At 36.8% G+C, this 526795-nt stretch overlaps 2 protein-coding genes, 1 long non-coding RNA gene and 4 pseudogenes across 14 annotated transcripts; 4 read left to right on the top strand and 3 right to left on the bottom strand.

Annotated features, from left to right (window-relative positions):
* The first annotated feature begins 41132 nt into the window (after window positions 1-41132).
* On the top strand, window positions 41133-147253 carry GREM2 (gremlin 2, DAN family BMP antagonist). Its single transcript, XM_079106191.1, has 2 exons — window positions 41133-41507; window positions 143796-147253. The coding sequence occupies exon 2, from the start codon at window positions 143797-143799 to the stop codon at window positions 144301-144303; it is 507 nt and encodes a 168-aa protein (XP_078962317.1). The 5' UTR covers window positions 41133-41507; window position 143796; the 3' UTR covers window positions 144304-147253.
* Window positions 147254-157579: 10326 nt separating this feature from the next.
* FMN2 (formin 2) lies at window positions 157580-518831 on the bottom strand. Of its 6 annotated transcripts, XM_079106094.1 has the most exons (18): window positions 516603-518830; window positions 473077-473243; window positions 417245-417392; window positions 408260-408315; window positions 389969-391647; window positions 388188-388332; window positions 340392-340479; window positions 320542-320603; window positions 278933-279024; window positions 278639-278768; window positions 277440-277586; window positions 274379-274438; window positions 274104-274224; window positions 249057-249149; window positions 225007-225058; window positions 188686-188835; window positions 158979-159060; window positions 157580-157931 (listed from the first exon to the last, which is right to left on the bottom strand). In XM_079106094.1, the coding sequence occupies exons 1-18, from the start codon at window positions 518176-518178 to the stop codon at window positions 157905-157907; spliced, it is 4875 nt and encodes a 1624-aa protein (XP_078962220.1). In that variant the 5' UTR covers window positions 518179-518830; the 3' UTR covers window positions 157580-157904. The 6 variants fall into 6 exon arrangements, 4 of the variants coding, with proteins under 4 accessions (XP_078962220.1, XP_078962221.1, XP_078962222.1 ...); XM_079106095.1 differs by lacking the exon at window positions 417245-417392 and having other exon boundaries at window positions 408260-408346; window positions 516603-518831; XM_079106096.1 differs by lacking the exons at window positions 388188-388332; window positions 389969-391647 and having other exon boundaries at window positions 516603-518825.
* LOC306641660 (large ribosomal subunit protein eL29-like) lies at window positions 305466-306721 on the top strand (annotated as a pseudogene). The gene has a single exon. The product of its transcript is annotated as a large ribosomal subunit protein eL29-like (transcript).
* Window positions 343478-344079, bottom strand: LOC306641741 (small nuclear ribonucleoprotein Sm D3-like; annotated as a pseudogene). The gene has a single exon. The product of its transcript is annotated as a small nuclear ribonucleoprotein Sm D3-like (transcript).
* Window positions 410686-433910, top strand: LOC306641228. Of its 3 annotated transcripts, XR_013758071.1 has the most exons (5): window positions 410686-415683; window positions 416803-416872; window positions 417853-417940; window positions 429971-430051; window positions 432980-433910. It is a non-coding gene; the product is annotated as an uncharacterized lncRNA (long non-coding RNA). The 3 variants fall into 3 exon arrangements; XR_013758072.1 differs by having other exon boundaries at window positions 410686-416872; window positions 417875-417940; XR_013758073.1 differs by having other exon boundaries at window positions 410686-416872.
* Window positions 445702-449977, top strand: LOC306642463 (small ubiquitin-related modifier 2-like; annotated as a pseudogene). The gene has a single exon. The product of its transcript is annotated as a small ubiquitin-related modifier 2-like (transcript).
* On the bottom strand, window positions 476589-478357 carry LOC306641213 (beta-arrestin-1-like; annotated as a pseudogene). The gene has a single exon. The product of its transcript is annotated as a beta-arrestin-1-like (transcript).
* Window positions 518832-526795: the final 7964 nt, after the last annotated feature.

Here is a 526795-nt window from a genome sequence, read left to right as displayed (position 1 = left end):
GTCTGATAGGTGCTTTTAGACTGCAGTAATTCCTCCAATGACAAGTGTACTGATAGCAAGATTCCTAGCTATCATTGCTATAAATGAGAGACAGCGACACATGCATACAGTTTTCACTGCAATAGTCTTGAATACTACTGTCTGAATGGCAGAGTATTAGAACTGGCTCATGATCACCAGATCACAGGTTGTAGGCATAAAATCCTTCTTAGAACCTGAATATTAACCCCTAGAGAAGAAGAGTACCTCTGAAACTTGGTGTTGCTTAGATAAGATGTAGTAGAACTATTCTCCAACAGAAACCAAGTCTTAGAATTTATTTCTGTTTCACCCAAGAGGAAGATTAACACTTCCATTAAGTTGAACTATTCCCCAAACCAGAATAGACATATTCTTCCCAGGGGAAAATTTATAACATAATGAATATCTCAAGGATTAGATCTGAGTGCAGAAAGTGAAAATTTATGAAGCATCAAAACTCCTTAGAGAGAGATGACCACCTGTCCTTATTTCTCCAGTATTGTCCTAGTTAATGTCTGTTGTCTTGGTATAATTATCAAAGGTTTTCACTCTAGAAAGTAAACTATATGGTCAACCTGCTCAGAAATTGTCTAATAATCATTTTACATAAGAGAAAATATGTGGCCTGCGGCAATGAATTAACTTCCAAAAGTCACAGCTAATATATTCAATGGGACTATAACTGAAATTTCCAAAGTGAGAAGAATACTCAGTCATTCCAAATGGTAGCAACTTTTCCTTTCTGCAGAAAACAGTAGAAAGTCTCCCTACCTTATAATTTTTCAAGGACTTGAGAAAAAATTGAAGAAAAATACTTCAAAGACATTATTCAGTTTCCACAGACTTAAGATACAGAAGCGTTACTTCATCTATAAAGAAAATGCACATATCTGAGAGGAAACATTCTTATTTGATCATCATATGGGCCTTATCGCAAGTAAAACTGATAACTCTTGAGGGTGGTGAATTTCAGCTTATGCTTATGCTGAATGAAGTCCAGGCAGGACTCTATGCCTGTTCCTAGGAGTTAGATGTTCTAGCTACAGAATCCTCATTAATTTTTTAGGTTGTATGCATCTGTATCAGTGTATTGGATGCTCACAGACATTTAAAAATGATTTGCATAAAACTCTCCCCTGTCTTTGCTGGGACTATTTTGGACCCTAAACCAACAGAACATAGGTCAAAGTTTGGAATTCATGGAGAGGCCCAGTAATCTCAAGCAATACATTAGAACTTCATTGACCAAAAAGAAATTGATCATTTCATGAACATGCAAAAGTTACTGAAAACATGTGACATTTCTGTCAGAGGACTAGTTAATCATGCAACTGGCAGATTTTCTTAGTTTAGACTTCTCACAAAAAAAATTGGCTAGCTGGAGGTGTAGTTTGGTGGTGGGAGTGTTTGCCTGAAATGTTCAAAGCCTCAGTTCTGCAGCAATATATAATAATAATAATAGTAATAGTAATAATCGAATATGGGCTAATGATTCTATCACATGGTCCACTTTACTACATCTGGATTTTAACTAATATGCCTAAAGGAATTTTTAAAATATAATAATAAATTTTAATAACTATGTATCTTGGGAAGGCCCAAACACTGGACCTCTTACTTCCAATGTTTCCCTCTCCTGATTTTGCTTTTAGTTTTGGAGATTATTCATGATTTTAGAGGTAGGAGATCAGGAGGTTTTTCTTACTTGACCTTTCATTTACATTTTAATTGTCTGCATACATACCCAACCCACGATGTTTCCTATCAATCTGAAGACTGTTTTCTGAATATCTCTACTCATCTCAGCTATAAGAGTCTATAACACAGGCTCGTTTTGTAGATATTTATGTAGATAAAAACTCCCTTCTAAACTTGGGGACTTTCAACATTTTCAGAACCTATAGAGAAGCTGGGAAGGCACCTGGATTATTCCCTAATTTACTTTAATTGAAATGGAAATTGATGAAACTGGAGCTAGGGACCACGTCCTTCAGGTAAATGGACCTTCAAGTCTGTACACTGTGAGAACTTCACACATTAGTAAGAAAGTTGTCTGTGATACCATGCACATACATGCTATTTCTTGAACACACAGGCCATTTTCATAATCTCTGTTTTTGAGTGTAAAAAGAAAAGGACAGCAGAAAGAGCTTCACTTATTTTGGACTTTTATGTAGGAAAATAGAAGTATTTGGAGAGAGAGATCTGGACATCTAGGCTGTCACACACACAACACTGGGCACTGCTAGCTGGGAGCTGTCAAGAAGTTGACTTAGGGATCAGAATCCATTCTCTAGCGATAGTTCCCCCACCCCCATCCCTGATTTCTCTAAAGAATAGAGAACTATAAAAACAGAGCTAAAGGGAGTAAAAATCCATAAAACAGGTTGCATTAATTTACTAGAACTACCATAGCCAACTATTATAAACTATGTGACTCAAAACAACAGAAATTTGTCATCTCACTGTTCTGGAGGACAGAAATTTGAAATCAAGGTGTGGGCAGGATCACATTCCTCAGAAGACTCTGGGGGAGGAGACTTCCTTGTTGCTTCCAGAGTCTAGAGGTCTCAGGTGCTGCTTGGTTTGTGGCAGCATGACTCCCGTGTCTGTCTCAGTATTGACATGGCTATCTTCCTTCTCTGTCCAGATTTCCCTCTTATTGGAAGTAAATCAGTCATATTGGATTAAAGGTCCACACTGAGGATCTTACCTTAACTTGATTTCATCAGCAAAGGCCCTATTTACAAATAAGTTCACATTTACAGATATTAGAATCTTGGACATCAAAATATCTTTTGTTAATTAGGCACAATGTAGTCCCAGTTGCATAAGAAGGTGAGGCGGGAGGATCCCTTGAGTCCAAGAGTTTGAGACTAAGCTGTGGAACACTGAAGCGCGCGCGCACACACAAACACACACATTTGTAAGGAGTAAAATTCAAGCTGTAACAAGAATCTTAACTGGTTAAAGATTTCTAGGTTTGGGGATGTGGGTCAGTGATTGAGCACTTGATGAGGCAGAACCTCCTAAGTCTCTAGTTTGTTGCTTTCTTTCTCTTCCATCATTCTGTTCTACTTTGTCACCTTTTGTAAGATAGCCACATAGCTGCCTCTTTTCTTTCCAATCTGTCCTGGAGATCACTATAATCTCTGCTTTGCTTACAGAAAACTCTTCTAATAGTTCTACATTGTCTGTAGGATCAAAGTAAAAAAAAAAAAAAAATGAGTATGTGAGCGAATTAACTCTGGAAAGAATAAAACTTTCAGCATGGCGCAAGGAATGATGGCAGTTTGCTCCCTCAGCTTTCTTAGTTCTCACAGGGTGGGTGGGTAACAGGCCTGGCCAATCATAATGCCCGTTTTTTTCATTGGCATGTGATTGGACTAGGGTAGTCATGTGACTGGCCATACATTAAATTAGAGCCCAGTCCTCACATTTCTTGATTTAGAGTTGAATGAGGGGCAACTTTGCTACTGACATCATGGTAATAAGAAGTTGGGTATATATGGTCATTATTTCCAATTCTAATTTGCAAAGACTTGCATACTAAAAGGGAATAGACTAAACAAAAGAAAAAAAAAAAAAGAAACAATGGAGATTTGGAGTCCTATAGACATTAAATCTCCCTTATACTCTCCCTTCTGAGTACCCTGCTCTTGTCATTATTCTTTGAACTGCCACAGGGTGCTTCCAAGCTGAATGAACCCCCTCCTCCTGATGTATTTTACTGAAACTTGAAGGTTTTGCTTTTAAGTTGTTCTGGTTTTGTTTTTTGTTTCTCTGAAGAGTCCTAAGTCATTAATTGTTATTTTTAGTTCCAAACTAATAAGATTTGATTAATACAATAGTCATTCTTGTCCTTTCCTAGTGACCCTTGTTCACTGCAAATTTTCCTCCTGTTATTTCCCAGCAAAAAAAATCTCTACTCTGGACAAACAAGTCTGAAAGTATCCCTGAGTCATGCTTGTGATCTGCCAACTTTGTCTCTTTGTTCTTTGTTGCTCTACCTTCTGGGATTGTTATTCCACCATACCTCTCCTATTCCACCAGTCAAAATCCTACCCATGCTTCAAGACTGAGTTCAAATTTTACTTTCTCCTGAAGACTGTTCAGCTTCCTCCAGCCAGAAATCAAATTTCTGATAAACTATACAGCCCACATGATTTCTGCCCTCCCTTGAATTTTGGATAATTTTACACAATGGGACTCATGGTCATCAATATCCCTTTGCATTTTTCTGAAATTCTTACTACACAGTTCTGTGCACAGAAGTGCTCAGAGTATGTGATTGGTTTTTCAGGAGTGGAATTAATCTTTCCAACATGAAGATCTGAAAGTATATGACCCACATGTAGAAATCAGAAGCAAACCAGTGAAATATTTTTATACTTCCACTGTGAACACTACCTTCTGACTTCAAGAACATTCATGTGCACATACAAGCAAGTATGCATGCACACAAATACACTTTTTTTCTGAGAATTAAAATGCAGGGCACACAGAACACATTTGAACTCAGGAAAGTTGCAGTATTTTTCATTGGGAAAACATATGGAATATTTAAAAACTGCACTTAAATATGTAGAAATGCATGATAGCACACATACAATTTAGGACATCTTACCAACCATTGGGAGACAACAAACTCACAAGCATGCAATTGAGATAGATAGAATTTAACTCTGAAGGTGGGACTACATGCTTACAAGCTTTTCTTATGCACATTCATTTGGAAATTTTAAACAACTTTGCTTCCAAAAGTAATTTCTGGAATCCTTTGAGAATCACTTTGACTTTTCTATTGCTCAAGTGTATCCACATGGCTCTAATACCTCAGGCAAAATATGAACTAACACCCCGTTGGCATGTCCACAAGGCCATGCATTTGGGAGCAATTTTCTTAGTTTGGTGGTGAGATAAAATTAGGGAAATAGATTTTGGACAGAGAGATGTCAAGGCATTGGATAGGGTATTTGCCACACCTGGTCAATTAGAATAGAAGTGGCTTTCTGACACTTAATGTGATGTATCTGAAAGGTACACCATGCTTTTCTCCAAGTTCATGGGATGCTGACAAAGTTTTTACCAGATCTATGTAAGGAAAACCTTTGGCCTTACCTCCAACCCATTCCATACGTTCCCTCTTTTAAAAAAGCATCCAACACATTTTTAGCAGGAACACTTTAAAGCTATTGCTGATTCATCATTCCATTCTTTTAGCAAACAAATATTGAGGTCTTATATGTCAGACTTCATAACAAATACAGAAATGAATAGAAATGAGATATGGCCCTTGCTCGGCAAAAAATGTTCTAATCTGATGGAACAAAAATAGAAAGAAAAACCCCTGTCAATGAACAGCAATAGCAATACAAAAAGTAATAATATCAATAAAGACAGTGACCAGCAATTATTCAAAATGCGAAACTGCCAGGCCTAGTGATGACCTTCTTTATACATTATTTAATTCTTACCCAACACTACAAATTTATTTTTACTCCAGTTTCTTGAATGTGAAAATTGAGGCTTGGAGAAGGTAAGGAACTTGCCGAAAATCACACACATAGTTCATTTTAGTTCTAGGATTTGAATCCAGCTTTTAGATGCCACTGACTCATGATTTTCAACTCCAAGATCAAAGAAAGCACAGAAGTAAAGGGGCTATTGATCTTCTGGATTATGAACTAGTTCATGGAAATGAAAGAAAGTTTGTAGAATCAGAGGAAGCTGGTTTGAGGTAAATGGTGCGAACCTCCTTTTAAGGAGCAACCTGGGGTAGCCCTTGCAGACAACCACCTGGTGTGGCTCAGGTTACACTGTGTCTGAGCAGTTTCTTAGGCCAACACAGGCAGGTTCTAGACTCTCTGCTTTCTCCATGAAAGCATGGTGTACATTCTCAAAGCATCAAAGGCCAGAATATTAGCTACAACTCTCCTCCTTCCAACCCTATTCCTCAACAGTGCACAGGTGCACACTATGTTAGTCAACTGCCCATTTCTATGACAAATACATGAGAAAATTTAAATTAAAAAGAGAAAAGGTTTATTTTTCTTCATGGTTTTCAAGTTTCTAGTCCATGATAAGTTGGCTCTGTTGCTTTTAGACTTTTGGTGAGGGAGCACATCATGGCAGGAGAATGTGACAAAGAAAAACTTCTCACCTCATGGCAGTAAAAAGAGACAGGGGCTGGGGTCTCCCAATCTCCTTCAAAGGCATGCCTAAATACCTTCCATTAGTCCCCACCTCTTAATGGTTCCATCATCTCCCAATAGTGCCATACTGGGTTCCAACCCTTTATCACAACCTTTTGGAAACACTTAAGATCCAAACTATAGCATAGATCAAAAAGTGGAGCAGGTATTTTTGAAATTTACTTAAATAAGAATTTGTAGAGTGCACAGGAGCTTGGATTACCTCTGTAACCAAAGTGACAGAATAATTTTGGAAATATTCGACTGGTATTTTGTACATAGACTTTTTTTTATTGTAAACAAATGGGATACATGTTGTTTCTCTGTTTGTACATGGCAGAAAGGCATACCATTTGTGTAATCATAAATTTACATAGAGTAATGTTGTTTGATTCATTCTGTTATTTTTTCCCTTCCCCCACCCCTCCCACCCCTCTTTTCCCTCTATACAGTCCTTTCTTCCTCCATTCTTGCCCCCCTCCCTAACCCTAACTCTAACCCTAACACTAACCCTTCCCTCCCCCCATTATGTGTCATCATCCACTTATTAGCAATATCATTCATCCTTTGGCTTTTTGAGATTGGCTTATCTCACTTAGCATGATATTCTCCAATTTCATCCATTTACCTGCAAATGCCATAATTTTATCATTCTTTATGGCTGAGTAATATTCCATTGTATATATATATACCACAGTTTCTTTATCCATTCATCAATTGAAGGACATCTAGGTTGGTTCCACAGTCTGGCTATTGTGAATTGAGCAGCTATGAACATTGATGTGGCTGTATCTCTGTAGTATGCTCATTTTAAGTCCTTTGGGTATAGGCCAAGGAGTGGGATAGCTGGGTCAAATGGTGATTCCATTCCAAGTTTTCTGAGGAAGCTCCATACTGTTTTGCATAATGTTTGCACCAATTTGCAGCCCCACCAGCAATGTATGAGTGCTTGCAATACCATATATCTTTTCAACTCTGTACCTTCAAACTGACTCTTTAGTCTTTAGTCCCCTATGAATCACTTTTCAAAAACCTCTTCTGGAGTATAAGCAAGGAAAACAAACTCCAAAAGAGTAATTTCATATCCAAAAAGGGAAGGGAAAGAGAAAGGAATATAATAGCAGAAAAATCCTTTAGGTTTTCTACACATATCTATGCTTCCATCTGGGTATTTTATTTCAACCTTGTTGATTTAAGAAAATTTGCTAATAGTCTGGTTTCTATTTGTTGTTCCACAGTTAGGGACTGTCAAGTCATTTAATTTGTTTAAAATTTAATAAATATAATCCCCAAAACTGCAATAAGATCAACTCTATCCCTCTTATATTTTGAAAATCAAGTTGAAAAAAATGTAGTTCTTCAGAAAAAAATTATATACAAAGTGTATATATGTCCACTTCATATGTATAACTGTACTCACATTCTCTTGCTGCATAGAAAGTATCATGAACAGTGCAGCTGAAAAACTGCCTATTAGTTCACAGTTTTGTAGGTCTCAGCTGGGTACTATGAGCAAGATATCAGAAGGACAGAATCATGGTGTTGGCTGGGTTCAGTTCTTATCTTGACACTCTGAGAAAGAATCCATTTCTAAGCTCATGTGGTTTGGGTAGAATGTAGTTCCTTGCAATTGTCATGCTGAGATCCTGCTTCCTTGCTATTCGTTGGCTAAGAGCTGTCCTTAGTTCCTCCAATTTGCCTACACTCCTTCCCTTGTGGCTTTCTCCATCTTCTAAGTCAGTCATGGAGCATGGAGTCCTTCTCACACTCCAGATCTGATTTCCTTTTCTGTCCTCTCTCAGCTCTTCTTTTCTATCAGCCAGAGAATTCTCTTTGCTTTCAAAAGTTTGTTTGCTCAGGTCAGGCGCACTAGAAAACCTCCCCACCTTGAGGTAAACTCTGTCCTACAGAACTGTGTATGACAAGACCATGGGAGCAGTAGTTCACTGTATACAGAGTCCAGCAATTAGGGTGTGAAATTTTGGGAGTCATTTTTGGAATTCTTTCCACCACATTAAGGTGTCAGGTTTAGCAGCTGAAAGTATATGTCAGTTAAATTTGAATTTTAAGAAAACAATAAAGTTTTTTTTTTTTTTTTTTTTTTTTTTTGGTCTAACTATGTCTTCTGCAATGTTTGGGATATAGTTATATTAAAATTTTTTTTGTTTATCTGAAATTAAAATTGAGTTGGGCACTCTATATTTTACCTGGCAACCCTAACAAATTTGTAAACCACTGCTAGGTTCTTTCTTTGTCTTACTATGTCAAAAAGCTAGGTTAGCACCTGTGTGGAGACATTCATTTAATAATATTACTGCTTGGGTTTGATGAAAAGTTATGTTATAATGAATCTACTTACACACAAGTAGTATGCTAGTTTATGCCTAAAAATTCAAAATTATTAAATTTAGCCGTAAAGGAAAGAAAACTCTTTTGAGTGACTATTATATGTCAAGTACCAAAATGGGCATATAAATAAGAGATGGAGTTTACTTTATGGCTTAATAATATAACTGTCGAAGAATAACATTATTAATAGACGTTCCATCTCCATTTCATGAACTGTATTGATTGTATCTTTTTCTTTTCTGGATTTTGGATACTTCAACATCTTGGGGGTTTTGCTGACCCTGTAGGGTCTGCCCCACTCAGGGCTGGCAAATTCCTAGAGATAGCTCATAGTTCCTTGTGAAGTGTACTTTTCATATTCAAACCAACCAATCCAGACCCCATACCCCAACCTCTTTATGGGGGTCTCATACTGTGAGTCACCATCTACCAGTCCAAATCATCCTGGGAACCTGCGACAGGCAACAGGAACAGCTCTCCCTACCCCCAGAGTCCATTGAAACTGTTCAGACCAGATAATTCTATACCTGCTTAGCCTGTGGACACTGGCTTGTTCCTTTCTATGGAAACCTCAATAAAGACTTGCCCACATTTTCCCCTCGCTCTCTCTGCCTCCTGACTGACCCTGGTGTAACCCTACATGGTGTGCCTCATTCTGTTCCTGTAAGTATAAAAAACTTCCATCATGTCAGGTAAATCCACGTCCCAGGTACCCTTAAAACACAAATCTTGAGTGAAATGCACTTTAAGCCTATTACTTTGAAAGTTGGGCAGGATAAGGGCTGGAGAACATAAGAATGTCTAAGACTCAAGGTTGGCACTCAAAGGGGTGGATGGTGGGTAAACTCCTGCCCATGTGTAGTGAGTGGTTTGGGTACGGAGAGGGAAGTGCTGAAGGTGTACGTTCGTGCCTCTAGTTTCCAGGCTAAACCTTGGTCTTAAAGTGCTGCCTTGATGTTGCCTTCTCACCTCATCCCTCCCTTCTCACCAGAAGCTAAAGACTGGATATCACAGGCCTGCAGGAAAATGACCAAGTCCTTCAGAACTTCAGCAATTTTCAGGGTATTTTTTTTCACTGGATCCTCTGGGGAGAAATATAATTTAACTTAGCAAGCATGTACACTTATATAAATACAAAATCATCTATAAGTATAAAACAAGATATAAAATTTATCTTTACTATGCATACTTTGATACCTTCTCCTTGCTTCTCTCTCTCTCTCTCTCTCTCTCTCTCTCTCTTTTTGTTCTGTTCTGCTGTATTTTATTAATTTAAATCACACTGATCATAACTCACTAAATTGGCTTCATAATTCACTAATGAGTTTGGACATGGAGTTTTGAAAACTATTACTGTGAATATAGTGGGTGAGAGGAAAATGACAGTGATTGTCTCTCTAAACTAATAGATAGATGGACAGTCCTAATTGGGAAAATGTAAAGTTTTCAGTTTGAGGCCTACTTGTCAATTTTTTACCCCTTATTCATTGCCTTCTCCATTTACTAGATATCAAATAGAAATACTGTTTGGGGGAACTTTTGTCCAAATGGTGAATTTCAGCAAGAATTTTCATTTTAAGGTGGAATAAAGGAATGTAGGATTTTATATTGAAAGCCTAGATGCAAGACTCATAGATTTAGAGAACTATGTAGAGAAATTTCAGCTGGGCTGTAACTGTGCTTTGTAATGTGGATTGTGGGTACATCCTTGCTCATCATTCTCTGTACTTTTCATGTGTCCAAATGTTCCATAATAATAGAAAACAAATGACAAAAAAGGGAAAGAAATATCAAACACATTCATAGACTAAGGATGGACTATGAAAGGAGGATGAGACATCTGAATAAGAATTTTAAATTTTATAAGCAGCAGCATATCAAATTGAAAACCTCAGAACCAAAGTCCAGTTACTTTATGGGAGGCAAAACCTTATTTCTCAGATATTTTTTCCACATTTATCCCCATCCTCCTCTAAGATGTATAATAATGACAATAGCAAATATTTTTCAAGCCAAAGACCATACAACTAGTTCATCTGCATTTTCTTACTTACTCCTCACAACAACCTTCCAGGGCGGTGGCATTGCTCTCCACTGTACAGATAAGGTGAATAACAGGCTGATGGACAGGGAACTCATGCAAAGTCAGACACCCAGGAAGGACAGCCAGAGCCAGCAACCAAATTCAAGTCTCTTCCTTTAATTTCTGAAGTCTACTGACTCACAGAAGATAATAGTGAAAGAAGTGACCTACTGTTTAATCTACCCTTTTGTTGTTATAGATCACCTGTTGAGAATGAACACATTCCACCTTCAGAATCTTAGAGATGACTCTGCTTATAGCTCCTGGAGACTCGATGAGACAGGCAGAGCAGGTGGGGACGTTGGCATCTTCGAGGCAATCTGCAAGATAGAGAGATGTTACTAATCAACCACAAGCGTCAGGCACTTGTATGGTACAAGCTGCTGCAACAGCAGCCATAGACCCTGGCTTCGGAAGATTCTAGTCCCAGGTTTTACAAGGAGTTGGTGGAGAACTGAAGCAAGTGTAGAGCAGCAGGTTGTCCTCATGGGACAGCCCCGCTGCTTAGTGTTTTTTATTTATTTTTCAATCTCTGTTCCAAAACCACCTACTTCTCTGCCTTTCAGTCCCAGTGAAATAACATCATTATTCCATCCAGGACCTAAATGCTAGTCTGTAAGATTCATTCAGGTACAGGAAGAGGTGTTCAGGCTGTGAATGTCATAAAAAAGAGGTGTAGAGAAGGGGAAGTGGTGTCGAATAGATAAGAACAAGAGTTAGAACTTGGTGGAATCCCTTACTGTTCATTATCTATGTGAGCCTAAGCAAAAGACTTGACAACTGAGTTTCTTAGCTCTTCTGAAGGGAACTTTTTTTCTTAGTCCTTTAACATACTTTTTTTCTTAGTCCTTTAACATGCTTCAAAATTTGTCTTCCTAAAGAATAAAATATAAACCTTTTTTTTTTTTTTTTTTTTTTGTCGAAAACACCTGTTATGGCACGAATTCTATCCCCCAAAATTCATATGTTGAAGTTCTAACCTGCAGGACCTCATAATGTGACCATATATGGGGACTGTTTAAAGGGACACTATGAATTACAATGCAGACATTGGGATTTTAATCCAGTACAATTGGTGTAGTTATTTTTAAAAAATTAAAAAAAAAAAACAGGAAAAGAAAAAGAAAAGGAGATTAGAACACAGACACTCACATAGCCAAAACCCCATGAAGATGTTGGGGAAGATGGCCACCTGCAAGCTGAAGGGAGGCCTCAAGGAAACCAACCCTACTAACACCTGGACCTCAGACACCCAGTCTCCATAACTGGTAGGAACAAGTTCCTGTTGTTTTAGCCACGAGGTTATAGAAGCGCAGGCAAACTAACACCACCTCACACAAGTTCAGAATCTGCTGTCATCGATAAACGGGGGAGACCTACTCAAAAAAGCCTGGAGCTGAATCCATGCTAAGAGAAGTAACCCCTTGTATGCTGCAGTATGGCAAATGCTGTGCTGAACACTCAGAAGAGGGTAAATCATTTCACTCCACAGTAAATCTTACAGACACAATTATCACACTTTACAAATGAGAAAACAGAATCAAAGAGCTGTGTCAACTGTTTGGAATCACATGGTTAATAAGTGGTAGGGCTAGGATCGGAGTCCGGAGGCTATGTACCCAATCATTAGGAGATTCTCCAGGTTCTTCAAGAAAGGAATTCAGGCTTCTCAAAAGCTAGCCTGTTGGGCTGGCATTGTGGCTCAGTGGTAGAGTGCTCCTCTACCATGTGTGGGGCCCTGGGTTCAACCCTCAGCACCATGTAAAAAAAAATAAAGGTATTGTGTCCATCTACAACTAAAAAACAAAATACTTTTTAAAGTCAGTCTACTTCTACTTCAACTCTTCCTACTCTTCTTTTCCTACCTATTCAATCTGCTTTTAGATCTTACCACCGAACTAAAATTAGTTGGGAGACCAATGTAACTTCTTAATCCCCAAACACTGGGTAAGGTCCATTGACACATGCATTCATTCCTTCTCCTTTTTATACCCCACCCCTCAGAAATACAAGGGTTAAAAGCATAATCCTGTTACTCTATTGTAATTAGAGTTGTAGGTGCAATTTAGGGAATTATCTTTTTTTAAATTTTAATTTATTTTAATTGTAAACAAATGGGATACATGTTGTTTCTGTTTGTACATGGAGTAACAGCATACCATTTGTGTAATCATACATTTACATAGGGTAATTATGTTTGATTCATTCTGTTATTTTTTCCTTCCCCCTCACACCTGCCACCCCTCTTTTCCCTCTATACAGTCCCTCCTTCCTCCATTCTTGCTCCCTCGCACCCTCCATTATGTGTCATCATCTGCTTACAAAATCATTCATCCTTTGGTTTTTTGAGATTGGCTTATCTCACTTAGCATGATATTCTCCAATTTCATCCATTTGCCTGCAAATGCCATAATTTTATCATTCTTCATGGCGGAGTAATATTCCATTGTATATATATATACAACAGTTTCTTTATCCATTCATCAATTGAAGGACATCTAGGTTGGTTCCACAATCTGGCTATAGTGAATTGAGCAGCTATGAACATTGATGTGGCTATATCCCTGTAGTATTTTAAGTCCTTTGGGTATAGGCCAAGGAGTGGGATAGCTGGGTCAAATGGTGAGTCCATTCCAAGTTTTCTAAGGAATCTCCACACTGCTTTCCAGAGTGGCTGCACTAATTTGCAGCCCCACCAGCAATGTATGAGTGTACCTTTTTCCCCACATCCTCGCCAACACTTATTGTTGCTTGTGTTCTTAATAATCGCCATTCTAATTGGGGTGAGATGGAATCTTAGTGTAGTTTTGATTTGCATTTCTCTTATTACTAAAGATGGTGAACATTTTTCATGTTTCTTGATTGCTTGTAGATCTTCTTCTGTGAAGTGTCTGTTCATATCCTTAGCCCATTTGTTGATTGGATTATTTGCATTCTTGGTGTAGAGTTTTTTGAGTTCTTTATAGATTCTGGAGATTAGTGCTCTATCTGAAGTATGATTGGCAAAGATATTCTCCCACTCTGTAGGCTCTCTCTTCGCATTGCTGATAGTTTCCTTTGCTGAAAGAAAGCTTTTTAGTTTGAATCTATCCCAGTTATTGATTCTTGCTTTTATTTCTTATGCTGTGGGATTCCTGTTAAGGAAGTCTGATCCTAAGCCAACAAGTTGAAGATTTGGACCTACTTTTTCTTCTATAAGATGAAGGGTCTTTGGTCTGATTTCAAGGTCCTCAATCCATTGTGAGTTGATTTTGGTGCAGGGTGAGAGATAGGAGTTTGGTTTTATTCTGTTGCACATGGATTTCCACTTTTCCAAGCACCATTTATTGAAGAGGCTGTCTTTTCTTCATTGCATATTTTTGGCACCTTTGTCTACTATTAGAAAATTGTGTTTATTTGGGTTTGTGTCTGTGTCCTCTATTCTGTACCATTGATCTTCCTGTCTATTTTGGTGCCAAAACCATGCTGTTTTTGTTACTATTGCTTTGTAGTATAGTTGAAGTTCTGGTATTGTGATATCCCCTGTTTCATTCTTCCTGCTAAGGATTGCTTCAGCTATTCTGGGTGTCTCGTCCAGCGAGTACAATGAAGACTCGGCTCTCAAATGAAGTTTTAAGGTCTTTATTTTTATGGGAGAGCTTCTGAGCCGAGTGCCTGGTTCTTCCTCCTCCTCCACCACTGCCATCTTCTTCTTCTTCTTCTCTTGTCACACAGCTCTCTCTCTCTCCTTCTTCTCTCGTGCAGCTGCCGCTTCTCTCTTCTTCCTCTCTCGTCGCGCCGCGGCCACCTCTCCTCTTCTCTCATCCCGCAGCTGCTGCCTGCCCTCCTTGCCTTGCTCCTGCTCCCTTCTGCCACACAAAGTACGCAGCTTTATGGGATCTAACAGCCAATCACCTTAATGGGTCAGGCATTTGGCTCGTGGAGACTTAATGGTGGGTAATGAGGACATGTACTGATCACGAGCTAAGCACGGATGCGGAGGGGATCAGTCAGCCAATAGAAAGCACTTCCTTAAAGTTGTTTTTCTTTGCAGTTGGGCTTCTCGGCGCCATCTTAGGGCGAGGTCAGCCACCACTGCAGGCCCTACAGGGCAGCGGTCTCCAACATCTTCCCCTTTCTGTTTTATTAATGGGCTTAGGATCAGGTCATCATGATAGCTCATGTGGCGAGCACCATCCTTACCCGTCATCGGAATTCTGACCTCCAGGCGTTAGAACCCTGTCTTAGGTTGGTATGGGCCCCCATGAGCCTATCTGTGACTCTGGATCCCCGGGATCGTGCCTGTCTTAGGTTGCATAACAGCAGAACATATTCTTACCCGTCATTGGTATCTCACCCATCTTGGGATGAGGACCTGTCTTAGGTTGATATATGTCTCTGTTTGCTTACCCATCATTGGCTACCGATCCAGCATATTTAGCCACACCTGGGGAGATGTGCCAGTTTCAAGCGCCATAAGTGCCATTTTGATGGTCTGACGTTCTCCCTGTTGTTGGCGTCTTACGTGCATAAGGCATCAGATCATTAGTCCAAACCCAGTACCATAAATATTCCAAGAGCCATGATGTCTGCCCATGTTTCAGTCTCTAATCATAATTGAGTGGTAAGGTTATCAAGAGTGTAAGATCAGTTATTCCAGCCTTTAAGTGGGCATCGATAACCTTTTGTGTTTGTAAAGCTGAGGCGGCTCTTTCAGCTATATTATTGACAGCTTGTGCTATTGGTATTGTAGTAGCTAATGCTGTCGCTGCTGCCGCAGCTGCAGCAGCAGACACAGCCACCGCTGTAACCGCTGCTGCTGTAATGCCGAAGTCTCTTTTGTTTCTAGATAAAATCATAGGCAGCTCTTCATCAGTTATGGAGACTGGTAACTGCAACCGAAAACTGGGAGGCATTCCAACATTGTGAAAGGAAACAAGTTACGTTAGCATCAGAACAATTTAGGATGGTAGTACTATGGTTAGTTAATAGAAACATAAAAGGGGGTGACACACAAACTGGAATGGGAGGAAAGGTTATGCTTCTATTACAGGTAAGAAACTGAGTAGCAGACAGGAAAGAAGAATTGTCCCAATTAGAGGAGTTCCACTGGCACAATTTATGTTCCGCTCCCAGAAGGCTGAAAAATGACTGTATATTAGTATATCCTTTTGTGTTAGAAAGCAGAAGCCAGTTATCATAAGGATTGACACGTTTAGCATTAAAAGAACGGTCTGTGGATCAAAGGGAATTGCAATCAAAGGCAATCCTGTTGAAGCATTGGTACTAAAAATAGGTGGAAGAATAGAAGAGGTATTAGTTAATGGTAAGGGATGATGACGTCTTAGATGCGGATCTTGTTAATCTCTCTGGGATCCAGACTGGTGTTTTTTTCACCCTGTGGGAAAACACATATGGAGCTCGAGTCCAGAATAACACTGGATCCGGGCCTCTCCAGTGTCCGTTGAGTACATACTTCCATTGTACAAGGACCTTTGGAGCCGCTGTAGGATTTTCGTATCTATCTGCGGCTGTTTTTCCATCTTTGTCCAAATTTAGAAAATTTAAAGTAAATAATGCTATGTTTAGTTTGGCTCTTTCAATGATTCCTTGTCCCATAGGATTGTATGGAATTCTAGTGGAATGGGAAATATCAAAGGTACTTAAGAAATTTTTAAATGATGCAGAAATATATGCAGGCCCATTGTCTGTCTTATATTGTTTAGGCTTTCCCCAAGTCGCAAAGGCCTGTAAGCAATGTGATATTACGTCTTATATTTTTTCTCCACTATGTAATGAAGCAAATATAACTCCTGTGTAGGTATCAATATTTACGTGAACAAATTTGAGATTTCCAAACTCTGGAATATGTGTTACATCCATCTGCCATAGATGGTTGGGCAATAGGCCTTTTGGATTAATGTTATTATTAGGTGAATTTATGTATGTTACACAATTATTACAGTTTTTTACAATGGTTCGGGCTTGCTCTTTGGTTATATTGAATTTTATTTGTAAGGTTTTAGAATTTACATGAAATTTACTATGGAAGTTTTGTGCTTCTTCTATTATAGAAAAAACATGAGGATCCCTTGTGGCTAGATCAGCCATATTATTGCCCTGTGTTAACGGACCTGGCAAGTCTGTGTGAGCTCTTAAATGTCCTATGTAGAATGGCTCTGTTCTACTCCAAATGAGTTTTTGTAATGCTAAGAGTATGTTGGATATGGTGGAATTTTTGTTGATTAGTCAGGCATCTTCCAGTTGTTGAACTGCATTAACAGCGTAATGGCTATCCGACAGAATATTTACAGGAACTTTATGAAAATCTTTTAATGTTTGTTCTATTGTTAATTCTATTTGCTGTGCAGAAGCCTTTGGAAAAAGAAATGTTTGTACCTTGTCTTTATGAAAATATGCTCCAGTACCATTATTGGAACCATCAGTAAATACTACCACTGCTTGTCTTATAGGTTCCCTTTTTGTCATTTTTATTTGAATCACAGGATTTCTTAGATAAAATTGTATATATGGATGTTTTGGGTAATGATTGTCAAATTGGGCAGCAGTTGTGAACATAAGAATTGCCCAATCATTGTTATTATTGCTTAAGTAAGAAATTTGTTCTGAATTATATGGGGTTATTATCTTGTCTGAAGTATTTCCAAATACTATGATGGCTGATTTTAATGCCTTGAATATTATTTGTGCCATTGCTTCAGGATAAGAAACTATTGTTTTTCTTGGAGAGTAGGGTAAATGTAGCCACATTAAAGGTCCTTGTTGCCAGAGGACTCCTGTAGGGACTAATTTATTTGGAAGTACTATGAGTGATAGAGATGCCGACAGATCTATACGATCAACCTGTGCCTCGTCTAGTCTTTTTTGTACTACATCTAGGGTTTTTCTGGCCTCCTCTATAAGTTTTCTGGGTGAAGAAAGATGAGCATCTCCCTTTAAGATATTAAATAATGGTCCTAAATCTTGAGTAGTTAATCTAAGGTAAGGCCTTATCCAATTAATATCACCTAATAACCTTTGAAAATCGTTTAAGGTATTAAGATGGTCAAGTCTAAGAGAAGTTTTTAGGGGTGTAATGATTGTGCTGTTTATTTTAGCACCTAAAAATTCTTGAACTTGTTGTCTTTGTATCTTTTCAGGTGCTATAATAAGTCCTCTTGTCTTTAAATGACTGATTAGATCAGTAAATACCTTATCTAGTATTGTTTGTTCTGGGTGGCAAATTAATACATCATCCATATAATGGTATATAATTATATCTGGGTACTTATTTCTGATTGGTATTAAAGCACTATTTACGTAAATTTGACATATGGTTGGACTATTGGCCATCCCTTGGGGTAGGACTTTCCATTTATATCTGGCATCAGGCTGTCCATGATTAATAGAGGGGACCGTAAAAGCAAACTTTTCTATGTCGTCAGGGTGGAGAGGAATAGAGAAAAAACAATCCTTTATATCTAATATTATTGATTTACAGTCCTTTGGTAATGCTGATAAGACTGGTAAATGCTGAATTGGCCCCATGGATTGCATTACAGCATTGATGGCTCATAGGTCATGTAATAATCTCCATTTACCTGATTTCTTTTTTATAACAAATATGGGGGTATTCCAAGGTGATGTGGAGGGCCTTATATGCCCTGCCTCTAATTGTTCTTGTACTAATTCCTGGGCTGCTTTAAGTTTTTCTGTATTTAGGGGCCACTGAGGGACCCAGATTGGTTTTTCTATATTCCATTTTATTTTAATTATTTCATCAGTGGCCCCAAGGAAAAACCCAATCCCTGTCTATCACCTTTTTGTTTAATTGATATTGGTTCCGTTATGCCTTGTTCATTGATTCCTAAGCCCTTTCCCCACTTGTGCCCTTGTTTTTTCATTATGTTTTGTGCTTGTTCACTGTATATTCCTTCTGTGGTTATTTTCATCCCCATTTGATTTAAAATATCTCTACCCCATAGTGTCACCGGGATTTGTTCTAAGACATATGGTTGGAAAAATCCTTCTTGACCTTCTGGGCTTTTCCATTGTAGCCACATGGAGCTCTTTTTTGGTTCTGTGGCAATACCTAATCCTCTCAATGTTTGATTTGCCTTTTGTGTGGGCCAATCCTTTGGCCATTCTTTTTCTGCTATGATACTTGTGTCTGCTCCCGTGTCTAACAATCCATTTATAATTTTTCCTTTTACAATTAATTCTAACATAGGTCTGTTTTCTAGTTCCATAGTAAGGCAGGCCAAATCGATACCTGTAGATCCCATACCCTTATCTCCCCTAAAACGTTGTTGTGACAGGAATGAGCCATGAAGACTAGGTAGTATACAAAGCTGAGCTATTCGGTCTCCCAGAGAAATGGAAATAATGCCCTGAGGTGATGAAGCAAGCACTTTAATTTCTCCTGTATAATCTTGATCTATGACTCCTGGAACTATCATTAGTCCTTTGAGTGCACTGGAGCTTCTGCCTAATAATAGTCCCATGGTATTCTCAGGTAGAGGACCCTTAAAGTCAACAGGTATGACTTGTACTCCCATTTCTGGCATTAGTATTGCTCTGGTGGTAGAACAGAGGTCCAGTCCTGCACTTCCTGGTGTCGCTCTCCTTGGTCTGTCACTGGATAATGTGTCCTGGCCACTTTTTGAATCACCCCATACATTTGTGCCGGGCCCTGGGATTGTGGGCCCCGTCCCTCGTTTTTAGAATTTCCACGAGGAAGGATGGGGTTACCATCTACATTTATCATAGATCTACATTCACTAGCCCAATGATATCCCTTCCTACATCTTGGGCAGATTCCAGGTTTAGGCCTTCTCTGGGGTCTGTCTTGCTGTTTTAACTGGGGACATTGTTTTTTAAAGTGCCCTTGTTGTTTACAGTGGAAACATGATCCTGGGGGTCCTCCTCTCTTAAAGTTTAGTCCTTGCATTCCTTGTGTAATTTTTTCCTGTTCCTCTTTTTTCTCCTCTAAAATGTCTTCTCCTTTTTCTAGCATATCTTTAAACGTTGGCCTCGGGTTAGTTAAGCACCCGCGAATCAACACCCAAATTGCGCTCGTGCCCACCGGCAATGGTTCTCCTTTCTCCCTCTTTCTTAGATCCTCTCCCAAGTGATCCCACTGTGGTATATTTAAGAGTCCCTCATCTAAAAACCATGGCGCAGCTTCCTCCATTGTTCTGAGGAAAAGCCTCGCAGTCTTTGTTTTTAGAGGTGTTCCATTTGCTTTTAATAAGTCTCTAAGCGGACCCTCCATTCTGATCGTGATGTTTCGCCACCCATTTTCTAAAGCTTTAAATGCTACCCACACTACAATGCTAAGTCACACTAAAACAACTAAAAACAGTAGCGCTCTGCAACAATACGATACAACCAAAGACATGAACTCTTGACAAACAACAAGCACACAAAATCCTAATACCTGGCCAGTCCACTGGGGGTTACTTTACCCAGTTCCCTGTACCTGGGCCCTCTTCTACCCAGCTTCCTGTATACTGCTTTAACCTTTCTTAACTTATTTTACTTGATTTGTTTAGTTTTAACAGCTGTTTTACCTGGATATTACTTACCTCTTTTGTGGCGGTGTGAGGGGTCCCGGGGCTCGGCACCACTTGTCTCGTCCAGCGAGTACAATGAAGGTTCGGCTCTCAAATGAAGTTTTAAGGTCTTTATTTTTATGGGAGAGCTTCTGAACCGAGTGCCTGGTTCTTCCTCCTCCACCTCCACCATCTTCTTCTTTTTCTTCTCTTGTCACGCAGCTCTCTCTCTCTCTCCTTCTTCTCTCGTGCAGCTGCCGCTTCTCTCTTCTTCCTCTCTCTTCACGCCGCGGCCACCTCTCCTCTTCTCTCATCCCGCAGCTGCTGCCTGCCCTCCTTGCCTTGCTCCTGCTCCCTTCTGCCACACAAAGTACGCAGCTTTATGGGATCTAACAGCCAATCACCTTAATGGGTCAGGCATTTGGCTCGTGGAGACTTAATGGTGGGTAATGAGGACATGTACTGATCACGAGCTAAGCACGGACACGGAGGGGATCAGTCAGCCAATAGAAAGCACTTCCTTAAAGTTGTTTTTCTTTGCAGTTGGGCTTCTCGGTGCCATCTTAGGGCGAGGCCAGCCACCACTGCGGGCCCTACAGGGCAGCGGTCTCCAACACTGGGTTTCTTATTCTTCCAGATGAATTTCATGATTGATTGCTCTATTTCTGTAAGGTACATCATTGGAATTTTAATTGGAATTCCATTGAATCTGTATAGCACTTTTGGTAGTATGGCCATGTTGACAATATTAATTCTGCCTATCCAAGAACATGGGAGATCTTTCCATCTTCTAATGTCTTCCTCAATTTCTTTCTTCAACATTTTGTAGTTTTCATTGTAGAGATTTTTCACCTCTTTTGTTAGATTGATTCCCAAGTATTTTACTTTTTTTGAGGCTATTACAAATGGAGTTGTTTTCCTCATTTCCCTTTTCAGCTGTTTCATTGCTTGCATATAAAAATGCTTTAGATTTATGCGTGTTGATTTTATAGCCTGCTATTTTGCTGAATTCATTGATGAGGTCTAGAAGTTTTCTGGAGGAGTTTTTTGGATCCTCTAAATATAGAATCATGTCATCGGCAAATAGTGACAGCTTAAGTTCCTCATTTCCTATTCGTATCCCTTTAATTTCTTTAGTCTGCCTAATTGCTCTATAATTTGAATAAAAGTGGTGAAAGAGGACATCCCTGACTTGTTCCCATTTTTAATGGGAATGTTTTCAGTTTTCCTCCATTAAGAATGATGTTGGCCATGGGCTTAGCATAAATAGCCTTTACAATATTCAGGTATGTTCCTACTATCCCTATTTTTTCTAGTGTTTTGAGCATGAAGGGTATTGTATTTTGTTGAACGCTTTTTCTGCATCAATTGAAATAACCATGTGATTCTTATCCTTAAGTCTATTGACGTGATGGATTACGTTTATTGATTTACAGATGTTAAACCATCCTTGCATTCCAGGGATGAACCCCACTTGATCGTGGTGCAAGATTTTCTTAATATGTTTTTGGACACAGTTTGCCAATATTTTGTTAAGGATCTTTGCATCTATATTCATCAAGGATATTGGTCTAAAATTTTATTTCCTTGATATGTCTTTTCCTGGTTTGGGTATGAGGGTGATATTAGCTTCATCGAATGAGTTTGGTAGGGCACCCTCTTTTTCTATTTCCTGGAATACATTGAGAAGTATTGGAATGAGTTCTTCTTTGAAGGTCTTGTAGAACTCGGTTGAGAATCCGTGTGGTCCTGGGCTTTTCTTGGATGGTAGGTTGTTAATGGTTTCTTCTATTTCATTGCTTGGTATTGATCTGTTTAAATTGTGTATGTCCTCCTGGTTCAGTTTGGGAGGAGCATATGTCTCTAGAAATTTGTCAATGTCTTCGGTAGTTTATATTTTGTTGGAATACAGATTTTCAAAGTAGTTTCTTATTATGTTCTGTATCTCAGTGGTGTCTCTCATGGAATATTTTGTTGAGAACATTCTGTAGTGCAGGCTTTCTATTTGTAAATTCTTTTAACTTTTGTTTATCATGGAAAGATTTTATTTCATCTTCAAATCTGAAGGTTAGTTTTGCTGGGTATAGGATTCTTGGTTGGCAACCATGTTCTTTCAGAGCTTGAAATATGTTGGTCCAGGCCCTTCTAGCTTTTAGAGTCTGAGTTGAGAAGTTGGCTGCTATCCGTATTGGTCTCCCCCTATATGTAATCTGATGCTTTTCTCTCACAGCCTTCAAAATCCTATCTTTATTTTGAATGCTAGGCATTTTCATTATAATGTGCCTTGGTGTGGATCTGTTGTGATTTTGTGCATTTGGTGATCTGTATGCCTCTTGTATTTGATTTTCCATTTCATTCTTCAGGTTTGGGAAATTTTCTGATATTATTTCATTGAATAGGTTGTTCATTACTTTGGTTTGTATCTCTGTGCCTTCCTCAATCCCAATTATTCTTAAATTTGGTCTTTTCATGATGTCCCATAGTTCTTGGAGATTCTGTTCATGATTTCTTTCCATCTTCTCTGTTTAGCCAACTTTATTTTCAAGATTAAATATTTTGTCTTCATTGTCTGAGGTTCTGTCTTCCAAGTGGTCTAGTCTTTTGGTGATGCATTCTATTGAGTTTTTTATTTGGTTTATTGTTTTCTTCATTTCAAGGATTTCCATTTTATTTTTGTTTGTTTTTAGAATCTCTATCTCTTTGTTGAAATGATCTTTTGCTTCCTGCACTTGCTCTTTCAGCTTATTGGTATTATCATTCATTGCCTGCATTTGCTCTCTTATCTCATCCTTTGCTTCGTAAATCATCTTAATCATGTATAATCTGAAGTCCTTTTCTGACATTTCTTCTCACATACTGTCATTGGAGTCTATTAATATAGAATCTAGATTTGTTTGGATCATTTTCTTTCCTTGTTTTTTCATGTTGTTCATGTATCTTCCCCTCAAGCGGTGCAGATCTGGGGTATTGCAGATTTCCCCTTATAGGCTTATAGTGGCCCTATATATTTCCAAAACCTTTTCTTTAAGGGGAGATCAATATTAGCAGTGCCCAATTCAGACACTATGCAATCCTAGACCAAATAGCCCCTATGAGGACAATAACAAAATTGTCATAATAAACAGAATGAGTTCAAATATTATCTTCAGTAAAACAAACAGATTTGCAATAAGGTCTACAGTTTCTAATGGAGGACAAAGAGGATGCAGAGCAATGTAGGATGTAGCTCTTAATGGGATAAGAAAATAATATACAGAATTTCCAGGTAATAGAAAGGGTGAGAGTGTAATCAAAAGAAATGGGATGTTAGCATGCAAAAAAGGGAGAAAGAGACTCTGAGGGAACAGGTAAACAAAAGGAAAAGAGAGCAAGAAAAGTAAAGGAGTAAAAACTTTAATTTTTTCAATAAGGATAAAAAATAAAATCTACAGTATAACAGTCATATAGTAATGAAACTTCCCAGTCTTCAGCAGCCTGATGCATGAGAGGTACCTGACAATGAGCTTCAAGCCTCCAGCAGGCATCTCAGGATGGGATTTGCCCCACCTAAAGATTGGAGCTACGGCTTACAGGATTATCCAAGATGGCCACTCTGGCTTCCAAATGTGTTGGCAAATGGGGAGCTGCAGCTAAGGGTGTGGACATGGTTGGCTGGAGATCCTGGAGGCAGGGTGCAGTTGGTCAGGCAGGGGTACTGGAAGTTGGGTGTGTTTGGTGCGTTTGGGGGATCCTGGAGTCCGGGTACAATCAGTCGGTCTGGGGTCCCAGTGATATGACGCAGTCAGTAGGTCTGGGGGCCCTGGCAGCAGGGAGCAGTCAGCAATGTGAGGGCCCCAGAGGCAGGGAGTGATCGGTCAGGCTAGGGATCCTGGAGACGGGGCTCAGTCAGTCTGGCCAGGGGTCGTATGGGGCCTGGCTGTTGTCTCAAAATGGTGGCAGCCACATGTAATCAAAGCTGCAGGTACTGTGACAGAGAACTTGCAGGCAACAGCAGGCAACTGGTGCTCCACTGGCGGTCAGGGATCGGTTTGCTGACTGTGGTCAGAAGATCAGGAGGTGAACCTCGTGCGTTGGGTGATGGATAGGTGAAAGGCAGGTGATGGACAGTCAAGAGGCAGGCAAATGGCAGATGATAGGTGCCTGACAGTGAGCAATTTGCACTCAAAAAGGCGTCGATATGCTGGCAGACTGCAGGTGATCACAGCAGACAAATGGGGTAAACAACAGGGAGTCAATAAGCAGCAAAAACTGCCTCATCAAGAAACAGATATCCTCTTCTTGAAACCGGAGTTATGGAGTGACAAGGAATGCAGCCTCCCTCTAGTCTGCCATCTTGGATCTCTAGGGAATTATCTTTATGATTTCTTTGTCTTTATCTTCCCTGCTGGGTCCACTTCTTTCTAACACTTAAATGTTATCACCCAAGTCCTGGTCTTGATTATTGCTATATAGTTTGGATGTGGTTTTATCCACTAAGGGTTCATGTCACTGTGGTGATGTTGAGAGGTGGTGGGGTATCTTTAAGAGGTGGAACTTAGAAAGAAAGAAACGGCTATATTTTCCTGGAGGTGCTACCTTCAGAAGAGGTTAAGGTAGTCCTCATGAAGCTCTGGGTTAGTTCCCTTGAGATTGAGTTATTGGACAAGAGCAAGACTGTCCCCTCCTCAGTCTCTGGTTTCTTGTCTCCCCATGTGACATCTCCCTCATATGCCATCTCCCACATGTCCCGTTTTCACTGTGATCTCATTTTCTTAAAGGCCCTTGCCAGAGCTGGAACAATGCTGCTTGGACTTTCAGCCTTTACAACTGAAGGAGGGAGGAACAGTGAAGGTATGGGAAATGGGTTTGATCAAATTATGTTATGTGCATATATTTTTATGGCATAATGAATCCCACTACTGTGTATAATTATAATGTACCAATATTGTTTTTTAATTTAAAACCACATTTTTAAAGACCCATGAGCTAAATAAACCTCTTTGTTTTTTTGTAAGGTACTTAACCTCTGGTATTTTAAATAGAAATGAAAAGTGAACTAATATAATTATCTCCTCCCTTCAACCTTCTTGCCTTTGATCCAATCTTCTTTCTTGACTTCATCTACACTGAGAGTTTTCAAATGTCACCCAAGCTCCAAAGTCGAATGTTTTGTGTTTGCTGGAACTTCTTCCCACGTACCATGCGGTCACCTTTAACCTTCCCATCAATCCTGCTCTTCCCCACTTCCCACCTCGCCACTCTCTCCGCTCACTGCCATGAGATGCATTCAAAATGCTGTTTGGCGCCCCCGTTTCCTCTATCTAAGCCATGATACAGCTATCCTTTATTTCTCTCCTTTTCCATTTCTACTATTTTATCAACAGTTTTGACCTTTATTCATTTATCCGAGGATCTAATGTGCTCTCATTCTGAGATCTCTTTTTATTCATAGAAAAACCATACACACCATATGTGAACATTGGAGAAGCAAAAATGGAATATAATAATTCATGGCCTAAAAGAGTTCATATTGCAGTATGGAAGACAGATGAAATATGAAATACCCACATGTAAGTGCATGCATAGCTACAATATGAAGCAAACGGACATAATAGTGATGTGAGCAAACTGCAATGGGACACATGATAGAGGAGAAACCAACTCAATCTTTGATGACAGAAAAGGATTAACAGAGAAAATGATATTTGAAGGGGGCCTTGTTGAATAAGCAGGATTTAGACAGGTGAAAAATTGGAAGGGGGGCATATCTAGGCAGAGAGAGGATAAGGAAAGGTCAGAAGCCCTTGTGCATGCCTGTTTGAGAGAAGGTCAGATTGTTTGTGGGAGCTGGAGAACAGATGTATGTGTGCAGTCAGGATGTGTCAGGAAATTAGGCTGGGAAAGTAAATTAGGTCATATTGAGAAGAGTCTTGAGTATGATATTACAGAAACGTATACCTCATCTGTAGGCAATGCCATATTCATTCAATATTTTAAGCCACTGCCATGACATTTTTATATTTGTTTTTTTGAAAGACCTGTCAGAGAGCTTTCTGCTGAACAGACTAGACCTATAGCTTTCTACCTGGATTCCACCAATCCTGAACAGGGTCATGGACACCAACAATTAAACAGAAACTTAAATTGTGTAAGTGATTAATAATTTACTTAACCCAATATATCAAAAATGTTATCATTTCAATATTAGTATTATCACTTAAAATTAATAATAATTTATTCAACACTTCATTTTTTTCCTTTGAAATATTTGAAATCAGGTGTGCATCTTATCCACTGAGCTAGCCCTGATGTAAATGCCCGTAGAGTTATAGGTGGCGAGTGGTTAGAGTTTTAGCTCAGTTCTGTCCACCTTGATAGACTCTCAGAGGGGTTTGTGGTCTACCAAAAGATTAAGAACTCCTGAAAGGGGAGAGTAGTGGCTGAAAGAAAGTCATTTTAAAAGTACATGAAAGAGAGAAAGTCTGAGGTAGAGCAATGGTTTGGGGGACTGAGATGAAAAGAAGACTCAAGAGTGACACAATAGGACCTGCTCGTCATTTTTATCAGAAGGTAAAATGAGGGAGGGGAGCAACAAAAGATGACTTGAGGATTTCTAGTTTAGCTACGTGGTATCTTGGAAATGCCATATACATTCTATCCTTGACATATCCTCCATAACTTTGTCAGAATTATTTTCCAAATACAGAGTATGATTCTGTCACACTCATCTTTGTTCCATGGCCCTCAACTGTTATTCTCCTTTGGCTGTTCTTGCCTGAAACTAGTTATTTTTCCTCACACTAGCTGTCCTTTCCCAGTAGTGTCAGTTACCCCATCTTCTAGGTCTCCAAGAGAGGGATTTGCTCTCTGTGCCCTGTCCTCACTCTTTTGCCTACTGCCAATGTCACCCAGGGGTGGGCATGGCCCTAGTCAGCCTAGTGGAGCCTCCTGTGCCTACAGTCAAGTCGGCTTCACACTTAGAGGGTAAGATTAACTCTAGGACATTGCGTGCTTTCCTAAATTCACTCTTGCCTCAAGGATTTATCTGTGGAAGGGAATGAAGGCATCCCACCAGGACCTTTCTGAGGATACTGGATTATTCCTACTCAGTAGCTTTCCTTCACTCTCACCTGTCTCTTGCCAGCTTGGAAAATGTTTTCTGTTTATCAGCAGAAAACACCTGCTCTGACATTTTTATGCATTATTTCAACTTTATTCTTTGTGACTGGGTTGACCAAGTCTCTCCAGTGTATCGAGGATAGTCCAGGTTTATACCTGTTATCCCTGCATTGTTAATGGTGTTTCCTTTCACAATCAATAGTGTCGTGGAGTGGAAGGCAAATGAAGGCCTATTTTGAAACTTGGAAGCTGAGCACTGAATAAATTCCTTCTCTCCTCATCCTGTTGCTACAACCATAAAGCATGGGTGGCACATAGGGAATGAGTGTGACAAGCGAACACACTGACTAAATGTCCAAAATATTATCTTTCACACGGAGGAAGTTTCCTCCACTCCAGACTAACTGGGGGAAAACTGCTTAATGTTTACCATGAAGCAGTCATTAACATGAAATCAGGAGGAAAATCACCAAAGCTGTTTACTAATGTTAATGTTACCATGAAAGTCCCCCCAAAATAGTAGGATTAGGACCAGCATTTTTTTAATTAAGGGTTGATTAAAGCAGGAAATTATGTATGATATGATTATATACATATATATGTATGCATCGTAGAGTTCTAATTATCTATATCTATGCATATATAATTTATACATAAAATCATATATAGTCTAAAATGCAAAAATATAAGGTAAATTAGGGGTGAAATATTATTCACTGTAAAACACCAACCCCTTATGCTATAGAATAAAATATATTTTGCCTAATTTAAATTACTCAGCATTTACTATTATTTTAAATTTACTTTCAGTTAATAAGTTATTTGTATTAAGCTGAATTGTCGAACTTTACAACTTAAATATCAAATAGAAGAAAATACAAAAATGGGTTTCGTTCCTCAGTAGGAAGTGGATTTCAGAGGGTTCGCTTTCGGAGTGTGACTGTGCATCTGAACTGCAATGCCCCACGCTCTATTCCTTGCCAAAGGGCAAATGTGGATGTAAACAAATCAATTGCAAAACACATCAATTTTTTTAACACACACTCCTAATTTTCAAGTCATTCTCATTAAAAACAGAACAAAATGACAAGAGACAAACAACAAATTCAACTTGGGTAAATTAAACTGTCATTCAATGAATAACACTGCTTAAAAAGATGCAGGCAATCTCATACACTGTGGCAAGCAGTGTGGAGAAATGTTTTCAAGCACTGTGGATATGTATAGGAACAGCCTTTAACAGCATTTGTACTATAGATATTTCTTGACAGAATCATGTTTTCTAAAAGTCCACTCAATTGCCAAACTTGGGAAACCTGATCAGTAGGAAAATAAGTTTTTTGGGAAGATGCCATCAAATTTTAAAGTTTATGAGATTCTTCTGAGGAATTTGTTTAAATGCCATTTCTGGTTTTAACCTTTATCCCTGGTCAAGGCAGGGGAATTTGCATTATTGAAAAACACCCCAGGTTACTCTGATACAGTCAGGCCACAGGCCACATATTAAGAAATAGTTCTAAAAGGAAATATTTATTACTTAATCAAAATCATGATAATATCATTAACTGCACTTCAATTTTTAGATACCAGTTTTTATAATACATTTCCAGCATTTCATATGCATGTCTTAATTTTTGCTTTTATAATTGAACACAAATAACTGAAGTCTGGTAAGGATCAAATGAGGGCAAAAAACTTGCTCTTTGACTTTAATAATTTTCATTTTTCTCCTTCTCACATCAGTATTCATTTTTTATATTATTTTCTTTTTAATAGAATAATTAAATAAATGTCATAAAATATATACATTGCTCACAAAACCTTCTGTTATAGAAACAAACAAAATTTCCCACAGAAATGAGTTGGAGTTTAGAAAATAACTGAGATTTCTTTTCCAGTCAAAGGAGATGGGGAATGGTAAAATCATTCAGGATTGCAGAAGAACAAGTTTCTGAGGTGTACAGTGTACCTTGTATAAGTAACTTGGGGTTTCACACTGTGCCTGGCTCTGCCATGAGCCCATTTTGAGGGTATTGGTCTCCAATAAATGAACAAACAAATAAATAAATGGTAAAGAAGAGATTGCTGAAAACTGAAAAGCTTGAAAAATCTGTTAGTTGATATATAAAATTCCAAATTTAGCTTGTAATAGGTAACAAAGGTATAAACATGAGGAAATTAATATTATTTAAATGTTCGGGCTGGGGTTGTGGCATGGTAGTAGAGCACTTGCCTAGCATGTGTGAGGCTCTGGGTTCAATCCTCAGCGCCACATAAAAATAAATAAATAAATAACATATAAGTATTATGTCCATCTTCAACAAAAATTGAATTTGCAAAACTCTAGGGTCACCTCTCATAATTTATCTTCAAAAATACCCAGAATATACTGATACTGTTAAATATAACTTTTTACAAATTTATTTATAATGGCAAATCTCTGACAAATATTAAATGTCTAATAAGAGGGATTGGTTAAATATATTCCTATCTGGAATGTTGTGCAATCACTGAATGGTTTATGCATTATTTCATCTAAAAAGAACAAATAGAAAAATTCTATAAACAATAAATTATTTCATTTAAATATCATTAAAATGTTCTGATACATTGTGAAATAAAACTCAATATGGGAATTTTACTTATAAATTCAAGTACGCAAAAAATGAGCAGACAGAAAAGTTAATAGTAGTGAGATTGTGACTTTTATATTAAATTTGGTGTAAGGTTGACTCCTACCCAAGACTACTACCTAACCTAGTATGTAAACAAAATGAAAGTTTAACATAGGAATATAAAAACTGCTGGGTGTCAGCCAGTCACAAGTAGCCAAGCTTTAGTCAATGACAGGCAGCCAATTGATTAGACCATACCCAAATAAGGTAAGCACCTAGTTGTAACCAATTAAGCAATTTCTGTACTTGACTTCCTTATTCTATCTATGAATACTTCCATGTTCTGCCCACACATCAGAACAGAACTTTCTGTATCTCTTCTGGTTCTGAGTGTTGCCAAATTAGTTATTTGCTCAAGTAAACTCTGTTGAATTTAATTGGTCTGAAGTTTTTCTCTTGAAAATGATATGCTTTAACTGTGTATTTCTAGGTTGTAAAGTGCTTTAGAATTAGGACACATTATTTTTTCTGACATGAACATGTATATTGTAAGATAGAAAAGGAATTTTAGAGTATAGAAGGTTTGAATTCATGTTCCAGTTCTTCAGTTAATTGGCTAGGTAAGGCTCAGTTTCATCTATATAAAGAGAAAAATCATATCTGGGTTAATGTGTTAAGAGGTTTAGATGAGCTTACTCATTGAAAGCAGAGAGCTCAATAGATCCTTAAGATGTTCTATCATTCTAATTTATACCCATTCTGGTGAAGATACAGTGAGGCATTCATTATGCAGTAATTCTCCTACAACATAAAGTTTTAGTGGTCATCAAGTCTAGGTAACAGGGAACAAAATTAAAATTTGGTTCTGTTTTTCCCACTGATGATTTCAAGATTGAAAATGCATTTCACTTACAAAGCACCTGCTGGGCATTTGACATAAGAATTATGACAGTGAAGATGCCTGCTGAATTTCAAAGTCAAATGCACTGGTGGAGCATCTCCAGCTGTCTGTTTGAATATTTCAATGTTTTTGAAACTGGGGATACAAATCAAACACAACTCTGGAGATATTAAGGAAACATACTGTCATCTACACAGGGTTGACAAACCTAGAGATAGCAAAACTTTGACCCTTCCTTAAAATGCAATGATCTTTATACATCATAACAGGAAGAAGAAAAAGCTTTCTCATTAAAAACGTGTTGTCAGTGGCTTTTTATTGTCATCACGAGGACTGTGCCTTTAGACTGTGACATCCAGTACCAGTCAGAAATTTGCTCTTTGTTATTACCTACTTTCCTTCATTCCCTCCTAAATATATATCTCGGTTGATGGAGTCAACTTTTTTATGGTAATTTTTTTCTTGTCTCCTAGATATTGTATAAAAAGCATCCTATGAGAGCAAGGCAGAGAAACAGCTAATGGACTTAGGGCTCCTTTGTGGTTCAATGATGAAGGTAGGGGATCAGATAAGGGTGAGTGATGGAAGCGTATTAGAAAAGGCCTTGGGAAGGACTAGGAAGCTATGACGTAACGGAAGTTACTGGGTATTATGGGTTACTGTGAACTGGTTACTGTGATCTTATTTGGAAATAGAGTTTGTGTAGATGTAATCAAGTTAAGATGTGGTCACTGGAGTAAACCCTAATCTAATGTGACTGGTGACCTTAAAAAAAGAGAAGATCAAAACACACAGAGAGCAGAATGCCCTGTGACCACAAGAGACAGAGATTGAAGTGCTGCAGTAACCAACCAGGAACACCAAAGACTGGCAGCCACAATAAGATGCCAGGAAGAGGCAAGGAAAGATTCCCCTAAGATTTCAGAGGAAAAATGGCCATGCCAGCACATTGATTTTGTACTCCTAACTTCCCAAAGTGAGCAAATAAAATTTTGGTGCTTTAAGCCCCCCCAGTTTGTGAAAGTTATGGAAGTGTTAGAAAAGTAACACACAGGAGAGGGAAAAATGAAGTGTGAAACCCATCTCGGGGACAAATTTAGTTCTGTAAGTAGTCAACACGCTACAGCAGTAGGTATATATTTTTTTCATTCTTCTGTTTTTGTTCTTTTTTTACATTATTTTTTTTTATTTTTACAGACTGCATTTTGATTTATTGTACACAAATGGGATACATCCTTTCATTTCTATGGTTGTGCACAATGTAGATTCATACCATTCGTGTAATCATACATGTACATAGGCTAATGATGTCTGGTATATTTTAATAATTGGGGAACACTTATTAATTAGTGTCTTAGAGGCTCCACCCTGGCACATGACATCATGACCTTCTGAAGGTCATGGTATTCTACATTAATAATGAAGGCAGAGTTGAACATTAATATCAGTGTATGCAATAGCAAATACCTTTAAATGAAATAATGCCAAAGATGCTAACTGCATACATATAAACCACAAGCCCAGAGTGGGGAGACCATTAATTCCTAAAATACATAAGAAAATCTGCATGGAAATGAGCTGGGGCTTGGAAAGTATTGAGCATGCTTTCTTCTGTTCAATAAAGATACAGAATGGTGCAACCATTCAGGATAAAGGAATCAAGGTGCTTGGGTTTATAATGTGATATAATTGAGACTTCAGGATTTTAAGCCTGACTTTATCTTGTACCCTCTAAGGATGATTGCCAATGCATACATGCATATATACATATATGTAAATGAAAATAAATCTTGTTTATTGTTAAATTATCAATATTAAGCATTAAGGAACCTTCTTGATTTTATCAAGTCAAAGAATCAACTCTGACTTCAGAGCTATTCACAAGCATACGGAGTGCTTCTACTGTTTTTGATTTCTTTACCTGCCCAAGGTCTCAATCTTCTACCTGAATTAGAGATCAATGTTTCCTATCAATCTAATTTGCTTTATTAATTCCTAGTATACTTGACACTCGGGTAAAGAAGTTTAATCGATATTTTCTTATAGGGAGCAACATGCATTTCTTTAATATTCATAGATTTCTGAAATCATGAGACTAACAGGACATAGTCTTATTGTTACCAAATCCCCATGGATTGGTGACTCTGTGACCCTGGCTTTGCAATGACTCTTGATGAGAAAGTACCTACAAAAGCACCAGCTGGGGAGGAGCCTCTTACCCTTGCTTTTCTAATAGGACAGCTTTGCAGTCCTTATGGGGCCACGCTTGCTCTGAGGCTGGCCAGCTGTCCCTCTGTCACTGATCCCCCAGGGAGATATGTCGCTTTCGGAAGTTCGTGCAGGGCAGCCTAAGTTTCACATTAATACAAGACAGAGGTCAAATGCTGTTCTGTACTAACTTTTGTTCTCTCCCAAATATATCAGGAACGTTTGCTTCAGGTCCCTCCAGACAGCAGGAATGTGTATGGGGGAGACCAGAAGCTGCAGTGTGGATCATTTTATTTGAATTCTGGCTCTGAGCTAGAAACGGGTAACCTGGCCAACTTGGTAAATAACCTGAACCAATGTACAAGAAATAATATCATTGCATGTTGCTTTTGTTAACAGAAATTAAATAAAAATTAATACTTTCTATTATTTTCTATTATTTTAAAGCACTTCTCCAGAAACTGCTTTGAGATGCAATCAGTGGATGTTCTGTGGCAGTTAGACAACATGTATTATATAGAATATACTAGAAGATGGAGAGTAGTGTTTCTTACACACTCCTACCACCAACCTTTAATTCATTCACATCCACTACCAAATCTATGCTAAATAATATAGTGGTGGTGTCATTCCAAAAGGCCCTGTTCAAACATCAGTCAGAAGGTTTGTTGATGTCTTTTTCCTTTTTCCTTCCTTCCTTCCTTCCTTCCTTCCTTTCTTTCTTTTTTTCTTTCTTTCTTTCTTTCTTTCTTTCTTTCTTTCTTTCTTTCTTTCTTTCTTTCTTTCTCTCTCTCTCTCTCTCTCTCTCTCTCTCTCTCTCTCTCTCTCTCTCTCTCTCTCTCTCTCTTTCAACAGAGAAAGAAACTGAAAAATGAAGTTAGGACTTGAACCTGTGCTGTGTGACTCTGGGATCCTCTCTTTTCATTGCACAGCCAGCCTCTCTGCCATGGTACAACAACCTTGTTTTCCAGGGAGCTGACAAACAAGGGGAGGCAAACGGATGGTGTTCACTGGGAATAACAGAACAAGAGGGGCTTTCTCTAGAGAGGACTATGGAAAGGAAGGAACGCCTGACCTCTGCAGACATGGCAAGGTGCAGGCAGAGGCGGTGTTCGGCCAACTCTGGAGGGAATTATATGAATTCCCAAGGAGAAATACTATATCAGAAGAAAGAAAGGAAGTGCGTGCAGAAAAAACACGGAGGCATAAACACATAACTGTGTGTGCCACTGCTCAACACCGCTATTATATATTACAGCTGACTATTAAACAAGATCAGATGATACACATTCCGTGTTTGTACTCCCATCTTACATGTGTGGAGATTGGCTTATGGAAGAAGGCTGCTAAGCCACTGAGGACAGTCAGAACAAGTCCCTCCTTCTGTTATTGTACTTCCTAGGGGGCACAGGTCTATTTGGAGAATTCATCTGAAGAGGGGGTGAAGCAGAACATAACCAGAGGGACCAGAGGATTGTACATTCAGTTTGCAATGGGCTTCTTCCACTCCCCACACCTTTCCTTATCAACCCAGTGTCCTCTGAGACCAGCTTTTGAAAAAGAGCTTTAGCAACAGTCACCGAATGATTCCTGAGTGTGTAATAACATCCAGAAAGAATACGGCATTAACAAAAAAAGAGATCGTTTGTTTTTGAATGGGAATTTCATGCACAGCATGTACAATAGTATCAGATCCAGTGTAAATAAGACAAGTGCTCATTTATCTATTAACAAATGTGCAGGATTTTATCTATGCAAATGAGTTCTAGTCTCTGAAAATTGATCACAGAAATGTACCGTGCTAGTCACTTTAGATTATGTTGCAGTGCAGTGAAGAAATTACCAAAAAAATCTCAGTGGCCTATGACAACTAGGGTTACCACTCACTCTCATCATTTTGTCTCATGTGACTGTGGGTCAGTTTCATGCCGTCCTCATTCAGAGACCCAGGGACAATGCTAGTCTCCTGGAAGAGGTAAAAGAGGGAATGTGGTCAACCACGAGAGGGCTCTTAAAGCTGCATTTTAGAGTAACTTTTGGACTTACTCTAATAGCCAGAGTAAGACAAACTGTCGACCTCAGTCAGGGGAGTCGTCAGATACAATTAGCTCTGTTCCTGTGCATTCCGCATCTACAGATTCAAACCCACCACTGATTGAAACTATTTTGTTAAAATTGCATCTGTACTGAATATGTACAAACATTTTTCTTGTCACAATTCCTTAAATAATAGATTATAATGATGATTAATATAGCATTTATTTTTATTCAGTATTAAAAGTAATCCTAGTGATAAGTACATGGTAGGATGTGCCATAGTCATGTGCAAATACTATACCATTTTATATAAAGGTACTTAAGTATCTGCAGATTTTGGTCTCCACGGGGGGTTGTGAAACCAATCCCTCACAGATACAGAGGGATAGCAGCATAATCCTCTCTGAGGGATGGGTCCTTAGACAAGAAAGAAAACATTTTGAACAATAATGCAATCAACCAACATTAAACACTTAATTCAAACAGTATTTCTATTGGAAAAAACATTGAAACCCCATTTTTTAGAATTATATTCCTTGTTAGCTTACCATCCACAAAGGAAGTCATCTTCCATTGACCAATTAACAATTCATTAATTTTTATAAATTAATTTATAATTTAAGCTATCTAACTAATCTTTAGTGTCACTTATGTATCAAACAGAGTGGTAGGTACTGGATGTAGAAATGCAAATGAAATACAGTTTCCACCCTTAGGAAAATGAGAAGGCATCACATCACATTCCTTAAATCTGTTTTAAAAATGGAAGTAGCCAGTTAAATCTTTCCCATAAGGAATAGTTTTGAATGATTTGGGATTATTTCCTAAAGTCAAATCAGTATTCTATCTTATGACTGCTAAAAAAAAAATCCAATCCCAGAGAGGATATCCTTCAATCCATCTTGAACATCATAGAAGTTCCCCTTCATGTTCAACTACTGATTAGTGAAATTCAGTAGCCCCTGTGACTTCCTGCATATGAAATGCCTGCATTATTGGACTTGGATCCTGTGTCTTATTAAGTATTCCCTTCAGATGAGGCATTATGTAATCCCTCAAAATTTAATTTAATCTTCCTAGAACTCTATTTTGAAGAGTAGATATATACCTACTTTGAAGATATATAAATATGTATCCATCCCAGAAGAAAAGCAGAGATACCCAAATAGTAAGTGATTTAGGATTCAAATCCAGTGTTGATATCAGAGTTCATATACCAGATTAAATTACAGTAATGCCCATCATTAAAACAATGGTCATCATCTAAACCTCAGCCAGAGATCCCCCTTATAACTTCCCATATTATTGGTACTGGTACAATATTCTGCTGGAATCTTTTCTTCATGTAATCTCCTATAGGAGGAGAAACAACTTACCTAAAACATTGGAAAATTGGTTTATGAGTGCACATAGAAAAAAGAATAAAGGCAAGCGCATGGATGCTAAGAAAGATTGAACAACTGGATTTTATCATTGTCTTACTTTTATACATTAGAACTTTACAGATGCTCACCTCTAACCATAACAATTCCTACCCAATTTCCAACTATAGATAGACTAGATAGGTGATAGATGATAGATAGTTAGAACAGATAGATATTAGACATGCAGAGATAGATTATGATAGGTATAGATAGTAATGATAGATATTTAAATAGAAAGAAGAAAAATGAAGAAAGAAAGAGAAAGAGAGAAAGCACTGGTTTCAGCTCTACAAAGAAGAAATCTGATCAATAGTCAATTACTGTCATCTCTGGAGGGGGCAAATTGACTGCCTTCTGGGTTTTGTGTGCTCCCTTAGTCTGGTAATCTGTAGCCATAAGGAGAGATGATACCACACCTCTACAATACATCTACATCCATCTGTGCACCTATACAGGTCTGGAAGAAGAGCTGTGGGGTGGCAGGCACCACAATGGGACCATCCTGGCCATCCCTTCAGCTATATTTGTCATTCCAAAATCTATTTTGTGTGTCTCCTGCATTCACTGCTTACACTAAGTCATAAGCACCATTTAGATCAAAGACGGCTGTGGTCTTCCCTCACTCCTATCTCACCCTTTTCACCCTCTGCACCTCTTCCCAATCACATGTCAGAAACTAAGAGTCTAGTCAGAGGGCCTTACTGACATCTAATAAGCATGAGCTAATGAATGAAAAACACCCACGACCACCTGCTCCCTGGGTCTTAAGGGAAAAGATGGGCCTTGAGATGAATATGTGGTCATCCCCTTTCCCATTAATTTCCCAAGCTTGTCCGTGGGTTGTGCTCTCTGCTCCACTGGGGTGACACAACATGACAGATGGTACTCTCATGGCCAACGAGTTCATTCTGCAACACAGTAAAGGCTTTATTTTTTTCTATAAACTTTTATAAATCATTCTTTTGCACATTTGGGTAGGAATATTGTGACACAAGAGAGAAAGATGCTATTTTATACAAATAAACAATGAAATTTATGGATGGTAAGAATACAGATTCATATATATCAGTGAATAATAAAAAATTTCATGTGGAGACTCATGTGAATATGGAACTAAAAAGAAGATTTTTGACTTTCCTCAATATAAGACTTATATCTTTAAAACATATATAATAGCCAATAAATCAAAGGATTCAAACTATGCATATCAAAATCACTTTAGCAGTTTTAAATTTAACAGCTAAAACTATCTAAGGAAGATAATAAAAGGACTAAAACAAGCATTTACAGACATGTCAATAAGTAGGTAGGTTAAAAGAAAGCTATGAAGATGAATAAAGAGATAACCAGAGGGAAAATTTAGCATTATGATGACATACAACATAGATTGGAAGAAAATAAGGGGGTAGGTATAGACAAGATCAAGAATGTGGAAGCTTCCAACACTAGGATGTGATGCCTGTCTTCAACATTCTAGTCATGTGGAAATCTCATATTTCTGTGTAGCAGAGAAAGAATTACAAGCTTCTTAGTTTTCTATTATTTATTGCAAATTATGGAACATATGATATATCAAATAAAGGGCAAAAGACAATCTATGATTATCTATAGGCTATAACTATACTTAGATCACAATTGTGACCTTTTTTATTTAACATACCATGAAGATCATTCCATAAAATTACAAATTCTTCTACAATAGTTGAAAGACCAATAGTAAAAATCAAAGATGTTTTCCAAACTGAAAATGAATCCTAGATCATTCAGTCTGACATTAGTAATAGTGTTGTAATCATCTCTCTAGATGACTGTGAGACCTTTTCTTGACCACTGCAGTGACTCAGATCAAAATCTCCAAACCATCATTGCGCCAGGAAATCCTTCCTGTTGTTGAAACTTTAATTATGAGAATTCCTTTCTTATCTTGAATTTTACCCACCTCCCTTTCTTCTTTCCAGAAGAACTCAAGGCTGGGAATACATTTCACATTCTCCCTACCTTTTGGCACCATAAGCATGACTAAATCAGATGATTTTCTCACACAAATTAACCTAATAGCATTTATCCTAGAGTCTTTATGTGGTCATTCGAAGATTCAAACCTTGAAATATGTGACAATATTTGAAATATTTGACAATAGTGAGAAATATTGATGACAACACATTTGGAGCTTAAACGAATGGTAAACATATCTTCTTTTCCACATGTAGTATGAAAATCTTCACCCTGAGACCTTTCTCCAGGAAAAGCTGCCCAGTTCTCTCCAGGATCTCTTATCAATTATAGTATCCAGACTCCTCTCTTGTCAACTGTCCTGTATACATACCAACTTGTGAATATCTTGTGAAATGTACCACATGGGAGTAAACCAGGAGATATTAATGTGGCTGAATGAATGGAAAATAAAATGGGATTGTTTTGCCATCAATTTGTATGGCAGTGCACTATTCTGCATTCAGAAATTTAAGAGTTTTTCTTATTACCAATGTTTGTGTCATTTACAAAGAGCTCATGGAACTATCACATCTGAGAAATGTCTTCGAAAAACTCTTTAAAGTAGCAAATGATCAAAAGAATAAATATAGAAGAATATATACTGATGATTTATTTTCCCCTAACCACACAACTGATTGAGTATAAGAAGTGTTCCTTAAATCATCCAGTTTTGCTCTTCATTAACTGGGGGAAAGAAAGCTTGAATTATTACCTAAAATAAAGTTTCAGATTCATCTGTGACTTTGCTATTCATGATTTTATACTGTCTTTCCAGTGATATGAAGAGCTATAATGAACCCTGAAAATAACCAGCAGAAAAATATAATGTTCTGCTTTTTTTTTTTTTTAACTAGTCACTCTTTTTTTTTTTTCTTTCTTTCTGGAAAGGCAAAAATGTTATAAGGCAAATTGTTTGTAACTTACCTGAAAATACCATGTCTAGTTCTGAAATAATGTGGAAAATGTCTATCAGTTTAGAAGGATGATTTCATGAATTGTTTTCTCTTTTGTGCAAAAGCAGGAATCTGAATCTGCTGATTAACCCTTCATTTTCCTTTGATTCGAATGGTTTGTATGAAAGATAATCTTGAAAATACATGGAAGGCAACGATGCATTTCCCTGGCTTATTTGTTGTCTACTTGCAGTGAGTCACTTTATTATTCTCTTACTTTGTTTCTCTACCTATAACATCTGGAAAATCTTAACTGTGGATCTTTTCTCTCTAGGACTCTTCAACTCTTTAGAAAAAGTGCACTCTACACATTCAAAGATTTATAACGGTACTATTAATTTTAAACTGCCTTCCTACAGAATGGACTGGCGTTATTAAAGTAATAAGGATAAGCCATTTGACATTAGACTGTGGTTAGCAAGAACCAACAGCCAAATATGGTTTTGTTTTGTTTGTATTTCTTTTGTGAATTTCAACTGATTTCAGGTTGTCCTCTCTGAAAATAAGACTGCATTTCAGAATTCCTGGAACATACTCAAGTAAGAAAAGAAAGCAGGTAATCTGGTGATAATAAATTTCAAAAACCAATTATTAGTTCCTATGGTTCTGTGAGAAAATATGGTATGAATTGTCTGGAGCCAAACTATCAAATAAAAAAAAAAAAGAATACAAAAGGAATGCTGGGAAAAAAATTAAACTCAAAAATCAAAACAGCTCAGTGATTTCAGAAGCAATGGCTTCTTGTCAAGAATAACTGTCATTAAAATTTCCATAAGCACCAGTGAAATTGATTTTGGGGGAAAGGCTAAAGAAGGGTCTGTTTTCTAAAACACAGTGAAACTTTATTTTATTTGGAATTTTCCCAGCCAACGATGTAAGATCTCTTTTTCTTGGGCCCTTTCCACACTGAGGGGCCAGAGCTTTATCTCTAGTGACATATACAGATGACAAATTTTCATCCAGGAGCCTCTATCAGCAGATTCTGGACAGTATTCTTTGGCTACTGAATCAGAGCAAGAGTCTCAGACCTGAGTGGAGAGAATCAAAAAATAGTAAGAGGAAATAAGCAGGCGTCACCATATTCTGGTATAATACACCAACCCATGGAACACAAGAATTGGTCTGGCGTCATTGCTCCATGTTTTCTGGATGTTTAAGAATCTGATTTGCATTAGAAACCTCTGCACTTAATAAACAAAATAAGGATAATAATGACCAAAGCGCTATTTGGAACAGAAAACAAACTCAGCAATAAATGTTTTGCACCAATTCATTCAAGATTTTATTAAACTCTCACTTAGATTATTAGGCTCAGCTTGCTTTTAATTTCACTGACCTCAGTTATTCAAAACAAAAGATGGTGGGAGAGAGGAGAGGAAGAAAGGGGAGAGAGAGAGAGAAGAGAGAGAGAGAGAGAGAGAGAGAGATTGGGAGAGAGAGAGAGAGAGAGAGAGAGAGAGAGAGAATATGAATGTTGGTCATGTCACACACAGGCTTTCTACATTCTTCACATTGCAGACCCATCTACAAAAAGGAGGAAGAAGATCTAAAAGGAATGAGTGGTTTTTGCGGGTTCAGGGGATGGAGGATTTCTCTACATAAACAAGAAGGTTTGGATTGGAAGTCTGCTAAAAAAAATGTTAGAGCTGACACAAGGTTGTAAATCCACAGACTGGAGGAGGAAACGAGAACACTGCAAGCGACTGAAGTGTGTGTGGCTGCAATGTTTGTGGGTTAGATGAGAAACAAGCGCTGAGTGAAACAGAGAAGGGGGGGCTGGTGTGATTTGTTTGGTGTTCAGAGCCAATAGAAACCCCAGACTGTGCTAATATCCCCACGCAGCGCCGAGAGCAGCCAGAGCTCAGTCTCCGGGCTCGTCGCATCTGCAGGCGCAGCAGCCGGGCAGCGGCCGGGCTCCCGCTCTCCTGGCTCCGCGGCGCGCTTCGCTTATGGGCGTCTGCTGGAGCCCGACTGCGGTGGAGCTGAAAGCGGCAGCGGGAGACCAAACTTAGACCCCTCTGTGGACTGTGTAACTCAAAGAAAGGAGAGGGAGAGAGAAGGGACCCGAGGAGAAGGCTGCCATCACGTCATTGCAGGTACGCCGCTTGTCACGACTCAGCTACACGCAGTTTCTGATTTCTACCTTTACAAGGCACTTGTAATAGATGGACCTTGTTCCGCGGCTGGTCAAGGTAGACAGCCCTGAGCCATTGTCTCTCCTGGTTCTCCCCAAATAATTAGAGCTGCCAGCGTGTGTGTTAGGGCCACAAGGTTTATTAACCTATTGAATTATGCGTAGGTGTAAATCAAGGACCTTTAAACTTGGCTGGGATCTCTTTCTTTTAAACATCAATACCTGCATGTTGCCACACAACCTACAAGAACCTCTTGGGGACCTCCATTACCGTGATGACCTATGGCAAGTCATACATCTAATTATCAGAAAGCAGTCTTTGAACATTCCCCACCTAGTATCAGGGTAATATTCTCCCTGTCAGAACGGGAACCACAGTGGACTTGAGCACAACTTTGATTTTAAAGCATGGCCAAGGCTTGAATGAAATATCATTGTATCATTATGCTACTATTGAAGGAGGACAAGAGAGAAGGAACATCCATAGGTTTAAATGTGATGGCCAGTAATTCTTCCTGGCACTGGCTTTATTTTACTTTGTGAGTTAACAACACATTGATATTCTGCACCCCCAGATAGGATGAGTTTCAGGCTCTCATACTTACTATGTTAAAAAGTTACGAATTGAAGAAAAGACTAAGTAGTAAATACGATCTTGAAAGGACGTCAGTTTTTCGTTCATCTTATTCGATCCCAACTGGTAGGCTTCTGCTGCTTCTTTCTTTCCTTTATTTTTGAGATACAAGTTTTGTAAAAATACTAAATAAATAAAATAATAATCTATTTTCCTGGAATTTCATCACATTTAATCAAATTTTAAAGATGTTATGCAACTTTTTCCCCTGTTGATTACTTGTGATTAAATTAACATTGCTTAATGAGTTCAGTTTCCCCAGAAAAGCCGAGGGAATAAATAAAGACTCAATTAAAAGAGGTCTTGCTCTGAGTAGTCCTCATGTACTGGTATTGAACTGCCCTGAATTCCTATAAAAAGTGATTTTTCTGCAATGGAGACTATACCAGATTGGGATCCCAGTCAACAAGAGAATGTCACTGCAGCAGGTGTAGGAGCAATCAATGTGTTATCGTACATCGAAATAGTACTCAGTGAGTTCTTAGTGGACCAATCCACGCCATTCATTGATAATTCACAATCAACCCACGATTCCAGTGGTACCTGATTTTCAGAGTGATTCTTATCCCAAGACTTGCCTGACAAGGATGATAAGGAAGTTATAAGAATAGTATTTATTTTACATACAGAGAATTTATGTTAACCTGTTTTTTTATCAGATGAATGTGTTCTTTCCTCATTAAGGGAAATGCATGCTTGGCTATACCATGGAGCTTATTTTTACCCACTGACTGATGTGAATGATTTAGCACAGTATTTTTTGGCATCATGATAAAGATACATTTGGTTAGTTAATATTATATTTAAGAGAGAACATTTTAATTTTATAGATGAATATTTTACTACTTTACATCACAAAGGAACTGATTGCAAAGCACCTATTCAAATAAAAGCAATCAGTTGACTCAACTAAATTCTATCTGTAGTCACAAGTAGTCTTGTATTATTATGAGAATTTGTCAATCTTCTACAAATGTAATATGAGAGCCCAATAATTCTCTGTTATCATTCAAACTCTAAAGCATTGTTGGGCATGTTAGTACTGACTGACTGATTGTGAGGCCAAATATATTCTTTTGTAGAAACACTGATGACTTTTCAAAGATAAATACAAACATGCTTTGATTATCATCATTTCATGTTATCATTCTTCATTGAGAGAGGTAATCAATGTTCATGCTCTACAAATTTTAGTATAGGCAGCCAGAGTTTTAGATACCCATAAGTTTGGTAAGTTTAAACTAGGTACCTGCTTTAAATCTCTCTAAAGTAAAATACCTCTTCTTTAACCCTCTTCTAATGCAAAGGAATGAGTTAAGAGCCTGAGTCTGGGCCCTGAGTTCTTATGGATGTGGAGAAGATTGGCCGATGGGTCAAGGACAAACACTGAGAGGCTACAGAAGCTCATAGGCACAGGATGATTAGGCCGGCCACATTTGTACTCCAGTGTTCGACAATAATTTGCTGGTTGCAGGCAAAACTTCAGTATCAGTTCTTTAAGTATTTAGGACAATACTAATGAATTATTCAGCTAGGGAAAATGTCCCAGGATAGGGTTTAGGGCAAGTCCCACAAAGGGCTAACATATAAGACAAATTGTTTAGGAGGAAAGAGGTGCCATTGTAAATTAGACCTATGGTGTTATCTGCTGAATTTGTTTTTTTGTTTGTTTTGTTTTGTTTGATTAGCTCTTCTCTTTCTGTACATAGTTCCTTTGTCTTTGAATTGGATATGTTGACCTAGTAATGTGTAGTTAATTTTGATCCTGTCAGACCAAAATAGTCCTCAGACTACTTATGTGAGAACTGACCCACACTTCAGCCTGCTTCCCATCACCACCACCTCTAGGAGGGAGGATGTCTTTGGCCATCACATCAACAGGATGCAGCCCTCTGTAGAGCACTGATTTGTAGAGTGGGGTCCCAGAGGCATGTTAGAACCAAGAGGATGAAATAAGAGGGTTGAAGCAATAAGAATAGGAAGTGAGATGATGTAATGATGGGCATCCTTAAATATAAACCTGGAGCCAAGGAATAATGAGTTTATTTCCTCAGATTAGCTTCAAGTGTAAACTATTGAGGAGATGTCCTCAATATTTTAAACAAACTCCTCCGTGTTCACAGGTACATAACACCCAGCTGTGGGGCCATAATAAACACTTCTGATATGCAGTAACACTCCTGTAGGTAAAGCCAGGAGGGGGCAGTGTGCAAACTAAAAAAAGTAATGCCTTCTCTGGCCCATGAGGGGATCTAGTCTCCAAATGGCTTAAGTGTCTCCAACTTTATGTACCTTCTTCCTTTGAAGAGCAGTTTAGTCTTATAAGGGATACACTACCAGAAGGAGTTTTTAGTTTGCTTCCAGAATTGTGCTGCCTGGCAAAATAGGAAAAAAAAAACCTATTAACAGTGAACTCAATTTCTCTTTCTTTTAATTAGCTCACTCTTCAATATATGCAAGCAGCGTCAATGAGAGAAAGAAAAAAGAATACAGAAAAAAGGGAAAGAAAGACCGAGTTTCTTGAGTTGGTTCTCCATGGGAAATGTTTGTGCACTACTTCAGTAGACCCAGCATTTATTTTAAACATCTCAGGACTGCAGAGATGCATTTTGTATACTGGCAACCAAGGGTATCTTCAAAATCCTAGAAAATTAATTTTGAAAGAGGGAGACTTCTCTTATGGTATCAGAGTCTAAGATGCTAAAAAAATAAAAATCATGCATCCACTTATTAGAAGCTAAGAAATATTTAAACTAGTTCATCCTAAATCTAATCCAACTAGAAGTTTTCAAAGTAGGGAGAATGATTTACTCTTAAAGTGGCACCCTGTGATGGCAGTGATGGCTTCTGAAAGTTCCTTCATTTAGCTAAGTGAGAGGTGCTTCAAGGGCACTCTCGAAGCAGTTACTCTGCTATCTTTGGTTCAACTGTCACACGCTCAATACTGAATGTGAGGACCTCAGAAGAAAGCCAGAGAGGAGCTTTTGAAACCCTCTGAGAGGCCCTGAACAAAGCATTCTGGGGAAGAAAACTACTATCCTGAGAGGGGAGAAGGTGAAGCATTGGGTTGGGGATGGATGCACTGGAGAGGGAAGTCAGGATAGTTTTATCAAGAAAGAGTGATTCCAAGACTTATGGGTTGTGGATTCCAGAAGGCTTAGAGACCAAGAACTCAGCAGCTTGCACGCATGAATGCGGCCTTGAAAACTCTGATTTCTACTTTTCTTGGTGCCACTTTACTCTGCTGGGTGGTATGGTGCCCTTGAATTGAAGCAAAGGTTTTTTCAAGGACAAAGTCAAGATTCCTTGGTGTCTGGGAGGAAAGGGAGGTCACCGTGTCTTCCCATTTTCAACCAGATTAATCTCTGCATTCCCGTTCACTACCTGGAACTACACAGCACTCCTTCCTGGGAAAGCGTGGGTCAATGTGAGAGGTCCATCTAAGCTCGCCACCCACCAAATCCAATGTTGGAATAGTAGGTCTTAGCAAGTAAGAAAGGGAGAAATGTGTCCTAGAGCCTGAGGGTTATGGGGCCATTACAAGATTTATCACCCAAAGCCAAGACCACAATCTCTACTGCTGATTTTCACTTTTTATTCTAGCACTTTTCTATCTTTTCAGATAGAGAAATTTGGGATCCTATGTCCTTTTTAAAAATTACTTTCAGTAAGGTAAAATCTTGCAGTTGAAAGGAAACTCTCTTGAAAAACATGTAACTGATTGAGAAGTAAAACAGGGTAAGTTAGATCGTAGTATTGTGGCAGATGCAATGACCCTCATAAGGAGACACACTCAAGGGCATGTTTCATCACCAAGAGTCATTTCTGATTATGCATGTGAGGGAATTAGAAGCAAAGGGAATAGATGACTTGTGGAAAAGTTCTCATGAAGGGGGGGGGGGGGGGTTGGGGACATGAAGCCAAGAACACAAATATTCTCAACATGACTTTCATGGAATGGATTAGAGGCAGTTTCAAGCTAAAATTTTTAAACAGCGAGAGAAGGGGCAGAAAGAGAACACACTGAGCAGGGGAGCACTTGATTCGCTCATGTGAAATGCTAAGTTGACTTTGTCTAGTACAAACATTGTCTGCATTAAAAATATTATTCAACCTGACCGTACAGCTGTGACTCCAAGGGCTGAGAGGAAGCTAATCTTATCATCCATGAAAATGAACCGCTTCTCTCTGCTTTCATGCAATTATAACATGACACTGGTTAATGCATATATTTTCTAATTATAGTAGCAACGTTTTAGGAAAGTTGATAAATGTGTGACATCGTACTTACAGTTAATAAAAATCCAGGCACTGTATAATGAGCTTTCTCTACCACCTGCCTTTGATAGAAATCTATATTTCATTAAAATCTCAAGTGATCTTTAATTTTCCCTTATTAATCATTTGAAAATGTCAGATTCATCTAACATTGTGGAATGTGTAGCATGTGCCAAATTATAGTATACATATTCTTGCATATGATCTAATTCATCCTCAGTACAACCTTGAGAGTTTTATTAGGAAAATTTCTTATAATCGTAACATCAGTTATTGGATAGCTGAGGATATCCTGTACAGTCATGCATTCAAAAGGTATCTATTGGGCTGGGGTTGTGACTCAGTGGTACACTTGCCTATGTGTGTGAGGCACTGGGCACCACATATAAATGATTAATTAAAATCTTAATTTGTCCATCGACAACTAGAAAAAATAATATTAAAAAAGATATCTATTAAGCGTATTTGTATAATAATAATAATATATGTAGTTGTTACTAGCATAGTCCTTTACTTAATGTTTACATACAATCTTGCATTTAATTCCTATATAAAACAGTTATTCACATATGCAAAAACAATAACAAATATCTTTCTATAGCAGTAACCTATTATAAAATGAATGAAATTGTATATATAGTTTCAATCCTGATTGAACGTTATTGATTGAGTTAGTGATTGATAGACTAAAAACACATTGAAAAAATATTCACCCTCAAACCTTCTACTTGGTAGCAAAACAGATCTGTGTTCATTTTCAGTCCCTCTGATAAAGACATGCTTGATGTCTGGGGCCATATCCCCTGCCCAAAGAGACCCCTTATTGTTCCTTATAAAAGATTTTGAGCAGTAAGGAAAATGAGAAATATTCAAGACTTCATACAACAAATGTTATGGAAAATACACTTAAAGCATCTCACATCTATGAATTCAAATAATATAAACTTTGGAGAAGCAGACCAGAAACATTGTTTTGTTTCAGAGTCATACAGCATTAAGATGTTTTTGACTTAGAAGAGAGTTATTGGTTATTATGAAAATTCTTAACCTAAGAAACTCAGGAAACTTAGGGTCTTATCCCCTTTTTCACAGCCTTCAGGAAAGCCTGCAACCTCTCCTGAGTTCACTCTTTACAAAGAGAATGTGGAAGCAGATCCTCCTGCTTCATTCCAGTGCTAAACATCAGTTTTGCTTTCTTCCTTCTATGTAAACAGTTGACTCAAGGATGACTATTTGCCAAACATTTTACGGGTGTCATCTAACCTTTACAAAAGTCCTAACTACTATCATCATTATTACCCCCATTTTATGATTAAATATTCCAGAGCTAGGGCTTTCAAAAAGTCACACAGCCAAGCAAGTTCAGGAACCAGATCTCAAAGCTACTTCCCCACCTTCCCACAGTATGCTTCCCACAGTATGCTGGCCTTTATTCTTTTATTCATGAGTACATATTGAGAAGACTGCTTTGTGCAAAGCACCATGCGAGGATACAGGGCATCATGCTGAAGAGGACAGGTAGAGACTTTGAAAGAGCTTAGAACCAGTGGGAAAAAACGAGAATTGTCTAATAATTATAATGGTATTTTATGGGTGCTATAATCTAGAATAACTCTTAAAATTTATTATTTTTGCCTTACTAACAAAGCTGTTTGACAATGTAAGTCCATAATAGACATTGTAATAGCTAAAATATTTCTTTACATCATTTGGGTCTTTTCCCCTCCAGTTTAACTTGCTTTTAGTCTTCCTTGGGTAATTATTTTTGTAATATCTTTATATCTTTCACTAAATTTTAAGCTTGCTTTCGAGGACAGAAGTATTCTTGCTCATCTTTTATTTCCTGGCACAGATAAAGTGCACAATGAACTTCATCTGATGGAAATCTACTGAGATCTAGCTATACCTCATTGAGAGCTAGGGTTGGAGACTGCTGCTTATCAGCTAGAAGACAATTTTCAAAAAAACTTTAACACACACATCTACAGAGGTTAAACAAATGGGTGAACTCAGTCATTCATCCTGGGATTTTTTTTCTTTTGGCCCTTGTTTTACTTGTCTCTTGTACTGTATCTCCTTAGCAGTTTGAAATGATCATTTCAGTACAAATGTCAAAGTACCATTAAAAATCTATTAATTTTCTTTAAAAAAAAAACCTTACCACTCAGGTTTTAAAATATAATAAAATATTTTTACTTAGTTTTCCCCAAGTGAAAGAAAATTGTCCTTATTGGAAGATTCCCAGGTATCCCTGAAAGTTTATCTCTCATTACCATGGGATGATGTGGGCTGGCCATAGCAATCTGGAGTGCATGCTAACCTTCTGGGATCATCACTGTGGTGTGCAAGTTAATAAATTCCTGCCCATAAATTACTGAAAATTCTGGAAAAATGTTATCTTGGGAGTTGAAAGACTTAGGAGAAGCAATAGAGACAGGCTTTTAAAATCTGTCTAATAAGTGTTCTTTCCTTTGGTCTATGAGATTCAGGAAAATATGTGATCTTAGATGGGAAAAAAATTGCATCTTGGAGTCTGCTAACCTGTAACTGATATGTTTCATTCCCTCTAGTTATAAATGTAAAAAAACACAGGAGTTATTAGCAGAACCATGGTTTTGTCACCAATAAAAACAAAACCTATTTTCATATCACTTTACAGTTGATACCAATGTCTCAAAATATCCCTTACATTTATCACGACTTCAAAATTATGGTAGTTACTATAATAGTTACTTCTAGAGCCTATTATTTAGTGCATTATAAAAAGTATAATTCTATAATTATGCTTTGGGGTGTGAGTGTGTGTGTGTGTGTGTATGATGTAAACCATTGCAATATTGTATACTTTCTGAATTTAGAAACATTATTTTGAGGAGGTCTTAGGCTTCATTAGACCCCAAAGGGGTTCAGACAACAAAACATAAATTTACCTTATTAGATGGCAACTTTTCCAACACCCGAAATTGCCCCAAATGCAGTGGGTCACCATGTGAGTCAATAAAGTTTGTGCTGGAGCTGGGATGAATAGGATGCAGTTGAAAGGAATCATGCATGTTTTAGGGAGTTGGGCCCTTGATGGTGCCTCCCAACTCTGAGGCTCTCTATGCTCCAAGACAAGGAGAAGACAGCTTCTTTCCTCTGCTGGAATTTCCATTGTTTTAAGACAAATGACTTCTGTAAGAAGGGCAGAGTTCCTGAGGCTATAACTTATGCCATGTATCTTTGAGGTTTTAATGGTTGGTCTCAAACATAAGAATTTCTTGTTGGATAATAGCATTGGGAGACTCGGCCACAGTTGTTGATGGGGTATCAACTGGTGCCCTGAAGAGTCAGAGCCAGTCTGCATGGGGTTCCCATTCATGGCTCCATGCTGCGTTGGAGTTCTCTTCTCTTTTCTCCCTCTTCTATATTGCCAGGTCTTCAAGGGACTATATTACCTTCATCTTTTTGTCTCTGATATGTTATGTGATACCTGAAATTATGATGCTTAATGTTTGGCAAATGAATTAATGAAGAAAAATGTCCCTGTAGAGGTCACTGTTATATAAACCAATGACCACATTACAAAAAAAAAAAAAAAATAGAGGAAGAAAAATATGAGAAAGAATACTTCTGATTTTACTCAGTTTAAGTATCACCATGGGATGGGTGTGAGGGAGAACATTAATCCTATGTCTTCATGTTGAGTTCTGGACCACCAGAAACCCAAATAAAAACCTCAGAAAAGAATCATGTAAATGGAAAACAAACACCTCGCCTGTTCAGCTCAATGGGAGCATTGGACAGCAAATAGCTTTCAACATTTCATGGAGCCTTGGCAGCCTCTAAAGATTTCTAGGGAGGTAAAGTGTTTATTTGGGATTTAAGCTGAGGAGGAGTGAATTCTTTTTTATTAGCAGATGCCAAGGAAGTTCCAGCAAGTGTCTCCTTTATTCTCCTATGGTGATGGAACTTGTTGGAAGGTATGCTTATGCTAGGAGGGAGAGTGGAAGGGGGGTGATGGGAGAATTTACTGAGCACTTACTGTGTACCCCTGATCTTTTAACATGTAACATTTCATTAGGCTTTTATAACATTTCTTGAAGTAGTTCTGTTATCCACATTTTACCAACAAAGAACTGAGGCTCACTGAGGTCCAGTAAATTTTTCTAACGTCACACAACCATTAAGTGGCTAAGAAAACATTTTGACTGAGGGCTTAAGAACTCCAAAACCACAAAACTCTGAAGGACTGCCTCTTCCCTTAAGAGCTTTAGCTCTATCTCCTCATATTGACTTTCATACTGGAACCAGGGAAATAAGTCTAGGTAGGCTTTATTGGTGTGTAGTAAAATACAAAGTCCATGTACACTGCTGGTTTGGAGCACAAATTTTGAAGTCTGATAAACTTGGTTCCAATGCTATCATTACTGTTAGCATTACTACTACTTAGTATCAGTAATCTTCATCTAAACCATACAATGCTGTTTTATAATTAAATGAAGCAATGCTTTTAGCTCAGCATAAAAAATATACTTGGTTATTGTTCTTGTTATTGTTATTATTATTTGAAGGCTTTTGATATTAGTGGATTGGGACTAAGAAGCAAAGGTCCTTCAGAATGAATATCTGTGGAGGCTTGCTAAAAGAACAGTTCATTACTGTGAATAATTTGGAATTGAGACTTCAAATCCGATTTTGTGAAGTGAGATAAATAAATTGCAGTGTTTGGGTCTTAATTTTATCTTTGAAATGAAAAGAATAATTATCTGGAGGAAGAACTAATCAAGTACTCTTCACAGAACCATTAATTCATTCCATAAATATTTATGGAGGCAGACATAGAAATGACTTAGGAGATAAAAAGATACACTATTTTTCAAGGAACTTAAAGTTCCCAGGTGAGGCAAGACATGCATGTTAACAAGGAGACCAAGGTAAAGACATGCACAAATAAAAAGCCCTGAATGTTCGGAGGACCGGAATGCTATTTCCAAGAAAGACTTTCTCGAATGTTCCTGTGAGGCCTAGGCAAATACAGTGTGCACTTCCCATGATTCCTTTTTTGCCTTCTTCACTCCATGACACATTGTGTGTTAGACATCTTCTAACTTCTAGAATTTTAGAACTTAGTTAGTCTCCTCATTTACAGATATGAAAGTGATAGCACAAAAAGTTAAAAGTGTTTTAAGACTGAAGATCAGTTTGTTATCAAACTAGCATTAGAAACCAGTTTCCTAATTCCCCTCTGTCCCTTTTTCTACCACACCATGCTTCCCTATATGCCCCAACCATTAGACTGAGCCTAAATCAACAGTACACAAAGGAAGTGTTGCCAAGACAGATTTCACAGAAGTCCAAGGTGCAACCTACAGAATATGTGCCAAGTGGGGGGAGAAATCATTTTTCTTGGGGGGCAACAGAAAGATTTCATATGAGTGCAGCAAAGTTTGCTGCTGCTGATGTTGTTGTTATTTAATTTGGAGTCAATTTCTTACTGCTCATGCAATAATAAATCTACCCAGAGCTTGGACTTCCCAAGGACGAGGTCATTGAATAAGTACCAGTCATTCTAGAAGCCCCACAATACATTTGCTGGTGTGATGGGTAAAGTAGACTTTGGCTCTTCTCCCAGGTTTCCAAGTACTGTGGTGACTTTTGGTTTATCTATTTGGTCTGCTCTTTTCTATTTGGATCAGGAGTTATGATGGATCATGTCTATAATATATGTGCTTAGGTTTTTTCCCAACCCCCAAACAGTCTTCTCTAGTCCAAATGCCCCATTTGGACTGGTTTGTTTGATCATGCTTAGAATTCCTGTAACCAGCAAATGCAAACCTTTGGACAGGATTCAACATGGAAATGTATCTGTGTTAGAATCTATCCAGAATTCTTACCTTCTGTTTGTCAGAGGAAAGTCACTCCCCGGAGGGAAACATCCTATGTCCTTAGGCCCATGTTGTTTTTAGTGCTCCATTGGTCCCTCTAGCCCCCTTTTACTTCTAGAATCACACATGCACATACCAGACATTTACCTGGGACAGACCTCCAATAAATTGTAGACGAATTCAACTATTCTTTGTTGATGAACAAGTAAATGAACTGGCTAAAATGGATGGATGGATGGGGCACATCAGTTCTCATCCATGGTGTTCCCGAGGACTAAGAGAGTCAGTAGACAGATGGGCTGATCTCTGTGAAGCAAGTATTAATCCTTTGCAGAGTCAAGCAGGCATTTAACTCCAAAAGACAAAGCAGCAGGGAGCAGTGCATAGATCAAGCAGTGTTTCCAAGGCCAGAAAAGTCCATACTCTATGACTACTTTATTTAATGCTTGCCTAGTTCTACTCCAGTCGAGTTTATATGCCACTGACTTTGATTAATTAGGCTGTGGAAGATAAAACAACTAACTCCCAATTCTGAGTTCTTTTAAGCCAAATTTAGAGCAAAAATTCTGAACTCTATTCTTGGAGTTGAATGAGACAGCATTGCTGATGACTGATTCTGAATAGGCACCATATGGATTTGTATAAAGGGAAGAAAATAATCCTTGGTTGTAAAAATATCTTCGGTCTTCATAAGGGTGATATGCACCCACAGGTTTTCTGTCAGGTGGTTTTGCTATAAACCATTATTCTTGGACTAATAGAAAAATTTCCTTTATAGTGATTGTACATTTTCCCAGATTATCAGTGTAGCATGCAAAATCCCACAACTTCAGAATTTCAAAAGATCAAGGCAAGAGGCCACTGGGGTCTTACACTCACTACACACCAGAACAATAGTTTGACTGCCAGAAGTCCCTTCATGACATCAAGAAAGTGTACTTTCATTATTACCAAATTGTACTGTGAAAATTGATATGCATTCCTAATTCTTGCATTAGATATTCCTGTTGTTTCTTGATGGCAGTTTAGTTCAGATTGTCTCCATATGATTGAAACATTGCCAATTGAGGCTTGGAGTTGTTTAGTTTCAATGTTAGCTACAGTGCTGTTGAACTGATTTTCTGTTTCAAATGACAGACAGCCAGAACTATCAAATAAACCCCAAACTATTTATTAGGGTGGCTTCTGAATATATAGAGTATGGTTCATGACACAGACTCAATAATCTCACTAAGGGAGGGAAAAGATTTCTTCCATCTGTGTAACCCCCTCAGGAGCTGGCACAGGATAATTGCCTAGAAAATATTTGGGGGATACATGAAAAGATGAAAAACAGAGAAAATGGAGATTTAAAAGCAAAGATCTCTAATTATTCAAATATAATAAAGTCACAGATGATACCGGCACCATTGCCCATTAACTCGAATGTGAGCCCTGTTTATGGCAGAGAAATGCTTTGTGTACGACAAACATTTATTGAGTTTGTACAGTGTGTCAGGCTCTGGGATATAGACAAGAGTAAGACGTAGCCCCTGAATTTAGCAGCTCTCAGTCCACCTAGAGAAACAAGTATGGAAACAAGTAAAAGCAGCATTCAACAGCAAGGGTGACCTTTGAGCAAAATGAAGCAGGGAACAGGATGGAAATGGGACTCTGATCCCAGTGTTAACTAGCTGAGATGACGAGGCCTGTGTGCTCATTCTCCACAGTTCACAGCCCTCATTTTCTCAGCAGCTTCATTTTTTGCTTGTTTGACAATAGAGCAGTTCCACTGTGCATTTCCCTCCAAGTTCCTGAAAATAAAAGTAAATGCATACAGTTGGTGGAAACTAAAATGTCCTGTAGTTCAGGAGTCACCTTGGTGTGCAAGTTTTGGCTTCTGTGTTTTGCAGCATGCCAGAGACAGTGGTCTCAATCCTGGCTTTACCCTAAAGGATCATAACCATAATTATTAAAGAAAAACTATTCTTGGAACCCAAGCAAGTCACATTCAGGTGTACTTCTTGGAAAAAATATAATCTAAGGAAGAGAATTCATCACAGTCTTTGTTCTGGTTTTCTAAAATTAGTATTGCCCAAATTTGAAGTTCTGAGAAAAGATAGCAAAGCAGGCTTGTAGTTTTCAGCTTTTATTTACTTGTGCACTGGCCAGAATGTAGGATGAAGAAATTGACTACTGAGAGGTCAGATCCATTTCTTTGTGCTGTTTTTCTCTCCCCACATATGCACAAAGAGATAACCAGATTGTTTGTTTTGCTATCAAAATGCAAGTTTGGGTACATCTACGTGACTACAGGCAACTAAATTGAAATCCTGTTTCATAACAGGGGCTTACCTGAATGTTTTAAGCTGTGCTCAGCAGCCTGAGATGGAATTAAAAATAGGCTCAGTCACCTTGTTATATTGGGCAGGTGCACACAGAGATGACCTTTGGTAAATAGCAATGGGAATGGAAAAGGTTAAAGTAATGGCTTTGCATTTCCTTAACCTCCCCCTGGAAAAATAAAATGCATCTCTCAAACATTGGCTACGTTTTCCCTGCATAACAAATATTATATGAAATGATTGGTTGGATTTAAGAGTCTTACTTATATTTAAAAAGAAGAGATTCATTTCCCAAATGGATTCAGGAATACCACTAATACAATAATAAAAATGACAACAAAAATAATGTTCACCATTCATTAAGCCCAGACAAGAGTAGAATAATCTAATAATAACTGTTATCATAGTAGCCACAGCTTATTTAGTGTTTATTATGCCAAGAACTGAGGTAAATCTCTTAAGTGTGTTTAAAGCCTCAGCAGCAATCCTGTAAGCAAAGCATTATTATCCCTGTTCTTCAGAAGCCAGTGTGTCAACTTATTTCCTCTTGAGCAAAAGTTGGGCCCTTTGCCTGCCTCCACAGCTCTTACGCATAACCTTCATGCTACACAGTGAACTGGGCACATTATTAGGTGTTTTATAAACACAATCTCATTTAATTCTGAAATCAAGCCCATAAGAGTCAGGTATTACTGCCCCCTTCATACAAATGGAAGTCCAAAGCCACACTGCCAATAGTGAGGAGCCAGAATTCAGACCCAACTTGGCCTTACTCCAAAGCCATACTTTCCACCCACTCAATAAGCTACCTCCACACAGTTATAAGACATTGTCCTTGTTCCCAGATTGCCTTCCCAGTGGTTTTTCTGATGCCTGAAATTCCCTCAATAACAAATAACACCCTTATTCCATAATTTTGAATCTGATACAAAAAGAAAAATATTACTGGGATATTTGAGAATTCATCCAAAAAGTCCAGGATTGCCACAGTCTGCACAGTCAGAAGGGGGCACAGGGGAAAATGGTACATGGAGAGGGGAGAAGCACAACCCCAAGAGAGTAGAACAGAAGTTAAGGGAAGGAGCTGGGGCAACTGATGAAGAAAACATTGACTTCACCTTTGCTAAGGGCTAACTCAGCATATTTTAAACTGCCTTCTATTTATATACACATATACATATTGACATCTATATATAAAAACTTTCTTCAGAATATATGCATATATTTGTATGTATATGTACAAATATATGTGATTTTATTATAAAATTCCCAGAAGATATTATTATAAGTTATACACAAAAGAGCATATACAAACTTTCTTTTTTTTCTCAATTTGGATTTATTACTGAACTCTTGAATATTCCATCCATATAGGAGTATCTCAACACTCATTCTAAATGGCAGGAAAAGTTTTCTCAGTTCAATTTCCCTATCATCTAAGACTCATAGCCAATAATCGGCCCTACTCTATTTTTAGGAAAAGAAAGGAAAAATAATGACCCAATTTTCATCCTTTCATTCTTTTATCATCAATATTTAAGGATCATTTCTTCTGTATGAAGGACTTCAGTACCATGCAGTAACTGATCAGTTGCCCCCCACGATGCCTGCCAAATGTGGTTAAATATATTAAGTAGTGAGGAGCTTAATTTCTGGGAATCAAGCCGATGATATTCCTCTCAAAACTAGGGTGACCATAACATTTATCATCCAAACTAGACTGCTTTTCAGAGATTGAAAGAAGGTACTATTAATAATCACACTGGGATGGCAGGCAGAGGCTGGGCCACTGCAGGGCAAGTAAGGACATGGAAAAAGAGTGAAGTCTGGTATCTAAAGTAATGTCAGGGGCTGGGGAGATAACTCAGCTGGTTGAGTGCTTGGCTCACAAGCACAAGGCCCTGAGTTCGATCCCCAGTACCGCAAATAAATAAATAAATAAATAAAATAAAGTAATGTCAGCCCTTTCAGATGACAGAGTCCTTGTCAAATCACATGTCATTTAATAGATACCGAGAACAATCACATCTATTCATTTAAAAGCACTGAGAACCCTCCACATGCCAGGACTAGACTAAACCCAGTTGAAAAGATTCCCTTAAGAAGCTCACTGTGTAGTGGAAAAAGACACACCAGTGATGAACATAGTAATAGTAACAGTACTAACAAACATTCATTGAGACCTTTCCATGACACTCACTCTGCTACTTGATCTATGTTCATTATCACATTAATTCTCACCTCATCTCATAAACTAGGTAATATAATTATGCTAGGTTTTCAAGTCAAGATACTGAGACTCAAAGATGTAAACTTGTCCAAGGGTATCACAGTATATAACTGTGGCAACGTGGTCCAGGCCTCAATGTGTGGGGTTTCAAAGTTTGAGCTCATGAGTAGTAAACCATGCTTTACTACTTCCAGGTAGAGAATGTGAGGATGTGTGACATGGGATAAATGAGAGTGGACCACGTAGAAGTCCTTATTCTTTTCAGGCATGCATGGGAGCACAAGAAGGTGACAGTTTATATGACCCTTGAGGAGTACCCAGCATTTCATCAGAGAACAGAGAAATGGAGTGGAGACATTGAAGGCAAAGTACCAAATCTCACAGCTTGGTGCATGGGACAGGGGTGCAAATTTCTCCCCTCACCACAATTATGTAAGAGGCAGAAACAGAACTGTGTGTTGAAGATTGCTTGTAGCAGGGAGACTATTAGTATAGAAGAAGGGGAGGGAGAGAGATGGGAGAGGGGAGAGAAAGGGGAGCTAGTGAGGAGTGAAACCAAGTTGATCAAATGATGTTACATGCATATATGAATATGCCACAATTAAACCTACTATGCTGTATATCTAATATGCACCAATTAAAAACAAGATATCAACAAATCCTACTTGTCAGAAGACATCAAACATTGGAGTTTTACCTTTGTGAATTTTGAAGATGACCAAAAAGCATTATTTTAGTGACTTTTTTAAAGTTTAAATATTTTTTATGCAAACACTTCCAAAAAGTAATGTTTACCTCTCCCAAATATTCAAAAGGCCCCTGTTTTGATGGTATCTCATCATGCCCACTAGAACAATAAAAATATTTATAAGACACTCTCTTATTTATTTGACAAATAAATTTATTATTTATTATTTATTACAAATAAATAATATCTCACAGTTCTGATTGCATTTCACTTGAGAAATGATGAGATGAGTTAGTTATATTTCATTCATCTTCTAGGTGAGATTAATTTTAAAAGTTCTCTCCAAACAAATCTACCTAACTTTATATATTTGCCCCTACTTAAAGGCATTTTTGGTTCCAATATCAAGGAGTACCTTTCATCCTTAGCATCAACCTTTAGAATTTCCCCTTCATTCTCTGGAGTGAAGCCTCCCAACAAAAACTTTTTATATCCTTGGAACAAGACTGTAACATTTTATAGCTAATTGTAGAACCACAAGCTGAAAAAGTTATTCAAACATTTCAAATATGAACTTCATTCTAAGGCTGAATTAAGAGCCATTTATTTTCTATCAAAAGCACCACAAACAGTGCCATAACTTGCAGTAAATCAGGACACCAGTTTGCCAGGGAAGGTGCTGAACCTACTAGTTTGGCAGCTGGAGTTGTTTCAAAAGCTGCTGAATAACCTCCAAAGTCCTCTTCTACTTAAAAAACAAAAACGAAAACAAAAAACTGACTTTTCAGCAAATCATAACTTATGATCAGCTCTTGGGCAAACCAATTCACAGCCATCTGCAAAAGAGCAATCCATTTTCAAATCATTAGGAAAATTACCAAGCCTGACACCTAATTGAAATAATGTCAAGAAAATGTTGGAGGTGGGAGATGTGGGGAAGAAAGAAAAGATGAACCAAGAGGAAATTCCACCTAAATATAATGCATGATTAAGAAATGAATGCCAAAGATGTAAGATACTCTACCTACGTGGACCAGTAGGTTCCAGAGTCCTTGATTCCAACCTGTCATCAGATGCTGAATTTATCTAGGTGTAGCTCTAAGCAAGGTAACATCTTTGCAGTTCTCTAACAAATTCAGTCCCTCCATTCATTTCTTTCATTTAGTAAGTGCTTATTGAGCCCATTGTGTGTGCTCTGCAGAGCCCTGGGAATACCCTGGAGGATGGTAACTAAGGAGCCAATTACAGTGGCAGAGGGTAAAAAATAAGCATGTAAATAATAAATACATGATTTGTTAGTTGCTCTGTAAAAATAGCTTGAGTGTTACTTTGAATTGAATGGGCAGGGAAATCTTTGAGGGAATGTCAGTTAAAAAGAAGCCAGTGAAAAGTTATAAGAGGCTGAGGGAAGAACTAGCACCAAAGCCCTGGGCCAGGAAAGTGCAAGGCCAGATGTTTTCTAGAAAGACAAGTGTGTTCAGAACTTAGTGTGCAAATGGCAGTGAAACAAATGGAAGAGGGAAAGCAGGCCAGAGAGGCAGAGCCACAGCCATGATACAGAGCTCTGCTGTTACCGTATGCGAATGCTGTTCTCTGTTAAGCAAATGACTGAGTACAACACAATGCAGAGTATCTCACAAGAAAAGAAACACATCTTCAGACGATGCTCTAAAATACAGATGTAACTGTGACACTCCTGCTCACAGAATACTGTTCATCAGACAAAACTGAAACTCCCAGACAATGAGGGGAAAGTCCTCCCCCTAATTGTACGCACATCTCTTCCACCTCCCACCTGTGACCTGTGAGCCCATTGTCCCAACGGACTGGAGCATGTATTGCATTTTTCTGTGTTCATGCTGCTCCTTTCTCCTCCTCCCCCACCCCAACATCCGCCTATTGAAATCCTACCCATCCTTCCAGACCCAGCTTAAGGCCACCTGTTCCAGCAAGCCTTCCTTTCTCCCTCTGCCAGAATTTATCTTTCCTTCCTCTGTCCTCCCAAAGGACTTTGCACCTCTCTTAGAATGCTTACCACACTCGCCTGATACCATACTTATCCCTCTCTCCCATGAGTGCAACCTACTATCTCTCCGAATAGCTGACAATTGCACGTTGTCCTCCTATGTTGTGCTTTGTAGAAGCAGTTCACCTTCAGGTGCCAAAGAAAGTGAAGGAGATTCTGGGAAAGTAATAAAAAAGATGAAAGATGGAGTGGAGGGTCAGGAATGAAACACAGGTATTAAATAACCACAGTCCAAAAATACTAGTATTTGTTTAGACTCAAGAAAAGAAACTACACTCTATTTTTGTAATTGTTCCGTCTTATCAGATATTGTTGTAACTCTCTTATTGTGACTTATTTATAATAAATTAAAACTTTGTTACAGGAATGGATGTATAAAAACATATATAGATAGATAGAGATAGAGATCAGTACTACCTAATGTTAGGCAGGTAATATCCTCTGAGGATAAGAAGAAAGGACTACTACACTGTACATTTTAAAGGTCAGGTTTCCTAAAATTAATTCAGGTTAGCTTATTCATCCTAACTCAACTTTATTTTTGGCCATATTAGTTCATTTTGTAGGAGTATAATTGTCTAATCAGAAAACATAGGTTTTGACATTGGCTACTTCTAATTAGCTTCATGGTCTTGCACACACACACACACACACACAAATCAATCTCAAACTCAAAAAGTGTACAATTGTTGCATGTGAAAAATAAAGAGGGCCTTAACTGCTCTGCTTCCCTGTCAATGTGTAAAATACCTTAAACCAGCATCACCACAAGCACATGAGTAATGTGATATTGTACCACAGCTATATCACCACAAGGCAATAGGAAATTTTCAGCTTTATGGAAGCACCATTGAATGCGTACATGGTCCATTGTTTACTAAACATTGTTATATGGTGCGTGACTATATTTCATTTCGGTGACTAGATGAATTCCTGCAATATCTCTGCAACAACACACACAGTCCCCACCCTCACAATCTCCACTGTTGAAGTGACCATAACAGGTGCTAGGCTTTGTGTATACCCAGGAGCAGACACTGAGCCAAGAATTCAAATGCAAGCAATGCAGTGGAAAGTGTAAGGAACAAGGGCAGGTAAAGGGAGAAATGACCAGGTAGGAAAACAGTCAGTAAATGGTGCATTTAAAACCAGCAATTACAGTGAGAAAATGGCTTTTAATTCACTGAGATGACACTGAAAAATAGTGCAAAGCACCTCACATTCATTCCTGCCTAGGGTGAAACAGCTGAGCTATTGCTCAGTCCTTGGTTTTAGAGTAACCAGGGAGAACATGGCCTCAGGCCTTTCCAGCTCCCTGTGCATGAGGGCTCCATGGGTTCCAGATGGCAGTTTAACTGCAGTCTTCTTCCATCAAGGAGGAAGGTGATGGCCCTACAGAGCCAGGTTGGATGCCAGAAATGGTAAAGAGAGGGGGGATCATGGTGGAGTGCTGATTACTTCCACTCCAGAAGACATGTCTGTCAGGCCGAAGATTAAAGATTATACTACCTAAGTGAGTTTGAAATGAAGCACAGGTAAAGGTAAAGTGTTTTTTTAATTTTTTTCACCACACACACAAATAATATTAAGGATTTTTCAGTCTACCTATATCGATAGGATGCCATTCATGACAGTATATTTCGATCTAATCTAATAAGTCCATAAATTATATCTATACAATGTAACATAATGCAGCTAAGAAAAATGTATTTACATGGAAAAAGATCACAGAAGTGAAAACACAAGTTATAAAATTTTTAGAACAAAGTGGTATGTGTAAATATGCATAAAAATCTGGAAGAAAATATTTATATACACAATGTAAATGTTAGCAAGGTTTGTCTTTGGGGAGTAGGTTTCCCTGTGATTTTAATTTCCTGCTGATGTGCATTTTCTAATTTTCCACTAATAGACCTGGATGACTAAAAAAGACAGCTTCAGAATAGGACAAAATAATCAGACCCCAAAGGAGGGTCAATAAAATAATCTTACTGAGAGTAAAGTCACTTTAATCCAGAAATATCTACATGACATATACATTTTGAAGAGTTTTCTGCTGATTGCTTTGATGCCAGATATATACTAAGTTTTTTTTTTTTTTCTTTTGCTGTAGTCTCTCATTTTTCCAGTTTAATTCACTTTTGGTAGAAGAAGAAAACTGACTAGAAGCCTGTAAACACACCCTCAACCATGCATTTTCTTTGCCAGAGATTTCCTAAGCAGAGATTGAGTAAAGAGCTGAAATCAACACTTTTGAACTTTATTCTGTAAGTGTGATCTTATTTATAGCAACATTAATGCCTTTTCAGTTCTCTGTGAAAGAAGCAACAGAGATACAAGAACGAAATACTACAGACCCCAATTTTCTAATCTCTGAACAGACTGGGTGTGGTTATTGTTCTTTTCCTCTGGGGTTGGGAACCTGGTTCTTGTAGCTTTCCTGGCTCACTCTCCAGGTCCATTTCCTCCATTTCCTTTCTTAAACCATGTCAGGCACTAGGTAACCTCTGCTAGCATGCTTAGTCTGGACACATTTCTGCACTTGGAGAATTCACTCAACACAGAGAAGCATAAATAAGGAGGCCTATGGCTTTAAGTCCATTCAGTGAGAAGTCTCTCTGAAGATCCATTTGTCCTTCATAGAGAAGAGAGTCAGCGTCCATTTCTCCTCCACAATGATCAGAAGAAAGTCAAATTAGATTAACTACCTAGAATAAAAATGGACTTGTACTTTTGCTAGTAATGGATTTCTAGTCCAGGCAGCTTTACAAGTATTAATAGCATACTAGTTCTTGGCAGATGATAGTCATTAGTGAGCAAGTAACTCTATCCTCCGGAGATGATTTAGCTTTGTCACTATGTAGTAATCTTTGTCTTAATGTTATATTGAGGCAGAGAAAATTTTTCTTTAAGTCTTCTTGTGAAGCATAACAACTTCGAGAGTAAGTCACAAAAAGGGCTTTTCTGTTTTAATTGTGTGTGGGGGGGTTGCTTTTATTTTTTTAATGTGGGTTCTGAATTTAATATAGTAAAATTCTTTTAAAACTTATTGAGGGCCCTAGTGGGAAAACTATTCTGACAAGGAGCTCATTAGATGCAAATTCTTTTTAAATGTGCAAGCTTCTTTCCAAGCTTCTTTCTCCCTTGTACTCTTAGCTCAGTGTTGTTCAAATCAAGGACTGGCCTTTTTTATGGGTAGAGTAGGTTACTATGTATCCATTGCAAATTTTTGAAGGGCTCCCTCAGTAGCTAAGAACTTTCTTTAATCCTGAGACTTCAGTATCTGTTAAGTACATCTACCCTGGGAGAAATAAGAATATTTCATCTATTTAAGGGCAGTCATTCATGCTAAGATTTTAACCCATTGGTCACAGCTGAGTTGCAAATGACAATTAGTCACAGACAAAAAAATGAAAGGCTACCCTCACACAGCCCTGAACTGTGAGCATTTGCCTCCTTAAACTTGTCACAGTATATACTTCCATTATTTCACCCTAATTCTGGCCCTGACTTTTAGGTTATGCTTTAAAGCACTTTCACCTACATTGTCTAATTTGGTTCTTACTACAAACTTAGGAAATAAAGCAAACACAATGGCCTTTCCCTAAATTGATGGGGAATCTGAATTTTCTAATACAGATCTTGAAGCTGATAGCTAAACTGTGACCAGAGCTCTTCCTGGGGCAGGGGGTTGGGACAGGCATCGCTAGGAATGAAACTCACACATGCTGGGCAAGCACTCTACCACTGAGCTACATCCCAGCCCCAGAGCTTGATTTTAATGCCAAGCTCTGTCTACTAAATCATGCTCCCCCCCAACCCAGAATGAAAGGAAAACCACAAAAATGGGAAGGAATGGTAATAAAAAGAGTGACAGTAACAACAAACTCCACAATTATCACTCATTCCTGGCCCAGCCCTGTGTAGGGGAAGGGAAGAGCCATCACTGAGGAATTTGAGGTGGAGGGGCAGCTTCAAAAACAGAGATAACTCAGAAGAAAAGGGAGATGAGCAAGATGAAGAGAGGAAGCAGGAGGGGGAAATGGAAGACGGTGCCTAAGAAGTTAACATAGAGTATAATTGGTCATTGGGGTAAAATTACAGAAGATAATCAAGTTCTAAGGTGCCAGTATTAGGTACATTTGGTGCCATCACATGAGGGGAAATTGTGGCAAGACTTTATTAGACAGGTAAATAATTTGTCCTTAGTTATCTGTCACATTCTAAGTTTTATCTAAATAATGGCTGAATTTTTATGTGGTTGTATAATTCTGATGTGTACATGGATTGAAAGTATTTTCATTTTTGGTCCACATTTTTCTCCATGAAATTAACACATATTATACCAGATAAGCAACATTTCCTGCCAACAAGGATTATTATTCAGAGTGTCACATTTCACAAATTGTACTTTCAAATGATGATTCAATGTAATTATAGGCAATATGCAGGTAGATACAGGAAATGATGTTTCTAGAATTCACTCAGACAAAATGAAATTCTAAGATTCCATAAAAGGAAATTGCCATCATCTTCAAAAAGGTGTGGTAAGAAGGAGAAAGAAAATGCAAGAGGTCTTGATACAGAAAGTTTTAAAAGAAAAAAAGTGTATTGTCAATGGAATCCAGAAATAACTTTCTGAAAAGTAGATTTTGTTAGATTTTATTTGACCCTTGGAATCCAAAGTTAAATACTTATTCAAAAAATAGTTGCCCCTTGGATCAGAGAGAATAAAAATATATAATAGATTTCTTTAAAAATTTTACTGAAATGAGAAATTAAGAATTTATCTCAATCAAAATTAAATATGTATAAAAAGAAAATATGAATCTAATAATGTCCCTCTTATTGTGAATGATAGCAGTGGTTCTCAAAGTGTTGTCCTATAACCAGCATCATCAACATCACTTAAACACTGGTTGGAAAGACAAATCTAACTGGGTGCAGTGGCGCACACTTGTAGTCCCAGGTACTTGGGAGGCTGAGGCGGGAGGCTGAGGCAGGAGGATCACTTGAGCCCAGGAATTAAGGTTTCAAGGTCAGCCTGGGCAGTATAGCTGGAAGTAAGGAAAGAAGGAAGAAAGAGGGAGGGAGGGAGGAAGAGAGGGAAGAAGGGAGGCAGCCTGGCCATTAATGTGAAGAAACTTCCTGAATTAGATACTCTGAGGGTAGAGCCTCACAATGGGGGCTTTAATGGATCTCAGGTCATTCCAAAGCACCTGGCAGGTGCTGAATAGAAAACTGTTAATGAATTTACTGAATTATTAATAAAAATTCAGTCATCCCTCAGTATCCATGGAGGATTGGCTCCAAAAACCACTATGGATAGCAAAATCCATGGATGTTCAAGTCCCTTCTATAAAATGAAATATTATTTGCATATAATCTACAGACACCCTCCCATATCTTTTAAATAATTTCTAGATTAGCTATGATATTAAAACCACAAAAATGTATGTAAGTCATTGTTATGCCATATTGTTTAGGGAATGATGACAAAAAATGTTCAGTACAGATGCAGTTGAATTTTTTTGAAATATAGTTGTTGAATATGCAGATGTGGACCCTTCAGATACAGAGAACCTTCAAAATCAAATTTTCTATTCCTGGTGTATTCTATAGTTGACATCGCTTTAAATATAAGAGCATAAATATCTATATCAAAAGTTTGATGTTAGAACTCATATTCAGAAAGTAGCTACTTATAATTATTTATAAGTTGGCAGGCAGAGAAAAGCTTAATTCCAAGTACACACAAACTTTAAATTTTAGATAAAAGAATATTTTGTACTAAAAAAAAAACTTGCTGAGTTCTAAAGTACTTATCACTCATGAGAGCAACTTCTTTTACATAAAAATGATTTTTTAAGTTTTATTACTTAATTGTACTTAAAGTTATTAATTTTTTTTTTTTTTTTTTTTTTTTTTTTTTGCAGTCCTGGGGATTGAACCCAGGGCCTTGTGCTTGCAAAAAAGTTGTTAATTTTAAGCAGGATTTTAATAACGCTGTTATGAAACTATAAAGCACTATACCTTTAGACAGGTGTCATCTTAAAATGATTGAACTGAATAATCTATTGAGAGTTTACCATTTATCAGATCCTATTAACCTTCATAACAACCATATAAGATGGATGCTAGTAATTATTTTTGGAGATAGTAATTGAGACACAGAGAGGTTAAGTAACTGGTTGAAGATCACACAGAACAATAAAGCAGGGTTACAAACCTAGGCTGTCTGATTCCAGAGTTTATGCTGTAAAATAAGAAGCTTTGCTATTATTTCCTCTTTTCCTTCCTTCCTTCCTTCCTTTTTTTTTTTTTTTTTTCCAGTACTGGGAATCAAACCGAGGGCTTCATGTACATACTAGGCCAGTGCTCTCCCACTGAGCTATATCCTCAGCCCCAATTTTCCACTTTCTTACATGCAAATACTTACAGATATTACAAATATCTTGAATATGTTACAACTAAATTTTGCTCAGAAAGTGATATCCGCAGTAACCCCAAGACAAATGTCTACATAAACTCTCAATCAAAGCAAGTCACCAATTATTTAAATAAGAACTTCCACTATGACGCGGTGTCAGCAGGTGAAAAAGTTAATTGATAATTGTAGAGGAAAAAAAAGCTTGTGAAAATTCAAACCATTGTTATTTTCAACAGGCTAAGAACAGAAATTTAGCAAAATCCTAACTTAGCTATTCATGTTTTATCCTTTTGTGCATATTACTGTGAAATATTTTAGCACCAACATGCACATTTTATAGTTTTAAGATTGCTTCAATTCTGGCTTCCTGGAAAAGACTCTAGATTTTTCAGAGGTGTTCTGTCTTTAGATGTATGTTTACGCTACTTTTTGCCACTCTACTTTTCTATCTAACCTTTCCCACTTCCACATGTAAGAGTGTGGTCACAAGGTGGAGATGGAATGGTGACCAGGTGGCTTATCCATTCTTTGCCACCTTCCATCCTTCCCGTTTTAGGTCACTCCTTCTGTTGTTCTTTCTCTCCTAGAGATGCCCTCTTGTTCTAGCATCACCTGTGAGTTGAAATCCTAACTACACTTCATAGCCCCTGTGCCATGCCATCATGCCCTGCCATGAACACTTCCCAGTGACCCCAGATCAAGTCATCAGACACCCTTGCACTCTTGCACACGTGACATTTATGTGACAGTCACTCACATAGAGTCAACGCCCTAATGAGACTGCATCTGATGGGTCTTATTACGCAGTCTCATAAGGGTCTTAAAGGCCCCTGCATTCCCACAACCTTTACCACAACATCTTGCTCCTGAAAACCAGAATGCTTGCTCATTACAGCTTACAGAATACTTTCACTACATATCTCACTTTATTCTTACATCTACCCTGTGAAATTGGTATAAAAATTATACCATTGTTTTACATAATGAAACCAAGAAAGTGTTTTGCACAATGTCACAGTGAGTCTTCTTGCTCCTTCCAATGCATATCTGTCCTCATATGTTTGCTGACCAAAATGACAAATTTAAAAATGAATTAATCAATTATGGTTAATCAGTGATCCTATTGCAAAGTCAATGTAAAACCTTCCATGGCTCCTCCACAACCTGCTAGGATCCTCCATCAATCTCTAAGCTTAATGGTAGTGAGAGGGAGAATGGGTATAGAACGTCATTGTCATGTAGAATCTGACAGATGCAACCTGGGACACTTCTCTCCCTCCCCTGAAGGTAAATACCTGACAATGAGTAAAGGGAAAGAGAGTGAATCTTCTAGATAGTCAAAAACCAGATGAGCCCACTGAAATGTGAAAGACTTCCCTTTCAGTCCAATGCCCCTCATGCTGTGTAACACATGTCATTTATTGTATTCTGGACAGCATCACCCCAATAATCAATTGTCTGCTAACCCATAAAAATAACAATAGTAGTCGAGCATCTGAACTGAGAACTGTAAACTAGCTGTTTAATTGGGAGAAGAAGGAGGTCCAGGAGAAGAAGAGCCAATGACACCAGCTACCTATTCCAGATCTGAGACTCAGGCTCAAGTTTGTCCCCATGAGCTGCTACACAGAAAATCTGACATGAAATTCTTAAATCAGATTCAGCAGCCCCCCAGCTTATTTAGAAATGCAGATCCCAATCTCTGCCCTAGCGCTTTTCATTCATTAGGGTCTGCTTTTACTTTATCTGCATTGCAAATAAACTCACAAGTAATTCTGAAAAAGGTGATTAGAAGATCACAGTTTGAGAAATGACAGTATCAGTGCCTCTGTGAGTGGGCAGGTAGACTATTTTGTTGTCATTTTAACCCTCTGCTTACCCTACAAGTGCTTCTTATTGATGATTATCTTATTAACTCTCCTAAACAGGCTTAAAGTTTGCCATGCTTTTGGCTGGAGCCCATAGGAATTTATGGCACGGCGTCTGTTAATAATTCTGATTTCATTTATTTTACCAGCAGTGAAATTGAGGTCTCTGAGCCTGGGTGGAGGCAAGCTGGAAACAAATCAAAACAAAATAATTGACTGGGAAATATGACATACTAATCAACAACATTGTTCAGAAAGCCCCTGGGAGGCCACATAGTGGAATAGCAAGTGCTCTTAAGATCATTTTTAAGATGAGCAAGCTAAGAGAAGGACTGGCCCTGCCAGGTCAGAGAGCAGAGAAAGTGAAGCCCACCTCCCCTCACCCCTCCACCCAAGGCTTCCTGCTCCCTGAATTCAGTACCGCTTGTCCACAGAGGTTTCTGACTTGCTCTCAGGAATGATGACTGAATTCTTGGATATTTTGTCTTTATCCAGTAAGTGATTAATTTTGTTCCATTATTTTAAAAAACGTAGGTTTGCTCACATGGATTGATTCATTTTCATTGTGAATTTCCATAAATTTATTGGCTAGAATTACAAAATATTTTGTACAGAATATACATGTAAGTAAACACAAGTTGTGATTTGAAAATTGCTAACATGTTAACTAGTCAATTCGTCAGTTTGTGAATTGACTAAAATGTGAAACCAAGACTAATATCTCCAACCCTAATTCCTCCAAGAAGTACATTTCATGATGCTTTTATTTTCAGGATTAAAATGGTGGTCAAGAAACATGCATGTAAATAGTAGACCCATCTCCCATCGTTGCTCAGATATAGGCATACATAAATTTCTCTTTTTATGTCCAATGGAGAGAACCAAAACTGAAAAAAGAAACATCTTCAGTACTCAAGAATGGCAACACATATTTGTGTGTGTCATTGTTGGAGAAAGTTATGTTTATAGTAAAGAAGAGGAATCTAAATTAGGAACACATTACAATTTCCTTTTTTCCCATTTTTTTTTTTCTCTTGTATGACACATGACAGAAGAAACATGTTTTTCATTTTAGGACTTCTCTTTGTTAAAATGAGTTGCGACAACATCACTTTTATAGTCGACTCAATTCCATGTTCATTTTCAGGAATGGAACTTGTATTTATTTTGATATCGACACTGCCAGGAATGTTTTTAAAGCTCAGTTAGAGAAAAGATCCTTGCTTTGCATGACCCTATAAAAGAAATACAAAGATTCACTACAAACCAAAAACTTACTTTGGCATCTACTGTGAATAGAGACAAAGAATAATTTGGAAAATTTGTGTACATGTTTCAAATATGAATCTCATTGATCTGCCTATTAAATAACTAATAGAAAAGAACAAGGAGCATCATGTAGCACTTTACTAAAATATACACATAGGAAACAGAATTAAAAACTCTTTCCAAGTCAATTCTTATCGTCTACTACTTTCTATAATACTGACAAGTGGTTGTTTTAAAAATAAAATGCTGTAAACTAATGCAAAAGGAACTGCCAGAACTTAATAAACTTTAACTCATAGAGTTTAAACCCATTGAGTTTAATGTCAATTTAATTGGGGTATCTGAAATTTAAGGAAGAAATTGTTTAATTTCAGATATAGTCTCTATCTGGGCCAAATATTAGTTGTTTTCACTTCAAAGTGTTGATTTTTTTAAAACTTTAGTCTTCTAAATAATTAGAACTGTGTTCTTCACCTGTACCTGCTCCCTCTTTTTCCACTACAGTACTAACTAGGTCAACCAGGTTATTGGCAGCCTTTGGGTCTATGGACTTTTTGTGTGGTTGCATTTTTTTTTTTTCAATGTTTTGTCACCAAACCAAACCAAAGCTATGATTCTCAAAGGTTTGTGGCTTGCCTGAAATCTGAACAGGAAAATAGACTGCTGATGTTAATAATGTGACCAGTTATCAAACAGGTTTTGTTATACTTCCAAAGTTACTTAAACCAGGATGATCAGTGAAGAAAATGAAGACAGATTCAATTACATGATTAGTGAAAAGCTGCATTGGGAAGGAGCTGGAACCACAGAGCAAGGTGCAGAGAAAAGACATTCCTGGTCCCTGTAAGTTAGACTGAGTTACCTATGAATTCCAATTTTTAGTTAAGCTTTTATGCTGCCTTGATAAATAAACTGATGTACATCACTGAGCTTATGGACTTTCATTGTTACCTGTGTTCTCCAGAAAATTCTTTTCCTACAAGATGTGCAATGTTTGCCACCAGAAGTTGAAAGAAATGTTTTTAAAAGTTACTCTCATAGAACATATAGTAATTTGATTAATTGTTCATTTTATTTTGGGCAAATATCCTTTCTTTCTTGGATTTTTCCATTGACAGTGTTCTGTGACTTTACAAATATGGATAGATTCTTTCCTCTTTTATTTTTTTCCAGCATATCAAGTAGCACCCAAGCTCTGATGTTGTTCCCAATTCTCCTTCAATGTAAGCTTTTTGCTTTGTTTTGTTTTTAAATTAACAATCTAGCTAGTATGGTGTTTAGAATTAACAAAATTTTAACAATATAAATGCAGTAACACATTTAACATATGAGAATGGTTGCCCTTTAGAAAACTCCCAGTGTGCTATAGAAAATGACATTTGGTTAAGTAAATCTTAGATTCATATTCATCCCACTATGCAATCTCAGATCTGGTCCCATTGGAAATATGTTCTCTTGAACTCAGTTTTTGTAGAAAAAAAAAAAATCAGAAAACATGGAAAATTCTAGATGTTATACTTTGGCAGACAGAAAGATTCCCCACCCAGCAGCAGATCTGGCTAAAGTCCACTTTTGCCCATTTCGTGGAAGTCCCTGACTTCCAGATTTCCACTTTAACCCAGTGACCCGCCCCACCCCAGCCTGTCAAATGCACCCTTCAGATTCTTCAGAATCATTTGACTTGCAGCCTCCATCTTAAAAACAGAAGGTGCAAGATTTGTGGCTAACATTTACCCGTGAAGGAGAAAGGTGGAGGGTAGAACCAATCTTGAACCCAAGACTCCTCACTAAAGCAGAGGAGTGAATATGGTTACAGAAAAATAAAACAAGACAGAAATCAGGTCAAGGAGTTGAGTAAGAGTATAATGATCAAAATATCACTTTAATTTTTGACTTTTCTATTGATGGATCTTGTATTTTAGAGAACTCTTGAGTCTGTATCTTGTTGACTATAAGATATACTGTATTAGTCAGTTTTGCATTACTGTGACAAATACCTGAGAATGATCACCTTAAAGAAAGGAAAGGTTTATTTTGGATCAGTTCTGGAGGTTTCAATCCATTGTTGGTTGACCTGTTGCTTGGGACTGTGTTGAGGCAACACATCATGGTGGAGGGTGTGTGGTAGAAGAAATTGCTCACCTTATGGATGCTGGGAAGGAAAGAGAGAGGGGGGAAAGGGTGCCAGGAGGGCATGCCTACACATGGCCAGAAGATCTTCAAATGGGCTTCACCTGCAGTGCTGGAGGCTAGCACTAAGGACTGGAGACCAACCCTTTAGTACATGGGCCTTTGGAGGAAACTGATCCAAAGCATAGCACAAAGAATATTGCAAAACCATCCACTGGTCTTTGCCATTTCCTTTCCCACCCTCCCCATACCACCAGTCCCAGGGTCCTGCTTCACTGAGTTATGGGTTCATTGACATGAGCTCTTTTAACTTTACTAGACCTCCCTACAAATACCTGATTTCAGTATTCCTCTTCTCTTCTGTAAGTAAATGTTCCTTCTTACTATTATCAGCCTTTTCAGAACTGTCCTGCTCAGACAGAAAACATGGCTCCTCCTCCAAGATCTATACTTGTGTCTCACAATTTTTTATTGTATCACATAAATAAACAGATCAGCACTCAAACCATGTAAGAGAACTTGTTTTTGCACTGTTGAGCTATACAAGAATAGGTTCTTCTCAGAATTTACTACTTAGAGGATATGTTTTTACATTATAAGTTTTTTCCCTTTCACTGTAGAGTTGACTCTTATCTAACAACAACAACAAAATTTAAACATTTCTCTCATTTGTAGCCTTTGACTCATTCCTGAATGCCCATCAAAGATGAATTTCCACTCTGAGATCTGTAGCTCAGAGTTATCACCCCCATCCCAACTGAGGCTATGGAAGATTCCAGACTTGAAAGCAACAAAACAACTGTCCCCAGAACTGTTAGATTCCGCCATAAGAAATGTCCTCAAAGGAAGACCAAGTGAGGTCCTGTGCTGAACCCAAACCATACCACCCCACCCACAGGCTGTGTGACCTTGGAATTTTGCACTCACTTTAGGCACTGAGATGTAGAAAGTCAGGGTGAGAACAAGAGAAAGGCCAGAACACCTCTGGTACAAGACTTATGAGGATGCCAAAACCTAAGTAATCAAGATTGAAACAACAACAGCAACAATAAAAAGAAACCTTAGGGTAATATTTTAAAATCAAAGTTAGTGGAAAAAAATTATGATAAATGAAATATCAAAGTATTAAAATTTTAAATTAGGAAAGTGTCAGAAATAATGCTGCATGGAGCCATATATACCAGGCCTGAAGGAAAAGGAAAATCAGTGGGTAATACTGATTGTATCTTCATTTAAAATTTTGTTATTTTACTCACTATAGAATTTTTTCCGCATTGATTTGGTGTTTCCTTCCTCCTCTCCCTCTCATATTAATTTATTATTTGATTACCGAGTATCTCTTTGCCCCACCTACATTGAATTGAATTGAATTGGAGGTAAGTGCCTCACTTTGCATCTTTCTGGTCCCAGTTCTTTTTAGCACTGTCTTATTTTGGGTTTTGTTTTCTGATTACATAATGTATTTTTTTACTTGTTCTAATTAGTTATACATGACAGTAGAATGCACTTTGACACATCATACATAAATGGAGTATAACTTCTCATTCTTCTGGTTCTACATGATATACAGTTATGCAGCTCATGTAATCACATACACACGTAGGGTAATATCCAGTTCAATCTACTATCATTCTTAACACTATACTCCTCCCCTCCCTTCATTCCCCTGTGTCTAATCCAGACTACCTCTGTTCTTCCCCAGCTGCTCGCCCTTATTGTGAATTAGCATCTACACATCAGAGAAAACATTCATCCTTTGGTTCTTTGAGATTGGCTTATTTTGCTTAGCATGATAGTCTCCAGTTCCATCCATTTACTAGAAAATGCCATAAACTCTTCTTTAAGGCTGCATAATATTCCATTATATATATATATATATTCCATTATATATATATGTTATATATATATATATATATATATATATATATATAATTCCACAATTTCTTTATCCATTCATCTGTTGAAGGGCACCTAGGTTGGTTCCCTAGTTTAAGTATTGTGAATTGAGCTGCTATAAACATTGATATGGCTGCATCACTAAGTATGCTGATTTTAGGTCCTGTGGGTATATACCAAGGAGTGGGAATACTGGATCAAATGGTGGTTCCATTCCAAGTTTTCTGAGGAATCTCCATACTGTTCTTCAGAATGGTTGCACCAATTTGCAGTCCCACCACTAATGTATGAGTGTGACTTTCTCCCCACATTCTCGCCAACATTTATTGCTGCTTGTATTCTTTTTTGTTTTGTTTTGTTTTGTTTTTCTTCTCATTTGAGCGGCCAGGGATTCGAACCGTGGTCCTTCCACATGCTAGGCGAGCGCTCTCCAAAAGGAACTATTTCTTCAGCTCTGCTTGTGTTTGTATTCTTCACAATTGCCATTCTGACTGGAATGAGATGGAGTCTCAGTATAGTTTTAGTAATTAGTTTCTCTAATTGCTAGAGATGTTGAACATTTTTTCATATATTTTTTGATTGTTCAGTTCCTTTGCCCATCTATTGATTGGGATTTATTTATTTATTTATTTGATATTAGGTTTTTTTAGTTCTTTATATATCCTAGAGATTAATGCTGTATCTGAGATTTAGCACTGTCTTGATAGCATTGCTTCCAAAGGCCAGTGACTACAAAATCAAAGAGTTAATTATTCAGTTAAGAGGAATATCATTTTATAGAACCTATAAAACAAGTTCAGAGTCAGTTGGCACTACACTGTCACACTGATAATCCTTTTTCAGAGCATTTCCTTGCATATACCCTAATGACAAGTAGGTAAAACAAATGCTTAATCCAGTGACTCTCTCCTGTTAGTCACTTCAGTCAACTACATGCCTGAAATGTTTAAGCTATTTCATCACATTTTTTGAACTGCAAGTTTCCCTCTTAACCAATTCATCAAGAAAAACCAGAAATTATCTATAAGGAACAATAATTGGGGGAGATGTATGTCTTACAACAGAAAGAAAATAATTTAGTCTTAACTTCTTATAATTATTAGTTCAAAGGTAAAGTCCAGCAGGAGAAAAAATGGACTAGATATTTGCATATTTCCCTTTTTTGACATAGAAATATAATTTGTCAGCAAATGGGGAAGACTTTCTACTTTTTAAGGTAATTTAAGTTACCAGTGGTTTGTCTAACTGCTTAGAGTGCAGAAAAATAAGGATACAAATAATCATTCCTCCAAGCGGAGTCAACTATTTTCAATACTGTTCTAATATTGATTCAGAGGCCTTGGAGACAGTTAAAATGAGGGAAACACATCAATGGCATAAACCTGATTTTCTAATTAGTTTACAACTTGAAATTCTTCTACAAACTGCAACATAGTTTGCATAGGTTTCTGCAAAGCATAGGAATTGTATAAATATGGAAACATTTTTAATATGAAAAATAATGCTGGACTTTCTTTGGTTCTGCTACATTCATTGGAATATTCCAGCTGCAATTAAAACTAGAGAAGACAAGAGAAAGAGAAGAAGATGCTTATGTATCATTAGTTCAGTGTCAATTACATCTTGGACAGAAGGGTGCCACAATCCTCACGGGGCCTCATGGGTGTAATCAGACTCCCTTCTGGAATCAGCCAATTTCAAGTGGCCATGCTGATGTAGGTGGCTGGTCCTGAGGTCACAATGTCTTCACAATGAGAGAATTGAGGTTGCCCAGTACTAGATTTGGCTTCCATGCTTCCTTGCTATGAAGTGAATAATTTCAAATTTCTCTATTTGAAACCTGGGAAGAGAGTAGTTTTACTATTTGAGGATGCACTTATCCTTCCCAAAACATTTATCAGAGGGTATGAATGTGTGCCAAGTAAGAAATTGACCTGAATCTTTATCTATAGATTTGTTCAAATCAGATATTTTTGCTTTAGGAGGAAGTTTAGAAATCAGACAATTCAAACAGTTCTCTTTTTACAGAAGAGGAAACATTTTCAAGATCACTCAGACTTTTAGAAAAAACCCAAATCTATGAACTTCCTGTTCCAAAGTTCTTTCTGATACTTGATTCTGCCTGCTTATAGGGAATGCTATTGGTTAAGTTGAATGTAGTAGAAAATCATGGAATAAAATGTACTTAATACAAATTAGAAAAAATAGTCACATGAATTTTAGATGAGAAAAGAGTTTGGATGTTTCTTTTATAGACACATTAATTCATAATCAAAATCATCTTTATCAAAGAAAATCATTCTAAAAATTAAAAGTGTTGAAATACTTATGCGATTGAAATTGGTGATATATAGATATTTAACCTGGATATTCCAGTTCTTTAATGCACTGCCTAAATCACAGTCAACTTCTGTTCTACAGTCCATAGAGAATAAGGGCTTTTTTTTTAAACTCTTTTCACATTATTTAAAATTTTTTTTCTTTTCACAATTTTTTTTATTGGTGCCTTAGAGTTGTACATAATGATGGGATTTGTTGTTACATATTCATACATGCACACAATATAACAATATAATTTGGTCAATGTCACTTCCCAGCACTTCCCCCTTCCCTCCTCTCCTCCCACTCTCTGTTCCTTTTTCTCTGCAAATCTTCCTTTGATTTTCATGAGATCCCGTTCCCCACCTTTCTTTAAGGAATTTAAGATTATATCATATGCAGATGATTATGTGTAGGTACATATTAATTTAGCTAATATACTCATTCAGAAAAGATTTGTGACTTGACCTATAAATACCTGATGACTTAAATCATGTTCACCCAATATCATTATTTTGGGGAATGACTGTATGGAGGTAATAAACAGGTGAAATTATGAAACAGAACTGTTTATATTGAATGGGACCTCTTCTCCAGAATGATACCTCAAGGACGCACTTTATAGAACACAGTCCGATCAACACAGCATTGCTGTACGTGCAAAATAAATGTCTTGAATCTTACATTAAAAGGAGTCGTGTTTATTCTTTGCCAGTTTTCCCTTACTTTCTGAAACTTGTTCACAAAATTCCCACAAACTAATTAATTTTAAAGAGACAATAGAGGGCAACCCCTGTCAGGTCCCTGCTTGCCCTTAGAGAGTTCTATCTCTTTTCTTCTCTCTTAAATAAATCCTACTCCTTTCACTCTTGCCAAAAACAGCAATAACAGTAATAGCATGGACCTAACACCACCAAACTTTCCGGTAGAAGCATTTTGATGCCTATGAAAATCAACTAAGTGTCTCCATTTGTACATCTGCCTCTTGAAGAAACCAAAGAATACAAGAGAATTCCAACTGAACTATAAGAACATGGGAGAATAAACATCTGTGTACTTGCTAAGAAACCAACAGGAAGCAAAAACATCCTAAAATAGAATTGAAAAAGTTTCAATTGCATTTTTAGACGCCTTGGTGATATATAATTGGTACAATAAACTCTGGTTAGTTAAAAGGATGATTTTTAACATACGTGACCACAATTAAGACAGTGAACGTTGCCATCACCCCAGAAGTTTTCTCTTTCACCTTTGTCATCCCCTCCCCCAACCCATTGCATTTTCTAGAATTTTGTACAAATAGAATTTTCCAGAGTGCCTGATTTCTATACTGAAGTTTATTATTTTGAGATTCATTCATGTTGTTATGTATCTGTAATTTATCCCTTTTTTCCCCAAGTACCGTTCTATTTGTATGACTCTACTACAATTTATTTGTCCGTTTACCTCCTGATAGAAGCCTGGATTGTTACACATAAATTTCCTTCAAAACTTTGTGTACAAGTCTCGTTGTGAGAATACTCTCTCTTATCTTGGTTAAATGCCTGAAAGTGGAGTGACTGGATCATCTGATAGGTGGTTTAATTTTTTAATCGCCCAAGTGCTTTCCAAAATGTTTGTACCATTTTACGTTTGTAAAATGTGAGTGAAAAAAATAAAGAACAACAAAAAGTTATTACTGTTAAATATTGGCAAATTGAGGTGCTCTCAAGTTTAGTGACTCATATTGCTAATTTGATGCTACTACATTTCATAAGTAAATGACAATATGAGATCAGAATATATGGAGGCAATCTGTAACTCCTGAATAGAACTTTGTCTTGACCTTAAAACAAAACAAAACAAAACACTAAAAAGTGTGATCGTGACAAAACATGCCATACAGCTAATCTCCAAATCCCACAATCAGACATTTATATAGAATAAAATATTAACAAGGTAAATACCAAGACACATATAAGAGAAAGTCAGGGGCAGATTCATGTTTGGTAGAGTCTAAAACTTATACAATTTGGGGGTCCTTTATGAGGTACAAAAGCCAGTACCACAAGTCTATAACTCTGACAAGAAGTCAACAGAGTTTTCCTGATAGGAATTCTAATGCTGGAAGGCTAACTCATCCATGAATGAGACTAATTGATTCACATAAATACACGCTACCAAACCCAAACCAAGTGCACCTCCACTCAGGTCACCTAGAGATGAAAAGTACAAAATGTGTCCATGGCCCCAGAGCTCTGCCTGCAGCAAAGTAAAATGTGCAGTAGGGCAAATGAGAATGGAAAGATGTCCATTATTAATCAATTGGAATCAATACACTTCACTTTTATAGGTATTAGAAAAACATATGATCATGTGAATGTATTGCTAGGTTACTGTATTAACCTTGAGGTTAAGCTTCACCAGCTTTATCCCAAATCCATCTCTGAGGAAAGAAAGGGAGGGGACGTAGTGGAAGTACAAGCACCATGAAAATTTTCACATCTCCACCTTTCTCCAAACAAGTAACTCCCAAAACCTCAACACAACCAGATATAGATAGGTGGGCTGAAAAATGTCAAGAAATTTGTTTCTGCTAAACAGAGAGATTTGCAAAATGACTTGGATCCCAGGTCCACCCGGACATGTGAGCTTTATCCACTGTTGGTCAGTCATCAAGCACCTAAGCAGCTGCTATGGAGACCACCTAAGGTTCACATGGGTCCCCTCAAATAACATTCTGGGAAACTCAGACAAAAGGTAGCAACCCTATCCCACACTTGGATTAATAGCTGGGCACAGAAACATTTTTTCCATCCTCAACTATTCTGTTCTTATCTGAATCAATTTGTTATGCCTTGATGTCACAGAGTGTGTTCACACAGTGATTTTTGCTGACTCACTTTATACCCTTTAATACGCAGAAACAGACATAAGACAATCCACCCTGAATTTAGCCTGAGGAGTATTGTGTTCTCCACAAACACATAAAGCTTCATATTTTTAAGCACCCTGCAGTGTATGTGTAGAGAGACATTAAATTAAAAACAAATATGTTTCTGTGCATGCAAACACATATACACACGTAAACCCTAGAATTTCCCAAATGTCTCTAGAGTAAATCCTGAAAGGAAAGCCCTGTGTCAGATATAAATAATTTCCTCTAGAGATATTGGAAATCCCAGGACATTACCCAGGATCCTGTCTCTTGGTGTCTTTCCCACAGAGAAATATTAAACTAATGGTGTGCATTACACCTACAGTGCAAGGGGAAACTGAACCCCAGGCAGCCCCTGGAGGATCAGGTTTTGAGTTCTGACACCACCTGTTAGCAAAGGAATCATAATCCCTGGGAGCACAAAATGATTGTATCCCAGAGGCAGGACTGCTTATAAAGTTTACGAGTGATCCTGACATTTTTTTTTTTTAATTGCAGTAATTTCAAAATTTAGGCCGACAAGGTAAAAGGGCATCCAATGCCACGACAGTAGATTGGTTGAGTTGAGGTCATAGAGTTCCCAAAAGGAATAGAGCTTTGGGACCATCTGTTTATAGTTATCATTGCTGGACATTTCCAAGTCAGCAACAAGCTGGTGATTGCCTCACCTAGCTTCCAAATAACCACAACGCCCCAAACACACACTTCATCCAGAGAATGTTTCATTTCTTTCTTTTGTGTAAAGAATCTTAGAACTACCGAGAAGCCTAGAATTGTATTTAATATTCACATAGTAACTTATTACACATTTAATTATTCAATTTTTCATTAAGCAATTTATCTGACAGCTTATTAAATCAAGAAGAAGCTTTGCAAAGTGGGGCAAGAAAGAAAGTGGCTCTGAGATTCAAACCACAATAGTTCTCAGTGCAAAACTCACAACCCAGAGGCTCTGTGATTTTGGACAAGCTTTTTTATTCTTTCAAATTATCAGTTCCTTTTTCTTCAAATGGAGATAAGATACTAATATCTATGCTAGAGATTTGTTGGAAGGATTAAATGAGTAATACAATCAACATGTCTGACAAATGATGTGTAAAATAAATATTTTCATTTCAAGTTCCTTTTTTTATAACAATTGGCATTTATTTTATTTTATTTTATATTTTTATTAAAAATCATAAATTTACATACGGCAATGTTGTTTGATTCATTGTTATTTTTTCCCTTCCCCCCACCCCTCCCACCTCACTTTTCCCTCTATACAGTCCTTTCTTCCTCCATTCTTACCACTCTCCTTATCCCTAACCCTAAACCTAACTCTAACCCTAACACTAACCCCTCCTACCCCCATTATATGTCCTCATCCGCTTATCAGCAAGATCATTCATCCTTTAGTTTTTTGAGATTGGCTTATCTCACTTAGCATGATATCCTCCAATTTCATCCATTTGCCTGCAAATGCCATAATTTTATCATTCTTCATGGCGGAGTAATAATCCATTGTATATATATGCCACAGTTTCTTTATCCATTCATCAACTGAAGGGCATCTAAGTTGGTTCCACAATCTGGCTATGGTGAATTGAGCAGCTATGAATATTGATGTGGCTGTATCTCTGTAGTATGCTGATTTTAAGTCCTGTGGGTATAGGCCAAGGAGTGGGATAGCTGGGTCAAATGGTGGTTTCATTCCAAGTTTTCTGAGGAATCTCCATACTGCTTTCCAGAGTGGCTGCACTAATTTGCAACCCCACCAGCAATGTATGAGTGTACCTTTTTCCCCACATCTCGCCAACACCTATTGTTGCTTGTGTTCTTGATAATCGCCATTCTAATTGGGGTGAGATGAAATCTTAGGGTAGTTTTGATTTGCATTTCTTTTATTACTAGAGATGTTGAACATTTTTTCATATATCTGTTGATTGCTTGTACATCTTCTTCTGTGAAGTGTCTGTTCATTTCCTTAGCCCATTTGTTGAATGGATTATTTGTATTCTTGGTGTAGAGTTTTTTGAGTTCTTTATAGATTCTGTTGATTTCTGCTCTGATTTTAACTATTTCCTGTCTTCTACTACTTTTGGTGTTGGTCTGCTCTTCTTTTTCTAGGGTTTTGAGCTGTAGTGTTAAGTCGTTTATTTGTTGATTTCTACTCCTTTTGTTGAATGCACCCCATGAAATAAATCTTCCTCTAAGTACTGTTTTCATAGTGTCCCAGAGGTTTTGATATGATGTGTCTTTGTTCTCATTTACTTCTAAGAATTTTTAAATTTCCCTCCTGATGTCTTCTGTTATCCATTCATCATATAATAGTGTATTATTTAATCTCCAAGTATTGGAGAAGTTTCTGTTTTTTATTCTGTCATTTATTTCTAATTTCAATCCACTATGATCTGATAGAGTACAAGATAGTATCTCTATCTTCTTGTATTTGCTAACATTAGCTTTGTGGCATAAAACATGGTCTATTTTAGAGAAGGATCAATGTGCTGCTGAGAAGAAAGTGTATTCATTCTTTGTTGGATGGTATATTCTATATAAGTCGGTTAAGTCTAAATTGTTGATTGTGTTATTGAGATCTATGGTTTCTTTATTCAATTTTTGTTTGGACGATCTATCCAGCGGTGAGAGAGGTGTGTTAAAATCGCCTAGTATTATTGTGTTGTGGTCTATTTGATTTCTGGAATTGACGAGGATTTGTTTGACGTACATGGATGAGCCAATGTTTGGGGCATAGATATTTATGATTGTTATGTCTTGCTGATTTATGCTTCCCTTAAGCAGTATGTAATGTCCTTCTTTATCCCTTCTGACTAGTTTTGGCTTGAAGTCCACATTATCTGAAATGAGGATGGATAATCCAGCTTTTTTGCTGTGTCCGTGTGCATGGTATGTTTTTTCCCATCCTTTCACCTTTAGTCTATGGGTATGTCTTTCTACGAGAAGAGTCTCTTGCAGGCAGCATATTGTTGGATTTTTCTTTTTAATCCAATCTGCCAGTCTATGTCTTTTGATTGATGAGTTCAGGCCATTAACATTCAGGGTTATTATTGTGATATGATTTGTATTCCCAGTCATTTGACTCATTTTTGTTTTTTGTTTTTTTTTTTGACATGATTTGGTTTCTCCTTTATTTGGCTATTCCTTTAGACTAGTTCCTCCCGTTGCTGATTTGCATCATTGTTTTTCATCTCTTCCTCATGGAATATTTTGCTGAGAATGTTCTATAATGCCAGCTTTCATTTTGTAAATTCCTTTAGCTTTTGTTTATCATGGAAGGATCTTATTTCTTCGTCAAATCTGAAAGTAAGTTTTGCTGGATATACGATTCTTGTTTGGCATCCGTTTTCTTTCAGGGCTTGGTAAATGTTGTTCTAGGCCCTTCTAGCTTTTAGGGTCTGGATTGAAAAATCTGCTGATATTCTTATTGGTTTCCCCCTGAATGTAATTTGATTCTTTTCTCTCACGGCCTTTACAATTCTGTCTTTATTTTGTATGTTAGGTATTTTCATAATAATGTGCCTTGGTGTGGGTCTGTTGTAATTAGCTTTGTGGCATAAAACATGGTCTATTTTAGAGAAGGATCCATGTGCTGCTGAGAAGAAAGTGTATTCATTCTTTGTTGGATGGTATATTCTATATAAGTCGGTTAAGTCTAAATTGTTGATTGTGTTATTGAGATCTATGGTTTCTTTATTCAATTTTTGTTTGGATGATCTATCCAGTGGTGAGAGAGGTGTGTTAAAATTGCCAATTTGGAGTCCTATAAGCCTCTTGTACTTGGTTTTCCATTTCATTCTTCAGATTTGGGAAATTTTCTGATATTATTTCATTGAATAGATTGTTCATTCCTTTAGTTTGTTTCTCTAAGCCTTTCTCAATCCCAATAATTCTTAAATTTGGCCTTTTCATGATATTCCATAATTCTTGTAGATTCTGTTCATGATTTCTTACCATCTTTTCTGTTTGGTCAACTTTGATTTTAAGATTAAATACTTTGTCTTCAGTATCTGAGGTTCTGTCTTCCAGGTGTTCTATCCTATTGGTTATGCTTTCTATGGAGTTTTTAACTTGGTTTATTGTTTCCTTCATTTCAAGGATTTCTGTTTGTTTGTTTGTTTGTTTGTTTTCAGTATCTCTAACTCTTTATTGAAATGATCTCTTGCTTCCCATGTTTGCTCTTTTAACTGTTGATTGGTGTGATCATTTAATGCCTGCATTTGCTCTTTCATCTCCTCCTTCAATGCCTGCATTTGCTCTTTCATCTCCTCGTTTGCTTCCCTGATTGTTTTAATTATGTACATTCTGAACTCCCTTTCTGACATTTCTTCTGCTGTGCTGTCATTGAGTTTTATTGATATAGTATCTAGGTTTGTTTGGGACATTTTCTTCCCTTGTTTTCTCATATTGGTCAGATGTCAGTGGGACTCTGTGATATTGCAGATTTCCTCTATATGCTTATAGTGTCCCTGTAGCTTTCTAGTGTATCACCTCCCAGCCTTCAGTAGCCTGAAGTCTTGGAGTAACTTGATAATGCAGTGCTTCTGAAGAAAGCTGTCCCTAGCCTGCTACTGGTTCCAGGCGTTGGAGCTGGCTCTGTGTGGAAAGGCTCTCACTGGGGGGCCTGCTCCGTGAAGCTGGCCGTGTGGGAGGAGTCCACTGCTGGAGTGCCCAGGGCTGCCTGGAGAAGACTCTAGCTGCCCTGCCTTACTCTAATAAGCCGCCCGAATCCAGGCCTGCTGCCTGGGCCCAGCTTCACCAGGTGGGGGAGACTCACCCCGTGGTTCTAATTTAGTCCGAGTCTCTCAATGCCTCCCCTTCTTGAATCCTGGGTTCTGGAGCGACTGGAGATGCAGTCACCCTCTAGTCCACCATCTTGGATTGCCCCCTCATTTCAAGTTCTTGTGGGAGGTTTTTTTTCCTTAAGTGCAGGATTATTTTGTATAACTAATGACAAAAATCTCAGTTTTCAGCAAGTGTCTCAAAGAATTTTTTCATAAAATTCTCTTTTCAGGGTATTAAAATGGTTGATTCTGAGAAAATTTGATTTTATATTATTAAAAAAGTTATGAAATGGGAAGTAGGTTTGTCTGTGGGACCAAAAGTTCTTCTTAACTGCAGGCTGTTTCCACCTTTCTCCTGGGTCTAGTATGATGGGCAAATAAAAGATAATGAAAATCAGTTGGAAAATTGGAATGTGGCAAACTTCTCGTGGCTTTGCTTTTTTTGAACTTAACAGATATATACTTTCAAGTCTTCTAACTACGTTGTAAGTAACCATTCTTCCAGATAAGACTCCTTGTTTTCTGCCTTCAACTAATCCACAAATTGATTAAAGGTGTATTAAAGACTGACATTGAGCCTGTTCCATATTAAACACTATAGAGTCTGCAAGAAAAATAAATGATGAGATTTTATTTTAATTACTGATCCACAATCTACACCTAGAGCTTGTTTCCTTCTCAGACTCATCATGGAAGAGATCATTTCTACACTCCAAAAAGTTGAAACCTAGGGAGATATGAGTATCACACATGAATCAAATATCACACAATTGATGATTATCTGCTTATAAAAAGTTAAGTAGTGTGACCTAAACTTTCCTAAAGAGTTGGCCAGAAATGTAATATGTCACTAGGGAATCAGGTCACCAGGAGATAGATAGGTCATGAAAACGTTGGGTTTTAATTGACTGTTATAGCAGGTGACAAATAGGCTAAGGAATAATGACAAGATGCCACCTAGGGGCGGGGATTGGATCAATAGCTATTTTAAAGGGCCAGTAGAGATGTTGGTGCTAGCTAGGTGCCAGAGCATGCATGCAAGACTTAGCTTTATGTTATTTTATTCTGTGGGCCAATATGGTGCCAGTTGGGGCAGGTGGGGTTGGAGGAGGAAAATGAGTTTCAAGAGCAGTACACACAGTAGTACCTTATAGAAATTTCTATTTGTTTTTCAAGAGTTCACCTCTGGCCTTGGCCTTATTAATTTACACACTACTTTCCCACATTAACTATTGCTTGACTTAGTTATCTTCCTCATTCAGTTTAGTTCAATTCATTATATTTCTTGACCACCTATTGTGCACCAAACCCAGACCTTAGAGAAATAAAGAGTAAGAATCAAGGCGCTTACAATTTAGTTCATAAGAAGTCTGGACACACATTCTGCTCATAATGATACTGAGATGTTTTTTGTGCCATTGACCACGATGACACAAAACAGTGGTGGGTCAAACTGCCGGCTCTGAGCACCCCTGGTAGTGTAGTTATCCAACTGTGCTCGTTGTCATATTCTTTTGCCAGGCAATCACAGAAAAAAGAAATCATCATTTTCACTTAAGAATGCTTTCTAGTGAGACATGGGGATGTATGCCTACAGTCTCAGCTACTTGGGAGGCTGAGGCAGGAGGATTGCTTGAACCCAGGAGTTTGAGGCCAGCCTGGGAAATATAGCGAGATCCATCAAGAGAAAGAAAGAGAGAGAATCTTTACATAGCAGTATAGCAGTAAACATTCTTAGTTTTATTAAATATTAACTCAAATATGTATCTTTTACTATTTACTGTGACTAAGAAGCTTGCTAAAGTACTCTTGCTGCACAAAGACTATTTTGAAATAAAAGCACTTGTGCAACTGAACTGAGCACCATTGACCACCGTATTTTATGGAACATTTTTTAATTAAAAGAAAGACTGGTTAGTCCAACATTGAGTATTTATTTAGGAGAAAACTTTTCAAATTTTAATAAAACGAGCTTGTCACTTCAAGGAAAGCAACCAACAGTATTTGCAATAAGAATTCCAAACTTTCAAGAAAATATTAGAATTTTGAAAATTTTTTTCAGCCACCAGTAATTTGAGAGCTTGTCATTAAAGATAATGATATCTTTAATCTTCTGATGAGAATGATGCTGATATTGACTGATTTTTTGCATACTGTATAGTGAATATGTCAATATATTGAATATCTATCTGCACAATTCAATATGACAATGGATGTTTGAGGTTATAAAATCAGACTTAAGTAAAAGAATCATTCGAAGAGCATTTTAGACCAACAGGTTTAATGCAACAGAGTTTAAGAAGTTTGATAAGAGTTTGATAAGTTTGAAGTTCCACATTTCAATACAAACTTAACAAACCAGTTCATGTCAAGTTTTGGGGTACTACAAAAGAATATTGAGAGTAATTATTGAAAAAGGCTAGATATCACACATTCATGTAAGGTCAGATTCTCTTCATATACTTCTACCAAAATATCTGTTAAACAGACTGAATGCAGAAGCAACTATGACAAGCAGCTGTATTTTATTAACCAAATATTAAAAGGTATTTGCAAAATGTAAAAGGATGCCCTTCTTTTCATTATTTTTTGTTTTAGAAAATAAAGTTTTTATAAAACATATCATGAGTTTATTATTATTTTTAAATGAATTCTTAGTTCTCATTTCTAATATAATAAATACAACAGATATGATTGACAGAAACAAAAACTCTTTGGAGGTCCTTAATAATTTTGTGATAGCAAAATGGTTTCTGAGAGTAATTACTTTGAGAACTGCTGGTCTAACCAATACTGGGGTATCCAAAGAAGGCTTTCCCACTTTTCAGTTACTCTCCTTGCATGTAACAGAGCCTTGTAAAATTATAAACAATCTTCTGCTTTTCTGCATCCAGAGCTTCTCTCTGCTGAGGATGGAAACTCAGAAGCCACCCACTAGCCCTATTACCACCAAGGAAACAAATTGTAACATGTTTCTGACTAGGGCAGCCTAGCTAAAGTTACACACATATATTTACTGCCTTTTACCCCACTTTTCCTCCTTTCTTGTAAAAACTGTGTCTCTGAACCCACTAAAGATAAGACTTGAGATAGAAAATTTTCCTTGGGTTGGCTTTGAATAAACCTGTTCCTGTCACCAACCTGTCTCCCAAGCTTTGATGGAGCCAGGCGCAGTAGAACCTTCAATTCCTGGTAATATACCCTCTGATTAATGAAACCCATGTAGATCATTATGAGAGATGTAATTATAATTCAGAACTTGCTATGACTCCTGTCATTTGATGTCACATTTCCTTTCTGTAGTTGGTATTCTACTTATGCAACTTGAATATCATATTTATTGTTCAAGCTTTTCTTTCAAGGCTTTTAAAAAAGTTTTCATGAAAATTGTTTCTTGTGTAAAGGCAAATTTTTCTGTAAATCTTGATAAAGAAATCAGATCTCCCTTAGTTTCCAACCTACCTTCAAATGTTCCAACTGATTCTTTTGGGATTTACTTCTGTCTCTCTATATAACACACTTCTATTAGAACATCCTAATTTTTCAGTGGTTGGTATAATCTACTGACTTCCCACTGTTCAAGATGAGAATCGAGCTCTTTCCCTTCATACTCCCTAAGCTGGGTACTATCAACAGCCAAACACACATACACTCCTCAGACCCCATCCTTCTAATACCACAATTTTTCATTAAATGGGTTTAATTTTTTATGTTATAATGGATATGTATACACAATTCATAATGAAACCAATGTAATGTAGTCATTCAATTTTCTTTCCCTGAACAACTTTTGATGTTCCCTGAATTAGTAATTCTCCCCATTTTTCATTTTCTTTCTATTTTAGTAACTTTACAGCCTCAAACTGTCCATTAGTTGCATCATCTCCAGTTGGTATCTCAGTCTCATTAGCAGTTCTCCCATTTTCAGCTTCCTGAGGTCTCTGGATGCTTTCTGACCGGCCCCATGGACAACTGCTTTGCAGCAACTGTGTGGCAATCACCTGAGGGTCTCTTCACCTAGGACTCCCACCAATACTGCCACCAACACTGCCCCCCTGCTGAACCCCTGACCTTCACATTCTTGTTGCAACTGATTCTTTCAGTATTTACTTCTCTGTGTATGTACAGAGAGATATGTTTCTCTACTTCTCTCTCTATTTCTCTATAAAGGGAGAGAAAAGAAAATGCCAAAAACAATCTTTCTTGTTTTCCTCCTTAATTTGGTACAGAACATAGGTAAAGTGTCCCCAGAAATGGAACATGGAGAATTAAATTTCCTAGAATACAGCAGTCTAAGAATATATGGATTTGATAAATTATAAATTAATAAACAAATAGATTTAGTAATTTGAAAGAATTTCATCGTGAAAATCATTTTGCTTTAGAATTTTGAAGTCTTTCCCAACTATTGTCTTCTGCTTTCAGTATAACTGTTCAGAATTCTCACACTGTTGTTTCTTTTGATTCCTTGTAGGAAAACTAATTTTTAAAAAACATTTCTGTTCATCTTTCCTTTCTGGAAGAATCTGGAATCTCCTACCTCACACCGTTTTAAAACATTGGTAACAATGGGCTTTCACGATGTATTTTAAATTTACTACGCTAGATATGGGTGGATTCTTCAGTGCTTAAACATTCTCTTTGTCGGGCGCGGTGGCGGAGGCCCGTAGTACCAACGATTCTGGCGGCTGACACAGGAGGATGGAGAGTTCAAAACCAGCCTCAGCAAAAAGTGGAGGCGCTAAGCAAATCAGTGACACCCTGTCTCTAAATAAAATACAAAATAAGGCTGGGGAAGTGGCTCAGTGACTGAGTGTCACTGAGTTTGATCCCCGGTAACCCCGCCCCTCCTCCCCAAAAAAATTCTTTACTGTTTTTGTTGATGGTTTCCTCCCCTTTGCTTTCTCAGTTCTCTCCTTTTATTCAGATGTTGGGTCTTGGACCTTTTTAATTTTTTTTAATCAACTCTATTTTTCATCGTTTCTCTCTCTCTCGCTCTCGCTCTAGCTCTCTCTCGCTCTTTGGTTTTTGTTTTTTGTTCATAAAGATTTCTTCAGTGCTATCTTCCAATTTTTGTGAATTTTTAAAATTTCTTTGCTATTCTATTTATTTTATTTCTAAGAATTCTTTTTTTACTCTGAATAGTTTTTCCTTAGTCGTTTTCTTGCCCCTCCCCGTAGGCTCAATAGTTTTCTTATTTAGGGATTTTGAAGTTTTCATCTCCCTGAATATTGCCCTCTTTGGAATTGTTGACCTTTGAGTTGGCCTGTTTGGAGCTTTGCCTCTGATGTTAGAGAATTTTCTTGGGTGTCTGCTCATTGAGGCCTGGCAGTTTGTGGCTTACATTTACAGTAAGAGCCCCAGAAACCTGGTTTGGAGCACAATTCTGATGATAGCCTTGTGCTTGTGGAATGCACTGCAGAGTGGCCTGCTTTGGCTCTTCATTAGGGAAGGCTCCAAAGTCAGTATCATGAGGTCTTTTTAATCCCTGCATTGTGCTAATCAATTTCCCAGGGAAGACACATTCTCTCCTGCCTTTGGATTATGTGCCTAACTACAGGATTCCCAGCTGAGTTGGGGAAGGAGCCTGGGGAACCCCATATTCAAACTTTCACTCAGTCACCATCTTTTTAACACATGGCCTCACTTTTCCTGGTGTCTTATGGTCCAGAGACTTTCTGCATTACCCATCTCCAAAGAATGAATACACATACATATGTGTACACACGTACATGTACGTGCATGTATATAATGTATGTATAGGTATTTAGCAAAGAGATATGTGCCGTCTCCTGGAGTGGGTTAGTACCTTTCCTCTCACATCTTCGGCCAACTTCCTTGTTCAGAGCCTCAAATTGATTCCTTCACAAAGTGCCAACTTTCTTTTTATGCTTTTTAAAGAATTACTAGTGGTCACCCTCACAGCCCCAAATATTTTGTGTTGCTATTGTCTGTTTTTTCTTTTATTTATCCATTTAGGGTTCTCTCTCTATCTCTCTCTCTCTCTCTCTCTCTCTCTCTCTCTCTCTCTCTCTCTCTCTCTCTCTCACACATCTATTTTTTTCTTAATGCCTTTACTCTAAAGGTTTTTTTTTTGAATGATCAGAAGTTTTTATACAATTCAATTAATTAGCTTCCAATAAAGACCCACTGTGATTTCTATTGTTCATTTGTTTGGCAAATTTATCAGAAATTGTCAGAGATTTCATATTCCAGAATTTGGAAAAAGTAATAACATTTAAAAGAGTTTTGTTAAAATTTGATTTATAATTTTGGCTGTCATTTTATCTAGTTTTCAAACATCAAACATTATTTAAGTGACTATATTATGCAAAACTATTTGAAGGTATTGGAATCTAAGGACAGAGAAAAACAGGGAGGTTGATAATAAATGATGGCTAAAGTTAATCTTCATCATTTCGATATTTACTGAGTACAAATTAGGATATGCTCTACTAGAAACGTCTAAGCTGCAAGGAGGTATCATAAGCTAATTTTTGTTGTATCTTGAAAAATAAATTCAACAGGGAAAATAAGAGCAAAAGTCTATTAAATCAAAGGTGACTAAAATATCCTGGCAATTAAAATTTGTCTACTCTGTGGGAATTATGAATTGACTGCAGTTTTTGCATCTGTTTTTAATCATGTTATTCTCCAAGGATAGCTGGGGTTGGTGGCTAATGGATAACATATTTTAAATATCTTTCCAGTACAAAGTTTTAAAATTCTCAAATCACCAAAGGCCCATTTTACACTTTTTTCTTGATCTGATACATTTTTCCTAACTATGTCATCTATACCCAAAATGGGTGACATCAATATTCTGTGGTGTAGGCACTCAATTCTGGTTGATATACAGCTTTCATTTTTATCCTCAGAGACAGTAAGAGGGTACACCAAACACTGCTATAGTTTCATTTTACATGATTCAGCTCTGAGTTGACTTGATCCTAAAAATTTTAACTTTTTTAAATGAATATTTACATTATTTACACTAATTTTAGAGTATGATTTTAATTATAAATTAAATTAAAAATTTGTAATTTTTAATTATTATACTTATTTGTTCCCACATTGCCAATAATCATAGGTAATACTTTTCAATCTCATACTTTGCACTATACCCCGTGCAAAGTACTTAAGGTATATTAACCATGCTCAACCATTAAAACAATCCAATATTACAGATGTGGAAACCAAGGCATCAAGACGCAAAATAACCTGCTCATTATCACTTAATTAGTGAGTAGTAAAACTAAGACTTGAATCCAGATCAATCTGCCCCCCAAATCCTTCCCAGTACATTGCAAAATTCCCCCTTTTTTTGATATTAGAAATTGAACCCAAGGACATACTTTACCACTGAGTCACATCCCCAGCCCTCTGTATTTATTTTTGTTTTGAGACAGGTTCTTGTTAAGTTGCTTAGAACCTCTCTAAGTTGCTGAGGCTGTCTATGAACTTGCAGTCCTCCTGTCTCATACTCCTGATTTGCTGGGATTACAGAAAGGGGTGTGCCACCGCACCCAGCACATTGTCACAATTCTTACATTAAAATCTGTTCTTAGTATTCACATAATTAATGGGGAGAAATGGAAGAAAAGGGACAAAATATGCCAAACCAAATCTTCACTGTAATACACTGTAATTATTTTAATGAGATAAAAATTGTTAAGGATACATGCAAAATATTGTGTAGGTTGTGAAATTTCAATCCTAATTCTATTTATTTTGTGAAAAGTAAAAATACAACTTTGTGCAATGATTTCATAATTGCTGCTACTTTGCCTATGCTAATGTATTTGTCCATGTCAGCATCATGAAAATCATTGCTGACTAGGTCAAATTCAACTGCACTTGAGAGCCAACTCTAACCAAATAATGTAGGCTCCACCGTTCATATTCACACACACAGGCTTTATACACATATAAGACTGTACATAGGTTCCCCTGACAGGCCACTCTAGAATAAATTTGAGAACACTGAGCTAATCCATTATTTGTCTATTCACCTCTTCAAGTGCTTACAGTTCCTGGACTGAAGTTAGAACATTTTAGAAATATACCAACTTGGCACTGAGAACTGAAATAAATAGAACTCAGGAACTATGTATAAACTGAAAATTATCAAACATGAAAACATTCCCTTTTATGATAATAGCCTTCAATCCTACTTCTAAAAAGTAAACTAGGGATTTTTAAAACCTGAACTTTAATTTTAGTTGCTGAAAGCTTTAAAATTAAAAAAAAAAATACCCCTTCCCACCTCACCTTCTGTATGAGCCTATTTCTTATGCTTTATTACTTTTCTGCCAGAAAAGTGTACACTTTTTAAATATATATATGCTTTTATTAAGTCCATCGTTGTTATATGAGATAGAGGCAAATTGTGTGTAATTATGGCTTTAAAAAAGCAAAATCCTAAAATCAAGTGGAAGAAAAAAATCAAGTGAAGAAAGACTAAAGCATATTAATCAAGAGTTATAAGAAAGGCAGAAGATGATCAACTTCCTGTGAGATATACAGTGTAAGAAAATTGCTTACATAACTGAGAGGAGATAAGTACCTGCGACATCTTCAGGTGAACCCAGGCAGAGAACTCCTTTGCCTTCCTGAAACTTCCAAGAACTTTAGATACTTTGTTCCTTTTTTGTTTCCAGTGCCTCTGCACTATTTTTGCAAGTCCAAGGTGACTGATAAATACTTTAAATTAAGCAACCGATTTAGTCTTTCATTCTCCATTCAATCTTTTGTATCTATCTCATTGCACTTTCACAGTCAATAAATTCTTATCAGTTTTTGGGTTGTTTTTTTCCTAGGGTCTCAGATATTATTTATAAATATCAGTTTTGGGGCTTTTTTTCTAGGGTCTCAGATGTAAAAATCAAAATGAGTTACCAGAAATTGAAATGTGTTATCGAAGGGCACTCTTTAACAAAGAAGAATGAGTGAACCCAGTGGGACCTGGGAACATTCATTTTTTTATGGACAAGGGAAGAAAAAGAAAGATGAAGGAATTCAGTTATTGGTATACATATATAAATATATAATATATACACACTTCTCTATATAAAGTACACAGAGATCTATGTATTCGGATACATAGCTATATCTCAGAACTTTAAGCTCCAAGGGATTACTTCAGAGGGTGGCCCTGAATCGGCCAGTGAGATAGTGCTTTTTGTGAAGAAGTTCAGATAGGGGCCTCAAACAGAAAAAGACAAAAATGCCTCAAAGACAAATTTCATAATATGGAATTTTACTTTAGGTTGTTTATGTGTTTAAAATTTACTCCTAACTCTAGTGCCTTTGAAATCAATCTAGAGAATATTTTTAAAGAAAAAAAAATTCTCCACCTTCCCCATTTAAAAAATGAAGATTTAGTAAAATCATTCCCTTTTCTTTTTTTCATTTGAATCAGGACCAATGAATTTTAAGATTTCCAATTCAAGATTTCAATTTGTTGTATTGTCTGATTTTATTTATGTGTGTAGAGTGGCAAGAAGTCCAAAGCAGCTTGATTTATATAGGGCAGTGAAGATAGTCCTTTGCTCTAGAAGTTTTACATCTAGCTAGTTGCAAAAGAACATCTGCCTCCTTCTGAGACCATAAGCAGCATTAGAGGAAGAGGTACTGACTTCAGAGACTGGTCCAAACAACCTGGAAAGTGATAGATCATAGGTCACCACTTCCTTCCAGAATCAAAGAAGGCAAGTGTCTAATGTATGTAGCATGCAAGTCAGGAGTCGATGACCTAGTCACTCACAGAAGCTGGATTCCAGGAATGCAGGCAAGTCCTTCAACCAGTTAGAGCTAATTGCTCTCTCTTGGCTAGGGGGTTCCCCATACATACATGGGATTTGCTTTATATGTTCACTTTTTTCTTCATGGTCAGTGAATTCTAAGCCAGAGTCCCATTCTTTCTAAATCTGTCAGATATTGTCCATGGAATTTAATGAGGAGAATTAAGAAAACCAAACTCCATAAAAGTAAGAGTTCAGATGTTATCCACTAGGGAATATAAATTCTGCTCTGGATTATATACACTCTTGAAGAGGATTTCTTTATAATTTTTCACATACTGTTTATTTCAATTGGTTTCAAAAGCGTTCCTGATATAAACAGTGCCAATCTCACACTACACTAAACCTAAAGGTTACCTGTTTATAGTGTGTGAGCTTGTTTAATTAAGTGTGAAAGCCTAGCCGATCATGTCAACATCCAGATTTCATGTTGAGTAGAGATTCTGGTGTATCTGACTGGTTGGTTGTATGTGGAGGCACTGATGAATATACCAAAACAAGTTTACATAGTATGGCTCCTGGGGATTGGGAAAGTGGCAATAAAGATTGCATTTATTATTTGCTTTGTGATCTTGAAAACTGTATACATGCCAAATGCAACAAAATCAAAGAATAGCTTAGTCTTCCACATCAGGCAGGCTTCCCTTTTCCATCAACAGAAGAGTCAAGCTGGAAAGTACGTTTCCTTCTCCTTTTGCTACACCCTGGTCAAACCCATTGAATTTGGTTATCTTTAAATGATGCCTGAGAGGACAGCTGTCTCTCCTTTGTGATTCAAAAGTCACTTTGGCTCAGTGTCAGGACATAAACACTTCAAAGTCTTTGTGATTTCTGATAGACTTCTAATGCTCTTTGGCATCAAAGCATTCTGAGGTCAGGTTGCCATATGCAATTTCCAGTACAAAATGTTTGCCAGGAACACCACTAAATTTCCTTCATGGAAGCTATTTTCCTGGTTCTTAAGGCAAGATATACAAAAAATAAGGAAGAAATGCTTAAAATGAGCTTAAGAATCCTCAACTATATAGAATGTGGCCCCCAACTACTATTAATATTGATGGAAAACCACACAAGTGTTTAATCATGAAAAAATGATGTTTTAATGTTCTATCACCTTACATTTATGTTTCTCGGTAACTTTCAAATACAGAATCTCATGAACTAACTACATACCCATATCAAAATAGGCTAGAAGAACATTATTATTCTGCATTTACAAGCCATAATCTGAGATCAGAAAGGCTGGGTCTTGTAGGACAAAGCCAAGTCTCCTGATACTTCATGCTCCACAAAAACTTGCCTTTCTAAATAGGAAAATGTGATTCTAAAAAATGAAAGCTTCTAAAAATTGAAATGTCTTTCAAAGATAACAGTAAGAAACCCCTTCAGCTGAGCATGTTTAATTCAGGTGTTTGCTGAAAGGCAGAGGGATGAATTATATCTAATTTCATTGACTTATACCCCAGGATCCTAATGTTATCACTACAAGAAAAGTATATGCTCTCCACAGAAGGTCTTCCTGTCAATGAATTATGAAGATTAACAGAAATTTGTGATAGGCACATGATACAATACACAGTGCTTATTTGCAGTCTTGAATTAATCACCAAATAGATATGTGATCCTAGACACATATTGTTATTTACATGAGACCGTAGTTTCCCTGATTTACAGGATTTCTAAGGAGGATGGCAGAATCTATAATCCTTATTGTTCTAAGAAACCATCTTTCTGATACTCTTCCTCCTTTCTCCATTAATTCAACAAATATTTGCCTTCAATGCCCTCACCTAACACCAGACTCAGCACATGAGAAAAAGAAACAGAAAATCTTACTCCTGTGACTTTTCCCATTCTTATTTGTGCTTATACTTTAAGTACATCTCATTCAATAACTCATTTTAAAAATAAACTGACAACTAGACCCTGATATTCAAAATACTTACTTTTCACTAAACAATTTTTAACAAAAATCAGATTATATTCCCCCAAATGTCAGGGATATAAGATACACAGTCATTTCATTCCCAAGAGCCAATGTTTCCTCTCACTTTGAATCCTCATGGGGAAGATCCAAATGCAGTTTCTTCCAATGCTAAAGAAGAATCCATGCTTGGATTGGCTTCACAGAAAGCATGGAGAAGACAAGAAACTATCCCAATTTCAGCATACAACAGAATAAATCAAATTAAATAACATCCAGAAATATTTAGCCCATTATGGAAGACTTTTAGTGGTTTCTTTTAGCCATGGAAGAATTTTTTTTCTAAACTATTATTCCTTTTAAATTCCAAGTTTCCATTCTAATTGATCTTCATGGTTCTGCTATAGTAATTGCAATATGTAAAAAGTATAAAGGATGTAATCCAAATAATATAGACTAGAGATGTTTGAAAAATGTCCATATATGGTACATGTCAGCATAATATCTGCTTTGAATCACTCACAGCATTGCCATATGCAATGAAAACCATTTTCAATTAGTCAACTTGAAACAAAAATGTCATTAAAATCTTTTCATACTGACCCAAAAAGATCAGTCCTAAATGTAAATATGGAAAAGGAAATGCCATTACAAAGCAAAAGAGCCAAAGCACAGACTATTGAAGATATTTAACAGTCTGTTTCCACTTCTCATTTTTAACCCAGAGCAATCCTTTCTAGCTTTCTAGTTTTGTCCTATTTCATTTCCCTATGACTCCTCCAGTCCTTCCACCCGCAACCAAAACTCATTATTTGGTCTTTAGTTAGTCCTGGGTCACACCCACATTCATGCAGTCTTCTGAGCATTGCTGGAGAAATACAGGAAATTGTACCAAGTGTGTCTTTGCCAATTATTAATTTGTAAACTCACCTGGGTCCTAAAATGACTTCATTTGCCCCTAAATCATTCCTTATCTTGACTACAGAGTCTGTTCTGTGTGATTCCAGGACTCTGATGGCTGCACTGCTCTCCATAGGTGGAAATCTGGACCTTCTTTGCTGCCAGCTACCTTTGTGTAGCTTTGAACTACATCTTCCTTTCAGTATCTAAGCACATATCCACAGCTTCATGACCTCTTTGGGAAGGAGCCATACCTCTCTTTGCCAAGGCCAAGTTCTTTCTAGTCATTTTAGTCCCACAAGTACCCACCTTCTTTTGAATTCTACAATTTTTTGATGCACACTATCTTTAATTCTATACGGTTTTAAAAAATTGTTTTTAGATATATATAACAGTAGAGTGAATGATGTGGAGTTTCACTGGTGGTGTATTCAGCTATGAACATAGGAAAGTCATGTCTGATTCATTCTAGTGTCTTTCCTATATTCATCCCCTCTCCCTTCCCTTCATTCCCCTTTGTCTAATTCAATGAACTGCTCTCTTTCCCTCCCACCCCCTTATTGTGTGTTAGCATCTGCATATCAGAGAGAACATTTGGCCTTGGGTTTTGGGGAACTGACTTGTTTCACTTAGCATGATAGTCTCCAGTTCCATCCATTTATTGGCAAATGTCATAATTTCATTCTTCTTTATGACTGAGTAATATTCCATTGCATATATATATACCACATTTCTTTATCCATTTATCTGTTGAAGGGCACCTAGATTTGCTCCATAGCTTTGCTATTGTGAAACAGAACTTCTGTAAATAGTGATGTGACTGTGTCGCTATAGTATGCTGAATTTTAAGTCCTTTGGGTATATATCAAGGAGTGGATAACTGGGTCAAATGGTGGTTCCATTCCAAGTTTTCTGAGGAATCTCCATAGTGCTTTCCATAGTGGTTATACCAATTTTTCAGTCCCACCAGCAATGTATGAGTGAACATTTTCCCCCACATCCTTGCCAACATTTATTGTTACTTGTATTCTTGATAATTGCTGTTCTGACTGGAATGAGATAGAATCTCAGTATAGTTTTAATATGCATTTCTCTAATTGCTAGAGGTGCTGAACATTTTTTCATATATTTGTTTTCTTCTTTGCAAAGTGAATGTTCATTCCTTTGCCTATTTACTGATTGGGTTATTTGGGTTTTTGTTTTGTTTTTTTTTTATATTAAGTTTTTGAGTGCTTTGTATGTCCTGGAGATTAATGTTGTACCTGAGGTGCAAGTGGCAAAGATATTCTTCATTCTGTAGGTTCTCTTCACCTTTCTGATAGTTTTCTTGCTGTGAAGAAGCTTTTGAGTTTGATTAGCATGCCATTTATTGATTCTTGATTTTACTTGTTGCGCTTAAGTAGTCTTGTTGAGGAAGTCAGTTCCTATGCCAACATGATAGACAGTTGGGCCTGTGTTTTCTTTTAGTAGGCACAGTGTCACTGGTCTAAAGCCTAGGTCCTTGATCCACTCTGAGTTGAGTTTGTGCAGGGTGAGAGATAGGGGGTTCAATTCATTCTGCTATATACGGACTTCCAGTTTTCCAGCACCATTTGTTGAAGAGACTAAATTTTCTCCAATGCATGTTTTTGGTGCCTTTGTCTAGTGTGAGATTGTTGTATTTACGTGAGTTTGTCTCTGTGTCTTCTATTCTGTTCCGTTTGTCCTTATGTCATTTTTGTGGCCAATGCCATGCCGTTTTTGTTCCTTTAATCAATTGTGTTCCTATAAACCAGCGATGAACCATTTGAAAGAGAAATTAGGAAAACTTTCCCAGTCACAATAGTCTAAAAAAAACTTGGGAATCACTCTAACAAAAGAGGAGAAAGACCTCTACAATAAAACTACACAACACTAAAAAAAGAAATTGAAGAAGACCTTAGAATATGGAAAGATCTTCCATGCTTTGGATAGGCAGAATTAATATTGTTAATGGACCATACTACCAAAAGCACTATACAGATTTAATGCAATTCCTATTAAAATTTTAGTGACTTTCTTCAAAGAAATAGAAAAAGAGGTTATTAAATTCATTTGGAAAAATAAGAGGACCAGAAAAACTAAAAACAAATCTTAGTGAGAAAAGTGAAGCAGGAGGTATTACAATGGCCAAACCTTAAATTATACTACAGATCTATACTGGTTTTGAACCTTATAAATCTGCTCAACTTCCCATATTTAAAAAGTATATATATATATACATTATATATATAAAGTATACATATACATATATATATACCCCCATATGTACAGGTGAACAAATATATATACATAAACAAATATTGTTCTTTTTAATTTTTTTCCCTTATTCCATGTTTTGGACCTGAGCATTCTTATCCAGTTTTGTTGTTGTTCTCTCTTGGGAATCTCATCCATCCTCCTGGTTTAAAAGACACCTTTTACAGATCTGCAGTCTTCATCTTTACCTATCAATTAAATATCTCTTCTAAAGTCCTGCAATCACTTCAACCTGTCATTAGACTAGATTTATATTTTTTTTCCAAAACTACTTTATACTTTTATGTATATTATTGGATTTTTGTCCTTTTTGTTTTCCAGGGCCAAGGACGGGAACTCAGGGCCTTGTGCATTCTAGGCAAGCACTCGCCACTGAGCTAAATCCTCGTCGCTATGTATATTATTGGAAACATCATTTTCCCATCATCCAAACCTAAAAAATTTTTGAATCTGGTACAAAGTAGATCCAGTCAAGGAAACAAGAGGCAATCAAAGCCAATCCAACTGTTCGGGAAAAAAGAAAAAAGTAGAAAGATAAAGAATGGAAGCAGGTAAAAGATCATATGGTAAATTCCTTAGTCAAATAAAGAGATAAATCACAATATAGACCAGAATACAAGAAGCACTTTAAGAGAACTCCGTGCAAAATGCTGTGGAATAGAGTTGACTAAGAAATCAATGAGAGAAATTGGGAAAGGTTTGGGAGTTTAGAAGAAAACCTTGGATATTTTATAAGGGTTAGGGGAACAAGCTCCTATTGTGGTATGCCTTTTACATAAACAAAAACAAAATACATATATATAATGTCTTACTTTAAAAAGAGAAAACAGTATTTGTCATTGAATCCTAATGATCTTCATTACAATGATTTAACCTTCTTCTCTTTCTCCTTCTTCTCCTAGCAGATAAATATTATTCTTTTCTTACCCATTTGCTCATTTATTCAATAGCCGAGTAAGTCACCATATTCTATGCGGGTTCCTGACCTCTTGTTGTTGAGTGTTGTGTGTGTGTGTGTGTTGTGTGTGGTGTGTGTGTGGTGTTAATACAAAAAGTAGATTAAGAGTCAGATTTTTAAAAGTTGATTAAAAGTCAAATTCTCCTAATTTATATCTCCACTCCTTTCCATCTACTCCTGGTTTTCTAATTGTGCTGTGCACATTCCAGCTTACAAAGCATTCTTGCACATTCTTACCAAAAATACCCCTGATCTAGGAGCCACCCCTGTAAGTCCCTCTCTTGCATATGTGGTACATTCTCTCTTCCTGTGTCATAAGCCCATGAATATCCTCTTTGTGTTACTGGCATGCAAGATGATACCTTAAAGCAATAAGAAGATACGGCAGGTATTTAATACTTATGTGTTTACAACCTTTTCTTTCAACCAAATGAAAATTTTATTTTCTCTCTATTCCTAGAAGGTACCAATGGCCAATACCTATGTATATTGTGGTATATTTTTAAAGTCTACAGAAAGAACGCACACTTTTGAAACATGTAAAAGTAATTTTGGTTTCAAACCTTTTTTCTAACCGTAACTCTACTGAATTTAATTAAATCTAACAATTACTTGCAGATGGCTTGTTATTTGCAAAACTCTATGATAGGTACTGTGAGAGAGGCATAGGATAAATACAATAAAGTCCTGTCCTTGAGGAGCTGTAATCTGGGAGGTCATGCGCATGTTCCCAGTCTCTAGAGCTGGACGAATGAAGTTGTAAGACATGCACAGCATGGGTAATGCAAATGATTAAGCAACAGTCCTGCTTAGAGAAATTGGAGGAATTGGGATTTGGAAAAAAATGAACAGTTGTTAATTGATTTATTCTGTAATAACATTATTTATTGATGGCTTACAATATAATTTAATGGACTTTATTGGTTAATGAAACAACTCTACGGTTTTTGTTTTGTTTTATAAAAAGCAGTCATGCTTATGATGTACTGTAGAGATAAATAATTTCAATCTTATTTTCTTTTCATGAAATTACTTAGTATGGGTAATATTAAGTTGTGAACTTTGAGAATTGCATAACTTTTCATAGACTTAATGTTATGGTTGAGTGTAGGGTTTTCCCCAAATCTCATGTGTGAGACAGTGCAAGAAGGTTCAGAAAAGAAGTGATGGGGTTGTAAGTGTCTTAACCCAATCAGTGATTTAATCCTCTGATAGGGATTAACTGAGTGGTAACTGAAGTGGTAGGATGTGGCTGGAGAAAGTGAGAATTGAGTTGTGGCATTGGGTATATATTTGTATCTGGCAAGTGGACTCTCTCTGCTTCCTGATCACCATTATGTGAGCTACTTCCCTCCTCCATACTCTCCCGCCATGATGTTCAGCCTCACCTTAAGCCCTGAGAAATGGAGCAGCCTTCTAAGGTCTAAGACCTCTGAAACTGTGAGCCCTCAGATAAACCTTTTGTCCTCTACAATTGTTCTGGTCGGGTCCTTTAGTCACAGAAACAAAAAAGTTGACTAAAACACTCAAGGAACAGGAAGATCCCGAGAGTTCTGCTAGTTTAGCTCTTTTCAGCACATAAGTAGATCATACATAAGACAGCATTGGTGTGTAGATAGGAAGAAGGAATAGAGGAAGAGAGCGCTGGGGATGCTAAAAACACGTGAATTGAAGCTTCAAGGATCACAAAACGAATCAAGTGAAAGGAATGTGTGAAAGGACACGGATGGTTTTTAAAATGGTTAAAAGTATAAGAATGGAATCACTTTTCATATACTGGAAACAACATATCCCTGACTGATGTAAAGAGTTTGTCAAGTCATGGTTGGAGCATTTGAATATCTGCATCACCTTTAGTTCTATCCTTGCTTCCATAGAAACAACCAGGTAGCTTAAAAAATTATAATAGTCTATATAATGAAAACGCTTATACAGCAATCCCTTTTAAAATGTAATATTTAGTATTTCGTATGAAAGACCATGTCAAGGTAGGTTTTAATATATGACAAGCTGCTTTTGCTATAATGATATATGTTGTGTTTATATCACACATTTTTTTAAAAGAAAAGTGTACTTTATCCCTGAAACTAACATGAATTTTCTGTGAAAATTGCTGGACTCACTACCTAACATGTCTCACAATATGCTTTCTCTACTTGCTCTCCCTAGGCTGCACAACAGTCCCCTGAGTGAAGCAAGCCTGGTCCCAAACTTAGGTAATTTACACTTCAATAGTTATAGAGTGATCTAGAAAGTGCTTTTAAAAACAAGAAGGAAGAAGTCAATGACATTTGGGGAGGTTTCACAGAGGAACTGACATTTTAGTGAGATCTAGACAATGTATAGGAAGGAAAATAGGAGACTTTTCAGTTTGTTAAGAGTAGAGAGAGTTTTTTCTTTCTCAGAGAGGAGGAATAATTCTGCAAGAAACTTCAATTGACTCAGATGTTTTAACATATCTTGAAATGTAAAATTCTGCTAAGTTCATTATTAATACACCACAATGAATCTCAACACTATGTACATACAAGTCTGGGATCCTAATTAGAATAAGATATAGTTCATGCTTGTATAAATATATCAAAATAGATTCTATTGTCGTGCATAATTAAAAAGAACAAAGGAAATTTTTAAAAATTCAAAACCTGCTAAGTACAAAAACTTACAACATCTTTGTCCCAAATCAGAAGTATAACCTAAATTTTGTGTCATAACTGTTCATAATCATCTTATGCCAAAGCATCAGGTGATTCTATTCTGTCTTAGATACCCCAAGAATTATCCAGCACTATAAGAAAAATACATCAACTCCTTCGAACTAAAATGCTAAATCAATCTCTTAGAGTGTTAAAAATAGCTCTGAATTCCATAGGTCTGGAGATGTGACTGGGTGGTAGAGCCATGAGTCTAATTCATAGTTTTTGAATCTCAATGCTATTGACAAGGCACAGGACAGTTCTGTATAATGGAGGACTAGCTGGTGTACTGCAGCCTGTTTCCATCATCCTGGCTGTACCTTCTAGATTTCAGTGGGAGCCCTTCCAGTAGTAACAATAAAAAATGCTTCCAAATATTGATAGATATCCCCTGGAGGCAAAGTCATGGAGAGGTGAAAATCACAGAACAAATCAATACATAATTGTCTCTCCTAGAAAAGGGAAAAAAAAAAAAAAAGTAGAGATATGGAGGATGAATGAAAAGACTGTGGCAACCCTGGTCACTGCCAACTACACACTTGCCCAGTTGAATATCTGTACCAAATCAAGGACCAGCAGCATAAAGCATACCCTGATGTTTCCCTCAGACTTAGAAGGGAAACCCAAGTCATGTACTTGTCCTGCTAGAAAAAGTACACTGCATCAGGGCTAGGAGTAGTGGTGTATACCTGTAGCCCCAGATACTAGGGTGGTTGAGGCAGGAGGATCACTTTGAGTTCAGGAGTTCAAGGTCAGCCTGGGCTATGTAGTGAAATCCTCCTTCCCCACAAAAAGCATGCTGATTTGTTCCTCAATTCATACCTGTTTGAAAATTTGTAAGTATACTTCCTCAAATTAAAAAATCCTTATTATGCACAATTAGTAAGAGGCAATAAATAAATAAGTAAACAAACAAAACAAAACTCTCAGAGCAAAATCTTCAGAAATTTTGGTCCACTGAAAGTTAGTTCAACCAAACTGCAAATCAGATTCCTTCAAGGCAAACACAATTAAACAAAGACAGCAGTGAGACGAAACTTATCATAATGGTCTAGAAAGTCAATCAGTCGTTGAACATGGCAAGTGTGTATGTGTGGGGGAGTTGCAGTGTAGTAAGCAGAGGAGTGGGAAGTGGCAAGTCAGGCAGGAACAGGAGAAATTTGACTGAAGAGACTGTCCCACAGGAAAAGCACTTCTAGGTCTCTGGCCAGTCCCAATGTTCCCAAGGCTTTTACACATGTGACCATACACACAGTTCTAGCCAAGGAGGAGCCAGCCTTGCCTGTGGTCTTTCCATCTGCTCTGTCTACCCACTAGCCCCTTTGGGGTGCCTCTTTGCAATCCTAAAGACATACAATCCAGGAGCACCAACATTCATATTTGACTCAGACTTTTAAGAATGGTGAATATGCACACCTGCTCTTAATGAAGCTGATCCCAAACTTAATGCAAGAAAAAGTTTAAAAGGGCTTATTAATTTCTCTTGTCCAGAATACCACAAGGTGATGAACTCACAACTGGCATTTTCCTCCTTAGTAATTGTCTTCTTGAAGGAGTACCTGCCTTATTTTCACTAATATATTATTCAATGTGTCATTTGCCGTTAATGGTAGTGATTCCAGTCTTACCAGAACGCAACTTTCCAACCGAATAATTTGAAATCATTGTGTGCTTTAGGAAACAGCTCATTCAAGGACAAATCCTCTGGTTCTATTGTGTTTGTTTTCTTGGTTCTATTCATGTTTTTCACCCCTTCTCATTTGGCACAATTTGAAGGACTAATGATGCTCCCTTGTCCCCCACTCCTTCTAGAAAAGCAACCCTTCAATGCAATAAGTTAGTCTAGACAAAGAAAATTAAAGTAATTAGTAGAAAGTTTGCAAATGTGCTATGTAGGAGGCCCTGTCATTACAGACCCTCACCCAGGCTCCTGTGGTTTGGTGTGTGTACAGAATGATACTTCTGGGTTTCCTCTCTGTAGAAAGGAATAAAATAATACTGGGTTTCAATTAGAGACATAACTGCAATTTAGTTGGGGGCATAGGAGCAGGGTGGCTGTCAGCTATGCCAAGCTAATGTCATAAGACACAAAATCCCAGCACATAGCAAGGGACCACAGCCCTCATACTCAATAAGGCACCAAGACTGGCAATTAGAATGCAGACAGAACAAATATTTACATTTTGAGAAAACAAAAGAGGAGGCATCAACAACAGAATGAATCAAAAGCCACAGGATCTCAGATGTGGGCAAGCAAAGTGTCACTGTCAGTGTGAAGCAGGAAGGCAGCTGGGGTTCCAGTATTTGCAATTCAGAGATCTAGTTACTGGAAAATTTACAATAACACTGCAGTTTAAAATCTCCACTTCATCTGTGTTACACAGAATTTAACATGAGGAGCCAATTGCCCTTTTCCTCCTTCCTCCTTCCAGAGCCTACTATTAGCTCCAAGTCATTTCTTTACCATGTGTGTATGGATTATGTGTTCCAGAGAGCCTGAGTGCATTATTTCAAGAGTCTTTCAAAGTCCTGGAAGTGCTCGTGCATATTTTAAAATTATGCATCAATTCATACCCTCCTTTTGTTAAGGAACCTGATGTTCTAAATGATCAGAGGACATAGTGAAATCTATAGAAGAAAAAGTATGGTCTTTGAGGGGTGGCCAGGAAGAAACAAATATTATATCTACCTACTTATATATAATAATAGATAGATATGAATATTTTTAGATGGTTCACTCAACACAAACTCAGAGAATGGATTCTGAAGAAGGGGAAACAATCTCAGGTGGTCAAGCACAGAGAACAGACTATCGCCAACAGAAACCCTCAGTTTGCCACTGTAACTGGAGTGAGGCTTTCAGATTTGACCAATTTCGTATGAATCAAACTATTATAAAGAATCCAGAAGGGATGGTAAATAAAGACGGAATGACTGCAGGTTGGTTTGTGAGAAAAAGAAGCCGAGCATATGGCTTGGCTTCAACATGGTAAATGATGCTAACTTTCCCCTTTTGAATGTCTCTAACTCTGAAATTATATAAGCATGAGATGCTATCTCAGCCCCTTATGATCCACATCAACCCATAATGGATGTCCGCCATGTGCTTGGCTTCAGTACTTGGGAAAATGAGTTGGCTGCCAATGATCAGATACTATTATTTCATTTCTAAAATATAATACCAAAAATTGTTCATATAAAAGATATTTCAAGGTATTTTCAGTCATGTGCCGAGTTTTGGGTTCATTTTTGAGAGAGACATGCAGATGTAATACTTTGTGCAATTTAATATTTTTTGAATGGATAATATTGAGTACATACAGACTACCAAATACTATTCTAAAAGCCTTTACTTATCTTTAATACAATGCAGGCAGGGGAACTCACTGGATGATTCCATGCTCTGTTAATTCTTTTTCAAGTTATAGAAGCCAAGGAAGACACATGTCATTAGTTTTATTTAAAGGGGTTGGCATTGTAGGGGAATAATCAATGAAGAAAGAGATAAGAAGGAGAATTCCTGAGAGGATAAAAACGTCTGGGAGTCAAGACAGAGCCAGACCATAGCATTTAAGGGATATATCCAACCTGAATCCCCTGAACTTTTGAGATTAGTTTATAGGTAATAAAAGTAAATTTAAGGTTAGTGTGACCAAGAAATCTTACTTTTTAGTCAATCTCACTTCAACTTATTCCTCTGTTTATTGACCTTCATTGCTTTGAATTCTGTTGTTTCAAATATATGAAATGTGTTGATGTTTAAAGTTTCTTTGGTTTTAATAAAGCAAAGTCCAGTCATTTTATTGGGGGATGCAACTCTGTTGATCACTATAAGGCCTGAAGCAAAGTTCTACAGAACATTATGAAAGTCACTGAAGAAGTCTTAGGTGTTTTTCAGGATTTATATTACTGAAGCTTCCTGTTTTCATCATAGAGTAGTGTGCCCTCACTCTGCAGGGGTGACTAAACTCTCTCTGCTGTGTTTTTATGCCTTAGTTCTTTGCCCCCTTTCCTACCAGTGCACTTTCCTGAGTGGAGCCTCCATTTTTCTCAACCTTTCATCCCATTTCCATTTCTGAGTTCTCTGGGGAGACAGGCATGAATTCCCTCATCCTTAAAACTTATCTTCCTCTGCAACTATTTTTCTCCTTACATTCTATCTCAGAGGATGGGAGAGCTCATGTTGTTCAACACTTTTTTTTTCTTTCCTCTATTTCGTGTTCCCCCTTGTTTTATGATCTTTCTCTTTTCTCAATGTTTAAATATATCTGGACAGTTTTCTTTAAAAAATTTTAAAAACATAAAGAAAAAATGAGGAAGAGGAGGAAGGGAGAGAGGAAGGTTGCCATTTCTCAGGCCTGTTCTAGCTTCTAGGGGTGGGGAGAATCTGCATGTATGTTCTGTCCCACAGCATAATTAAGACTGCTGTACCTAAGGAATCTAACTGCTATGAGTGGATAGGTCATTTTAATCCTGTTTTCTGTGGCTTCTCACTTCCATTGGCACTCAGTGCCTTGGTATGCTTGTGTTTTGTGAGTTCTATGGTACTCCTTCTTCCTGACTTCCACTCCTTTGAAAATTTGTTTTTCTATGCTCATACCAAATACCAGTTTTCTCCAAGGATTAATGTTTGCCTCTGTGACCCCACCTTCTGCTTGGGAGAGTTTGTCCTCCTGCACATGACTACAGATGGCTTCCAAGATCTATAGCTTCAGAACACATTTTCAATATTTCATGTACCCCATCCTAGGAAACATTACCATACAAACAGACTAAGAAAATCAAATTGCTCAGACAATACCAACATAACAATTTGACCCCTATCTCTCACCCTTCACAAACGTCAACTCAAAATAGAAAAAAGACTTAGGAATTAGACTAGAAACCTTGCAACTGCTATAAGAAAACATAGAGTCAATACTCCATCATATAGGTGCTGACTTCCTCAGCAAGACCCCTAAAGCTCAAGAAATAAAACCATGAATCAATAAATGAGATGTCATCAAATTAAAAATCTGTGCACTGCAAAGGAAATGATTAAGAGCATGAAAAGAAAGCCTACGGAATGGAAGAAAATCTTTGCCAACTTCTACCCTGACGGGGATTATATCCAGAATATATAAAGAACTCAGAAGCTTAATGATGCCAAACAAACCCCAAATCAATAAATAGGTGTTAGAACTGAAGAGACATATCTCAAAATAAAAACCAAAAATGAACAATATATGGAAAAAATGTTTCACATCTCTCACAATCAGCAAATGCACATCAAAACTACATTAAGGTTTTATCTCACTCCAATCAGAATGACAATGATCAAGAACATAAATAACAATAAACGCTGGCAAAGATGTGGGGGAAAAGGTACATTGATACATTGTTGATGGGACTTAAGGCTATTACAACCATTCTGGAAAATAGTATAGTGATTCCCCCAAAATCCAGGAATGGAAACACCATATGATCCAGCTATCCCCCTCCTTGGTCTTTATCCAAAGGAACTAAAATCAGCATACTATAGCAATACAACCATTTCAATGTTTGTAGTAGCACAATTCACAATAGACAAGTTATTGAATCAGCCCAAATGTCCATCAATAGATGAATGGATCAAAAAATATGGCATGTATCCTTAGTGAATTTTTACTCAGCCATAAAGAATGAAATTATGGTATTTGCCAGTAAATAGATGGAAATGGAGAACATCATGCTACGTGAAATAAGCCAGTCTCAGAAAATCAAGGGTCAAATGTTTTCTCTCATATGTGGAAGCTAAAGAAAAATCAAGGAAAGAAGGTAGTGGTGGTGGGGATGGGGACCAATATCATAAAAGGATATCACAGGAAAGATCAGTGGAGTAGAAGAAAGAGGGAGGGAAGAAGTATAGAAAATGGGAGAAAATATGGAATAAACAACAAAAATTACTTTATATGTGTGTGGTGTGTATATATATATATATATATATATATATATATATAAATGCACCACAAGAATTTCACCTTTAAGTATAGTACCAATAAAAACAAATTTGAAAATGAGCAAAAGGGGAAGATCAATAGAGTAAAGGAATGAGAATAGCAGAAGGGAAGAGAGGAGGGAATGGAATGGGGGGAATGGGAATTGAAATCAGATTTCATACATGTATGACTTTTGTCAAAATGAACCCAACTAGTAGGTATAATTATAATGATCAAAGAAAGAAAGAGAGAGAGAAAGCTGTGTCTAAGTACTTAAAATTGCTACTGGTTGAATAAATGAATGAATACAAGTAAAGTGCAGAAAAGCTAAATGACTTGAAGAGTCTGAAAGGTCCAATGTACATGTAAAAGCAAAATCTATGGGAAATAAACTACACATATTCTGAGCATAACTTTGGAGAATAAAGAACTCAGGTTTGATTCCTACCTTGGCTATTCAACTAGCCATATATTTAGATAGGTACTTAACTTCTCTAAACTTTCCTTCCTTATTTGTAATATGTGATGATGATGATGATGATGATGATGATGATTATCTGACGTGGTTCTTTCAATGATCAATTAATACTGATCACTTATATAAAGTGGTTATTGCATACTTGACCTTTTGTAAATCTCACCACTATTTTTTCTGCAGGTCTGCCTTCTTGTTTTAATTATACTTTTCAATTGAATCGTTTTTTAGTTAGAAATCATTGTAAAAATAAAAATTAATTGTATAACTTAGGTTAACTTTGGAAAATTATAAATAACTTTTGGATTTATGGATTTATGGGATCATTTAATTCTAAGGGGAAATACTGGGGCATTATATTGGACAAGTTATTTTGTTATATTGTATGCTTGTACCAATATGTAAAACAAATCCCACCGTTATTTACAACATACTGCACCAATAAAACATTCAAAAAACAAAAACAAAAAAAAGATCATTTAAGTCCAAACCCTCACTTTGGTCTTTTGCTGATTTTTATAAGCTCCCCACCTACTACCTTTCTTTTCCATTTTCCTCCCTAACTTTCATACATGAGAGAAAATATCTAACCATTGACCTTCCGGCTTATTTCAGTTAACATAATGGTTTCAAGTTTCATCCACCCTCCCACAAATGACATTATTTCATTTTTCTTTATGACTGAATAAAACTCCATTGAGCCTATGTTCCACATTTTCTTTACTGATTCATCTGCTGATGAATACCTAACATGGTTTCAGGGTTCGGTTATTGTGTTGTGCTGTCATAAACATGGGTATGTATGTATGCAGGTATCATTGTAGTATGATGACTTTAATTCTTTAGGATAAATACCAAAGAGTGGTATAGCTGGGTCATACAGTGATTCCATTCCTAGTCTTTTGAGGAAAGACATAGCTTGTTAGAGGTTAGCAGGTTAAGATTCAGGACTAGACCCAATATCTACCACTGGCAGCCATTTCCAGTTGTTTGGACTGAAGAAATCCATGTGATAATTAGATTGTAAGAAAAACGAGAGCACCCAGAGTTGTGAATCCATGTTAGGATGCAGGCAGATGCCAGATGGGTAAAGAAGTAGCCTTGCCACTTAGCTTCACCAACTATACTATTCTCTTTCTTAATTTCCTTTGTTTGGGATATTTTTCTTTTCCAAAGAAAGGAAAAAGAACTCAGTGGAAAGTTATGAAATACTATTACATACAAATCTGATTAAAATTACAGTGACTGTAAACCCTGAGTGGAGGCTGACACATTTCCCAGGGCCTGGCATGTAGTTGTGATTATGTTTAATCTCACCATTTATGTCTAACTTTAACTATGATGCCTTTCCCCTATTAAGTGGTCTTCCAGGAAAATAAAAATTTTAATTTTTATCACCAATTTGTTTGAGGTGTTCCAGTGGGTAGAAAGGAAAGGAAATCTATAAATAGAGATGGAGACAATTGAGAGGACATGATAAAAATATGAAGATTTTCCAGAAAGAGGAGAAAAAATGCTTTATTATTGAAGATATTTCTTCCTCTTATGGAAATCCAAATAGGAGTTTCTACATGAAACTTCCTTGGTTAAGGCAGTTTTTTAATTCTATGAGTTTCATGGTAAGAAGTTTAATTATAGCAATTTTTTGTCACTAAATCAAATTGAAGAATTAACAAATTTAAATACAACCCTTAATAGCAAGAGTTCTAGATGTTTTTTATAATTTTAAAGTTTATATTTTTGCTTATATTTTCTCTGAAATGTCTTTAAAACAGCTAAACTTAGCACTGTGTTTTTCCATTCAGTTCATTGACTTTTTACTATTGTTCTTAAGTATTTGATTGCCAAAGGAAATGATTCTCTAAAGGTATGAGGCCCTATTTTTGTCCTTCGTATTCAAGGAAAAATACAACAGAAAGAATAGCATTTGACTTGAAGTCTTTTTATATGTGGAAACTGTAGAAAGAATCTCTGGGCTTTTAGGTGGTTTGTCATTGCATTGCCTATGTACCACTGATCTTCTTGTTTCCTAAAAGAGTGATTTCTTTTGAGACTGTCCTCTGTCAGAGAGGTTAGTGATGAAAACTATTATTATTTAAAACTGAGTGTAATGCTCCCCTTGAATTGTATGTTTTATGCACTACAATTTTAAGGTACCTTTCTTCTCATGGATGCCACATGTGATCCTTTTGATCCTTACACTAGTAAAAAGAGCCATATATTTTAGCGAGGAATGTTAAGAGCTAGGTGTATAGGAAGTATCTGGAGAGTAGCTTGGTTTTTCGTGTGAATCAAAGATTATCAGAGAATTTAGAACAGGAAATAGTCTTAGAAATCATCTTGTCTGGTGGGTCCCAGTATGTCCCCTGAATTTAGCACTAGACATTTCTATTGTCTGCAAATTCAGGAAATCCTGCATACTATAACTCTCTTTTAGAGACTCACATATCACATTAGTCACACTTAAGTCTTCCAGAAAAGGAGCCTCTATAGCTCCCTTTAACCCTAGTTGACTTAATTTATTTGGTCATAGAATTTATTCTCCGTGGAACCGGCCTTAAGAGATTCATGTTTAGGAAATGTTGGGCTACTCTCTTTTCTTGAGAAACCTGAGACCCTGTGAGATTGTCAAATGGTCAATGGGGATCTCAAACTAGAAACTTGCTCTTCCAACTTCAAGTTCAGTATTCCATACTTAGAACTTGAAACGTGGACTAGCTTCGAGGATAACCTGTGCCCTGTCGGTACATTTTCAAAGAGCTCACGTAGTAAAAATTAGGGCCTCTGTGTTTGTCCTTATCTAAGAAGCAATGATGGTGTCAGCGTCCTTCAGTGTGTGCAAACAAACCCAGAAAAGACAAACTGAGAGTGATTAAGGGCACACTGACATCACTTGGGAAGTACAAGATCAAAGCATTGAGTTGCCTAGGAGACCGTAAAGCAATTCATAGAACACATCCTCACTCCTCCACCATTTTTCTAAATCTCTAAAGATATAGTTGTAGAACTTTCTGACAATCTTGGAATTTCATAACTAAAGGGGTTTTGAGCAGACAAGTTGTTTCTGTCCTTCTGTTTTTTATTCATTTGAAATATCTCTTTATTTACCATATCGTATAATAGGTAAGTCAGGTACATGTTTATACTACCTTACCAGAAGGTAGAAACCCTCATGGGTTATTCTACTTGGAAGTCATTTCACAATGAGATGGCTTTTTAGCCAATTCCATGAGAACAGCAAGATGGGACAGCTCTGCTCTTTTGTTAAATGAACTGTTATTTTTCTATGTTCGTTCTGGCTCCAACTTTCTATGCCTTGTTGTCATTTTCCTAAATGCTTTGATTCAAATGTGCAATCACCAGCTTAACAAACTTTATAAGAAAAAAACATAGTTGTAAGCAGTTTTAAAAAAGGAAAGTCTATCCAGCGTTTCAAAAGAGTTCAACCAGAGGCTCAAGATCAGTTACAATGACATCACTAGATCCTAACTTTTTAAGTGAACATCTCTTTGTCTTCTCAGCCTCCCCAGAAAGTCCTGCAGAAAATTTCCTGCCCAACATTCATACACACCTACTGATGAAGGCCAAAATGTCATGTCATCGTTAGAAATGGTCAGATAATAAAGCAAACTCAGTTTTGATCATATTTTACCTTAGAGCAATTTTGGCTGCTGAACATAGAGATTCATCAAATGCGCCCTTCAAGAAGGCCCCAAGAGCCCTTTCATGGGGATGTAGGAGACAGAGATGGAAAATAATTCAGGTTAAATGATTCTTCTTGATGTGGCTTTGGCAGAGTTTGATGCTAAATCCAAAGTTCTACTTGGATAGAAAGAGCTGTTCTAAGGCTAGAAAGTCATAAAAACCCGGCAGGCAGGCTGTTTATCATTTCCCTGGCAAGACCTTGGTAATGCTGGAACTGAGAAGCCAGAACACTTGGACATGCACTCAGGGGACCAGTGAGATATGTTTTCAAGCACAAATTTGTCTTAGTCACTCACTGAACATACCAAGAATGAGCTTAGTTACCAATTACTTCACTTATTCAATCCATTTAATGTAGTTTTTGTATGACTTTTTAGGTTTATGCAGAGAAAACAGTGTATCCCATTCCTAAACTATTTCCACTACAATTCAGATCCAACTCTCTTCTTGTGGTCAACAAAGGTTATTAAATATTAAGGATTAGAAACAAGTGAATGAAGTGACTGCCTGGTTAGAATCATGGTCATCTGGTGTTGAGAATTTACTAATTTAAGAAATTCCCTTAAGTACCTACTTCAATAAATTTAGACAGTAAAATCTAATCCCAGAAATTCCAAATTCCCATGAGAAATTTCCTTATTTGAAAAGCAACTGTATTCCTATGAGTAAAATTTGATATTCAGAAAGGTGTTTCAGTAGAATTCAAACTTCTATGCATTTCTGTCTCCTCAATTCGGAAAAGGAATAAAAAGCTTACTATACTTCCTAGCACAAGTTAAATAAAATAATGTGTGTAATGATGTTAGCACAGTGTCTGGTACCTACCATTAAGGATTAGCTATTATACACACATTTTTCTTTACCTCAATTTTCTGTATCTTTCTGAAAATCATTTTCAGAAATTTCCACTTTATTTTTTTCTTTCTTCAATTCTATATTCCTAAGGTGCTAAGAACCCAGAATGAGGCCATCATGATTTCTGTAATGTTATTTATTGCATAGTGGAATAGGCAAAGACACTTAAAATTCAGACACTTTTGGATTTGACCTTTGTCTCCACATTCTTGTGGCCATGTGATTCTTGAGCAACTAATTAAAGACAGTGTGCTTATTATCTATGAAGTAAAGGTAGCAGTACCACATTGGTGTACTGTGTGATAAACATTAGAGAATACGAACATTATATTTCAGCAGGGTAATGGACATTGAATAAATGACAATTTATTCAAGCTGAATTCCTTCCTCTTCCCCCTCTGTGAAACCTACTTCCTTTGTCCCTCTTCTTTCTCAGACCTCTTAGAAATAGACCAAAACATATAATCAGAAATTTTCAGCTGTCAACAGAGAAACAGAATTATAAAATATCTTTGTTTTCTCCTTTATTTCTCATTGGTTGTTCTAAAATAGGTGTTTTTTTTTTTTTGGTTTTTTTTGTTTTTTTTAAATCCTGAGTACACACTAAGAAGTTGATTCAAAAGCAAAGACACCAAAATGCATACTAATTCACCTTACTGATATTAGGTTCTCCTAATTATCTTTATGCAGCATTATTTTAAGGACTCCCAGTGAGACTAATAAATGGTTTCAAGTTACAAATAGAGAGTGATATATGAGGATAAGCAACTGTGCATCTTGTTAAACCTATCAAGATTACATTTCCCTTTCCTTACCAAAAATGGCATTTTCCCTTGGACCACTGAGATAGGTAGACAAAATGCCAAAAGATTTAGAACAGGATTCATCAACATGTTATGAATACAATTAGTGACATCAAAGATATATCCTCTCCCCCAAGTAGATTTAATTCCTCTTTCCTGTTCATTAGTTTTCTTTCTGCTTCTCTTTACTTTTCAACCACTCACAGCCTGGGCTTTGAGGATTGCATTTAGTAAGTATTGCTTAGCTAGTGGAACATCAGCTAATAGGGTTAAAAGGTAACAAGATAGCTGACCCCATCCTAGAGGCTCAAGTTTCCTTCCAGCCAGGGCACTTAGGCCATCTCTTCATATGGCCAGAAAAGTAGTTTAGAAATGCATTTTTTTTTAACTTAGCAACATCTCTATCCCTCTTATTGCTGTGTGCAAATATTGAAAGACTTTCACTAGAACACAAAATTTTTTGGAACACTGAAAGAACAATGTGCATCTGTCCATTAGATGCTCTTGAAGGCACATCCACGTAAGCACAGAGATTTGGAATTGTCTCAAAGACAGACAGGAGTCAGAGAGTGCCTGGTAGATCAGTAATAGAATATTTAAATCAAAGTTCTTCTTGGGAGGGAGCCAAGTTAGAGAAGAAGGTAGGAGTAATCTGATCCAGGCCATGGCACTGAAACTAGCAGCTGCACCAAAGGCCCTTTGGACTGCTTGACTGGATGGTCGAGCAAGCCAGGGAGAACACAGTTTTAAATGTTTGCTGGATTAGTGATAAAGGCAGAGTGGAGATTGAATTGCTTTGATTTCTGTAGAAACCATGTTAAACTTGAATGCTATTTATAATAAAGGCCATAATTGTGACAAGATAATCACTCCAAACCACCCATCTAATGTATTTAAGTCATGACATGATTATAAAGCATGATTCCTGTCTCAGGATGAATTGCTCACCATTTGGGTACCAGAGTCATATTAGAGATATTTGGAAGACAAAAAATGTGCCCCTCTAAATGTGCCCACATCCTAACCTCTGGAACCTGTAAGTATGTTGCCTTACATGGCAAAAGGAACTTTATGATTAAATTAAAGACTTTGCATGGTGAGGTTATCCTGGATAATCCAGGTGGGTCCAATATAAACATGTGTCCTTAATGGAAAACAATCTTTCCTTTATATGATCAGAGGGAGATAAGGCTAAAAACGAATGGCCATTGTGTACCAGTTTAAAAATTATTTTCAAATAAAGGTCAAACAGATATTTTTAAAGACAGAGAAAGAGAAATATAAGCAATGAATGTGGGCTCTCTCTAGAAGCTGGAAAAGATAAGAAAATGAATTCTCTCCTAGATCCTCTAGAAAGGACACAGGCTGGTTGAAGCCTTAATTTTCAACCAGTGAGACCCATGTCACACTTTAAACCTACAGGACTATGAGAGAATCACTCTGTGCTGTTTTGAGTGACCAGACTTGTGGGTATTAGCCCTGGCACCAATAGGAACTGAATACAGCAGGATTACAGATTTCAGAGCCAGCACCCTTGCCATAGCCCTTCATTCTAGAAAAGGCCCTCATGCCCCTAGTCTGAGAACCAGAAGGGCCTTAAGAACCATCCTAGAAGACTCTTGCTCCTGTCTCCAAAGGAAGGACTCCAGGAAGAAGACAAGAAATGAAACATACACCTGCATGCAACACACTCTGTACCCTGTGTTAATCAGTTTTCCATCCCTGTGACAAAATCTGAGATAAACAACTTATAGAGAAGAAATGTTTATTTTGGGTCTTGGTTTTAGAGGTTTCTATCCATGGTCACTTGGCCCAGTTGCTTTGGGCCTGTGGCAAGGTTGAGCACATCATGGCAGGGAGTGTGTGGTGTAGCAGAGCTGCTCTCACCTTTGGGATCCAGGAAGCAGAAAGAGAGGGGACCGTGGAGGAGAGAGAGAGAGAGAGAGAGAGAGAGAGAGGATAGGAGAGGAAGTGGATGAGTCCCAATATCTCCCTCAAGGGCATGGCTGCAGTGACCTAACTTTCTTCCACTAAACTCCAGCTCCTAAATGTTCCACCATCTTCCAGTAGTGCACAGGCTGGCGAGCAAGCCTTCAGCACACGGCCTTTGGGGGACATTTAAGATCAAACCTATAACACATCCCTAAAGAGAAGCTCAGCAGCAAGGTACAGTTAAGCAAGCTTGAGGTAAGAAATCGTGACAACACTTCTTGTCCAGTAGGTGCTTAAGAAATAAAATGAATATAAAAACCAGATATTAAAGTGAGAGGAAAGAAAAGGAGACTCAGTACTGGTCATTTAGAGGCTACACCTACTAGGTACTTCACATGCCTTACCTAATTTAGTTAATGTTCCTAAGCAAAAATGGAGAAAACTTAGACTCAGAGTGACCATGCAAAATGGACAAAGTCGTAGTGTCTTTTAGTAGCTGGGACTGGAGGTGAGAACCAGACCTGACCCTAAAGCCCATCAGGGGCTTCCCACAACCCTGAGCTGTTCCTAGTCTAGCTTTTAAACCCTGTTGCTTCAACAGCATTATCATGAGTTCACTTTGGGCTTGTGCTGAAGAGCTGAGGCCTTGCTGTGTGTCTATTTTTGTCTTGGAACTAGTTCAGAAAAAATTGCAGTAGGAAAAAAAAAGGTACAAAAGAAAGGTCATCAGAAAACAAACATATTTCGGTTTAGTGTGACTTTTATTATTTTGTGTCATACTTAGGAAAGCCTTCCCACAACCAGATTATTAAACTAATGTTTCTTCTATGGCTTTTTGTGATAAGCTTCCTTTTTAGTGAAGTGTTAGATCCATAGGGAATTTATACTCGTATAATACAGCTCATTGACTCAACTCTGGATTTTACAAATGACTTTTCAGTTACCCTAACACCATTTATCATATGATCTATAATTTCTCACTTATTAAAAAAGTTTCCATAATTATTTCCTAAATTCCCACATGTATCTATATTTCTTCTGAGCTATTCATTTTGTCCTAGAAGCAAATCCAAAGACAAACAATAAATTGGATGGAAAAAGTAATGCAATACATGTCATAGGAAAAGAGTCTAATATGTAAAAATTTTCTAAAAATCAGTTAAAATGAATACAGGGTATAAACAGACATTTCATTAAAAAAGATAAACAAATCTTAAAGGAACAGTTATTTACCTCCTTAATGTGAAAATGAAAATTAACACTGAAACACAATTTTTCACCTGAGATGGGCAAAAATCCAAATGTTAGTAACATTACTTTGGCAACAGTGTATTTTTGCTGGGAATACAAATTGCTATGGCCTCTAAAGAGGGCTATTTGGAAATACCTATCAAAATGACAAACATACACAGCTTGTCACCCAATCATTTTTCTTCTAGGAGTTTATATTAAAGATGATATTATGTATTGAAATGACCTAGTGGTAAGACATTTCATTGCAACCTGCATGTGACTGCAAATAAGAATAAAATCTGAAAGATCATCAATAGGTTACTAGTTATATAAATTCTCACAATATATTTAACAAATGACTACTCAGCTCCCCCAAAAAGTGAGAATAATCGTCAGTATGGTTAGGGAAGTTTCCTTTATATATACTGTCAAATATTTTCCCAAAGGACATTTGGGTATGTTTGAGGAATATTTTTGGTGTCACATCTGGAGAGGAAAGGGCTGGTACTGTTCTCTAGCGAGCAGAAGCCAAAGATGCTACTAAACATTTGACAATATGTAGAACAACTACCCACCCACACATGGTTTTTCCAGTCCCCAAATGTCAACAGTGCCACAGTGCCAAGGTCGTGAAATTCGAACTGTAGAAAGATGATCAGAAATCGATTTTATCATATGCCTCCTGTGACAGCAAGGGGCACAGAGTCAGGGCTAGGAAGAAACTTATCACCATATTCAATTCTGTAATTGTTGATATTGTGTACCTGTACACACATGTAATAGCTACTCAAAAATAAACAAATAAATAGCATTGTCGTCTCTTTTTTTTTCCTTTAAGTCATTGTTGTGTCTATTGACCAAATTATATCATTATATCCTGAGCATGTACAAGTATGTAACAACAAATTCCACGATGATATATGATTATAATGCACCAATTTAAAAAAACGAAAAAAGAAAGCCTTTTAGGGAGTGGAGAGAAGTCTTTGATTTTACTTGTTTATTTTGTTTCCTTGCTATGACTCCTTGTTCTTCTGAAAAACTCAAGGACACATCTACCAATTGTTTCAACATAGATGTGTTTTCTCCTGCAAAGGTTCTTCAAGTGATAGAATAAAATAGGAGTATAAAGTTGCAATGTATTATAACTGATCAAAAAGGCTTTGGTCTTAGCAAACACCAGAGAAAATTGTAACCTAAATTACTAGTAGTTACAAATGTGTAAGTCAATGTTTTCTCAGGGGTAAGTACAAACATTCCTGTAAAAGGAACTGATAGCGTAGAGGTGCCTTTTGACTCCTGACAATGGTGACTTTCTCTAAGGACCTCTAAAGATTTTTCTAGAATCATTACATAAATCTATTGTAAATTATCATTATGAACAGCTCCTTCTCCATATCACCAGTAGATATCAGTAAAAATTAAAATCTCTTCCCTCCCTTTTCATTGCCACTATGCCAAAACTGTTTTACCAAGATAAAGCATTCAACAGAGCCTTTGATGTGCCAGAAACCAAGTTACTTTTGATCAAGATAGGGCATTACCCAGAGTATCACTCATGACTTGCCCTGGCAAAGGTATTTCAGGAGCCTATGTGCTGGATTTATTCTTAATTTAGTATGAAATTTTCATTGATCTTTTTCTCTTCATTTCAGGATTTTCTTTGAAATTTCAGTCATTGTTTGAGATTTAAAAGTTTATTTTAAAAACACATGGCACAGGGACTGGGGCTGTAGTTTAGTGGTAGAACTTTTGCTAGCACATGTGAGGCACTGGGTTTGATCCTCAGCACCACATAAACATAGATAAATAAAACAAAGGTATTATGTCCATCTATAACTAAAAAATATTTTAAAAAACATATGGCACACACAAAAATATACCCCATGTGTAAGCACCAAAGTGTATTAAAGATCAGTGGACTTATGAGTAAGAAAAGTTGGCTATTTTCTCTTTTTTTATTTTTAAAGCATTAAAATAATACATCATAGTTGGATTCATTTTGACAAAATCATACATGCATGGAATTTGATTTCCATCCACGTTTTCCCAGCTTTCCTTTCCCTCCTCCCTTTCCCTGTTCTACTTCCTCTATTCTACGATCTTCCTTTTACTCCTCTACACATTTATTTATTTTTGATTGGTACTTTCCACATTTACATAAAGGTGAAGTTTCTAGTAGTACATTTATATATGCATAAAAGTGATTTTTGTGAAATTCATTCCATATTACTTTCCCATACTACTTTCCCTTCTTCCTTCCCTCTACATCTCCTTCTTCTACTCCACTGATCTTTCCTATGTATTTATGATATCCAATTCCCCACCCTGGCCACTGCCTACTTTCCCTTATTTGCTCTAGCTTCCACATAAGAGAAAAAACATCTCACCCTTGATTTTCTGAGTCTGGTGTATTTCCCTTAGCATGATGTTCTCCATTTCCATCCATTTACCAGCAAATACCATAATTTCATTCTTCTTTATGGTTGAGTAAAAATCCACTGTGTATCCATACAACATTTTCTTGATCCATTCATCTATTGACAAGTATCTGGACAGATACCATAATTTGGCTACTGTGACTTGTGCTGCCACAAACATTGAGGTCACTGTATTGCTGCGATATACTGGTCTTATTTTCTTTTGGATAAACACCCAGAAAGGAATAGTTGGGTCATGTGGTGGTTCCATCCCTAGTGTTTTGAGGAATCTCCATACTACTTTCCAGGGCAGTCCCCCGAATGACACATTAGTGTACCTTTTCCTCTCACATCTTCACCAGCATTTGTCATTTGTGTTCTTGATAATGGAAGAGTTGATTATTTTCAACACAGGATGAAGTGTCCCAGGAAAGTTTACCTTTGTGAATAGAAAATGTTCTAACAAATGTCATTAACACCTGACAAGTCATATTTGTGCCTCCTTTGGGATACTTACTGCTTTTCTTGTTTCATATTTAAGATATATAAAAATGAGAAACCAGGGGAAAGAAAGAGCATGCTAATGCCTTTGTGTGTGAACATTTAAAACTTGTTCCAACCACTCACAAGACAGAACCTGAAACTTACAAAGACTTCCTAACTTGGAGCATAGGGAAGGAAAGATGGCAAGGGGCTCAGAAGTGGAATAAACAGGGTCAAAAACAAATTTTACCTAAACCACAGTTGTCTTAAGAATTTACTCTGGTACACTATTTTATTGTCTTCATTTTTTCAAAAATTCAAAGGATGAACTACTAAACCAATTGTTGGTTCTAAGCTAAATTTTGCAAAATAAATAAAGTAAAATAAACATATGAAAAAATTCCTGCAATCAATGAATTTGTAATCTGTACAGGAAAAATGTTCTCTCAATAAGCATTTTTGGTTATACCTGCTCCTCAAAGCAGCTTCTCTGTAAGCAGAGTCTTCTCCACAGTGTGCTAATGTCTCATTCAGCAGGAGTAACTGCTCTGTGAAAAACAAGAGTCAAGTTCAAGGTGGTTACTTGTCCCACTGCATTCTGCAGCTTGAATTCCTGTTGGAAGAATGCATGAGATGACCACCAGGACCCATTTCAGCTTTAAAGTGGTACTCCTACTCTTCTGGACTTCAAGAGAAAATTAGAGTAATTGAGTCTCAGGAAAATACAAAAGTGGTGATGAGGTTCCAGAGGAAGGAAGGGAGGAGGAAGCAAGAGAGGAAAGGAAGGAGAGAGAAAGCAACGGGGAGACAAACCATGAACTTGGGATACTCACACACACAAAAATGGTTCCCAGTGTCAGTGAGTCTGAGCTGGCTTTTATAAATGGGACAGCAACTTGTGACATCAAGTTGATGACCTTTCACAACCATTGTCTTTTCTAGTTTTTCTTTAGATTTCTTTTGTGGAAAATGGAAATCAGTTGATTATAACATGAAGAAAAAGGACTGTGTCTGTTCCCAGTACATACTAAAAAACAATAAGAATCAGTTCCAGGAAACCATAAGAAATAAAAAAGGAAGAAAGGAAAAAGAATATTTAATCTCTATAAGTCCAAATATGGTTTCAGATTTTTTAAAAGTGTTTTAAGTGAATACCATATATACTATTATCTAGCTTAGCCTAACCAAGCATCCAAAAAATATATATCAAGACAGTTTATGGGTTGGTTTATCAATAAGAATGAGATGATTTTATTTTTGGAAAAAGGTAGCTATGAAAGCTAAGTTCTGTTACCAGGAAAAATAAGAAACATGAAAAAAATAAAGACAACAACAAAGAAAAGAAAGGGAAAGGGAAAGTGAGGCAGTTAGGAGAAAGCTATGACAGCAGAATCAATCCAAACAGTGACATTGGCAAGCAGCTATTATTTTGAGTAAGGAAAGAAAAAAATATCAATTATAATTATATTCCCAATCTATGAGTATTCAGTGTAGAAGCCAATGACCTCATACATATTACCAATCTTTGTTTTCCCTTAAAATAAAATGTGAGATATAGAATTAGAAAGCCTAAGATGTCTCCTTTAAAAAGAGTTCATGTAAGATTCTTCTTATAGTTATGAGTTTTTAATTTAATACGTGTAAAACTGATCAATTCCTAAAATATGGTTTCCACTGAGACTATTTTCTCTTGAAACTGAAAATCACACTATCATCAACAATAAAATATTAATGCATCTTGGAAACTCACAGGAAGACTTAAATGACATTCCGTCAAGAAATAATTTCATCAGGAAATTAAAACAGCTGTCACTAGACAGTCTGTACTTTGAGAGTTATTCTTTCCCAATTATTGAGGTTTAGTCATGTCAAACTATGCACACCAATGTTCATCTAAAGTCTCTTTTGACCAAAAGCACAAATTTTGGAGTAGGATCAGAAGGAAATTTGTCATCAAAGAAAAGGTGGTGCCCACCCCCTTTGGTAACAGTGGATGTTTTCGAATGAGATAGAATTTTCTGGTCAAAATACAAGTTTCAATTAGAGTTACCTTCTCTTATGACTCCACATAGACAGCAAATCCAGAAATTCTTAAACTATGATTGTCAGCTCTTGCCTTCAGACCTAGGAAGAGTTTACAGCTAAAAAGGGAAAAAAACTCACATTTCTATTTAAATACTATAAACTGAGGGCACAGTTTCTGTTCAAATGTTTTGCATGTCCTTTAAAGAAAAAAAAAACTAGTATATTTATCAAGAAAATTATTGATGAAACCTCTTACAAATTACTGAATTAGCCCTATTTCTCCAACCCATATAAAATTTAATAGAGGATAACATTTCAAAACTGCAATTTCACTTCAGTACCAACATTCCTCTAAACCCTTGCCCTTCCAAGAACATATAGTCCTTTGCAGAACACAAGCAGCTCAATTGCAGTGTGAATCAATTGGGAGAAACTGGCACCTTGAGGTATGTGAAAACCATGTGAAAGGACTTTAACAGGCATGGTTTGGAGGAATTGCAAAACTTTGTCCTTATTGTGAAAATAAATAGGAAGAAAATGAATGATAAAATTGCTCTTTCTTGAGGTACTGTCTTCACCACCTCAGTATTTGTGAGATCCCTGTGATTGGTGCTAAATAAGACTAAAATGCTGAGGAGTTGTGTCATAAGTGTATATAGCAGGACTTCTATTTTCTGCTGGCTCTGTGTGTTTCTAATTATGTCACATTTTAGAATTTATATTTTTTCAACAAATTCATAACTATTAAGAAGTAAAAAAAAAATTCTCTTAAATTCCATGAAAAAGAGCTTATTAACCAATGTACCAGGGCACATGAATGTTTTCCAGGAAAATGATGATCAATAATCATTAAATGTGCTGAAACAATAATTTCAGAATGGCCAGGAGAGCCCTGTCATAGTCAAGCTTCCAGATTCTTTGCCTCCAGGTGTGAGCAGATGCATATATTTACCATTTGTGTGTTTATATCTGTGTGCATGTGCACACATGCCATGTCCCCCCCCACACACACACAATATTTGAGAACCACTACTTGAAACACATTGCAAACTCTTAATTAATTTTGGATTGATAAATGGAGTTAAGAGAATTTTCTTGTTCATTTTCTTAAAATATTATGCTATGCAGTCTCTTAAGTCCAACAAGAAGTAAGAATCCATATTTTATCACAGCATCACTGCTATAATTCTTATACAGAGGGCTGAGGAACCCAGTTCTTTTAGGTAACATTTCTTAGTAAATAAGATCACACTACAGGACAAGTTTCATAATTTGTGGGACCCAGTGAAAAACAAAAATGTGGAACTTTGTGTACAAAATTTACCAGGGATTGAATGAACCTGGGAAGCTTAACCACTGAGCTGTATCCCCAACCCTTTTTATTTTTTATTTTTGAAAGTTGCTGAGACTGGTTTTGAACTTAAAACCCTCCTGCCTCAGCCTCCCAGATTGCTGGGATTACAGGCATGCGCCACCATGCCAGGTCACTTGTTTTGATTTTGAGATATTATTTTATGGTTTTCCTTAGATATTTAAAATTATATAATTGAAAGGAAGATTGTTAAACTATAAAAAAGGTAAAGAGAAATCATTGTGGTGCATTTGGTAAAAGAAAGGACCTTTTTGTCAGAAAGACTTTAAATTTGATTCCTGGTTTTTAATAATGGGGGAAGCTTAATTTTCTTACCTGGAATGGGGGAATTCATTTTTTGACAAATATTTACGGAGAAACTACTTATTTTAGAAAGTTTACATGTATGAGATTATTAATTTTTTTTAATTATTCAATCTTTCCCAGGACATTATGAGCAGGTACTATTTTTTTCTCCAGTTTGTAAATGAGGAAACCATGGCACAAGAGGTTTTTAAATTTGCTAAAATTTCACCAATAACAAGTGTTGGAGATGGAGCTGGAGCCCAAGTAGTCTAGCTCCAGGGGCCAATTCACCCTGCTTCACTGTCATCTTCTAATATACATTATGTCATTGGGTCACATTGTAGGCTGGATAATAGTAATAACAAAAATAATGCTCCACAATTCAGGTTGAAAATTGAGGCTCAAAATATATGAGGAATTTACTGACACTTGCAGTTTTCAGAGTTTCTGACATTGAAACCCTGAAACCTTCTCATAACTGGGGAATAATAAAAACCAGTAGATATGTCATTGTTTTTGTTGTTCAAATTGAGACAAGAGACTGCAATACAAGAACTGCAATCAAAGAACACTGTTTTGGAGACATACCGTATGTAGTATTATACTTACTAGAAGTCCTGATGAAAGGAGGTTTTTTCCCCGGATGATGCCAAATATGTTTTTAAGATTTCCTTATAAATGTTCCTTTAATAACACCATTTTTTAAAAAGTACAATGAAATTCTCAGAAAGGTAAGTAGCTCAGAGAACAGATTATAAGAATATAAACAAACCAATATCCATGAAATGCTTCACCTTGATAATGAGAAAACAGACCAGATTTTCATTATCAAATCTATTAATGGATTACACAGTTGCTCAGAATAGTGAATTTGCAGAGTTGACCTGGGAAGATTTTGCAGTTTCTGAAAAACTGAAATTAAGAATAAGGGTTGGAGAAAACTCAATGACCTTGATTCTAAACCAAACTCAGAAGTCCTTGGAGTACACGTGGGACATGGGAAGGGGGAACTGCATGGGAGGTCTACCAAAAGACTTAGATCTTTCTCATTAGAAGAAAAATCCATGATTTCAGAGACTGAGATCTAGAAACCTTTAGGAGCCAGAGGAGTCATCACCTAGTAATTTAGCATCAACGCTGTGGTTTGGTGGTGGTTCTTTGCATGTTCAAGAGGGAGAATTGTTCAAACAATATAGTTGGTTTGAAATATTTCCAGGACCAATGCAAACACCAAGTGGGCTGCCCAAAAACCACACATTGTTTCCTTCAGACAAAAGATAATGATGCACTAATGAGTTTTACCCTTTATTGCCCTCCCTGGAACACAGCCTCAGGAAGAAAACCCACAAAACCAAATTGTTGGTCCCAAAATTTACAATATTTTGCAATGACCCCAATCCCTTTTTCTTTAAGTGCTAGTACTTGTGCTAAGCATTGTGTTGTTTAACGCATAAATCCCAACCTCATGTAATCTCAAAAGTGCCCTCCCAGAGAGAGAAAGGAAATGAGTAAATGAGGAACAATAATAAAGCCTCACTCATAGAGGTACCTCCAAGAGATTCGAATCACTTCTGAGATATTATTGAACTCCAGTACATTTTGACTTCATGAAAAAGGGAGGGCTAAGTAACAAAGATTACTATTTTAAACTAGCTGGGAACCAAAGAGAGAAAAAGTGAGGCAAAAAGAAGTTAGACTAATAGGATCCCTTTAACCGAAAGCATTTAATGAGCAATCAGAACGAGGAGTATAGGAAATTATTATCTTGGTGATTAGATTTTAAGAGCATGATGAGGATTTATGGGATTTCTTAGAATCATTTGTTGTTGTCATAGAAGAGCAAGGGCCTAAATGTGCAGGGCTTGTGCTGATATTCTCCCCAACTCTTTCTTATCCTCATAATACTCCCCTTCACCATCTCATCTACCATCTCATTCCTGTGCATGGCAAAATTTCCAAAACATGTTGCCTAAATTTCCTGTGCCTACCTTCTCCTCTCATATTAACTGAATATAGCTTCTTTTTTGAATATCTCCACTGAAATACTAAAACTGATGTGGCCTCCATGAGTTTTCAAGACATAAAATTAGATCTTGTCACTTTACTACTTTAAACTATGGGTTGGTTTCTTACTAAATATATAATAAAGTTCAAGTGCTATGCACTTTATCATAGTCTGTAAGGCCATACACAATCTGGTTCCTTTCTATCTCATTCCAGTCTAATTTTGTTTTTAAATTTTTGTTTTGAGACAGGGTCTTGCTAAATTGCCCAGGCTGGCCTCAACTTGTGATCCTTCTGCCTCAGCCTCCCAAATAGCTGAGATCATCCCTGTTTCTTGATACTGCTCCCCTCACTCATTAAGCTCTAGTTACACTGGTCTTTCTTTTCCAAGAGTCTAATATGCTTGTCCTCATTCTGGTTCATTCCTTATGCTGTTCCTTCTTCCCAGAAATCTGGGTATTGTTATTTCTTCTCATTATCCAGGTCTCATGTATTTCTCTTCTTAGGAAACCCCCTGCTCACTACCACTCAATCTAATAATATCCCAGCCCAAATGACTCTCTTCCCATTTTCTTGTTTTTATGTTCTTCAAATTACTTCTACTATCTAAAAATATCGTATCTTACTTTTATGTGGTTTACTAATTTATCACTTGTACCCTCACTAGAATGTAACTTCTAGGAAAAGCAGGACCATATTTGCTGTATTTTCAGTGCCAACATCAGTACTCAGCACATAGTAGGTTCACAATAAATACTTGTTGCAAATAAATGAATTATGTCTAGGAGAAAATGCTACGATACTACTACTACGAGTTCAGGAATAGTAATTGGGATTTTAGAAAATATTTCTACTAATATTGGGGCCTTAACTTTTCATATAACAACTTAAGAGAAGTATATAACAAATTCTATCAGTAAATTGAGCTATGAATTTGAATATTTTACATGAAAACCACATATGGAATTATTCTTAAAATGTTTCCTTATATATGGTGCCTAAACAAGTACAGTGTCAGATGTTATATTAAATTTACTTCTTTTCATAAATCAATGTATCAGGGAATTACAATTATGAAGGATCAGAGTAATTACATTCATTTATTAAAATTCTTATCATTAAAGTTCTTTGCCTAGAAGTTGTGTAACAGAAAGTTGCAGAATTATTTGGAGTTAGTCAAAATATAGATTGCTAGGCTCCAAAGCAATTAGTTCCGCCGCAGAATTTCTAATTTAGTAGGTCTTGGAGAACAAAATTTACATTTCTAACTACCAGTCAGGAAAACACATTTTAAGAAACTTTGATTAAGATTAATAATTAATTGTGAAAAGAGGAAAAGATCCCAGGCCGTATGAAAATTAGTATAAGTTTTAGTTGTAACTTCCAGAATTATTTTTCTGTCTTATTACTAAGTGATCTGCACAAGTTTTTTTTTTTTCCTTTTTACATTTTCTATTTTATATTAATGTAGGAGGGGACCATCCTGTTTGATTCTAAAAGCTTCCCCTAATCAACGAGTATTACTTCACACACTTAAAGCAGCTTTCATATGGATATTCTATTCATGTATGTCCATTATTATTCATCAGAAAATTGGTCTCAAGTCATCTTCCTTTGCCTCTCATTATTTCCTGCACAGAAACAGTCTTCAACAAAAAATCTCTTATGTTTAAAAATTGTTTGCCCAACCACCAAAAAGTACAACCAAAGTGGTTTGACAGGTAAACTAAGAAGTCAAAGTTTTGATGTTTTGTTTTTGTTTTTGTTTTTTTTCTTTGCTTCTGCTTCTCCCAACTCCTGTGCAGGCTCCTTGGCCTGGTCAGGATTTCCCAGGTATAGTTTCCAGGCTCATTTCTTTCAGTGGTAGTAGCAGCTACCTTGAACTACTGATCTCTTGACTACAGACAGTTGCTTTCCTAAACTAATACTCCAACACATCAAATCTCAGAGTCCAAAGGTCTCTTAATAACAAACTGATGCTACTTCTAGCTATTTATCTTAATGCGTATGTTAGCTTTCCATTATTGTAACAAATACCTGACATAGGTCAATTTAGAAAGAGAAAGGTTTTTTTTGGTTCATGGTTTGGAAGGTTTCCATTCATGACTGATTGGCCCTGTTTCTTTGGACGTGTAGTTACACAGTACATTAAAATGGCACAGTCCCACAATGTGGGAGCATGTGACAGGGGAGGCCCATTCACCTCATGACTGGGAACCAAAGATAAAGAGGAATAGAACAGGCTTCCACAACCCCCTTCAAGGACACCCCTCCAGTGATTCAAAACCTCCCACGATGCCCCACCTATCAAAATTTCTATCTCTTCCAAAGTGCCATACTGAGGAGAAAGCCTTTACCACATGAATCTTTGGAAGACATTTAAGAATGTGATTATCCAAAATTAACATACAGAAATGTTTATGGCAATATTACCTATAAAACTTATAATTTTTATCCAATTAAGTACTTTGAACATGTGTTACATTCTATAGTCAATAAAAATTATTTGTGTTTCACTTTAGAATTTTCTGAATTCTCCAAAGTTTCTATAAGTAGAATTTTTTTGTTAACAAAATGTTATTATTTTAAAGGTAAATGATTAAATAGTTAAAAAGAAAAGCAATTAACTTGGCTCATACATAGTACCAACCAGTACAGATGTCTCTTTTTTGTCTTCTTTAAGAATAATCACAATAAAGAAAATGTAGTATATACACATAATAGAATATTACTCAGCTATAAAGATGAATGAAATTATGGCATTTGCTGGTAAATGGGTAGAAATGGAAAATACCATGCTAAGTAAAATAAACCAGTCCCAAAAACCCGAAGATTGAATGTTCTCTCTGCTCTGTGGATGCTAACCCATGACAAGGGAGAACAGGGAGGGGAAGTGTAGACAGTCATTGGATTAGACAAAGAGGAATGAAGGGAAGGGAGAGAAGATAGGAATAGGAAAGATAGTAGAATGAATCAGACGTGACTTTCCTATGCTCATATATGAATGCGTGAATAGTATAACTTCATATCATGTACAACCACAAGAATGGGATCAAAATTGTAATGGGTTGTACCCCATGTAGGTACAATATGTCAAAATACACCCTACTGTCATGTATATCTAAAAACAACAAAAAAGAATAGATTTTAACAATAAAAAAGAATAATTGCAAACCTTCATTTACATATTTTCTTAGATACATAGTTTAATGTGCTATGAATTCATGTACTTTTTTAGCTTATGAGACTATTTGATTTTTATGGATTTAGATTGTAACCAAAACTGATTTTTTTGTCAAATAATTTTAAAATAAAAATTTCTTAAAGTCTCCCATTTCCGTTAATTTTCTTAATAAGTAGTTTCTTTTAATTGAAATGAAATTCACACAACATAAAATTAACCATATTAGTCTGGTATGGTAACATGTTCGTGTAGTTCTAACTGCTCAGGAGGCTGAGGTAGGAAGATCACTTGAGCTCAAGATTTGGAGGTTGTCCTGGGCAAGATAGTGAGGCCCTTGTCTCTTAAGAAAAAATAAATAAAAAAGTAACCCTTAAAGTGAACAACTCAGTGGCATTTAGTAAATTTTCCAAGTTTTGCAATGCTACCTAGTTCCAAAATATTTTTATTACTACAAAGGAAACTTGTACCTAGTAAAGAGTGTTCCTTATTTCTTCTACTTTCAAAAACTGGAAACACAAATCTGCAATCTGTCTTTATGAACTTACCTATTCTGGATATCATTCACTTTTTAAAATGCTATTTTTAAAAATATGTTCTGAGTAAGAAAACTTCCTGTTCCTGTTCAACTTTTGTGTCACTGCGACCAAAATACCTGAATAGAACAACTTAGTGGTTTCAGAAGTCTCAGTCAACAGATGTCTCATTTCATTGTTTTGGGACCAAGGTGAGGCAGCACATTCTGGGGAATGGAATCAGCAAAGAAAAGCTGCTTACTCATGGCAGGGTCAGAAAGCAGAGAGGGAGAGAGTTTGGAAGGGGTCATAAGAAAGATGCACCCTTCCAGGGCATGCCCCCAGTGACTCCTTCCTTTAGTCATTTCCCACCTGCCAACATTTGCCACCCAGTCATTCCATTCAAACCAGGATGAACCAATTTGGTTACAACTCTCATAATCTAATCATTTTACCTCTGCGTATTCCTGCATTAACAGGAGCTTTTGGTGGATACCTCATATCCAAACCATAACATGCCCTCTGGTCTATCCTTTCATTGGCCCTCACTTTGCTCTGGAGTAGATCAGGAAGGCTTCATTATGACTTCCACATGACAGCCCTTCAAATACTTGACTCAACTCTAAAAGATCATGATCTCTGGACTGGATGTGCAGCTCAATGGTAGACTATTTCTTAGCATACATGAAGCAGAGGGCCTGGGCTCAATCCCAGAACTAAAATATAAAGATTTCTTGACACCTTCACTACCATCCCTGTTATATCACTTACAAACACACAAGATTTTCTTCAGATTAGATATAGAGAATTCCTTATATGGCCACTTAAACCATAATAAATACCTGCATATGAATTCTTTTCAGTTTAAGCTTCAACTCAACATGTGTTGCATGAAAGAACTAAACATAATGGAAAAGTGGAGGGAAGGGGAGGAACAGAGGTTAGCAAAATCAAAATGAACTGGATCCAGGCAGGCCTCTACATGTACATGAATGTCAACCTTCATTACATCTGAGGTGCAATGAGTCAAGTCCCTGGATCACACCCTGTCCCCTGGGTATTGTGCAGGAACCTTTCCTGATGTGGCCCTCCAAGGAGCTGCAGAAGCCTTGGAACACAGGCTTGAAAAGAAAGAGATCCTAAATGGAAACACACATCACAATTACTTGCAAACCATCTCTCTCACATCTTCCCGTCACAAATCATTAGAGAAGTCCTCTACTCTAAACATGGGAAAATCACTCAAGGAAAGAAGAGACATTAGTTTTAAATTCCAATTAACTTCAACACTGATTGCTATGTATTGCTATTTTAGTCTCTGGTCTGTATTAATGAGGCTTTAATTAATGATGTTTGCCCTGGCCAGTGGACCAGAGCCTAGATAATTATATTTGAGATGAATGACTTAGGTTCTGTTTTTCAGAGTAAGAGGTGCATATTAAAAAATGCCATTTGTCAGGTTTCGTTCAGATCTTGAGCACGAGAATTCTGCCCTGTATGTACATTGGATTTCTGCATTTCTCCGGTGTGTCAGGTTCATACTGGAGTTTGAGGACCACATATTAAAGAAAAAGAGAGTCCTTGCTGAATTTGTATTGCATACCAATAATAAATATTGTTAATAGAAACTTGCTTTTTGGAAAAATATGCCAATACATGTGTTCAGAAACAATATATTAAAAATATTTGATAAGTTTGGCTTAAGGTATAACTGGTTCTGTTTGATGTTAACAAGAAACATTCTCTACAAATACTTCAAAAGTTCAGTAGAAATCCTTTTTTTATTTACATTATTTATAATTAGGCTGATCCAAGGAAAGATCTAAACAGAGAGTTATAAAAAGCAGAATGGACACCAAACATCGTGAGCACATGTGCATTCAGTAAATATTTGCTGCATGAATGGTACACTTAAAGTTGCTTTATTTCCCAAATAAAAAGCAAAGGAATGATGCTTCTAACCTCCCAGGCTTTCCCCTTCTCAAATATCAGTTATATTATGGTTGTTTGAATATAGCAAATACAGCATCTGTAATTTCTCAGAAATATTAGAAATTCATTCATTTATCCAATAAATATTTATTGGTTATTTTCTATGTAGCAGGACTTATGCTAAATTCCAGGGGTATAGTAATGATTGAAAGAGACTTGGTTTATGAAGGTTTATTGCAGAGAACTAGTAAGTTAGGTACTTTGGGGGAAGATCAATTACCTCAGAAACAAAAGAAATCTTAGAATAAGTAAAGGGAACCTCAAGCCCATGCACCAGCTTGACATTTACCCTATTCTGTTTGATATGTCAGGGTGACTTAGCTTGGGGTTTTATGTTGCATTTTAGAAGACACAAAAAGAACAAAAGTTTAAATGTCCAGAACTGGCACATATATAGAGACTGAAAGAGGATAAGTGATTACCTGGGGTTGAGGGTCAGAGGGATATAGAATAAGTGGGAGGGATGGGGAGAGAAATGGGAAATGACTGCTAACAGTTTTATTCTTGTGAGAATCTCTAAAAAACTACTGGATTATGCATTGTAAATAGGCAAATTGTATGACTTGAGAATTTTATCTCAATAAAGATATTTGAAAATAAATAAAATAACTCTCAATAGGTTAAAAAAGAGTTTGAAAAAAAAATAAGAGGGCTGGTGGTGTGGCTAAGTGAGAGAGCATGTGCTTAATATGCACACAACTCTGGATTCAATCCTCAACCCCAAAGGGAAAAGAGAGAGAGAGAGAGAGAGAGAGAGAGAGAGAGAGAGAGAGAGAGAGAGAGAGAGAGAAAGGAAGGAGAGAAAGAAAGAAAGGAAGGAAGGAGAGAAAGAAAGAAAGAAAGAAAGAAAGAAAGAAAGAAAGAAAGAAAGAAAGAAAGAAAGAAAGAAAGAAAGAAAGAAAGAAAGAAAGAAAGAAAGAAAAAAAGAAAGAAAGAAAGAGAAAGAAGAGGAGAGAAAAGAAAAGAGGAAGGAAGGAAGGAAGGAAGGAAGGAAGGAAGGAAGGAAGGAAGGAAGGAAGGAAGGAAGGAAGGAAGGAAGGAAGGAAACACTTTTTGTTTCTTCCTAGTTATTCCACTCCTCTCACTCAGTGTGAACCCTCAAGTTTTTGAAAGTCAGATGAATTTTGGCTTATCAGCAACCTTGTAAAGTATAATACACAGGATTCAGTATGCATTATCTTCATTTCCTCCCCTCAGCGGTCTGCTCCCAGGTTTAGACCTGCCATCTCTGAAACTCCTCTATCAGTTATCTCTATCCATCCTTATCCATCCAGTGAACCAGTGAAGACTTGTCAGACTTTGACCTTACCTGATTTTTTTTTTCACCAGGGATTGAACCCAGGAGCACTTAACCAATGAGCCACATCTCCAGTCCTTTTTCTTTTTTATTTTGGGATAGGGTCTTGTTAAGTTGCTGAAGCTGGCCTTGAACTTGCGATCCCCTGTCTCAGCCTCCCCAGTTGCTGGGTTTGTAGGTGTGTAACCCCACGTACTGCCACCTCACCTGATTTGCTCTTCCTGCTTTTGCTCTTCTTGCTTTTGTTTGTTCAATTCGGTAGGTTTCCTTTCCTTACAAAATTGAAAAGACAGTGTTCACCAGAGTTCCATTCTCAGCCCACTTCTTTTCTTACCCTATCCCCAAGTGAACTTATCACCTCCACAGGACTGGTCAGCACGTCAGGTTCATTTGCTGAGGCCCATCTTCTGCAGATATCTTTCTTTCCTTGTGCCATAGAGACTCACTGTTCCCACCAACCAGGTCTTCCTCTGATCTTCTAATATAAATACTAGTACCTGTCCCATCATCCAATTGGCTGAAGCAAATACCTAGATTATCCCCTCTTCCTTATTTTTATTTGTGGGGGAGTTACTGGTCATTGAACTAAGGTACTGGTCATTGAACACTCAACCATTGAGCCACATCCCTAGCCCTATTTAGAGATAGGGTCTCACTGAGTTGCTTCCTGTCCATTCAATCACCCCAAGAAGTTAAAGCCTAGATAACTAAAATATTTCCTTCATTTTTCATCCCTGTTATTCCCAAGTTCAGGCCAACATTTTTATCTTTCATGGATTACTCAAATACCTAGTCTCCTCTTTCCAAGGTTATTGTCACTATTTTCTTTTTTAAATTTTTTTGTCTCATTCCTGGGATGAATCAGTGTCTTATTTCTTCTTGTACCACAAACCCTAGGGAAGTGCATGGAACATGTAGAATGAATGAATGAATCAATTGATGTATGCAACTTTAATAAAAGTGCCACCTCTTATAGAGTCATAAATAGAGCTTTGGGTATTGGTGTTCATTTTTAATATGTTTCAACACTCTTTTCTTCACTTTTTCCATAACTCCATATCCATTGGCATGTTTCAAATCTCCTGGTTGTCTCTGATTATGTTTGGTTTTTTTTGGTTGAGAGCCTTGGATTTGCCCTCTAATTTGTCTGAATTCAGCATCAGTTGTCAATAGGAGCTAACTTGAAAAAGGCAGGGTGCCTAAGACTTAACACCAAGTGAACCAGACTTCTTGTTTCAATTAAATTACTTAATATGGGATTTTCCAGTCCTCTCCGGACCCATTAGCCAACAGAGTGTTTTGAAAAACTGTCAGGAAAGAGAAGTTGCAGAATTTGAGAGACATGAGTGAGTGAATCAGAGAGGAATGAAGCCTGAGGTCTTTCCTCATAACATTTAAATGTGGACATAAAATTTTTATGTATCAAAGAAGTCATGGATAACTCATTCTTCTTGCCCAGCATGATTAATGCAATTCTCATATTTAAAAGTAATAATATAATAATATACTTCAATATGCTTTAGTGTGCTGCTCTCCAACATTTTTATTTCTAAATCTATATGTGAGGGGTATATAACCTCTCACATATTTTTAATTGACTTTTAAATTTGCAGCGGATATCATTCAAAGAATATCACAAACCAGACATTTCAAAATAAAATCTTTTTAATGTCTCCAGAGAGCTAAATACCATAACTATTTTATGCCCACTATTACACATTTTCTTTAAAAAATGCATGCAGAAATACTCTTTTAAAGCAAAATTTTACATCTTTTTCTCCTTAAAATTCATGTTTTACTCTAGTTTTCCTAAAGGTTTTATATTTGAAAATAATCTTTTATTTTTCATTCTGTCATTGTTTCTGTGACAATAGTATGCTTGTAAATTTTAATTTTCATTCTGTATCCATAAAGCTTTTGAAATATTGGATCTTTTCCCCTCTGTGGATTGATTATTCATTAGAATGAATATTTGTTCAAAGTAGCAAAAGTATATTATGAATTTGGTAAATAATTATTAAAGAAACATTCATTTCAGCAATTTACCTCTCTTAAAGAGATGCCCCATGTGTGGAGACTTTTGGTTATGCATGTTTTTATGAGTGAATACTTCCCCTTTCTAGAAAGAGGAATAAGCACTGTCAATACACCATGGTAAGAGGGGGTGTGATGGGAGCTATCCTTTTCTGTTGTCAAGTAGTGGAAGGGAATGCCCAATGAGGCAGGAAGGGAACGTTTTTGTCTCAAGATAGGCACTTTTGAAAGTAGGTATCTTAGAAGAAAAGGTACAATTGGAGGTTGAAAATTTGAATATTCCGCAAACTACCTGTGAAGACATGCTCCTTGGAAAGCCTGCATGTAACCCTTAGGATTAGACATGTGCCCATTTGAAGACCATTTATGCCCAAGAGAGCTGTTATGATAGATGAGAAATAACAAACAAATGTCAAGGCAGTAATTCAAAGAAGAAGGAAGAATGGACAACATTTTGAAATAGAAGAAAAATAAGAACCTGTGCAAACAATTGCTACTGAATCATAGACAACTATTTATTAGACTTTTTTAAGTGCCAGTTTTAGAAGTTGCATGTTCTTCTGATTTTGAGGGCTAGATAGTATTAAATCACTATAATTACAGACTTATGTAAAAATTATGACTGCTATTGAAAATGTAACCCAATCTCAAACTGGGTTTTAGTTTTTTAAGAATAATTCTTTAAAACCACATTTATATTGGTGGAAAAATCCATTCATTCGTCCAGTCTTTCATTTGTATATACATTAATAAGCATTCAAAAGTATTCTCTAGATCCACTATAAGTCACTATGGAAACAAAGATCAAATACCCTTTCTTCCAATGACTTACATTCAAGTAAGGGAGAAAATGCACAGACGATGGCTACAGGGTGTCTATTGGCTATACCAAGGCAGTTAGAACTGTGGCAAAAATGAATAGTGTAGGAAACAGGGAAAGCTTCACAAAGCAAATAACATTGTAGTGAAACCCAAATGACCAACAGTGGTAAGAGAAACAACATTATCAGGCAAAGGAAAATGCACAAATGTTTGGAGCAGGAAAACACCCTTCCAAGGAGTAAAATACTTAGTTTTGGGTGTTTCAAGCATAAGATGTAAGGTGAAGAGGTACTAATACGATGATACCAAGGAGAGGACAGAGATCACAGAAAGCCTAGACATCCTGCCCATGGACTTTGAAGTTATAAAAGATGGGAACTCTTTGAAGGGTTAATTTAAAGGAATAATATAGACAGAGTTGAGTGTTATAACATTGATTCTGATAAGAATCAAGAAGGTACGTCCAAGACTATGTGAGTCTGGAGACAGGGAAGCAAGTGAGAGCACTGTTCTAAGAGTGATGAGGACCTGAAAGAAAAGTACGAACCGTGGGATTTAGAGTGAGTCGTGAAAGACAACGAGGGCTTGTCCATGGACTTAACATGTGAGAAGGTAAACTAGGACGATCTCCAGTGAACCAAAGCAACTTAGATATTGAAGAGGTAATTCACAAACATGAAGTTCAGAGATAAGCAGGTGCAGGACTGGTTAATTCCATAGCTGAATGACATAATAAAGAATGCAGTTACTTTCCATTTTGTGCTTTCACTTAAATATTGACTTTCACCACATACTTGTACCTTCATGGAGGCTGCCATAGACTTAGTCATCAAATCCTTATACAACTACAACCTAAAACCAGAACAGTATTCTCCTGGCATGTCTCTTTTCATCAGGGAATAAAATTCTTCCCCAGGAGGCTGTACCTTTTATCTTATGCATCACATTTGCATCACTGTGCATGCCTAAATCAATCACCTGCAAGCAGAGTGGGACAGCTAATTGACATGGACCAACCAGTTATCCATCCTATGGTATGTGCATGGTATATGAAGAAATTGGAATTTAATGCCTGAACAAACTGTGGTTATGTTAGCAAGGAACTCTCTAGTAGTAAATGAACAGGATATGCCTCTCAGCTTTCTGGGTTAGATTAAAGGGAAAATGTTGTAGTGCTCCTTGATATTGAAACTGTGTCAGAGGAGGAGCAGATGAGTGGGAAAATATGATGAGGCTTGGAACACACAGAATTTCAGGTGCCTAGGGGGCATTGAGGAATAGAGTCTGAGAGTCATGAGCAGAGATCTGGTGGTTGAAATCCTGAGCATGAATAAAATTCTTAGAGATATGAGGAATAAGAAGACTGGATTATGGAAAAAATACTTAGAGACTGCCCACCTACCAAAGGAAAACAGGAAGAAGACTCAAGAAAGGAGATTGAAAGACTGAAGAGAAAGAAGAAATATGTTCTTCTGAATACCAGGGGAAATAAACAGGGGACATACAATTTTATATGTGCCCTGTCACCATTGTTACCAACACTTGATTCAACAAGTGAAATGAAGCAGCTTGGATGAAGAGTGAGCAGGAAAAGCTGATGGAGTGCATGGGCAGGATGGTTTTTATTTTACTCAAAGTGTTTTAGACAGTCTTTTCTGATTTTTGTGTATACATAGGCAGAAAATCTATACTCTGCTTGTAGCAAAGTGTAATTTGCTATTTTAGCTCTTCTGGAACACACAATGGGGGGAGGAAGGGGGTTTCAGAGTGTGGAATCACTGCAGCATGACTGATCTCTCAGGCAACAGCCTAAAATCCTTATTAAGATAAAAACAAAACAACAACAACAAAAAACACTTCCTAATGGCTGCAGAGAACAATGGCACAGGCTACAAAATGCTTAATGGATCACCCATAATCTCTTCTTTTTTTTTTTTTTTTTTCAAATAAAGCTCATGGTACCTTTTGCTCAGAGACTTCTTGATTCGTGCTTGATTTTCTGTGCCGTATTTCTTATAACAGCAACGTGGTGCAGAGGGCCGCAAGTGCCATTTGGGAAACCCAGAGAAGCCTGGGAGTGAGTCAGGAGAGGTCACAACATAGGCAGCTCAGGGTCTAGAAACCACATCCTCCCCTCATTCCCAAGTGGACATGGCTGAGAGAGAAGCAATGCATACATATAAGCACAAGCTGTCAAAGAGTTTTCCCATACATTTCCCATCCGTTTTCTTATTGATGCCGTTCTCCACTGCCACCTTGCCTCAGTGTTAACATTTCTTAATCCTGAACTTATTACAACAATGTCTTCAAAGATTAAGAACTTTGATTACAAATTCCCAAATGATACTTTTGCTATCCAGAAGTCAAAGTAAGTAATGTTAGCATCATTTCTTCTTTGGCTGAAAATCTTTTTTAAAAAAACATAATATAATTTTTCCAGATGAAATTAAATTTCTCCTGGAACAAAACGATGGTCAATGTTCCACTTAGGCAATGCCACTTGGAAAGTAAATGAATCCATTTGGATTTCAAACTTCTGAGTCATGTGGGATGCACTAATATTTCTGCTTTGAAATTTCTAGCTACTTCCTATTCTTTTCATGAAGAAATCTTTTCAGAAAATACATAATTATAACTTCTAATTTTTCCTCTCCCAATATTTTAATTTCTGTCACTTCGAATAAGTTCATGTATTCCTTTTCAGTCATGAGACCACTGCATTTGAACTGGATGTACGAACCCCTTGTAATCAGAGAGATGCAATTTACAGAAATTATAAAATGTCATTTCAAGTTTTTCAGATAGGCAAAAAGTAATAAATCTGGTAACATCAAGTGTGAGCAATTGTGTGCAGCATTAGAGACTCACGTCTTCCCAGGGGGAGAGAATATTGATGCAAATACTAGGAAAGCAACTTGGCAAAACTTATTCAAACTCAAGTTGTACAGAATTTCCACTTCTTCATGTGTCCTCTAAAGAAACACTTTAGCAGATGGGCATAAATAAGCACATACAAAACTGTTCAGGACAACACTATTGACAGTAGTGAAAGAGTTGAAGCAGCTCAACTGTTCCTCAGTAAGATAAATGAATAATGCATTATTGCATTATTCATTAATAATATTAAAGCATTAACAATGCTTTAATATTCAGCAACAGAAATGAAGAGACTTCTACAAATATTCACATGCATAAAATCTCAAATATGTATTTTAGGAACAAAAAAAAAGAAATGTGGAGAATGAAACTAGGGAAATATTTGTTAAATATGCAAATATGCACTAATACACAAAATGTAAGTAGTAAAAACAGCAACAGGAATGATATACAGAATGCTGGTCCACTCAGTGAGGGTAGAAGAAAAATGGGAGGAGGGTACTGTAACTTTCTCTGTGTGTGTGTGTGTGTGTGTGTGTGTGCATACATCTATATATATACACACACACACATACTTTATATTACAAAATAGAAAGAGGTTGCAAAATAAAGATGGCAAATCGTAATATTGTATTCATCTTCATGGTGGACACATAAGAGTTTTAGTATTTTCTGCCTTGCTCTATGTTTGAAATGTTTTACAATTGGAAAATTTTAATGTCAAGGAAATTTGCTACTTTTTCTGACAAATGAACCTGACAGTAAAGAGAAGATGAAAACTGAATTGAAAAGGAAAATTGCGGAGCAGGACTTGGCCAAGTTTTTCTGTAAAAGACCAGATAGTAAGTATTTTTAAATTTGTGGGCATTACGGTCACAGTCTGCACTACGCTTTCTGCCTTTACAGCACAAAAGTAGCTGTGGACAAAACATAAGTGAATGGACATGGCCATGCTTCATTCAATCCAACTTTATTTACAACAAAGGGCCTCAGGTCGGGTTTGGCCTGTGGGCCATAATTTCCCTCGGTTTAAAGTTGCCAGGAGGTAAGTTTCAGTAGACAAGCAATCTTAGGCTACGAGGATGATCCTGGGGCCAAGGAACATTCACATTTGTGTCTAGAGAGTTGATTAGGGACTAAACCACTACCCTTGCAACCTAGGAATCAAAATCACAGATGAAGAGCTTTGGTTGTTGAGGCTATGGCAGTAGAAAACTCATAAAAATAATCTCTGATGTTTAACATTGTTGGGGGTTTGCTTTGGACCTTTTGTTTTTTTTTAATCTGTTTTCACTTGGGTGATAGGAGCAAGTTTATCCCGGAATGCCTATGGATATTTAGCCCTGGGTGCTTCCCTTCAATTTTCCAAGGACACCCTAGAATTCTTAGGTCACAGAAAATGTTTCATCCCCTCCCCACCATTCACCCCTCCCACATAGCCCAGTTCTGCCTTGGCCTGACTTCTTCACTCTGATGAGTTCATCAGCTTAACTGCACCAATGGCTTTTGCTCATTTGCATACACCTGTTGGGATGATGATTCATCTCTGCTGTATCCTTTCCTAGAAATCAGGAAGCTTTCTTGCTCCAGCTCCTATTGTGGAGCCCCTGTTCAGGTCTTTACACTTCTAGGAAGGGCTTATAGAGGGGGACTATGATTTCTTAACCGCTTTAACCTGACCAGTTCTTGTTGTGGCCCCTACAAAGGCCAGGGCGTTCACTTAAGAGGATAATGCTTCCACTACCTCTCTTTTTGCACAATCAACTTTGGCCAACCCAGTCTGCTTAGGCCATCAGCGTTTACAATCCTGGCACCCCTCACAAACTGAAAACATTGTTAGGCCAGAAGAACGGTTAATAAAACTGACAGGATTTATTTATGAGTTTCTTTTCGTACAGGCCAAACATAAGATGTGAGAGCAAAGTGAAGTATCCTCATGCTGTCGTTACTGGCAGTTGTGGCAACATTCCTGAGAGGTTAATTGTATGCCAGCCATGCCTCTGAATAGCAAAGGGTTTCAGTACAGAGCAGGACACTGAAGTGCTAAATTCAGGTCCTGGTCACACCACTGATGTGTGCGGAAGGATGAATGATAAACTGAAGGTAGAGGCATGTACATTGTCTCCTTGGTGAACCCTCCATAGCAAGGGCCAGCAGAGTAGTTGCCATTAGCAACAGCAGGTTCAATTGTGTCAGTGTTCCTCAAGGAAAGAGGATACAACTGAATAGTCACCACGGCAAACACCTCTTTCCTGCCGACCTGTTCTGACACTGAGATGCCAGTGAGCTTATTGACACTAAGACGAGGTAAGCTTACTGTCGCCATGGTGAAGGAGAACAGAAACGAGATGTAAGACAGCAAAGAGAGAAGAGCCTGACTTGGCCCCAGTCACCTAGATTTTATCAGTCTCTTTTCTCTTTCCTGAAAACTGGAGGTTTGCTTCCTTTCCTAGGTTCCTATGAGACACAACTTCTAGGGATGTGTGCCAGATGTTTTGAAACCATTTTAGAACATTCAAAGAATGCGTGTTGTTAATCACCACATCTAATACTGTTGACACAGAGAGTTTCTGCCCCAGATTGATCTGAACATGTTTCAGCTCTGCTCTCCCTGACGAGAATTAGAAGGTGTTGAATGAAAGCATGCCTTGTCCAGCCTATCAATGGCGCATGTGCAGCTGTTATTGGAAATAGGAGTTAAGAACCAGGCCGACTCTGTAAATCTTTCCTGGCTGGGACTTACAAACTTTTGGTTGTGTTTACTCAAAATGTTAATAATTTCGGAAATTATTAAAATGGAACCAAAATACTTTCTTTTTAAGAGGCTATTGAGATCACAAATCATTCCACACGTATAATAAGCTGTGTAAGCTGAATGAGTCCAAGACTCGATGCTTGCCATAGCTCTGCTGGAAGTGTGGCTATTTTCATGTGACACTTCATGTGTGGAACCAAGGAGGCGTGAGAAAAGCCCTTTTAAGATGTGGCCTTAAATTTTCAATAACTGTGTTGGATAAAATATTTTTGAAAAAGGAAGGAAGCCAGGAAGGAAGGAAAGAGAGAAGATAGAATATTCTCTCTGTGCCCCTCCCCACCAAATTTTGTATTCCTCTGGCCCATTTTCATCTGCAGTACCTAATTCTGGTTGCTTCCAGCAGTATCATCACATCGAGGAATCCTATCCTGATTTTTAAGAGCCTCATTTAGTTGTTGTTTCCTAGGCTCCTCCTGCTTCCTCTCCAAATACAACTAGGGTATATTCTGTGTAGCCACTGGTGCCTGTGTTAGACAGTTTTCCTTTACTGGAACACAACACCTGAGATAATTGACTTAAAAAGAGAACAGGTTTATTTTGTTTCATAGTTTTGCAGGTTTCAGTCCATGGACACAACCGTACACATGACTTTTGCACATTATGGCAGGAGTGTGTGGCAGAGAAAACTGCTCACCTCATGACAGCTACAAAGCAAAGAGAAAGAGAAAAAGGTACTGGACTCCCACAATCTCGGTCAAGGACACGCCCCCAATGACCTAAGATTTACCGCTAGGTCCCAAGTCTTAAAGATTTAATCACTTTCAATAGTGCTAAGCTGGGAATCAAGTCTTTAATGTACAGGTCTTGGGGGACACTTAAAACCCAAACTCTAATGGAGACATACTGGAATTTGCAAAACCAATTACAGTGTTTACTCCAGAATCAGTACTCCACAAACAGTGGGTGTGCAAAGTTGATTGTGGCTTAAACTAGACAAGTGACCATGACACCAAGATATTTTAGTGGGACTGGGGATGTGGCTCAGTGGTAGAGCATTTGCCTAGCATGTGTGAGGCCCTGAGTTCCATTCCCAGACCTGCAAACAACAACAATGACAACAACAAAAAGAATTTTAACATAGATAATTTAACACAAATATATATACACATATATTTGGTATATGCAGATTGAATTCAGGGCACTCGATCACTGAGTCATATCCCTAGTCCTATTTTGTATTTTATTTAGAGACAGGGTCTCACCGAATTGCTTAGTGCCTCATTTTTGCTGAGGCTGGCTTTGAACTCTCGATCCTCTTGCTTCAGCCTCCCAGCCACATCTGGGATTATAGGTGTGTGCCACAGTGCTGGGCTTAACACAAATATTTGTAACAAACAGGCAGCTACACTCACAGAAAGCCCAGATTCCAGAGCTGGGATGTCTAGATTCAAGTATTTCACATGTGGGCTTTGTGATCTTGGCAAGTTATACAACCTTTCAATGTTCAGTTTCCTCATTCATAAGACAGAGAAAGCAATACTACCTATTTCATGATATTCTGTTGATTAAATACATTAACACATGAAAGGAAACTGTGTGTCTGATGGATTTTGAGAACCAATAAGTGTTAGTTATTCTTATATTAGTAAATATATTAGCTTGTAATTTGAAGAATTTCTTTTACTTGATATTAACTTTTAATCATTTCTATATGCTTGTGCCTGATATATACAATACATGCATACATAAATACATATATAAACATTAATATATGCTTTTTTATTGTTACAGGTCCATGTTAGAGTGTGCACATTAAACAAATGGGAATTTATTAGTTTTACAAATGGTAAACTAAAGGAGAAATTAATAAAGTTGAAAATAATGATACTGACAAGGATCTTGTTAGGAGTTACAGTTGTAAAATAAGAAGGGAGTCATCTCTTTTGCTGAGTTTTTGAGACTATTCATGAAAATATAAAAATTAAAAATGTGAATTGAACTTTGAAGCCTATCTTTCACTTTACTCAGACTTCAGTTTTCACCCTACAAGACACATTTTACTAGAGTAAAAATAATTTCTTCTCTAATTCTCATTTCTGTTGAACTTGTGTCAGAGTCTTCTAATACCCAGACTGGAAAAAAACAACCCATTTATGTAGGTACCTTTGCATTGTTATCAAAAGGTTTAATGCAGACTTGGAAATTTCTTAATTTACAAGTAGGAATTGATTTATGCTATACAAATCTAATTTATGACTCATTTGAATAATTTGAACCTTTGTGTACTGATGTTAAATGCTAAATGTTATTTATTATTTATATGTAATAATAATCAGATATACAACTATTAATTTTAGCCTACATGTGTTTCTAACTTTAGTGCTTATTTTTAAGAAATTTGTGACCTTTCCTTTTACTTTTTACTTATTAATTTTTCTGATCATATCCATATCTATTGGTTAATATTGATGATTCTGAAAGTAGATACCTGGCTTCAAATCCTGGGGCCATTGTTCAGTGGTTATGAAACCTTAGGCAAATGATTCAACCTCTGTGGGCCTCAATTTATTACTAATATGAAGTAGGAATACCACCCCCAATTTAAGGCTGTTTGGAGTACTAAATGAGCTGTACATGTAAAGCCCTTAGGACAACATTGGCCCATACTAAAGCACAATAAACATTGGGTATTAACCTTTGTTGGTACTTCTGTGAACTGGCTTGTGTGTCTCTTGACAGCGTTTGCTTTATTTCTGTAATTGTTCAACTTATAGATATTTTCTAACTTCATTATAAATTCATTACTGCCTCTGGGGCACTATTTATGGTAGTGTCATATAGCTGTCTTCAAGTGTATCGTTTAATGCTTCTCACTTTCAGCTGTCCCTGGGCATCCTGCAATCTGACTGTCGCCTCTCCTAATATAACCATAAAGCATTAAAAGGACAACATGGATTCTTCACTCTGTCGCCCTTCCCAACCAACCCCTCTAACTCTTTTCTCTTTGCAGGATGTTCTGGAAGCTTTCCCTGTCCTTGTTCCTGGTGACAGTCCTGGTGAAGGTGGCAGAAGCCCGGAAGAACAGGCCGGTGGGCGCCATCCCTTCGCCTTACAAGGACGGCAGCAGCAACAACTCAGAGAGATGGCAGCACCAGATCAAGGAGGTGCTGGCCTCCAGTCAGGAGGCCCTGGTGGTCACCGAGCGCAAGTACCTCAAGAGTGACTGGTGCAAGACCCAGCCACTGCGACAGACGGTGAGCGAGGAGGGCTGCCGCAGCCGCACCATCCTCAACCGCTTCTGCTACGGCCAGTGCAACTCCTTCTACATCCCGCGGCACGTGAAGAAGGAGGAGGAATCCTTCCAGTCTTGCGCCTTCTGCAAGCCCCAGCGCGTCACCTCGGTCCTGGTGGAGCTCGAATGCCCCGGGTTGGATCCACCCTTTCGACTCAAAAAGATCCAGAAGGTGAAGCAGTGCCGATGCATGTCCGTGAACCTGAGCGACTCTGACAAACAGTGAACGCCAGGGGCAGGACGCAGCTCAGCACTGCGTGCCTCCCGGCCTCGGGGTCGCGTCGCTCTCGCCGCCGCCTCTCTCCCTGTCCTCTGAGCTCACTCACATGCTGTCTGGTGTTCTCCCCTCAGCAGCAAGCACGTCTTTGGGGGCTAACGGTGTCCTTGTCACAAACGTGGAACGCAGGTGGAGTTTTGTTGGTGTGTTTCTGACAGATCCCGGACCCTACCTGGGACTCCAAAGCTGGGTTGTGGATCAGACCCCATGGAAAGATGCTGGAAACCTCCGCTCCCCCAGCAGTCGGAGAGGACTTTAGGTGATGCATTGTAAATCCAGCATTGATGTTTCCACCATGTGGAAGCGAGTATTTCCCAGGCCTCACCGTACACTCCAACTTGCCTCCTTTCCTCGCAAAAGATGCTCACTCTTCTGAGCAGCCCCTCAAACTTCTCCTGCTGTTTCCTGGATCCTGGGGTGGTGAGCATTCATTCTTGTGGTTTTAGCTGCTGCTGTGATGCTGATTTGGACAATGTCCATAAAGGAGATGTGCAGGGTCAAAGGGGCTCCTAACAAACCCAACACCAAGAAAACCACGTGAGCCACTTGGATCAAGTGGGCTTTCCTGGGGACCTTGCTCTCAGCAGGCCACATCCTTCCAGCAGACACCACCTCGTCTTCCTTACTCCCCAGCCTCCATCTGTGGACTCGAGATGAACTCTAGTGTGCATGCTATTATCGCTGCAGTTAGAATATTATCACACACAAGGTCTCTACATTAACGCTGGTTTTATAATTGACCTATATTGTAAAGAGCTGTTAAAAAGTATTATAGACCTATCATGTATTGTTTCACATGTTTTGACTCTGGCCTTGCAGCACCATTCTGAGTAGGGAGGACAACAGGTGATGATCTGCCAAAAAGGTATTTTACTCAGACATAATGCCTGGTCAGCAATTCACTGTCATGCACCTCTTTTAGATTGGGCAGGGAGATGGGCAGAATCATGATTTTACTTTGAATATTATGTCACTGAAGGTACTAAAGCATTGCAGCACAATTTAGAAATTGGGTTGGGATGGATGGGTGTTGGGAGGGGGATTCACAGGGAAGACATTAACTCAAAACCCTCTATGCACATGAAGAGTGACACAGGATGCTATTTTCACTGCCATGACACTAAGCAAAAAATATTTCCTATTAAAAGACATATTTAAGAATATAAGGAATTGGGTTATTTTGTGGTGCAGGAGAAAGTAAAGGATTAAAGTGTAGAGAATAGTAATCTAGTAGAATTGTCCTATGGAAAATAACTAGCATCCATTCCAAATAATAGATTTTAAAAGTATGAGCAAACATTAGGTCACCTTTTGTTTTTCTATTGAATTGTCAAAGTTTCCATATTGTGGTCTCTTGATAGAAGGAAATTGACATAATTTATGCTCTCACATATACTCAGTTTGAGTCTCTGCTAAATTGCTCCAGGAAGGGTTCCCTGTGAGTAATGCTTATGGAATCTGACAAATGTGAATGAGATGCCATTGGTGGGAATGAGCATAGTCTAAAAGCCTTTCACTGATCATTTCCAAGCAAGTGCTCCTGCCAGAGGGTCACTTTCCTAGGATATGAAAGAGACCCTCTACAAACTGGTCTGGGGACTGAAACTGACACTAGGCAGTAACAGTGGATCTAGAGTTTGTCACCTGGAGAACAAGGGTTGGGGTGGGGTGTGGCTCATTGGTGAATCTGCAACTGCCCTGCAAGTTGTATATTTTGGTTGCTTGCGTTAACACCGTAAAACCTGAGCACAGAGTGTGCTGTTGTGAATGGGGTTTTGGCTTCAGAAATGGGTAGCCCAAAATCAGGAAGCAGAAATTAAAAGAAATCACTGAGGGCTGGAACCGAGGGATGAAGACAAAAAGTCAAAAACACATCCACAGTCAAAACTGATTTTTTCATTTAGCAGAAAACCTCAAGTCAGACCCAGTGTAGAATATGCAGCCTAAAAGCTGTGAAGGAAGGAAGCCCATGTGATCCTAATGGAGGCTGATGGAGTGGAGTGGAAGGAGAGTGGAGGAGTGTCTCCAATACAACTGCCAAGTCAACCCCTGTGGTTTTATTAACCAGAGCCCACACAGATAGGGGAAGGGTTAAGCTAAGAACTCATAGAATAATAACCCGAGCATTCTCTTTGAACCCAGTTATGGGTGTAGCAATGAAAGCAATATGATATGCTGCAGTGTGAAGCTCCTTCGGGGGGTTATTGTATGTATAAAGTTTACCTTATAATGGCTCAAATTGTATTTAATTGTTTTTGTTTTGTTTTGTTTATAAATGAAGAAAAGTTATAAGTATAATGTAATTATTTTATAGGTATACTATTAAATTATAGAACAAATAAAGATACTTTAGGATTATATATGATCGTGGTGTGATGTGCCATAAAAGTGGAATTTGAAACTTGTTTTAGTGAACAACAAAGGGGTTCTGTGTGTTTGGAGTGTGTTTGTCCAACCATAGTCAGTTCAATCCCCAGACTGTGTCACCTCTTCAAGGAGAATCAGAATGAGGCATTCAAGGAGCAGGGACGGTAGGGGTGGCTTAGAGCTGTCTTTGGGAGCTTACAAGCCTCTTCCCCACCAACTGAAGACAGAATTTTCTTGCTGCGTTCTTTGAATAAGAAATGCTGAATGAGGAAACCTTGAGAAACTGCTGCAAATAAAAGTTCACTGTAAGTCTTGTCTTCCTTTCTGTAATCAGTGCACTGTACTTGTCTTTCACAAGCCAGAAATTGTCTTGAATTTTGTGTGTTTTCACATTTATTTCTCATGGGTTTCAATATTTCTTAATTTCTTAATTTCTTCTTAGTTTCACAGTGTCACCATTATCTACTAATCAAACTATATGCCATTCAAGAAATTCAAAGATCAATAAAAAATAAAAACCTTAAGAAATTTGTACATGGTTGAATCACTGTATGGACTTAAAGGAAATCAGTTTATAAGTGTTTCCTTTTAGTTAATTAAGTGGATCAGAATGTTTCACTTTAGTCTGAGGATATTTCAATTCACTTGTTTCTAAAGTTGACTGATTTTTGAGTTATGAAATCAATGACAATGAATTTTTACTATTCAGTGACCAACTTAGAATATATGTATTCCTAGAAATCTTATTTAATGATTGATCTATCACCACTGATTAGTAATGTCTGCATGAGAGATAACAATGAGACCAAATCATAAACCATTAAAATTTGTTGACCAGGTCATCTTCTGAATCCTTAACCCCTATCCCTGTCACCCCTATCACCTAATTCCATGGCCATTATTTCTGAAGCACAGGAGGCAGCCCATCCACTTTATCAAAACTTAAATATGAAAAGCCTCATGGTTTTTGATGTTGTTTGTACTATGTGCATTTCTGGGTTATGAAATACTGGCTTCTCTAGTATTCAGTGAAGAATATGTAACAGAATAAACAAACAAAACCAGAAAAAAATTACTTTCTTATTATTCCCTGAGTCCTAAGATCTCTACCTGGGGGGATAAGGAAAACATGTGCACTTCATCTTCTCTGGAATCACAAGTCTCCTGGACCTTTATAAAAGTAATCATCAATTCTTTCTCACAAATGGTGTTGGTTCTTACCAAGACTTTTGACATATTTGCCCCATATCTGTCATCTGGTCCTACTACATTGATGTCAATCATATGGTGGGTCAGTCCATAAAATCCAGATCCTTTTGGTCTATATTTTGATAAAGGGTGTGAGAATGGAGAAAGACTGGAGGCTAGACCATAAATGTAAACTGTTGTCTGTCCCATGAGAGTGCACCCTGCGTCTGGTTCTCCTTCCTTATGGAAACACACACACACACACACATTTGCCAGATCACGTGCTGGAGGTTATTTCAATTGGTTCAAGCAAATGATTAATACTGAGTGCAGTAGCTTCAACAGGGGCTACTACCATTGCATGATGTCTTCCATTGTTTTTGCAGGAGCCAGTATTGTGAAATAAAAGGAAATGTGACAGAGGCCACTTCAGTGTTAAAGTCTTTGAGATTTTCATTGATTTTTCCCCATTCCTTTTGGAATTCATTTTTGGTTTTTAATTATTCCTTTTTTCTGGAGTAGTGAAAGGCTTCAGAACTTCCATTTGCCCCTCCCCAACACAATAGTTCTTGCCTAAGAGGTCAAAGAATGAATGTGAGGACTCTTCAAACTACCAAGAGTGTCCTTTCCAATTATGTATTTGGAAATGAGGGCATGTGTCATTGAGTCGGTCCATGGAGCAGTGGGTCCACTGACAACCAGACTTTGGAGAGGACTCTAGGAATCCCAATATGGCTCCAATTTAGTAGGGAACCATGGTGGTTCATTTGATCTCCAAGTATTAGTGTTAATTCTGAACCAGTGTTCAGTATTCCCCAAAGTACTGAGTATTAAGGTAAAGCACATTGACCTGAATAAATGGTCCAAAGTTCCCAGTTTAAGAAGTGGGAATATAACAAAATAATAGATTTGCCTTTGTATTGCAAGGTCTTTACTCTTAAGGGAACCAGCCACTCTCTTTCTTCCTTCCTTCCTTCCTTCCTTCCTTCCTTCCTTCCTTCCTTCCTTCCTTCCTTCCTTTCTCTTTCTTTCTTTTTGCTTTAGTATATCGGACATCTTTCTAATATAAACCATGAGAAAGCAATTCTGATTCCATGGAAGAGATGCCAAAAGATTCAAGATTAATGTCATCCATTATTAGCATATAAAACTGAAGGAAAGATCAGTGAATTGTGCTCATAGAATTCTGCCCCTATGGGAGATGGAAGGGTCAAGTCCAAAGTCATCGATGGGAAAGATGGAGAAAGATGGAGTCTCAGAGTTTCAGGCTAGAATCTTTTCCTTGCTCACTATGTCAGTTTTTTCTCCCAGCCCCCTCAGGCTGATTCTCTAGGATAATATCATGGAGATCATGTTTGCTGTAGTAGAGAAAGGAAGTGACGGGCTGAATCCAGTGGCAATGTCGAAACTCTTCCCGAGTCCCACTTGGTCCGGATTCTCCAGAGAAAACGAACAGAGGGAATGAAGGTGCTGGCTACAAGTGAGGGCTTGACACAGAACTCTGGAAAGTTCAGAGGAGCTGGAGGCCCAGGTGGCAGGACACACCTGGATAGTAATGAATTCCTATGGCCATGAGAGTCTGCAATGCCCATACAAGTGAAGCAGTCCAAACCCCATCATGCATAAGCAGATGAAGCCACATGGGGGAACCAGCTACTCTTTGGGCAATAGGTTCCATGTCTGCTCTGGAAACTGGACAAGGGATTTGATTTTTATTGAGTTACTGCCTTCTGCCTCTGATTATCCATCACTGATTTCTTTTTAACTGAAAATTAAGCAATATTTTTGTTGGCAGCATATCCAGAAACATCATATTCTATTAACCATTATCATGTTGGGAACCCCTGACTGCCACTACAATCTTCCCATGCTTTGCAACAAATATGCCCATCTTGCTTCTGGAAGTTAAGCATTACAACCTGACATTTTTTTTAAAAGATCTTGCTATTTTCACATTCCTCAGGAAGACTAGTTTTATAGCAACGTATCTCCTACAGTTAATCTTGACCTACAGGTGATGTGTACTAACAGATACCTTCCTGGGAATGCAGTTGTCTATTTCTTTCCCCCTAAACTTTATATGTAGCAAATCTACTTAGCATTCTTACTTCTCTGAGCTTTTGGAAGCTTTTTGTTCAACATGCACTGTGGAACTTCCTGTATTTCTATTTCATTGAATGTGAATTACAGTTTTTGTGATTCTCTAAGTCATGATCCTTGGGTCATTTGCCATGGAGTTAAATCTTGAGTCATGGGAGATTGCTCTGGGAGTGGTAGGTATCCCTTATCCAACTTCATGTTCTGGTCCCCCTCTTTGATTTAGCAGTTTCAGGACACATATGTATGTTTCTTCTCCTGAATCCTGCAGCCACGTTCTTGTATACTCCTATCATCCCTTAGCTGACCCACTACTTCCCAGTAGGGATGTGAGTCTAGGAATAGTTTATTGGGTCCAGGGAAATTTGAGAGTTTGAGATTCTCAAATTATTTACCCAGGTATAACTTTCCCGATTTTAGGAGTTCCATTCCTTCCCTTTGAAGGCCCTAACATTGGCAAAGGAAACTTGCAAGAGCTCAGAATGCAAACTTTTCTGAAACAGCACTCTTCTTACACCTGAGTCTTCCTTTGATTGCAGAAAACCAGGGCTTAATTAAATGTTGCCAAAGAGACCCTACCTATGGCTTTTGCATTCTGCCTGAGATGGTGATTAATATCCCGAGTCTTTTATTATCTCTTCAACAAATCAATGCCACTTGAAAATAAGGATCTAATCCCTCTGTCCCTCATAACTTTTAAGCATTAATGATCTTTTACCAGTCAGTGAGTCCTTCCACCAGCAGACCATGCCAGCTTACCAATAGGAAAAGTTTTTAAAATCTACTGTTACAGTATGCCCTGGGGGTTATTCTTGGCAGCTGTCTGGCAAGTGATCCATCTCCAAATCCCTTTTTAGAGTATTCTTCCCTGGATCACTCTGGAACTATTTTAAATTTCTTTCTTAAACTCTGAGACACAGTTCTGAGCAGGTTTATTGGGAATGCTTGCAGGACAATAGATCTGTACGGAAATGAGAAAAATTGAATCGTGCAATGCAAAAAGAAATCTGGTTGAAATGGAGGCCTTGTCTGATCCTATAATGGGGTTCTGGAGCTGTGTCGCCCTAAACTGAAGTAAGGGTGACAAGTCTTTGTTACCCACATTAGCCATTCTATGCTTGCAGGCCTGATTGAGGGCAACTCTCATTGAAAAATTCATTTGGGAGTGGGGATTAGAAGATGGGGTGAGATGGATTGAGTCCATCAGTACTGAACCTGGTATCTGGGCAGAGTAGTGGGTATGGGAAGAGGGAGGAGATGGAGAATAAAATATAGACCTATAATCGCAGTGGCTCAGGAGTCTGAGACTGAAGGATCTCAAGTTCAAAGCCAGCCTCAGCAATAGCGAGGCACTAAGCAACTCAGTGAGACCCTGTCTCTAAATAAAATAGTAGAAAATCACTGACAGATTTGATCAAGTCTTATTCCAGCCACAATATGCAAGGCAATTGGAAGGAACATGATCTAGATCCAGATATAGGCTGATGAATAGAGCCAGACCTGGTTATAGAATTGTATTCAAAAGGAAGAGATAATTACGGGAAATATTTGCAGAATGTGGTGTCTACAGAGGAGTATAAGTAATGGGAGCCCAGTGTAAGTGAGGACTGGGTATTAGAAGATGATGATGATGATGATGATGATGATGATGATGATGATGAGTGTGTATGTATGTGTGTGTGTGTATGTGTGTGTTTAATCACTGTTAGATCCGCATTAAGACTGAAATAAACTGAATAAAATTTCCCTACATCTGAAGAAATAGGAATTGGATCTGAATGAGGAGGTAGATATGGAGAAGCAGACATAAAAGCAAAAAATCATGACTAAATTCATGAGAATAGATGAGTATTCTAAGAGAGGGAGTAGAGAAATAGAGGGCAAAGTAACCTTTGGAAATACTCCTTCAAAAGAGTAGGAGGGGGAAACATTGGAGGAAATTAGTACCATTGCTCAGATAAACTACTTACTTACTCCCTGATATAAAAAGTGGAACTTTCCAGTACTGCATTTCAATGCCTCTCCTCTTGTTGGACACAGTGCATCAAGCTCTCCCTCTCACTCTCCGTGTATATCTTTGTTGCACAGAGAATTTATGCTGTGCTTCTCCTTCCTAGCAACAACCATCCTATCCTTCTGCTCTTTGGGTAATGCCATGTCTTCCTGATGGTCCAAGCCCCATCCCCAATTCACATTCCAGAAGGTGTGTTCACTGACTAGGCATATGGCTTGATGCTGTCGTGTGTGCCTGTGGCACCAGGTCCTTAGGTGGCTGAGGAAGGAGGACCGCTTGAGCCCAGCATTCACGGGCAGTGTGATAAATGTAGCAAAATCTCTTCTGGAACAAAACAAAACAAAACAAAACAAGATCAAAATAAACTAGGTACACATAAAATCTTCATAACAACCAACTTTATCTATAAAATTCTGGTGTCAGGGCATTATTGAAGAAAACTTAGCTATTCTAAAGAATGCAAATATCAATTTATTGCAGGGTGGTGGATGGGAGGTGCTGGATACTGGATACTAAATTATGAATTGGGTCTGATTAAGGTTGGAAACTTCAGATTTTATGTTTGAAACTTTAGCAAAAAGGTTTGAAAGTTATCTAAATATTTATATCTGGAATTTCTTGCTCTCTGTTTTTCTTTTTGTCATGGTGTGTGTCTCTCTGTGTGTGTATGTGTGTGTTAATTTTTGTTTTAAGGAACTTTGGCATATACAACTGTGTTACCATAGGCACCCATGTCTGTTTTTCCATGTGCTGAAAGGCACTCTGTTGATGAGATCTATTTCTGGATCAATCCTGGGATTCTGTAAACTAAATGTTAAAATTTTTTATTTCACTCTGCTTGAAAAATATGGGCTCACTAGTTTAAGGATATGGGGACAAATTACAGACAGCATTTACCAGGTAGAATATGTGTGGATACAAAAAAACAAATATCATGTGGAGTCAGTTTGAATTAAGTGAATCTCTTTACAAAATGGCTTTGCTGTGAAATGGTTTAAATATAATGCAAGTTTCTGACTCCAAAAGCTTAAAACCAACAGGCAATTCTTATTATTGCATAGCCCTTCAGGTATGAATTTGTCCCATGACCTGTTGTGTGGATTAGAAAGTGATATTAATCTCTGGAAATCATTAGAGTATATGATAGGCATAGAGCTGTGAGTTAAAGAGTTTGAGAGAGCAGTATGAAATAACTTCAAAATTGAGATGAAAGGGATTTTGCAAAAGGTGTACCAAAATGGCCTATTGTGAAGAAAAAAGCCAATGTTACTGTAGAAATGGGACCACCAGGGGAGAAAATGTGCTTACAGATCACTCTAGCTTGCCTTTATTTATTTTTTCATTCCAGAAACAGAAAAACAGGGTTGCCTTGCCACCCTTCCAAATAGCTCTGCATAGTGGTCTTGTGAGAGAATTTTCCTGTCTTCCTTGGGGAGGATATCTGATAGAGTTGCTATGGTAACGCAGAACACCATAAACCACTCCAAACATGTCTCCCTGATTCAACATATTTGACTGGATGGGTGAAGTTTAATACTTGAAATGAGATACATTCCCAAAAGTTAAATATAAACTATTTCTATATTGACTTATTTTTTACCTTGTACCAAATCCAAAAGAATCAAAGGAAATAACAGTGAAAAATTCTCCACTCTCCCAAATAACAGTTTTGCTCCCCTAGAAGCAACCAATATTATCAGTTCCTTTTGAGTGTCTCAGAAATACCCTATGCAAATGAATTCCTGCAAATTCGATAATCACATTGCACACATTTTACACGAATGGAAGTGCACTATGCACATTCTTGTGCTTCTTGTTTTTTTCCACACAAAAACGATAAAGGTACTAGCTTTTTCATAAATTCTTTTCCTCTAAAAATGTTTCATATCTTCTATATGATGCATAAAATGTTTCTTTTGGAAAACCAGTATAATACCTCATTATTAGACGTTTCTAATATTTTGCTATCATAAACGTCAATTGTCCCTTTAAAATATATTTAACAATTAGGGACCAGTTCCTCTTTACAATATCTTTTCCTCAAGGTCTTCAGGCTGTTCTTGCTGATTTTTAAATATGAACTTTGAAGTCGACTTCTTTCCTACTTGCCGGCCTCCACTCCCTTTTACCTCTCTGCAAAAAATTCTCCTGTTGGCGTTTTTATTTGGATAGTATTAAGTTCATTGGTTCAGGGAGGCTGCTATTGTCAGTGTCTTTAAATTTTTTGTGGGTTTCTCAACTATTTTCTTATATATTTTTTGTTGAAGTTTTGCTGGATTTTTTTGGGGGGAGGTGTTTACTGGAGGTCAAGCACTGGCCATCACACATACAAAGCACATGCTAAGCACATGCTCCCCTATTGAGCTATACCCCTAGCCCTTTTGCTTTTTCAAACAGGCAACTCTTTCCTATTTACAACCTCCCACTGAATATTGTTTGCATTTGTGAGAGTTCTTGATTTCTGTACATTTGGCCTAGTCAATTTATGACATCCTATTATTGTCTCTAATACCTCATTATTTTTATTTTTTTAAGTATATAATTGTTATGGTTTGGATGTGAGGTGTCTTCTATAAGCTCACCTGTGAGACAGTGCAAGAAGGTTCAGAGGAGAAATGATTGGGTTGTGAGTCTTAACCCAATCAGTGATTTAATCCTGATAGGGATTAACTGAGAGGTAAATGAAGTGGTAGGGTGTGACTGGAGGAGGGAACTGGGGGCATGACTTTGGGGTATCCATATTTTGTATCTGGAGAGTGGAATCTCTCTGCTTTCTGATCATCATGTGAGCTGTTTCTCTCTGCCACACTCTTGTTCCGCCTTACCTTGAGCCCTGAGGAATGGAGTCAGCCTTCTGTGAACTAAGACCCCTGAAACTGTGAGCCCTCAAATAAACTTTTCCTCCTTTAAAATTGCTCTGGTTAGATCTTTTAGTCACAGCAGTAAAAAAGCTGACTAAAATAATCTAGCTGAACTGGGTGGGGCATACCTGTAATCCTACTGGCTCAGGAGGCTGAGGCAGGAGGATGACTAGTTCAAAGCCAACTTCAGAAAAATTGAGGAAGCGCTAAGCAACTCAGTGAGACCCTGTCTCTACATAAAATACAAAATAGGGCTGGGGATGTGGCTTAGTGGTTGAGTGCCCTGAATTTAATCCCCAATACCAAAACCAAAAATCCCAACAATCTAATAATCATATATAGTATATCTATGTAATTTATGTATTAGTATTTAATAAACATCAAATTCATGGGCTTCCTGATGTTTGCTAACATGGTGTGTAGTACTTTTACATTGCGATTCACAAATGACCTGATGTACAGGACTCTTTCTAATAATCTTTATTGGTTTGGTAGCAGTGTTACGTTCATCGGCTATCTGTTTGCAATATGGGTTTGGAAGAGGATAAGGTTGTGTTTCAAGCTAGAAATATTTCATTACGAAGCCGGGCAGAGCATAATCTGCTCTAGTGTTTACAACTTTCATTCAGGTCTCTTTCCTCACACTTCTTATTGATAGACATCTTCTTGCAAATGACTTGTCTGTCTGATTTCTCATATAGGCATTCTTCTGCTAAAAAAGAAAATTAATACAGCACATTCAGGAAGGTTCCTAATCCTGATCCTGATCAGCAAGGCTCATTACTGCAAACACAGAAGTTTGAGGTAGCACCTAAGTGTGTAGCACCACCCTAGAGAAAGGGACTTTCTGGCTTTTTCTGAGTTTTGTCTCTCTCCCTCCTCCCACACCCACACATTTGGAAGATCTTCCATGTATTTTGTGGTTTGGGTTTTCCATACCTCTCATTTTAATCAAAAATCAAGTTTGCAGTTTGCTCCTTGTTGCTGTGGGATTGTTTCTTAAGAGGATAAAGGATAAACATCTCCCTGCCTTTCACACCATTTAAAAAATGGTAAACCCCTTCCTATTGCTTTTGATTATACTGTGTAAGTGAAAATGTTTCATGAAAAACCATAATTGAAAAATACAAACTAACAAAGTTTGAGTTCACTAATTGACTAGGGAGTGAAAATGACAATAACAAATTGGCAAATTCAAGGAATGGTTACACAGGATTTTCAGGGCTTGTGGATAACAATTCTTCCTCCCTCCCCCAGCATGGTCTCCCAAATACTATCCACAATAATTTCTGTTGTTAGCATACTTCATTTTTTCTCATCTTTCTGCCCTTCAGTTGGATTAACAAGGTTTTTCTCCTCAATCTTTCATTTTTTATTCTTGTATTTTTTTGCAACAGTGTGTAAACATATTCAATATTATTATCTTCTCCCCCTTTTTTTCTTTGTAGCAATTAAAGCTCACATAGCACATAGATGTAGGATGACCAGTAGTTTGGACGGGGGTCATAGTATTAGCTTAAGAAGGGTTTCCAGGCAAAATACACCCATTTTCATTCTCAAAGGTTTTCTAGTTTGAAGATCAAGTTATTGGTCACCCTACTCAATTGCCATAGTGCCTGGCATAGTATTTTCCACCATTTTTTGGTTTGTCTGTCCCACTAGAATGTCAGTGCCACAGGGATAGGACATTTTCTGTGTCCATTATTCCCAAAGCAGATAGTAGTTTCTGGTACATATTCATGACTGTGCAAACATTTACTGAATTAAACAAATGAAAGTAAGACCCTTAGCGTGTTTTAAATTACTGCCTGAATTTCTCCCATTCTGTAATCCATCTAAAATGTCAGTATTCTTTGTAAACACAAAATTTAGTTATAGTTGTTATTATTTATAATCTAGACTTCATCTACTCCATCATTTTCTGTGATGTGATTTCTTATATTGAGGTCCTTCACTTTACTTTTGTACTTTCCTTATTGGATGTGTCCTTTAGCAGAACTTTGAGTTAGGTTTTTGGATAGTTAACTGTTTTGATTTTCAATGTCTGGGAACACGTATCTCACCTTTGATAAGAATGATATGGGTATAACTGTCTTGATTCACTGTTTTCCATCCATGACTTGAAGACACTATTTACTATTTTTCAGTATATATTGTTGACCCAAATACTTCCCATCTCCTCACACTGCTGCATTAGGGATTAAACACTTGAACTTCTAGGGACACTTAAACCATAGCAGCTGAGGAAGAGCAGGACAGAAGGGATGGTGAGAAGTGAGGGCTGACTCTGGTGTTCCAGTGGGTGGTGGCTTTGTTCACAGAGAGATAACACAGAAGAATGGGCAGGTCTGGAGGGGCAAAAGGACAAGCTGAGCTGGGTTTTGCACATGATGAACTGTAAGGGTACAGTGAGACATCTAATTGAAAAGGTCCGGAAGGTGTTCTGGAACTCAGAAGAAATCTTAGTTTAGGCAAAATGGAATAAATATTTTATCAGGATATTTTATTTAGGCACCACTGCTGGACTTAAATTTTTAAATCCCTGAAATAGTATGCAAGATGTTTTATACATGTGAATGTGCAGGATAACTTACTTTCCTTCCTTTCCTTATCCCTCCCCCTTTAAATGATAATTATAAGGGTCACATTTTCCAGGCAAACTTATGCAATAAGCACACAACAGACACAGAAATGTTTAATTATTCATTTTATTTTCATATAAATTAACATCCTAAAAAATTGAAATAGAAACACTAAATACAGTATTGCACATAGTGATCTCTGTTAAATGTCCTATTATTTCATTGAAGAATGGTATTATACACATTGGAGGGAACTGAGGGGATAGGAAGACTACAAAACAACAACAGGAAAAAACACTAGTGTTTCTTTGCACTTAAACTACAAACTAAAAGGTAAAGAAGAAAAATGATCAGAATGATGTAGTTTTCTTCCCACCCTCAGGTCAGCTGAATTTTGTGGAAGTTGTTACAATGACACATTTTCATTCTGCCATTCATGGTTCATGTTTTCATGCTTATCTTTGCTTTCTGAAAATAAATACAACAGATAACAGTTGTAGTCAGAAAAGCTTAAATATTAAAAAGGAAAGGTATTCAGAGTAGCCCAAAAAGTAGCCCTTTTCATTTCATTTCAAATGAAGATTTAATTCCTAACTTTTTTCTTAATAGAGCTGTTTAATCATATCTCAATTTATCATGTCTTTTCCAATTAGACTACATTCCCTAACCCAATTCAAAATGCTCCTATCTGAAGATGTAATTCAACTTCTCACTTAAAACAGCACCATTTAGGCTGGGGAGATAGCTCAGTTGGTAGATTGCTCGCCTCGCAAGCACTAAGGCCCAGCACCACAAAAAAAAAAAAAAAAAAAAGCACCATTTACTTGCATTGGTAGCAAGTGACAATCAAAACATTCATGAAAACATCTAAATTATCACAGGGAGAAAAATTGTCCTTTTAACCAAGATCTCCTCTCCTGGGGTGTGCAACCTGAAATTTTATTTTAAGGGAGGGTGTAGGTAAGAAGAAAACATTAGTTTGTTAAACTCAGTCTATGGACCAACAGCTGTCAACCAGCCAACTCTGTATAGCTGCTAGGTTATGGAAGAGGTCTGAGAACCCTGGGCAAAGCACAATGCTGCACATAGCATTTCCCATTGTGTTTCAGATCCCAACACAGTGAATCCCATATCCCAGGCACTCTGGGTTCAAATACAGCCTTTGTCCCTCATGCCTGTGAAATGAAGAAAGTGTAAGATGGCTTCATGCCCCCTGAGTAATGTTCACATGTCCACATATATGCACACACTTAGTAGAGTCATCTTAATTCAGTTTCAAATATTGAAGACTGAGATTCTCTTAACTTGCTGAGTCTGTTTAAAGTTTTAGGCATAAAGACAGGAGATTCTTGGAATCAGAAGCTCATCACTTATCGAAACTTAAGAGGAAAGTAAGTAAAGTATTATTACATAAGCTTGTATGTATTGTGAAGACAAGGTTCCAAAGACAAAGAAAAGCACGTTTAAAAAAAAAAAAAAAAAAAAAAAAAAGAGGAAGAACAGTTAAATACTTACAATTCCAGAGTCATGTCTTGGTTTTATTTTATACAGTGATTTTCCTTTCTTCTGCCTACACACCTCTTCAGCTTCTTTCACTCTGAGAGGGAAGAAGACAATTTATTTAGAGAGCAATCTACAAAAATCACTACAATCCATCTTATATTCGGAGAACAACATGACTCATTAAGAATTTGAATCATCAGCTGGGTGCAGTGGCTCAGGAGGCTGAGGCAGGAACAATAAGAGTTCAAAGTGAGCCTCAACAAAAGCGAGGCACTAAGCAAATAAGTGACCCTGTCTCTAAATAAAATACCAAATAGGGCTGGGGATGTGGTTCAGTGGTCAAGTGCCCCGGAGTTAAATCCCTGGTACCCCCACCCTAAAAAAGAATTTTAATTATCAGAAAAATACTACTGGCAAAGGGAGATTGCATGACACTGACTTTAAAACATCAACTGCCATTGCCATTGAGGCTTTTTCAAGCAGAGGGTCTCTATCTCTGGATGAGAGTGAGTCCTAAGATTAGCTCTCTATTACATACATAGGCTTGGCAACATAACATAAATCAGAAGAATTGCCTAATTAAGATTATGCTTATTTAAAACTATTTTAGACTCATTGTCTATACTAAACTTACCTATACATAAAAGTCATCTGCAACTAATAGTTGGGCAGTTCCTAAAAACTGAACTTCATCGAACATAGGAGACAATCATCATTTAATTGGCAAGAGAAAAGAGTGAATAGTAATAACATTTTAACACTTCTATGTTTTCTTTTTGTATATACATTCCAAGGAAAATAGCGCTAGAGTTACCAGAGGTATAGTTCAGAAAGGATGCTGCTTGGAGATAAATCCTGCATTACTTGGCATTGCTATTTGACACTGGTAATGTTCTAACACCTCTGAACCTTGGGACTCCTTCAAATAATAGAAGGGCTCAATCACACGGAAACATATTACATTATTACTACACACAGTTGTTACAAAGACTAAACAGAATTCATTTTAAGTCTTTATGAATTGTAAGACATTATAAAAAGTTATGATTACTTTAATTAAACAAACAACAAGGAATCTGTAAACTGGGACTCTTAATAAAAAGGGTGTTACAAGAAGAAATGTAACTTCTCGGGTTAATTTAATTTTTTATTCTTGTGATTTTTTTCCCCCCGTGGGAATTAAAACTGAAGTATTTCTGGAGAAACTGAACAGGCTGCAGTTTAATCTCAAGAAAATACATTTTATGTAGACTTTGCAGTATAGTTTCCTGAAATGGAAGAATTATAAATATATTTCTTGGGCCCTGTGGCAAATGGTTCACTGATTGAATTCATCTCCTCTGCAACTGACTCACTCCTCTTCCTTAAACAATAGAATGAAACAAACAGTTCAGGTTAGCAACTCAAGATTGATGCTACAGTTTACCTTAAAGCATGACAAATGAAAGTAATTCCTTTTAGATGTAAAATGCCTGTTGGGTTGATACTGTTAGTAATTCCAGAATATGATGACAGTTTAGACGACACTCCATTGTTACCACTTTTATTACTTTCAACCCAAGCCATAAATTGCCTTTAATCCTTCCTCTAAACATCTGACCACAAAAACATTTTCTTTATAACAAACTAAGGATTGCAGAGTCCCTGTCTTCCTCAGAAATAGCTACCAGTAAATTTAAGCTGAAGTATTTGGATAGGGAATTAAGGGCACTTTTTTTCAGCACTTAGTCAAAATCCAGTCGATCCCCTCTTAAATTTAGTTGGAGTTCTTGAAAGCATTTCACGGTATTTAAGAAATTTTACTTTGTAAGTATTTAGATTCCCCAAGTATCCTAATTTTCTCTTTATCCTATTTATTTTGTTCTCAAAACACATTTTTATGAGGATCACAGGAAGATGAATCTAATATAAACATATTTAATTTTGCTTAAAACCAAATACACTGATTCTTTATGGCAGAGATGATGAAAACGGAGGAGAATGTGCGTCAAGGAACCTCACAAGCTGTTTAAGCTTCACCATTTATTTGACAATCATTTATGAAGTAGTAACTCCAGGTCAGGGTTGGGTGCAGCTCCATTTTACAAGGACAATTAAATTCACTGTCTAACAGGAGAGAGATACACGTAAGTAAGCAAATGACAATGGTGCGTTGAGGGCAACCACCTAGTCTTGTGTCAGGTATGACTGTTCCAGAGGACGTTCCTGGGGTTGGTGGGCAGGGGCTATGAAAATCTTTCTGGAGAATGATGACAAGAGCCTTGTTTAAAAGATAAATCTTAATTATTCATACTTTCCTCAGAAAGCTGAAAATGGGGTCTGAGGGTGAAAGAAAAGAAATAAGACTTACAGAAGAACATATGCAAAGAGTCAGGGAAGGTACTGAGCCTCACCAACTGTGAACAGTTTCCCCTTCTGCTGCTAAAGGATCCCCACACTACTGGATGCAAAGTTCAAACTGGTGCTCTGGTTTATGCCTCAGTTTCTTATACATCTAATGTGGGGGAGTCAGTCTCCTCTAGAGTATGTGTCTCTGGAGATGCATACATAAAAGACTTGAGGGGCTGGAGAACTGAGCACCAGAATCACAAACAGGCCACTTTTTAATTAAATGAGAAGATTCATGGAGAATCTGTTAAAATGCAGCTCTCCAGGCCCACTGATACACATTCTGACCTAGGCCCTGTGTTATGCATTCACAGTATCACCCAAGAGAATGTGATGGTGGTAGCCTGTAAGCACCCCTTTGAGAAACTGTAGTCTGAAGTCCAGCTGTGCATCTGAACTGACCTCAGAGGACAACAAGTCTTCCTTATCCTTCTGTTTTACCAGACTGTCAAAATTTGCTCACTTCAGCACAGTGATTCCCACCACTCCTAAGTTTCTTAGCAAATGCTGCTTCCTACAAATGCCAATTTTATTTCAACACAACTCTGACAATAAGAAATTTTTTTTCCACACTTGAGACAAAAAAAAAAAAAAAAAAAAAAAAAAAAAAAAAAGAACGTGTCCCTGGAGGTCAGACATGCTTCCAGAGTTGGCAGAAAAATGAAAAATAATGAAGGAGAAGTCAGTACAGAGAGGCCTGAGCCAGCGGTAGATTTTGGTGTCTTCCTACATGGGCTATGGTGGAGGGTTTTCCCAGTTGCCATTTTGGGTCTTTTGACTAACGCATTCCACCCTTTTCCCTCCTGCCCCACCCCTCATTCAATGATGCCTAATGTTTCTGAAACCGAGCAGGAAAAAGATGTTCATTTCCCAAGTCAGCATCAAAAGTTTTAAGTGAAAAGGCATAGCAAAGATAAATTTCAAATAAATAAGAATCACCAGTATGGTAACTTTGGAAGAAGAATGGAGGAAGGAAATAAAAAGAAGTTTACACAGAGAGAAAGCAGTTAACCCAGAGAAGGTATACTGAGAGAGGAACCCATGGCAGTTTTGAAGACTTCCAAATTTCACCTGCATTTGAGTTTAACTTCCAGTCTAGATGGGGTCTATGGATGTTGTAAGGGACATAGCCTTTGTGCACAATACGTGAAAGTACATATATTTTCATGTGGTTGTATTCACACCGATGGGGCATTTGTTAATCAAGATTTCACCCTAAGCTGGGCTTGGTGGTGTAAGGCTGTAATCCCACTCATTCAGGAGACTGAGGCAGGATGGTTCCAAGTTTGAGGTCAGTATCAGCAATTTAGGAAGAACCTTAGCAACTTAGTGAGATTCTGTTTCAGAATAAAAAATTAAAAGGACTAGGGATGTACTCAGTGGAAAAGTGCCCCTGGACTCAATCCCTAGTACCAAAAAACAAAAACAAACAAACAAAAAGCTTTTACCCTATTAGAGAACCTTTAAAATTTTTAGGATGACATCTATAATAGGGTCATTTTAACAGTTGACTTCCAATCAGCAATCTAGATAGTAGAAGGAAAATATAAGCAAGATCAAATCCTATAATATGGAAAAGAAACTCCTCATTCATCATGTTTAAAGATTTTGGAAGACAACAACAACACAGGTATCAGAGACTAGAAAACAGAAAATAAAGCATTATCTTTTAGAAGGAGGAGAGGGATATTAAATGGTAGATAATGGCCATAAATTTTTATGTTAACATTTTTTTCTGCAATCTTTGTCTATGAAATTTCAGAAATAAAGAAAACTACACTCAATAATTTCAAAGGTATTCCTTAAATAGAAGACTAAGAGGAATCAACAAAAATGAGGCATTCTTTTTTTTTTTTTAAAGGAATGTTTAATTATAGGAAATCATGGACAAAAGACTTATGGAATCAGGTTTGACAAAAAGCAGGTAACCAGGTATCAGAAAAACAATTTCTGTCCAAAACTAAAGTTTCACTCTGGCAATGCTCAAAAGGTGAGAGGAATGAATGAATGTGTGATTCTCAGATAATGAAAACTTGTTCCCTTCAAGGACCAATCTTTATGTAAGTTTCAAATAGTCTTTTTGAAACAAAAATCAATTATTCCCTTTCCATAAACAGACGATTTTCTTGTAGCCCAAGTTCACTGTTGCGCACATCACTGTCACAGTGTGCCATGATACAGGGCCACCCTCCTAAGGTCTCCTAAGATACACAAGGTGCCTGTGCAATAGCTGGACACTGTGCTTTGCCAGCTGTGTGTGTACTTCTGATGTCTTCTCTTTCTTCCTAGGATGGAGGACTGCAATCCCTCTCTCCAGCGCCAGCATGCCTGTCGTGAGTAGATTCTCCATTTCCTTGTCACAATTTCTATTTTCCCCAGAGGAGAAAACCAGATAACTAAGCTGACTTAAAGGGTGCCTCCAGTTAGAATAAGATGCTGAGTTAAGTTCTCGCTAAAGGAATGGATTTCCTGGACTTGTGGGAAGTAATTTTAGCTGCTACAGGGCTTCTGCACACCTCCCCCACCCCAACTCCCACATACTTCAGGGTACACAGCTGCGTTTGGGAGGCTAGGGAGGCAGGAGGGCTGACTTTCAGACAGGCAGGGCGTCACACCCCTACATTTCAAAGAATATAAATTTCTTAGACACTGTATACCTAGTCATCTTGCACCATTCAATCTGCTTGTTCAACAGCTTGTCTGTGCAGATAGAAAGTAATGCTGGAATGAATGTAGAACTTGAAATTCAAGCTCATCAAGGTAAAAAAAGCGTGACACCCATAATTGATAATGACGGAGTTCATGATGCCACAGAGTCCCAGTGACAGGAGAAGCGACAAAGCTCTGGTGGGGGAATATGACAGTGAGGTTGTCCTCAGGTTGAAACTGTTTTCTTGGTTAAAAACAAAAACAAAAACAAAAAGCCAAAAAACACAAAACAAAACACCCACCCCCCGAAAACAACAACAACAAAACCTGGATAAAACAAACCATCTTTAATTATGAAAGTTTAAAATATTAAATTTACTCTAAAGCTTCTTATACAAAATTGATCTTCTAAAAAATAAAGTTCCAAATGTCACCTAAAGAAACTAAATAATCTATTTCGAGTTTGCTTCGAGTAGTCAATCTATTTTGAGTAGTCAAGTAGGAACAGCTTCAGTTTGTTTTAGGATCTTAAGCTTAGATGTTATTAAGCAAAGAAAATTTGATTCTAGGAGAATCAAAAGATTTTTAAACATCACAGTGTCATAGGAAAAACAGATGTAAGAGAATTAAAAATAGTTGCTATAGGTTTTGTTAAAACTTGTTTTAAATGCACATTATTCCTTTTATTTTCTCAAAAAAATGTTTCTCCAGTTGTGTCCTTTTTATAACTGGGTTCACTTACACTCCTGGTTATTCTAAACAAAGAAAGTGGTTTTTCATTTATCTCCTAATAAAGATGCATTTTGCTCTGCATTCTCCTCCCTAGCCCCAGACCCACTTATTGTCAGGCAAACATACACAAAAAGTTCAGTGTGATTAAGTTTAAAAACAGTTTTTGAGATGAAAAAGGAAGATACACTCTGGCAAAGATACAGAGAAAACAAAGCAGACATCCCTGCAGCCAGCAGGCAGTTCATCTACCTTCTAGACCAAACATGGGGCTGGCCACAGTCTTATCAAGAAAACAGATATGTTCCCATCGTTCAATCCAGTGAGAAAGGGAACCATCCTCCTGCCACTAAACATCAATAATTTTGTCTATATAAATATCTGTGGCAGATGGAGGCATTTCCTACAGGCTCCTGCTCATCTTGCTGAGAACAACACTTTTGTCCTTGGAGTGTACAGGCTTTACAAGAGATTTAGGTGCAGCACAGAGCAGCGATGTCACTGGTCAGAGTCCTGATACAGAAAGCTAAGAGTAGACATAATTCATCATTACTCTCAGTTCACAATGCACTAAAACACAGCACCATTAGATCTGCCCATAAGTTAAAAACTTTGTATCCAAAGGAGGAGGCAGTGAGAGGCGGGGTTTTAGATAAAGGCTGGTTAGGAGTGCCAGCTACCGGCCTCTCTCTAGATGAAGACAGAAATAGGTATTAGATGCCTTGTGGAATTAAAGAAGAATTGGGGTATTTATTCCTGGCTTTGACTTCTCTTCTTTATAACTTGAATGACTTAAAACACACACATAGAAAATTACAAAACCCCTGAGATACAAGGAAAACAAAATAAACCAAAATGTCACTTAGCATTTCCCCAAATAAAAAGAATTTAAGCTTTCTCAGGAACATATTTTGAAATCTCATTTCTGAGAGTTTTTACCTTTTCCAGAGAAAGCACTGCATTTGCACCTCATGTGGTGACACATAACAATTAAAATAAGCACAATGTAGTTCCTGACAGGAAGAAAATCAAGCTTTAAACAGATGTTTGTAGTGCTTGAAGCAAGTGCCGGAACAACAGGAATAGTAATACACAGCAAGTGCAGCAGGACATTGTTCTGTGAAATCCTGGAGCACAGGGCCAGCACAGGCTTTGCATACGATGTATTCCACTCACTTTCCAGTGACAAATGAAGCAAGTCCGCTGCTTTTATGAACAACAAGATCTAAATCTCCAGGAATATCTGTAGTTTGAAATCTATGATTTCATGACAGTTAGGTATGTATGTTCTATACTTTTGTCCTCAAAACTGTAGATGTATTTCTCTCATGAATATAAAGCTGATAAGCAGAGATTACATGTATCATGGTTTCCTGAAACTATTTTGGGGGATACATATGGTGAAAAGAGATGGAGGAATAATTCATTCAAAAGAAAAATATGTTAAAGCAGTTGAATTAATTCCTTATAGTCTGAATCTCTTTGATGACTGGCTAAGATTATTTAAGACCCAGAACATTATAATTTATAGATAAGCTATCCCAGGTATGATGACTTCTACCTGTAATTTGGAATGACTATGGATACATTAAAATGAATAAATGCTTCTGTGTCTTAAAAAAAAGTCATATATATATACATAAATCCTTATTCCCATTTACCTCTTGCTTATTTAAAAAAGCCATCAACACTTTCCTGACAAATCTACCATCTGTTTTTCTCATCTTTACTATCCTCTACTACACTAATTACACTGAAATGGTTAATACACCTCTAATTCCTTCAATTCTCTTATCCTTTGGTCCTCAGGGAGTTTTCCAACTTTCTGGACATGCTTCTTTAATCTTTTTTGCTGCTTCTTGATTTCCCTCACATGCCATTTTCCCCCAGGACCCTAATCTTGACTCCATGGTATGTGTTGGAAATTTCCATTTTGTAATTCCAACTGTCATTTCTAGGGCAAAAGGCTTTTAGAGCTGTACCTCTAGCTTTTACCTTTAACCCAGGCTCCAGGTCCTAGTTGACATTCTCCCCCTTATCCACCTGGGCCCTGGTTAAGATCATAACTCTCATAAAATTCATCAGTTCCCAGATAATCCTCAGAATTCTCTCTTCCTCTTTACCAGGGCCTCGATGCATTCGCAAATGGTTAACAAGTTCTGTTATTAATTATTCCTCAGCAATGATTTTAAAAATCTGTCCCAACCTCTTTAATTCCACTGTCCCTGATTGTTTGTCAAGCCTCCTTACGTCAGCTGGACCACTGCCATCCGTTGCAGACTGACTTCCAGGCTGGTCTAACTCATCCTTCACAAACATGGGAATCATCTGGGCTCCTCATTCATTTGCCAAGAAAAAAATCAAGTTCCTTAGTGAGGTATGCAAGGCCGCTGGCAGTCTGGCTCCGACTAACCTAATTTCCCTTTATTCTCCAATATTAGAGAACCACCTCCACCCCTAGGGGGCATTTTTGCTTAATCTGTCCCAAGGGAATGCCCATTTTCTTTTTGTCTTCCTGTGCTTTCTGTGAGTCCTTCAAGTTAAGCTCAAAATTAGCTTCCTATAGGAAATGTCTCCAGGAAGGTTTATTGATGCAATACTCTATACTTTCACATAATTGTGTTCAGATTCTTATTTTAAGAAAGATCTATGGCTATTTACTTCAACTATCTGTTCTATTTCCATTGCTAAATAGCAAGTTCCTTGAGTTGAGTGATTGCATACAGTCATTTTTACATTCCCAGAGCATAACATTAAAGATCACAGAGGTTAGTATTCACTAGATATTTGAAAAATAGCTGACTCAATGAGTGAATGATGATGTTAAGGGAAATTACAACTAACTTAAGAAATCACAGGGGTAAATTTTGTTAACTAACTGGGCTTTGATTGGAATCTCTTTAACTTTTGCAATCTCTTTAGCAATGCATCTAGATGTCCAATTCACATTGTTTAAACTAGTCAGAATTTTGACTTAACTTTTTTACCAATTTACTGTCAAAATTCCATCTGTAAATAACAATTTAATGTGAATCAATATATGTGAAATTTAAACCACGAAAGAGATTAGGGTATCACACTTCTTCCACCTTGAAACTGATTTTGCGTTCAGTATATGATTATAAGGAAACTGATATAACATAAAATCATATCAAAAGAGCTTCGTGAAAAGATAAATAACATAGCTGTAATATACATATTCATTTTAATGAGACATCTAAGGAATCTCTCATGGGATATTGGTGAACCAGATACAGAAAAAATGGCTTTATGAGAAGATACTTAAGTCAGCATGGTGGTGCACATCTGCAAGTGCAGCAAATTGGGAGGTTGAGGCAGAAGGATTGCAAGTTCAAGGACAGCCTGGACAACTTAGGGAGACCCTGTCTCAAAATAAAAACAAAAATAAAAAGGGCTGGGGATCTAGCTTAGTGGTATAGCACCCCTGGGTTCGATCCCTAATATTGCAAAAATAAAATAAAATACTGGATGAATTTACAGTGAAAATATATACTCAAAAAAGATAACAGTAACTTTACATATGGTTACATTCCTTTTTAAAAGTGTGTCTCATTGAGGAGGGTTGAAGCATAATCAACTGGTAAAATCTATATAGAGATTATTTTAATCCCTGAATTCACAGAAGTTCTTGCAATGACAAAATAAAAAAAAAAAAAATGAACAAAAGAATTCAGATCTGGTTAACTTCAGAGTCTAAAATGGGTCCAGAATCATGGACTTAATGTCTGGCTATTAGTACCATAAAAATGGTATCACTATAATGGAGAGTATTTTGGAACAGATAATCTACAGTTTATTTCCCAAGTTCATTATCCCTTCCCCTCAGAGAGTCTTCCACAGAATAAGCATCCTAAAGAAACTACTATATAAACTCCTTGAAGGCAAAATCCTTTCTGTCTTCCATGCCCACCACAGGGCCTGGCTCATCCCAATAGCAGTTAACACCTACTGAGCACTTATTATGTGCCAGGTCCTGAGCTAAGAATGTTTAAAGACATTATCTCCTTTACATCTTGCATTAAACTATAAGGTAGATACTATCCAATGACTTTTACAGATGAGGAAACTGACACTTAAAATAATCAAATAACTCACTCAGGGTCATATACCAATTTGTGACAAGTCTGTGGACAGACAAATCCAGACAATCTACTACCATAGCTTTAGTTTCAACCACCAACTAAGTTATCTCTTCTAGGCATAAACATGGGAAAGATGAAAGGGAGATTACAGGATTGCAAGGAGGAAGGCGGGGGTACAAGCAGGAGTTTTACATGATATTCAGCTTATTACCCAAGACCTACAACAATGGTTCTTAAGTGTGCAGAGAAAAGTTTATTAAAACACAGATAGCTGATTCCTACCCAGGAGCAGTAGATCTAGAAAGACAGTCAAGAATGTGCTTTGTAACAAGTCCCAAGGTAGACTATATGTCCAGGAGCCACATTTTGAGAATCCTTGCCTTGGAGGACAGCATAGTGACTGGGAAAACTTAAAAACAAACAAAAGCAACATTTGCACTGTTTAATGAATATGCAGCCATCGCTACCTTCCTATTTTTCATTTAGTGAGTTTCTTAATGATATCAATATATGTATATATGTATTTCAGATTAAATACTATACATATTTATATTAATTTTATCCATTTGTGTTATTTATATTGTTATTATAGAACCACCTGAATGTAAAAGATTGAATCTCATAACTGAACAAATAAAAATGTCTCAGTTCAACCTTTTTCTCTTAAAAAGAAACCGCTTAGTAAACAATGTGTTTTATCAAGTATGGGAGAGAAGCTCTATAATTGAACACATTTCAAACTCTTCAGGCAGTCATAATGGAAACACAATAGGCTACAGATGTTCCTCTTTGAAAAAGGGAAGCATGTAAGATTTTTCTGAAGGTGACAAAACTTTCACACATTTTTGAGATCCTACTTTCTAGAAATTTTTAACATTTCTCTAAGGAATGTAAATTGTAGTTGAGACTATTTTAAAATATATGAGATAGATTTCTCAGTGGAACTTTTTTTAAAATATAGTTTTAGTCGTATACGGAAACAATACTTTTATTTATTTATTTATTTTTTAATGGGGTGCTGAGGATCAAACCCAGTGCCTCCCATGTGGGAGGCAAAAGCTCTACCACTGAGCTACAACCCCAGGCCCTCAGTGGAACATTTTTTAGCAAAAACCCTCAATATAAACTGAGATGAAATTTGAACTTGGAGAAGGTATTTCTAAGGAGAGGAAAGTCATTAAGGCCTCAAAAACACCATGTGGTTTTTTGATGATTTGAACTGACACAAGGTTAAAGTCTGGATGGAAAAAGAAACAAACAACAAACAAACAAACAACAACAACAAAAAACCCCCCAGACATTTAGAGAGTTAACATAATTCCTCTATAATCTCAAATCATAACAGACTTAGCTGAAAAACTGAGATTGGTGGTGTCTTAGGCAAACCCTGCAAATGTCCATTTTCTGTGCTGCTATAAAAGGAAATTCATAGCAAGGCTCACCTTCCATTTTGTTAAAAAGAGCCTGAATTGTATGCTGTCTCTCAGAGTGTTCCATAAGGAATTTAATATGGTATCAGGAAAAAAAAAAATACACACACCCTCTAAATAGCACCAAGATGAGAAGCACAAAATAGCACCAAGGTACTATTTAGAACTTATCTTCATAACTTTTTTTAATAAGTTCAGTAATTTCTAAAAATTGGAATATTTGTGTTGGCATACATATTAGGATGTTTATGCTCTTAATCACATTGTTCATCACTAATATTTTTAAATCTTTGACTTAGAAAAAAATGAGTTTGTTTTTCTCATGGATCGTTTAATTCATGTTAGACTTGGTTTTCCATGAAACTTATAAAAATGGTTCAGCTGACGTGCCCTTTATCCAAATCCTGTAAAATGGTCATCTTCATTCTGCACATATCAAGGATGTTTTAGATCTCTTAAAAATGCTAAAAAAAAAAAAAAAAAAAAAAAAAAAAAAAATAGTCACTAGTACCACAAACTTATGATAGTAAATAAAACAAATTCCTGCCATGTGTGATGGCCAAGAACCATATTTTACGGCAAAGTTCATCCTTTATTATGGGGGAGTATTGCTACATACTACATTTGACATGACATATATCATACAAACATCCTTTTACTATTTTCACCTGTGCTAAAATATTTTCTTAATCTCTATGATTTTTCTTCCTTTTTTGCATGTGGTTCAGAAAAGTTTTGATTATAACTAGTGAGATATAAAGTTAGTTCAGCTGGGATTTATATTGTGGTTTTTGTTTTCACACTTTTCTAGCAAGGATGAATTGTATAGATCATTTGTATTCAGTTTTTTAGAGAGACTTTTTTTGGGTGGTTGGGAGAAACTCAAAGACTAGGAACTAGGTTATAGAGAGTTTATCCAGTTTCCTCCCTGAAAAACTCGTAAAAGAGCACAACAAAGCTATTTATATCAAAATGGCTAAGAATTATGCAAGAGGAAGAATGGCTTAATTAAGGAATAAGATGTGGGAGATATAAGGCAGGGATGGATCAAGGAACACACACACATTAATTAAGGGAGAGCAAGGGTCACAATTTTTCCTCTACTGGATTATTCCTATCCAGCTACAAATATGCCTTTTATCCCACCATCCCCCACTTACAAAACAAAAACAAAAACCTTAGTCCACTCCCCTTCCCAGCTAAGTGCCCTTTGGTTGAAGTTCTTTTCATGTATGAACTCCTTAAAAGAGTTGCCCATACTCATACTGGTTGTCTCTACTTCCTCTTCTCCCATTTAATGAGGCATTTGTCCCTAACCCCCCAACAGAGACTGCACTTGTGGCTCTGAATTCCTCCAAGATTCCAAATCTAAAGGTCAATTCTCAGCCCTCATCTTCCTCATGCTAGCACCAGGCTCTTCCTGTATGCCCTCCTCCTCAAAGTACTGTTTTCACATGTTCTACCGGACTGCACCTTCTGTCCCTGAACTGCTCTTTTACCTCTCTCCTCTGGCTTGCTCTGCTTCAGCCACTTTAGCCTCCATACTAAATGTACTTCTCCTTCAGCCTTTGTACTTGCTTCTTGTCTCGAATGTTTTTCCTCCAGATTTCAATTAATTAATTCCCTAACTTCTTCCAAGTCCTTACTTATATACCACTGCTCAGAGATATACTGCCTGGCTAATTTATATAAAACAAACCACCTCCTATAACCCTGGCTTTCCTTGGCCTGTACTCTTATATTTTGCAGGGCCCAGCATATAATTATTGATGATCTGTTCCTATGATAACAAAAGCTCCATCAGGGTTGAGATGTGTTTTTGTTCACACCTCCAGTTATATATTGAATGACCTCAATAAAGTACACGGACAAGTCCTAAGTTCAGAAGGAAGAAGGTGGGGCAGAATTCAGGGTTCAGAGAAAGCAGAAGGTGGTCCTGTGAGGAATGACTACACACAAAAACAAACATTTGAATAGAAGCTTTTTTATTTTGTATTCTCCTCATGTTTCCCAAGATTTGCCTCATTCCTTACGGGATGTACCTTAGGTTGGCAACACTTATTTCAGAACATCCCAGCTTTGAGAACTTCTCAGAGCAAGAAGTGTGAAGGGTCAGGCATACCAGAACATAGCTAAGATACCAGGTGAAGTCCAGGCTGAACAGTAAGCTAAATGAATTTAAAAAGTCCAGGGACTCCAAAACAATTAACAGAACTGAGACTATCATGTGAGGGAAATAGAAAACCTGGGAGCACCTGGTATTAACTAGGAACAGTGGCTTCATACCAAAAGTATCAGAGGATTCATTAAATAGAGAAGGGGTTGGATTCATCTCTGAGGTTCTAGAGAAAGTAGAATTTGGGTTAGTGAGTATGTGGTTCAGCTAACCATACTGCCTTTTAGTCTATAATCCTTTACCCTTAGGGCCAGATGGTTTACAGACTTCAGAGCTTTCCCAGTTTCAGATAGGTATATGGTATATAACACTATCAAAAGGGTCTTTTGTCGCATGGGATAATCAAACACCTTACTATTTCTGTAATAAACAAATTAACAGTCACACTAAGAGGACTGAGTAAAAACCACGAACACCCTCATGTTTAAATTGAACACTGCTGACAGATAAGTTTGCTATAATCTTTATGAATAAACATTATTTCAGTGGTTTGGGGGTCTCCAAATTGTAGACAGGAGATTATGATGATGGACCATAAAATTATGAATAAAACTATATTATAATTATTCTCCCAAAAGGTGGTGAACTCCATTATTCTTGTTGGGAATTCATCAAATAATTACGTAAAAATGGTAAATGGTCCCTAAAATTAGGACTTTGGGTATGAACACATCATTTTTAGCTTTTCTAAGATCAGCATCAGTATGGACATTTCTTTTCATAATTGTTCATAAAGAATAAAATACATATTTTTTGGGAGTGAACACATTGCCTTTTCACTGTAACCCACCAGCTTACTTATGGTCATATCCCCATCTCTCTTGGCTAAGAGGTTGTGTGTGGCACTTGGTTGTCATTTGAGTGTCTGGAAAATCCTAGTGGATTGTAATTAGTGGCAGAGTGTGCTGTGGGTGACTTTATTTTCTTTACTAGCAACAGATGAAGTAGAGATCTTTATAAAATAGGAGGCAGTTTAAGCTTTCCTCACAATAACATCACTTTCACTGACAGGTTATATTCTTGCCTGAATAGTTGTGTGATTTCTAGTAACTTCTTGTCTATCCATCCATCCATCATCCATCCATCCATCTGTCCTTGAAACTAAAAAGTAATAGCTTCTCCCTCATTTTCCGTAATTGGCCATCAATATTATCTATCCTTTAGTTCCTGACTTTCTAATTAAAATAGACTTAGCTCCTCCTCTATGTAAAACTCCAACTTCTGTTTTTCCATGCTCTGTTGATGGTTTTGATGAATGTTTAACTGAGAAGATCAAAATGTATAAAGAATAAAATACAATCCTTCTCTTTTAAAGGACGGCAGTACAACTCTGCCAGAGATCTATAATCTAAGGGATTGGAAACCACATCTTAACAGATGATGATCAGCAGGAGTTAGCTGAGTTGGTGAAGAAAACTAAATAGAACACACCTACATGACTGCTAAGAAATCACACTGAAGAAGGCACAGGGTTGCATGGCAAGAACACCTTGGGCTTGGTTCTAAATAGTATGTGGCAGATATGCTGCTAATAAAAAAAAAAAAAAGACAGACTGACAGAGAACCTCAAGTGATTTATAATTTCTGTGTTCTACTCCTTTCATTTTAAGCACTATTCTTCCTAATCTGGATGCTTTATTAAGAGTCGCTTTCATTCTCCTCCAAGTTTTTCCTCATTTTGTTCCGTTTTTCCTTACTATTTTACTCATGAAGAGAAAAACATTAGGTTCACACATCATAATAGTAACTTAAAAATCAATAGGGGTACTCATGCTCTCAAGCACCTGTGATAAGCTACTCACTGGGTTGTAAATTTTGTACTTAATATCATTAATAGCTTTGATGTCATGTACTTTAGAGATCATTATTGCAGTTGTACAAATTGGAAAGCTAAAACTGACTGAGATTAAGTAATTTCTCAAAGTCAAGAGTTTATAAATTGGTATTGTCTCAATTCATGCCTTGGGAAAACAAAACTGAGAAAGAATGGTTGAGCTGGGTGCAAAGCCACATGTCTATAACTTCAGACACTTGGAAAACTGAGCAGGAAGATCACAAGTTCAAGTCCAGCTTGGGCAACTTAGTAAAAATCTGAGTCAAAATAAAATAAAAAGTGCTGGGGATATAGCTCAAAGGTAGAATGACACTGAGTTTAATTCCTAATACAACAAAAAACAAGAACAACAAAAAAATGGTTGACAGCATAGAATTGTGTGGGGTTTGGCGTCTATGAATTTTAGTATCAAATCCTTCTAATACCAAGTTTATTGCATTAACAACAATATCAATATATTAATGACTTCAACAACAGGCAGTGTTAACTGAGAAGTTTCTATGTGTAAGACTATACTGAATGTTTTGTACTTAGTAGATAACTTATTTAATTACAGGAACTGGGTACTATCAGAACTTTTATTTTACAGATGGGAAAACTGAGGTCAGAGAGGTAAATCAATGCCTTGATATCAGATATCTGATAGTATCTGATAGTATACAGATACTATCAGAGACAGTCAAATCCAGGTCTCTCAAACTAACAGTCAAATCCATTCTTTATTGCCTGTCCTATTCAGTCTTTCTAAACTGAAAACATTGAGAAAATTAATCAGAGGTCATGGGAAATAAACCCAAATATAAACTCAATACAGAATTATATCTTAAAATACTGTATTGTCTTAAAAGTAGCACTTGAATTTAAGAATGCATTAATAGTCACATCTAGTCTGACTTTTAAAATGAAAGCTTTTGAGTTATCTGTGAGCATCAGAAATTCTCTTAACTGATGAAAACCACGTTTTCCCCCCTAACTATGCCTCATCTTATTTACCTCCCACACATACTTGGAAAGTTTTAAAGTGGCCAAATGGAATTTTATCAAAATTTCCAAAAATATTCACCCTCCAAGGCTGTAACTCTAGAGGTTAATATTTAAAAATAATTTTCATCAAATAAAATTATGATCTATGTGGATACACCTTTTTTTCTGCTGTGTTTTATTTTTGCACAATATGTATCATCTAGATCCGTAATGTTAGAGTATTATAAAGATTATAGAGTTAGTTGTTTTCTTTTTCCTTTTTCTTCATTCAACAATTTTCAGAGGCTCATCTCCAAAACATTTTTGATTGCTTATATATAGTCCACCAACATAATGGTATTTTAAAGATTAATTAGCTCTTTACCTCGTTCAACAATTTTTAGAGGCTCAATTCCAACACATATCTTTTGGCAAATTACAACTTAAAGGAGTGGAAGTCTCACTTTAAACATCCACTTCTAGCTATTTTAACTTAGAAATGAATGCCTATTTATGAGTATTCAATATAGTAAGAGTGAATGTCTATAATATAACTTAATTTGAAGTTTTTATCATTTTTCAGTGTGATAATAAAAGCAACCCACTGTAGATGCTCATATAGTAAAACAGAAATATTAATAGCACTTAAATATAGACAGCAAAATACTAAATCCTCAATGTAACTGCAAACATTTTCCATTTCTTTAAAAAACAACACTGTGTTTCTATTATGTCTCATCACTGAGGGCTGCTACCCCTATTCCTACCACAGCTTGCCTTGATGAACACTAAATCAAGAATACCTTCTGCTGCTCAGTAGTTCTGCTCTCCCATGACTCCTATTTGCTAGAGACAAAGGTCATCTTTGGATTAATGAAACTCAGGGGATCAGAGCCCTCTTAGGGAACAAACAGGCTGCTTGTTCCTTTCCTCCTAATGCAGGCTGCTGCCCTTTGCTCCAGGCCACACTCCAGTCATGTCATCTCCCAGCTCATCCCCAGGACCAGTCCAGGAGCAGAAGAACACAAGGAAGTCCAAGAGGTAGGAATGACTGCATGGTGCTGAGCACTCCACTCACAGCAAAACAGCTTGAGACTCAAAGCAACATGGCCAGAATTCTGTGCTCATCAAGACTATCTAGTAAAATATTAATATTTCTTTGTAAATAGCCAGGAAGCTTAAATCTTCCTGTCTCCAAGGGACAGGGCACATCTACTTCCTGACTGCACTAGCACCAGGATACTGATACCTTCACTCTCCTCTAAACCTCAGCTTTCCCTTTAGCCAACTCCACACAATGCAAAGGCAGAGGCAGTTCATGCCAGGAGAGGTCTGCATGCCCTCTGTGTAAAGTTAGAGGTGGCAGCTCTCAGGATGATCCCTACTCTGTAGGCACAGCTATCCAAACAGGACTTTATACAGTTCAGCATCAAGTTTTAATCATTCAGGGAAGGACTTTGTAAGGAGACATACCAGTCTTTCTCCAGAGAGAGATCAATGAGCTGTGGAGACATGTTGGCCAGGAACTCTTTCATCGAGATACAGTGTATGACACTCAGGTGCCAGCTTAACTGCTACTCCTAAAGGAAGGGATTGGTCTCTATGATCAATTGGAGGTGGAACATGGCCAAGGCCAAAAGGAGAGCATGGAGACAATGCTGATGGATTTAGAGAACATTTAAAATTACCAAGAAGATAAAATGACAGATAAAGTTGATTAAATAAACTTTTCAAACTTAGAAAGTCATTCAGAGTATCAAGGATCCTCAGATTCTACTCAGGAAACAGAGACAAAATAAATCAAAATAGGATGAAATAACAAGATAAAAATGTTCATGGGTTTCAAATAAGACAGTATTAAAACATATTCAGCAGAAAAGCCTCTGGTATGTCTATATCAATATTATTGTTATAGTTAGAAAACCTATATTGGAACTCCAAGAGATTTACATCACAATGGTGAATATATTAGGTATAATTCTATTTTCATTTATTTGGCTCTGCAAGATTATTACTTTCAAAAATTGAAAAATCATAGCTCCTAAAATACCAAAAACATTAGGGTATGATTTTGAAATGAAATTATAACACACACACACACTCAACATGGAGAGATGTTGCTGGAGGAATACTTTCAGTTATACAATGAATAACTCTGGAGACAATGTACAGGATGGTGACTACAGTTACTATGTACTGCATATTTAAATTGCTAAGAGAGTATACCTAAAGTATTAACACCACAAAAGGAAAAGTTAGCCACAAGCTGATATTTTTTAACTTACTTAATTGCAGCAGTCATTTCACAATGTATACATATATCCAAACATCATGTTTTAAACACAATATATATTAATATATAATTTTTATTTGTCAATTATGCCTCAATAAAACTGGAAAATTTCATATAAAATAATTTAGATGATGATGATTTAAAGTTCACTTTAAGGAAGAAAAAAAAACGTAATATCTTTCCACATAAAGAACCTAAGCCATGCGATACTAATTTGCCATGGCTGTAGTTCAATTGATGACATTTGTATTGACTAGAAATGTCAATACCCAAGACTACATTGTAATTCTACGGCCACTTTCTCAGCATTAGCATGATTAATCTTCATTGAATGTCCACTGGCTAATAAGCCCTATATAAAATGTTTTTTTCTCTGTTCCTGTTGGCCTCAAAAAATTCTCCTTTCTATGAGATCAAAATTCTTCTCATGACTGAAGAATGGAGAAACTTTGGATGATGCAGAGGAAAATGGGGCAGGAGGGGGAGGGGAAAGGAAAGATAGTAGACTGGGACATACAGTATTACTCTATGTATATGTATGATTACATGAATGGTGTGAATCTACATTGCGTACTACTACAGAAATAAAAAGTTGTACCCCATTTGTGTAAAATGAATCAAAATGCAGTCTGTAAAAATAAAAATTTTAAAAAATTCTTCTCATGACTTAATGGCTATTCAGACTTCCCATTTCTAACCATAACTCTGTATGATAAACAGAAGCAAAACCTCAAGCAGCATCCAGGTCTAAAGCCCAGTGAAAGTGAGTCCCTGTCAGTAACTAGGATGGTTCTGAGAAGGCAAAGGAAGGGACTATGGGGTGACAGGGATTCCAAAGTATGTCTGAAAGTATGTTACTCAGCTTTCTGTTACTGTGTTTAAAAACAAACAATAAACAAACCTGAAATGATCAACTTAAAAAGAAAAATTTTTATTTTTGGAGGTTTGAGTCTGTGACCTGTTGGCCCTGTGGTAACACATTATGGTAGGAGCATATGGAGGAAAACTGCTTACCTCATGGCTGGGAAATGGAAGAGACGAAGGGGTTGGGATCCTACTATCCCTTTCAAAGGCACACTCTCAATGACCTACATCCTCCCCTAAGGCCCAACCAATTGAAAGTTCTGCCACCTCCTTATAGTGCCACACTGGGGACCAAGAATTTAACACATGGGCCTTTTAGGGACATTTAAAATCCAAACTATAGTACAGAGAGAGGGTTGGAAGTTCCAAGTGAAAGATACAAGCCTTTACCCCACAGCAACACAAATTCCTTTCCCTATTACGTTTATTCACTGTAACCATTTTTATTACATCTACTCTGGTTTTCTAAGTAGTTATACTTTCTATTAGAAATAGGTTCTATTAAGAAAACTTTTAAAACACTTTTAAAAAATCTTCCTCCTTCTGATCTATAATCAGATTTTAAAAAGTTTATTTGCAACACATGAATAATTTCAAAACACACACACACACTCATACAATATACTTTTTTCTTTTAGCATGACAGATTTCCTGAAATGAGTTTATGCAGGGAAAGCACTGGCTCATTGCATTACTACAGAGTAAAGTTACTGTAAATTACTAATTGCATCCACAAAGATCTTTTTGATTTTGGAATGAGGTATATGATTTCTTTTCTTTCTTTTTTGTTTTATAATTTTTCCAGCAAATTTATCTCCTAAAATTTTATTTAGCTAATATTCATATAAATGTTTAAAACTTCTGTTTTCCTTGAGAATGTACAGAACTACATGGGCATTTGGTACAGAAAAGAGGAACCAGCGTAGGATTTCAAAACTGAACAATTCACATGGAAATCATTGAAGACTGGCTTTATGTTCAACAGTGGTCCCATTTATGTTTACAAATCTAATGTGAGAATCCTATTTACTTTCCTTCTTGAAAACAGCATTATTGAGGTATTAACATACTATATAATTCAGCCATTTACAGTGAACAATTTGATTTTTTTTAGTACATTCTCAGGATTATGCAAACCCCCTTGTCCCATAACCCCACAAAAGAAATTTCATTAGCAGCCACTCCCAGTCCCCAAAGGTTGACAAGGACTTTGTACTTGCCCATTCTTGACACGCCATAAAAGTCAAATCATTCAAGCTAGTTTTTCGTGGCAGCTTCTTTCACTCAGCACATTTTCAAGGTCCATCCACATTGAAAACTACTATCAAGTACTTCACTTATTTTTAATTGCTGAATATTCCATTATATACTATACTACATTTTGTTTGGATATACCATATTGTGTTTGTTCATTCATTATATGATGAATTGTTTTTGTTTTTTTAATTTTGTGATAATGCCATTATGAACATTAGTGTACAAGTTTTTGTATGGATATGTTTTTATTTCTCTAAAGTATATATCTAGAGGGGAATTTCTGGGGCACATGGTAATTCCACATTTAACTTTATGAGGAACTTTGTTTTCCAAAGTAGTTGCACTATTTTACATTTCAACCTGCAATGTGTATCAGAGTTCCATAATCCTCCTCATCATCCCTGACACTGTTATTTTTTTTTTTATTACAACCATCCAAGTGAACATAAGTTTATTTCACTGTGGTTTTGATTTGTATTTCCCTGATGGCTAATGATGTACAGTATCTTTTAATCAAGTACAGCACTTCTATCTACTTTCTTAAAATTTTTTCACTTTCTTTTTCAAGATACCCAGAGACTGCCTTTTTTCCGTCCTATACTGAAATATACATTCTGAAAATTCCTCAATCCTGACACACCTTCTTGGAACCTGCACCCACAACTGCCCCTCACACATGCACTCAGCACACACTTTCACCAGTTATTACTTGTAAACTTGAGTTTGGGGGCTGATCACAGTTGCTTGTAAAGCTTAACCAGAGTTCAGCAGGCAAAACCAAGGGATTTAACTGCTGTTTATCAAATAAAATAACTCCAACATGTGCTGCACTAATACCTGTCATTATCTCAACCCTGTTACAGAGACCAATGCCAACAACATGGCGGAGACCATCTCATCTCTCTTGCCTAGTGCCTGATGATCATTATTTACCCTAAGGATCCCCATTTTTAAGTGCAGAAGAAACATTTTCCATTTCTCTAAAACCTCACTCACAATAATGGGAACAGGGGTGGTAAGAGAGAAGTCCGGAAGCAGAACAGGAGGAGGGATTCGCTGCTGTGAAATTCCTCTGTCCGAAGGGGTTGAAGTTAGCTTGGAGAAATATCAGGGAGAAAGTGAACTATGGGGAGCATTTGGTTTGTTGCATTTTTTATTATCTTTAAAATAAGACCTTTTCTTCTGGCAGAAATCCACACAAACCTAAAAACTTATAACAGATATACAAATCCAACGGATCCAATCATCTTCCTCTGATTATCATCATTACATTACTTGAAGTTATCTAAAGAAATTTTTTAAATTACCTCTTAAAAATAACACCTTCTTGGACTTGTTTTCAACCCAAAACAACCCAAACATCATGTAGTATAAACTACACGATGTTATTTTTAAAGGGATACTTTTAAATATCTTTTCTTCAGGAAGTATATTTTGATCCAAGATAGTTCTACTATAATTTTACTAAGTCCTCAAAAAGATATTTTTAGCAAATGCTGAGAGAAAATCAAGAATTGCTGAGGAGGAATTAAGGATTAAGAGCTGCACAAGCTTCTACAAGCTCACTAAATGATGTGACAATGCTTAAAAATTTTTACCAAAGCAAAACTATGTTTGGACAAGCTATTTTCTTGGGTCTTGATCTCAGTTCCTTGTTGGGGTGCTTTACCTAGAACTACTTCTCCCTTTTAACAGGAGAATTTCTTTCACTTTCTTTCCCTTTCCTTGTTTCTTTTTTATGTGGTACTGGGGGTTGAACCAAGGGTTACGAGCTTGCTAGCAAGGGCTTGACCACTGAGCCCAAGTCCCAGCCCCATAACTTACTACTTTTCTTTTTCAGTTTTTTTTTTTTTTTTTTTTTTTGCAGTGCTGAAGATGACACTCCCTGAAGTTTTTTGAAGAAGATTTCCTAAAGCTTAAAATCATTTCTTGGCCAGGCAACAGTGGTCAAGTGACATAATCCCACTGACACAGGGGACTGAGGCAGGAGGATCACAAGTTCAAAGTCAACCTTAGCAACTTAGTGAGACTCTGTCTCAAAAAGAAAAAAAAGAAAAGAAAAAGGGGGGGGGGCTGGGAGTGTAGCTCAGTGATAAAGTGTTCCTGGGTTCAGTCCCCAGTGTCATTAAAAATAAAAACATTCTTGGAATAGATAAAGAAGCAAACACAAGGCTCCTTTTCATCTAAACTCCACATCAGGATTTTTTTTTCCTTTTAAGAGAAGTTTTACAAAGTGAATTTCCTAATATCTAGGTTTTCAGATCTTTTTATAACCTCAGATTATTAAAAAGCATTTTAGGAGATGAAAGAGAAGCTTGCTATCTTGATCTCTAATGCCGTAGTTAACATTAGCTTGTCAGTGTCTGAACTGACACTCAGAATTTTCTGATTCCCAAAACCAGGCCATTCAGGAATGTGGGAATAGCAAGTTTGTGTGGGTATTACTCCAAAATACATCCCAAATACGCTCTTTCTATGGTCTCTATGAGCTCACTCCAGTCTAGAATGCATACATTTCATCTGGGCCACTGCCATGCTCCAATTGTCTATATATATGGCAATCAACCATCTTTCATTCCATGAATCATATCAGGCATTCCCTTTCTAAAAAAACCCACTGGATGATTTTCTAATGGATGAGCAACACAAAAATCAACCTGCATGACTTATAAGGGCCTGAGTGATCAGGAGCCAGCCTACTTCTTTAAGATCATCTCATGGAAGTTCATCTGTTGGAAAGCACTCAATCTTTTCTACCCCACAGTCTCGAACATACCTCCCCTCTGCCTGGAATGTTCATACGTTATCTTACCCCCTCCTCATCCTTCACAAGGCTGCAACTTTGAATTTCTCAAGTGTCCACATAAATGTTGCTTCCTCGGAAAGGCCGCCTCTGACCATTCTTTCTAAATGAACCTCTTCCACTAAATTCTAAAAAACATTATTTCATGTTTATTTCCTCAACCTGCAATTTAAACATGTGCTTAGTTTTTTATGGTCTGCTTTTCAAATTAGAGCATAAGACCCACATTGCCAGAAACATGGCTGAGCACTGAGTAGGGCACAAACAATTGTTGAATGAAATTGCCTCTTATGCAATAATGTAATTAATTACTCCTATTCATGAATGCAAATGAGATAGATGTCCCACACATTCTTACCCTCCATTCCCCACTACTTAGACTGTCAAGATGTCAAGTGTCCTGCCAGCGCTTCAAGTTATAGAAAGTTGGCACCAGGAAAAGGATTTATTTATGGATCATTTGTCTGGAAATTGGTTCCAAAGTCATTTGTCACTGCAAGGCAACAACACTAAATAGCACTCCAAGAGGGAATTTCACTTAGATATTCAACAAATAGGTTATGTAAGAATAAATCTTTCCTTATCTCCATTCTTCAGATTTATTCTCAACTGCTTTGAAAGTGATCCCTTCCTTCTTAAACTTATCCTGATAACATACATAAATCTGAACATATAGCTCATTAAGCACAAATTATGGAAATAGGAATGTTAATATGGCATGAGGCATTCTCCAATGTAATGCATAACCTCCTAAGGACATTCAAATCATTTTCTCTAATTACAGATTTCCGTTGGGCTGAAACCAGACTTGACTACCATGTGCTTATGCAATTCAAAGAGTAGCATTCTTTCTCTTGGTTCATCAAAGACTATCTGCCTTACAGTAATTAAATTAAATTAAATTAGACAACACTTGTAACATAACCCTCACTGATGTCACATTTATTAAATAAATATTAAAATGTCAAGATTATTAAATATAAAATTATGGTAGATCACATTTTTCATTATGAAGTTTGGAGGTCAATTGCTTGAGCCAGGTTTTCTTGCCTAAAATGTTCTTAACCTCTCTGAACTGCCTGTGAAAATCCTACATTAGCTCTAAGCTACATGTCAAAAGTCCTCTGGAGAGAATTAATACCCCTCTCCTTATTTCTCCCCCAACACATGACACCTCACCAGTCCTAGACTGTGAGATGGAGGCAGATGAGGCCTTCTTCAAATGGGCTGGAATCTTAGTGTCCAGTAGAATTCAGTATGGAATCAGTGAATATGTAACCTCATGCAGTACATAGATGAACACTCTGTCTGAAAATTGAGTTCAACTTATGATAAAGCTAAACTGAGAGGGGAAGTTGTTCTAGGAGTTCTGTCCTCTTCTCCAGCCCACGGCTTCTTAATCAGACTAAAAAACATTCACATGTTATCACTCTGTTGGAACCTCTTCTAACTGAAACAATCTCTTGCTGTCCCTATTCCACAGGTTCTCATTAATGGTGAGGTAACATTAATGCTAATGTTTTCCTAAAAACAGGAGAACAGAATTGCCCAGTTCCTTACTTATTATAACTATGCTCTGTGAGACCTGTGATGAGATGCCTGTCAGAGTGAGTGTTAGTTACCCCCCATCTTCTAGTGAAAATAATCGAATTGAATTAAAAAAATTTTTTTTTCATGTTTTGTGTTGTTCAGTGATGATATGTCTGGATCTTTATAAAGGAAGATTTCTTAGCAATTTTGTATGTGTAGTTGCAACTGGGTGAAAAAAAAAACAAAACAAAACACTTTTTTTTGGGGGGGGGGGTCAAAAACCAATGGGTTAGCTGCCCTAAGCATTAGGAATGAATTCCATTGTATCACACAGTGTAAATATGGAGATAAAGGTTATGCTATCATTTCTATATAAAATTCACCTTTGGTCTCAAATCCAAGACATTTTATCTAGCCAAGAAAAGTAACTGAGTCACAGTAATACCTTGTGTTTACAGACTATGTTCTTAAAATGCTTATTAGTATACCACATGTCTTATCAGTATGCCATATCATATTGTAAGGAACCATGATTGGGATTTCATTTGTATTAAATGATAGAGAAACAGCCACTGACCACCAAGCATCTAGAAACTGTACTATATACATTAACGCATTTGGTCTACACAACACAGGAAAACAGGTTTTATCACCCAGTTTTGCAGATTGGAAAACAATGATTCTTAGAAGATCAATGACTTTTTAAAAATAATTTTGGAGCTAGTAGTTGGCAGGGTAACTAAAAAAATCCTCATTTTTTCCAACCCACACCTGCAAGAAAAGATAGCAGATTTATTCAATATGAATGTGTAGAAGTTCATCATTTCAAGAAACAGATGAACTAAATCATACCAGTTACCAGGACAAAGCCAGAAAACAGAGTTCCTACCACACTATAACCAGATACCAATTAGGAAAAACAGGTTAAGAAAAATGTATACAGGGTTTAAACCTTAAAGATATTATTCAATCTATAAATACTAAATTAAAGCAAGGAAACCTTTGGGAAGAAATGCTGAGGACACCACTAACATCATTCAGGTTGTGTCCACCATGGTAAAATATTTTGGTAACTATATGGGTTACTTTTACAGACTTGGTAAGTTAAGGCAGTAGATTACTGTTTACTTTTGGGGGAAAACAATTCTTTCCTCACCCCAAGGAACTGTTTTGAAGAGAACTAACCAATCATGGTAACCCTTAGCTGCAGGGCTTACAGGGCTTAGTTTATGAACTGCTGAGTTAACTGGGGTATGTCCCCCACCCCTGAGGCACTGTGGCAGATCAGATCCAAAGTTGGACAAAAGTCATTTGGAGTTAACCACTGGGATTTTTTTTTTTTTTTTTAAGATGCAGTTGAACAGTACTCTGTGCTCTTGGGTTGTGAGAATGTAAGCTGTGGCTGTGGCTGACGGCCATGAGTCCACTCTCGAAGGGACAGCTTAGGTTGAAAACTGAGAGAACCCACAGGAGAGTGGGGGCAGCGTAGAAAGTGGGAGACAAGGAGAGAGAGGGTGGAGGAGGAGAGAGGGAATGAAAGAGAAAAAAGAAAGAAAAAGAGGAGGAGAAGATGACTAGAGACAGAAAGGACATTTTAAAAAGACACAGAGCAAAAGAGAGGTGCAGACACAGCCACCTAAACCACTGACTGCAAGTGGAACTCTGCATTCCACAGGCAGGTTTCATCCCTGCCCTTCCGTGGTTTGACTGTCTAAATAAATATTAAGACTTTCTTTTTGCTTAAGGGATTTGGATTGACATTTTTATTACCTACAATAATCAACACGCGAGAAAACATGTTCATTGTTTTAGCAAGCTAAGTTCTTATTTCCGTGTTCATGTCAAGGACAATGATGTAACAAGTCAAACCAGCAAATATTTAGAGACACTAGGAGAGCAAAGGTGGTATGGATAAGTGACAAATGAGAGCTATACCAGAAATGAGAACCCTGACATCTTGTTGGAAAATAAGGACCAAAATGCAAACAGAAAAAAAAAAGGTATAAAATACAGTGTTAGAAAGAAAAGACATGATGTAAGACGGTAAAGATCAGCCATTAAAAAGAATATGCTGATAATAAATATTATAGGGGTACAGTGGAGGGAAATAAACAAGTTGGGGGACAACATCCCATTTTAAGTATTTGTAATTCTACTTGAGATTCTACTCATATGATGGTGACTGGATGAGAGGTTTCGCACTCTGAACTGGCCACACCCTCACTTCCTATCCATGCCTCTCCCAGGGCCCTCAAAGCATTCCTGAAATACCCTTCCATTTACTACAGAAAATAAGATGGAAAAGGGCACACCCAAAGGGTGTGCAGTTGGGCAGTCACTCGGGGTTCAACTCACAAAAGGGTTCTGGACCTGATTTAATATTTTCCTGTCTTGATGTTGTTAATTTTGGAACAAGGGATCTGACATTTTTGTTTTACATTGTTCCCCAGAACTTATGTAGGTGGTCCTGCACTAAGGAATGGAACAGGGTTGTTCCACAAACACTTCAGAAGAATGACTTTGCTCTTCAGAACAGTCCGGCTATCATTTGCTAAGAGGTATAACAAATGTCAGAAGTCGAAGGTTGGAGCACCATTCTCTCACCTGCCCTGCGTTCCCCTTGAACCATTTATTAAAAGCAACTGATTTAGTAAAATTAGAAATCTGCAGTGAAGAGCACTTGTATTCTGCCAATTCACAATACTACCAAAATGAAAGTAGGGTTACCAAGCCCGAGTTCAAAAGCCCACAGTATGACAGGGACATGACAAGCACAAGAGAAAGTATAAAAAGGATCTGGCTGATGTGAGAAAATAGTCAGAAAGTTGAGGAAAGGCTTGTTTGAGTTTGTCAGATATATACATACCATAGAAAAAGGACTGTTGCTGGTAATAGTACCCAGAAGCACAACTCTATCCCACAAAGCCACACTGGATGAGACTGAGTGTGCCCATAGCTGTGTGTTGACTCAGCCTCAACAGTTCTCCCAGAAGGTATCTCACCAGGTTTGATGTTCTGCATGGTGGTAGAGGACAGCCCTAAAGAGACTGTGCTCCTGTCCCTGCCCCACTAGCTCGCTGCACGATGTCCTTGTTTACTTGATGTGTATCAGGTCAGCTATTCTGGTACTTAGTCCTAACTCTTTGATGCCTGTATCATTATGGTCTCTAATCCCATACATGATGCAAATATTTGTGCCAGGTAAAATGCTACTCTTTCTATCTTGAGTCTCAGTGTGAGTGAATTTCAGATCCTAGGGCAGTAAGTTTAGATTAGAAATGAAAGAAGGGAAGTTGTGTGATGTGCTAAGGTTAAGAATGCTTCTTTTTAAAAAAGTTTCTCCCTTACAACTATCTAACACCTAAGTTTTTTCTTTTTTTTTTTTAATAAAAACTACTTATTACATGACTGAATCTGAAAGTAAAAATTATTCAAATGTGCTTATTTTTAAGCATTATCTCTCCTACTTCATCTGCTAATCATAGGGGTGTAGTTCCTCCTCTGACAAATCTATGAATCTGAGAAATTATAGTTACATGCTGCATAATGCTTCAGTCAATAACCAATGGCATATATGGCAATGGTCCCGTAGAACTAAATCACCTGGTGATGCCATGGCCATGTTAATTTACATAAACACCCTCTATGATATTCACACAACCATGAAATCACCCAGCGATGTATTTATCAGCACACATCCCACTGTTAAGGGACATATGACTGCAATTATAGGAATGGGCACAAGCCTGGCATTATCTACGTGCTAAGTAAACGTTAGGAATTATTTCACCTGATTTAAAGAGATACCAAAACCTATGTCGACATCAGGGTTTTGTGTGTAAGCAAACTAAAATGAAGACAGTAAGCATAAAATTGGAATTTTGTGGTAGTGAGTGATGAACCAAGTCTCTCAGGATCTGTGTTTTGTAAAGCTCTAAAGCAAAGTCATTGTTACTGTAAGGACGTCAGGAAGTACGCTAATTGGTTTGGTATTAGGCTTTGCTTTATAGTGTGGATTAAGTTTCCCTTTCATTTTCACACTAGACCCAGCTATTTGGGGAGGCTGAACTGGGAGGGCTAGCTTTCTTCGTGGCTTAGTATTTAATACCCCTCTGTGGAATTTAACAATCACAGAGACATTATTTCATATACTTAAGAGGAAAAATTTTTCCTTCATTCCTGAGAAGATTTATTTTAGGAAATGTGATGCAATTCCACAAGAATCTTGACAGACCTTTTAAAAACTATTGATCATCTGTGTTTCTTGGTGACATCTGAGTGAAATTTGGATATGAACGGTGAGACTGACAATATCCCATGAGCTAATCAAAAACAAAGACAAAAGTATTTCTCTTATCTTGACAGTCTTTGCTATCCATGTTAGAGGTAAGTGGGTTTATCATCCCAGCAGGGTTATTTGACCCTTCTTACATGGTTTGCTTTTGTGTGGTTTTTTCATGACAGTGGTCCTGTCAAACTGACCCCACCCCCAGCCATTCTCTGTAGTATCACAGTCCAGGACTGACTCTTCTTATTAAAACTCCAAATTCTGCCAAATGTCAGCACCCTCTTAGACTTGCTGCCCCAGGCTGAGGGTCATCTAATTTTTCATTCAGGCCATAAACATTGGCAACCCCAGTGGTGTCACACCTAATAAAATACCAGTTTTTAAATGCCATTGTGCAAAAGAAAATACGTACCTCTCTTGTAGAATAAGTTTGTTCTCTTTCTTCCAAAAGTCTTTAAAGTCAGAGCTGAATTCATGCCAGATACTGAAGAAAACATTTGGGGACACCTCCTTCTCTCCAATTTTTGGTTTCATGAAGAAATAGGCTGTAGTCTCCAAAAAACTGTCAAAGCACACACACACAAGAACATAAAAGCTATGATTACTTTCCAATATGGGATAGCCTTTCCTTATCCAAATGCTGATTTCATTCATGCACAATTATTACTACCAAGAGGATTCTAACTCTTCAGATACCAACAGTAGTTCTTCATGGTTTCATGTTAGAGTTTTGGATGTACATAGTGGTATCTGACAAGAACCCTCTATATACTGATAAATACCCCTGGTTCAATTTAATTTTCAATCAATTGTTATGTGTCTGAGATATATCAGCAATGACCCTCCATTCAATTTGGGGCATATTGGAAGTGGTAGGCCTATACTTTATTTCTAAACTCTAAGAAAATAACATCAGTCATTTGTTCAAAGCTAATATGTATTCCATGTTTACATTGTATTATATTACTTGTATGCTCTTTGTCCTCTTACATTGTTGGTGGGGGGAGTTGTAGGAAGAAAGAGTCCCAGGAGACAGTAAAAATGTCTGCTATCCTAGATCATAGTAGTTATTGAGTAGCTGTGATATGGCAGTCAGCATTGTGACAGTGGACTGATCAGGGCCAGTCTTCAGAAGGTGCAACTCAGAGGTTGCATCTTATTACAGCTACAATGAACTCAGAAGTTTTAAAAGTTTTTTTTTTTTTTTTTTTTTTTTTTTTGACAAAGAACACATAATTAGTAAAACGTAGGTTTAAAACTTAACAAAAGTCTTCTAATCCCATTAACAATGCTCAGAAAAGGCCCCAAGTCAATGGTTGATAATACTATGCATGGTGAGGAAACCTGGGCAGCTGGTCAGAAATGCTGCAAAAAGTGGTGACATCTGGGCTAGGGTTGTGACTCAATAGTAGGGTACTTGCTTGGCACATGTGAAGCACTGAGTTTGATTCTCAGTACCACATAAAAATAAATAAATAAAAGAAAGGTATTGTAATCTATCTATAACTTAAAAAAAAAAAAAAAAAAAGTGGTGACATCCAAATAACCTTTGGCCTAAGGCAAGCACTATTTCTCCTACACAGAGCTCAAATTTGATTTATCCTGAAGTGAAAACTTTGAAGGCAACTTCATTTAAAGTCATGATTAAAAATATGTATACGTATATGCACACACTAACATATTCCTCTATTCAGTTTGCCATATAGCTGATTTCAGATTGCTACTATGAAAAATAAAATGAGCACTTAAAAATGAGATGTTTATGGTTAAGTACTGAACATAGTACATAAAAATAAAACTTCACAGCTACTCCTGACTATGGATAGGAAAATCTAGGGACCAATGTGTGCATGTGTGACTAATCTACCCTGGTGTTTTTTTTTGTTTTTTTTTTAAACTGGGGATTGAACCCAGGGGTACTACTACATATCTCAGCTCTTATTAGTTTTTATTTTGAGATATGATCTTGCTAAGTTGCTGAAGTTCGCCTCAAACTTGGGATCCTTCTGCCTGAGCTGCCCTAGTTGCTGGGGTTACAGGCATGTGCCACTGTTCCCCACAATCTGTTTTTAAGTTTTGCCTTATGGCTTTCTCTGAGTAGCAATATTCTTAGGAACACCAGATATTAGGTTCTAGGAAGAAATCACAACAATGATTTAATTGCATATGTGGACCTTAGGAATTATTTGTTTCTCCCTCCTTAGCCTACTAGAAAAATGTCACAGTGTAGTTAATTAATATCAAGAATCAGGCTGTGAAGTAGAAACACTATGTGAGAATTTGACTGTCATTGGCCATAATAATGACATTAGAATGTGTCTGCAGAATATCTTGATGGTATCAGAACTACCTAGAGAGTAGAAGGCAGAGAGTGTACATGGTCTAAGACATATCTGAATCATATTTTGTTAAAACTGACTAAGTGTACACATATATCTCTCCTGGGGAAATAACTGTCTTATTTTCTTACAGAATATTTGTGATCTGCTAGGCTGAAATTAACTCTCAAATCCTTCTACTGCTCATTTATTGACTTGCAACATTTTTCTGTTATTTGTACTTAGTAAGTAGAGCAGACTAGTCTGTCTGAGCAGATACATCTGAGCTATAATACCTGGTTTGTCTATTCAGTTATATTACAACATTTTGAAACTTTATCACAAAGAAACATTGTTCAAAGGTAAGAATATAGAATTTAGGAAGGACAGACATGGAATATTGAATCTTTTTTTAAAAAATTGTTGAAGTTGTAGATGGACAGAATGCCTTTATTTTATTTGTTTATTTTTATGTAGTGCTAAGGATCAAACCCAGTGCCTCACACATGCTAGGCAAGTGCTCTGCCACTGAACTACAGCTCCAGCCCAGAATACTGTAGATTCTGTAAGTACCTAACCATTTAACATCATTGTGTCTTAACTTTTTCATCAATAAAACCGAGATTATAAAAAACAATGGTTTTGAAGTCCAAAGGGGAAAAATAAATTTGCAGTGTTTGTTGAATACTTTAACACAAAACAAATTTATTTTATATTGCATATTACTTTATATTACATATTAAGTATTTTACATTGCATATTAAAGAACTACAAATGTATTTCCTAAAAATTTGCTCTAAATGTGAACTAATTCAACTAAGGCTGATTTATGAATTCCCAAGTGTGTTGAATGTTTTAATATGAGACAAATTTATTTTATATTGCATATTAAATATGGATAGGTAACATTCTTTCTGAATTCCTTTACCTGAATCTAAAACAAGAGATCCTATATACTTTGTAGGAACACAAGGTCACTAAAGAGGAGAGATGTCTTATTTGGGACCTTCTTCATTACATGCCTGTACTGTGAGACTTTTTCGAAAAGATCCTAGCACATTAGGAGCCAGTAGAAAAGGAAATGCAGTTACTAAGACAATGCAGTAATCTCAGTGAGGGACACTCCAGAGATCACTGAATAGTCCAGAAACCACTCATCTTTATTCTTAAATTATGCGTTTTGAGAAAGATCAGTCAATACTTCTTTCACTGCATACATACAGATGGTACAAATATTATTTTATGCAAAGGAATCAAGTGCCTCCACAGAGTTTCAAAAGATGGATAGAGCACAGAATTAATTTTGAATTTCTCTGAATGCCATGCAAAAATGAAGATGGCAACTAAGTAACACACACACACACACACACACACACACACACACAAATCAAAGCTCACAAGAAGATATTCACAGACAGTTGGTAGTACGAAACCCATATTCATGTAAGTGGGAACAAACCACTGATAACACAGAAGTCATGCACTCATATTATCTGTTGAGGAGAAAGGAAGCAACCAAGGGACACCATAAAAACAGGAAAACCTCCAAATCTTGATGAGGTACTCTCAAAAAGTATCAGGGTCGATCTGAGTACTACAGCAGAAACTTGAAGGGGTTTTACAAACCCCTGAGCCTGTACAGGAAGAAAGGACCGATGGAGTCAATTCCGAAAGGACTAGAACGCTCTGGGCTATCTGGAGTCCTCCCACTTCCCAAGAGAAAGGAACTCCCTTTTCAGGGAAAGCTCTACACTGAGTAAAAATGCTTGGAAAGTAGAATTCAAATGAAGGAGGACACACTCAAGGACAAAGGGATTAGGAAGTGCTGGTAAAATGGAGGGGAGAAAAATTCCAGAAGGAATGAGGTCTTTTAAAGATCATTACACAGTTGCCAAAAACAAAACAAAACAAAACAAACAAACAAACAAAAAATGGAAGATACACAGCAGTGAAGTTAGAAAGCTATCTACAAGCATCTCTTCCTTCTAAAAGTTTAGTAAAAATAATTTCATATAAAAATAAGCAGGAGAAAATGACTACAGTGGGAAACATGCCAAAATTCTAAGCCTAGCAGCTTGCAGTCCTACTTATTGTCAGACAAAGTAAATCTCAAGGCAAAATTACCAGAGCCTCATAGTATCACAATAAAAACATCAAATCATCAAGAAACATAACAATCCTAAATATATATGCACCTACAAAAGGAGTTCCAAGATCTACAAAGGGAAAGAAAAGCAGAATAAAAAGGAAGAAGAAAAATCCATAATCACAATTGGATATTTTTAACATCTCTTTCTTAGTAAATGGAAGAACTAGACAAAAAAAAAAAAAATCACTAAAGGTATAGAATATTTTAATGTTAACTATCAATGAATTCACCTAACTGGACTAACTTACAGTTATAGAATATTAAAAACAAGGGTAGAATTTAAGAGAGTATGCAAAACATTCACTGACATAGGCCATATACTGAATTATTAAAAAAAAAAAACTCAATATACCTCAAAGAACAGAAATTACTCAAAGTATAGTCTCTGACCATAGTGGTATTAAAATATTAAATTAAAACAAAAATATCTAGGAAAATTCAGTTTGAAAATTAATTATAAAATTTTTATGAATAACCTGTGGGTCAATAAAAAATTAGAAAATATTTCAAACTGAATAAAAATGAAAACATAAAATATCACAGTGTATGGGATATAGACAAAGCAGCATTTGAGGGAAATCTAGCACTTTAAAATGACTACATTAGAAAAAACAAATGTAAAGTCAGTGAGGGAGCCATATAACTCAAGAAGCTACAGAACAAATTAAACTTAACTGTGTAGAAGAATGAAATAATAAGAGTTTCTCACTGCAAAGAAATGATAAACATTTGAGGAGATAAATTGCTAATTGCCCTGATTTGATCATGCAATGTATACAATGTAAAAAAAAGCATAACACTGTATCCCATAAATGTGTACAATTACTATGTGTCAAAATAATGAGATGAGATTTTAAAGTGTTTTCACCATAAAAAGTTCATAAGCATGTGAGGTAACACATATGTTAATTAGCTTGGTTTAGCTATCCACAATGTATACACACTTCAAAACGATATATCATACATTTTTATTTGTCAATTTAAATATGATCCCACACATTTTTCCTGAATTGGAAAAAAATATATACTCAGTGTTCACATGACAAGTGTCAACAGTGAAACGTATACTAATAAAAGTACATATAAGAAAAAAGGAAAAAAAAATCCTTTGATCATCATGCAAAAGACCAAGTCCCTCATAGTGAGGAGAATCTTACTATCAACAAACATTTAGACATTTATATAACAATATCCCTATGTTGAAGATAAAGTCGTATCATATTTAAGATACTCATGACAGAAAGTGTGAACCAAGTATTTTATATCCAATGAATCAAGATTTTCAACTATAAAAAATAAACACAACAGAAAAATGGCTTTCGGTATGAAAGAACTCAAGAAATATTCTCATGACCAATAATTATTCATCAACTTACTAGAAAATGGACTTCAGACAAACTAGCAGAAGAGACACTGATAAAAGATTAGAAAAACAAGATTCTCAGCATGGAAAGGGCATAGAATGTCAAATCTCACAGTAAAAACTCTTGCCAGCTGCTGTGGTGCATGCCTGTAATCACAGCAGCTAGGGAGGCTGAGGCAGGATTGCAAGTTCAAAGCCAGTCTCATCAATAGTGAGGCACTAAGCAACTCAGTGAGACCTTGTCTCTAAATAAATAACAAAGAAAAAAGCATTGAGAATGTGGCTCAGAGGTTAAGTACCCCTGAGTTCAATCCCTGGTAACAAAAACAAACAAACAAACAAAAAAAAAACTACCCTGAATTTGAATCACCAAGTATTAGTGAGAGCTAACAAAGTATATTAATTCCAGTTCTGTTCTGTGAAAAGTCATCACAATACAAATTCAATTGTAAAAATAACTAGAGGATAGTCTAGATTATGATCTCCAAAGACCATTTCATGTAACAGACTCAGAGCTGCTTACAAGAATGGCTCAATCTAGGTCTAGAAAAAAAAAATGTTCAAAATGCACCTAGAGAATCTTATCACAGAAAACACTGGGAAGGTCATGTCAAAAGAATTATGGTGAGCTTAAAGGTGGAAAACTGCACATCAATGAGAATTACTAGAAAGGATGGAAGTCCATCACATGTTTAATGCCATGAACTCATTACAATGCTTTTAAGAAAATGTTCACTGTTGGGGAATGCTAGAGATTCATTATTTTAAAAACTGGTAAAGTAAGGTTAAAAAAATCATGTTTTTCTTTTTTTAAAATTATTTATTTTTTACAGACTGCATTTTGATTCATTGTACACAAATGGGGTACATCATTTCATTTCTACAGTCATACATGATGTAGATTCATACCATTTGTGTAATCATACATGTACATAGGGGAATGAAATCTGTCTCATTCCACCATTTTTCATAACTGCTCCCTCTCATTTCCTTCTACATAATCTAAAGTTCCTCCATTCTTCTCTCACTCCCCAACCCCCCACCCCCATTATATATCATCATCTACTTATCAGGGAAAACATTTGTTCTTTAGTTTTTGGGGATTGGTTTATTTCACTTAACAAAAATCATGGTTTTCTTACATGAACTATACCACTGAATGACTATGCCAAGTGAGGGAGTTTTTCCTTAAAGACAAAGTAACTTAATGACTGAGAAAAAATTACAAAAAGGTCACCATTTTATAAATCATAATAAATTAATACATCTGGACATTGACTGTCAAAGGCTAGAAACATCACAAAGACAAACAAATATGACATGCTTCCTCTTGATAGAATGCACCAGACCACCCATGCAGTGATTTTATCAAAACATTCTAAGTTTAAAGTAATCAGGCAGCTAGGACTAACTATTAATCTGTGAGAATTACAGGAGAAAGAATCATGTTAAATTACACCACTGAGATAGGATCAGGAAAATCCATACTATGGAGAAACTCTACAGGACAAAGGATCTAGTTCCTTCAAAAACTAAATTTGAAGGGAGAAAAAGTGTTGGAGGGACCTATTACAGGGACTTACCTTTTACAGATATATACTAAAATACATATGGATGAAATTATGTCTTCTGGGATTCACTTAAAAAATAATATGGGAAGGAACAAGAGGGTAAGGGCACAGTATAGGTGAAACCAAATGGACTACAAATTCGTAGTTTTTGAAATTAGTTCAAAACTATGAGGAGGGGGTATCCATGGAGGGTATATTATACTGTTCTGCTTAATTTTGCATATCTTTTACCTTTCTGTAATATAGAATTTTTTAAAATCACACATGCGCATGCATGCACACAAAGTTAGAACAAAGTAGTAATAGCTACAAGCATCTTTTAAAATGCCATTCTAGAAATATTTTTAAGAGGGCAGAATGTTGCTTTAAAGACCTCTACTAGATATTGTTTTTGACTATGAGTTATGTTCCACAGATAATAAAAATAGATAACTTTAATTTCTTTATTTGAAATGAGGCCACACCACAAATGGAGAACTTTTTTATAGTCTTTTAAATTTCTCATATGTTTTAAAGGCAATTCTTTGTCTGGGAATTGTACACATAAAGAATGACTCAAAACTTGGTTTTTATTACAACCAAAAGAGGTGCTAGGAATTATCCCAAAATAGTATTTTCTTGCCACAAGTTATGATCTCTATGGAGAAGCATGTTCTTTGCAAAAGAAATACTATTTCAATACTGTCAGCTATGACTATCAGTTATTTCCCATTCATAAAAGGATTCATTCCCAGTTACATATGACATAAACCTTGTGAAGCCCAACAATCTTGGCAGTCCCTACTCTGTTACAATCCTAGAAGAGGACACTTAGTGCTTTCATTTAACTCCTCAGCAAGCATATTGTAAATATATGCCAGGCATTATGCACGGCAGGGAAAAGATACAGAAAAATAAAGTCTCTCTTCAATGACTTTTTTGAAGAACATTTTCATTGGGTCAACAAAGTACAGAACAAAGCAATTTGCCATGTTTTGCTCTCTACTATGGAACAAATACATGCTTTAAGAAGATAAACTCTCAAGAAATCATGTGCAGAAAATGAGAAGCAACTCCCAATACTTATTTTTCAGCAAACTGAAGCATATCTAAAATGACACAGAAGAGCACATTTTGATGTATGGCAGGGTACTTCAGAAATGATTCTGATTTCAGACAAAAAGAATGTGTCCAACAAAACCAATCAAGGTGAGTCATCTCAGGATGGCCTGATCTCTGAAATCACTGGGAGTTTGATTTACTTTTTATTAACTAATGTCACAGAGACTTCCTGCTCCAATGAGAACAGTAATACCATGGATCTTTTTCTACTAGTTTCTTGCTCCCATCCATCTGGCCTGTCAGACCTTGATATTCTGAGGCTGCTTATTCCTCATCTACCTGGAGTACTCTTCACCTGGAATACTCTGCACAGCTGTCTCACTCACTTCTTTTGAATCTTTGCTCAGGCATCACTCTTTAGTGAGATCCTCATTAAAAGCAAAAGTAAAAGTGTAACTCTTTACTTACCAAAGAGTCCTGACTTATTTATCTCCACAGCACTCACTGCCATTAAACATACAAGATATTCTGTATTCTTGTTAACTCTTACGGTCTGTGTTAGTCAGTATTCCATCACTATAACAAATATCTCAGAATATCAACTTGTAAGGATGAAAGGTTTATTTTGGTTCACAGTTGTGCAGGTTTTAGTTCGTGGTTGGTTGGCCCTACTGCTTTGGGGGCTGTGATAGGGTGGCACATCATGGTGAGGAGTTACAAAGAGTTCAGGGAGAAATTCTGATTTGGGGGAACTTTGTAGTAGAAGAAACCTGTTATTCCATTTCTTCTAGAGCCCCAAATGAAGAAGCATAGGCTTTGAATTTGAATGATCAAGATTTACTTCTGGCTCCATTCAAAGTGGAGCTCTGACTGAAAGGAAAATGACACAAATACACAAAGGAGAATGACAGCCTTTCCTACCTAATCAGCCCCGTAAGTGGACTAACTGAACTCAAGTGTAATGGGCTTCATGGTGTTGACAGGCACATAGCAAGACCTACAAGTGGTGGTTCTGAGGTCACCATAGCAGCTGCCATAAATAGTTTCTCTTTAGCCTTCATGGTGTGTTCAGAGTATGAGAAGACCTGGAATTTATTTTTCTAATGGAGAAGTTAAGGAGAATGATTCCTTTCTCTTTTCCTATACCCCAACATAATTGTGAGATAATCCATGCCATTGATAGAAATTAAAACTGATGTCACTGTGGCATAGCCAGTCAGTGTCAGAGTGAGTGACCACCCTTACCCATTTCTCCCTACTCATCATCTCACTTGGCTCAGAAGAAAGTTTGTAGTAGATTCTCCCAATAAACAATTCTCACTTCATTTACGTAGAAATAAAAAAATATATATCTTTTTGCCCTGGGATCATAAAATATGAACAATAAGGAATTATATCGTGTCCTAACTTTATTTCATGACTCTATTTAATATTACATAAAATATAGTTTATGTACACACACACAAACACACACACACACAGCTTCCCAATACCTATTTAACAAACATGTCACAGACAACAGCTAAACAAAAAAGTCTGCTGAAGGAAATAAATCTATTTAATTCAAACTTCTTACCCCCTGCCACAAATATAGTTGTACTTATCAGTAAAATTAATAACACAATTCATATCTGAGTTGTTGTTCTCATGTCTTGTTGGATCTCTAAGCCCTGGGCAGACAGAAAAAAGTCATTTATTAATTTCCTTTCCCACTGAAACTAATGCCAACAAGTTTTCGGACCAAACATCTCCCTCCCTCCCTGGCTCAACTGCCAACGTGGCAGTTTTCAGGCTATTTTGAGACAATGTTAAGTCTGTACTGGGGGTACGCATGAAGTGTCTGGTGAGATCATTTCTTATGAACACATGTGTGCCTGACCTGGCCTTCAAGGGACTTAGCAACTCAGTTCTAGCCCAGTCTAAGTGGACCTGGGTCTGACTTCCCTGTTTCTTCTGTAACCTTCCCTCTAACTTTCCTCTCTCAAGATCACCATCCTTTTAAAGTATAGCAACAAGGCTAGGCACTAAATGAGAACTTATACACAGAATAAGAATTGAATACATAGAACTCAATTCAGTTCATATAGACAGAACCAAGAACATAAAGCAACTCAGTACTAAACATGAGGCCAAGGAACAAACCAGTTTAAAGGAACTGCCAAGGATCATCATCATAAATCTTCCATTGCTTTTGCTTTTTTTATTGTGCAACATTGGATTTTGTAATATTATTCTTCAGAACAAACTAAAATCTCAAGAGAAAGATCTATTTTCAGTAAAAGCCTTCCACAAGTAACTGCAATTTTTGGAACCCTAAATCACCATCTTCATGTCCACCTCCTTCCTCTATCCCCCATAGGAACTTACATGAAATACAACATATTTTATTACCCCAACAAGGAAGAACAAATTCCCTCATTATTAAAAGGCTTTTGACGTGTCTTCGATGTCTCCTAAAACACACAAACAATACACTTCTGCCAGTCATTTTGCTCCAGGCACTGGAAAATCAGAGGAATTCAAAATGGTAACAGGATAAACTGGTATTTCTTTCCTTTTAAAATAAAACACTGTAGTACAACAGCCAATTAGTCTTAGAAACAAAGTTAGTTCGATACACAATAAAAAAATATCAGCTTACAGAAAAGAAAGAAACTTGGAAATCTAAGTGACACATTTTTAGGCACTGAATGTCCTAGAGGGGACAATGTAAGATGGATCCCATGATGATCCTAAAGATCAAGCAACTAAGAAAAGTTCCTAAATCTAGACAACCACTATGGTCAACATTGTTAGGGTGATTTTTTTCTCATCCACCTTATATCCAGTTATATATGCTCCAGATTTTTTTCCCCTAAATTGACCTCCATTCTTTCTATGCTCTTAATCCCAAGGATAGAAAGAATGGAAAATCTCTTTCATAAAAAATCTTGCTTTACTAATTTACATAATTTTTCATCAGTTCAATTATTTCCATATAACTGTACCTTCATCTCTGAAGGATAAAAACCTTCATCACCTCTCAATCAAGACTAAATTCTCAACCTGCACAGTCTGTATCCTACCCACTACTTCCTTTAGGGAAGTATCGAATCCATTGTCCCCTATTTGTAGCAGGTAAAATCTCTCCTTTCCTTATTAGCTTCTTTCTCTGGTAACAAAAACATGCAAATTTTTCCATTCAGATATATTTCTCTCAGCATATGAACTCATTGAAAATAAATCATTATTTGTATACAACTGCTTTCTAAGTTAATATTTCTAGGTACTGAATTTGTAATCTGTATCCAGAGACCATCCTTCCACCCTATTCTCCTTCAGGGGTCTTCAATTTAATCCTATAACTTTCAGCAGTTTTCATCCATGTCATCAAATAATTGAGCATTTACTGTCCTGATTGCTTGGATTTAAAAAACAGAGATCATCATTATTTAAAGAACTTTTTTTTTCTTTAATATTGATTAAATACATTATTTCTGTTTCCCCCTTCAGAGAGCTCTGGATTCTGGGAGCTCTGAGTTTCCTACTTCATGGCCTTACTTTGAATCAATTTTAGATTAAAAGAAAATGTTAAAAGATAGTATAGATAGTTCCCATGTAGCCTTCACCCAGCCTTCTTTAATATATGACATATTGGCATCAGTAAGTGTCCTATGTTGTCTCATAATTATGAGGAGGTATGGAAAGGAGGGGAAAGAAATGAACCATACCAAGTGTATCCTCTGACCACAATGGACCTAAGTGAGAAAACAATAAAAGAAAAACAAATGGAACATCACTAAATTGTTCTTCAATCATTCATAGGTCCAAGAGAAGGTCTCAAATGTCTCAAAGGAACCTAGACATATTTGAACTAAAAATATACAGATTAAAATTTGTGTGATGCAAGTAGAAAGAACTTAGATAAAATTTATAGCATTAAATGTTCACATTAGAAAAGAAGCTCTCAAATGAGAAATGTAAGATTATGCCTTATAGAATCTTTATTAGGATTAAAAAGTATAATTTACACCTAAGCAAGAAGAGAGGAAAAATACTAAAAACTGTAATAGAAATCAATGAAATTAAAAATTGGTATGATAAAGAAAATCAACAAAATCTTAATCTGGTTTTTTAAAAGGATAAATAAAATTGGTAAATTTCTAGCAAGGTTAGTTAAGGAAAAATGAGAAAAGACACAAATAATTAATACAAAAAAAAAAAAAACTAAACAAAGCAAAACAAAAGAAGGGCTATCATTACTAATCCCAGATATGAGAAAATAAAGAAATATTATAAATCATTCTATGTCCACAAATTGATAACTTAGAAGAAATAGATCAATTTTGTGAAAGACACAAACTACCAAAACTCTCACAAGTAATCTGAAGATATCTATTAATAAAATTAATTACATTAATAAAATTAAAAACCTTCTAAAAAAGAAAGTACCAGACCCAGGTGATTTTGAACGCTGGTAAATTCTACCAAAAATTTTTAAAAATTTTAAAATTCTCTACAATCTTCTCCAAAAGGAAAAAGAAACAGCTTCTAATTCATTCTACAGGACCAACATTATTAAATACCAAGACAAAGCCATTATATCAAAGTAAAATTATAGGCCAACATTTCTCTTGAACATAGATGCAAAATTCCACAAAAGATGAACAAATTGAATCTGACATTAATAAAAATAATTATAACAATATGACCAAGTAGGATTTATTCCAGGTATGCAAGATGGGCCCACCATTCAAATCAAACACTGTATTTTACCACATCAACAAACCATAGGAAAAAGAATTACACTTCTTCAAATCAAATAGGACATCTGCAAAAACCTACAGCTAATACACTTAATATACAAAAATAAAAATAAAAAAGGTATATAGATTGGAAAGGAAGAAATAAAAGTATCTTTATTTGCAGATTAATATGTCTATGTAGAAAATGACAAACAATATACAGAAAAACTTTGGCAAATAAGTATAACAAGTTTGTGGGATATAGGTTAAAAGATAAAACTCAATTGCTTTCTTATATAACAGCACTGACCAATTGCAATTTGAAATTTTAAAAATACATTTATAAGCTTAGTGCAGTGGTACATGCCTGTAGTCCTGGCTACTCAGGAGGCTGAGGCAGAAGAACCACTTCAGCCCTGGAGATCAAGATCAGTCTGAGGAATATAATGAGATCCTTTAAAAAAAATTATACACCCCCCCCACACACACACATAAATGAATATATATGTGTGTGTGTGTACATATTTATATCACCTATATATAAATAAAACCAAAAAACTGAGATACTGAAGTACAAATCTAACAAAATATGCCTAAGGTCTATATGAGGAAAATAAATGCAGAGAGTTCATGGAAGACTAAATCTTATCAAGGTTTCAGTTCTTTTTAACTGAATTGATTCAATGTAATCCCAACCAAATTCCTAACAAGTTAACTGATTCTAAAGTTCTATATTGCAAAGCAAAAGACCTGGAATAGTCAACACCATATTGAAGAAAAACCAAGTTTAAAGACTGACACTACCGGACTTTAGGCTTACTGTGAAGTTACAGTGATCAAGACAGCATGGTATCGGCAAAAACACAGATTCATGAAATGCAACAGAGTGCCCAGGAGTAGCTTCATACAGATATAGGAGAGTGATATGTGACAAAGGAACAAGGGCAACCCAAGGAAGAAAAGTATCCTTTCAACAATTAATGATGAAACATTTGGATGTCCATATTAAAAAAAAAAAAAAAAAAAGCACCTAAAAAGACCTCAGACATCACAATTTTCACAAAAATAAAAAAGACCTAAAATATTTGTCAACAACTTGTGGAATAGAGATAAGAAAAGTTGAATTATTTGAAGCTATTATATAATTTACAGGTAGCCATTAAAAATGAAAGAAACAAAATTTCTAAAGCAGCCTGAAGTATACCCTGTTCAGACCTCCCAGATTACCAACCACAGGATACAATGCTGAACAAGGTCCCCAGCTGCTGTGCTCTGAAACCAATCCTTTCACCTGTACCATGGCCAGGGATGGTCTTGGCTACTAAATGAGCATGGCAGGAATGCTGATGCAGGGACATCGTAGGAGATACCAGAGGCCTCTCAACACGACATCAGCTCAAGGACGTCCCATTGGCTTTGCCAAAACTTCCTTACAACTGCACTTTAGTCTAAGACTTTTCTACCAGGCTTCCTTCTTTCCCTCTTCTCCTGGAGGTCAGACTTGCTGCTGTCCCAGCTTCCTTTGACTCCCTTCCTGGTTGTCCAAATAAATCATGTGTGCGCATTTTTTTTTTTTTTTTTTTCCTTGGAGAACCTGAACTAAACACCGGTGCCATGGGTAGTCTGAGAAAACAGGCACTGAAATGGAATTCTGGGACAGGTTCATTCACTACCCCACCATCCTCAGTGGTTTGTGGGACACTGGCACCCAGTGGTCATGCAATTGCTAAAATTATCACAGCTAACCTGAGTAAATGTCCTGGTATAGGAATGCCCTTGCAGGTGAGATGATTCAGGTCAGGCTGCTAAAAATACGGTAAGAACAACGCCACACAGACAGTGGAACTGGCTAACTATCACAAAATTATATTGACACCCTGCAGAGGAATAATGAGATGCCCAGGGCACTAATAAGCACTTAAAGACTGCCAGAGGGCTCCCTTGGTAGCTTAGAAAGAGGTAACTATTTCCTGCAGGGAAAGGACAGAAACAACTGAGAAAGAAAAAAAAAAAAATGATCTAATAGTTAAGAGTTACAGAATGCCAGAGACATTTAAATGTTCAAAGGAAATCTGCTAAAGTTAGAGATGGTTGAGAAAATTTAGGATTCTGAAAATCCTAAATTTAGGATCCTGAAAATCCTAAATCGGCAGAGATCTTGAAAATTGTAAAAGTCAGTAGAGATTGCCCACTCCTCTCCAGTAAAAGCTAGCACTTCTCCTGTGCTAGAAGACACTGTAGAAAGTAACTAATGTCCCCTGAGAAGCTACCCCAACTCTTCTCTTGACTGCCATAATAATGAAGGTGACAACCTAGCAAAATCCAGTTACAGAAGTGGGAGGCCTAATAAGGAAGGGAAGAGATTATATATACCCCAAGGAGCCACAGAGTTAACCATCATATAATGAAAGAATTCAGCAAATGGCTCTTTTCTTACAGGCCTGGAGGAAGTGATGTTCAATGCAGAGAAAAGCAGGCATGGTAGATAGTTTGAGAGAACTAGGCAGGTCCCTATTTGTTAGGAGTCGGAAAAACTAAATAAAGGGTCATTCCATGGAAATTTCCTTAGGTGTCACCATTTCTCAAGACCATCAATGATGCACTGGTAAGAGGGTACAGCAGTGCCGTACAGAGGAGCTGGAGCTCTCTCCAGGCCAGGGAAGTGGCTAGCACCAGGACTCAGAGGTGAGCTCATTAAAACCCACTGAGATAATGGGACCCCGAAGGAATAGAAGCCAAGTGATAAAGCTCAATGATCAGAGCCCGGGAACCACGATGACCACAGTGATTGACAAAGGCTAGGGGCAGCCAACGGGACACGCTAGCTGTGAAGAAGATTAACAAAGTGTGATATCTTTAAAGGAAAGCAACAACTTTATTGCTTAATATCAGCAACTAAAGAAAAAGGCAAAAATGAAGAGACAGGAAGCTAAAGAGAGATGCTTTGGGAAAAAAAAAAAAAAAACATGATTCCTTGATCATTTCCCAGAACAGCCAATTTTAGGGCCAGACTGCCCATGTGCCCATGTGGTGAGGCCCTGTAAGGAAGTGCCATGAAACACTGTAGTAAGGATATACTGTCATGATTCCCCCAGTTCTTCCCTAAAGGAACCTGCAGGCACTTTTCAACTGACTACACGCCAGACAAAGGAAAACACCCATATGTTTTGAGGACTATGGGACATATAGTCCAAGTTGACATGGTTATCCAGAAATTCACAGCTTCACAAGGCCACTTCCACTAATGTGGGGGCTTAAAGGGTCAGGTGATAACAGAATCCTTTGGCTAATGGATAGTTTACCCATTGGTGCAGAGACCCTTGCCCAGTGATCCATCACCCACTCCCTGAGTGCTTGGTTGGAACGTGAAGGCAGTAGGAGGATGTAGAGTACCAAAAAAGAGATAACGCTGAAAATAAGATTAAGTTCACCAAGAAGATGGATGGAACAGCTCTAAATTTGGAAATATAAAACAAAAATACTGGAAAGATACACAGAGCAAAAATGTCAGAACTGTTAGGGGAAAGTGGCATATTTACCACATAAGTCTACATTATTTGAAATGACGATATAAGCAGGCCAAAAAGAAAGAGGAAAAAAAGAAAAGAAAAGAAAAGCTTTAGAATATTCGAGCAATTTTATTAAGCCACTTTAAAATAGTAAACTAATATAGAACACTAGAACTCTGCATTCAAGCATAATTGGTAAAATTTACCCACATTGATTATCCTCTAGAACATAAAACAAGTTGAAAAAGAGCATGGCATTATCTCATGCAGTAATCTTCTTTAATGTAATCTTTATGTGATTATGAAAAAAAGACAACTTATAAAAATTTCTTTCTGGAAATTTAAAAACATGCTATACGTAACCCATGGGTCAAAGAAGTGCTAATAGAAAACCTTCAGAACTACTGAACAACGATCATCAGCAAGAAGAGAAGCTAATATGAAAGAAGGGACTAGAAACAGTGGGTAAAAAAAGAAATTCACTAAATATAATTATTAGATAAATAAAAATTAAATTCTTAAATGATTATTGATTATTTGAGTATAAACTGGTGACTAAAACTTGAAATACAACAAGGAAATTAGGCCTAGGAGGAAAAATAAGTAAGTAGTAACTCTAGTTTTTATTAGAAAAATTATGTTTTGCTGGTTGCAATGTAACACACCTGTAATCCCAGTGATTTCGGAGTCTAAAGTAGGAGGATCTCAAGTTTGAAGCCCCAGCCTCAGCAACTTATTGAGGCTCTAGGCAACCTGGTGAGACCCTGTCTCAAAATGAAATATCTTTAAAAAGGGTTGGGGATGTGACTCAGTAGTTAAGCTCCCCTGGGTTCAATCCTTAACTTAAAAAAATAATAAATTATGTTTTAAAGGGTAACCATTAAAAATCTGCAAAGTACAATTCAGTCAAAAGGAAGAGTAATGAAACTTTTCCATCCAGCAGAAAGGAAGGAAAAAATAAACAAACAAAAACCCAGCATATACTAAGTTGGTAGCAATAAATCAAAGTATATCAACGATCATAATAAACATAAAGGAACTTAAAATATCTATGAAAAAAAGTCCATCAGATTGAATGTCAAAATAAAGGTTTTAGATAAATGTTGTTTATTTAAAAAAAACTGTCTAAATCAAAACAGCCCAGGAAAATAAAAATAAGGAGATGGAAAATATATATCAGGGGAAAGAAAACCGGTGAAGAAATATTAGTCAATAAAGAAGGCAAGGCAGTCAGCATTAGTGGAAATATGGAAGGTCAATGCACAATGGCAAAAAAAGAGCATTCCTTCAAGATGACAAAACCAGATAGTTTTTAAGTATATAGTTTAAAAATTTCACAGAATTAAAGATAAAACCGAAACTACCACAATTATAGTGGGTGAGTATAATGTAGCCGCCAACAAATTTGTATTGATATAGATTTGAAATTGATAATACATTTTATTTTTTAAATGTGCTGTATTTCACTAATGAAACATGCCATGGGTTTTTAAAACAAACATTATTTTATGTGTCACCAAGAAAGAGAAATAGTCCAATCGAAGAGTTTTAAAAGAGGCTTAATAGAGACTACTGCTCCTGCATAAACCAAGACACCAAAGGACTCATCTAAAAGAAAATGAGAAAGAGATTCCCTGCAGAAAGGGACAGTAAGGAGATTTACTTGTCTCAAGTCTGGTACTGGGTAGAAAGCCAAAATGAAAAAGTTACATTCATAATTTGAATCATAACTCAGACAGAAATCATGCAATTTTTTCTTCTAAATTCACACTATCAGCTCTCATTAAAAAACAAACAAACAAACAAACAAACAAAGATAAAAAGAAAAAAGAAAAAACCTCAAGCATAAGCAGAGGATTTAATGTAAAGTGGTTTCAGGTACATAGTGCCCTCAACTGAGTAGCAAAAACAAACTCACATCCTCTTTGGAAGAAGCCATCTTTAAATCGGGTTCATATGTTAAGATGCAGTACATTATAAAATGTTCCAGTTTAAAATATGTTGAAGTGTGAGAAAATGTACATCTGGAAATTGATAAATCATAGAATTACATTCTTAAATTGATTCTTTTCAGTGAAATATGAATATTAAAACACTACTATGTCACAAAGGAAATCTTTTTTTTTTTTTTTTTTTTTTTTTGCAGTACTGGGGATGGAACTCCAAGGGACTTGTGATTGCGAGGCAAGCACTCTACCAGCTGAGCTATCTCCCCAGCCCGCAGGAAATCTTAATGGCTTTTTAAAAAAGATTTTCTAGTAGCTGCCACAGACTTTTTTTTTTTTATTTTTTAGTTGTAGATGTACATAATACCTTTGTTTAATTTATTTGTTTTCATGTGGTACTGAGAATGAAACCCAGTACCTTACAAGTGCCAGACAAGTGCCCTACCACTGAGCTATAACCCCAGCCCTGTCTTAATGGCTTTTAAAGTGTTCAGTATTCATATCATACAAACTCCTTTTTTTTTTCTTTAGTTCAAAGGCAATTAATTGGAAATGGATAGGGAAATGATTGCAAACAAAACAAACAAACAAAAAAAACCAAAAACCCACGCATAGACACGATGAATAAGCACATAAATAACTCCTTGCTCAAGAGAGAAATAAGTTAAAACTGAACCATAATAAAATAAATACTTACATTTCAAAACTAGTGAAATGTAACTGAAGTAGAACTTCAAGGTAAAGTTATAGCTAGAAATGTATACCTTTAAAAGAAGGAAAATTAAAAATAAACTAATCTTTCATACTACTGACAAAGCCTCAAAAAGAATAGATAGGCTGTAGAAAAAAGGGAAGTTAAACAGCAGAAATGTGTGAAACAGAAAGCAAATCAACCAACCAAAACAAAACAGGGCGATAATCTTAACAAACAAAATATCTAATTCTTTCAAAAACCAATAAAATAGACAAACTTCCTAAGTTTGGCCATGAAATCATGAAAGGAGGCATAAACAAACATTAGAGTCAAGAGGGGACATAAAAGTAGATGATGTGAGGTGGAGAAGGAAGATTATAAAGAGTAGTGAGAGAATGTGTATGGGAGGGGCTGCTTTTGTTTCTTTGCTGAAGTATTTATTTCATGGCAATAATGAAACTAATGCTATCAATGGTTCCAAGGGAGAAACTGAAATCAGGAGGCAAAGGTTTCAGAGGAGGTACTTCTAGGGAGAGGAATTTCCCTAGATTGGAAGAAGAAAAGAAGAAGATGGGTAATGTGCAGTAGTTCCATTATTCAGAAAGAGGAAGGGGTCCAGTTTGGTGGACTTACTGGATGAAATAGGGGTGAGCAGAGTTAATTTGGGATAGGGAAGCAGAGAGAGAGCAGAAGTATAAGCAGGCTGGAGAAGCTATGAATCAAGAGTATTTGGGGAAAAGGTATTCCTAGAGGAAGGTACCTAGAAATGCTGTATGCCAAGTTGAAGTTGGCAGTATTTAGAGGATAGGGATATATCTTATTAAACTTTGCTGTTCTTGTAGTAGCTGCTATGTCCTTAGCCATGTTCATCATTCAATGAATATTTAGTGCACTGCCCTGAAAATGTCAGGCCTACTTCTAAAAAAATTCTTATCGTCAAATAGAAGTATCATGCTTTATGCATTCCTTAGAAGCCAAGGTATCAAGGTCCCACACCATAAACTTCACACATTCAGCAGAGGGACCATATTAATTACATACTTCTTCCCTCATCATACACATGATGTCTCTCCGGTCAGGTGAAGTCTTTGGTATTAAAGTTTTTTCTTCCAGCCCTTTATTCAGAATAGGGTGCCCTATAACCTAATGCTATTTCTCAGGGGGATGATAGCATTTCTAATGCCAGATATTTATTTTTAAGTGCAATTTTCAGAAAGATATATAAGACAATCAAGTTCTTATATATAACAGACTCTGCCTGCCTCTGCCCACCAAGAGAGAAAAACAACAACAAATCTTAATCCATTTTACATATAAAGTCCTTCCAACGTAGACTCAAAAAAATGAACTTCAATGAGCTTACAAATACTGTGTTGTTACATTTGTCTGCTTGAATATTTACTGATGTCAATGAAGGCAAAAATAACACATATACTTGTAAACAGTATCAACATAAATGTCATTTATATGTTGTCATTCAGTTTACAAAGTATTTTAACATATATTGCTAGTTTTATTCTTACACTGTTATTGAGGAGTAGGAAGGGCAAGGACATAAGAAATAAAGGACAGAGTATTATTTGGCAGAACTGAATAGCAGCAAAACATCCCCATAAACACCAGCATTTCATTCATTTTGGCTTTAAAATTTCATAAATGAATTTTCAGATTGCACGATAGACTACTACTCACATAACATTCAACTTTTAAAAAGACCTGAATTCCTTTCTTGGCAACGTGCTTCCTCACTCTCTGATACTGGAGAAATAATTTGTCAGGACAGAAATTCTCTATTTCCTCACCTGCAAAAATAGTCGCTAAAAATCATTGTAAGAATTCGGTGAGAACCAGTTGGCTAAGATCTCCAAAGCCTTCCTGTCTCTCATCTTAGATATAGATACAGGTATAGAAGAAACAATCAGCCTCTGTGACCCTAACAATTAGAAATACATGACAGTGCTGCCTTCTGAGGTAACAGGACTCATCACAACCCAATTCACAAAAGCCTAAATTTCACTCTGAGGTAATTTCAGTGATGTGAGGCTGGAAAAAGAAAATAATAACAATCAAATAATATTTGGCATTTTAAAAATGTACTTTCACTGCTTGGATAGGTCTTTGCTTCGCTAGCCCAACAATATTTGTAAGATATTCCTGGCATGTTGAAAGCTGCATAGCACTGTCATAGTGAGAGGAATACCTTTTTTATAAGAGTGAGCAAGGAGACTCATGGCAGCTGTTGAGGTGGAAAACAAGCACTACCACAAAAATATTTGCAAGCTAACTGGATTCTTTGGCATCCTAACATTTTTGAAGACACGAATGCAGAAATTATTCCACTCCTAGTCCATATCTACAGGGCCTATCTCCTATGATTTCGAAACATAAAAACAAAAGTCACCAAGGAGATGCCATTGTAAGGTAACAATTTAAGATCCTGGATAACTGTGGTAGCTCTCCTATAATCTACTGTCTAGTCTGAAGATATCTCTCTAGTGTTCAACGGTTTTCTCATTCTTTCTCCCCCACAGGAAACACAGTGTCTCTACTAGCCCCAAAGCCAGTCAATGCTAAGTTGCAGAAACTGAGTTCCATGAGGGGTTGGGCAGCCTGTTAATGTTTTTCTAGGAAGCTCTCAGTTCTTGTGTTTCTCTTAGGAGCTGTTAGCCACCCTTCATCACTGATAAACATGCTTGTTTTCCTGAGCACCATCCCTTCAAAGCCCATCTTCCCTGTCTATACCTACCTCCCCACCCATCCAGAATTGCCACCACTGACTATCTTTACTGATGCTACTCTTATGCTCTCGAAATTTGGGTTTACACCTTCTTTCTCCAAAATGTTTATTTGCTTCCTTTTATTAATAAAAGTAAGATTTTCACTAGACAAAAGCAACCCACCCATATTGCTCTTCACTGGAAGTCTTACATTTCCTGGTCCCCTATCCTCCCAAATTCAGGGAACTAAGAAAGGGAGACTCCCTAGTTGTCCTCCAGTGCCCTTCCTAAGCACTGTTTCCCCAAGATTGTGCCACACCTTTTTTTTTTTTTTTTTTTTTGAAGTTCCTGACATCACTTATACTTACTCAACTCCTTCCATGGTTTTAACTTCCAGTAATTAGATCATCATTTTCCTGTGTTTTGTGACTACTTTGTGTTGTCTCTACTAAAATGCAGATTCTCTCTCTACAGTTACAGCATTTAATATACCTACACGTTCATAGGTAGTAGCCAAAAGTGATTTTAAAAAACCAACCACACATCTCCCTCTATATTCCACTTTGTTTCTCTCCTTCTCTTCCTCTCCAAACTTTTGTTAAAAGTAGCTTACTCTCAGAATTTCAATTCCTTATTTTCTTAATTCTGCAGCTTTTAACTCCATGACTCAAATGGGCCAAAATTCAAATAAAACAATTGTTAAAAAGGGTACATGCTGTCTTCTCATTACTAAAACAAATGAATATTGTCTTTAGCCATATATCATTGTTGTTCTTGATCTTTTCTGCTATCTCCAGTTTACCTAGACTTCTGCAACATACAATTCACCTACTTTTCTTTTTGTTTTGAATTGACTTCCCTCTCTGTTGTGTTATTCTTTCCCTGCAGCAGCAACTCAAAAGTGGTATTTTTCAAGGTTTCAGTTTTTGGTTGCTGATGAGCGATGGACCCTTTCTCCTGGGTGATCTGGTACATTCTCTTAGTTTCTGCTCCTTTCTATAATGATGACATAAAAAAACCCAGTCACCTGCCACACCCAAGATTCACACTGTAACACTAAACCAAATACTCAGCATTTCTACATGGCTATCTTATATATATCTTCAACCTCTTATCTCTTAGAAACGTTATCTTAGTTCCTCAGTAAGAAATCTGAGGATCATTCTAGATCAACCCTAGAACAGAAGGACATGAAATTAAATTAAATACTAAAAAAAAGAAAAGAAATGCCACAAAGTTTTAAAAAAGTACACATCAAGGCCCAAGATATAGAGTTCCAGCAACAGATAAAATTCTAAGCTCTTCTAAGACAAGAAACAAAACAAAATAAATAAACAAATGGGTCACACATCAGGGCCTGTCAATAAAAATACTGTCAGACTTCTTAAAAGCAACCCTGAAAACTAGAAGACAATGGAGCAATATCTTCCATATTTTAAGGGAAAATAACTGTCAAGTAGGATTCTATGTCTGGATAGACTATCAATTATGTGTGAAGAAATAATAAATTTGAGAACCTGCATGTCTGAAAATATTATATATATATATATATATATATATATATATATATATATCCCAGACAACCTTCTTAACTAAAAATTATAATACAAATATGTTAGAAAAATGAAGAGGTATGATAGGATGGGGTCTAAGAAAAAGAAAGCTAAAATCACATCTACCATTATCATACATTAACAGAAAATGCCTAAGTGGATAACAGTGAATTGGCAGTAGAAGCACATAACTAAGGAATAGAGTAGAAAATACTAGAGGAAGCAGATTAAGAGAAAGGTAAGAGTAGGGCAGTGTGTGGCAGAAGGCAGCTGCTTGCTCATATAAGCCTGGGTCACTACTTGACTTAAATGTGCCGACACTTACAAATTTGAGAAAAAAAATAATAATAAAAAGTGAAATGAGCAAGAGAGGCAGTGTGGAAAAATATGTGGATAACAAGCTTGGAAAAACTTTCATAAACTAACTTGATTTCTGAGCTTCCTCTGCAATTCATTACCTAGTGGAAGACCAAAAGACAATGAATCACTTAGAAATAAGTAACAGAAATAGAAATGAGCATCAATAGTTGGTGGCTACGATGCTGGCAAAGTTTCTCCCATTCCACATCTTACAAATATTTCCCAATATGTTTCTCTAGTTAAAGTTTCAATTTTAACGTTTATTTCCTTAACTCTTTTGGAATGTATTTGGCTGATGGCTTGAGGTAAAAATCTAGAAATCCAGATATACTCTTGGATTCCAGAAATACAGATCTGCTTCTATCAGAACCTAATTATATTAAGGTTGAGCTGGCCTGTCTGAATCTTAGAAACTTGCTTTAATATTTCACACTGCCTTAATTTTGTTGCTATATGATTGTCAAGTTTTAAAAACAAGTTTTAAAACCAGGGGTTTTTAAAGAGGTGATTCAAAGGCTACATTCCATGTGTTCTCTGCTGGAGTTGTAATTCACTTGTTAATTTGGGAAATAGTCATTTCCAGATCTCCTGGTACCATCTCCAACGTCTAGATTACTTCCTTCCTATGGTGCCTGTGCACTCAAGAACAGATCATTCTATGTAAGATGAGGAAGAAAGGTGATCCTGTTTCCCCTGAGATTAGGGAGAGAGGAAGGGAAAGAAACATGTTCATTTTAAAAATAAATTGCAGTGGCAGAGAAACAAGAGCTATATTCAAAGCATAAAGTGAACCACTGTTACAAAATGACATTAAAGTTGGCAATTATTTGTGGATACTGACTTTTTAAATACCTCAATATAAAAAACAAAGTATTCATATTTTCTTACATTCTTTGTATATTTTGCCCAGAACTAATAGGTTATGAAAACATACCATTATCTAATTCAATATAATATTGACTAACTGTGGATTTAGCAAACCAATAAAGACCAATTACTACTTAATGGCATGCTACTTGTTCACCTTATTATTTGGGTATGTTTCTTGAAATACTACAAGTCAGGATAATTTGAGGGGTTTACACAAATATTACAGTGCTGAATAATTGTATGTCCATGTTATTGGTAAGGACAGAGAAGAGATTCGCAAGCCTTCAACTATTTACATTAGAAATTTAAATCCTGTAAGCTTCTAACAGAATCCTAAACAGAATTTTGGGGCTGGGATGTACTTTGGTGGTACAGCAGTTGTCTAGCATGCACAAGACTCTGGGTTCAATCTTCAGTACAGGAAAAAAGCAAAAACAAAAATGCCACCCAAATTTCACATTTCCTATAGTATTATGAATGAAAAGCACTTTTAAGAGAATGAAAAGGTAAATATCTTATGCATTTACATTCACTCACTAAGTAAACACACTAATTAAAGAGGTTGCTTTTTAAATGAGGTCGAAAGTCTGTCAGTTTATATCTGAGAACATGGCTTAGACAATTAAGTAGGAGTAAGAAAAAAAAAACACATATTTCAAAGTTGAGAGGTTTAGAATATTTTGTAAATTTATCCTTATATAATCAGAAACATATGAGAGTTACCTAACAGGAAAAAGGAACGATAACTTGCATGAGTTTTGAAAGAAATGAGACCTACATTTCACATTCATAGGAATGAAAATTAGAAGACTCTTAATACAAATTGTTAAAATATGTATGTCAAATCTACAAGGCATTGTTTCTTCCCTAAGACTGCACTGGGGGATGAGTAGCTCCTAAAGAAGGAGACTCTCTTTTCTTTTCATGGTACCAGCACTTTAACAGTCTGAATGTTAAAAACAATCATTTTCTGATTCTTACTTTTAATGGATCTCTATTTTAAGTTCTCTAAATCAATAACTATAAAGCACCTATATCACCAAATTTCAATTATGCTTAGCAGACACTGAATTCTTAAAATGAAAATTAACTTTACAAGAGTGAAGTCTAAGTTTCAGATAATATAAGAAGTGAAGGATATTGAAAATAACCCCCAGGGAGAAAAGGAGAACAATGGGTCCCAGGGACAGAAGGAAAATAATGGCCTCTGGACTTTCACCATTTCCTGGCAACAATGGGTTCTGCGTGTGCAAATAATTTCCCATTCTACAACTAGTTCCCTGACTGACCAACCTACACATTAAGTGTCTTATGATTAAGTCTCACTACACATTCTACTATGATGATTAATTCTCACTTAACCCTATAAAAATCAGACCCCTATGGTAACCAGTTGCCATTTTCCACCTGAAAATGTGCCCCTCTGCTGATTAATAAAGCATTGCTGATCCCTCAAGGTCTGTCCCAGTTTCATTTACTTTTGCTTTAAATAAGAACATGGGGTACGTGCAGGATATTCACTTACGACACCCCCAAACACAACCAACTAGGGGAAAAGTAGCTTCTCTAATGTATTGTGTTTTTCTAATATTTATTCTTTCTCCTGATTTACTGAAATTATTTTCTAATCTGTTGTTCTTACTTTCCTTTTCATTGCAGGCTCTTTCTGATAGATTCCTGGACTTGAAGGTAGTCAAGGTTTACTGGTCTAGTATCTTAGGTACTTCTTACATCAATTTTAAAAACCATGTGAAATATTCTCAATCTCTTTAACCTAATCACAATATTCTCAAGTCAAATATTTGATAAACTCACTCATAATTTACTGCTAACAATGTAAAGACTACAATCAAAACTAAAGAAAGACTATAAATTATTTTGCGAGGATATAGTTTCGTACCACTGTTATATAACGCCCAGTCAATTTGTGAAATGTTTCAGTGGGTTAAATAATATACAACAGGGTTTGGCAATCTTCTGGAAGTAGCATGCAAAATCTACATCTATTCACACTAATCTAGGGTTTTGTGTGCCAGTAATAACCCTTTTCTTTCAAAAATCAGTATAGATGCAAATTTCCATTCCACAATATTACCAGAGGGATTAAGACCTATTTTCATTGCAAATATGCTAATGTTTCTCCTTAGGAGACTCTGTGACCAGGAATGGGAGTGTGACCTTGGTCTCACCCACATGGGCAGATGTTTTTTGGGGGAAGGAGGAGGTAGAAGAGGAGCTAAAACCTTGGAAATATGTTTGAAAAGTTAAAAAATGCATGCTCTTAGAAGAAAAAGAAAAAAAAAAGTGTTTATTGTACACTTAAGTGTTTAGTTAGTGTGTTAAATATAATATTATATGATCACATTTGATTCTCACAACTAATGGAGGAAATTAAGACTGGAAAGATTAACAAGACTGCTATCAACCTAGAAGTCATTGCTATTTTCTTCCTTGATGCTCTATGCAGATGCCCAACCTGAAAAGTGTGGGAATTTATATGATTATTTTTCTCCTCCAACTCTGATTTCAGTTTGCAAGTTGGAATTTCTACTGGTCCAAATTCACAACTATACTGTCTTTCAAAACAAGTGGTAAGCAGATCAGTCAAAAAGTTTCTTCATGTTACTTTTTAGGTTTACCTATATTTGATGTATGCAATAATAGCAAAAAGCAAATGATGTAAGAGTTATACAAATGTTCACACACTGAAAAAATCAACTTTAAAAAGGTGATTCAATAATTTCACCAAGTTTTCCCTTTTTAAAATCTCTAGGCCTTTTTGTTCCACTAGCCTTTCCCTTCCCTCAGAAAAGTTGAAGTGCCAATTTTTCTTCCTTACATTGATTTTTAAAAACTGGCTTCACCCATTGCTCTGGCTGGGGTAGAAAGTGTACTTCCTGAGCCCATGTTACCCATTCAGGATCAATCAGATTCACCCTTTCAAGAATTTATAATAACATGTTTAAAGAAGAGGCAGACTTATTAGGGGCAAGTCACCATGATACACATCAAGAAGAAAGAATGCCATCAAGGAATTATATTGTGGTTACTTCATACCAAGTATTGTTCTAGTATTCTTACTTTAGAAATGTGAAAATAAATGTACAGATATTTTCAATAACTTCCCCAAACAACTTAAGAAGACCAAAAGAAAAAAAAAAAAAAAAAAAAAAAATGTTGGGGAAAAAGGTTGGGGGTGGTAAAAACCAGGATTTGAATTCCAACATTGTTTCTCAGAGCTGGATCTTAACCACAGTAGTACAGACCTTGCCATTGTGGGGAACCCCTGTTTGCATCTGCCCTTTGAGGTTGTCTGTCTTTGCACTGGATTCTGGAGGTCTCTGAGAAGTGCCTTGTGGGTTAACTTACTTAACATTTTTTTTTTTTTTTTTTTTTTTAATCCTGTAACCTTTTTGTTCCACTGGTCTTTCCTTTCCCCTAGAAAACCAAATGAGTCCCGGTAATTATCTTTTAAAGCAGATTTCCACTTTGTCTTTTAAAATGTGTATATAGAGAAAATCATCTACAACTGTTTTACTCTTTCATATTTTCATTCTATCCAGAAAAATCTTTTCCTTCCTCTGAGAGTGATGTCAAACTATTTTTTTAAACTACTTTTATTTAGTTTTCTTGGAGTATCTATTATTTTCTCAAGTTGTAAACCATAAATCGACTTGAATAATGTTAGCATGGTTAAATACATTTGAAAACTTCTTTATTAACTTTTATCCATAGAAACTTTGTTTTCATAAAATCCAAAACAGTGGGCAAAATGGCAAATACTTTCTTTCTAGCACTATCTCCCCCTCTCTATCCCAACACCATATGCTTCAAGAACACAGTGATTAGAACTCCCAGAAAAACATACTGGGTCTAACCTGAATCAACATGGAGAACACAGTTTCAAGAGACAGTTTATTCTAGACCCAAATGTATTTTTAAATAATGGAGAAGATCTTTTTGCCCCTATACCACAGGAAAGTTTACTTTTTTATAATAATTTTTTTTAAAGGGTAGAAATTCTTTAATGTATTTCCCCTTGTAATTATCAGTCCAAACTGGATAGAACCCTGATAACATTTTCCAAAGCAAAAGGTGTTGAAGTCCTTCTATTCAGAATGCATTAAAGTAAACTAACAAGAAAAATTTCAGGAGAGACCACCACCATAGAATGTTCTTTATATAATTAACAGTGGTGAACAAATCTGCAAAGAGCATCAAGGAGTCTCACACTGGTAAAGGTCATTGGATCTTGTAAAAATTTAAGTAAATATGCACAGAAGAAAACTCATCGGTACAAAGAAAAGTGTGTACCTAAAATTTTGCCATGTGGCCCCCACAAAAAAAGTATGAAATATAGGTTTCTACCATCAGTCCTTAGGAAGGCCTGCTCTGATGGGTCTCCAGACACAAATCTTTTGGCAGGATCTGAAGTAGTTAACTAAGAATCCAAATCGGGAAATAAGAAACTCCAAATTTACTTTATCAATATTGTTAAGGGAATGATGTCATTGTTTGGGGGTTTTGCAAAGACATTCCATGTCACTTCAGTTTTTAATACCAGGCTGGAGCCTGCATGGTCTGCCAGCATAAGCCAGATAAACAAAGACCTGTAGTCTTTCTATTCATCTCGGGATAGTTACTCAGAAAGATTCTGGAAAATATGCCTATTATGAACTAAACATTTCACTTTTCATTTTATCCATGTGCCAGAAGTCCATTCTTTGGATAAACATTTTACAAACTGACACTCTCAAAGTCACTAAACATGATAAAGTATGTGTGCATCAGTTCAGAATAGATTAAATATTTTCTCTCCCATGATGAAAGAATACTTATATACTATATGAAGCCACTGGGCCCACATTCCTTTTCTTTCTTTCCCCCCTCTTTTTTGTCTTTATTTTGCATGAAAGATTAATTTTCCATTTCAACTCATTTGTTATGCAATCTTGGCTTTGGTAAAATATCACTCAAGCAATATCACATGCAGAAATAGTATTTATTTTTTAAAATGTGTGATTTAAAGTTCTCTCATAAATGTGCTTTCTTCCATTACTATTTCTTGCCTTTGATTACTGATTCTTTCCAACTGCCTTTGCTAATATTTAAGTAAAGTGGGAGAAGAATGGGAACTCTCTTTAGAGTTAAAACAAGGACCCTATGAGGTACATTAAATATATTTGTAAATTATACATTCATCACAAAATGTTAAAACAAAGAACAATAATTTATTACTTCTGCATGATTGTGCTAATTGCTTCTCTAGTCAACAAATTCACTATTATCTTGTGTGATCAGAAGTTAAGTTACAGGGACTGGGGATGTAGCCAGTGGTAGAGCACATCCCTAGCATGCATGAGGCCCTGACTTCAATATATGCACACCCTCCCTACCAAAAAAAAAAAAAAAAAAAAAGAAAAAAGAAATAAAGAAAGAAAAGACAAGACAGAAGGATTTTACAGCTGAGCTGTCTAATTGTTTCAGCTCTTGGGGAGGGGGCATAGATTTCTATTCTGAAAAGTAAAAAGGACACTATTTTGTTATTTTCAGTAGCACGATATACAAACATCTTCAAAAACAAATGTTCTCATTCATGGGAAAAGTCACCAACTTCCTAGAAAAATATCCCTTTAAAATGGTAGGAGTGGTAGATACATGTTTCTCTGACATTACTCCACAGGGTATCAAATATTATACTTTGCTCACCCTAATTTCCTTTGTCCAGAATGTCACCTAAATTAACTGACAAGGGTAAGTAATTTAACACAATAGATATAATGTGATACATATTTTATTTTTAGTCATTTTTATCACTTTATTGATGCTAGAAATAGTGACATTAAAGCAACTGATAAACAACATTTCTGAAACGTGTTCTTTTTCCATTTCAAAAGTCAATTTCACCCTAAGATGTGATTTTTTTTCACCTGTGTAATTTAAAGAAAAACTAGAGGAAATTCAAAGAAAAATCTGAAGTTAGTCATAATTTAGATTTCAGTGTAATACAGTTGATTGTATAACTCTCAGCCTTCTTACTCTTTAAATTTAGATATAAAGAAATGACCATTTACTAGAAAATCCAAATTTTCTACATTCTCTGCTTTGTGAGCTGACACAGATGCTAAATAATTCTGTGGGAAAATAAAAACAACCATATTCAGTCTGGTACTATTTCTCCACAATTGAAGAAAGCCATGTATGCTAATTAAAAATAAAATAAAAGGAGAAGCTGAAATAAACACACAGAGTGGGAATGTAGCCAATCTTAACAACATTCCACTGAAATCCATCTTGTAATACAATATGATAGTTTGGCCTCCCAGTGAAATCATCTGAAGATTGGAATATATTCATCCGATTTGTATTTGAGTTTTGGATATGGTTCAAGACTCATTTGTCTAGTCGCCTTACTTTCTGGGAGAATTGAAGAGTTTGGTCAACTTATTTATTCAAAAGCTATGTTTTTGTTCATGTGAAATAGGAACTCAAAATTCCACTTTTTAGATTAACAGAAAAATGCATGGATAAACAATTATCACATAAAATTATTATGCTAATGAACAAATAAGAAAAAAAGATGACTCATTTAGAACATATACTACCATTGTTTCTTTTGAATATCTTTATTTTAGTTACAAAAATAACATGATCTGAAAAAACAGAATATTCTACTATAGAAAACAAGTCTAATTATTTTCTTGATAAAAGTTCAGCTTATTCATTTTAAATGGAATAACAGACAAGACTTTAAAAAAAAAGGTACAACACACAAAAAGATTAATAAAATTCCTTTCTAAGCAAGCTGACAACCAGTGTATGTGTGCTATTTACAAAGCCTTTGCATATGAATGAGCTTTGCTAGTAAGGCCTCTTACCAGCCCTACTCCAAGAAGCTTGTGAACAGCCAAGGACAGGCATTCCATTCCCCCAGCTCAAAAGGATGAAAAGGAAGGACAAGCTTCTGTCCCTTCTACAAAGGAAGCCCAGGCTCTTTGTGGTTTATCCAGTTGCATTTTGGAGTGGCAGAGCCAGCTCAGAGGGGAAATGTCACGGCTCTGTCCACCACACTGCTTTCTTTCATAGAAAAGTAACCTGGATGTGCACATGAAATACTAAATTGCCTCAAAACCTCTGGGAAACTTCTTTTGTTACAGAAAAAGTTGGTAGTGACTACAGGATCATTTTTGATCCTTAAGGCATTTGATAGATTCACTGAGCAGTCACAATTCTCTGTAAATGACTCTCATTTAAAAAAAATCGAAGCACTTAAATTAGTCATCATTTTGACATTGGGTCTCTTGTCACGGGGTATAAAGTAAATGCAAACCTTCTTGAGTATTAATAACATCACTGAAATATTAAAAAACAAAAACAAACAAACAAAAAAATGTACCAGAAAATTCTTTAGATTGGGAGGTTTTTCAATATAATCATACAGCTGAAATTTCCTTGTTTATTTTCTCTTTCAAGGTCAAAGGGTTAACAGAAGGCTGGAAACTGAAGATCAACTTAAATGAGCAAACCAGGTAGTATCAGTTTTTTTATGTACCATCTTACCTCCTAAATGGATTTCATCTGGTTTATGGCACCATAATACACAGAACATAATAAGAATAACCAATAATAAAAATAGAAGAAATGCTGAGAAACTATCTGCCTGAATAAATACATATTCCTGGTTCTTGTCTCCCTTAAGGCCTTGCTGAGGCAACTGAAATATTTAGAGATCAAATAAACTAAGTGTGTTTTCTTTCAAATCTGGTGGGGTTGCAGATGGCAGGGAGGGAAGTTAAAGGAACTTTTGGTCAATTCAAGCACAAAGAAGAGTGCCATAAACAACCATGGCTTTGAATCCTAAAGATGTTTATATAGGTAGAGACATATTTGGTTAGTCACTGTTGGGAGTGGAGTGGCATATGAAAACAGTCAAGCCTCAAGGGGAAAAAGAGACCCAGGACATAAATGCAGGATAAAATGTACCATTTCTTCAAAAGCACGAGAAGAGTTAGCCAGCCTGGCTGAATGGAAGCCCTCAGCACACCACGCAGAAGCATTTCACATGCACTGTCCTAGCAGAAGCATTTAATTCAGCTGATGCTGTTATACTTATTTTGTAAACAGTAGCTAGATTGTACGTAGGACTGTAGTATATGATTTTATTTTTAAGTCTGGCTTCAGGAGCTTCCCCTGGGTCAGAGTAATTTATCAGTCAATCAGTGACTGGTCAGAAGTTGTATGAAAGCTTTTAGTGCTAGAAAGGCTTATAACATATATTGATGCTAGTTAGAGAATGCTTTCAAGTCTGCCCCACATTGCAACCTGATGCTCATGAGTGGATATAGCACAGTATACTTATGCACAACCTTCCTGACTGCCAGGGTTGACTGTGACCCCAGAAGGCTCCTTTCCTGCTGTCTTCTCTCCTTGTTCTGTCCATTAAATTTCTGATTGCCTGGTCATTTGGCCTGTTGCCGTTGTATCATGGAACTACAAAAGACCTCTTCAATAGCTCTCCTCCAAGACCTCCACAGTTTTTGACAGAGCTGGTAGGTAGGGAAATCTATACATTTTATCTGTTCTAAATAAAATCAGTCCTCTTAGAAGGAACTGAAGATTTCTGAGCAGAATTTCTGAGTTCTTATACCAGAGCTAAAGCTAGTATGGGACAGTGGGTCACTTCTCACACAGTGATACTATCTATAAGCAGAAGCTGAGGTAGGCAGCCCCTAAACTTCATTGTTCCCAACCTCTCCCTTCTTGGGATAGACTGTTCATCAATCAGCTGGAATAGAAGCATTAGGGTCTCATATTCTTGGTCTGCACACACAGGATAAGAGCTTCCCTCTGGGAAGTAGGGGCCTCTGCCTTCTTGACCACACCTGCCTATATTTGAGTTCCTGTAACAGTACCTGTAAGATTAGAGATGTATGCACATATCTTCAATTGGCTCTGTTTTTCTGGGAAACCCTGACTTATATAGAGAGAAGGGAAAAGAAGAGAGAATTAAGGCAGAAAAGTGGGGAGATTTCTGAGGTGTTTTTCTATACTCATCCAAGATTACAAATCTCCATTCTGGAAATAACGGTTCATTCAAGGGAAACTCCTGACTTCCTCCCAGGATTTTACTTTTGAATATGGAAATTCGAGTTTGCTATAACCAAACTTTTCAACCTTTATTCTTAATACTAGTTCTCACTCACTATGTTGAGAGGAAGGGGATATAGCTCACATGTCACCAACTCAAACTGTTCTTACCAAGATTCTGTAGATTTTCTTGAATGAATGACTCTTTGCTGTACACCCTTAGAACAATTTCTAAAACTGTTAAGAAACTTTTTTATATACCTTTCTCCAAACCAATATTTGTTGAGAAAAGAGTTCATTCTGAAAGTTGGTCTCTCAGGTATTTTGGTAAATACAAGGGAAGAAAATTTTAAAAAACCTCTATCATGTAGGTGTTTTACATATATGTTTAATGTATTTAATTTACTTATCATAAACTGATTGCCACATTTCCACATTGACAATGTGGGCATCGCTTCTTTTCCCACAGATACAGGCATGGATTCACAAGTGGAGGTAAATCCTTAGAGCTACAACAGCAGCAGTTTGTTGCAAAATATAGGTCTAATGCCAAAATCCATCCTCTATAACCAGGCCATGACACCCAGGAGCAGATTTAATGGAAAGAATGAGAAACACAAAACAAATATGGAGTCCAACGTCTAACTCTGGTTTCTATTTCCACCACAAAACTTTGTTAATTGCTGATAATAATAATAATAATAATGCTGATGATATAAAAATAATATGGCAGTTAACATCTATTGATCAATTACTGAATACTAAGGATCTTCTAGGGATTATCTCATTTAATCCTTATCTACAAAGTAGATACTATAAGATGAAGGTTTTGTACTAGTCTAGGGTCACAGAGCTATCACCTGTGAGAGGCAGGAATCAGACTCAAAGGCCATGGAGTCAGGGTTACACTGTTATCCTGTACAGAATTAGTATTGATAATTGCCCAGATTATACAGGACTGCCGGGAAAATGATACTTCTCATTTCTTGGGGGACATGTCAAATGTTTCTGATGACCCATTATTATTTTTCCTTCTGAATTTCAGAGTTACTTGTTAAATTATAAAAGATGGCTCTTTTACTAACAATTTCATCATTAGCCAGTATGTTTCTTTCATGCAACTAACTGAAATCTGTTATAATTTAAGGTCTTCAACTCGGTTTTTGATTTCCATAGAAATTGGCCAATTCTGTTTAACAATTTGCCTAGGATAATGTTTTCTATCAACTTGAGAACTACTAAATGTGTGATATCTGTTCACAGAATATAAGGATCTTTCCTAAAAACGTAATGACAAACAACTTCAATAATTTTTTTCCGTCAAGAATAATCAGATTCTCTATAAAGGGTGTGATTGTTAATTTTATGTCAACTTGGTTAGGTTATGATACCCAGTTTTGGATCAAACACCAGTCTAGTTGTTGTGAAGGCAGTTTTTAGATGTGATTAACGTCTAAATCAGTAAACTTTAAAAAAAGCAGATCCCTCTTTATAACATGGCTGGGCCTCATCCAGTCAGTTGAAGGCTTGAGATCGAGGTTCCTGAGTGGAAGGAATTCTGTCTCCAGACTGCATTCAGACTCAAGATTGCAACATCAAGTCCTACTGGAATTGCCAGCCTGCCAGCCTGCTGCCTAATTTTAGACTTACCAGTCCCTATAATCATACCAGCCAATTCCTGAAAATAAATCTCTCTGACACCTTCCAACCCCCGTATATCTCCAATTGGTTCTAATTTTCTGGGGAACCCTGACAAATACAGACAGAAAGGAGAAGAGATCATTGAGGCAGGAAAGCAGGGAGATTTCCTGAGATGCTTTTCTGTGCTGGCCCCTGACTGTAAACCTCCGTTCTGGAAGTGAACTCGAATCCCAGGGAAGCTCGTGGCTTCCTCCCTAGAAGTTACTCTTGATTATAGAAATTCAGTAGTTTTTCATTACCAAACCCTTCAACTTTTATTCTTTTTTAAAAATTGTTTTACTTTTGGATTATTTTTGACTGAATCTTTTTTTGTTGTTCTAATTAGTTATACATGCCAATAGAATACATTTTAACACATTGTACATAAATGGAGTATAATTTCTTTTCAAAATTTTTTTTAGTTATACATGACAGTAGAATGTATTTATGCATTTTGATAAATCACACATAAATGGAGTATAATTTCTCATTTTTCTGATTGTATGTAATGCAGGATCACATCAGTCATGCAGTCATATATGTACATGAGGTAATAATGTCTGTTTCACTCTACTATCCTTTCTACCCTTCACCTTCCTTCACTCACCTCTACCTAAAGTAACTCTATTCTTCCCTAGCACCCCTCACCTTATTGTGAATTAGTATTCGTGAAGAAAATTTGATATACACATACAATGCAATATTACTCAGCTCTAAAGAAGAATGGAGTATGAATTCTTATTCTTCTGGTTGTACATGATGAGAGTTACACAGGTCATGTAACCATATATGCACTTAGAGCAATAATGTCTGACTCATCTTACTATTATTCCAATCTCCTCAACTCTTATTCTTGAAGCAGGTTCCTACTACTTTGCATTTTCTTGTATTACCTTAGACCTAAATCCTGTTTGTAAGAGAAGGTGCTAAACTTTTCTCTATAATCTGATATTTAGCAGAATTTTATATCATCCAGAATCACAAAAATAAAATGCAGAAATTGATTGTGGAATTCAAATACACTATTTCTTTTTTTAATGCTTGAAAATAAAAATCAAACAAATAATTGGTTCCTTGGAATGAAATATGCTAAGAACCTTACAAGTCTATTCTTAGAGGAAATATTACACTAAAGGAAAGCAATTTCTCACCATTTATGAGTTTCCGTCAGTGAAGTCTCCTCTGCCTCTTGGTCAATTTTAGCTGAAAATGCAAGAAAAGGAAAGAATGTAAGACAGGTAGTTACATACTCTCAGGTAAAATATAATCAAAATAATCTGAAATTTATTTTAATTATTAATTCTTACGTACTCCAACCAAAAGTTTTAAATCCATAAGTGTCATATAATTAAAAAGATTATACAGATAGATTACCCACATTTTCAGGTTCTAAATTATTTATATTAGTATTTACACTAATTTATTTATATTCGTATTTATATTATCATTTATACTAACCCAAGAAACAAAAACACATTTGATGTAATTTTTTGTTTACATCAAATGTGTCAAGGATTTAGATGTCAACAATTAGCTGAAAATAATTCTCTGAAGCAAAGTTACAAACATGAAGCCAAGAAACTACCCAGAGCTGGGTGCGGTGGTTCATGCCTGTAATCCCAGCTATTCAGGAGGCTGAGACAGAAGGATTTGGAGTTCAAGGCCAGCCTTAGCAACTTAGTAAGGCCCTAAGCAACTTACCCAGACCCTGTCTCAAAATAAAAAATAAAAAGGGCTGAGGATGTGGCTCAGTGATAAAGTGCCCCTGGGTTCAATGCCTAGGACCACTCTCCCATAAAAAGGGAGGAGGGAGAGAAACTCCACAGAAATGCTATGGAACCTTCTTCAGCCATGATGGGAATTCTGAGCTCTTTACAATTGCGTTCTTTGTATCAGATCACAAGTGAATAACCATGATCTCATCTGCTCTAAAAGGGAAAATGTGATAGTATACTCATTTGTTTGCTGTAACTTTTGTTCAAGTACAAAGAATGATTGCTTGACACAAACTCAGAAGTCAAATTTGGAAAGGAGATTAATACTTCAAATTGCTTAAAATCACCTACAAACTCCATGTGTAAAACAAGTATTACACTGATTATCAAATTTTTTTAAAAGTGAGCATTCTAGGAATTTATTACTATGTATTACTTCACACCTTCTCTCTCTCTCACACACACACACGCACACACATTTATATTTGGCAAAAAATAAATAAATCCAGAGATGCTGCTATTTTGAGTCTATTTTATTAGATTTTTAAAAACATTAGTCTTGACCTATTAAATTAATTTCCTAGTAACCCACAGTTTGAAAATCACTGAGCTATAGAATAAAAAGGAAACAAAATAAATATACAATTTTTAAAAATCCTGGAACTAGTAAGTGAAGAAGCTGTCTTTTTATAATCATTCCCTTTTGGGCCACACTTGGGGCCATTTGGAGACATTAGAAGACAAAGTGAAGCAGGGCAAGTTGATTATAAAAAACTGGGAACTGTGCACGAAATAAAACCCGTGGTCCCTTAGCAATTGTCAAAGTGTCTCTATCACTACTTAAAACACAGTAGTACAGCTTGGGCTGGTTAATGTTTTACAACTTCAGGACAGTGTTTTCTCAAAGGTCTGTATAGTATCTACAAAGTCATAACCATGTGTCATGCTGCCACTCTTTGCCAGGATTGTCAAAATTTTACAGGAATTTCTCTCTCACACTCTCTCATTTCTCCCTCCCTCCCTTCTTCCTTTCCTCTCTTTCTTCTTCCCTCCTCACCCTTTTCCCATTTCCCTTGTCTTCTCCATTTCCTTCTCTTCCCTTTCCCTTTCTGTCTTTTAGCTTATTTATATAAACTTACAGGTCAATCATTAACTGGATTTAAAAAAACAAAACAAACAAAACAAAACAAAACAAAACCCCAGAATCAATGTTCCATGGTTTTACTTGGAAAAGGTTCTAGTATGAACATACTGTCTTATAAAAATCTGCTGTGGCCTACCTAGCATAAAAAATGATTTGCTTCCTAAAACAATTCTAGAATCACATAAAGTTTGTTTAAGGGAAAACAACAAAAGCACCACAGTGCATACCAATCAGGAAGGACATTTTTTTTTTTTTTTTAAATACAAAGATTAAGCTGAGGTTGGAAGACAGAATTTCTGGACTATTTTAGAAGATTCAAGTTAAATGATTTATGAAACTTAAAAACACACAAGAATGGTTCGCCAGAGATTTGTACTCTATTCCTGACCCTGTCACTAAAATTAGCTATGTGGCCTTTGGCAAACAGATTCATCTGTTAACATATATAAAATATTTAGCATAGTACCTCAAATAATTAGTGGAAGCAATACATAAATGTGTTCTGAATATTTTAGAATTGAAGATCTTAAAATTGTTCAATTGATAGAATCCATGATTATGTTTAGGTCAACTTCTAGTTTATTATGTTTCAACATTGTATGCAGATAACGACAGCACAAACTTGTAGCTTTTCAGAAAACATGAACCCTTAAGTAGGGTAAGTGGGATAAAGTTAAACTGGGTTTCACTTATTCACAATGATTCCTTTTGAATGTATACCAGAACAGCTCTTGCTTCAGTACAAGGCAAGTTTGGTTTTAAAACAATCCCACTTTAATCTAATGTGGCAGAAGATTGATTCTTACCAAAGGAACAAAACATAAAAACAGATCCTCTTACCAAACCTAATTGCCATATTGCAATCATAAAGCCAAATTAGAATAACCGAGAATACTTAAAATTTTTCTACTCTCCATTAGTTTTACATGATTTTCAAGCTAGGGGATTTGTATACTCAAACCATAATCAGTTTTGATAAACAGTTAAATTAGAGATCAAAGAAAGTACATTAGAGTCCACATTTCAACTCTTGATGTAGAGTCAACAAAGCAATGAACCTAACAGATTTTCCTTTGTATGGCAATCTTAGAAAAAACTTTCTGAAAAGTTGAGGTGCAATTCTTTTTTTCTGTGCACACTAAGATACCTATTTTCAACATGCTGTTTGTATAAATGCACCATGAAGGTTTTGTTGCCACAATTCTTTTAAACATGCTCAGGATGTTCACTTAAGTCATAGGTGCTGGATGCGGTTGCTTTAGATAGTGAGGATGAACCCACTAAACTGAAATAAAATGCTATTTCGTCAGGGAAAATTAAAACATAATTTGGAATAAAATATGAACAAATCTGCCATTCATTTAGGGAGCACATACCAAAATCTTAGTCCAGCTGCATTTTTCAGTTTGAGGAAAAACTTGCACATGCTGTGTGCCACCACTGTTATAAACAAGACATCCAATCACAGCTTTGCTGAAGGTGATATAGAAAATAAGGCGACTTTTAAAATATGCAACATAACATCTTAGCATGAATTTTTGATTTCCTGACCTTTTGTCTTCAGAAATACAAGAATAATTTGCATTTAATTTCTAATGCCAGACACAGGGACAAATGGCTTTGTGAAGTGTTTGGAAGGAGAGTGTTCTTTTTAGCAGCAGTTTCCAACATACTTATAATCTGTTATTGATAAACCTTATCAAAATAAAGTATGCTAAATTATATTAGAGATATAAAAGATTTCATATTCCACTTCAAATACTATGTTTCCCATTCTTTTAAAGTATATGGTTCGTTTCCTTTTTTTGCCATACTGAATGAGGATTACAGCTTTCTAATGGTTCACAATCAATATTACTGGGCTGGGGGGTGTTGCTCAGGTGTGGAACACTAGCAGAGCATGTGTAAAGCTCTGGATTTGATCCCTAGTATCTCAAAAGGAAAAAAAAAAAAAACCCTAATCATAAAAGATTATGATAAAAAAACCTGAAGAAGCACATAAAAAGACAAATAGGCACAGAATTGGTTTGTAGAGATCTTCAAATTAGCATCAGATCACCTGGGCTCCCTGTGCCAGAGCCTCCTCGGTGGCCTTGACCATCTTTGACAGAGTTGCTTGATAACTCTTAGTCCACCTCTCTGCCCCAGGGCCAGCTAGACCTCAGGTCTCTGGTGGAAGCTGCCTCTCTCACATCACAAAAGTTACACTTGTATTTCCCTTGTAATGTGTTCTTGCCACTCTGCCTCACATTTCCAGATCCCATTAGGGACGGTATTTGAGTGTTGAATATTGGATTTAGAATCAGACAAACTGGGTTTTGAATTAAAGCTCAGTCCACTAAATTGTGATAGATTTTAATAACTGAACATCACTTTGATATAATAAATTTTTTCATAATTAAAATAGGATAATACTTTTCCACTGAGCTGCCTTTCTTTTTTTCCCCTAGTACTGGAGATTGAATCCAGGGTCATGTGCTGGATAAGCAAGCACTCTAGCACTGAGTTATATTCTCAGTCCTTTTTATTTATTTTGAGACAGGGTCTTACTAAGTTACTGAGGCTGGCCTGGATCTTGTGATTCTCTTGCTTCAGCCTCCAAAGTAGCTGGAATTATGGGCCTGTGCTGCCACACCTGGAAAACTTTTTTTTGTGTGTGTGAAGAAAGTTTATTAAATTTATTTTAATTGATACATAAAAACATAAAAATTGTACATATTGACAGGCATCATATAATGTTTTGATACATGTACACATGTGTAATGTTTACCATATCCATGTCCTCATTTATTATTTCTTTATGGCAAAAAATTTCAAAACCCTTCCGTCTAGCTTTTTGAAATATATAGTACATTAACTTTATCTATAGTCACTCTACTGTGCGGTAGCACATCAGAACTTCTTGCTCCTATCTAACTCTGAATTAGTAACCGCTGATCAATCTTTTCCCAGTCCTCAATCCCACTGTTCTCCCTGGGCCCTGGTTACCACCAGTCTGAGATCAACTTTTTTAGATTTCACACTTGAGTGAAATCACACGGTATGTCTTTCTATGCCTGGCTTATTTCACTGAACATGATGATCTCCAGTTCCGTCCATGTTGTCCTATAGGAGGAATTCACTATTTTTTATAGCCAAATAATATTCCATTGTGTACATGTACTTTTTAAAAATCCATTCATCAATTGATGGACACCTGGGTTGTTTCCATTTCTTGGTTATTGTGAGTAATGGTGCAATGAGCATGGTAGTGAAGATGATTGTGAGGTAGTGTATAAATTGCCCGGTGCATTATAATACTCTTTCTGAAGTTCCCTTCATCTCATTTCCACTTCACTTTTACTATGAGAAGGGGCAGGGATGTGTTGCTGCCAGTGTGAAAAGACTTTCATTTTAGCAGCACCACAAATCTCACTATTTCACTCATTAGATGCAGAACTAAACATATACTTTGATAAAAAGAGGGTGCTTCTTTATGTCAGTACAGAACAATTATGGCCAAGAGTTTTACAAACTCTGGCAATAACGGTAAAATTTCTTTCTACTCAATCAATGTGTGTGTGTGTACCTGTTTTAATAGACTTAACATAGATTACTCCCCATGCCTACAGTATAATCAGAGATTAACAGCTTCTTAGAATTTTTAAGACATAGTAGTAAATCAAATTGCTATAAGGTAATTAATAAATTTAGCGAGGGCTTGCTAAAATCTAAAAGATAAAATGATTTTTAAAGAAAATTTGCAAGGTTCCTCTGAAGCAGCCCTTCTTATTCTAAACATACTATGGTAACCACTCATATCCTGATATTTGAGATCCACTGCCAAGAAAATGTTCTGAGAATAGTTATACTGAAAACAGAATTAGTGGTGGAGTGAGAATCAAGGGAGAGAAAGAAAGCAGTCAGTTCTCTACTGACCATGGAAAGAACAGGGTGAAGAAATTTAAGTGAAAAATAAAAAAGGCAAAGTAAAAAGTGGTTTGTACAGAGAAACTCAGTACCTCTTATTTTAATAGACTAAAATTGTAGAGAGAACTAGACCTACAGAAGTCAGTCAGTCAATTGCTGTTCTTTCAGCAGCAAACTGGGTCTTAGATTTTAATCAGAACCTTACAACTGTCATTCTTAACTCCCAATCTCAACTGCTAGACATCTGCAATTTAGGGCAGGGAAAGCCCAAGCTTAGAACCATAAAAGAAACACTGAACTTTTTAGGAGGCAATCTTTATTTATTTGGTTATTTTCTTTCCACCTATTTATTTAATTTGGAGTGAGGGTATAAGACTATCCTTTAGGTATAATCTACCAGAGACCACTAGCAATGAACACCCTATGTCATTGAACATGCAACTGGTTGAAACAGCATTTTAATGGTCCCATTTCTGCACCCTGGCATTCAGTGATATCTCCTCCCACAGCACTAACACTTCCTCCCCCAGATCTCTGCCTCCACAAATATTTCCCAGTGGTTGCTGTCCTACTAAGTTACTATTTTGACCCCGTGATTAGTGTCTGTAGTCGCTGTCTGGCTCCAGACTCTTTTGCAATGTGAAATATTTCTGCTGAACTTGTTCCAAATGACTCTGAGTAAGCAGAGGCACGGAATGGACGCCCTTTCTGATCTTGAGCTTTCATGAGGGAATACCACATATTCCCAGGTAATTGGAGACAGAGTTGCATTTGAGTAATATCAGATGGAAAGCAGCTCAGAACCCTTTCATCTGCTTGTCTAGGCTCTAAATCTTTTTGCTATTTTTCCTTTTATTTAAAGTGTTAACTAGTTTTTGTTTATAATTAGCTATGAATGTGCATTTCAGTTGCTTTTAAGTGCAGCCAGTATGGGTTATTTTTTAGACAGATGCAGTGCCTTTCCTCTGAGTCATTTAAAGTTGTCATTTAGCTGCAGATATATTGCTTTAGTTTTGAGGCTTTGGAGACACTCCTCCTTTTGACAGTGAACTAAAAGTCAAGTAAATTTAGTTAGTTTATACATGTCAGACAGAGTAGGACTATCACAATCTTTCCGTAGATAGCAAAAGAAATAGACTTAGGGCATCCTTTCCTTTGTGCTGCAAATGTTCTTAGAACAATAAAACAAATGGTGTGGAATACTCCTGGGAGGAAGAAAGACAATATCTATGAGGTATCAAATTACAACACATTCTTTTTAACTGCTTTTCTGCTAATTCTGAGGGTTACCTCAGCTTTTCAAAAATATACATTATTTTGATATACAGAAATATTGGTGTATATAAACATTGCATAAATGTTTGTAATTAAAACTCAAGAAATAGACACCATAGAATATGTTGCCCACTTCAAAAATTTGCTATATGTGCTTTCTAGCCAAATCTAAAATATGGGAAAGTCAAGCATTATTATCACTCAGCCTGATATACCTATTGAAGTGGTCCTCAGTGAAATTCCTTTCTAAATTTTCATTTTAAACCTAAAAGTGTTTCGAATATGGAAAACCAGTAAATATATATATGCATGAGTTTCACATTCTTTAGATAGTACAGTGTACTTTTTACTCTTTAGTTGTTGATTTTCAAATAGAAAAATTGTTAACTCCATCTATTTTTTATAGCCAATCATACTCAAGAGCTCTATACTGTTCTACTAACAGGAATAGAAAATCTGATGGACTTCACTAATATGGCATAAAAATACAGACATATCTAGGACCAACCAAGAAATAACCGTTCTATGGAAGAAGATAAATCCAGCATAGTCACTAATACCAAACTGAACTTAAATCTGGATCTTTCAGAGGAAACAAAAATCTCTACGAGTTTTTAATTAAAAAATAGACAAATGCATGTTGTTAAGACTGAACTTTCAATATGAAAAGCAATACTAACAATTCCAACTTGCAGATCCAAAATATGAAAACACAAACTGCTTGAAATAAAAATCTGAAAACTAAAAACAACTTCTCCTGATGTGTGTGCTTTTCTTTCTAATTTTACTTGAAAGAACAATGCTTCAAGGCTAGGACATTTCAATCCTAGAAACAGAAACCGCATAACATGACAGTATTTCAACCAACATTTGAGCATCTAGTATTTTTGGAGTACTTTGTTGGGGCTCATGTACAGATAAACATCATTACAGTCTTTTCCCCTCAAGAAAATGATAAATGGAAAGAGAGAAATTCAGAGTCCAGTGTGCAGCTGTTTATAGGGATGAATCAATGGGAATGCTAATGCAGATGCAGATATTACTGTTCTAATTCTTTATGTATAATAACCCACAATTACACACCCCTAGAGGAAAGGAACTAGAATGATTCCTTTTACAATCCAGAAACCAGCAGTTAAAAAACTCACACAAGACATAAGGAACACTAAAAGAGAGTCAGGACTCAGACTCCATATCTACAACATGCAGAACTGCTTAGGAGCTTAGTCAAGTGAAACATCCATGTGCCTAGTGCAAGAGAAGTCAATGAGGGAAAATCAAGGCAATGCACTGGAGTTTGGAAATGATGAACAATGTGGAAGCAAGTCAAGGAGGAGAGATTGGAGAGGGTAAATAGAGTAAGAAAAAAGGCTAAGAAGCAAAAGTTCTCCACCGTTCACAGTATCAAGAAGGCACAAAGGAGACAAGATGGGGTCCTGCCTTTGATGGTGTGGATGTTACCATCATCAAAGCAAAGGAGTCTGAACTGGGCTCCATTCAAAGTTGTGGAAAGAGACTTCCATATCTGGGCTCCCCAAGGATGAACATTACTCCCTTGCTATAATCAGTAAGAAAACCTGATAAAAATACTAAATAACAGTTTTCATATACTAAACAACATGCAGCACAGGACTCTTATCTCTGTTGAGCCCTTTGATCTTCCTGAATTTCTGTGTAAAGACAATTTCCAATTGTGGGCCCTGGGAGGGAGAGCTAACAAGTCAACCAGGATTCCTGAGTTGAAGAAATAGATAATGGTTGAGGGAGGATGAAATACATGAAAATTGAAGGACAGAGGTCCAGAGAAGAAATATCTTGCAGAAAATATGGGTCAGAAGTCTACTGTGAAGTCTTCTAGAGTTTTTGTAGCATACATAAAGTGGCATATGTATGCAGAGAAACTCCACAAGTCTAAGCAAAGAATAACCTAGAAATTAAATAAGTTGTATAACTCCCAAACCCTTTCAGGGTCAAGAGATGTTTGAAGTCAGAAGAGCCAGAGTGGACAGCTGTTAATGACCTGGGGTAGGATGATTATTAGAGAACCTGGCAGAAGGAACACCTTATTAGCAGAATTGAAGAATACTCTAGAACAGCCTAAGAAAGGCTTAAAGATAGACCTTAAAGGGTGCAAACTGAGTCACACATTATTTAAATTATCTACCTAAACAAAGTCAAATGTTCTAAAGAAGAGTCTAAAAAGAGACAAAGAAATAGAATCTGTCCTGCAGCCTCTAGAAGGTACAAAGTCTGGCTAATAACACTATCACTTTTTCCCACTTGGGGTTTCTGATCACCAGAATTATAAGAAAATGAATTGTGTTGTTTTTAAACCTCTGAGTTTGTCATAACTTGTTATAAGAGCAATAGAAAATCAATACAGATTTCTCACCAGAAACCATGCAAGTGGAAAATCAGGGAATGGTATCTTAAAATGTGGAAAGAAAAAAAAAAAAATTAACCTATTGCTATGGTTTGAAAAGTGTCCCTCATAGGCCCATGTGTTAAAGGTTTGTTTGCCAATACAGGGCATGACTGGGAGGTGAAGGAACCTCTAGGAGGTGGGTCTAGTAGAAGGAAGTTAGGTCGTGGAGGCCATGCCCTTGAAGGAGATATTGGGACCCTGCCCCTTTCTCTTTCTTCATAACTTTGGCCATGACATATTGTGCTGCCAAGAGGCTCAAAGCAACAGGGCTAAGTGACCATGGACTAAAATCATGATCTTTTAAAGTGGTTGTCTCAGTTTTTATGTCACAGTAATGGACGGCTGACTAACACAATTGACAACTGAGAGTTCCATAGTCAGTGAAAATATTTTTTAAGACAGGAAAATAAGAAAAAAAATTTCAAGAAATGATTGCTAAAAGAATTCTGTATCCTCAAACCTACACACTGATAAATGTTAAAGGAAACTATTTAGGTAGAATAAAAATGATATTAAGTTAAAAATACATACAAATGAATGAAAAGAACTGGAAATATTACTTGCATGAATGAATATGACATGTTTTTCTTATTTTAAAATTCCCTTAAAGATAACTAATTTAAAAGGATAAAGTAGGAACAACATATTATTTTGGTTATAACATATGTACAAGTAAAATATATGACAACAGCAAACAGCATGGGAAGGAGAAGGGAAGTATATTTCTGAAGAGTTCTTATACCAAATGAAAAAGTTCTATATTTTTTTTTTATTTTTTACAGACTGCATTTTGATTCATTGTACACAATTTTATTTGACAAATTAAAAGGGCAGAACACTAGAGAAAACACCGAATATATAAAACAAAGTTGTACAGCATTATGATTCATGGTGGCAATAAAATAAAATATTAAAAAATACTCAACTCATCCATAGGAAGGAGGGAAAGAGCAAAAAAGGGAAAACTATAGCTAAGACAAATAGTACATGAATTCAAAGATGATAAATTTAACCCAACCATAGGGATAATTACATTACTCCATACTCCAGAACAGTCCAGGATGTTAGGCTGGATAAGTAAAGGTCAACTCTATTCTCTCTTGAAGAAATCCCACTAAAATATAAATATATACTCAGATTAAAAGTAAAAAGATAAGAAGATGTGTACTGTGCAAACACTAATCAGGATAAAGCTGAAGTAACTCTACTTAAATCAGACAAATTAGACTTCAGAATAAGATATATTATCAGGAAAAAAGAGAAATATCGTATAATGATAGATTGTTTCAACAGGAAAACAACAATTCTAACTATGTATGTACCTAAAAACAGAGTTTTGAAATATACAAAGCAAAAATGAACAAGTAAAACTGCAAGGAAAAAAAAAGACAAAAATCCCCAAATTGAAAAACTGAAAGAAGAAATAAGCAATTGATAATCGTAAGTAGAGATCTCAACACTTTTCTCTCAGTAACTGATATACCAATTAGAAAATTAGAACACAGAGGATTTGAACAACATTATAAAAGCAATAGAGACTTTTACACACAGCCCTGAAAGGTCACTGCTGTGGCTGAGGAATGAATCGGAGGGAATAGAGGCTGGAGGTACATTCGTCTATTGAGTAGCTATTACAATAATATGGAACGGTAGGTTGGGGACACAGATGGGAAAGAATGTGAGAGAGATAATCCATAAAAAGAATTTTTAAAAAGTTAGAGTCAGAAATGCTCCTGAAATTTAATCTGGGGAAATGGATGGGAATAGAAAAGTCCAAAAAGGCAAGTATTTTGTTTGATAGTTTTAGCAATAAATAAACCTAAATCCACTGTTTAATTAAACAACAAGAACATTTCCATAAATTTTGTGACAGCTTTTTGGTACATCTTATAACTATCTTATTTGGCTTGCCAAAAACATCTCATTGTTAAAGCTTTCAAAACCTTAAAAGAAATCAAGTTTCCCTCTCAAAAATGATTTAGGTTTGGTTTCCTTAAATATGTAATAATAAATCTATATGCATTTTATACAAATTCCTTACCTGGAAACATTATATATAACATAAAATATATGAAATATAATGTATTCCCTATATAAAAATATAAGTAATTATTTATTAACAAAAAAAGGGGAAAATTGGAGAAAAAAAAATACTTGCTTCTGCTCAATCCTCCTTTACCCTGTGACAGTCATTACTAATTATTCATGCTACCCTCTCAAACCCAAGAATCCAGGAAAATCTGAGAGTTATCCTCAGAGCTAAAGAGAACGCTATCAATTTACCAGATTTGGCAGGTGAGATGAGATTATTTACCATTGAAGTGACAGGACTTTTCTTATAAGTTAATATACTTTATAAATGTCTTCCCAAGATTCTAATCATGTGCAATAGAGAAAGGAAATTATACCTAGGCACTCTGATGTGCCATGAATCTACACCTCACCAATGCTGTTTATCATCACAATAGAGATCAGGAACCAGAGACATCCTACATGAACACAATCCCTCAGTTTCTATGTCCCTAGCTGTCCAAAAGACAAGGTAACATCTAGTGAGAATAAATGCCAAGCATAAAATCAATAAACTGGCAGATTTTAGACATTAATCAGAAAACCTATAAGTTCTAAATCGTTAAGTTATTGATATTTTCCTCTGAATCCACATGTTGATATTTCATAAGTAACTATAGACTTAGAAAACTATAGACAATCGTGGGTTTATTATGCCAGCATTGCTTTAAAAAAAGAGCCTTAAAAATTTTAAAGTATTAGTTTTGAACTGAACATTTGACTATTTTTTTTTTCTTCAAAAATCTAGGAAGTTTCACATCGGTCACTAAGGAATATATTCAGGTTTCTGCCACAAGAACATAACAATTTGGTCAGAATTCATATTCATGGTCTACCCTATCCAAATACCCAAGAATGAAGGAAGCAAAGTTTAATCATAAAAGAAAAAAAAAGGGCAGTTAGTAATTCAGTATGTAACACGAAGGGCAAAGGGTGATATTTAAAAACTACATTTTATAAATATATTAGCTATATATCACATATATCTATTTTATATATTACATTTATTTTCTATATTTTATATTTACATTGAGTATCACATACTTAAAAGATTGTTATAATACAATCTTTTCCAGAAGACTATAGGTTATGAGATTGTTGGCAATTATACTGTAACAGAATGACAGTATCAAGGAAAAAGGAGACCTGTTGGGAAATGGCATTGAAAAAGCAAGAGATTAATTTGGAATAGAATAAGATCAATGCACAGGATCAGAGAGAAGTGGGCATTTTCAGGAAATCTATAGGTCTTAATGATGATTAGATGAGGGAGACAGAATTGTGAGAATATGGAAAAGGGGCGCATCAACAATAAGGTCAGTATTGCTTCCACATTTAGGAATGTTGCAGTGCTTAGCAGTTCAACATACTGGAACATACTATACACATGTGCACTGTGAGAAATGTACACTTTTTTTTTTTTTTTTTAAGCGGTGCTAGGGATTGAACCCAGGGCCTTGTGCTTGCAAGACAAGCATCTACCAACTAAGCCATATCCCCAGCCCCAAGAAATGCACACCTTTATTCACTGTGATCTTTTTCTTTTAAAAGCAATATAGAAAAAAGGTTGACAAGGAGAAAAATTAGCAAACAAGTTCTGGTGTATTTTCATAATGAAACACTATAAGGTCATGTAGGAAAAACATGCTGATACAAATTATTTTAAAGATATTACAATGTTAAAAAAAAAAAAAAAACAAGATAGACCTCTATTTTCAACAATAGTATAGGATAGGTATCTAAAGAGTTTCATAGCAAAAACCATTAAAAAAAAAGCTGGATTGAAGTAAGACTGAATGCATGGCTGAATTGGATAGAAAATAAGGAAAATTCTCTGAGGCCATAAAAGCAAACAGGAGCAGGTTTCCAAAGAGGCGTAAACCACCTCTGCCCTTAGGCATCACTTTGGTTTGAAAGGCCACACAGGAAAATTTTGGACAGGTCTAAAATCCTCCAAGGTGCCCAAGGACACCTTGAAAGAAAAAAAAAACTCAAAAGTATCATCTTCATTAGAGTAGACATTAAGGAAACATGTCCATCTCATGGCGGCTCTGGGTGGGAGGGGAACCCCCTCCCATGAGTTCATAACCCCAAATGGGCTCTCACACTGTGCAAGGACACAGTGCATAACATAGGATTCTAACCTGCAAGGCAAGAATTTATTTAAAAATAATTCTTGGTTGGTAGTGCCTCCTGATGATTAGCCAAAACAAACTTAGTGAGAAACAGAAAAACATAAAAGGGCCTGAGAGAAAAATTTAGATTAGAAACAAACAAAAAATTGGGTCCAAGTAGGATTGTCAATACAACAAGGAAGAAGGATCAAGGCTCCAGACGGCTGAAAGGAATTCACTTTGAACCCAGAATTTCATAATTAACAAATCTCTCTCAAAACTAAGTGTGATATAAAGATATTTCCACAAAGGCAAAAGCAATTTACAACCTAGAGTTCACACAACACTAACTTTTAAAGGATTGACTTTCGAGGAGTAAAATAATATTAGAAGGCAGGTAGAATATGAAGAACTGGTAAGCACAAATGGGATTAGTTAAAGCAAAAAGTGAATATATAAGACAATAATACTTCTCTATTTTAGGAGTTATAAAAACATAAAATAAAAATGAAACACTGGAAAATAGCAGAGACAGACATCATTACCCTATGTACATATGTGATTACACAAATGGTATGAATCTACATTGTGCACAACCATAGAAATGAAAAGTTGTACCCCATTTGTGTACAATGAATCAAAATGTAATCTGTAAAAATAAAAAAATAAATTAAAAAAAGAATAGCATAGAAATGGGTAAGATTCATGTTAAGACATTCTAAGGATATATTAATTTGGAGGAAACTAAAAATAGCAACTTAAGACTTTGTTAAAGAATTGTGTTAATGGGGGTTGGGGAGATAGCTCAGTTGGTAGTGTGCTTGCTTTGCAAGCACAAGGCCCTGGGTTCCATCCCCAGCACCAAAAAAAAAAAAAAAAAAAAAAAAAAAAAAAAAAAAAAATTGTGTTAATGGAAAGAAAAATTCTATATGATGTCACTTATATGTAGTATCTAAAAAAGGACAAAACTAACACCAAAAACCCCTCATATACATACACAAAAACAGAGTAGAAAGGTCAGGGGTCAGGAGGTGAGGAAAATGGGGAGACTGAAGTCAAAGATACAAAGCTGCAGTTATACAGGATGAATAAGTAATGTCAGGCACAGTATGAAAACAAGAGATGATGATACTGTATCATATACTGGAAATTTGCTAAGAGGGTTATGTTTAGCTATTTTTACCACCACCCCCAAACGTAACTGTGTGAAATGATGAAATGTTAACTACTTTACTGTAGTAATCATTTTACTACGAAGACACACATCAAAACCACTGTATACCTTCTAAACAAAAGAAAGGAATTGTGTTAAAATATCAATGTTGTGTATAGATAATAAAGATATAGAAAATAACTTTCAAAGTAGTAGAGGAGAGAAATTACATGAGCAGAAAACCTTCAATCAATCTATGGTAAATTATTTACAAAGATGGTCAAAATAATTCTTTCTATTCCTCTAATCCTGCCCCTTTGCAAAATGATATTTCCACTCTTCCTGTCTATGCTGCACTGAAGGGAGATGTCAGAACAATATGGCCAGAAGAGAGGAATGGAGCAAAAAAGAAGCAAAACTTCAAATTAATATATTAATAAGAGAGTTCAGCACACTAACAGGTTATAATAGCTTTCTACAATAATTATGTGAATTTTATAGATTTTTAAAAAATAAGTATAATTCACAAAACATAGCAGAAAAAAATACTTTGGTAATATATCTGCAAAAAAGTGAAGACCTTAATAAAATTGTAAAACTTTTTAGACAGGCATCAAGAGATATAGGTACATGCCAATCTTTATCATGTTCACAGATAAAAAGACTTGCTATCATAAAGATATTAGTTCTCCTGAGTCTAAACTACATATAGATTCTAAAAAATAATTGCATCAAAATCGTAACAGATCTCCATACCCCCTTTGGTGAAATTGACAATTTTCCCAGAAGAGGCATAACCCTCCTAAAGAAGGTGTGGGTTTAGACTGTCCATATTTCAAGACTTCTTAGACGACTATAGTAAATAATGTAGTAAGAAGTTTTGTTGTGAGGATAAATAATGGATATAAGATAATGCCATAGTATGAGGGAAACAAAAAGAACAAAAAAACTGACTTGTCTCACAGACCATGGGAAAAAATCCATTTCAGATAAACTGGAGGATTAAATGTGAAAACAAAACTATTAAAATACTTAAAGGAAAATAGAGGAAAACAGGAATATATTTATAATTGATAAAAATTTCTTAAATGAGGCAAAAATTATATATCAAGGAAAACATTGATAAATATAATTACAGAGAATAAAGAAGCCCTGATTATTAAGTTAGCGGAAGAAAAATTAATGACAAGCTCCAAAGTGGGTAAGTGATTTTAACTTCATTGATCATATTTTTTTAAAATTGATCATGATTTATATCTAAAATACCTAAAGATTTTCTAATAGTAAGTAAAAGACACATTAATAGAAAAACAGCCAAAAGACTGAAAAAAATATTTCACAGAAGATGAAATAAATATGAACATATGAAAATACATTATTTTTCATAAATGAGCAGACAAATGCAAATTGAAAACTGAGTAGAATACCATTTTAAAGAGTAGATTGGGATTAAAAAAATTAAATCTAAGAATCAAATGCTGGCAGGGTTTTGCACAACTGGAACTGTGCTGGTAGAAGTGTAGACTGAAACTAATTACTTTTTGAAACATTCTGGTTTGATGTTGAAAGCCTGAAGATTCATATACCCTATGCCAGCAAATCCTCTCCTAGGTTTGTAACACAAAGGAGTTCACACACACACACTAGGAGTCGAGAACACAAGATGTTCAGATAAACACTTTCCATAATAGAGATGAAAGGGAAAGAACAGGAAGGAAGGTTGTGGTGTGTTATAGGGATGCAAAGAATAAGAATTAAGGAAATAGAGTCCTATACATAGAAGAATATCAAAAATACTTTTCAGTGGAGGAAAAAACCCAGGCACAGAAGATTATGCTTATATTTTCACTTACACAAGTTCATACTAAATAATAAATTGGCCACAATTTATATTTTTTTGAAAAAACAAACAAAGCATGGAAATGATAAATGCAAAATTCAGCGTAGTGGTCATCTCTAAAGGGAATGCAGTCATATGAATGGGGAAGGATTAACAGAAGAGTCGAAGATAGTCGTCATGTTCTATTCCTTGAGCTGGATATACAGGAATGTTGATTTCATTATAATTTCAGACCTCATTTAGGATATAATATATACACTTATATATGACATAATCTTAATTTTCTTAAAAAAAATCACCATGTTCCCAGCTGAGACTAAACAAAGTGACACCCTACCTTCTTATTTTAGTGAACACACGATAAACAGGTTTCTTTCCCTCAGCTATTTAATGCTCCACTTTTTACATCTTTTAAAAAAATATTTCTAGTGATGGACACAATACCTTTATTTTTTTATGTGGTACTAAGGATCGAACTCAGTACCTCACATATGTGAAACAAGTGCTCTGCCACTGAGCTATAGCCCCAGTCCAACTCTTACATCTGTCTATGTTTTTTGTTTGTTTTGGTCATTGCATGGTTTAAGTTGGCCCCTAAGCACAGTGCTAAAGAGCTGTCCAGTGTTCTTAAACGCAAGAAAGCTATGATACACCTTACAGACAAAATACACGTATGTGTTGAATAACTCAGGCATGAGTCACACTGTTGTTGGTCCTGAGTTCAACATTATGAATTAACAATATGTTACATAAGGTGTCTTAAAACACAATACATATTTATGTATGGATCAACTGACAATTATGTGACATTAGCCTTACAGCAACCTAACCCTGCAAGGAACAATGGTTTGATACTCACTAATTCAGTATTCACCGCAACTCTGTAAAATACAACTACAGCAATTGATAAAAATTAATTATATCATATAAATAATGTTATACTTAATTTGTGTTAAATAATGAATACAAACACATTTTATATTGTGTACGTATATATGTAAAAACATATTTTCTCTATCTTATATATGAGATATAAAACATACAAAATATTTCAAATAAAAACTCAAGAGACAGATCATACAAAACATACTACCATTCATAAAATGTGTGTATAAAATGTATATGAACATAAGCACATATGTTTATTTATGCCTATTATCTCTGGAAGGACACAAATGTAACATATCAGTGGTTAAAACAGAGGAAAGTAACAGTAAGGAGACTTACATTCTGCTCTACATGCCTGGATTTTATAATAGATGCATGCATTATTGAAATATTCCCATCACTAATACATTGAGAAATAAAGCATAAGGTCAAGTTTCCTGTGTTGGACAATCACATGGGTGGCAATGCTCTTCACAATACTAAGAACAAAGGAGAGGCACAAGAACTGAGGAGCTTGAGTGGAAATGACAGTCATTCCTTCCTTCATTCTTCTTTGAAATACCTTTACTGAGAATCTATTACATACTAGGTGCTGAAGATACAGCATGGAACACAGTGTCCAGATATTTAGTATGATGTGTCAGCAGAACCATCCAAGTAGAAACACACTGCCCAGTGGTTAGGGGCTCCCACTCATTCCTCAGAGGGTCTTTGATCAACTCTCATTCACTGTTGCATAATGATTGATTATAGTTAATAGAATATAACTCTCAGAAATAGAATATAACTCTCAGAAAGAAATGGTAATAAACTCTTATTGTCAGAAGAGTCATTTTATAGTCATGCTTCTTAAATGTTAAGAGTGATATGAAAAGTACAAGAGAATCTAAAATGGAATCATTGTCTGTCAATGCACTAGGGGACAGAGCTTTGTCTGCCTGGTGCATGGTGTCTACACACATATTGCACTAATCCCTAAGTGTTCCCATTTTCCAGTCCTGTTATTAGTAAACTTTTGAGATTAGCTGAAGGTTTTATATGAAATGGAACTCTTACTATAATAGTGTAATTTTTAAATTAAAATATAGTATAGTTCCTCCTTGGAACCAGCAAGACTGTGGGCTGCTGTGTGATTTTAGTTAACTAATGAGTCCGCTGATACTTTTGTTCCTCATGGTGAAACGGAGATAATCATGACTGCCTAGTCTGCCATAAAGAGTTAAGAAATTAAAATCACACTGAGTGTAAATGGGTTTTGGTTATTTTTTAGCATAGCAGAAACAGTAAAAAGGCTCAATAGTTACATTTACATTTACATGTAGTTACAATACATTTGAAAAGGTGCCACTATGATCATTGCCTTCTTCCTGAAACTCAGGCTTCCACACAACAGCCTGTCAATTTTCTTCCTATTTATCTACTACAAACACGTATGGGTGGCGATGTTTATTTCTCTGTTCATCCTACAAATGTGATTCTCTACCAGAATGTTATCACTGCCTCGACTTTTTCCTAACATGTTAGGTGATCATATCCACTCAATAATCATCTCCCAGAGGATATCCTCAACCTCAGTCCTCTATGCTGAGTCCAACTCATATACCCACTTGCCCACTGGGCATGCCCACTTGTATATTTATGTATAGGTGATCATGCTCACCATTCAAATATTTTCCTATACAGGTTGGGCATCCTAATCTGAAAACTCACAATCCAAAATGTCCCAACATCTGAAACTGCTGAGGTTTGGAATTTTGGAGTGTTTTGGATTTTTAAACAAGGATGCTCAACTGGTGAAGTCTCTACAGAGATTTCAAAATCTGAAAAACTGAAATTGGAAACACTTCTGACCCCGAGAATTTCAGATAAGGGATATTCAACTTGTAATCATCTTGGTGATTAGCAATACCACTCACTCAACTGCTAAAAATACGACATCTGGACACATATTTATCTTCTGTGTCCATTTGGTTCTATCTTATAGTTCTCTTTGGCACTATCACATCTTTTTAGTACAAGGCCACTCATTTCTCTTACACTGTATCATAAGAATCTTATACATGGTCTCTTTACATCAAAGCCCAAACTGCCCCCATTTAGCCCTTCTGTGCTGTTGCCAGTAATCTCTTAAATCTTTAATCTTATGCTCCCCAAGACATCAGGAAGCCCAATTTCCTCAGCCAGGGATATCTAAGTTCACACTGCCTGGTCCCCAGGTTCTCTCTGCTCAGGGCCATCACTCCCTTCTCCCCACAATGGAACTACTAAGTTTGCTCATGAGTTCCCTCCTTTGCATCATACTTTTTACTTTCTTGCATTCAAATCCTCCCACTCCCAAATCAATTCTCTGAAAAGCAAGTATCACAGGCACTAAGAAGACTTGCCCTCTACACAGGTATATGTTTAGCAACTTCTTGTAGTTTTATGCTCAGTGAGACAAAAGTACATCTGAGTGCTATCAAAAACAACAACAAAATTCAAACTGAGAAGAAAAATGTCACTGCTAAGGAGGGACAAGTATGTGCAAAAGTGGATTTCTATATCAGGTCCAGAGCACACAAAGAAGATTTATCATTGATGAGAGCAGGGTTTACCATAGAGAGAGAGAGATGTAGGAAGTAGGGGTTTGTATGCTACTGGTCTGGAGATATGCTGGTGGGTAGGCATGTGGGGAAGTTTTTAAGTGTCTGTTTTCTCAATGAAGGATAAAGGGAAGCTGTCATAGAGTCAGAGGCAATCAGTGGAGGAAGACTATGGAAGCTTGACAGCAGACAATATGAATTATCTTAGAAACGGGAAAAGCAAATGTTTTAGTAGGTTTCTTTTTGTTTTATTTTGTTTTTGTTTTTTTTTTTTTTTTTTTTTTTTTTGCTGCTGTGACTGAAAGACCTGCCAAGAACAACTGTAGAAGAGGAAGAGTTTATTTTGAGGGCTCACAGTTTCAGAGGTCTTAGTCTGTAGAAGGCTGACTCTATTCCTCAAGGCTGAATATCATGGCAGGAGAGTGTGGTGGAGGGAAGCAGCTCACAACATGATCAGGAAGCAGAGACAGAGAGAGACTCCACTCTCCAGATGCAAAATATGTACCCCATAGCCACGTTCCCAATGACCACTTCCTCCAGCCACACCCCATCACTTCAGTTACCACTCAGTTATTAGGGGACTAAATCACTAATTGGGTTAAGACTCTTATAACACAATCATTTCTCCTCTGAACCTTCTTGCACTGAGCTTTTGAGGGTTACCTCACATCCAAACCATACAGCTAAATTTGCACAGGAAATCTTAGAGTATCAGTGAGTAGAAACAAATTCCAATGGCAGGTCAGAGGTCATGAATTAAAAGTAATGCCAGTCAGTTTCACTGTAAGGTACTCTCTTACTCCAAAGCAAATGTTCTCTGCTTTAGGATAGAAATAAAGAGGTGGAATTTGGCCTTTTGCCTGGTGAGAAAGATAAGGAGTACTACATGCTGGGCATCTCTGCAGGAACACAGGGAGAAGCAAAGCAAAGTTGCTGTCCCAATGGAGTTGATGTTGTTAAAGAATTAAAAAAAAAATTCAAATGTAGACAATGATCAGTATTTTAAAGAACATGAAGCTGGGTTGAGATCACAGTCTATTTAAGTGAGTATACTCTCAATTCTTCCAAGGATGGAATTTGGCTATGCCTTAACAAACACTGAATGACTTATAGCAACAGGACTTACTCCTCTAAAGTCACCTATTTTAGAGTAAAAAAGAAGGACATTCACAAGGAGTGGGTATTTAAACAGAATCCATGAAATCTCGATTTGAGTAGAACTACGAAGGCAGGGAGGGAAAAATTGGATGAATCAATGGGTTTTGGGGCTAGATGAAATTCACAAAGATTGCTAGACTGTGGTCCATAGACCACACAACAGCTGAATTACAAGGATAAGAGATATTTCTGTTGTGCTGTGGGAGCTAATGCAATAAAAATTTTTGGCCAGTATTAGAATAGTCTGCCTCTTGATTCGTTCAAGAGATTTTAGATTTTAAGAATGAGTCACCTTAAAAAAGACTGAGCTGGGTGTGGTAGTGCATGCCCACAATCTCAGAGGCTCTGGAAACTGAGGCTGAAGGATTCCATATTTAAGGCTAGTCTCAGCAACACAGAGAGACACTGTCCCCCAAATAATAATAAGGTAAAAAGAACTGGGGATATATCTCAGTGGTTAATCTTCCCTGGGTTCAATCCCCAGTATCCCTCCTCCCACCAAAGTTTTTGATTGGATATATAAAAACATGCATAAATGAATATGCCTCTGTGATTTAATCTGAGCAAAGATTGATGTAAGAATGCTATTTTATTGATAAAAGCTTAATTATGAGCAAAGATTTGGCACATATTATTTTTATCAAGGTGGCATCTTCTTAATTTATAAATTTGATTTTAGAAAATTTTCCTGGTAAATAGAAGAAATCTAGAACAAAATTTGCTACATTTAAAAAAATTTATCATAAGACAAACACATTTTGAATGTATTGTTTTCACTACATGTCACTGAATATAGGCTTAAGAACAACTATGTTCAAAGTTGTTCACTTATGTTTCACATTTTTGACACATTTGATCTACATAAGTTTTTTCAAAGAATTGTTGCCTATGGTTTATACTGTTATTCTCTTTCAGATACTGTAGAATGTAAGATCCATTACAAAACAAACATTTTCTTATTTACCCCTACAATTCATATTCAAAAGGATACCTGTATATGTGAGAAAAAAATTTGTGTGTGTATGTGTGTGGTGCTGGGGATCAAACCCAAGCATGTACTCTACCACTAAGTCATATCCCCCACTTCCTGCCCCTAATTTTTTAATGAACAAATAATCACAGAACACTTCAACAGGACTAGAGAAGGGTGATGTGTTCAAATACTTAGAACACTATGTTATTCACAAAACATAGAGAAGTATAAACTTGGTAATATCTGAATTTCATAGTAAGAAGGTTAAAAAAATCTTCTTGGAAAATCATTAAAATCTAAAGAGATGCTTGTCCATTTAGTATGACTAGGACTGGCAGTCCTGTTTTCCCCCCACGTGAACTATTAGACAAATCCCAAGGGCCTTGAATCATCATGAATGATCATCGGAGATAGTATTTATGACTGATCAATTTGGTTTATAAACACAATTTCCAAATTCTAAATAGGTTGCTATTCATTTTTTAAAAATGACTAATATTCAGGGATGAAAACCAATTTAAATGTCTGGTCTACAAACTGCATATTCAGAATATCATGTGGTAAGTCACATATAATGTGAACAACAATATGCATCACTTATTTACATTTTAGATGTGAAACCCAGAAAATTGCTTGCCTTCTTTTTGAACATTTCCTGGAATTGTTTCTCAAAAAGTCACAAATGAATTCCATGCTTTTACCTATATGTTTTTGTTTTTGTTTTTTTTAAAGTTACCTATCCTTTTTTTGAAAGTTACTTATTCTTGATCTTAAAACTAAACTCCACTGGATGGAAAATTCAAGACTCAGTTTTATTTCACCACTAAGAATGAAATCAGTATATAGTGTCCTCTTATAGGTAACTTAAAGAGTAAGAATTTGGGTTCAAGGACTCTTCAGAATTCAGGGTAATTTCTACTCTAGTTATGAGGAGCTCTGAATTTGAAAATGATTATCACTTTGAAATGAATCTCAACAGAGTTCTGTTTCAATCTTCATGATTATCTTAAATGATTAAATAGTACTTTCCCAGCTAAAAAAAGCTGTGCTTACGTTTAACAAAATTGTAACATGACTCATTCACTGTAAATCATCATTAACGACACTTGAACAAACTATAAAAACCATAGCCTAATATGCAGAGGATGGAGCCAACCTTCAGAGTGCTACTTGGCCTCAGTTTCATGCCATGTCAGCCTCCAGGAGAATTCCTGAAAGAGCAAGAACTTTCCCAGAGCATGGCATGATACAAATCTGATCTTCAGAAGAGAAGTAACATTCCAAAGTAGAAATGTTTTGAGTAGTAAATGCTTTGATATAATTGTAAGTTTCAATGATTTCAAACAGCAGGACTTTTAGTAGATCTTTTTCCTCTCTTAAAAAAAAAAATGTTTCTTTAGTATCTTCTGAAATTTTCCATTCCTGCTTATCTCATAGGAATGTAGGGAAGCATCAACGAGATAATATTTATAAAGTTTTTAAGCTCCCTCAAAGAAAAGTGTTAAATATCCAAAGGTATTAGTATATCCTAAAAAAATAGCAAATAATGTTCTGAAGAGCTGAAAAACATTAGTATGCTTTGTTCTTTGGGTACAATGTTTTGACACACCAAATAAATACCAGATTGAACTGAGGTCATAAAGCATAGTTAAAAGAATATTGAATATTCTATAACAAAAAGAAGAGAATTTTTAATGTTCTTAAAAATACAAGCTAAATTAACTAATATCAAGTATATTTACTGTCATGAAAAAAACCAAATGTTTAGAGAGTAGCATGTTTAGAAAATTGCTAGCCACTCACACCTCTATGACTTATGATTAAACAGACTCATGAATCTTTTTTTTTCTTTTTTTGTAATGTCAAAATAATCCCTTTTAAACCAACGTGTATTTAAAAATCTCTTCAATCTTCTGCTAAAAAGGAGGAAAACATCACATCTCTTTGCACTTTACCTTGAATAATAAATTGCTCCATGTTTTCTTTGAAAGGCTGCATGTGCTCTTTGGAGGAGACCTGGTACACTTTCCCAGCTTCAACCTCACAGGCTGAAATGAGAGAGAGAGAGAGACAGACAGACAGGCAGATATTATTTAGAGCATTACACTGCCAATGATGCATTAAAACAGTTTAAAAAACATTAGTTAAAGGTTGAAAATTGTCTTATCCACCTTAATTGGCATATGTTCTACACATATTTTGGAGACATCAAAATACTGACATGAGAGGTTTATGATCAAGACTTTCTTTTAGAGAACTGTGGGGGAACAAAAGAAACAAAAACAAAAACAAACAAACAAACAAAAAAACAGGCTTCACAATCTACAAGCCCAGTTCCATCACTTCCAATCTGATCACTTGGGCAAGCTATTTAAACCTTTGAACCTCTGTCTCCTTATCTATAAAATGAGCATAATAACAGAGCCCACCTCACAGTGTGAAGTTAAGAGGATCAAATCTGTGAATAAATGTAAAATATTAGAATAGTGCCAAGCACAGAGTATAGCAACCTGTAACTTTTCTATCATCATTATCATCAAGTGATTTCTAACACAAAGTTTTCTTTAATTAAAATCCAAAATTTTGAAAAAATAGTAGTGGCAAACATAGTATAGGAACCAATAATTATGGGGCATCTGTTGCATGCCAAATGCTTTTTACCTATAATTTAATTAAATTTAATAAGTCAGTGAAATAGTCATTATTACCCTCTTTTACAGCTACGGAAGTTAAGGTTTGAATAAGGGACTAATTTGCTAAAAGATCTACAAATACAAGTAGCAGGTTCCCAATTGATACCCTGATCTGACACCAAAGTTGGGCCTTCTTTCTTGTCTGTAGCATTTTGAATGTCTGAAGGTAGTCTACAGAGGAAAGTGAAAAGCAGATATTTGAAACACAAAACTGTGGCCAGGTTCACGGCCTAAAAACATACTCTTATTACCATTCTTGAGGTAAGATGGCCAATTCTCCAAGCCTTTTCTTTCTCTCCATAAAACTGTTTTGCTCCTTTTCTTCCCCCTAGCTTGTCTAAGCAGGGAATATGGGAGGACTGTATTGTTAACACACATTTTCACCATCAAAGGTAAAATACAACTGAATAGCAAAATCTAAGACCATTTTGGTACATCCAGGGTTCTCTCTGTCCATCTCTGTCCACTCACTTCCCACTCTCTGCATGAGCGGGCTCTTGCACACCGAATGCTGGCAATTATCCAGTCCATATTCCCAGCCTAGACTCATACATGAAACTTCAACCCATATCAGACACAGTATTTTCAGTACAGAACTTGTCACGGCCACCTCTAAACTGGACACCTCCTGTTCTCCCTCTGTTGGTGGCACCATCTCCTGACGTAAACAACTCCAGCTAAAACAGGAGAGTTATTCCCCACTTGCTTTCTTTATTCCAACATCCATTTGTTTTTAATCTCCTTAATACTTCCTAGGTTGACCCAATTTCCTCTGTTCCTACTCTATTCTGGAACAAATGCCCTCATCCTTCCTACACGGGCCACTGTAAAACCTCTTTTCTGGTCTTCCCAGTTCCAATCTTCCACAGACCTTTGGCTTCCTCAAAGCTTTAAAAGCCATTCGCAAGAGACTTGACCAAAATTACCTACAACTATTCAATAACCTCTACCCTTAACAACCATAGAGGAACAATTTCAAAGTCTGCAATATGAACTATAGTACTCTCTACAGTGTAGATCTTTGGAAACATTCAAATAGTCCACCAGCCACCTCTGATATTTTGTGTAGACTCAATCCCCCAAACCCTTGCTCAAGTTGTCTCTGCTTGAAACAATTCTCTCTTCTCCTATCCTTTTTTTTTTTTTTTTTTTTTAAATCAGGGATTGAACTCCAGGATGCTTAACCACTGAATAACATACCCAAAACTGTTTATTTTTTATTTTGAGACAGGGTCTTGCTAAATTGTTTAGGGTTTCACTAAATTACTGAGACTGGTCTTGAACTTGTAATCCTCCTACCTCAAGACACATACCACCATGCCTGGCAAAATGATTCTTTCTTTATCCTCACCTTATAAACTCCAACTCCAACGATAAACTTAACTCAGATATATGGCCCCTGAAAAGCATTCCTTGGCTTCCATACATCCCTCGCTTCTCTTACCCCTGCCACCTGTCTCTAGACAGGACTGGGCATCCCTCCTTTGTGATCTCATTGCACCATGTGCATACAGAGTTAGAGCTGTTATTTACTGAGCAATTTCATGTGCCAGAGACTGTTTCTGAGTGTTTTACATTTGTTGTCTCATGGAATCCTCATAAAACACTTTGAAATAGGTTACTAATATGCTCACTTTACATCAGAGAGATACAAAGTCAAAGAGACTCCTCACATTGACTGAGTTCAAAATTGAGGAGGTAGGATTCAATAGCAACTGCCACACTATATTAAAGTTACTTGTAAATGCTTCTATCCTGCCCCACTAGACTGAACTACTTGTGAGAAATCTGCCTTGTTCCCATTTGTATGCCTGACACAGGCAATCTGGTGCCTGACACAGGCAACAGATCAGATTGCTGTTGGATGGATGAGTGGCTGGATATATAGCGATAGCAATGGAAATAATCTTTCAGAGTTTGAAATTTAGCAGACAGGGTTTAAATTCTAGTTCTCATTCACTGAGAGACCTTATGATTGTGATAGATGGTTAATTATCTAATCTCTTCAGTCCTTAGTTGCATCATCTGACAGTAAATTTAATGAACTCTTTAACATTGGTATCATGCTTATCTAAAATGTGGGGGGAAATGTCTGAAACTGAATTTGGGATATAGAAGTAGGTACACAAAAATAGTAATTATTGTTGCGGTTATATTTTATGAGACCAGATGAAGTTCAGGCTAGAAAAGTCTAAGACCAAATACTGAATGTCTCAGAGTTAACTGGGTATAGGCTTCCTTTAACTTGATTCCAAGGAAGGAGAGAATTGAATGAGAAAAGTCAGAGAAAGAGGTGTCACTTGAACATAAAGTGAATGGCTATTATTTTGGGATTTCCTACAGTGAGGTTACCTGCCTTGTGAAGGTGAGCAAAGACCACTCAGAACCTAGCTGGTGAAAGGAAGGGATCAGATGAGGAGAGTCACAGACTGTATAACTAGGATAACCCCAGGAAGCCAGAAATTCTGTGTTTTTTAAAAATGTCTCTGGATGAATAATAAGGATATATTCAATAATATAATTTGAAAAGTTTTCTAAAAAGTATAAGTTAGGAACTCAAAGGGGATTAGTGACAAAGGAAATGAGATTGAGATCTGCTCATTTTATCATTTCAGTGGATTATTTCTGATATAGGTGAAGAGATGTTCCCAAAGTTTTTGAGCAGTTTCTGATTGCTAAGCAATCTATTCACACATGACACAGACATTATCAACTACCTTTTGCATTCACAGTACTGCTCCAGGCACGGTGGCTACTGTCCTAAACAGGACAGACAAAGCCTCTATCTTCCGAAATGTCTTCACCAAATTAGACAGTCTTTAATTTTTTTCTTCAGCCCAGGTATTGTACTAGAAAACTTGTATATATTATAGAAGACTTTTGTCACAGAAGTCTGCCCTCTCTGTGGATTGATTTCTACCTTCACCTCCTACCAGTCTCCATTTATTCACTCTGCTGTATTGCCACTACTTAGAATAATCTCTGGCAGGAACCATGCATTCGACAATCATCTGTGGAATGAATGGACCAATTAATTGTATCCTCCTGTCATAATGAACTTCTTGTAAAATGTCATACTTATTCAAAATTCTCCAAAACTTCTATTTATCCATCCATACCCAGTTTCTGGTTCAACTGTCAATTCCTAGTCTAAGAGATACAACCTCCCCTCAACTTTTTATCTCCCTTTTCTATAGAACATGTGACTGGCATTGGATGAGAGCAAATCTTTAGATAAAACAGACCTGTATCCAAGTCTAGTACTACTACTAGTATATAATCTTGCACTAGAGTTCCTTAAAATTATCTTGAGTCTCAACTAGGAGTTGAACTTGAAGTGCTAAGCACTAAGTTGGCTTTCAGGAAGCTCACAAAAGATTACAATCATTAATTACTTATTTCTCATTCCATTTATTTGTTTATCTTTGCTCTGATTACAGTTCACATTCCTTGAAACAAAGAACTGTCCTATTCATCTCTCATGTCTAGTGTCTGAAATACAGAAATACTAAAACCTAGAGCAAAAGAAAGTGCTTTCAACTATGCCTGTGATCATAAATTTCCTTAATCCAGACAATGAGTCTCCAGAGGTAGCTGGTTTATAACACCACAGACACACCAAAATCCAAATCCAAATTAACAAAGTTCTTCACTGCAAAGCAAAAGTATTGCGATTATTTATGTACAATTTTTGTGGGTTCCTGTTTCTTTACAATTTTAGTATATTAAGAAGAAAGGGTCTGTTGGATAAATACAAAAGTAAAATATCAAGTTCTAGGGCTTATATATTTTCATATGTGTATAATTCTCACGTATTCTTACATAGCAATACTGCATATGTGTTCAATAGGATAACATATAAGGAATGAGAAAATTTCTTCAGAAAATTGGATCCTATTTGTAACTGTGGTCCATCCTGTTTCTCAGCATGCCATCCGGGCTAGTACTTATCATCTTCAAAATTGGTATGTTACTATGTAAATTTTTTAAAAAATAGCAAACATTACAATCTTATAAACTTGAAGGGTCATTTAGAAACATTATTAAAAACAGAACAAAGATAGGGTTCCTGGAAAACTTGCATTACAGTCAAATTCAAATATTAAAAAACATTTGTTAGGAGACTGTTGGCATAACTGAGTAATTCTAATCATGTCAACTTTTGTTTAATTTAAAGACTTTTCTGAGCCAAAAAGATTCTGTATCGTGTTAAAGGGCTAATATTGGAAAGCATGCATTAGGGCTTCCAAATACAAAGAAAACCCCAGCCAGAGGAAAGGAAGAACTCAAGTCTCTCAGATAGTCCCACTAGAAAATAGGCTCTTGTACGTTAATGGCATCCACACAGTGGTGCAATGTATGGCAGAGGAAATATTTTAAAACACACAGGATTTCTGGCTTCTTGGGATTATCACTGCCCAAAAAACTCAGAACATCATACGTGACTTCCTGAAATGATCCGTGATCCTGGGGAATCTTGGTTATTGTTTAGGGAATTGGAATATTTCAGTGAGGTTCATATGAGTTTCCAAGTTCAATCAATGCTAGTCACTGTATAGGGTTGGTGCTTCCAGGTTTCACTGGCATCTACAATTCTGCCTCAGCAAATATAAAGGAAGCCACAGAACCGATACAAAAGAGAAAAAACAAGGTGGATTAGATCAGAAAATTCTTTATTCCAAAACCAAATTGTTTCCCACTTAAGTCTGGTTTGTATGTTATTCAGGGTTCAGTTACAGGAAAGAGAAACCACTTCTAGCTACTTACAGCGGATCAATGTAGGCAGTGGGATGCTTACAAAATAAGTGTGAGTGCAGACCAAGTGGTCTCCAGAAATGAGTACCAAACAAAAACACCCCAAAAGCAAAAAAGAAAAACCCTGTAGGAAAAGCCCAGCAGGGGAGCTGTTATCTATGTCACAATCAGTTACCTATGCTATGTGATGGGTATCACAGACTCAACTCTTGGTTTTAGGTTTAAACCTCACCCTGCTAAATCTGCACCATGAGAAAGTTACTTCATGCATTCATTTTGTCTCTCAATACTCATGAAACTAGTGATCTGGCAGACAAACTATTATTTGGGAAAACCAATCTCTCTCTGTTACTTCCTGACAGCAGCAAACCAAAACAGATAACACAGAAGCACCAAAAAGTATGATGTCTGGCTTCAACACCTTCCTTTCACATGGACATGTCCTGACAAAAGCAAAAATCACACACAGAAAGGAAGACACAGATTCAAGAAATATTTACAGGTAAAATTAGCTGAGGTAGGCAACCAATGAGACTGGGAAAGAGGCAAACTTCGGAATTAACTGGGGCGTGTTTCCAGAATTGACTTGCCAGGGCTGTAGCTGAGCTATTTTGAAACTTAATAGCTAAGGTTAAGATCATAAAAAATTCACAAAGCGATTCTAATGTGCCCTGAGGAGTAAAGGAGAAGAGTGCAGGGAGAAGGCCAATGGAGGTTAAAGCTTGGATAGCATGGAGATAGAGGATGTAGGAGCAGAGTGGCTTCCAGAGGAAAGAAAACGAACTCGGTTTTGAACTTACTGGGATCAAGATGCCAGTAGAACATCTAGGTGTAGTTTTCCAACAAGCAACAGATGTTTGATTTTGCAGGTCAGAGCAATGACAGAAACTCTGAGTGTGAATAAGACCACCTGAGGAAAGCATGTATAGAGAGAAGGAGGAGGGAGTCAAGGCTGAGAGCAACTTTTGTGAAGAAGAAGAAAGAAGGCCATGCATAAAGAAGGCTTGTGAAGAATTATTAGATGTTAACAGAAGAATCAAAAGTGAGTGGGGTAATGAAGCTAACAAAATAATGAGTTTAAAAGAGTGAGTCGGATGCAACAGAAACATCGAATAAGATAGGGATTGACATAAAATGTCCATTCAATTTGGCAAACAGTTACAATAGTTTCAGTAATGCTCAGGACAAAAGACAAACTGGAATAGTGTGAGAAAGAAATGGGAAGTAATGAATCAAAAAAAATGGAAGCTGACAGGAATTTGTCACCATCTTGGCTAATTAGCACAAGTATTCCAGAACAACTGTCTAACAAAGGTGTGCTGTGAGTCACGGAAAGAACAATGAATAAATGATCACAAGTCTTTCATCACTTACAAAAAATACTCAAAATATTCTAGTCTTGTCAGTGACAGACAATTAGGAACAATGGCAAATTAAGAAAAACATGTTATTTATTTGGACCATTCTATATGAAAGATGGATTATAGAAAAACCAGATGTCTGACAATTAGATGCCTATTAATCAATCTCAAAATAGCTCCTTATCACATAAATATAATGAAAGAGGACAGAAATGCCACATACTTAGACGACCCCAACACCTTAATTTGAAGATGGAAGTCTTGGCATTGCCATACATTACATTTGCTCTGAGTTCACTAGTTTATATCTTATAACAAAGCTAAATAAAACTGAATGGTTATGGAGGTATACTCCTCAACAGCTGTTTCACCAGTATATTCTTCAGCAGAAGAGAATTTTTCAAAGTGAACACTGTATAGACAATCTCACTCATGTGGAATCTAAAAATATTGATCTCACAGAAGTTTAGGGCAGAATGGTGGTTACTAGAGGCTGTGGAGAGCCAGGGCTGTTAATTGGTGATACTCAGTTATAGTCATGAGAAAGAAGATCTGGGATACTGTTGCACAGCAATGTGCCTATAGATAAAAATTATGTACTGTGCATCCCAAAAATTATTAGAAAGGATTTTGTATGTTTTTACTGTGAAGAAATGATGGCAGAGGAAATAGGTATTTCACCTGACTTAAAGGTTATACACTGTATGCATGTATCAAAACATCACTTGATACTTTTTAATATTTTAATGCATCAGTTACAAATTAAAACTATAAACTGAAAGAGCAATATATTAACATTTCTTTGCTTTGCTGTTTAAGTACCCATCCCCATAAGAGAATTCTTAACTTTTTCATCACCCTCCATATACAACTGATAATATTTTCAAACACAATGCACTTCCATAAACAATTCCATCCTGGGGACTAGCTAGATAAAACATACTAGTTGTGACTTTTCAAAACATAGTTAGGGGGCTGGGGACATGGCTCAGTTGGTAGAGTACCTGCCTCGCAAGCACAAGGCCCTGGGTTCAATCCCCAGCACCGCAAGAAAAAAAAAAAAAAAAAAAAAAAACCTGAAAACATAGTTAGCTCTTCTGTGCCTCGGGTTCTTCATTTGTAATACACATACAGGAAGAGAAACTGGCTCGTAAGGCTGCTGCAAGGGTTAAATATGTTAATATAGGTAAAGTACTCAGAATCAGTACTTAGACACAGTTATCCTTGTTATTGCCAAATAGCAGCAAACAGAAAAGTCCACCCTAGGAGCAAAGAGCCTGATCCTGGAGACTGGATTTGCATCCTGGCTCTTTGACTTCCCGGTTGTGTATCACTGCTCATAGCCTCTCTCTCTCAGTTTTTTCATCCATAATATGGAGATCCTAACAGTGTCTAATTCATAGGGTTGTGAAGATCAAATGATTTATGTATACTTTAGCACACAGAACAGTACCTCTTACATAGTTTGCTTCAGTTATTACTATTGTACCACCACCATCAGTCTAGGAATACCAACCAAATAGGAATCTGAGTGCTAGCTCTAAATTTCAAAAAGCACTGACAGCAAGGCTCCAGATGATGAGTGAGAATATCATTTTTATAGAGACAACTCAGAATAAGTTATGTATTTATATATATAAAACGTTCTTTACTGGCAGAAAAGTCTAATTTCTTATGGCACATCTCACTTAGGAGACACCTTGTAATTGATGGTGACATAGTATGTATAGATACTAAGAGGACACTGGCTGGCCTGGATGATCTATAGTCACCTATGTCCCATAGACCATGTAAAGTTTGTTTTTCACTTATATCTGGCATAAGTTTAAGAGTCTGAATGTGCTACAACTGAAGATGCAAGTATCTCCTTAACTGATGGTTTGATGGATGATTCAGGGTGATGGAAAAGACTTATCAGTAATACTTACCATACAAATTTTAGAGAGCTCTACTCTTCAAATAAGAATATTCGACTTTCCTAAGATTGTTATAGAAGGTTGTTTTTCCATTATCTTAACACATATTTAAGATGACAGGACACCATAGAATAAAATAATAAAAATATACCAACTACAAACAAACCTGCTTATAATAGTTTACCTGTGGTGCAAAGAATCTTCAACTATGTCCATCCCTAAAACTGAAATATCCTCAACGATTAAAAAGTTGCTCAACCAGCTCAATTCACAATAGCTAAACTATGGAACCAACCTAGGTGCCCTTCAGCAGATGAATGGATAAAGAAAATGTGGTATATATATATATACCACAAAATATATATATATATTTTCTGGAATATTACTCAGCCTTAAATTAGAATGAAATAATGGCATTTGCTGGTAAATGGATAAAGGTGGAGAATCTTATGCTAAGTGAAATAAGCCAATCTCAAAGAACCAAAGGCTGAATATTTTCTCTGATATGTGGATGCTAGTCACAATAAGGGTTGGGGGATGGCTAGGGAAGAATAGAGGTATTTTGGATTAGACAGAGGGGAGTGAAAAGAAGGGAGGGATTATGAAAGTAAGGAAGAATAGTAGAATGAATTGGACATTATTACCCTATGTGCACATACGATTACATGGCCAGTGAAACTCTAGTATATGACCAGAAGAATGAGAAGTTATACTCCATTTATGTGTGATGTGTCAAAATGCATTCTACTGTCATGTATAACTAATTAGAACAAATAAAAAAAATTTAGAAGTTGCTTAACCATTTAGAATTTGTACAAATAGTTTAAAATTAAATTCTACAAATAAAATGATGTAATGTTTCATATAGAAAATAAAAGTGATTTCCATGAAATTTGAAACTTTGTACGATGTACCCTAAGATATAGCATGTATGAACTCATCCAGAGTAAAGCTTCTGACATTTTCTTAGGAGATGGCAAAATCCTGCTTATGAGGACTATGTGATAATTAATGTTCATCAAGGGCATAAATGCCACTGAAATTGGTGTAGTATCTTGGTGTTATTGACCAGGTACCTGGCTTCATATGTCCTGTCCCTAAAAATGTCTTTAAGCGATGACATACAGTGGAATTGCTGCTACCTATCACTGCTCTAGAAGCAGCTTGCTGAGAAATCTGTGGGGTGGTACTGTCTCTACCAGTTTTTGATATCTCCCAGCAGTGATATGCATTGATGATAGAAATGGAATGAGTAACTTACATGGCACATGTTCATCTACAAAAAGGAGTTGTGTAAAGACCCCACACAATCAGGATGCAATGACTGACATCTACCAACTGAAACAGGTACCACCACAACTGCTAGTTGCTTTAGGAATCCTGTCTTGCTAGTGGGTTCCACTGTGGTATAAAAATAATTAATGGGAACTTAGTATAAATACTTAATAATCAACCACATTTTCCCCAAGGGGTAAAACCCTTACCCAGGCATTTGTTTTTAGGATATAGAGCAATATCTTGTTAAGTGTTTAATACACTGAAATTCAAGACAGACCACCTCTTTGTGGAAATATTTTCTAGTTTGGACATATGAATGAAGAATTAACAAAAGATACCTTTAAAGCAAAGTGCCAGGACTCAAAATTCTTGTCAGTTTGAATTTCTTAAATTCACAAGAGAATGAAGGGGGAGGTTTGGAAAGAACCACATAAAAGAAGGAAGAGAAACAGATGCGAGAATAGGAAAGAATGTTAAGAAGAAATCATGAGAAAATCATGAAGAATTTGAAATGTAAAGGGAGTTGTTGAAATACTTAAGGAGGCACCATCTAGTCTCTCATTCAAAGGAACAATAAGTGTTAGAAAGAAATGGAACGAAGTCAAGGACTTATTAGGGGATTTATGGATTTAGAGTTTGGGGAAGCTTCAAAGTCTTCTAAACATGTCTTGAGAGAAAAAAAGAATAGTAACTCTCGACACATTTAAAACTATTTCAGGAATTCAAAGCAATTTATCAACACGGTTGTAATAATCTCTAACATTTCCCTCTCTGATAAGAGGAGAATTACATAGAAAGTGAACAAATACCCTTAGGACTCTTCTGGATTGAAAACTAGTATATATAGACATTATTTAGCATTCTATTAACTTACATGGAAAAATGGAAAGGATTTTTATAAAATCAGATGGCAAAGCTGCATACCTTGACAGTCAAGACATTGGGCACTAAAAATGGTAGAACTTGATTTGAAATATTTATTTACCACTTACAACCTGGAGAGTTAGACAAGATCCTGAATCTTGCTAATCCTGCTTATTTCATCTGCAGCACAGAAAAAGCAATGGTTGCACCCAACAGATTTGGTGCAGGGGCTAAAGTGCTTTTCATAGTGTCTTAATACATGCTGTTATTTTTGTTTAGCTTGCATTAATTAGAAATGGCACTAAGTTCTGTGAAGTCTGAACTTTGGAAACACAGTAGAAGAATTTCAGATGTTCATGGTAAATTAGAGAGCTTATCAGATGTCATGAATTCCAAGAGACTTACATCTAAGGTTGTAGGCTTTGTGACACAAAGACCACATTCGGCAAAGAAAGGTAGCAAAAGCTTGAGAATGATCAAAGAATCATGAGGATAACCAAGTCAACAACATACCTATTATCAAAAGCAAACAAGACATGGGGATTTACTAATGGAAATATGCTGCTCAAGCAGGTAAAACACATTTCCATTGTGCTAGATACTGGTCTGAATCTTCGATGAGTGCTGTTCTGATTTTTTTTTCTTCTCTGAATTTTGGAAATGAATGTAATTATCTATGGAGCTGTCTAGAAGGCTACCAAGAAAAGTGGGAAGAAAACAGAAAGAAATGCTTGCCTGGAGAAGGGTATAGCATGGCTTAAATATCTCCAAAAATCATAAATCTTTTCCATTTATTCTTAACTTTGAGAGGTATTAAGAGGGAGAAATGGGATGACTTTAGAATAAGGTAAATGAACAACTTAAAATGAAAGAGTAAAATAATAAGTATGTCAGCTATTAAGATTTGTTGTATTTTAGCTCCAAAACTACCTTTTCGTATCAGGCCTGGGATGCTGGTGCTAGGCTCAGCGAACTACCTTTTTCCTTCATCCTCTCAATCCCTCATAGGTCATAGGTTTCCCCAACAAAGAAGGAAGAGAGAAGCTAGATGGAGACCGAGCAAGGGGAGGGCTGACAGGGTTTGCACCTCCCCTGAGAACTGCCCCCATCTGCTTCTCAAGTGGTTTCAGTTCCGGGTGCTTTCACAGACCAAAACTAGCATCATCGCACCCCTCAAAAGTACCAAGGTAGTCATGCGGAATCTCTCTTTTTTTTAAAGTTAATTAATTTATTCAATCTTTTTTTTTTTTAATTTTTACAGACTGCATTTTGATTCATTGTACATAAATGGGGTACAATTTTTCGTTTCTATGGCTGTACAAATGTAGATTCACACCATTCATGTAATCATACAGGTACATGGGGTAGTGATGTCTGTCTGAGTCCACTATCTTTCCTTCCCTTACCCCCTCCAGCCCTATTTCCCTCTACACAATCCAAAGTGCCTCCATTCTTCTCTTACCTGCTCCCCTGCTCCCCACCCCTCATTATGTATCATCATCCACTTATCAGAGACAGTGGTTTTTGGGATTGACTTATTTCACTTAGCATGATATTCTCCAATGTCATTCATTTACCAGCAAATGCCATGATTTTATTCTTTAAGGCTGAGTAATATTCCATTGTGTATACATACCAGTTTCTTTATCCATTCACCAATTGAAGGGCATCTAGGTTGGTTCTATAGTCTAGCTATTGTGAATTGAGCAGCTACAGACCCCATCCCTGTTTGGCCCCAGTTCTGAGGTTTCCAGTTCTAGTTCTGCTGAGCCTCCTCCCTCTAGCTCTTCAGGTACCATCTGCAGTAATAATAACCTCTCCTCAGAGGCCTAGGTCCAGTCCCACAGAGTTCTGTCTCTAAAGTTCGATGTTCTTTGCTGACCCTAACCTCTTCATTTGGTTCCCCTAGCTGTAGGGACTGTAGCTATTTGCTACATTTACTTCAGCATTTTCTTCTTGCTTTTTGACCCTTCGATGTGTTCTGTGTCAAATCATTTCTATTAAAATAGCGTGATTATTTTTTAACTAACTCTGAACTAACAGAAGTAGTGACCAAATTAATGGATTCTGTTTCTCTCTGTATTCAATAGCTTTCTGGCACTGGTAGTTAATTTTATTTTTACCATATGCTTATAAATAATATTTGTTTGAATTATTAACAAGAAAATATGCCAGTTTTTTAGATTTTTCCCCAAGAATGGTTTTATATTATTAGCCCATCCATCTACAAATATAGTCTTCTTAAACATAGTTTGTTCTTTTAATGAAATTTCTTATGTTCTTGAGTTATATTTACTTTTCAATTTGGTAAGTTATGTAATCCTTCATAAAGAAAGGTTGAACTATCCAGGACCCAGGTTAATACATTTCAAATTTAAATCAAACATATTCCTCTTTTCTTTTTAAGTTATTAAAAATTCCTATACATAGAGGACTGTATATAACACATAAGACATTAATTTAAATGCATACCTATGTACTCATTTTCTAAGAAACAGAACATAACTAGCACTTTGGAAGGGGCTAATGTGTTCCCTGATGTCATTCTTTGTCAGGCCCAGAAATGTTATGTTTTCATCTCCCACGATCTCTAAACAAGTAATTGTTATTTAGATAGATATACAGATATAGATATATTCATAAACACTTTAAAAACTGAAATCATACAATTTGTACTTTTCCTCTGCCTTCCTTTTTGTCAAGATGGCATTAAGATTTATGCATTTTAATGCAAGCAAATGCAATAAATCAGTTTCGCCGTTCTTTGGTAGAAGATATCATAATTTATATTTCAACATATTTACATGTTGAAAACACCTGAGGGGTTTTGGTACTGCTTCTGTAAGTATGAACACAGACATTTCACCTGGTCGCCTACGCCCTTATGTGTCTATCTGGGAGCCAAGTACTGAGTCAGAGAATGGCCGCATTTGACTTAATGATATTTTGCCAAATATTTTCCCAAGAGATTGAATCAATTTATATTTTCATCATCATTGTAAAAGAGTTTTTACTAGTCTACATCTTTGACAGTATTTCACATTTTCTTACTTTTAAAATTTTTGTAAAGAATGCTAATCATTAGTTTTTCTCAAGATGACATCCTCAGTGTAATTTGAAAAATCATTGACACATTCATAGACTTAACATGTCAGGCATCTCTACAAATCACTATTTATGTAGCTGCAACTGTGTTTTCATTGCTCTTCTACCACAGGAAAAGATCATCAGATAGTATCACTAGTGAAATAGATACATTTTAGCTGATTCTAAATTTTAGCCAACATTGATACAGAAGAATTAGTAAGCGTTTGCCAGTTGAAAATGGGAAAGGAAATGGCTCTAAAACCTCAGTCTAGAGAAGAAAACATTCTCATGGAGATTACTGTCCATGAGCTGAGCCCATGATTAACATATGGCCTATCTGTACACATGTACTTGGTCCCTGTAGAAAACAGAATCTCATGGATCTGAATTAATTTAAGTTGGCTATTGTACAAAAAGTAAAACATTTTGCAAAGTATACACTGTAACACAATACTAATAATTCATAAAATAAATCTTAACCCCAAATGTCAGGGAACTAATTACCTTTAGTTCACTATGGTTTTCACAAGCTGACTGGGTCAGAAAATCAAGTGATCAGTAACAAAAGAGGAGGCATGACATTATTTTTTTCCAATATGAATAAGTGTCAAAAAATTTAGAATAAGCAATGACTTAATTTTCTTCTAATTAAGTCTCTCACTAGCAAAATCATTGCAAGTAATGGAGGTTCAAGATATTAATAGTATGAAAAGTCAAAGATTTCTGAAAAGAGTTTATTTGAATTAAGTTCATATATAGTTTATGAGGACAGGGTGAAGGGAAATACTTGCAACTCAATTTTGAAAAAAAAATTACACATGAAAATACTGGTTCCAAAGGTTAGGAAAGACATGTGAACATCTCAAACTGTAAGACATTGTAGTAACATATGTACTATACTGACTTGAAGTAAATTATAGGATACATTTTAATAAGAGGCACTTACATATTACCTATAGAAAAATTCTAAATAGCTACTCTCTATCACTTTACTACCTCTAAAATTAGAAACAATTATATGTATATAGTGCTACATGCTTTTAATCACAGTTACTAGGGAGGCTGAGGCAAGAGGATCACAAGTTGGAGGCCAGTCTCAGTAATTTCACAAGATTCTGTCTCAAAAAATAAATAAATAAATAAGAGGCTGGGTCTGTAACTCAGTGGTAGACCACTTGTCTAGCATGTATGAGGTCTTGGGTTCAATCCCAAGTGCTAGAAAACAAACAAACAAAACCCCCACATTTGTTTAGCTCTTCTTTTCCTCCCAAGTTGGTCAAAATCGCTTTCCTATTTGAGTTCCTTCCTAACTGGTTTCCCAAATTTTATGCTTATAAGAGCATCATTTCCAATATGTAAATCACATCACTCCAATTCCCTGAATAGGATTGGTCAGTGGCTAGATAGTCCATTGAGTAAAATATAAACTCTTTACAAAAAAATATTAATTTGTAGAGCCTTCATGGTCAGAAAACATTCTCTTATCTCACGCTTACTGTGTTCCAAGAATGCTAAGGCACATGGATATTTTTCTCTGCCTGAAATGCTATCTCCTCTTCCTTTTCCTTCCCATCCCCTACACACACACACACACACACACACACACACACACTTTACCTATCTAGAGACTCCCACCCTGAGATTTCATAATCTGGACCCTAAATATCTCTATGGCTTAATTCCTTTATAATTCCCTGTACTCCTGCACTTGGTCAGTATATGTAGAACTGCATGAAATGCCAAGAAGGCATTAAAGTTCGTTTCATTGCACTTCCAGATTCATCTATTCAAATTTCTTTTCCAAAATTTTTCTGTCTGGTATTCATAGATCATAATTCCTTTTTTTTGGCAGGGGGCAGGGTGGGGGACAGATCAAACCAAAGGGCACTTTACCACTGAGCCCACTTCCCCAGCCTTTTGAATATTTTATTTAGAGCCAAGGTCTCTCTAAGTTGCTTGGGGTCTTGCTAAGTTGCTGAGGTTGGCTTTGAACTCACAATCCTCCTGCCTCATCCTCCCAAGCCGCTAGGATTACAGGTATGTGCCACTGTGACTCAACTCTGATCGCAGTATATAACTCAAGCCTTCCCTAACCAATTAGGTAGACTCAGACTCACCTTCCACTCTGCCTTTTGTTCCTATTTTCTAAATGTTGTAACTATACTAGTGCAATTATGTTTGCATGTTTGGCTTCTCAACTATGTATGTGGTGAATGCTTTAAATACAAGCCCATTTATCATCTATCTTTCCCCTCCAGGCATCAAGGAAAATATCTTGGCAATAAATTCAATAAATACCATTTCTGAGTTCAATTGCCTTTAAGGAGAACATATCTGGATAAACTTTGTTGACTTAAGCAGAACCAGGCTCACTACTTCATAGGCATGCTTGATAAATACTTGATAATTTCAACAAAGAATATTGCATGCAGTGAAAATACAGCTCCATTTTATTAAATAAGAATATAAGAATAATGGAATTTAAAAAAATATGTATATGTTTTCAAACAAAGGTGGAGTCATATAGAAATGCCATATGAAAAAGAAAGAATAAAACTCAACAACTAATGTATGATTCTGTTAGTATCCCTTCTACTCTGAAGAACATGGTAACTTCAAAGATTCTGGTTCCTACCTATATTCTAGTTAAAGAATTTCTTAAAATAGGAACTTTTTTACATTGTATATTTCTTATTCTAAGGATGCTCCTGATTTTTGTAGGAAACATTCTAGACCTGGAAAAAGGACCACAGAACTCACTGTAAATAGGTGAGGCACACTTAATCAAAACATGCTGAAATGGTTGTGTGAAGAAAAGTCTAAGCCTGACCCAGCTTGAAGCTTTGACCTTACTCATGTTGTAAAATGATTGTGGGCTTATCACTTCTCATGCCCAATTTTTACTTCATTTTTGACAGAATTTCCTCTGTTCTGAAGGACCATCTAAGCTTGTCTAAAATCAGAGCTACTGGATCTTGGTTGCTTTATATCTTTATTCCTTCCTGTAAATGTTTTAGCACACCTCCAGATAGCCCTTCCCCACCCTGTATATCAGTGTGATTAATAAATCCAGACTCAATGTATTTCCAAACACCCACAAATTCTTTCCTGTTCTTCATTCCTACCACAAGGACCTAACTTACACTCTCAACATCTCTGACTGTCTAGGTATCCTCTCCAAACCATTGTTCACAGACTCCTCAGGATGGCTCTTCAAAAATACAAGTCTGAGTATGTAGCAGCATTGTGAAAATAAATATTCCTATGACTAAATATTAGAATCAAGTCTAAAGAACCTTTGTAAGGATGACTGGATATCCTCCCATTATATTTCGCTGAGAGCCCTGTGTTCTAATTATGTCAGACTTTGTTATCCATTTGTCGTCACTTTGTTAGTTCACTTACTGAGTCAAGAACACATCAGGCAGTTGCTAAGAGCCAAGAACCTCAACCCTGAACCTTTCCTGAAGAGTTCATGCCACTAAACCCAAAAGGAAGTGATGTTAGTGTTGAAGAGTGAATTCCACATCTGATTCCCCAGGTCCAAATTCAGTCCCCACTCTAAACTCCACACTTGATTCTCCAGTCCAAATCCATAATATGTATCCTTTGTAGGGTATTTATTATTTTTTAACTTGGACTTGCCTGATCACTAAAGAGATGATTAATGAAAATACCTATGTCACATGGATTAAATGAGTTAATGCATGTAAAACTGTGACACAGGGTAGGCATAGCAAGCAAATTTGAAAGACACATCAGAATTGCTGGATGAAGGGGTGCTTTCCAAACCATACACATGCGGAATTGTGATCACAGTACTGGATTCTTTTGCAATTACCCAACCTGCATGTATGAATATTTTGTATCTCTCAGATATATGCACAATATAAATTGTGAACTCAAGTAGCCACAAGATAGGTTTCTTTGTTCATGCTCCTTCCATACTTAAAATTGCTACTTTTCCCCTCTTGGAAGAATTTTACTGATCTTTCAAAGTTCAATTTTAATATAATCTCCAAGTACCTCTGCTGTGTTTCTATAATATCTTATTAATATAAATTTTTAAAATAGTGGTTATAGTGTCTAGTGGTTATTTGTGTCACCATTGATTCTTTCATTACTCTATGAACTATGACCAGAGAAGGCTCAAATACTTTGATTTCTCATTTTCTATTAACTTAATAAATATCATAGAGTGATAGTGAAGGTCTTAGACTATAAGGACTCAAATTTCTTGCTGCTCTAAATATCATAAATTTTATTATTTTATTAAGAAACAATCTACCCATTACAATTAATTATTGCCTTTCTACAATAATTTTGGTAATACTAATGACCTGAAAACAATGTTCATTCCCTTTGACAAAAGGGAAAATCTAAGAATCTACATTAAGGTAACAACCAGAGATACAATTTTTTAAAAGATTATGAATAAGGATGTTCAACAGAATATATTTAAGAGTAATGAAAACTGGAGTCTATTTACTATAAGGATCAAATTACTCACTAAATTAAGGCACAATCATGAGATGGATTATTATGAAACCAATCTAAAAGTTTTTTAGAATATATTAAGTGGCAAGGGAAATGTTTCTGCTACAATTTTCAGTGAGGAAAAAAATACAAGATATAAAAGTGAATACAGATGTCCAGTAAATGGAATGAGGAATTCATAGACTGAGTTTTCCCCTTTTTGAAAACACATAGCAATGAAAGATAACATAAAAAGAGGAAGCTAAACAGACATGATATGTTGTTCTCAAAAATGTACACATTTCCTTGGATCAAAAATAATAGCGAAGCCCAAGTTAATAAATAGGACTGAAGTAAGAAGACTTTGGACTGTGAACATGGAAGGGAAGGTGAAGAGCTGAGTTTGCTGGGAGCATGGGGTAGGGAGAGTGCAATGGAACCAGGAGGCAATGGAACCAGCCCAACTACTAGAAACCTAGCTCTATGCGTGGGCTCCCGGTACATGAAAGGAAGATGAAAACAGCTACAATTCTCTGCTACAGACCATGAGCAGCTATATGCCTGGGGCACCAATGGTAGGTGGACAACTTTCCAGATCTGAGCTTGGCCTAGTCATTTGCTAGCTTGGAGACTGGATCTGCAATAAATACAGTGTGCCCACAGGGCAGGAGACCCATATCATGGCAAGTGCTGTTGACGGAAGCTCTGGTTCTCTCCTGAGTATCAAAGGCAGATCAAGTTAAAGCAACTGAAAAAAAAATCAAAAGACGGTGAAGGATTTAAGCATAAAGGAAAGGGAAAGAGTGAAGGGCAGACACACAGATAGTCCATCACCGTTCCATAATTCTACAGATGTAACACAGAGCGGTCATAAGCAATATGCAAATGATTAGTTGTGGCTGTGTTCCAATTGAAATTTATCTACAAAAAGAGGATAAATTTAGTCAATAGGCCATAACTTTCTGATACCTTTTTAAAATCAACACAGCATCACCACAAAAGGAACTTATGGGTGGGCACACAATTTATAAAAATGAATAAATAAATAAATTAAGGAATTATGCAGCAGAGCAGTGGCCTATACTCATTCATCAATATCTGTTTCTGTTGACTGAGTGTTCGTCAACTCACCTGGGAGACACTGAGTGCTTTATCAAATTTGAGTCCTTTATTAAAGTCTAGATACCAGCCTCTAAAAGTTGAGTACAGTATTCACCAGAAAGATAATAAATGGAAGATGAATTCATTTCAAATAAAACAAAAACTGAAGGGGATGTATTCATGAGATAAAGGAAATAATATTAAATTAAAAATGAGAAATTGGGAGGCAAAATAAATATAGTTAAATATATTAGAAATTTTGGAAACAAAAATGATAATGATTTCAAAAACTACATGGATAACATAACACCAAAAATCGAAGAAAACTAAAAAGTGGGAAAATGGAAGACAATGTTGAAGAATGCATGAAGATTATAGTAGAAAGAAGGATTTTCAAAATCTGAAAGAGAATTTAGGAGATGAGAAATTAGATCAAGCAGCTCCAATTTACATCTAAAAAGGAGGTGCAGGAAAAGAGAAATGTGTTAACATTTTAGCAGACAATGGCTGAGAAATTTTAAAACATTAAGGAAGTCAGTCTTAAAATTTAAAAGAACAAAGTACGTACAAAACAAGATATAAAGTTTAAAAATGTCTTTATATTATATATGTCCATAGAAAGCCAAAGATGAATAAGAATAATGAAAAAACCTACATTAGTTATAAGAAGTAGACAGATTACATACACAAGAATGACTCTGATGAAAAATAAATCAGTATAGAGGCCTATGTCCAGCAAAACTATCATTCAAGACAAAGGAAGACATTTAATTTTTAGTCAACTGTGAACAAATACTTTAACATCCATCAGATGTTTCTGTTTAGAAAGAACACTATTTGAGAAGAGGAAAAAAATTATATGTAACAATAGCAGTATAATAATGGATTAAATATACTCATAAGGGTGATCACCTATTGAGCATAATATAGTAGCAGTTTCTAAAGGAAATGACAGTATTAAAAGTCTGGAAAAACAGGAAAAGGAAAATGGAAGGAGTTCAATTATTAGCTGAATGTTCTAAAGCTCTTATTTGGAAGGATAAATACATGACATAATTGCATGTTATAAAATTGTGTAATTAAGAAAATATGTTAATATTTATAATGAACCAACAAATTAAATAGAAATACTATACACAGCTTCCAAAATTTTATTGGTGGAGTCAAGGAGGGGATAGTGAAAAAATGTATCCAGACAACAGGCAACCCATAAAGAAAATAAAATGCAAATATAAATAAATTAAATTCTCCTGCTATAAAGTAGAGAACATAAAGTTGAACAAAAGTTACAAAAATTACATGTATCATGGTCCCAATTGTACATTTTATGTACATGCACTACACATACCAGACAGAAATATACCAAAAAATAAATATTATTTAGCATTGGACTGTAGGAGTGAAGATTAACATATTTTCTTCTTTACATTTTGATGTATTATCTAAGTTTCTATTTTAAACTGATGCAGATTTTAAAATCATAATAAAAATTTATTTTTAAGGGAGTATAACAAAATAGCAAGGAGTGTACTTAGCATATGCAAGACCCTGGATTTAATCCCAAGGATTCAAACAAAAAGTTCTTTTCTAAAATACTTATTTTTTTTCTCTCTCAAAAATAAGGGGAAAAGTAAATATCAGCAATTTACCATTTTAAATGTAATAACTACAAACTAACAATTTTAATAATTCAATACAAGTATGTTTAAAGACTCTTTTTCCCTGTATGCCTCTGGACACAGATATTGCTTCAATCTGATGATTCAGTTAGTGAATTTTAAACACATTTTCTAGTTAGGTAATAGGGGCAGGGAGGGAGGGAGAAGATGGGAAGAGGGAAAGACGGGTAGGGCTGGGAAGAAGGCATATGAACAGAGAAAGAGGATACAGAGAACACAATCTGCATGAGAACATTCTTATCCATTCTGGTAACTTAATTACTCAAAGCTCTATGCATGTTGAGTTGATTTAAGTCACGTGGCAAGTGCTACAATTCTTAACCCCAAAAGGCATGGCAACAGAAGCCATCATTTGGCCTTACTATATCAAGAAAAGCTGCTGACAGCAAGAAGAGATCAAAAGCAGATCAGGTTGCTTAACAAGCTACATGTCACTGAGTTCAGAAAACCAGGAAGCACCCTGAGGAGCTACGGAAATCTTAGAAATAAGTAGCAAAACCAAACACAGTAGATGTTCTGTAAAATGCCAGAATGAGATTCAGTTGTCTTATTAAAATATCTAAGCCACAACAAATTATTTATAAGCCAGTCCTGAGAAATTAAAAGTCTCCAAACAGAAACGGAAGTGATAGTGCCAGTAAAAGGGTGACTTCACTAATCACACTTCATGATAAATAGTTGATATTTATTAGATATTTATTGTATAAAAGTTTTGGAATAAATGCCTTACAAATTATCCTCTTTTTAAATTTAATTTAATTTGTGTGTGTGTGTGTGTGTGTGTGTTCTGGGGAATGAACCCAGGGGCTATGTACCACTGAGCTACATCCCCAGGTCTTTTTATTTTTTATTTTTTTATAACTTAAACCAAGTGGTTCAGGCTGACCCTGAACTTGTGAACCTCCTTCTCAGCCTCCTGAGTTGCTGGAATTACAGGTGTACCACTGTGCCCAGCCATTACCCCATTTCTAAACCTATTTAAAAACAAATTGCCTCTAAAAAATATGGTCAGGGGTTTAAGTATTCTTAAATTCTCTAATTTGATCACATAAATATCTTCTGATAAACTACCTTGGTCAAATGATATGAATGGCTATATTTCTGAGAAGTCTTTATTTTTCAGAAATTAGATTTAAATTTTGTTTCACAAGATTTTCTTCCTCATGTCCTAAAACATCTTATTTTCTATTAAAATACTTGAATTTTTGAAAAGCAAAACATGAAGTAAATTATGATATCTGTCATTTTTAATTCTTAGAGTTTGGCAGCCTGATAAATAGCTCTTCAAACTAATCTCATTTTACAAGAACAGTGATGTATAATTACATTACTTCACAAACTACAGTTTCATTTCCCCACCTTCACTGCAAGCTCCTCAGAGGCAAGTGCATGCTTCTGTTACTAACATAGCACCAGGACCACACTCCTCAAAATGTGTTCAAATGTGTTCTACCAACCACAGAATCCACCACACATTCTGTGAAGAAAGTGCTCTGTGGTCAAATAAATTGGAGAACTATTGCCAAAGCTCTTTTGGAGAATACTGTGGATTCCTTTAGAATTTAACTTAACCCCAGCAGTTTTTGTATTCATTTGGTCATGAACTTTCTCATTTCTGTGGCATCGAATTTCTACAACCTGTGGGCAAAGTGGGAGAGATACTGAGCTGTCAAATGTTGTAGTTGGTGATGGAGCGTATGGGAGTTTCAATTTCCTCTTTTCTCTATAAGAAGTGTAAACTTTCATGGTTAAAACCACCTCCTTAACCTTCTGAGGCAATTAAAAATTGCTAAGATGGTCCTTCAATATTTATTCTTCTGTTGCTACCACGTTACTCAAGAAAACACAAGAGGATTTAGTGGCGCTGGGCTGCTTATCCATCTGAAGTCAACTATCTACGGTTACTTAACGTTTTCAGTTAGCTCCAGGTCTTGTGAGAACTTGCCATTTTCATGATTACACATGCATTTAATACCTGTAGAAAGAAGGCATATTGATACTAGAAGAAAATGGGGTATTCTAAAGCGATGCACCAACCACAGCAAATATAATGCCCCTGGTAATAAAGTCATTATTCCTCTCATCTATTAAATCACTGTAAACAGTTGCATTCTAGTTTGCAAGACTGAACTGTTCATCAGACTATGAAGCATTTTCTATATCCCCATAATTTCCCTATCACCACATCAGTGTGTGTGTGTGTGTGTTTAAAATTTCATAAGTGAATCTAAATGTCTGGCATAATTTTGAAGCATGATAAATTTGATAAATACTATAGCAAGAAAGGTTTTGCTTCTACTGGTTTAAGATTTCATTCTGTTTCTGGGGGGTGGGTGGGTACTGGGGATTGAATGCAAGGGTACTTTAACACTGAGCTACATCCCTGGCCCTTTTTATTTATTTTTTTTATTTTGAGACAAGGTCTCACTAAATTGCTTAGGATCTCTCGTAGTTACTGAGGCTTGCTTGGAAGCTGAGATCCTCCTGCCTCAGTTTCCCAAGTCACTGGGATTACAGGCCTGTGCCACCACTCCTGGCTTAAGAATTCATTCTTCAATACACACTACCATAATATTATACAAGTAACACAAGTTTTAAAATTATTATTATAGAAATAAGGGAAGTCAAGGTAATCTTTCTTGGCTTCAATCAACAGGTACCCATGTGAAAGGCTCGAAGGGGGCTTATCTAAATGACAGAATTTTAGTCCTCTTCAACAACAACTGAGTCTTTGTGTACTCATAGTACTTAGCAATTGCCCAATGTGAATCATATTGCATACATAAGAACTATAAGCAAACTATAATTTTGTTATGTTGATTGAAATCATATAAAAATGTCTGTGACTAGTACATGATTACAGATTGGTATTTTTGAATAAACACATCTCAAAATTAGGACTGAGTCTCTTCAAAATTTATGTCTCTATTTTTGGCTCTGGACAGGGGTAACCAGTCCTCTTATTTGCATCTTGTAATACAATACAAAATGAAAAGCTTACATACATTTAGTCACTCCCTTTCTGTATTAAATGGAGCTAGAAACAGTTTAAATAGATAACTGGGGCATTCTCAACTCTATAACAAAAGTAAACCTCACAAAAAGCAGAAAAAAGGGATCATATTCAGAAAAAAATTACAAACTATTTGCTTCAGTGTAAATCTTTATATGTAGAAATTTGAGGAATTTCAGACTCTCTTCAAAATGACTTAAGGTTGAAATCATTCTCCATTAAAAATAAAATAATATGCCCATGTGTTTTGTGACCATATTATATAATAAGATACTTTGTTTCCAGGAAAGTCCATAAGCCACAAAACCTTCTGCAAGTATATTTACAGAGTGTGGGTAGGGACCATTTACCTATTCTTTTTTTTTTTGGCAGTGCTGGGGATTGAACCCAGGGCCTTGTGCATGCAAGGCAGGCACTCTACAAACTGAGCTATATTCCCAGCTCCAATTTACCTCTTAACAATGACATAATCTGTGTCCAACCATGACATGATAAGTATCATGGAGAACAAGGTTTTGGCTAGAAAATAAAAACAAGACGCAAACCTGATCCTGATTGTTATTCAAATAATGAAGATCCTGTTAGATAACTAAATTTTCAATACAGATTCTTTTTAAACAACAACAAAAAATGGACAGAACTTTTCTTTTGCCATATAACCCCAAAATTTAGTTCTACAAGGCTATGAAACATTTACTTCCCTGAAAAAACATTGAGAACACTACTTTTTCTCCTTAAAAAAAGCAGAAATAAAACATATAAGTTCAAGATGACGTTACCTTTTAAGTCTTTCTTCAGTTTTCTGAGATCTTTTTGAAAATCTTCAAACTTCATCTGTGAGGCCTGAAAAAGGTCCTGTGGTTCTGGCAGTGGAAAGACACACTGTTCTTTTCCAGCATCCTAAATAACAAACATGACTTTTAAACAAATAGGCATCAATATAAAAAAATATGCAACAGCAGCAAAGGAAAAAACAAAATCAGAACAACAACAAAACATTACCAAATAACCCAAAGAAAGAACAACAAAACACTATATCTAAAAATGATCTTACCTCATCAAAATTTCGAAGATAATATGAAACAATATATGACAGAAGGCTTCTGCTATTGTCCTAGGCAGAAAGATCAAAGTAAGTAACGATACATTTTAAACAAATTATTAAATACATAGTATTGAATAAAATGAACTGCAGTGAACCTACAAATATACATGACAAGATTGGAATTTTACTTTCTTAATTGCCTCACTTATTGTATCTAAAGAGTTATGCCTCAAGTGAAAGCAGAGCTGTTTAAGGGCAGTCATAACTATAAATTCTTTCCTATTTTTACCCTCTTTGATCATAAATTGAGTTCAACTTTTATGTTATTTAATGTTTTATTATGAATTTTTGTTCACTCTTTTTGTTTTATAACTACTACCAATGAAATAATTAAATATTGCTATTATATGAAATTATGAAATAATTAAATATTGCTAGCTTGACTATATAGCTGAACTAGCAGGTACTACTGCAACTCTAAGTGTGTCTTAGAATCATTAGCATGTAGACTAGGGAAATAGAAAAGTATCATTTCAAATATATGGGAGTTTTTAAAATGTGAATGATATTATGATTTGTTATATCAGCAACTGAGATTGAGGAATTAATACTCATGCAGCTAAATAAGATAATGTGTAGTACTATATTTTTAAAAAATGTAAAGTTGTTTCATATCTAACAGTATTCAAAAATAGCTTTTCACTTCCCTTCTAGAGGTATTGAATTTCATTAATTTTTTGCTTTGCTCCAAGTTAGCAGTAGATAATTTTGACTTCAAGAGACCAAATATGTGTGTACGTGTATGTATTTATGTATATGTGTGTATATACATACATTTTTTAAGCAGAAGTCTATGATATAAACTAATTTCTCTGAAATGTTTAATCTGTTAAGCTAAAATAAATTTGGCCTAAATCTGTCTCCATACTTGAGTGACACAGTTGGCCCAAAGTGGCCTTACTACATAGTAAACTGAAACCTAATTTGATGCATACATAAATTTTCACCTAGCCTGAGTATACCCTTTAACCAAGAAACTGAGTCTCAATGATGACTGAACTTCTACTCAGAGGCGGAAAGCTGCCCAAACAAAGCCATATAATGCAAATGACAACTGCTGTCAATCAGGTTGTTTTCGTATGTCACTTATTTTCTGTGATTATAAATACAACCTGCACATTTGGAGGTGTGGCGCCTCCTGAACCATCTTTGATCTGGAATGCTGCCTTGTCCTAGAACTTTTACTTGCTCAAGTAACCTCTGTAAATTTTAACTGATCGGTTTTCATATCAAGCCATGATTTTTTCCTGTTTATAAAAAGACCAACGGTCCTTCATAGTTGAGTTTGACATGAGATAGTAATATATCTATTAAAGGTTTCCCTCATTAGACAAGATTTGCTTGTAAAATGATTTAAGCAACTTTTCTTTTAACTTGTAAATCAACTGAACAGCAGTACATGAATCAATTACTGAAACATTTGTTAAAAGTCTACTGGTAGGCATACTGAAGAAAATTCTGAGTGATCTAAAAATGGTTCTGTCCATGAGGTTTACACATAAAACTGAGGAGTAGATCAGTTACATTCATTTTAAAGAGAAATAACCAATTCAGGAAGACCTTGCATAGCTTCTCTGAGAGGGCATGTGAAATTATTTAAAAGCATTTGCTTCTTGAGTCAGTATTTTATTTTTATTCTAAATTACTCCATAATTACTTAAATTAATAAAATTTAACTTAACAGAGAATTGAATCAAAGATGTAAACCAATACAAAAAAACTCACGATTAATCACTATTCATCTATAGTTAGGATTACCACAATATATTTTGGATCCATTTTGATAAATTGAATAATATGTTGATATATTTATATTTCAATGTTATTTGAGAAAGTCGTTTCAATAATAAGAAGTTACTAAGGAATATTTGAAAACTAACATACTTAAAAAAATGATTATTTTACAAATGTGATTTATTAAGTCTATACATTCCTAGAAAGTATTTCTCATACATATATAATAGCATTTGAAATATATATGGTTATTTCAATAGCCACAAAAATCCCAAAAAATTATGCCAAAAAATAACTATGTGCTATTTAATTTTAGAAAAGCACACTGTCTGGCATTTCATAGACACTCAATGAAAGATGGTAGATAAATACATACATACATGTATGTGAATGAAAGAATAAACAAAAACTTGACTGACGAAAGAGACCAAAAAAGTCTCTCTTTCTTATGAGAAAGATAACTGCATTATCTAGGAAGGACAATCCATATATTTTCATTTCTAGAAGCCAATTGTTTACTTAAACTCAGTATTTTAGAAATGTGTTCATAATTTCCTTCATCATAATGTTCTGTGTAGTGATTCTTTTATCAGAGAAACATAACTCTTTATTTTCTAAGTTTACCAAATCAGACTTTAGTCTGTGACTCTGACCATCATCTCTAACCTTATATTTCTACTGGCACTTTTACAATCACTTAGATATTAATTTTAAACAAACATCTGTAGAAGCAGATTAAAAAAAAAAACTAGATCTGCAGAGTGGCTTAGACATTCTCATGCACACCAGTATGAGGAAGAAAATGATATGTAGAAAAGTAAGATCATCTTTCATATTTTATTTATAAATTACTTCCCTCATCTTTGTTTTGTTTTCAAAATATATTAGCTGTTGACCTCTATAGCCTAACATGGAGAAGATAACAGGTACATATCTAATTCATAGAAAATGATTCATCCTCATATTCCCAAAAGAGAAATACTGGCAAACTTCGTAATGATAGACTAAAAAGAATAATTATTTTTATTTAGAAATATAATAGTTATTCATTAGACATAAAATTCAAAATTATTCACTTCAGGAGACATTATTATTCATATAAATCACAAATATGCTGTGGTTTACTTTTATATAGCTCAGAACAAAAAGAAACATTTGATCTTGGAACATAAAGAAATATTTATTACAACTGATTTACAGTCAAATCTGTTACCAAACAAAAACGTCAAACAAAATATTCTCAATTTGCCTACATCCATTAATACAAAATACTTACACTGCTTTTGACATCTTTTAGTTTGGGGAGAATGTCCAATCCAAAGCCATCTGCCTGTCCCCGAGTTTTATTTCCACCGTTCATGTAGTTGCCAAAGGCAAGAACCAAACCTAGAACCTGCATAACCCCTGGGCCATTTTTTAATGTCTGTAAGACAGGATAAAGAACAAATTTTTTCTTATACAAAGTTTTACTTGAATCATCCAAAATCGATGCCAACTCTTCATATTATAGCAGTAGTTCTGGGTCACAACCAAACTTTGTCCTTCTTCAGTACTATGTATATTTTAAGAGCAGTGTTCTCCAAAATTAACTTTAAAAAGCTGTAAAAACAAGCATTCAGGAAAGCTTTTGAAAGGTGAGAGATGCCAACCTAGGCCTTTTCTATGATGAAATTGCAAGGAAAATAAATATGGCTATAACACTGAGAACTACTACAAAACATCATCATCATCATCATTATCCTAATTGTGCCTATGTCTAAAACAATATAATTTTGGGGCATAAATGATAGATAACCAAAACACAAAACAAAGTTATAAAGGTTCATTTCCAAATGAGTATAAACTCACTTCTTCCAGAACACACTTAACTTCAATTTTCATGTCATTTCCTCTGAAGATGTCTTTGATAACATCTCTCCACTTTTCAAAAGGATTTACCACAACTAGAACAAATAGTACTATTGATTTTTGACAATTTAAAAAAATGTTAATATTGGCCATTTTTGCCAAACATTTATTCTTCATTTTCAAAGGAATTTTTATCTTCTGTTGAATCAAATGGCTTCTCTGAAATCATTTGGTCGGAATAATTATTAATAATTTGTTGAGGGGCCATTCCAAAGAAATGAAGGGAAGTAAATAATATGCCTTCAAGTCACATTCATTTGGAAGTCTGCTATCTAAGGGGAGCATAAGAAGTGAAGATTTGGTTTTTGGCAAAAGCAGAGGTAAAAGAGCTCTCCAGAGGCCAGCACACACTGGCCACACTCTCTCAATGTGGTCCTGCAGCCCTGTTTGCCAATCTGAGCATGTGCTTTGATCTTGAAGCTCAATCATAAATGTTCCCGTCTGTGGGACTGCTATCTCTCAAATTTAATGAGTACTTAGAGTAAATAAAAATTTTGTAATATGAACATGACTGAACAGAGTAAAATATCAGAACTCAAGCTTAGTTCTCTTTGGACCAGAACCCACCTCACATAATTTCTGTAGTAATTCTAGTTTGCGATGAATTGAGCAAATACTTTCTGAAAACGTTGACTGGAACAGGATGCAAAAGACTCGCTCTGAAAAGTTGGGGATTAGTGACAGTTCATAAAGGAACCTAAGGAAATAAAGCCAAGTTAAGAGGAAAAATATAATTTGTATAAACATATGTTTATCCTCATCTCATTCATAACAATTACACATTCAAGACACTGTTTTTCCAAATGGCAAGAGCCCACTGTAGCCTCTATGCCCTCTGTGGGGCCTGAAGGCATTGCTTACTGTTCAGGTTTGTCCAGAGACTTGGCATTTTCCTTGTCTTTGGAGGATCGGCCATGCTTTTCAATTTTTTCCAGTTCATCTGACTGCGCTCTCTGGAAAAACAAAAGCCAAATCTGTTTCTCAAAATCTGGTCAATTGTATCCCTTAGATAATGATGATCTTCATACAGCAAAACTCTCCATATTTTCATATTTCTTAGCATCTGTTTGTAGTAAAACTTGACTTAATTCACAAGGCATTTTAAAGTGTAAATATGTGTAATACAAACCAGATCATCCCCCAAACTCCCAAATAATGTTATTGAGTATTAGTGATCTGCAAAACATTTATTCATTCAAACGTACTTTAAAACAATAGTTTTCCTTTCTTGTTACTGTGGTTGTTTATAATACTCTCTAGAAAGAAAGAATGTCATTTCAAAAATCATATTTCTTATTCAGAAATCAATCAAATTAAACTTGGAAGCAATTTGATCCTTAAGTTTTTGTAACTTATTTTACCCTATTGCAATCATTGTGTACTCCTTTTTGTATTTTAGGGAAAGGAAAGTACAATTAAATTATTAAGACATGGAACAAAAATAAATGGTTTTGATCCTTTTGCTGAACATGCTTTGTGAAACAAAAAATAGCTCCAGGCTAATTTTCTTCCTAAGTGTCTTCTTTCACCTTTTATAATGGCAAGCTAAAAATTTGTTTCTTTATAGAGGAGGATTCTCTGCATTTTAAATGTAAGATAGAAGACCTTATAGTATATTAAGAAGCACAAATCTATTTCTTTTACAGAGCATTTAGATTATTTTTATTTGTATTCTTGTCTTTATTTTACAATTCATAAAGATGTTTCAAAAGAGCCCAAATAGTACATTTTCTAAATGCATTAAGGAGTAATACTATATTACCACATTGTGAGTTTTAATCCAGTCCTCAGAACTTAAAATTCCTTTTTTTTTTTTTTTTTTTTGTTTCTTTAAACAGAAGAGCAACTGAGACAAGAACTGCTGCAGAAGATGAAGTCTTAATAGATTTCCTAAGGAATAGGTAGGCATCATCAAAACAAAGCTGCATTTTGCTCTCCCCTAGCCCCCAGTTTACTAGGACTGCTCTCAGGAATATTAAGGGAGTAAATATCACCTGATTGACTTCTCAGTTACCTGGAGTCAGCCTCATGGCACCATGAGAAAGTCACTTAGAGTCACATTACAAAATGACCTTTTGAAAATGACAATATTCATTTTACTTGCAAACTAAAGAAGACGATAAGATTATAAAAGAATATTAAAGCTAAATATACTGACAAGGCAAGATTCACTGCAAGATTCACAAGTCCACACTTAAATAGGGTGCAGATTTTTAATTTCAATAATACTTTTAAAAGAAATGGGAGTTTTTATCCGAGCAGTTGTTCATCTGCTTTTTCTAAGCCTGACCTCATTCTATACATAACATTTCATCCAGCTTGATACAATCTGGTGAAATACTTCTACTTTTGGTTTCATTTTGTTTCTTGAACTTGAGACCCCTTGACATGGACTAACCTAGCTGTGCACTGGTACATGGAACTGAATGACTGGAAATCCACTCCACAGGTCCAGTAACTTCCCTGTGTCCTAAAAAACAGACCAACCAACAAAAACCTCAAGGGCAGCTACCAGAGAGAAAAAATGGCCAGGATAAATCAGAATAATTGCAATTACAAAAGAAAGAATAAAATTCCTCAATGTCTTCTGAGCAAAGTGCCTTCCTGCTAGTACTATAGTCACTTCCCAGACTATTGAGCACATATGAATCACTAAGTGCACAGTCCTTTACATCTTGTACTTTACTAAGAACTAGACCTTTTCCAGACTATAACAAAACAGACCATTTTTGTTCACTTCAGGATAAAACAAAGCTGCTCTAGACTGATAGTATATTGTATGGCTAGCAGAGGGCATTGTTCTTTATCCATGTTCCATAAACTCTTTTTCTTCTTATCCACAATTGTATGAGCATGATGCAGTACCTTCTATTCTATTTGTTATTTGTTTTTCTTTCTAGAGCTTAGATAAGGCAATCAATCAATCAAATCAATCAATCTCTCTCTCTCTCTCTCTCTCTCTCTCTCTCTCTCTCTCTCTCTCTCTCTCACACACACACACACACATTTACAGGAATTCTCATTCAGGGTACTAATACTTATATTAGTCAATTTTTATTGCTATAATGAAATACCTGAAGAAGGCTAACTTAATAGAGAAAAGAGGTTTATTTAGATCATAGTTTCGAAGTCTGAAAGTCCAAACAGCGTGGTACAGGCTTTGAAGAGGGCCCCCCAGTAAGCAAGGGATGCATGTGTGAGAGTGAGAGATCATATCTCTAAATAGAAGCAAAAAAGTGATTCAGGGATCAGCCTCATTCTTATTACTTGCTCTGAAGAGACCTCAGGGGTCCCATGAGAGGCCAGAATATCCAGAAGAGCTACCCCAATCCCTTCTGAGGGCAGCTCCTTCAACAATCTAAGGACCTCTCACCAGGCTCCGCCTCTTAAAAGTCCCATTACCTCCCATAGCACCACAAGCTTCTGACAAATGAAGCTCTGGGAGACACGCCAACCATGTCCAAACCATAGCAAAGATGAACAAGCAAACACTGAACCGCACTCCTGGGGAAACCCAGGGCTCCCCTCAGTCTCTGGAGTCCCATTTTCATCAACTGATCAACTGAATGTAACCTTTTATAGGTTCAGAGAAGTTTTTTAAAAACATATAATTTTGAATTATTAACGCTGAACTTAACAGCCAATAGCACCACAACTCATGCCTGAATAAATTTGTTTAACATACAGATTTTTCCCCTGAGGCACATCACAGCATTCTTATCTTAAGAGCACTAGACAGCTCTTCAACACTATTTTTAGGAGCCATTTTAGCCAGCAAAATCACTAACCAAAAGCACAAAAATGCAAAAAACGTGACACTAAGTAGACTGCAAAAAGGACACTTGTTTACTCTGTGAGAGTTTAAAAGAGAAGGCAGAACGTCGCCTTGTTCGACCTCTACTGGGAATGTGCACTTTAGGAGACTCAAACATTTCAGGGCATGTCCTCAAATAACCATAAAATCTCCATTTTGATTTTGAGGTTACAAATATATTTTGTATGGGATTTTGTTTTGTTTTTGTTTTTTTCGTACTTGGATTGAACCCAGAGACAGTTTACCATTTGAGCTATATCTTTTATTTTTAGACAGATTCTCACTAATTTGCTTAGGGCTTCTCTAAGATGCTGAGGCTGGCCTCAAACTTGTGACCCTCCTGCCTGAGCCTTAGGAGTTGCTGGAATTACAGGTATGTGCCACTATACCTGGCTTACAAACATATTTTAGTGAGTAGATGAATTTATCAAAATGAAATCCACAAATGATGAGGATCAAATCTGTATGAATCATCACTTCACAAACACACATCCACAAGGAAGAGAGAGAGCATCATCGCATCATGACATGTACATACCCTTGACTTTCTTCAACAAATTACTTCAGAAAAAATGTATTTATCTAAAACCACAATGATTAATATGCAGAAAGATGGTGGTAACACACCTGAATGTGCACATTTTAAAATATTAATCATCTCAGAGAAAAAGGGATACCAAGTTTTAAGGCCTTGGCATATCTCAGTTTTAGCCTGTATACCCCTACTATGGCTTGCCTGTATTCCCAGAGTTTGTGTGTTGAAAAATTCATTCTCAAATTTGTTTATGGAATTTGGAGGCAGGGTCATTGGGAGGCAATTAGGATTAGATTACATCTTAGGGTGGGGCCTCCATAATGACTTTAGTGGCTTGTTTGCTTTATATATGTATGTGTGTACGTATGTATGTACGTACGTACCTATGTACTGGGGGGACTGAACCCAAGTGCATTTTACCACTGAGCTACACCCCAGTACTTTTATTTTGAGACAGTGTCTTTCTAAATCATTTAGTGTCTCACTAAGTTGCTGAAGTTGACCTTGAACTAGTGATCCTCCTGCCTCAGCCTTCTGAGCCAGTGGGATTACAGGCATTAGAGGCCTTTCAAGAAGAAAAAAGATCTAAGTTAGCTTGTTTGCTCTCTTACCATGTGTTATTGCCCTCTGCCATGTTATGATGTGGCATGATGCTGGTGCATGCTCTTGGATTTCTAGAATTTTGAGAAATAATTTTTTGGTCTTTATGAAGTACCTAGTTCTCAGATATTTTGTTGTAGCAATTGAAAATGGGCTAAAGTACATTCAAACAAAGTTCAGACATATAATGAATATTCATTGTTTAAATGAAGACTTTCCACAGTGGAAGAATGGTATAGCTGTAATTTTGTTGATGATATATTTTGATGCAAGATTTAAAATAGCTATTTGTGAGCTAGCTCATGAACCAAACCACTACTTACACTATAGTATGGTTGTATTTTTTTAAGAATCATAATTGTCAAGTGCCTCATTCAAAATGATTCTCTCTTTTGTCTGAAAATGTTTTAGAAAAGAGTATCATTATAATATCATAGGAGTTAATATCAGAAAAGAAAAATGATCCAGTTGACATGTCAATGATATATAGTAGGTAGTAGGAACATGAGACAGGCTTCAAGTTTGTACCTTCAACAAATTACTATGGCTCTCCTGCTATCATATCCTACTATTAGGGTGTAGAAGAAAACAAAAGCTAGAAAATTCCAGCTTCTGCATTCAGGAAGTTCATACAAGAGGCAGACAAATGAATATATATCATAAAATAGTGTGATGGGTGTTCCTCTAGTGCTACTAAGTAATGGCTGCATGGCAGTGGTATTTTAGAGAACATGGAGCATTTAGAATCTATAAATAGTTCTGGAGAACTGCTAAGGCAAAAGATAAACAATCAGAAATCAGCTACCTTTGAGTCACAGAAGAAGAGATCCCTGGAGATCAAAGAAAAAAGTCAGCCAAGGACAGATCCTGCAGAGGAATCGCAAGTCAAAGAGGAGGAGGGAGGTAGAAGAGAAGCCAGAGAAGCCAGAGACGGATGATGTCATGATGCACCAGGAAGGCCCTCCCCGGATGCCAGTGCATCTGGATGACTTCCCAGCCTCCAGAAACAAATTTATTTTTAAAAAATAAATTTAAATACAAAAATTAAAATAAATATCAGTCTTGGGTATTTTGAGAAAAAGGCTCACTTTTAATTTTCAAGAAAGGGAAGAACAAAGAGAGAATTTTGATACAGAAAAAAAATATTAGAAATTTTATGTTTATGATCTTGACTTTCTGAATGAATTTGGAGATGAGATCATCTCCCCAAAGTGAGGAGGCTTAGAGCCAATGATGAAAAAGGAAGAATGGAAAAGCTTTTGAAGAACCATGTGTGAGAAGAAGAAAAGGGACTATAATTAAACAGGAATGAGCCAGGCAAGGAAAATAAAGAGGGGAGGGGTCCTGTGGTGGGGAAAGATGGGGAAGGGATCGAGTTATGAAAATAAGGTACAATGAAGACAGAGAGCAAGTTTAGAGAAGCTACAAGGAAGACAAGGAGGAATAACAATGCACATACTAAATACCTTAAAAAGGATTGCCACCAGCATGCTGGACATGGTTCACCGAAGTTCCCCTGGCGCAGCTTGCCTCTTTGCCAGGACCATGGTCACATGACACGTAGCTCCCTCCCTCCTCTACAATGCCCTTCCATAGGAGGCTTCCTCAGTGCCAAAGACTCTTTATTTATCACATGCTCAATCTTGCTTCTTTGGAGAATCATTTTCTAACCTAAAGACCATTTTCCAACTACATTTCCTCTGTAGCATTTACCATTTTCCATTGTGATTTTACATTTATTTTTGTGAAGCTCTGATTAATGTCTTCCCCACAGACAGACTGAAAGTTCTGTGGGGACAGCGGGATCATCTAAATCCTATCATCTTAGCCTAGTGATGGCACCTAAGAAGGACCAAAGAAATTTCTGCACCTGAACTCTTTCAGCAAGCACTGGATTAATACAATATCAGAGAAACACAAAAATCCCTGTTGGAAAGAAACACAAGACCTTTTTCTTTAGTAGTTCTCAATTTTTTAGACTCAGGATGCTTTCACTTCTAAAAACTATATAAGACCCCAGGGAATTTTGGGGACTTGTGGATTGTATTTTTCATTATTTACCATATTAGATATTAAAACTGAGAAAAGTGTAAAATATCTAATTTATTCAAATAATCATAAAAACCTATTACATATTACTATGAATAACATACATAATTTTTAAAATTTTACATTAAGGGAATAGCAATGTTTTACATTGTTTCATATCTGGCCTAATACCTGGGACTTGTATCTGATTTTGCATTCCATTTCTTGTGACTTGTCATTTGAAAGAAGCTTAGAAAGAAAATCCAGTTTCACGCAGGCAGGTAGTTAAAAGGGTGAATGTTACTTTAAAAGTTTTGTTTTAGAGTATATGTGTATTTTTTTTTTGATGCTACACTAAGTTCCTTGAAATGTGGAATATAAAACTGTTGTCAATTAATATTTTACACTGTATTACATAAAAAATTATTCTCTCCTACAATTGGAAAGATCATTTGCAAAATGTTGGTTTGCTGAGATACACAGAGATTCCAAATTTTTAAAATATAATAAACAAAATCAGTTCTTTTAAAATATCACCTCTAATATCATCAAGACTTACATAATAAAAAAAAAACTGTCAATCTCATGGAGGGAGACATAAGATTTCAAAACATCTAATTTTTGCTTTAGAACCTGAATTTTATCGTTGGCAACAAATATTTTTTTTTTCTCTTGAAGTAACAGAATTACTTTGTTCAAGAAAATGTCTAGCAAACATCAAGGTATGCATAACCACAGTTTAATAGTCATGTTTTTAAACAGAAATGGTATTTATTGAAAACAAAGTAAGTCTGAATAACAACTTTAACACGTTTTCATATAAAAACAGCTATTGTACTTTGCTATTTGTAAAAACACTTCATATGTACTTTTCATGTTGTCACAGAGAATATTACAAAGATGCACTCAAGAGTTGAGTTTTAATAAGATGAGTAATTCTGACAGTCCCTTCACAGAAACTGGCTTTATCCCTGTGAGTGAACAGCAGTGAGGAATTACAATGACAACTTGATTTGGAGTTATCACTTTGATTTATGTTGGGGTGCCAGGCGTTTAACCTACCTTTGCCATGTTAGTCAGTTTTCCATTACTATCAGCAAAACCTGAGATAATCAACTTATGAAGAAAAAAGGTTTATTTTGGATCACCGTTTTAGAGGTTATCCATGATTGATTGGCTCCACTATTTGAAGCCTGTGGCAGGAGGCACATGATGGCAGAGTACATAGTGGAGCAAAGCCACTCACTTCACGGACAGGAAACAAAGCAGAGTGAGGAGGGAGTCAGTATTACAATTCCCCTCAAGGGCATGCCCCCATGGCCTTAGGACCTTCCACTAGGCCCCACTTTTCAAGGCTCTATCACCACTTTCTAAAAGTACGACTTTGGGAACCAACCCATTTACTTAAAAGCCTTGGGAAGATAGTCAAGACCCACTGCTTTTCTATAATCAGTGCAAATGTCTCTACCACTTAAGAGTCAAACAAGGTCTCAGTGTTGTTATGAGAATGGATTTGACTTTAAAGCTCTTGTGTAAAAGACTACAGTAATCCCTGGGCATCCATGGAGCAGAATTTGAAAAGTAGTGTTTGGCATAATTTTCTTATCTAGCTTATGATTCAATTCTCCTCCACCACCCCCACCCTTAAGTGCTTTGGGTGACAAGTTTCAGATCATTTACTACATCTTTGAAGAACACTGTCCAAAAGCAAAATCAAAATTAATTTTAAACAATATTAAACAAAAAGCCAAGTGTGGAGGCACATGCTGATAATCCCAGCATTTGGAAAGCTGAGCTAGGAGGATTGCAAGTTCAAAGTCAGCCTCAGCAACTTAGCAAGGCTCTAAAGCAATACAGCGAGATCCTGTCTCAAAGTAAAATATAAACAAGGGCTGGGGAATCTTCACGCTGCTTTCCAGAGTGGTTGTACCCATTTGCACCTCCACCAGCTATGTAAAAGTGTGCCTTTTCCCCACATCCATGCCACCATCTATTATTGTTTGTATTCTTGATAAAAGCCATTCTAATTGGAGTAAGATGAAATCTTAGTGTTGTTTTAATTTGCATTTCTCTAATTACTAGAGATGTTGAACACTTTTTCATATATTTATTAATTGCCTGTATATGCTACTGTAAAGTATCTGTCCAGTTCCTTGGCCCATTTATTGATTGGGTTCTTTGCATTTTTGGTATAAAGTTCTTTATAAATTTTGGAGGTTAGTGCTATATCTGAAGTGCATGTGGAAAAGATTTTCTCCCACTCTATAGGCTGTCTTTTCACTTTATTGATTGAATCCTTTGCTGAGAAAAAGTTTTTAGTTTGAATCCATCCCATATATTGGTTCTTGCTTTGATATAAAAATAAATAAATAAGTAAATGGCTGGGAATTATCAAAAATACAGCAACAAGTAACACTGGTGAGGATGTGGGGGGAAGATACACTCACTCACACATTGCTGGTGGGGCTGCAAATTGGTGCAACCACTATGGAAAGCACTATGGAGATTCCTCAGAAAACTTGGAATGGAACCACCATTTGACCCAGTTATCCCACTTCTCAGTATTTATCCAAAGGTCTTAAAATCAGTGTACTATAGGGACACAGCCACATTAATGTTTATAACAGCTCAATTCACAATAGCTAAACTCTGGTTAGACATCTACAGATGAATGGATAAAGAAAATGTGGTATATATTACACAATGGAATATTACTCATTCATAAAGAAGAATGTAATTATGACATTTGTCAGTAAATGGATGGAAGTAGACACTATCATGCTAAGTAAAATAAGCCAATCCCAAAAAGCCAAAGGCCAAATATTCTTTCTGATATGGGAATGATAATTTATAATAAGGGAATAGGGTTAGGGAATAATAGAAGTACTTTGGATTAGACAAAGGGGAATGAAGGGAAGGGAGAGAGAATGAGAATAGGAAAGATAGTAGAATGAATTGGACATTACTTTCCTATGTTCATATATAAATACACAACCAATGTAAATCCACATCATATACAACCAGAAGAATGGGAAGTTGTACTCCATGTATGTATAATATGTCAAAATATATTCTGCTGTCATGTACAACTAAAAAGAACAAATTTTTTTAAAGTTAAAAGTATATATGTATATAGATACATATATATATATACACACATACATATATATCAACTAAAAAATAAATTTGAACCTAATTTTTAAAAAATAAATAAATACATGCATTAAAAAGGTGGGGGCTGTGGATGTACCTCAGTGGCTAAGCACCCCTGGGTTCAATCCCCAATACCTCACCCCACAAAAAAATTACACAAAAATATTCCCTCTATTTGTAGACATTGGGCCTGGGTCTATCTCCGGGGTCAATTCCAAATCTCTTTCAAATACAAGAGAACTAACGTTTTCTTCCTTTGCCTTCTGTGCTAAGTACCCAGATTCCTTAGGGTTTATATGGAATGAACGTGGGTCCCATCACAGTCATGGTTACTCTCTCTGTTTCTGATGATTCACAAGGGAGGCGCACACAAGACTGTGCCCTTCACCCAAGTGTGAGCCAGACCGCTCATGGTGGAGTCTAACTCTCAACACTACAGTTCCAGAAAGGCTGTTTAATTAGCATCGTCTAAAATTAAAGAGATTCTTAAAATGGACTCTATTTCCTTTGAGTTATCAGTAGACTAAGAGCTCCAAGTTATTTTTTATATTTTTAGGCTTTATTCCACTTCTTCCATTTTGCATCGACATTGATTATTCAGGACTGAAGCATATTAACACATTTATTTGTTATTTTGTGATAGCCATTAAACTTTTCTAAGATTTCTACGCCTTAACATAATAATGACATTCTCGGGTCAACCTGAGAAAAATTCATAAACAAGAAGAGATAATTTTTCTGTGTTGAAGAATATATAGGCTCTAGATAGATGGAGAACTAAGTTCATTAATGTACTGCTAAATTTTCTCTGCTTCCTATTGAAAGCACAGGAATCTGCCCTATAACACACCATCACTCTCAATCTTTTGCTTGGAATATGCTTTACTCACAGTTGTTTAGCACACTTGGTTTGGCTTAGATATCACCTTCTCTGGAAAGTCTACCCTGAATATCTTAACGCCACTGTAACTTCTACTTTCTTTCTGAGATGATAGCACAGAACCTTTTATGTGCTTGTTCCATGCTGCACATACCACAATGTCCTTATGGTGATATACAGACATGTCTACTTTTTTATTGATGAGAATTTAAGCTTTTGGAGGAATAGGATCATATCTTATGTATCATTGTGTCCTAGTAAGTAGTATAGATCATGGTGTATAATTAAAAGTCATTAATTTTTTAAACAATAAGATATTAAGTCAGTAATTGCATAAGAAAAAAAAAAAAAAAAAAAAAAAACAGGAGAAAGAGGCTTCCAGAGTTAGAGAGAAAGAGAGAAAGTAGAAGGACAATAGAAACAGGATAATACAAGAAACATCGAGGACATGATATGCAGATAATGCCAATTGCTTATCATCATCTTACAGAGTAAAGAGTCTTTCAGAGGTCAAATAAATTCCAAAATAGATAGCTGTGCATAAAACAGAATCAATCCTTTGATGCCAGTACACAGATAAGTAAATAAAGAAGAAAGCTAAGCCCAGTCAAGGTCCATCCATATGAACCCACTCATCTATACATTCATTCAACAATTCTCTCTATATGAAGGGATGCTAGTGATCTACTTGGAGTTTTGTTAATGATAATGAGAGCCATTTCTAAATAGGTTCATTCTTCTGGCTATATACTTATACATCAATTAATAACATAAAAATAATTCCAGGTTCCCTACCCAAGTCTTGTTCACTTCCATTCAGGGAAATTCCTTCCAAGATGAAATCAGTTCAGTCTCTATCACTACAAGGGTTATTTTTAGCTATTCCTTTCTTTAACTGAACACACTTTCTTCCCATTTTCATCCTGATCATCTCTAGAACTGTACCAGAGTATCCACTTTCTTAAAATTTACTGCATTTGCCTACAAATAAATGAAGCAGACCCTAGTTGCTGCTAACCTGGATTCTTTCACCAGCTACCAAAGAATCATCACACTAAAACCATGTACCTCCTTCACCTAATCACTAACCAGTACAGACCCAGATTCCTCGCTCATCACGAATTCCCCCAAATATTCTGACCTCCACTGCTCTGGACCCAGAGACCTCCTGCATCTGAATTCAACTAACCTATCTCCTAGGAAAAAAATTATTACCTCAACAGAGAGGAAGAGATTTGGATGGGGTATGTTGACATGGACTCAATTTTGCTGTCTGATACTATCAATTGTGCTAAGCAAATTTTTCTCAACTGGTGTTCAAGAGAACAAACACAATTCCTGATATTCATTAGGAAACTCTGTTATATCCATTTGAAAACACATGATGCCAAATATTCTTAGAAGTTATGTTGTTGAAGAGATTATTTAATTTTGCTTAACAGTTTTCCTCAAATCTAATCAATCACAAAATATGTGTATGAAAGACAAGAAGAGGGGGAAGGAGGGAGGGAGAAAGGAGGGAGGGAGGGTGGTAATACCCCCAAGAAATCAGTGTTCTAAGGGATACGAAGTGGAAATATTGAGCCAGTGAAACTTTTAACAGTTCCTTTATTCAGTTTCTTTCTAATTTCACAAGGTAGCCATGCTAGATTTTTGCCACTTTCCTCAAATACCATCATCTCTTTTATATTTACTAAGAGATCTTGCTATGTGTAGTATTGTTCCTTTTGATTATGTTACATCCCCTTCATGTGGATTTCCTCCCAGTCCTTTGCTGGCCCGTCTCTGAGTCTCTGCTGCCAGGTCTTCGTTCCCTGTACCTGAGTCCTATAGAGCTTGTGTCTTTAGCTTGTGTTTCCTTCCCAATCCTGTTTCCCCTCCATTTCCAGACAAGCAACTACTTTCTCAGCATTTTCTCCCTGGATATCTCAGAAGCACTCGGGGATAAAATAAATCTAAAAACAAACTCATGTTTCCTTCCCCACAAACCTGATATACTGGAAAACTAGGCACCCATCTAGACATCTCTGTACTTCACTTTTACATCTAATGAGTTGAATTTTAGGTCACTTCCACTGTGGTCATCCTTGCCCAAAATACCACTGTCTGTATTCAGCTACTTCAGTATCATGTCTAGTCTTCCTATAATTTCGCTAGCTGTTTCTCATAGCACCAATGTGATTTTTTTTTTTTTAAGATTCAAATCAGAACATGTACACACAACTTAAAATTCCTTAATGGTTAGTCATTATTCTAGAATAATACCACAGACTTTAACATACCACAGACTATAACATTCCCTTTACTTCCTACACTGCTTCCATGCCATGCTCCCCCTTGGCGAGTATATTCCATTCTCAATGGTTTCCCACTGTTTCTCAAATAGAGCAGGTTCCTCTTTTATAAATGCTGTTCCCTGAGCTAAAATATCTCCTACACCTGTAATCTTCCACACCTACCATTCCTTGTTTCAGCTTTAATCTCCCTCCTTTGGAGAGGCCTTCTCTGCCTTGACCACCCCAAGCTGAATCCTCCTAACATATCCTCATTGCAGAAATGAAATGTACCTTTCCCTCATAGTACATATCCCAACTGTAAATAAATAAGGCCTGATGCATTGGAAAGAAAGCTCCCTCAACACAAGGATAATGTCTATTTTTGTTCATAATTGTATCCGCAGCACAGAGCATATGCCTGAAATAAAACATGCATTTAATACAGATCTAATAGAATAATGAATGAATGGAGTTTATTACATATAAACACCCTCAAACTTTCATACTTCCCCCTAACATTTTGCTCTTCTTTCAGTTTCATCATTCCTTCTGTCACTCTGCAACAGAAATAATTAGCAAGAGTTGAATTGGGTTCAGTTCCAGTGATGTTTGGTTTTGGAGTAGTAGAGATAAACATAATATTCAGTAATGCAAATGATAATAATCAGAAATCTTGTATGTATATCCAATGGATTTCAGGGACCTGAAAGTCTTGAAAATTTAACCATCTGTTGGTAAATAAATGAGAAAACCCAAAATTCAGAGCCATTTTAAATACACACGAGATACTATCTGGAATCACTCAACTTCAGTGAAGGAAAACATGATAGAAGTTCTACATCCTTATTAACAGAGCTATTTATTCCTTTAATGTATTGCCCAGTTAAATTTCAATTTTTGTAATCATGGGTAATAACAAGGGAAGGTTGACGACCCTATCAAGCATAAAATGTCAAAACCATCAAATTTCAACTCGGGACTTAATTTTAGTAGCAACAAAAGTTCTTAGCAGATATTTACAACAAGAATAACACCTATTACTATTTTTTAAAAAAATCTCTTTTATATGACTGTACACAGGCCAAACCTTAAAGTCTTCTACATACACTATAATGTTTCTAGTCTTAAGTATATTCCTGTAATGTCATCAGAATAAAAGAATTTAAGGATGGTCTAGTGAACATGTATTGCATCAGTTGGCAAAACATGTATTGCTTGCTAACCAACTGCACCATTTCCTTAAGCCTTGCCTGTCATCATGAAAAATTAGTGGGAAATGTTTAGGGTATGTTTTCCATAAAGAGCTAAATAGTTATTAAAGAATGGATGTGCAAGAAACACTTTTTGTACTCTACTGAGCTAAAAGGTTTGTTAACATTCTCAAAGAGAAAAAGAAGAGGCAGATTACAGAACAGAATATATATAAAAACAATAGTAGTAGAGACAGAGAACTTATAAACAATTCAACACCACACAGGAGGATGTGCAATTCATGTTCTTCTGAGGGGAGATCTCCTGACAGACCCAAATAAGCTTAATAAAAGGAAAAGCAAATAAACATTACCATTATTGAACAAAGTTTACAATCAACACTAAGATACAAGAAAAATACTAGCAGGAATCGAAGCTAGGATTCAGTCAACACAAAAGTACTCCAGAAGTAATTTTTATTAATTAATGATTTATTCTTCCTATGCTTTTCTAAAGAATTTGATGACAATGATAGCAGCTGCTTTCTTCTCCTCTCCTCTCTCTTTTTAAGTAATACAAACCTTGAGAATCTCTTTATTTCAGGTCAGTACATAGTGAAGACAGGTCTGTGCCTTATAATGGGTCAGTAAGTAGACCAACATTTCTCAGGAGACTGTGACTATGACATGGGCAGAATACAGCTATCCTCTAACTTTTCCACTCAAACATATGTGGCTTCCTAACTATAGACACATGCCACATTTCTCACCACTCAAAACATCACAGCCTTTTTGATCTACCTTTCTTTATTAGAGGCTCAGGCTTGAAGTGTCTGATAACGAATTTTGTGTTATTTTTTCAGAGATTTTTAGCACTGAATTCTGATACATTTATTAAAATTGTATGTACATTTGAGCTGCCTAACAAATTCATATGCTCCTGGTAGCAGGGGGCTGTTAGGGTTTGAATATGAGGTATCCCCAAAACCTTCTAGGTAAATGCAAAAATGTTTGGAGATAAAATGACTGGATTATGAGACATGTAACCTAATCGATTCATTAGGAAGAATTTGAATGGACTGCCTGGGTGGTACCTATAGACTGTTGGGGTATAGCTAGAGGAGGTAAGTCACTGGTGTTGTGTCCTTAGAGAATTCATCTTTTCTTTCCCCCACTTGTCCCTCAATCTCTGCTTCCTGGCTGCCATGAATGGAGCAGCACTTCTCCATGAGGTCCATCTATCCTCCCTGATGTCCGTCTATGTATTTAGACTGAGACCTCTAAAACCACAGGCCCCAAATAAACTTCCCTTCTTCTAAGTTGTTCTTGTCAGTTATTTTGATCCCAGAGAAGAAAAGTTGACTAAAACTGGGGTAGTAGGTACCCAAAGCATTTCTTAGCAGTGTACTATGTACACAAATATAAGTTGAAAAATAAAATATGTACACTCTATGTATAAAGAAATTTTGAGGTTATGGATATATATTACTTTATATACATTATCTTCAATGTGTAACTATTCTGTAATATATTTTAATATTCATGCCAATATACACAGATATTCCTAAAGAATAAAACTACTGGATGTAGCTAAGAAAAACTGTACTTCAACTTTATCAAGGGTTTACTGTTTTAGTCAGCTTCTTCACTGCTGTAACCAAAATACCTGATAAGAACAATTAGAGGAGGAAAAGTTTATTTGGTTCATGGTTTCAGAGGTCTCAGTTCATTGCTCTGGGCCGAGGTGAGGCAGAACAACATGGTAGAAAGGTGGGAAGGAGAAAAGCAGCTTAGGACATGACAACCAGGAAGCAGAGGATGCTCTGCTAACCAAGGACAAAATATAAGTCCCAAAGTCAAAACCCCCAGTGACCTACCTCCTTTAGCCACTCCCTACCTGCCTATAGTTATTGCCCAGTGAATCCATAACAGTGGATTAATACACTGATTGGGTAAAAGCTCTCATAACCCAATCATTTCACCTCTAAACTTTCTTGTATTATCTTACACATGAGTTTTCAGGGGATTCCTTGTATCTAAACCATAACATTTCACCTCTGGCCCTCCAAAACTCATGCTTATCTTACAGTGCAAAATATATTTAGTCAATTTTCAAGAGTCCCCGTAGTACTAAAGTTCCAGCATCACCCAAAAGTCCAAGTACAAAGTTTCCTCTGAGCCTCAAGGCAAAATCTCAGTATGAGCCTCTATAAAAATCGTAAGTTACCTACATCCAGTACAAAATGGCACAGAGTAAACAATCCCAGGAATAGAGGCATGAAAAGAAGGAATTGGACCAAATGAAAATCAAACCCTGCTGGGCAAACAAGTCCTATAGTTCCACATCCAGCATCTGCAGCACTTGGCATTGTCATGTTCTTTCAAAGGGGCTTGTGTACTTCCATCCCTATGTCCTTGCTGGTTGTAGCAAGGTCTCTGTTGGCTTGTTTCTGCTTGATTCCTACCTCTTTCCGTGGCAGGTGTCTCACATCACTGGCATCTCTTAATCTTGGGGGTCTCCACTGCAGTTTGTTCTCCCTTCTCACATCTTCATGCATTTCCATTTTAGGGGCTATCCACAGGGATTCTGACTCTGTTACACTCTGCTTGGCCTCCTAGGCCTTCCTTTGCAATCTGGATGGAAGCTTCTCTGATTCCCTAACTCCAGCATCCTGCATTGATACAACCATTATCACGTGGTTGACAACAAGGTCTGTCATCATCTCAAGAAGGAGCCAAGCCTCCTGTGACTATCAGAGGTCTCAGAGTACTTGGGCAGATGATCATGGTAAAGGAACTTCCATGGCCCACCTGTGCTCCCATGGTCTTCTCTCAAAGAAATTTCAACTTTTATACCCTTGAGCCTGAGATGGGTGTGGTCTTGTATATTCAGGAAATGCTGTTATGGTTTGTATATGGGGTATCCCCCAAAAGCTCATGCATGAGACAATGCAAGAAAGTTTAGTGATAAAATCACTGGGTTGTTTAGTGATAAAATCACTCAGAGCAATGGAGCTGGCCATCCATAGACTAAGATCTCTGAAACCATAAGGGTCAAATAAACATCTCCTCCTCTAAAATTGTTCTTGTCAGGTCTTTGGTCACAGTTGCAAAAAAAAAAACAAAACAACAACAACAACAAAAAAAAACTGACTAAAACATATGCACTCCAGTCTATCATTTCTGAGTATTTAGTTTTCTTTAGTGTCTATAATCTCTTTAACAATCACAATTTCTTAGCCCTAGTTTTACCTGCACTCTTCTAGCAGAACTGCAGAACTGCAAGTTTTTCAAATCTCATTGCTATGCTTTCTGCTCCTGATTATCACACTAAACTGGACTAAAAGCTATCAGCAATATCTTTACCACCATCTGAATGTGGTGCCACTTTGAAATTTCCTCTGTCAGATTAATTAGTTCATCACCTCTAAATTCAGCCTCACAGAAGTCTCAGAATAGGGGAAAATGTAGACAACTTCTTTGCCAGAATGTAACATGAATGGCCTCTAGTGCAATTTCTAACACAATCCTCCTCCTCTGAAACCTCATGAGCCCAACCATTACTGTCCACAGTGCTATCAGAATTCTGCTCCTTTGAGCTCCCATCAGAATGCCATTAAGTTCTGTTTACAACATTCTGAAGCTTTTCCAGCCTGCATCTCCAAATTTTTCAAAATTCCTCTCTACATAAACCCGCTCCAAATGCTTCTGAACCACAGGTTAATTACAGCAAAAACCCCACTTCTGGGAACAATTTCTGTTTCAGTCAGCATTTTTGCTGCTGTGACCAAAAGACCTTACAAGAACTATTAGAAGAGGAAAAGTTTATTTGGCTCACAGTTTCAGAGGTCTCAGTCCATAGATGGTCAACTCCAGTCCAGAGATAAGATAGAACATTAAGATGAAAAGGTATGAAGGAGGAGAGCAGCCTAGGACATGTAAATCAGGAAGCAAGGAGAGTTTCACCCACCAGGGACAAAATATAAACTCCAAAGGCATGCCCCAGTGACCTACCTCCTCTAGTTACACTCAAACTTCCTACAGTGCCTACCCAGTTAATCCACATCAGGTGAATACACTGATTACATAAAAGCTCTTGTAACCCAATCATTTCACTTCTAAACTTTATGTATTATCTTACATATGAGCTTTTGGGGGACATGTCTTATCTAAACTGTAACATTCACCATTTCTGGAAAATGATAAAGCCATTTTTAGTTTCTATAGTCAAGGCAATCATGAATACAGGGGAAAATACCTATTTTACTTCATTATGTCTTATGGTTCAAACATACCCAAGCATTTACATAACTGAATGTATCACATAACATTATAAATTACATTGTTATTTCTACTTTATGTTATGTACAGACATCAGATGATTTAAGTTATATATGTAGATAGAATGTATTACCTATCAATTTCCTTTCAGGATCATTAAGGAGACATTATAAATATTTATTAGTAAAAGAAAGCACTGAATGAGTGAAATATAGAACTGAGGGCCTGGTATAACAGATACACATCCAAGATGACTCATGTTTCTGTATCAGCTCATTAGTAAAGACCTGCGGAAGGAAAAGAAAGGGGTAACCTAAAGAGCAAATGGAACAATGTGGAGTGACATAGCAAGTTTCAAGCAATTAATTTCTGAAGTGGGTCCAGTAATTTAAAACACGATGAGTGCATGGGTAGGAAGAGGGAAAAGGTCAAAACCAGGAAGAAGTGTTGTAGATTTCCAAAAATAATCCCTCTTTAAAACTCCTTCATTGATTGATAAGGAAGACACTAATTTTGATGTGCAAATAGGTTAAATGCTGAGAAAAAGTATATGGGACATCAATTCCACTGCATCTTTCTTGGGGTAACAGACTCTATAAAATACAGTTATAGACTCCTCTTTCTATCACAATGATAATAAAATAATTGTCTTTATTTTAAGTGTAAAAGCATAAACTGGCTTTTGAATTTGTGGAACATCTGATCACAGAGTTACTTTTTTCTAAGAAGCCATACCATCATTAAAATTATAATAAAAAACCTAATAATTTAAATAAAATTCTACTTAAGTGAACTTGTTCAGGTTTGTGTTCTAAATATAACTGTGTGTGGTAAATATTTTTGTAGTGCTTACTATGTGTCAAAGAGAGAATACTGAGGGGCAAAATTATCTCATGATAATTTTCACGGGATTGGAGAAGATGAGGGTAAAGATAATCAAATGACTATGTGTGAATGTCCAGGCTGACAAGTGCCCTGAGGAAAGGGTGTTTGTTGCAATGAGACACTGTAATAAGAGAGTTGACAAAAGGAAAAATTTCTAAGGATATTAAGAATGAGAACTGATGGATGCATAGACACTTACTAGGAGGACAGAAGAAGTACAAATCTGTAGAAAAGAACAACTTTTGTCAATGTTAGTCTTGTGGTAGAATCTGGATGGTTTTGAGAAACTGCAAGGGGCCAGGTGGCTAGTAGGCAGAAATTTGCAGGATGATAAAGTAGGCAGACCATGCAAAATTTAAAACAAAACCACAAAAGAGAAGTGCTCAGAACACCTACCTGCAAAGAGCAAATAGGTATAAACTCTACAAACCAGTAGTGAACATTACAATGTTCAAAGCAAAGGTTATAGTCAATCTTTGGATTTAAACTGATTGAATAAATTAGTCAGACATGGTGGTACACATCTGTAATCCCAGCGTCTCAGGAGGCTGAGGCAGGAAGATTATAAATTTGAGGTCAGCCTCAGTACCTTAGTAAGGCTTTAAGCAACTTAGTGAGACCCTGTCTCAAAATTAAAAATGAATAGATAAATAAATAAAAGTTGGGGGTGTGTGTTAGTGGTAAAGTGCCCTGGTTTCCATCTCAGTACCTCCTCCACCCCCAAAAAACTAAACTGATTAAACTCAAACATCATATTAAAACAAGAAAAAAATGTATAGGAATGATCTCATGTCATTTGTTTCCACATATTTCCATCACAGCAGTGGTGGAAATCATTTTAACTCTCATTTTCCAGGAATTCAGGTGATCTAATTGGTTTATCCAAAATAAGCAGAGATATGAAAATAGCAGTCAATAATTTTATGATTTGGCAGGCAATATCACATCCTAGATGAACAAGAAAGAAATGTAATCCCTGGTTTTCATTAGGTTTATGGAGTCAAAGTGATTCGAGATCTAAAACTCTTCGTTTTTAATTCTGAAAATCACCTTAAGCACGTTTATAGTTCAAAATGAGCATACTTGCAGAGATTCCATGAACGAACTCAATAAAACAATGAAATATGAGAGCATGGTTTAAAACAGCTACGTGAAGAAAGTCAATACTCCTCTCACTTTTGTTTGAAGAAACTGATGATTAAATGTTGCTTAAAACATGAATCAATTAAATTCCTCTAGGAAGTTATGGGAACACAGATGGTTAATCCAATTCAGTTTCATTAATATAATACGGTATACATGTATGAGTATGCTATATCATGTGACACACACTATATCCTTCTTCCAGATTAAACTTTATGGTATGTCAACTACTAACCTAAGTAAAGATTACTAAGACTATAAAGCATGCCTGTGAAATCCAATCCTGAGAAGTGTAAATTTAGACTTCTAATTCTTTCTATCCTACCTGTTTTTTTTTTTTTTTTCCCCCTTCCTTCATATTGGATTAGAACTGTTTAATTACAAAGGGGTGTGGAATTTTTCCCCTTTCTATCTTTATTTATTTATTTTTTCTGTCACTGAACTTCTAATAGGATTCATTTCTAAGATTTGGTTTTAGAACTTGTGATGTTTTGCTTGTTCGCTGAGTATGCAATAAAAATTGAACCACTTTCGGACAAACAATTCAACTGACACTTATACATAGATATTTTTACAGACACATTTTTGACATGTTAATTTACCTCGGTTAAGAAGAAAATAGGAATGTACCTGAACTACTTCCTATTCCCCACCCCACAGTCTACCCTTTTCTACTTACCACATAAATTCACCATGCCATATAAGGAATTTAAGAATTGGAAGCTGCATATTTAATCAACTGTAAATATTATATACTGCTTATGTAAAGATTTAACTCTATGAACTTGATGATAGTAAATAACCCTAAATAAACTATAAAAATTTTTGTTTTTAAAAACTCTCTAGGATGTACTGTATTTAGTAACTATGTGGTTTCGCTAGGTTTTAATTCCTCAGTAAACAGGAATTGGGCCCTCACGATTGTGGTTTTTGAAATTAGGGTGTGTTTAGATTTGGAAACTGCCCAAACTTCATTCACATCTAGAAGGGACAGCTCACTGCCAAACATATGCAATCAGGAGAGAAAAAAAGATTACATTCTAAATAAGGTTTGTATAACAAATACTTCCATCTGTTTCACAGAGATCAAATAGAACTACTTTAAAACAGTTCAATGATATTTAAGCATCTGGCAAAAAGAAAGAGTGTATTTATGGGAAAGGATTCAGGTTAGCAGTATTTTTGCCCTCAAGGATAAGTAGTGGAATGCTAAATAAGTTTTTTGCACATATATTTAATAAGAAAAATTGAATTTAACATTAGTTTATTTTTTTCTAGATAAAATTTACAAAGTCCCTCAAATGCCATTATTAAACTATTAAGGCAAAATTAAGACTCTATTCAGATACCTTTCCCACACTGTTTCAGAACTGATATTAATAACTACAGTTTTACCAACACAATAAATTTTGAAAGAATTCCAAGAAGGATCCAAGCCAAGTCTAAGCACATGCACGACACTTTCTGTTTCTGGAGAAACCTTCTTAAGAACAAGACTCAAGCCACGTGAAGTCACAAATTAAGTGTAACTTACATGCCAGATAAGACCATACCTCCCCAAACCTCAACCCTCCTTACCATCTGTACTAGTTACTGCCTCTTACCTCCCGATTTACTTTCTGGAACCCACTCTGAGATAATGGATTGGGTGGGCTCAGAATTATTCCTTTACAGTGAACATGATAATAATCTTTGCCTGTAGGAGGTTCCAGAGGAACCACAGGAAGAAGTGGGCTCCTCGTCCCATTCTGGTGTGCTGTGGTTTGGCTTTTCTCCTCCTGACGTACTGCTGATCAGCAGTATTGGTGTATAAGGACTCCCGAGGGTGCTCTACCCTAGCACATTCAAGAGAGCAGAGCAGTCCCCTAGCAACTTTGCAATCCTTGCCTAGGTTCAGTGATCCCTTCACTCTCTAGGCAGACACCATGCCCTGTGTACCTGCACTAGCCATGGCTCACCAGTGCCCTGATGTTTCCTTCCTGGGCCCTTCAACACTGGAATGGAAACTCCAGGCTTCATGTACACTGTAGTATCTGTCCCCTATGTGCCACTCTACTAGCTGTAGCTTACCTGCCCCTGAGAAAATAGTTTCTAGCTCACCCAGGAGCTATTGACCAGCTGTGGCCCAGGAAAACCATTGGGGTATGACCATACCTTCCCCAGTGAGATCTGCACACCAGCTAACAGAGGACACCCTTCCTTGGGCATGCTCATTCAGCCCTAGGGCACCATCAGAGATGCCTTTATATCCTGTGCTCTCCCATAATTATTCGCTATGATGAGCTTCCTGTTGGCATTACTGCCTGGGTTCTGTCCCCTGATTGAACCCACAATGTTAAGACTATATAGTACTCGGAAGCCTCCTGCTCTACTTTCTGTCTGGAGACTATATTTGCAATCTAATTAAGTGGGTGAACAGACATGACCACAACAGAATTCTTATTTCTCCCTCCCTCAACTCATCCTTCCCATGGCCTGGCTGAAAATCTTGGGATTCCTCTTCATTCCCCCTCCCCTTTCTCTCTTTACCCTCTTCTAAATATCTAACCTATCACCAAATTTCTTTGGCTTTTTCTTCAGAATGTTTCCAGAATCTGATCACTTCTTACCAGTTCCATTGTTTCCTCTGAGATTCAAGTCACTATCATCTCTTTAACTCCTAAAGGTTTCCACATGCACCTGGCCTTCCCATAATCTCTTTTTCTGTATCAGAACATTCCTTCTAAAACATAAATTCTGTACTCAAAACCCTATACTAACTTTCCATTTTACTCAAAGTAAAATTAAAATCTTACAAAGACCTACAAGGTTTTAGAAGAGCTGAACTCCCCAGTACACCTCTAATTATCTCCTATATTCCCCTGCCTAGGACCACAGCAGTCACTTGAGCCTTCCTGCTATTCCCTGAATACACCAGGCTCTCCTGCTCTTCACACAGAGCATTGTATCCTAGATTTCCACCTGACTTCTCTTCCTCATCTCCTGCAATTCCTAGTTCAAATGTTAGCTTTAAAAAATAGTAATATTTAAAATTGTACCTCCACCCAGGGAATCTCCATTCCCCTCATGTTGATTTTTTTCTCTATAGCATAAAACATTTTAAAAACTAGAAATATATCTATTTTAGAAAACTTGTCCTAAATTTTAGGACTTGAAAATCATTACAATTATGCTGGATCATTTCCAAATATTACAATAATTACCCTTGACTAGTAAGATGACATTTTCATGTAACAGTACTGCTTATAAGAAGTACAAAGAAAGAAATACACACATTTAGTTATTTGGTAATAAGTAAAATTAAACTGTGTAATAGATACATTCCATGGCATCATATAATAGACACATTTATGAATTTATTTCAATTGAACAACAGTAGCATCTTGCAAACTATATAATATTGTTCTACCTGGATTAATAATTTAATTGAAGGAAATGTTTAGCTAAATTTACATTTCACTAAAAGACTACATTCAATTATACACATAAATATTACAGATCTAAGCAATTTCATTTCCAGTTTTAATAGTTTCCCCAATTTATTTGATTATATAACATGATTTTTCACTACAGATGACAAAAATAATAATGATTCACTGAATCCAGTTTAGAAAACACAGTACTAGGGAACACATGCTTTCAAATATGATCAAATTATTTTTTCAACAAAATCTAGACTGTACATATTAGAAAGAATACTAAACTTATATAAGTATTTTATTCAGAATAATTAAATACAGTTAGATAAACAGAATATTTTGTTGCCCTAGATTCAATATAAAATCATTCAATGCACCAAAAGAACAGAAAAAATGTGGCCAACTCTCAAAGGAAAATACAATCAGCAGGTACCACAACCCTAAGATGACAAATATGTTTAATCAGCCAAATGATTTAAAGCAATTATTTCAACTATGCATGATGATGGAAAGGAAAATTAATCAAAATGTACTTTTATGTTTAATTTTTAATTTAAAAATGTGAAGTTTTCAGGAGAGAATTTGGGATGATGGCAAAATTGGAAGTACTAGAAATTTGTTTCCCCAACTAGATAACAATAGCAGTAGCAGAATCAGTTTGTTGTAACTATTTGGGGACTCTGTCTATGTAAGACTTATAACTTTCAGGAAATGCCTGTACTTTGAATTGCAGTTAATTTGAGTCAATTTCAGTTCTTAGCATATAAGCAGCGTCCCAACCCCACACCCCAGCCCTGTGAAAGACAGTTATATACTTGTTCCTGGAGTACCCTACACACAGCTTGCAGGAACCAAAGTATGCATAAAAGCACCAAATATCAGGGATCTGGACTCTAAGCTCTAGTTATTGCTTATGATCACACAGGTGCAAAGAAGCAGAAAGCTACTATTGTTTCACCTACCCTGGACTGTTGCAAGGTCACTGTCTGACTGAAGTGACTGTCAAGAGCCAGAGTTCTTTTTTACATCATTCTGTTTTCTCCTTTCTTCCTTTTGGCATTCAGACATTAGAGACTAGGACATATAAAAGCAACTGCATATATGGGAAAAAATTAGAAAGTAATGCATTCCAGGTAGAAAGGTGCAGAGTTAGAAAACAACCATACATTCATACCACAGGTTGATTCTTGGCACACAGACAACCTGTATCAACCAAAAGAACCAAAATAGGAAAAAACACAACAAACACTAGGGAAGGAAGAGGAACTAATTTCCAGAATCAGATTCAAATGTCCAGTTTTAGATTCAAATGTCAAGTTTTCAACAACAAATCACAGGTTATATGAAGAAACAAAAACCTATGGGCCATTGAAAGGGAAAAAATAAGTCAATAGAAATTGCCTCTGAAAGGCACAATGATAAATCTACTAGTCAAAGATCTTACTACAACCACCTGAAACATGCTCAAGAAACTAAAGAAACGTGGAGAAAATTAAGAAAATGATGTCTCTATAAAGAGATAGAAAACTTACAAGGAAATAAAAAAAAAACTGGAGCTAAAATTATAACAACGTAACAGAAAAACTCAGTAGAAAGATTCAAAGGCATATCAGAGTAGGCAAAAGAAAGAATTCATGAACTTGAAATAGGACAATGGAAAGTAACATGTCTAAGGACCAGAGCGGGGCGGGGAAACATGAAAAGAGGCTAAGGAACCTGTGGGATACAAGCAAACCAAAACTTGGTTGTGGGAGACGTAGAAGAAAAAAGAGGCATTGAGAATAGTTGAAAAACAATGCCTGAAGACACTCCAGCTTTGATGAAAGATATGAATATAAACATGAACACCAATGAACACCAATATGAATCCTAAGATAACCACACCAACACACACTATAATCAAACTTTTAAAAGACAGAATCTTGACAGCTGCGGAGAGAAGCAGCAACTTGTCACAAACAAGGGATCCTCAATGAGATTATCAGCAGATTTCTCATCAGAAACTTGGGAAGTCGGAAAGCAGTGGGTTGATATTCTAAGTACTACAAAATAAACAGATGGTCAGTCAAGAATCCTATATCCAGCAAATGTGTCCTCAGAAGCAAGAGAATATCAGAACATACTAAAGCTGCAGTGCTTCATTACTGGAGACCTGCCCTGTAAGAAATGTTCAAGGGAACACAGTAAAGATTTGAGCACCTCAAGCACTTCAACTCCCAGAACCAGCCACTCTCAATTGATGAAGATAAAGCAAATTTTCTTTGTGACCATGAAACACTAAGGTCCCCAAAGATCATTTAAAGCAAGAAATTCCAGTCTTAGGACCCTTTCTGGGAATGGCAAGGGAAATATTGTTATCCCTGTACTTATTTTTCTAGTTTCTGCAAGTCATAGAAAGAATAACAAAAACAAATATCTCACCCCATATTGAAAATATTATTCTACATTGTTGTTGCATAATGGTAATACAATCCTGTTTTTATTTTCACTGTATATTTATATTCACATATAGCAAAGGGAAGAATAAAAAAGGGTTAGTAAGCCTGTTATGTAAAACAAATGATTCTAAACATTAATAGTTTAAAATTATCATAAATTCATAATTCTTCTGTTCTAGACTGATTTGTCTAATAGTTGCACTCAAATATCAGAGTCAGGATGGACCCATGTGTTGAATCTATTAATGTGTTTGGTGATTAGACAAATATTCTTGAAGGAGTTGCTCTAGAATGTAGGACTGTGCATAGACTTTCTGGGTTGCATGTTATATACACCCTCAATAATATTAGGTCATGCCAAACTACTTTTCATTGAGGTTGTACCAATTTATACTGATACAGATACTTAAAAATTACTATATTTTTTCACATGCTCATCAATACTCTCAAACTTTTTGATTAGAGATAGAAATGTAGCTTGGTGTCTTATTTTAATTTTTTTTACTATTGAAAATATATACTTTTTCATATGTTTATTAGACAAACAAGTATATTTTCCTTTGAATTGACTCCTTTATACCTTTGACCCATTTTCCTTTGAGGTTGTCTTTTGATAAATAAATGAATTTTTATAGATTCTGCTTCCTTTTTTTGAGGGTCCATGCATTACAAATGTCTTGATCGAGCTTCTGGATTATCTTTTAAATTTGTCTATGTACCTTCTTTTGGCTTGAACATCAATTATTCAATTTGCAATAAAAAAAACTATCCATGTTTAAAAAATATAAGAAATTTCAGAAAACAGAACTATCAAAAAATAACCAAGTAAAGATTAGAAAATGATATGTTAGAAATAAACATTTTTCACTGAATGAGCTGCATAGAAAAATAGAGATGACAAGAAAAGGTCAGTAAAAGTATAATGAACAGAAAGAAAAGAACCTGCAAATCAAATGATCAGGGACCTGTGGGAAAACATCAAAAGTTTAACAGAGTGTTTAACACAGTTTAACACAGGGGCAGAACAAGCAGACTGGAAGAATGGGCTAGAAAATAATATTTGAAGGTTGAAACGCTAAAAATTGAAAAAGTCCCAAATGTGAAAATATAATTATACAACATCAGGAAGCCCATAAGATCCAATACAGAAAAAACCCACTCATACCATAACGAGACTGATGAAAAACAGATAAAAAGAAAATCATGCTCTTCCATTCTCAACCGCTCTGGGAGCAGCGGCTTACAGTGCAGACATGGCCAAGTCCAAGAACCACACCAAGCACAACCAATCCTGAAAATGGCACAGAAATGGCATCAAGAAACCCCGATCACAGAGATATGAATCTCTTAAGGCGGTAGACCCCAAGTTCCTGAGAAATATGCGTTTTGCCAAGAAGCACAAGAAGAAGGGTCTAGAAAAGATGCAGGTAAACAATGCCAAGGCCATGAGTGCATGTGCTGAGGCTGTCAAGGCCCTGGTAAAGCCTAAGGAGGTTAAGTCCAAGATGCCAAAGGGTGCCAGCGGCAAGCTAGATCGCCTTGCCTTGTTTGTCCATCCCAAGCACGGGAAGCATACTGGTGCCCACATGACCAGGGAGCACAGGCTCCACCAGCCAAAGGCCAAAGCCCAAGCCAAGACCCAGGCTGCAACTCCAGCTCCAGTATCAGCATCGGCTCCTGCCCACAAGGGTGCCCAGGTCCCTGCAAAGGCTCCATAATAAAAAGCTCTGTGAACGTGAGGACAGAAGGACTGGTGTGACCCCTGAGCCCCTGTCTATGGGGACTGGTGTCCTCCTGTGCTATTTGTATAAATAAATCCAGAGGCAGGAAAAAAAAAAAAAAGAAAATCATAAAATCAGGCAGAATGTGGACAAAGACCCTTCACATACCAAGTAGCAATGATGGAAGACTTACAATCACAAACAAGGAGGCCATGGAGACATAGAATATCTTTGCAATGCTGAAATAAAATATTGTCAGCCCCAACCTCTATATCCAACAAACTTGTTCTTCATATATGAAGATGCAGTAAGCTATTCTAAGAAAAATAAGAAAACTATTGAAAAGATTTATTCAAACAATATTTCTCTTTAGGTTGAAGGAAAATCTAAAGAACAAAGAAAAAGTTTTAGAAATGGGGAAAATATAAGCAAATATAAAAGATTATATTTAAGTTGCTAAAATATGTTTGACTATTTAAAACCAAAATTATGGTGATATCTTATGAAATAAGTACATATAGATGTTACTCATATAACGGTGAAAATGAAATGTACCAGTGGAAACTATGCTTACCATGTGTGAGGCCCTGGATTTGATCCCTAGCACATCAAAAGAAACAAAAATCTTGGGTCTGGTGTTGTAGCTCCATGGTAGAGCACTCGCCTAGCACACATGAGGCCCTGGGTTTGATCCTCAGCACCACATAAATATAAAATAATCTCTAGGATATATAAAGAACTCAAAACACTTAATGCCAAAAAAAGAAAAAATCAATAAATAGGCCTACTGAACAGACACTTCACAGAAAAAATACAATCAATCAACAAATACTTGGAAAAATGTTCAACATCTCTAGCAATTAGACAAATGCATATCAAAATTACTCTAAGATTTCATCTCACTCCAATCAGAATGGTAATCATCAAGAATTATAGGCAACAATAAATGTTGGTGAGGATATGGGGAAAAACATACACTCATACATTGCTGGTGGGACTGAAACTGATGCAACCACTCTGGAAAGCAGTACGGAGATTCCCCACAAAACTTGGAATGGAACCACTATTTGACCCAGTTATCCCACTCCTCGGTTTATACCCACAGGACTTAAAATCAACATATTACAGTGATGTGGCCATGTCAATGTTTATAGCAGCTCAATTCACAATAGTTAAACTATGGAACCAACCAAGGTGCCCTTCAGCAGATGTATGGATAAAGAAAATGTGGTACATATACACAATGGAATATAACTGGGTTATAAAGAATAATGAAATTATGGCCTTTGCCAGTAAATAAATGAGTTGGAGAATATCATGCTAAGTGAAACAAGTCAATCACAATAAACCAAAAGTCAAATGTTTTTCTCTGCTATGCAGATGCTAATTCACAATGGAGGGCAGTGCTAGGAAAGAACAGAGTTACTTTATATTAGGCAGAGGAGAGTAATGGGAGGGGAGAGAATACGGGGATAGGAAGGATAGTAGAATGAAACAGACATTATTACCATATGTACATATGTGACTGCATGACTGATGTGACATTCCAACATGTATAATGAGAAAAAGGAAAAATGATAACCCATTTATGTATGATATATCAAAGTGCATTAAATGCATTCTACTGTCAAGTATAACTAATTACAAAAACTTTTTAAAATTTTTTAAAAAAGAAACAAAAAAAGGTCGGATATATAGCTCAGTGGTAGAACTTGTGTTTAGCATGAGTTCAGGTTACAGCAAGATGGCTGGTTATGAAACAGAAAGTGCACCACTATCAGAAATCAAATAGTCCAGTGCCTTGATATTGAACTTCTGAGGCTATCAAACTGTGAAACATAAGTATCTATTGTTTATAAATCACCTAGTTTGTGTTATTCTGTTATAGTAGTCCAAACAAAGACAGTACATGTTTTACTTTCATGGAGTATGATTATAAGAAGGTAGGCAGTAGTGACAGGAAGATGGCAAAAATAGAAGGTACCTATCTTCTCTAACCCTATAGCAAATTCAATCAGCAACCATATACAAATAAGAACACCTTGATAAAAACACTCAAAATTGGGAATAAGTATGAGTCACTAGTGTGGTCCACAGAATGGGTAACAATAAAATACACAAAAAAGATAAGAAAAATGGTCTCACTTTGACCCTGTTATCTCTCCCTCTCTCTCAGGTCAGCATAGTATCATATAGAGATGATTCCCTTGGGACCAGAGGGAAAACAACAAGAGGTGAACATCCAGCTTCCCCAGCATTCCAAGATGCTTCCTAGGTCTCATCACATGGGGAATGCAGGGGGAAAATGGCACGGACAAACTAGTTGGGGTCAGGTATAAACAAAGCAAGGAGGCAGAGACCATAGCAACTAGCAGGCAGATCTTGGCAATAACTATGTGTACCTGACAGGGGAAGCACTCAAACAGAGGTATCTAACAATACAGTTCTGCAAAGTTGTGCTGGTTGCTCCCAAAATGGTAGAAGTTCACCTGGCTTGCCTCCAGAAGCAGCCTTGAACACTAACTCTAGGTCTCACAAAGAGAGGAAGACAACCACTGTAGTGAATTACAGCAAAGAGCAGTGGCTAGCTCTGCAGCACGTGGGAGTTTAAAATGGGCCCAGTCAAGCCGCAGAATGTGCACCAAGGTCCACCTGAGGCATGGAAGCAAACCTCAACTATGTATTTCTACTGAACATAGCAGCTGGTCCCACTTATCCATTTCACCTAACACCAGGGCCCTCATATAACCTGTTCCAATTGCTAAACAAAAGTAGTGGTGTCATCTGGCCGGGGAACATACCGTGTGGCCTGGCCCTTTCTGAAGTGATTGCAATGCACATCCAACAACCCACTTTGATTGGAGAGTCTAAACAGCTGCCTGAGCTGATCTGAGAGCAAAGGCAGCAACAAAACCATCTAGAAAGCTGAAAGCAAGCTTTGCCTGCCCAAGATCATTACCAGCTAGCCCATTAGAATCACAAGCTAGACTAAACAGTGAGGGTTTACCCCTGCCAAAGAACACTGTAAAAGTTGAAAAACATGGCTGTCTCCTCAAATGCACAAACACCAATGCAAGGACACATATTGCAAAGACTCAGGAAAATGTGACACCTTCAAGAAGGAAAAAAAAAGGAAAGAAAGAAAAACAGACTAACAAATCTCTAACAATGTATCCTAAAGAAACTAAATCTATGAAATGATAGGCAAAATTTCCAGAATTATTTTCTTAAAGTTCACTGAACTATAAGAACAGACAGATAAAAATTTAAATAAGATTTAGAAAATACACAAACAAGACAGTATGAAAAAGAAACATTTAAAAAGCAAATCCAAGAGGTGAACAAAACGATGACTAAATTCTAAAATGCAATATGGAGCTACACAGCAGGTTAAATTGAACCAAAGAATCACTGAACTTGAAGACATTTTCAATCATCCAATCAGAGAAGCAAAAAGAAAGAAGAAATCCCACAGTTGTGGAACTCAATCAAGAGACTTAACCAATGAATAATAGGAATCCAAAATCATGAGAAAAGGGGAGAGAAAGCATACTTAAAGAAATAAGTGGGGGATAGGTTTAAGATGGCAGAGTAGCAGGCTTTATTTTATAGTTTCTCTATGGGTATTGAAGTAACTGGAGAACAGCTACTCAGTGAACAGTAGAGATTGCAGCAAATACTGTGAGGTAGTCCTGGCCAGCACCTACTATGAGGTTCAGGTCAGCCCATGTAAAATATCACTGAAAGAGGCACAGAGAAGACTATATGGAATGGGATTCGGGTCAGAGATGGGAGTACAGCTGCTTTCCCCATGAGTCTGGTGACTCTGTGACCACCTGGAAAGGGTCAGGAAACCAAACAATACATGACTGCATGTGGTAATTGAGCCTCAGAAGGCCACAGTCATGTGTGTGTGGTAGAGTAGATAGGACCTGTTGTACCCCCCTCCACTCAGGGTAGTTGAATACTCCATGCTATAAGTAGGATTCTCAGGAGGCACCCAACATCCAAATGGGTGGCAGAGATAGGTACTGGTCAGTCCCTACGGGTCCATGTAATCTGTATGAAGTATCTTCCACCCAAGAACATTTCCATCAGACTTGGTATCAGTTACAGGAACATCCTGTTAAGAATTCACCTTTAACCTGGGAGTGCATTAATATAATCAGTCCAAAGTAAACTCCCAATAGATGGTACATCCCATTCCAAGCTACTGCAGAGTAGTGAGCAAGGAACCTAAGAGTCATTTCAACCAACTTTGGTCCCAGGACACTCCAACTGGCAGCATGGTGAGCAATATAAAAGGAAAAAGGGTTTAACAACCCTCTCTAAGGGGTGCATAACCCAAGAAGCAATGGAAAGAAGTTGTTATATATTGGATATGAGGTGTCTCTAAAAACTTCCTCTGTTAATGGAGAAATACCCACAGGTAAAATGATTAGATTATGAAGGTTACAACCTAAGCAGTCCATCTCATCTTGAATGACGAGGAGGTAGATAACTGGGGTGTACCCTAGAACGGTTCCTCTTCCATCCAGTCCTTTCTCCTTTCTCTCTGTTTCTTGGCTGCCATGATCTTCTACAGCATGCTTCTGCCATGATGTTCTGTCTCCCTTCAGTACCAGAGCAAAGGAGTCAACCAACCCTGGACTGAACCTCTAAAATCATAAACCAAAATAAACTTTTCCTCCTCTAAATTGTTCTTCTCAGGTATTTTGATCACAAGAGATATAAAAAACTAACAAACACAGAAGTGCAGAATAGCATAGGTAGTAAATATCATTCTTGTTCACAGTTTTGACCATATCAGTGAAGACAATTCTTTCATTAAGAATTTTTTTTTTGCTGATTAGTTCCTGCATATATATACACACACATATTTGTTTCCTTTTTCCTATTCTTTTTGGTGATTTTTTTCTTTTTATTAGCCTTTTTGTTTATTTAGGGGGCAGTTAATGTATTTTGGAGGGTTTTCCATTTTTTTGTGGTGTTTATTTTGGTTATTCTTTGTTTTCTTCTCCTTATAATAGGCAAATTTTCTTGTTCCCTCTCTCCTCTCTCTTGTATGTATATATGTGAAAGTTTTATCTCATTCATTTTTCTTTCTACTTCTCTTCTGCTTTCTATTTTCACTTTTTAACTACTCTAAACCTTCTTTTGACTTCCCTTCCTATTTTCTTTTCTTTTAATCAATTGTATATTTAACATGCTTTAAAACCGTTTATACAATTTTGCTCCATATCATTCCTATTGTGGTGGTTGCTAGTGTTTTGTATGTTACTGCTGCAACCTGGTGTTTACTCCGGGTATCTGGTTCAGTGCAGTTTGTTGTTGCTGTTGTTCATTTGCCCTTTCCATGTGAGGTGCTAGGGATCCAGCATGGCTTTTCAAGTTTCTGGGATCAAGGCTCTGTAGCTGAACTACCCCCCAACCAACCTAAGACACAGCACACACTGTACCACACACAACCAACCCCACTTAAATTTCACCAATGCTTTAACACAAAGAATAGAGGAATCTTCTAGGCACAATGGTGTATACTTGCAATCCCAATGACTTGGGAGACTGAGGCAGGAGAATTGCAAATTCAAGGTCGGCCTCAATAACTAAATGGGACACTCAGCAACTTAAAAAGAATGTGTCTCAAAATTAAAAAAAAAAAATTAAAAGAAATGGAAATGTGTATTAGTAGTAAAGTGTCCCTGGATTCAATCTCCAGTACCAAAGCAAATAAATCAAAACACAATAAAGGAAATGAAAACTCCTTGCTGATGGGCAGGCCCCAAGAAGGCAAGGCTAACGGAGACCTGGAAGACTCACTCCTAGAGTCATCTGCTCCTACAGCAACAGCAGAGAGAAACAACACGAAAACTGTGGACACCACACATACAAAGGGTCTCAAAATATGTCTCTTCCATATACTTTAAAAATGTACTTTGACAAGGTATATTTCACCACATAATCATCTCAAATTTTACGTGAATTTTGTCAAAAAAATTAGGTGCAATAATTATGTGATGCTTTTTTAAAATTATGCCAGTATAATTCAAAGTCAATTTATTTCTAAACTGTGGCGTGAAATTAGGATGAACAGAATACTTGCAAATATATGTTAATACAGTGGTGACAATTATGTGGTGAAATATGGCATACTATGAAACCCACTAATATAGTCTACAATTCACGGCAATCTGCTATCCCAAGATACACACACCATCAAAAGAAAATGTGCTCTAAAATGCCCTCCTTACCTAAAAGTGGAAGAGAAATCCAACACAATATATACACAAATCCTAACATAGAAATAGAAGAAATACAAAAAAACAAGGCAACATGACACGTCCTACCGCCTAAGATCTGTAATTTGCCAGCAACTAATTCCAAAGATATTGAAGTTTATAAAATGTCACATAAAAGAGTCAAAAGAATGATTATTTTAAAATCTATGAATTCTAATCTATGAATGACTTAAGGAAGACCGTACAGGACATGAATAAGCAATTCAACAAAGAGAGACACTGAAAAAGAACCAAATGGAAAGCTTGGAAATGACTCAATAAGTCAAACAAAATACATAGTGGAAAGTGTAATTATAGGCTATATCAAGCAGAAAATGGTTTAAGGTCTTAAGGTCAAAATGCACGAACTAAAACGTTCAGACATTGATAAAAGAATAAAATAAGAAAATAGGAAATGAATATACAAGATCACTACCAAAACATTTGATTCATAGATCTTGAGGATGGAGTAGAGAAACAGAATGGTAAAGAAAACTTATTTGGTAATATAATAGCAAAAAATTCCCAATTTTTGAGAATAAGATGGATATGTAGATACTGGAGACATTTAGATCACCAAGGAGATATGACCAGAAATGACTCACTCCACAAAATATTATAGTTAAAATGCCAAGAATTCAGAATACAGAAATAATATTAAAAACTTTGAGAGAAGTGCCATGTCACTTGTAAAGGCAAACCCATCAAAAGAACAGTAGATTTCTGAACATAAACTCTAAAGGCCAAGAAGGCATGGAATGATATATTCCAAGGAATGAAAAAAAAAAAAAAAACCTACCAAGTTAGATTACTACATCCAGTAAAACTGTCTTTCAAAACTGAAGAAAATATGAAAACCTTCCAGGATAAGCATCAACTAAAGGAATTTATAATCACTAAGCCACCACTGCAGAAGATACTTAAAGGAATCCTATACACAGAGAAGAAAAAGAGATAAAAATCAAGAGAGCATGGGAAAGAATAAATTTCATTATTATAAGAATAGACAAGTGAAATTAAGGAATGAATCAAGCATTAGAAATAAAACATGAAATAATAACTATCACTGTATAATAACACTCAATGTAAATGGTCTCAATTTTGCAATTACAAGACAGACTTTCAATAGACTGAAAGACAAGAATCACAGGATTATCTCAATAGATGCAGAACAAGCATTTGACAAAATTCAGCATCCATTCATATTGGAAACACTAGAAAAACTAGAAGTAGTAGGAATATACCTCAACATTGTAAAAGCTATCTATACTTAGTCCAAGACCAACATCATTCTAAATGGAGAAAAATTGAAAGCATTTCCTCTAAAAACTGGAACAAGACAGGGACGTCCTCTTTAACCACTTCTACTCAACACAGCCCTTGAAACCCTAGCCAGAGTAATTAGAAAAAAGAAAGAAAGTAAAGGGATAGCGATAGGAAAAAGAAGAGCTCAAATTATCCCTGTTTGCCAACAACATGATTCTATATTTAAAAAATCCAAAATCTCCATCAAAAAGCTTCTTGAACTCATAAACAAATTCGGCAAAGTAGCAGAGTATAAAATTAACACCCATAAATCAACTGTGTTCCTATACCCAATGAAAATCAGCTGAAAGAGAAATCAGGAAAACCATTCCATTCACAATAGCCTCAAACAAACAAACAGACAAACAATCCTTGGGGCTCAATCTAACAAAAGAGGTAAAAGACATCTACAATGAAAACTACAGAACATCAAAGAAAGAAATTCAAGAAGACTTTAGAAAATGGAAAAGACCTCCCATGTTCTTGGATAGGGAGAATTAATATTGTCAAAATGGCCATACTACCAAAAGTGCCATGTAGAACTAATGCAATTCCCATTAAAATTTCAATGATGTTATTTACAAAAATAGTCATGAAATTCATTTGGAAAAATAAGAGGTTCGTAGTAGCCAAAGCAATCCTCAGTGATAAAAGTAATGCTGGAGGCATCACGATATCAGACCTTAAATTATACTACAGAGCTGTAGTAACAAAAATGTCGTGATATTGGCACAAAAACAGAATTAAAGAAAAATGGAACAGAATAGAAGACACACAGACATACCCATATAAATACAGTTATCTCATACTAGACAAAGGCACCAAAAACATACATTGAAGAAAAGATAGCCTCTTAAATAATTGGTGCTAGGAAAACTGGAAATCCGTATGTAGTAGATTGAAACTGAACCCCTATGTCTCAGCCTGCACAAAACTCAACTCAAGTGGATCAAGGACCTTGGCATTAGACCAGAGACCCTGAACATACTAGAAGAAAAAGTAGGCCTACTCTCCATCATATCAGCTCAGGAACAGACTTCCTCAATAAGAATCCTAAAGCACAAGAAGTAAAATCAAGAATCAGTAAATGGGATGGCATCACACCCAAAAGCTTCTTCACAGCAAAGGAAACAATCAAGAGCACAAACAGAAAGCCTACAAAAAGGGAGAAAATCTTTTACTACCTTCACCTCAGATACAGCATTAATCTCCAGGATATACAAAGAACTCAAGAAAACACCAAAAAACAAATAACGCAATCAATAAATGGGTAAAGGGAACTGAATAGGCACTTCATAGAAGAAGAAATACAATCAATCAACAAATATATAAAAAATTTTTCAACATCTCTAGTAATTAGAGAAATGCAAACTAAAACTACACTGAGATTTCGTCTTACTCCAGTCAGAAGGGCAATTATCAAGAATACAAGTAACAATAAATGTTGGTGAGGTTGTGGAGAAAAAGTTCAATCATACATTTCTGATGGGACTGCAAATTGGTGAAACCACTCTGAAAAGCAGAATGGAGATTCCTCAGAAAACTTGGAATGGAACCACCATTTGACCCAGCTATCCCACTCCTTGGCTTATACCCAAAAGGCTTAATTAAAATCAGCATACAATAGTGACTTAGCAACATCAATATTTATAGCAGTTCAATTCACAATAACCAGGGTATGGAACCAACCTAGGTGCCCTTTGACAGATGAACAGATAAAGGAAATGTGGTATATATAGACAATGGAATATTACTCAGCTATAAAGAATGAAATTTTGGCATTTGCTGGTAAATGGATGGAACTGGAGACTATCATGCTAAGTGAAGTAAGCCAGTCCCCCAAAACCAAAGGTAGAATGCTCCCCAATATGTGGATGCTGACCCATAACAAGAAAGGATAGGGAGGGGAAATACAGAGGTTCACTAGATTAGACAAAGGGGAATGAAGGGAAGGGAAGAGGAATGGGAATAAGACAGTAGAATGAATTGGACACACCTTTCCTATGCTTATATATGAAAACACTGCCAGTGTAACTCCACATCATGTTCAACCACAAGAATGGGATCAAAACTGTAATGGGTTGCACCCCATGTATGTACAATATGTCAAAATACACAATACTGTCCTATATATCTTAACAACAACAACAAAAAAAAGATTGACATGCAGTCTGAATTTTTAAAAAAGACCTGAGTGTATCTTTTCTGAAAGAAACACATCTCATAAGTAAAAACATCTATAGAAAAAGTGAACAGAGGGAAAATAATACTTTATGCAAACAGACTATGAAAGTGAGCACAAATGACTATTCTCATATTCTTTGAAGCAGACTTCAAGTCAAAATTAAGTCAGAAGAAATAAAGAAGGTCAATACATATTGGGATAGTGAACAATCCAACAAGAAGATAAAATGATTTTATGTATTTATGTCCCAAACACTGGAGCATCCAATTTTATAAAAACAAAAATAAGGATATACACTTTCACTTGAAAAACTGTCTTTTGCAAATGAAGGAAAAATAACTAAGAAGTTGATAACCACTAGACCTCCCCTACAGGAACTGTCAAAAGGACTTCGTTAAGCTGAAATGAAATTGTGTTAATTAGTAACATAAATCATACAAAAAACAGAAAACTCAGTGGTATAATACAGAGCCATAATCAGAACCCTCCAAGTTTGTAATGACAGTGTGTAACTTTATCCATGGCATGATTATTAAAAGCTAAAACTATTAATAACAATTATAGTTAACATAAATTTTCAACAGATACATATTATGAAGTGATATAAATTCTGACATCAAGAACAGAGTATTTATTAGCCAAAATATGGAAAGGAACTTTATAGAAAGAAAAAAATCCAGCTAAAACAATGGTGAAGGGACCTTTTTCTCAAAAGACATACCAAAGGTCAGCAAATTTATCCAAAACATCACTCATCATTAGAGAAATGCAAACTTAAACCACAATGTATATCATTTCATAGCTGTCAGAACGGCTATGAATTTTAAAACAAAAACAAAACAAAAAAAACTGTTGGTGAGGATGCAGAAAAAAGGGAACTCTTGTTTACTGTTGGTGGTATGTAAATTATTACAACCATTATGGAAAACTTGAATGGATGTTCCTCAATAAAACTAAAAATAGGGTTGATGGTGTCAGTGGTGGAGTGTTTGCCTAGCAAGTGCCCAGGCTGTGGCTTCAATCTCCAACACCACAAAACATAATCCAAAGCAAAAAAAAAAAAAAAAAAAAAAAAAAAAGAAATAGAATTACTATATGATCCAGAAATCCTACTTTATATACCTAAAAGAGTTGAAATTACCATGTTGAGGAGATATCTATACCCATGTCTGTTGCAACACTGTTCATAACAGCAAGGCAAAAGAGTCAACCTAAGTGCCCACCAATGAATGGAAAAAGAAAATGTGGTATATATACACAATGAATACTACTCAGTCTTCAAGGATTTTTTTTCAATTAAAACAACATGGATGGAACTGAACAACATTATGCAAAGTATGTGAAATAAGCCAGGCACAAAAAGAAAAATACTGCATCTTATTTTTTATTTGTGGAATCTCTGAACTCAAAAGAAGCAGAAAGTAGAATGGTAGTTACCAGGACAGAGTTGAGGGGATAATATGAAGATGATGATCAGAGTACAAAGACTCAGTTAAACAGGAGGAATAAGATCTTCTTAGATACATTATACAATATGAAAAATATAGTACATATATTATACCTTTAAAAATTATTAAGAAGTGACACATGCCTGTAATCCCAGCAGCTCAGGAGGCTAAGGTAAGGGGATAGAGAGTTCAAAGTCAGCCTCAGCAACTCAGCAAGGCCCTAAGAAACTTAGTGAAACCCTGTCTCTAAATTAAATATAAAAAATGGCTCGGGATGTGGCTCAGTGGTTAAGCACACCTGGGTTCAATCCCTGGTAACTGCTCCCCCCCCAAAAAAAAAGAATATAGAGAGAGAGACAGAGACAAAGACAGAGACAGAAAGAGCTAAGAGATTAAATTTCTAATATTCTTACCACAAAAAAAGTATTTGAGATCATGGCTATATTAATTAGCTTGATATGATTATTTTATATTATATTCACAAATCAACATTATTTTTTACCTCACAAATATATATAATTATAAATTGCCTCTTACAATAAAACTTAAAAAATTGCACTGAACAAGTTTTTTTGAAGTACTTAGATGCATTCTAAGTAGCTATAGAGCTTATCCCAAGTCAGAAATTTTTATTTTGTGAAATTAAACTACTTTGAAAAGCTAAAAACCACCAACTATTTTAAATCAGTACAAAATAAATATATTTATGAATATACTTGTCATCAATATTCTGTTTTTCATTATATATTTCTACACATAGATATACTAGGTTTAAATAAGACATTTATTCACTATAACATATATATGCATATGTAATGTATATGCAGGATAGATATACACATACAACACCTTAGCTCATTATGATCTACTACAGCAATTACTTTCCTATGGTATTTCCTCACTTTTTCCATATGGCCCACATGGGTGAGAAAGAGTAAGAAAGACTCAAGAGAAATAGAAACTATATGTACCTCCAAATGATTATTTTAAATATTCGTTTCACTGTAACACTAATATACTGAATACATGATTGGATTTTTCTCAGTTTTTACAGAGAATAACTATATGATAGTTATCTCAGTCCTTTTTCATGACTGGGTCCCACTGAACACATATACTCACTGTGCTTTCTGGGTAACTACTCTGTGCTTGATTGCTGATGGTATGATATGATGAACCATGGGAAATATTTTCTCTCAAAGATCCCAATTTCACAAGGAAGACCCTATATACCTATGTTTTAAAAGGATCAAATTCAGGAATGAACAAGGTTGAATACACAGTCCTTAAGGCAGTGGTCAGAGAAGGCTGCCTATATCCTGTCCATCACGTATATCTCCCAGAGCCAGGAACTCTTTTGACTTCAAATAGAAAAGTCGAGAATGCAAACGAGCATAAAGGCTTAAATATTAATAAGATTATAGGCAAGAGCAGAAAAAAAAAAAACTGAAAAATGACCTCGTAGATAATTCAAGACAAAATAGGACTACACTGAGACATTTTCCTAAATGTAATAAAAAACACTAAAATGAACATCACTTTCTTATTTGATACAGCAATATAGTTAAGGGCATATCTCTGCAAAAACCACTTAATAAATGAGTGTATAGACTGTACTTCCAAAATGCCACTGACTATATCATGCTCTAATACCCTATCTCCTTTGCCACTTTCTTAAGGAAAAGTGCTACACACAAGAAAAGCTGAAATGTCCTGCCAGTTAGTGAAGTAAATTGTGAGTACCTACTAGCTGTGTGACCTTGTACAAACCATTTAACCTGTGTATTTTTCCTAATGTGTAAAATAGGGATAATAAGAGCACCTGCCTATAGGTGATTAGAGAGATGCAAATCAAAACCACAATGAGATCGTCTTCACACCTCTGAGGATGGTGAAGATGTGGGAAAACGGCAACACTTGTTCACTATTGGTGGGAATATAAACTGGTAGAGTCATTAGGAAAACAATGTTGAGGTTCTTCAACAAATTCAAAACAGAACTTACATTTTGTCCATCAATTTCACTTCCATGTATGGACCTAAAGGAAATGAACTAGTACATAGAAGAAATATCTGCACCCCTATATTCATTGCAGCATTATTCATGTTAGCCAAGCAACAAGAACAAGCTAAGTGCCCACTGAGAAATGGATGATAAGGAAATTATTGTACATGTATGCAATGAAATACTATTAAGCTATAAAAGAGAAAGAAACCTCGCCATTTGCAACAACACAGAACCTGGAGAATATTATGCTAAGTGAAATAAGCCAGACATGAAAGACACTCTATAAACTTAAACAGATAGAAGCAGCAGTGTAACAGTAGTCATGTCGGGGTGGGAAATCAGCAAAGGGTGATACTGGCTAAAAGGTATAAACTTTCAGTTATAAAGTGAATAAGTTCTAAGAACCTAATGTATAGCCTGGGCAATAAAAGATGTGCTAATGTGACTGGTAACCATTACATACTGTATACATATGTATTAAATCAGCATGCTCTACATCCTGAATATATTCAAACTTAATTTGTCAATTAAGTATTTTTAAATTTTAAAATGGTGTGTATGTAAAGGGCACAGAATAACAATTGACTTAAATTAGCTCCCATAAACATGGACTATTATTTCAGAAGAGGAAACAAATGACCTCATAAATAACATTTTGAATCACAATCTTTTTTTTTTTGAATCACAATCTTCAAAACCATAAGATCATACATTTTTGCAACATGCTCCTAGAAAATATTGTAACAAACCACCACTTTCATAAATTCACTGCTCCCAGAACAAATTTCCTTAAAGCACATTAGAACAACCAGCCCACATGTGTACATAGGCATGTATTGTTTATGCATTATATACTCACACATAAAATTTCTTCTATTACTCACATTCTCATAGAGAGCTTGAAGAGTCTCCAGGTCAACCACAGAGTTGTCCAAGTTCACAACAGCTATGGGGGCAAAAAAAAGAGAAAGAAAATAAATTATCATAAGCCAGCTGAAAGAAGATGTTTGGCCATTTTAGGCAATGAAGCTCATGACTCATCAGTCAGAGGGGTGCTAACTTCAATGCTTCCATTTGCCCCATTCCAAAGGCTGTGTTTTAAGAATTTCAATGGCCCAGGTGTCAAATGTTAAAGCTTTCAGTTTCATTTAGTATTTCACTCAAATACTAAATCCCAAGAATATGGCCAGTCAAAGGTCAGAGAGAAGCTGTAAGTCTGTGTTTCACTGCCCAACTGAATTAATTTGAAAAATCCCTGCTTACTACCAGAAATGGGCAAATCATTCCTAAAACTATGGCCTAGTTTTATACCAATAAATGTTTATACCTCTCCATTTATTTAAACCCTTACACAATGGTTAAATTTAATCACTAAACTGGCAGACATAGTAAAGATAGATGCATTTCCTGTTATAATTCCCTGAATTGTTCTAATCAAAGGACAATGATATTGATACTGAGATTAGTGCAGATTCAATATTAAAAATCCATCCTTCTTTATAATACAAACTAACCATGATTCCATCAAAACAGAAGAAAGATCAGTGAAGTAGAGGAAGGAAACTGAAGGGATAGGATAAGGGAAGATCAGTGGAATGAATGTGACCTAACTTTCCTACGTACATATGTGAATATACCATGGTAAATTAAAAAAAGAAAAGCTATAAGTAAACAGCAAAAAGATCAGTAGAGTAAAAGGAAAGAAACAGGGAGGGAGGAGGAGAAGGAAAGAGAAAATACTGGAACTGGATTAGAGCAAATTATATTCCTTGCTTTTATAATTATGTCAAAATGAATCTCAATGTTATGTATAACTAAAAAGGACTAATAAAAATAAAAATTTTTAAAAAGCACTGAACAAAATACAAACTACCCATGATTATACAAGGAAGAAACAGAACAGATAATCAGAAAACAAGAATATGCTCTTTAAATACATTTCTTGACCTGAAAGTATTGTGCTGTATTTTGGAGGTAGATGTGCCCTATTACTTGGTTTAAGCATAGATTAAGCAAAATCATTGTGCATTTCCCACATACATATTAGCTAGAAAGAAGGTACATTTGCCCAGTTGGATTTGTGCCAAGTGGCCAGTGAAGTTCTTGTAGGATTAAAGATTTCCAAGAGAAAAATTATAATGTGGATAATCACAAATTGGATATATTTATTTTGATAACTGAGGCATTTTACCATGTTTCTTCTCTCAAAGCTTAAAGTACACATGAGACATTTCCCAGTTGACTCTGGCAAAATTCCAAGAAAGAATTAAGAAAGAAAAGTGGGAAATGGAAGCATAGAATGGATGAGAAATCTAACCAAGGTAATTTAGCATTTCTGGGAACAGGGCCCAGATTCACCAACAATTATACCAAGTAGAATATGATACTTCCACCCTAATAATAATCCACTTTCTCAATATAAAAAATAGGTCTCCAATATAAATATAAGAATTTATGATTCTTACCAGGATACTGCTCTCTTCCTCCTGTTAATAATGTTCCTTACTTCTCAGTCTCCTTTGCTATCTCCTTCTCTCCCCAACTTCTTATTTTTGTAGTATCCTTGGGCTCCATCCCCACACCTCTTCTCAACTCACTCTATAACCCTTAGTGGTCTCACCTAGTCTCACATGGGGCTTGAAATTGTCCCACTCTTTGATCTCTAGCTTCTAACCTCTTCCTCAACTATTGACTTGCAAAACCAACAGTCTTCTTAGAATCCCCATGGGATGTCTAACATTTACACCCACTCTGCCCACCTCTTCCCTGGCTCCCATTATGGAGACTCCAATTGTCAAGATGAGCCATCCTTAACTCCTTTCCTTCTCTCATATTCTACACCTAACACCTAATGAATCCTGTTGGCTCTATGTTCCAAACATGTCTAGAATATGACTTCACCCCAACATGCCACCACTACCACCCTGTTTTTGCCAGTATGATTGCAACACCCTCCTTATTGAACTAAAGGGTTCTCCAAACATAAAAACATGGTACTAGAAGTAGAAAAACTCATTAGAAGGTTCAGAAAATAAATTTGAGAGAATTTTCCAAAAATAGATCAAGAAAGAAAACATTAAGAAAATTAGAACAATTTAGGAAGGTCAACATCCAAATAATAGGAGCCTTAGTAAACAAAACAAGACAAACAAACAAACAAACAAAAAAATTTGACCAGCTCTTAAGAATAGATGCCAATGAGTTAAGAAAGAAAAACTAGGGCTGGGGTTGTGGTTCAGTAGTAGAGCACTTGCCTAGCATGTGTGAGGCACTGGGTTTGATTCTCAGCACTGTATATAAATAAATGAATAAAATAAAGGTCTATCAACAGCTAAAAGATATTTAAAAATAAAAAAAAAACTACAGTTGCATACTCCCTCTGACCTATTTCTGCCAGACATACAGCACCTGATTTACACTCTAGACCAGCCAGAAGCCCTGTCTTTGATGATCTCTCTGTATCCCCTCACTCCCAAAAATAAGGCTCTTAAAAACTTTCAGGGTCTCTGAAGTTAGAAGACATTTTTCTGCCTATCTTCTAATCTTTATCTAATAATAGAAAACATTCTCCCTTTTTAACCAGCTAAGTTTGTGTTTATCTCTGGGTTTTACAAAACGAAACAATATGAGTTGAGGAAAACTCACATAGACAGACAAAGAAGTGCAAAAGCAATTGACAGAAACTGAAGACAGCTAAATTCTGATGGAATTAATGACAAATTAGAGATGAATTCCAATATCTTTGAGTTTATTAGGAAATATAATGATGGTCACTGGGGGTTCAGATGAGCAGAAAAGTCACTGACTGATTCATGTTTGCTTATAACTCAATTCTCCTGCCTCCCTTTCCCAGTTTAGACTGACTGAGGTTATTTTAGTGAGTGATATGAGCATCTAGTTAGAGTATAGTGATGAAGATATTTTAAATATGAATAATTCTTGACTTAACCCACTTGGCAATATCTGAAAAAGTGTTAAATGTACTTGAATCAGTTAAAAATTATTTTCATCTGTAAGTAAAAGAATATGAAACTGATTTAAATAAAGCTAAGTCAACCTTAATTCAGGGGCTAAAAAAGAAGTTAGGATCAAGATTTGGGGGTGGTTTTTCAATGTCTTCCCTCATGTAGAAAACGTTGCTATAGCTCCATCCACCTCTTTCAGATTCTAGTTAAAATGAAGAAAGAAAAGACAAACTGACAAAAAATGAGCAATAATTATTAGTTATAAATTCTCTGAAGACTTCTACTTATGTGTCATAAACCAGAATAGTTCCTCATGGACACCTGGAATGAAGGGAGAGCTGAAATGTAAGATTGTTAACTCAGGCAATCTGCTATCTCTAACAAAATAGCAATTTCAAGTTCCAGCCCAAGTAATTTCCCTAACTACTATCACTCATTACATATGTACCTCTCAATTCTACCCTTTAACATAAATAAAAGTCATCTGATACACTTAAGATATTCTTTTTTCTTTGTATAGATGTGTTCTGTCACTCCAAGGAGATTTTAAAGAGCCTGACAGCAATGATCTTGTGTTAGATGTTAGATCACCCTAGAGTGCCTTACATACTTTAGACAACTAAAGAAATTTAAAACATGAAAAACACAAGTCATTACTGAGCCTTTCCACAAAAGCCAAAATAACCTTAAGGAAGAGACAGTAGGAACCAAACGTTTGCCTTATTGATTCCATAAACCCACAAAGGCAGGAACATCTGAGAAAGCAAAAGCCAAATATCGGCATGAGCAAAAATACCTGCTGCACACAGTGCTATTCACATAAACATCTAACAAGGAAAAGAGGAACTGCAAAGTACAGAGCAAACAAGTATTATTAGAGGAAGAAGCCTCATTTGCCTTAGGAAAGAAAATAGTGGTTTGGTAAAAACTAGAATTATTATCTTTAAATTTTCATCTGAAATTCAATAAAGTCCAGAAACCTCTGGTAAGGGCATGGCACTGTGTAACTTGATGACAAAGGAGCCAAGAATCTCATCCAGCATTCCTTTGTAAGGGAACACTGATGTGTTGAACCCTACCTGAAAATCTGCACACCTGGGTAGTTCTCTAAAAAAACTGTCAAACTGTATTACATAACAAAAACTACACAAAGATGTAATCAAGCAATTTTTAAACTTCTGTTTGGTTTTGCTTTCTTAGTTAAGCAAACACATTCAGCAACTTATGAAAACTAGCATTTCTTAGCGGAAGACACTTGCTACCTTATTCATGTGAACATTTTTACATGGGATAATAAGATAAATGGAAACATTATATTTGGATTTTTTTTTTTTTGGTACTAGGGCTTGAACCCAGGGGCACTTAATCACTGAGCCACATCCCAAGCTTTTTTCTATTTAATTTTGAGACAGGTTCTCACTAATTTGCTTAGGACCTTGCTAAGTTGCTGAGGCTGGCTTTGAACTCGAGATCCTCTTGCCTCTTAGTTGCTGGGATTACAGGAATGCAACACAAGGCCCTGCTTATATTTGCATTTTTTATGCATCTTTCCAGTAAGCACACTTGAGCATCTGGAAGCATGGGGTCTTTAAGCACACACAAACAGACATGCCTTTACTGTGAGAATCTTACTAAAAGGTATGTTGCTAGGCATTCTTAACCTACATGTGAAACACACAAACACTTGAATAATATTTCAAGTAATTTTGGATTATCTAAATACCATCTAAATTAAATGGCAAACATACAAATACCATTCTTCTTTATTATAAATTATTATAGTGGCATTCCATTGTGTGTGTGGTGTGTGTGTGTGTGTGTGTATGTCTTATTTTTTCAATTTTGGGGATTGAACCTAGGACCTCACATGCTAGGCAAGTGCTGGAGCTAAATACCCAGTTCTATTCCTTCTATCTCTAAAACTTCTAAATTCTGTTAGTGCCCTTCCATTTTAAGTCCCCAATCTCTTAACGTGTTTATTGAGAAGTTCCAATTTATCAAAATAACACAAAAGTTGTGGTTTTCTCCAAAATTACTTAAGACTTAAACTTGAGCTTTGGAATTCAGACCATTCTGAATTAAAAACATGGATTTCTGACTAACCCACTGTTCACCAATTAAAGAGACTTAGTAGGTCTTCTGAGCTTTAGTTTATTCATAAGGGAAACAGGTATACCCATGATAATGTTACTGTCTCCCTCTAATGGTAATTATGGTGGTGGAGGGGGATGAGAGAAGAATGGAGGAACTTTAGATTACGTACAGGGAAATGAGAAGGAGGGGGGGTATGAAAAATGGTGGAATGAGACAGACATCCTTACCCTATGTACATGTATGATTACACAAATGATATGAATCTACATTGTGCACAACCATAGAAATGAAATGATGTACCCCATTTGTGTACAATGAATCAAAATGCAGTCTATAAAAAAATTTTTAAAAAGATTAAAAGTAATTCCTCTATCATGTATAATATGGTGTTTGCCCTAGGAGGCACTCAAAAATGAAAAGTTCTCTCATATATTTGGTCTTAAAAAAACAAAATATATATTACAGAATAAGAATGTACATTTCATATTATTGTTTGAACCTTAAAAATTAAAGAATGGCAGCACATTGAAATCACACATCTATATCATATTGGGCTAATTTTCAGCTGTGGTACAAGTTTAACCTAAGTATGTGAAGCTCCACTTAAAGAGCAATGGGAAAATGGGTTATTTCAAGTCAGCTGGAGATCTAGGAATTGCTCCACTATAAGAAATGCACAAATGTGCATAATTCCTTCAAAAGAGGACAGTGATAAAATGACATGTGTCCATTCCTTATTACATATAAATAAAAATTGTGCTAATTCAACAGTATAATGGTTTTTGTTTGGTTTTGTTTTGTTTTTAGTGCAGGGGATTAAACCCAAGACCGTGCACATACTAGGCAAGGGCTCTTCCTCTAAGCTGTATCACCAGCCCTGAATAGTATAAAGTTAAAAGGGAAGAATTTCACTATGGTAAAACAAAAATTCACTTAAGAAACCTGCTTTTAAATATCAGCAACTGATGAATAATCACAAAATATTTATATTCATCTGCAAAGAAAACAGTATCTCTGAAAACATCATGCATTCATTCATTGAACAAATATCCACAGAGTGAATCAGAACCAGATATCCTTCTCAACCGTGGAGATACATTGGTAATCTGACAGGCATAGTTCTTTCCCTTGTAGAGTTTACACTTCTTAGCAAACAATAAAATATTGTATGTCCTTACAAGGAAGAAAACTGCATTGTTATAATAGTCTATAATTTAGAAGGTCACATACATTTATACCATATTATCTTTTTCAGAAAATTTAACACGGTAGGGTTTTGTTGTAAGGTACAAACAATGAAAAGCCAGAATTCTGCAAGTTTTGAACTTAGGTTACATAAAGGAAGACTTTCCGGTTGGAAAAAAATAAAATAAAATAAATCTGATACACAGTCCAACACTGGTGCATCTCAAGCATACTTGCTTATACAAGGTTAACGACATAAGTTACTGATTAAGTCAGCAGGCTTTGTACACCTATGGGCCTAGTTTATAAGAGCTGTACAAGTTAAATTGTTAGAGAACAAATGCATTTTGTTTGAGTCAGTATGTCGCCTTCTTGTCTAGGCAGGGGGAAAAAGTGGATACCAAGACTGTAATCCTTTTGGAATAAAATCTTTAAATGCAAACATGATTGCCATTGTAGACTGTTTAATCTAGAGATATTGTATTTCATTTCTGTTTCTGGAGAGGTTTGTTGATTTGACCATACTGGGTACAACTCAGTGCTTATCTCAACTGTTTAGATAAGATTTACTTGACTTTGGCAGGTGACAAAATCTAGGGTGTGGAATAAAGGAGGTAGAAAAAAGTCTGGCATAGTCCCAGATAGTGTTTATTTTAAGCATAGTGTATAGATGAGCAAAGAGTTTCAAACAACTCACTGTACTTCATGTAAAACATTCACTGTCTGTTGAATGTTTTCTGTAAACCAGCACTGCAAAATGTCCTTTATTGGGCATAACGAACTTCACCTTCTTGCTTAGGTAAACATTTACACTCTTGTAAAAGAGAGCTTAGTAAGTTCCCTGGAAATAGGACCCTAACTCTGGGATCCCTTTTGCCACTGTTTTCTAACACATGCTCCAAAAGAGAAACAGCATTAAATTTCATGTTGAATGTATGCATATATGGTGCTCTATAAGTACAGGATCTATCAGAAATCTAAAATTTCTCATGCCAAAATGGCTTTCATATTAATAATAATCATATTTTTTCAATCTAATTCTATACAATTGTGTCTCACTTTGAAAGAAACCCCCAAAAGAATGATTATAATCATAGTTTTAAGGAAAAAATATTTTTTAATGTAAATCACCCAAATATTTACTAAAAGAATAAGGTTCCTTACATGGAGGTAAGGGAAGAAACTAAATAGTTTGGTCACTGAATTTTAAAAAAAAAATCAACACTCGAGTGCTACATATAGCAACTACAGACTCTAACCAGTAGGCTGGTTTTCTAATTAAGAACCATGAAGGGGAAAAATAATCATGCACCATTTTCCAGCTTCAGTCACTGATACAATCACTAAAACTGAATCCTCAGGAAGTATAGCAGAAGTTCAGAACAGACTGGGATCCAGACTGCCTCAGTTTACATCACAGCCCACTGGTTGCTGATTGAGGTTCTTTTGCTACTCTGACTAGTTTTTCATCCCCAAGTCAGGGTTAATAACATTACCTACCTACCTCATAGAGTGGTTGTAGACATGAACAGTAATGACTGCAGGTGTTAGTTATTAGTATCAGCAACTGCATTTTGCTAAATTTGAAAAAAACAGCATTAATAGAGCTTAGCGGATAATCTGTTTTAACATCCCACTCAATTCATAACTTCTCTTTACAACTTATTCATAAGAACTGCATACTCTCACTAACAATGATAAAGAAGCCTTTCTAAATTCCACCATTTTCTCAAATGAGACTGTGATTATTCTTGAGTGGCTTGAACACACGGGAAAAAAAATTATTCCTTCACAATCAAACACAAAAATGACAAAGTTTATTCAGGGACCTGGTAATTGTGGGGTTGTTTTGCATTTTAACTCTTTCTGGACAATTTATTTTCTTAAATAAGTAATCTTATTAAAACTCATTTAGATTTAAAATGTACTCATAGATATTTGACTGAAAAGTGCAACTAAGAAAATAAATATCCTGTTACGTTTATGTTTGACCATAAAGGAAGATGCAAGGCAGCCATCAACTTAAAATGTCATTCCTTCAGTTCTAACAAGGGATAACATGCCATTAAGTAACCTTGTTGTTTTATGATTTTTATCTGATGTCTCAGCACACTGAACTTAGGGGAATATCTGTGGTTTTACTTCTAGAACCTAACTTATAAGGATAGGGGTGTGTAGTGCAATAAGGCAAAGATAGAAAGTGCCAATCAATTCTTTTTTTTCCTCTTGCATTCTTGGATCCTCCCTTCATCTAATGAATGAAGGAAGCCAGAAAACATCTTGAGAGTGGGATGCTGGAGAAGTGTTTATCAAAGCATATAACTTTTAAGAAGCCAGTTTTAAAATTCAAAGTCATGGAAAGGGCTTCTCTTCCCCCTAAAACAACAGTCCAAATCCCACCCACTCCAGGATCATGCAAGAGGATTATTTTTGCAAAAGCTACACCTTAACACACAGCGCTTCCAGGGTAAAAACTGATGTGCTTAATTTTGAGCTCACACTAAGGGCTCTGCACTCAGATTTGAGCTCTACCTCTACGTGTGCTCCACGTGGTCACACGTGCAATTCCTTCAACAATCACCCAGTGATTGTGAGGAACAAATGCAGCATTATAATGCTCTAAGCTGCAGTGGACTCTGTCTCCAGGTTTTCAGAGTTCCTTCCAGTGGAGGGTCTATGGTCAGTGAAAATAAACATACAAACAAATACATGAAACATAATTCATATGGTAAGTGCAATGAAGGGGAGAGAATAACCACATTCACAGCTTCAAAACAGTCCCAAGTATTATGCTCCTTCTTCCCATGAAAGTATAATCAAAAAGTGCAACTGTGAAACAACATCATAAAAATATAGTCTACATTCAACCTAAGGATTTTTGCTGAGCCCTTAATGAAAGGCTTATAATAATTCATTTTTCCCTGATTTAATAATCTATTTGTGACATAATGATGTATGAGGTCTTTCTTTTTATTAAAAAAAAAAAAACTCTAGGTAATGAACTTTTCATTTAAATTAAAGCATATTCTGATATTAAATTTCTGAAAGTAGGTTTTAATGAAAACATACTATCTCACGTGTACTTTTCTCCACTACAAGGCTACAATTGATGAAAAAGTTACATGGGCTCACTGCAGCCCACTTTCTTCTCAAATTTCTAATTCTAAGTGACTTTACATTTCAATGAAAACCATTCACCCAATCTTCCAACAGCATTTACTACATTTTTAATGTCTCGATAAATATAATAAACAGGTCTTAAAATTCTATATCCCATGTGAGGAAAACACTTAAAATAAAGGTTAAAACTGGGGGTAGGGGGGGATTGCCATGAAGTAATTTCTAAGTGAGCCTTGTAAACTTCAGTTTCATAAAGAAACCAGACACTGGAAAATCTACTGGGAAAAAACAACATTGCCCACACTGAACCCAATTTTTGAGAATATTACAAAAATAAATAAATGATTATGGATAAACTTTCTATGGTAATTAATAGGCAAATAAAAAAGCTTGCGTCTCCAAGAATGAAACCAGAAACTCTTAGGCAAAGACCTGGAGTTTGTAATCTACTATTTGTCTGGTAAAAAATTCACATGAAAAACGTTTTTCCGTGGCAGCCCTGCTAGATGTGTAGGTTTCCAAGTACATGTGAAAAGTCACCATAAAATAATCTTTCAACTTTCCTAGGATTTAGAAAGGCTATTTTAACATTTTTAAAAAAGAATACTCCATACTTATAGCTAGAAACTCGTTTAACTATCAAGAAATATAAAATGTCGAAGGAGGGAACAGAAGCCTCTGCTTAGATTGTACTCATGTCCCATACCACGATTCATTTCCCAGCAAAGCCAAACTCCATTACACTGCTCCCTTCCTGTGCCACCCAGAGCCAGGAGCTATGCATGTGGAGTACAGATGACTCACACAGCACAGAGACAATGTTTAAGGAACCACACAAATATAGGAGTCCTCAGCTTTTCAAGTTTCCAAAACAATTTGCTCTCCATAGATAAAATGCAGTCCAAAGATACAGCCATGCTCAACTTCTAAGAGTTGCTAATATAAATAATTCTCATATTTATCTTCATTCAGAAAACAGAGAAGGGTGCAGTCAAGTACTAAACTTGGTATTTCAGTAACACTGACTGAAAACCTAAACTGCAGAACTCAGATATGTTCCCCTTGAACAGAAACTCCCATTTTTCCCTTCTTATCTTACTCCCAAACTCCATTGGAAAGGTCAGCTTTTGCATTCTACTCCTCCTCCTTTCTCATGGCAGATGATCTTATATGACCTATTCAGAGTAATCAAGGAAGAATAAAATCTCTTAGTTCTCTCTCTCATTGGATGACCAGGATATAAGTTTGAAATGCAACAAAAGACTGGAGTCAGCTCATTTTCTAAGAAATGTAGAAAGGAGAAGACAACTAACTTTTATTGAGGGCTTAACATAGGGGTGTAGTATGTTTTACTTGTAAGAACTCATTTAACATCTCTTCATATTAAAGAGGAAACTAAAGAATAGAAACATGAACTTGTTCAGGTTTGCCCAGCTAGACAGTCAGTGGCCCAGCTGGACCAAATCTGTCTCAGTCCATTTGGGTTGCCATAGCTAAATACCATAGGCTGGGTGCTTACACAACATGGCAGTAGAAGAGAGAAATAAAGAGCTCTGGTCTTCGATACTTCTTAAAAGGGCATTAATCTCATCATGGGGCCCTACTTCATGAACTCATGTAAGCCTAATTACCTCCAAAGACCACCTTATTGGGAGTTGGGCTTCAATGTATGAATTGGCACAAACGTTCAGTGTGTAACAACATCCAAGCAGCTTGGCCCCTGAACCTGTTCTCTTAAGTATTGCGACACCAAACTTGAAAAGTGAGAGAAAACCCAGAGAAGAAGTGGTGCTAGAGTGACCCAGGAAAAAAGAACATAGTGAGAGAGTAAGAAAGGACTGAAAGCCAGCATCCAGAATATTTCCTATATTCTTTCAGAGCAATTGATAACCTACCTAGAGATGAGACAGTACAATTCATATTCATGCATCATGCTCACTTCACAAGTACTCACAATTTGCTTCATTCATTGATAAGCTTAGTCCAGACTGTCTTTTTTTTAAAATTTGGATTCATTGTACACAAATGGGGTACAATTTTCATTTCTCTAGGTGTACACGGAGTCACACCATTTGTGTAACCATACATGTACATAGATAGGGTAATGATGTTTGTCTTATTCTATTATTTTTCCTTCACTCCACCCCTCCCCACCACTCATTTTCCTCTATACAATCCATCCTTCCTCCACTCTTGCCTCCCCCCCCCATTATGTACTATTATCGACTTATCAGAGAAATCATTCAGTCTTTGTTTTTTTGGGGAATTGCTTATTTCACTTAGCATGATATTCTCCAACTCCATCCATTTACCTGCAAATGCCATAACTGTATTTTTCTTTATGGCTGAATAATATTCCATTGTGTATAGATACCACAGTTTCTTTATCCATTCATCTACTGAAAGGCATCTAGGTTGGTTCCACAATCTACCTATTGTGAACTGAGCTGCTATAAACAGTGATGTGGCTGTGTCACTGTAGCATGCTGATTTTAAGTCCTTTGGGAGGGGGATAGGAGGGTCAAATTGTGGTTCCATTCCAAGTTTTCTGAGGAATCTCCATACTGCTTTGCAGAGTGGCTGCACCAATTTGCAACCCCACCAGCAATTGTATGAGTGCACCTTATCCCCCACATCCATGCCAACACCTATTGTTGCTTGTATTCTTGATAACAGACATTCTAATTAGGGTGAAATGAAATCTTAGGGTAGTTTTGATTTGTATTTCTCTTATTACTAGGGATTTTGAATGCTTTTTCATGTATCTGTTGATTGCTTATAGATCTTCTGTGAAGTTTCTGCTCATTTCCTTAGCCCATTTATTGATTGGGTTATTTTTATTCTTGGTGTAAAGTTTTTGAGTTCTTTATAGATTCTGGAGATTAGTGCTCTATCTGAAGTGCATGTGGTAAAGATTTTCTCCCACTCTGTGGGCTCTCTCTTCCCATTGTTGACTGTTTCCTTTGCTGAGAAAATGCTTTTTAGTTTGAATCTATCCCAATTACTGATTCCTGCTTTTATTTTTTGTGCTTTGGGAGTCATGTTGAGGAAGTGTTGTCCTAAGCCAAAGTGATGGAGATTCAGGCCTATATTTTCTTCTATTTGGTGAAGGGTCTTGGGCCTAATTCCTAGATCCTTGATCCATTTTGAGTTGAGTGCTGGGAAAATTGGAAATCCATATGCAGGAGACTGTTTTTCTGTATTTCAGTTATCTTTGCTTGGTTGAATCAATTACAAGAAACTCCGTTTAGAATTTTCTTGAAAGTGTTTTTCTGCATTTAATTCACAGATGAAAAAACAATTCATAACTTTATTTCTCTATAGAACAGTCTATAAATAAACTGGGGGATTTATCTAAGATAATTCAAAGCAATTAATGAAATTTGCCAAATTTATATTTTCCAATGTTAATAACTGAAATGTAAAATTATAGTGACTAAACTATTATATCCTTTGCCAGTTTTGTTTGTGCACTCTCTCATTCTATTGGGTAACACATATTCTTGTTCTACAAGCTAACACACTGCCCAGAGCAGAGAGCACTGAAGTAGGAGTCAAAGGAGCTGGATACTCATTTTGGCCCGATGAGGGTAAATCCCTCAGGCAGGCTTAATATATAAGGCTCACTCTTCCACTGTAAAATGGGAGATTAACTCTCCTCCTCCTATGGGTCATTTTACACAACTACCAGCAACAGTATTAGAGGGAAGGGTAAGAGAAAGAAAAGTAAAATTCAAACCAACAGTAAGTTAACGTCATCTCTTTACATACTAAAAAAAAAAAAAAAAAAAAAAAAGATATGATTATGAATGTTCTCTCTCTAGATATATGTGTGTATGTGTGTGTGTGTGTGTGTGTGTGTGTGTACACACAAAGTTATGGTTTGGATGTGAGGTCTCCCCCGAAAGCTCATGTGTGAGACAATGCAAAAGGTTTAGAGGAGAAATGATTGGTTATGATAGCCTTAACCCAATCAGTGCACTAATCCCCCTGATGGAATTTGCAGAGTAGAAACTGAAGGTGGGTAGGGTGTGGCTGGAGGGGGTGGACACTGTGGGGGGGGGTGCCATTGGGGTATATATTTTGTATCTGGCAAGTGGAGTCTCTCTCTGCTTTCTGATCATTATGTGAACTGCTTCCCTCTGCCACACTCTTAAACCATGAGGTTCTGCCTCACCTTGAGCCCCGAGAAATGCAACTGGCTGTGTGTGGACTGAGACCTCTGAAATGTGAGACCTCTGAAATTGTGAGCCCCTAAATAAACTTTTCCTCCTCTACAATTGTTCTTGCCAGGTCTTTAGTCACAGCAGTAAAAAAAAAGCTAAAACATATGTATGCATGCATACACATGTGTATGTATGTGTGTACCTGCTATATTAGATAATTCCTTCCTAGACAGTTACCAGGATAAAGCTATACCATTTTGAGTACCTTTGAAGGAGGTCAAGATCAACAAAGTAATAGCAACATGATGCAGGGTCCAAAGAGGAACTTCAATTAATAGACTGAGATTTCACTAGATTTCTGATATAAATCCATGAGAATATTTAGTGGTCTTATAAGGTATGCTTCTTAATAAATATGTTTGTGTATATACAAATATATATATTCACACACACACAAAATATATATACACATAAAAAAATAAAAAGTATTTGAAAGAGCAATCATCAGTCTTAGAGAAAAAAGAAAAAAAATAACCATGATTGTATTGACTGTATAATTGACAATTTTGATGGAATGCTTGGTAGTTTACATCATTATCATTTAATTTCAGGACACATGATTTATTTAAATCATGTTTAAACAAGATAGAAATTTCAAAAAGGATACAACTGAGCATCCATTGCCTACATGTCCACAATTTCAGTTAGCTTCAAACAAGGCAGACATGAATGAAATGCAGGAAGGATCTAGGGCCATCAGTACCCTGAGCTTGCCATTCCTGTAGAATAGTGAAACTTATTTTTGTGTGCTATTGTTGCATAAATATTAGGTATTACTTGTTATAATATCTATAATGTACTATAAAAATATTTGCAGAATTAATGCAAATGTATGAGCCCGCTAAAGTTCCAACTCTAAGGATAGTCGCTGTCTTAATATATACTTGTGTGTGCGTGTGTGTGTGTGTGTGTGTGTGTGTATAAACAAAATAATGCTTGTACCTTATGGATGGTTGCCTAGTACTAGGTAAAAAGACCACACTCCAGAGGTAGCTCATGCATGCTGTCCAGTTATTCCTATCTAAATCAATAATAGAGGCTTTTAAAATTATACAATGACTACGATTGACGTTCATTAGTGAAACTTGTCATTCAAGGTGTTCAGATTAGCTAAAATCTCTTAAAGATGTTCCATCTCCACTCCCTTCCCTTAGAGAGTATGAGTGTCTAGTGGACACTATGACTTGTACTTTGTTAATTATTTATTTATTTGTTTGTTTGTTTATTTATTTATTTATTTTGGTACTAGGGGTGTTTAACCACTGAGCCACATCCCCTAACACCTTTTGCTTTTTATTTTGATGCAGGGTCTCACTAAGTTGCTTAGAGCCTCACTGTGTTGCTGAGGCTGGCTTAGAACTTGCAATGCTCCTGCTTCAGCCTCCTGAGTTGCTGAGATTATAGTTGTGTTCTACTACTATATGGATCTTTATGGAGATTGTCAGGCTTTTAAGTTCTAAGCACTATTGGATCCAGACATTGGATTTCTTGATGCCAGGTGCAGGTTATAAGGGTAACAGATCCCTACCTCCATGATGTGTTAGCATCTGACTAGAGCAAATATTTTATATAAAATCTTGTTGAGAGTACTTACAAGGACAGAGAACTAGGCAACTTCAAGTTTACAAAGTAGGTTTTTCAGAAACTTTTTCTTCTTGCTGGCCAAAAAATATGATTCATAAATATTGGAATTACAGGGAGAATTAGATCTGAAACTTGCTTCAGATCTAATAGCAGGGTGACAGTAATACTGATGTACCAGCAAAATTTCATTATACTCGTTATCCAGGAAATGTTATTAAAGGCAGCTTTCCCTCTCTCAAAAGTATCCCATTTTGAATGATAAACTATATGAATACTCTACTTAATAGTGACATTGAGGCAGGGGTTAACTTCATGAAGTTTGAAATTTTTCTGCAGCTACTCTTATCTACCAAAATGAACCTAAGACCTGTGAAATATGGACTGAGTGTTGTACAAAAAAATTCAATCTATTTTCACAAAACTAAACTACCATTATGGAGCTGTAGGATAGCTTCAAAAAACCAATTTATGGAAATTACAGGCTATATTGTTTGAATCGATCCTCCCACAAGGTACAATTTAAAATGCTAGATAAGATTTATTTGTAACATAATATAAAATATATTTGTAATAAATAAATATTGGTAAAGTATCATAAAGGCACCAAAGAAGTGACAAGATAGTAAGGAATTGTAGGCTACATGAAAGGGATGAATGAACCTGGAGAAGTGAGCCAGCTCACAAACTGCTTTTTCTGTTGACACCTATCCAAACATACCTGAACTTTCTGTTGATAGCTTCATGGAACCAGGGACCAAATAGCAAAGCTCAAAACCCACCCAAAGTTCAGATTCTAGACCTTAACCATGATAAACTGGTACTCAAAGTCTGAAGATTCAGGGAAACCAACCCATGCAGGGGTGTGCATTTAACACCTGAAATGACCCTCAAACTTGATTTAAAGTAAGCTTAAACCTAAAGGGTCCACAGGTCCTACCATCCAAAAAAGGGAAATTCCTTGTGGAACATACCTTCATCCTAGACTTTTAATTTATTCTACACAATCAAAATGAAATTTTTCAGAGGTGGCATGCTACACTTTCACCCACCCTAACAAATAGTTAAATCTACAGATCAGTTTAGAAGTTGCAGTATAGGTTCACTGTGCATTCCAGCAGCTTAGGCCTTCACTCTTAACTTTTAAACACACATCACACACACACACACACACACACACACACACACACACACACACACACACACACTCGCATACAGCTCCCTTGTTGATATTTACTGCACTGATAGGTAGACCTGGTTAAAAGTCCAATTCCTTCTTTCCTGTTCTGCCTTTTGACCTTATGTGATGCTGAGAATTGTGCAACTGCTGTTGTGAGAATAACCTGCGTTCAATTGAGTATGATGTGGTGCATGTATGTTTAGACCTTTGACACTTAGACTCCAAAATTACCCACTCCTCACTCTTACAGGACACTTTAAAATAGAAACATTACAAAGGAAATTCAACTTTAGGTTTCTCTAGCATTTTGACAGGGAAGGAGAGAAGGGGGAAAAATAGTGCCAGCAAATAAATAAAGTAGAGCAGCCGCAAATAATTAATTGTGTGTGTGTAAAAGTTACAGTGAAAGTCCAAGCTGCTGGAATGTAGCAGTGAATTTATCTGGCAACTTCTAGAATGACCTGTGGGTTATGACAATTTTTAGATGGGAAGGGTAAAATGTCACCTCTGGAAAAATCCACTCTGATGGTTTAGAAAAATTTATTAGAATAATATTATGTGGTATGTAGACATACTAATGCTGGTTGTAGGAAAAGCACAACACTGAAGAATCAGCACATCTAATGGGAAAGAACAGCCCCACTGATGTGGAGCACCTGGTGAAAGTTCACTCTATTCCATTAAAGAGCCACATGACCTTGAGAAAGCAACGGGACCACTGGCAGATCTTAGTTTGCTCTTTTATAAAATAACACTGGAAGACTGGATAAATTCTGTGGCTGCTTCTACATCCCAAATCAGTGATGTTTAAGCTTCTGTGGATTTCTCAGTAGAGGCATATCTCGAGAGAAGCAAAGCTTATTCCAGAGACCACCAGTGATTCCCACATGGAAATCATGGCCCCAGACAGTACACCGAGGCAGAAGAAGACTTGATCCACCAAAAGGCACTGCCTACTCGTTTCTTCAGACTCTCAAGTTGCCGAGGTGGCAGAAAATGGGTTTGCAGGGTTTCGATGGGACTCAAGCAATCACTTTACATCCTAATAGGAAAAAGTTTATGCATGATTCTCTGAGACCCTTCAACTACTGTCGTTCATGCCATGTTATTGTTAGCGTTGCATGTTAAGCCAGCAAATTTTCAATGAACTCTTGCTGGCTGTACCACAGACACAGATGTCAGGCGGACTCCTTTGTTCATAAGGTTCTCATTATTAACTCAACCCGAGCTGAATATTTGACTGAAGGAAAGGACCATATCATTATTTTCAGATTTCATTCTATGACTTAACTGGACTACATCTGCCAGCTTTAGAAACACCAAGTACTTCTTGGCGCCAGCCTTGGCGTTCTCCTCTATGACTATTACCCCAAATGGTTCAGCTTGAGGAAGTCTCCTTACCATCAAAACAATTTAATAGAAACTTAAATTGTGATTAAGAGTTACTCATCAATTGACAGGGCATACCACACTTGTGCTATTTATGAATTATCCCACACAATATTTTAGGCCTAACAAATAGAATCCACATTCATAGTGGGTAAGCCAGAAAGCTAGTTAAATGTTTTCATGATTTATAAAGTCTGTGTTATACTTAAAACCATATTTCTTTAATAGGTAAACTGGCATTCCACTGGATAATTCAATCTGCTTAATCTATTCTAGGCTCTGGAGCAGCTTACGAGACATTCAGAACATAAATTTAATTCCTCTATATACCTTTGGGCAATACCTCTCAGCATAAATGTGATAGTAGAATTTCTGTCAATTGTTCAAGTTTTAAATATTAACACTAAAAGCCAGGCACACTGGTACATGCCTATAATCTCAGCTACTTGGGATACTATATTCTATTTTCCAACATGTAGAAAATATTTTACAAGCCATTAAAAATATAAATTAAGCCAGACATGATAACACATTCCTGTAATCCCAGATGCTCAGGAGGCTGAGGCAGAAAGATTGCAAGTTCAAGGCCAGTCCAAGCAATTTAGTGAGATCCTGTCTCAAATAAAAAACAAAAAAAAGTGCTGGGGTATAGCTCAGTAGTAGAGCACTTGCCTAGCATGTGTGAGGCCCTGAATTCAATCTCTAGTATTACCAAAAATAATTTATATACATACATAAACATATACATATGTATATATGTGTGTTTGCATGTATATGTATGCATATAGGTGTATATATGTGTGTATACACATGTATATACATATATGTATATGTGCAAATACACATATATGTATGTATTATATAAAAATAATTCAATCCTTCTAAAGTAGAAAAGTTTACACTATGGCTGTCCCAAATTACTGGAAGAAGAGGGGCCAGTTGTCCACTCTAAAAACTTGTACATAAGGACATCACTTTAGTGTTTCAGCATCTTACAGTATCTTCAAACTGGAGGACTAAGGGAACATACCCCATCTCCCCTCCAACACTTTAAAGACATTTGAGACAAATGGTCATTTGGCCTCATGAAAACTTCTGCTCTTAATTTATCAGTAAACATGAATATCTAGTTTAATATTAGACATAATCATAATATAACTATAAGAACATTCTTGGAAAAACAATTAAAACATGCTTCCCTGTTACTCTCACATTGGTTAAAGTTGGTCTGGTAGATCCTTTAAGGTTTACTTCCTCTTCTTTATATTAGCTCATCAAAAACATGTCTAAGATTCAAGTAACTTTTCTGTCTTATAGATTATCTTCTCCAAGTATTTTTCAAAATGTTTTTTTAGTTGTCAATAGACCTGTATTTTATCCACGTATATGCTGTGGTGAGAATCAAACCCAGTGCCTCACACATGCTAGGCAAATGCTTTACCACTAAGCCACAACCTCAGCCCCTTCTCCAAGTATTTCTAATGGCTAGAGACACCCCAGTATCTGGCTCACACTTGTATTTATCAATAACTCTTTGAGCATGGCATCCAGAAATAAACACTTCAGATATGGTTCAACTACTTACAGAGAATAGTGGAACTATACTTCTATGATGTAAAAATATTTATTAATAACAGACTAAACATATCTGCAATGGACTGAACATTTGTGTTCACCATAATTTATATGTTGAAATCCTAACCCCCAATATGAGGTAGGGATTTGAGGAGGTGATTAAATTTTGAGACTAGAGTCCTCATGAATGGAATTCATGATCTTATACAAGAGACCAATAAGAGCTCTCTCAGACTCTTTCTGCCACATGAGAATATAAGGAGAAAATGGCAATCTGCACCCAGAAGAGTGTCCTCATAGAACCCAACCATGATGCCACCTTGATCTTGAACTTTCAAAGAAACAGCGTATCCTTCCAACCAATCCATCATATCCAAATTTTAATATTCAATAATTGTATTTTTATTTTTTGCACTTACCATGTTGTATGTCTTTCATATCTAGATGAAGACTAGACATTAAGATCCCAACAGCTTGCGATCTTTTGTTGCTTAATAACTTGACAACCTGCTCAAGAAAGAAAGAAAAAAGGAACATTAATTTGAATTCCAATATGCTTAATATTTTTTAAAATCCTAAAGGAAGAACAAATTAAGAGAAAACACCTTATGTCATTCCTTAAGGTACTTAAAACTGATTTTTGTTCTTTTTGTTTTAATGTTTGAAGGGAGCTTTGGGGGTTTATATAATAGATTTTAAAAATCATGTTTTTTACCAGTCTTGTAAGAGCCTGACCTGTCAACAAATAAATTTTCTAATAGTCTAGGAAATTAGTTTGGTCTCTGTGAAATAACAATTCCACATTTGATCATTTCTACCCTGATATTTTTAAAGTATTCCTTTTTTACTATGATGCTGTGAAAAACTGGTCAATACGCAAAGGGCAAAATAAAAGCACATGCACGGAGAATCTGTGAGATCAGATCAGTTGTACCATAAAACAGAAAATGTGCTTTTATTTGGGTCATTTACAAGGCTATTTTACTGGCAGTTCCTCTTGTTCTGCATTTGACCCACATTTTATGGATAACTTTCCAACTAATTAATAGACTAATACAAGCATCAGACTGAAAGGACTACATCAGCTCAATCTCAAGTCAGCTGTCCAGAGAGAGTTGGAAGACTCAGTACACACAGCCCCACCCCTGCCACCCCAGGAAGGTTTCCGAAAACAGAGGTGGGCAGGCTGCTACAGAACAGACACATTTAAACCGTGTTCTCTAGAAAATAACACACCACCAATAAATCCTGCTTATGAAACTCTTATTCCAGGTCCTGATCCTTGAGGGGAAGCAATTTCTATTTACTCTCTGTGTTTTGTTATAAATCTGCTTAGAAAAACGTTGGAGGAAAAGGAAAGAAAAGTGGTTATGGTTAAATTACCACAGGTGACAGATGCCCTAACAGCTATCGCCTTTGTTGACCTTGTCTTCCTTTTTGGTTTTAGTTCAATCAATCAGGAAACTAATAAAATAATTATACACAAAGTCACAGAGTAAAACATTTTTAAGCCATATTTTCATTCTTTTTTAAAATTTTTTCATTTGTTCTAATTAGTTGTACATGACAGTAGAAGACATTTATACATTTTGATAAATCATACAAAAATGGAGTGCAATTTCTCATTTTTCTGGTTATATACATTGTAGGATCTCATTGGTCATGCAGTCATATATGTACATCAGGTAATAATGTCTGTTTCACTCTATCTTCGCTGACCCCATACCTCTTCCCCTCCCTTCACTCCCCTCTATCTAATATAAAGCAACTCTATTCTTCCCTAGCCTCCACCCCACATATCAGAGAAGTCTTTGGTTTTCTAGATTTGGGTTATTTCACTTAGCATGATATTCTCCAGCTCTATCCATTTACCAGCAAATGCCATAATTTCATTCTTTAAAGCTGAGTAATATTTTATCATATATGTGTGTGTGTGTGTGTGTGTGTGTGTGTGTGTGTGTGTGTATACATACATATTTACACACACCACATTTTCTTTATCCAGTCATCTGTTGAAGGGCACCTAGATTGGTTCCATAGTTTAGCTATTGTTGGTTGAGCTGCTATAAACATTGATGTGGCTACATCACCATAGTATGCTGATTTTAAGTCCTTTGGGTATAAATCAAGGAGTGGAATAATTGGGTCAAATCGTGGTTCCATGCCAAGGCTTCTGAGAAATCTCCATTCTGCTCTCTAGAGTGGTTGCACCAATTTGCTGTCCCGCCAGCAATGTGTGAGTGTACCTTTTTACCTATAACCTCGCCAACATTTACTGTTGTTTATATTCTTGATAATTGCCATTCTGATTGGTGTGAGATGAAATCTTAGAGTAGTTTGATTTGCATTTCTCTAGTTGCTAGAGATATTGAACATTTTTTCATATATTTGTTGATTGCTTATATATCTTTTTCTGTATTCTCTTTATGATAATTTTTCCTGTATGGACATATATGCCTGTATCTTTTAATTCAGCAGTTTCCTACTTTTCCAAACAATATCTCCATTTAAATTGCCGTATAAATGTCCATTTGACATGCCTAAGACCAACGTCTTATCAGTCCACCCCAAAACCTCTAGCCAACTTCTCCTTCTTTACTCCATAGGATGAAATAAGGATACCACTTATCATTCATCTACCTGCCAAAGTGAGAAACAAAAAATCAGTGTACAGTTCTACTGAGATAGGAATTTAGGAAGAGAGAGATAATGAGTCTCAACAAAGAGTGCTCATGAACCACTAAAATGGAGAAAACACCCATGAACCATTGAAATTCAAAAAGCATCCATGAACAGTTGCATCTCCTGAGAGACATACCCTTGGCTCACACCCATGACCTTGTCTACAAAAGTAACATGAGGGTCATGCATGAACACAAGGAAAACTGGTGCAAGATTACATAACTCAGCTCTGGCTCTACCACTAGTCCATGCCTTAGCAACCACTGTTCATAAATATTAACACCCCACACCAAGAGTTTGCTGTCTCTCCCTCTGGAGACAGCCCACATTCTCCTTTGAATGAGTATACTCCTTGCCTTACCCTCAAAGGCATCATTCCTGAAATTGCCCCCATTCCACCTTGAATACGTATTTACTTTCCTAAATTAACCCCTGGCTTGCCTTTGACTGTTATGTGCTTCAGTCACATATACCAAGAATTCTGCTGGTCCTGAGTCAAGTTCTCGCTTCTCTCAGGGAACTCATCTGACTTGGAGATAGCTCTTCTTCTGTGATAGCACCTCTCCTTCAAAAGCATACTTTGCATTGATTAATGCAAAAGATAGCTGACTAGTCTCTCAAAAATCTAGCTTAGGGTTTCTCAAACTGTGTTCTTTAGACCAAAAGGCATCACCACCACCTGGGAAGTTATTAAAAACCAAGTTTTGGGGCTCTATCACAAACCTGCTCATTAGAAAATCTAGGAGTAGAAAGCATCAATCTTCATTTTAAAGCCTTCCAAGTGGTTCAAAAACTAATGTAGTCTCATCCTTTCTTTTTTTTTTCTCAAAAAACAAAACCACCAAATTTATTAGTTTGACATTTCCTCTGATTTAAAGAGAAAGATGTCAATAAACAAGTCCCCCCAAAAAAACCCAACCAAACAAAAAAACCCCAAAACAAAACCAAGGACATACATACAGGCACCTACCCCCATGTATTCAGATAATCTAAAAGGAAAAAGGGGAAAGTTCTGTTCAACAGAGAAAATTATCTTCGTTTTTGGAAGATGTTTCCACGTCCCGTTCCACGTCCTCTTCCTCTTGCAGCCACTTGGGCCTTCAGAATAGCAGCTTTTCCTCGGCCAGCCCCTGAATCTTGGTTTTTATTTTTCATGCTCTTTAACATTGGTGCATTTTTCAGCATGTCAGGCAAAATCAGAAAGCGGATCTTGCTGCCACGGATGTATACTTGTTCCAGTTGTGCTACTCTGCCATCTCTGTATGTGACTGTGATGTTGGACATCTGGCAGTTCATATTGTCCTCCGCTTCAATGAGCTTCCCTCAATATACCTCACCCGTGTTCGTCTCACATGTCACAATGTGGCCCTCGGCCTCCTGCAGGACTTTAATCGGCACACCAGTAGACATCTTGGCTGGAAGAGAGTTCGATGGCGGACTACTACGCCTTCTCTACACTGTGGCCGTCTCATCCTTTCTTGCCCATTCTCCAAACTTATGTCCAAGGACCCTCTCTGAAAATGTTGGTACTTACATGCTGCTTTTTGACTTTTAACCTTTATTTTTTAAACTTGAGTGGCTTATGTTTAGGGGTTAGTGTTTAAAAGGGTCATATGGAAGGGTTCACAATTCAGACGTGAAACTTGTGTTTTCTATTATAATTCAAATGCCCTTCATTACCTACTGTATTTTACATTCCAGTGCCCAAGATTATAGGTAGGAAACTGGGGATGTAGCTAAGATGTGTTAGAGCATTTGCCTAGTATACTTGAGGTCCTTGGTTTGCTCGCCAGTATTGCAAAACAAAACTAAAAAGAAAGATAGGTATAAAAATTATCGGAGATCCAAGATGCTGGACTAGAGGGAGGCTGCGTTCCTTGTCACGCATAACTCCGGTTTCAAGCAGAGGATATCTGTTTCTTGCTGAGGCAGGTATTGCTGCTAATGGATCCCCTGCTGTTTACCCCATTTGTCTGCTGTGAACACCTGCAGTCTGCCAGTATATTGATGCCTTTTTTGAGTGCAGATTGCTCACTGTCAGGCACCTATCATCCCTCATTTGCCTGCCTCTTGAATGTCCATCGCCTGCCTTTCACCTATCCATCACCCAACCCACAAGGTTCACCTCCCAATCTTCCAACAACAGTCAGCAAACCGATTGCCGACCGCAAGTGGAGCACCAGCTGCCTGCTGTTGCCTGGAAGTTCACTGTGACAGTACCTGCAGGTTTGATTACACGTGGCTGCCGCCATTTTGAGACAACAGCCAGGCCCTGTAGGACCCCTGGCCAGACTGACAGAGCCCCGTCTCCAGGATCCCTCAGCCATACCGATCACTCCCTGCCTCTGGGACCCTCACATCAACTGACTGCTCCCTGCTGTCAGGACCCCCAGACCAACTGACTGCGCCCTATCACAGGGACCCCAGACTGACTGCACCTGGCCTCCAGGATCCCACAACCACACCAAACATACCCAACCTCCAGGACCCCTGCCTGACCAACCGCACCCCGCCTCCAGGACCTCCAGCTGACCACGTCTACACCCTGAGCTGCAGCTCCCCATTCGCCAACACATTTGGAAGCCAGAGTGGCCACCTGGGATAATCCTGGAAGCCAGAGCTCCAATCTTTAGGTGGGGCAAAACCCATCCTGAGACGCCTGCTGGAGATCTGAAGCTCATTGTCAGGTACCTCTCATGCATCAGGCTACTGAAGATTGGGAGGTTTCATTACTATATGACTGTTAGACTGTAGATTGTCTTTTTTCTCCTTATTGAAAAAATTAAAGTTTTTATTTCTTTACTTTTCTTACTCTCTTTTCCTTTTGTTTACCTGTTCCCTCAGAGTCTCTTTCTCCCTTTTTGGCATGCTAACATCCAATTTCTTTTGATTACACTCTCACCCTTTCTATTTTCTAGAACGTCTGTATATTCTTTTCTTATCCCACTAACAGCCACATTCTACATCCCTCTGCATCCTCTTTGTCCTCCATTAGAAACTGCAGACGTTATTGCAAATGTTTGTTTTACTGAAGATAATATTTGAACTCATTCTGTTTATTATGACAATTTTGTTATTGTCCTCATAGGGGCTATTTGGTCTAGGATTGCATAGTATCTGAATTGGGCACTGCTAATATTGATCTCCCCTTAAAGAAAAGGTTTTGGAAACCTATAGGGCCACTATAAGCCTATAGGGGAAAATCTGCAATACCCCAGATCTGCACTGCTAGAGGGGAAGATACATGAAAAACATGAAAAACAAGGGAAGAAAATGATCCAAACAAATCTAGATTCTATATTAATAGAATCCAATGACAGTATGTTAGAAGAAATGTCAGTAAAGGACTTCAGATTATACATGATTAAGATGATTCACGAAGCAAAGGATGAGATAAGAGAGCAAATGCAGGCAATGAATGATAATACCAATAAGCTGAAAGAGCAACTGCAGAAAGCAAAAGATCATTTCAACAAAGAGATAGAGATTCTCAAAAAAAAAAAAAAAAAGGAAATCCTTGAAATGAAGGAAAAAATAAACCAAATAAAAAACTCAATGGAAAGCATCACCAAAAGACTAGACCACTTGGAAGACAGAACCGCAGACAATGAAGACAAAATGTTTAATCTTGAAAATAAACTTGCCCAACAGAGAAGATGGTAAGAAATCATGAATAAAATCTCCAAGAAATATGGGACATCATGAAAAGACCAAATATAAGAATTATTGGGATTGAGGAAGGCACAGAGATACAAACCAAAGGAATGAACAACTTATTCAATGAAATAATATCAGAAAATTTCCCAAACCTGAAGAATGAAATGGAAAAACAAATACAAGAGGCTTACAAAACACCAAATGCACAAAATCACAACAGATCCACACCAAGGCAAATTATAATGAAAATGCCTAACATTCAAAATAAAGATAGGATTTTGAAGGCCGAGAGAGAAAAGCTTCAGATTACATATAGGGGGAGACCAATACAGATAGCAGCCAACTTCCTAACCTAGACTCTAAAAGCTAGAAGGTCCTGGAACAACATATTTCAAGCTCTGAAAGAACATGGTTGCCAACCAAGAATCCTATATCCAGAAAAACTAACCTTCAGATTTGAAGATGAAATAAAATCCTTCCATGATAAACAAAAGTTAAATGAATTTACAAATAGATAGCCTGCACTACAGAATGTTCTCAACAAAATATTCCATGAGGAGGAAATGAAAAACAACAATGTAGGTCAGCAAAAGGAGGAACTACCTTAGAGAAAAACCACTCAAAGGAGAAACCAAGCCAACTTAAAAACCAAAAATAAGCCCAAATGCCTGGGAATACAAATCATATCTCAATAATAACCCTGAACGTTAATGGCGTAAACTCATCAATCAAAAGACATAGACTGGCAGAATGGATTAAAAAGAAAGACTCAACAATATGCTGCAAGAGACTCATCTCATAGAAAAAGACACCCACAGACTAAAGGTGAAAGGGTGGGTAAAAACCTACCATGCACATGGACTCAGTAAAAAAGTGGGGGTTTCCATCCTTATATCAGATAAAGTGGACTTCAAGCCAAAGTTGTCAGAAGGGATAAAGAAGGACATTTCATACTGCTTAAGGGAACTATAAATCAGGAAGACATAACGATAGTAAATATTTATGCCCCAAACAATGGTGCATCCCTGTACATCAAACAAATCCTTCTCAATTTCAGGAATCACATAGACCAAAACACAATACTTCTGGGTGTCTTTAACACACCACTGTCATCATTAGATAGATCTTCCAAACAAAAACCAACCAAAGAAACCATAGAATTCAATAACACAATCAATAACCTAGACTTAATAGACATATATAGAATATCTCATCCATCAACAAGCGGATTCACTTTCTTTTCAGCAGCACATGGAACCTACTCGAAAATAGAGCATATACTATGCCACAAAGCAACCCTTAGGAAATGCAAAAAATAGAGATACTGCCTTGTGTTCTATCAGATCATAATGGACTGAGGGTAGAAATGAATGACAAAATAAAAAAGAGAAATTACTCCAACACCTGAAGACTAAATAATATGCTATTGAATGAAACATGGATAACAGAAAACATCAGTGAAGAGATAAAAAAATTCTCAGAGGTCAATGAGAACAACGATACATCGTATCAAAATCTCTGGGACAGATAGCATTCAAGATGGCGGGCTAGAGGGTGGCTGCGTTTCGTGTTGCTCCAGGACTCAGGACTCAAGAAAAGGAGATATAGAGAGACTTGGGACCAACTCAAAGCAGCCGGGTGAGTGCCTCCCACTGGGCAGGCATCCCGGACGGGGCGGTAGCCCCGAAAGCAGGGATCTTTGCGAAGTAGAACTGCCGGCGAGGCGCCCCTCCCCCCGCCGGAGCAGTGATCGCAGACAACTGGGAGCATTGGAGAGGTGGCTGTTCACCACAGCGCTTGGACTCGGCGCAACCCACCCGGGCTCTGGGAGGCTGCCCAAAGGAGAGGGTGCTCGGTGAGCTGTTTGGACTGAAAGCAACCATCCCTGAACACAGGGGGCTGCCCAGTGGAGAAGGAGAAATACGGGCTCGGCACGTCGCTTGGACTTGGAGCAGCTGCGCCAGGGCTCTGGGCGGCTATCCGGTGGAACAGCGTGATGAGTGGTTTGGTCCCAGAGCATCGGCTCCTGAACACAGGGGGGTTGTCTGGAGAAGGAGGAGGAGCACGGCGGGGTGCTTGGGCTCGAAGTGACTGCACCAGGGCTACGGGTGGCAGTCGGGACAAGATGGTACAAGGTGAGTTCTTGGGACTCGTGACGCACCAGATCTCTGGGTGACTGCCTGGTGGAGAAAGAGGTGCGTGGTGGGTCACTTGGACTTAGAGCGACCGCACAGAACAAAGGTGGCTGCTGGAGGAAAAGGCGTGTGGCGGGTCACTGGGACTCAGAGCGATTGTAAGGGGCTCCAGGTGGCTGCTCAGAGGAGGGGCCGCATAGCCAAGCGAAAAGTGCAGAGCAGGGTCCTAGACGGCTTCTTGGTGGAAGAGCCCCACAGACAAACTGAGGGGCGGAGCGAAGGCTCCAGGACTGCAGGCAGCTTCTCTGAGGAGAGGCAGCCTAAGGAGATTCCTTTGCGAAGGGTGAGGCTTCCAGGCCCAGGAGGCAGGTCCGGGTCCCTGGGAACATTGCAGAAGAAGGCTGCCCAGCCCAGGCGGTAGTGGTGAATTGAACGGAACCTCTGGGAGGAAAACCGACCAGCGAGACCTCCCCACCGGGTGACTCCTCCCTGTCGGGTGAGGTTCTCCCAAAAGGACTGTAAAATCAGAGACACAGGCCCAAACTGGTCTTGCATCAGCCCACATCCTACTTCCCTTTTGGATGACCATTCATCAGCAAGTGAAGGTACCTCTGCCCACTAGCAGGGAATATACCCCACCGGAAGGCCACCACCCCTAGGGAGTCAGCTTCCTTGTGGAGCACTGCATTATCAACTTCCTCCAAGACTTCAGGCTACTGAAGACTAAGAGGGGATATAATAGAAATCTTCAGGGATATTATAAGACAATAGAGGAAATCTGCAATATCACAGCGGTCAACTGATACCTGAACAATATGAGAAAACAAGGAAAGAAAATGCTGCAAACAAATCTAGATGTTACATCAATGAAACCCAATGACAGCACGGCAGAAGAAATGACAGAAAGGGAGTTCAGAATGTACATAATTAAAATGCTCAGGGAAGCAAATGACGAGATGCAAGAACAAATGCAGGCACTGAATGATCGCACCAATCGACAGTTAAAAGAGCAAATACAGGAAGCAAAAGATCATTTCAATAAAGAGTTAGAGATATTGAAAAAAAAACAAACAGAAATCCTTGAAATGAAGGAAACAATAAACCAAATTAAGAACTCCATAGAAAGCATAACCAATAGAATAGAATACCTGGAAGACAGAACATCAGACATTGAAGATAAAATATTTAACCTTGAAAACAAAATTGAACAAACAGAGAAGATGGCAAGAAATCATGAACAGAATCTCTAAGAACTATGGGATATCATGAAGAGGCCAAATTTAAGAATTATTGGAATTGAGGAAGGCTTAGAGAAACAGACCAAAGGAATGAACAATCTATTCAATGAAATAATATCAGAAAATTTCCCAAATCTGAAGAATGAAATGGAAGATCAAGTACAAGAGACTTATAGGACTCCAAATATACAAAATTATAACAGACACACACCAAGGCACATTATAATGAAAATGCTCAACATACAAAATAAAGACAGAATTTTAAAAGCCGCAAGAGAGAGGAATCAAATTACATTCAGGGAGAAACCAATACGGATATCAGCAGATTTTTCAATTCAGACCCTAAAAGCTAGAAAGGCCTGGAACAACATTTTTCAAGCCCTGAAAGAAAATGGATGCCAACCAAGAATCTTATAGCAAGCAAAACTTAACTTCAAATTTGATGATGAAATAAAATCCTTCCATGATAAACAAAAGCTAAAAGAACTTACAAAAAGAAAGCCAGCATTACAGAACATTCTCAGCAAAATATTCCATGAGGAAGAGATGAAAAACAAAGAAACAAATCAGCAATGGGAGGAACTATCCTAAAGAAATTGTCAAATAAAGGAAGAACCAAGTCGTCTCAAAATAAATAAATAAATAAATAAATAAAATGAACCAAATGACCGGGAATACTAATCATATCTCAATAATAACCCTGAATATTAATGGCCTGAACTCATCAATTAAAAGACAGAGACTGGCAGACTGGATTAAAAAGAAACATCCAACAATATGTTGCCTGCAAGAGACTCACCTCGTAGAAAGAGATACCCATAGACTAAAGGTGAAAGGATGGGGGAAAACATACCATGCACATGGACTCAGCAAAAAAGCTGGGGTATCCATCCTCATTTCAGATAATGTGGACTTCAAGTCAAAACTAGTCAGAAGGGATAAAGAAGGACATTACATACTGCTTAAGGGAACCATAAATCAGCAAGACATAACAATCATAAACATCTATGCCCCAAACAGTGGCTCATCCATGTATGTCAAACAAATCCTTCTCAATTTCAGAAACCAAATAGACCATAACACAATAATACTAGGTGATTTTAACACGCCTCTCTCACCACTGAACAGATCTTCCAGACAAAAATTGAACAAAGAAACCATAGATCTCAATAACACAATCAATAATTTAGACTTAACGGACATTTATAGAATATACCATCCAACCAAGAGCGAATATACTTTCTTCTCAGCAGCACATGGATCCTTCTCTAAAATAGACCATATATTATGCCACAAAGCTAATGTAAGGAAATACAAGAAGATAGAGACACTACCTTGTATTCTATCAGATCATAATGGATTGAAGTTAGAAATAAATGAAAGAGTAAAAAACAGAAGCTACTCCAACACCTGGAGATTAAACAATATGCTATTACATGATGAATGGATAACAGAAGATATTAGGAAGGAAATTAAAAAATTCTTAGAGGTAAATGAGAACAAAGAAACATCATATCAAAATCTTTGGGACACTATGAAAGCAGTACTTAGAGGAAAATTTATTTCATGGAGCGCATTCAATAAAAGAAGTAAAAATCAACAAATAAACAACCTAACACTTCAGCTCAAAGCCCTAGAAAAAGAAGAACAGACCAACACCAAAAGTAGTAGAAGACAGGAAATAGTTAAACTCAGAGCTGAAATCAACGAAATTGAAACAAAAGAAACTATACAAAAAATTGACAAAATAAATAGTTGTTTCTTTGAAAAAATAAACAAAATTGATAAACCCTTAGCCACTCTAACAAAGAGAAGAAGAGAGAAAACCCAAATCACCAAAATTCGGAATGAACAAGGAAATATCACGACAGACACGATTGAAATACAAAACATAATTAGAAGCTATTTTGAAAATCTATATTCTAACCAAATAGAAAATTTCGAAGACATCAACAGGTTTCTAGAGACATATGAATTGCCTAAATTGAACGAGGAGGACATACACAATTTAAATAGAACAATTTCAAGTAATGAAGTAGAAGAGGTCATCAAAAGCCTACCAACAAAGAAAAGTCCAGGACCAGATGGGTTCTCAGCCGAGTTCTACAAAATCTTTAAAGAAGAGCTCATTCCAATACTTCTCAAAGTATTCCATGAAATAGAAGAGGAGGGTACCCTCCCAAACTCATTCTGTGAAACCAATATTACCCTGATACCCAAGCCAGACAGAGACAAATCGAGGAAAGAAAATTTCAGACCGATATCATTAATGAACATTGACGCAAAAATTCTCAATAAAATTTTAGCAAATCGCATACAAAAATATATTAAAAAGATAGTGCACCACGATCAAGTGGGTTTTATCCCAGGGATGCAAGGTTGGTTCAACATCCGGAAATCAATAAATGTAATTCACCATATCAATAGACTTAAAGTCAAGAATTACATGATTATTTCAATAGATGCAGAAAAAGCATTTGATAAAATACAACACCCCTTCATGCTCAAAACACTAGAAAAAATAGGGATAGTGGGAACATTCCTTAACATTGTAAAGGCCATCTATGCTAAGCCCATGGCTAATATCATTCTAAAAGGTGAAAAACTGAAAGCATTCCCCCTATAAACTGGAACAAGACAGGGATGCCCTCTTTCACCACTCCTATTCAATATCGTTCTTGAGACTCTAGCCAGAGCAATTAGACAGACCAAGGAAATTAAAGGAATACGAATAGGAAAAGAAGAACTCAAACTATCCCTATTTGCGGATGATATGATTATATACTTAGAGGAACCAGGAAATTCCACCAGAAAACTGTTAGAACTCATAAGTGAATTCAGTAAAGTGGCAGGTTACAAGATCAATGCTCATAAATCCAATGCATTTTTATACATAAGTGATGAATCCTCAGAAAGAGAAATTATGAAAACTACCCCATTCACCATAGCATCGAAAAAAATAAAATACTTGGGAATCAATCTCACAAAAGAGGTGAAAGACCTCTACAATGAGAACTACAGAACACTAAAGAAAGATATTAAAGAAAACCTTAGAAGATGGAAAGATCTCCCATGTTCTTGGATAGGCCGAATTAATATTGTCAAAATGGCCATACTACCAAAAGTGCTATACAGATTCAATGCAATCCCAATTAAAATCCCAATGACGTACCTTACAGAAATAGAGCAAGCAATCATGAAATTCATCTGGAAGAATAAGAAACCCAGAATAGCTAAAGCAATCCTTCGCAGGAAAAATGAAGCAGGGGGTATCGCAATACCCGAACTTCAACTTTATTACAAAGCAATAGTAACAAAGACGGCATGGTATTGGTACCAAAATAGAAAGGTAGATCAATGGTACAGAATAGAGGACACGGACACAAACCCAAATAAATACAACTTTCTAATACTAGACAAAGGCGCCAAAAATATGCAATGGAGAAAAGATAGCCTCTTCAACAAATGGTGCTGGGAGAATTGGAAATCCATATGGAACAGAATGAAACTAAACCCATATCTCTCACCCTGCACAAAACTCAACTCAAAATGGATTAAGGACCTTGGAATCAGACCAGAGACTCTGCAGATTATAGAAGAAAAAGTAGGTCCCGATCTTCAACGTGTCGGGCTAGGACCAGACTTCCTCAATAGGACTCCCATAGCACAAGAAATAAAAGCAATAATCAATAACTGGGATAGATTCAAACTAAAAAGCTTTCTCTCAGCAAAGAAAACTATCAGTAATGTGAAGAAAGAGCCTACAGAGTGGGAGAATATCTTTGCCAATCATACTTCAGATAGAGCACTAATCTCCAGAATCTATAAAGAACTCAAAAAACTCTACACCAACAATACAAATAATCCAATCGACAAATGGGCTAAGGAAATGAACAGACACTTCACAGAAGATGTACAAGCAATCAATAAACATATGAAAAAATGTTCAACATCTGTAGTAATAAGAGAAATGCAAATCAAAAGCACACTAAGATTCCATCTCACCCCAATTAGAATGGCGATTATCAAAAATACAAGCAACAGGTGTTGGCGAGGATGTGGGGAGAAAGGTACACTCATACATTGCTAGTGGGGCTGCAAATTAGTGCAGCCACTCTGGAAAGCAGTGTGGAGATTCCTTAGAAAACTTGGAATGGACCCTCCATTTGACCCAGCTATCCCACTCCTTGGCCTATACCCAAAAGACTTAAAATCAGCCTACTACAGAGATACAGCCACATCTATGTTCATAGCTGCTCAATTCACAATAGCCAGACTATGGAACCAACCTAGATGCCCTTCAATTGATGAGTGGATAAAGAAACTGTGGTTTATATACACAATGGAATATTACTCAGCCATAAAGAATGACAAAATTATGGCATTTGCAGGCAAATGGATGAAATTGGAGAATATCATGCTAAGTGAGTTAAGCCAATCTCAAAAAGCCAAAGGACAAATGATATCGCTAATAAGTGGAGGATGACACACAAACGGGGGGAGGGAAGGGTTAATGTTAGGGTTAGAGTTAGGGTTAGGGAGGGGGGCAAGTATGGAGGAAGAAAGTACTGTATAGAGGGTAAAGAGGGGTGGGAGGGGTGGGGGGAAGGGAAAAAATAACAGAATGAATCAAACAACATTACTCTATGTAAATCTATGATTACACAAATGGTATGCCTTTACGCCATGTACAAACAGAGAAACAACATGTATCCCATTTGTTTACAATAAAAAAAAAAAAATCTCTGGGACACTCTGAAAGCAGTACTGAGAGGAAAATTCATTGCATGGAGCGCATTCCAGAAGAGAATAAAAAGTCAACAACTAAATGACCTAAATTTATAGCTCAAATTCCTACAAAAAGAAGAACAAAATAAGAGCAAAAGTAGTAGAAGACAGGAAATTATTAAAATCAGAGCAGAAATCAATGAAATTGAAACAAAAGAAACAATTCAAAAAATTGACAAAACAAAAAGTTGGTTCTTTGAGAAAGTAAACAAAATAGACAAACCCTTAGTCACACTAACAAAGGAAGGAGAGAGAAAACCTCAAATTACTAAAATCCGTGATGATAAAGGAAATACCGCGACAGTCACCACTGAGATACAGAACATAATGAGAAGCTACTTCGAAAATCTGTATTCCAACAGAATATAAACTACTGAAGACATTGACAAATTTCTAGAGACATATGCTCCTCCCAAACTGAACCAGGAGGACATACACAATATAAACAGATCGATATCAAGTAATGAAATAGAAGAAGTCATTAAAAACCTATCATCCAAGAAAAGCCCAGGACCAAACCAATTCTCAGCCCAGTTCTACAAGACCTTCAAAGAAGAATTCATTCCAATACTTCTCAAAGTATTCCATGAAATAGAAAAGGATGGTACCCTACCAAACTCATTCTATGAAGCTAATATCACCCTCATACCCAAACCAGGAAAAGACACATCAATGAAAAGAAAATTTTAGACCAATATCCTTGATGAATATAGATGCAAAGATCCTTCACATAATATTGGCAAACCATATCCAAAATCATATTAAGAAAATTGTATACCATGATCACGTGGGGTTCATTCCTGGAATGCAAGGATGGTTTAACATCCGTAAATCAATAAACATAATCCATCATGTCAATAGACTTAAGGATAAGAATCATATGGTTATTTCAATTGATGCAGAAAAAGTGTTCGACAAAATACAGCACCCTTCATGCTCAAAACACTAGAAAAAACAGGGATAGTAGGAACATACCTGAACATTGTAAAGGCTATTTATGCTAAGCCCATGGCAAACATCATTCTTAATGGAGAAAAACTGAAACCATTCTCTTTAAAAACGGAAACAAGACAGGGATGTCCTCTTTCACCACTTCTATTCGACATTGTCCTCAAAACTCTAGCCAGAGCAATTAGGCAGACTAAAGAAATTAAAGGGATAGGAATAGAAAAAGAGGAACTTAAGCTGTCACTATTTGCTGATGACATGATTCTATTTTTAGAGGATCCAAAAAACTCCTCCAGAAAACTTCTAGACCTCATCAATGAATTCAGCAAAATAGCAGGCTATAAAATCAACACGCATAAATCTAAAGCATTTTCATACACAATCGATGAAACATCTGAAAGGGAAATGAGGAAAACAACTCCATTTGCAATAGCCTCAAAAAAAATAAAATACTTGGGAATCAATCTAACCAAAGAGGTAAAAGATCTCTACAATGAAAACTTCAAAACATTGAAGAAAGAAATTGAGGAAGACCTTAGAAGATGGAAAGATCTCCCATGTTCTTGGATAGGCAGAATTAATATTGTCAAAATGGCCATAAGACCAAAAGTGCTATACAGATTTAGTGCAATTCCAATTAAAATCCCAATGATGTACCTTACAGAAATAGAGCAAGCAATCATGAAATTCACCTGGAAGAATAAGAAACCCAGAATAGCTAAAGCAATCCTTAGCAGGAAGAATGAAACAGGAGGTATCGCAATACCAGAACTTCAACTATACTACAAAGCAATAGTAACAAAAATGGCATGGTATTGGCACCAAAACAGACAGGTAGATCAATGGTTCAGAATAGAGGACACGGACACAAACCCAAATAAATACAATTTTCTAATACTAGACAAAGGTGCCAAAAATATGCAATGGAGAAAAGATAGCCTGTTCAACAAATGGTGCTGGGAAAATTGGAAATCCATATGCAATGGAATGAAACTAAACCCCTATCTCTCACCCTGCACAAAAATCAACTCACAATGCATTAAGGACCTTGAAATCAGACCAGAATCCCTGCATCTTATAGAAGAAAAAGTAGGTCCAAATCTTCAACTTGTTGGCTTAGGATCAGACTTCCTTAACATGACTCCCATAGCACAAGAAATAAAAGCAAGAATCAATAACTGGGATAGACTCAAACTAAGAAGTTTTCTCTCAGCAAAGGAAACTATCAGCAATGCCAAGAGAGAGCCTACAGAGTGGGAGAATATCTTTACCACTCATACTTCAGATAGAGCACTAATTTCCAGAATCTATAAAGAACTCAAAAAACTCTACACCAAGAATACAAATAACCCAATCAACAAATGGGCAAAGGATATGAACAGATGCTTCACAGAAGAAGATGTACAAGCAATCAAGAAACATATGAAAAAATGTTCACCATCTTTAGTAATAAGAGAATGCAAATCAAAACTACCCTAAGATTCCATCTTGCCATTCATTCCATTAGAATGACTATTATGAAGAATACAAGCATCAATAGGTGTTGGAGAGGATGTGGGGAAGAAGGTACACTCATACATTGCTGGTGGGGTTGCAAATTAGTGCAGCCACTCTGGAAAGCAGTGTGGAGATTCCTCAGAAACCTTGGAATGGAACCACCATTTGACCCAGCTATCCCACTCCTCGGCCTATACCCAAAGGACTTAAAATCAGCATACTACAGTGATGCAGCCATATCAATGTTCACAGCTGCTCAATTCACAATAGCCAGATTGTGGAACCAACCTAGATGCCCTTTAGTTGATGAATGGATAAAGAAACTGTTGTATTTATATACAATGGAATATTACTCAGCTATGAAGAATAATAAAATTATGGCATTTGCAGGCAAATGGATGAAACTGGAGAATATTATGCTAAGTGAGATAAGCCAATCTCAAAAAACCAAAGGATGAATGATCTCGCTGATAAGTGAATGATAACACATAAGGGGGGGTGGGAGGGGAGCAAGAATGGAGGAAGTAGGGAGTGTATAGAGGGAAAAGGGGTGGGAGGGGTGGGGGGGAAGGAAAAAATAACTGAATGAATCAAACACCATTACCCTATGTAAATGTATGATTACATAAATGGTAGGCTGTTATTCCATGTACAAACAGAAACAACATATATCCCATTTGTTTACAATAAAAATAAATTAAAATAAAAAAATTATCTACCGCCTTGCAGAAAACATGCATTCATGAGAAGACAGAGGTATCAAAGGATGATACTACAGTTTCCTAGAGTCATTTGATGTTTATATCAATGAACTACTGACATTACCTGTCCTTTATTTCAGTACCCTGAATAAGAAGAAACTGAAGCTATCAAATTAGAACATTTTAAAAATTCAGTGACCACAGGTACAATGAAAAGGGAAAGGAGACTCTTCTAAGTTGATATCGGAATACGTAAGTCAGAAAGCAGAAAATGTAGAATTAACTATTAGAGATGAAGCCCACACTCAGATCATAAGAAAAAAAATTTTTTGAATCTTGGTAAAGTCTTATCAGATTCAGTTATTTTTCTCAATGAAGTAATTATCTTAGCATTCCCTAAAAGGCAGGACTGTGTAGAAATCATGAACTACAGTTCTGGAAAATAAAGGTATCTTTCTTTCATTCTCATTTTACCTAAAACGTCTGGAATCTTTAAAACACAGATTCTGATTCTTGAGTTGAGAATGGGGCTGAAGTTCTTCATTTCTAACTAGACTCCCAACAGATAATGCCATTGTCCTGGTGCTCAGAACACAAAGGTTCAAAGTTCTCCTACTTGCTTCCTAACATGTTCTAGAAAAGCTAGACTGTTCAGTACTCTAAAGTCTCAGTTCCCTAATCTGCAATGGTAATATCATCATCAACTCCAAAGAGTTCTAGTGGATAGCATGGCAAAACACCTGGTACTCTTAGCAATGTACCTAGCAAAGCGTGTGCTTGTTACAGTAGGTGACGGCTACAAGAAGTTAATGAAAATAATAAAATGTTTGGTGACTTTTATCTTAAGTTGGTTCTCAGTTTGCTGGGCTACTAATTCATTTGACTTTGCATCTGCAGAGAACATCATCTCAGGAAAAGCCTCAGATTCAATATTAATGGTATATAAATCCCAGATTATGCTTTGAAATGAATCAGGAAAAAAAAAAAATTAGAGGAGACCAAAGAAGGTCATGGAATAATTCAGGAATAATTCAATAGCCTTTTATCTCTAAGAAAAACAAAAGAAGTAGTAATTGAATTGTTTTAGTGAACTATTCCTTTTTACCTCTGAAAATTGATACAGGAAAATGAAGGGTTAAAGAATACTTAAACGATGATTTCTTACTCCTTCAGAAAAGTGTTAATTTTTTTTCAAAGATTCAATAATTGATGATAACCATAAGAATGAGTAGTAAGTCGAGTACCATCTTAAAATAAAAGTTATTGCTGGGCAAGGTGCCACACGCCTGTAGTCCCAGTGGCTCAGGAGGCTGAGGCAGGAGTATCACAAGTTCAAAGCCAGTTTCAGCAAAAGCAAGGCACTAAGCAACTCAGTGAGACCCTGTCTCTAGATAAAATAATAAATAGGGCTGGGGTTGTGGCTCAGTGGTAGAGTGCCCCTGAGTTCAATCCTTGGTATCCAAAAACTGAAAATAATAATAAAAATAAATAAATCAAAGTTATATAGTTTTTGTTTCGATTGTTTTTAAGGAGTATCTAAAAATCTAGTGTGTGAAGACAGTGGTAACTCCTTTCTCCACTACAACCAGTTTTCAAGTGACAGACCAGGAGACCATCACAACTGATGTGGACAGTAAAACAAGAATCAACTAGATCATGAAAGAAATTTAAAGGTGAGAAAAACCACCTTCAATTTTGCACTTTCCACATCTGCCTGCCAGTGATTTTTTTTTTTAAGTTTATTTATTTACTTATTTTGGTGCTAGAGTTCAAACCTATATGGCCTCAGAGAAGCTAAACAAGTACTCTAAAACTAAGCTGTATCCGGAGTCTGGTAATTTCAGATATAGGCAAGAAGTTTCAGGTGACATTGAAAACCAAGTACTATAAGAAGAAAAGAAAGGCCTCTACTTCTCATTCATTTGCTGTATCTTCTAACAGTGCTCGAAACAGTAAACTATATTTTAAAAAGTAATACACATAATAGTATTAGACTACGCATGCCTATTTTGATTAGTGCCTAATATAACTCACAATCAAAATTAAGAAAAAACCTTAGTGAAATCCTTAATGGTAGACTGGCAAGCAACAGACTAATGTCAATATTAAAAAGAGAAAAGAATAAAACACTACAATTCACTAGAACTCTACTGTCTAACACAGAACAACTGGCCACATGTGACCAAGTAGTCGCTTGAGATATACACAGACTTTAAAGATCTGATTAAGTAAAGGAGAGTCCAAATATGTCATTTTTATATTAATTATATGTTCAAACAATAATATTTTAAATCTTTTCATCCTATATACTATGTTAACATTAAATTAAAATTTCTTCATTTTTTTATAAAAATGTGGCACTAGAAAATTTTACTTCTGGTTTTTGTTTTGTTTTGTTTTGTTTTTTTGCACACTAGGCAACTGACCATAATGCTAGGCAAGTACTGTACCATCCAGCTACCCCAGACTTAGAAAATTTTAATGTTTAATAATTGACTTTATTCTATTTCAACTAGGTATTACTAGATCAGGAAGAGCTAACAATTTCACATAAACTCCTGAAACCATTTAGCTTGGACCTAGATTTCTTTCTTTCTTTTCTTTTCTTTTCTTTTCTTTTCTTTTCTTTTCTTTTCTTTTCTTTTCTTTTCTTTTCTTTTCTTTTCTTTTCTTTTCTTTTCCCTTCCTTCCTTCCTTCCTTCCTTCCTTCCTTCCTTCCTTCCTTCCTTCCTTCCTTCCTTCCTTCCTTCCTTCCTTCCTTCCTTCCTTCCTTCCTTCCTTCCTTCCTTCCTTCCTTCCTTCCTTCCTTCCTTCCTTCCTTCCTTCCTTCCTTCCTTCCTTTTTTTAGTTCAAAGTTCAATTCAAACAACTGATGACAAAGATGGTATGTGTGTCAAAGGTGTCTTGGCCATTGAGCAGCCTCATTTTTGAGTCAAAGAAAGAATTAAATTTTCTAAGTTTCCTATTAGCCTAAGTGCTAAAAAGTCAGAAATAGAGGGACAAATACTGATGCCAGAATTTGAGACCCTCACCTTATGGTCTCAATTATTCTCCTTTCCATCACAGTACTCTGCTCCAGAGACCATTAACACTACATATTCAAATCCCTTGTCCTTCAGACTGGATTTGACCTTTCCTATTAATCAAATGTGGTTCACATTACTTACTAATTACAAAACTAACCTGAATGAAGATATTTATAGTAATTAAGATAATTTCTTTTACTGTTTATAGAAATCATACCCATCCCTTTTAATGTCAATTTTGGCACAAAAAGAGTAGAAAGTAGTCCATCAATAATATCTTTCCTCAGACACAACCACTACCCATGACATATTTCCATATCTTTAATAAAACCTTTACTAAACTTTCCTTCTGTAACAAAGCACATTCCTCCACGGGCTGGATATGCCGTCTGATGGTCTGAATACAGTCCCGTATTGGCATGCTACGAATCTTAGCTAAAAATGTTTCACCAATTCAACAGCGTTTTCCCTCTCCTCATACTTCCCAATTTCCTCCACATTTTATTTTTGACCTCCCTAACTTTTTATTCTTTGAACACAATATCATTTCATCCATTTTTCTTCCTGCCTCAGTAATAATTTGTAGTCTCTTTATCTGGTTACTTCTCCGGTTATTTCCTTGGACTGATTTTTTCTTCTGTACTTCCTGCCATCTGACCCATGACATTCCCACCAAGGTGGTTTCTGGCTCTTCATGTTGCTTTTCTCTGTGGTCTAAGGAGTACATCAGAGACTTTTAAAATGCTGTCATCTCTGTATACCTCATCTCTACCTCACTATTCTGTGCTGTATTCCATGTCTCCACCTCCTTCATCTCAACATGACTAAATTCTGAGCACATTCATTCTACAAAAAAGGACTATTGTGATGAGCACCATGTTTAAGGACCTATGCCACAGAATCCTCTTCATCTTTTAGCAACAGAACTCTGGGATCTATACTGGGTATTATAGTTGTCAGCAAACATAACACTGTCCACAGCCTATTTTATACCTAGGAATAGCCATGTCAATAAGTTGTGAATAATGGAATACTGGGAGTGTGTCAGAGGCCCCTGAATCACGATAACAACACCTTAAGGTAATCAACTTACAAAGAGAAAAGGTTCAGTTTAGCTCACTGTTTTGGAGATTTCAGTTCAAGATTTTGTTGGCCCCATTGCTTTCAGGCCTGTGGCAAAGCGGCATATCATGGAATAAACATGTGGCACAACAAAACCACTTACATCATGGCCAAGAAGAGAAAAAGAGAAGGCAAGGAGGGTCTCTAGTCCCACTATCTCCTGTGAGGGCATGCCCCCAAAGACCTGAAGACTTCCACTGAATTCCACCTCTTAAAAAGTTTCCACAGCCTCTCTCTGCAGACCAATCCTTTAACACATGGGCCTTCAGAGGAAGTTGAAGATCCAAACATGCAAACAGAAGACTCTATGAAAAATATTCTTGCTCTCCACTTCTGTTTTCCTTCTTCACTCAGCGCCCCCCCCCAAAAAATTGAAAATGAGTCATTTGATCTGCCATAATTCACCCTAAGAATGAAGTAAAAAAAAAAAAAAAAAGAACCTGGGACATGAATCTCTGATAGAATAGAAACACTGTACCTCCCTGGACACTCACCTGCCCAGACTTCTTCACGAAAGAGAGAAATTCACAACAGGCAGGCAAACCAACATGCTAACTAATTTATCTACTAAGCACCAGGCACCATGCTAGACATTGAGGTAAATGCTCAGAAGGCCAACAGGAAGAAGAAACTCATCATCCTCTGCCAGACCAGATCTATTTCACAATCTCGGCAACTCAGTCAGTGATACCATTTCCAGTCTCAGGGATTGGAAACTCTGACTCATTCTTCCTCTTCATTTCTCATATCCAGTCACACATCAAGTTCCACTGATTAAGTTCCTTATCTTTCCTTCCTTTCTTTTACTACCACCACTCCAGTGCAAGTTTTTACCACTTCCTCCCAGAGATGTAGGCAGATTGGAATTCTGCCTCAACCTCCCAATCCTGCTTTTAGGACAATGTATTACACTGCCTTCCTCCTGTCACGCCTCCCCTTTAACAGACATTTTACTAGCCCCTTATATTTCTGCTCTATATTTCATTGTCAAAGGGGCACTATTCACTGCACAGGAATGTTCAAATCTCATCCCTCTAGGAAACTTCCTGAACATCCTAACCTCTCACCCAACTCTTACAGAGGCTGAGTTAGGAGCCTCTTCTTTATTCTCATAAGATCGTGTATTATACTACTATAAAATATACACAACTTAGTCATTGTTGGGGCAATTCTCTCCAAAATACAAGCACATCTAGACAGACTGTATCATATTGTATACTTCAGGACTCAGCACAATGAATGATATGTAGCAACTGTTCAATCAATGTCTGAACAAGTGAACATTGCCTATGCCCATCTCTGAAGCTCCCCTATAATCTTGGAAAATAGTTCTCACCCTTGGCTACACATCATAACCACCTAGGAATCTTCTTATTCCTTTTTAATTGTTTGGTTACTTTGTTGAGTTTATTTAGTTAGTTAGTTTTGCAGTGCTGGGAATCAAACCAAGGGCCTGATGTATGCTAGGCAAGTATTCTACCTCTGAGCTACACCTCTGGTCCCTAGGTATCTAGGGTATTAAAAAAATGTTCCTGCTCTTCACTCCAAATTTTTTTATTTTTTCTCTAAAATATACCCCTGGAATTCAAATTTCATTTTCTTTAAATGCCACGACTAATGTTAAAGATTTCAGAATCATTAAAAAGAAAATATCCAAATAATAGTTAAGCTATGATTCTACTACTAAACTGAAGTCAAGAACTGCTATAAAATAACCTATATAACTTGCCTAAGATCATGTAACTACATAGTGGAAAAAATAATATAAATGGGGCTGGGGATATAACTCAGTTGGTAGAGTGCTTGCCTTGCAAGCATGAGGCCCTGGATTCAAATCCCAGTACTGCAAAAAAAAAAAAAAAAAAAAAAAAATATATATATATATATATATATACACACACACACACATATATACACATATAAAAACTATATTTATTTAATAACCTAAATCACATTTAAATAATTATTTGACTAAAAAATAATGAAATTTATTGTTAATTCAGAACTTGTAAAAAAGTATGTGTTTTATGTATATTACCTGTAGTACTAGATAATTAAGATGATTTATCAAATGGTTCCCTATTAAATCTTCAATGCAGATATTTTAAATTTCTTAAAATTTAGGAAAATCATGCACTAAATAAGGAAACTAATTTGCTTCCAATCCAAATTCAGAGTCATAACAAGAGTTTTGTTTCTTAATTCCTAGCCAAGGGAGCATACTGCTTTCTTCTGAAGCAGCAAGTTATGGTCTTGCTAGAAACTGGATATTAGATTAGGGGGATAAACAGCCAGATCCAGTAAGGCAAATCCTTCTCTGAGTAGGGTAAGATAAGAACAGTCAACTATAGAGATTAGGTAAAGGTAAATTCCAGAGCAGAACTATAGAATGTAAAAACGGCTGTTTCTCACACAGATATTCCAGCACAAGGCAATATATCAAGTGGTATGCAATGCACTCAAGCAGTGACAGATGCACAAAGCAGCCAAAAACACTCAAATGAAAAATGAGCAAAGGAGAATATGAGCAAATATGAAACAGTAAAAACAAATCAAGTGAGATAATTAAGAATGAAGGAAAATACAGAGATTCCAATTCCCAGATTCAAGATTTCCAATGAATTGTTCTATATGGAGGCAGAGGACCTGTTATTTTGAGCCAAGTCTTTTTCTAAAATAGCAGCTTTAACGTTGGACAAGGCCTGTAAACCTCAATTTCCCTATCTGTAGAATACAGTCAATAATTCATATGCAATAGCCCCATATTTGTAGATAAATATAACATGCAAAATATTTTTAAAGTATAAAAAAAATCTTATAAATGTCAGGTGTTGATATATCTAGTAATCCAACAAGTAGCAGTTACATTTCATAATGCTATAAAGGCATGTGAGTTTATTCTAACAAAAGGAACACTACAGACAATAGAAAGTGATGAGATAAACAAGAAGAATCAAGAGAGGAAACAACCCACACATTGGTTAATTCCTGTCCTCAGAGATTTATAAAGCACTATATCTCTAAGAACTCTTTAGATACACTATTGGTCACCTTATAGCTCTCATTTGGATTCAATTTTATTACTCTGAAAAGATAAGATTCACCTCTCAATTTCTGACCCACTGAGATTCAGAAACAGATAAATAGTCTTCTCCAAACTACCTGATACTATTTCATGAAATAGCAGACATCTTCAGTCTTAACTAGTCTTCCCTCAGAAGTAAAGAATGCTTGTATGGGGTTATATAGAGCAAGACGTTATCGGGGGTTTCTTTAAGTCCACCCCCACAGTCAAGGAGGACTGCAGCCTTATTTACAGGACCACCTTCTCCTGCTCAGATTAATGTTAAGCCTCAGGGCAGGGTGGCTGACCTCACAGGCATCCTCTGACAGCATTCCAAGGCACTGCAGGCCACACAAGGTACTGACACTGACCATGCCCAGGAGTGATATCTCCAGACTATCCGGTTGGCACCAGACAATCCTCTTTATTTGGGCAGCCTAGGCACAATCTCAGAAACAAAACAGGCACAGTTTGGTAATGAGTGAAATGACATTTGACAACTCCTGCTGAAGAATCTACAGGTCAACATTGAAAATAAAACAACATCTATTAGGGCACAGTTTCCCTGCTTCTTAACTTAGTTGTGAATGTGCCTTTTAGCATAGGTGTCAAACTAAATTATGGGTAAGAGCTACATGCTGTGCCCATCCTGCCTTTGTGTCCAAGTCAGCCTTTAGGAGACTGGCAGCTATGGAATTTAGTAAGGTTAGAAATAAGAGCCTCTCTGTGCTCTCTCAGCCTGTTCATCTCCCTCTGTCTCAGTTGTCTTGATACATATTTTATACTTCAGTTTAGAGAGTCATGTCTCTTAATCTGAATTTTTTTCCTCAACTGAACAGATTGTTTTAACCTCTCCTGACATCATCTTTGTTTCTGCTTTTATTCTCATTTGGTCCATGATCCTAATACCAGTTTCTTTGTTTCATATTCAAGATATTTCAGACTAACTGGAAGTAAGAATTCCAGGTATGTGCAAGTAACTCCTATTCACCTGGATCTCTGCTCTTTCTTTCTCTTTCTTTCCCTTCCTTCCTTCCTTCCTTGTGATGGGGGTTAAACCCAGGGCCTCATGTATGCTACGCAAGCATTCAACCACTGAGCTACGTCTCAAGCCCTCTCTGATGTTTCTTGATAACAATGACTTCCTCTGCCATTTTCTGCCATTAAATATGCCAATATAAATCACTGTTAAATCATAAACCAAGTCAGACATAAAAGACATTTTAAAATGCACACTACTTAAAGTGATTTGGAAAACTCTAAAATACACGTGACCTGCATGGTTTTGAGAAAAGTACACTCAAATAGAAAGCATGATAACTACCTACCCTACAAGATCAGCCACACTAGTTTTGATTCTTAGAAAGCAAGCTATTAGGGCTGGAGATGTAGCATAGAGGTAAACAGCTTACCCACCATATACGAGCCCCTGGGTTCAATCCCCAGTACAATCAATCAATCAGGCAAGTTATTAAAAAGAGAATCATAGGCCTGTTCTAAATAAAGTCAATAAAGTCAAGTTAAACAGAATAATTATACATCCTAATAGGTAGGTATACGTAACATACTCAAAACACAACTGCCACAAACAATAACTACTATTATGTATTGATTCACAAATAGAAGAAATTGATGTTCAGTGTAGAAAATTGCAAAATATCCAAAACAATGAGAGATAGGTTAAGATTTCCTCTACACAGTTAAGCCTGACTTCAAAACTCACTTGGATCCCTCACTCTGGTTCCCTTTAGCTACTTACATATACATACATTTCTTATGCCATTCTGGACATAATAAATACCAAATATAGCACAAGGATCCACCAACAAAAACCAAGAAGACTTCTTTAGCCTAATTTTCTTTAAAGGGTAAACTTAAAAGAATTAAAAATTTAATTGCTCTCTCCTATCAATTTCTTTCTTACCTAATACTGGAGCATTTAGAATGACTCTGACCAGAAAAAATAAAATAAAATCAATTTAAACATAAGTGTTCAACAGGATCCCCAAAAACCTGAAGATAAAAAGATGACAAGAGGTCTATATTTTTTATTTTATTTTTTGAATGTTAATTAAATACTTTATTATCATCATCATTTATTTTTTACCAATACACAAGCTACAAACAATGACTCTAAACCCAAGTGAGAAAAGGAACTCAGTCAGACAGCTTTACCAGGAAGTTTATCTACAAACAGGAAGACTATTTAACTGACATTTACAGATAGCAGAGCACATAGGTTGATTGTATATTCTGGGCATGTAGATGGTCTGGATAGAGCTGTATACTTTTTTTCTCAATCCTCATTTTTATCTAAGATTTTTTTTTCTGGTGCTGGGGATGGAAGCAGGGCCTCACACATGCAAGGCAAGCACTCTACCACTGAGCTACATTCTTAGCCCATGTATGTGGTCTTGTCTGTAGTTCTAACCATGACTCTTAACAGGATTGGAATCATGACCTTGACCCCCTGAGCAGGAGCTGTGCTATCCAATAAGGTAGCCAGTAAGTAGATGTGGTTATGAACACTTCAATTAAATAAAATTAAAATATCAACTTCAAATAGCCTCATTTCAAGTGTGCCATAGTCATATATGGTAAGTGGCTACTATTTGGGACATACAGAGAGACTTTCATTATCACTGAGAGGTCTATGGCTCTGCTGGCCAGATCCTTAGTGTTCAGTTTTTGAACCAGCAACATTAGTATCACCTGGGGGCTTGTGATAAATGTAGAACCCTGGTTTCCCCCAGACCTACTGAGTCATAGTCCATTGTTTAATGAACATCCTCAGGTGATTTGTGTGCCATTCACAAATTTTTATATTTCAATATTTTTGTTCTAATTAGTTACACATGACAGTAGAATACATTTATGCATTTTGATAAATCATACATAAAAGTAGTATCATTTCTCATTTTTCTGATTATAATTCACAATAAGGGTGGGGGGGAAAGGGCACCAGGGAAGAATAGAGTTATTTTAGATTAGGTAGAGGGGAGTGAAGGGAAGGGAAAGGGTATGGGGGTAGGAAGGACAGTAGAGTGAAACAGACATTATTACCTCAGGTACATATATGACTGCGTGACCCACGTGATCCTGTATACAATCAGAAAAAGAGATCTAAAACTATATTTTTATAAAAATTTTATTCTTATAGATTGTGCTTTCAAATTTCACTTATTTTTTTAAATCATAGTAACACAATGAAAAGTTTAAATAAATTTCACAGGCTCTTAAATAAAATGCTTTTCTAATTAAAACCAACTATAATAAATCTCCATTCCTTTCTACTTTTTAAAGCACAGAGAAAACATGCAGAAACGTTTAAACTCCTTGAATTAAAAACAATATACAGTCTTCTCTTTTATATTCTCTGAACATAGCCTTTAGACAGGCTAGCCAGTTTTGTCATGTAGAATATATGCAAGATATAATTTGGCCCCTTACCAGTTCAAATACCTTGGTAATTAGAAAACAATGTTTCATTTATCTGATTGCATGCAAGTCTGCTGAACTATATTTTTCCCTTAAGAATTTCCTCTAAAAATCTGGCTTCATATATGTGTTCTATCTATAATTTTCATATCATGGGTTTTAGTATCTAAAATTCAGTGAAAACCATTACAGGCCAAGATTAAAAACTAAATCTCAGAAAACCATTACATTGTGAATACATGGCCTAAATGTTTAACAATGTTGCCAAAAATATTTTTATATCAGGACTGTTGGTGTGACTCACTGGTACAGCACATACTTAGCATGCAAAGACGCTGGCTTTGATCCCTAGTTTAAAAAATAATAAATAACAAATAAATATTTGGATATGAAATGTGTCTATAAAATACAGACATAAGCATCTAATTTCATATTTCAATATTTCTCTAATGGGAGCTATTATCATACATAAAAGATATGACATAGGTAAGATGAAGGTTAATGACAAATACAATGGAATAAAAGATTGAGACCATTTGCACACTTACTATTGTTAGTTTGTAACAATTAGGAGTTGAGATAATATTATTTGGCACATAATAAAGAACTTTCCCTTATTCACTCTTTTATTCACTACAAGTCAATAAAGTTAGTACTATTCTGTCCACATTTTACAGCTGAAGGAATTAAACACATTGTGCTTCATTTTCACTATTTCCCCAATGTTCCATGTTGTCATATATAATTAATATGAACAGAAAGTACATAAAGAGAATAAATTGTTTTTCAAATTGTTAGCTAAAAAGCAAATCTTAAACAGTAATAACCATCCAAATATTCTGCCTTATGTATTACTCCATTTCAGGGAAATCATGAAAAAACAAAAACCTAAACAGTTCCCTTCCTTTGTAGTTGTAACAACAAAATTTGCAGAAAAGTTTTTACAGGGAAGAAGTTAATGATTCAGGAAACGAATGATCCACCTAGCACAGATTGTTTTGAGAATAATGTCACAGTACATTTTAATGATTCGGTAAATTCAGTTAGTAGACTTACCGGGCCTTCTAAGTTTCTCTCCATTCTGTAGCCATTACTTTCCTTTCCTTTCCCTTTCCTTTCCTTCCACCCTCCCTCCCCTTAATTTCTGGGTCCATCTGAACAGTTCTCTTGTGCATTAGTACTGTTGAGGGTATAAGAGTGAGAACTGCATTTGGTCCCACACCATGGAGGAAGATATTTCCAGCTTTCTCGAAAGTCTACAACCTTTATTTTTGGAAATGGCACACTGACTAAGCACTGGCTGATTTTCCAAAGACCTTCTCATGTTTGGAAGTAAAAGAAAGATAGTTACTTATCAGTGAGCTAATTTATGGTTCTCATTTTTATAGCATTTTAAAATTTCAATATGTGACTAAGTCTTTACAGACTAATAGTCATCTCTCTGATGGCACTATTTTCAGAGATCATATATTCAGCATGTTCCTTTCTTCGACAACTCCATTTAAAGAAATTTATCATACTGTACCAATTAATTCCAACACATCTTATCTAACAATAGGTAAACCAATCATTATTTCTATGCCCTGAAGACATCTTTAACCTTACTGCTCAAAAGACTCAAATCTGTGCTTTGTTATTCTATAAATAGTTCTTCTAAAGTAGCTACTGTTTAGAAAGTTTAGTTTTTTTAAATATTGGTATTGAAGGATAAATATAGTAAGTTATAAAGACTCAAGTTTAGAGTTCATTTTAACTGTTGTCTGTGTGTATACCCTTTTAACTATCAGGCATATCACTCTATAAAACATTATCTGTACCTCTTACGGCTCCATTCATACTCCTTCTAATAAATACTCCCTCCCCAAAGTCTCCTCGAACCTCTATTGCCATAGATTACTTTTTCCTGTTCTTGAACCTTACATTCAAGAAACATACTGTTTATGTTGACTTGTCTATGAAATTCATCAATGTCAAATAGATTGTTGTTTGCTGTGTTCTATTCCACTATGTAGTTATTGTCACAATATAGTCTTCCATTTAATAATGATATTTTAAGCAGTTTAGAGGTACAAATAGTGCTACTATAAGCATTCTCATATACATGTTTTATATATATACACTCTCCTTTCTCTCAGTCGTACTCATAGAAACAAAGCAACTAAAATGACTACCAGATATTGAACATCAGTTATTTACTACCAAGTAGTTCTCCAGAGTTGTTGTATTTGTTTGGAAATTTGGTAGACCTCCAATAAAATGAACAGATATATCTTTATCCTTTTAATAATTTTCTTAAAAATTTACAAACATTATGATACAATTATTTAATATCTTAGAACAGAATGACAAGATTAAATAAATCACCCCAGAGGCTCTAAATCAGTTAAATGTTTTGGAAAGACGTTCCACATGCCAGTGGTTTCGAATATTATCTCCAGAGAAAAACACACAAGGAGGACAGATACACTGTTAGGCATTCACCAGTTATATTTCAATGCCTTCATCCATGGTCATTGGCTGGGCATTCAGAGAAGTGAATACAAACCTACACAGCGTTAAACATATTTCAAGTGTCTATAAGTGTAACTGTTAAAAAATAGTGAATGGGCCGTGGTTAAGCACTCCTGGGTTCAACCCCTAGTACCAAAAAAAAAGCTAATGAGTATCTAAATCATGTCAAGTCCAACTTCTAAATGTTCTTCAATACAGTCCTTTGTTTTCATGTGAGCATTATTTTCCCCAGAACACTGTAGTCAACTGCAAAAAAGGTGTTTGATTAAAAATAACTTTGACAAAAAAAAAAAAACAGAATAGCCAAAGCAATCCTTTGCTGGGCAGGAAAAGTGATGCAGGAGGTATCACAATACCAGACCTTAAATTCTACTATAGAGCAACAGTAACAAAAACGGCATGGTATTGGCACCAAAATAGACAGGTAGACCAATGGTACAGGATAGAAGACAGGGAGACATATGCACATAAGTACAGTTATCTCATACTAGACAAAGGTGCCAAAAATGTACAATGAAGAAAAGATAGCCTCTTCAGCAAATGGTGCTGGCAAAACTGGAAATCCATATGCAGTAAAATGAAATTAAACCCCTATCTCTCACCCCATACAAAACTCAACTCAAAATGGATCAAGGATCTAGGAATTAGGCCCAAGACCCTTCATCAAATAGAATAAAAAGTAGGCCTGAATCGCCATCATGTTGGCTTAGGACCAGACTTCCTTAACAAGATCCCCATAGTACAAGAAATAAAAGCAAGAATCAATAAATGGGATAGATTCAAACTAAAAAGTTTTTTCTCAGCACAGGAAACAATCAACAATGTGAGAAGAGAGCCTACAGAGTGGGAGAAAATCTTTTCCACACACACTTCAGACAGAGCACTCATCTCCAAAGTTTCTAAAGAACTTAAAAAACATTTACACCCAAAATACAAAGAACCCAATCAATAAATGGGCTAAGGAAATGGGCACACATTTCACAGAAGAAGATACACAGGTGATCAACAAATATATGAAAAAGTGCTCATCATCCCTAGTAATTAGAGAAATACAAATTAAAACCTCCCTAAGATTTCATCTAACTCCAATTAGACTGGCTATTATCAAGAACACAAGGAATAATAAGTGTTGGCATGTATGTGGGAAAAAAGGCACACACATACATTGCTGGTGGAGTTGCAAATTGGTGCAGCCACTCTGGAGATTAAAGTAGTATGGAGATTCCTCAGAAAACTTGGAATGGATCTACCATTTGACCCAGCTATCCCACTCCTACCCAAAGGACTTAAAATCAGCATACTACAGTGATGCAGCCACATCAATGTTCATAGCAGCTCAATTCACAATAGCTAGATTGTGGAACCAACCTAGATGTCCCTCAATTGACGAATGGATAAAGAAACTGTGGTATCTATACACAATGGAATATTACTCAGTCATAAAGAAGTATAAAATTATGGCATTTGCTGGTAAATGGATGAAGTTGGAAAATATCATGCTAAGTGAAATAGGCCAAGTCCAAAAAACCAAAGGCTGAATGTTTTCTCTGATAAGTACATGACAATATATAACAAGGGGGGTTGAGTGGGAAGAGAAGACTGAAGGAACTTTGGATGGTGTAGAGGAAAATGGGGTGGGAGGGGGTGGGGGATAGAAAGATAGTAGAATGAAACAGACAGTATTATCCTATGTATATGTATGATTATATGAATAGTGTGAATCTACATTGTTTACAACCATAGAAATGAAAAGTTGTACCTAATTTGTGTACAATGAATCAAAATGCAGTCTGTAATAATAAATTTTAATAAAAAAATTTAAAAATTAAAAAAAAAAACAAATGATTTGTGAAAAAAAATTTAAAAATAAAAATATATAAAAAAACTAGTTTTGAATTATCTGCAAGTACACAAACACCCCTGGGAAAGAGCTACTGGCGAATGTTTGTTTTTTACCAGCTGTCTTATTCTGCCTCACCCCAGAATCTGTGGGCAATGTGTTAATAGAAAATAAATGAGGTCAGATTAAAATGATAAGGATGCAAATCATCTTAAAATTCATTCAGAAGTCGTTAAAAATGAATTTTAGAACCAGAGGATAATTTGGAATTCTGAAATTTTGTTTTTCCAAGCTCAGTGTTATTCTCTTAAGTTCAAGACACAAGAAAATAAAGAAATTCAAGTATCCTATGGAATTTTACATACATCACTGAATTCTAAGTCTTATTTTGCTATCTCCCTACTTTGCCCTTCAAAGTTTGAAGTACTCAGTGCTTGGCACGTGGATAGTATTCATTAGTATTCACTAAACAGTCATGGAGTAAATTAATGTTATGTGGAAACTTTGGTTATCTGACTGCTCCTATGAAATTCCCTTATCTCACTACACCATGACTGAATCTGAGGGGAAGACATACGTCTTATTCTATAAGTGATTGCATCCCATGATAAAAAGACCAGCTGGGTATTTAATTAGTCTATTTCTAAAAATGCAAAGAAAGGAAAGATACTGAAAATACAAAGTGATTAACAATATATCACAGCAATTTCTCAGAGTAGGAAATTGATGATGGGCAAAACCAAGTTGCAAGAGAATTACATGTTTTCTGTAAACGGTTGAGTTAAGCAAACCAGCAACTGATATGCATGGCTGAGCCAAGACCAACCCAAACAATAGTAAGCAGTTCATTAAAAAAAAAAAAAAAAAAAAAAAAATCCCTAAACATTTTCTAAATTGGTGGCAACCCATCTGACTATACTTCATTATCATCTCAAGAATCACCAATAGAGATGGTCAGCAGCCAAATTCTTATAAAAACAGAATTAACAACTCCGGTCTTCAAATAGTTTTTTGTTTTATGAGATAAGAAGTAAAAATATGACCTAAGGCCCCAAGATTGAAATTCTAAGCCGCTCTCATGACTGTTCCTAGGTGTCTAAAATAAATCACATCCCTCTTGTCCTTAGCTGCTATTGGTGAACACTGATGGGTACGGAATATGTGGAAGCCATGGAAAGGGTGGGTGACACACCTTCCGAAGGTGGTTCCACAGAGAGTCAACCCTAAAGTAGCAAACAAGAAAAAAACAACACTTCTGAAAGAAATGCCTCAGAGAGTTTATGTGTGTCCTCTTCAAAAAGTTTAATGATTCAGGAACACATCACTTTTAAGGGTATCTCACTGTGGGGCCTGCAGCATACAGTTAAAAGCCTGGCAAGACTCAATGAAGCTAAGAATTTTCATCCTAAAGAAAATGGATAGTGGTAGAGAGGATGAGAAACTCCATTTTTAGGTAACCACCTGAAAACAAATCACCTTTCTGTCAATGGAATGTAGTAATTCACTTCTACCTCCTGCAGACAGGAAAAGCTTGAGATTTATTACCTTCACATATGCAAGATTACACAATTAAATCAAAAGCTCATATATGAAAAGCAAGTATTTTAAAAGAAAGCCAAATGAATATCATAGAAATTTTAACTTCATCCCGGGTTCATGTTTTGACCTAGAAGTGCCTCTGTTCAATCATGCAAGGATGACATCTGGGTACTGTTTCTCAACTTGTGCCTAAGATTAAGATAGGAGAGGAAAGAGTTGTTCCCGATTTGTTGTAGTACCTCAGGCTTCCTCCTTCTCTGTTTCCCATTTAAGAACTGAAAGTCAAAGGTTAGTCAAGTAGAGGCAAGAAAAAGAAAATACTAGTTTGTATAACTGGCTTGCTAACAACATGAATGGAAAAATAAGATCAAGAATAAGTTTGTGCCTGGCACAGCTGCACACACCTATAATCTGAGGAGGCTGAAGAAGGGGAATCACAAGTTCAAAGCCAGATTCTGAAACTTGGTGAGCCTCTTTTAGCAAGACCCTGTCTCAAAATAAAAACTGAAAAGTCTGGGGATCAGTGGTAAAGTGCCCCTGATGAGTTCAATTCTTGGTAGCAAAAAAACAAAAACAAAAGCAAAAAAAAAAAAAAAAGTTTGTAAAGAACAGAAAACACCTAGATTTTCTAGAAGGATGACAGGAAATATGGGAAGTTGTCACTATCTTATTCAACATGCTTTTCTAATTACAACTAAACTGCGGGGAGGTCAATACACACATCTTTTTATTTTAATTTTGGGGGACTCCAGAAAGATTTTTTTACACATCTTCTAAAGCATAAGTCATGTGGTTATCATCTTAACATAATCATGGCAAGCATGAATATGTCCCTTTGTGGCAGAAAGGAAACAACATGAAACTCAAACTGCCCTTCAGTTTAAAGAGAGGCAAATTGCATTTCCATATACATTGCTGAGATACACTCACCCTTCCAAAGTCAATTTCCCTTTTATCTACAGTGGGTTTTCTTTTTCTGGGAAGATCTCTACACCCCTGATATCTTTTCCAAGAGAAGCTTTCCCCAGTGTATAACTGGCACTTCCTTGTTCTTTCTCACCTTTACTCTTTCTTTTCAAGGTCATCAGGAAGAAAAGTCAGGGTGGATGAGTGCCATCTAAGAAGGTCATTAACGCAGAAATATTCAATAATCTGTTTGAATTTTTTCTGCCTTCACCCCACCCCCGTTTTGTCCTGGTAAAAAAATCCAGCTGATTTTACTTCCAGGTTAAAGGAAAGTCTGAACAGAATGGGTGAAAAGGAATGTGAACCGATTGTCACTATTTATGAGTTAAACGTCCTTATCAATAAAATGGATCCAGGGGGAAAAAATGAACTCATGCCCTGCAGCGATTCTATCCCTACACACATCTCCTTCTCCATCCGAAAGGCTGGTTCATATATGTCCAATACTTAAGTAACTGTGAAATGTAAAGACTTCTATTGCCAGTAGACATTGTGAACTACTGTGATAAACCTATTTCCAAAGTCTCCAGATCACAGGCATGGAATGGTCCACTGGGCTTGTGAATATGGGGAGATCAATGTGCCATGTTTGAGAAGATATGCTTCTGATTCTTTTGATGAACACATAATGTTACTCCCTCCAATAACTTCTGATGTGTTAAATTTTTTTTAAAAAAATCAGTAACATGATCTTAGCAAGAGACATGATTTAACAAGTTTTGAGAAGGAAACTTTAAAGTAAGATTAGACCCATATACAGTAGTTTTCTAATAAATTGATTAAGTGCCTATTAAAGCTAATGAATTTTAAAAGCATGAGAAATAAACTAGAAATTTATAATAACTTACATTTTAAAAATGTAATATTGATGTGAGAAACACTAAAAAATACAATAAATTTATGAGTAGAACAGCCAGACCACAGTAAGAAGCATAAGAAAGAAAATGACAACAACAACAGATTCAGCATAATCCTGGGTGGTCCAGTAGGAAAAAAAAATGTATAGCAGTCTATTATGAGGGAAGAATGGTATGGTTATTAAAACAGGACAGTGAAATCTGTGAAACCATATTAGTAACCTCAAAAATGGCAAACACGACTCATTAAGTTGGATTAAGAAAACAATAGGGCAAACTAAAAACAAACAACAAATTACTGTTTGGCATGAGTCATCTGTTATATATTCTTTCTAGAATTTTACATGCAATATTATAGCCTTAAATGAAATGCTAATTGCATCTCTATGTGGAATATACAAAAAAAGAATACAAGTTCTTGAACAATCTGAACTTTAAAGTGTAGTTAAGAATGCTCTGCTCATTCTTCATAGAAACATCACAGGCTATCATGGCCTGGATTTTAAAAAATTTAAGAGTATAAACCAATATTTTTAAGTAAGTTTTTAATTCTATGTGTTACATGATTTCAAATTAGGAAGAAGTAAATGGAAGAGATTCAGTAACATACACATTAAGATACTTGGTTAATACAGAATAGAGGTAATACTACTTCCTGCCAGAGTGAGGAAAGCATATGGAACATGTTACCAGGAAGGAAACCAAGCAATGAGGATAAATGAGTTCAAGAAGTACCAAGAAACACTTTGGAGAACAGGGGAACTTTTTTAAAGGGACAAAATCTGAAGGATGATAAAGACCTGATAATGTGACAAGAGGATATATTCCTAACCACTATTTCTGGTCTATGAAGACATTTATTGAAAGACATAACACCAGAGAGGATCACCTTACATAAGTGGTTTACTCTGTTTAAGTGGAAAATCTCTCAATAAAGTAAATCTTAAATTTGAAAATGCCAACTGCAGAATCAGTTCAAAACCTAATTACTATTCCTAGTCATTATTGTAAGCACTCCAAGCCCCTCATATATCAGTCTGGATTAAACTGCTCAAGGTCTTGAACTTCTATGCCTTCAAATCTCTATTTAGAAGCTGTTTTTTCCTCCTAAATACAAAATTCTAATTTAGTCAATAGAATAATTTCTTTTAAACACTAATATCTACTTTGTGTCACCAAAATATTCCTAAAAAACTAAAACCTTCTTACCATTTGATTATTCACTTCATCTGCATTTTATAATGATCATATTTTGAAATATAACAAAGTATTTTTTGAACCTGGTAGAAAACTATGGAAATCTATGGAAATATATTTTTAATCATTTTTAAAGGGAAAAAACTATTTTGGTCTTATATTAGATAACACTATATTATCTACTGGAAGACTGATACCATCCAATAGACTTTTTTGTTTGGTTCTTTGTTTTTGGAATACCTCCCTAGCTATCTGCTTCATGTGCAGCAATATTCAAAAGGAACATCTGGCATTATTGAAATAGGAAAGTTTTACTTACCTAAAAAACCGCAACAAAGTCAATTTGCCATCACTAGGGGAATACTGCAACCTAACTTTTAAAACAAAACAAGTTAATTTGTCTCTCCTTGCCAGTTCAAAGGACACTTGCTCAAAGCCAATTTTTATGGAATCTGTTGCCAATCTAGGCCATACAAAAAATTGATAATTTAAAAATCACTAAGTTTCAAGTAGATCTCAACTCATATTCTGGCTTCTAGTGGTGCCTGAAGAACATGCAAGTTTCATTTTTTTTGGCACTAGAAAAAAGCACGAACACTTTCATCCTTATCATGAAAAGCTTTACTTATAATGGTAATTGATTTAAGTACATAAAATCTTAGTAAAAAGGACAAGTAAAAACACCATCGACATTATATGGAAAATTATTAAAAGAAAAAATAGTGTTTTTTAATTATAGTATGGTTAAGAAACTATGAAGAGTTTACCTCTATGTTAATGAACGATTTTTTATGACGTGAGAATCCATATGGAGAAAAATACAAAAGTATATACCTAAAGATTGCTATATGGATCAATAGAAGAAAAATGTTTCCTATATCTCTGCTAATGTACTTCCCAAGACTTAATGATTTTTATGCCTATCTGGAAAAAGTTAGAAAAATTATGCCTGAATACTTGCACAGCCTCCAGGACCTCAACTCTTTCTGCTCTCATTTCAACCCCATTTACACTACTCTCACTTTCTTTCCCATAAACATTTTAGTAGCCAGGTTTATATCATAGTTACTTAAATGCATTTCCTACATTTGATATTTTTTTAGTTGTAGATGGACTCAATGCCTTTATTTTATTTATTTATTTTTATGTGGTGCTGAGGATCGATCCCAGTGCCTCACACATGCTAGGCAGGCACATTACCACTGAGCCACAACCCCAGTCCTACAGTTGATATTTTTAAGACGCTTTTCTTACTCTAGTTAAGTCTGTCAATTATATAAGGATAGCATTGGCACTTCATTCACTTTTAAACCTGGCACAACACCACAATAAGTGACTCAATAGAACCATCAAACTTAAGTCTTTTTCTTTCTTTGTTTTGAGGCTAAACATATATAAACAGTACACTGGTACTATAAAGCAACAAATTGAGTCCTGACTCTTCTATGGAAGCATTAAGCCTGTGCCACCAAGAAATGAACCTGTTTTGGGCTTCTCCTTTTATATGTGTGTAAAAGGCAAGTTCATTCTTGAAAGAGCACACCTCACTGCATGGAGTGGGGGTGGGGGGAAAGAGAGAGAGGAAGGAAAGAGAGAGAAGGGAGGGGAGAGAGAGAGAGAGTAGCAGGAAGAGAGGAAGGGATGGGAGGGTCTGGAGAGGGGAGGGAGAGAGAAGTGCCAAGGAGGGATAGCAGGGGGAAGAGCCAGTACACGCAAATGAGCTGAAGAGTGACAGTATGTCCAATTTTACCCATTCACTTAAATTGAGGTTCAACAGTGCAAATCTCCCTTACCACATGTCTGTTCAATATGTAAGCTAAAACACAGAGGTCTTTAGATTTGGCTTTCAATCCTCTTTCCTATGTGAGGGCTTGACAGAAGAAAGATCCTTCAAACTTTCATCAAAACAGGCAATAAAACCAGTTTATAGTCGAATGCAAAACCAACAGTGGAGCTAACCTTCATAAACACAGCAAATCTACCCTCTGGGGGATTCTGGTGACTCTGTCCAGGAGTATTTGCTGGAAGGCCAATAAGGGTTTCCTAAAGGGGTTTAAATCATATTCCCAGGGCCCATATTTCTAAAGAGAAAAGTCACAGTTCATATATCTTTAGTCTCTTCATCAAAAGCAAAGAAAAAAGATATAAATTTCTCTTCTGGAGGTTAAGGGACTCTTGCCTATAAAACTAAAATTGTTCTTTAAGTTAAAAGTAGCTTACACTTTCAACCTTTTATTTTTTAGAGAAAAAGTTTACCTTAAAGTCATGATTATTCTATGGGTACTAGAGCTACCAGGAAAATATTAACTTTCTCTTATGAAAAAATAGATGTTTACTGGCAAATACATACATAAGTAGTACTAGACTTGGAACTCTTTATTGAAATCAAAATGGCTGCACCATTTTTACATTCCCACCAGCAGTGGGTTCCAATTTTCCCACATCCTTGGTCACATCAGTTACTGTCTTTTTGGTTATACCCATTCCAGTACCTGTCAAGTGGTATTGTATTGTGGTTTTGATTTTCATTATCCCAGTGCTAATAACGCTTAGTATTCTTTGGTGTGCTTTATTGGTCAGTGGTACATCTTCTTTGGGAAAATGATAATTCAAATCCTTTGCTTGTATTTTAATCAGGTTGTTGTGCTTTGGTGGTGGTAGTGGTGGTGGTGGTAGTTGGGGTATAGGATAACTCCTAATCAGATATATGATTTGCAGGTATTTTCTTCCATTTTGTAAGTTGGTTATATTTTTAGTTTATTTGTAGCACAAAATCATTAATTCTTATGCAGTCCAATTTATTTTTTCTTTTGTCACGTATGTAAAATTTTGGAGTCATATCTAAGACACCATTACCCAACCCAAGGTAATGAAGATTTAAACTTCATTTTCTTCTGAGTTCTACAGTTTTAACTCTTACACTTAAGGATGTGTGTCTTCTTGAATTAGCTCTGTTAAGGGTATAAGCTGGAGGTTCAATTTCATCCTTTTGCATGTGAATATCCAGTTGTACCAATACCATTTATGGAATAAATTTACCTCTTCTTATCTACTTTTATCATTCTCTTCATTCTTCCTGCGCATTTGAGTTACCATCTGGTGTCATTTTCTAACTCCAATGCAGTGTTGTTTCCATGCTTTGCTTTTGTATTATTATTCTCTAACATATAACACTCCTGTGTATAATAGGCTGAACAATACACATATTGCTTTATACGGTTGTTTTTAAAATCAGTCAAGAGGAAAAAATTTTAAAACTATGTATTATATTTTATATAGATAAAAATTACGTTCAACATATCTCTGGAATTATTTGTTCTTTGTGTACGTGAATGTCTTACATTTGTTGATGGTGAAAACTGGTACATAGTATAGCAATCCCAAATGCTCATGTCCCCTTCTGTAACCTATAGATTTTTTTGTTATTTCATACTAATTTGTTTAATCTAGACTGCTTCAGTGAACTCCATTTCTGCCACAGTGTTTAGTCAGATGTTCCTGCACAAATTCCACTACCATGGATATCTGTGACATTATTTTAAGCCTGGCTTCCTAGGAGCTGCTCCTGGATCTAAGGAGCTTATTGTTCAGTGAGTGTTTGGGCAGAGGTATGTTTAAGACTTGTGCCAATGAAGCTTCCACTTGGTTTTGATGAGTCTGTGTGAAGACAGGAACACTTTCAAGTGTGTACCAAGTCTTGTTCTGATTTGTGCTTGAATGAGTACAGCCCAACACAGGGCACAGGCTTCCTGACTCCCAGCAGTGATTGTGACTTCTGGGAAGAACTGTCTTGGCTTTCTCTTTCCCTGGTTCTCCATGATTGTCTAAAGGACAGCTTCTGCAACAGGGAACTGAGGAAGCTAGAAATGCCAGGATGGCAAGGTCAAAGACAAAGTTGGAGGAGAGGGAGCCCATGTCTTCTTGGCCGCACATGCCTGAAATACGGCAGATTTGGAGGTGGCTGGTAATGGACTGGGTCATGGCCAGAATGTCACAAACTCTCACCCTTCTAAATTTTAGTAGATTTTCTTGAATTATTGTTTCTCCATTTCCTATATGACCTTAGGACAATTTCCAAAGACTTTAAATAAAAATTGGCAGGTAAGAGGGGCCAACAAGTTTCTCACTCTACTAACAAAATACCTCTAAACGGTTCATTAAAGTAATACATCAGATAGTTTCAAGTTACAAATTAAGTAATTTTAACAATATTAATATTTGACAAATAATAAAAAATATTAGAAGTCATATCTTTGAAAAAGCAACAAATATATGTTTCAACTAAATAGAGGATTAAATGTAAAAGAACGACATAAATAAGAATATCAATTGTTCTTCTAAGTCTTAAACCTGTGTTTTAAAATAATCAGAACAATTTCCAGTTGATGAATTATGGCATACATAATTAGACCAGTGTCACTAGCCTTCCCTCCACCAGAAAAAAAAAGGCGCTATCATAATTCTAACTATGGGAGTCAAAAAAGAAATAAAATCCTCCTCTCTCTGGGATTATCCAAAATCCTGTTGCTGTCCATGGTAAAGAAACATACATTGTTATTAGTAACATGACACTAAAATACACTTCGGGTCTACTTATCTAGATTCAATTCTCACACTTACTCCTAAAATGACAACCCTGAAGACACAGTAGGAGAATGAGAAGGAAGCAAGTTCAGGGAAGGGAAATGAATATGAATGATCCACTTCCGCATTCCTGACAATCTCAAACAGGAGTACACAGAAGCCACTGCAACGTTGACTGATTTACTGAGGTTTAAAACAAGCCCTGAGGAAATCTTTACTCACTATTTTATTCTTGAAAATCATCCCTTAATCCTCTCTCCATATCTACACCAAATAAATTCTTGAAGGCCCATTTCGACTTGCATCCCCTCCATAAAGCCTTTATCCCAAGCCAGCCTACACACTCTCTCCAACTCCTGACCACCCACGGTACTTACCACCTTAAGTATATAGTGTAGAACTAAGGATTAATTCAATTATAGGCACTTGAACTAAATAACTGTCTCTCTTTTGTTCTAGTAAGTTAGTCCTCCAGAGAACTTCTGCGAACTTTCTGATATATTTAGCTTATTTTCTCTGCTACATTCGCTGCTGAAATAGATAAAGATCGCTGCCATCAGATTGTTAAAAAAGATGCGACAGTGAAAGTAGTGCTTTCATTCTCTGGCTTCATCAGTGAAACGAAAGAGAGTTCTCTGTCTTTAGTTTGCTGCTAGTACTCTCTGTAACAGTCCTTCCACTCTACATTGTTGGTGTTCAGAAAACACTCTCCCATTATCTGCTCTAAGATCATACCATTACACTCTGTTCTTCATTCTTTCTTCAATTCCTCTAGACCTGGATAAATAGTGTAAGCTAGCCATTAAAATCTAATACCCCATTCTTAGGTATCTAGTCTAACAGAATCTTAATATCACTATACAAAGACCAAAAGGATTACCTTCAGGATCACAATTGAATTTTATACAATTCTAAGGTTCAATTAATCAAATATAATTTCCCTAATACAAAATCTCACAAGATCAAGGACCATTAGCTTAATTACATTTCCTTTTTATTATGTTGTTGGAATTTTTTTTTTTTAGCCATTTACTAAGAAGTATAAAAGCAATTTTTGGCAGAAATAAAATAAAAAATATGTTATTATTGTTACATTCTTTGAATTGATTGGGTATGCTCTACAAATAGTTATAGGAATAGCATCTTCAAAAAATAATAAATCTTTCAACATCTAAAACAAATCCAGATTCCACAAAACCTATGTTTGTCTAATTATAGCTTTGTATTTTGATGTGGTTTTCTATGTAAATAGAATTTTAAGGATTGCAATTGGAATGTATTCTATTAAAAGCAGATGTTAAAAGTTACAAAGTACCAAATGTTTATTATGCATCCCCCAAAACAAATCTAAATTGCCTTTTTGTACAATATTTAGTGTTTAGACACACTTATAGGTCTTCAGTATAAAAGGCAAAGTAACTGTGCAAATCAACCTAACAAACTTTTGCCAGCTACCACTCAAAAAATTAATGCCAATATAAAAAACTCTCAGATTATCATTCAGACTACCACCCCATGAGCATGAAAATTTCTATTGATTATGATAAAATATAAAACTTAAAAATGAATACTTGCAGTTAATAAATAAAATGGAAAGAGAAATTCAGTTTAAAACCTCTCTTTTCCTTTTCATAGCAGTCAGTATTACAGCAACAGGCAATACTTGAAGTACAATACATATATACCCCCAGCCTCAACATAATAAGAAGTCTTTTAATAGCATTTCATGTCAAAATGAACCATAATATATAACTGCAGTACACTAAAAAAATTTTAAAGAGAATCTTGGAGGTATTACACATGCACTCCCAAAAGAGCAACTGAATGATGAATGCTTCTTTTCTCATCATTATTATAAATTTTTACAACATAAAAAAATGGTTTTTTTGAGTATTTGGTGAAGTTATCAAGTACAATGGAAAGGCTAAACAGGATAACAAATATCTAATTCCTTGACGTATACATCTATATTAGATATGAATCCCTTCACTACCTCTTCTTTTAATAAGCAGCAGATTTAACTATTTTTATAACCAAATTTCCAGAGGCAAAGGCCTAACAAATTTAACTATTGTAAAAAGTTTTTCTCCACAAATCTTTGGGAATAACATTTTAATCCAAGAAAGAGAAGAAATCCATGATGAGATTCATTTGTTTTGCATTAAATGGTTACACAAATGTCAGTTATGTATTTTAAAAATAACACAGACTCTTCTTATTCACTCTTGCTAACTTCTGTGTACAAATTTACATTGTGGGTAGCATGTTCCTTTACAGATCTTATAAGTATGATTAGACATTATTTACTTTAGGCATGTTTTACAGAGATGGTTCTTTCTGTGTCATGGGGTGAACAAAAAGTTATCATCAGTTAATGTTTGGTAAGGTTTAACCACAGTGGCTGCCTGCCTCTAACCACTATTTATATATCACCCAAGCAAATGGCCCTCATTTTTACTGCTTATAGAAGCCTATGTGTCTAAAGCTCACATCGTTCAGATAAACTTTTATTTAACTGGGCGAATGTCATGTTTGGTGGCATCATGGTTTATGTACTTGTCAAAATCTGTTAAGACTATGGAAAAGGTTTTCAAAGTGTATCCACATACATTTTTTTTAAATATAACTACAGTTATTTAAATATTGAGCATACATATAAACAAATACAAACTCAAGTCTTGTTTAAAGTATGTATTCTGGTCTCTATATAAATTTTAAAAACTACATTTATATAAAAATATTTCACATCCACATTTATGACTTAATTAGGAAAATACAAGCTCTGAAACCAGAGAGCTGAAATTGGAACCCAAGCTCTGCCCCTTACCAACCCTGGAACATAATGGAACTCTACTGATATTTCAGTTTTCTGTAGTATGAACAGAGGGTAACAGAGTCTGTCTCATTGGATTTGAGTAAACAAAAGTGAGGTACTAAGAACAGTAACTGGTACATGGTAAGTAAGGGGTACAGTATGTGATAACTGTTGTTGTCTCATTAGTCCTACTATCATGTTCATCAAAATATATTTCTCCATGATCTCATTGGGCACAAGATATATGAGAAAATTACTTTTTTTTTAAGGCAATCCTTATTACCAAAGTCATTCCAAAGAAAATCCTCTCACTTTTCAGCTCATACGGAGGTTGATTTAATCTGTATGATTATGAAAGATCCTGAGGTGACACAGGGTCATTAACCACACTAATAATCACTGATTTCTCTGACAATAGAAAGTGAACTCATTTATGGGCTCGAGAACACTTCTCAAAAATGGACAAGTTTGTAAGCCAAGTGTCAAAGTTAAAACATAAGGCATCGCATAAGGTCTCTTTCTTAATTTTTCTTTTTATTCTTAAGAGATAGGGTTGTTGTTGTTTTAAGTTAGCAGGTTAATATGGTCTGATTGACTACTATATAGTTTCTAAGCTAATCTCCTTATGAGTATTACTGCAAAGTAAAGAAGTATAAATGAAGCAATTATCACAGAACAGACAAATTCATGTTTCATGAAAAAAAAAAAAATACAAAATGCTTTGTCTTCAGTTCCTTGGAGGAAAGAATTTAGAAATCACAGATATTCATCATTACTATGAATCTGGGTATCAAGAAAACAACCTTCTTTCTCCTTATGCCAAAGGGCAATGTGCCCAGCTGAGGAATCTTCTATTATCACACAGAAAATGTCTGCTGCGACAGTAAAAACAGCACAGGCACCTCGTTAAATACCAGTGTATTTGAACCCAGTCTTACTTTCAAGAAGACAGATCACAGAAAAATTATTTGGCTATTTTTAAATATTTAAAGAAAAACAGAACTTCCAGCTTCCATTGTATATAAGAAGAATTGCTTGAAATACTGCCATAAACATATGCCACAGCATTAAAGGCTATTAATTTTACTGGAAATGAATCATGAGGTACCAAAATGTCTACACATACAATCAGTATATATTTCCCATTAACAGGAAAACTATTCGCATGCATCCTGAAAACACACTTTCCTTTAAACAAAATTCTAAATGTCTCAAGGAAATGAAATGTATAGATTTTTCTTCCAAATATAATGAAGTTAAATAAAATTGTGTTTCTTCAGTAATGTATCACTTTTATATTATCTAATATAGCAGGGGGAGCTATTATCCCTCCAAAAACAGACCTGAAATGCAGAGATCAGTACCAAGACCCAAGCCAAGGAGTTACTAAACAAGCTTATCAGGAGTCATGATGGAGACTATTTCATAATCCTTGTTTGAAGATGAAGGTCAACAGTAGCATCACTAAGCACAAATTAAGAACTGGCAAAGTCTCTTACCCATAATTTATGAAATGTCTGGATAGAATCAGGTGATTATGCTAAGATGATGCTCAATATAGATGCATTGTTAGTATGCAAAGAGATCATTTGATGTCAACTAGTTTAATTTGAAGTATCGATGACAAATAAATAATATTTCAGGAAGCTAAAAATTGACTACTATGTCAAGTAAAGTATGAAATCATATCGTCTTGGGCAAAATGTGAGATATCTTCCTTATCCGAATTCCCTTGGCAAAAACAGGGGTATCAGGAGATAGGAAGGACATGCTTTATTTTTCTGAGTGTGTAGTCCACTGACAAGAGACTGCCTATGCCACATATGTCCACTTGTCAAGTGACAATTCTGGCTGCCTGAGTCTCCTTGATGTCTGTTCTTTCCACACATACTCCTTGCCCAGACAGCTTTCCCACCTCTGACACAGTACATAAGAAGAAATATGAAGACTGCCCCAGAGCACTGTATGTAAATATACCGTGGAAAAGATTTGTAAAATAAATCTGTCAGAGAAAATGTGATTTTCCATTGACCTCTATTCCCCTTAACATTTTCACCTTGGACTTATTATTATGACATCAATGATTTTCTGCTTTTTAATCATTACTGAGCATAGTCTATGGATTTGATTTACATTTTTAAGCTGTTTGTCAGAAATGGAAATTTAAATAGTGCAATCAAAGAGTAGACTCTCATATGGAAAATAACTGGGCTGCAAACATCTCTGCTTATCTCCTCTCATTTATATATGAGCATTATTTCATTTGGACTCAGACATGAGTAGCAGTCAAGTCCTGCAATTAGGAAACAGAGTGCATAAGCAAAGCAAAATCAATCTTTCTATCCTTAAGAGACATGTCAATAGCTACATTTGTAAAGTCCTCCTCCCTCAGTTGGCTAGTTTGTTAATTTAACAAATGTTTAGTGAGTACCTACAAAGTGCCAGGTACTGTCTCTTAGCTCATAACTGAGCTAAGGTTACTAGCAACCAGTTGTAACGTTTCTGAGAATAGTTTTGAGAATTTAAATCATATCATGTTTGGGTTTGTATTTTTCTGGGATTTTAATGAAATGTCTAGGATAAGCCCGCCCACCTAGTCAGCTCTGGGCCCTAGGGATCTGGCTGTCCCATTCAAATCCATCCTTTCCTAGGTAGAATCCACCATGTCCAACTGGTAGAAGATATCCGTCCTGAAATAAATATCAACAGAAAGAATTCTGGGTCATGTGCCTAGCTTCAACTTCCAGGTCAGAGGCAAAAATTCAAGAATCACTTCATTATCTGGCACTCGTGTGGGGACACTGGCCTCATTTCTCCCAAATTCCCTCCCAAGACCAAGGTGCTTGCCATTTCCTTACATCCATTGTACTCTTTCCCACCTCCTGTAGTAGTTAACAAATGCAGATGCTCCCCAATTCAGGGTGATGGATGGACAATTCCTAATATCATTACTGTGGTATTTTACTATACCTTCCTAATGCCACCCTGGAGAAATTTGCAATACCATTTCATGATCAAGCTCAAAGAATGTAGCCCATGAAAAAGTGGTTTGGAAATGCTTTTCTCCAAATGCATCATTCTTTTTTTCTGACTCATGTCATATAATGAAGATGTCAGAAGTGGATATAAAACTTTCTTCCATATTTCAAGTACAGTGTGACTATGTAGCTGAGTTTTTAATAGCATCCATTTCAGTTATAAAGCAGCAAAATGCCAAACACATCATCGGTTACTACAGATTATTTGCTTGTTTTCTCTGCCCACTCTTGCCTTCCTTTCCATTCATACAAGCACTCAGGTGGATTTAAATCAAGTAGAATTTGATTTCTAGACAACTAATTCTGGAATGAAGAAAGAAAGTGATTTTGGAAGTATGTATTATGAGATTACAAATGGAAGTCAGAACATTACTACTTAATGATGTTGATTATTTATTGTTCCATCTTGGCTAGTCTTACTTTGCCACATGTTCTAAAATTCTAATGTTTGCTATCTACCCAAGGCCTGTGAGGGTTTTACACAGTCCATAAATCATTTCAAAGTTTATCCAATGAAAGTCTGTACTTCTGTCAGAAACCTGTCCAATTTCAGAAAGCACAAGAATACTTACTTGTTTAGCCTTGGTCTTTGAGATGGTATCAGAAATAGGTTTCTTTCTCTCCTTTACAGCAGTCTTAGAAAACAATTCCTCAAATTCATGACAATCTATGGATGGCTCTTCAATTTTTTCCCAAATAAGTGCAGGACTGGAGTCTCTATAGTTAAGCAAAAGAACAATGAAAGTGCCATCAAACAGAACTACATCACACTGAGCATAAAGAGAAAAGAAGGGAAGGCAGGGAGGGAGGAGGGAAACAGAAAGAAGGGAGGGGAAGGGAAGAGAGATAAAAAGGAAGTAATATTTTATCAACTTGATGAGAAAGTTAAATTGCCATCCATATAGAACAAAACCTTTGCCAAGAAATAATTTCCAAGAATTGTGTGTTATGAAATCACCATAGAAGAACTCAAAAAGAAACCCCTTCTCAGAATGAGCTGTGAAGGCAAGAAATGCTTCATATCTCACAATACCAACTTACCTCATTAGCCTGGAAGATTACTCATGTAGTACCCTAAAAAGGGTTAATGATTTTTACAAAAGCAAAACAACAACAAAACAAAAGAACTGCATATCATGTATCTGGAGAAAATCAGTTTGGGACACAGTTTTAAATGATCCATCAGCATATATTAATGATATGGCATCTTCACAGAGAAGGAAATACAAAGTTAAAAAGTAGTCAGGATATATAGATTCTTGCCTCCTGATTGGGTTTAGTGAAGAAAAAATAGCAGAAGAAATAAAAATGAACCTGCTAAATATCCTGTTTCTAAATGCATGTCACATAACCCAAAGAAAATACAAGGAACTGTGATAAGTTCGAACAAGGAAAGCCAGGGGCATTTCTGAGTATGTGGTTCCCCTCCCTCACATTCCACAGTCAAGTCTCCCAGCACTGTCTCAATGTCTGGGGAACCAGGTCATGGACTATGCATGGATGAACAATCTGGAACAAGATTGTTGAAAAGTATTATTTTATGATAATTATCCCCAATGATAATTTTATAACTTCACACTGTGTGGACAATCACTGGCAGAAGTACCATGAACTTCTTTAAATTATTTCACACATGGAGTGTGGATGTATTTTTGTAATTGTTTCTTAAGAATAATGGCTACGGGGCCGGGGAGATAGCTCAGTTGTAGAGTGCTTGCCTTGCAAGCACAAGGCCCTGGGTTCGATCCCCAGCCCCGCAAAAAAAATTAAAAAATAAAAAATAATGGCTACGAACAAAACAGAACAGTAAAGCAAGGCTCTGCCTTTTAAAGGGTGCAAACACCATACTTAGGAGTCAGTTTGCCTATGGATTTGATTTACATTTTTTTTAAGTTGTAAGAAATAGAAATTTAAATAATGAAATCAATGAATAGAATCTTATATGGAAAATAACTGGTCTACACATCTCTGCTTATCTGCACTCCTTCATTTTGTGTATGAGCATTGTTTCACTTGGATTCAGACATGAGTAGTGGTGAAGTTCTGCAACTAGAAAACAGCACATATGCAAAGAAAAATGGCCTTAAAACACATCAGTAACTATATAGATGAACATACATACACTCACACATCAAAACATATATTTTGTTTTACCCCTTTGATATTGCTGGAGAAAAGCCTGCAATTTTAAATAACAAACTGATTCACCAAATAATGATATAAAAATCTACAGGTAATTCTTAGAATTGTACTTAAAAAACACATTAAGTTATATTTTTTCCAAAAGTTGTAAGGTACAATGCTCCCCTTGCATTGACAAAACTGTATGAAGATGAGCTTGCTTTCATGTTACCTTTTACTATGGAGTTGAATTCTTGTCCAGTAAAGAGGCTTCATTGGCCGACAAGGCTCTATTGGTTGCTTCCTACTCCCTCTGTCCTGATTCATCCCTAATCCAAACAAGCCAGTTGGCAATGGAGGAGGAAGAAACCCACACACTTGTGGTGTTGGTAAAGTGCTACTCCCGACTTGTGGGGAGAGTGGAGGCCCTGATCCAGGGAGCAGAGGGGGTGGAGGAGGTGGGGGAATTCCTGTCCCAGGAGGTGGGGGAGGAGGGGCTGGAGCAGGTGGAATACCCAGCAAAGGAGGAGGTTGGGGAATACCAACTCCAGGAAGAGGAGGAGGAGGAGGAGGAGGTATTCCCACTCCAGGGAGAGGGGGAGGAGGAGGAGGTATTCCCACTCCAGGAAGAGGAGGGGGAGGGGGTATTCCTACTCCAGGAAGAGGAGGGGGAGGGGGTATTCCCACTCCAGGAAGGGGTGGAGGAGGAGGTATTCCAGGAAGAGGAGGGGGAGGAGGTATTCCCACTCCAGGAAGAGGAGGGGGAGGGGGTATTCCCACTCCAGGAAGGGGTGGAGGAGGAGGTATTCCAGGAAGAGGAGGAGGAGGGGGTATTTCCACTCCAGGAAGAGGAGGAGGAGGAGGAGGAGGTATTCCCACTTCAGGAAGAGGAGGAGGAGGGGGTATTCCCACTCCAGGGAGAGGGGGAGGAGGAGGTATTCCCATGTCAGGAAGAGGAGGAGGAGGGGGTATTCCCACTCCAGGGAGAGGGGGAGGAGGAGGTATTCCCATGTCAGGAAGAGGAGGAGGAGGAGGTATTCCCACTCCAGGGAGAGGGGGAGGAGGAGGTATTCCCATACTAGGTAGAGGAGGGGGGGCAGGTATTCCCACTCCAGGAAGAGATGGAGCAGGAGGGGGTGGCAGCATTTCAGTACCAGGCAGAGGGGGAGGTAGGGGAACTGCTACACTGGGCAGAGGAGGCACTGTCATGTCAGGGAGAGGGGAAGGTGATGGAGTCACCATGCTCAGGCTAGGCATGGAGGTAGAGGACTCTGTGCAAGGCAGAGGTGGTGGGGGTGGAATATTACAGCTGTTTCCAAAGGAGGAGAAAACAGAGTGTTCATGGCTGGTTTCAAGCTCAGTATGAAGAGAAGGATAGGACAGCTGTGTCCCAGGCTGCCCCTGACCATCAGAACATGGAAGGGATGAAGGTGATGGAGGCTGTGATACACTCAGTGTGGACTGATGGGCCTCAAGCTGTACTGATATTCGCCTTGGAGAAACAATCAAAGAAATCTCTGAACAAAATTTTGTCTGAGGTCCAGAAGGTGAGGCTGGAATGGCTGACTCTCCACTCTCAGCCCCAGATGGGCATGGAGGACCTTCTGACAGTGCCTTCACGGACGGTAGTATCAGTATCCTGTCCTCCTCTGTTGGGGAAGTCTGTATTGATTTTGCCTCTAAAATCCTTTGAGGTTGCATATCCTTTCCTACTAATCTGAAAGTTTCCAGGCAGACATCTTCTGAAGATGTCACTCCACACTCAGTCCCTTGATTGCTGCTGGCCACCTCCGTGTCCAGGACAGGGTACTGCTTTTCTAGTTCAGCTATTTTGGTCCTCAGATCTTCGATGGTTTGTTCCAGCTGCTGAATTACATTTGCCTGTCCCTCAGACTTCATATCCAAAATTTCCTGAGGGACAACAAGGACAGATTATAGTTAAATAGAAAATTAGGAAAAAATCCAAATGTCAAAAAAACATATAAAATTAAAATAAAATTGTATTTCTTGGTTGTAATACTTCCAGAAATATGCCTCCACAGAAACATACTACTATTATTATATGTACCCTCTTTTCTATCCTTGGATTTCATAGTGGTTTATATACATTACCGTAGGACTCTAAGGTCATTATCTGCCTCATCTTCTAATGTCACTGAGAACAATAGATGGCCGGGAGGAGGGAAGAAAATGCTGAGTGATAGTTATTTCTAAAATAGGTCTTTCTCTTTCCTTCCTAAGAATATTTGCTATTAGGATAGTGCCTAGACACATTTTTGAAGTAATCCTTAGGTTTAAAGGCAATCGCTATCTTTTAAAAAGTAGTTGCTGAATGAGTCTCTGATGGAGGAATGTGAAGTACCTTTGACATCTGTGGGAGTATGGGCACATATATGAGTATGTGTCACACCACTTATATCACGTTTACTGCAATTTTATTTCAAAAAGTGGTAACTGATAGCTTTCCCAAATCAAATTTATAAACATGGACACTATTTTTTCCTTCTCTTCTTGTTTTTCTTCTTTCTTATTTTCAGTATAAGGAACTGAATGCAGTGGTGCTTTTTCCACTGAGCTACATCCTGGCCTTTTCTATTTTGAAACAGGATCCTCCTACTTCAGCCTCCTGAGTCTCTGGAATTACAGGCATATGCCCTAGCAAGACAGACAGTTAAAACAGGCAAAAATTTGAGTGGTACATTATATTCATATGTAAGTATAGGTACTCATATACATACACATACACACACACCATCTCAAGTTATTATTTTTCACCAATGTCTAGACAAAAGAGTAGAGTATTATAATTCAGAGTTTGGGAAATTGTGCCATATATTTTCCATGGTAAGATAAATTATTATAATAAGCAAAGTTTTATATTCTGTTTGCCCACTGTACATAATTCCATTCATGAATTATGATGCTAGTACATAGAGGTAATTAAAAGACAAAACACTAGCACTGAAATTCATCCTAATAAGAGTATGACTAATCCTTTGTTACAATGGATTAGTTAAATGTATAGATTATCTTCATTTTCCAATCATATCTTGAAAGTGACCTTCAATTACAAATCTGTGTTTCTTGAATTATCCTGATATATAATTAGGGTTCTCTTTTCCCTATGAATTATTATTATATTGAAAAGGCTAATTGATGAATGGAAGACACAAAATAGATTCTGGAACAGTTTTTCAAAACTCTATTTTTTTTCAATTTTTAAAATTTTTTTATTGGTGCATATGAATTATTCATAATAGTAGCATATTCATACAAGTACATAACATGACTTGATCAATTTCATTCCCCAGTATCTCCCCTTGCCCTCTCCTCCTCTCCATCCTGGATGCCTTCCACTATCCTAAGTGTCTCCCTTCTATTTTCAAGAGATCTTTTTTTGTTGTTACTATTCCTTTTTTTTTTTTTTTTCCCTCTCTAATTTTCACAAATGAAAGAAAACATATGGCACACATCTTTTCCAAAACTCTATTTTTAAATGATTTTATATAGGTCAGTTCTTTTCCATCATAGATCTGAATATCATAAAAAGCATTATAAATATCATAGAATATTTAGCAAAACAAAACAAACTCACAAAGAAGAAAGTGTCCCTTAAGTCACAATGGCTTAGCATAGTAGAAATTATTACACTCTTTTCTATATGTATTTATGCTCCCACAATCACAGGCATCTTCTCCAACACAGCATCCATAGCTAGTTACAACAGATGTCATAGTATAAGTGACTAGGAAGATATCTTGGATTTTTAAATATAGTTTACATAGTCGGTTGGCAAAAGACTAAGGAGAATTCTACAGAATAACTGGTACCAGAAAAACACCTGCATGGGAATTCATTGTAACCTGACTACAGCCATCTTAAGTCATAACCACCATGATCACTCCTGAGTACCGAGGTCTGTTTACCCCATGCTGTTTACCCCAGCATACTATAAATACATAAAACCATTAGACTGGTATGTAGAGCTTTATGACCAGACCTGTGCCAGGAATGTGCCTGACTCTTTGGTATTAGTGTGAGATAAACCAGGTACATTCAGGCTTAGATGAAGCCACTTGGGTCGCAACAAATACACACATCCTTACTGCTGGCCCAAATCAAAAGGGATTCACTGGTTGTACACAGGACCGTGCTGCTATTAGTAAGCTCCCAATAAACTGTACTTTGTGTAATCCTGGACCTGTCCATCTCCTTCTTCAGCATCACAGCACCTCAGTGCTAGTTCTCATACCCTGGGACTGGGCTGTCTAGAACAACCAGTGTATTACAACCTCTTAAGTGTAATACACTCTAGACAATTTGGTAGTTATGTTGGGTTCTTCTCCCAACCCTCACCCCCTCTCCTTCTATTAATTGAATTATGAAGAAAAATTACATTCACACACTCTCTTGTAGCCAGGTTCACTAAGTATAGTCACACAAAGTTTTAGAAAGTGGAATGAGGTGAGAACCATCCTCTTTCATGTCTTGGCTATTCTGTTAACAGTAAAGATCTGAAAACTTGAAACTTTTCTCGAACAACATTCCAATGTCCACTCTCCAATTTGCAATGGTGACCTCAAAGGTCTTAGCTTTCCTGGCAGACCATGTTTCAAAATCTGTGAAAGTTTTAGCTTAGAAGTAGAGCCTTTAAACTTTCCAACCTTTCCATAAAAACACTTTATTTATGTAACAAATACTGCAGTTTAATACACCTAGCATATTTTCTGGTTTCTGCAACAAAGCCTGACCAGGTACCAATATTTCAGAAAAAATTATGAAAAAAGATTTTTCCCTAAGCAACTACATCAACTTATTTTTAAAAAATATTTTATCATAATTGCATGCATTTATAAATTCTTAGAACTAAAATTTTTCCATGCAAATTTTGAACAAAACTACATGGTGCTATGATTTATTGCATTGTGAAGAGAAGGTCATTTTTTGGTAATATCTGAGAACTTCATGAATCTTATTAATGGCCTTTGGCAATCATGATATGTAAATTCACCTTTTAAAAAAACATATTCTGTTATGTAATAATCCTTGCTATATTTGCCAACTGTGCTAGGTGCTCATGAATCCACTACATAATATGTGATGCAAATTCTCCATCATCACCTTTCCTGATTTTAAGAAATCCTACAAATTTTGCAAGACTAGCAATGTTTCCTTACATTGTATTTGCACCATGTGGCTTCAAACTCCCTATCAATGACAAACTCACCCTGACATAACTAAAGCATGTTGTATAATAATAGATGGCCTATACTGAGTGGGGATAGATTTGGGGTTGGACCAATTAATTATTTTGTGTGTATGTGTTGTATATTTTCCTTATTTTTTAAAGAGATAATTAAGGGCACTTAGTTAATAAAAGTTGAGAAAATAAGAATTTGATACACTCCAAAGTTTTCAAGTATAAGATACAATGAAAACCACAACTAAGAAAGGGCAGAGGAAATGATGATAAGAGAAAAAATTCCAGAACTGTGTCTATAATAAATATGGCCATGGCAGCCAGGTGGTTCCATGTGGCAGTCAAAGAATTTTTTTAAGATAATAATAAACAGACTACAGAGACAAAAGTACAAAATTTTATATAGATAATGTTTTTATACAGTTTTTTTAATAGATAGAGAACATGGGAGAAAATTTGGGGTAAGAGACTGCTTCTTGCATTAGTCCCATTGTAAAAAAAAACAACCAAACAAACAGAAAAACACAATTTGCTAGACTCTTTACTCCCCTCTATGACCAATCTTTACCCATTCCTTAAAAGCAGAGCAAATAATTAATAATGTTCTCAAAACTTAACTGACTAGCCTATAAAATAAAGCCAGCCAGCCACTATTACAGAATAGCCAAATATATGTAGGGTTTTGGTTGCTCAATTTAGCTAAGAGTCGTCAGAGAATCTTATCTGGCCTTCCTTATCCAAGGTAACAGCTAGGGCTGGCTGGCTCTCAGAGAGTACCAATTCAGAGGGTCAGCAGGAACTTTCTATAGTGCTATCTGGAGAAGGCTTGCCTTGCTTGTCAGCATTTTAGGGTTGATTTCTCTGTGTGTTTTGGTTTGCTTATTTGTGTTTAGGGATTTACAAAGAAATTTACATGGTAAATATTGGTCATTATTAAGAAAAGAAGGCTTTCTATTCTTTGGTCACTTTTTTTTTTTTGCAGTGATGGGGATTTGAACCCAGGGCCTTGATGCTTGCAAGGCAAGCGCTCTACCAACTAAGCTATATCCCCAGCCCCTTCTTTGGTCATTTAAGCAAACATCTTCTCTCAGAATCCACAGGAAGTGAAGGGAAGATCCATCTGAAAGGCCACCCACTGACAAAGCTCTAATTTAATCTCTATGAGATTGCCAGGCACTCTGTTGTCCATGCAAAGCCCTCGAATTAGGAGCCTGCTCCCCTGTGTCCAGACTGAAACTTAATCTTCTATCTCTTCAGGATACAAATAGAGGGAGGCCTATCAGATTCTCAAAGGACTTGACATTGGAGAAACACATTTATTATCTCTAGACTTCTATACTTTTTAAAAAAGACGCTGCATTACCAGAAACTGTGTAATACTTTATGGGATAAAGTTCTTACTATCAAAACTTAAATATTTTTAAAAGAAGAAAAGGAAAACTGGTATCGGCAATTTTTGTGAAGAACATATATAATGGGTACATCCTTCTAAATGGAGAAAAGATAAACCTATTTTTAGTCAATGCAATAAGTAATATAATTTATGTAACACCAATTTTAAGATTATTTATATTTAAAAATATTGTTTCAAAACACTCAATCATTAAAAGTGGTAGAGTCTTCCATCTACTTTGGCGCAACAATTATATACAATAAGTCAGCCAAAATTCTTCCATTCCTGTATAATCTTACATGTGGGTGGTGATGGTGAGTTCTTATAAATTGTTTGAACACTTGCATATCACAAAATACAAATAGCCATTGAAAAATAAAATGTTCACCAAAAGCATTTTTCCAAATGCAAGATTATCCAATTCCCAGAAAAAGAAAACATTACTGTAACATTAAGGTTACAACTGTCAAGAAGAAAGCCAAGATACACTCAAGTAAAGATTTTGCTGAAAAGTTAATTTGCTCATCTTTGAAACTTTATTATGTTTATTATGTAAGCAGGATACTTTCAGAACATTGAATATAAGAACTGCTTATTAGTAAGTTACCACTGTGATAATTTCTTTAGTAAATTTTGATATGAGATATATAATTCATTTTCTACCATCCTCAGATTTTTTAAAATAAATTTTTTTAGTTGTCAATGGACCTTTAATTTATTTATTTCTATGTGGTGCTGAGAATGGAACCCAGTGCCTCACACAGGCTAGGCAAGCATTCCACCACTGAGCTACAATCCCAGTCCCCATCCTCAGATTTTTAAGTTCTGATGAATTCTAAGGATATATTATTACTGGCATCCCAGGGGACTGTATGAAATAGGTAGGGCACATCTATAAAATAAGAGTCCTAATCTTCACAGAAGCATATAAATTGTATTTGTCATGTTCTACATTCTGAACCATTCTAAGGTTCCGGAACAAACCCATGACATTCCATATATACAATAAACCACTACATCACAGACATGATTCTACAGAAAAGAAATTCAGATTTTAAATGTTATTATGCACAAAAATAAAGTACAATGTCAAATTTGAAATGAAATTTCAAGAAAGGGTTAAGTATTAGAACATACAGTAAATTATAAATAACTTATCTAGGGTTTCTTAAAGTAGAACATTTAAAAAAGAAAAGTTTCACACAGAGAGGGCTCAAATGGCATCTATGAATCTCTATAATGAAACAAAAAATTAATTATTAAAAATTAAAATGTGGGCTGGGGTTGTGGTTCAGTGGTAGAATGCTTGCCTAGCATGTGTGAGGACTGAGTTTGGTCCTCAGCACCACATAAAAATAAAAATAAAATAAAGGCATTGTGTTCATCTACAACTAAAATAAATATTTTAAAAAATTAAAATGTTTTTGAGTTGAAATGAATATGAATAACTCTTTCAGATCCTTTACTACATAAAAGAGAAGTGTGATTTGGAAATCATAATTGGTCATATTACTTTCAGCAATAATACCTGATAAACTGATTGATGTAGAGGTTGAAGGAATCATCATTAGTGAATAAACTCAGTGGGAGTAATAAACAATGTGTCTGAGGAAAAGGGACCAAGAAAAGGTGAAATAAACAGGAAAGGAAAGGAACTTGGTGTCTTTGTTCCCTCTCCGGTCTTCTGAATTTTCTCTCCAGTTATTTGATCTGGATTTGTGGCACAGTTTTGGATCATACTCTAATGCAATATATTTCTTAATTGTCCCAAATAGTGCAAAGAAGAAAACAATATTTTGTTACAGTTTCACTTTCCTCTAATGATCTATGGGTGTAAAATGCAGCTCCATTTTTCATCTCCTAATCACCTTTCCTGTGTTAACACCCAACTATTCTCAAAGGTCATAAAAAAACTTCCTAAAGAACAAAGCTTAGAGAAAATCAAATGGAACAGATTAGGAACATTAGCCATAGTGGTGGAGTTGCCTTTTGACCCCGCTGTTCTTATAGAATTGCTCTCTAAGTATCACTAACATTCTCCTTGTTGCCAAATACTATAACTTTAACCCTGGCTATTCTAAAGAATCAGACTATTAATCACTTCTTCCTTCTTAAAACCCTCTCTTCTCTTGGCTTCTACAATTTTACCCTCCTTCCTTCCCATTCTTCTCTGTTTCCTTCCCTGGATTTTGGGAGGAGAGGTGAAGGCTTTGTCCTTGGTCCACAATCCTCTCTAAAGATACTGAAAGACCTCATCAGGTTTTGCATCTGTAATCTCTCATCATTGCAAGCTTTTCTTTTTTCATCGGTGAATGCTTCACTTCCATATTGTAACTTTTTAGATATCACTGCTATTTGATCATCCCACGCCTTTCCTTAAATTTAAAATGTATCTTATCCAATAAAATGTTATCTCCCTGCCTTGTTTACTTAGGCTTGCTAACTTCTTTAAATCATTTTTTTTAAATCTTTGTCTCTTGAACCAGTTTCCAGTTGATGTCAATGTTTCTGATACAGAGACTCTGCTTTTAGAAGGACAGGCTAATTTATACTCTACAGAGTTACCAACTCCACTGGCAGTATTTGCTTGCTATCTTTCCTATATCACATCAACACATTAGTTGGGATTCTCATCACCACACAAATGGGGTTGAAAGTTTAATAGCTGGTCCTCCTAAATGGCTCTACTGTCCCTCTTGCTATCAATATTACATTTCCTTTCCAAGTAATTTTTCCTTAAGTATTAACCCATCATTATACTTACTTGTTCAAAAACCCATTGCTCCTGACTGCTGAGCACAAGATGTGTTAAATTCTCAACTTGGCTTATAAAGTCTAAATAGCCTATAAAATGTAGATAACCCATACCCAGTTGGCCAACTACAGAGGGATATCATGAGGATTAAATAAGATACAGTCAATTCATGGTATTCATATTAGTTATGAATAAAGTAACTGCAAACACTGAAGTAATCAATACTGAAGCCCTGCTCCTATAGGAAACATAGGGTTAGAGTCCTGCAAACATTTGGTCAAATTTTTGTCAACTAACGAGAGTATAATAACCCTTACTTCATGTGTGTTCCTGTTAAAAGACACCATATTTAATATCTATTGCTGATTCCTTAACATTGAACTAATGGCTAGGATGACAGTAACTTATGCTAGAACAGAGTTCATCTGGCCTGCATTTTCTCCATACAGTACATCACAGCCTTCCTGCACTTAGAACACCAGACAGCTCTTTAGCACTAAGCTTAGGGACCGTTTTCAACAGTGAAATCACCAGGCAAAAATACAAAAAGGTAAAAAACATGGCATTAAAATAGAATGCAAAAAGATACTTGTTTACAGAATAAAGCTGAAATAAGAAAACAGAGCTTCCCTTCGCTCAGTATATATAGTCGAGAGACAAAAAGTTTTAATACTTTGTGTATGTTTGCAAATGACCATGAAAGCACCACATGACTATTGATTTGAGCAATACAATAAAATTTTATCAAGTGAGTTTGCAAATACAGAATTGACAAATAATGATTGACTATATTATGAAAGCAACTTTCAAATACACAGAATATTGCTCAGATAACAATGTTAAAAAAGCAATAGCTAATGTTACGTGTTACTAAGTGCCAGAAGTTCTTCAAAGCATTCCACATAAATGAATGCATTTAAAACCTACCAAAACCCTAAGAGATAGGAATTGTTATTATACCTATTTTATACATGAGGAAACTAAGACCACAGAATAAAACAATTCCCCTGAAAAGCATAGTAAATCTCATACTGACTTTAACATTTCATTAGCAGTTCTACTAAATTTCTGGTATGGTTTGAATATGTTCCCCCTGCCCCCTGCAAAAATCATGTTAAATCCATAAGTTAAAGCAGTTAATTACTTCCAAAACTGGTACTTGGAAGAGAATTGGGATTGTATGAGATCATGAGGGTGAGGCCCCCATGATGGTATTAGTGGATGAAAAGAAGACTCAGCTAGTACACTTGCTCTATCCCTTGAAGTGTTGCACTCTGCCACATTGTGATATGATAAAAGGCCCTCACCAGATGATGGTACCACACTCTTGGACTTGCCAGCTGCCAGAACCGTAAGTTTAAAAAAAATCTGTATTCTTTAGAAATTACCCAATCTATAGTGTTCTATCTTCTGTAGCAACAGAAAACAGACTAACACAAGTTCTGACAAAGTTTCTCTCCTTCATAACTCCAGCTAAACCTCTGACCCCTCTTCTTGACTAGGCCTCAACCCTGGCCTACAAAGACTTGAACAAACACTAACATAGTATCCAACATTCTCAAGACCCACCCCCCTTAGAGTGCCTACGTGAGAAAACTCAAGACTGCCCCAAAATGTACTGTTTATTTTAGCAACACCTGAGGATAGAAACTGTTTCCTGGTCCCTGGGGGAAAGAAAGAACCCTAACTTCAATAACTGCCAATGAGCAGACACTGCTGGCCTAATCTATTTACACTGATGAACCCCTTATAATTTTCACCTCCTTGACTCTCCTAAGTCTCTTCACATCCTCTTCACTGTTCCTTCATTCTCCCTTTACAATGCTGCTTGCTTTTCTACAAACTGAAGTTGAGTTCAGCTCACAAAAGACTTATTTCTCTATTGCAATAGTTACTACTGAGCAATATCTATCCTTACCATCTTTACTAGTGTCTGGTTTTGTTTATCTTTGACAGTTCCCCAGTTACAAGTGGAATAACTGGGATTTATGCCCAGGCAAACTGGTCCAAAGCTCACTTTTTCAACCACTAGGGTATAAATATAAGCAAATTTTCTACCACTCCCCCAGATGTACCCTCTGCTCTCTCTCTCAGCAATGTGGTCTCTCACATATTTATTCTTTCATCAAACATTTCCCATTTGCTGAAAAATGTTATCATGTCCATACAGTCAAATACTGTGTTAGACATAAGAAGGACAAGAAAGTACCAACAGTCTTATCCTTATAGAGTTCAACGGTCTATGCATAACTCAATGATTATTGAAAAGTGAGATAAATATAGGGTGTCATAGAATGAGGACATCAAAAGAAATTTCTGGACTGAAGCTTCTCAGGTAAAGTGTCTAAGATGAAGTCAAGTTGGATGAGTTTAGATTAAGTAATGGAAATTATGTAAATTAAAGGAAGGGAAGTAGGAGTGCCAAAGACACATATACATAAAGATGAATGCAAAGGACTTTAAAAGTTTCAGAAAGCAAGGGTATTTTTAAAGGCTGGAATAAGCCCAACAAGAGGAAACAGTGAGTGATCAGGCAAAGACAGAGGATGGCAAGACAAAACCTATCAAACTCAGGAGTCCGAAGTTTTTCTCAAAAACTATAAGCAGTCCTTGAATGAATCTAAGAAGATAGAAATCAGACATCAGTGAATTTCAATGTTTAGGAAGATAACTCTGGAGGCATTGTGGAAAGGAGACTAGACAGGATTAAGATTGGAAGTAAGAAGACCTGTCAGGAGACTGTTGTGGCAATCAATGGGCTCTGGGCTCTCCAAGGGCTATCAAGATGCATGCAGAGAAGGTCAAAAGGCTGAAAGGAAGCTGCCTCTCACCTCACCTGGAATACTACACCTCCCACTCCAATGCCATGTTCACTTCCACTTCCTTACCTTTACTCTCTTCTCCCTCCTAAAACACTCTTATTCCTCTACCTGCCCAAAATAAGGAGTTGATCAAAGAAACTATCCTTACAATTTCTCAATAACCTTCCCTTTTATATTAGTTCTGCAATACAAATTCACTAAATATCCTGGCAGAATTACCTTACCTCTTGCATATCATTTCAAGTACAAGAAAGAGAGATACTCTTTCACCTTAACTGCCTGCTTCATAATAACTGGGATATTGTCTTGGAACTCCTTGTTTTTCCCTCAATATCTACCACAAATACTTTGCATACAGTAGGTCAGCAAATGTTTGATAAGGGACAAACATTCTATATAGTCAGCTTTCCACTGCTGTGACAGAATACCTGAGAAAAAACAACTTAAAGGAAGAAAGATTTGTTTTGGCTCATGTTTTCAGAGGTTTCAGTCCGTAGTACCTTGGCCTCATTGCTATGGGCCTGTAGTGAGGCAAAACATCATGGAAGAGCAGGTGTGTTACCTCATGAGGGCCAGAAAGTAGAGAGAAAAAGCGGAAGGGTCAGAGACAAGATGTAGTCCCAAAGTGCACCCTCCAAATAACCTACTCCATTCAACATGGTCCAACCTCCTGCAGGTTCCACCTCTCACAACAGTACATTCAGCTATGAATTCATGGATGGCTTAATCCATGGGATGAGGTTAGAACCCTTATAATGTACTTATTAAGCATCTTAGAATGAACAAACACTGAGGTGAATTTTGAGAGTGACTAACCCATGTTTTCTCATGTCTCTCCCTCTAAACCCTATTTTTCTTACTCTGGTTAATATTTTAGCTATTTACTAGTCTTGTGAATTGTTTTGTTAATTTGTAATCCTTGCAAGTTCATATAGTTCAAATAGTCTTCATCCAAAATGTTTGTGATCAGACGTGTTTTGGATTTCCTTTTTTTTTTTTTTTTTTTTTTTTGGAAATATTTGCATATACACAAGAAGAGAATATCTTAGAATGAGACAAACATCATTACCCTATGTACATGTATGATTGCACAAATGGTGTACAACCATTTTGTGTACAACCAGAGAAACAATAGTTGTACCCCATTTGTGTACAATGAATCAAAATAAATAAATTTTAAAAATACAAAATTAAAAAAAGATATGTTTGGAATGTGACCCAAGTCTAAACATGAAATTCATTTGTTTCATATACACCTCATACACATAGCATGAAGGAATTCTTTATAATATTTTTAATAATTTTGCACATGATACAAAGTTTCATGTAATAGAATTTTCTACTTGTGGCATCATGCTGGAGGTTCAAGTAGTTTGAGATTTTGAAGCATTTCAGGTTAGAGATGGTAGGTTAACCTATATTACTTTTTCCTTTAGACATTGGAAGGACCTTGCATTAAACCATGTTTTTTATTCCTATTTCTTCCCTATATTCATTATATTCCACCCTAAATCAAATGGCATCTTGCTTTTGGAAGTATCCATCACCATTTCTTCAGAATTACTTTCACCCCACACCTTTCTTTTGATCTGACTTCTTTTACTTTTCAAATTTTTCGGTGCCAAGACACTTGTGAGTGATCTCTCAGGTACCATCAACTAACTTCTCCTTATCATTCTCCTGTTTCCTTTATTTGTTCCTAAATCAAGATGCTTCTGAAACTAATAAATTGTACAGAGACGTCATTGTATAAAGAGCACTATACAGATACTTTCAGGAAATCCAGTGGAAAATTAAAAATTTTCAATTCAAGTAAATTTGTAATTGAATTGGGCAATGAGGGGCCCCTGTAGGACTGATGGGAACAGAACATTGTTCTTACACTTGAGAACTTATTAGTATATAAACTGTTCAATATAGAAGAAGGTCCTTATACTGTTTAATTTATATTTATTGTCTAACACTTTGTAATAAATGTAGCTATTCATAACTAATAAGCATTATAATTTAACTTTTAATTGGTATCAATCATTACCTAGAGTCTTTAAAAATCAAACTTTTATTCTGTTTACCTTTCAAGTGATCTATTCACATTAGAAAGATATTGAGAGTTTTAGGAAAATGATTTATTTATAGTTTATGACATAATTCCTTGGACACAGATTTTTCAGAACATACTACTTGAACTTGAAATAATCAATAAGTGCCAAGTACAATGACACACTCCGTAGTCCCAGTTACTGGTGAGGCTGAGGCAGGAGGATCACTTAAATCCAGAAGTTCAAGGTCAGTCTAGGCCTATATAGTAAAAAGCATGAACAAGTCTCAAAAAAAAAAAAAAAAAAAAAAAAAATTGAGCTCTAAAAAATGTATCTTTATTTAAAAACTTCCCAATTCCATAAAAGTACTTAAAAAGTAGCCATATCCCCTTGTTTTCACATGAATTCCAGTTGTATGTGCTTTAAGCATCAGATACTCTGGAAACCCTACAGTCCCCAATTCCTTTTAGATGGAGGAAGGCTTTAGAGTCATTTTTTTTCCCTACAGATATTGAGCTCTCAGAATTATTAACTACAGGGAGAGAGTAAAAGTCAAAATTCATTTAATAAATTCCAATGAGCTTCAATTGAGAGAACAGGTGCCTGAACACACATCTGAAGGAAACCTAAAAGATACTTTCCAACTCTGCTGCAGGGCTGACCAAGAGGTCCTGGGGATCTCTCATTCTGACCACAGAATAATACAGACAATACCAGATGCACCAGAAAACCTGCACTATTTATCATCTGTAAAGAGAAAACAGGCTTAAATCCTTTTACTTCCTTCTGCAGTGGTAATTTACAAAGATACAGAGCTGCCATCTAGTGACTGAAAAGAAAAAAGCAAGGTGCTTAACATGAACAATAATAAAGCCTTTTTTAAAAAAAGCAATAAAACACTCAAATTAGTAAAACTAACATAATGTAGCACAAACTTCAAAATGTATAGGTAAACTAATATACCTGTATGCCTTATAATGTGTCTTTATATCTAATTCTTATAAATAATATAACTTGAAATTAATAGAAAAAAATTAATGATACTAAATATTCATAGGATTATTGCCCATGTAAAAGTATGAATTTTTATTATTGTACAGATATAAAATCAAATGCATATGCACTAATCTTAGTTTTCCCCCTCACCAATTTTGTGGCTTTAGGCAAATTACTGTCAACTTCTTATAAATCACTTTTCTGTATCAGTGAAATGTGAATTATAACAATTATTTTAAAGAATTATTATAAGGATCACACAATATAATACAGTAAAACAATAAGATAACAGTAGGTTGATAATTCTAGTTCCTTGAATCCACTTTATGGTCAGTTACTTAGGCTCTTATGAAACATACATCATCTCAGAAACAAGCCAGCCCATTAAAAAAAAAATTATAATAAGGAGTTAATGTTTCCAGAAGTTAGTCATGTTATTGTTGTGTTCTTAACCTCAACTGCCTCCAAATATTATTACTTCTCAATTAATTTATCATATTTCCTGACTTCTGGACACTTCATTATCATCAAAGAAAGAATATTTATTTGATCTATTTCACCCATAAGTCTCTGTTTTTAAATCCCCCAGTCCACCAGGTTTTCTTCTTATTGCAATATATTTTACCATAGTCCATAGCTCAAAGAAAACAGAAAAATCATGAAATAATTTTACACATGAGCCAGGTGCAGTAACATACGCCTGTAATCCCAGTAACTCAGGAGGCTGAAGCAGGAGGATCCCAGGTTCAAGGCCAGTCTCAGCAACTCAGCAAGGCCCTAAGCAATTTAGCGGGACCCTGACTCAAAATTTAAGAAATCAATAAAAATAAAAAGGGATGGGGTTGGGCAACGTGGCACATGCCTATAATCCCCATCAGCTTGGGAGGCTGAGGCAGGAGAATTTCGAGTTTAAAGCCAGCCTCAGGAACTTAGTGAGACCCTGTCTCTAAACAAAATATTACAAAGGGCTGGGAATATGATTCAGAGATAAGTGCCCCTGGATTCATCCCTGATACCAATAGATAGATAGATAGATAGATAGATAGATAGATAGATAGATAGATAGATAGGGAGGGATGGGGATGTATCTCAGGGATAAAGTGCCCCTAGATTCAGTCTCTGATTCCAAAAACAAATAAATAAGAATTTTATATGAGTGTGTATCTTAAGATATTATAGCTATAATATGAACTGAGAGGACAGTATTATATATGTTTTATCATGGTTGTTCTTACACAATAGTTCTTGTCCAGATTCTCTTTGGCAGTATCATATACAACAAAAAATTCAGCCAAGTATCTTTGAACATAAAATTTAGAATAATTTAACATTTTATTTCAGATAATAATTTAACCATGCTTGCCTTAACAACAACAAAAAGCTCAAAAAACTAATGACAGGATATTTTAAGGGCATTCTTTTTCTTAATTGTTATTGAATTTACTATTTCTCTTTTCCTTCTTTTTAGCTTTATCTGATTTACTGTTGGTTAGTCATTGTAGTTAATTAAATAAGCTAAGCCCTCCATGCCACTCCAAGTGCCCCTAAGTTGATGTAGGTCCCATCTATGACAAAAAAATAAGCTGAGAAAACTTCCTTTTTCTAACACTACCCTTAAAAGCAGATTTGCTTTTAATGATAATAGCCCATCTAGTGTATTTTTGTGCAGCAACATAGTATTTTCTCAGTTGATGTTATGCCCCATTTCTCCTCCAGGGGGCGTATGACTTTCATGTATGGTGCAAGACTTCTTTTTCAAGTAGGAAATTAGTTTATGCTTTTTAAAACTTTTTCATTTTTTATTAGTCCACCTTTGTTACACGTAACACTAGGATTCATTTTGAAAAATTATAAATACATGGAATATCATATTCATAATTATGAAAACATGAATATCAGTCCCTAGTACTTGCCCTTAGCCTTACCCTCCTCCCTCCTATTCTCTTTTCTACTGATCTTTCTGGTATTTACTTACATTTATTTTATTTTTAAATTAGTGTCTTGTGGATATACATAATGTTGAAATTCACTGGAGTATATTCATATATGTACACAGGAAAGTTAGATCAGATTCATTCCACTGTTTTTCCCTTATCGCATCCTTCCTCCCTCCCTCTCAATATCCTTCTTTCTTCTACTCCCCTGATCCTTTTTTTTTTTTTTTAAGGCTTTTAAGAGTTTTCAAGGATGACCAGTTCTTTAATTTTGCAGAGAATAGCACTATGTCTTAGATCCTCTACATATGTCATCACATACTAACCAGAAACAGATCTCCATGTAGAACCCAGGTATGAGTCCTCTTTTTCTCTGCTAGATCACACATCCCCTTTACTGTTGATTTCTAACAGCACTAGGTTATTTTCAGAAGCATACTTGGACAAAAGTATAAATAAATTAAACAAAATATTTTATATGCAAGCTGGGCGTGGGGATGCATGGCCTGTAATCCCAGTGGCTTGGGAGGCTGAGACAAGAGGATTGAGAGTTCAAAGCCAGCCTCAGCAATAGCTAGGCACTAAGCACCCAGTGAGACTCTACCTCTAAATAAAATACAAAATAGTGCTGGGGATATGGCTCAGTGGTTGAGTGCCTCTGAGTTCAAACTCCAGTACCCTACCCCCCCAAAAAAAGATTTTATATTCAAAATATCAATTGCTATCCACAATTATTGTTCCACAAAAACATTACCTTCCTTGCCTTTTTTTTTTTTTAATAAGTCCATTTGAGCACAAGAAAGAATAAAAAAGACAAAACTTTTAGCTTCTTCTATAACAGAAAAAAGTCTCCATGGATTTAAACAGACACTAGTGTTTTATCCACTAAAGCAATTTAAAAATCTTAGGGGCTGGGGATGTAGCTCACGGTAGATTGCTGACTTAGCATAGACAAGGACTTAAATTCCACTCCCAGGACCAGAGGGGAAAAAAAGCCTTATTTGATTTTAGAAAAACTCTGAAAGACTTTTTAAAGAAAGTATCCATGGAACTCTTCAGCCAGGCCTATCTCAGCCCAGAAGTCTCCTACAGTGGCCAGATTTTCCTGCTGGAGACAGCTGTTGTTGGGCCCAGCCCTTTGGCTGGATATAAAATGGTGTAGCTTCTGAAAAGATTGTACTCAGTTCCACTTCAAGGCTGATTTTCCATGTAGAATACAAATGGAAGAAAATATCTCCTTCTGCCTGACTGGTTCCCCTAAAGGTTTAGGGAAACAAGAGTAACCTAGCCAGCAGGGCACGTTGGAAGATAAATCACAGAGCTTATTCATGATTTTAAGATAAATAAGCAATGAGGACTTGATATCCTAATAAGATCTCCTTACCTGCTGGGCAGCATCTGAACTTTTTTTCGGAGTTTCCAAAATAGCAGATTGAGATTCTGGATTGGAAAGGAAGCAAGCAGTCAATATCTTAAAAAAAATAAAAACCTTCAGTCAAAAAATTAAAATCTTCACTAAAATATATCTTTAACCACAAGTACTAAAAATAATATCTAGTCTTTCTTCCAAATATATTAATGGATTATAAGGATAACACTATATTCAGCATATAGCACACGTATAATGACAAACACTCATGTCATTATTTTTAAAAACTGGAATGGTCCTTCTCTGCACATCAACCATGACTATTTTTCTCAGTGCTAATCTCTATACTGTTGTGCTAGGAGTACTGGCTAAGATTTTTATTTATATCAGTCAATTAGTTAAAACTTGTTCAAGATGGAAGCCACCTCAATCTTGAAGGATAGGATCTCAAAAACCTTATCTGTTGACATATTACATCCTGACTTCAATGAGAGAATATACATAACAGTCAATAGAGGGCACTGAGTAATCATGGATTCTGAAGATGCTGTCAGTTGAAATTCTATGAGATTACAAATTCATCACACTGGAAAACAAAAGAAATAACCACACTGGGCATTTTGTTTAAGCTAAGGGGTACTTTCTTTTAAGTGAAACCTGAATGCAAATTTAAAAACTTAAAAATGAAAATAAAGCTGGGAATGGTGATGCACGCCTGTAATCCCAGTGACTTTTAAGGCTGAAGCAGGAGGGTTCCAAATTTGAGGCCAACCTCAGCAGTCCTGCCTCAAAATAAAAAATAAAAAGGACTGGGGATATAGCTCAGTGGTAAAGTGCCCCTAGATTCAATCCCTAGTATAAAAAACAAATAAATAAATAAATATTTTTAAAAATTAAAAGGGGCTTTAGGAGTTCCCAACACTCTATGAATCAGAATCTGAAAACCACTGATCTCACCCATCCTCTGTACTTGAGAGATGAGAAGTCCCAGGTTCCTAACACAAGCAGTTGGTGGCAGGATGAAGACTAAAGGTTATGTCTCTTGCCTATCACATTGCTCTCCCTGGCTGACAGGTAGACCAGATACAGGACACAAAGTACAGCAGTCACTTTTCCCAATCATTTTGACATTCCCAATTTAACAGCATTGTAACTGATGTATGCAACAATACTACAGAAAAATAAAAAGTACTTAGTATTTAAACAGATAACATACCATTAAGTGACACTGAAAGGTTTCATCGCAGTCAGATGAGAATCACCATCTCATCACAGACCCCTGGGCCTTGGTTGATCTGCCCATGCTACCGAATGGGTTTAACTTCCTTTGCCTTTTCCCCTTGCTCACTATGTTCCAGCCACCCTGGCCAGCCTGCCATCCTCTAATATTCCAGTGATTGCGCCCTCCACGAGGCCTCCAAAGCCACAGCAACTCTTCTTTACAGCCCAGAGTGCTCATTCTTCTTCAAGATAGCTGCATGCCCTGCTTCCTCGATCCCTCAGGACTTTGCTCCAGTCTCCCAGAGCACTCAATTTAAAGTAGCAACCCCCTACCCCCAACACTGCATATTTCTAGTCCTTACTTTCTTCATAACATGGACCATCACATCATATACTCCATAATTCACTTGGTGTGCCTACTCATTATCTCTCATATTCCACTATAACATAAGTTCCATGAAAGCAGAGGATGGTGTCAGAATTATTCCCTTGTCATATTCCCAAACATCTGGCACATAGCAGGTGCTTAAAATACTTACTGAGCAATTATAGAAATGAATAAAAGAACAAGGGAAAAATCAAAAGAATGATCAAGACTAGTTGCCACCATGGAAAGTGGGGTAAGCTAGGTAGGGAAAGAGAGTAAGGACTTTATTAAGAGGCAGCAGAGATATACCTTGTCTTTGGCTATTTCCTGAACTTTAGCTAAGAGTAGTCTTTTACAGCAAAATCATTGAGAACAGCATGTCACCAATACATGTCATGGTAACAGAGAACATAAACAAGTGAACTTAAAATACAACCATTTTTCCAGACAACATTGTGTTTCACTTAGTCAATCAAAAATAGATCCTTCCCTACTCAGAATTTAACACCAGAGTTAACCAAATTTGAATAAAGACCTTTAACATCAAAGCTAGTCAACAGTTAAGAAAGCAAATCCCAAATCTGTAAGAATCTTGTTTTCTACTATTTTTCATTATTTCCAAATCCTCCCAAATAATAGATTCAAGACAAATCCTGGCTTTGTACACATGGAAGAAAATTTCTTTTCTTGTTTCTATTTCAAAAGCACAAAAACACTCAAGGGATCTCCTAGTAGTTCTTTACATTAGAAAAGCTTATAGTGCTTCATAGCTTTTTTTCTGCAGTCTATGACTGGGTAATCTGTCCCCAAAACCAAACTTCTGAGGTCTGGTAGTAATAAGAACAAGTGTATTTAGAAAACAATGCTTATTAGAAAGGTCATTCGTCAAACATTCTGAACACCTACACCCAAATTCCCCGTTTTCCTCTACTCCAATACTTACTTAAATGGAATTCATTCTCCCATTCTACCCTTTATCCCTTTCACTGTTCTCTTCATTTCCTTGAAGTTGTATGTTCAAACACTTAAGAGAAATTTATATCTCGAAATGCTCTCTTCAAAATCAGAAGCTAGAATGTAGGAATCTACAGTATCAGGATTTTAGAACCAAAGAGATACATGGACTAACTACTGCAAAATAAAATATAAGTGAATGAAAACAACTAAGAAAAAAAAAAAAAAAAAAAAAAAGAAGAAGAAGAAGAAAAATAATAGAGAATAAAAGAGAAAAAATAGGGTAAAGAAAGTATAGGAAGAAAAAGGGATAAAGAAAAGCCCAAGTTACGGTGAAAGTATCCTAGAAAAGTTGGCATGGTAGAAACAAATAAGTGAACGGGCTCCGCACTAGAATCACCATGCAGGTAGATTTGAGAACTCAGTTTTGTCTTAACACTCATCAGGGTCCCTAGATGAAAGTGACCACCCCTCATAGAAGCCAATTTGCTTGTTACCAACCCTCTCCTCCTCCCAGGATCCAGGGGCACTTTGAGAATTGCCTTAAACCCACCTCTGGAACTGACAGGCAGTCTCCACTAAATATTCATCCAGTAGAATAGTTCTTTTTTAGAGAATAACTCAGTGAGAGAGCTCTAAACAGTGCGATAAAAACTGCCACCTCCCTCACTCACCCTTTTTAAAATTTAAAAAACTAAACTGTTTGGTGTTTTAAATCACTATGAAGAAAAAAGGGAGAGAGAAATTCCTGGCAGAACTTTAAATATTCCATTTTTTTAAAAAGTTACTTCCCACAATTCTGAGCATAAGCTAAAATTCTGGGATACATACAATTCTAATAGTTTCAGAAGTAATTTCTTTATCATAAAATAAGCCCATCACTCACAAGAAAAAAGCATATGAGTTTCATATTTGTAGAGAGAGCAATGATATAATGAACAAGATACACATCTTTGATAAAAAAGGAAAATAAAATTTCCCCTTTCAACTATATCAACTACACCTTCTAAAAATAAGTGGTCTTAAGCAGGTTTACATTTTAAGTAAAATATACATTTTACTTAAATTTACTTAACGTAAATTTACTGAATGTAAAATTTACTTAAATGTAAATTTTAAAATACATGTAAAATTATTAAATTCAGCTTGTTTAATGGTATACATTAATTTGACTCAGGTCTAATAAATTTTAATTGGGAAAGAAAATTCATTAAACTTCACTTAAACAGCTTACCTTCCTTATGATTGGATCACCTAATAAATGGTGTATGTTTTTAATCTGATATGCTACGTCCCCAAGAAATGAAAATGGGCTTAAACATTTAAATTTTCCTAAATGGGATCAAACCTATGTTCTGCTTACTTATCTATTTAAGAGCATAAATCTGCTCCTCACTGTCAACAAAAGATATCCACCCCCAGAATTCAGCTAGCAAAAGAGAAATTATTCAGTTTTACTGACCCCTAGATACACACACATACACACACGCAATCTCTGCTGGAAACACAGTTCATCTATTCTAGTACCTTTTATCTTTTGATTAAGTGAGTAGCTCAGAGGGATAGAACACTATCAAATCACCCTCCGTCACAGAATCCCTACGAACGTGTTTTAAAACATGTAGACAAAACATGTAAACAAGTTGATGACACTACAATTGCATTACATCACACAAAATCTCTTTCCTTAGGGACCATCAGAAGCATTTTTTTGTGGGGAATGATTATTAGAGGCCATCAAAGTTGTGTTTCTCATGGACACTGAGAATGATACAGAATTGTTCATATTCCCCCTTCTTCTTTGAACCTAAATGATAAATTTCCAATCACCTCGAAATAAACTGCAGGAATTTCTTAGATTTCAGTGTTTGAGCTTAACTTTGTTTCATTTTATTGTTCTGTTCTAAATTTCTTTGAGTTGATCCATTTCCTTTTGTGATCCTTTTAGACACAGATATTTAAAATCTATTCAGATCCTTTGTAGAGCAAAGGTGGGTTTCAATTCATCCAGCCAGCATGGAAACAGACTTTTTTCTTTTTTAGGATATCTGCAGAAAAATTTTCTGTCTTGTTTCTACCAGATCACCTTCCATATAATTTCTTTCTTTCTCTTTTGGCACAACTGGGTATCCAACCCAGGACCTTGTGCACACTAGGCAAGTGTTCTACCTCTGAGCTACACTCCAAGTCATGTATACATATATATATGCAAACATGCATACATTTTTTTTTTTATTCTGGAATTTTCTGTACCTGGATTGCCTTTCTAAAATCAATGTTCCATTGCTCTCTGGGCATTGACATTGTCAAAGAAAGGTAAGGGATTTGATTTTCCATTGATGAAATAAGATTGATAGGGCTGGGGATATAGCTCAGTTGGTAGAGTGCTTGCCTTGCAAGCACCAAGACCCTGGGTTCAATCCCCAGCACTGAGGGGCAGGGTGGGGGGAAGATTGATAACATTCCTGTTCATGTCTACACAGTTTGATTTTGTCCTCCATGAATTTTAAGACTCGTGTTAATTATCTCTTTGATTTTGTATACAGCCATCAAATGACCTTTAAAACTTGGTACTTGAACCTTTAAATTGGTCAAGGAACTGTTTCCGCACACACATAAAACTTTCCTTCTAGGAAAAGAGAGAAGGGGAGGGGACAGGGACAGGAGGAAAGATGGTGGAATAAGACAAACTTCTTTACCCTATGTACATGTATGATTATATGAATGGTGTGACTACATGATGTACAACCAGAGAAATGAAAAGTCATACTCCATCTCTGTAAAATGAATCAAAATGCATTCTGTTATCATGTATAACTAAATAGAACTAACAATAAAAAAAAAACTTCCTTTTAATCTTTCACTTGTCTGTTAAGTAGCTATTTAAATCTTTTCCAATATAAAGATCTTCATTCATTTATTCAAATATTTAAGTATATAGTATGTGCCAAAAGGTCTTAAAATGATGGGGTTCTACAGGAAGGTATGTATGTAAAAAGAAATAAAATTATGATTCATAGATACTGCAAATGATGGAAATATAAATAAAATATCACAGGGCTCCAGAAAAGAAAACAACCAGGGGTGGGGTGGGGTGTTGCATCCTATATGTAAGGAGACATAAAGAGAAAACAAGATAATTGAGAAGGTTTTCTTATAAATGCTTACATCACCAATAATAATAATAGAGAACATCACTGCCTAACTTCCTTTCCAGCCAGCCCATGCTTCCAGGAGGCCTTCTATAGAATTCACAAGGTCAGCTGATATATCATAAGCCCATCCGTGGAAGAATGTGGACTGCATAGAGTGCCAGGAGGGAAGCAAGGATTCATACTGTAGCTCATTGGTAAGAGGCAGCATCAAGATATCACCTCAGCCTTAGCACTTCAAACTCATATGAAGAAGGGTTAGTTCTTTCATTAATATATGAAGGTAAAGAAAAAACTCTTACAGATGGTGTCATGAAAAAAATTAAAGTGAGATACGTGAAAAAACAGAGAATTCATCTGAATTAGCTGGACACGTGAATTAATGAGCAATTTTTAAAAAGAGCTGGAAGGAAAAAAAAGGTCAAAAATAGTTCTTGATTTTCTAAGATGGACCTGCAAGTCTGTCTTCTTCTAAAAGAAGTAAAGTTACTGGGCATAGTGGTATAATCTGTAACTCCATCTACCAGGGAGGCTAAGGCAGGAGAAAGGCAAATTAGAGTCCAGTCTCAGCAACTTAGTGGGATCCAGTCTCAAAATAAAATAAAAAAGGGATGGGATGTAGCTCAGTGGCAGAAAACTTGCCTAGCATATATGAGGTCCTGGGTTCTATCCCCAGTACTGCAAAAGAAAAAGAAAAACGTAATTGAACTATTTTACTTTAAATTCAAATTGAAAGGGGACACATGTTGCACTGAGTGATTTTAATCATGTCACTACACAATAATGTTGATCAGTTAAGTATATAGCAAACAGTTTACTACATTAATAATTACATTATCAAAATTCACAGTTGATATACAACATTAGACCTTATGCAAGTTTTTCTATAATATTCAAATTCCCACTCGTAATTGACTGTCCAAGCAGAGGAGGGAGTGATATGGCTTCTTGGGAATAAGACTGCCCAATGGCAGTCTTTCTAAAATATCATAGGGTTAACAACAAGAAAAGTCCAGAAAACACCACTAGATCACTGTGGACAAAAGAATGCTCTATAGCTATTGGGATAGATAAAAGATCAATTGGAGTTACTATGTTAAATTTCTTTCTACTTACCTCTATCATCCTCTTTAAGAGTGCATATTTTAAAAGAAGACAAGTTATTGTATTAAAAATTATTAGCTCTGATATTTCTCAAGCTACATCATATAATGAAAAAAAAAATCTAGGTTATAAACTCCTTGGTATCAATTCCAACTATCCTCTTCACCAAACTAAAATTCAGATTATCACTTCCAATTAACTTTCAATCAAGTGCCCCTCCACTTACTTACCAGGAACTTAAAATGTTTCATGACTTTTGTAAAGTGCTCCAAAATTTAGAGGATAATATAGATGTTTCAGTTAGAAAGGGTGAGAAAAAAAAAACAGTAGGGAAGAAAAAAAAATCAAAATATCACCCTAATCAATGGCACAAACACAGGTTATGAACAAATGTTAAAGGGCTCTCCAAGAAATCGGTTGATTCTACTACATCTTATTCCTACAAATTTCTTAACAATAAACTTTTGACATAAATACAGTAGTGCATATAAAGGGACTAATACATTTAGTTGTGTGCTTTTCCTTTTAAAAGTGCTTGTAATTACTTGCTTTATTTTCAGGTGTCATCATGTTAGATTCCTCTCATATCTGAAGCTCTTTGCTTTAAGGAAATCTACCTCATCCCTGATCAGCTGCTCTCTGTGAGTGTTTTAATAAACACAGTTCTACTTGGAACAGATTTTCCACATTCTATCTCTCATGTTATTGATTCCAGGGAGTATAGCCCACCTTGTGAATACTAAGCAGTGTGTTAAAAGCACTGGACATTTAAAAAGGGACATACGGTGTTGAGTGTAGGCTCCCATTGAGGGCACTGGGGGAAAGAAGCACAGAATAAACATGTAACCCAGAGACTGAGAAAAAAAGAGGTAGTTGAGTTCCCTTTGCAAAACTTTGGGCAGGGCCTGGAATACCTTTGACGCTGTGGGTCACCATTGATTTTAAAGGGAACTCATTGAGAAAGATAATGACATGAAATAAATACATAATAATAATTATTATTATAATTATAGCAAATACACTGAATCAGGCAGTGCATTCTGCATTCTAATGCTTTACATGAACCTCTACAATCCTCAAAATAGCCCTATGCAGTAGATGCTATTCTCATTACCACATTTTACATGAAGAAACAGAGTGCGGTAATTAGGAAATATGCCTAAGATTACAAAGCTGTTAAGGGGCAGAACATAAGCTCCATGCCCCTATGTTACAACTGTTCACTATAAGTCCAAATTGAGTCTCAATGAGCCAAGTGGGAAGTGACAAAATTCTTAATATCCATGCTACCATTTAGAAAAATTTGGTGTTGAGAGATCTACAAATAGCAATGATACCCTTCTATTTACTCTTCACTCACACTTTAGAAGTCAATATTTCTTTCTAGTCAGTTCACCAAGAGGAAGTTTGGTATTCATTATGACAAAATGAAGGAAAAACAAGGGATAAAGTAAACAAATTGTATAAAGCATTGTTGCACAAATATGATTCTCAATTCGGTATAATAATACAAAATGCCTTCCCAGATTCTGGCTTAGAGATAATTATTTTACTGAACTCCAAATAACACTGATGCCAATCTCACACTATCTTCCCAAACAATAACAGAAAGTAGTTTAAGAAAGTAAAAGGATCAAAGAAAAGAAAAGGAAGAAAAATTTTAAAGAAAAAAAAAAAGACTATATCTGAATGCTGTACAATTTAAAAATAATTTAAAATTGAGAGTTAATAAAATTATATCTCTATTTTGCCTCTCCCAGTTACCTCTACAAGGAAAGAAAAAAACTAAGTAAGAAGGAAGCAGTAAATAAAGAGATTCAGAGGGAAGCGGTAAGGTGCCAGCTATCTTTTGAAGGCAACAGATTGAAATGTCCTCTCAGGGTCATTTTAACTCAAACAAGATATGGAGCTTCAACCTTTAGTGGTGGTTCCAGCATAGATGCATGAAGGCAGTGTTTCTTGAACTTCAGTATACACATCAATTAGTGAAGAATTCCAGTATCCTATTCCCTGGAATTCTTACTCAACAGTCTTGAGCATGAGGCATAAGAATCTTCAATTTCACAACCTTCCCAGTGATTTTAATTGGGTTACCTACAGATTATATTCTAAAAAATACCCAGAAGAGAAGCACACCCACTAAGTACTTCGATGACTCATTAAGATACACACTCTCAGAACAATTACTGTCCCATAGCCTACCTGTTTCAGCATCCTTGGGGCTGTGTTCTTCATCAGGAGGTCTTGATGGTGGCCACATAGATGGGGCTCGCCTGGGAAACTGCCCTTCTGTGTAATCCAGTGAGTGCGTGGGTTGACTTACTGCAGCCCAAGTATAAAGTTGATCTTGCTATATTTAAAAATAAAATAATTAAAAATGCTATCAATTCAATCATGAAAAATGAGCCTTGAGTCTTGCCGAAGCATTTCTATGTAAAGCATATAGATGTGCTTACATATGTAAAACATCAAAACAGCATTTTATTTTATATAGAACCATAACACACTCATTCTCCATACAGTCATACATTTCATAACTGTACCTGTCTCAACATTTTTATAATGGCATCTAAATCAACTAAAGCTATGTCTTTTTCTTTGGAGGATGAGATGCTATGTTGGCTTAATGAGAATTTTAAGATAAGGTGTAGGCTAATTAATTAGAGAACTCCCTGAACTAGCATTTTAACTCACTTGAATACAATGTCCCTTTATCTATGGTTTTTGTTTGTTTTTATGGGTTTTATTCTTTTTTCTTTCTTTTATTTTTATTTATTTGTTCATTTATTTCTTTGTTGGCCTTTTGATAGAAGTGTTTACTATGTTGCCCAGGTGGTGCCAAACTCCTGGGCTCAAGTGATCCTCTTACCTTGGCCTCCCAACTAGCTGAAACTACAGGTATGAGCCACCACACTGAACTGATATCCCCTTAAAAACTGTTTATACACTTGTGGGAAACTCAGAGAATAGGCTGTACTTGGGTGCCACAGAGACAATAATAGCCTCTTTGCCTTCAACAACACAAGACTTAGAAAACTGCCTTATTTTGGGTTCCAGTTGGAAACTATCTGGGGGAGAAACCATAAAAAAGTAAATAAACCTGCCAAGAATAAAAGAATTAGACAGGGACTTTCTGGCAAAAAAAAAAAAAAAAAAAAAAAATGTTTTGCCAGCTGCCGGCCAACAGAATATGGACAGAATAAGACTCCTGACTATACATACACCAGAAGACAAACTGGACAACTCACAAAGGAAGCCACTTGAAGGCCCATAAACACCTTGGAAAACTGTGCCCTAGGTCTTCAGAATAACTTACTTGACCATTCTAAGAATGTGTCTGCTTCCCATGTCTGCCCTATATTCTCTTTGTGACATTTTCCTTACTCAGGTAGATTTTCCTAACACCTTTTGATTTGCATCAAATAAAGCTAAGAGAAAAACAGTACAGTAGGAATGAAATGCAAACTCTAAACAAAAACCATACTGTAATCAACAGGCTAGGACATCAGAGAATATGCCCATATTTTAAAAAGGGAAGACTCAGGCAAGGATGGACAATCCTGTATCCAGTCACTAGGTAAGACTCAGGCAAGGATGGGCACTACTGTACCCAGTCACTAGGTAAGACTCAGGCAAGGATGGGCACTACTGTACCCAGTCACTAGGTAAGACTCAGGCAAGGATGGACAATACTGTACCCAGTCACTAGGTAAGACTCAGGCAAGGATGGACAATCCTGTATCCAGTCACTAGGTAAGACTCAGGCAAGGATGGACAATCCTGTATCCAGTCACTAGGTAAGACTCAGGCAAGGATGGACAATGTTTCATCCAGTCACTGAATCCAGTCTCCGTGCCTGCTGCCAACAATTAGGCACAGAATCCTGCCTCCTTTGTGTTTGTTTCACACGGACCTTTCATGAAAGGTGTAGCCAAGCACCTACCCAGGTAGCAAGCTGCACATGCTCTGACCTCTCCAGAGGACTCTTGTGTACATTAGTGTTGTGTGTTTAATAAATGTCTCTGTGTCTGGCAGAATTTCAGATCTGCTTTCATTAGGACCCATATTTAATGGCAATATGGCACTTGTAGCCCAGACATTTCAGAAAGCATAATCTCCTACCAAATATCAGTTTTCATTAGGAATAAAAGTGAAAAACACTGCTTCAAAGTATAGAGTTTATATTTCTTTAGAAATACAACCTACCTCAGGCCAGCAGAGAGCTCTAAACCTTGTTATACTGACCTCAAAAAGAATTGCTTCTACCAAACCTTGCTTGGGTGTGACCTGTGAGATTAGGTTCACTGAAGATAGCTGAGAAGATAGCTGAAAATGCCCATTACATAATGTTATCTGTAGGAGGGTGCCGAAGATAGTCACTCCTGATGTCAGAATTTCACTCCTGAAGAATTAAATGGATGGGGTTTTGAGGCCTGTCTGCCATACTTTTGGGGGTTCTAGAATGTTTTATTTTGTGGTGCTGGGACCAAACTCAAGACCTTACACATGTTTGGCAAGCACTCTACAACTGAGTTATATCCCCAGCCCTTCAGAATGGTTTTTTTGTTTGTTTGTTTTTTGCAGTGCTGGGGATTGAACCCAGGGCCTTATGTTTCCAAGGCAAGCACTCTACCAACTGAGCTATCTCCCAAGCCCCAGAATGTTTTTGAAGTAGTTTCATTCCTTTATGTTCCTCCTCAGTTTTGTTTGGTTTACTTTTGTCTTCTTTAAACTTTTCAACAGCAGCACATTTTCATATCTTTTCTTAGGAATTTTTTTTTACTAAATTCATATCTTTTCTTACTAAATACCTTTTAGACTGGGTGGCAATAAAGACATTATTACTATTGAAGAAACAGAGAAGTATCTACTTATTATCCATTTTTAACTCATCTAAATCACTTGTAAGAATACTCATTAGATGAAAAATAGATCTACTGACAGTAGACTGAATTGAATTCATAATAGTTTTTTCCACTTATCATGTAATTATTTAAAAAATATAGTACAACCCTTAAAATTGTGTTGAAGTGGGGAGATAAGAAAAACAATAACTAGTCAGTACCATAATATAATATAGTCCATTTTTAATCACTACTTAATTTGCTGTTATCATTGTCATATACTTTTATAAATAATAATGAGATTTTTAAAATAACTACATCGGCTTCATGCTTGTAATTTACATCTTAAACCTTTAAATACTTAATACTATAATATCATCTTTAAATGGTTTTAGATAAAGAAACATATAAAGGTGGGCCAATGACCATAGTGAGCAATCTGTACCTACCCTGGCTCCAGGTCAGTGCTTGCAGACAGAAATGGACTATGACTTTTAGAATTTTTCAGTCTCATGGTCAACAACACACCAAAGGTAGGTTTGGGACAAAAAAGTTCTTGGAATTCCCTGTAGTGCTGAAAATGAAACACACCAATAACTGACTTGTGAGAAACCTGGACTTAGGGTGACATCTGGTGCTGAAACAATGGCAGTGATAACAAGTTCAAAGAAAAGAAGTCTAGAATTTCTGAAAAGATAAGCACAAACAAAGCAAAATTATAAAGACTGAAATAAATACCTAACCCTTTAATGCACAGACCATGCCAGATGCAGGCAAGAATCAAGAATTTTCAGGGATGTAGAAACTACTAGTGAAGGGGAAGGGAAGGGAGTTGGGGAGGGCAGGAGAGAGTAGAAAGAATGGAAAAATAATTCATTTTAAAACAAAACAAAACATCAGTCAAAATAAAGAGCCAGAACATAACCAGAAAGTAACTAATAGTGGTGAACTCTCAGATGAAGAATTTAAAAACTGTTATTTGAAGGAAATTCAACAAGCTTCAAGAAAACAGAGAAATGTTTCAATATTCTTAACAGAGAATCCTTACAGAGAGATGGAAGCAACTTAAAAATATCCTTAAACTGAAAAATATACTAAGCAAAATCGAAAACATTAGAGAAGGTATCAATAGTAGAATAAATCAAACAAGGATCTGTGAGCTAAAAAAAAAAAAAAACTTTGAAAAAACACAGGAGAAAAAAAGAATGAAGAGGAATAAAGAAAGTTCATGGGAACTTTGAGACATCTCTAAAAGAAAATATTCAAGTTACTGGAGTTCAAAAAGGACTTGAACATGACAAAGGGTTATAAAGCTTATTTAAAGAGAAAATAATGGAAAACATCCCAAACCTAGAAAATAATACAAATATCCAGAAGCATACAGAGATCAAAGGTCACCAGTAAAATGTATATCAACCAAGTCTACCCTAAGACATTTTATGATCTCAAAGGTCAAAGATTAAGGGAAAATTCTCAAGTTAATAAGACAAATAAAAATCGAACCTAGAAAATATTTCTGAAATTAATTATAATGAAAATATTATATGCCATAAGTTTGGGGTACAGCCAGTCATGTTGAAAGAGAAATGTTTAGGTCTAAATACACATACTAAAGGGATTAAAAAGCTTTAAAACATACGTATCTCAAGAATTTAAGTTAAAACAAGACCCTTGCAATTTAGTTCAAAGAAGGAAATAGATAAAGTCCTAGTACAGTAGCCTTCAAAGAGTCCTCTAAAAAATAAAATAAAATTGAAAGCCTCTGACAGGTATAATCAGGCAGAGTTTCAAATGACCGATGTCAGAAAAGAAAATGGCGGGTGGTGCCTGTAATCCCACCCACTCAGAGGTCTCAGGGGGACTCAGCAATTTAGACTCTAAACAACTTAGTGAGACCCTATCTCAAAATAAAAAGGGCTGGAGATGTAACTCAGTGGTAAAGTACCCCCGGGATCAATACGCAATACCAAAAGAAAAAAAAATGAGGACTGGGAATATAACTCAGTGGTATAGAGCTTGCCTAGCACACAGGAGGCACTAGGTTTGATTCCCAGCACCACAAAAAATAGAAATGAGAAAGGAAACATATAGACCCAAGTGATTAAGAAAACAGTGATCATGTATAACCCAAAAGAATAAAAAAAAATTTTTTAATTAAAAAAAGAAGGTAGAGGGATAACAGTATTTTTAGTTAGAGAATAATACTAGAAAAATTTTATGCTTCTAAGATAGAGATCACATATCATTATCTTTTCCATATGAATATCCATCCGACTGGCCACATTTTCTTTATTTAAAATATTCCACTGCAATGCTTTCCTTCCCCCTAGTGCTGGGGATCAAACCTACGGCCTCACACAAGCACTCCACCGCTGAGCTACATTCCCAGCTTTTTTATTTTGAAACAGGGTCTTGCTAACTTAGTCAGGCTGGCCTTTATATTGTAATCCTATGCGTTAGCCTCTAGAGTAGTTGAGACTACAAGCACGTGCCACCATGACCAGCCACAGCATTACTTTTAAGTAGCACCTTTGTTATTAATCATCTGTCTATATAGTAGAATCTAATTAGTGGCTCCCTATTCTACTCCATTGTGTCTGAGTATTCTTTATTTTTTTTATTGTAAACAAATAGGATACATGTTGTTTCTCCGTTTGTACATGGAGTAAAGGCATACCATTTGTGTAATCATAAATTGACGTAATGTTGTTTGATTCATTGTTATTTTTCCCTTCCCCCCATCCCTCCCACCCCTCTTATCCCTCCATACAGTCCTTCCTTCCTCCATTCTTGTCCCCCTCCCTAACCCTAACCATAACCCTAACACTAACCCCTCCAACACCCGATTATATGTCATCATCCGCTTATCAGTGAGATCATTCGTCCTTCGGTTTTTTGAGACTGGCTTATCTCACTTAGCATGATATTCTCCAATTTCATCCATTTGCCTGCAAATGCCATAATTTTATCATGCTTTATGGCTGAGTAATATTCCATTGTATATATATACCACAGTTTCTTTATCTATTCATCAATTGAAGGACATCTAGGTTGGTTCCACAGTCTGGCTATGGTGAACTGAGCAGCTATGAACATTGATGTGGCTGTATCTCTGTAGTATGCTGATTTTAAGTCCTTTGGGTATAGCCAAGGAGTGGGATAGCTGAGTCAAATGGTGGGTACATTCCAAGCTTTCTGAGGAATCTCCATACTGCTTTCCAGAGTGGCTGCACTAATTTGCAACCCCACCAGCAATGTATGAGTGTACCTTCTTCCGCACATCCTCGCCAACACCTATTGTTGCTTGTGTTCTTGATAATCGTCTTTTAAATTGGGGCGAGATGGAATCTTAGGGTAGTTTTGATTTGCATTTCTCTTATTACAAGAGATGTTGAACATTTTTCATATATCTGTTGATTGTTTCTACATCTTCTTCTGTGAAGTGTCTGTTCATTTCCTTAGCCCATTTGTTGATTGGGTTATTTGTATTCTTGGTGTAGAGTTTTTTGAGTTCTTTATAGATTCTGGAAATTAGTGCTCTATCTGAAGTATGAGTGGCAAAGATTTTCTCCCACTCTGTAGGCTCTCTCTTGGCATTGCTGATAGTTTCCTTTGCTGAGAGAAAGCTTTTTAGTTTGAATCTATCCCAGTGGTTGATTCTAGCTTTTATTTCTTCTGCTATGGGAGTCCTGTTAAGGAAATCTGATCCTAAGCCGACATGTTGAAGATTTGGACCTACTTTTTCTTCTATAAGATGCAGGGTCTCTGGTCTGATTCCAAGGTCCTTGATCCATTGTGAGTTGAGTTTTGTGCAGGGTGAGAGATAGGGGTTGAGTTTCATTCTGTTGCATATGGATTTCCAGTTTTCCCAGCACCATTTGTTGAAGAGGCTATCCTTTCTCCATTGCATATTTTTTGCACCTTTGTCTAGTATGAGAAAATTGTATTTATTTGGGTTTGTTTCCATGTCCTCTATTCTGTACCATTGATCTACCTGTCTATTTTGGTACCAATACCATGCTGTTTTTGTTACTATTTGTAGGAGAGTTGAAGATCTGGTATTGCGATACCCCCTGCTTCACTCTTTCTGCTAAGGATTGCTTTAGCTATTCTGGGTTTCTTATTCATCCAGATGAATTTCATGATTGCTTGCTCTATTTCTGTAAGGTACATCATTGGGATTTTAATTGGAATTGCACTGAATCTGTATAGCACTTTTGGTAGTATGGCATTTTGACAATATTAATTCTGCCTATCCAAGAACATGGGAGATCTTTCCATCTTCTAAGATTTTCTTTAATTTCTTTCTTTAGTGTTTTGTAGTTCTCATTGTAGAGGTCTTTCACCTCTTTTGTGAGATTGATTCCCAAGTATTTTATTTTTTTTGAGGCTATTGTGAATGAGGTAGTTTTCCTAACTTCTCTTTCTGAAGATTCATCACTTATGTATAAAAATGCATTGGATTTATGGGCATTGATCTTGTAACCTGCTACTTTACTGAATTCCCTATGAGCTCCAAAAGCTTTCTGGTGGAATTTCCGTGTTCCTCTAAATATATAATCATGTCATCAGCAAACAGGGATAGTTTGACTTCTTCTTTTCCTATTCATATCCCTTTAATTTCTTTGGTTTGTCTAATTGCTCTGGCTAGAGTGTCAAGAATGATGTTGAATAGAAGTGGTGAAGAGGGCATCCCTGCCTTGTTCCAGTTTTTAGGGGGAATGCTTTCAGTTTTTCACCATTTAGAATGATATTGGCCATGGGCTTAGCGTAGATGGCCTTTATAATGTTAAGGAATGTTCCCACTATCCCTATTTTTTCTAGTGTTTTGAGCATGAAAGGATGCTATATTTTTTTGAATGCTTTTTCTGCATCTATTGAAATAATCATGTGATTCTTAACTTTTAGTCTGTTGATATGGTGAATGACATTTATTGATTTCTGGATGTTGAACCAACCTTGCATCTCTGGGATAAAACCCACTTCATCGTGGTGCACTACCGTTTTAATATATTTTTGTAAGTGATTTGCTAAAATTTTGTTCAGAATTTTTGCATCGATGTTCATTAAGGATATTGGTCTGAAATTTTCTTTCCTTGATGTGTCTGTCTGGTTTAGATATCAGGGTGATATTGGCTTCATAGAATGAGTTTGGGAGGGTTCACTCCTCTTCTATTTCATGGAATACTTTGAGAAGTATTGGAACGAGTTCTTCTTTAAACGTTTTGTAGAACTTGGCTGAGAACCCATCTGGTCCCAGACTTTTCTTTGTTGGTAGGCTTTTGATGACCTCTTCTATTTCATTGCTTGAAATTGATTTATTTAAGTTGTGTATGTCCTCCTGGTTCAGTTTAGGTAATTCATATGTCTCCAGAAACTTGTTGATGTCTTCAAGGTTTTCTGTTTTGTTGGAGTATAGATTTTCAAAATAGCTTCTAATTATGTTTTGTATTTCACTCATGTCTGTTGTGATATTTCCTTGTTCAGTCCGAATTTTAGTAATTTGAGTTTTCTCTCTCTCTTTGTTAGAGTGGCTAAGGGTTTATCAATTTTATTTTTTCAAAGAACCAACTATTTATTTTGTTAATATTTCTGATTGTTTCTTTGTTCCAATTTCATTGATTTCAGCTCTGATTTTAACTCTTTCCTGTCTTCTACTACTTTTGGTGTTGGTCTGCTCTTCTTTTTCTAGGGCTTTGAGCTGTAGTGTTAAGTCATTTACTTGTTGATTTTTACTTCTTTTGTTGAATGCGCTCCATGAAATAAATCTTCCTCTAAGTACTGCTTTCATAGTGTCCCAGAGATTTTTATATGATGTGAGTTTGTTCTCGTTTACCTCTAAGAATTTTTTTATTTCCCTCCTGATGTCTTCTGTTATCCATTCATCATATAATAGCGTATCATTTAATCTCCAGGTATTGAAGAAGTTTCTGTTTTTTATTCTGTCATTTATTTCTAATTTCAACCCATTATGATTGATAGAATATAAGGTAGTATTTCTATCTTGTATTTGCTAACAGTAGCTTTGTGGCATAAAATATGGTCTATTTTAGAGAAGGATCCATGTGCTGCTGAGAAGATAGTGTACTGGTTCTTTGTTGGATGGTATATTCTATATATGTCCGTTAAGTCTAAACTGTTGATTGTGTTATTGAGATCTATGGTTTATTTGTTCAATTTTTGTTTGGAAGCTCTATCCAGTGGTGAGAGAGGTGTGTTAAAATCGCCTAGTATTATTGCGTTGTGGTCTGTTTGATTTCTGGAATTGAGAAGGATTTGTTTGACGTACATGGATGAGCCAATGTTCAGGGCATAGATATTTATGATCGTTATGTCTTGCTGATTTATGCTTCCCTTAAGCAGTATGTAATGTCCTTCTTTATCCCTTCTGACTAGTTTTGGCTTGAAGTCCACATTATCTGAAATGATGGATACTCCAGCTTTTTTGCCGTGTCCGTGTGCATGGTATGTTTTTTCCCATCCTTTCACCTTTAGTCTGTGGGTATCTCTTTCTATGAGATGAGGCTCTTGCAGGCAGCATATTGTTGGATTTTTCTTTTTAATCCAGTCTGCCAGTCTATGTCTTTTGATTGCTGAGTTCAGGCCATTAACATTCAGAGTTATTATTGTGATATGATTTGTATTCCCAGTCATTGGACTCATTTTTGTTTTTTGACATGATTTGGTTTCTCCTTTATTTGGCTATTCCTTTAGGCTAGTTCCTCCCGTTGCTGATTTGCATCTTTGTTTTTCATCTCTTCTTCGTGGAATATTTTGCTGAGAATGTTCTGTAATGCCGGCTTTCTTTTTGTAAATTCCTTTAGCTTTTGTTTATCATGGAACAATTTTATTTCATCGTCAAATCTGAAAGTAGTTTTGCTGGGTATAATATTGTTGGTTGGCATCCATTTTCTTTCAGGGCTTGGTAAATGTTGTTCCAGGCCCTTCTAGCTTTTAGTGTCTGGACTGAAAAATCTGCTAATAATCTTATTGGTTTCCCCCTGAATGTAATTTGATTCTTTTCTCTCACAGCCTTTAAAATTCTCTCTTTATTTTGTATGTTAGGTATTTTCATTAAAATGTGCCTTGGTGTGGGTCTGTTGTAATTTTGTATATTTGGAGTCCTATAAGCCTCTTGTACTTGGTTTTCCATTTCATTCTTCAGATTTGGGAAATTTTCTGATATTATTTCATTGAATAGATTGTTCATTCCTTTGGTTTGTTTCTCTAAGCCTTCCTCAATCCCAATAATTCTTAAATTTTGCCTTTTCATGATGTCCCATAATTCTTGTAGATTCTGTTCATGATTTCTTACCATCTTCTCTGTTCGGTCAATTTTGTTTTCAAGATTAAATATTTTGTCTTCAATGTCTGAGGTTCTGTCTTCCAGGTATTCTTCTCCTATTGGTTATGCTTTCTATGGAGTTTTTAACTTGGTTTATTGTTTCCTTCATTTCAAGGATTTCTGTTTGATTGTTTTTCAGTATCTCTCCTTATTGAAATGATCTTTTGCTTCCCGTATTTGCTTTTTTAACTGTTGATTGGTGTGATCATTTAATGCCTGCATTTGCTCTTTCATCTCCTCCTTCAATGCCTGCATTTGCTCTTTCATCTCCTCGTTTGCTTCCCTGATTGTTTTAATTATGTACATTCTGAACTCCCTTTCTGACATTTCTTCTGCTGTGCTGTCATTGGGTTTTATTGATATAGTATCTAGGTTTGTTTTGGACATTTTCTTCCCTTGTTTTCTCATATTGGTCAGATATCAGTGGGACTCTGAGATATTGCAGATTTCCTCTTTGGCTTTTAGTGTCCATGTAGATTTCCAGTATATCACCTCCCAGCCTTCAGTAGCCTGAAGTCTTGGAGGAACTTGATGATGCAGTGCTTCCAAAGAAAGCTGCCCCTAGCCCGCTACTGGGTCCAGAGCTGGGGGCTGGTTCTGCTTTGAAATCCTCTCTCTGGGTGGTCCTGCTCCTAGAAGCTGACTATAGACAGGGCCTGCCCTGGCCTGAGGGAGCCAGGCTGCGAAGGGAAAGCCTCTCCCTGTCCTGCCTCAGTCCCAGAAGCTGCCTGCTGGCCAGGGCCCGCCCCTGGGTTCAGGGCTTGGGGTTGGCTCTGTGCATAAAAGCTCTCACTGGGTGGGCCTGCTCCAAGAAGCTGGTTGTTGGCCCCACCTGCCACCGGAGGGAGCAGGGCTGCTTGGGGAAGTCTCTCACTGCCCTGCCCTGGTCCGCGAAGCTGCCTACGGGTCAGGGCCTGCGGCTGGGTTCAGGGCTTGGGGTTGGCTCTGTGCAGAAAAGCTCTCACTGGGTGGGCCTGCTCCTAGAAGCTGGCTGTGGATTGAGCCTGCCCCCTGGGCCGAGCTTCACCGGGTAGGAGAGATTCACCCCATGGCTCTATGTTGGTCCGAGTCTCTCAATACCTCCCCTTCTTGTATCCTGAGTTCTGGAGCGACAGGAGATGCAGTCACCCTCTAGTCCGCCATCTTGGATCTTCCGTGTCTAAGTATTCTTGAACACATATTAAGAAGCTTAATATCTGGTGCATTGTAATAAGTCTTGATATCCGGAAAAGTAACTCCACTTTATTTTTTTAAGATTATTTTACTTAATTTAATATAAATTTTAGAGTCAGTGTGTCATATCCCACTGAAGCACATAAACACATGGGATATTAATCAGAAATGCATTAAATTCATCAGTGTGGAGAGAAGACGTCAATCTGTAAACACTGTAATTATGTTCACTTATTTAAATAATTTCTAATTTCTCCCATTGAACTTTGTTAAGTTTCTGCATTGAAGGTACTTTTTTTTTTTTTTTTTTTTAACAGTGCTGGGTATCAAATCCAGGACCCTGTGCACACCAGCACTCTACCAATGAGCTATACCTCCCTAGCCCCACGTTTTTATTCAGTGTCATATAAGATATTTGATTCTGATTCTTTGAATGCTGCTTTAAGAGCATTCACTGTAAAATACCTTAAAAGTTTATGTTTGCTAACAGAGAAATGCAATTGATTTTTGGATATCAATTTTGAATTTAGTGATCATGGAAATTTTGTGTCTTCTAATAATTTATAAATTTGATAATTTACTTCCAATTTATTTGAAATTTGTACGTACATAATCATGTCATGAATACTGGCAGTTTTACTTTTTCAATTTTTTTTTTGTTTATCTTCTATACTAGATAGAAAAACTTGTTAAAGAGAGACAGAATTACCATATGATGGTATTATGTTCGCATTCCCAAACTTAAAAGGACAAATTCATATAACAATGCTTGCTGTTGTTTTGTCATTGCCTTTATTAGGTTAAGCAAGTTTTCTTCTTTTCATATTTCCTAAATGTTTCAGTTACAAATAGGTGATGTATTTTAGCAAATATTTTTCTGATTATCTCTATGTTCACCTTCATTTTATGCATTACTGAATTAAATTTGCAAATGTATTGTTAAAGAATATTTTATTTATCTTCATTGGGGATCTACAGTTTTCTAATGATTGCATCTGCTTCTGGTGTCAGGGAAATATGACCTCATAAAATAAGTTGAGCAACATTTGTTCCTCCTGTATTTTCTGAAAGAGCATATATATGAATTTATTTATTCTTTAAATATTTGGTAGAATTCACCAGTGAAGCCATCTGGGCCCACAGCTTTGTCTAGTGAATAATCTTTTTTATTGATGACTAACAAAAAGAATTTTTTTTGAGGAGGGGTAAACTGAAGACTAAAAGAGAATGTTAGCTTATATGTATTCAAATAATTTTGTGTTCCATGTGAGTTCAAAAATATTGCAAGAGCTTAAGCATGAACAAAACATCCGTACTGCCATGACATGGGGGTTTATAAATTTTCACACCTTCTCAGTGAATGCGTATTATTTATAGAGCTGAAAGAAATAAATGGTCACCAGGACTGTCCACCGATGAAACAGGATCTTCCCATATCTGTTCTGAGCCAGTAATGATGATGTACTAGATTTTCTGATATGGCTATGAGTTTGTTATGAGGTATCATTTCACTCTGAATATCGTATTAGTTTATTTCCCTAACCTTCCATGTTTCATGCTTTTCAGGAAAAAAGTAGTACCCTACTGAATGAGTGAGGAGTATCACTTTGAACTCCATGACCAAACAAGAAAGCTATAAAGACTCAGGTGGGTTGATGGTGGAGTTATTACTGTTCAATAAAGAAGATTTTAAAAAAAAAAAAAAAGGGTAGGAATAAAAGCAGGGACAAAAATAGAATGTGGAGCCTGGAAAAATGGAGAATACTAATTTACTAACATGAATACCAGCTTACTAAAAGTCATTTGGAAGACACTAACACAATACCTTGTTTTTCTAATGAGGATAAAGCAACTCATTTTAAACCCCAGCATATCTAATGGAAGACAGACAAAAGGTTTCACAAAATAAATTTTGTAAACCACAGAAAAAGGCAGTCTTTATAATTTTGTATTAACTGGACAAACAGGCCCACTTCTTAAAATTTCTTGTCTCTGACTTTGTGGTATCAAAAGAATATTCTATCATGAACTATACAATGCAAACACCATAAAATATCAGAATTTAAAAACAAAACAAAACAAAACAAAAAAGTCTGGATGGAGGGGAAATAATTTTTATAATGACTTCTCAAATCTTATTTATTTATTTATTTATTCATTCATTCATTCATTTTGGTGTACTGGCATTTTAACCTAGGATAACCTTACTACTGAGCTACACCACTAGTCTGGTTGGGGTTTTTTGTTTGTTTGTTTTTTAAGACAGTCTTGCTAAGTTGCTCAGTCTGGCCTTGAACTGATCCACCTGCCTCAGCCTCCCAAGTAACTGGTGTTACAGGCATGCACCAATGCACCTGGCTTAATCGTGTGTGTGTGTGTGTGTGTGTGTGTGTGTGTGTGTGTGTACACATGTGAGGAGGGTATAACCCCACATGATTCACACATGCTAAGCACATGCTCCTCCACTAAGCTACACTCCCAACCTCAACCCTTTCTGGTGGTTCCAGATAAGAGTATGTATAAATGTTATGAGTACTTGAGTTACTCCCATAACAACTGAAGATAGGGAGCTGAAAATAGTGTTAATTCCTGCTTCTGATGATCTTTACAGAGGATGTAATTGGTCAAATTATGAGTAGTATTGACCTAACTACTTGAGAAATCAGTGGAAAAGAAAAGATCACATGAGATATTTTGCCAGCCACCACGATACAGTGTTTGGTTGGGAAATGAAGATACTTATGACAAGAGTTAAGAATTAAGATACAGAAGAATGAATAACAGATACATTATATGAGAGGTGAGATATGAAAGAATAAATAATAGATATTATTAGGCATATTATACAAACATGATTTTAATTAGGTCAATTCTTAAGAGGTATTATATATGAACTTAAATACTTACATTAACAATATTCAGCCTGTCATTTTGTCAGCTAGACACTTTATAAGAATGTGGACAAAACAGGAGATATGTTAGGGGTTCACAAGAAAGTTAATTATTAACTAACCAGGCACAGAATACAAGAAAAGCACACTAGGTCAGTAATGCACTCACAAGAGGGTAAGACCTTGAGAAAACTTCTTAGTAGGTAGATCAAATTTGGGCATGGGGAAAAGTATATGACCTATATTTAAAAGTTCATTTCTTTCAACTTGATATCTGAATTGTTGGTTGACCTTTAAGGAGAGAAAAAAAAAAAAAAAAAAAAAAAAAAAAAAACAATCACTCAAGTCTCTCTGTTTCTTTCCTAATCAGACATTAGGGAGGAAACATGTCTAACCAACTTTGTGGCATTGACAATAAATTATATAACATCAGTAATGCTCTGAACATCCTCCAGGGAAGTCAGCTGACCTACCCAAGGTTATAGCAAGTCCAAAAACAAAGCAAGATTTTCTGCTACCCAACTAAGCACTTAGGCCTTTCTGTAACACACAGAGCTTATACTTTAAAGTCTTGAAAAATAATGTTTCCTTAAAATCCAAGCTGAATTTAACTTAGATCCAGGATGGATTAAATATTGAATGTATCCTCTAGCATTATCCAGTAGAAAGAAATTTGTTGAAAAAATGAGAATAGCAGGATCTTGTAGCAATTAGGAAGATAACTTTGCAGTTAAAAAAAAAAAAAAACTTAAAGCCTACTCCTACTCTTAATCTTGAACAAGTTAATTAATCTCCCTGAACCTCATTTTCCCTCTAAAAAATGAGAATATTATGAGAAATTTTGCAAATCATGGTGCCTCAATATATAGTATGCATTCAATAAATAGAATCAGCTACTATTATTAATAATAGCTATTAGAATCTTGTACTAACTTTACCTTCAGATAACCCAGACATGAAATTTAGGATTTTTCTATTATATTTCTGAAAGAAGTGAAAATAACAACACATATTGCTATGTGAAATCTATTGATCTCAGTGACTGACATTTCAAGGAAGGTGTTAAACTAATATAACAATATAACTAAGAGAACACAATTTTAATGAAGCCATACTCACAAAGATTTCCTACTCCACACAAACTTTGGTTCTTCAGAGGAAATTAATTGTCAGCAATGTCTCTATTCCAGATTAACTGGGAAATTCTAGTCATAAACATTTCTGTAGTTTCAGAAGATAGTCATATGAATTATTAGTTATTAACACAACACTGTAAAAACTACAATTTATCATTAGATAATATAAACTTATCTTGCTTATGTATTCTTATTCAGGCAATTAATAATTGCATCTGTTAATTTAATACATATCTCACTGCGGCAGTAATTCCTACTAACCTGCAGATGTTCAAATTTCATCTTCTTGCTCAAAACATTTTGCTTGTCTGGAGACAGGTCCTGAGAGACTTTTTCTATTTTGCATGAGGACTTCCCACCACAAAAGTAAACTGTCTCTCCTACCATCCCAAGGATAACTAGGGTCTCCACTCTGACACCTTTAGCCTATCTAACAAAGCTGCCCCAATTTATTTACCAAAAAAAAAAAAATTGAAATCTGTCCTATGAAGCAAGTTCACGGTCTCTAATTCAGAGACTGAAACCTTCCATCTCTGCCTCCCACACAGTTACTGGAACCAGTTTCCTGAGTCGGCATTATTTCCCCTACACTTCCTTTGGGAATGCATCATGAGCAATACAGATGAATTAGAAGGGAAACTCCTTTGCAGGCACTTAAGTCTTTTGAACAGGTAATCAATAAATTTTAAGTATACTAAAATAAATATTTTGTAAGTCAGGAATGGTTTGGAATTTAAACAAATGATTTTTTATCTGCCTTTAACATTTCCTCCCGCAATGCACATTCAAGTTTTAGTCACTATTTTTTAAAAATTAAGGCATATAGTTGGGTTTGATATGCCAGTATCTAGGTAGTAGCTCTATGATATAGCTAATTTTTTTAAAAATTTTTTATTTGTTCAAATTTGCTGTACGTAACAGATCCCATTTATACATTTTGACAGATCATACACAAATGGAGTGTAATCTCTCATTTTCCACAGTAACCACATCCCTGTAGCTCCCCTTCCACCATGTTGTAAGGAATTGTCATCAAAAACAAAGATGAGTATGTTCATTTCTTGCTACTAAAAGTCTTCAAGTTTTCTAATGACTCTGGGAAAGAGGTCGGACTGTTGTGTATGTGAAGACAGTGTTAATGATGGCCATCTGCCCTACCTCGTCTCTTCCCATTGAAGCAGATTCCCAATAAAATTAAGAATGGCTTATACCGAGACTGAAGAGCTTGTAATGAGACAAGGAAATAATAGGAATTGCTATAGTTGTGTGTTATGTAGTAATAATAAGCTGTATTTGGTATTTGCCTGGACTTAGAAAACTAAAATAAAGGCATCTGGTGACAAACTTGCTGTGTGGCCGGATGACACTCCTGAACAATGCCACTATGAACCTTTATCTATGATTTGAGTGCTGGTTCCTGGTATAGTCATGTTCTGGTCTTTATCAATGAAGACCAGAACATGACTATACCAGGAACCAGCACTTCTTTATCAATGAAGACCAGAACATGACTGGGCTGAAAATCACTACTTAAACCCCTGGACTTTTGGAGCAAACTGTCAGCAGCACCGTGACTAGAGGACTCCATGTCACTCTTTCTCTTAACTGCCCCGGCTGCTGTCCACTCCATCACTGATTGCTGATCGACCACTGTCACGGAAGCCAGGTAACTGCCACCCAGCCTCCAGCTTATCGGACACCCAAGGCCAGCCAAAGACATCCAAGGAGCTGAGAGAGGCTACAGCTGAGAAGAATCCCCTTGGTCTTGCTGACTGACTTCTTGGCTAAGAGACTTTGCATTGAGTAAGTCCATGGGGACTGGACTCTAGGTGAACAAGGGAGTGAATCTTCAATGTATTTGTGACTTGTTATTATTAGGAATGTTAAGTTGAGTGTGCACTGCATGAATAAAATCCACTTGTTTGAACAAAACTTGATTTATCTCTTATTCATTGCTCGCAACAGGGCTGCCCCTCTGGTCTGAGAGAGACCAAGGAAGTTGAGAATAGAAATTACCCCCTGCTCTGACCTGATACCACCAACAGGTTGTCTGTCTCACAGGCTAACTAAATCTGCATATGTGCATTTCCTGTCTTTTGCCCTGCTTTGCTGCCTCTTCTCTTTATAATAGTTTTCCTGGTCCTTTAGTTTTCCAAAGATGGAAAATTGAAATATAAACATTTCTTCTGTCGTCCCTCAAAGGTGGCTTGGAATAAAATCTATTTTCCTGACAAATCTGACTCCAGATATTTATGGAGCCGGACAAGCAGAGAGCTTAGCCTCTAGCCCTCATGCTGTAACCATTCTGCGTGGTGACTTTATCCTTCACAACTACATGAAGATGGCTCAACATCTTCTTAATGTGCCAAGATCTTTCAGAACCTGCCTGAGGAAGATATTAGTTTTTCTACACAAAATAACTAACTTTTTCCACTTTTCAAACTCTTACTTAACTTTCAAGTGCACATTCAAAATGCCATCATTCCACAGTGGGACCCGTCTTCCATTTTCGCAGGCAAAACTAACTGCTAAATCTCCTGTGTTCATAGCACATTGCAATATTTGTGCCTGCATCTCCTGTTTGAACTGTGATTTCTCTCTCCCACATTCTGTCTCTTTCCTACCATGACTAAAATCTATGATCTCCTAAGACCTAAATTATGTATTATTCTTAAATGGGGAGACCCTGTTGTGGATATGTACACATATTGAATCCCCCTATTATATGATGACTTTATCATATCTATCAAAAAGTGCATGAAATTCAAACCTGACAACTTATGGGTCCATCTTCTTCTAAAGGCTTAGCTGTGGAAACCTGGCTTCCTTATTTACAAAATAGTAATGACTATAAAGAGCTCAAGGCATATTATCTTGAGAACTGAGTATGATTACATGAGATGATAGATGAACTTTTACCTGCGAAAGTCCTGGCATAAATATGAAAATAAAAACAATGATAAAACAGTTCTCCACATTTTGTGCTAGGCATTGTATCAGTCACTTTATAACCAACCTAGAAAACATCATTAACTCCTTATCTTACCAACTAGAAGCCAAAGTCTAGAAAGAAGAAAAGTGAGCTGACCAATGTTACATAAATGCAAAGCCAAGACTCAAATTCAGTTGGGAATTTTACCATACACTCTGTAACATTCTCTTATACAGGTTCCTAGTATTTTATCTGATCCTTATCATGTTACAGAGCTAGGATCTTCCAAGAAATGGAGGCAGCATGAAGACTCCCCCTCAAACCTTGATTCTGGCAATCAAGTCAGAAAGATTTGAGACATGTGGCTCAGAGTAACAGGGATGAGTTTATTGTTGGGATAGGAAAGGGAAAGGGGAACCCTCAATGAGAGAGTGGGTCCTTTCGCAGAGGAGAGGGATAATGTTTCTCTCCTATATTCCAGTTTTATTGGGGATCCCAAAGAAGTTCCCAGAGAGTCCCACCCAGGTTTTGACTAACAGCAAGATGACATCAGACTTTTAAGCCCCTACTGCCATGTCAACTCTAGGTCACCATGGCCCATGCTGACCAGTTTCTAATTGGATTCTTAACCATACATTCTTGTAGATTTTATGGTTAAGAGAAACTACCCTTCTCTCCCTGAGTTTTAGGATCTGGTCATAAAAGTGTCTCCTTCAAGGTAACTTAGGTTATTATCAACATTATTTGGGGCCTGCATTTCTCCTGTAGATAATAAGTAGTTTGCTGAGGAATGTGACATATCCTGTCCACCTATGCTGGGCAGGGCTACAGGTAAATTGCTTTTTGGAAAAGAAAGCATGTGAGGTCAGCACAGTGGTCCCATTTTATGCAATTATTCTCTTAACTTCATGTTCCCACCATCCTCATCTCTCTGCACCCTAACAATCAGAAGCCCTTCTATTTTCCTCATTTTAAACATAAAAAAAAAAAAAAAAAAAACTAATTTGCCCAAACTATACAGCTACAAGGCAAATAAGCAAAATTCAAATCCAAGTATGTCTAAAATAAAAACCCAACTAGTCTTTTGGTCAAAATTTCATGAATTATTATAAAGGTAGAAACATAGACATAAGACAGAAAAATCATATGTACCCTCAGGAAATGTACCCATGTCATGGTAGATGAAAATAAACATTTCCTCTGGTTGAAGTTATCACAAAACTCTTCCAGGAAGAAAAATATTTAAACAATCTGCAAAGTAAAATTTGAAATTAAAATTATTTGAAAAGTTACTACCTTAAAAGTAAAAACAATGGAGGAGGAACTTTTAGAAAAGGGGGAAATCAGCAAATCAGGAGCAGAGAATTGTGGAGTATGTGGGGTCAGTGAACCCCTCCAACCAGGGAAGAAGGGAAAGTTGAACAGGAAAAGCAGAAGCAAAGGAGGCCCTGAATATAGTCAGGCATATAGTTAGCCAGGAGCTAGGCATTATGATATATATGTGCATGTAGTACCAAGCTCCTCAGGAAGCTGAGCAAGAGGATCACTTGAGTCCAGGCATTTAGGACCATCTTGGGCAATGCAGTAAGACACTACCTCTTTAAAAAAAAAAAGTAGAAATGGAAACCATCAGCGAGGAGGCAGAAAGCTGAGCCAGGTGGTAATTCCAAAGGCTGGAGAGTCAGTTCTTCTAAACAGCTTAGGACACAGTGAGAGGCCAAGGTGCTATCAGGGCAGATGGCAACCTTTTGGGCCTGGGAGAGAGCAGAATAGCAATGCCACTCCAAGACAACACTCCTTTTACAAAGGAGTAGACATCAAATGTGTTGAAATCTGAGAAGCCAGTGAAACACCTAGGTGAAGACTGTCAGTTGGCAGATAGAGATGCACAATCAGAGCTTGAGAAGAGCCTAGAGGTGAAAATCTGCATACGAGTTGGTATGCATGCACATATACACGTGGAGATAAAAGGAAATAGGGGGAAAGAGGAGAAATTGTAAAGACTTTACCTTAGGAAACCTCTATATTTAAGCAGCAGGAAAAAGAAGGGAGAAAAATAATACTGTTTTGTAGCAAACCAAGTTAAGGGAAGTTTTCTGGACACATTGGTTAATTGCCTCAAATCCTACCAGAAGTAAAGGAAAGTGAATTATCTGAACTAAGGGAACACACATATTTTAAATACATTAAATGTTATTTTAAATGTATTAATGGACTGTCAGTTAGATAATAAAGTACCAAATAGTAGTTGAAAGCACAAGTAACCAGAAATCTTCCAAGAAGAGGAAGTTCACATAGAGGAAGTTGAAAAGACTCACATAAAACTACAAAAGTTCCAGTAACATTAGAGAAATCACCCCAGTGCAGAGGGAGTGGGCTAAATGGTTGCTGAGAGGAAAGCAGTGGAAACAGGCAGCAATGATGTGGAATGAAAAGTCTGCAAACAAAAAGGAGTGAGCAGACAGCTCAGGCTGAGCCTCTGGAAAGTTGAGTGGATTTCACTGCCACCATTTTGTGGCTTCTTCAAATAATAAATGTGACAGCTCTGAGTAAGGGAGCAGGAAGTGGTGAAAAGCAAAGTAGACACTCCAGAAGGTCAGAAGGCTGAGAAATGCCAAGGGAAGAGCAGGTTTCTCTCTGCATGAATCTGCTTAGTAGAGCTGCAAGTGTTCCAAAAATAGAGTTTCCTAAATTGACATTCTAGCAAGACATTAGTTCCTAGGGATACTGTCTGAGCTAAATCCTCCAGTTCAAACCAGAAGTAGGCACAGGCAATAGCGCCACTGTGCTGAGGTTCCCCCACAATATAGGATAGACACAGGAAGAGGAGAGTCTGGCATGAAACTACCACAGGAACCACCCCACCAAATATACACATACCACTCTCCACACACTATTGAACAAACCCCCTTTGAAATTAAAAGCGACTTCCTGATAACTGCTTTTCTGCATCCTATACTTCCTCATGCTGAGAGAACACAGGACCGATAAGTACAGCCCTGCTAAATCTACAAAAGTCTATCACCTGGCTTTTGCTTCTGTAAATTGAAACTACTTCTGTGGGACCAGCAGAGAAGCAAACTACCAGCTTCTCCAGTTTGATCACACTGCATAAAACACATTTTTTCCTTTTTCCACCATTTGCCTATTTCTTATGTGAGTAGGCAGCAGAATCTATCCAGCTGGGATCAAAGAAGGCTCCAGGGCTGGGCTGCTGGTAACACTGTGATAGCAGAAAATACAAAAAAATAAAAAGTCCTGCAGAGAATGGCTTTCAAAAGAAAAAAAAAAAAAAAGGTATTACTAAAGAAAATATGTAGGTCACAATGGTGCACACCTGTAATTCTAGTTACTTGGGAGGCTGAGGCAAGAGGATTCCATATTCAAGGCCAGCCTGGGCAACTCAGCAAGACCCTGTCTTAAAATAAAAAATTTTAAAAGGTGGAGAATGTAGCTCAATGGTAGAGGACCCCTGGGTATCCCCACCTCCCCAAAAAAACAATTTTGAGTAAAATTTTTGAGGAGGGGTGATTCACTTTTTTAAAATGAGCACATAGTATCAAAAGCAGGGGTTAAATCAGAACAATAACACTTATTAAAATTCCAATAGGGTCCATGGGTCCCTCTGCTAGTGCTTCACAAACAGTTCTACCTATGCTCTTTGGTAATTCAGTTTAATAATTAAACATCAACAAGTCTCAACCTGGGACAGAGAAGAGGATAACTAAATGCCTATAATGAATATTTTCTTAAGCAAAAAGAAATGCTATAAGAAAATGCATTTACAATTTTGTAAGACTCCCCTCTCAGAATTCAGACTTCACACACTAGAGTTAGCATTTCTGAAAGGTGTTAGCTGTAGGTGAGATCTAACAATTTGCTCAGGGAAAATACATATGAAGCAGAAGCAGCACATATATTAAAACTGCCTGTTTGGTCTCTTTTCACAGAAGCAGCAGCTAAAATTAAAACCCAGTCTTAAAATTTGTCACCAACCACTTATAGCACAGGAAGCAGGCTGAAACTAAGATTAAGATCTGTCATAAACTCTTGCTACTTATGGACCAGAGTGCTAAGTTGGTGCTCAGATCAGAAATTGACTAGCATTATGGTTACATCATTGTTTTAAAAAGATCTGCCTTCACATGCACTGCTTTAAGATACAAAGTTCAAATACAGCCAAACAGAATAAATTAAAAATTTTGAACAGTGATTTCTAAAGACCAGTACTTAAACCGACATTGCAATCGGAATTTAGGAGCAAACAAAGGTATTCATATTATCTGTGTAGAGCCCTATTGGGAAGACAATTGATTAGTACATTTCTATCACATATTACTTTTTTTCTAAAGCTATAGACAAAAGAAAGGCTCCTGTTAGAACTTGTCCCTTAGCTTTTGAATATACTTCTGAAGTACCAACACATTTGTATTCACAGCCTGTAATGATTATTCTAAAATAAATTCAAAGACTTCTGAATAATAGGCACAGTAATTAAGAGTTGGCATTTCAGAGTTTAAGAGACCTGGATTTAAACCATTTCTCTACCAATTATTATAACCAATCTCTAAAATGAGTGTAGCAAGTTGGGTGTGATGGTGCACACCTGTAATCCCAGTTACTCAGGATATCAAGGCAGGAGGATCTCAAGTTCAAATCCAGTCTTGACAACTTAGGAAGACCTTGTCTCAAAATTTAAAAAACTTAAAACGGCTGGGAATGTAGTTCAATGATAGAATGCCCCTGAGTTCAATTCCCAGTATCACAAATAACAATAATAATAATTTTTAAAAAGCTAAAATGAGCATAACAATACCTCCAAGGTGGCATTATAAGGATCAAATGACATAGGTAAAACTCCTAGCAATGTAAGAGCTCAAAAATGGTATCTATTAATAAAAGGATCACTAGAGATCATTTAGTTTGTCTTTTAACAGTAAGATCACATCACTAGTAACATTGTTTAGAACCAAAACTAATTCTCATTATCCAGCTAAGTACTCTTTCTCTGTATTTTAGTTTCAAACTATTACTAAAAGTTCTGTGGTCATAATTAAAGCCTCGATCCAAAAAGGTTATGAGCAAGATATGCCTGCCTGTGTGTTTTGCTTGGTCTTACCTTGTAAAAGTTTTCCTCATGCCTTCAGACATTACTTTTTATTAAAAACTAAGAAGAGCTAGGTGGCACACACCTGTAATCCCAGCAGTTCAGGAGGCTGAGGCAGGAGGATCTCAAGTTCAAAGCCAGCCTCAGCAACTTAGGGAGGCCCTAAGCAACTCATCAAGAATTTGTCTCTAATAAAATACAAAAAAAGGGGTTAGGGATGTGGCTCAGCCTGGTTCAATCCCCAAATTCCCAGTACCCCCCCCAAAAAAAAATAGGCTAAGAAGAACATGTCATAGGATAAAATCCTATTTCATTAATAATCATTTTAAATCTGGTTACAAAAGTGACTAACCAGTTTCTATCAATACTACTTGTTGACTATTTTATGAATTGTTGACCTTAAATCTTCATTCTTAATCCATGGTATCTATAAGTATTCATTGTCTTTACATCTTGATAAAAGCTGCTACATAGTTTTATGAAAGGTGAAAAAATATTTCAGTAAGATTTAATCCTTTAGCAAATTCAACTTAATTAAAATCCTTTTTGTTTAAAAAGGAAAATGTATTATTTTAACCTATCAGGGGACTTGAATGAAGTGCCATGTCCACAAATGACAAAAAATTCCAACTTTTATCAACATTAGCATTTATACATGCCAGATTATTTTCTATATTATAATCATATACATATAATCATATACATATGTGTGTGTGTGTGTGTGTATATATATGTATGTATGTTTGTAGGTGGACATAATACCTTTATTTTATTTTTATATGGTGCTGAGGATCAAACCCAGGGCTCACTCATGCTAGGTGAGTGTGCTACCACTAAGCCACAACCCCAGCCCCAATATTACTGTAATCTTAACTATATCCATATTTGTTTTCTTCTGTAGGTGGGAAAAGAAAAACCACAAATGTTATTCTCTTGAGCAATATATAAAACTTCCATTTCTCTTCAACTTAAAAAATTTACCTAAATTAAAACGTTTGTATTTTTAAAATAAAAACCACAGTTATTTTCCAGTAAAAACATTTTACAGTACAGAAATTTTAAAATGTCTTCAACAATGCTCCCTTGCAGAATTTGAAATGAACAGTAGAGGGCAGAGTTAATGATTCAATAACATGAATCCTTGTGCATAAATGAGAAGAAACATTCAAAATGAGGCTGAGGTCTATTTTTTACTGAAATTTAGCACCTCAGTTACTATATTGAGCTTAAAGATAGACCAAGAATAAATGTAAACCTAATATTTTCTTCAGCACAAATTGGGGAAATAAAAATGAACAATGCAATAAAATAATATGTAGTAGAAATGTTGAATTAACAGAATAAAGAATAGTTCCTTTCTCATTTTATGCATATACATGAGGTACAATTAAATAAATTACAAATTAAATTGGAAATACTTGGCTTATGGGATTAGAAATTTTAAAAATCTGCAAAAATTAATCTAATTTTATCTACCTATATAAGTATTACATAATAATACTAAATCTAGAATATGTATTCTATAGAGAAGATTATTACAAAAGTTTTTAAATTTTTTCCAAGGTTGTCTGATACTTTGATAGATATAAATGATTGTTTTATTCTCAGTCTTAATATTCCATAATGTCAATATTTCACAACTTTTCTATTTCAAAAGTACCTTTAAAAAGATGATGTTGATAAATCTATAAAGGAAGCAAAAGAGGAAAAATCCCTGGTGTTAGGCCTATATGGGCACAGTAAATACTGAATAAGATTCAGTTCAATATAATTTTTTTAAAATAGGATTTTTATTCAGTTACATGTCAAAATGTGAAAATTTACATTTTATATCTCAAATTTTTTTAAATAAAAAAAGAGTTAAGCAAAAAAGTTCTTGTAAGAAATTAGAAGTGGCATTAATTTCACTGACAATTCTTTTAATCACCTGTTAACCAACTCAGTCTCTCTCAGCTGAACAGTTTCTCAATGTAATGGGTTGACATATTTGAGTCCATGGAAATATTATAGGCCAGGCTATATGGACAATAACTAAAGAGACTCCATTTTACCCTGAGAAGCCATGTCATGTAAGAAATGCTTCTGCAGTGGGAACACCCCGCCTCTGTACCCATCAAAAACCGCTCAGCATTGCATGTTAGGCAACACAAAACGGCAATTCTTATATAATGTAATATTGTTCTCTTTTTGATTCCTATTTTTCTTAAGCAATGTACCATGTCAACAGTGACTGTCTAGATGTTTGTAACCATTCTTTAACTTGTACCCAACTAAGGTCATTTTGACCTACTTCCCCTTCTGCTTATGATTTTAGATCTCATGATGTTAGTATATAGTTTTGAATCATAGGAACAGACACTTATGATTGATATACTGACTTATGGTCTAAAAAAACCCTGCAGCCCTATGGTTGGTGCTGTTCTCCCAATAGCCATTTGGGGGCATTGTGTGAGACAGTCAGACTCTGACTTAATAATAATAAAGACTCTGAAGAGAGCCTTAACTAATCAGTACATTAATCATATTAACAGTGTGATAACTGTAGACAGGTAGGGTGTGATTGGCACTGGGTCATGGGGGAGACTTGACTTTTGGGTATATATATTTTGTTATTGATGAGTGGAGCTCTCCCTCTCCCTCTCTCCCTGCTGCAATGTCCTAAGCTAGTTTCCTCCACCACACTCTTCTGCCATGATGTTCTGCCTCACCTACAGACCCAAGGAATGGAGCCAGCCTTCTATGGACTGAGACCTCTGAAACTATGAGCCTGAAAACAAACTTTTCCTTCTCTTAAATTTTTCATGTTCTCTCCCTGTTCTTCCTGCTGCAATGTCCTAAGCTAGTTTCCTCCACCACACTCTTCTGCCATGATGTTCTGCCTCACCTACAGACCCAAGGAATGGAGCCAGCCTTCTATGGACTGAGACCTCTGAAACTATGAGCCTAAAAACAAACTTTTCCTTCTCTTAAATTTTTCATGTCAGGTCTTTTGGTCACAGAAGCACAAAATCTGACTAAAACAATCAAACTTTGCAAAGTGGAACCCAAGAATCTGCATTTTAGATAGCTCCTGGGATGGCATGTAATTGGGAGAGCAGAATAAGACAAAGCAGCAGCCCAATCCAGAAGGTAGCTGAGGGAGGGCCCAGCAAGCATTACCTAAGAGTAAAGCATCTCCAGCAAGTATAGAAAGATTTGATTCAGTTTTTTAAACTTATTATTTTGAAGCTGGGGGTATAGCTCAGTGGGGAGCACTTGCCTAATATATATGAAACCTGGGGTTCCATCCCTAGCACTACAAAAAGGGAGGGAGAAGAAGGGAGGGAGAGAAGGAGAGAAGGAAAGAAGGGGAGAGAGGGAGAGAGGGAGAGAGGGGGAGAGAGAGAGAGCGAGAGAGAGAGAAAGAGAGAGAGAGAGAGAGAGAGAGAGAGAGAGAGAGAGAGAGAGAGAGAGAGAGAGATTATTCTTTAGTGGATAAGGAATCAGAGGGAGCAAGAGTGGCAAACTAATTAGAGAATATTGCCTAGGGCCAAGACCAAAATAAAGGTGGCTTGGACCAAAGTGATGACAATAGAAGGGAAAAGACACCCAGAGACTGGCTGTGGAGGGTGAAGAAGAGGCATGAGATGTGGCATTAGCTTTCCTGGGTTGGAATTTCACCTCTGCCACTCACAAAAATGTTATTCTGGGCAAGTTACTCACCCTTTCTTAAGTCTGAGTTTTCTTATCAGAAGGGGAGGTTGGACTTTAAAAAAATATTTAATTACAGTCAATCAAAAGGATCACGTCAAACATTAACCTAATGTTTGGCTCCTGATAAGCGCTGACTATCATGGCATAAATAAGGAATATAAGAAGTAAAAAGTCTCAATTTTCTATTTCTCTCCCACATTCTTTTAAGACACGGTCTCACTAAGTTGAGGCTGGCTTTGAACTTGTGATATTACTGCTTCAGTATTCCCAAGGCATCGGGATCATCGGTCTGCATCACCACCCAGGTTCTCTCACACATTCCTGCCATCTGACTGGGAGAACTAAATAGACACACTTGGATTCACTAATCTGCATTCACCATGGGATTTAATTGTACACCTCCCATCTAGCCTGAGGAAGCCTTCATACCTTTTTTCCAAAACAAGTTCAAAGTTCCCACTCTGGAAGGTCCCACTTTAAAGGACACACCCAACTAAATTTAGCATTTGTCAACTAAAAGCATAACAGGGATATCAGATTGGTGTCCTCTAATTTGGTGGTTAGTTCTTAAGTGAAGTCAAAATAGCTTAATTTAAGAATAAAATTTTCTCACTAAATAGCAAGTCAGGCACTTGACTACTTAGTATATACTTTAATTCGCATATACACACAGTCAGGAGCAGTGGCACACACCAGTAATTCGAGCAACTCAGGAAGCTGAGGAAGGAGGACTATAAGTTTAAGGTTAGCCTCAGCAATTTAGACCCTGTCTTAAAATCAAAATCAAAAAGTGCTGTGGATGTAGTTCAGTGGTAGAATGCCCCTGAGTTCAATTCCCAGCAAGAAAACACACTAACTTTCAATTTCACAATTTGTACTTAGGAAGAATAACTATAAGTACCAATAGATGGCACCATCAAAAAACTGCTACTTGGTATATGTGACTAACAGAACCTGTCTCCCGAGTGCCCCCTATGTGCAGGATGTTGTGTTACATGTTGAGGATGTCTGCCTCAGCCTTTGAATCTGAAAATAACCTCACATTGTAGTACATATTGGGTGTATATTAAAAATAATATTAAAAGAAATGGCCAGGCACTGTGGCACACGCCTGTAATCCCAGGAGCTTGGGGAGCTGAGGCAGGAGGATCATGAGTTCAAAGCCAGTCTTGGCAACTTAGTGAGGCCCTAAGCAATTTAGCAAGACCCTGTCTCAAATAAAATATTTTAAAAAGGACTGGGGATGTGGCTCAGTGGTTAAGCGCCTCTGGGTTCAATCCCTGATACCAAAAATGAAAGAAAAAATTAAATGGTTTCATCCTCCCCATCCTGTACTGTGGCTCTTCTCCACTTGCTCAAAAGTCCTCTTCTCCAGTCATCCTCAGTAAACATTATCAAAATACAAGCAGTATTTACCAAAACAATCTGAAGTAATTTGAATCTGAAGTAATTTTCAGATTCAAAACTGTTCAGTCCATTCTGTCCTCTAATCTCAGTTATATTTTGGCTTTTCATTAGAGACTTTTTTTTTTTTTTTTTTTTTAATCAAGGTTACCTTCTTTTCATGCACCTGACTGGGTCAGTAGGCCTTGCAATACAGTCACATTGGTAGAAACCTTGAGAGGCTCAACACTGACTAAGCCACCATGTTCCTACCTGCAGGCTTAAATTCAGGTTCTTTCCCAAATCCAAAGACATCGGGAAACACATTTCTGATCTGTACACAAAGTCCATCCATTCAGCCTCTGATCAAAACTGCCTTCTTAGGTAGCTGTTCTCAAATCAACCATGGAATCCAGGGTTTTCTCATAAAACATCATGGAAAATGAAGTATGAATTACCTTCAAAATTGTGACTTCATTTTGGTTTTGAGCATCTGGTTTCCCAGGGCTGACAGTCCCACTGTACCCAAATTCCAAGGACTTCTTTCAGAAGCCCCATGTGTTGCCCTGACATTCATTTTTTCTGTCCTAAGAGCAAATATTAATTACCAAACTGAAATCAAGTCTCAGAAACTATGCAGTTGTCATTTCCTGTTACACAAAATTTTATAAAAAGAAATTTAAAGTTCTTTTTGCAGTTCTCATTTCAGTAGTGTATTTATAAAGTACAGTTGCCTGTCATTGTTTTTCATGTTCATTTCTCAGATTTCTAATAATATAACTCTAATCTATACTCTCTTTCTTAGGTTGTCTCCATCCTTGAATTCCTAGTATTTCCCTAAAAGTTCCCCAGACATCCATTTCAAAGATCTCCAAAAATATCCAGGATTTCTTATGACACATTCACCTGACCCAGAAGTCACACAATTAATTTGTAAAACATATATTTATTACTCAACTACATTTAATAATGCACAAAGAACATTAGCCAACAATGACATCTGGACAGTTAAAACCTGTTTTAAATAGAAGAACTTTTTCTTTTCTAATGGAAGGTAGTGAGCATAGCTTGAGGATAAAGTGAATTGACTGGAGCATAGTAGACTAAAATTCTAGCTCTATAAAAGCTGGTTCAGCCATAGACAAGTCACTTCACCTTTCTGAATGTGTGTGTCCTCATTTGTCCATTTAAGACAATTAGGTTAAATCAAGTGTTTATGAAATTCTATTCCAGTTTTGAGATTTTATTAGTCCACCAAAAATAGAAAATTATCTGGGTATGATGGAACACACCTGTAATTCTAGCTACTTGGGAGACTCAGACAAGTGGATCACAAATTCGAGGCCAGCCTTGGCAACTTATCAAGACTCTATCTTAGAACAATTATAAAAGGGGCTAAAGATGATGTACCTTAGTGGTTGAGTGCCCATGGGTTCAATTCCCAATACTTAAAAAAAAAAAAAAAAAGAAAATTAATCATGTGCACACTGTACATGAAATAGTTAAAACAGTAAAATCCTTCTCACAGCCTAGGAGCATGTTTGATAGTGTGAATCAGGGGCTCTTCCTCAAAGCATTTAGTTGCACTTCAGCTGTTGTACATATAAAATCCTGTTAACATCACAAAGTAAAAGTGAATAGGGCTGGGGTGTAGCTCAGTGATAAAGTTCAATCCCTAGCAACCCCCCCAAAAGAAAAGTAAAAAGCACAAAAAGGAGTCACTACCAGAAAAATAACAGACCCCAGTAGTAATTTTATAGAATATGCACCCAAAAGAAAAAGAAGCTGCATTTCAGCACTGCACAAATCTGTGCAATGGTATGTTAGGGTCAGTGATGGCCAGAACTACAAAAATGCAATTGAAAATTTCATGCTAATAACAACCTCAAGCAAGAGAGAACATAACATATATTTCAGTTTCTTCTGTAAAGTAGGATAAACAGCTTCTGCCGCTCCTGGAGCTGCTTGTGTGCTCATTCGGTGTGGACCTGGTACCTCTTTTGTGAAGTGGCAGCTGAAGAGACTCCAGCGCTCGCCATGGCCCATGAAAAGCCCAAGGAAGGAGTCAAGACTGCAAACAACGATCATATTAACTTGAAGGTGGTGGAGCAGGATGGTTCTGTGGTGCAGTTTAAGATGAAGAGGCAGACACCACTTAGTAAACTAATGAAAGCCTATTGTGAACGGCAGGGTTTGTCAATGAGGCACATCAGATTCTGATTTGATGGGCAGCCAATTAATCAAACACACACCTGCACAGTTGGAAATGGTGGATACAATTATTGTGTTCCAGCAGGAAACAGGAGGTGTCTACTAAAAAGGGAACCTGCTACTTCAGAAAAATCTGTTCCTAGAGACCAAGAATACATTCTTAATTAGAAATCTGCAATTTGGTTCCACCACATCCTGACTACTACAGTATAGTTTTCTCCGTTTTTTCATTTTCCCCTTCCCCATTCCTTTATTGTACATAAAGTAACTGGTGTATGTGCACAAGCATATTGCATTTTTTTAACTAAATGGCCAATGATATGTTTTGATTGACATCAGATGGAGATGGGATGGGGAAAAATACTGGTTCTATGAAATTATCCCCTTTCTCCATTAGTGGCATGCTCATTCGGCTCTTACCTTTATATTCTAATAAGTTATTTTGCTCTCACTGTTTTAACAAAAAGAAAAAAGAAAAAAAAAAAAAAAACCCTGAACAACATAAAAATCCTTGCATACCTTGTTCAATTGGAGAATTTTAATGTTTTTCATTTATCAATGTAAAACCAAGGATAATTTTATCCTTTTTGTATGTAGCTGTTACATGTAGGACAATCTGTCTTTAGGGGTAAATTACTCTTTTAAAAAAAAGATTCCTAGATAGTTTTCTCTTCAAATCAAACATCTTGTTTTTAAATAAACTTCTTATTTAAATGAAAAAAATGAAAATCAAAAAATAAGTAGGATAAACACTAATTGGGCTGGCTATAAAGATTAAATGAACTAGTATTTATGAAGTGATTAAAACAGAGCCTAGTTCGTAAGTAAACTTAGTGTGTTTTTATATGTTGAAGAGTTTTTTTTTTTTTTTTTTTTTTTTAAAAAGGACCATGGGCTGGGGGTGTAGTGCAGTTCAGTAGTAGACTGTGTGCTTAGCACACATGAGACCCTGGTTTAATCCCTAGCAAAATAAATAAAAAAGCAAAGCACCATTGAAAGGAACTGAGGATACCCTCCGGTATGGTTACAGATTGGAATGGAAACCATTCAGAGGAAGAAAGAAAATGTGAGTGTAAGTGTATAAAGCATGATAAGAACAGAACTGTTTCTCAGCCACATCTGTCCAAGGATTTTACCCTAGGTTCCTACTAATGAAGGACTAAGATTAAAATAGAACCTGTTTTCTTCCTTCCTTCCTTTCTTTTTTGCAGTACTAAGGATTAAATCCTGGGACACTTTGCCACTGAGCTACATCCCCAGATCTTATAATTTTTTTTTTTATTTTGGGACAGAATCTCACTAAGTTCTGTGACTGATCTTAAAACTTGCTATACCACTTCCTCAGTCTCTCAAAGCAGCTAGAATTACAGGCATGTGCAGTGCCCAGCTCAGAACCACCTATATTCTAATTGTAGTTATCACAAATGTGATTTACTTTTCTTTGTAAATATAGTTCATTCCATGTATGAATTGTCATTCTAAATCTCTAAATCAGTCCATATGTTATCAAAGGAATCTTTCTAAAACTGATTCTGAAATAAAGTCTACCCTTCATCACAATGCTGTATGACTCCATTGCCATGTAAATGGACCAGCCTATACATGGATCTCACCTTCACCCTACATCAGCCTGTGTTCCACTCACCTGGACATACACTCAACCACTTCAACAAAGAACACTTAATCTGAAAATACCTGCAGACATCTTCTATGAGCCTCCTTATCCTTCAGACCTTGAGAATCTTGGCTTTCCACTTTGACCATTCACTCTGCCTCGCCTTGTCTTCTGACTTTGTAGAACCACTCCCATGCCATTATTCTCAACCTCTACTTACACTAAACTTCAATGCATCAATCTGGGTGAAAAGCCAACCTGAGGTCATCTCAGTGTTTAGTTTCTGCCATACCCAACTCTGAGGCAGAGCTAATATTTATTCATTATCTGCCACCTCAGCTGGCTTTCCACAAACACCCCTTGTTATACTCAGCACTCACTCCAGTACTTTTGGTGTTCAAATGAAACATGTTTCACATGGTAACTGTTAAGTGCACATCCCCCAAATGTCTCTTCACCCTCTGCAAGGAAGACACCCATTCAAAGATGAAACAAGACAGGCAACACTCAAAAGGCCAAATGCATCTGTGGCCTAGCCCCCTCAGCTTGCCCCCGCAGTCTTTATTTCCACACACAGGCGTTCTTATCCCTGGCCTAAGCCAATCCTCCACCTGTAAATATTCCCATCCCTTTTGGTCTCTCAAGACCATATGTTATCAATTATCCTTCCTCTCAGTCTTCCACATTCCCTTTGGTATCTAAACATGCTATAAACACTCCTGGGCTTTGAAGGAAAAAAAAAGATTTTTCTCCCTTCACCCTTCTTTGCTTCTAAACTACTCTGATTTCCTTTACCCCTGACGCAAAAGCTCCTGAGCTAATCACATACCTTTGCTGATTCCATCACCTCACCACACCTTGCTCTTTCCTTTCAGTCTGAAATCTGGATAGTGCTCTGGGTACTCAGATTTTTCTCTATGAGGATATTCAGTGCAGCTTTTGGTAAATTCAATGACTACTTTTCAGATTTAATCTTACTAATCTCTTTGCAACATTTCTCATTACTTAGTGTTTCCTTTTTTTTTCCCCCCAATTCTCTTCTGTCCTTATGGGTCTCCTTGCAGTTTGTTCTCTCCTGCCCATTGCATAGATGCTCATCTACACATCAGGCCCTTCTCACTCTATGGGAAAAACATCTCACACTGACTCAGTCTCTCCCCCCCCCCCCCCGACTCACTCTGAACCCTAGATACAAATAACCAATTGCTTTTGTTTTATTTTGGTTTCTTTTGGTACTAGGGATTGAATCCAAGGGTGCTTAACCACTGAGCCACATCCCCAGCCCTTTTTATTTTTTTTATTTTGAAACAGGGTCTTGAAAAGTTGCTCAAGGCCTAAGTTGCTGAGGCTGGTTTTGAACTTATGATCCTCCTGCCTCAGCCTCCTGAGTTGCTGGGATTATAGGCATGCACCACCACACCTGGCTAACCAATTGTTTTTTGCATGTTTAAGTAGATGCCCTCAAATTCATTATGACCTAAGTCGAACTAACTATCCCCACAATCTGCTACTTCTTCTTGTGTACAGTGCTGGGGATGGAACCCAGGGTCTCCTGCATGCTAGGCACTGAGCCGCACCTCCTGTATTTATGCACAGTAAATAGCATCACATTGTACTTTAATGCTCAAGTCAGAATCTTAGGCATATGCTCCTTATCTCTGCCCTCTCCCTCATCGTCATACAAACAATCAAATCTCCAAGGCTTTTCATTTCTACTTTCTGAAGCAGTCCTTCTCAAAGTATGGTCCCTGGACCAGCAGAATCAGGATCACCTGGGAACTTGTTAGAAACATAAATACTCCAGCCCCATCCCAGACCTCCTGAATTAGCAATTTGTGTTTTAACAAGCCCTCCAGGGGATTCTGACTCAACCTAGAGTTTGAGATTGGCAATAGTAACAATTCTAATCTAAATATCCTTAGAATCCACTCTTCTCACCCCAAATTTCTTTCCCAAATGGAAGATTATTTTATAATTAATACTATGATAATGAGGTAGGTCAGAAAAGAAACAAAAGATATGTAGAAAGGGGACAAAAGGGAAGGGAAAAGACACTACATCTTTAAATCTAAAAGACCCATGATCTGAGTACTCATACTTTAATTACTCAGGCTTGTCCTCCTTCCTGGACTGTCACCCCAAATTCTTGAGAAATCTATAAACTGAGTTACTATAAGTTCACCCATATAAAAAAATTGCTTTGTTTTAATGCTTATGAGGACTGTTAGCTTAACAATGTATTTTTAGATTAGAGAGCACAAAGGGAAATGTATTTTAAGAAACTTATAATATGGGCACATTCCAAACATTATGTAATAATCAGAGGAGACGATGTCAAACTAAAGATTCTAAAACAAAGATGAGACCACCATAAATGTCTTGTGATTACCAGGCTGATGCCATTCTCACATACCTTCCCATATCCATACCCCAAAGAGCCTATACCTGAAAAACCTCATTCTCAAGACAGCTGCATTCTACTCTGAAAATGTATATGTTAGGTCAGAATTTGGGTGACTGTAGGAGACAGAGCGGAGCAACTGAGACAAAGGGCAGTGCGCCAAACAGTGACCAATCAAGTGGACAGGAAAACTCCACTGACCCTTAACTCCACCAGTCACTCAGCAGGTTCCCTCCCATTCCAGCTTATAAAGATCCTGGGCAGTCAGGGGCCACGCATGATTTTCTCGGGGTCCCTACCTGACCTGTACCCCGGGGGTCTGGGAATTTCGCCCGGAGAGCCAAATTCCAATAAAGCTTGCTTTGGCTGCTTTCTGTCCAATTTTATTTGGCCGCTAACCCTGCCCCTGGGCTTACAGTATACCCTCACTTTCTTTTTTAAAATATTTTTTTAGTTATTGATGGACCTTCATTTTGTTTATTTTTATGTGGTGCTGAGGATCGAACCTAGTGCCTCACATTTGCCAGGCAAGCTCTCTATCACTGAATTATAATCCCAGCTCCTCCCTACCCTCACTTTCTGTAATAAACTTGTCTTTGCTACTGACACCTGACTCGTCCTTAATCCCCCCGCCCCCACCCCACAACTGGGAATTGAATCTATGAGTGCTTTACCACTGTGCTACACCCATAATCCTTTTCATTTTGTTTTTTTTATTTATTTTTTGAGACAGGCTTCACTAAGTTACTGAGGCTGGACATGAACTTGGAATGTTTCTGCATCAGCCTCCAGAGTCACTGGGATTACAAGCATGATCCACTGGGTGAGTCTCTTAAATTCTTTTCTGCAACAAGTCAAGAACCTGGAAGGTCCCAGTAAAGGTCTTTTCTGCTGATGGAGAGACCACCTCAAACCTCTTATATGGTGACAATAATATGTAAAATGAGATTGTCATTTATTAAAGAAAAATTCCTCATAGTAGTGCAACTCCCTGAATATTTAAAGTCTTTTCAAAAGAGAGGGTAGGTTTAGGTAAAGGGGTTAAAATGTGGTTTGAGATTCTCCCAAGATTTGATAACATGGGTGTGTGCTTGCTTATCCTGACTGGTCATTTTGTACATGCACAAGTTCACTGACGGGAATATAGAAAAAAAGGTTGCCCACTTTCCCTATCAGTGGAGTTTGCTTGAAAGAGGCACATCCCTGGAGTTCATCATTACTATGCATCCAAGGGTTTGAAAAACATTGGTTAAGGAAGCAATTTTCTGAATGAAATGGAAAACTTTTGTTATGGTCATCTCTCCTTGCCAGAAGATTATGCAATATATTATGTAGCATGCAGTGTGTTACATCACACATAATCAAAATAAAATGAAAAAGAGAGGGACTTGGAATGTGTAGAGTACTTGTCTAGCATGTGCAAGGCCCTGGGTTCAATCCCCAATACCATAAATCAGAAGGACTGGGAGCAGGGTGCAGTAATGCACACCTGTAATCCAAGCAACTTGGGAGGCTGAAGCAGGAGGATTGCAAGTTTGAAACCAGTCTCAGCAATTTAGTGAGGTCCTAAGTAACTTAGGGAGACCCTGTCTCAAAAGAAAAATGGCTAGGGATGTGGTTCAGTGGTTGAGTGTCCCTGGGTTCAATCCCTAGTACAAAAAAAAAAAAAAAAAAAAAAAAAAAGGATTGAGGAAATTGGAAGCACATATACTATTTTTTAATAATTTTAAAAAGTCCAGCTAACAATGAAAGAAAATAAAAACAATCTCCTACTACCCACACCTTCTTCACAGTTGAAGGCAATATTTCTCTCTCCTGCATCAATTGTAACAACCCCCTTAGTCTACCAATCTCCAAACCATACCCAGAGCATACCTCTTAGTCACTACAGCACAGAATGTTCCCTCTGATACATAAATCTGATCATCCCACACTCTTCCATCTAACACCCTCCAGTGGTTTCCTACCATTCTTGCAATTAAGGTTTAGTTCCTAAACCTTCTTCCATAAGCCTTCATAAAAGAATAAACCAGCACTGATTCCTAAGGTGGCTCCTCTGCGCCTCCCCCACTCCCTACCAAGGCTGACTCTTGGCTACAGTCATACTGACCACACAAAGCCTTCTACCACCTCCCACTAAATACTGTGTCATTGTGTCTGTTCATCTAGAAGTCTCTTTTGCAGTAAGCCACATAAGAATGGAAAGAAGATATGCATTTTTCACAATGGAAAGAGGATATGCATTTTTTCATAGAAAAGTTTAGTAAAATTTGTGTGACTGGCTGTTGACCACACATAATTGAAGTTAGAAAAGTCAAACTCACCAAATTACTCACTTTCTAAATATTTCCTGAGTATAAACTAGAGGTCAGTCAACTATAGCCTACAAAAAATATGATTAGCCCACTGCTTTGTAAGTAAAAGTTTTATTAGGACACACAGCCACATTTATTCATTGTTTATTGTTTGTGGCTGATTTCATGGTATGACAGCGAGGTGAGTAGTTTGTCTCTAAGATAATTACTAAAACTAAAATGTTTTCTATCTGGCTCCTTAAGAAAATCTTTGCCAGTTCCTGATCTAGACATAAAAAGAGATTAAATAAATCTTCCTTCATGTTCCCAAAGTCCAGCAAATACTGGGAGGGGGAGGGGAAACTCCAAAAGCTCCTGGCTGGGGTGATGTTCTCTTAGCACAAGGTACCTTCACTGTCACAGCTTCCCAATGCTACACTTCTCCTGGTTCTTGAGACAAGGGAAAGAAGGTCACAAGAAATGCAAGTCCCATCAACAGAACTGATTGATATTCAGTGCATACCCAGCAGAAGGATAAGAAAAGGAAATCATGACAGAAAAGTTGGGCTGAGTCACCCATTTTAATAAAAGTCCATCATAGAAATTCAAAATGAATTCTGAGTCACCCAACACTATTTGCCAAATGGGTGATAAAAAGTACCAGTTTCTGAAAGCTAAACAGATATCTGAAACACCACAGTCCTCTTATATGAGAAAAAACAAAGTACATCCTCCTTTAAAAGGTGTGATTGCCACAAATGTGTCTTTTAAAAATTCATTTTTCTAAACTTCAATGAACTTCATGGTTTGGTAACATTTTAAAATCCATACCAGTATTAGATGGCTGCATTTCCTGAGCTCAGAAAATGTTGTGGTGAGAGAAATAAAAATAATTACCATTACTACTTCTGCAACTACACTTTTTTGTTCTTGTTCTCAGATTGAACACAGGACCTCACACATGCCACTTAGGAATAAGACTGCAATAAGATTTCTAAACTGAACATAATACAGAAGATCACCTATTTTCCATTCTGAAATAAAATACAAAAAAAGCAGCATGTATTAGAATTTTATTAAATCACATATCACATCAGAAAAAAAGCTCAAAAGAAGCTTAAACATAGTAATCTCAAAGCATAGTTAAAATATATGTAGAAAAATTGGGGCTGGGATTGTAGCTCAGTAATAGAGTGCTTGCCTAGCACAAGGGAGGCTCTGGGTTTGATTCTCAGTACCTTTATTTTATTTATAAAAATATATAAATAAAATAAAGGTATTGTATCCATCTAAACCTAAATATATATATATATATATGTATATATACACATACTAAATATATATATATATGAAAAATTTGTATACTAATTGCTATAGGATTCAGATACACAAACATTCACTTAGTGGTCATAGGACAAATTATAGAGATAAAAGAAACATGACAGTAATTTTACAATTCATAGAATCCAAAAAATAGTAATTTTTAAAATATATAATAAAAACTTTCTACTTCACACTGAACTATCTAACTACAAACACAGAGGACATAATTTGTTAGCATACAATCAATCAATCCTGTGGTTAAAGGCAATTAATAGGGGCTGGGATCATGGCTCAGTGGTAGGGCACTTTCCTTACATGTGTGAAGCACTGGGTTCGATCCTCAGCACCATATAAAATGAATAAAATAAAATAAAGGTATTGTGTCTATCCACAACTTAAAAAAAGCAATTACTAGCCAGGCACCATGCCACACACCTATAATCTCAGCTACTCAGGAAGCTAAGGCAGGAGGACTACAAGTTTAAGGCCAGCCTCAGTATAATTTTTGAAACCCTGTCTCAAAAATAGAGAAAAAGGGTTGGAGATGCAGCTCAGTGACAGAGTGCCCCTGAGTTCAATCCCCAATACTCTGAGGAAAAAAAAAAGAAAGAAAGATTGATTATGAGAAATTACTTTGCTTGACTATCTTTGTTTTAAAAAAATATTAATACAGGGAAAATTTTCCAAAACCATGTAAGTGGTAAGTGTACAACCTTCAAAGAATGAAATCAAATTGAAATGTCTTAATATATATCTACTTACATTCTTTATAAAACAAATCCATTTTATAACTAAACATGAAACTAGATGAAAAATGGCTCTTGGAGAAAACTTAGCAAATTTCTTCCTAGAGATATTTTTACTTGTTCCCATCAGTAATCTACCCCATGAGAATTATCCAAGTAACAATATTAAACTTATTCCTTGTAGAAGAGTTCTTTGAAAGAGAAGAGCAATGTTACATTGCAAATCAATCTCCAGGTCATTCTGGTTCCTCTCTCTGTCAGGAATTCTGGATGGAAGAGATGTCTTTATTCTTGGGTGAGGTGTTATAGAAAGCAGTATACTTCATTCCTTCGTGCCATGTCATCTATAAAGTATGCCCTACACACATTCATACAAAAAGCTAAATAAGTTAGTCATATGTCAATATTTGAGTGGTCACAATCTATAGACAAAACTAGGGAAGCTGGTTACTATGGAGTGGTCATGAAAATGACTTCAGGGAGGCAGGCATGACAGGTGCACCTTCAGGATTTGCAGTTACTTCCCCATAGTGTTTCTTATTCTTCCCATTTCCATTCTACTCTCTCCATAAAGATGTGGAAGAGCAAGTACTGGGGCAAGAACGTGGTAATTAGAGCAGTAAAATCAAGAATAGTAGACAGAATAAGAAAGGAGGAGGGCAATGTGCCCAGAAGCAGAGATCCAACAGAATCAATTCTCAAGCCAATTAATTCCCAAGCAAATTCACATTCCATCACATCTTCCTTCCCTACCCCCATGAGCTTTCATGATTATTAAACATAGGCAAGCCTTGATCATTCAAGACAATTCCCTCTATAGATCTCCAGTTACTCCTCTCCTTGGTCACCCTGGATTCCTGACAGCCCTCTTCTTCACAAAATCAGGACATTTGTTGAATGACTATGCCAGATTCTGTGATAGGAACTTTGAAGATAATAATTAAGAGTAATAATTATTAATAATTGCATGTCACTTATGTGCCAGGCATTGTGCTAAATGTTTGCTTGATAAATTAATTTCATTTAATCTTCAAGACACCCCCAGAAATAAACATTATTATACATAAAAATTTTACTGTGACCCTGGATAAACATTCTAACAGCTTACCTAAGTAGGAGAAATGGGATTAGAACACAGCCTAGGACTAGAGTCTGCTCTTAACCACTCTGAGGAGTGTTTGTGAAACACAGGGACATAGCATTGCACTGTTCAAGGGGACACCTTTACACAAAATTTAATTTACATTTGGGTAAACAGTCAATTGTAATAATAGACAATGTATAATAGACAATGTAGAGTTAGATGGCTAAAGAAGTTGTCAGAGAAGGAGGACATCTAACTATGAACAGCATCCTATGAAGAAGAATATAACTTAATGGAGAAATAACAGAAGCAGAGAAGCCCACAGAGTTGTGAGAAAACATGAACAGTCAAGAAAGTTGATAGCCCTTCAGCATGATGAAGGACAAAATCTGTAGGAGCAGAAAGGGGAGCAGGTCGGAAGCTAGAAAAGTGGAAAGGGTTGGAGATAAGAGAAGACCATAAGATCCAAGGAATTTGGACTTTATTTAAACAGAGAAACCACTGAAGGCTTTATGAATAAAAAATGATATGATCAGATATAGATTAAAGGGTTTCTCAACCTCAGTGCTATAGCCATTAGTATTGCATAAATCTTTGCTGGGGGATGGATGGAGTATCCTGTGCATTGTAGAATGCTTGGCAGCATCTCTGGGCTCTGCCCTCTAGATGCCAGTTGTAGCCTTCCCCACATTGTAACAATTAAAAATGTCTTCTGACATTGTCATGTAGGACAACATGGCCATGAAATGAGAACCACAGGAGATTATGGAAACTGGACTGGAGACTAGGCAAACCCAAGAAGATACTGAAAAGGCCAATACAATAATCCAAACAGATGATAACTGATGTGACAGCTATTTTTTCCATTCTTCTCAGGCAACATGGCCTTATAATTTAGCCCTCTATTATCTTCTGGAAAATATTCCAAGTCCTCCCTGTGTAAAACCCTCTTCACCTCTGAGGGCCACTCATCCAACTGTGTCACATTTATCCCTTCTTATCGCAGACATTTACTGACCTCTTATCGCAGACATTTACTGACCTCTGCAGTACAGCCTTGTACATGCCCAGGACCATCATATGGTCCTGTGTGTGCTTCACAAGTTAACTCTTCTACAACTCAATGGAATGTTAAGTTCCAGTCAACACTTCTGAATGTCTTAATGACAGTGCGTATTCTCTCTACCATGAAGTGGACTTCAGAAGTCAGTGGAACACCTCCATCTCTGAAATCCTTAACAATACTCTTCCTCTCACCACAAGCTTCAGTGAATCCATTTGCTGTATATTCTCAATTTTTTTTTTTTTTTTGCAGTGCTGTGGATTGAAGCCAGGGCCTTATGCTTGTGAGGCAAGCACTCTGCCAACTAAGCTACATCCCCAGCCCCTCTCACTTATTCTTCATTGTCCTCAAAAACTCTAATCTTGGGGATGAGGAGGTGGCTCAGTGGTAGAGCACTTGCCTAGCATATGAAGCCCTGGGTTGGATCACCAGTATCACACACACAGAGACACACACCCCCAAAAGAAAAAAGAAAAATCTAAGGAAAAAGCATTTAAATCTTTTGATTCATTAACTTTCTCTTAATCTACTGATTCACTTACATTTTTTTAGCACATAACCTATGGTATATGCCAGCAATATCAGTATCTTTGCCCTCTATCAACTGACACCATGATGTCTCAAAGAATAAATTTTACAAGTTCAGAAAAGAATTATCATCTTCCCTAAAACCTATTCCCTCTTCAGCATTTTGGTTCTCAGTAGATTATCTCAGAAATGCAAAATCAGAAACTCAAAGAAATCATCTATCCTACTTCCCCACATCCAATCAAATGATAATTCCAATCAATCCTAAATATTCCTCATTCCTATCTTTTTCCAGCCCCATGACCTGTTTTCAGTTTAGGTTTTTTTCTGATCACCTGGACGCTAATTTTAGCTTTATTCAATCTCTTTTATACTCTGCCACCACCAAGTAATATTTTATAAATACCAATCTGTTTATGACTTAACAATTCAAAGTTATTCAAAAGCATCCCCAGGGTGACATAAATATTCTTGTTTGCATGTCTGGCCTCCTTTCTGCCCATCATTCTATCAACTTCCACCTGAGGAAATACTTATAAACCATGCTCTCATGAATCTCCATGACTTCACATGTGTTCCCTAGTGTACAGACTTCTCCTTTTAAAGCTCCCTGAAGTAAACACCTACATTCTTCAAGTCTTGCCCCAAGAATTTTCTCCTGAGCTACCAAAGAGAACCTGCTAATGTTTCCCCTTTGCTCCTGCTAGTGTACAGATCTCCAGTGGGACCCCAAACATGAGCAGTATCTCTGGTGATGATAAACACATTGAGCACTTTCAATATGCTCTACAGTATGCAAAATGCTTTACTTATATCATGCTTCCTCCTTACTCAGAAACTACTATATTATTCCTCACTTTACAGAGAAGAAATAACTTTGAGAAACTAAGCCACTAAGTCCACACAGGAAGTGGGATATCCAGGATAGTCTATGAAGCCCACTTCAACAACTGAGCTACAAGAATTATTTTGCATGTCTTATTCTATATGGTATACTATAAGCCAGTGGAGAACTGAGTCTTTCTCTTCATCTGTGTCCCTAGTAACTGGAAAGGTGGGGATGGGGAGGGCAGGAAGAGAAGGAAAGAGGTGAAAAAAGCAAACTGATCTAAATAACTCAGTGAAAGAGTGCCACCCAGTACTCACCTCACATGCTAGAGAACCTGGGTTGGTTGGGGGTGTGAGAGGTGGTGGTGGTAAGGAATTCCATTAAATGGAAACTCAAAGACATTAAGCATATGAAAGAGGGGGGTCATGTTTCTTCTCCCCAAAAAGAAAATAAGCAATCAAAAACTCTGTCTGCCAAGTGCAGTGATCCATGCCTGGGAGGAGGAGGAGGGGGAGGAGGAGGAGGGGGAGGAGGAGGAGGGGGAGGAGGAGGAGGAGGAGGGGGAGGGGGAGGAGGAGGGGGAGGAGGAGGGGGAGGAGGAGGGGGAGGAGGAGGAGGGGGAGGAGGAGGAGGGGGAGGAGGAGGAGGAGAGCAAAGCAACAACAAATTCTTGTGCCAGGTGGGTAATGCCTGTGGAAGAAAGGGACAAACTAAATGTAAACTAAAATAAACACAGAATGCCTGGAACACTTCTGAGCAAGTGATTGTTAAAAATATAAAAGCCATTTGAACTTCACCTGAAATACAACTCTTTTGAGTGTCATCTGTGATATTGGGAAAGTGAGAAGGAAACAGAATCAGAGCACATTACCTGCCTCTGCAAAGCAATATTTAAAGGGGGTTCATATGTTTCCCAACTTTTAGAATAAATGTATTGATAAAACATTAACCTTAAAAGGATGCCCTAGGGCTGGGAATGTAGCTTGATGGTAAAGCTCATGTTTATCATATAGAAAGTTCTGGGATCCATCCCTAGCACTGTCCCCACCCCCCCAATCCCTGCCAGAGAAAAAAGAGCAACTGGTAGAAACTGGAAGGCAGATGTGGCTCAGATTCAGGAGAGCAAAAGGCAAGACATAATTTCATAAGGTAAGTGGGACAGCAAGAGATATTATCCAAAGTTTATGGACTACAGCAAAAAACTATAGGCATATACTTAAAATTCAAAGAAAGATTACTAAAGAGAAACTTAAGAAAGCAGTATTAACTATATTATGAAAAACAGGGAGGGATAGGACATAGGTATAAGTGAACTAAATCCTCACCTGTGACAGCCAGAAGGCAATGGCAATGCTAAGAATGGCATCAGCAAATATAAATACCTCAGGTCCACGGGGTTACACAAGAGCAGGGAGCACAGAGAGTCAGACTAAATGGAGCAAGGCTAGGCCAAGGAGCAGGCCTGCTGCTTGTCATGCAGCTCACTTGCTCTTTAACCATGTGGATATAGAAATCAGGAATTTTCTAAGTTCTTAAAATTAAAACCTAAAATAAAATGAGTCAAATTGAAGGAAGGAATTTCAGTTTAAATCTATTTTTGTCACCTCATTAACATAGATCTTGGAAATCTGACTAATGGAATAATTTAATACATGTTTATAAAATGAATTCCAATAAATAAAAATCTTAAATTCTACCAGTGATTTCTATGCTGAGATTAGAAGTATCTGTAAGGAAAAGAAATGTCAGCTAAAAAAATTTAGGGCTGGGGTTGTGGCTCAGTGTTAGAGCAGTTGCTCAGTATGCGTGAGGCCCTGGGTTCAAGCCTCAGCACCACATAAAAATAAAATACAGGTACTGGGTCACCTATAACTAAAACAAAAAAAAAATATATATATATATATATTTTTTTTTTTTAATTTAAAGCTGGTCTAAAACGTTATCATTTAATACCACATTTAAAATAAAAAACAACTTGCTGAGAGTCATTACTATACACAAAAATGTTTCAAAAATATATAGTAAGATGTGTGTATATGTACAATCAGCCCTCCATCTCTGTGGGTTCTGCATCCAGAATTCAACAAACTTTGAATTAAAAATATTCAAAACAAAACAAAACAAAAACTGTATCTGTGTTGAACATGTACATTTTCATCATTCTTCCCTAAATAATTTAGTATAATAATGATTTACATAGCATTTACATTCTATTAGGTATTATAAGTAATCCAAAGATGATTTTAAGTATACAGGAAAATGTGCATAGGTTAGATGAAAATACTTTATATAAGACACTAGCATCTGCAGAATTTGGTATTGTGAAAGGTCCTGGAATAAATTTCCAGCAGATACTGAGGAACAATTTTATGTATGTAGATATGTATATTCCCTCAGAGCTGAAAGATGTGTCATAGCTTTTACTGTTTCTCAAGAAAAAATTTTGCAGGTGAGGGCTTGAATAAATAGCTTGTTTTTTTTTTTTTTTAGTTGAATCACTAGTATCTTATTTTGTTTGACAGCTGAATACAAAGACAATGGATATAGTAATCTACAGGATCATTGTCATCTATAGGATCATTTCTGGAGTATCTTGTAATCATCAGAATTCAAGCAAGTTTGGTATTTAACCTATAAAGACACATGAAAATGAATCTATTTTTCAGAGGGAATAAATAGCTTCTAAATATTCTTCCTGCTCTGAAAAAAAAAAGTGAATTCAAACAAAAATAATCACTTCTGTTTATTCACTTTTGACCTGGCTATTGGTGACAATGAGTAGAGTATATTTCATTAGTTTACCTATAGTTGCTCTTGTTTTTGATTAATGACATCTTTCAGCAAGTTTAGGATCTTGTTTTAATCTCTTATGGCTTCAATTTTCATGTCTTCTTTATTCACACACTCATCCAAACCTATGCTCTTTTTACATAGGAACATGGGAATCACCTCATATTTACCAAAATCAGCAGATCTGGCTGGGTACAGTGGTACACACCTGTAATTGCAGCAATTTGGGAGGCTGGGACAGAAGGATTACAAATTTGAGGCCAACCTTGGCAATTTAGCAAAGCCCTGTTTCAAACTATAATAAGAAGAGTTAGAGATATAGCTAAGTGGTAGGTACCCCAGGGTTAAATCCCTATCCCCCACACAAACTAAAAACCCATCTTGGTAATTTAGCACTTATCTCAAAAAAAAAAAAAAAAAAGGGGGGGGGGAGGAGATGGGGTGCTGAGGATATATAGTTCAGTGGAGAACCACTGGGTTTAATCACCAGCACTGTAAAACAGAAGCAAAAAAATAACACATCAGCAAATCTGCTGAAATCAAGTTAAGTTCAGCATCCAAAACATAAATCAAAATATATTTTACTAGACAGGCATATGAGATCGGTTCATGAAGGATTGAGTAGCTATAAACACACATTCCTGCAAGAATGACTCAGGTCAAATAAACTTGCCTAATTTTTGTGATATTTAACATAGTTATGAATAAAGAAATCCTAGAAAGTCTTATCAATAGATAATTAACAATTATGCAAGATAAGTGTGGTTGGTTTGAAAACAGCTGACAGTGAATATAAGATAGAAAAAGAGATCTTAGTATAAGTACATTCAGAGGAAAAGCAATATTAAGGGGACAACATACTGGACTTGTTCTTGCAATAAGACCTCCACTCACATGTAAAAGGTTATAGCCCTGGACCCTTGCTCAGCAATAGGTTGAAGACAGGTATGATTCTCCACAGTGGCATGGCAATGGCCTGAAACTTCAAATGATGAGGAATTTGTTTTCTCTAGATAACTTTGAAATAGCTCTAGCTTAGAATTCTATTGAAAATACAAAGTTTGGGGGGGGACTACAAAAGCAAAAGGCAAATGTGAATATACTAACAAAAAAAAGTAAAGTGATAGTTTCTGGATCTCCAGACCACTTGGAAATAGAATGAAGTACCATAACATTTATTAGACTCTTAAAGGATGACAATGTTTATTTCTTCCAGTCCTTTTGATGGATGAAACCATTTTAAGTATCCTGGCCCTAATTTTGACCAGCTAAGAAAACCAACATCATTCTACTCAGCAAAAAGAAAAAGCTCACATTTGTCATGGAATAAACTAGGTATTAGAAAAGTTTAAAAAGAATTTAATTCAAAGAAAGTATATAACAAATACAAGTTCTGTTCTTATATTTTCCTCCTAAAATGGACCTGTCTTCTCCATCCTCAGCAAATGGTACAACCATCCATCTGCCCGCCTATTTCAATCCCAAACCATGAAGTCATTCCTGATTTCTTCTTTTCCTTGGTTCCCGCATCTGACCCACCAGAATCCTTAACACCAGAAGTCCCATCAGATCCACCTCCAGAACCTATCCTGAAATATAACTATCTCTCTGGCCACCATTCTACCCCAAGCCGCTGTCACCACCTCCCACTCAAGTACCGCGACAGCCCACCTGGTATTCCTGCTTCTACTGCAATCCCTACATCCTAGTATCCAAAGAATAGGCAGAGTGATCTACATGAAATATAAAGCAAATATTTTAATTTTTTTCCCCTGTACAAGGCCTCCCAGAAGTTCCCACTTTCAGACTTAAAAGCAACGACAACAACCAAAAACAAACAAAAAAACCATATTCCTTCCATGTGGATTGACTGATTTTTTGGTACTGGGGATTTAACCCAGGGGCACTTAACCACTGAGCCACAGCCTTATCCCTTTTTTTTTTTTTTTTGCGGTGCTGGGGATTTGAACCCAGGGCCTTGTGCTTGCAAACACTCTACCAACTGAGCTATATCCCCAGCCCCAGCCTCATCCCTTTTTATTTTTCATTTTCAGAAGGGCCTTCCTAAATTGCTGAGGCTGGCCTAGAATTTGCAGTCCTCCTGAATCCCTGGGATTGTAGGCATGTGCAACTTTTCCATGGATTTTAAGACACTGCTTTTCTGGCTCCTGAGACCTTTCAGTCCCTATCTCTCTAAGCTTCAGCTACACAGACCCTCTCATGCTGTGCCCCATATAGGTCATGCTTGTGCTCCTTCATGGCACTATGAACTTATCTGGAGTTGCCTGGAATGACCTTTCTTCACATGGGGGCCTCATAGGTCCCCAGAGAGACTCCCTTTGCATTCATCCTACCCCACCTTGTTCATGCTAGCAAGTTATTCAGGTTTATTTCCTTCACAGCACTTGTTATAATCTGAAAAAAAAAAAAATTTACCTATGCTTTCATTTGTTGTTTCATTCCCCTACCCTGAATAGGACATACATTTCAAGAGAAAAGGAATATCATCTCTCTTGCTTGCTAATATCTCAAAAAACCTAAAACATTGCCTATGTGAACAAGAAAAACTGGATCTTACTTGGGTGCATGGGTGTATGCCTGCAATCCCAGTTACTTGGGAAGCTGGGGCAGGAGAATTTCAAGTTCCAGGGCAGCTTTGGCAAGTTCAAGAAAAGACTTGTAACCAAGGCTTTGCAAGACCTTGCCTCAAAATAAAAAAAGAAAAGGGCTGAGAGATGTACCTTGGCAAAGCATTCCTGTGTTCAGTCCCCAGTGCCCCCTCCCACCAAAAAAAAAAAAAAAAAAAAGGAAAAGTTGAATCTCCAACAAGGGTCCCAAGTGGTAAACTCTCCCTAAAATTAAAAATGGTGCCTGACAGCCATTTGCTGACTGTGGGGTCATACATGTACTCTGTGTTCCTGGAGAAACCATACACTGATCTTTGTGGCCCTTACCTGAGGCATTTTAGTGGTTGGATAAACAGGCTCCTATCCTCTGGAAAGTCTCATTTTGCTAAGTCATATGCAAATATCGACCAATCAGGAATGGTCATGCTTGAACCCTTCATTTACATAAAACCAATCAATCAGGATTGAACTTCAAATATCCCTCATTTGCATAGGAAGAGGAGTAGGAGCCAGGAACTTTCTCTAATATGCTCCCTCACCCAAACTTCTTCCTTTTTTTTTTTTTTTTTTGTACCAATGACTGCTTCTTCCTGGTTTGCAAACTTTGGGGGGTCAACATGAGGGTGGGGGACAGTTGCTACTGGGGATTGAACCCAGGGCCTCACACATGGTTAGCAAGCAACTTACAGCTGAGCTATATCTACCACCAACCACCCCCATCCCAGCCTTTTATTTATTTATTTATTTTAATAGTCTTGCTAAATTGACTGGGCTGACCCCAAATTTATGATCCTGCTGCCTCAGTTTTCTCAGTAAATGGGAGGCTGAGGGATTGACTACCACACTGGGCTCTTTTCTTTCTTTTCTTTTTTTAAGGCCTCACACTTTTACTGTATTATTTTATAATGATTTTTATTACACCTGTCACACAGAATATATTTAATAAATTCGTAAATAAATTAACATGATTACTCAGACCTATTTGTGTCTTTTAAAGTTCTTAAAAACTTAAGTTAAATGTCAGCTACAATGGGAATTCCATTCATATTTCTATAGTCCTCAATAATCCAAAATGTATATGATAATACAGGACTAAAATCAAAAGGCTTAATTGAAGTAGGCCAGTCCACAAACTGCACCTTAATATCCCCACATCAAAATTCTTTTTTACTAGCCATGTGTGGTGGAGCATACTATAATATAAAGCTTCTCCCCCACCCTTTATGCTGCAGCCATTTCTCTGCCTCCCATAACCTAGCTTGTCAATCTGTGAACATCCTAGCTAGCTATTGGTTCGTCAGTCAGTCTGCAAGTCTCCTTCTCAGTAATTGGTCCAGATTGTTAGCCCACATACGTCCTTGCCAACCATTGTTCCTTTGTTACTAGCTGGTGAAATTCCACTGCTTAAGAATAGCTCCCCCACCATTTTCTCTCTCTCCTCCTCCTCACTTTCATGCTCTCTCCTCCTGGCTTTCACTCTCTCTTGCTCATGCTCTCTCGCTCTCTTTTTTTCTCATTTTCTCTCTTACCCTACAAGGAGACACTCTGCCTGTTTGCTTAATAAACTCTCTTATGTGAGTTCCCATGTCTGGAGTGTTTTCTAGGTTCTTACATTGGTGCCATGACTCGGATGGGCTCTTCTACCATTGCTTAGGTGGGTGGAATCCCATCCATCACCCACGACCCCCAGACACTGGTCTCACATTCCATTCACCTGGATGCTCTCCACATTCACCACCAGCCTTTGGATTGGTGAGTTTTCCCCTAGGGCAGCTTAAACACTCCTCTGCTGACCTGAGACATGACCATTGATGGTCCAGTACCCTCGAGGTGGTTGAGGAACAGGGGCTCCCCCATCCACGACTTTTGCAGTTATGGCTGTTCCCCTTAGTTGACCTTACCTGACGGTGGGGTGCTGATCTTTATGGTGGAGATTCTGTCTGAGGGTTGAGGCTCCTCTTCGCGCTCACTCTCACTCTCAAAAATCCTGACGTCAGGTCCTCAACTCTCTCAGCTTTTGCCTGGCACACACTGATGCTTGGGTGATGACCCCATCACTGGACTGCCTTCTTGTCTCCAGCTGACTAGTCTGTGATCTCGGGACACCCTGGACACTGACTCGGCTGTATCAGTCTCCACCATGGGATCTGGGTCCTCCAGTCTGGAAGATTCATCCCTGGGGTGTCTACTAGACAATCAAACCCCTTTACCTGACCCCAGGCCTAATTAGTCAATCCAAAATGGCCACGTAATGGCACATAGCTTCTGTAAGTGAGCGGGCAGATGGAAAGGGAATTCTTATCTTCAAGTCTTTTCTTGTGCTTCTTTGCTCTTCCTGCAAACTCAAATGCCTCCTTTTAGCTTCTTCTCCCCCACTTAATCCCTCCTCCTTCTCCTCCGACTTCGACTCAGCTAATAAATCACCCACATACTGGTCCACTGGGAGAGAGGCCCTTCTGGCCCCTGCTTCTCCATCTCCTTTATCCCATTCTGTTTCTGCTTCCATTCCCCTGCCCAGCCCACCCAGTCCTCCTGCCACGTACATATTGTAGTCCCCCTAAGGGAGGTGGCTGGTGTGGAGGGAGTAACCAGCCCAACAGTCAGTGGCATGTCACAGTAAGGAGTATGATATAGCAGTCCCATTCCTCACAGGTAGTGGGAGATAATGTTTCACAATTTTCTGCATCCAAACCTGAGTTGATCACTAACCAGGAAAAAGGGTTAAAATGCCCTAGGCATCAAGTTTCTGATAGAACCTGTTATCTCAGCTCCTTTCAGATCTCAGTCAAGGCTTACATTGAAATGTAAATAGCAGAAGCCTGAAAGCTCAATAGGAGACGGTCTCAAATCAAAAAAAAAAAACAGCAAAAAAGTTTTTCCAGGACTCTTGTTTTTATTCCCTTAAATTCTATATTTTTTGAGTTCATGACTGTTTTTGATCAGTTCTTTTTATCCAACTATAGAGTTATTTTTGAACATCTATTACATTGCAATGGAGATAAATGTTACAAGGCCTTTGCTTTTTTGTTATGTGTATATCATGTTGTCTCTCTATGTGCAACTAAATATAAGCATGCATAAAATTAAAATATAAAAAACAGATCCAAATACCTTTAATTCACATGATTTTAAAAGGTTCAATTTAAATTGGGTAAACTAATGAAAATAAAATGTCTTTAAAATTAACTCACAAGTCTCTAGGTGGTCAAACTAATAAAATGTTGATGTTTATAATAGCTCAGTCAAAATTCAAGATAGCTATTAAAACTGTTAACTGTTAATGTTTTACAGAAGTAGCTGCTTTAAGAACATACAACATAGGTAACTTGTGATAATAAGCCATCACCTACAGAACAGATAGTATGTAGTGGTAACCTCCAGTACTAATACAGACTCCACTTAAAAAAAAATAGGGTAAATAACTGTAAAGCTACAGATGTTGAAGTTAAAGCTCAGTACTCTTACTGGTGAGACTGGCTTGTTGGATGGTTAAGATCAAACTTAGAGGTTGAAATTAAATACAGAGGCCAAGAAAAAGCAGTATTTGGATCTTGCCCTCAAAGTCAGCCTGAATCCACGAAACAAGAGAACTTCTCTAAGGAGTTTTGCAACTCTGGACCACACAACCTCCCTATCAGGAGATTGATGAGACCTCTGGAGAGTGAAAAGCCAATCAGTGCACCTGCTGCAGAGGAGAGTCATTGGAAAAGGGAGACATCCTTGATGCTTCCAAGGGGCCTACCTCATCAAGGACATCCTGCCTAATGGACAGCACTAACGGAGCTAAGAAGTTGCTCTCAAGTTCCCCATGAGTGACCCCTGTGGGAACTCAGTTGACTCTTAACAGACAGAACAGGTCAATTTGACCAGCTTGATCTTAAACACTTAGCAAAACAGTTAAAACCAAAATATAGCCATTGTTGGGCATTTAAAAGAAATAATAGTTAAATGTAACTTAAATATACACTTGTGTTTTCCCACTAGAATAAAGATTGGAAGCTACAAAAGAGAGATTCTTAGGCAAATGTGCTTAATAAATATTAAGAGAAACTGATCAAGTCAGGAATTTTTAGTCAGTCTAAGGCCTGCAGACCTTCCTAAGCTACGCAGGTAGGCTTGATCTATGTTTGCTAGTATGATTATCTAGCCCTAAGTAACAGAAATATAGAGATCTCTTAAACACAGGTCATACCAATAAAAGGATATTTTACAAAAATCAGATGACATTAAGTAGCTTAACTATATTTTCTGGTGACATCAATGATATTAAGAGTTAAATGTTGTGTTTACATTCCTGATAACCTGGACAATGTTAAAGTTCCCAAATAAAGGCTTTGTCCCCTCCAGCCTTTGTTAGGCCTTATTATGGGAAAAATTTCTCAGTTCTTCCACCTTCTGGTGAGGGATTATTGACTTCTGTCATCTTCATGATATTCATTGACAGGTTCCAGATTCTGCAATATTTACCTTGTATTAATCTCATTTCAGTATTCATGTCTTTTTGTTCTTCTCTCATAGAAGCACCCACCCCCAGATGACTTTACAACCTGCTCTTCCCCAACCAGACTTCTACCATGGACCCCTCAATTGACCCAATTTCTAAAAGGGAACTCCAAACTGCTTGCCCCATGCTGCCCCCTTCCAGCTTGAAGAGGCCAGAGCAGCCATTGCCCCACTTCCTTACAGTAATAAGGAGTTCCTAAAACTAGAGGGGTGGAATGAAGCCAGAATTGGGGTCAGGGAGTTAGTGTAGGACTAGGGGATCGGTCAAATCAAGGAAATGGAGGCCATGAAAGCCATCTGCATCTGGAAGTTGGAGACTGCCTCTGGGAGAATGGAATGTCAAGGATCTTCAGAGCCCATTGATTACCAAATTTCCCTGCCCTTATCAAGGACTGCAAGCAAGGAGCTGCTAATTAACACCCCCTGGGCCCTTGCCTGGCTGAATTACTTTGGCTCTCCCTCTGCCCCTTCCACTTCTCACTTTTTACATCTCATCTGCAAAACCAGGCCTAGTCACATAGGCAGGAAGGAGAGATAATGAGGGAGAGAACTGGAGAACAAAAAAAGATCTTCTTATAAAAACAAAAACAGAGGAATATAACATAAAGCTGTTCCCCCTTTACGCTGCAGCCATTTCTCCACCTCCCATAGCCCAGCTTGTCAGTCTGTGAACATCCTAGCTAGCTATTGTTTCATCAGTCAGCCTGCAAATCTTCTTCTCAGTAATTGGTCCAGATTGTTAGCCCACGAACCTCCTCACCATTGGTCCTTTGTTATTAGCCCACGAAATTCCACTGCTTAAGAATGGCTCCCCCACCATTTCCTCTCTCCTCCTGGCTTTCACTCTCTCTTGCACATGCTCGCTCTCTCTTTTTCTCTCATTTTATCTCTTACCCTGCAAGGAGACACTGCCTGTTTGCTTAATAAACTCTCTTATATGAGTCCCGCATCTGGAGTGGTTTCTGGGTTCTTACACATACCTGCAATCCCAGCAATTTGGGAGGCTGAGACAAGAGCATGGCAAGTTTGAGGCCAACCTGGGCAATTTAAGGAGAGCCAGTATCAAAATAAAAAATAAAAAGGGATAGAGACATGGCTCAGTAACGAAGTGCTCCTGAGATCAATCCCCAGTATCAAAAAAAAAAAAAAAAAAAACTTTTTTACTTTAATTATAGAAGGGAAAGGGGCAGGTTACTGTTAGGAAATAAAGTTACAATGCTGGGGGATGGGAAAGGTGCCAGTTGTGAGCTTATTCCTATGGGGCACTCCTTCTTGAAGGGCAAATGACTACAAGAGAATTGTTGGTTAGAAATGCTCCCAAAAGCTACTTTCAACAGAGAGACTAATTATCACAAACTTCTCTCCCTAGAGATAAGCACCTTCCTTCCATCCTCCACTGATACCTCCATCTTCTGGCCCCCTGTATTAGTACTTCTCTGGGTTTTAAAGAAAATCTTTGTGTTTAATAAATGTATGGTTCTGTTGCTGAACTGCTATTTAAATGCATTTAAAAATGCACTGAGAATGCCTTTAATTTCTTAGTTTGTGTTCTGTTTGGTGGGGGGAGGAGAGAATGAATGAATATGGTAAGGAGAAAATAAAATTGCATCAAATTGGGGGAAGAAACTCCTTCTTGAGGAGTTTGTTGCCTAGGATATTAAGGAATGTTATTTGTTTGTTTTTCTCTCATTATGCCACATCCAACTGTCCCCCAGAATAACATAGCTAAAAAAAGTTATTAATCTCTAAGATAAGGATGGAATAGGGTGAGATTTAAGAAGTAAGCAGGATAGGATAGTTGATTTTTAAAAAGACAAAGTCTAGGGTTACAGTACAGTGGTAGAGCACTTGCCTAGCATGCAGGAGGCCCTGGATTCATCCCCAGCACCACAAAACAAACACATAATAAGAAAAATTTAAAGAGAGAAAAATAGGGTTATCCTATTTACTCTAATCCCACATTTATTGACTGACAAGACTAATTCTGAGCTTTACAGAAGAAAATGTAGTTAATTTGGGAATAGTTTTAATCAAAAAGCAAGTGCTAGACACAGCTAGCATTTGCCTTTCTCTGTACTGTATTTATTATAATTCCAACTTGCTAAATTGATATATCTTCCAGAACACAGCCCTACAACACTTAAGACACCATAGTCCTCCCATTCTGTCTCTAAATAATAGAGACCTGTCAAAGAAGAGAAGGGAGGAAAAAATTGAAATTATCCAATTCTTCCAATAGGAAGAAAAGATCTACCTAGCAATGACTGGCCACCGGGTCATTAAAAATAAACAAATAAACTGCAGTAGGAAATAGTTAATCTTTTTTTTTTTTTTTTTTTTTTTTTTTGAGGTGCTGGGGATTGAACCCAGGGCTTTGTGCTTACAAGGCAAGCACTCTATAAACTGAGCTATATTCCCAGCCCTAAATTAATCTTAAGAAGGAAGTCATAAGTTGTAACATTACCTGGAGATTTTTCTTTCAGATGAGAAGACCTCAGAATATTTTATGCAATTATTTGGCTAATACTAAAGGGAGATAGAGGAAGACTGCAGGTTGTAGTGGGTGAGAAGAGGAAGAACAGGCAAATGTAGACCCTTTATTATTTACTTCCATATTTTTCACTGTCATTTAAAACTCCCCATTACTTCGCTCCCTGAATCACAGCATATATGTTGAAGAAGGTTGATAAGAGCAGGTAGTTGGCAATAATGGATCAAATAATATTAACCCTTGTGGATAAGAACCCCTTGCTCTCAAATACTCAAATCCTGGACTCTGCACAAGTGAAAACCAGAGATTCCATTTTCTCATAAGTAATTCACACGTATCTCATGTATCACAACCCATGTCTTACATGCACCACATACCTGAGAAAGATCAGCAGTACTCTGGCTTGACAATGATAATCCAGCTGTGCTAATATTTGTTATGAATTATGAACATACCATTCAAATTACTGGTCAGCAGTATTAATTCTTGGTGAATGTGAGCTGGGGGAGAAAGCAGACAATGCTGCTTCATAATATTTAGTACATAGATGAGTTGGGAACGCATTGAAACAGCATTCTAGGCCCATGGAAACAGGCGGCCCACTGGGAATTCTTTGTCCTATGGAGCTGCTTCTGAAGGAATGCCTATGACCAGCAAAGTCAGAAATACTAATAGTCATTTTTAAATCTCCCTGACGAGCTGTGGGTGCAGCTCAGTGGTAGAACACTTGCCTACTGTCTGGATTTGATCCCCAACCTCATCAAAAAGAGTTTAAATGTCATCTTAAAATCATTGCTGATTAAAGCAGGCTAGAAAACTATCTGTTAAAAAAAGGAGGTTTGGCAAATGTACTTAATGCTCTAGTCAAACATAGAAATAGACAAACTGAACTATTGAGTGACCCAGGGGAGGAAGACTTGTGTCACATGTGTTTATAAATTATAGGATGAGCTGGCAGACACACATCACAGTCGCTATTTCCACTGCAATCCACCTCGCAAACAGAAGAGAATTCTCCTACTTACATCAAATGGAGCAGAACTTGACTGGGCATTCTGATGACATGGTTCCCTGAAGCAGTCACTAAAAGGAAGTAGAAGACCCATGGCAATGATCCGTGAGCAAAATTTCTCTGCTTCTTCTGGAGGCCCGTTCTCCTGCTGGCTGAACAGCTTCTCCAACAGAGTTCGCCCTGTGGATGAAACAAGGTCATTAGGCAGGAACACTGGTAGATCACCTGGCTAGAAGTTCTCCAGGGAAGAAAGGAGGTAAACACAAGCAGGGAGCAGCACTGTTTTCAAGACTGCTGACATACACAGAAAGGAGCCTCTCGATAGCAGCACAACTGCAGTACGAGGCCTGAGATACCACACAGGAAAGGGTGGCAGGGCTTCCCTCTCCCATCCCAGCATATAACTCCTGCCTGAAAAGAGAATGGCCTATGTTACCAGCTGTACATCCTCCCTCTAAATGAACACCCTCCCCTTTGAGATTTAATTAGTAATCCTCCTTTCTTTTTTGTTTACCCTGAAGATGTTTCTCTAAGCAAGCAGTTAGTAACTCAAGGAGCCACCATTTGGGCCTAGAAATGTCAGTGACTGACATTCATGGTCTCAGACCTGGGAATGGAGAAGGATGAGAAATGAGGAGACAAGGAGACAAAGACACCTACTCACAGAAAAGGAAAGAGAGTTTTCCAAGGAAAATGCTCTAGAGTGCTCCTCAGAAGCATGATTCTACAATGAGTCTAGATTTAAGGGATTTTTTTTTTTTATTGTGTCCCTAAAAGTGACAGGAAAAGAGAGAAAATAAGACGACACTGGCCAAGGACCCTTCAGAACATGGGTCCCCCAGTCCGAGGTTCTCAATCTTGGCTGTCACTAATGCCAATCCAATAATGAGGTCACAGTTTTGAGTAAAAGGAAAAAGAAGTTTTTATTGCTTTGCTAGCAAAGGAGAAGCACAGGAGCCTCCTGTCCCAGATGCTGTGATTCTGCTCATCAGGGAGAACACAGGGTTTTGTTTTGTTAATTTTTTTACTTGTTGATGGAACTTTATTTTTATTTATTTACTTATATGTGGTGCTGGGAATTGAACCCAGGGTCTCACGGGAGCTAGGCAAGTGCTCTGCCACTGGGCCACAACCCCACACCAGAACACAGGGTTTTTAAAGAAGAGATTCACGCCAGGTGTTCCCTGTGGGGAACTGTGATTCACTTGTTAATTTGGGAGATAGCCATTTCTTAGATCCTCTTACCCTATCCCAGAAGTCTGAATTACTTGGTTCCTGTGGTGGGTGTGTGCTCATAGGCTCATAGGCAGACAATTTGGCTAGGATGGGAAAAAAGGTAATCCTGTTCCTCACCCCCAGGTTAGGGAGGAGGAGACAGAGAAAAGGAAAAGAAAACATGTCCATTTTAAAGTCAGCTTCACTGGCAGACCAGGGTTATATTCAAAATATGAGGTGGCCACTGGTACAGCTGTGCCCGCTCACCTGGGGAGAACAGAACTGTTGAAAGCCTGGGCTTCAGTATTTTATTGGTCACCAGTTGATTTTGTTAACCAGATGTGAGAACCATGGATGCAATTCCTGATCTATTTTTGACATAACTGGCTCTCTATTCTTCTGAAATATATATAGCTTGTGTCTGTATTCATAAGCTACAGCAAAGGAAATGCAAAATTTCAGGGCCCCTTCCAGGGTCACAACAGCTGCTCGGTTCTTGCCCTACTGCTGTCCCTCCCTCTCATCACTAATTAGTGTATTATATTTCAACTTCAGATAAAAATCACTGATCCAGAAAAGCCTCCAATGACCTCCTTCCATGACCTTTTGCAACCCTTAATAAAAACTCCTTTAGGTAATTAACGATTTTAATTAATGAAGTGGTTGTGAAGCCTTTTATTTTTAAAATGTCTACTTCTAACAGTGTTTCATGCTTTGAATATAGTCCTTGCTGCTCTGCTACTGTGACTTATTTTTAAAACGGACACATCTTTCTCTTCCTCTCTCCGGGCTCCTCCCTAATTTCCCCACTCCACCCCCAATCTCAAATGGAAAGGGGTTACCTTTCTTCCCCATCCTAGCCAGAGTTCTTTGTCCTTGAGCACACACCCACCACAGGAATGAAGTAATTCAGATTTGGGGGATGGCACCAGAAGATCGCAGAAATCACTATGACCAGGCCAGGTGGCGCATACCTGTAATACCAGTGACTCAGAAGGCGATTTCAAAGCCAGCCTCAGCAATTTAGCAGGGCCCTAAGGCATTTATTAAGACCCTGTCTCTAAATTAAAAATAAAAAATCAAAATCAGTGGTTAAGTGCCTCTGGGTTCAATTCCCAGTACCAAAAAAAAAGAAAGAAAGAAAGAAGGAAAGAAAAAAATGACCGTCTCTCCCAAATTATAACTCTGGACAGAACATATGGAATGTAGCCTTTGAATCATCTCTTTAAAAGCCCCCTACTCCCTTGATGGGCAGAATCACAGCCTCCAGGACAAGAGTCCCATGTGCTTCTCCTTTGCTAGCAAAGCAATAAACATTTTTTCTCAAAACCGTGTCCCCACTAATGGATTGGCATCCAGGACAAGGACCAAGCTTTCAGTAACATAGTGTCTTACTTAAATTGTAAACTGACAGCCAGTTTATATCCTGCAAATCTGGCCACTTGCATGTAAAAAGCACTGATAAATATTTGGAGAAATTCTGGATGTATACAATGCTCTGATTCTGTGACACAGATTCATTGACTTTTTTTTTTTTTTTTTTACCTTTTGACACTTGATATTTATCATCCATATCTGCTCTGTTGCCCTCGGAAAGACCCCAGTTCCCAATCACACCAACACCAGCCAATGGGTACTAGGTACCCTTGACACTGGGGACTACTGGGGTCATCAATTCCCCAAGGAAAGAAGAGCAGCTTCCCTCCCTTTGCAGGAAGGCATCTCCATGGAGCCTGCTATGTTCTGGGGAAGGACTGTCTTTGACAGTGGCCACTCTCCCCACCTGAAGGGCCAACCCAGTCTTGGAAGACTACAGGGAGGAAGCGGGGATGCTGGTGGCACCAGCTGCTCTGGACTTTCTCCCTGGTGATAAGAAAATCATAAGTCTGTGAAGGAAGGGAGAAGGCAGGCTCAACTCCCCGCCTCTGCCCACCTCTGCCCACCTCTGAGAGCCCCCTCAGGAAACCTCTTCAGAAACTCCCTCTGCAGGGGCTGGCACTTAAAGGGCCCCACCTTCTGCACATGTGCACACTCAGTGTCCCCCACCCCCAACACACACACACAATACAAGGCAGCTAAGGTGCTCATTCTGACAACCCCCAAAGAAACCTGGCTAGTTCACAGGCTCGCCTCTGTCTAGGTGTCTGCTGGTAAAGAAGTCAGTCTGTGGCTTTTCTCCACTTCTGGGTCTATGAGCCTACGAGCTTCATCAATGTCACTCTCAGACACAGGGACACAGGCCAAGCATGAAGTGGGAGGGGGAGAGGTCTGTGGTGGGTCCAAACTGCAAAAAGGCATTAAGAATCTATCCACGGTTCTGCCCCTGCAGTCAGGAGGGGGTGGCCTTCAATAAAGTCATCTTTTAGCTGCCAGAACTGTTACCAGGTGGGACTGGGGACATCTTCTCATGTGTCTTGGGCCCTCATGCCCACTCCTCCAAACCCTCACACCCACCACCACAGAGCCCCTCCAGCCCCACCCTCCCCTTCCCACTCCCCATCTCGGGCCGAATCCCAAGGCCAGGGCTGTGGTGGCCTTTCTGGGAATGAGCATGAAAAGGGGGTGGGGTGGAACGGTGGACTGAGGAAAGAGGTGAAATTGGCGCATTGTTGGCATGGTGACGTGGGGCCAATCCTGAGGCCAGAGGTTCATCACCGTGACCTGGAAGACCACTTGGGGTTCCCTAGTTGAAACTGGAAGAACAAAGGGGAGGGAAACCAGAACAGGAAGAAGACAAGTAAGCATCCTAATGCAAGAGAGTGGCCCTGGAGCTGCGGGCACGGGCCGCCTCAGTCTATCTGTTGTTGAGGTGTGGAGAGCCGGTGCCATCCTCCTCTTCCTCCTTGTCATCCTGCAGGCCTTTCAGTCTCTGGCGAGCAAAGTCCTCAAACACAATGTCGTCATCATTCGTGTCAAGTTCTATGAGACTGGTGTCTACTGGCGCCTCGTTCTCTGGAACTTCTCGATGTGGAGGTTCCTCTTTGGGCTTGGGGTGCATTAAGGTGAAGGGCAGTTCCACAGCCACATCACCGCCCCGAGACACCACCAGCTTCACCTTCATTTTGTAGGAAACAATGATCCCCAGGATCTCACGGTTGGCACCTTCCCTCAACAGGGTGCTGGAGGCCAAGTTCGTGTCTTCGCGCTTGAGTTTCCCACCCAGTGCAAGGCCCCGCTTCTCTCGGTTATTGGCCAGGAAGGGAGTCAGCGTGTAAACTTTGCAGAATGTTGAACTGGGTGCCACAGTGTCATCAGCCTCCTCCATGGCAACAGGACACTTGTACTGTGCTGTGTTGAAAAGGCAGATGTCCGCATACTGGCGCACTGAGATCTTGATCTTCTTTACGGTCTTATTGGTGTTGTTGGTGACATGGACATTGACGCTGATGGGTTCCCCATGGTAACACATCTCCTTGTCCAGGGAGGTTTCCAGGTGCAGGGGCTTGTCCGACATGAGGAACTGCCTGGTGGTCTCGGCTGTGGGCTGGGGGCCAGGCCTCTCTGGGGCCTACTGAACCTTCCGGATGACCAGACGCACAGAATTCCTCTTATGGATCTTCTCCTCCAGGTTCTCAGCACAGAAGGCTTTGACTTCATAGTCCACACCACAGGCCTTCCCTGTGTCTTCAGGCCCTGGTTGCAATGTCACGGAGCATGGGAGGTTTGGAGGGATCTCAAAGGTGAAGGGGTAGGCATGCTCGCCCAGCTTCTTGATCAGGCGCTCCTGCAGCTGCGTCAGGGGCTTCTTGTCCTCGGGGGCCGGCAGGAAGGACTGCACATTGGCCACAAACAGGTCTTTGCGAAAGGTCAGGCCCAGGACATCCAGGTCCTCCTGGCCATAGCGGAAGGCGCAGGTCAGTGTCACATAGACTCTCCTCTCCTTGAGATACTCAGGATCCACCAGGACCACACCATCAACAGGGTCCACAAGGTCAATGTGGTCCACAAAGTCCCGCTTTCCCAGGTAGACTGTGAGCTTTCCATTGGGGCTCGCCTTCTTCAACACTCTCACGGGAAGGATGCACAGGCAGGTCGCACGGGGGCTGGACCCAGGAACCGGGAAGCCATGGGCTCTCAGGCGGTTGCTGCATCTCTCCACCTCTCCTCCCCAGGCTCCATGTTCTCCCAGCGCACGGCCATCAGTGCAGCTGCTCCATTGTCTCTGTGGACCAATCTCTGCTTACTCAGGGCTTTTCTGTTTCTCCATTCCTTGGGCTGCATGTGACTCACACCCCAATCCTGTTCCTACTCCGCCTCTCAATTCATTGACCTTATGATCAGAATGTAACAGGAATTGTCCTCCATTTCCCCCTTACCTTTTGTCCTTCTGCCCTCCCTATTTCCTTTTGCCTGGTATTCTAAATTCTAAAGAGGGACCTCACCTAAATAGCGCACATGCTAACTGCTGAATGAGCTTTCTTTAGAACACAGAATATCTGGTGACCCCTGAAATACCCCCTCCTTTCTTTAATTCTATGGTAAAGTATATTTATTTTTCATCAACTAAGGCAAAGCATGTAAGTTAACTTGGGGAAGAGTAATAGTCTATCTGAAAAGAAAATCCAGGAGCTGACCCCAGTGGGTGGCGGTCCACTGCCAGGCTCTGGATTAGACACAAGCCCTACCTGACATAGCCTTCACCCAGCCTGTAGCCTCACTGTACCTCCTTTCCCTCCCCATAAAAGTCCTTTGGGCCCCTGACCTCTCTCCCCACCCAAAGAGCTTTGTGACAGTGAAGTCCTCTTCTCCTTAAGCTGGCTTTACCAATAACATCTATTTCCTTGCCTCAATACCCTGTCTCTCAACTTAATTGGCTGGTTGTGAATCAAGCAGCCAGAGCTTAATTCCAGTAATAAGAACTAGAAACCTCTATCTGTATCATCAAATTATTTCCATAAAGGGCCAAATAGTAAATATTTTTGGTTTTGAGAGAAACATAAGGTCGCTGTTGCATTCTTTCAAATTCTTCTCTGGTTTGGATTTTTTGTTTATGTTTTTGTTTTGATACTAGGGATTGAACCCAGGGGTACCCTACCACTTAGTTAAATCCACAGGCCTTTTTTTTTTTTTTTTTTTTTTTTTTAATTTTGAGACAGGTTCTCAATAAATTACTCAGGCTGACCTCAAACTTGCAATCCTCCTGCCTCAGGCTCCAAGTAATTGGGATTATAGGAGAGTGCCACCAAGTCCAGCTTCTTTGGTTTGGTTGTTTGAAAACAGCTTTACAAATTTAAAAAATGATTCTTGCTTAGGATTGTACAAAAAACCAGGCTGAAATTTGTACTTTAGTCATAACTAAATTATAACTATGTAGTAATAAATTTCAAACATAAATGTATGATTCTGTCAACACAAAAATTATACAATTTTATACCTCTCCCTATTTCTGCCTGTAAAACAAAACTAATCTGAAAAGCTGCCTTTAACCGTGTAGTGGGTCTGGGGATGTTGCTCCATGGTAAATCACATGCTTACCATGCAGAAATCCCTAGGTTCAATCCCTGGCCAAAAAAAAAAAAAACCAAATTGGAGTGACAAAGCACTTCCCTACAGAACATAAGTTTGCCTGTACCTAACTGATACTAAAGACCTAGGATATCACACCCCTCAATTCTCAAGAGATTATCATAAAAATATATCCATTGTATTAGAGGAGGGGAGAGGAGTGAAAGGCTACAAATTTCAGGAAGGATATCAGACATGTACATTAAAGAGTTCATAGGTCACAAGACTGGGAGTAACTGGGAAATTATCAAAACTAAACCTCCCCCAGTCATAGTTAATTACAACCCCTTAAAGGAGCTATTGTTTTAAGATCATGTCATACCCACTCCCTACGACCAGGTCTTCAACACCCTCCCCCTGGGGACTAGGTCTTCAAGACCCTCACAAAGGAAATTCCCTGAGGACTATACAAAGGGTAACAAACCACTTGGGGGGGGGGGCGCGGGGAGCAGGGAGAATGTAAAACTAGGACAAAGACAGAGAAACCCCAAACCCTTAAATACCCGAGGCTCTGTAAGAGCTACACAGTCTTCTCTGGAAGCAGTCTATGTAGTCCCTATACCATAAATTATTCTCTTCTCACTGTTTCTAATAAAGTCCTGCTTGTTACTCTGGGCAACGTGCATGAAATTTTTCCTTTGGATCACAAGAACTGGTGGCTCCAAACCTCACAGTCACTTGGGGCCATGGGTGGGTATCCTCTGTAACACACTGTACACACATTACAGAATGAGTGAAAACACACCTAAGACTACCATAGTTCTTTCTGACAAAGTTGACACAGTATGAGATAAAAATAATAATAATAAGGGCAAGAGGATCTTGCATATGTGTGAGTGAATGTGTATGTACATATCAAAGGGTCATGGAACAATAGGAGGGAAATAAGAACTACTGAAACCCCAGTGCTATGATGAGAAAATACCCTATATTTCCTTTATCAAGGGTTTTCCCACCAGGACACTTAATACCTTGAACCAGATGATTCTGTGCTGTGGATGAGTGCTCCTGCCCTGTGCATGTAGCAGCATTACCACTAGATGCAAGCAGTACAACCACCCAACTCCTGTTGCAACAGCTCAAAGTGTCTCCAGCCAAATATGCCCAGGAACAACACACTGACCTTGCTCTAACCTCTTTTAAAGAGAAACTTCATGGTCTTACATTAACAGTAACCTGGCTGCCCCTTGAGAATTTCTGGGTCCGGCATCCTCTCAGATGAAAGCAATTTATTTCAAATCCCACATACTTAAGGGACAGGAAGTAGGAGGGTAAATTTCTTGATTCCCACACTTTCTGATGATTAATTCTGCTTCAAAACTCTCAGCTCCTTTGAAAACTCCTGCCACTGGCTAACACCTGCTGTCCCTATCTTCCTGTCATTCACCAACTTATTATAATTTCCTTCCACACCATTGATTAAATACTGCACTTCATCTCCTAAATCACTCCTACTTTCCATCTCTGTCCCTGTCTTCATTACCAGCAGTTTTGACACACAAGGAAAACACACCAATGACCAGGTAGATACTTCATCTGAAACCTTGATTCCCTGCCTCCAGCCAGTATTTCCTCTACTCCCAAACAGTGAACCATTCCCATATCACACCCTCAAACTGTTCATCATCAGGAACTCTATCACCTCCATATCAATTCCAAAGCTCACTGCAAACCCTCCAGTGGCTTCCCACTGCCCTCAGAGTGAAAGCTAACTCCTCTCCAAGTCCTTCCCCACCTCTCGCCTTTCTCCTCCCTCCTTTTGCCCTTGCCCATGGCCTTTTCCCCTCTTCCTTGGGCACACTGAGCTCACTCCCCTCTTGCAGGCAGAAAACTCTTCCCTGGGGTATCTGAAGGACTCACTCACTCATCTCATGCAGGTCTCTCCTCCACTGTCACTTCCACTGAGAGAACTTCCTGACCACCCTTTCTAAAAGTGCATTCTGTCACTCTTTTTCCACTATTCACCTTACTCTTCTTCAGAGAGGTTAGCCCTTGAATTTAGGCAAGTCTGGTCTGTCTTCTAGTGAAAGGTACGCTCCATTTCAGCAGACTTTACTATTTGTTTACCACATTTACCCAGGACCTCAAGGAGTGTCTGGCAAAGAGGGGATAACCAATTACATTTTAACATCAACAAATTAATATATGTACAATTTATATGGAACCTCTAATTCTTGACCACTACCTTCTTAAACTGTTAATCCCTTTGACAGCTCCATTCTCTCCATGAACCTTGAACCAGTCATCCCTATGACTGCTGACCCTGAAGGAGTTGCCCCTACTATTGTCACATGACACATTGCTCATGTTCTGCCTTTACTGATCTCCTTAAATCCCAACTACTATACTATAATTAAATCCTGCAAGCACTTAGTTTCCTCATTCATTATTTCCATCACACTTGCCTTATAAAACCACAAGTTGTTTCACTGTACCAAGCCACCTTCTCTTTGCCTGCCCTGAGAAACAAAATGATGTAAAATATGCATGCCTTGCCTGTATTTGATGGAGAAAGCAGACCTGATTGTAAGATGAAATTATAAGAACATTATGATAAAGAACCAATGGCATGGGAAAGGGTTAATTCTCCCCCATCAGTCTTTCTACAGGGAAACTAATTAACCATGTGGTCAGGTCCCTACCTATTGGATTGTAAATAGCTGTCTCTAGGAGTCTGAATACTTCCTATGGAAATATAATATAAGCCCTGTGTCAGGCTTTCAAGGCCAGAGATGCAAGAGATGCCTGTGAAAAAGTTTCTTCTTATATTTTGTAACTTTCTAAACTCTGTAGAAATGTAGCTACATCACTTAATTGCTAGGTCAACTAACTGCTATCTAAACTATAATCTCATAGGCTTAGTTCTTATAAATATAGCTCTTAGGGAGGTAAACTCAAGTTATCTTGAGTTACGGCTACCTGCGGTGAAGGCCACTTCCAGACAACACTGGCAAGTGTTTTACTATCATTGTTCTACACCTGTGAACTACTTATTCTAAATTCTGTGCATGGACTTGGTCACACAGGCCAAGAATTCAAACTCACCACCACTGTAACAGTTAAAAACTCATGTCAAATTTCTTATAAAAGCCCCATGTAATCTCAGCCCTGGGCCCAGAACTTCAGAGAACTAAGTAAGGTTTGGTTTAGAAAACCAATTCATTCTCCACAGTTTAGATTCAGTGCATCCTGTTTAGTAGGAGATTGTGTCTCCATTAAATCCTCAGTCATCAATTTCTTGAAAAGAAACAGAAGTTTGTGTGTCTCTCCATTGTTCTCCACTCGTAAAATTATATTTCCTGGACAGAAAGCAACTTAGCAAGATCCTGTCTCAAAATAAAAAATAAAAAGTACTGCCAATGTAGCTCAGTGGTAAAACACCCCTCAATTCAACCTAGTACCAAAACCAAACAAAAAATCTCAATTAAGTACAATACCATAACAATGATCCACTTTATGCTTTGAATATAACCCTTGCTGCTCTGCCACTGCAACTTGTTTTTAAAATGGATGTTTCCTTCTTTACCTCTCTCCTTGCTCCTCCCTAATCTCTCCCCTTCCCTAATCTCAGGGCAAACAGGATGATCTTTTTTCCCCATACTAGGCAGAGTATCTGTCCCTGAGTACACACCCACCATAGGAACAAAGTAATTCAGATTTTAGGGATGAAACCGGAAGATCTCAGAAATGACTAACTCCCAAATTAACAAGGGAATTACAACTCCAACAGAGAACATATGGAATACAACATTTGAGTCACCTCTTTAAAAGTCCCCTGTTCCTACTGATGGGCAGAAACACAGTCTTTGGGACAAGAGTCCCCTGTGTTTCTCCTTTGCTAGCAAATAATATACCTTCTTCTTCCTTTTATTCAAAACTGTGTCCTCATTATTGGGTTGGCCTTGGGGACAAGGACAAAGCTTTCAGCAACAATACTATTCTACATTCTCATCTAAACTTCTACCCTTCCATAGAATTTCATACATTCTCCTCCCTGCCAACCCACTCTTTCCAAAGATGAAATGATCTTCTCAAATAATTTGAGAAAAATGGAAGAATCTGAGACAAATTGCAAGTACATGAAAGCACCTGTAACCCATCTTTTCTTCTTCCTTACTGTGCAGACAAATCCAGCAGTGAACAAAAGCAAGTTCTTCCCATGTTCTAGATGTAACTCCTTATTGCATGCTCAAAACTGCACTTCTTTATCTACCTCTCCTCTATTCTGGAACACCTCCCTTTTTAGTGTACATTCCAAGTATCACATAAACATGCATTAAAGCAAATCCCAGGCTGGAAATGTAACTCAATGGTACAGTGCTTGCTAGCATGTGTTTGGCCCTGGGTTTGATCCTCAGCATGTACTTGAATGTACACACATGCAAATTCTTTGAGCTTACATCACTCCCCACTATAAGCCAATGTCCCATTACTTGTCTTGCTTCACATAAAAACTATTAGCAGGAATTATCTACACTGACTACCTCACTCCTCATTCCTGGTCAGCCCAACTTTAATATATATACACTACACATGTATATTTTTAAGTTTTCATAATAAAATATCTTAAATCTTAAGATTAAAAATATTTAATGGACCAGGAAGATGTGTACGTGCCTATAATTCCGGCTTCTCAGATGGCTGAGGTAGGAAGATCAAAGTTTAAGGCCAGCCTGATCAATTTAGGGAAATCCTAATCCTATCTCAAAGTTAAAAAAAAAAAAAAAAAAGCTGGAGATGTAGCTCAGTGGTAAAAAAATGTCTACCTGGGTTCAATCCCCAGTATCGCAAAAAGAGGGGAAAAAAAAGAAAATAAAGAATCAAAAGGATACAATGTTTGTGGTAGGAATGTGAAGTTTTTCCCTAGGATTTGTTCTTCAGCTATATGACACTGAATTCCCTTTCTTTCCAGGAAATATCATTTGACCAGTGGAGAAGAATGGAGAGACACACAAGACATGCAAGAGAGAGTAGAAAAGCGAGGAGGAGAGAGAAAGTGAGGAGGAGAGAGAGAAGCATGAGAAAAGATGGCAGGGTAGCTACCATGAAGCAGTTGAATTCCGCCGGGCTAACGGGACCAATAACGAAGAAGGATACTTGCAAGCTGACTGATGAACCAATAGCTAGCTTGGATGTTCACAGACTGACAGTAGTTGGGAGGCAGGGAAATGGCTGCAGCGGAAAGGGTGGGGAGAGCAGCTTTGTAGTTACAGCACCCATGTCTCAGGAGAGCTTGTAAGGGTGGCACCTGCTCTGTAGTCCTGAGGGCCAAGGCCACAGTAGCAGCCAAGGAGGTCCCTCAGGAGTACCCAATGGTCCAGCCTTATTTATTAAGGAAAAAAGGAGGTCACACATCCAGGAAGAACTAGGCCCCACCACTGCCTGGGGAGCACTCCCCTGGCATCATGATAACACTAAACCTTCAGAAAATTCTCAAAGGGCAATAACACCATCTTCTATTGCTAGATTGTTGTAAACTTTGTCAGTATTTTTGGTGAATGCAAAACTATACAAAGTCAAAGGCAGGAAAGGGGCAGTTTGCCAGGCTCCCACTTTTTCCTCCCTTCTTTTTTTTTCCACCTAAACAAGTGACCCAGTGGGAAGGGCACTTTTCCTGTCCTTCAAACTAGCCTCTATCATTTTATAAATCAGGAAATGCAGGACCAGGATATTAGGTCCAATGTCACACTGTCTCTAGGAAAGGTCCATACTATTTATTATGTACCTCACATATTACATATATAATGGGTAGTCTGATAAAATCCAGAAAAGTATACCTATGAACAATTATTTTTATTTCAATTTAATTTAATTTAATTTTATATTGGGGATTGAACCCAGCCCTTTTTATTTTTTTATTTTGAAACAGAATCTCCCTAAATTGCTTAGGGCCTTACTAAGTTGCTGAGGCTGTCCTTGAACTTGCCATACTTCTGTCTCAGCCTCCTAATTGCGGGGACTATGGTTGTGGGACACTGCACCTGGTCTTTTTTTGTTTTTTAGAAAATAATTTTTTCTGTATTTTATGCTCCATTTTTCCACTAAAAATTCATGGACTCTATCACTAGACTTCAAGAAATGTATCCAAGGGAGGAAGCAGCTATGAGCTTAAGCTGTAGAAGCCACTGCCTGGTTTTCAATCACCATGCTACCATTTATTATGCTATAGCCTTGGACAAGTTACCCAGCCTCCCTTAAATCAGTTTCCTCACCCCCTACCCAACTTTATCTTTTTTCTTTTTTCTTTCTTTCTTTCTTTCTTTCTTTCTTTCTTTCTTTCTTTCTTTCTTTCTTTTTTTTTTTTTTTTTTTTTTTTCTCTGCTATGGATGAATCCAGCACTTCAAACATGGTAAGCAGGCACTCTACCACTTAGTTATAGCCTCAACCCTGTTTCTTCATCTCTGAACAGAAAATTATCATTCTCATTACCTCCTAGGGTTCTGAGAATTATCCCATTAAGTTCCAAGCTTTCAATTTAAACAAAATTGACACAGATGCACTGAAATAGGTTGGAAATTATAATCTAGAGCTATATGTATTATTATATTCATACATAATATTATACTTTGTAAGATATTATATAATTATACATTATATACTATAAGCTTTTATAGGTGTTCCACATCTGGAATGATGGGACAAAACAGTTAAAACAATTTTTGTTAACGAGCATCACATAAAGGTCATAAAAGGCCATCATTATTATTGTTGTCAGGATATACATCAAATGCTCTGTATTTATAAATGTGGTAAATAAATTTTGCTCCAACTTAAAGGAAGGAAATCATAAGATGGGTCTAAAAGAATTTGAACAAGTTTGATAAGAAGTAATCGCAGGCTAAACTATCTTAATCTACTAAGATTTTTTGTTTGTTTTACATTCAGTAGACTTTTTTTTTTCTTTTTTATAGGTTTTTAGAAAGTTTAATAGATTTTCAACATGGCAATATTTAAGATCCTGCTTGTAACTCAAACTATCCCTACTGGCTGATGACATGATTATATATTTACAAGAACCAGGAAATTCCACCAGAAAACTTTTAGAACCCTTAAGTGAATTCAGTAAAGTAGCAGGTTGTAAGATCAATGCTGATAAATCTAATGCATTTTTATACAAAAGTGATGAATCATCAGAAAGAGAAGTTAGGAAAACAACCCCATTCACGATAGCCTCGAAAAAAATAAAATACTTGGGAATCAATCTTACAAAAGAGATGAAAGACCTCTACAATGAGAACTACAGAACACTAAAGAAAGAAATTAAAGAAAATCTTAGAAGATGGAAAGATCTCCCATGTTCTTGGATAGGCAGAATTAATATGGTCAAAATGCCATACTACCAAAACTGCTATACAGATTCAATGCAATTCCAATTAAAATCCCAATGACGTACCTTACAGAAATAGAGCAAGCAATCATGAAATTCATCTGGAAGAATAAGAAACCCAGAATACCTAAAGCAATCCTTAGCAGGAAGAGTGAAGCAGGGGGTATCACAATACCACATCTTCAACTATACTACAAAGCAATAGTAACAAAAACAGCATGGTATTGGTACCAAAATAGACAGGTAGATCAATGGTACAGAATAGAGGACATGGACACAAACCCAAATAAATACAATTTTCTCATACTAGACAAAGGTACCAAAAATATGCAATGGAGAAAAGATAGCCTCTTCAACAAATGGTACTGGGAAAACTGGAAATACATATGCAACAGAATGAAACTAAACCCCTATCTCTCACCGTGCACAAAACTCAACTCAAAATGGATCAAGGACCTCGGAATCAGACCAGAGACCCTGCATCTTATAGAAGAAAATGGAGGTCCAAATCTTCAACACGTCGGCCTAGAATCAGACTTCCTTAATAGGACTCTCACAGCACAAGAAATAAAAGCAAGATTCAATAACTGGGACAGGCTCAAACTAAAAAGCTTTCTCTCAGCAAAGGAAACTATCAGCAATGCGAAGAGAGAGCCTACAGAGTGGGAGAAAAATCTTTGCCACTCATACTTCCGATAGAGCACTAATTTCCAGAATCTATAAAGAACTCAAAAAACTCTACACCAAGAATACAAATAACCCAATCAACAAATGGGCTAAGGAAATGAACAGACACGTCACAGAAGAAGATGTACAAGCAATCAACAGATATATGAAAAAATGTTCAACATCTCTTATAAAAAGAGAAATGCAAATCAAAACTACCCTAAGATTCCATCTCGCCCCAATTAGAATGGAAATTATCAAGAATACAAGCAACAATAGGTGTTGGTGAGATGTGGGGAAAAAGGTACACTCATACATTGCTGATGGGGTTGCAAATTAGTGCAGCTACTGTGGAAAGCAGATTCCTCAGAAAGCTTGGAATGTACCCATCATTTGATCCAGCTATCCCACTCCTTGGCCTATACCCAAAGGACTTAAAACCAGCATACTACAGAGATGCAGCCACATCAATGTTCATAGCTGCTCAATTCACAATAGCCAGATTGTGGAACCAACCTAGATGTCCTTCAATTGATCAGTGGATAAGGAAACTGTGGTATATATATATACAATGGAATATTACTCAGCCATAAAGAATAATAAAATTATGGCATTTGCAGGCAAATGGATAAAATTGGAGAATATCATGCTGAGTGAGATAAGCCAATCTTAAAAAACCAAAGGACGAATGATCTTGCTGATAAGTGGATGATGACACTTCATGGGGGTGGGAGGGGGCAAGAATGGAGGAAGGAGGGACTGTATGGAGGGAAAAGAGGGGTGGGAGGGAAGGAAAATATAACAGAATGAATCAAACACCATTACCCTATGTAAATGTATGATTACACAAATGGTATGCCTTTACTCCATGTACAAACAGAAACAACATATATCCCATTTGTTTACAATAAAAATAAATTAGAAAAAAGATCCTGCTTGTTAGAATTCCTAATTTGAGTTAAGAAAAAGTTTGTATTATTTGTTTTACTAAATTTATTCATGTTAAAAATAACATTAATTCAATGACAATCAGGGAACTTATTAAAGTCCAGCTATTATTTCAGTACTAATCCTTTCTAAAGCTTTCCACATGTATTTCCACATCATAGTGAATAAAACATAAAGCTGTAAATTCAGTTTTGCAGTCGTACACTAGCTTTAAGTACTCCTATCTTGATAAGCAAAAGCCAGAGTTAGATAAATATGGAAATAGCTACAGGAAAAGAAGAATCATTTATCATGACAACAAATTCAGCAATCCTTCTGTGCAATGAAGTAAAATCACTCCTGCATTGGAACTCTACTGGGACTGTGCCCATTGACACTAGAAAACATAGAAAATCTTTTTTACTGTTGTTTAGGTGAGATGTGGTTATAGTACCCAGGCTTGTCTTGAACTTATAAACTCAATTGATCCTCTCACCTCACCCTCCTCAGAAGCTGGGACTGCAGGTGTATGCCACCACATCCCACTTAGAAAATATTTCACACAGATAGAACTATACATTGTAAAAAGCATTTCTAAATCTAGTTTCGGCTTTGTTAAGTATGCAGACCAAGAATGTTTTTATTTTTTTAATTTCAACTTTTTGGTGCTGAGGATGGAACCCAGGTCTTAGACATACTAAGCACACAGTCTACCACTGAACCACATCCCCAGACCCTGCAGAGCAAGGATTTATCTTCAAATTTCAATGAAAATAACTGAGCAATGAGACAGTTCCAGCATCTGCCCAAGGTCATAAGACTGTTAAGTTGTAGAGCCAAAACTGGACACACACTCTGCTCTCCTCATTTTTATTCCAGGGACTTTCTACTTCTGAGTCAGCCAGCAACTCTGGGCAAAGCTTCTGACCAACAGTCAGCACTAAGATATAAAAGAAATAGACCATGTGGTCTGCACCCTGCAGGGTCAAACAACCTAGTTACAATGACTAAAGCCCAAGAAAGAACATATTTAAAGCAGTTTAGGACACACTACCTTAATTATACATCTTTAGTAGAATTAGGGGGGAAAAAAAAGTTAAGACAAAATAAAATCAAATATTCAGGAGTCCACCATATGTTAAAGAATGTCGCAGGCCCATCAGAGGATACAATCATGAAGAAAGCTTGCTATCTTCCCTTAATCAACAATGATAACACAGCAAACAGACCCAGGAGGCACACTCTTGTACAACAGAAACAGCACAGGCTTCTAACTGGTGACTACACAGAGCAGGGACAGTCTTCAGCTCTGTCCCTGTTTACCTGAGATAATAGTATCCAAATAGCAACAGAAATTTTCAATACAGAAACTTTCCCATGGAGACACAGAGGAGTTTTGTTTATTATTCTTAATAATGCATAAAACTTTTCTGTTTTTATTGATCCCCCATATGAATAATTTTTTGTCAGTATTAGGATCAAATTACTCATTGATGACCTGGGGTGGGAATGGCTTATGCCTGTATTCCCAGCTGCTCAGGAAACTGAGTCAAGAGGATCATAAGTTTGAGACCAACCTGGCAACTTAATGAGAATCTGTCTCAAAATAGTAAAAAAAGGAAAAATAAATAAAATAAAACAATAAAAAAGAAAGTCTAGCTTAGCAATAGAGTGCTTGCCTAGCACATGCAAGGTCATGGGTTCAGTGTCCAATGCTGCTAAATAAATAAATACATATGTAAAAGAACTCAGTGACATTGCACTACTGTATTTTTTGTTTGTTCATTTTTCCAATGCTGGAGATGAAAGAGGTTTGTGCATACTAGGCAAGCACTCCACCTCTGGGTTACATCCCCAGCCCCTCCAATTCTTTTGATCTTCAGTGTGTTAGAGCCCCAACAAATCTTAGAAATCGTTTAGCTCAGACCTCTAATTTTACCTGTAAATAAATCAAGACCCAAATACTTGAGTAGTATGACTAAATTTATACAAGAGAGGCAGTGGCTAAGGGTAAATTTTATGCTGCGTTCTATGTCTTAAACTTCATTTTCTTCAATTAAACCCTAGGGCTTAAACCCTAGGGCTAGCATTTTTTCTTTTTTCTTTTTTCTTTTTTCAGTGCTGGGGATCAAACCCAGGGCCTTGAACATATTAGACAAGTGCTACACCACAAGCCAATTCCAGTCCTAGCATTCACTTGCAATTATCTATTTTAATTTTATGTGTTAATAGCCTACAAATATCATTGATGTTTTTCTTTTGTGTATTTTTAAATGATTAAAAGATGAACAAGGTCATTGCTATGTTTTGAAAAGTGTCAACATGTTTCTGTTTCTTCCAGGCCACTGTTAACTTACACAAAATGAGAATTAAAACAGATGTTTCACCATTTGAAACCTTTCTATGATCTGTACTTCCTATGAAACCCTGTATTATCTGACAACTGAAATAATGGGAGATGGGATTGACAAGCAAATCTATAGTCATTAGTAATAACTGTTTAAGTTTATGATGTCAGTGAATACAGAGATATCATATTACATATCTCTCATATTCATGGCCCATGCTAGCTAAATAAGAAAACAAACATAGATTTTAAAAAAAGGGGGGGGGCAATTACAATCAGGTAGATATGAACATGCCCAGTTTTAGATCTAAAATACTGCAATTTTTATAGCAAAAGGAAGACAAGGATAAATATTTAGGGTTGTCTCGAGGAAAAAGACAAATGGTTCAATAGCTGGACAAATCACAGGAAAACAAGTGACAGAACACAGGAAGACAATAAACACCCTGCCCATACACCATGGGCAGGATGACAATAGCTCATGAGATTCAGGCACAAAGGAGAGTGAAACTCTACCTCCCTGGAGAAATCCATACCCACTGAACCCATGCACACTTCTGATGTATATTTTCTTGCATGAGAGCCCTTCCTGTCTGAGTCCTCATTGGTAAGTGTTTATAACATGTCTTTGTAAGTATGTTGAAGACATTGACTGTGGTAAATGGAGACACAGTTGATGTGTCTATGTTACTTGACATGGAGAATATTGAGAGGAGTGGTAAAAACTTGAGTCCCACCTCAGTTACAGCAAATACATCACATTGAAAGAAAGTATAAAAAAAAAAGTGACTTTTGTATACCAAGCTCTGATTATAGTCACTATAGTCTATTAAAATTTATATAAAGTTCAATTTAGGCTTCCATCAAGAGATATTTTCCTGGGGAAGATAAAAAAGAAAGGAAGGCAGGAACAAACAAACGAACTCAAATTAACCAAGTGCTGAAAATGACAACAATAGAGAAATGTAAACATTAATGGTCATCAATTTCAGCCTCTCCAGGGTAGTGGTCACCCCACTGATGTTCTGTTTTAACTTCATTCCTGAACACATTTAATTTTCCACTGGAGTATAAATTGTAGGTTTCAAATTTGTTCGTTCCTATAGTAGAAGCAGGGGTGGTGGTGCATGCCTGTAATCACAGATCCTTGGGAGACTGAGGCAGAAGAATCTCAAGTTCAAGAATCTCAAAATTTTACTAGCAAGACTCCGTTTAAAAAAAAATTCTGGGTATATATTACAATGGTAGAGAAAAAACTTTTGTAGCATTTGCAAGGCTCTGGGTTCAATTCCCAGTACAGGGAGAAAAAAAAAAATCCTGCAAGGAAAGGGGGATGAATACTTTAAAAACTATTTTGGGCATGTATTTTAACTGGGTTTTGTGACTAACTTAATATAGAAAGAAGGTAAAGTGGGGTATGTTGGCAAACTTGCACAACTCCCAGGTTTCTGGCTTAAGAAACTAGGTAAAGTACTTGACATGGAGAAAATTGACAAGAGTAATAAGAGCATGTGTTTTTATTACTTGGATGCTATTATCATGCACCAAGAGTCCACCAGTACATGAGGGAACAGATTAGGATTGGAGAAAGAAAAATTCAGGTTGGAACTATTCCCATATCCCTATATATATATATTTTAAAAGAGAATATGAAATTCACATCTGGCATTCTGAGCTAGAAATCTGAATTTGGAATTATCAATAAAGCATAGAAAGAATTCCTTAGGGTGGATGTTAAGATGGACTATATGAAGCCTGAGGAAAAGCAATGTTTAATTAGTAAGAGTTAGGTAGAAAATTACCATGCGAAGGTATTTAAAGGCAGTACAAGCTGGAAATATACAGCTCAGTGTTGAGAGTACATGCATGAAGTCCTGGGCTCATTTCTCAACCCCTCAAAAAATAAAAAGGCAGCACAAAAGGCAAAAGACAGAGCTAGGAGTGTGACTTAGGAGTTAGTTTGCCTGCTAGCAAGCATGAGACCCTGGGTTTGATCCCGCACTGCACCAAAAAAAAAAAAAGAAAAAGAAAAAGAAAAAGAGAAAGAAAGAAAGGTTAAAGTGAGAAGTATGTAATATATACTCATGGATGGCTGTTTTTCTAACTGCATAAACTATTACACAGTTATTTAAATGGTGCTTTTGAAATATTTTAAGTAATTAGAAAGATTTTCATTAATGGTAAATATAAAATGCCAGCTACTGAATTAATATGTTAATAATGTTTCTGGACTTTAGGATTGTGTCTCCCCAAAGAGAACATGGAACATACACAAGAAATCATCACATACAATGCCAAATAAGAAAGGCATAATAATTTCAAAAGAATCTGTACAACACATACTATGTTCTATGATTATGTTTCAGTTATGATGCTGTTAAAATATAAAAGGGTTGTCTTTAATCCCCGGTAGGCCCCTCACCAAAAACAACCACAACGCTAAAAAAGGATACCATTCCCATTAGTGACAAGACTATAAAGCACCTAGAAACTGGCTCGGCAAAGATACACAACCCTCTGTGGAGAAAAGTATAAACTCTATTAAAAAGACAAAAAAGATGATCTCAATAAACAAAGAAGTTTATCACATTCTTTGATAAGATGATATTATAAAAGCAAAAAAGTCTTAATCTACAAATTTAATAAAATTTCAACCAAGTGCCATTACAATTTTTTAAAGAATCTCAAAAACCTATTCTAAATTTACTCTTTGTTTTTTATTGGTTCTTTTTAGTTATACATGACATCAGGATCATTTTGGACATAATTATGAAAGCATAGAATATAATTTGTTGCAATTCAGTCCCCTGGACCCCCCTTCCCCTTCCTCTGTTCCCTTTCCTCTACTCTACTGTGCTTTCTGCTATTATAGTTTTTTTTTTTTTTAATTAGTGTCTTGTGTATGTAAATGACGGTGAGAGTCACTATGGTGTACTCATACATGCACACAGGAAAGTTAGGCCAGATTCATTCCACTCTTCTCCTATCCCATCCCTTCTGCCTCCGCTTCATTCCACTTTGTCTATTCCACTAATCTTTCTTTTTTCTTTTTTTTTCTTAACTCCCCTACCCACTCATTATTTTGGATTAGCTTCTGCATAACAGAGAAAACATTCAATCTTTGACTTTTTGAGACTGGCTTATTTCACTTAGCATGATACTCTCTAGTCCCATACACTGACCAACAAAGGCCATCAAATCATTCTTCTTTATGGTTAATACTCCATTGTGTATATATGCCACATTTTTCTTATCCATTCTTCTGTTGAAGGACACCTAGGTTGGTTCCTAGCTTAGCTATTGTGAATTGTGCTGCTATAAACATTGATGTGGCTGCATCTCTGTAGTATGCTGATTTAAAATCCTTTGGGTATTTACTGAAGAGTGGGATAACTGGGTCATACAATGGTTCCTTTTCTAGTTTCTCTGAGGACTCTCCATACTGCTTTCCAGAGGGATTGCACCAATTTTCAGTCCCACCAACAAGGTATGAGTGTACCCTTTTCCCCACACCCTCACCATTTTTCGTTACTTCTATTCTTGATAATTCCCATTTAGACCAGAGTGAGATGGTTTTGATTTGCATTTCTAATTGCTACAGATGTTTTTTTTTTTTTAGATATTTCTTGACTGCTCATATTTCTTCCTTTGAGAAGTGTCTATTTAGTTCCTTTGCCCGTTTATTGTGTGTGTGCGTGTTTGTGTGTGTGTTTTGACCTCTTGGTATATCTGGAAATTAACACCCTGAGCTATAGGTGGCAAAGATTTACTTCCATTCTGTAGGTTCCCACTTAATACTATTGATTACTTCCTTAGTCATGACAAAGCTTTTCAATTTGATGCCATCCCATTTGTTGGTTTTTTATTTTACTTTCTGTGCTTTAGAAGCCTTGTTAAGGAAGTTAATTCCTGAGCCTACACCTTATGAGTGTTGGGCCTATATTTTCTTCTAGTAGGTAGAGAGTTTCTGGAATAATTCCTAGGTCTTTGATCCACTTCGAGTTCAGTTTTGTGCAGGGTGAGAGATAAAGGTTAATTTTAATTCTACTACACATGGATTACCAGTTTTCTCAGCACCATTTTTTAAAAGGCTATCTTTTCTGCAACATGTTTTTGGTACCTTTTTCAGATATCAGATAACTATATTTCTGGGGGTTTGTCTCTCTGTCTTCTATTCTACTCCATTGGTCTTCATGCCTGATTTGATGCCAGTACCATGCTGTTTTTGTTACTATAGCTCTGAAGTATAATATCAGGACTGGTATTGTGATGCCCCCTGTTTTATTTTTCCCACTAAGGACTGCTTTGGCTATTCTGGGCCTCTTATTTTTCGAAATGAATTTTGTGACTGCTTTTTTTATTTCTGTGAAGAATGTCAGTGGGCTTTTGATGGGAATTGCATTGAATCTGTATAGCACTTTTGGTCATACAGCATTTTGACAATCTTAATTGTGCCTATCCAAGAAGATGGGAGGTCTCTCCATCTTGTGTCTTCTTCAATTTCTTTCTTTAGTGTTCCATAGTTTTCACTGTAGAGATCCTTCACCTCTTTTGTTAGAATGATTCCCAAGTTTTTATTGTTTTGGGTTTGCTTTGTTTTTTTGAGGCTATTGCAAATGGAATAGTTTTCCTAATTTCTTTTTCAGCAGATTCATCATCAGAGTATAGGAATGCAATTGATTTATGGGTATTGATTTTATATCCTGCCACTTGGCTGAATTCATTTGTGAGCTCTAGAAGTCTTCTGGTGGAGTTTTTGGGTCTTCTAAATTTAGGGTCATGTCATCGGCAAACAGAAAATTTGAGCTTTTCTATTTGTATTCATATCCCTTTAATTTAATTTTCTTGCCTAAATGTTCTGACTGGTTTCAAGGAATAAGTCGAATAGGAGTGGTAAAAGTGGGTATCCTTATCTTATTCCTGATTGTAGAAAAAAATGCTTTCAGTTTTTCTCCATTCAGAATAATGTTGGCCTTGAGTTTGTCATATATAGCCTTTACAATGTGGAAATAAGTTCCTTCTATCCCTAGTTTTTCTAGTGTTTTAAACATGAATGGATGCTGTATTTTGTCAAACACTTTTTCTGTACCTACTGAGATAATCATGTTATTTTTGTCTTTAAGTCTATTTACGTGTTAAATTACATGTATTGGTTTCCATATGTTGAAACAACCTTGCATTCATGGGATAAAACCTACTTGATCATGGTACACTATCTTTTTAGTGTATTTTTGGATGTGATTTGCCAATATTTAATAAGAATTTTTGCATCTTGGGCTGGAGTGGTACCTCAACAGTAGAGCACTTGCCTGCACATGTGAGGCACTGGGTTTAATCCTCAGCAATACATAAAAATAAATAAATAAAATAAAGTTATTGTGTCCCTCTGTAACTAAAAATTTTTTAAAAATTGCATCTATGTTCATTAAGAATATTGGTCTGAAGTTTTTTTTTTTTTTTTTTTTTCTTGATGTGTCTGTTGGGTTTTGGTAACAGGATGATATTGGCTTCACAGAATAAGTTTGGCAGAGTTCCCTCCTTTTTAATTTCATGGAATATTATAAGGAGGATTGGTATTAGTTGTTCCTTAAGGGTCTGGTAGAACTTGATTGAGAATCATTGGTCCTGGGCTTTCCTTTGTTGGAAGGTTTTTGATGGCTGCTTCAATTTCATTTCTTGAAATTGATGTTTTAAAGTTTTCTATACTCTCCTGGTTCAACTTAATTTGTCTATATTTTCAAAATTTTCTAGTTTATTATAGTATAAATTTTCAAAATAATTTCTGATGATTCTCTAGATTTCAGTACAGTCACGGATATTTCCTTTTTCATCTTGGATTTTGGTAATTTGAGTGTTTCCCTTTTTTGGTTAGTTGGTTAGCTGGGTTAGTTGGGCTAGGTAGTTTATCAACTATGTTTAGCCTTTCAGAAAACCAACTGTTTCATCAATCTTTTGCATTTTTAAAAAATATCAATTCCACTGACTAGCTCTGATTTTAATTATTTCCTGTCTTCTGATTTTGCTGTTGGTTTGTTCTTCTTTTTCCAAGGCCTTGAGATATAATGTTAGATTATTTATTTGCTATCTTTCTATTCTTTTAATATATTAACTCAATCCTATGAATCCTCCTCTTAGAACCACCTTCATACTGTCCAGAGATGTTGATAAGGTGTATCACTATTCTCATTTACTTTTAAATACATTTTAAAAATTTCTCTCCCGATTTCTTCTGTTATCATTCCAAAGTGTAGTATTTAATTTCTAGATGTTAGAGTGATTCTATTTGTATCTTAGTGTTGATTTCTAATTTCATTCCATTATGATTTGATAGAAAGCAAGGTATTATAGTCTATTTTTATATTTGTTAATATTTGCTTTGTAACATAAAATATGGTCTATTTTAGAAAATGTTCCATGTGCTGCTGAGAACAGAGTGAATTCAGTCATTGATGGATGAAATATTCTATAGATGTCTATTAGGTCCATACAATTAATTGTATTTTTTGGTTCTGTAGACTATTTACTTAATTCTTGTATGGATGACCTATCCAGTGATGACGGGTGTGTTAAAGTCATCCAGTATTATTATATTGTGGTCTTTTTGATTCTTAATATTGAGAAGGGTTTGTTTGATGTATGTAGATGCTCCATAGTTTGGAGCATAAATATTTATTATCATTATATCCTATTAATGTATGATTCCTGTAAACAGTATGAAATGACTTTCTTTGTGTCTTTCTATTGGTTCAGGATTAGGGAACTCTTGAGTGTGTTTTCTTCTCTGGTAACCACTCTTCCAGTCTCTCCAGATCTCAGGCTATGTAATATCAAGTCTTAGAACACTTATTTTGTCACATACCTCCCAATTCTGCTTTTCCTTTGCTGCCTTCTGTGTTGTGAAGAAATCAGGACTCACTGCCTAGCTTGCTTCCACCATCTTCTACTCACTATTCTAAGTTTACAGGGAAGAATACACACAAGGTACATAATGATGAACTAAGTCAATTTTGAAAAAAATGAGTACATCTCTGGGAGTAGTGAACAGATGTTTTGCAAAGTTATATTTATAAGACTCATACGGTTCTAGCTTAAAACAGAAAGATACACATAAAAGGAAAGCAGAGAAACTGCAGAAACACATTAATCTATATACAGTTATGACATAAAAGTGGCAACAAAAATCATTGAACAAAAGACTATTCAGATTGTGCATGGCAGTGCACACCTGTAATCCTGGCAGCAGAAGTGTGCTTCTAGAGCCTGGGACTTTAGATCATAGAGGTGGTGGCTGCTTCTTTGATACCCTGGTCCTACCTTATGGCTTTGTGAATAATATCTAAAAAGATTTTAGAACACTTTTATTCAAGTTTTCCAAGATTCTGTAAACCAAGTCACACCCTATAGTAAATCTTTTTCTGTTAAAAGGATTTGGAGTAGATTCACTTCTTTGTAATCTCAACATATAGAATTGGTTTTAAATAGCAAATAATTTCCTCTGATATTTATCCTTTTTAAATTTTGTAGTATGGTTGGTTGAACAGAAATATTTTCATATAACCAGATACATTTCTAAGATAGATTTTACTACTTAAATGCCTTCATATGGTATTCTTCTTCTACTCAACACTTACTAATTAGATGTTGCTTTCCCCCTAGATTTCATATATATTCCATCTTATATATATTCCATATATATATATATATATATATATTCCTTATATATATTCCATATATATTCCAATCCAGATGCAAATTTCATATTATAAAATCTTTATCTAAGATAGAGTTTGTACTGTTTTCCTCTCATTTAAAAAATTGTTACTCCTGAATCACAAAAAAATCTTCCTTCTATAATCTTCTATTTACTTTATCACTTTGCCCTTTACATTTAAGCTTTTGAAATAGTTCTCTTTAGTGTATGATTGTAATGTAGAAATCTAGTTTTATTTTTCTCCATATAGAAAATCAAATTAATGGACTTTGTATTTTTTTTTTTTTTTGATACAGCGGATTGAACCCAAGGACCTTTTGCCACTGAGTTTCATCTCCAATCCTTCTTATTTTTCATTTTGAGATAGGTTCTAGCTAATTTGCTGAGGCTGGCCTCAAACATCTGATCCTCCTGCCTCAAGCTTCAAAGTTGCTAGGATTACAGGTGTGCACTGCCATACACAGCCTGAATAGTCTTTTGCTCAATTGTTTTTGTTGCCACTTTTATGTCATAACTGCATATAGATTAATGTGTTTCTGCGGTTTCTCTGTTTTCCTTTTATGTGTATCTTTCTGTTTTAAGCCGGTACCAAATGAGTCTTATAAATATAACTTTGCAAAACATCTGTTTACTTCTCCCAGAGATGTACTCATTTTTTCAAAATTGACTTAGTTCATCATTATGTACCTTGTATGCAGTCTTCCCTGTAAGGCTTTGTGACAATCTATCAAATATCCTCAACATTAGTAACAGAAAAATATCCAGAATATACTAGGAAACCCTATAAATAATAAGAAAAATCAGGAAATACTACATAAAAATGTAAAATGATATGAACAGGCAATGCATAAAAGGGTAAACCCAAATGGCTAAAAATATGCAAAGGTTTTCTCAAAGGCATTAGTCATCCAATAAATACATAGTAAAAAGTAAAACAATGAGTGACTACTTTTCCCCATTGAACTAGTGATAATTAAATAACAGCAATTTACTGTGCATAGATTATAAAGTAGAGAAGGCAATCTGAAAGTAACCAAACAGACTTAGACAAATTAAGTAAGGCCATTATTGTATGGCCAAGTAATCTTACTTCTTAATACATGTCAGAGAAATTCCCACGTAGAACTCTATGTGGGAATATTCATCAGAGTATTTTCTGTAGTGACCTGAGAAATAAGGGAATATAGATGGTTATCAATGTGCAAACGTTTGAATAAAATCTAGGGAATGCACCCAAAGCCACCACATTGCAAAACTGCAGGGAAACATTAAGCACATGCAATAAAAGGTGAATAGTGCCCTCTGGTGCTGTACAATTCAGCAGAACTTTTCACCCTTTGGAATACTACATAGCACTAAGAAGCAAAAACTAGATAGGAATTCACCCAGAAAAAATTAGTAGTATTTTTTCCAAAGCCAGTTGAGTTTTTAAAAAAATGATGTCTATGACTCAAGAGTATTTGTATAAACTAAACACACAAAGAAATACTATACACCTTACAAAACTACATATACTTTCAAGAATACCAAACAGATAAAAGCATGTGTTCACAAGGTATGTCAGAATGGAAAATGAATACAACAGGAACAAAATGAAGAGTTCTGTAAGAACTGATGATGTAAATTTGTCATGAAATTAAGAATTGACAAAATATTTTTTTTTACTGAAAATAATGTTCATGATATCTAAAACTACCAAAAGATTATATTTGAAGAATGACTGATTAATTTATTTAGGACAAAATGAAGGGTAGTAGAGAATGAGCAATGAAGGGGCATAGAACAGAGCATTAAATATTAATGTACATTCAACTACATATAATATTTTATGACACATACATAATATGCAATATAATATAATTATTTACATATTATTAAATTAATCCTGATGCTGAGTCCATTTGTAGGGAACTATAAACCCAATTAAATATGTAAACAAATTGTAATCTAACTTGAGAGTTTATTCGGTGTCCCCAAGTCTTGGGCCAATCATAGGAAAATCTTGGCCAGTCATAGAAGCTGAACATTCAGCCAAATATAGGCTAAAAACTGCCAAAAATATGTCCAAATAAGACAAGAACAAAATTGTAACCAATCAGGTTATTTATGTATGTCACTTCCATTTTCTGGCTATAAATTCTCCCTGTCCATAGCTTTTGCAGCAGAACTCTCTGAACTGCATTTTGTCTTCAGTACTATGCAGTTCATGAGTCCTTTTTATTTTCTGCTCATAGTCTGTTAAATTATTTTAAGATTTTTCTTTTTAACAATATAATGACATACAACATACTGCATATATTAAAATATTTAATTTATACATATATGTTTAAATAATTTCATGAGTGAGACCACGGATTCAACATCCTCAAATCCTACATCCTCATATAAACTGCCAGGATACTCTCTAAACATTTAACCAAAATAGCACTGCAAGGACAGTATGATATAATTGGTTTGCACAATATCTTTGTAGCTATAAAATGTAACACCATCCAGAGAGCTGATATAACAGCTTCTCCAAGCAGGCAAGTATTGGTCTATAGGAAAAAGAAGGGCCAATTATCTACAAGTATGTAGGTTTAAAAATGGATTACATAAGATTATCCCTACTATTATTCCATTTCTTCTATTATCCTTTTAAAAGAGAAAACTCGTGTCCTTTTTAAACAATTCAGTTACTATTACAGCATTAATAAAACCGTCACTTGGGGGAACTCTGGAAATGGAAGACTAAGGCATCTCCTGCATACTAGCTTTCTCCAAGACAGTTCTGTGGCTACATGATGAGGTAGAATGACCACGGGAAAGTGCTAGAGTGCAACTCAGAAAGTTAGCAAACAGGTGAAACCCAGAAATACTGGTGTTTAGAATAGTAAGAGAGTTAGTGAAAGAAATAGAGTACACAGCACTGGGCCCAGGACGGCTTCGTGGGATAGGGGGAGCTCCCTTCTAATGAGCTAAAAGAAAGTTTCCCATTAACTTTGAGAAAGACAGGCTCCACTTTCAAGCAAAACAAATCTGAGCAGAAAAGATACTCAAATACTAATTAGTGAGCTGGTGCAGGAGGAGATAGTCCCCACAGTGCCCAGTATATTCATTTAAAGTGGGGAAGGGCAGCCAGTTTTTTAAAAAGTGCCTCCTTGTTAAGCTTCTATGCAAGAGATCAGAAACCCCTGCAGTTTTCTTTCCTGTTTTTAAACTCTAGCTAGCTAGCTAGCTAGCTAAAATTCAACAGCCACCTATGCTTTAATTCTCATCAGATCGTTAGACCCAGTGACACCCCAAGTCGATCTGGGCTCTGAAGTGAAACTGTGGCAGAGACTACAGAAAGCTCTGGGTGGTCATAGGAGGCATAGCCACCAGCTACTCTGTGGATCTGCAGAGCAAAGTGGAAGCCTCTTTCTTTAGAAATTGACAGTCTGAACTTTAATAAGAAGCAATGCCAGTAAAGTGTAGAAGTAGGACAGGTCTGGGTTAGATGGAAAGCTGCTGCCTGCAGCATTTTATTTTTTTCTATTAACTGGATTTTTTCTTGATATTTTTATGTCTTTCTCATTTGTAATCCCCTCTCTTTTTTCTTTCCTCCTCTCCACGTTTCTTCTCTTTTCCCTCACTCCCTTCTTGGCTTTTTTATATTTTCTTTTCCTTCTGATCTACATATTTTAATAGTAAGTATTGTTTGCTCTTAAAATACTGATGTTACCGGTAGTTACTCTTTCCTCTCAAAGTAGTTCTGATGATTGAACCAACCACCAAGATTATAACAAGAAGATGCATTTGTGCTGAGATACACCCCCAGTCCAGGGTACATGGTGAAAAGATAACTGCTTACTAAAAAGTAGAAGAGAAATGAATCCCAACAGATGTGCAAATCTCAACATAGAATAACTGGAAAATGAGGAAATAGGTCAACAAAACGACCCCCCAAAAGTTATCATCCTAATAAGTGAATCCATAGGAATCAAAGTAGATAAAATCTCAGGCGAAGAATTCAAAAAATTGATTGTTAAAATGACCAATAAACTCAAAAGATGATACAAATAAACAACTGAATAAATTAAAGAAGACAATACAGAATACAAATTGGAAATCTGAAGCAAGAGATTCTGAAAGAAGAACTAAACAGAATGCTTGGCAATGAATAATACAGTAAATCAAGTAAAAAACTCAGTGGAGTCTCACCAATAGACTAGATTAAGCAGAAGACAGAATAGTGAGACTTGAAGACAAGGTGTTTGACAGTAATAAAATAAAAACAAGAATCGGAGTATATAAGAAGTCTGGAACGACATTAAGAGACCTAATTTAAGACTCAAAGGTTTGGAGAAGGAAGAAATAGATAACCTATTCAGTAAAATAATAGCAGAAAATTTCCCAAATGTTAGGAACAATATGGACATTAAGATACTGGAGCATTTTGAACCCCAAATAGACACAATAAGGAAAGACCCTCTCCATGATGCATTACAGTTAAAAATGCCAAAACTCCAGAACAAAGAATTTCAAAGCTGTAAGAGAGAGTTCCAAGTCACTTATAACAGCAAACCAATCAGAATAACAGTAGATTTCTCAGATGGCACTCTAAAGGGTAGGACAGTTTTGGAAAGATATATTCTGAACCCTGAAAGAAACTACCAACTTCAATTGCTATGTCCAGCAAAGCTATCCTTCAGAACTGAAGTAGAAATGATAACCTGAGATAAGCATAAACTAAAGGAATTCATGACCACTATGGCAGTATTTCGAAAAATAAACAAATAAAAACACTGAAAATAAAACAAAAAGACAGAAATACATACCTATGTATAATAACACTGAATATACATTGTTTTAATTCTTCACTTAAAAGATATAAACTGGCAGACTGGACTAAAAAACAAAACCCAGCTCTGTTGTCTTCAAGAAACACATATCATCGACAAAGCCATTCACAGATTGGAAGCAATAGGATGGAGAACAATATTCCATGGCAACTGAATCTGAAAGCAAACAGGAGGGGCTGCTGTCATATCTGACAAAGATGTCTTCAAGCCAAAATTAATCAGAAGAGACAAGGAGGTCACTGCATTTGGTAAAGGAAACAATCCAACAAGAGGATACAACAATTGTAAATATTTATGCCCCAATCTTTGGTGCACCTGAATTCATAAACAAACATTACAGTTGGGCACTGTGGCCCACACCTGTAATCCCAGCAGCTCAGGAGGCTGAGACAGGTGGATGGCAAGTTCAAAGCCAGCCTCAGCAAAAATGAGGCACTAAGCAACTCAGTGAGACCCTGTCTCTAAATGAAAAAAAAAAAAAAAAAAAAAAAAAAAAAAAAAAAAATAGGCCTGGGGATGTGGCTCAGTGGTTGAGTGCCCCGAGTTCAATCCCCAGGACCAAAAAAGAAAAAATTATGCATATAAACAAACATTACGGCTGGGTGAGGTGGCACACACCTGTAAGCCTAGCTACTTGGGAGGCTGAGGCAGAAAGATTGCAAGTTTGAGGTCAATCAGAGCAACTTAGTGAGACCCTGTCTCAAAATAAATTCTTATAAAGGGGATCTGGGGATGTAGCTCAGTGCTTGCCTAACACATGTGAGCCCCAGGTTTAACCTCTCATACTGCCCAAAATAAGAACAACAAAAAAATTACTTGACATAAAGGGATAGCTAGTGCACAATAAAATAATAGTGGGTGATTTCAATACACCACTCTCACTAATAGTCATCCAGACATAAAAATAAAGATATTACAGAGTTAAGCTACTCCTTAGATCAAATAGACAAAACATATCTATAGAATATTTTATCCAACAGATAAATATGATTTCTTCTCAGCTGCTCAAGGAACTCTCTCCAAATAGATCATATATTGCACTACAAAGCAAATTTTAACAAATAAAATAATGAAATAATTTCTTGTATCTTATTAGATCATAAGTGAATTTAGAAATTAATATCAAGAAAAACTACAGATACTGTACAAACACATGGAGATTGAATAACACACTATTGAATGATGAGTGAGTTATCAGAGAAATCGGGGAGAAGGTAAAAATTATTAGAATCAAATGAGAAGAGAAACACCAACATACAAAAATCTATGGGATACAATGAAGGCAGCTATAATAGGGAAGTTTACAGTTATGAATGCCTACATAAAAAGGAGAGCAATCCCAAATATAACCTAATGATGCACCTCGATCTCTTAATAAAACAAGAAAGTCAATCCCAAAATCAGTAGAAGGAAAGAAATAATAAAGATCAGAGCTAAAATTAATAGAGAATAAAAGAACAATACAAGGGATTGATGAAACAGTTGGTTCATTGTCACAATAGCAGGGACTGAACCCAGGGCATGTTAAGTAAGTTCTCTACCACTGATCTATATCCCCAGTCCTAAAAGTTCATTCCTTGAAAAGATAAATGAGACTCAAACTCCAAGCCAAACTAACCAAAAGAAAGGGATGAAAAACAGGCATATTACAATAGATAGTACTGAAATACCGAAAGATGAAAAACAGGAATATTACAATAGACATGACTGATCATCAGGGATTATCTTGAAAACACATATTCTAATAAATTGGAAAATCCAGAAGAAATTAATTAATTTTTAGATGCAGGTGATTTACCAAAATTGAACTAAGACAGACAACCTGAACAGATCAATAGCAAGCAATGAGACTGAAATAATAAGTCTACTAACAAAGAAAAGCCCAGGAGCAGATGGGTTTAGAGTTGAACACCAAATCTTTACAGAAGAACTAACAACAATTCTCCTCAAAATATTCTGTGAAATAGAAATATAGGGATCACTTCCAAAGTCATTCTTTGAAGCCAGAATCACCCTGATACCAAAACCAGACTAAGGACACATCAAGAAAATAAAATTACAGATCAATATCCTTAATGAACATAGTCACCAAAATCCTTAATAAAAGACTTGCAAATCAAATTTCAACACACATTATAAAGATCATACATTTCAATTAAGGGATGCAAAAAGTGTGATTCAATATTGGCATGTCAATAAATGTAATAAGGACAAAATTACATGATCATCTCAATGATGCAAAAAAACCTTTGAAAAAACATGACACCCCTTATTGAAAAAAAAAAAAAGACCCTGAAGAAATTAGGAATAAATGGAAATTACTTCAACATAATAAGTGTTATAAATGACAAACCCAAATCCAACATCATAGTGAATGGGGAAAACTGAAAACATTTCCTCTAAAATCAGTAATGAGACAAGAATGTCTATTCTCATCATCCTATGCAATATAGTAATTGAAATTTTAGCTAGAGAAATTAGGAAGTGAAATACAAGGGAAATATAAAAAATAAATAAAAGAGATACAAATAGGAAAGCAAGAAGTCAAATTATTCCTATTTGTAGATGACATGATCCTATACTTAGAATATCCTAAAGTTCAACCAAAAGGCTTACAGATCTGCTAAACAAATTTAGCAAAGTATCAGGAAACAAAATTAACATATAAAAATCAAAAGTTTTTCTATACACCAATAATGAATCTACTGAGGAAAAGAAACACGAAAACAATTCCATTAAAAATAGCTTTTAAAAAATCAGAATAAAACTGAACAAGAAAGTGAAAGACCACTACAATGAAAATTATAGAACACTGAAAAGGGCACTAGAAGATGAAAAGACCTACCATAATCACGGCAAGAGTAGGCAGAATTAATATCATTAAAAATAGCCATATTAACAAAGATAATCTATAGACTCAGTGCAATGCCCAACAAAATTCCAATAACATTCTTCCTGAACTAAAAAAAGAACCCTAAAATTAATATGAAAGTACAAAAGACCCAGAATAACCAAAACAATCTAGAGGGGAATAACAGCAATGCTAGAGGCATCACAATCTCCAATTTCAAATTATATTATAGAGCCATATAACAAAACATGGTAAAATTGAAATATCATATAATCCAGCTATACCAGTCTTGTGTATTTACTGAAAAGAGTTCAAGTCAGAATACTTCAGAGGTATAGGCTTACATGTTTACCATTGGACCATTTGCAAACACCAAGTTATAGATTCGGCCTGAGCATCCATTAACAGATGAATAGATAAAGAAAATGTGGTATATACACAATGGAGTCCATCAACATTTAAAAAATATCTTTTTAAAAAAAGAAGAGATGAAAGAGTTGGAGGCATAGCTTAGTGGTTGAGCTTTTGCCCCATATGTGAGAATCTCTGTGTTCAATCCCCAGCACCTAAGAACGAAAGAAAAAGAAGGAAAGAAAAAGAAAGAAAAGAAACAACAAGGAACCCTTCAGTCTGATATGCAAAAAGAGACCAAACTGAGTAGCCTAAACATTCTTAAAGCATAATTTTGCTGCACAATAAAGGCTTAATTTTCTCAAAAATATTATTTCCTTCCCCCTGAAAAAGACTATTTTCAGCACATCACAACTCTGGCATAATTGGTAATAAAACTTCCAGTTGGTTAATGGTATGCTGGATCCTTACTAGATCATAGAAGAATAGCAGAAAATTCTCTACCCAATCAATACTTGCAAGCACATCTTTGTAAAGGAAGAAGACATTAGTTTTTCCCTCTTGTGGAGCAGATTTCAAAAGGATAATAACTTTCTCTAGTGTGGTTAGCATCTTCTTATAGCATCCAGTAACTGTTATTTGTTCTTATAATTTTGATATTATAACTACTCTGTATTACTACCATTCTAAGTTGATTAGCAAATTTTCCATACATTTATATTTTTAATACAAAAAAGCCTTATAAAAGTTTTCAGTCACTAAAATTATACCCAGTAATATTAAGTCACAGGCAATGCTTATGAATTTCTTCCTAATGGTCCCTTAATGCTAAATTTCATTACTACTGATAATACAAAAGCAGGAACAAATACAGGAATAAATTTTTTTATTCCCTTTACCTCTTCTTTCATTACTGATAAAATTTATATAGAGAGCTAGAGATGTAGCTCAGTGGTAGAATGGCCCGCTTGGCATTTACAACCCCTGAGTTTCAATCCTCCCCCCAAAAAATAAATGACATATGCATACACAAATATGAACATATGTGTATAGATGTGTATATATGCATATATACTGGGAAGCACTATTATTGTAATACCATTACTATTTTAAAATTAAGCTCTAGAAGCAAGAATAGATGATGTTCTCTGAAAGCAAATTCTACCAAAGTGTCATTCTTTGATTCAACCTCACCTCAATAAAAATAATTAATTCCAACTGCCCAAAAGAGTTAGCAATTTTCAACCTTACATTTTATTAGTTTTAGTTGCCAATTTAGTACTCAAGCCTGAGTACCCAATATACCTATATTAATTACCATCCAAAAAAAGTCGGTGAACAAGTCAAGTATTCACTAAGACCTCAGTATATTCACAGTATCACAGTGACTGGCACACAGCAAGACACAGTATAGATATTTGTGGATGGATCGATGGAAGAGCAAATGCTGCCTGCGAGCAGACGAGGCATAAAAGAAGAGTGAAAGAATCCTACATCCAGAGATATAGAAATAGGATGTAGATAATAAGCACAGAATCAGTGAGGTGAGATGATGAAGAAATACAGAGAGGAAATGGGAATTCAAACAGCTGTTTTCAGGTGCTAAATCAAGAGAAACAAATTATATGCTCTAAGTGGGTAAAACTGCAAGACGAAGGCAAAAAGTCAGGAGAAAGAAATGAAATGCATGTTCATGGAACAGTAAGCAGATTAGTTTAGGAAGGGAATCTTGGGAGGGAAGGCTGCAAAGTCAGGTGGTGATGGCCAGATGCTATGCAGAACATAAACACTGAAGGTGTTAGCTGCCACCTCTTCTTCCTCATCACTCCTTTAGAACGCAGCATCCTCCCCCAGTCTCACAGTCACACCCCCATCATATGCTTTCCTCATCCAAAATCCCAGAAAACCAAAATTTGCAATAAAGCAAATGCTTAAAATCACAGAAATACAAAAAAAAAAAAAGAAAAAAAAAGAAAAACATGAAACATTAGCAATTTGAAAACAACACCACCACAACTAATGGCTAGAAATATTAATTTGCAACTCATATCTGGTCAATTTATATCCTGCCAAGTTTTTGTATACAATTTTAGAGTTGTTCGGTTCAAGTTTAATTAAGAAAACAAATCAGGTTAGAAAAGGAATCAGTACCAATTAAGTGCTCCATATGTACCAAGCAAACTTGTAAGGGCTTTATATACACTATTTCATTGAATCTTAATATTATCCAAGTGTAATTGCTCCTCTATTTTCATACATATAAGGAAAAACTACTTGAGAGTCAAATGGCAAAACTAAGATGCAAAAACTCTTAGAATACCATGGTTAGAATAACTATTGCTATCATCATCCAGCATATTTTCAGCAACTTTTTACTAGAATTGGGAGGAAAAGCATGAAAAGCACCAGTTCTATTTCAAATAAGCAAGGCTTGAATCCAAATATTTAAACACACTTAAAATTAGGCCAGTCAGTCCTCAGTTCATAAAGCAGTTATTAAAATTCATCACTGAAGCTATTGGGGTACTTGACTTTGATCCAAGTCACAGTCCCGAAGAACCATGAGAAAGGATATTTCAGACTAAACTAAAATAACTTAAGAGCAATGCTCTCAAGCCCAGTATATGCTGTCAAATTCTATTCTGATATATGGAACCCAGTAAGGCAATACTTTAGAAAAAGGATAGAATTCCTATAATCAATCCCCTTTCCTTTTACAGTTAGATTTTCTGGCCTTTAAAAATTCAGTGTAATGACTTAACAAGTCATTGTACTCCTAGAGTGGGTCCTTCTTCTACTGATACTGAAATCAAGATAATCTTTAGAAAGGCCAACATGAGTATCACAAAATCAAAGTTCTGAAATAGAAGCTTTCAATTAATTAACTAGTCCTACAAAAGCTCAATAACCCACTTGGTTTTATTTTATACGCACTGGGAACAGATTTGGTTTTTAAAGAACATATTCTAGGTGGGTCACATCGTAGTTTAATACCCTTAGGCAAGGTATTTCATTTGTCTGAGCCTTGGTTTACTCATAAGAAAAATGAATATAAGCAGTTATACTTCAAGACTGTTGAAAGGATTAGAAATAATTATGTAATGCACTAACAGAGCCCTGGCATTCAGAAGTGCAATAAATATAGCTAACATCATAATTCTAGACTTTATAAGCCAATAACAAATTGATGAGAAAATACAAATTATGAGGAACTGGGGGACTAGGGAAGAAACTAAAGCTACCTCTAAAAATAAATAGCCAGCCACAAGGAAAGAGTCAAGAAACTACACACACACAAAAACTGAGGCCACTAGCCTATACATTTAAATAGCTGTTGAGGGCATCACTAATATTTTTATAAGATGTTAAAATGATGTGCCTGAAGATGACATTAAGTCATTTTAAAAATATTAATTTTTTAAATTCCATGTGTTTAAAAACCGGTTAAGCATGTAATTGACTTGGAAAGATTTTTATCAAAAGTGATTTAACAGGTTGGGGATAGAGTTCAGTGTTAGAACACTTGCCTAGCAAGAAGAAGGCCCTGGGTTTGATCACCGGCACAAAAAAAAAAAAAAAAAAAAGGCAGCAAAACAAATAAAAAACGATTTAGCATCACACATTTTACATGTTAGATATTAAAACTTTAATTAACTGAAAAACTCTATTACTGGGCTGGGATTGTAGCTCAGACATAGAGCAAATGCTTAGCATGTGTGAGGCCCTGGGTTCAATTACCAACACCACAGAAAAAGAAAAAGAAGGAAAAAAAAAAAAAAAAACCCTCTGCTACAAGCTTCTGTTGTACTTAATGTGTAAATGAACCTCTTTTTTTTCTAATGATCATTGTAAAACATGCATTTTGAACAAACTAACTGAATATTTAAATATAATGGTCTATAACATCATCAAGTTCTTTCTTCTTTTCTTTTTTTTTTTTTTTTTTTTTTTTTTTAGATAGATTCTCATTAAGTTGCCAAGGTTGAGCTTAATCCTTTGGTTTCAGCCTCCCAAGTAACTGGAATCACAGTTATAAGCCACCTTGCCAGGTCATTGGTTTCTTTTTCTCTTCTCTTCTTTTCTTTCTTTCTTTTTTAACATTACAGCTATTGCTTCATTGGCAAAGCAAAAAAGACAAAATCGAAATACCATAGAGAATAGACATTTTTGGTAGAATGACGTTTTTGTAGTGATCATTTTCCAGATTAAATAACAACAAAAACAACATAATCATGCTGGGCCCCTGTTTTTCTGAGGTCACACAGGTTTGCAACTAAGTGGAATATAGGTTTAAACATTCCAATTTCCTTTTTGTGCATTTTTAAAATTTTTTATTCTATTTGTTCTAATTAGTTGTACATAACAGAATACATTTATACATTTTGATAGATCATACACAAATAGAACGTAATCTTTTTTCTGATTATACATATTACAGGATCACATCAGTTATGCAGTTATATATGTACTTGAGGTAATAATACCTGTTTCACTCTACTATACTTCCTACCCCCATACCCCTTCCCTTCACTCCCCTCTACCTAATATAAATGAACTATTCTTCCCTCCCCCCACCTTGTTGTGAATTAGCTTCTGCTTATCAAAGAAAACATTCAGCCTTTGGTTTTTTTAGATTTGGTTCATTTCACTTAGCATGATATTCTCTAACTCCATCCATTTACTAGCAAATGCCAGAATTTCATTCTTCTTTAAAGCTGAGTAATATTCTTAATAGCTAAAACAAGATAATGTTTTGGTCTCCCACATTGCGAAAGGTTTTTATATCTACCTAAGAGACACAAACATGTGCCATGGAAATCCCCTTTCACTTGAATTTTCTCCCTACATTTGGAAGGAAATAAGAAGTGAGAAACATCTGTTCCTTCCAGCAGAGCTGACAACTCTCATCGTATGGCTTAAAAATAAAAGATCTTTATGGAAGGCTACAGATAAAATGATCACCTGCTTTAAAGGCAACTGGCAATTAAAAGATCCAAATACATGCACAAAGTCAAAGAACTTTTTCCCTAAGGACAATTCTAGCTGCCCAACCCCCTGGTAATTTCCAAGACACCCATAAAATAGCAGAGGATGGTAAAGAAGCAAATATAATGGCAGATAACAAGAAAAGAGTCAACAGCTGAGAAACAGGCCTGTATCAATCTGGAATCCGTCTACCACCAGAAGAACAGTTTCAATGAAAGCTGCCTCAAGAAAATGTTATTCACTTTGGCCAACAATCACCCTTCACCCAGCCCAAGGAAGAACAGATGTTCAACTATTAAAGGAGTATACCTTATTATCAACAGAAAAATCTCATCAGTGAAGGCCTTAGAGCCGACAACAACTTTTTAACAGTTTTTACTCTATTGTTTTACAGTGCTGAATGTCCAAACGCAAGTATTAAAGGGCACCCATACAAAAATCAGTAGACTCAGTTTCTATCTCTATCTATGCTTCTAATGCATCAGAGTGTGACTGTGGGAAAGTTATTTTACCCTTTTTTCTATCTCCATTTCCCACCAGTCGTAAGGTTAGGTCAAACCCACTTATTTTTTCCCCCTAAACAAGACTGAGCGAAGATTAGTGCACATAAACCACCATACAAAAACGTATCTGCTGGTCACTGAGCTATATCTATCATCAAATATTAAGTAGGCAATGTCCACATAAAAACAACTAACTCCTGTTTGTTATTTTTTTGGTACAGGGGATTGAACCCAGGGGCCCTCTACTACAGAGCAACATCCCCAGTCCTTTTTATTTATTTTTATTTTAATACAGGGCCCCATTAAGTGCCGAGGCTAGTCTTGAACTTGTGATCCTCCTGCCTCAGCCTCCCCAGTAGTTGGGATTATAGGTGTAGGCCATCACATTTAGCAAAAATGATCCTTTACTTTTACTCCCTATAGTTAGTTAGTTAGTTAAATAAATAAATAAATAAATAAATAAATAAATATCTGCCTGGAGACATCTAAAAGACCCAGGTGCTACCTAAACAGGGCTCTTTTGAGTGTCCCAAATTTCAGATTTGAAAATACAATACTAGCGCAGCAAATTAAAATGATACACGTTTCAAGAATATAGTTTTTTTTTAAGAAAAATAAAAAAACTTCAACCTATTTTAGGTCCTATGATGTTTCAGAAGTCTCTTCAATAATCCTCTGACAATACCTCTTATTTCATTCTACCAACAAGATAAACCCCTGTATCCTTGATGTTCCCAGGATAGTGTCCTGCATATAGATAGGCAGGTAGGTAGATAGATGATTGATAGATTCCCGTGTACTATACATTTTTCATTTTTCAATACTGGAGACAGAACCCAAGGCCTTGCCTATCTACAATGAGTTCTAGCAATGAGCTCCCCACCCCCAGCCTTCTGTACTTTTAAGTGCCTTTTCTTCACTTAGTGAAACTTAGAAAGGCAGAACCATGATTTAAAAGTCCAAGTATCCGGCTGGGGATGCAGGGCACTGTTAAAGCTCTTGGTTAGTATATGAGGCACTGGATTGGATACTTATCACTAAAACAACAAAAGCAAAAACAAAAAAATCTATGTATAGTCTAGCATATTTCCTGGCACAATGTGGCTGCCCAGTATGTATGTGTGATGTGTATATATGTGTGTACATGCATACACATAAACCCACACATATATACATATATACATGAATATACAGATGTATATACACATGTATATACAGATGTGTATATATGCATATATATATCCTAAATGAATGAAGTAAATTCATTCATAGGAATGAATAGCAATCACTAATATTAATTATTTCTTTTTTTAGTGAAAATATTTTTTACTGGTTCTTTTTAATTGTACATGACAGTAGAATCCATTTTGATATAATTATACAAGCATGGAATATATCTCAATTATGGTGAATAATTTTTGTTTTTAGAAAACTATTTAAATGAATGCTATCTAAAAAAGAAGATACATGGGGACTGGGGTTGTGGTTCAATGATAGAGTGCTCGTCTATCACACGTGAGACCCTGGGTTCTATCCTCAGCACACATAAAAATAAAATAAAGGTATTGGGTCCACCTACAACTAAAAAAAAATTTATAAAAAAATACGTGATTTATCATCAACATTAAATCCAAAAAATTGGGCTAGGGTGTAGCTCAAATGGTAGAATATTTGCCTAGCATGCACAAAGCCCTGGGTTTCACCCCTAACACCTGTAAAAAATAAATGAATTCAACAAGACTCCTAAAGTGCAAGAAGTAAAATCAAGAATCAACAAATGGGATGGATTCAAATTCAAAAACTTCTTCTCAGCAAAGGAAACAATCAATAACATGAAGAGAAAGTCTACAGAATGGGAAAAAATCTTTACCACATGCACCTCAGATAGAGCACTAATCTATAAGATATACAAAGAACTCAAAAAACTTAACACCAAAAACCAAATAACCCAATCAATCAATGGGCTAAGGAACTGAACAGACACTTCACAGAAGAAAAAACATGAAAAAATGTTCAACATCTCTAGTAATTAGAAATGCAAATCAAAACTACTGTTAAGATTTCATCTCACTCCAGTCAGACTGGCAACTATCAAGAATACAAGCAATAAGTGTTGGCAAGGATGTGGGGGGAAAAGGTACATTCATACATTGCTGGTGGGACTGCAAATTGGTGCAACCACTATGGAAAGCAGTATGGATATTCCTCAGAAAACTTGGACCATTTGACCTGGTGATCTCATTCCTTGGCATATCCCCAAAGGACTTAGAATCAGCATCCTACAGTAATGCAGCCACACCAATGTTTACAGCAGCTCAATTCACAATAGCTAAATTGTGGAACCAACATAAATGCCCTTCAATAGATGAATGGATAAAGAAACTATGGTGTATATATACACAACTGAATATTACTCAGCCTTGAAGAATAAAATTATGATATTTGAGATAAATGGATGTAGTTGGAGAATATCATGCTAAGTGAAATTAAGCCAAACCCAAAAAACCAAAGGCCAAATATTTTCTCTGATAAGTAAATGCTGATCCATAATGGGTGTGGGCAGGGAAGAATGAAGGAACTTTGGATTGTGCAAGGGGAATGAAGGCAGGGGAGAGGGTACAGGAATGGGAAGGACATTAACACCCTATATACATGTATGATTACACTACCGGTTTGACTCTGCACTATGTACAGCCAGAGGAATGAGAAGTTGTGCTCCATATATTTAAAAGATGTTAAAATGCATTCTACTGTCACATATAACTAATTAGAACAAATTTAAAAAATAAAAGAACTATAAAAAATAAATGAATTCATTAAAATTAACTCAAGAACTTTTCAATCCTTTTCCATCAAAAGTGATTTTTCATGAGAGTATATGTGTTGCTTTTGGTTTTGTTTCATTTTTTTTTATGATTAACCTAGTGGGTTTAAGACTATAGACATTCTTTTTCACTGAATCTATACAATAAAGAGAAGAGACGAAAGGAAAACACAAAAAGCATGTAAAGTGAATAAAAGAAACTACTTTTGAGTTCTGTAAAGGCAAAATAGAATATAGTCCATAGATGAAAATGCAAATGTAGTCAATAAAAGTAGCTACCACAAAAATAACAGCATCTACCCTATTATGTTTAGGCTCTCCTCATTGAGAAATTTCACTAATGTTCTAGAGATGACCTATTTATTAAAATAATAGAACATAAAATTTTAAAGTGAATTTTTTCTGAAATTGTTAGTCATTCAAATATTTATCACAAACCTACCAGCACTGTCATTCATTTTCATATTTCCCCCTACCCTTTCAATTCTAACACGATCTCATTCAGAAATTAAGAGTAGATGTTAAGTGAACAGGAAACAAATTGACACTGCCAGTGAACTCTTAAGGTAAGGCCTTGGGACCTATCAGCCTACAGAAAAGGATAAACTCATTCTGCTACTTGATTGGGTGCTTTACCACAATAAACTGATCCTTCCACTGTGCATTCCATGTGTGAGTCTATAACAAATGGCTAAGGAGGAGAGCTATCACTTGAACTGGTCTTCTGATCTTTACTACTTCCAAGTTACAACCAGTTCTGGCTGGATCACAGAAAATTAAGAAGTTACTCCTAATACTCTTATTATATATTCATTTTCTAATAGCATGTATCAGATTTTCTCGTCTTTGCAAGCAGTAGAGGCTGTTTCACTTCACAAAATAGTCCTACCCAGATTGCTACAAGACACTATATATATAAATATATATATATAAATGTAAACATGTATTATATATATATAATACATGTAAACATATATATATATATATATATATATATATATATATATGTAAACTCAGGTGCATTGGTATGTGTATACACTAGAGCAGTCAGAGATCACCTTTGGAAAGTACCGGAATAAATGTTTTGCGCCTCCAACACTGACCCTTGAGAAGGGCCATGAAAATGTTGTTATTTTAATGCTATGGGAATGAAGAAGGGAAAAAAAATGATAACAAGGCGCAAAAGGAGTTTATCTGCCTCATGGGGTTCTGAAGGTTAGAAAACGGCAGATATATGGGAGAAATGAGTCGAACAGCCTTTTCTGAGATGATTTAGGACAGACACAACTAAATTTTTCTCTTCATCATCCTGAAAGTAAGTAAAAAACCAACAAGTATATTCGAGCATTCACTGAAGGATGAGCTGGGTTGACAAGTATTCACTAGGAAGAGACGCGCCACTATCAGTCCAGGGCCTGAAAGCCCAGGAGGGCGGGTGACAGGGTAAGGTCCTGATTGGCAGGCGACCTGCCACCTGGAGACCAGCAGCAAGGCGCGCTCACCTGTGAACACGTTCTGGAAGCCATCCGCAGTCCCCGGCGCTCCAGACGCCTTGGCTGACAGAGCCGGGGACAGGCCACCGCTACTGTTTGCAGCTGCGCGGTGCTCCAGCAGGTGCGCGGAGCCTCCGGCCCCTGGGACGCCAGCACCCAGCTCCTGGGTCCAGTCGGCTGAGCGGCTGAGGCCCCCGGCGAGGCTGCCTTCGGTCCGGTGCTTCTTGGCTGGGGCGACTGCTGAGACCAGGGCGGTTCTGGGGCCCCGGCTCAAAGAGGACTCCAGTCGCCTCTTAATCCTGGGGCTCTGGCTGGGGGACTGAGACGGGGAGTGATTGGGTGAGCTGAGCTGACGGGTGGTGGTCTTGATGTAGCAGGGGGTAATGAGTGGGTAGGGCTTGAAGCAGCGCGGGCTGGGCGCCGGGCTGCCGGGCAGGGAGGTGGCTGCTGCGGGGACACTGGGCCCTTGCGTCTGCTCCTCAGGCTCTTCACCCAGACTCTGCGTGACCTCTCCCACCTCTGCGCTCCACTCTTCCCCTGGAGAGCCTCGGGGAGCATCTTCAAAAGCATCCTCCTCTGCTTCCTCATCCGTGTCCTCAGCTTCTCTCACTGAGGCTGGGACTGCGCCCTCCTCCGGCCCGGCCTCGGAAAATGGGAAGGCTGTGGAGGAAGGCGAGTCTGCGGCTGGCGACTGGGCCGGCGGTAAGCTGGGCTCCTCCGAGGCGAGGAGGCCCTTGGGGGACGGCGGCTGTTCGGGCTCCCGGGACTTGGTGGTCTGGCTTTCAGGAAGGTCGGAGAAGGCGGACAGTGCCTGCTCTGTGTCCGGACTGCCCCGGGCCTCCCCTGCTCCTCCGCTCGGTCCCAGCAGAAAACCGTGGAGGCCCAGGAAGGCCCCGGGCTGAGGAAAGGCGGCAGCGGGGGGCGCTGCAGGCTCCTCGGAGTCCTGGAGCTGCTGCTGCTGCTGTTGCTGCTGCAGGCGAATCGCCTGCTGGATGTCTGAGAGCAAATCCTCTTGCTCCGCAGCCGAATGGAAGCTATAGATGTCCGTGTCTGAGCCCGAACTGGTCCTTTGTCCATCCTGCGCCCCTGCCACAATTTCCAAATCCTCGGCGACCGCCTGGACCCCTAACCCAGCTTCGGCAGGCCTAGGACCACCAGGACGGGTTATCTCAAAAGGGTCCGCACACTCGGTATCCGACAGGCCCGTCTCATCAGCGGACAGGCTAAGGTCCGGGGTCTTGGTGACCAGGGAATGAGCGCTGTCCAGCTCCCCGGTCTGCAGGGCCTGGGAGTCCAGCACATCCTCGCGAGACCCGCCAGAACCTTTCCCCTTGGAGAGGTTCTTCCTAATCCGCAGGTTGGAAAACACCGAGGCTCTGGAGTCGGACTTGCTCTTCTTTTTGCCGGGTTCCCCGCCGCCACCCCCTCCCCCCTTGCTGTGTTTGCCCAGAGCCTTCTTGCTCCCGCTCCCCTTCTTTGTGGCTTCCACATCCCTGGGCCCCACAGCATCTTCGGCGCCGTAGCCACCGCCTTCATGTAAGGCATCACCTGCGCTCCTCTTCAGCTTCCCATCCTGGTTCCCCATGTTGCAATCCTGCGCTGCGCTGCTGTACCTCGGGTACTCAGGCCATCTCGGCCCTCCTCAGTCCCTGGACCGGGCCAGGGGAGTCTCCAGGACACGTCAGGCAGCTGGGCGAGCCGCTGGGAGAAGAGGCCAACGAGCACCAGGCTGGCCCCGCTGACATCTGCTGCGGCTTTGCATAATGCGCGGCAGCTCGGGTGGCTGCCTTCGCTGCGGTTGCGGCCCGGGGCCGGCTGGGCGCGAACATGCTCAGTACAGTGCGCGGCGCCCGCCAATGGCTGTGCGGGACGCAGCTTGGGCCTGGCTCCCCGCCCGCTGCTGCCAGCCCCTTGGCCCCCTCACGGCTCGTCGCTGAACCCAAGCGCGAAAAACATTTCCTCTATCCTGGGAACTTTAATTTTCACGGTGCAAATAGAATGCATTGCCCCCTTTCGAATAGTTCCTCGGTTGGAAGATGCACGCGAACTTCAAAGCTCTGGACCTGCAATGAAAAAAGTTAAAGAGGAAAGAAGAAAAATTTAAACAGGCAAAAAACTGAAGCCCCGTTTCAATTTAGAGGTGCCATAATATCTTTGTCATTTACACAACCCTTAACCCCAATTTGCCTGCTTCTATATGGCTCTTCAATAAATATTTGCTGAATAAATGGATTGCTGTTTCTTGAATAATTGATTATTTCCTTGAACACTTTAATGTGCTTGAGCATATGGCTTAGGAAAGGTTACTATACATGGTTCTGCACATATGTTTTACACAGACCTGGCTTCTCCAGAACAGGACATTAACTGTCATTTCCAAAGTTGGCATTTCAAACTTCTTTAGACAAAGAGGAGGTGAGAGAAGCAGGAAATACTGAGATTAGAGTTGATTAAAATGCTAATCTCCAAAATTCTATGTGTTTACCATATAAATCAAACAGCATTTGTATTCCAAAAGGGTACATATACTATAACTCCCAGGAGGTCAACCTCATCAATATTAAACATGTCACTATTGTGGTCGCCTACCAAAAGGAAAAAGACAAAAACGAAACACCCTTGGCACAAATATGTGAAATTAGATATTATGCTATAAACCACCACTTTCCCAAGCAAATCCTTCCAGGCACACTTTGTTCTGTACCAGGACTTCTTAACATTCTGGCCTCAATATTACCATAAACACTTTCCTTCACTGTAAATTTTCATTACTTTAATTACTTATCACATTTAGTTAACTTTGTTTTAAAGTATTTTAAAACATTATTGGTATTGAAAGAAATTCCAAGCAGTAAATTGAGATTAAAGTGTCATTAAACAATAATTTTATAAGTATTTAAGTTAGAAGTTCTGTGTTAACTACTTTGAAAATAGGGAATAGTAAATCGGGAGAAGGGAAAAGTAGAACTTGTTATATGATGCACTTTAAATGCAGCAAGCACATGTGTAGCCTTCTGTTGCATACTATGAACCAACATTTTTAAGGTCTCTCCTTTAACATATTTATAAAAAAAAAAAAAAAAAGTTGGTCCTACAAGTCTTCGATGGAAAAGCATATACATCAATTAGTACTATCCGTTTTCAAACTATAATCTTAAAAATAAATGTAACTTCAGGGCAAGTAGCCAGTTGTCCTTAGGTGGCCCTTTTGAGCAAATGGTTTGGAGAAATCAACTTTAATAACTTTGCCAGGGTAATATCCCAGTCTCCAAGCGATTCCGGAATGCTTGAAAAGCCTTTGTTTCACCTCTTTCACAAGACTGAGCTCTTCTTTTTTCTAGAATTCAGACTCCCCAGAGGGCACAATTTGCCTGTGGATATTAGAATTTTCTGCTTCTTTGCTGAGGTACTTTGAATCTTTATTTTTGCTCTTTCTTTAACAGAACATCTTTGACTCTAAATTATTTGTTCCCTTACTATTTTCTTCTGTGATATATTCTAGAAGTTCAGAAGACAAAAGGCAGGGAAGAATGAAGAATGGGAGGAGGGGAGGGAGTGAGAGGGCTGCTGATTTTTTTCACATCCTTTGAATGTGAGACAATAGGCGGGAGTTGTGCCGAAGGTCACAGTTGACAAAGCTCTGTTACATGGAAAGTCTCATTTGAAACTCACAACTCTGGGTATCAAATGTAGGTAGGTATTCTTACCCCAATAATAATTAAAGCATAAGATCAGAGAAGCTAAGAGATTTGTCAAAGTTCTCATCAGGAGAGACAATATTTGAGTCCACAAATTTAAGTCCCAAATTCTTTATAACAAATACCACCATACTGTTTACTTTTTGGAGGAATGGTAAGAGTATCACAAAGTGAAACCTGGATGGTTTGCCAAAGCATTCCTTTATATTTAGTAGGTATTTAGTAATCCCCAAAATGCCTTTGACAAGGCCCAACCTTAAGTCCATCTGACCAAGAAAAAGCCTCAGGGCTGATGACATATCTAAGCAGTAGAGTACATGCCTGGGTTCAATCCCCAGTGCCACCAAAAAGAAAGACGGAAAAAGAGAGAGAGAGGGAGAGAGAGAGAGAGAGAGAGAGAGAGAGAGAGAGAGAGAGAGAGAGAGAGAGAGAGAGAGAGAGAATAGCATACTTCTGCTTGTAAAATTAAATTTAACAGAAAATTAGAGATACCATCTTTTTTGGGGGGACGGGGATGCTGGCGTTTAAACCCAGAGCCTTGTGCTTGCGAGGCAGTCACTCTACCAGCTGAGCTATGTCCCCAGCCCTAGAGATACCATCTTATACTCAACCACATACCAGGTGACAAAGATATTGAAGAGAAAGACCAGCTCCTACACTTAAAGATAATATCACTTTGTAATTGTTGGTTTAAAAAAAAAAAAGTCTTTATTTATCCCAAAAACGGTCACAAAAACTGCACATAATAGAAGAAACAGTACTGTTTTTCAATGGAGGGAACTGGATATATACTTTATTATTATTATTTTATTGATTGACTTTTGTTGTAGTGGAGATTGGACCCAGGAATATTCTACCCCTAACACACATCCCCATCCCCTTTTTATAAAAATTTTTACTTGAGATGTGGTCTTGCTTAAGTTGCCCAGGCTTGCCTTAAGCTTGCAATCTTCCTGCCTCAAACTTTGGAGTTGCTGGGATTACAGGCATGTGCACCCCACTGGATAAGGATTTTTTTTAAATATTTTGCTTTAGTTGTAGGTGGACACAATACCTTTATTTTTATGTGATGCTGAGGATCAAACTCATGTCCTCACGCATGCTAGGAGAGTGCTGAACCACTGAGACACAACCTTAGACCTGGATAAGGATTTTAAACAAAAAAATTAGTGCACTGATGTATAGGTCAGCAATAGAGCATATGCTTAGCATGCACAAGGCCCAGGTTTGGATCCCCAACACACAAAAATGAATGAATATATAAATAAATAAAATTAGCAAAAGTAGGTTAGTAAACTTTAAATAAATATTGAACTCTGGTTCATAATATGTATGCTGCGTAGTTGGGTTAATTATCCTAATTTCTGCAATTTACTCTAAAATACATTGAAAAATGCTTTAACAGATGCATAAACAGATATATGATAACAGAGTTTATATATATACTATATATATATTAAAGCACTAAGTGTATAGATTGTATGGTAGATATATGGTGCTTACTTGGAAATTCCTTCAAGTATTCTGTATGTTTGAAAATTTTCATACTAAATGGTTGGATAAAAAAGCAGGTTTCAAAAGTTGTGAATTTCTTAGCTTTTTTGACTTTGAAATCATGTCATGGTTAGTGGCACTCAGTAAACTCAAATGGGGACTTGGGAGTATTGCTCAGTAATAGAACACTTGCCTCGCCTGTGCAGGGCTCTGATTCAATCCCCAGCATCGCAGAAGGAATGAAATATAATGAAATGTTTTTAATAATTAGGTTTGAGGCTTTTTTAGTTTTTCTTAACCTTACTTCAGTTTACTTAGAAGAATTAGGTTGCATTTTAATTATTCAATTCATTCTTTTCTCCGGCAAATGAATGATCCCTCCTTAAAAAGTACATATTTTCTCTTCTGGTGTCAATTACTAAGCTGCTGCCATTCAGATCACCTCTCCATTCTGACCTTGCTCCTGGAAAACAGGTCTCTGAGCCCAAGTTGCATCTAAAACTACAGGTCTGAAATTCAGCTCTTCTCTTGCATATTTCTTCCTCATTTATTTACTTATTTATTTATTCAGTGAAAGTGTCACAATCATTCCAGTTGCCCAAACCAGAATTATTTGTTCATTCCTTCATTTCCCCCAGTCCTCACAATTTTCCAGTCTCAGAGATTTCTCTATTCTTCCTCCTTAATGTCTCAGATCCACTCATGTATCCCATCTGAAATGTTACTTTTTTTTGTTTCTCTCCCACCCCCACCTCCAACTCCCATTGTTTTGTCCCATTATTGCCAATGCCTCTCAGCTGTGGTGAGGGTTTTGCTCCCCAGGGGACATTTGGCATTGTCTGGAGATATTTTCAGTTGTCACAGTGGAGGAAGGGTGCTGCTAGACATAATGCATAGATCAGCCCTCCACCCCCAACAAAAATGATCCAGCCCAAAATGTCAATCATTCTGTTGTTGAGACATTTGCTTTATCATGAAGTCACTCATGGTTGGCAGTCAAAATTATTTATTAAATGAGTGAAAGGATGAAGAAATCAAAATTCTATCTTCCAACTGATCAAACTAATTCAGAAATTTGAAGGCAGGATCTAACAGGACAAATAAGATTTTATACGCTGTATCTATAGTGCCAAATATCTTATACAAGGAGTTAACTTTTCTCTGAGACATTTGAAGTCCTATGAAACTGAGGCAGGAGATAGAAATAGGGGCCTCAGAGAATGTGATCCCACCACCCCAGATTAAAAACCTAGGTTAAAGCTTGTTTTTTGTTTTTGGTTGACTGATTGGAAGTCTTCACTAAGGCTTGGATGCCCACACATTCTATTGTTGCCCTGGCTTCCTTGATTACCTTAACATAAGTCAACCCCAAAGAATTGTTTTGAATCCAAGCAATTCTTTTGTCTTAAGGAATAAGTACAGGACAAACTGAGGTTAAGAAACACACTAAACCATCCCATTATGGGAATAAGAAATTAAAATCACACACCTTCAATCGAGTCAGAAAAAGAGAACAATTAAGAGAGACCTTCCAATGAAAGATTAATTCCTCATCAAAATAGTATAAAAACTACTAGTCAGAGAGTCTATTAAGGGTACCCTCCCATGCTGTGGGAGCTTTCCTTGCTTGCTTCTATGAAATCTGCTGCTGAATTCTCACTCTCCATCTTCTACATACTTCATTCTTTAAGTGCATAAGAAAAGAACCCTCTAGTATTCACATGACCTTGTGTTATAAAACTATACAATCTGTATAAATATTCCAAATATTCACATACTTGACAGCATTATTAAAAGGCCTTGTGATTACCAAAAAATGTTCAGGTAAAGTCTGAATTTCTCAATTTCCAGAGCTCTTGTTTTTCATTTCATGTTGTTTGTTGTTTTGGTGCTGGAGATTGAACTCAGGGCCTGTGCATGCTAAGCAGGTACCCTACTACTGAACTGCACCTCCAGCCTCCCCAGAGCTCTTTTCACAGGGTGATTATGTACAAGACAAAAAAGTAGTTATGTAGCTTTCAATGTTCACCACCATCATTCATTTTATCATTAGTGTAGCATTTGGAAATAAAATGTTTACGAAACAGAGAAAAAGGCAATTATTACTTTCCCAAGCAATATGGAACGCACTAAAAATTTGTTTCTATATTAGAAAAGAGTTAAATGAAAAGAATTTAGTTTAATTAAGTTCCTCCCTGCTGCAAAAGAAACATTATCTCCCAACCTTGGAAAACTCATTAGCTTCATCTGAAAGCTTCCCTTTTAAGGAAGACTTGTGCTATAGTTTGGATCTTAAATCTCTTCCAAAGACCCATGTGTTAAAGGCTTCGTCCTGGCCCATGGTACTATTGGGAGGTAATAGAAGATTTAAGAGGTGAAGGCATAGTGGGAGGAAGTTAGGTCATTTGGTGTGGGAGCTCAAAGGGGATATTCGGAGCCCAGTCCTTTTCTCTTTCCTTTTTAAATCCAGACCATGAGGTGTACAATTTCACCATGTGCTTCCACCATGATGCACTGCCTTATCGTAGGTCCAAAAGCAACTGGGCCAAGCCACCATGGACTGAAACCTCCAAAATGATGAATAAACTTTTAAAGTTTATTGTCTCCGGTATTTTTTTACAGTCACAGACAAGCAACACGTTTTTTAGCCTTCAGCACATATTAGCCATTTTCAAAAATTATTTGCAACTGAGAAACAAAGGAAAAAGGAAACATTTATTTTGTTCTTCTGTCACAGAGAAATTCTTACAAAACTAGAGTTTGGGTATTAGGTCTCTAGACATATCCTTGATAAGTAAAGACATATCCTTTCTACCTAAAAGGGACCAATCAGGTTCTCTTAAGTGAGTTATCAAAAACATTCAGAACTATGAATAGAAAGCCCACTAAAAGAAACGTAGCCCATCTACCTTGTTCAGTGGCAAGAATCAATAAAAAACATTCTAAAGACAGAGACAAAGAGAAACTAATTTTGAGGAAGGCAATTCTTGACCTTAGAGCAGTGTTATGCAGTAGAAATGTAGTGTAAGCCTCATGCATAATTTAAAGTCTTACAGTAGCCACATTAAAAAGACAAAAAGAAACAGATAAAATTAACTTTAATAAAATTATTCAGCTAGGTGCTGTGGTAAAAGCCTATATAATTTAACCCCATATATGCAAAATGGTGCAATTAGAAATATTATTAAAATTATTGATGAAATATTCTACATGCTCTTTTCATCTTAAGTCTTTGAGATAAATGCATATTTTATACTAAGAGTTACATCTCAGTTCAGATGGGCCACACTCCAGTTGTTTCATATAGAAATGAAAAGTTGTACCCCATTTGTGTATAACGAATCAAAGTAAATTCTGTAAAAACAAAAAAAAAATGCTTTTATACAAAAATGATAGTCACATATGGCTAATGGTTACTGCTTTGAACAATAACTTTATATTTTTCAGAGTTCCTATAGAAACTTGGAGAAGCTTCAGTGATAATCTAAACTTTGTTGAGTTTTAAAACAGCACTTGATAGACTTAAAAGCATTAGAGTACTATATGCTTTCAGGTGCAAGCAAATTTTTTTTTTATTCAATTACATTAGGGAAAAAAATTAAAAATAATGATTAGGGGAAAAAATCCCTTTTGTTGTTACAAATACCAGCGAGTGCCCAGGAAACTCTGTGGTTCATGGTGGTGAGATAGGAAGGACTTCTAAGGCTTTTTCAAGATGGTGAAATAGAGGAGGTTGTTTTCCTGGCTGTCAAGAAGGCTGACAGGCAGATTCTCAGCAAGATGGGTAAACAAAAACAAGGGGAAGGACTTTACTAGAATTTAAAACTGGACATTCAAAGCAGATCGGGGTCTCAGGAAGTTGGATATAATAAAATAAGGAAGAAATCCCCAGTGGCACGCCCCTGCCACAACCTGGCCAGAAGCACCAGCCAGAGTGGTCCCTCTGTGAGCATAATGGAGGGATAAGGGAATTAAAGGAGCCCATATATATGGGAGGCCTGAGGTCGGTCTGGGTATGGAATGTTTAGAGATCAAGGACATTGCTTGGCAAACCTGAAATAGGTGCTGCACAATTCCAAGTGTGGGGAAAGAAGCTACTATCTCTCCAGGAGGCAAGTGAAGGACAAAGGAAGGAACCATTTTGCAGTAGCTACGAGGGGGCTGGCAGCTGAGGGGGCCAGATCCCTGGCAAACCTGAGTTTGACCCCAAATACAGGCCCAGTAAACACACACTGCACAACACAGAGTGCTTAAGTGACCAGGAGAAAATCAAACATGGAGAGAGGTTTTCACAGGGGACAATTGGTTGTGTAAACCCACCAGCTCTACTCATCTCCCTCCAATCCAACTGCTTGTAGGACCAGCCAGGAGATACACATCTGGTTGGAAACTCAGAAGGGCTGGGACAGGAGAGACTGTTTGGAGACTGAACCCAAGACCAGGAAAAGTGGGGTCTGAAGGTGATGTAAGAATTGGGTCCCCGCCGCACGAATGGAACCCAGGGGAGATCCCTGGGGAACGTCCTCCAGTGTGGACTAGTAAGTACGAGGGCTGGAGATGTGCTGATCTAAAATCTCCAGAGCAACTGACATTCAGTGAAGAGCCTGGAGCCCTCCTAAACCTAAATCCTGCCTCCAGGGGTTCTGCCTATGGGTTACCACTCTCACTGAGGAATCCAGAGGACAGAGCTTCATGCTCCAGACAACCCCACTAAAACTGCTGAGAACCTAACCTGAGAATCTTTTGAACACCAATGGAAAAAATTCTTTAACTTTTCATCAAGATCTTTTCTTAAATTATTTTTCTCTGTTTAATTGTGACCTTTATGGTACATGGACATTTGTACATATTCATATTTATTTTTTTCTCATTTCTAGAATTTTAAAATTTGTTCTGTTTAGTTTTATATGACAACAGAATGCATTTCAATTCATTGTACACAAGTAGAGTACAACTTTTCATTTCTCTGGTTGTACAGGATGTAGAGTCACACCATTCATGTAATCATAC

The sequence above is a fragment of the Sciurus vulgaris genome, assembly GCF_902686455.1.
Source record: "Sciurus vulgaris genome assembly, chromosome: 12".
Classification (NCBI taxonomy): domain Eukaryota; kingdom Metazoa; phylum Chordata; class Mammalia; order Rodentia; family Sciuridae; genus Sciurus; species Sciurus vulgaris.
Note: the sequence above shows the minus strand (reverse complement) of the source record. Positions and strands in the feature narration are given on the sequence as shown.

Coding starts and splice junctions, on each gene's coding strand:
- GREM2 (XM_079106191.1), top strand. CDS start 143,797: ATGTTCTGGAAGCTTTCCCTGTCCTTGTTCCTGGTGACAGTCCTGGTG.
- FMN2 (XM_079106094.1), bottom strand. CDS start 518,178: ATGGGGAACCAGGATGGGAAGCTGAAGAGGAGCGCAGGTGATGCCTTA. Junction 320,604..340,391: donor TATGAAAGACATACAACATG/GTAAGTGCAAAA, acceptor TTGCCCCCATAG/CTGTTGTGAACTTGGACAAC. Junction 159,061..188,685: donor AAACTTATTCTACAAGAGAG/GTACGTATTTTC, acceptor CTTCCCTCTCAG/AGTGAAAGAAGCTGAAGAGG.